The following is a 576,716-nucleotide window of genomic DNA, read 5'->3' as shown; positions in this document are numbered from 1 at the left end:
TTGCCACTACAGACAGCCGCTGCTGGGTGAGCGGACGGTGCGGAGGTGGGTTGGGCTGCCATAGGCAACCCAGGGGGGGGGGCGGGGGCGGGACCAAGTCCGACTCGCGGTACTGGGTCCCCGCCGAAACCAAACGCCGCTCCGCCCCCCGGCGAGCTGCGTCGGCGTACCTGCCCAGAGGGAAGGAGGCGAACCTCTTTCGCGCCTCTGGGAAGGTGATGTTTTCGGTTATCTTAAGGTTAATGATTTTTTTTTCAAGATGAAACTTTTCACAAGCGCGAGAGTATGTTGCGTGTGGACCCTGGCAATTCGGGCAGGTAAAGGTGGTTGCAGTGCAGTTGTCAGAGAGATGATCATGCTGGGCGCATTTGGCACATGTTGTTCTGCCTCGACAGGAGTTGGTACCATGCCCGAACCTCTGGCACTTGAAACAGCGCCTCGGGTTCGGGATGTACGGCCGGACAGAACAACGGATGAAACCTGCGTTGACATGCTCGGGCAGTGTGCAGCGGTCAAAAGTAAGGATCAGATGTTTGGTGGCTATTTCTTTGTTCTCTCTCCTGATGACGATGCGCCTTAGTGCTGTCACGCCTTGTTCTTTTAGGCCTTCGAGCAGATCAGTCTCTCTCTCGGTTAGGAGATCTGCCTCAGAGATCACACCTTGACAACTGTTGAGGCTGCGGTGGGGTGTGACCCTGATCTCCAGATCTGCCATGCGGGTTTGTTTCAGGAGGATTGTAGATTGCTGCTTGGTTTTAACTTCAACTAGCACTTCACCAGTTCTGAGTTTTTTGGCGTCATATGTTTTGCCGATGATACCTTCAAGATATTTAGAAACAAGAAATACCGATTGAGAGGAAACCGGCTTCGATTTGTCCACAGATTCCATGATCAAAAAACGAGGGTAGTTATCTGGCTTTGGGAGCGAGATAGAAGGCAAAGAAGGAAAAGATACTTCGGTGCGGCCCCTTTTAGGGGGCCGATCACGTCTGGGGGGGGGGGTTTGATTTATCCATATGGCATAGGAACAAGCAGGGAGACGGGGGTACTTTCTTCCTTGACCTTACCCTGGTAGTCAAAGAGGTCCCGGAGCTCCCTGCCTGGTGAACAGACAGGGAGCCCATCCGCCGGAGCTTGACCTGGGCTCCGACGGCCACCGTTCGTGGTTTCTAACCCTCCACCTATAAACACATCGCCACGGTTGGATCCAGCTTATGTTTGGGGGCTCGGGGTCCGCGGTATCGCCAGTACCGTCACCAAGATTACTCAAGGTGCCCCGTGCGGGGCAATCGATGTTGTGAACGAGTTTAAAAACCAGAGCTGTGAACGACCCCCTCAACAATTGCACATGCGACGTCACTTGAATTCACACACGTGGCTATAGAAAGAGTGAAACCAAAGATTCTGCCAGCCATTACCTGGTATTCGCGGAGCGCCGTCACAAACGCAGCAGCGGCCGACGCCGCCGCTGTAGCCCGGCCGTGCGTCGGCAGAAAGGAAAAGGCGAGGAGCGTCATTCGGAGCGCGAGACAGCGGAACCTAGCCATCCTGATGTGCTAGCTCGGGGCTACACCACCGCGCGACACGAGCGCAGACACCGAAACAATCCGGCATGTGACCTTAGTGATTCCCATTTATACCGATTTAAACTAGTTTGTTTAGTAAGTTTGAAAATTGCTTGTAAGCCGAGGGAGCTTATGTATTCACTATACATCAGAACCAGTTGCGCCATTCGTCTTTCCTAAAACCTATGAAAACACAACCGAATTCGTATTCAGCAATTTAGAAAACCCAGCCCCATTCGTGACAAGCTCTGCGCAAAAGGTGGCGTTTCTCTAGCGGCCAGATGTCTAAGTGGTCACTACATTTTGTTTTCCCGCCCTGAAAACCAATCCTTTAACGTATCCTTGCCGTACGATCCCTTAATTCCGTCGGTCCGGGTTACCCAGGGGGTGCTGTCGAACAAGCCGTGCGATGTAAGCGTGCAATGAACTCGAAGTTGCTCCAAAACAAGCCCAACACCGTCGCTAAACCACACGACAAAGCCCGCGGAAGGGTCCCGCCGACGCGCCCGCCGGGGTGAGCACGGGGAACGTTGGTTGATAGCGCCCTATCGCCGCGCCACCTACACTGTGCTCCGTTAACGCCCCTTGCTCCGTGAGTGAAAAGCGCCCTCCAGTTCTCTAGCCGCGTTGGGAGTTTCTTCTTTCGCACGACACGAAAGAACCGTTGGCTGGTTGAGGTAGAAAGCTTTGCTTTAAAAAGCGTAAAAAAATATTTTGTGGGCGCATTCAATAAAAACTAATCGAAGTTTCGGAAGATTTAGGTAGCGTTTTTCTGCGCAGTTGTATTTTGAAATACCTGCCTCTACAACCCTGAATCTTCGGGCTCTTGAAGCACTATATCCTTGGTGTCGCATTAACATTAACAATTCGCCGACACAGAACGAACACTCCTGGCACCGAAAACGCACAGTGGACTTTACACTGGATAAATTTGCTTCTGCAAGCACCGTGAAGTCGCGTCGCCGGTATTCTCTTCAACTAAGCTGTCCGCCAACGCCAATCGTGTCTTGACCCCGACCTAAAGCCGAACAAATGAAAACGTTTCCAGCGCCATTTGGACCTTGGTTGGGAAGCCTCTATTGTCGAATACTCTCGCGGGGCCAGGGGCCCCACAGAACAGGAGTTTATGGATTGGTGGAGCCATCACTCCTACTCTAACACTCTCATCCACTCACTCACCCACTCGCCTACTCTCCCGCAGTATCGCTTCCTGGAGGCTACACACACACACGCACACACACACACACACACCTGCAGTCCTGTTGTTCTCGTAGGTGGGCTCACGAGTTTTCGTCTTTTTATTTTTATCTTTCATAAGGTCGGCGCCGCTGGTGTTCAGTTGAAGCTGTTGCGAAATGACAACGTGTCCGCATGCAGCGCGGAGACAATCCCGCACTTATATAGCTTGTATTCACTGGCGAGGCACGCATGCAGGCAACGTTGTGAGTAAGCCGTTACTGGTTACGTGGGGCTCCGCGGGGTGGCAGTACTTGTCCGTGCTAAGTACATGATGTGTGTTGGACGTTCCAAACTCTACCCCACCGAACGCAAAGTAATGCCTTGCGAACCATTTTCCTTTTATTAAAGTACCGTTTAACTGTTCAAATCTCAATGTAACAAGATAGCGGCCATTTGTTCATTCTCGTGCTGACAATAGCAGAATTAAGAAGTTATACCTTCGTTGTCCTCAAGATGGCGCTAAACGCAGCACGCCAGAGGCGCCACCGTACCAGCGCACGAGGCTCACAACACTCTTGCGCGTAGCTTTCCTAAAATAAGGTAGAAAATAGCGGAAACGTGAAGACAGCTGTCGCCGCCACTGGCCATACCACACAACTTACACCAAAAATGGTTAAAATTGTGGAACAAATATTTTAACAGCATGCCTTCCCAAGTTTATAAAACCCAACTGGGAGTTTTCGTAGTGCCATCTTTGAGCGTGGATGATCACCCGGCGATCCCAAACTCCAACAGGCTAGTTTTGGTTTCGGTTCAATACATGGTACAATACTCGACCATATAATTGTCTGACCCTTGTGCAGTACTGGGTGTATAACCACTTTTATCGTGACTCTATGCGGCATTTTTCTGCGCTTAACAACACTGGGACGCCTATTTCAGTAAAAGTCAGTATTTTCAAATGCACGCAACGCCTAGTCCACGCAACGTATTTCCTGGCTTCCGCTGGATCGCGCTGCTCGTCCAGGCTTGCGGCGATACCGATATCTGAGGAGGCGTGCTGCGCACGAGCGGATGGTAAGACGCCAACTGTCACGGGACCTAAAAAGGACAATATGTTATTCTTGAACAAAGCGTCAATGCTGATCACGGGTGCCATGAAGATTTTGCATAGTAGTCCGGAGAAGCAATTGACGGGGTAGTTCGGGGAGCATGACTGATTTGACCAAAACTGACGAAACCGCTTGGTATGTGGAAGCGTTGTATTCGGTTGCTTGTTCACCGCTATACATCCCCGCTGGTTCCCTTGCTTCATATTTATCGTAACGCAAACAGCGGCTGCGGCAGCCTCTTTTTGGTACGTGGAATCACTACGACGGAAATGAGAAACGGAAATGAGCTTTTTGATTAGCAATTTCTCACTAATCACGACATATTTCGGCACCGAATCAACGCTAAAATGGCTACGGGAAGGTCTGTCTTTCGTTTCAACGTTTCAAAACAACTTCCCGGCTGTCTTCAGTGTCCTTTTAAGGCAGCTGCCGGTATGGCCAATGCAGCATCTTTCGCACGCAAGAGGTCGCGTGCATACAATTTTGATCTTTCATTCGGCGAAGTGAGTCAGGTGTTTTTTAGTGGCTGTGGATCAGCAGGGTAATTCAACTGCCTCTGGTTCAGTTTGTACAATTCACCCAAAGACCGGGGAGGAAGCAGCCATTGCACTTGCCATATCCTCCACACCCGCAAAAATAATTGTGACTGATTCGAAAACAGCCATTAGAAACTTTGAGAAGGGTAGAATTCCACCCCAAGTGCAGCGACTTCTTCAACCCTTTACTGGGTGAAAACTCCGCGAGGTCCTTCTTATATGGAGGCCACCACATTCGCCCTTGCCAGGTAATGAGCATGCTCACGAAGCGGCCCGAGGTTTCAGCTACCGGGCTGCCTCGATCTTGATTAGAAATCGCTACATACGGGGGGCAGGGACAGGCTTGTGACACATAGGGGCATCACCGCTCACTATCGCTTAGGCCGCCTGAAATACCCGGCAGCGCATCCCTACTACAGTCGGTCGCAGTCTGTAGCCTGGTGACTCTTGCAGTCCAACACCTTTCCCAACCCCGTAGCCTACAGCCGCCTATACCCAGACATTTACAAAGAGCAATGTAGATGGTGCTCCGAACCAGCCAACCTGCAGCACATAGTATGGGCCAGTCCCGAGAAACCACAACACACGTCACAAACAATAGTGATAACTACTCTGGAGCAGTGGGAGGCCGTGTTACTCAGCTCCGGCCGAGAGACTCAACGCAGCCTTGTCTAAGTGGCCGCAGATGGCGCTAGGGCTCACGGGCTTCTGGCCATCTGATGGGGAAGGACCGTCGAACGCCCCCTTTCGTCCCCTTCCCTCCACCAGTTTTGGCAAAATAAAGTTTTCTCATCGTCATCAAAGCTTTGCGTCTGTTTCGTGTTCTTTGAAAAGTTGCACATCCGTCCCAACTTGTCAGGAGCTGAAAAACAACGCGCATGCCACACCTACTCGCCACCCTTTTTAGCCCAAGCGACGTCTGGTGCATATATGGCAGAGCCACAGGACGCTCCTTCGTCATGGATAGCCAGTCCCTGGCAGCCGGCTCACCGGTGTCTGAATCTTTTAAGTGTGTGTGGCGACAGGCACCATCGTCTGGTCCGGGAAACCAGCACACCGCAGTCGCAGGACCTGCCTTCGCACGCTGATTCTTTGCGGGCACAGGGCTTATGAAGGGTATTTGATCCACTGATAATTAAGGTATTTAATCCACATTTCGCGATCTAAATGTGATCCGAACCAAAATCCTGTAAAGGTCTCACCCATCCAGGGACGTAAGACTTGCAGACGACACTTATGTCTAAAAAATTCCGCTTCGTTCGCTATCGATATCCGAAGACTGAGGAAACAGTGGAGCTGCTGGTCTTTACTAGCTTTAACTTGTGTTTTCTAAGTTCTGCCCATCTTATCGAAGTATCGGACACTGATTCCGCCGAGTGTACATCTCTCGACTAGGAGAACACTTACAAGTCAGAACGCATGTCATAACTAGGTGCAGCCAATCGCTGCCCTACTTCTTTGAGGGCCTTTACTCCCTTCTCACCATCCCCGCAGAGTAGCCTGTCGCTGAGAACATGCCGGCAAACCTCTCGGCTTTCATCGAATAAATAAGCTCTCTCTATGACGCGCATTCCCCACACCTCCTCGTCGCCTCCTTGCCTCATCGCCAGTTTCGCATACACCTCTTGGCCTAGCATTTTCCTCCTCTCGACTTTGCTGCGCTGAGTGTTAAGCGACGCGAGGCACGGATGGACTTCAAGCTTAAACAGTTCCGCTGTAAAGCGGTTCAAATATCTAGTAACGCGAAGGGAACCTTCTCTGGCTTCTCATAAGCAAACCCTAACCCTTTCTACTCACTCTGGAGGAGAAACAGAACATCTTTAAATAAACCACGCCTGTCTTCCTTAAGCAGCCCCCTCGCCAAAACGAGAAAATCATCCTAATATCTGAATATGTTGATAGAAACGGTCGAGTCTATGCAAGCCGCAATGCATTAGTCCAAGAACGAAAAAAAACAGGTGCTTAAACTGGGCGCGATACAAAAACTAATACCCACCCGATTATGTTTCGGTGAAATGTCGCTTTAATAAATTAATAAAGTTATCAAAAAATAAGGAAGGTAAAACTGCAAAAGCTCAATGAAATTGCTACTAGCGAAACCGGAGGCGTTGTGAAAAGCCACAGAGCCAAAGGCATCAATAGACTGTAATTGGAAAACAATCTATAAATATAAAATTAAATGCCCGACCGACAGAAGAACCCACCGACAGACCGACCGATATTTGAGTTCAGCTGGATGCGTTTGTTCCACACTTCCAACCCTCCCTGTCTTCCACTCGGCTCTTCAGACACTGGCCGCCTTCCTCTTGTCCCTTTTGCAGAAGCTTCACTGCAACAACGACACCGAAGCTTGCGTAAAAGCGTGGTAGCGCTAATAGTAGGCTGCAAGAACTTTCAGCCTAATGGAACTTGCAGGCTGCGAGAAGCGACCCTTCACCCTTGTTTCTGTTGGCGCTACCACGCCTTTGCAATATGAGTGAGGGATTTGGACTGGGGATATTTTTAACTCATTCGGGAGTTCACCAGCATTCAACACAGTCCGGGGGAAGCGGAGAGGGGGAATGAAAGGGGAGAGGTGAGAACAAAGGGGCATAGAGAAAGAGGGAGAGAAAGAAACACATCGAAGTCAGCCGCTAAGGCTGGCCGGCAGGCTACGGCCATTTGATGAGTTTGGTCGCCTCGAGGAAAGCCAGGACAAGTCAGAAGGCCTCCCGCGTGATGGAATTCGGGCACGTCGAGAAAAGCAGGTTCATATAGTTGTGGCTGGGCAGCCCGAGGCGCTGGAGAGCGGCCCGAAGCTCTGCTGTCGAGGCATCGTGCGGAAGGCAGGAGCAGACCAGGTGCTCCAGTGCCTCGGGCTCTGGGCAGTCAGCACATGTGGGCTACAACCGGCGGCCTTGTCGGCGGAAGCGGGCTGCCACATTTCAGCAATCGAGCCGCATGCGGAGGAGTATGGAGCGGGCGCCCCTGCTGATGCGGCCAGGCAGGACGTGTGGAGCTTGGCCGCTGATCACTCTGAGGTCCGGGTGCATCGTCTCCACCTCCCGCGCCAGGATGGGTGGATGGGTTGTGTGGTGTCGAAGGGCCTCACGTCACAGGAGGCAGGGACCCCCTCCTGGAAAGCAGCATTTCTGGCCAGGGCGTCAGCCACCCAATTGCCGGTGATGCCGACATGTGATGGCAACCAGTGGAGCCACAGGTCACAACCACGGTACTCCACCAGATGAAGCTTCACCGCCAGCGACCGCTCCACGTAGCCGCTATAGCTCGATGGCTGGACCGCCGCTCGCAGTCGCAAGAGAGCGGGCTGGGCGTCGGTGAGGATGACGGCTCCCTGAATCTGGTTGCCCTTCTCCAGGAGCAGGTCTGCAGCAAGGTGCAGCCCGGCCAGCTGTGTATGAGTGGAGGAGGCGGGGAATGGCATGCAGCACACTTGACTGGCGCCACGCTCCATGGCACTGCAGGCGGCTCATGGATGGTTGCACTGACCGTCTGTGTTGAGCTGCAGGAGGCCAGCCGTCTCGTCGTGCAGCAGGACAAAAACCTCCTGATGGAAAATATGGATTGGTGTTGACCGCTTGCTACGAATCTCCGGCATGGATTGATTGATTGATAAATCTTTATTTGCGAGCATGAGGCGCAGATGTTAGGGCGCCCGCCCGGTGGAGGGCATCCTTAGTCCAGGATACCCTGGCTGCGGCTGGATGTCCGGGCCCTCGTCACCAGGTCTTGCTGGATCCTGAGGTCCGGGCTAGTCAGGCAAGCCATCCACTGCTCATAGGATGGGGTGGGGTTGGGAGGGAGGTGCGGGGTTTTTTGACACTACCATACCTGATGATATAGGGTGCCAGGAGAAGGACAGAAATTACAGGTGGCCAGGTATTGAGTTGGGTAAATGGCGTCTTCTGCAGTCTTCTCAGGCTGGTAGCTTCATCTCTGGATAGTGTTGGGTGCGGTCCGGGTATTTTCTTCGGTCGAGACGGTAGTGGGCTAATATTTTGGCGTTATTCGTGAGCGGGTCCATTTTGGGGGCAACAAGCGAAGTTGTTCCCTCTTCGATAATGTCCCGGTGTGTATGCGTTCGGGCAGCGGCAAGTGCCGCCTCATTAGCTTCGAGGAATTCATGTCCAGGTACCCAGACGAGGTTTATTTCGGGGAGTCGGGGGATGCTCTTGAGGATGTAAAGCGCTGTTTTGGAAATGCGTCCCCGTAGGTAATTACGGCAAGCTGCCTGGGAGTGTGTCAGCACTGTGATTGCGTCGTCTCCCGTCGTGGCGGCTAGGGCAATTGCCACTTCCTCTGCAGCCTCTGCAGATGTTGTGCGTACTGTGAGAGCGGTCATTTCGTGCACTGCTGCATTTTTTTCACACACAGCATGGGCTGGCCGATGCGGATACGGGGACGCGTTGGTGTATCGTTCAATTTGGCTATTACCGTGTTTATCGCACATAGCTCGCACTCTAGCGATGCGTCGAGCCTTATTGTGAACCAGATCCCTGTTTCTCAGAATCCGGGCTACACGAATGGCTTCTCGTACGTGTAACGCTGTCACACGGCGGAGAGGTGCATTCGGCAGGCCCGACCTCCTATCATCGATGGCCGGGCTCTGAATGACGCTGCTTGACTTCATCGGGCATGACGTTCAAACTTTACGCACAAGTTCTATTGAAGGTCACGGCTGAGCTCGTTGATTTACCATTAGATAAACACCAGATATATGCACACAAACTACACTCTCACCGAACTACCGCGGTAAGATGATGGCACAACAACAACAACAACAACATAAATTTATGCAGCCGTCTGTTGAGTATACTCAGTACATGACCTATAAATTCTCGTACATGTGCACGGGCAGGCACCGACAACGTGCCATTTTTGCTTTACCAAATCTGTAAGAAACAGCCGCTGTCCGCCCACATTATCGGTGTTACGCGCAGAGGAACAGACGATGTGGCGGTGGCTGCATGTGGCCTCGCATTTGCGATACACCGCCTCCTTTCATTGTTCAGAGGTCCGGGGAGGTTAGGGGAAGATATGGACGTACGGCAGCGTTTTCATCCACGAGAAATGGGAGGGGGGGGTCGGGGACGGAAAGGAGCGCATGACCCGGGGACGCGATTGCGTGCAGTGGCCGCAATAAATTCCCTCAGGGAGTAAACTCAGATGTCGGGTCAGCACAGCCTAGTTGGTAGGATCAAGTCCAGCCACCCCTCCGTGGAGGCTCGGGCGACCGACAAAATGTTTTCCTCCAAGACCCACCTGGCCAGTGTCCAAGAAGGAAAGAGTGCGGGTAGGGAAGAAGTTGAATGGCATGCGAGTTTTCTTGGGCGGAAACCACGCTGGGCTGCGGTTGATCGCAGATAGAAGGCTGTGGCCCACAGGGCGAAGCGAAAGCGCAGTAATGTGTTGGTAAACATGTGCCCACTTCGAACAAACTGTAAGCACACAAGTTTTCATGGCAATGCAACTGGCCGTCGTCCTCGTCGTTAATGGCTCAAAGCGGCAACAGAGCGCAGCGAAGGGCACGCAGTTGGCATCATCTATACCACCAGCCCGCGTCATTTCGACATGGAGAAGTGAATCGGATCGTTACTCAGGCACCGTTCAAATGCTGCCTGCGAATTTCGATACCCAATGAACATTTACACGAAGGTTGAGTGCCATGATGTACCAACGAAGAAGACGAAGCATCACGGACGAAGCATCAGCATCACAGGGCTTCGGGGGGCGCCATTCTCCACTCGCGCTGATCACAAGCGAGACCACATATTGGGGCTGAATGCCGCGTTACAGCCGCTATTCCGAGAGCCAGTCAACGCTGAGTGAGGACACTGACGAGATCGTGTCCTTCTGGCAGAAGTACCTGTCGGGCCGGAAGAAGCGAGGAGCGCGGAAGCACCGCGAGCGTCGGTGGCTCTCTTCTGAGACCGACACGGCGGCGACGAGCCATAGCGCCGCCACATCTGCCGGCCCGAGAGTAGCTGGCCCGTCGCGGCAGCTGGCGCCGATGTCGCTGCAGTTGGCCGCCGTCCCCGCGGGCAGGCACGGCGGCGCCGGTGCGGCGTCCTGCTCTTCCGAGGAGTGGGACGACGAGGGCGTTCGCTGGGGGCGGTCGCTGTGCGTGGCCGTGCTGGCGCTCGCCTCGGCGCTGTTCGTGGGCGCGCTGGCCCTCTCCCTGATGCGCTCGCTGCCGGACAGCTGGACGTCTCGGCCACACAGGTCCGCCCTGCAGCCCTTCGTCATGCACGCACCGCGCACCGTCGGAAAAGGTGCGCCACGCGCGATCCCCACTTTGGTCAGATCGCGAACTTTGGTTTAACATTTGGGTGAGCTCGAATAACGCCCCGCCAACGCGCTCGTGTCGGTGGGACATTATTCGAGCTCCATACGTTACCGCTTACGTGCCCCATTCTGCAAGAAAAAAGACGCCGTTTTTGTAGTTGTCAAGTAAAAAAATGGCTGCCACTGTTAAAAGCGACTAACAAAATTGGAGCCCTTCCACTGCTGTGCCGATGGAAAACCAGCGAAGTCATGTATTGCTCCATGGCGCACGGGGCATGCATGGTGATTTACTATGTTATAAAAAGACACATGAACATACCTTCCTCAAAATTCTCAAATAATTCGTTTCGCTATATTTTTGTTAAAACAAGTGTTACAGCCGTTTTTCTGTAACATTTCTCTCTCTCAGGGAGGCCTTGTATAAACAGCAGACGCTACTTTAGTACCTTTTACAACTTCACTGTGAACTAACCAAACACGAGAAGTAAATAGAGCTTAGTCTAATTACATAGTAGTGTTTGCGACCGATTTTTACAGCAAACCTGTCCATGGCTAAGATCCAGCAGATCGTCTCCGGTGACAGAGCGATATGGAGAAGCATCGCTAACCAACGTAGCGCCACGTTGCGGAGCTTACTCGAATCCCCGGGAGCGTAAAACTGCGTGCCACACCCCCGGCGCGTGGAAAAAATCATACAAAATTAAAAAGGCCCTAGGGCCTCCATATTTCATTACAAGACAGCTTATATTTCCTTTAAAAACTTGGCTGGTGATTACGATACCCCGTAATGCGATATTTTGGGCGAAGGTGTTCGGGCCGCTCGGTTAGCAGCAGCGGCAGACGACGCAGTTCCACCAGTTGCGTCGTTCTTTGCTTAGTAGGAACTGGCTGAGAGCGTATGTGCGCGTTCCACAACAGCCGCTGCAGATGCCCACGACCGGTTGCTTCACTCGCAGTTCAGCCCTCACTCCTGATGGCCGCATTGCGCTGGGGCAGCCGCTGAGACGACTCTAACACAGCGACGGGTTTTATATAGTTTTCAAAATTACATGGTTCACAGTGAAGTTGTAATAATTGTGCAATTCTCCTCCGCTGTCAATACAAATGGGATTCTACGGGAGGGAAACGGGCAGCCCCATGTTTGTCCACCGGCAAAAGTTCCTCAAAATTTCATTCAGTTAATTAACCAGGAACTATGCTCAATCATAAATTACAAACAAACGTGTTTTGCTTCGGGCACCCCTTGGACTACGACCTAGTCAAAGCTCACGTTGAGGCTCGGCACCGTTAGGACGGCGGGTAGCGAAAGAGCGATCGACGGGAGTGCGGGACTTCTTATGCCCTCTGCCGGTGCGTGGAGGGAAGGCAGAGCCGGGTGCTGGGTCGGGGAACTGGCGGGTGGCGGGTCGTTGCGCCGGGAAGGGGGGGGAGGGCGGTGAGGGGAGCATGGTCATGTCTCCGAAGGACACTCATTGCTCGAACGCAGGATGGGACGCACGTCGGCTCTTCTGAGTTTCGGTGCACGCCATCGGCTGCAGGTATCAGTGTCCCAAGGTCACAATGCGTATATATGTTTTTTTTTGTGCGTGTCGATTACAAATTTCCAATCGAACTCGTTCTGTCATACCTGAGAAAACACGGCAATGTTTTACCATCAATTCGTATTCGAACCCGGAGGTCGATTCAGAACAGCGATGATTTCTTTGCACAGACTACAATTGAAAGTACTTAGTACGTGTGTGTGTGACGAGGCCGATCCTTCAGGCAGTTCGGCTAGTTGGGACGTAAGTGAATCTTTTTCTGAAGACACACCGCTCGGTTAAAATACGCTTTATGTAGATAACCTCGCTGATGAACGTATTATCACTTAATAAGAGCAGCGTCCTGGGCACGTTGGTGCTCCATTGTTAAATAAAATGATTGCGCTAAAAAGGGGGACACGGACGGAGTGAGGACAGACACACACGGCGCCGTGTGTGTCTGTCCTCACTCCGTCCATGTCCCCCTTTTTAGCGCAATCATTTCATTTATTATCACTTCTTGGGCCGAAGAAAAGGGAGTCTGGTAGCAATTGAACATGCAGCGGCCTCGTAGAAGTTCGTCGTGATCGGTTAGGATGCAACAGCGACGGCGAGTTTATGGCAGCATCGCCTGAGGCGCAAGTTTTACCGATCGTGAAGTGGGTTGGTGAGGTTTCCATGCGACATCCTCGAAGCCGAAGGATCGCCCGATACGTAATCTCAAGAAGCTTGCTTGATCGAATTTTCGTTGACCCGTGGCGTCAGCGGGGTCTGTACGATGTTGCGTCGGTGTCTAGGCGCGTTACCAGCAACGATTTCCGTTAGCGGTGAACCAGTTGCGGGGGTGCGATGAATGAAACCACGAATCTGGTTGTCCGTTGCACCCACGTTTAGGTCCCGGATGAAGCAACTGAGGCTGGAGCCATTTCTTTGGAACACGCAAGAGATGATGACAATAAGAGAACACAAGGTTGATAATGATACTAGCAATGAAGGGGCCGCATGTCTTCATCGTCCTTTTCCAGCATATTTCAAGAAGCCTGCGGATAAGTTCGTTGGTCTTGGGTTGCCTACTAGGCGATACACTTGTCGTTAGCACAAGAGCCCGGCCTCGATTTCGTTTCTTCCGAAGGGTTCATCCTTAACCACCGTTCCTGTGGGGAATGCACAGGGCGGTGCCACTGGATACGAATTCGATGCCTTCGAGCAAGTGTTTGTCGGTGTGAAGTAATTGTGCAGGTGTCTTTCTATAAATGCCTTGCTGCTGTGTTTGTATTCCTAGGATGCTGTGGAGTAAAGCCGGAGCGCGACAGTCAGGGGCCTTGTAGCTGTGTGCGGGCTTGACTGCAGCTCCGTATGTCTACGACATCGACATTTTCTTTGGCCACACGGGTGAGGGGAGCTATATATGTGAGCTGTATGTTCCCAGCCCATCCTTTACAGCTGCGGATTGGGCGGCGTCCTGGCTGTCATAGGTAGAGGAGGCGATGGGTCTACGATAGTATGGTTTTACGTTATAGTGATCAGTTTCGTGTGCTTGCGGGTTTGAGTAATGATTGGGGGAGGGGGGGTGCTCTTTTACGGGTGAAGCACTTTAGAGGCTCGGGGTGTCGGCATTTCATGTCGTCAGGTGTCATGTAAATCAAGTTGTCAATCGATGGTCAAAAAGCAAGTGTATTGTTTATTTATTGTTTGTTTATTTAGGCAGAATACGAGTACACTGTGCAAGGTAGAACAATTTCCATTCTTTTGCCGAGGCAAACGGGGCAAAAGTCGTTTGAGCCCATTTGATCGAGCCCGATTGATCGAGCCCGATCGGGCCGCCTGACGAAACCCCGTCCCTGAGGTAACACAACGGCAGCAGCACTAGCGACGCACATTCAACCACCAGTCAATGAAATTATAAACATGCAACAAACCAAATGACATCATAGGCAAACTTTATCAACACAATTGTTGGCTATATAAAACAATGACAAATCACAAAAAGCGTGTAATGGTAACAGATGTATGCCACACCAAAGATAGAGACCGTGACACGAGTAGAAAAAGTTTAGGAAGAGGAAGTTTTACCCGAACAATACCAAAGCACACTTTTTTTTTTTTGCACTTACGGCGGGTACGCAACATAATTTTAACGGTATACCTAAAACAATATTCAAGGAAACCTTCTCATGACGGCACAGAATACGGCATATAAAGCAGTCGCACGCGAGTCCCGACATTCATTTTTTTTATTATATTTTTTTCGAGGTAATTTTGCCAAAGATAACTTTTTCACGATTGCCTTGGGGCACATGGCGAAATGCAAACCCATGCCTGACAGGGCCATGGAACCCTATAGCTGTAGCGGCTTCGAGTGGTAATTTGTGGCCAATTTTCACGCAACAACAACAAAAAAGATGTACATCACTGCAGAACAGAAATAACTATCACATCAGGTAAAGAAAAGGTTTTTTTGCATATGAACGAGTTTTTTTGCATAATGATAACACTGGTTTAAAATAAAGTAACGATTTAAGGTTATGTAAATTACAGGAATTATCCGGATTTATTTGCATTAATAACAGAAACTTGTTAAATGCCGTCTCAAAATTGGCTTCAAACGCCAGGTTTTATTCTGTAAAGCACACTTCTTAAAGGCCAACTGCACTCAAATTTTCGACAACGTAAAAATAATGTCACCTAACAGTTCATATACAAAGGGTGCGAAATGCAAAATACTGCGCTTCAAACACCAACGCGCGCGACGCAAACGGCTCGCGACATTCGCGTTTTCGGAACCGAAACTGAATAGAAAAGGCGGCCATAGCGGCGGCCGGACGTGACGTACGTGAGGGAACGGAAGCGACCGCGCCAGAGCCGCCTTCAAATGCGCGTGGTAGCGCCGCGTTTCGCTTTTTTATTTACACAGAACTTCCACTAACGTTTGCCCATGATAATGGAGTTGGGCGCGATTCCGGCATCCCGTTGCTATCAGTCGAGATGAAGTAGACCGCCCGACAGTAATTTTTTCCATCATAATAACTGCCGGAATAGCAATTTTTGGAATTGCAAGTAGAAAACGGACCTTGATTTACAAAGCTATTTGCTCGTATACAATATTGAAAAGCAGCTTTTATTATAGCCGACCCCTCGGCTATCACGTCACCCTCTCTGAAGGGAACAAATCGCACGCGGGCGGAGATAAATGACTATTTCTACTATACATTACATGCAAACAGCTTCGTGAATATCGGCCGAGTATTTTTCCCCCTGTGTGCACATCGAGAATCGAATTATAAAAAGGATCTGAAACTATAAGCCCCCCTCCAGAGCTAAATGACGCACTAAAACACGAAAACACTTCCTATCTACCGCTGTTTTCTACTTTAACCAGAGACAGGTACTGTTGTAAACGTTTTACTTTCAATAACGCTCAAAGTAAATACTTCACTTGGGAATCGAACAAAAATATAATCTATTGTTTAGGAGAGGAGCAGTTTAGTTTTCGCACTTCCCAAATACGACGGCCAATATTTCTGCGGGTGTATTTGTTACTACGAGAAAAGCTGATTTTGGTTCACTTAGCTAGGGAGACAAAAGTAGCACAAATGTTTATAGCCGCGTGTACAAGAACTCTATTTGGGTGGAAAATTTTTTGGAAATGTCTAAAGGATAGAGGTGGCGTTGGGCCAGCCCAAATGAGGCCAATATTGGACGCGGAAGTGCAAGTGGTCAATAATTTATAATATATCTTTTTTTTTTCTGTGGTAAATGCAATAGGAATGACAAATGTAAGGCAAGTGCTCCTTTCGCGCTATTTTTTCTGTGAGTAAAAATATTATTTTCAAGTAAAAAGAGTTTTGCTAACTCCAACACGTTCGCAAGCGCGTGAATAGGTTTAGGTTTCTAATCATTTTTTTTTTTTGCATTGAGAAAAATGGGGGATATTACTGCCTATGCGGTTAGTTTAAACACTTGATGGCGACGCCGGTACAGCGCGCTGGTGTAGCAGAGATACCCCGGGCGAACGCATCCCTGTGCCCGGCGGATCGCCCTGCAAGTCGCCGGAGAAACGCGAGCTTCACGGGACAGGTTCCCCAACCTCCGTCACAGGCCGCTCGGAACTTGTTACGGCGACTCTCCGCCAGGTGCAAACGTCGTCTGCTCGGAGGTACTTTGAACGGCGGTACCTAGCGCTCTCTGTGATTACGAAGCTAAGGATTTCGCCATGGTGATTTTAAGAGCATATACTACTTATTTGGACAAAAAAAATTTTGAGTGCAGTTGGCCTTTAACATGCTGTGGCGTCTGATCCGAAGACAACTTACGGCCAGTCTGTTTATCATTTAATTGCTTAAATCGGGTTCAACGCAAGAAGGGGTGCCACCGCCTCAGCTACCCCCCCACCAATGACGCTTCTGCTACGCCCGATTTCGCTGTGGGAAACACCGGCGCACACTGCATGCTTCGCCCCTCCCCAGGTTTTACGTTAGTGGATTGGCCCGGGATTTTTCTTAAGTACCCGCGATGGGGGACTTGTGGTCTTTTGTGAAGTTGTTCCATTTTGTGACGGTAGCTTTTCCTACGGGTTGTGCCTTGCTGCCCTGTAGCAGAGGTTAAAAGGAAACAACTGAGCACACGCAGCGTTGTCGACAGCTCGTTCTTCCTTTCCCGCCTCATCCGCGGACCTGCACCATTGTTGCGCTGCAGATGCAACACGCATCAAGGGCCTTGTGCTTTAAAAAAAACATCGTTTTCTTCGCTGTACATGACGGTAGTCTTGGCCGGCTAAGCAAGCTCAGTTAGTGAGTTAGCTGCCCAAATAGTTTCTAACCGTAAACGAGTTTGAAATCGAAACTGAGCACGAAATAATAGCCTACGCATTCGATTCACGCTACAATATCTACGTGACGAATGTGGGTTCTGAATGAGTCTTAGTCATGAGTTCCTGTGTGAGTGTGTTCAATCCTTGAAGTGTCAGTTGACTTCTCATGACTCATGGGCGTCATTTGGAGTGTTTTTCGCTTGGGCTGGGGCTCAAAGCTCAAGCCCTCATAGGATTTTCACTCCTTTGTCCAGAAGTTTGACTAGTAACTTTCGTTGTTGAATATTCACCCGCTTAAATTGAGGTGCAGGAAGATAAAAAAACTTTAATTTTGATTAGCCATTGTCCACTTATTGTATATATTTTAATGGCTGCACATTGCTTACATGCCCGTGCATAAAACCGTTTTTAGGAAATACCAAGGGAGTACCGGGTCGCCGCCTGCTCGTGTTCAACGATTTGGTCGCTCCGAACGAGACCACGGAAGCGCTGGTCGAGCCGTCGCCGTCTGCAGAGACCACGGCTGTGCACAGCCCACCAACCGACGAGCCCACGGAACCGGCTGAAAATACCACGGCTCGCGCTGACGGGAACATAACAGCCCCCGAGGTCGACGTCAGTGGTCAACAAAAGGTTTGTTGCAAGTGTGCCTTCTGGGGGAAAGCGGGCTGAGAAAACTAAAGAGACGGGATCGTACCGCTTTCTTCACCGGAAATGCAGGGCACCCGTGCGCTCCTAGGTGGCTCTGTGGCATGGCACAAGGCGATCACGTTTATGGGTAGCCTCAGGAACCTGTTTCTACAACGGCCCTCCCGCCTGTACGCTGTGCAGATGGCGTCGGAATGCAGCAATTATTCGTGCGCAGGACGCTTTTTTTTCTCGCTGCACTAGAGGCCGTGGAACAGCAGCAAGGAGCAAACGTTTTCGGATGCTGAGCACCTTAGAACCACACAATGTCCGTCCGCGTCCGTGCGGATAGCATATACGATCGCAAAAAAATTACAGGCACCGGCAGGATTCGAGCCTGTGCCTGGTAGACCAGACACAGTCTACACTATAATCCTCGTAACCCATAATCCGGGTTCGATTCCCGGCTGCGGCGGTGGCTTTTCTGATGGAGGCGAAAAGCAAAAACGCCCGTGTGTACGAGATTTCGGCGCACGTTAGAGATCCCCAGGTGGTCAAAATTAATCCGGAGCCCTCCACTACGGCGCGCCTCATCGCCTGCGTTGCGTCGGCGCGTTAAACCCTACAATCAAATCAACCCATAATGTAACTTCTAAACGGAAGTAACCTATGGAATAAAGGTTACAATGGCGCTAATTTCATATTTCCGTCATCCCAGTCCATTTTAAGGGTTACAGGCGTGAAGTTAAAAGCGGTGTAAGTGTTACGTCAGCGATTTATAGGTTGCTTCAACAAAATCTGACATGTAACCTTGACGTTGTAAACTATAAAACGCCCTGTAACCTATAAGAGATGTTCGTTGCGCCTTATCTCCAGGCGGCCGTTGATTTCTCTGTTGCATGACGGGATATAGAGAAATGGCGGCTTCCGCAGGCCCGGTGGCCGCGTTTTCGCGCCACTCGAGCCTTTTTACGCTGTGATACCCCTACGATGAAGCGAGGATTGCTGTTACAAGACTTCTTTGTCGGCGTGAGTGACGGAGGCTGCGGCGAGCTCGTTTGTGACGGGCAGCGCTACACAGACCGTTCTTCTACGACCAGCATCAAATTCGCATTTTGGACCAATGCCCCGGCGCCAGTGAAAGCGAACTCGGTAAGTATATTCCTGTAACGGTATCCGTGCTTTCATTGGATGTATCTTTTCGCTGGGGGCTTTTCAATTTTAAATTGCAGCTTTCGAGAGGGATTTTTGTTACCTGACTTGTTGCTTTGCTGGACGTTTTTTGTTGTCCGCGACGGCAATAGATTGAAATCACGGGCTTGCGTTCGTTGCGTCAGATTAGAGCGGACGATCGGGCAAGCCGCACATTGCAACAGAGAACTACGCTCGTGACCTGCTTTCTGCTCTGTTTGCGCTACCTCGTCGTAGGTTGAGCATTTTTTACGCAGTTGGCTGCATCGGGTGCACTTGACGAGCCCATGTAATTGTCAGGTAGCTCTGTTTGAGCGATTAAATTTGTTTCATTAAACTCTTATATTATCGCGCTATTCTTTGGGTATTATCATTTTGTTTCAGCCGTCGGGCAATGTTCATTTTTCTTGCGGCATATATTCGGAACGGTGTCTAGTTTATTGGTCTTTTAGTAATATATCCGGTTAACACAAGGTGTGTGCTGCAGAAACGTAGTCCACTAAATGCTGCCCGAAATTTCTAAACTCACTTTTGTCCAGGACAAGCTTCTTTTTTTCGAAACATTGCCCTACCACACAATAAAAAGTTTTCATATGTACAGCACTTTCATTTTTGTCATTTCTGTTCTTGAGTGGGTAAATTTGGTGTTAGTCATTTTTGAGACAGTCGGCCATTTTCAGCATCTTAAGTGGGTTTGATATTCTCATTTGCACAAATAAGTAGTTTATTTACTCGCGTGCTATTGGCGTGGTCGTAGTGTATTGCAGTAAAGCGGCTTTACAGAATGGTGGTATGTATGAGCCAGCATGCAGGCTGCTTGATTGTTGCTGTTTTTTGATGATACAGAAATTGTGACTAATTTGGTTACAGGATGGGCTGGCCAAGTTACACAGAGACAGGTGCAGGTGTCAAAATTGGTGCTGCACCCTCATCGCTTCCTGGCTGTTCGAAAAGTGTGGTTGCATCTGTCTGCCTATGCTATGACTTATCAACACTACTGTTTTTCTTGCAGGCAGTGTTCCTTTAGCTGACAACCAGGACTCCCCTGCGTAGGACGCAAGTTCAAATGAAGTCTGATTTCAGTGAAAACAACGGTATGAAAATTCAAACACTAAAACGCATTCATTCAAATATTCTTCATAAAGATGGCAACCAGGCCTGCACAGACAAAATTATGACTCACTTGTAAAAATGCGGGACCTTTCTTCAAGTGTTATGATGTTATATTTCGTATCTTATTTTGTCTTATGTTTAGTGACTCTTTCTATCAGTTCGTTACTACAAGTACTTTATGAATTTACATAACGAAGTCCTCAGCATGGAGCTTTGTAGTTTTTGAGCAAATCTAGCTATTCTACAAGATGGGTAGTTCTGCAGAGCCAACAAGGAAAACAGCTCTTTTTCGAAAAGAGCTCTTATAACGAAAAAGAGCTCTTTAAGAAAGCTCCGGTTGTTAGTGAGTGATTGCGTTGGGTTTTTTCCTTGGTTTTGTCTAGTTTGCGGTGTTCTTTCATTATGAATGTATACCAACTGCCCAGATGTAAAGCCTATTGCATTTTAACCATAATAACCCTTCGAATCATTACAGATACAGACCTCCTGGAAATGCAACATGAAGATAGGTGCAAGTTCAAGATGGATCCACTCCCACAACACATCTGGACGACGAAAAAATGTAAGTTGGCGATTCCTTTTTACTAATAGCCGAGGAAGAAACCACCGATAAGAACACTTTACTGGTATGAAAAACATTTCGGCTTTCACATGGGATCCTTGTTCAAAACTAAACTGCCAGTACGAGAGGGGAAGGGGAATGCTTAAGTACAGCAAAAAAATGAGCAGTAGCTCAGCTCGGCTATGCCAGGATATACTTAGCGTGAGCTAAGATTCAGCTGGTTATTCTTTTATTCCCTGGTTGCTATAGGATTGGCTGATTACCATGCTTACTGTTGCTAAAACGATTTCCAATCCAATAAAATCCAATCTAATCTAATTCTATCCAATCCCGCCCAGTCCAGTCCAGTCCAGTCCAGTCCGGTCCGGTCCGGTCCAGTCCAGCCCAGTCACTGCTCCTCGCGCATGACTCCTCCCGCAGCACGGATCTTCAGGAGCCACGCGAAACGGCTATCAAGCGGCTCCGGCGCAACGGAGGCGCCAGCGCGTCTGCTGCGGCTATGACGTCACTCCTCTGGAATGCGCAGACTGGCTAATGTGCAGATTCAATTCTCTACACACCCGCACTCCAATTGAAGTTGGCGTATTCATGGGAGGTTGTGGCCGTTACTACACCAGGGTGGCCAATCCTGCTCTGGTGAGGGAGTGCATTACCGGCAATGGTCGCCGGGGTCAGGCCGCACCCCAAGCCCCTTTGTGCAATTCCATCATACGCGGATTTTTTTTTCTTTTTTTTATATATCCGGTGGGAATTGTCTGGCACCGGGATTCGAACCACGGTCCTTCTGCACGCGAGGCGGGTGTTCTACCTCTACGCCATCGCTGCAGCCATCGCTGCACTCACCTACGGGGCAGAAACTTGGAGGCTCACTAAGAGGGTTCAACTTAAATTGAGAACGACTCAGCGGGCAATGGAGCGGAGAATGATAGGTGTAACATTAAGGGACAAGAAGAGAGCGGAGTGGGTCAGAGAGCAAACTGGTGTTAAAGACATATTAGTAGAAATTAAGAAGAAGAAATGGACGTGGGCAGGGCATGTAATGCGAAGGCAAGATAACCGCTGGTCATTAAGGGTAACAGAGTGGATCCCTAGAGAAGGCAAGCGTTGCAGGGGGCGGCAGAAAGTTAGATGGGCAGATGAGATCAAGAAGTTTGCGGGGATAATTTGGTCACAGTTGGCACAGGACCGAGGTAATTGGAGAATAATGGAAGAGGCCTTTGCCCTGCAGTGGGCGTAGATAGGCAGGTGATGATGATGATGATGATGACTCCAATTGAATTGGATTTCAATCCAACACAATCCAATTTAATCCAAGGCAAATCCTATCCAAGTCAAGCCAATCCAATCCTACCCGATCCGATCGAAACCAATCCAATGCTCCTCGCGCTTGCGCAGTACGGCCCTTCACGGCCCACGCGAAACTGCTCAACCTCAGCCAGTATAGCTTACGCTACAAAATGTGACGCAGACGGCGTCAGCATCGTGAAAGCACGTTTAATGGGTTTAGTGCGACGTTCGCTCTGTTGCGTGTACTAGTAATTCCACATGAAGGCGCGGTAATGTTTGTTTTCTCTTTCGAAAATATATGTTCGGCACCGCAGTTTATCTCGTCGCCCAAAGTTTCTGCTTGTCCTGGGTGCACAAACATTGCGCGATATAAACTGGAAGACGGCATGATTAAAATTCGGGAGGGTTGGCCGATATACCTACACTGGCTTCGCTTGTTCTGAACAATGCGGTCAAATTACTCTGTGTAACGATTACTGAAATGATGTGAAATTATTTGAAAGGCCGTAAATAACTCCATCTCTGGTGTGGCCTTTCATTTCATTCTCTGGTCTCCGTCTGCATTTTCGTACAATATATTTTTTGTACTTCACATGCCTGTGGTTTGGTGTGAGGGGCTTATGGTTGCACTGGATTTTGTTCTGTTTCTGAAATTTTCTGTAGATAGCTCTTCAAGGTGGGGATATCTAAGTGACGGCCCATCACATATACACCTACATCTACGGCAGCAGGGAACAACTTATTCAGATGACCCCAGGAAATCTTCAGCGTGCCCTGATTTCGTGCCTGCTTGTGTACTACGTAAATTGCGAAGTTTACATCTTTAAATTTTTCCGAGTGCCTTTTTTTATTGAGGAAATTTTAAATCCCATTCAAAGTTTGTCCGAAAGACAGATTACAATCGGCCTAAAAACTTCTTAGTACTGCATAAAAAAAGATAACTTGGCGTGGGAATCACAACTCAGGTGGAATCGCAAAGAGGTACCTAAGAGGGAAGTATAAAGACGGATTCGTAAAGACAAATGAATGCGAGTGTAATATTACAGACTCTGAGTGACAATGAGAATGTAGCGAATATAGCCATAAACACTGCTTTGTATGAAAGAGTGATTTTGTAACATTTTTCTTTGGCAGTATCCAAACAATTCGAAATACTTTGCATACATCCGTGCAAATATTGATGTAAAGAATCTGTACATTTGGCCACGTTTATGAAGCTGTTCACGCAACATTTGTTTAATAAGGATATATGAATAAGCCATATTTTACCTGAAAATCTAAAGCAATACAGTATAGGAAAAGTGTAATGCTCATTAAGGGACGATAATATTATTGGGGTGGTTCGCAGCTTTGGTTTTAATAAATAACCCACAGGTGTTTCACAATAATTAATGTGAATGTTCAAAACTACTCATGCCAAACTTCAGGAAATGTGCTCCTGTTAGATGTGCAAACATGTGTGCATGTACTTCAATTCTTTTTGATAATCATCACCTAAGTTGTCACATACGAATTTTTGGCTTAAGGTTATGTTATCAAAACTTTTGCGTGCTTTTGAAGTATGCTACCAAGTGCATGTTTCCACTAAAGCTTGGTTTCACTAAACCCTAATGTTGTTTAACTAAAGCTCAAATTCATGCCCACAATTTACTAAAAGAACTATCATGCATGTTTGATGCTCGTTTCTTAAACGGCACGAAGCTAATGCGAACATCAAATTTAGTTATGCCTGTCCATAAGACTTAAGCGTTGCCAATATTCGCGAATAATTTTGAGTGTCAAAAAATTAAATCGAGCTTAAAGGACGAGGACACAGAAACACAGTAGACGGGACGAGCGCTCGTCCCGTCTACTGTGTTTCTGTGTCCTCGTCCTTTGCGCTCGTTTTAATTTTTTGAAGCCATGAACCAACACGCCCAACAAAGCATTTTATTTTTGAGTGACAAAATGGGTAATGATTATCGAACAGGTCATGCAATGCATATATATATATAAGAGAATATTTTCGAGCTTTCTGGCACCGCCATTTTAGTAATTATAAAAGTAACTTCAATTTTAGCCACAGCCGTGTGGCCGACTGTTTATTCAGGGGACGAAGAAAGACACCCGAGGCCTTCCGAGTTCATACTACTCAATGGAGAGGGCGGTCACACATATCTTCCCCTGTACCACTGCTTGTCTACCCCGCCCGAAAGGCGCCATTGGGGGCTCGCCACAGCGTCACCGGTGAAAGCGCGCGTGGTACGCAACATGACACCTTCCAGGTGTCCTTGGACGGTAAAAACTGCAAAGTAACCTATAACTAAGTAATCTTTACGTGTATACTAGGTTACAAAATATAGGTTACATTTGTACCTTATAAATTATAGGTTACAAAAATTCGAAAATGTGCACCTTACTAAGGGTTACCCAGCTTAGGGTATAGTGTCAGTCGTCTTACCCATTGAGCTACGACCATAAGTTAGTACCCGAGAATCAAATGGCTTACCTCCTCGCCTGTAATGGTGCGGAGTACCTTAGGACCTCTCAACGTGCGTTCTCATCCATCCGTGCGCACACCACCATCAAGCGAAAATCAAGCGAAATTCGATTTGAGCCGTTAGTTGCGGTTTCATTTAGGGAATAATCAAGGTGCAACTCACGGCTCAAATCGAATGACGGTGGGGACGGAAATCGGATGTCAGTCGGGGCGCAACTTGGATGTCATTTAGAGTCCTTGTACTCCGCACCCTCGCCATCATCTATGGAATGGAGATGCTGCCATTATTGCTTGCTTCTTGCGTCTCGCCTCGCATTCGCGCCCTAGCTCTTCAGAATGCACTAAAGTGGCTGTTTGGGCTTGTTGGTTGAACATGATTAGGGGACGACAGCTCAGCTGGAACACGGGTAGTAAGGAAGAGATATAGACACACACGAGCGCTGGGGCCAACAGTGTATTGAGAGAAAGGCACACACACATATATGTGCGGTGGACACACTATACTACTTGTTTACCGGCTGCGCATGTGTAGGAAGTTTAATTCCTTCTTAGTCAGTGCAACGGACGGCGAGCTGACGCATGCCAGTCCCAACCTGTTGATCAGTTCAGCCTCTCGAATCCCTCGTGCGATACGGTTAGAGCATTTTTTAGCAACTGTTTTGTCGAAGAAAGTCACTTTCTGTGCCATTACCCAGCGGGGGCGATACTATCGCCGCTTTCGTCCGACCGCGCTTGTACGCCTGTGCATGGACCTCCTAGCGGTACCTCCTGCATGGACCTCCTTTGCAGTACCGGTCCTCCTAGCGGCCGCCACGGCGAACTAAAAATGACAGTAAGGCACGCCCCCGAAACAGTCGGGCTTATCCTCGTCATGAAATCCCTGTAGCACCCACCCGCCACCCGTGCCTTTCACATGAATGTCACGGTAGCAAGGGCACGTTCATGGGACTAATCTGCAGTAGTCAAAGCGTCTCTTTACCGTTTTTTTAAAAAATCCTTACTCCCTTCACTGGCACCGTGGTCAGCCTCAAACGCCTTGGCCCCTTTCCTTAGAAATCCTTTTAAGTGCGAATGCACTTTATAAGCGACCCCGAACCTTCCGCCGTCCGCATAGCAACAGCTGCGGGTGCGCGCGCTTTTCGTCTTCCTTAGCAACGGGGGGAGATGGGCGCGCGCTGCCTGGCCGCTGACATGGCACATACCCACGTGGGACATTGGCAAGGAATAAGTGCGAATGCACTTCTTAAGCGAGCCTGAATTGTCGCGCTCGCATAGCGCCTCCTCTCACCCCTCGCCTACTCTCCTAAAGCCCCTTTACTACTCTCCAGCTCGCAACACCCTCTCTCGGCGCGCCAGCCAGGCCACTACACTATATAAAAAAAAACAGCATCCGGCGTCAGGTGTCGATGTGCGGACTTCGCGGCCGCAGCGCGACGCTCTACCGACTAAGCCACGGACGCGACGTTGATATCAGTGTTAGTAACGCGCCTTTTATCTTTAACGCATTCAAACTACGTCGTCAGCGGCGTGCGTTTACGACTCAGCGCCGTTATAGCGGCTCGATAACTGCGTGGTGTACACGTGATACTACAAACCCGCTAGTTCTGCATCCGGCGTCAGGTTTCGATCTGCGGACTTTGCGGCCGCAGCGCGACGCTCTACCGACTAAGCCACGGACGCGACGTTGATATCAGTGTTAGTAACGCGCCTTATATCTTTAACGCATTCAAACTACGTTGTCAGCGGTGTGCGTTGGCGACTCAGCGCCGTTATAGCGGCTTGATAACTGCGTGGTGTACACGTGATACTACAAACCCGCTAGTTCTGCATTCTCTCACGTGACTGCGCCTCCTCTCCCTTCACTCCGGTCGGCGCTTCGCAGCTGCGGTGCGCTGCGGTGCGGTGGGCTCCTCCTCTCGAACATACACGTTAATTCACCAAGATTTCCGCAGAGGGACAAACGAGGCGTGTTAAGCCGAACGTGATCACGAGGGGGTGTTAATGTAACTAACGGGCAAAATACCACCAAACTTCAACAAACTCCCCCTCATAGCATCACCCCGTGCTTCGCACTTCCTCACACTCCCCTTCGGGGAAATGCGGAGGAATTTTTTTCGTTTGCACGTAGGAACCTACTACGAGCCGCTCCCCAAGCAGCGAGCTGAGGGGCGCGTCCTTTTGTTTATTAAAGACGATAGTCTTTCTTGGGCCCCTTAAACCCAGAAATTTTGGTCTGTCTGTATGTCTGTATGTCTGTCCGTCTGTCTGTCTGTGACTCGATTCAGCCACCCGGCCAAAGCAAAACAATGCCTGCCAATTAGTCTTATATAGTCACAGCTAAATCTACCCGTCTATGTCCGGTGTAAGGTTCATACTTGTCAACATTGTTGAAGAAGAACAAGACATTACACAAATATGAGACGGCAAATCAATACAGAAGTGATATTTGCAGTGTTCCTTTATAAAAAAATCAAACATGCTTGCTTTTGCGAAATTAAATACTTCATCAACTGCAGAAAAAGAATTCACTTCGCCGTCGCCTACTGTCGCCCGCGCTACTATAGCTTCTTGCGCCATTTTAAGAAATCAACCGGCAACAGTTACGCAAGGTTTCACTAGATAGGTTCCACGTTCTGCTTGCAACGCACGTGGAGTAGGGAAACGCGGTTCTATAAACGTTGAAGTAGGGCGCCTCGATTAACGCGCGTCTCCACCGTACAGCAGCGTTCGCATCGAGACACCCGGTTTGGAGCAGTGGAACGCGGGAAATTTAAAATGATTTAAGCAAACCTTTGACGTCTTTACCTTGGGAGGAGCGCGACGCAAGAGGAACAACATGAGAGGTGAGCGGCAAAGCGAAGGGAGGCATTTACTTCGCAATAGCCGATAAAGACTGTTAAGACTGTCACTGTTTATCCGGCATTCCAACCACTTGACGTACTTTCTATGGAACCAATTATATTTGACATTTCTGGCATTGTACGTTTCATTGAAAAACAAAAAGTTACGTCATCATGTGGAGTAGACAACATCAATTCCAAATTTCTTATCAACACAAAATTGTATTGTTCTATGTTTTTGACAAAATTGTTCACGCAATCACTTGAAACCGGCTGTATTCCGGATGATTGGAAGTTTGGGAGGGTGGTTCCCTTGCACAAGTCTGGGGATAGACATTCCCCGCACAATTTTCGCCCAGTGTCATTAACTTCCATTTCATGCAAACTCATGGAACACGTCATCTATTCTTGCGTTGCCAAATTCTTAGACGACAATTCTTTTTTCAGTCAGTCACAGCACGGGTTCAGAAAATCATTCTCCTGTGAAACGCAGCTTTTATGTTTCACTCATGACCTTCACTCCGTTTTAGATCGCGGGTCGGTTACGGACTGCATATTTCTTGATTTTGCGAAGGCTTTTGATACTGTGTCACATGAACTTCTATTTCTTAAACTGAGTAATCTTAACTTGGATACTAACGTGCTTGCATGGTTACGCTGCTTCCTAACTAACTGTTCACAATTTGTTACTGTAAATAACGTTGATTCTCCTTTGTCTGCCGTTCACTCAGGTGTTCCTCAAGGCTCTGTGTTGGGGCCCTTACTTTTTTTTGATCTACATTAATGACTTGCCAACTAACATCCGTTCATCAGTCCGCCTTTTTGCTGATGATTGTGTAATTTATCGGGAAATAACTAATACATCTGATATTAACACTTTACAGTCCGATATTAACCAAGTTATGGAATGGTGTAAGTTGTGGAAAATGAATCTTAACATTAATAAATGCAAATGCATGCGCGTTTCTCCAACTAACTCTGCTGCACCTAACTACTTTGTTAACGACGTCCCTCTCGAAACAGTCCAGTGTTATAAATACCTTGGTGTACACTTAACATCTAACCTATCCTGGAAAATTCACATTGATTATGTAGTAAGTAATGCTAACCGTATGTTAGGCTACATCCGGCGAAATTTTTATATGGCTCCTAGTTCCCTAAAATTACTTCTTTACAAATGTCTCGTTCGTTCAAAATTAGAGTATGCGGCTTCTGTGTGGGACCCCGGTCAAGAATCGCTCATCGCAGAAATAGAGAAAGTTCAAAATCGCGCGTCGCGCTTCATTCTTTCTAATTATCACCGCACATCAAGCGTTACGGCCATGAAATTAAGTCTTTCTTTACCACTGCTCGACCATCGGAGGAAATTATTTTGGTTGTGTCTTTTTCATAAAATATATCACAAAAATCCCATTCTAAAACAACAGCTACTCTATCTTACACTTCGGCACGCATTGATCATCTGTACAAAGTTAACGTTCCATCCGGCCATACGAAGCATTTTCATAATTCGTTTATCCCCAGCACTTGTGTTAGTTGGAACCGCCTTCCTTCATCTGTTGCAGCGATAACGGATGAGGCTGCGTTCCGATCTGCTGTAAGCAACCTGTTGTGGTGATTTCTTATCTTTACGTTGCTTTTTTCAGCTTGTGTTTGTGATGCTGCTTTTGTTTCTTGTATGTTACACAAGATGTAACCCGCACCCCTCTGTAACGCCCTTTGGGCCCTGAGGGTATCCAAATAAATAAATAAAAGACTATCGTCTTTTGACGACATTTGCAACGAAAGGAGCAGGTACGCGGCCAATTTTTTTGCTGGAGGTGCCTGCCAAGAATGGCGGACCGGCAGGCCGCGCATGCGCAGATCGCTACAGGAAAAAGGTCCATTCCAAGCCCAGCGCAGACAAGACCTATGAAAAGAAGCATGCTCGGCGATTCATGGAGTGCAAATCTCAATGGCGCTTGGGAAACCAGCAGTGGGTTCAAGCGCGATCGGGCTCGGTTAAAGCTGCCGGATTGATTGAGCTTGATCCGGATCGACTCAATCGCGATTGAAAGTGCTCGTGTGACAGGGGTATAGGCTAGCGTGGAGGCACTTCGTTTCAGTGCTGGAACTTCGCGCCACACTTGTCGTGCCAGTGCAGTTCTCGCCGTCCTGTCCCTGTCCTTGTCTCTTTTTTGAGCTATTTTTCTTTGAACACTACGAAAGCAATAGCGAAAGGCTCCCTCGCTCTCTTTAGCAGCGCAACCAGCTGACAGCACCAACCGCAGTGCCCCTGCTGGCCCCGCGCCTGCTCCTGCGAGGTTCGCTGTAGCCCACAAAATTTTGACATAGACTGTACCTGGCTGAAGACATCTTACTTGATACGCGCAACTACTGCAGAGAAAATTCGTTGTACTTCATGAACTTGTTTATCCAGCTCCTGGTATCATTAAAACTAAACGGGAAGCATTGAAAGCCGATTGCGTTCTTGAGCGCGAATTTAATGTGCGCAAAAATTTCAAGTGTACTTTTAGACCAAAAAGGGGCGCGTTATAATCGTGCATATGCGGTATTCGTTATGAAATTCAATCACACCTACTGAGATAATGTGTGCGTGAATATCACGCCTTTTGAGCACACTGACGTCGCAGAATTTCGTAGGGCATAGAGTCAATAAAGCAGGCTCCCACCCTCCGGTAGAAGCCCATGTATGAATTTCTAGGCGTGAATTTCTAGTTGCGTACAACTCCACAATGAACTTAAATATAACGAATATCGAACACCTCGAAATGCGCTGGTCTGGCTTATTCTTCCCTCCTGCTTTATCCTTCACGCCATGAATGTGCTACACTCATTGGTACTATGGCACACCCGGGCATCGCCCGGTAGCGTATTTGTAAACGATTCGCTGCCCAGCTTCCCTCAAGTGACGGGTGCGATATCACTTCCCGCAATGCAGTATGTTTATTACATGCCCCGGATAAAAACGACTCCAACGCGCCATTATTAACGACAAAACAAAGCGTACGATTCATCGTAGAAGAGGTTTTTGCAAAAAGAAAGAAATAAAAAAAATTAGTAGTGGCGTAGCTCGGCTATGCCAGAATATACGTAGCGCGAGCTAAGGTTCATCTGGTTGTTCTTAGGTTTCCTGGTTGTCTAAGATTAGCTGATTATCGCGGTTACTGCTGCTAAAACGATTTCCAATCTAGTCCAATCCAATCCAGTCCAGTCCGGTCCATTCCAGTCCAGTCACTGCTCCTCGCGCATGCGCAGCACGGCTCTCCAGGAGCCACGCGAAGCGGCTATCAAGCGGCTCCGGTGCATCGTCAGACTTGGTTACTGGACAACAGAGGCGCACAGCTAGGCACGCGCGTGCGCCAGTGCGTCTGCTGCGGCTATGACGTCACTCCTCTGGAATGCGCAGACCGGTGATGTGCAGACCCAATTTTCTATGCACCCGTACTCTAATTGGGTTGGATTGCCAATCCAATCCAATACAATCCAATTTAATGCAAACGAATCCAACCCAACAAAACAATTCAATTCAATCTAAGCCAATCCAATTCAATCCAATGCTCCTCGCACTTGCACAGCACAGCCCGTCAAAGTCCACGCGAAACTGTTCAACCCCGGCCAGTGTAGCTTACGCTACAAACCCACTGAGGCTCGCACGGAGGCCGTCAGCGCCAGTATCCGAACTCTTCAAGGCCGCAGAAGCCGAAGGGGGCAGGGGACGGCAGGCAGTATTTGCAGTTTCTCAAAAGGCAGCGGTCACTGCCCTGAGGGCGACACGGGGCCAGTAGAGCTCCTGTATATCGCGTAGCGCAAGAGTTGCGCGTCTGATTGCCGCATGCCGCGGGTTCTAGTTCGACAGAAAGCCCGCTTTCAGTGCTGCGCACGGTCAGTTCTACCAGAGTCCTTCAATGCGGCCGCTCATCTGATAAGCGGTCCAATATCGTGCGCAAGTTTTTGCCCAGCCGCTCCTCGCCACTCCTCCTCGCCGCTGCCGCTGGCGCGGAGGCCCGGCGGCAGCTTTTTCACGAGAGAAGGGTGGCTTTCCCGCACGACCTGGAACTCAAGATGGCGGATAGACGCGCAACTCTGCTATGGTGGCTAGAAATGGAAGTGGGATTTTCGCGGCAGCAAGCGCATGCATTGGCGTGTAGCAGTCATTCATGTCAGCGACAGGGGGCGCGCGCGTCGCGAATTAGATGCCTCTTGCAAAGCTCTTCGGCGTGTTGTCGGCGAAAACAGCAGTCGTTCAGTGGCAGGCGTTTGCGCGATCCCCTTTCCATTGTGCTTTCCCTGCTCTTCGAGCTGCGTATTCTGTAAACGCTGTTGTTGGGACGACGTGAGTGATGGCCGAACCTGCGGCTAAACCTCCGATGCGTCAAACGCATTGCTTTGCGCCTGGCTTTACGTCGGGTTATGTTTCCGCACACAAAAAGGCGCGAAAGCGTCAACTTTCGCTGCGCCGGACGATGAAGAAACGCGTCGAACGTGGCAGCGGGCCATTCCGCGCGCAGACAACCAGTTGGAATTATCATCAGTGCTTTGCGAACTGCACTTCGAAGAGCGCTTTATCGTGCGGCACTACACTCACATAGTGAATGGGCAAGAGGTGAATATCTAACGTGGCCGGCCACGCTTAACCGAGTACCGTCGGTCTTTCCTAACATGCCGGCCTACCTGTCCAGAAAAATGCCACAAAAACAGACAGTCAAGGACTTCTAGCGGAGAAGTATCTGGAAGGAGAATCAAAAAGAACGGCGGCGAGCTGAACTGAATGAACTGATTTATGAAACGAAACGAAAATGAACGAATGAATGAAATGAAGGAATGAACAAAGCTGAAACGAGAATGAACTGAATTATAAATAGGTCCGTTGTGAGACTCACAGCGAGTAATTGGCAAACAATGCCATCAAGTTTGATGTGGTCAATAGGCTGAATTTCCTCGTCCATGCAAAAAGACAGAAAATGCGCTACCTGAAGCTTCGGCGCGTGACTTGAACTGTTATACTGCCACTTGTTTTGTTGAATTATTGTGACTTGTCTTGCTAGTCTTGTTTTTCTCTTCAAATGAAACAAAAATGAAAAAAAGACAAAAGCATTAATATTTCATCCGAAAAACATACCAGTCCCCTCCCACGATCCCATTATGTTTAGCTGTTCGTCAAATAGAAGTGGTAGATCAGTTTAAGTACCTTGGTGTAGTATTTTCGTCCACTATGTCATGGGAAAATCATGTAAATCATCTTGTCTCGCGCTTGGGAAGGATAACCGGTACCGTTGGGTGTATCAGATATATTCTCCCAAATTCTTTAAATCTACTATTGTATAACTCTTTATTTTACCCTCATATGAACTACTGTCAGCTTGTATGGGGAACTGCCACACACTCACTTCTAAAGAAAATTCATCTATTGCAAAAAAAGTTCCTTCGTTATGTTTTCAATGTGAAGTACTGTGCGCCAAGCAAATGTCTCTTTCTTGAAGCAGGTGTAATTACAATATACGACTTGTACAAATACCGGCTGAGTGTTCGATTTAAAATAGAAACCAAAAGGAATATAGACCATATACGAAATCTGGCCCATCTTCAACAAAAGAAAACAAGTTACCCGTTCAGAATTCAAGGAAGTTGGTTTGTTCCAATGGTGCGCCTAAATACCAGTTGGGAATGCTTGAAATATGCTTTGCCTTCTCTTTTGAACATGTATGACTGTGAAGGGTTTGATTTGTTCAGATGTACGCACCGGGAACTGCGTTGCAGGTATATATAATGTATTTCAGCTTAATTTTTCGGTACATCATTATGCTGTAAATATGTGTGTTTGTTTTTATTTATTGTTTGATGAATGTGTTATTTCTTCACCCATTTGTTATGTAACGCATAAATCTTGTACGCGTGCGTAGTTTTGTTTCAAGCTGTAATTAACCGCGTCGTTGTTCATTGCTGCTGCTGTTGCTTGTCTGAACGGGGACTGCGGCCTAGTCAAGCCGTAATGACGGCTTTTTCTGCAGCTCCTCTGTATCTCTTTGTATGTTTTTGAGGCAGAAATAAACATTATTATTATTATTATTATTATTTTTTTTTTGCTGTTTTGCTTTCTGAGATTACTGTAACTATCTTTACTTTATTGTTTCTTTCATGCATAAGGTTTTGTGTGTTGTGTTGTCTTGATTTTAGTTTGTTTTTATGTATGTTTTGTATATGGTGTACCAGTACCAAGACCCTAGGGTTGTTCCTGGGCACCGAAAATAAAGGTTGATTGATTGATTGATTGATTGATTGATTGATTATTATTATTATTATTACCTTCACCTTGCACATTTTTTTATGTACGAGCTATGCTGCTTTTTTTCACAGTCAATTGCTGTCTTCATAAGTGGGTGACGCACAGCGCAAATAAATGCTCGTTATTGTCTTTGCAACGGCCCTGTCTTTATTTTCTGCTCGAAAATGTATCCCGAGCTCCGTCTATAGCCAGGCTAGTTCGCCCGTACTGATAAAAACAAAGCAGCTTTTTACGTCTGATAGTTGTGTCAATATTTCGCCTTTGTTTCTCAAATTTAGCGCACAAATATCAAACACCTGATGCTCTCCAGGATTTTTGTGTGTGTGTGTGCGTGTGCGCGCGCGCGTGCGTGTGCGCGTGTGCGTGCGTGTGTGCGTGGGCGCGTGCGTGCTTGCGTATGTGCGTGCGTGTGTGTGTGTGTGCGTGTGTGTGTGTGTGTGTGGGTGTTTGAGAGAGAGAGAGAAACGCAAAATGGGCCTTGCAGCATGCGGCATAAGCTAAATAAAACCCTCCTAACCGGCGTCGTGAATCACGTTTTCCAAGTTCCTACGCTACAGTAGCAGCTAGCTCATACGTGACTGTTTGTCACTGCTGACGAGAAATAGGCGTTGTTTCTGCTTAGAAGCAACGGAAAGCTGACTAAGTCTCGATATTGTGCGCATTCACTAGCAGGCTGCTTTAAAAAATACGCGTGTTCATTAAAATTCAGCTCGACAGCGAGTAGTTAATGTCAACAGAATGCGCCAAATATCGAATAAACAGTTTTTGGTTTTCAGCATTTTAGCTCGTTAGGATATGCGATGAGCAGGCGTTGCGCAATTAAGCGCAGTTCAAATGTCACGCAAATAAATCTCGGGTGCACGTATTGTACGCGCAGTGGCCCGTCGCGAGACCCATCGTACCCCCATACCGTACGCGCAGCCGCTCAGCCGTCAGGCGCGAGACCCATCTAAGTGACCACAGCAGCGCCGCCGCTGCTGGCATGATCGCTTGCTACACTCCTTGGCGGCCAAAGCTGCCACCTCCCCTTCTAGCCACCATAACTCTGCTCTCCTAGGGAAGCTATGTACAGGAACTCTAGGAGCCAGCGAAACCCAGCGCCGCCTTGGGCAGATACGGGCAACACTAGGTACCTAGTGCAAGATACGTGCACCGCGCGCAACTGTGCACGTTCGAAAATGGGGCGCGCTGCTTTTTCGCCGCACGGTTAATAATATTAAAAGCCCATATTATGTTTAATATCGAGCTATTCTGCGTTAATTCTGCCACGCGGTGCAGGAGAACGAAGACTGATGGCGCGAACTCTGTTGAACGCACGTGTGGGATGCAAGTCGAAACAAATCGGCGTGACGCCCAGAAGGGTGACGCGTGCGCGGAATAGCTCACGAGTGGCCCGCACGACTTTCTCGTGATCTGCGTGCTTTGGTTCAAAAGAAACACTACTTTATTGTTTTTGATTCCTTTACAGAGGGTGTTTCACTCGCCAAGACGACATCAGACGTCGCGCGAAGTTCCATGTGGGTACATTTGTCGAAATACGTTGTTCACTTAACAGCTGTTGACTGAGCAGCATGGGCGTTATACAGTGGTCTGATCTGAATATGGTGCTTGTCATATGCAACATTACGAAATTCACACTTGTTTCTATGATGAGAAGTGGTGACGGTAATGAATAGAACGCACCGCTGACTACGACGTCTCGAGAGCTGAAAAGCCAATGCTGATCTTGAAATCGTGACTTCGATTACAACAAGAGAAAGATTATCAGGCACACTGTATGATCTCCTTTTAATGTCTCTCTGGTCGCTTCTGCCGGAGCCATAAACGTCCCATCACCCTCTCCAGCCTGGCGGATAGAGAAAAATGCATAGCTTTGTGTCTGTGTTGGCCGCTCCACCAATAACCTTATTGGGTTTGTATATATAGGTACAACCCAGAACACCAACTGTATGAAAACACGCCGCGAAAAAAAGACTCTTCGCGCGAAGACTAGCAAAGAACTTTAATTTGCATGAGAAGGTCCGAAAGGGGAGGTGAAAGAGTGAGCAGGAATATTTTATAATATTCATATTTGGCGATATTTCTCGCTTACACTAACGGCTCTGGCATTAGAACTGTATTAGAAACAATTTTCATTGCTTTTATTACCTTGAAATTGCAGGAAAAGCTTTTCTGAAGAAAGAAAAATAGTTGTAACGAGAAAATTTGGTCATTTTTTTGCATATTACCCCATTTTATGGTAGCCGATGTTATCTGCATTTTTAAGCCATTAGGTGCATTATACAACAGTCTTGCATAGTTTGCTTTGCAAGAAAAACCAATGATATGATATCCAATAGTTGAAGAAGCGTTTAAGAACATTAACGCCTAAGGAGTCTGCACTACGTGTGGTTGTCTGTATTACATACAGCGATAGCCACGTGAAATAATAGATGTACCGTAGAGTTGAACTCCTGGGTGATAAACTACGCTGTGATGACTGCGTTCGAGCGCCCTCGTTGTGAATAAATATACTGCACACTTACACGTATTTAACCTTATCACAACCTGCTGGTATTTCTCTGCTGCACATAATCTTCTGACTTACCCTGTTTTTAAAATGCAGTTATCAATGCAGTAACTACGGCTTCGTACCCGCTAAAAAACGAAAGAGAAGAATCTGCGGAGAAATGCAAAACGTTGAAAGCAACCTTCACAGTATGCCGGCCTGCAGCTCGTGAGGAAGTCGCTATTATTCCATCAGCGCCGCGTTATATCAAGGCTTCCACCGTCTACAACATTTCTTTCTGCCATCGATGCAGTATTTGATGGGTATGCGCTCTAGTAAAGTCATGCTAGACGCCTTCACGAAAGAACGTTCGAGGCCGATGAAGGTTGTCGGAGCGGCCCGACCGACGCAGAGTTGTGCGCGTCTGCCGCGGCTGGCTCTGCGATCGCCCGGCAAACTCCAGTGTCCGGTGCCGTAACGTCGGTTTAGGGATTCTCGCATTTGTCGTCTGCTTCACTCGGGCTCGCTCGGCCTGAAGTTTCTTTACGCTCGGTTGACTATTAATGCTTGTCCGCTCTACTTAAGTTTTGCGTGTGCCTAACTTTTTATCATAATGAAAGACTTTATATCGCATACACTAGCTGAAGGAGTGATTTAAAGTATAGTTTTGGATATCGCTACGGCAGAAACAATGCCGGCGTCGCCCCATTCCTTGCGAAGCCTTTGTTGTGCGGAGTGCGGAGAGTCGGAGAGGCATCAGCTGATGTATTTAGGAATCGTTCAAACAAAAGGAAGAGCTGCCTGCTAATAACTGAAAACAGTGAAAATACAAGTCCGAAACAAATTCCACGGCTCTGGGGCTGTCGGCTTTGGCAGAAGGCATTACGATTCCCGGCAATCGTTTGTGAGGTAAAACAGTTTTTGCGACCTTGCCGAACGGTCGAAAGTATTGTATCATCTCTTTATGTTGTCGGGGCATGAAAGTATGCCGACATGTACTGTGGGCTGCAAAAAGTGCAGGTTGAGTCTTAAATAACCTACTGTGTGTATAGCCGCGTGCTGGTTTTATTCCAGGCTTCTAACCACTATGGAGGATTATTGAGCAAAACAAGTCACGTCTATAGTAAACATACAGTACACTATGTTTTTTTTTCAGACCTAAAGGTATATTTCGATACATTTCCCACATCCATCTCGTCCCAATATGCGTTGTGGTAAAGGTACACTCAATATGACGAGGAAGAGGAGAAGAAAGAGGAGGCGAAAACTTCATGTAACAGTAAAATCGAGCTGGTTAGTGGGCGGCGTCCTCAGTCCAGTGCAACAGAGTAAGAGTAATTTTATTATGTTCATAGAACGCCATCCCGTGTAGGCCGGAACTCCTTCTTTATTCCTGAAAGGGTTGGAAATTAATAAAGAGCTGCTTGTACATATTCATCGGTTTCCTATCTTGTTATATTGGAAACCGGCACGTATACTATTTATTGCGTTCGTTAGCGAGTATATCAAGGCTTCAACACTGCAATCACGTCATAACTGTTCGGGTGAGAGTCAGTTCGTTATGACGACGGTGGTTATGATAAATTGGCTCTGGGCAGCGAAGCGTTTAGAATGACACCGCCGGGCACCACCGCCAGTTGGTCCACGGGCGGTGAACAAAATGGTTCACCTTGGCGGCCGCTAGGGGGGCCAGAATAAGGGTTATTTCACGCTGTTTCAGTATTCTCTCGACTTCATCCGAGGTTGCTGGATTATAATTTTTAACGTTGCTGCTTCTGGTCCTGAAAAAAGGCGCTAGTAAACACTGGGTCAACAAAGCCAAACGCAATAGCTGCTTGTTGTGCGTGCTTATCTGGTTTGTCCGGTGGTATTTATAGGCACTGTCCCACGAACACGGTTGTTTGATTGATGTGGAGTTTAATTAGCCTGGGCTATGATGCTCGCGTAGGGGAGGACTCCGGAGTAATTGTAATGTCCTGGGGATCTTTAAAGGGACCCTTCAAGACTCTTCGAGCAGTGCAAAAAAAAAAAAACTGCGCGCGGCTTAGCTTACACTACGAGAAATTCCTGTGCCAAATATTACACGTGCACGTGAACCGGTGAGCGCGCAAATCGCTGTGAAATACGCGCAAAAACCAACCGCGCTCTCTTCAGTTCTCCTCATTTGCACCCCTGGCATGGCCTATAATACGTCACTGGTCAACTTCGCGGCTTATTTATTGCATTTCCTGTGACGATCCGCCGTCGTCAGCGCTGTGTATGAACCTCTTTTATGCTTGAACCTGTAGGCACAGTTTTGCTGTTTCTTTGTGTTTTGAGAGCGCGAGGAGTTTGAGCGATGAGCTGACTACTTCCCTTTCAACCAGACCACTCGACAACAAACTTTTATTGCTTCAAAAGTGTCCTACCAGCCCGAGCGCGCACCTGCGAGCAGGCACCCATGCCTCCTTTTTGTGGCACCTAACCGGAATAGACCCCTCCACGTTTCGGAGAAAAGGGGAAAGCTCTCCCCGGCCTGTCATGTATCGAAGGCCGCCGGAGAAGTCGCCGCGAGCCGCCCCCCCTCTCCGGGAGAGAGCGCGCAGCATTCGTGCGTTGCCCGCGGTCGAGTAGAGAGAGAACAATTATGCGCGATTTTTTTATCGCGCGTAGTTTCGGCTACAGCGAACGGATTTTCATAATTCTTGAGGGAAAAGATTGCAGGGACAATAGACTCTACCTCAAAATACATTCCGAGTGGTCGATGGCAAGTGTTGCAGGGTGCCTTTAACGTTCGCCTAAATCTAGACACACAAGCTTTTCGCTTTTAGCCTCCATCAGAAGCGCGGCCACCGCGACCGGGATCCAGCTTATGACCTGAGGCTTGGCAGCACAACGCCATCACCGCGGCGGGTTCCCGCAATCACTAATGGCATTGGCAGCGTGTACTCCGTCCAAGTGAGTGCTGCGTGTACAGCATGGTGTTTGCGTCGCTCGCAGTGCGGCGTCGTGTTCTACAAGTTCTGCTTCAAAACTCGGCCCGGGTACCACTACTACAGCCGCGCGGCGAACACCTGCCTCCCTCTGGGCGGCCGGGGCACGGAGGTGTGCAACCGCAGTCCCAACCGCTTCGCCTCGCTCAAGAGCTGCTCCCGACAGTGCACGAAGGCGAGGGAGCCCGCCAGCAAGTGCTTGGAGGAGGTGCTCCTGACCGGCTGTGAGAGGTGAGCGGAAGCGTTCGCATCGGCGTTCGCATCGCATAAACGGCTCCGAGCAAAGTTGCACGTCTGTGCAGGAAGCAGTGTTGTACGTAACGGCGTTCCAAGGAACGGCGTTCCTGTAACTAGTTCCTTTTTGGAGGAACGAAGGAACGCCACCGTTCCATTAAGGATCGGTGGAACTGTAACGGTAACTCGTTAGATTTTTGAAGGAACGGCAGGAACTGCGTTCCTGCCGTTCCATCGCCAGGATTTGGCTGTTTTTGATGCCAAAGCTCGAGTACAAAAATCACAAGTCGTCGTGTTTCTCTTCCTATAAGCTGCCCAATTGGCCCGCCCTTCAGCGGATTGTGCTTCCTCGAAGGTTAAAGGCAGAAAAATAACCACGCAGTGGTTCGCAGCTTAGGCTTGCTTTCATGCCGGTTGAGCTTACGTGGCGTTCGATGGGTGAACAGCGCTGCGGCAAGAATGCTTTTCACCTTTCATCGTTTGTCTGGGGTGGCCAAAATGCACGTCTGGCCGATAGAATTGTTGGCGCCGCAGGTTCCTTGTGAAACCACCCTTAGGGGTAATTACAGCGTTAGTGCTCGCGAGGCGCGGGTGCGTTGTTGTCGGGGCAGTTGCGCTCGCTGTGAGGTCATTCAATGGGTCGCCGGCTCTCAAAAGAGCTGGGCGCACCGCAGTGTCTCGGGATGTTGTACTGCTCGAAGTTACAGAGTACGCGCGCAGTTCGTCACGGCGCGGTCTGTCGCCGATCTGGCGGGAATGGGCCGACGGGAGTGCAAGGTGCTTTTGTATTGCATGCGTCGTGTTAACAAAGGGCAGTAATTCTGTCACTGTTGGGCATATTTTCGTCGCGCGCCGTATGGACAATACCTGAGAGAGGCCGCCCGAAGGTAAAATTCCAGCGCTCAGAGTTGCTGTAGTTGGTCGGTTTCAAGTTAAACCTGTGTTATACTTGTGCCTTGATGAATACCTGGAAGTTTGAGTGAGAGTGTTAGTGTGGATCACGTGATTGTTTGTGCACAAATATTTGGGTTTCATTGACCTGGCCAATCAGCGGCCCAGTGTGTGTTAGTTAGAACTTAGTAGGTCCTCGAGGCTTGGTTTTAGTGTAATAAAACCGAAGTGCTTGGTGTTCTTGGACAGTCAGAGCGAGAACTATAAAGTCCATTTACAGAAGCTTGAGTCCGGTCGGTTGACAGAACCAGAGCGAACGCGGAGCCCCTCGTGAGTTAGCTAGGTTTAGCCAGAGAAGACTCTGGTTTAGCTGAGATAATTTAAGCGTTTCTCTGTTTTTTATGTGAACTTCGTTTATCGGGGGCGCAGGAATCGCGCGGCGCCGAGACTGACCATAAGAGAGAGAGATAGCTGTTTTTTTTTCGTTTTGTTTGAGCAAGTGGCAAGTTGGGTCTTCGAGGGTGTACCGGACATTTGAGAATCATCGAACGCCATCTTGCCTGCTCCGGCACCAACCTGGATTCTGTCGCCTGCTGCAACGTGTTTTCTTATTCGCAAATTTGTGCTGTACGATCCGCAACGCTTCACTTTTGTAACCCCCTTAACCAGATCCTGCAAAGGGTCCTGTAAAGTATTTTAAATAAACTGTAATATTGAATCTAATGCGAGAAATTTAATTACCTTCCTGCACGTGTGTAACTTTGTATTTGCACATCTGACGCGCAGGAACCTTACTGCGTCTATTATATATGTTGCACCTATAATAGACGAGCACCAAAAACGCAGTTAGACATGTCTGGGGTTTGTGCGGTGCTTCCTGAAAAAAAAAATTTGTCAGGGAGCGTTCCTTTGTATTCTTTTTATTTCTAGATAATCTGCGGCCGGCGGTGTTCATATTCGTATAATATATGAGTTCAATTATAGTTTTAAAATTCTAACTCTATTTTACCTACCAGGCCCTATATTTTAATTTAAAAACCTAATTGTAACGTTAATGTAACGACACGTTCCAATTTTTGAACTGGAACTGGAACGCGTTCCTTTCGAAATAAAGGAACTTGTAAACGGTAACTCGTTTCAAAATTGGGAAGGAACGAGGAACGAGGTTTCGTTCCTATTTTAGAGGAACGTGTACAACACTGGCAGGAAGGTCAATTACAAGCCTAGCGCAGACAACACCTGTGAAGAGAAGCATGCTCGGCGATTCGGGAAGTGCAAATCTCGAGTTGTTCATATCCCACTGAAGTGCAAAAAAATATTACATCGGACACACCGGCCGCTGCATAAATGACCATTTGCACAAACGCGAATGCGCTCAGTGGGGCTGTTGGCGGTCACCTTGCTGCGCATTGCGAAAGCTGTGGCTGAACGACCATGTTCGAAAATTCCTTTATCTTGGGACGATATTGGGAGCGATAACGCGACAGTTCCGAGGCGTTGCGCATTTTACAGTATGGCGATGATTGTGTTAGTGCTGGGAGTGTCGCGCTCCCCTACAGAAAGAAGTTTGGTCTGTGGCAACTTGACACATATGTCCCGTTACCCTTGTTGTGCATTTTTGAGGCATGAATTAGTGAGGTTTCCCTGTACCTCCTTCTTCCACCTTTCCGTATTTATTGTGTATTTTTTTGGTGCTAGACCAGCACCTACATGCTCCGTGCGCTGGTATGGTGGCGACACAAGCGCCCGAACAACTAGCGCCATCTACGGCCCCGTACTGCCCTTCCCCGTACTGCCCGAGCTACGTTCGGATGACTGATTGCTCAAACCAGCGCGCTGGTTTTAACGGTTTTAGAAAGGTTGGAGTTATTGGCTCGTTTTTTTTTTTTTGTTTAAGAAAACCTCAAAGCGCGGTCGCCAGCTACACGCCGCAAACGATGTTTACTGCGTCCGGGAGGAGCTAGCGAACGCAACGGACCCATTCGATGTTTCCAGCAATGGCGTTGAGCACATAACAGGCGTGACCCTGGGCTGCGACTTTTAGTTAAAGGCGGGTACAGTGAACGGTTATGAGTTCAGTTGTAAAGACGCGGCTCACGCATCTCTGCACTATGAGTTCACTGAGTCTAAGTGAGGTAGGCGGGGGAAGCTGCACGCACAAGGCCGGGTGCCACGGCTAGCGTAAACATGCTGATGCAGTTGCTATGTTCGTCAACTCATAACGGTGAGCACCAGGCAGCTATTGCCAAACTTTAGCGCTGGTATCAACGCCGGTGTTCGAGCTCTGTCCGAATCAGCGAAATGTTAGTCGTATGGAGTTGGCGGCGATGTCTGCGTCAAAGCAGCGGCCGAGGCCGCACGGGCAGATGCTCCGCGCGTACACCTAGGAAAGGGTAAGCAGCGATGAGCACCATAATACAGAAGAGGAATAAACGATACAGATTGCTAAAGCATAAGCAACACGTAATGCTAAAATTCCGGGAAGACATAAGCTCAGGGTCAAAAGAAAAGAAAATGACCGACACCGTCACTGCTTCAAGATTGACGCGCATATTAATAGCCCATTCGTTTAGCTGCGCTGGTTGCCTGTGGGATCACTGCAGTTTCGTGTCGACCGTTACGCTGCTTCATATTCCGTAGCACTCAGGTAAGATTGCTGGGGTGTATGGTGGCGCGCTGAATTGTTCCCGATGAAACTCGCGTTGCCTATGCAAGTTTCGCCGGCTGTCGCAGGTCCCCTGCGAAGTTGATGGCAGGTGTGCAGAGAAACAAGGTCCCGGAGTATAAACCACATTCACACAAAACAGCACAACGAACGCCTATGGCCAGAAGTCAATCGGTGTTGTTTACATTGTCCGTCGTACTGCGCGGGTTCATCGCAGTCGCCTTTCCGCTTCATTTTTTCGTCAGCCTCCTCGCGACCTTTTTAAAATGATGCGGGAGCCGTAGACCCAGCAATACGTACAGAAATACGCACTACCAGCTCGACTTTTTCACAACGACTGCGGAATCTCCGCCTGGTATAGCCGCTCATTCGGGCTGACCAACACCCGATTTCTGACGGCGCCGCTGCTCGGCGTCGCTGCGGTCACGCTCGAAACACCAGCGCACGGAGCCTATAGAGCTGGCGCCGCGGCGTAATAAATCCTTGGGCTAAGCGCAAGCGTTTGTCTCTACTCTGTTCCGTCCCGTATGTCGCGCTGCCCCTTACATACAAAGGTACCTACCAACCACTCTTCTGACATTGGCGCTATTACCACATGGTATCTACCGGTAATGTAGGTGCATGGGTATCTGCCGGCCCGGCCTTTACTTGGAAGATAGAATTTTGTAAATATTCATCACTATTCAGCAGCGCAAAAAAAAAATCACGAAAGTAGAACGCGCCGGCCAGTGCCACGCTCTCAAATAATTTATTTTTGGAAGAAAACAAGGCTTATACTCATATTTCTGTCACCCACGTGGCACTACCTTATTACAGAACCAGCACAACCAATAACTCGTCTGCGCAAGCTTAATCTATTTTTCGACAGGGCTACGACATGGCCACCCCAATATGTCATTTAAAGAGGCAAATTTTCCGCCTTTCAATGCAATGGAGATCATGCTGAGCAGCGGTCGCAAGATTTTCTTATATGGTATGGCTGGTTATCTCCCTAGTGCATATCTCTGGGATATGGGAAGGGCTGCTGCAGGGATATCGAAAGGGCTGCTGCATCCGGGGCCCTGTTTTCAAACTCCCAGTATTCCTCACTGAATAATGGTTCTCTCTTTCTCTCTCTCTCTCTCTCTCTCTATTCATGTTCACACCAACCACGACATCAGCAAATACACTTTGAAACACTGAGACTGTCGCCTTCTAGATCACAATGACCGACATCCCTCAGTCGCAACCTTTTAAGCACACATCTTAGACCCACAAGCGTACATGGCTTGTGTCTTTACTGTCATTCCTGTCCCACGGTGATTAAAAATCATTCACCCACCCGTCTAACGACGACGATGGTTGAACGGGAAGCTTTCTCGTGGTCGATTCCTTGGTCGGCCAGCACATCCCACCCTGCGAGCATGTGCTACTCTGGAGGTGCGCACCACTCTTCTAGAATACACGCAGCAACTCTCACGTGTGCACTGCTTAGGCCTAACGTCTGGGTTTGGTTTGTCGTCGTGAATCGGCACCTGGTGCTTGGCGTTCCCTTTGACCATGTCAAAATACACGGGAAGCGTTTTCTTCTTTAACTTCACCCTCGATCATTCTTCATCATTGTCAGAGGAATGGGCGTTCCTGCAGGGTGTATTGGTGTACAACGGCATCACTGAGGGCACTAAAGCTGCGCTTTAAAACGCTTCCCATGGTCGGAATTTAACCTTGGTCTCAAAATGGAGCAATCGGATAGACGCCGGCTTCATAACGCGAGAGGTCTAGACTCGATTCCGGCCACGCTAAGCGTTTTAGGGCGCAGCCTTTGGCGCCCGCTGCTCATTCTTAAAATATGCACTACAGTGGATTCTGGCGCTAGCGTATATGCGGCTCAGATCATGAAGGATATAAAAGCTTAGGAGAGGCCCTGCAATTTCGTTCTACTGAAGCCGGAAACGCATAAGCCGCCCTTTTTTGCTCGTATTTTGCGCGCACACACCACGTCTTCCGCTTTCGCTCGCTCCACTGTCGTCTGCTTCGTCTCTCCCTTCCCACCACTGTACCGCTGGGTCACACAGCGACGTCACGCCTCGGTGGGCCGGCCTTCGGCGGCGTTGCTCTGACGCGGTTTCCAGCGGCCTCCAATGGACGCGAAAATATCACGTTACTTCTTTCACACTTTCCCAATGCGCAGGTGCCCAGCGGGGCATCTCCTAAGCTCTTTCCTCCATGGCTTACATTAAGGCCGTCAGTGTCGTCATGGGCCACCGTTATACCGTACGCGTGCCTCACTTTCGTCGTTGGCTTTGATTGAAACGTCTTAGCGGCCATCGATTCAAACGCAGTGCCACAAAAACGAAGAGTGCTTTGTTATATATGTAGAAAAAGAATACGCCATTTTAAAGTTAATCAAAAAGAAAGTTAAGTGCGTTCCTTTTAATGGGAGTCTGTCGGAACGGTTTTCTTGGCATATCAATGCACAATAAAGACCCCCCCCCCAAAAAAAAAAAAAAAAAACGCTTCAGAATCGAAATGTCATGCCAAGTCCAAGCCAGCAGCAGTGATCCTTCTATAACTCCCCACGTCGACATGGATTCACAGGCGCACTTTCCTCCTCTAGTATAATTATTAAAAACCTCTATGCCGGTACCTGGGCTTCGCGGCGGCGACAGTGGTGGCGGCGTATGTCGCGTTCGCGTGAGCGAACCAGGAAGTGAGGCAGAGAGAAAACGTAGAGGAGCGTCTGGCAGAAGTGTGGCGGGGAGGGCGGAACCTGGGGCTATGGCGTCATCTCTGTCACTGCCTCCCTTTGAGTCATCTTGATGTGAATCAGCGTGAATAAAAAAAGTTGGCTCCAATCCACGCCGTCAAGTTGGTTGGAAAGAAAAGCTCTAGACGACACCCACAACAATTGCACATGCGATATCACTTGAATTCCATACGGGGCTCTACAGAGAGTGAAACCGGAGATTCTGCCCGCCGTTACCTAAAATTCACAGGAGCGGAGTAACGAACGCAGAAGCGTCGGCGACGGCCGGGCTAGAGCGGCTGACGCCGCCGCTGTAGCCCGGCCGTGCGTCGGCAGAAAGGAAACGGCGAGGACAGTCATTCGAAGGGTAAGACAGCGGAACCTAGCCACCCTGATGTGCTAGCTCGGGGCTACACCACTGTGCTACACAAGCGCGGACACCGAAACAATTCGTCATGTGAGCTTACTGATTCCCATTTATACCGATTTAAACTAGTTAGTTTAGTAAGCTTGACAATTGCTAGAAAGCTAAGGGAACACTAAATAGGGTTGCCACCTGTCCGGTGTTGGACCGGCCCGACCGGTTTTTTTAAACAGCGGGCCGATTGCCCATAGTTAAAACCGGCCGTCATTGGACGGTTTTTTGGCCCTCGTGCCGTGATGATGTTCGTTTTGGCGTTTTATAAACTTCAATTCAACAACCAAGAAGATAAATACGTGTCGACAAGCTGCGCAGAGACACGCGCGAGCAGAGAAAAGACGCGGGCGAGCGCGCTGCTTGAGATGGAGGGGGACCTACGGGTGCAACAAAGCAACGAAATGCTGCCGCCGCGGTCAGCAATAGCCGTTACTTTTCAGTGAAGCACACACAGAGCAATAACCAAGCTCTCAATCACTTCCAGTACAAACGTTATGTTGATTTGTGTCTAAGAAAAGGCTATAATAAATGAAACTGCATGTCAAAAATATGGCGTCTTTTTGTTTTTCAACACAAAGTAAACATTTTTTACACCACGCCGCGCCCCCCCCTCCCCTGCACCCGAAGGGCCGGGTTTTTTTCGGGGAAAGGTGGCAACCCTAACGATGGGAGAAATCACTATTTATCAGAACCAGGTGCTCCTTGCGCCTTTTGTAATACCTGTTAAAACACAACCGAGTTGGTATTCACCAATTTAGACAGCGGCATCCCATTCGTTGCAAGCCGTGCGCAAGACGTAGTTTTTTTTAGCGGCCAGATGTCTGTATGTTGTCTCTACATTTTGTTTCGTGCCCTGCAAAGCACTCTTTAGCGGTATCTGCGCAGTACGACCACTTAATTCCCTAGTACGGATTCTTGGGCAAGTTGGTGTGGCGATCTTGACGAATTCGCGGTTTTGAGCAATGTGTGATACGGTCGAAACACAAGGAACAAAAAGTAAGAGAAATAGTAGAGGCAGATTTGATTAGTAAAGCGGGGTTTTCCTGTGTGAGCGTGCCGTCAGTGAATTTGTCGGATAAGGAGGCAACGTTTCTGCGCGTGACTGCAACACGTCAGCATTGGCGGTGAGAGTGGGAAGTGATTGCGGGTAGGCTGGGGATACATATATGTACGTTTGTTTGAAATAAAATTAGCTGGAAGTTAGCGCTGTGTTGTGTGTTCCCTCTCAGTCCTCGTTCTTTTAAGTGCGAATGCACTTCTTAAGCGACCCTGAATCACGCGTCCACCGCCGTCCGTCCGTCCGCAGCCTAGCAACGGAGCTAGCTAGCGTGCCTAGCAACGGCGCCGGATTTCCGACGCGTGAGGGCGCTCGCGTAGCGCCTCCTCTCCCCCCTCGCCTACTCTCCAGCTCGCAACACCCTCTCTCGGCGCGCCAGCCAGGCCACTACACTATATAAAAAAAATAACGGCATTCGGCGCCCGGTTTCGATCCGAGAACGTTGCGGCCGCAGCGCGACGCTCTACCGACTAAGCCACGGAAGCCACGCTGATTTCAGAGTTAGGAACGCTCCTTATATCTTTAACGCATTCAAACTACGTCGTCAGCGGAGTTGCGTTGGCGACTCAGCGGCGTTATAGCGGCTTGATAACTGCGTGGTGTACACGTGATACTACAAACCCGATGGAAGAGATGGAAGAGAAGGCGGCGAGGCGGTGTGCTGCGGGTGCCGAGCGCAAGCGCCGCAAGCGGGCCGACAACCGTGCATTCGCACTTTCACATTCTCCCCCTCGGGGAAATGCGGGGGACTTTTTTTGCGCTATGAATTCGTCAAGATCACTTAATTCCGTCGTGTCCGGGTTACCCAGGAGGTGCTGTCGAATAACCTAATCAAGCCTTGCGAAGGAAGCGTGCACTGAACGCTAAGCTGCGCCTAAGCAAACCCAAAACAACCGTCGCTAAAGCAGACGACAAAGCCGGGTCGCACCGGTGCGCCCGCCGGCGTGAGTGCGAGGAGAGAGAGAGATGAAACTTTATTCTGCAGCTCAATTCCGAGCCGCGGAGTTATGAGTCCTCGGAGGAAGGGGGTGTTAGCTGGGTTCACAGCCTTCTATACAACTGAGGCTCTGGCTGGGTTAAGCTCGCTGCGACATCTGCGACACTGTGCTGCGTGAGTGAAAACCGCCCTTCCGTCCGCAGCCGCATTTAGCTTTAGATGTGCTGCCCTCAAGTAGGCTTGCACCAAGTGTTTGGGGCGGAGAACTCTCATGCAGTCTTTACACGTGACGTGCACGTGGTTCTGGCATCCGATGGCTGCAGACAGAATAGATTTCTAAAAAAAGTGAAAGTATTTCTTAGTGTGTGGTAGGTACAAAAAGATAGAAGAAAACTTGCGCGACTTTTGTACGATTAAAATGACCCTAAACCACAAGGAACCTAGTAACATTGATGAAATTAAATTGTTTTTGTTTATTTATTTATTTAGTTTCCTACAGCGCCAAGATGGCCTTATAGCGGGGGGTAAATTGAACATGTGGTCATATACCTGTGGCAGGCAGTGTAAAATACACCGCTGAACATAGTCACAGATATACAAATAAAAACACAACTACAGGTCTAACAGACACTAAAAAGCGCGTCAGAGGTACAATCAACTATACCACTTGGCAACTTTCTCTTTCCTTTCCTCTCAGAGGCGACCTGGTGAAGGGAAGCAAGCTGTGGGCTTTCGACGGCGCAGACTGCCGGTTCTGGCACTTTCCCAGAGGGCAGTGTCCTTCTGAAGGAGACCAGCTGTTCCGAAGCTTGGATGAATGCTCGATGACGTGTCTTTCCGGGAACGGAACAGATGCGCCCTCCCCGTGCCGGCCTCCTGTACCACAGACGTGCAGTTCTCGTCAGCTGAAGTACCCCTTTTTCGCTTACACGGTCGGCGCAGGAAAGCGGGCTCACTGCATGACCACGCTGCTGGCTGCCAGGGCGGACAACCGGTGCCTCGCGGGCGCCAACAGCCACCCCACTGCGGCTGCCTGCAGAGACGCCTGCATTCCCGCTGGCAGCAACAGACACTGATCATCTGACGGACGTCCCTAAAAAAGAATCTATATTAGTGCACGTCGCGGCAAACCACTGGCGGTAATTTTTTAATGGGTGACATTTTCGGCTGGAAACATGTGGCTGCGGCGAAGAAAGGGGGCACAGCGGGGGAAAAAAAAATATGCTGGAGATTTTACCGGTGGTGCCCAATATGTGCCTCTGGTAATAGGAAAACAAAATACGAAAAACCGTGCTAGTGCGGCATGTCGGTACATCTTGAAAATTTGAACAGCGCTTAAACGGGACCGAAGAAGAATGACAGGTCAGCGCTTTGTCCTGTCCTTGTTCTGTCCCATTTAAGCGCTCTTGTTCAGGTTTTCAGAATACGAAGTATCCATATAGGCCGAACCTTTCGAAATAACTGCACCTGGTGTAAGCGTCCATGCATGCAACATTGCATAGCTCACTAAGGCTTGACTTGGGGCTAGTTGGGTACTTATTCCTGGGAAAAAACAGTGCAAAGAACTTGGACACAGTACACAGATGACGACAAGCGCTGACTAAAAAACTACGAAAAATTTTATTTGCATGACTACATATAGCCACGCAAGTGGGTAGTCTGACAACGGTGCGTGAAGAAAAGCGAAATCTAAAACCATAAAGTTCGTGAAAAGGACACAGTTAATATTAAAAACGGCCATTCCTTCTCTTTAGGCGCCAATGCTATCTCCCGCTGAAAAAGTACCACCGAAGGCGAATTCACGCAATCATCCCCCCTAATGCCAATGGCTGATGCCTCGTACATTTCACGGGATTGGGTGAATCGGTAACGTTTCAAGATCCGTGTTTCGTTAAGCTTAGGGTAGTAATTGTGGCGAGTTTGCGGCGACTTCGCTTCCCGTTTTTGTGCGCATGAAGTAAGCGTGCTCTCGAAGGCGTTCGTTGACGCACCTGTTCGTCTGGCCTACGTAGGCACGCTTGCACGCAAGTGGGATTTCGTATACTACGCAATCCCCACATTTCACGTATTGTTTTGCGTGGTTCTCGCCGAAAGTGCACGGTTTTGGGACCCTTTCGTTGTGGACCATGGCACACACAGTGGTCAATTTGTTTGGCGCGAAAAAAACCGTCCTTACACCTGGCTTGTCTTCTTGAGGGCGCGCAAAACGCCGTGCACGTAGGGGATGACGTTGAGACGGCCCCTGGCGTCCTCCTCCGAGCTTGTTGACATGTCCGAACTCAGTCTTCTCAGCCCCGAGTGTGCGGAGCTGCGCAGCAGTTCAACCGGAGATACCCTGCCGATCTGAACCTGCTGACTTGGCAATCTAGGCACTTAGTAATCTTTTGACGACACCACCTGGACGCCGCGTTCTGTATGGCAGAAACAGCCAAACCTCGTTTCACAACCTTTAAGTGGACCGAGGTGAAGGGCAGGAGACCTTTTTGTGACCGTGGCTGCCGTAGTGACCGTGGCTGCCGTATTTGTGACTGCCGTATTCCCAGCACACGTAACCCCTGAAAGCCCATCGAAGGTCCTTTGTTGTCCTTTGGTCTCTTGTTGCATTCCTCCCAAATAGACGTGGACAAACTGACCGCATTCATTAAAACAAAATCACGTGGAATTGGCCGTAAAACTAAAGTATCTGCATGATAAAAATAGGTCAAACGCTTCTTTCAACTCCCCGTTTCCCCCGTAAGCATAAGCTTACGATTGCATTGAGCAGTTGTAAGGCTCAAGACACGGCTAAGGTTGAGGCTTGAGTAATTTGGTTCATGGTTAACGAAGAGGGAAACAGCCCAAAACAGACGACGCACAAGACGAAGAAAAACTGGTGCTGGTTGCAGAAATAGCGGAGCGAGAGGTGAACCTAACTTCTACTGGTTTTGTTCAGAAAAGGGGAAACCGGCGAGCAGTACGCAGGACGAGAATAGGAGGCACACACACAATACCTCTGTTCTAACAACTGGTTTATTCGAAAGAAACACATCACATTTATACCCAAAACCTGCGCGCGCACACACTTTTTTGCAACGTGAATAGCTGAACTACAAAGGTAAGAATTCAAATTCATCTTGCGTGATTACAACTGAAGGATCACTAACGAAAAAAGGATGGATACAATGGCTGAACTGACCCAAGGATTGCGAAGAACAAACCTTGCACGTGTCTCATCAGAACATCTGTATCATGGTTTCGTGCGTTTTCGCCGGTTAGTGCCTCTGATGGTCTATTTACAGACGTCAAGCCGACCAAGAAGCACCGCCGAAAAGCACCTCAGACCATCAAGCACGCATCACAAACCTGTGACCAGATCTCCACGAACACCCTGCTCGAAGGCAGTGTTCAGTAGGCGCCCTCAGAGGAGCTCAGCTGGAAGTCTACCGACAACACCGGCAGTGCTCACATACACAAGGAATACCAAACGCGGCCGGAATACTATCAGAGCTCTTCGTTGGCCCTCTTTCAGATTCCACGTGTCAGCATGGGTGCGCAAGTTACCCAGCCAACGACGCAGCCACCGAAGCGCTGTCGATCCCGCACATCGGCCGTGACTGCTCTGCATGACGCTTTATCTCGTCGCAGTTCTTCGAGTTACGCCTGCTCTCCGCTCCCCCATCCACTGTAGCCGTCGCCACACATCCCGCAACGCGTCCGCGGCAGCAATCCCAACCTCGACCCCCCCCCCCTCCAGTTTGCCCCGTACCCGGACGCTACTTCGCTAACGGCCAGCAACGTGCCGTTTAGTCAACAAACGCCATTTGACCACCGATCACGCATGAATTTTCTCTGGCTACAAACAAACATTACGTATGTGCCTCTATATATCTAAGTGCTTCCTCTAACACCTCGCGCCGCTTTAGTACGGCACAGAAGTACCGCCACCACCTTCATCAGTGCCACCATAATGATTATCATCAACCGACTCGTGTTCAAAACACGCTCGGCACCCGTCTGGTTTGGCGCCTCGTTCTACGCTACACGCCCTCAGCATGGCACATGTCGTTGCAACCTGAATAAACGTGGGCTAGGCCACACTACCTCATCGGCCGCCTACATATTCCACCCTTCTCTCTATAACCCTCTTTGTAAGCCCGGGGGGTAAAAATAAGTATAGTTTTTATCCGGTTAATATTTGTGGGCTAAGCAATTAAAACGCACATAACCGCGGATGCTGAAAGCTCGACAATGATTACGCAAAAGGAATCCAGCACCCCTCCGTGTAATGACGGCGATGGTTGAACTCGAAGCTTTCCCGTGATGGATTCATTGGTTGGCCAATATCACAGTGCGAGTATATGCTACTGTCGAAGTATGCACCGCCTTTCTAGAATAACCGCACCAACTTTCGGATATGCACTTCAGAGGCCTAACGATTGGCTATCGGGTCTACGGCCTCAATCGGTACGTGCACCTTGTGGAACTGTGACTACTTTTTCGAGTGGGTGCCGGTTTATTTTGTTAAATGTCAAAGTGTGACGTAATAATCATTGTCCAATGCATCAAAACGCGACGTTACGTCTTGCGTCCTGCGGATACGGCACGCAGGGCAGCATCATTCTCATCGCACGTCAAGCGGTGTGTAACGGCTGTGACGTTCACTCCAGAACATGACCTTGTATACGTCTCCCTGTAGCACGCTGCGTCACATTCTCCCTCTGTCCCATCTTTCGCGGTGGGGGAGAGGGGGGGGGAGGCTGCTGACAGCGCTGTCGCCAAGTTTCGCTGGGAAGAGTGGCGAAGTTTTAGTGCCCTCCTTGATGCCCTCGTACGCCAGTACGCAAAAGCCAACTTTGTCTGATGATTATTACTTATGATCGTGGGTGAAGTAAAAAAAAAACGCTTCACGTGGCCGGAATCGGACCAGGGTACCTCGCGTTATGAAGCCGGTGTCTATCTGACTGTTCCATTTCGACATTTTTGTTCAACAAAAACGCATTTATTTGCATAATAAATACGTAGTGTACAAGAAAAATCATTACTGTACATGCTGCTACATTTTGTTACATTGCTGACGACTGCCGTGTTTTCCTGATTAAAGGAGCACTGACACGAAGTTTTCGTGTTACGTTTTTTTCGCTGCTATGGGTGCTCATTAGCCCACTTATCATAGAACGGCACATTAGACGGTCGATCGCAGAGTAAGCAATCATTTGCGGCGTTCTTTATTCGTCTCAGTTTCGGTTTCGACAAATGAACGCCGAGCGGCCACCATGACAGGAGGCAGCACCCGACGTCACCATTCTTGTCGCATTCTTGCCCGTCTGGACGCGCGCGCCCAGAGCGGCTGAGGTCTTCACATCCCCGCGGGCTCGAGCAGCATGACGCCAGTCTCAAAACCATTACGTGTAGACATGGTGTAGCAGAGTGCGCAAAACCGCAGCCAGCGCGTCGGATACGTCACACGAGACCCGACGTCGCCAGTTTGGGGCAAGTAGCAGACGATGTCACGCTGGCCCGCTCTGGGCTTTCTCATGCGGCAGAGATTAAACGGATTTAAAATATGTTATACGGAACGGGTACTGTTGAAACTTGCTGGAAGATATCTTTTTTTGCGTAGTTATCTCAGCTTTGAAGTTTCGTGTCACTACTCCTGTAAGAAAAATCAGACTCGTACAATGTGTACAGCTCATTTACTGAAAAAAAGAATGGTATTGTGTTCCGTTGCAACCTGGCCGGTCGCTCGCTTCATTGCCACCGAAAGCGTTCTACCTCCTTTGTTTTAAAGGCTACCGTCGCACGGCAGCAGCGCGCAAGGGCCTGGCCCAGTTCCGTGTTCGAGCCGGGTGCCCCGAGCGCACTGACCGTCCACTCTGTCTTGTGGGCGAAATGCCTCCACGCTGGCTTCGTGGGTGGAAGCACACTCCACCGCATCCACTCGGGCTCACCATAGCCCGTGTAGGCCCAGTGTAATGACGCATTCGCAGAGCTCCGAGCGCTCTGCCGGGACGTGCAGGTAGCGGAGACCAGCCCAGTCGACGTCCCAGTGGACGCCCAGAAAACACTGTACCTCATCCCAGAAATAACGTGCGGTGTTGCATTCTAACTTTACATACTCCGCCTCTCCAGCCTCCCACACAAGAAGCAGCCCGCACCGCGGGGCAGAAAGAAGCCCCGTTCTTCCTGCCGTGATCCCACCGGTAGCACTCCTAAGTGGAACCGAACGAAACGTTTTTGAACCCAGCAGGCGTCGGCAGGCACATGATCCGTTTTCGTACGCCTGCTTAGTCGCCTCGACTGGTGGTTCTCGGTAGAGGGTGGGAAAAGGAGCTTTGCGAGAAGGTCGCGGTATAGCCGGCTGGGCTTAACCGTTAGAAGATAGCCCTAAGAGAACTGCTGTTCTAATAGGGTGATGGCGGCAGCTATTTCTCTATAGAAAGAGGCGGCTCGCGCACCGTTGTGCAGTTGGACAGTAGGGACCAACCACTTCGCTATGTGGGCAGGACCGATGGACTGGAGTGCTCCACGGAGAAAAGGGTCGGACTGGTGGAGAAGAAGGACATGTCTACCGCGCATGCCCCTATCGCCGTATCGGCTTGCGAGGATTTGCGCCAAATGCTCCGCGTACAAGGAATGGTGAGCGCCCGCAAGAGATTGAATACTACCTCGCCGACCGCCGAAACGTTTTCGCACCGCGACGCCCGGAGTCCCGTTCGCCATCGCCCATGCAACGCCGATCCTCAAGTCCACGCTTCGCCCCCAGTTCTTCTGACCGTCCATCGCGCAGCTTTGAAATCCGGGGAAACTGAACTCAGCGGCCCCGGGAGGTGAGGCCGCTGGCGTCGACTTTTGCGAAGAACCTCCACTGCGACGACGACGAGTAGGGCGAGAGGCAAGCGACCAGGCGGAGACGGGGTGCTGTACCACCCAACATGTAGCGTGCGATGTCTTGGTGGAAATCGGCGGGCGCGAGATGACGGCGCTGGCGGACACTGGGGCGGACCATTCCGTCATAAGTAAGTCTTTCGCCACCACACTGAAGAAGGTGCTGACGCCTTGGACTGGCCTCCAGATTCGCACAGCCGGAGGTCATCTGATTAGTCCTGTGGGTATGTGCACTGCTCAAATTAAAATCAAAGGATTCACGTACATCGGCACCTTCGTCGTCCTACCCGAATGCTGAAAAGACTTAATCCTTGGGATGGACTTTTTACAAGCAAATGGTGCAGTTATTGACTTGAAGAAATCGACGATCAGATTTTCCACGAAGCGAGCCATCGAAAAAAACATTGAACACCGACGCGACACGGCTCTGCGTCTCATTGACGACTACGGTGTCACACTTCCCGCTCGCACAAGTGTATTCGTCAACGTCATGAACGATACATTTCAGGACTACGAAGGGATAGCCGAAGGCAACATGCGGTTACTTTTGGAGAAAGGTATCTGCATCGCGAGAGGATTTGTAAAGCTCGAAAATGGGTGCACGCCCGTCTTGCTTACAAATTTTTCCAACGAGCGCCGCCATCTCGCGAAAGATACCGCCATTGCAATCATCGAAGAGGTCGCCGACGTAACGCATCTGACCACACTAGGCACGACAGCGGCAGATCCTCATACGCAGGGCGTCATTCCGCCTGTCGAAGTTAACAAGAACCTTTCCGCCACACAGAAGGAGGCTTTAGTGAGTCTCGTGCAGGAATTTTCTGACTGCTTCGCCACGACGTCCAAAGTCCGCCAGACTCATGTTGAGAAGCACCGCATCCTCACCGACGAATCCACCCGACCTGTTCGCCAGCACCCTTACAGAGTGTCTCCGAAGGAGCGTGAAGCAATAAAACAGCAAGTCAAAGAAATGCTAAGCGATGATGTCATCCAGCCCTCGAAGAGCGCATGGGCCTCTCCCGTCGTACTTGTGCGAAAAAAAGACAACACGCTTCGCTTCTGCGTTGACTACCGCCGATTAAACAGAGTGACCAAACGCGATGTTTATCCGCTCCCAAGGATTGACGACACGTTGGACCGGTTGCGCGATGCCAAATTCTTCTCGTCCCTAGATCTGAAATCGGGGTATTGGCAGATCGAAGTCGACGAGCGCGACCGCGAAAAGACGGCATTCGTGACACCAGACGGTCTCTACGAATTCAAGGTTCTACCCTTCGGCCTATGCTTTGCGCCGGCTACATTCCAGCGCATGATGGATACTGTCCTCGCTGGGCTGAAATGGCACACCTGTCTTGTGTACCTGGACGACGTGGTCATTTTCTCCAGTTCATTTGACGAGCACTTGTTACGGCTCAGAAGTGTTCTGGAGGCTATTCGCTCTGCAGATTTTACCATCAAGCCAGAAAAGTGTCATCTGGGGTTTGAAGAGCTCAAATTTCTTGGTCATATTGTAAGTGCTGCTGGAATTAGTCCGAATCCCGAGAAAACGACTGCCGTCGCGTCATTTCCACGTCCAAACGACAAGAAGGCTGTGCGACGCTTTCTGGGCCTCTGTGCCTATTACAGACGATTTGTAGAGGGATTTTCGAATATCGCCGAGCCACTGACCCGACTTATGAAAGAAGATGTGCCGTTCTCCTGGGGCAACGACCAACAACAGGCCTTCGAAACATTGCGTAGACGCCTACAAAGTGCTCCAGTTCTAGCCCACTTCGATGACGCCGCCGACACGGAAATCCGCACGGATGCCAGCAATCTGGGAATTGACGCTATTCTTGTACAGTGGCAGGCTGGGGTGGAAAAGATTGTAGCCTACGCTAGTCGCACCCTTTCCAAAGCGGAAAGGAATTATTCAGCGACAGAGAAAGGATGCCTTGCCGTCATCTGGGCCATCAGCAAATTCCGTCCATACCTGTATGGTAGGCCATTCAGAGCGGTCAGCGACCACCATGCCTTCTGCTGGCTCGCAAACCTCAAGGACCCTTTTGGACGGCTTGCTCGATGGAGTTTAAGGCTACAAGAGTACGACGTTACGGTCGTGTACAAGTCGGGCAGCAAGCACAGCGATGTTGATTGTTTGTCCCGGGCACCGATTTCCATCGATTCCCCTGAAGCCGAGGAAGAGGACTTTCCCTTTGCCGGGATGATCCAAGCTGCAGATATGGCTGTCCGCCAACTGGCCGACGTGCAGCTCAGACCACTAATTGAATACCTGCGGGATAAAAACGCTGGGCCTCCCCGTGCTTTTCTTAGAGGAATCAACTCGTTTTGCCTGCGCGACAACGTACTTTACAAGCGAAATTACGATCAGAGTAAAGAGAAATTTCTTCTTGTCGTACCGGCAGAATTACGCACGGAAATTTTACAAGCATGCCATGACGAGCCTGCAGCTGGGCATCTAGGGGTCACTCGCACATTCGCAAGAATTCATAAGAAGTATTACTGGCCAAACCTCTTAGCCTCTGTGCAACAGTACGTGAAGACCTGCCGGGACTGCCAGCGCCGGAAGACGCCACCCGTAAAACCTGCAGGGCTACTTCACCCACTAGACCCTCCTGACGCACCGTTTAAGCAAATTGCCATGGATCTACTGGGCCCCTTCCCCAAGTCAGCCTCAGGGAACAAGTGGATCATTGTGGCAACGGATTACTTAACGCGATATGCAGAGACGCACGCTCTTCCTCGGGGAACCGCTGCCGAGGTAGCGAAGTTCTTTCTTCACAAACTTGTCCTCAGCCATGGAGCGCCCGCTGTAGTACTGACTGACCGGGGGACGGCTTTCACATCTGACTTAATGCGTGAAGTACTGCGCTTGACGCACAGTACTCACCGCAAGACTACTGCTTACCACCCCCAAACAAACGGCCTCACTGAAAGACTTAATAGAACCTTGGCTGACATGTTGTCTATGTACATCGACCTCAACCACAAGACATGGGATGAAATTCTCCCTTATGCCACTTTCGCTTATAATACAGCCATGCAGGAAACGACCCGGTTCACACCATTTGAGCTTGTTTTTGGCCGCCCAGTGACGATCTTGGCCGCCCAGTGAGCATCTCCCGTGGTACAGCGTGAACTTCCCGCCAGGTACATAGTGGTGTACCTTCGCGTTTGTCCGTTAGGCGGTGCTCGATAGCAAGGAAGAGGACGAGGAGTACGCGCCGAACGAATGGAAAGAGGAAGAAGACCGTGGAACGTTTGAGGCTAGCCAGAGATTGTTGCTTGTGGGCACAAGTTCGCCTTGTCTAATAAACCCAGTTTGCCTTTTCTATTGTAACCATCGTTACAAAATGTAAAACGCTGGACTGTAAGCTCAATCTCTACGTGCACCAGATTCGGGCACTGGCATCTACTCCCCAAGAGAGATCTGAGCGTTTCATATAGCCTACTACCGGGACCGCCAGACGAAGACCGCCACTGTGCGACTTGTTCACCGATTTAGTGTCAATGGGGGCGACTCGCGCCAAGTATAGGGGAGCCGGGTACACTACGACGTTGCAGACGTGAGATCTGGCGACCAAGGCGATGTGACGCCTTCTCCAGGGTTGCAACTTGGCCTCCGCGGCCGTTAGCCTAGGTCGCCATCCGGCTGCGTTCGCTTCGCCTAGGGCCAGGTTGACGCCCAGGCGGCGGTGTATTGGAACCTTCCAGCGAGCGCCACAAAAGCTGGAGGGCTTCAATTCCCACTCGCCCAGCCAACACCCCTTCAACTTAGAGATGTTTAGCTCCGCTCCAGAGAACCGGCAAAAGCGACGTGCGAGCTCCACGAGCTCTCTCAGCTGGGTCCGTGATGTGCAGACGGCGGCGATGTCGTCCGGGTACGATAGCACACGGAGTTCTTAATTCCCGAGAACCCGATCGAGTTGGAAGTGGCGATCATCCGACAGAGCGCGAACAAGACAGGAGACAGTTGACATCCCTGGAGGACGGACATACTGACCTCTATGCATGGTCCGAGTGCTCCCCCAACATCACACTTGTGATCTCGGCATAACAAGTTTAGAGCCATGTTATCATTGTTTCCCCTATCCTACAGTGCCGAAGTAGGGTGCAAAGAAATGTTCGATCGACTTGATCGAAAGCTTTTCAAAGGACTAGTTGGAGTACCGCAATAGCCATCACGTCCAACTCTGCAGCCTCACAGGCGGTCCTAATTCGATGTAAAATGGTGTTGATTGAGCGACCTTTGAACCCGAAGGTTTAATGATCGCCAACTACCCCTCCTGGGGCCATCTTGAGGCGTGGAGCTAGGACCCTTGCGAGTATTTTATAGTCGGTCGATGGCAGTGTGAGTGAGCGGAAGTCAGTCACTGCCGGTAAAGTTTTGGAACTGGCCTCTTTGGGGAACAGAACGGGGTGACTCTCCCGCATGGAGGGAAGGGGCCGCCAATTCCTGCCTGAATTTTTCAAAAACGGTCGCCAGAATGGGGCCCAACTCTTATCGAAACGCCTGACAGAATTCGGCGATGATGCCATCCGGGCCCGGCGACAATGCCGAAGCGGACGCCAAGCAGCAGGTACTGATTCGCGCCGTGCCCCCAAAACCCAAACGTTAGGCTACGGATCGCACGCCCGAGAGTTGCTGCTGGTATTGCGTATTTTCAAACGCTTCGTTGTACAGCACCCCACGTGACATGTGTCTTCGCGTGATGCTGAACGTTAATTAAACGTGGTCATGTGCTTCGCCCCGAACCTAAACCATACGAAATAGCCATTACTAAAAAAAACACGTATAATCGAGTTTATAAGGATTATAAAGTAGACCCGCTGGGGCTCGAACCCAAGCCGTCAAAGCCAGTATACAGAACTCTACCTCGAGGCCACAGAGCCTGAATGGCGGGCCACCTTCAGCGGAAGTGTAATGACGGCAGCGCCGATGAACCCCGTTTGGGCTATGACCCCCTTCCCTCCTCGTAGCTTTGTTGGGCCCTGGGCATAAGCGCGAAAACGACGACACGTGGAAAGAACATAGCACGGCGCGCTCCTAAGGGGGAGCGGAGGTCAAAGCCCCAATTGGTATGTGCGCTGCTGTGGGGAGGCGTCTTCGCTTGCGACCGCGCACGAATTCTTCAACAAGTTTTTCCGGAGCTGTGACCCAGAGCAGTTGCATCGAGACTTTCTCCCGTGGCGGCGTCTGGGCGCCAGAGTCCCATGCTTTTCTCGCCAACCGTGCGGCGGTTCGGCACCAGCGATCGTGCGGCGAGTTTTCATTTTGTCTTGTGTTCTTCATCTCTGCTGTGAACACTTGTGTTTACGTGAAAATAGCCTTTCTTCTTCATCTATCTGCCTCGTCTCGTCATGGGGTGCCCTCCACTACGACACCACCAACATCACCGACGAACCAATCTTTACTATGAGTTAAAAAAATTGATGCCGTTTCCACTCAACCTGAAAGCTGTCGTAAGTGCAAAGCAGTGATTCGCCATAATGGGTGGTTGCGCAGTTATCCGCTCACTACTACCACCCATCACTCTCTTCGCCACCCCCCCCCCCTGTCTCACTCCTCTCTTAATGAATATGCAATTCAGATTTCCCCCCTTTGCAGTGCTCGTGCGTCCCCTGGCTGAAACTGCGCCAGTGGGAGTTCTGTTCTGTTTGTGCTTGCTTTAATTTCGTATGCTGGGAGCGGTTTTGCGTCATTTCGAACGCAACATTTTTTTCTTGCGCGGTTGGAGCTTTTCTGCGTCATTTCGAACGAGCCATTTTTTTTTTCTTGCGTGGCTGAGAGCCTTTCTGCGTCACTTCAAACACGCCATTTCTTTTCCTGTGCGGCCGCTTTTTTCACTTACTATCGTAAAAACCAACCCAAGGAGTGTTCCTAACTAAATGAACACCGGCGATGCCGGTTTTATCCAAAGATTTCGCCTCCAGTTTTCTTTGCGCTAAGCAACGGGGAGATGTATGACAAGCGCCAGCGGTTCACGAGGTTCGAGCGGTTACGACTATTTAAACCGCGTGAATTTCGAAGCCTCAGCTTGGCTCCCCGACGACGGTACACGGGGCTCTACTTGGGTCCCTTATCTCGCTGCGCCGCCTGATTCCCGCAGTCGCTTGACATCGACCGTTAGCGAGCTAAGACGGCAAGGAGAGCCCGTTAAGTGTTCTGCACTTAATAGAATAACGCGCGCAATGACATCCCACATACCACGTAGGGCGCTGTGAAGGGAAGCATTTGGAAACACGCGTGGGTTTACTAGAAAAGTGACGCATACCTCCAGAGTAGCACATACTCGCCAACCAAAGAATCCGCCACGAGAAAGTTTCGATTTCAGCCATCGTCCCGTTATGCAGAGGGGTGCATGATTTTATTTTTCTGCACCTCACCCATGACCATCAGCCTATGATGATGATGATTCCTATTGGTTTCCCCTTTGAAGCGGGGTGATGATATGTCATCTTACCAAAAAGGACTAATATAACCATGTTTTACACTCTTCGTTTAATACTAGCGCTGCTTAGAGCAGGCACTAAAGCTTATTAGGCCCGAAATATTTTCTTTTCACTGTTACAGGTGGTAACTGTCCTAGGCAATATTCCCCTCTCTGCTTTTCGTCCACCAGCATTCTAATCTTCTTTTCGTCCCCTCGACAGCCTTGACGTTAACTTCCTCTCTGATACCCTTAAATCCTAGGGCTTCTGAAAGCCCAATATTCCCTTCATGTAGATTTCGATGGATACCCTCACATTCTAACACTATGTGCCGCATAGTTTCTGTTTCTTTTCCGCAGACCACACATACCCCATCATTTTGTGAATACTTCCTCACAAAACTCTTAGTTCGCAGGCAACCTGCTCTAGCCTCAAAAAGCAAAGCACTGCCCTGGGAATTATCGTAGAAATTTTCCTTTCTGATGTTCATCTTCTCAGCCCTGTACATCTCTAACGACGTTTTAGCTTCCATTTTTTCCCCTCCATTTATTCGTTTCAATCTGCCTTGCCTCTTTTTTGGTTACCTTCGGTGTTTTGGATTCCTCACTGTTCTTTCCGTATTTCATCTTTAGCCTTCTAGTCTTTCTTAACCACTGCGTGTCCACGCTTTTCAAGTATAGGTACCTAAAAACCTTAGCTGCCCACCTTCGTTGATCCATTGCCCTCAACCTCATCTCAAATCATATTTTACTCTGAGCTTCTCTAACTTCAAACGACGCCCAGCCCATATCTCCCTGAACTGCTTCGTTAGTTGTTTTTCTATGCGCGCCTAAGCTAGGCCAAACGTCCTACCGTTCTGTGGTTTACTTCAAGGCCTGATAGAACGTCTGATTTTAAGCAGAGTACAGCATTCGCAAACGTGAGACCCGGAACCATTACTCCTTTCCACATTCCTCTTACTACTTCATATTTGTTATACCCCCAGAGAGCTCTATGCATCATTATAGCTGCGTTTCGCTTTCCCTTAACCTTAAGTTGCTCCTCGTGAGTACTTAAGTAGTTATCCCCTTCGTTTATCCACACTCCCAAATATTTATATTCCTTCACTCTAGGTAATTCGCCTTGCTGGATAGACACTACGTCGGTGGTAGCGTCATTGAGAACCATTATTCCTGATTTTTCTGCACTGAAATTTAACCCGAGGTCAGTGGCTTCCTGGCCGCAAATATTTATTAGCCGCTGCATACCGGTTTGGTTATCAGCTAAAAGAACAATGTCGTCTGCGTATAACATTCCCGGAATATGCTGTTGTACCACTTCGCCTTGCAGCATATGGGTTAGGCTAAACCCTACTTGACTTTCTTCCACTCTCTTTTCTAACCCTGCCATGTAAAGCATGAACAGTATTGGGCTCAAAGGGCATCCCTGTTTCAGTCCCCGATGGATGTTGACCTGCTGGGCGCATTTCTGTCCTTCCCAAGTAAGGTGCACTCTATTGTCTTTATAGATTGCTATAAGGAACTGTACTATAACTCGTCATCTAATCCCTGGAGTTTCAGCATTCTCCACAGCCGTTCTCTGTTTACGTTGTCATATGCCCCTTTAATGTTCAAGAACGTAATCCATAGTGGTCTATTCTGTGCTTTCGCAATTTCAATGCATTGCGTTATCAAGAACAGATTGTCATCCAGTCGTCTGTCTTGTCTAAATCTATTCTGCAGTTCCCCAAGTATTTCATTTTCTTCCATCAATGCTTGAATTTCTGATTTTATCGCCTGCATTACGAATCTATACACCGCTGACGTTACTGTGAGTGGTCTGTATGAATCAATACTGGCTTTGTCTCCTCTGCCTATATATATTAAATTCATCCTACTTTCTAACCAGTCCTCTGGTATTTGTTTGGTTTCTATCACCTTATCTATTGCCCTCATAAACAATTCCTTAGTTTTAGGTCCAAGTAGGTTTATCAGTTGCATTGGTATTCCGTCCGGGCCCACTGCTGTCTGGGGGGAAACCTTTTGCTCTCCTTTTTCCCAATCAAGGTTGCTCAAACTTATTTCCCTTTCCGCAGTCTTTTATGGTGCTGATGTTATCGATGCAGGTTTCCCTACCACTATTGTCCATAACTTCTCACTAATCACTCGATGAATATGCGCCAACACGTGCTCTCCTTCTAAATGTTCCCCCTCCTCATCAATCAGGAATTTCTGATGGTTATCGTTTTTTGAGCTTAGTGATTTTACATGGTTCCAAAACTTCTTGGGTGCGCTTTTGTCCTTCTTCCGTATTTCTGCCATCCATTGTTCGCTTTTCTGCTTGATCTTTGCTTGCACCATTTTCTGCACTTCTAGTTTTTTTCCACGGTAGACATCCCACTTTTCCTTCCCTACCTCCGGTTCCATACCAGTTCTTTTTGCTTCTCTATGTTCTCTCGACGCCTGTCTTCGCTGGTCAATAGCCTCTTTTGATGATGATGATGATGATGTCCTCAAATATTTTGGCACGTACCCACAAGGGGGGATTGGCCAGGGCTAAACTGGTTAAAAACGTGAGGACTTCAAAATACTTATTTCCGGAAAGAGGGTGTAAAAGGAAACTTAGTTAAGAATGAAACCCGAATTACCCATTATTCAGCACCGTTTAGCAATTCAAACGACCTGAGGCAGAAAGAAAATTTTGAATGCAATTATATATATCCCTTCTTGCAAACCCCAGCTTTGATGCGCCAATAGATAATATAAGTGTTATCGATAAAGTCAACCCCAACCGCTCAATCGGCTCCTTCAAAAACAGTTGTCTAGCTGTTGAGAAACGGCGACAGTCGAGAAAAAAATGTTCGATTGTTTCGGGGACCTGGCACCGCACACATAGTTCTGTAGGTGAAAGTTCTGATCTGAACAGATAGAAATTAAGCCGTGGAACCCTGCAGCGCAGCTCGGTGAAGGTCACCTCGCATTGCCGAGAGCCACAAAAATGAACATTCCACCCGAACTTTAAATGTTGGAACTCTTCAAATGATAAAAGCGAATCGGAACGGGTGGCGTCTAAATGCCAATATCGTCTTAGTCTCGCAGATGCAAATAGAGCCAGATTAGGAATTCCGAATTGAATGGGAGCTGTGACGGCGAGATTAGCTAAATGGTCCGCTTGCTCGTTGCCCCTGATGTCCGTATGGCCAGGGACCCAAGACAAGCGTACCTCCTTCACGTGCCTGGGAACAAAAAATAATAGTGTGCGGTACAATGGAGATTCCGAAGAGGAAGTTAACGCCGATATAACTGCCATCGAATCAGATAATATGATAATTTTTGATACATGCTGCGGTACTTTGCATACAGCGAGGGCTATTGATAAAAATTCGGCCATAAAAATGGGTGTGTAATCCGGGATTCGCAGCGAATAACTCCAGTCTAAAGATTGTGAAAAAATACCAATTCCAGCTTTCTCGCCATTTTGAGATGCATCAGTATAAATCACAGATGAAGAAGGATACTTGGATAAATATTCATTTAAAATAGCGGCTAATAGCGAGCGTGGTATAAGTTTTGCAGCGGAAGGGAAGGGGTTTTGAAAGTAAAACTCAGTTTCTCGCTCGATTGTGGATACCGGAATGACCTCATATAACTTAACAGAAATACAATCCAGGCATGATAGAACGAATAGCACTCGGGGGGAGATACGTTTGGGCCACGGAGATGTAAAAAATATACTCGGCTCACAAATAAATACCGGCTTGGCAGCCCCAGAGGGGGCTTCGTACATGCGGAGGTAAGTTTGCACCGTCAGCAAGAGAAAACGGACCCTAAGTTCAGGTACGCGTGCCTCTAAGTACAGAACTCGGTTCGAAACGAACCGGGGAAGGCCAAGACAAAATCGAAGAATGCGCCTCTCCAGCAGGTATAACGGACGCAGTTTGAAGATAGGGCAACTGCAAAACAAGACGCACCCAAACTCCATGACTGGCCGGACATAGGCTCGGTACAACAGCAAAAGTGTGTCCCGGCGCATTCCTGCCCGTTTCCCACATAGTCTTTTCATGCGGCCAAATGCTCTCTCCGCTTTTGTGACCGATGCGTTAATATGTGCCTTCCAATCAAGAGCAGACGTGTATGTAACACCAAGATATTTCAGCGAATCCACCTGCGGAATGACTTGATTTTTGTAAGCGAGAGAAATTGAAATTGTTCCTGCAACGGGGAAGACAAGTAAAGCACTCTTCGACACATTTAACGTTAAATAAATGCTGTCAAGCCATGTCTCCAAGACAGATAAATAGGCCTGCAAGCGGTCATATAGCGAATGAATGTCGACTGCGGCTGCAAAAAACGCTATATCATCCGCATAAACGTAGGTTGTTACATCTGGGAATATAGGAATGTCACTCATAAGGATGTTAAAAAGTAAAGGCGATAAAACCGATCCTTGAGGCACTCCTCTAGTTTGTGGAAATCTTCCTGAAGATAGCCTTCCGTTTGTGCAAAAGAATTCCCGATCAGCCAAAAACTCCCTAATCCAAGCAAAAAGATATGTAGGCAAGTTTATACGCGCTAGTTTGTCAAGTAAGATACCATGCTCGACACTGTCATAAGCTTTAGCTGCATCTAAGGTCACTAGTGCCGACACCAGTTTCCCTTTTTGTGCTAAGCGGATCCTCGCCTCTAAGTCCACATGAGCGTTCCAAATAGAACATCCCCGCCTAAAGCCAATCTGAGCAGGACTGAGTACTTGCCTGTCCTGCAGTACTTGCCTGTCCTGTCCTGTCCTGCAAGAAGTCATCCGTTTAAAAAGTATTCGCTCTATTAATTTTATCATGTTGGAGGTCAGAGCAATCGGCCTTAAGTTGTCTAAATCGAAACCGTGACCTGGCTTTTTTTGGAGCAAAATTATCTTGGACACTTTCCAGTTGAGTGGAATCCAACAAAACCTGAGGGATGAATTTATCACATTCAATAGAACCGGTTGGAATTCCTCAGCCAAAAATTTAATAGCACCAACAGTCACGCCATCAAGCCCCGGCGCCGCAGAACGTGTGATGGACAAGGCCTCCGTCAGATCACAAGATGAGACTGGCATAAAATCATCCGTTTCTGGAGGGCCGATAAGACGGAAGTTATTACAACGAGAAGAAAAGCGAACCGCAAGACCTCTAGCAGAGCGCTCAAGAATCCGGGCCTCTTCAGCAGAAGTCAAGACCTCTGATAACTGTAACTTCTTGATAGAAACCACACCATTGCTTGCCATGAACTTATAGAGCGCTGCTTTATTTTTAGAATTCGAAAGAGAGTCATTGAGATTTATAATGTAATCCATTTTAGCTTTAGCAACTGTACGTTTGAATACTGCTGCCATGTACTTATAGTTTATCCAATTAACAGGACAGTGATTGTGCAGAAGAGTCCTCAGAGCTGCTTTTCTACGGCGATAATCTCGGCTGCAATCAGAGTTCCACCAGTTAAAGACCTTTTGCTGTGCGGTACAATTGACTGTGAACTCAGCGTTTTTTGCTGCTGCCTGCAAAGACTCCATCGCTCGCTGAGCATCTACAATGGCCTCAGTGGTCTGCATTGATGAAAAGCAATCCCGCAGTGCCCCCTGATAAACTCGAGCGTTAATAAATTTTTGCTTTCTGACCTCAATTCTAGTTAGAGGGACACCTACCGTAAACTCAATGGGGAAATGATCACTGCTTGAGCCGCAAGGTAATGTACCCCAGGACGCGACTTGTACATTGCCTTAGGAGAAGGTCAAGTCCAAGGCCGATCGAGATCCACCACGCAAAAATGTAACAGCCCGGGAATTATGACCGGAAAGGTCATTCTCCTGAAGCCAGTGCCAGAGCTATAAACCACGAGAGTCCGTTCTGAAGCCCCAAGAAACGTGGTGAGCATTGAAGTCACCGGCAACAATAATTATCGATTTACTGGCTATAAACCTGTCCAGTTTCTCTACTCTACGGAAGCCTACCGGAAAATAAACATTGACGATGGAGATCGGAGGACTCCCAGGAAGAAGCAAGTCTACCGCGAGAACTTCGCCACTGGGTGACATCAGTTCCAACGAAGAAAATGCTCTATGACAAATTTTTGCAGAAACTAAGGTTAGTAACCCACCCCCTCTACTATTGCGGTCTAATCTAAAGGCCCGATAATTTCCCAAAGCAAAAAAATTGTCCTTAGAAAGCCATGACTCTTGAAGGAGGACAACATCAGGACAGTAATTTACAACTAGACACTTGAGATCAACAAAAGAAGAATTAACGGAGCGGCAGTTCAACTGTACAACCTTCAGAGATGCTATACTGCCTCGTGTACTGTGGACGCAACAATGGCCCCCAGTATATCAGTGCCATTAGTTGAAGACGTAGGGGACGCCTTTTTGCTTGCTGGTTTTCCACGTGCAGCCTTAGCTTCATCTATAGGGGAGATACGCCTCTTCTGTTTTGTGGGGAGAATTTTATTTGTGGAAACGTCATTCACTTCCATGACGTAGGAGTCGTCGATGTCTACAGCCGGGGTGGCTTTTCCAACCTCGTCATTACTAACAACCTGAACTCCCTTCGGACCGACTGTCTCATCGCTACCCCAGTCTGGAACTGATTCTGCTGTATGCCGTGAGGAGCAGCCTGCAATAGCCTGGGTATCCTCTGTTTCAGAGTGTGTTACAAGCTGATGTTCAGAAGTAGAACATGTGGCCTGGTGGTTATTGGGAACATCCGGTAGTGAGCATCCTAACTTTGCCGCCAAAAGGTTTGTGACATGCGTCAGCGTGACAAGAGTCTCAGTAAGCGGAGCGACCACTTGCTGCATTACCTGCGTGATGGACTTTTCAATTACTGGAGTAATGGTCGCTGGAAACGCGGCATCAGCAGCGGAACTTGTTTTGTGAATTGCTGCCGCATAACCCTGGGTACGACTTTTCAACAGAGCCGAAGCCTCAAACCTAGAGCAGCGGTTTTTTCCCATTATCTCTAAGAGGGAACATTCATGAGACCGGGCCGGGCAGTTGGAATACGTCGCTTCGTGGGCTCCCTTACAGAGACAGCAGAGGTCGATGTCTGATCGACAGGATTGCGCATCATGACTGTCTCCACACTTTTTGCACCTAAGACTGGACTTGCATCCCCGAAATGTGTGGCCAAATCTCCAACACTTCCGGCACTGCAGTGGCCTAGGCTGCAAAGGGTCTACCCTATGCACCAGCGGCCATGCCATCACCTCAGAGGGACATTTTAGTCCTGCAAAAGTCACGATAACAGACGCGGTTGGGATCCGCCGTCCATTCTCCACTCTGCTACAGCGGTAGACTGCCTCTTTTATTTTCTTATTCCACCAGCTTCTCGGCTTTCTCTTCCCTTTCCATCGGTTTCGTTCCTTTGCTTCATTCATCTTACCCTTTATGAACGCAATCATTTCGTCGTAATCCCAATTTTTGCCTGGGTATTTATTGATTTCATCTTCCAATCTATCAGCGATGATCTTTAACTGCGCATTATTCAAATTATTTCCTCCTATTGAACCTATTTCTGCATTTGTCCGGGTTGCGCCTCCAAAGTGCAGCATCGTCGGAAAAAGCTGCCTTTCTTGCAGGGTGTTTTCGCGTACGGACATCATCAGTTCGTGGCTGAAAGCTTCACCTTAAAACGTGGGCGAAATAAATAGGTTTTGTGATGAATGAAAAACAAAAACAAAACACGCGCACGTCGTATTCAAAGGTGCGCCTTTACTGCCGCTTAAAAAGCAATTAGGAAAGAAGAAGACGACGCCATTGGTGTGCCGTTCCCTAAGGGAGATTATCATCGAGTACAATATCCCCAACACGTTGAAGACATCATCATTACGTCACGCCTCGATGCCATCGAGCCGCTTCTCCGGGAGCGAGTCTACGCTCGCAAACGAACACTCCAACCATGACGTGCCCTTGTGGAAGAGATTTATTCGCAGCTCGAAGCGAAGACCCGTGGCGCGCGGCGTTTCGGAGTCTGAGGCGACTAGGAGCACATCGTCGGCGGCCACTGGTGCTAGCGGCCGACGGCCAGGGAGAGGCCGCAGGTCCTCTTCGGCCAATGCCGCATCTTCTCGCGGACGCGTACCGTCGCCCAGGAGCAGGTCGGGAAGAGCTACGTCGCGGCGTCCACGGCGTGAGCGCCGCCGAGATTCCGAGGACAGGGCCGCCCTCGTCCGCGCTGTCATGTCGCCGTCGGGGGGAGAGGACGAGTGGGAAGAGGCCGAGGTCAACTGGGTCCAGGCGCTCTGCGTCGCCCTGCTGGGCCTCGGCTGCGCGCTGCTCGTGGGCGCCGCCGCAATGGCCATTTTACAGGTGCTCCCGGACACGTGGCCTTCCCGCCGTAGGCTCCCCGGGGGCCGAGCCATCACGAACAGCCGAGAACCCGTGATAGGTGCGTGCCTTCCTACTGATTTTAAATCACTACCGGACGCGCTCTTTTCAGTGGCAGCGTACTTCACAGAACAAGCTTTTCCACAGCCGTGATGTCATTCCGTATGATGTGCGGAGTTTAAAATGAGGCTTAGGCGTTGAAAATTTCGCCGCACGAAGCAACCGATACCAGGCAAAGCACAGACGAATACAGAGTGCGCCCGTCGTCGTTCTTTGTGGTATTCCTTACTTCACGCGTTTCCGACTAACGATCCCTTATATATCGGGCATCCTCGATTTACCAATTCTAGACGGTCCGCGGGGACGGTCCGTGGGTCGTCCGAGGACTGCCTTCGGAGAGGAATTCTCATGGCAACACATGAGAAAATCGAGCACTGGATCGCGTTTCGGAGAGTCCGCGGATGGTCCGGTACTGATAATCGAGGAGGCCCGTTGTAGCGGCGCCATCGCCGTGCCTATCCATCTGGCGCTCAGACACGCTTTGCATCTGGCCACGCTTGGCACCTGGCATGGAGCGGCATCCTGTTCCACGCTGCTTATCCTTGCCATGGCGGAGCCGTACGTCTCAACTCACATAAACGTGGACTCGGCCACGCTACCTCATCAGCCGCCTACGACTGGCGACCACGATGTGACAGGCTTTGCCATGGCAGCGCCCGCTGCTCCCCCAGCCAAAACGCGGAAGCACGCGAGGGACCCCCCCCCCCTCCCCCTTGGAGATATGGTAAAACAGCGAAGAAAGAGACAGGATGCAAAGGAAGAAAGTTACAGGACTGGCGCTAGCCCGGTGTCCTCTTTCTGGTACGTCCTGTTTCTAGCTACGCTGTTCTGCCGTGTTTTGTTGCTCCAAATAGCCCACATTCAAGCACTTCCAGATCTACTCGGGCCGATTCCATTTGGATCCCCGCTTTATGGTTCGTCATCCTGGAGAGCCATTTTTATGTAAACGGCGTTTGGTTTGAGGAAATCAGGAACCATGTCAGACTGCAAAAGCTACCTGATCACCTCGTTGTCCAGATCAAGCTGCGGGCCCCTGGCCCCAGTGCGTATGAGGAACTCAGGGACATCGTCCTCAACCACTACTGTAAGAAATCCGGCAGACGAAATTGCCACACACTCTATTGCTGTTCCCACCACCAGTCCTCCTCCGCTGCCGCCCTCGGCCCCTCTACAGGAACCCTGACAAGACAACGGGGCCGTGATAGTGACCGAATTCTATGCACGTCCTGGTGACATTTGTTTACTTCAGCTCGAGAACCCTGTCTTCATCCACGACGTGAGGAGCCAGCCGCTACGCTACCACCTTTCAGCGACGCGGAACCATACGGGCTCCTCGCACAGCTGTGGCTATCACCATCTGGTCACACCTCTAGTTATACTTAAAACATGCTCTCCTGGAGCATTGCGGCGTCACAGGCATATTTGCCACCAGGCATCCGCCTATAATATCATCCACCTGTCTTCGATTGGTGTATGGTTGGACCTCTCGTGAACGGCACATTCGTTTAGATATACCTGGTTATCCGTAGCGAAGGTCGCAATGTGATGACATAGCAGTGGCATACTTCCTCAAATCAGTCTGTTGGCCTCGTAAACAGCCTGTTTGCCCGCAATATATTTTAGGCTAGACAGGAAAGCGTAGAGCAAATTCAAATTACAAAATCACCGACATCCCACAGTTACATTAAGAAATTTTGATATTCACATAACCAAATGACGTAATTTTCAAATGCCGTAACTAATTACGCTATGCCATTTCTGGAACGGTGGTCGGAGTAATAGATTAAATGCAGAGGCGTTTGAACTGCTCAAAGAATTGTAAATGTGAAATAGATAATTTTGAATCAACATGCTCCCGATTAATCCCAATTAGGCTTGGTCGCTAAGAGCTCTTTATGGAATATTGATGAGTCGTTTGTCGTAAGAGGGAGAAGTCCGTATTTCGGGATACGTAAGCAGAGGGTTGTTACGCACAATTAAACGACGCTTGTAGAGCTCAATAAAATTTTCTGTCCTTGTTGAATACACATTTATCGCTTCAAAATATCGTCAGGTGATCTACGCAATGACTACAAGTAAACGTTTTAAGACAACTTCGCAGAATGGAAATTCATGTTGAAAAAACAAACAAATGGTCCCAGTTGCAGGATAAGAAAACGCTTCAGAAATTCCAACAACTCGAACTCTCACGGTAAAACACTGCGTAGTAGTGCTATGGCTGCTCTACCTGTTCCGACTGAGTCGAGTGAATCTAAAAGTTTTAAGGTGCTCATTGTATCAAACACCTTAGTAAACCCGGTAAAATCTATCCCACACAAAAACCCATTAGTGTGAATATCAGTAAATAAGGCAAGACTTGTGTGATAAATATGGCGGGAAGCCCACACGATGACGCATTAATAAAATAAATATATTGAGGTAATTCACTTCGGGAGTACAATAAGTTTTTCAATTATTTTTCTGAAACAACAAGAAAAGGTATCAATTGTTGATTTGCGTGAGTGAAGAGACATCCTCCTTCCTGGTTACGCTGAAAACACTATTATCGAAACTATTGTTAACAATGTCTGAGACGCCGACGCAGCCACTTACAATCATGGACAAATAAGATGTTAAACGAAAATATGAACCAGGAAAATACTGTTCATGGAGGTCCAATATTGAAGCGCTATTGGTATACAGTGGAACCCCGTTCATACGTCTTGGACCGGGTCAGAAAAACAAAACGTAATAACCAGGAAACTGCAGCAGTGAGGAAACCTTCGAAAATGAATGAAAACAGCGTAGTTCTTACTTCCAACCACGTCTTTCTGGAACTTCGGCTTTCTAACTTGAACAACTCAATAATGTAGGATTTACGCTTTTTGCGGTCGTTTGAAAACACCACGCGTGGCAGTGCAAGGTCACCAGCGATGTCGACTCTCCTCCGCGCTGACTGCCTGTCTGCTGCGTCAAGCTTTTCCTGAAGGGAAAGCGCCTCCCGTTTTCGCAACGCCGTCAATGCACGACAAAGTTCGCGGTTGCAAGCTCAATGGTTTCTCAAAACTTGAAGCGCACAATGACGACGGTAACGCGTGCTATTCTTGCGGTGGTGCTTTATGGCAAACACGCACCTATGGCATTCCGAAGTGAAACTTCCGGTATGCCCCTAGAAATATGTGATAGTCTGCCGTCTGCGCGCCTTCTCCATAGGGACCGGACGGCCGTTGTATGGCACCACCATCGCTTCAGCGAACAGCGCCGCCCGTGGCGAACCGCTCGTCAGTGGAATGCCGGTGGCGGTCAGCGCAGCGTAACTGTGCATAGCTTTCTGTCGTTTTTCTGCGGTGCGCTTGCAAAGCGTACGTAACCCCACGTGCATTTTTCAGATCGGTAAATCTTGAGCGTGGATGTGACGTTTACGAGGCATGCCATGTGTTTGATTTACGCCCATACTCCGTATTAAATGCAGAGCATTTCAGTAACTCACGATGTCACCCGCGTTGACGTCCGTAGTCCGCACCGCACCCCTCCCTACTATATAAAAAAATACTATCCGGCGCCCGGTTTCGATCCCTCGACCCTGCGGGCGGAACGCAATGTACATGGTGCTCTACCCACTGCGCCACAAAGTCGACACAGAATGGGAGGCTACGGACGCGCCTTATATCCTTGACTCGTTCAAATTACGGCTGACGAGCGCTCTCTCGTCAGCAGTTGCCACAAGTGCAACAACATTAACGTAACGCAAACTACTTAACGTCGTGCGCCCCCGGAAATGCTCTGCATTTGATCGTGCCCCTCGCGAGGGGGATGTTTCACTGCGTCTTCTCTCGGTCGCGGGACCCATGGCCGCCATCTGGCGGAGGCGCGACACAACTCGTAGCACTTTCTTTGAAAAAGCGCCTCGAAAGCGCGGCACATATGAAATAGGGATGACGCGCTTTCTTTTTTTACAAATAGCAGACGACGCTCAATGCGCCAAGCTGGAAGTCAAGCTGGAAGTGAAAGTTCGTTGCTTCATGCAATTTTTTGATGCCTGCATGCAGTTTCGCGTATCGAGGAGTATACTGCAGCTAAATGCTCCCACAAAGCCGGTGTGTGCAACCGATCTAGGAATGCTGCGGTGCTGGCCTTTGGCAGTTGATGACGAAACCGCGTCGACGTCGCGCACAAGCGAAAGACAAAGTTGGGGGTGTCTTCTAAGATTTACCCCAAAACAGAAATCGTGATGGACGACGCTTCCGTAACTTCATTACCTACGGCTGAAACGTGTTTAATTTCACGGAAATGCTCTTAGTACATTGATCGGGAATCGTTGATATAATACCGCATGATAGTCGAACGTTATTGCGTCTCGTGGAGAAGCATTGCTTTACAAGAACTGCAATGGTTGCTGGCTAGTTGGTAAATGGTTTTTCAAAAACCAACTCCTGCGTGGCTGAAGGACGCAAGACAGGAGGGTGCCCGAAACCTGTACTCAGCTTAACTGAATGCTGCGGTCCGTTTACAAGCTGCCACTTACGCTTGAAAAATTATGCACCCCTTCGTCTAACGACGATGAGGGTTTATCGCAAAGCTCTGTCGTATAGGTTTCTTTGGTTGCCTTCTGATTTAAACTTTGACTCGTTGAGCGTCGAATTTGATCAGCACGCAGTTGGGTCTTTTGATCGCAGTGTCTTTGGCTTTGACAATTTCCCATTCGATTTCGCAGGAAGAAAGCTTTTCGTTCAACCATCATAATCATTAGACGGAGGGCTAGATGATTTTGCTGTTTAATTTTGAACTTCCATGCCCCCTTCTCCAAATGTAAACTTTGTCCAGTGTGTCGGAAATGTGTCTGTGCTGAAGTACTCGGGCTGATGCACCCATATTTGAGGCAACTAATCGCGCGTTTTTGGTGTCTTCACCAGCATTACACGATATTTTTTAGGTATACTCTGTAAAGAATAATTAAGCATTAAAAAACACCGGCTGACGTTAACGCTGCCACATTTTTACCTATCGGTGCCAGCCTTTACTCTACGCAGGTGGGAAGGGGAGGAGGGATGGTGGATGGTTTGTAGCTTGGGCTGCTGAGTTGGTGAATAACTTTGGCTCTTGATAAAATGACCACCACACACCACAAATGTGGGATTTCCACTTCGGCTTTCAGGATCCCATGCTGTCATAGTGTCGCTCACCGAAACCGAAGGCACAAAGCTCACGGTCAGAGAAAGTGTAAACTACCGCAACATTTCTACGGCTACACGGTAATCCATCTCGTATGCAGGTGCCTTTCTATTTAAAGCACACGTATCGAGGTATCCTAGCGCTAAGGCTGTCGTGGAAACCGTAGTCATTGAAACCAGTGAAGATAATTTGAAGTGGTAGAAATGAATAATAATATTGCTAATAGCTTTATTCCTACTCAGATCGCGCGGAGCCAGGGGCAGAGCTCTGCAAAAAGCGCTCGTGTCAATGTAGCCCATTTTTAACCTTACAAGCATCCAGTAAGTTTGCGTAGCCGTTAGTGCATTTAAGAAGAAAATAATACTACTAATAGTAGTTTTATTCGTACTCAGAACGGATGTAGCCAAGCGCAGATCGCTGCAAAAAGCGCTCATGGCATTGCAGCCGATACCCAACTTTAGAAGCGTCCGACAAGTTTAAGTAGTCATTACTGCATCTAAGAACCGAACACATCTGTCTAGACTTTGTTTCACCGCACATATACGCTCACAACACCACCAAAACATTCAAAGGACCGAAGCAAACACGACAAAACAACGGGAGGCTGTGTAGTCCAATGCACCGGCTCATTCCACTGACGAGGGGAGCGCCGAGTGGTGGCGCCACCCGTCCAGCTGCGTGTCTGCGCCGCTGATGCATGCCCGGCGCTGCGCAGAGGGCGCGGCGAGCAATCGGAGCGCCCGAGCGGCCGGAGCGGGAGCAGACGCCGGCCGGCCTGTGCCGCGCGCTACTGCCGCGGAGAGCGAACGTGCCGCGGGATTTGTCGGCCAATTAGAACGGTGAAATCGAATCGCTCGAGGAACATCAGCTCACATTTTAAGGTGCGATAGTACTATAAGAACCTTTAATTTCGCGCCCCGAATTTTTCGCGAATCGGACTACGGAGGTTGCGGCCGCTGAATTTCGCGAGTTAGTCCGAAGGATGAAACCGCAGCAACGAGCATAGATGTTTCGCTACCGCCGCTGGAACCATTATTAAAGTGAAGCTATGTCTCACTGATGGCCTATGTCGCGTCGAAAAGACACTGAAAAAGAACTACATGGTTCCATCGCGTTATGAAGTCGACGTCTATCTCATTGCGCAATTCTAACACGGTCAAAGCAGTTTGGATTTGGAGAGGGGTGCATGGACTTGCACATGTAATTACTCAGAAAAATCCTCCGCACGTACACTCCGGCTAATTCCGAAACGGCGCTTTCTTCCCGTGAAATCGAATGGCTAAAGGTCGGTGTCAAAGCTGGTGCGATCATCAGTCCAAAATGCGCGCTAGTCAAAGTCAAAGCTCAATGAATCAAAGTCCAAACTTAGACGACAACGAATCGCTCACAAGAAAGCTTCGCGTTCAACCATCTTTGTTGTCAGACGGAGGTGTGTATGATTTTTCTTTACGCAAACGTGATACAGTGAGATCCCGTTCAAAAAGAGCTCCCTGCGTCGCTAGAACCAGCGTTAGTTCCGCATCAGAACTACCGGTTCCCGAATTTCATTGACTGTGCCGGCTGGTAGGCTGACAATAAGAAAAGCGACAGCTTGGGTGAAATGTGGAGGGGGGATAAAGCAAGGTATATATGGACATGGGAGTATATGTACCTCAATATTTTTGCTCCGTGGTTTCAAACAACCGCGAATATGATTGGCCATAACACAAATATTCTCCCTTGCTGCTTTCCCCGTGATTAACCCCGAGTGTGTAGGCGATCAAAAAGGACCTGTGCAATGAGGAATGCAAGCGCAGTTATTGATCTGCAGCCTGGTTTTATTAGAAATAAGTGTCAAGTGCCCCTAATGTTGGCGATTGGTTAAACGAAAATGGTATTCGCAAAAATTACAGGCTAATATTTCTAGGGACCATACTTCCGGTGTGGGCGCAGTGATGATGGTGATAGCATACATTAACGAATCGCACCCGCGTGAGGCTTCATGGAGTCAATTCCGTAGCCAAGACTGGACAAGGCTCGTGTAACTTCAAAATGGCGGTCCGCGCATGTAGCCCGGGCGGCTTCGGTTTTGCAGATCGCGACGCATGATCTGGGAACGTACTGTGAGCCACGATTACAGTGAGGATTTTGATACGTGGGACTCTATGTTAGCTGCACCGGACAAAACAACGCTGCAGCCGGCAAAACGCAGCATTGAGGAACGTAAGAGCGGGGTTCTACTGTGTATGGAAAGCCACCTTTTCCAACTTTGTTTCCGCATATAGGGCACGCTGGTATTTGACCTGCATGGGAAGTCATCGCAATATCAATCTGTTCTCCTTCATATTTTCGTGGTCCGGCTTCAATGGTCCATGAATGTACATGTTCGATCTCTCGCGCAAATTCAACAGAATCAAAGATCCGTCTCTTAAACAAAGGGCTAAAACCCAAAATTTCTGTCTGCCTAACTTTCAACGACATCCCCCTAACAGCAATTTTTGTCGGCTTATAATTCATGCTAGCATTGTCTCCTATTTAGCATATTATTGAGAGAGAATAAACTTTATTTGAGCAGTAGTTGGACTAAAGAAGAGTTGTGACCAGCGCTTGGACAGTGCCGCGCAAGCTGTTTTTTTTGATCGCGTCTTTTTATTCGAGTTAGCGCTTAGTGCGTCACTCACGTACGTGATCCGGAAGCAAAATACAGTTACAGTGCCATAACGTTTTATGCAAGGCGAAATACATCCGGCAGAACTTCATGCTGCTATTCGTTCCCAACAATACATTAACAACCAGAGGCATCACGCATATTTGCTTCACTTTGTTTGATGATATGGAGGAAGCCCACTTTTCGTGCCGTCCATAAAGCCTCTCCCTCAGCACTGGGACTGCTGTCGTGCATATTCCTTGTGTTAATCGTAAGGTTACTTTGAAATGCGGCGGACCCACTAAACGATGTAAATTCTTGTGTGTGGGGTTTACAAGGGTAAAGTAGGGCAGTTACTTTCCCATGCAATACGAAAACAGGCGGCCAGAGACACTAATCAGCCTATGTTTCGCCCAGCTAGCCAGCTATCCCCCCCCTGCGGCTGCGCTCGGTACCGTGCCAGCCGCGGCGGGCCGTGGCTTGACGTAACAAAGAAAGCGACAAGCGTTTTCGCTCATTAAAGGGGCCCTAAATAGGCTTCTGAAGGCCGCCATTTCAATCGCGCAATCACGACAAGGTATACCTCTGCGTAAAGCAGAGGCGCCACAAACATGCAAAAAAGATCCTTTCTTTATTTACTTGCTCACCTACCGCTTCCTCGCCGCCACACTGCTGCGCTCTGAAGTGCGACAGACTGCTTGTGACGCAGCCTCTGTTACGCCCAAAGCACTGAAGATTACGGCGGCGGTATTGCTGGGCTCCTTTAAATGATGTAGCCAATCAGCGTCCCCGCCTCTGGGGGAAACGCGTGCGCGCTGCGCTCCTGCACCGGAGGCACGGCGTAGGCACTGGGGGATGCTGGCGGCACGGCGGCCGCTCCTGCATTGGCCGCACGGGAGATGTAGATCGTCGCCATCCGTCACACAAGCTTAGCTGAGTTTGTAGATAAAGTGCGTCGTTTACAATGTATGAATAACGCTGAAAAACACGGACCGTCTCTGCAGGAAAAAACGCCCGCCACACGCGCGACCACGGCAAGGATCTGCTTGCACGGTCGACAAGGAGCCCACTGTGCGGTGTATGCACGATACGGCGTACATGCATGGCAGCAGACCATGCTGAATACGCCGGTTCATGCTGAATACGCCGGTTCTCGTCCGATCACCGAAGCTAAGCAGCATTGGGCTCCGAGTGCCGATGGCATCCTCTTTTGCTTTTTTAAACTTTGCGTATTTAAAACTTGTTACCGCCCGGGCCTGATAAGGGGTCGGCACGCCACGGTCGGCAGTTTCGGGCCCTAATATAACTAACTAATAAAGTTCATGAGCAACACAGCGTGGACAAAAACCAGGGACGAGACGAAGACTACAAACAGTCTTCGTCTCGTCCCTGGTCTTTTTTCGCGCTGTGTTGCTCATGCATTACCAACTAGCCGGAACAGTCACGCTTTTAATAAAATTCGTTAAATTCATTCAGACGTCAGTTTTACGTTGCTAAAACGAGGTTTCAATTGGAAGGGTCTCTATGGAGATTTCAAGGGGAATCTGATTTATTTCGTTATATCCATTATTTGATTATATCCTGTCACGTTCTAACGAGGTTTGAGTATAATATTACTTATCAAACGTACTATGGTAATCACACTTAAGGGGAACACATGAGCGCGTGTCACGAGTGGCGCTCCTCGATGCATGCGCGTCTCCGCGGTTTACGGCGGCGCTGGCATCGAGGCACCCTAATCGCTAGCTGCTGCCAGAGTACGGTGCGGAAACACAGCCTTTCATTCAGCGGCCGTGGTAGAAAGCTCGCGCGCGCATCGCGTCATCAGGCGCAGTGCGTCGTCTGCTACTTGCGTCGTGGCTGCGATAAAGCATAGTTTCATACTACTATATACTACAGGGAAATCTGGCGCTGCAGTCGCTGGCCGCCGTGGGCGGCGCACTTGAAGCTAGCGACGTTGGTCGCGTACTTATTTTAGCGAGCCATATGGCTTCGTTTTTGTCAGAAGCCAAAGATAAAATTTTTTTCTTGTTCATCGTGCATGAAGTTTCTAAACAATGACTGACAAATAAATCTTCTTGCAGCTCCAATTTTATAATACCAATAAGAGTTTGATTAATCTACTACAGTGTTATTGTTGCTTTTTTGCCGCCAGAGTCAACTTTTCAGCCCGTTCTTGAACCATGCCAAGGACAAGTGGAACGTGCCTGCCCAGTACATGACGGAACGCCGGCTGAAGTGCGGCTCCCCTAGACAGTGGCGCCAGATTTCCCTCTAGCATATATTAGTATGAAACTCTATGCCCTGAAGTAGCTGTCGATGCTGTCAGTGAATATGCTATAATCCTCAGTAAAAAATGGCCGGGTATGTGCTCCTTTTGTTGCTAATGTCGACGAAAGACAATAGTCGACTGGCGCCGCTGCCAAGTAAAAGCCTCCCGCTCACCTTTCACGGTGTTCCTCTCCCGTCTCGTTCCTCCCAAGATAACACGCTAGACGTTTGCTCAAGTCAATTTAAATTCACCGCGTTCCACTGCTCCAAGTCGGGTGCCTCGATGCCAGCGCTGTCGTACGGCGGAGGCGCGCGTGAATCGAGGCACTTTACTGCAACGTTTTTAGAACCAAGTTGCCCTACTCTACGAGCGTTCCCAGCGGAACGTGAAACCTTCTAATGGAGCCGTTCGCTGCTGTTGCCGTTTGGTTTCTTAAATGCGGCAAGGAGCTAAAGTAGCGCGGGTAACCGCAGGCGACGGTTTTCTGCAGCTGATGTATTATTTCACATGCTATCGCAAAAACCAATCATCCATATTTTTTAAAATAAAGGAACACTCCAAATATCACTTATGTATTGCGTGATGCCTTGTTATATTTGCGCAATGCCTTGTTTTTGTTCAACAATGTTGACAAGTTTGAAGATTACCAGCGGACTTAATCGACTAGATCTGGCTGTGGGTATTAAGGGAGCCATGAAGAGAAAATACGACTTCGCTTAATTTCAAAGAACTAGGAATCAGTATCTCACTCAGCTCCATTAGAGCCACAAAAGATGTTTTTTTAACAAAAAAAAACAAGAAGTATTTAAAAACTGTCAAATTTTGCGCCACAATGACGTGTTATGAGCAAGAATGACGTCATACGGGCCAACAATAAAACATAATTTTCAGTTCATACTTAAAACTGCGCATTCGGACGGGACACAAGGAAAAGAAGACACTCCGATTGCACTCCGAAGACACTCCGAAGACACTCCATCCGAATGAGCAGTTTTAAGTATGAATATGAACCAACTAGCCCAACAACATGCTTTGCTGATAATTTTCAGTGTGTTAACTGCACGTTAACATTCAAGTGATTCGGTCAAATGGAACTAGACGCCCCATTACAGACGTCCAGTCATGTGTCGTCGCGACAGGTGAGTTAGGCGGCCGCCAATCGCACAAACAAGGTTCCGTGACGTCATAGAAAAGTTGCCGGAAATTGTCTAGGGGGTCGCGACTGCTTCAAACGTTTTCTTTAGTATCTCCGTTATTTGTTCGAAGATTGCTATGGTATTGGTATCATTGTTATCGGGACTAAGCAGTATTTCTAATAAACCCAAGTTGTATTTTGTCTTCATGGCTCCTTTAGACGATTGCACAGTTTCTGTTTAACTTTGCCGGGTGGCTGAATCCAGTCATAGAGCGGACGTCAAAGGTTTCGGGTGGGAGGGTGGTTGAAGCGTTTTGCCCACTATAGACCGCTTGACAGCGTGGGGCGTAACACCGTTAGCGCGGTATCCTCAAGCGGACAAAATGAAACTTTGCGACACGCAATCTTTCAGTGTCCTGTAGCAAGGACGTTTTGGACGCTGATGTCTAGGATATTTAAAGTACGCTTAGGGAGCGACAAAATCTTGCGATGCCCTAGTGACTTTTCTTTTAGATGCGAAGCAGCTTATTGTCGCGCCTGTTCCCTCCGCCGTTGTGCGGCCGCCTTTGTGCGGTGTCCACACCCCCACTGCGCATGCGTATCCTCCTGCCCCTCCTCTTCTCTCCTTGTCTCATATCCTCTCTTCTCTGGCATTCCTCCTCTCCTCTCCGAAACTCCTCTCTTTTCCGGGATTGCGCATCGAATGGCAACACCCGCGGCTCCGCGCGTGATAATGCGAAGCAGCTTAGGGTTATAGGCGCGACGGTAGCCGCTGCATACCCCGCTGGGGGCGCCACTTGCGTTGACCCCATGGCTGCTTCGCATACCACTCAGGGTTCCCCTATGGGAAGATGGTGAAATTTTTTTGTGTGGGGGCCCTGGGTGTGTGGAGGCGTCGTGGCGTCGCGGCACTCCGGTACCGGCCTCACAAGGCTATGTTTCCAATGCTGCTGGGCATGCGCACGCGTCTGTTCGAACACCTGGAAGCGGAGCTTGCCACGCTGGGGGAAGAGGCGTTCCTCCTGCGTTGGTCGTGCCGCTTCATCAAGGGGAACAAGGCACTTTTGGAAATAGAAATAGCGATACTAAAACAAGTTAGAATATTAGCCTTGTAACCAGACTAAATACGATACATAGTTATTTGCAGTGTTCACTTTACCATGTGTGTGTCTGGAACTATCTAAGACTGTAGCACTGCTACGCACATTCGTGGTGTTTCGACCCTGAAACTACTGTTCCCTCAACTTTCCACTCTGTGTATGTTGTACCCTCCGTGGTACAGAATGTTACAACTTGTATGTAGACCGGCGGCAGCCACTTCTGGATTGTTGTTTTTGTGTGTTTCCGTTTTGTAACGTGTATTTGTTACCTGATGCATAGTTCCATCAAAGCTTATTATGCAGCTGCTTCGATGGACAAAAATAAACCTCTCCACAGACAGACAAGCAAACAGACATGCAGACAGACCATTATTTCTGCATTTAAGTAGCCCAGGAAAGACTTTAAAAATACTGCGGTATCGTCTTTAGAAATATGCGGCGCAGAAGAAGTTTACAGCTTTCCCGGCCGTGGCGGCCGCTTTTCTGATGGAGGCGAAAAGCAAAAACGCCCGTGCGTACGAGATTTCGGCGCACGTTAAAGATCCCCAGGTGGTCAAAATTAATCCGGAGCCCTCCACTATGGCGCCGGTCATTGCCTGCGTTTCGTCGGCGCGTCAAACCCTATACAATCAATCAATCAATCAATCAATCAATCAATCAATCAATCAATCAATCAATCAATCAATCAATCAATCAATCAATCAATCAATCAATCAATCAATCAAGTTTATAGCTTTTTTTTTCTGTGCAGACGCAATGGGTGTTAGAGCAAAGCACAAAACAATTGTCGTATTTTCCCATAACGCGCATTGTCATTCTGCTTTGTGAAGTTCGCTAGCACGCTCCGTCGCAGGGAACTGCGGAACGTTTCTGGCGTGATGACGCCCGACCACCAGCAGTCGCGCATTGTCTGCAGTGGTTGTCGCCTAGCACAGAACTTTTATCCCTGCAGGCCTAAATAAACACTAGTCCCTGCTAAGTTTGAACCTTACTTTGAATGAATGCAATAGGTGTCGGCCTTGCGATTTTTCTGCGCCTTGTGATTTTTGTATTTGTGTGTTTTTTGTGCAATATTGGGAATAACAGTAGCTTCTAATCTGCTTGCTAGTCTGTGTGTTTTCTATCATCTGCTAACTATGCCGCGCTGCATAACTAGCGGTACTGTAAGGTTGAGGGGTTTAGTTGAAATGGAGAAGGTGGCACACCTGCGATAAGCAGTTTTTCTTTGAAACCCACCACGCCTCGAGCATTGCTGGTCATTGCTGGTAAGCCAGCTTATCGATTTAAGCGAATTTTATTTGAGCCCGCACAGCTTATATCGTGAAACAACAGTAATGACGTGGTAGTGCCCCGTTCTTCGTCTTCTGACAGAACGTACACACGCAACTTAATCGCCTAGCGTTTGAGTGCACCGCCAGGCAGGGAAAGTATGTAAAAGTTGTGCAGAAAAGCTAATCTGCACGCTTTCTGCTCTCATCGCAAAATTCGCAGACAAAGGCACTTTACCGGCTGAGAATACCTCTTAACTTCCTGAATAGCTTGTAACAGAACCCTTTAATTCTTTTCTGCTCACGAAACTTCGTCCGATGATAGATATAGGTACAAAAGCTTCAGCCAAGGGTGCCACCTTTCGTAAGCGAGCCACCGCCAGTGCAAGGATTCAAATTCAAAGTCAAATTTATTCAGGAAAGCACAATATGGCCACCGCTGCTGAAGTGTCCACACATATGCGTGCTGTTCGTCCTTTTAACTTTTCCTTGACAGGATCCAGCGTCGACGACGAATGACAGCTATACTTATGAGCGCAAGCATATGTTTACTTATGAGTTCGGGTAGACCGTAGACCTTATGCACGGCAGCGCCTTTAAAATGCTCCCATACCTCGTGATAACGCATTTCGTTATTCTCACGGCCTAATTACATGCATACTTACGAGTCCTCGAATTGGTAGCTCTTAGGGGTAGGAAGACGATGCTCATCATGCTCCATGCTTCCTGGCTCACCGATGGGAGCAGCTACAGCCACAGCGACTCGAGAACGTGTATATTTACGCTTGGCCAAAGAACGAGTATGCCTGTTCTATGTACAAGTAGACTTTCCGCCCTTGTTGAGCGACAAATAGCGGGAGGGGTGTGAACGGGATACAACACATGAATACAGGACAAGGCAGATCGCATTATTTTCCGTTCGGCTTGTCTGTCACGCCCAGCAACAGTAGCAATCCACCTCTCCCTGCACGTAAACACCATGACGTCACAATGCGCACGTGCGCGACGGGGGGCGCCTACTGGCGGCCGCGAAATGCGGCGGTGGCTGTCAAAACGCGGGACCCGGCCGCGCGGCTCTCGAAAGGAACAATGGGCCGTTGGTTTGTACTGTCGCTGGCCGCCTCGGTTACAGGTGGAAGGCGTAGCTAGCCTAGCCGCGGCCTAAGCACGTCCATGTGGCTTTGTGCACTTAAAACCACTTCAATATACCACGGTGAACTTTACGGGCAACTGAAGACTGGGACATTTATGTTTTCGTATAATCAGTGCAGTAGAGAACAACCTAAAAGGGGTCATGTTGAAGGTTGGCTGTCTTGCGATGCGTTACAAGAACGTTTTTGAGAATGCTTTATGTCAGCTACGTACCAAAGAAACCTCGTTCCTTTTTGATTTCAGGGTCCTCTTACGCCAAGAGAGAGAGAGAGAGAGAGAGAGAGAGAGAGAGAAAACTTTATTTGCCCAGAAGTAGAGAGCTTGGACTCTCTTTGCCGCGTTAGTCAGCCAGAAGATCTTGGTCCCTGGCGGCTTCTTCCGCCATCTGGACAAGGCGTAGCTGCGTTAGAGGATCAGAGCTGCGCAGCAGGGTTTCCCAGTGCTCTAGGTGGTTGATATTGTCACGAAGACAAGGACGATGCAGTTGTCTTGAATGAGAAACACGTTTATTGGAGCGAACTTGTGCTCCCCTAACAACTCAAAAGAATACAGAGGCGGCGAAGCAGCGGTCAGCAAAGTGACTTGCACAGGCGAGTGTCGTCGAATCGAATGCCCCGGCGTCTGCTCTGCAGGCTTTTTATCTTTCGGCGCGCGTGGTTCTCGAACCGTCGATTCGCATCGAGAACATTGTAGATCCAAGAAGATTATTCCAGGCTGTTCACGTTAGATCGGAATGCTCTCCCTATCAGAACAGATAACACATGCGGCAAAGAAAGAAAGAATGGAACACGCGCTTCCCTTGGCACAGAGATAACACAGACCGGCGCAGCCGGGCGGTAAAAGCAAAACACAAATAAACAAACCCAATGCATTGTTCGCGGCATTACCCCCCCCTCTAAGAGTGCATCGACCCGATGCTAACATAGGCGACAGTCCGAACAAATAAAAATTAAAGTTCGTCATCGTCCGTAGAAAGGTTTTAAGCGAACCACGTGGACGACTTCGGGCCGCGTGTTTCGTCGTGATGTGCCGGAGTCACCATTGGGGATCACTTCGTAGGTGAGTTGGCCAACACGTCGTAGAATCTTGTAGGGTCCGAAATACCGTCGCAGAAGTTTCTCACTCAGTCCGCGTCGTCGAATGGGAGTCCAAACCCACACACGATCCCCTGGGTGGTACTCGGCGGCTCGGCGTCGGAGGTTGTAGCGGCCGGCATCCACCAGCTGCTGGTCCCTTATACGAACTCGAGCGAGCTGGCGGGCTTCCTCCGCACGCTGAAGGCATCCTTGGACGTCGGCGTTCAGGTCGTCGTCTTCTACGTGCGGCAGCATGGCGTCAAGCATTGTAGTCGGCCGTATTCCGTAGACGAGCTCGAACGGTGTCATCTGCGTGGTTTCTTGGATAGCCGTGTTGTACGCAAACGTGACATACGGGAGCACTTCGTCCCAAGTCTTATGTTCAACGTCGACGTACATGGATAGCATATCCGCAATCGTCTTGTTCAAACGTTCCGTTAGTCCGTTCGTTTGTGGGTGGTACGCCGTCGTTCTTCGGTGATCCGTGTTGCTGTAGCGTAAGATTCCTTGCATGAGCTCCGCAGTAAAGGCCGTTCCGCGGTCCGTGATGAGGACTTCAGGGGCTCCATGTCGCAGCACAACTTGTCTTATGAAAAACTTGGCGACTTCTTGTGCAGTCCCCCTCGGAAGAGCGGCGGTCTCCGCGTAGCGTGTCATGTAGTCTGTTGCTACGACAATCCACTTGTTCTCCGATCGTGACGTAGGGAACGGGCCCAGAAGGTCCATTCCAATCTGTTGGAAGGGCCTTGATGGGACGGCGATCGGCTGCAGAAGTCCGGCAGGTCTCGTCGGTGGCGTTTTTCGTCGCTGACAGTCACGGCAGCTCCGGACGTAGTGGGTGACGTCGGATGTAAGGCGGGGCCAGTAGTACTTCGCCTTGATTTTTCCAATTGTGCGGGCTGTGCCGAGATGTCCGGAAGACGGGTCGTCGTGGCACGCTTCCAAAATTTCGTCACGAAGGTCTGCGGGGACGACAAGAAGGTAATTCGTTCTCGTTCCGGGGCTGAAATTCTTCTTCACGAGGACGGAGTTCCTCAGGCTGAATGCTGGTAAGCTGCGTTTGAAGGTCCTAGGTACGGCGACGTTGCGTCCCTCGAGGTAGTCGATTATGACGCGTAAGTCAGGGTCGGCACGCTGCTGGGCGGCTAGGTCGGTCTCCGTCACGATTCCGAAGAACGCGCTGTCTTCATCAGAGTCTTGTGCTGGTGGGTCGACGGGGGCGAGGGACAGGCAGTCGGCGTCGGAGTGTTTCCTGCCGGATTTATAAACGACTGTAACGTCAAACTCCTGCAGGCGCAAGCTCCACCGCCCAAGACGGCCAGAGGGGTCCTTCAAATTGGCGAGCCAACACAGCGCGTGGTGGTCTGTCACAACCTTGAATGGTCTTCCATACACGTATGGGCGAAATTTTGAAATCGCCCATATAATTGCCAGCCACTCTTTCTCAGAGGCAGAGTAGTTTTTCTCCTCCTTTGACAGGCCACGGCTGGCATAGGCGATTACCTTTTCGCACCCGCTTTGTTTTTGGACGAGGACGGCACCCAAGCCTATATCACTGGCGTCCGTGTGTATTTCCGTTTCGGCGTTTTCGTCGAAATGTGCGAGCACGGGCGGGCTTTGCAGGCGTTTTTTCAGCTCGCAGAATGCTTTTTCTTGGTTGTTGTCCCAGCTGAAAGGAGTGCTATCTTTCGTCAAGCGCGTGAGCGGCTCTGCAATGCGTGCGAAGTTTGCGAGCGACGAAGCGCCGGTAGCATGCGCACAGTCCGAGAAATCTTCGCACGCCCTTCTTGTCTTTCGGCCTTGGGAATTTCGCAACGGCTGAAGTTTTTGCTGGGTCAGGTAGGACTCCCGCGGCGTTGACGATGTGGCCCAAGAACTTGAGTTCCTCGTACGCGAAACGGCACTTTTCAGGCTTTAGCGTTAACCCCGACGTACGAATGGCCTCGAGTACAGACTCCAACCTTGCGAGGTGTTCGTCGAAAGTCCGGGCGAATACGACAACGTCGTCGAGGTATACGAGGCAGGTGTGCTACTTCAGGCGAGCTAGCACCGTGTCCATGACTCGTTGAAACGTTGCTGCGCCGTGCACAGCCCGAAAGGCATCACCTTGAACTCGTATAGGCAATCCGGGGTTATAAATGCAGTCTTCTCTCGGTCTCTCTCGTCCACTTCAATTTGCCAGTAGCCGGTCTTCAAATCCATCGATGAGAAGTACTTCGCGTGGCAGAGGTGGTCGAGGGCGTCGTCGATTCGTGGCAGGGGGTACACGTCCTTTTTGGTGATTTTGTTCAGTCGCCGGTAGTCAACACAGAACCTTAATGTGCTGTCTTTTTTCTTCACGTGTACGACCGGCGCAGCCCACGGACTTTTCGATGGCTGTATTATGTCGTCGCTGAGCATGTCGTCGACTTGAGTCCGGATGGCTTCCCGCTCGTGTGAAGAGACGCGGTACGGTGACTGTCGGGTAGGTCGGGCTCCATCTTCGGTTATTATTCGGTGCTTCGCTAGAGGGGTCTGACGTAGTTTTGCGCTCGAGGAAAAACATTGGCTATAGCGACGCAGCAAAGCCAATAATTTTTTCCGTTGTTCTTGCGGTAGCGCCGGATTCACGTCGAATGGCTGCGGGAGCTTGAAGGTTTCTACGGGTGTGCGTTCAAAGTCGGCTACTGCGATCACGTCACTTGCTTGCGTTTCTTCGAGGAATGTAATTGCCGCGCCCTTGTTTAAATGCTGGTACTCCTCGGTGAAATTAGTAACCAAAATGTGGGATTGGTGTTCCTTGAAGCGCGCAATGCCTCTTGCGACAGACACACCACGGTCGAGAAGCACCCTTTGATCAGTGTCTACGATAGCGTCGAAGTCAGGAGCAGCATCTTCACAGTAGACTGCGACCATCAAGCTTGCGCGGGGTGGCAGGGTGACATGATCATCGGCAATCCTTACAGCAGCACGTCGTTCGGGGTTCGGTTCCGGCGTCATGGAGTGATGGGGGGAAAAAGTTATTGACTTAGTCTGCAGATCGATTATTGCACCGTTGTCCATCAAAAAGTCCATTCCAAGAATTACGTCGCGGGAGCAGTTAGGCAGAACGACGAACGCCGCAGGGTACGTTGTGCCGTCTATGGTGACGCGCGATGTGCACGTTCCACTTGGCGTCACGAGGTGGCCTCCTGCTGTGCGTATGTGCGGACCGTCCCATCTGGTCATAACTTTCTTCAGTTTAGACGCAAATGGTCCGCTCATTACCGAATAGTCAGCTCCCGTGTCTACGAGGGCGACTACGTCAAAGCCGTCGATGGACACCTTGACGTCAGATGCAGTCTGCCTCGAGTTCCGGGTTCGTCGGGGCGTCGTATCTCTGCTTGTACGTGTTGATGGTCGGGCACTGTGCATCGTCGTTGTCGTCGTCTTCTCAACGGACGTCTCGGTCAGGTCGGGTACGCGTCGCGCCGTGTAGCTGTCGTCGTGTTCGGGAGTCTCGTCAGGGTTAGGTCGGGTCGTCGGGATGAGGGAATGTCGTGAATCACCGTCTTCAGTTCGTCCTTGCGTCGTTGGAGGGTTTCCAGTTTTTCGCCGTAGAGCAACTTCACCTCCAGAAGTTGCCGCCTTTAGTTTCCCCCACGTGGGCTGGGAGACCTTCCACGTGCAAAGTCAGCACTGCTACGGCGGTCCGGCGACTGGTACGGGTAGGGCGACGGCGAACGGTTGAAACGGGCTGGTCTACGGCTGGTGTTCGACAGGTATTCTTCAATCTCAGATGGGTGCTGGCCGGGTTGGGGGCGTGGTGCGTCGACGGAAAAACCACGTAGTCCGAGTCTCTTGTATGGGCAGCGACGGTAGATGTGGTCGGCCTCTCCGCAGTGGTAGCACAGAGGACGATTATCCGGTGTCCACCATACGTCAGTCTTCCTCGGCGTCTGGGTTTGTGCTACCGGGGGTCGGGCGGTCGACAGCGGGCGGCGGTAGGGCGGGGCCTCTTGACGACGTGCCTCTTGACGACGTGTTGGAGCAGGGCGGGGTCGGTGAACAGCCGCGGAGTACGTCATAGCTTGGGGCTCGCAGTGTACTTCGGTTGCCACAGAAGTTCCCAAAGCGTTTTGAACTTCTTCCCGGATCACGACAGTTAGGCAAGCGACTTGGGGTTGCGGCGTCGTCGGGAAAAGTTTCCGCAGCTCCTCTCTCACTACTGCGCGGATGGTCTCGCGTAGGCTATCAGCCGGAATCCGCATGTGGTCGACGTAGTTCGCACTGGCCGCGCCAACAAAGTTCCGGTCATACTGCTTAGCACGCATTTCGAGAGCCTTCTCAATCGTGCTGGCTTCGGTCACGAATTCAGCGATGGTTTTGGGCGGGTTGCGGACAAGTCCAGCAAACAGCTCCTCCTTCACACCGCGCATCAGGAAGCGTAGCTTCTTTTCTTCCGTCATTTCGGGGTCCGCGCGGCGAAATAGTTGCTTCATCTCCTCAACGAAGATCACTACCCCTTCGTTGGGTTGTTGTGTCCGAGTTTCAAGCAAAAGCGCAGCTCGCTCTTTTCTCACAACGGTAGTGAATGTCTTAAGGAAATGAGTCCAGTCGGTCAAAGAACTCTCATGGTTCTCGAACCAAGTTCGAGCAGCATCTTCTAAGCAAAAGAAGACATGCCGGAAAGTTTCTTCGTCGTCCCACCTGTTGAAGATGCGGACACGCTCCAGCTTCTCCAACCATTCTTCGGGGTCTTCAGCGGGGGCTCCCCGGAACCATGGCGGTTCCCGGGGCTGCTGCAGGACTATTGGCGACGTTGTTTCTTGCACCATGGTGTTGGTTGCAGCGTTCCTTTTCTTGGGCCCTTCTGGCATCAAACCGAAATCTGGTGGTAAATCTTGCAGGCGGAGGCTGGCTCTTGTTGGACTGGCTTGGCGGCTTCCCGAGGTTGTAGTGGGCATGAAGGGTGCGTACCCAGCACCCTCACCAGATGTCACGAAGACAAGGACGATGCAGTTGTCTTGAATGAGAAACACGTTTATTGGAGCGAACTTGTGCTCCCCTAACAACTCAAAAGAATACAGAGGCGGCGAAGCAGCGGCCAACAAAGTGACTTGCACAGGCGAGTGTCGTCGAATCGAATGCCCCGGCGTCTGCTCTGCAGGCTTTTTATCTTTCGGCGCGCGTGGTTCTCGAACCGTCGATTCGCATCGAGAACATTGTAGATCCAAGAAGATTATTCCAGGCTGTTCACGTTAGATCGGAATGCTCTCCCTATCAGAACAGATAACACATGCGGCAAAGAAAGAAAGAATGGAACACGCGCTTCCCTTGGCACAGAGATAACACAGACCGGCGCAGCCGGGCTTTAAAAGCAAAACACAAATAAACAAACCCAATGCATGGTTCGCGGCAATATCTATGCGGGGTAGAGGGGTCTTGCTCCGTGGTTTTTTTTGGCATTTCCACATAATGTGCGTGAGGTCTGCGTGGTGGCCGCAGTGCTTGCACTTATCCGAGAACATCTCTGAATGGAAGTGACTATAGGCCAGCGGGTTCGGGTAGGCATTGGTTTGAAGTTGCCTCCATGCTTTGGCCTGCGCAGCGTTGAGTGTGCGGTGGGCGGCTGGAAATTCAGACCTGCTGTGTTTGTAGTAATTTGTTATCTCTTTGTACGAGTTGACGCTGTCGAATTTCTCTGAGTTATCTGTTGCCACTGCAGGGGGGTTAACTGCTGCTCGGGTGACGATCTCGCAAGCAGCTGTGTGGGCCCGTTCGTTGCCCTGTAACCCTTCGTGTGCAGGAGTCCATATAAGTTTCGTTGACCGGTAATTTGGTGCTCGCAGCTGTTGAAGCATTCTTGCGGCGACTTGGGATATCCGCCCTTTGCTGTAGCTACGTATGGCTGCCTTCGAGTCGCTGATTATGTATCTGGCTCGAGTTGCGGTGATCGCAAGAGCGATAGCTGCTTGTGCTGAAGATGTAGTATTTTTTGTGAGAACTGTCGCCGAGGTCAGCGTTTGTCCTTTGTGGTCCACTACCACCACAGCCATGGCGTTGTTGGCGGGATAGTCCGCTGCGTCTACAAATACTGTTTCGGGGTTGTTGCCGTATTGTTTTGTGAGAGCTTGTGCTACGCCAAGAAGTTCCTCAAGCAGCGTGTCCTCTGCCTGTTCTTGGTCGCCTTGCGTCGCCCGGAGACGGTGGCGCGTGCGCGATTTCATGTCGAATGGGGAAAGGAAAGCCCGAAAGGAGGAAGTAAAGTAACGTGGAACAAAATAAAAATATAGGAAGCCAGAGCCAACAATTATTACGATAAAAATATCCGGATGTTGTGCTCTTCGTAAGTTACTGTTTTGTTACTTTATTTTCCCTGTGAAATAGCGAAACGTTGCATCGCTACTTTGAGAGGGCACATATCAGCCACATATGGTTACTGAGTAGCTTCGACAGTGGCACAAAATCGTTACCGGCACATTATTCCATGGTTGTCAAAGTTAGCGGCCGTGTACCCCCCTCTGCATATGCCAGCGTCAGGAGACCGCCACAAAAGAATACATTCGTTCGTTCGCTTAGAGCAAACTCCTTTTTCGAGTTCAGTGCAGCAACAAGACTGGTGAGCGGCCCATCTCGCGGCGAAGGCGCGATGCTAAGTGCGGGCATGGAAATCATCTCTGTTTTGCCACGGCCTCAAGGCAGGATATGATTGATCAAGCTATAAATTATTGCACATACAAGCGCGCGTTCGTCTTGGTCAGGTGTCTTCTGCTTCTTATACGATTAAACGTGTCGTTGTCGATCTGGCGGTAGGCTGCTATCGTGGATCGCTCGTCGAAATAATTATGGCGTGTCGCCTAATCAGGTTAGACCTTCATTGCCTTTTCAACACGGTAGTCTACTTCGTCAAAACAAAAACATTCACAGCACGAAAATTTGGTGATCTTGCTTTGATTTTGGACAGCAGAGACCACATTCATAATCCGAAGAAGCCCTCAATAAAGCACATTGATTTTATCTGTCATTTATTGTGCAGCACTTGAGTTACTAAAACTATCACGCCAAATCGTACCTTATCGCGTCAGTGAGGCTTGTTTTCTTTTTAATAAATGGCCGAGAAACTGCGCTGCAATAGCTGCAATGCTAACATAGGTTGCTTGAAGCTATTGTATGCTTATATGCTGCTACCACCTGTTCTGCAGATCGCGGTGACGCTTGTGCTATCGAACTCCACAGCTGCAGAATGACGATGCGCGTGGAAGGAAAAGACCCGAAATTGTTTTTGCTTCACTGCGTCAACCATTCGGTATGCGCAAAACAAGGCTGTTAATATGATTAGCGCCGCGTTGTTTATTATTGGAATTCACGGCCACTGGCAGCGTCGAACGCTTTGTGCAGGCAGTCTACCGGCAGCGTCGACAGCCTGCACCACACAAGTAGCAGACGACGCGCTGCGGTCAAAATAGGTAATACACCCGACCGAGCTGTGTACACTCATTAGCCTCGCAGCGCGCTTGTGAGCTGTTTCGGCGCAGCGCCGTTAGGATGAAACTCACTCCCCTATTCAATGCCTCTTGCCCTGATGATACAATAAAAAATACATTGGGAGCAGTTCGCAGCTGTGCGTAAAATTTTTACTGGCAAAAAACCATATACTCGGTAGGAGTTAGATGACCCCCGAAATATTCAGCACCAAAGGATTTCGTTGGTTCCAAGAGTGGTTTTGGTCACAGCATGCCCATACCAGCCGTCTGTGACCTCAACTCTGTGCACTCCAACAACTCTGTTTGCGCTCGGGGACGGGCTGGAGGAACGAACGCAGGCAGCCACGATTTGTAAAAGCAGCTGCCCCATCCACTTTCGTTGACCGATACGCTGGTGGTACTGTGGCGGCCTCTGGTGGCACCACCGAGAAGCGATATGGCAGGGGTGCAAGTGGGCCGCCACTGTTGCAGCGGAAGGGGAATCAGGGCTGCGTTACTGGTGTTTATTTGTTTTACGAGAATGGCATAGCAAGCCTAAAGCTGGAAAAGGACTAACTATGCAGAAAGACGTATGTTTTCAACATTGGAAACATCTGAACAAGAGAGCGACGCTCGGTTTTTTTAAAGCGGTTCCACAAGTGACAGTACAGGAGGGTGGCTATCCGAGACTGTAGAAGCGATGTTCTCACGCCATTTTTTTTTTCTTTCTGGCTCTTAAAAGGGGAAATAGGGGGACGGCATCTCTCAGACAGCAGCATAAACGCACGCACTAATTTGGCCTTTATAAATATCATTGCTTGATAATAGTATGAGGATTTCAGTGAAGCGAAAAATTATACGTGGTTGCATATTTGCTCAATTCCGTTGTTCCTTTTTCTTCTCTGTTTATTATCATAACGAGCATAAATGCATGTGCAGATTACTTTTGTGAGCGTTGTGACCGAAGTAAGCGAAGTCCAAACCAACCGAAATCCCAACGTACCTCAGAAAACTGTTTTTTGTAGTGCATTTCTATTCGTAACCGTAGTTGCTCACCCTAGTCGCACGATTACACTTTCGTTTTCAGAAAAACGGTCAGTTTGGAAAGTTGGTATTGGTTCATTGCTTTTAAACAGCGGCATTATCACGGGCGGAAAAAATGATGTTCAGGAACTATATTTCCAAAAAAATCGAACGCTCTTCGCCATTTGGATCAATACAGTTCCCAGCATTGAAGGGCTGTGTGCAGATCACAACGAAAAAAAAATGTATCATCTTCCGCGAGCATGCCAGGACAAAAATAATACAAATAAAATTTATCGCCAATGGGATTCGATCCACAACGTTCGAGCGGCGCGCTGCGCCTGACGCTCTAGACCACTCGGCCACGACTTTGTTTTCCTGGGTTGGGTCAATACATGCATGCAAAACATCAACAAAATTACACTACGTGAAAAGGCACACACCTTGCTAGTGTGTCAGGTTTAAAAAGGCGGTAGTCTCGCCACACTTTCCAGCACAGTCACCCACTCTGGTGGACTAGGTTCGGCTTTCAACACCTCGACTATGTAGCGGACATTTTCACAAAAATATTTCCTCCCTGGTCTCGCGTCTACATCACTGTGCCGACGGGCCATGCGAGCCTTCCATATACCGTGTAGGGCCAGTAACATTATGAAGTCGTATGGAACACCCCCTTCATTTTATATGGCTAAAAACCTAATTCCATGGCTACCCACAGGAAACTCTTTAAGGTATGCTGTAACACGTCCCATAGGAAATCCCCGTCCCAAAAATTTATGAACACTTTGGCTATTTGCATAAGAAGCAATCAGGGCCCCAAGGCAGAAATAAACCTTTCTCAATCATCCATGTTTTTACAGGTAGTACACCCACCTGCAATTTAAAGAAAAAAGATATAACATAGCCAAGAGCTGGCATTCGTTTCACTTGCCGAAGAACATCTTGTCCCAGCCCCACACGGTATAGGGACCTGTACAGTGGGATCGGTAAAACCGTATCCACGAGACCCTTACAGAATTTCTTCCTTGGCACAGAGATAAATATTCCAAGGTGAAACGGGCACAAAGAAGCCTTGTGGCATCGACAACTTCACATAGCTAGCCATGGATAAAAGACAGTAAATATAGGCGTCCCCCAGGGTTCCATATTGGGGCCACTCATGTTCTTGTTATTTATAAATGATCTTCTATCTTGGTTTAAATATTTAAAAATGCATGCTTTACGCAGATGACACCACAGTTTATTTGGCTGATTCTGACCTCTCGAACCTAACTGAAAAATTAAACGGCGATTTAATAAGGTTATCCGATTGGTGCCGAAGCAATAGGTTAAATAGAAACCCTAGTAAAACCACTTTCATAATTTTTCACTCCCGTCATAAGCAAATTACTTCAATCTCCCATCTCCGCCTTGACACCCATTTTATCTACCCTTCAGGTTACACCACATTCCTAGGAGTGGTGCTCGATAAACATTTAAAATTTCACTTGCACATCAAGTCACTTATTAGTAAAATAGCGTTTGGTATTCATGTATTAATTAGTACTCGCGCATATTTTCCTCTGCCAGTTCTCCGTTCTCTTTACAACTGTTTTGTACACAGTCATTTAACATATTGTTTAGGTTCGTGGGGAAGCACCTATGATGTTCATCTATCACCGCCTGTTTCTTTGCAAAACCGAGCCATCCGAATCATTAATTTCAGCCATCCCAGAGAGTGCTCCAAATTTATGATTTGACCTTCCAATCCTACCACTCCTTTTTGAATATAAAATAAAAATGTGCATTTTGCTCCATCGCGCAAGAAATAGTGAATTGATTCACAACTGCATCGACCAGTGGTTACTTTTTGACCCCAACAATGCCCGCTTTTCAGAACACGATAACCTAATTCTACCGACAATTCGCTCTAACTACGGCAAACAAACTGCCGTATTCGCAGCCATTTCACTATGGAATGAACTACCCACCCCCCTTAAACCAATTTACTCTCCCCATTTATTCCGAAACCAATTGAAAGGTTTTCTATTATCTACCTTGGCATAATGTATCAACGTGTTTCTATTGTAGCTCCATTTTTGCAGTGCTGTTCTTATGTCTGACCCTTTTTGCTGCAATGTTTAATGTGCATTTGTTCGTATTGCTACAAATGGATGTATATATGTGTGCTTATGCATATACATAAATGTATTGCTTTCTTCCTGTTTTTGCTTATTTTATTTTGATGTATTGTTTACTTGTTGCCTACTGTAACGCTGTTCCGTGGCGCACGTTGTCACAGAAAGTTCCCCCGACAGTTTTGCAACTACGGGACCTCCTTCTGTATTACTACTTGTAGGCTCCTTTAAAACGTCAAAGTAAACTTCAACTAAACTTCAACTTCGAGAGCGTAATGGATGTTGTAAGGCTGTTCGGCAAAGTCATAATAGTTCGCACCAAAATTGCCTAAGACAAATAATTATTATGTTTGGGAACTAAGCTAAAGCAAACCCAAAAATATGTGGAAATTTTTAAACCCCAAGACAAAGACATACAGGTATACCCAGTCTTCACGTTAACAGCACAATAGTTTCAGATGATCAGGAAAAGGCTATTTGCCCCGTATCTGCTCGCTTCGCCGCTGCAAGTGTGGTCGAAAAAAACTATGCTCCTTCCCCGGAAACACCCCTCCACTTTCTCCCCCTCTCACCTCTCACGTTGCTCCCCTCCAGTCTCGCTCCTCCCATTTAAAACGCAATGATGGTGCGCTCAATTTATTTTAACACGAAAGTGTTTTATTCCCGGATACACAAAGATTTCACTGACGCCATATCCGACACGGAAATGACGCCAGTACAACGAAGCAAGCGGCCTGTAAAGGGTACACCTCGGCACACAGGGTCTTCTTGCGGGGAAGCAACCTTTAGCACTAAAGAGTACGTTATACTTAGGGCTGTTTGTGTTCGGGTTTTATATTTTAATCATCATCATCATCATCATCATCACCAGCCTATCACGCCCACAGCAGGGCAAAGGCCTCTTCCATTATTCTCCAATTACCTCGGTCCTGGGCTAACTGTGACCAATTTATCCCCGCAAACTTCTTGATCTCATCTGCCCATCTAACTTTCTGCCGCCCCCTGCATCGCTTGCCTTCTCTAGGGATCCACTCTGTTACCCTTAATGACCAGCGGTTAACTTGCCTTCGCATTAAATGCCCTGACCACGTCCATTTCTTCTTCTTAATTTCTGCTAATATGTCTTTAACACTAGTTTGCTCCCTGACCCACTCCGCTCTCTTCTTGTCCCTTAATGTTACACCTATCATTTTCCGCTCCATTGCCCGCTGAGTCGTTCTCAATTTAAGTTGAACCCTCTTAGTGAGCCTCCAAGTTTCTGCCCCGTATGTGAGTACCGGTAAGTTGCAGCTGTCATACACTTTCTTCTTCAGCGACAATGGTAGGCTGCTATTCATTATCTGAGAATGTCTGCCAAATGCGCCCCACCCCATTCTGATCCTTCTAATTATCTCTGACTCATGGTTGGGACCTGGGGTCACAACTTGGCCTAAGTAGATATATTCGCTTACCGCTTCCACTGCCTCGCCACCTATCTCAAACAGCTGTGCTGTCCCGAGGTTATTGATCATTACTTTAGTTTTCTGCATATTAACTTTCAGGCCACAGTTCTACTCTGTTCGCCCAGTGCGGAAAGCATGCTTTGCAATTTGTCCCCCGAGTTACTTATCAAGGCAACGTCATCAGCAAATCTGAGGTTACTGAGGTATTCTCCATTAACCCTTACTTCCCCTGTTCCCAATCCAACGTTCTGAATACTTCTTGTAAGCATGCTGTGAATAACATTGGAGAGATTGTGTCTCCTTGTCTGACACCCTTCCTTATAGGTATTTTACTGCTCTCCCTATGGAGGATGATGGCAGCTGTAGATCCATTGTAGATATCCTCTAGTATTCTTACATAATGCTCATCTACCCCCTGGTTCCGTAATGCCTGAATGACTGCTAGGATTTCGACCGAGTCAAAGGCTTTCTCATAATCTATGAAGGCTATATATAGGGGTTCAGTATACTCAGCGCACTTCTCTATCACCTGATTGATCGTGTGAATATCGTCCATTGTTGAATAACCTTTACGGAAGCCTGCTTGTTCTTTAGGTTGACTGAAATCTAAGGTTCCAGAGATTCGGTTACCGATTACCTTGGTAAATACCATGTAGACGACTGACAGTAAGCTGATCGGCCTGTAATTTTTCAAGTCCTTCATGTCGCCTTTCTTATGGATTAGGATGATGTTCGCGTTCTTCCAAGATTTCGGTACCATTGCGGTCATTAGGTATTGCGTATACAGGTTTGCCAGTTTTTCAAGTACAATTTCTGCGCCATCCTTCAAGAGGTCTGCTGTTATCTGATCCTCACCAGGTGTTTTGCCCCCTTTCATTTCTTTCAAAGCCTTCCTTACTTCTTCGGTCGTTACTGGTGGGATATCTATCTCCTCTGAACTACTGTCTCGTTCGGCATTATCCTGTATGTCCCGGCTACTGTACAGATCCCTATAAAGCTCCTCGGCCACTGTGACTATTTTATCCCTATTTGTGATGACATTGCCTTGATTATCCTTAAGTGCATACATCTGATTTTTCGCCACGCCAAGACGTCTCTTCACTGCTTTCAGGCTACCTCCGTTCTTTACAACGTATTCAATCCTCTCCATATTATACTTCCGTATGTCAGCTGTCTTACGCTTATTGATTAACTTCGAGAGCTTGGCTAGTTCTATTCTGTCAGCTGCGGTAGAGATTCAAATGTTTTGCCGTTTCCTGATTAGATCTTTCGTCTCCTGTGAAAGTTTACCAGTATCCTGTCTAGCCATAGTGCTCCCGACTTCTACTGTGCACTCCGTGAGAATGCGTGTAAGGTTGTCCCTGGCTTCCTTTGTCGTAAACTCGGCTTCCTCGTTAAGGGCGGAATATCGGTTCTGCTGCGTGATCCTGAATTCTTCTACTTTACGTCTTACGGTTAGCTCATTTATCGGCTTCTTTCGTACGAGCTTGTTCCGGTCCCTCCTCAAATCTAGCCTAATTCGAGGTCTTACCATACGGTGGTCACTACACCTTACCCTTCCGAGCACTTCCACATCCTGCACGACGCCAGGGTTATCGCATAATATGAAGTCTATTTCATTTTTGTGCTCCCCATTCGGGCTCCTCCAGGTCCACTTCCGACTCCCCCGTTTACAGAAGAAGGTATTCATTTTGCGTAGGTTATTCCTTTCTGCAAGCTCAACTAGTAGGTCCCCCCTGATATTCCTACAGCCCAGACCATAGTTCCCAACTGCCTTGTCTCCAGCCTGATTCTTGCCTACTTTAGCATTGAAGTCCCCCATAACTACGGTATACTGTGTTTTTACTTTAGCCATTGCCGATTCCACATCTTCATAGAAGCGTTCCACTACTTGGTCGTTGTGGCTGGATGTGGGCGCGTAGCCCTGCACCACCTTGAGCTTGTACCTCTTACTGAGCATAATTACAAGACCTGCTGCCCTTTCGTTAATGCTATAGTATTCGTCTATGTTGGCAGCTGTGCTTTTATTGACTAGAAGTCCCACTCCCAGTTCTCTTCTGTCCTTTAGACCACGGTAACATAGGACGTGTCCGATTTTCTGCCCTCTTAACCTCGCTAAGCCCTATTACATCCCATTTAATGCCCTCTAATTCCTCGAACAACACCTCGAGACTTGCTTCGCTAGATAAGGTTGGCGCGTTAAACGTTGCCAGGTTCAGATTCCATTGGCGGCCTGTCCGGATCTAGGGATTCTTAGCACCCTCTCCTGCGTCACACGTCTGACCGCCGCCGTGGTCAGTTGCTTCGCAGCGGCTGTGGACTGAGGGCCGAGGGTTAATTGGCGTATTCATGGGAGGTTGTGGCCGGTACTACCCCAGGGTGGCCAATCCTGCTCTGGTGAGGAAGTGCATTGCCGCCAATGGTCGCCGGGGTCAGGCCGCACCACAAGACCCTTTGCGCAATTCCATCAATACGCGGATTTCTTTTTTTTTTAATCCGGTGGGAATTGTCTGGCACCAGGATTCGAACCACGGTCCTTCTGCACGTGAGGTCCTTCTACCTCTACGCCATCGCTGCAACTCTACGCCATCGCTGCAACAGAATACAATACAATTTCAATACAGAAGTTTTTTGCCGGGATACTCCAAGATTTCACTGACATCATATCTCTCACGGAAATGGCGCCAGTACAGCGTTTCCGAAGCGACCCGCCAGCAGGACGTCGCTCGCCAAGCACACCCACAAGACAGCCGCCGATCCGCAAATCATGCACATTTTCCCTGCACATTTCACTTTCATGTTTTACCGATTCCTAGGACAGAAATATCAACAACCACAGTTTTTTTCACGTTCGCACTGCTGGCAAGCCATCTGTTGGGACCTTGCGTTCCGGGTACTTTGCCGTGGAGCCACGAGTGTGGGGCTCTAGCGCGAGCCTTTTTTGCGTTTTATGGTTAAAATATTGTGTTTAACGCGTTCGTTTATTTGCGCGTCGCAGAAGTTACACCTGTGTCTTTTTTTTTCAAAGAATACTACGAGAATACCCCGAGTGTAAGTTATTTATTAAGGTTTTACCTCAAATATCCGTAATGTTCCCTTTTTCTGAACAGTATTGCTGACAAGTATTGGTATTGTGACAGTTTGGAAAGGTTTTCCTGATATAACGTCACGTTCAATCACTCCTTTAATGCTTGGCCGTGAGGCTGAATGGGTGAGCGGGCAGGGGAGAGGGCGTGTAGTTAGGCAGGCAGGTAGGCCAAAATTTTCGTGTTCGGGTAGCCCAAGAAAATTCGCGTTCGAGTTCGCGTAAGAGTTCGCGTTCGCGTTCACGTTCTTGTTCGAGCCCAAGAAAGTTAGCGTTCGAGTAGCCCAAGAAGTCTTAATAAAAAGTTTCGTCAAAGTTAAGCAGCGCTTTTAAGGCTGGACGTTCGTTCGGACTTGCAGAATGCACAAGAGGGCGTACCACTTCAGCCTGCCGCCTGGTTCCTGTTCATGAGGCCTATGATCTAAGAGCGTGGAGTAAGAAAGTATATTATTATTCGCTGTCTCTCGTTCCCTCTTGCTGGTTGGGTTCTCCCTGCTTATTGAGCATTTTTCGCTGCATATACCCTGCATATACCCTGCATTGAGCATTTTTCGCTGCATAGTTAAGGCAGCGATGGCGTAGAGGCAGAACACCCGCCTCGCGTGCAGAAGGACCGTGGTTCGAATCCCGGTGCCGGACAATTCCCACCGGATTAAAAAAAAAGAAATTTGCGTATTGATGGAATTGCGCAAAGGGGCTTGGGGTGCGGCCTGACCCCGGCGACCATTGCCGGCAATGCACTCCCTCACCAGAGCAGGATTGGCCACCCTGGTGTAGTAACGGCCACAACCTCCCATGAATACAGCAATTAACCCTCGGCCCTCAGTCCCCAGCGGCTGCGAAGCAACTGACCACGGCGGCGGTCAGACCTGTGACGCAGCAGAGGGTGCTAAGAATCCCTGGATCCGGACAGGCCGCCAATGGAATCTGAACCTGGCAACGTTTAACGCGGGAACCTTATCTAGCGAAGCAAGTCTCGAGGTGTTGCTCGAGGAATTAGAGGGCATTAAATGAGATGTAATAGGGCTTAGCGAGGTTAGGAGGGCAGGCGAAGCCTTCACGGTGCTGAAAAATGGACACGTCCTATGTTACCGTGGTCTAGAGGACAGAAGAGAACTGGGAGTGGGATTTCTAGTCAATAAAAGCATAGCTGGCAACATAGACAAATACTATAGCATTAACGAAAGGGCAGCAGGTCTTGTAATTAGGCTCAGTAAGAGGTACAAGCTCAAGGTGGTGCAGGGCTACGCGACCACACCCAGCCACGACGACCAAGTAGTGGAACGCTTCTATGAAGATGTGGAATCGGCAATGGCTAAAGTAAAAACACAGTATACCGTAGTTATGGGGGACTTCAATGCTAGAGTAGGCAAGAATCAGGCTGGAGACAAGGCAGTTGGGAACTATGGTCTGGGCTGTAGAAATAGCAGGGGGTACCTACTAGTTAAGTTCGCAGAACGGAATAACCTACGCAAAATGAATACCTTCTTCTGTAAACGGGGGAGTCGGAAGTGGACCTGGAGGAGCCCGAATGGGGGGCACAAAAATGTAATAGACTTCATATTATGCGATAACCCTGGCGTCGTGCAGGATGTGGAAGGGCTCGTAAGGGTAAGGTGTAGTGACCACCGTATGGTAAGATCTCGAATTAGGCTAGATTTGAGGAGGGACCGCAAGAATCTAGTACGAAACAAGCCGATAAATGAGCTAACAGTAAGACGTAAAGTAGAAGAATTCACGATCGCGCTGCAGAACCGATATTCCGCCCTTAACGAGGAAGCCGAGCTTACGACACAGGAAGCCAGCGACAACCTTGCACGCATTATTACGGAGTGTGCAGTAGAAGTCGGGGGCACTATGGCTAGACAGGATACTGGTAAACGTTCACAGGAGACGAAAGATCTAATCAGGAAACGGCAAACCATGAGAATCTCTACCGCAGCTGAGAGAATAGAACTAGCGGAGCTTTCGAAGTTAATCAATAAGCGTAAGACAGCTGACATACGGAAGTATAATATGGAGAGGATCGAATACGCTGTAAAGAACGGAGGTAGCCTGAAAGCAGTGAAGAGACGTCTTGGCGTGGGAAAAAATCAGATGTATGCACTTAAGGATAAGCAAGGCAATGTCATCACAAATAGGGATAAAATAGTCACAGTGGCCGAGGAGTTCTATAGGGATCTGTACAGTAGCCGGGACATACAGGATAATGCCGAACGAGACAGTAGCTCAGAGGAGATAGACATCCCACCAGTAACGTCCGAAGAAGTAAGGAAGGCTTTGAAAGAAATGAAAGGGGGCAAAGCACCTGGTGAGGATCAGATAACAGCAGACCTCTTGAAGGATGGCGGCGAAATTGTACTTGAAAAACTGGCAAACCTGTATACGCAATGCCTAATGACCGCAATGGTACCGGAATCTTGGAAGAACGCGAACATCATCTTAATCCATAAGAAAGGCGATATGAAGGACTTGAAAAATTACAGGCCGATCATCTTACTGTCACTCTTCTACAAGGTATTTACCTAAGGTAATCGCTAACCGAATCTCTGCAATCTTAGATTTCAGTCAACCTAAAGAACAAGCAGGGTTCCATAAAGGTTATTCAACAATGGACCACATTCACACGATCAATCAGGTAATAGAGAAGTGCGCTGAGTATACTGAACCCCTATATATAGCCTTCATAGATTATGAGAACGCATTTGACTCAGTCGAAACCCTAGCAGTCATTCAGGCATTACGGAACCAGGGAGTAGATGAGGATTATGTAAGAATACTAGAGGATATCTACAATGGGTCTACAGCTACCATCATCCTCCATAGGGAGAGCAGTACAGTACACTGTAAACGCAAACTAGCCGGAAATGCAGTTTTATTCAAGTAATGTGCCCGGAAAAGTACTTATAGCAAAAAATGTACTCCCTGGGCATGGTCTAAAAAAGTGGACGAACCTCTGTGGTAGTACCGTTGCCCATCCGTGTAGCAAAAGGGAGGATTTAGAACGACTTAACACCATTTGTGACTTAACACCATTTGTAGAACGACTTAACACCATTCCTTGTATACTACCACGTCCAAAATAAACTCCCCATCTGGGATAATCATCTCAAGCGGGTGGTCGCCATGTTAGTCTTCTTTTGTTTCCGTGTATCAGCACTTCAAACGTGGCCTAATGCTAATTAGACCGAGTAAGCAGGAAGCGACGGTTGCATGCAGCTACAAACCCCATACCGTACGCATACTCGTATAGATGCTTCAGCCAGCGCGATCACAGGCAGACAGCGCGGCCGTGTTGTTTCAATCTGTTTATTTTGGCGATAGGTGTTGTCAAACTCTGCTGATAACAAAGAGACAGTTCTCGCCGTTGCAAACAATTGCAATGCTCATCTACTTCGCTTGCTTGCTCATATATAGACGATTGAAATTCTCGTGCCAGCGCGCCAACGCACCCGACTGCAGCGACTCAACTTGCCCTGGCGGCACGACTTGCTGCCCGGATGTAAACAACCTCCGTGCTATCAACGCAGCGCGGCCGGTGACTCGGTGCGGCCGGAGCTTCAAGCCTCGCCTTGGGCCATCGTTTTAAAGACGATAGTCTTTCTTGGGCTACTTAAACCCAGAAATTTTGGTCTCTCTGTATGTCTGTCCGGCTGTCTGTCTGTGACTCGATTCAGCCACAATGCCTGCGCAATACTCTTATATAGTCACAGCTAAATCTACCCGTCTATGTCCGGTGTAAGGTTCATACTTGTCAACATTGTTGAAGAAGAACAAGACATTACGCAAATATGAGACAACAAATCAATACAGAAGGGATATTTGCAGTGTTTCTTTATAGAAAAATCAAACAGGCTTGACTTTTGCGAAATTAAATACTTCATCAACTGCAGAAAAAGAATTCACTCCGCAGTCGCCTGCTGTCACCCGCGCCACTATAGCTTCTGGCGCCATTTTAAGAAATCAACCGGCAACAGTTACGCAAGGTTCCACTAGGTAGGTTCCACGTTCTGCTTGCAACGCACGTGGAGTAGGGAAACGCGGTTCTATAAACGCTGAAGTAGGGCGCCTCGATTAACGCGCGTCTTTGCCGTACGGCAGCGTTCGCATCGAGACACCCGGTTTGGAGCAGTGGAACGCGGGAAATTTAAAATGATTTAAGCAAACCTTTGGCGTCTTTACCTTGGGAGGAGCGCGACGCAAGAGGAACAACATAAGAGGTGAGCGGGAAAGCGAAAGGAGGCATTTACTTCGCAAAAGCCGATAAAGACTATCGTCTTTTGACGACATTTGCAACGAAAGGAGCAGATACGCGGCCAATTTTTTTTTTTTATTTGAGAAGGACTAGTAGTGCCATTTGGTGGAAAGATTTTTATGTGCCCCTGTCACACGAGGAACGGCCGCTAACAGCATTTGGATACGGCGACAGCTGTGGACAGCTCGCTGGTAAGTGGTCTGTCATCAGTCGATGCGTTTGTCAAACGTTTGGATAGGGTTAACTGCGAAGTACCCGTGCCGCACACAGCACGTACACGCACGGGCAAAGAAAAAAGCGCACACTCGTTTTATTATTCTTGTTTGTGGCTTTTGGGGTATGCATTCGCATTCTTTTGTAGGCCGGTTTGTAACAGGGCATTCGAGATGAAATCGTTTGTCGCGCGCGGCGTCGTTTCAAAGCAACGTGACGGTTACTCAGGTAGACGAATCGCCTCCGACAGCGGTGCATCGTCGGGCCCGGTCGGTGAATATTGTGGGACTCTGTCTCTCATATGCATCGAACTGCTCGTGTTTTTTTAGTTAACTGCTCTACTTTGTAATATCTATTTGTTAACGCTCCTGGTGGCTTGCCTGTCCAAATATAAGTCTTTGTGTTGTTTTCGTTCAAGGCCCTGAATCATTCTTAGCGCTGTGGTCGGCGAAAGCCGCAGATCAGACGGCCACCCCCTTCGAAAACTGTGCCCTGTAGATTCGGTGGGGTTGTTTGCTCGCTTGAGCCGACTCTTCACATCTAACAGCGTACCCTATTAAGGAAACGGTGACATGCGTAAAAGATGCTATGAGCCTATCGAATGATTAAATGCATATAGTGTGGACCACGACGGCGACGTGGTTCGAAACCGAAATGTTTTTATTCCCTTTCGGATGATAATGAGGGGTCTGTATACAATCGGGGCCCGTCAGTCGCCTGCTAAGGCCACGTAATTATAAACACAAATTCATGCCCTTATGGAAGAGAACCGAGTTTGCCGTAGCATGACACAAGTCTGCCGGGCATAAAAAAGGATATCATTTTTTAGAAGAACAATGCACACACTCTTCTTTTGTTGGTAATAACTTTGTCATAATCAATAGTAAGACCATTCACAAAAATTACTCGATACATCTGACACTCGATTTTGACACGGAGCTTGCAGCTCCAAAAAGTGCACTGTGGTTTTCCGTGACGGAAACTTCTACAATCACGGTAAATTAACTAAGGCAGGTGTGTGTGGCATGCAGCGTTGGTAAGTTTGCGAGAATAGAGAGTTTTAGTATAGCGGGAGCTAGCGTTTAGCGCGCGCAAAATATTGAGTTTGCACTCCGCAAACGTTTTCTACAAACCCCGCTTTTAGTACTGCGCCATCAACGCTCCGCTAATAGCGTGGTTCTGCTGCTGATGATGATCGTTGTGGCCAGAAACCCTTTGTATTGGGTGGACACCGAAATGTCCGAGCCAGCTGAAAAAGTTTACAAAATACATATAACAAAGGGAAAGAAAACGGCAGAGTGCCCAAAGTCACGGCACCATCCCCACCAGCGAGAAGCCTCAGTGTCGTCGCTAGCGCCATCTAGGATATGAACGAATAACTATAATTTCGCAAGCCAACCAGCCCATACAAACGCGACCCAAGGTAAACGGCGTTATCGTCCACACCGGCGGTGTTCGGTACGGCTTGTGATACAGTGAAGTACAGTCTAGTATTCTGTGCGACCGCAGGCACCTGTCACTGTCAGCAACGCGAGATCGTCGCTGAAGGCGAGGCCCATGCGCACAGAACCATTCCGGCCGGCATCTCGAGCAAACAGGTTTCCCGAGACCAGCGCCAGCCGCGCGCGGCCCGCAACACCGCAAAGTACCGCCCGCAAACTCTGGAAAATAGCGTGCGTCCGCAAAGCGCAAACCCTCCTTTTGCGGACTGCGCATGCGCACTAGGGCGCGCGCAAGAACTAGCGCGCGCTAAACGCTAGCTCCCGCTATACTAAAACTCTCTAATACCGTTTCCATTTCATTCAGCTGTTTTTTTTTTGTTGTTGCCCTGCAGCACAAGTAATTTGGTGCCATGAACGAGGTTTACGTTAGCTAACAAGGCTGTAGTAACGGTTGCGGCTACAAACGACCTTATGCACCAATCATGCTTGTCAGCTCGGTGACACGGAATATTAAGGTGTCAGAATACGGATGACTGAGTCGCCTAGTTTATCCCTACTGTAAAAAAAGAAAGTGTTTTCTGACCCAGTGAAGGACTTTCCTGTATGACTAGCTGTGTTATGACAGATGACCATACTTGATGAGACAAGCCGTAACAAATTAGCTTTGGATGTAACACCAAGAGGGAAATAGGTGGCGGTATCTGCAAGTATAACTTAAACAGTGGGTGCCTGTCCGGCATGAATTCATTATTTGCTGACACGATTTTCTTCTGCAGATCCTGATACATGATCGAGTTGAATGACTTCATAGATCTTAAGGCAGGATAGGCTGTGCTGTACAAGGCAAGGCTGCATTCGGAAACCAAGTTGGCCCCTCCAGCAGAAGTGAGTACTGCCACGGCTTGCAACAGTCGTCCAGCTCGCAAAAGCTGCACTTTTTTTATGAAAGTGGGCCACCATGGTAGGGGAGAGGCAGTGTAAGGGTTTGCATCTTTAACTGTGTGCCCACTCACTTGAATAGATGCAAGCTGGCATCTTAAAGCAAGAAACAGCAGTTAACAAAATCATGCAATACCAAAGTGTTTTTCAATCAAAAACAAGAACTAATCTATGAACCTACAGAGACTTGCATTTTATCTTCACTGTCATTTAAAGTTGTGCTCGAGTATATTGTGCGGAAGTAATATCTTTTTTATTGCTGCAAAAGCCACGACGGTTAATGTACTGGCACTTGGTTTTATGAAGCCTTTGCATTCCTAATTTAGGTACTGGAATTGGCAGGGAACCTGGCCTTACAATTGTATTACTGTACCGAATAATTAAGTTCATTTAACCATAGTGTCTGTTTTCAATTTTACGTGTGGGGCATTTTTTTTCTTTTTTGCTTTTTCAGGCAGATGTTCCTCTGACTCCCTGCCTGCATTCCGTGAACGGGGAAGTTAGCCTCCACATCGACGGCCAGCGTGTCTTGACTGCATCATCTTTACTGGGAGGACTGTGTAGTCTGTTTGCATCGTTGTGGGTTTTCCACATTCAATATCCCAAGAAGGCACACAGAGCTCTAACGTTGGTGGAACATGCCTTTTTGGACCTTGCCTGCACCAAACCACGTGTGAAGGATTTAGGACTAATTAACTTTTATCGCATCAATATCGCTCACTAATATTTGTTTTCAATCCTGTAATCATTGGATAGTAGTCAAAAAGAATTCCGTACTATATTTCTGACTTTTTCTTTTTTCTTTTTTTTACTGAAAAGGGGATATTTGATGGGCCGTTCTGTATGCTGATAATACAGCTATCTTTCAGTGAAGCAATAATATTAACAAACTAATTTAACTTGAAACAATTATCTAAATAATATTGGCAACTGGTGCGAAATGGGTCAACTAAAAATTATCCGAAAAACACGAATTTCATGGCTTTTTGTTCTCACTCTAAAGAAACTCTAAAGATACCACTCATTCTGTTCTATATCACTGCAATTAACTCGTCAGACTCGGTCACTTTTCTTGGCGCATTTGTGTCTTTATCAAAACGCACAGGTATTTTCCGCAGCATATCTTGTGCCTTTACCACCTACAAAATGTTCGTTACCTTTCAATATCAAATCGTTGCACAGCTCTCGCTCATTTCACCACAAATTGAAAAAATTGTTTTGTTGTTTTAAACCACTGCAACCATTTTTTCTTCACTTTGTGTACTTAGTTCTGATGCGTACTGATAAGTTCTGATAAATACTGACGCGTTCTCGATCCTCTAGTATTATATAATGATTTCACTTACCATGCGGTTGTGTTTGTGCCTATCTGTTTTTCAAGTATTTCCAGTTCTTGTATTATTATTGTTTCTACAATTTGTTCAACTAGCACACAGCTCTCGCTCATTTCACCACCTACTGAATTTTTTTGTTGTTGTTGTAAACCACTGCAACCATTTTTTTCACTGTGTACTGAGCGCTGATGCGTACTGATAAGTTCTGGTAAGTACTAACGCGTTCTCGATCCGCTAGTATTCTATAATGATTTCACTTACCATGCGGTTGTGTTTGTGCCTATCTTTGTTTTTCGCGTATTTCCAGTTCTTGTAGTAATATTGTTTCTACGGTTTGTTCAACTAGCATCGTATTGCTGTCTTCAATTCCTAACTGGCGTGTTATTTAGCAATGTACCCTTTGTGATTTCCAATATGAGGTCGCCATAAGTATTTATTTCGGAACCTCCTTGTGTACACCATGTACCATGTAAACTTGTCTGCGAAAGTTCGTTGGAAATAAACCTGAAATCGAGAAAAACCGTGTGAAATCAGTACTCCCGCAGCGAACTAGAAATTCTCCCTTGTGGCCTTGAAAACCTCCTTTCGGAAGGCCTACAAAACTCCGCAAGCTTCGTCAAACTCCATTCAAAAGAAGTAAATGCTTCCCTTAAACCTCCTAAAAACGCCCCTAAACTAACATAAGTACTTCCAAAGGGAGCCATAATAGGCTCCTATTCAACCGCCTAAAAATCCATAAACATCACTTAAAAACTCCCTTCAGGAAGTAAAGAATACTCCATTTTGACCTCCTTAAATTTTCCCGAACATTTCTTAACACTCCCTAAATACCTCCTTTCTATAACCGAAAAACGCCCTGTTTTGAGGAGGTAAACAAATCCTCCCTGTTCCATGTAGTAAAAAAACTCCTACAAGGAGGACCACTAAAGGACAGGCGAAAAAGAACCTCTAGGGAGTATATGGGAGGAAAAAAGTTTAGAGTGTACCTATAAGGAAGGGTGTCAGACAAGGAGACACAATCTCTCCAATGTTATTCACAGCATGCTTACAAGAAGTATTCAGAACGTTGGATTGGGAACAGGTAGGAGTAAGGGTTAATGGAGAATACCTCAGTAACTTCAGATTTGCTGATGACGTTGCCTTGCTAAGTAACTCGGGGGATGAATTGCAAAGCAAGCTTTCCGCACTGGGCGAACAGAGTAGAACCGTGGGCCTGAAAATCAATATGCAGAAAACTAAAGCAATGATCAATAACCTCGAGACAGCACAGCAGTTTGAGATAGGTGGCGAGGCAGTGGAAGTGGGAAGCGAATATATCTACTTAGGCCAAGTTGTGACCAGAGATCCCAACCATGAGGGAGAGATAGTTAGAAGGATCAGAATGGGGTGGGGTGCATATGGCAGACATTCTCAGATAATGAATAGCAGCCTACCATTGTCGCTGAAGAAGAAAGTGTATGACAGCTGCATCTTACCGGTACTCACATACGGGGCAGAAACTTGGAGGCTCACTAAGAGGGTTCAACTTAAATTGAGAACGACTCAGCGGGCAATGGAGCGGAAAATGATAGGTGTAACATTAAGGGACAAGAAGAGAGCGGAGTGGGTCAGGGAGCAAACTGGTGTTAAAGACATATTAGTAGAAATTAAGAAGAAGAAATGGACGGGGGCAGGGCATGTAATGCGAAGGCAAGATAACTGCTGGTCATTAAGGGTAACAGAGTGGATCCCTAGAGAAGGCAAGCGCTGCAGGGGACAGCAGAAAGTTAGATGGGCAGATGAGATCAAGAAGTTTCCGGGGATAAATTGGTCATAGTTGGCACAGGACCAAGCTATTTGGAGAATAATGGGAGAGGCCTTTGCCCGGCAGTGGGCGTAGATAGGCTGGTGATGATGAACCCAGTGTTGCATGGAGTTAAAGCACAGGTGCTGCCATATCAACGTTACGCATTCGAGCGCACCTTTTAAGCGCCCGCTGCTGTGGTTTTGTAGCATCCCTCGCCGTCGGCCTCATTGTAACCACGGGAACGAGAACAGCGAAGATAGAGGGCGGAGGGAAGTGGAGGGCGAGAGCAGGGCGGAAGTGTGGGCGGGAAAGCGATATGCCGAGGTTGCCGCGCGACACATGCTCCGCAGCGGAGACGCGCTACGACAATACGACTGGGTAGCGGGTGATTCTTTCCGGCGACAAAGGAAGCGCTGCCCGAATACAGGAACAGTGCCGCAAACTTCAGAATTTAGACGTGCGCTCCGCCGGACCAGCAGCTATGCGTCTTCACCGACAAGACTCTAGTTCGCGCTAGGCTCGAATTTTGCATAAAGGAGTTTCAAAATCATGAGCGAACTTTTGAAATTCCAACTCCATGTTCCCCTTTAGAAGTACTTTTTGATTCGTAGTGTTGATATAATAATACCGATATTGACTACAAATAGTTCATTGCATCAATCGGGACTGTTATGGCGATACATTGTACTTTGCCAAATCTCGTATGGTATTTACTTACATTGAGGTCTCTTTCGCTGTGATCGATTTGTGTAGGCATTTCGGTATGTTTTTCGTACGTTTGGGCAATCGGCTCAACTGCCGTTGTTACGCTTCATTGGCGGATTCTATCCTTCCTACGTTGGGCATTGCAGCCCATCCCCCGTCGTGGATGTCAAGTAGGCGTCTCCTGGCAGTTAAGGAAAGGGCCAAGGAGGCCGATGTCGGGCCGGAGCCCAGCATTCAGCGCTTGGATGCCAACTACCCACTGGCACGCCCCGGGTTGCCGCTTCCGTCGGAAGACATTGCGCCACCACGCAGTGACATTCATAGGACGGCCGTTCACATCGAGGCTCGTGGCAAGGTGAGGTACCATATTGAAAGCAGTTGGGAAAGCCGGGAATGGGGTTGATGCAGTGTGTTACCGCGTAACTTAGCATGAATGCGTCAACAAGCCTGCGGTTTCGGCTCAGTGCTGCTGTATTTTTGCGCCTCTTAGCTAATCTAGGTTTCGTTTTTGGCGATTGGATTGAAACATAACGTCCGTCCTTAATGGCCCCGAGACCCTGTTTCTTTGAATGCTTTTCCTGGACTCGCACTGAATACGCCTTTGTCAGCTTTTGTGCCTGCGCGGAACAGCTATCGTCCCATTGATGCGGGCATGACCGATAGAGAGACATTCCGAGCGCCGAAGTTGCAATGTCCCGCTTGACGACTTTAGAAAGGTTTGGTGTGAATGGTAACAGGCTCTCCTTGGAGCCGGGGAATTACTTTGAGTATACGTGCTCCGGATTTACCGTAAACTCTACGTCCAGAAACCTGAAGCGCTTGTCAAATTGTTCTTTGCTTGTGAGCGTGAAGTCCAGAATGCTTGATGTATATATGCTCAGAATGCAATTAACTTGCTCCTGGTTGTCTGTAGCTGTGAAGCGCTCGAATATTATAAAAAAAAATCGGCCAGTTAGCAAAAGACGGTTACTCCGACAAGGTTTGCTGCAAAATGCCTGTCGGAGCGGGCGAGCAACATATCATTCAGCACCGGAGTGAGGCAAGCCCCAATGCACGATTCTTGGTTCTGAATATAGTGGTCCCCTTGGAAAACCGTTACGGAAGACTCCAGGGAGAACTTTAGAGTAGTACCTATATATTTTGTTGTGGACATCCCCGTAGCAGTCTGCAACCAGACACTCTCATACTGTCGATACCCTCTATTACGACGCCTGGGAGAGCTGCATGCGGCAATAAAAAAACGAAGGTCCTTCAAGTTTATTGAAAAGGCGCTTAGGAATCCGCTGCTCCAGAAATGCCGATACTTCATTCGGGTTCGAACGAAGAAGGGGTCCTCGATAGCGTAGTGATCAAGGCTAGAAAAGCTTGCAACAACCGGCACATGTGTCCCTGCCAGGTGTTCCGCTCGGTGATTATCAGACAAAAGGGAATTACTTCCTTGTGAGTGTTAAGCGTGTAAAATGGTTACAGGCATAGTTTTTCGGACTTCTGAAGCGTCGCCGCAAGAACAACCAGGATCACATTCTCAGATAACTTCCCGGCATAACTTCCTAATTGTCTTTGGTGCCTTTTAGACTAGGCGGAAGGGAGCTTTTACTGCTTGCATTACTTTTTAATTGTAAGCGCTGAAGTGTGCGGCCACGATGCCTCCCTCTTTGTCCGACAAAAGCAGTTCTTGGCCAGCCTGCCGGAAGACAAGGAAGGAGGCGTTGTGACCGCATGCTTCAGCGCTTACAATCGTCAAGAGGGACATTGGAATGCCCCTCTTCACGATGCAACCTCGGCGACCAGGATAGCTCTCTACTGATTTTGCCCGCATAAAACGGGTGAGAGATTTTCGGCACAGCCACAAAGGCTGATAAAGGCAGGATTTCCTGCACCCATGCTCTTCAGTATGTCTGAGATACTGCTGAGAGAAAGAGAGAGAGAGAGAGAGAGAATAAGCATCTTTGATTCGTTGAGCAGAGGCTAATGTTCTAGGCTCCTCCTCATTAAAAAGGACTGCCCAGTTTGGACACCGGCTCACACTTTTATCTGTGGTAATGTCTTTGCCCATGGGACTGCTCTAGGTATAACCAGCCGAGCGCCACGACAGAGTTCGCTAGAGACGACGATCGCCTTAACATCATAACAGGAGGTGGCGCAATACTACATGTTAGGGCAAGAGGAGACAGGCAAGAGGGTTCGCTGTCATAGCTGACTCGAACGGGGTTCTGCGCTTTAATGACACGCTGATGGTATTTGTTTGTGTTTTAGTGTAAGTAATCGTAGTATTATTTGGCGTCTGTTTATTTAGCGCCCGATTTCATGCTCCCTATCTGCCCAACTTTTCTTTTCCTTTGATATCTGCCTTGTTCTCCAGCGTTGTTTGTGCAGGAGAGACCAAGGGGGTCTGTTTCTTGCATTTGTACAAATTATAGACAGTCGCTAACGATAATAATGGGATAAAATTGTGATTGCTAGTACATTATAACTCCACTGAGCGAAGAGAGTGACTGTTGTCAGAGGGGGCTATGATTGTGCTGGTGGGGAAGGAGAGGAACAGGGAAAGACGGACCGATGATACAGATGCAACTGTTCAAGGTTGTGCTGTGCTCTGTGCAAGGCTGTAAAAAAAAGGTGGCGGGGGAGTGTTATTGTGTCGATTTTCCCAATAAGACTAAAAGGGGGCGGGCGCTAAGCAGACGAAGACGAAGTAAGACACATACACCGCATGGCGCCTGTATGTGGTGTATGTGTCTTACTTCGTCTTCGTCTGCTTAGCGCCCCCTTAAAATCTTTTCAATAAGCATGAACCAACTAGCTCAACAAGTTTTGTTAAGTCATATTTCCCAATAAGCAAGGGCTGATTTTTTCCCTGGTCAAACGTCGCTGCTGCTGTATATTGGATTTGGCAAATAGAGAACCCATCGTAAGCGCCTTCATTGTTGGTTATATACTGTTCCATTATTTTTTATTTTACATTCTTGAAACAACATTTTTTATAAACAGTTAAAAACCATTCGATGCTGGTTTGTTTACCATAAGATACGAAACCCTCATTCAAAGACTGCGTAGATTCGTGTCAGCAGTGTTACTGCATAACAATACGAAAACAACTTCTTAGGTAACTTCCGTTTCGTTAAAGAGATGGATGCCTTACCTAAAATTTTTATTTTAGGAGTACAAGAGCATTTTGTAGCTTTCCCTTCCCGTATACCCAGACATCGAAATAAATCTTGCGATGCACTCGAAGAAGTAAAGTAGTGCAGAGTGGTATTTAAACATTCAGCACGTTTTGTGCAATTTCGCACCTGCTACTTGCATATTGGCACCATTTGTTTTAATACCGAAACCATAGGGTGCTGTTGTGAACACCCAAAAAGGCCATAAATTCCAATCGGCACCCTTTTCGGCTGTTGTTGACCCTTTTAAACGGTTGTTTCCACCTTTAATTTTGAAGCAGCGTTATGTTAGGGTGCCGAATTTAAATTTCGGTGCTGAAAAGGTGCAAAAGGGGTGCAAAATGTTGAATGCACCCTTTCAGCTCCCTTAAGGGTGTAAAAATGTTTAGTGTGCGCTGTCACAAACCCGTGAAAAAACGCGGAGGGATGGAAAAGAAGTAAGCTAGCAGTCAGTCATTCCGTATGCTCATGGTGTGTCTCAATGAGCGCAAAAGGTTGCGGCTGGAGCGTGAGTCAGCGTTGCGTTCAGTGCGCCAACAAATTAAGCGGGCTGTGAAGCATAGTGAACTGGGAAGAAACCGCTCGGAGATCTTGCTCTAAGAAACCCGAACGGCCATTCGTGGAATGCGAGTCGGGCGTCGCCTACAGCATTCCACTGCTGTGCGGAATGTCCTATGCGGGCCAAACTGGGCGGGGTAGAATGAACGGCTGCGGGAACATCCAAGCACGTTGAAGAAAGGAACAGGCAGAAATCTCTCCCTACATTCTACATTGGGAGAAGTGAAAGTGTACAGGTGCCCCAAAAAGTAAACGGAGCGCGGCTTCGTGAAACAAGGATGAATACTCTTTCATGCGGCTGCAAGCAGAAATGGAATTTGTGCGTCCCGATTCTATTTTAGGATGACTTTCTTGAAAAGTCACTTAGAGGTTGCTGGCTAGGCAGATGGCGGAGAAATCCCCCCAAAATCTGCAACTCGTGCTCCGTTTACTTTCTGGGGCACCTCTACGCCGCTGGGCAGCAGACACGACAGACACGACCTTCCGACAGGAAGTTCGCTTGGCTTGACGACGCACCGAAACGGCTTGGCAGGATCTCACCCGCTGCTCCGCGGCCTGCGATAAGCGCGTGCGCCCCGACATGCTCGACGCAGCGACTACGGATGCCAAGCTCTCGCAGAGCAACCCGAAAAAATTTTGAGTCACATATCCCAAAAGTAGCCTATTGTCGACCCAGAGAAATAGCCCAAATAGCCAAATAAAAATTTCACACAATAAATTTCAAACGTTTATTCACATTACTGCTGCGAATACCTAGTTGGATATATATTTAGAATGAGTGCAAGTTTTATCACGAAACATCGCTCGTTTGGATCACAAACAGCTGCACTTGAGTACGTTGTGGTCTAGGGTTGCCACTTTCTGCCATCCCCACCCCCCCCCCCAAAAAAAAAAGAAGCGGCCCTTCGGAGGGGGGGGGGGGGGCGTGGAGTATAAACTGCTGAATTTGTATTAACAAAAGGTGCCATGTTTTTTTTTCATGCAATTCCAATTATTGTAGCCTTTTTGCTAGAGATATCAACATAACGTTTGTACTGAAATTGAATGAGATTCTGATTGCTGCTCTGCGCTGCACTGAGAAGTAACCGCACATTATTCGTCCATTAAAAGCTCTTCTTTGCATCTGAATCCACCGAACGAACTTAAAAAGGATATGCACTGTATATCACATAATTTATTTGACATCGATATATAGATACACGCCCATGGCTAAGGCTTCGTGCAGCTGAGCGCGAGGGCGCGGGTTCAATTCATGGCTGCGGCGGCCGATTTATGGTGGAGGCGAAAAGAAAAACAGTTAAAACCGTTCCACTCAATGTGAGAGGTTTCCGAAGGGCGGCAGCGCCGTTATCCGCTCGCTGTTACCACCCAACGCATTTGGAAGTTCCCGCCTTCGCAGTACTCACGCGTCCCCTGCCTGTTCTGCCCTGCTTTGCGAGGGTTCCATACTACTTGTGCTTGTTTTTCCTCCGGCACGTGCCGGCGTTGCACTGCCACTTTTTTCCCTTACTATCGTAAACACAAACCCAACCAGCGTTCCTAACTAACTGAACACGGGCGCTGCCGCTTAATTACGTATACTTTGCCTCAAATGTACCTAAAGTTTTCTTTGCGCTAAACAACAAGGCGATGCATGAGAAGCGCCAGCAGTTCACGAGTTTTGAACGCTTATTACTATTAAATCACTTGGCTTTCGAAGCCTCTGAGTTACGCCGCGACGACGGAACGCCTAGAGATGGGAAAAACGGCTCACTTCAGTGAACGGCTGAGAACGGGTCCGTTCACTGAAATGATGCGGTTCATTTGAACGGCTGAACGGGTCATTAATTTGTGTGAAGCATAATCTAAATCATTGCCTAATTTAAGAGCGGGAACTTTTCCATTTTATGGAAGCCTTTCTTTTGTCACAGCATCCGGTGTATTTGTACAGAAAAGAATTGGCCTCACTATCATTACAAACGTTTTTATGTGTCTCGGGTGTTTCAAGATCACTCTCGGCCGATATATAAACGGTTTTTAAACTGTATTAGCTCCCGAACACGCTCTCCTTACTAGTGAGTTGCGACGCCAGAAAAAAATGATTCTGAAACACACGATACAAGAGAGAGATAAACGAAAAGAAGTAAGAGCGGAAGTGGTCAGCCTCCCAAGTCCAGGAGGCCGCGAGCCCGCGCAGATTCCAGTGCCCGGTCGACCATAGCTTGTTGTTTCTCCGCAGCCGAGCTGGTCAGCGCAAACTCGAACTGCTCAGGTGATGGGTTGGGGAGGGGTTTAGGGTTGTCTAGGCATGGGTGCACCAAGTGGTAGGTAGTGAGAGGGACGTTGCAAGTGCGGCAGTCGTGTTGGAAGAGTGCTGGAGAAGTGTGGGATGCCCGTGTGGTTAAAGTAAGTACCGGTCTGTAGCCGGCGCCAGGTATGAAACTTGGTGGCTGAGAGTAGGGTGGGGTGGTGGATAGATCCTTCTGGAGTCCAGTTAGCGAGATAGGATGGCATTGTATGGAGGATCGAGGGGTGTTAGAGAGGGGATTGTGCAGCCAGGGCAGCTCGAGGCATCTTGCCTTAAGGATGAAAATGCCCGGAAGTGCAGATCGCGGGGGCAGCGTGAGCTGCCTCATTCACGGCAAGGCCCGAGTGGCCTGAGGTCCATACGATGGCGATTTCAAAATTTTCGGGCAAGGTCCGGAGGAGACGAAGGGCGCTTTTCGGTACTCTGCCGTACTGATACAGTCGGCAGGTCTCTTGGCATTCGGTAAGAACTGTGACTTGTGGTTCGTTCTGGAGGGTGGTTGCAGCATGTACAATCGCGATGGCCTCAGCCGCTATGGGTGATAAACTACAATAAGATGCTGATGTGACCACCTCACCTTGCAGAGTAAGCGCGTCAATTGTGGTTCTTCATGATCGGGGTGCTGTGCAATGTCTGTGTACCGACCCTGACGGTCTTAGGGGTATTTTCTGGCCAGGTGACGAACGCGAGCTTCTCTGCGGACCTTGTTGAAAGTCTGGTGCATGTGTCGGGGCATGGGGGCTACCCGGATCTTGCACCATATGTTCGGTGGGATCGGGTGTGGGGCGTTGTTGGAATTGGGGGGTTCTCTCCCAATTTGGAGTACTCTCCTGCCTCGTGGTGTTAGGGACAGTCGGTTGAGTTGAGCTATGGTTGTTTGCAGTTGGGGTAAGAGGGCCGCGCCGGACCCATCGTGGTGGAATGGACACCAATATTATTAGTCTTGACTTGGGGTATCGGTAGAACATATATGGTTACTTGCGGGTCAGGCGTCGGGAGAGGTGGACGACCGCGAGTGCGGGACTAAGACAAGAAGGGCTGATTTGGAGGGTTCACTAGTCAGCCCTCTGGACTGAAGGTAGGAGATCGTGGTGTCGACTGCTTTCTGTAGGGCATCTTGTTGGTGACCGCTCGAGCCTTCTGTGGTCCATAGGGTTATATCATCAGCATAAAATGCATGCCGAAGGTGCGGTATGAACTCCAATAGTGAAGGAAGTAGAAAGGAGGCTATTGTTATGAATGGGCCGAGGACCACACAGGCAGAGAGAAGACCACTGGTTAACACGTCGAAGAATATATTTAAGAGGACGGAGGACAAGCACAGGACAGTAGACGCTGAGACGTTATAGACAGGACAGGCTTGGGTGCCACACGGGAGCACAGTCAACAGTCCGGAAATAGTCTCGCAGTCCGGAAGGTTCGAGCAATGCCCGATAAGCAAGTCAGCTTACGTTCCGTCGCGATGTGATACAAGCGGCTCAAACAGCAAGAGCGACAGCGCCCGAAAGCCAGAACGAAGCGTCGGCAATTGGCGCAGAAGCGCCGCGATGACGGTGCCTAGAAGCGCTTCCGAGCGTTGGCGGAGGGTAGGGCCGGTTCCGCTCAAGGTGGCCCAGGCGTCTCACGGGGTCGTTTCCCACGGACCGCGCCTTGTTCTGCCGCTTGCCTTACAGCCGTCGTCGTTCGACCTCTCGCGATCACGACCCCGCGGCCCTCTTCCTCGTCATCGTCGATGTCGTTCTGCTGGCTCACTTTCGCGGCCAATCCCTCACGTTGCCATTCATCACAGCTATATTCAATAGTAGGGGTGAAATTACAGACCCCTGGGGTGTCCCCTTGGCCGGAGTGTTCAAGGTGGGTGATACATGTGCGCCGAGCCGGAGTGTTGCCGTCCGATTTGTGAGGAACGTTCTGCCGAAGTTGTAAGTTTTAGCTCCACAGTTGGTGTTGACGAGGTTTTCTAGGATGGCCGCATGGGTGACGTTGTCAAAGGCCCCCTTTAATCTAGCGCCAGTACGGTTTTAGGCGTAGATCGGCTGAGATGCTCTATGACTTGCTCTTTTAGCTGTATAAGAACATCCTGCGTCGAGAGATTTTGACGAAAGCCAAACATGGTGAAGGCGAAAAGTTCTCGTTTTCCTAGGTAGGCTGTCAAGCGTTGGTGCACTAGGTGCTCGAAAAGTTTTCCAATGCACAATGTCAGTGGGATGGGGCGAAGGCGATGTTGGGGAAATGGGCTTGTTGACTTTTGGTATGAGGGTAATGTCAGCGTGTTTCCACTCGGCCGGCAAGGTTCCCTGGTCCCAATGATGATTGAACAGTTCTAGAAGTTCATTTTGAGAACCATGGTCCAAGTTTTTGAGCTGTCGGTTGGTGATTCCATCTCTACCTGGCGTTGTGTTTTGGGTAAGGCGTGCATTTGCTTGATGGAATTCCGACTCTGTGAAAGGAGTATCCAATTCGCTATTGGGCTGCGCAGATCGCAAGTGAGCGACGCGTTTCCCTCTTACATGTCACGTCACAGGTATTTCATAATGAATTTACAGCGTACTTTTCTCGGCATCAGTTGCATCGTCCATGGCGTTAGTTGGCTGCGTAGGAGCTGTGGGTCGCGATACTACCTAAACATGGTGGCGTCGCCGGGAATAAGCGAGGCGCTGAGCACTCGCCCGGATTATTCGCTCTGCAGACCACTTTTCTGGGGTAATTTGCAACAAATCCACAAGGAGAAGAGAGACGGTGACCACACACATAAAGAAAACACGCGGTCGCATACGCACAGGAAATGTGTTGTCAAGCGTTGTCGACAACGCGACCCAGGGTCCAACAAGTGACGTAATTGGTAGGTGGCCCCACGGTATGTCCTCGAGGTCAAATGTCGGCGTCTTCGGCCAGTGAGCCAGTCACACTACGGGGACTTTCGATCGGTCGACGTGTTCGTGTCGCGTGGGCGTCATATGACCGTTGGTGCTTTGCGAATTCGGAAGTTGGTGTCTTGTTGGCCTAGCCACGGCGCCCTAACGAGAAGCGTGGTAATAGAGTGAAAAAGATAAATATTGGTGAACACGATAGCGTTAAGTGTGCTGCAGGAAGCGCTGATTAACCAAAGTCGCCGACGCGAGCAGTCTGCGCTGAGCAGACGACGCTTCTTTTCGCCAGAAGTGCGAAAAAGCCGTCCTATTGCAAGATTTCTGCTTCATGACATACATGGGGGAATCGATGACGTACACGCGGGAAGATCGCGGAGCCCCAAAACACGCAGGAAAGGGTGGGAACACAGCAACGAACTTTGCAATGAAATTGAGCTTTCCGCTGCACGTAAAAAAGTTTGTACTTGGCGCAGATGACGGTAACCACCCAGGCTGACGAGTGCGCTAGTTCATTCGGTTTGCTCAAAATGCCGTTTAGGGCCCCTTTTATTTCACCGTCTGATTACAGAAGATATGGAGCATCGACACAGTGGCGTAAATTCCTGTTGATTAATTGTAGAGTTTCACGCGCCGACGCACAGAAGATATGGAGCCTCGACACAGAGGCGTAAATTCCTGTCGAGTGAATTTATTGATTAATTGTAGAATTTCACGCACGGACGCAACGCTGGCGACAATACGCGCCGTAGTAGAGGGCTCAGCATTAATTTTGACCACCTGGGGATCTTTAACGTGCGCCGAAATCTCGTACACACGGGCGTTTGTGCTTGTCACCTCCATCAGAAAAGTGGCCGCCGCGACCGGGTACCAAATCCGTGTCCTTCTACTCAGCAGCACAGCGCCTTCGCCACTGAGCCACCGCGGAGGGTGTCGATATAATTCTTGTCCTTGTCGAAATGTAAAACTTGCAGAAGATCTAGCTCAAAAACATTGGGCTTCGGAGTAGTTCTACCGCTGTGTATATAATCTAAAGAGCCGAAGAGAGTGGAGGTTGCGAGCAGAATTTTGATGTTGGATTATCTTTTTTGATGCGGCTGATACAAACAGAGGCACTTTTTTGGCATGTTTTAAGTTCATATTTCTTTCTCCTTCAAAAAAAATAAAATGCGGGTTAAAAAACTTCTCCACAACCTCATCAACCTCCATTTTCGGCAGCGGAAATGTTCCTATTACCGCATAAATGTAGGCCTAATATTAATAACGCTTTGGCTTCTGAAAGTGTTCATGAATCAACCTATACCCCGACTTTGGGCAAACTGCCCCAGAAGCCGTTTATGGCGTGCGCTTCGATAACTGTCACGCCCGGGCGCGGCTGGCGGCACAACTTAGGTCGACGGCGCGGTCTCGAACAACGGGTCACCACATCAGGGTCTAGGTGGCACCCCTTCCCTGAACTGCAAGCCCAGTTTTTTTTTTCTTTGTTGCCATACTTTGACAGTACACCACAAAGAAAGCACTACACTGCTAAAACTACTAGCCTTAAATGGGAGCCCGCGAGCAGCCTCCTCATCGAACGGTCCCTCCGACCAACGTTCTGCGCTCCACCGCTCGTCTGCTCGGGATCCCTCTCAGTGTCCCCCCGGGATGGGTGACCCCGCTACCGATTTCCTGAGCCCGTGCTGGCCGCTCTGCCTCTACCTCCGCCGAATGGCCAAACTGGGGCTCATTCATTCCACGCAGGCGCCATGCAATATCTGCTGCGCACGGCCCGTACCAGCCTTAGTTCACACATTAGGCGCTGGAGTTGTGCTCGAGTTTGAGGCAACCCTTATTATGATGGCCAACAATCTGATGCGACAGGGCGCTCTAATTTGATTACGACTGCGAATATTATCGCTGTCGAAACTGCTTTTGCTCTTTCCATCATGTCAGAGCGCTAGCTTGGGCTTGAGGGGAATGTCTTTTCCCCTCAAAACAAACAAAAAGCAGTTTTCTGATTGACGGGTAGTTCGGTTTTATCCCGCTTGCCAATAAATACAGCACAGACTACACTCGAAGTTGAGAAAAGAAAACTGACAAAATTTTGAGTAACGCATAACCATCAGGCTCTTGAAGAAGGATGGTTGTTTTGTTGAATAACAGTAACAGAGTGCATGTTCGCAGAAAACGTTCTCCTGCAATGTGATAGGAATAAGAAGACATCAGTTTTAGTCGTATGTATACCCAATATTTTATTAAAGTACAAGGCAGGCACCTATATTTGGACTCGTAGTCGAAGCAATTGGGCAGAAGGATATTCCCTTCCGCCGGAAGCTCCACATGTGTGTGCAGTGAAAGTTAGTTCACTGTTCCAGTGGCAACATCGGGCTTGCTAAAATGCTTATTTCTTAAAGTTTTACGCAATGTTCCGTTCCCTGTATTACAAATGACCACGCTGGCATGACGTTTGCGGCTATATTGCCTTTTTATGCCGGTTTGGTTACCAGGATGAGCATCGCTGTGGCCCCGCTTTCTACAAGATTTGCCAAGATCCGCAGCCAGAGTACTACTTCAGCAGGGCGCTGAATTCCTGCGTCGCTGTGGGGGACCCGACCACGCAGCTGTGCAACCGCAGCCCCAACCGCTTCGCCTCCCGAGGGACCTGCTCTCGGCTCTGCGCGGAGACTCGCCAACCGACCGCGACGTGCTTCGTGGGCCCGTTACTCTCCGTCTGCGACAGGTACTAAGCACATTTGCCTTGCACACAGCATGAGCGAGTCACTGCACTTACGAAGGTGACACGCGTTTTCACGCGCGCTATTGCTACGGTTCCTAGAATATTTCTGTTTCCTTGCATCAGACACCCAAGCTCGGCGGCCGCAGCGCCACTGCTCTACTGAACAAACAAAATGCAGTAGGCTCACACTAACACGTTAGACCTGAAGTAGCGAAGCTGTAGGAAACCTTCACGACCATCACGACAGTTTAAGTCTGCGATTGCAGCCGATTTGCTTCTTCTTCGCTGCCGCAACGACCTTTACTCCATCATGGTTGCTGTGAGAGCTGCTTTCATTTTTTTAGGTGATAATTAGAGGCCAGGTTTTGTTTTGAGAGGTATTAAAAAAGGCGAAAAGAGCATCTGCTTCTAATGAATAGCGATTATAAAAGTTCCCTCAGCTTTCTCGCAATTCTCAAGCTTGCTGAACTAACTAGTCTAAATTGGCATAAATGAGAATCACTCAGCTCATATGCCGAATTGTTTCGTTGTCTACGCTTGTGTACCCGGTGAAGCCCCGAGCTAGCACATCAGGATGGCTAGGCTCCGCTATCTCACCCTTCGAAGGATGCTCCTCTCCGTTTTCTTTCATCCGACGCACGCCCGGGCTACAGCGGTGGCGTCCACCACTCTAGCCCGGCCGTGGCCGACGCTGCTGCGTTCGGGACGCTGCAACCACGAATTCCTCCAAGTAACGGCTGCCAGAATCTCTCGTTTCAGTCTTTGTAGAGCCACGTGTCTGATTTCGAGTGACCTCGTATGGGCAATTGTTGTGGGTGTCGTTTAAAGCTTTGCTTTCCAACCACCTTCACAGCGTGGATTGGAGCCAACTTTTTTCACTCTCCTTGAGTGGGTATGTTTGGCTTGACAAACACGCCGTGGACGCTGGGCGGTCGCAGCGAGGAACGGACATACGAGCACTCGCCATTTTCTTGCTTAACTTCCCGGCGGTTGCCGCAATTTTGGCCAACCACGTAATGCTTGGCTTGACAAGCATACATTATGGACACTGTGCGGTTCTCGTGAGGCACGCACAGACGAGCGTTCTGCGTTTTCTTGGTTTTTTCCCCTGCCGGGCGGTCGCCGCGAGGCACGCGCTCATGTTTGCGCGCTCAGCATTTCCTTGGTATTTTTTAATTGCGGACGCAAGAAATTACGATTGCTGAACAGCTTCCCATTTTAAACATCTGCCAAGACACTTGCGCATCCAGTCATCATAGAGGGTGTAACGCTCCTCGAGCCACCGCACCCAAGTACAAGAATTCCTTCGGTCACCAGAATATTGGCGAAGGGTTCATGCTTACGTTAGCTGGGATTTCAAGTTCTCTTTCAATCTCTAGGTAATCTCTGTAACTGTAACACAGGTTACCCCACGGCGCCTTCGGGCAATGTGGGGTAATATCTGAATAAGAGAGTGAGTTAAGAGGAACTCAGAATTTTCCTATTTGCTCATGCACGCTTATTTTGCGCACACTCCCCCATATGCATGCCAGCCGCTATTATTCTTTCTTAATCCTATCAGACCTGATGAAACTAATAACGTAATTTCTGCACTATAAACAAATGAACTCTTGGATTCCTCCTCCTCCCGTCTTTGTTTCGATCTATTCTAAGCCATCTTTTCAATCTCATATTTAAAACGGATGTTTTTCTGGGCGTATTTAAAATGGCTAAATTTTTTCCAGCTTTCACAGAAGATGTGCGGAAGGAAATTAATTATCCACCAGCTTCTCTCGTTTCATTTCTCGACAAACGGCTTGAAACATTCATGCAGGAGCTTAATAAGCTAACTCCCAGTAAAGGGCGGTATTTCAGAAGGCCCGAGGTCCTCCGACTCCCGCGTTTCCAGCTGCTTGGGATATGAAAGTAGAGATAGTGTAGCATTTGATACACCTCGAACTATGGGACCGACGGGGCAGCCCCAGAAAAAAAACTGCACAGAAAAAAGCACATCAATAAACCACGTAGACAACTTCAGGAACCCTCCTACGAAATAGAGAAATATTCGCAACAGCTCATCAATGACAAATGGGTACAATTGGGCGATAGTATGAATGGTCGCCTCCATACAAGCTACGTTTGGGGCATCCTAAACAGCCTACTAGGCCACAGGAAAACAAGCTACACCCTTCAAAAGCTCGAGCTCCGCACAAAAAATGACTAACGATGACCTAGATGATATCAAAAGGGGAACAGCGCAAACTCAGACAAAACACAAGACGAAGGAGGTGACAAACACGAGCGCTGACCAGCGCTCGTGTTTGTCACCTTCTTCTTTTTGTGTTTGGTCTGAGTTTGCGCTGTTCCCCTTTTGTAATCATTCACCAACTCGCGCAAGCCTTAACCCTTGCTAGATGATCTCCTACTGGATCATTTCCCCCCCACACCACTATAGCCTCTACTGACGAGTGTCCGAAGACGTCACAACCACAACCATCATTTACGGTCATGGATTAGCCATGCACAATTCATAAACTGCAAAATGCCCTACAAAGCATCTGAAGAAATTAAGCTCCTGGACCAGACCAAATTACGTATAAAATGCTGGAGAACCTACCATACAACCACTTAGAAGCCCTCCGAGGTTACATAAACCAAGCTTGGGAAAGTGGCCGACATCCTATGGCACGGGAAACGGCACACGTAGTTGCTATTTCCAAAACGCGTAAATCACCTGATCACATTAAGAATTTACGCCCTATTTCTCTCACCTCATGCATAGGCAAACTCGTTGAAAAGATGGTTCAGGCCCGCACTGAATGGGCTCTAGAAAAAAAACCAGGCCTTCTGCTACACGATGACCCATTTTCGCCGACAGTTCCCTGCCCAAGACACCATACTCCACATGCATAGAGACATAGTGGAAGCGAAGAGCACTGCCCAAACCTGTACCATAGTCGGGATCGATACAAAGAAAGCTTTTGACACCGTCGCTCACGTGCCAATACTCGAAAAAGCAAAATGCGACAAATTAGGACCCAGAACAATCGAGTATCTTCCTTACTAACCCGCTAGTCAAAATCAAAGTAGAATACCACATCAGTAATGCCTGCAAACTTACAGCATGAGTGCCCCAAGAAGCCATACTTTCTCCACCTCTGTTTAACCTGGCCATGAGCGATCTTCCGCCCCGTCTCAATGCTATCCCGGGACTAAAACATGCCATCTATGCCGCTGACGGGCTCCTGGCCCTCAAGAAGAGACGCTGCAGCGAGGCATAGACGCCATCACGCAATACACATCTATTGGACTGGGGTGCTGGTGTGGCTGGATAACCCCACTGCTACTTTGAAACTTGAATTAAACGTCAGAAAAACAAAATATGTTATTTTTAAAACCAGAAACAAGCTCAATGATCATGACCCTTTGGTAGAATTTCGGAACAGTTGTATCGAACGGGTGCCCGCTTTTAAATTTCTAGGAATTCTTTTTGATGAAAACCTCAGTTGGACTCTTCATATTAGTAAGGTACACGCCGTTGTGTCACGGTCTGTCGATTTGCTTTATAAATTTAGATGTCTGGTCCCGTTCTGGCTCATGCGCCAAATGTACTACGCGCTATTGCAGTCTCATCTTTATTACTGTCTTTTAATATGGGGAAGCACAACGGCAACTAATTTAAGCAGACTTCTAGTACTACAAAAAAGAGCTCTTCGCTGCATTGAGAATGTGTCTTGTATGCAGCACTATGCCCCGTTATTTCTGCAGCACAGTATTCTTACAATACACCAGTCGTTTGACCTTAAGCTTAGTCTTTATATTCTTAGGGAAATATCAAAGAACTCATTATTTTTAGAACAATATATACCAGTGAATGTACATTACGATCTTGGGCCGAGTTTTGTTTTAGGACGCCAATGTTCCGAACAAACTATGGTATACAAAAATTAGACCACCAAATTGCCACCTATCTAAATAAGCACTCAGCTGTTGTAGAATTACTGCAACACACCACGTCTTGGCTCACGCTAAAGAAAAAAATTAAACATTACTTAATGTCTTGAATTGTGTAGCGCTACTCCGTGTAGTTTGCATAGCGCTACTCTGTGCAGTGTGTTATAATTTTTGTTGTGCGCCTGTTGTGCTTGCTGCTATATTACCTTTGATAAATGTACAATTTTGGCTTTTCCTGTATTTCATTGGAATTAAGTGTGGAATGGTGTAGCGTTACTCTGTGTAGTTTGTAATTATTTGTGTTGTGCGCATATTGTAATCGCTAGTATATTATTTCGAAAAATGTATAGTCATGTTTTTTTTCTACAGCACCTTTGTATAGCTAGTTGTCATAATTTGTTTCTAGCGTTCCTGTGCACTGTTGCAATGTCACATGTCCGGGGTTGACGGCCGCCTTCAGGCAGAGTAATTTGCCTTTTGCCTCCTCCCGAGATATGGTTTGTCTAAATAAATGAACTGAACTGAACTGAAATCCCCAGCCTGGTTGTTGGCCAGGCCCGGCACGGTGCGGTCCATTTATCTCGGTGTTCTGTTCCTCCACTGAATTATGTTTGCTACTTGGCTTGAGGGTAGTCCCAGTGCAGCTCTGCGCAAGCACAAACCAAGTAATCAAAGGGGTCCACTGTATCGAACGGAAGGCGCCCTGCTCCCGACCACCAAATTTTTTTTACGGCTTGCTTGAGTGTGCATGGCGGGCGCTTATCAGAAATCGTCCCGTGTCAAGAGCGTGTTGGAGCATTGGCGAGTGCGTTTTACACGTTGAATTTGTGTCATTATTCATCGACTGTGTTTTAACGGTGTATGTAGAAGGCTCCCGTGGGAAAATCGCGTCGTCTTGGCCTCTCCTATCGGCTCGTACAATAGTGAACTCCAATTTGGACCGAACACCATCGCGACTGTGGCACCATTGGCTGACGGTGACCTGGGGACCTCATTTTTGTTTTATGCCAAGTTCTTGTCGCTGCTAGCGGGCATCAAATGACGACTTCATGGCTGCGACGTGGCTACGACTTCGTGGCGACGTGGCTACGATTACGTGGCTTTTACAGAAGCGTTGGTGGCGACCGCACCATCGACCACTACCAGACGACCATCAACCGGTGTGTGCGCAATATGGTCAGTGGAGACGTGTTTTCAAGACCTCGCCTTTGCTTTGGGTTATTTGGCGGAGATGGCTCCCCCAGGTTCCTACCACGCGTCTATCCTTCTGCAGCCGGAGCGTGCGCGTCAGTTATCGTCTTCTCGCGAAACAGCTTCAAACGAGGCGTTGCATGTCCATGCGTTTGGTTTATCATCAGCGCGGCAGGCGGTCTCCCTCGAGGGGCTGCGTGACACGCGTTTCTTTTAAAAACGTTACTGGCAGGATAGCTTATAAGCACTACCTATACTGTCAATAGAGAGTTTTAGCTGACCGTTTTGGACGCTCCGCTATGCTCCCGACGTCCCGCTCAACACAACCGGAGCGTCAGCAGCCGAAAGGCTTTTAGCTAAGCGATAACCGTATCTTCCTCGACGGGGAATCATTCCCGTGACTGGTCGTTTCGCGTGCGCCTGTAAACCAAAACTTCAACCTAATGGAAACATAAGAATTTGTATTTGGTCGCCTAATCAAAGCAAAATACCGTGTTTCTTGGCCTCATTTAATCTTTTTTTGTATAATGTCGCTGACATGGTATAATTTTTTAAATCACAATAAACAAGCCGATAAACTTTGGAATAGCCAAGCCAAGGCTGTCTTTCTCGGCGCTGCATAGAAGCAGCCCCGCGCTTCGGTCGACGTTTTTCGCTTCCATTCTAAAGATCTTTGAGGTGTGTGACACCATTGCCTATTCGGAAGTGCTTTCGCGGCTTCGTCGGTCGTGTTTCAACTGAAGAAACGAAGTTCGCCGGAGCGCGCTCGCATCGCGGGGGCAGCCATGTTGGAATTCCGCCCGGTAGCGTAAGCTGCTGCGACGGTCCGCTAAGGAGCCCCGGTTAGCGGAGCGGGGCCCCGCTCCGGTATCGCCGGTAGCGCGCTAGCGTGCCACGCATGCGCAATGGCGCCCCCGCTTGCTATCGGAGCGGAGCGGACCGTCAGAAACGGTCAGCTACAACTCTCTAATGAGACAGTCCACGCACCGATAACCGGTTGAGGTGTTTATTCGCCGCGGTGAAGCCGATAGGAAGGCAGGTCCGAGGGTTGAGATAATCCAGCTCGTTTTTCGCGCATGCCTTTCATGGGGTTCATCTCCTTCCCCTGTAAGATCTTGGGTGCGTATCCTCGCGTCTGGATTGGACTTAATCCTGCCTTGCTCTTCAACATGGTTCATGCTGGTACGGCGCATACCCCGGTAGCTTGATGGCCTGCTGCACCTGTCCATTATCCTCGCTACAATACAATTAACGGCACATGCCTGTTGTCAGAGGCGATCTTTACAAGTTTTAGCGGGCTTTGCTCAGCGTCACCGTCGTATGGCAGGAAGCAGAGCAGGGAAAGTGAGTGAAGGGGAGAGCTAAGAATTAAAGCAACCGCGTGACGCCAGAGGGAGGGTAAGCGGAAGTGGGAAGGGCGGGAAGTAAGAGAGGGTTGTGAGGGGATTGAAGTCTATATAAAAAAACGACTGTGGAGACCTTCTTCCAACAAGAGTGGTCAAGAGGAAAATGAAATAGGGCAAACAAACCTGAAAATGTTGTTGTCCTTGTCGCTATTCCTTCCTCCGTAGCACGTGGCCACTTGGGGCATTGATCTGCAATTGACAGCTTTGAGGAACAAACGTCCCCGGTTTACAAAGCTTATAACACTGTGAATTTTAAAAGTAACAGTTGTAGAATAGTGCGTGCAGCGTGAAGCCTGAACGTGGTGTCACGGGAGTAGGACACGTGCGCACCAGCCTCGCAGAACCCCGATTCTAGGGAGGCTGTGGCGTGTTCCCGTTTGCTTGCCCACTAAGACGAACAAATTAAAAGGAAGAAACTCACGCAAAGACGATATAGACCCTTTGCAAAAAGAATTGGGGCACGCTGAAAATTCAGCGGTGGCAACACTGGTGTCTAACGCGACGATGCCAGGATAAAGGAAGCGTCGCCCAGGAACGCTGCTGCGGTTATGCGTTTTGGCCATCGCTTCACCATTCTGCAGCCTAGTAACGAGATTTTGTAGCAATATAAGGCACGATGCCCACGCACTGCTGCGTACCTCTTTGCAAGCGGTATGTTTACGTGCAGTGATGCTAAACGAAAGGTACGTAGGACGCGAACGCTTAGCGTCTCCCGTTTTAACCTGGGAATCTTCAGGGCAATACGCCTCTTTTATACACGATATTGAGAGCTTCGTTTCAAGTGGTGGCCACGACTGCCGCCGTTGTTAGCGGCGGACATTTACACAGCGGAGTTGTTTCGGTACAGGTGAATTCCAGCCTGCATTCGCGCTGCGCTCTGGCCGCGCTGATCGATGTTCTGACATTGTGAACCGCAAACGCGCTCGTCTTCCTTTTTTTGAGAGCTGTTTTATGGTAAGTTTCACGTGCGCATTATCACTGCCGAAGTTTTAACGCGAACATTCAGGCAGGAGGGTTCTGTGAATGCAGCCAAAAATTCGAGCCTGCAGGCGTGTTTTGCTCTGTTTGTCTTGGCATTTCAACGGCAGTAGATCAGGAAAGCGGTCTAGGAGTTTATTTTTTGTCTTTACATTATGCGAATTCCCTTCTCTCGTGGTACATTAACGGCGCATACCACGCAGCGACCACGCCGTACTCTAACTGAATCAGAATCAAGCTTTTCTACAAATCTCGATGTAGGTACGCACCCCCCGACACAATGCACGGACTTTACTGCTTATGTGATACAGGTGGAAGATACATCACATGTTTTTAACTTGTATAACTTAGTTCCGTGTGTCCCATCAAGTGTTTTCAACTGACATACAAACAAAAAAAAGATGGATCGCAGAAATCAAGAGAGATGCCCGACAATATTTTGCTGTGTGTAAGGCAACGAAATTTTGTTCGGAATATTTCGGGGAGACAAGGGTAGAGTCTTTATGTATGCTTTCGTCCTTAATGCAAGTGGTTTAGAAAGTTTCAACAGTCGCAACGTGAGCGCTCAGCCAAAACCGCGCGCCTCGTAGTCCGTTCATAGCGGCCAGCCGCCACTGAGACGGGGCAAGCGCGCATCGAATAAACACAATTAGAAGTCAACGACTAAGCGAGTAGGCAGCGGTAAGGTAACAAATCATTCTTAGTAACAAATCCTGCATTCGTTTTCTGCTGATATGCATCCCAAACGACGGTATTTTACGCTTAAATTGTAGGGTCTGTCAGTCGACTATACCTCGTCGAGTAGAAGTGCACAATATGCTGCTCTTCAAATGAAGGAAGAGCAGCAAGGGTATATTCGCACCAAGTTATGGGAAAAGCAACTTTACGAGAAGCACACGTCAGTATTACGCTGCTGTAGACGCTAACTGCCCTGCGTTTGCTGTTTTCCGCTGTTTTCGCTTCCTTCATGATGCCGGCGCACAGCGTTGCCGGAATTGCTTACTGCTCCTCCGCTAGCTCTGGGGCCATTTTGCAAAGGGTCTATAGCTGAAAAGAAGACGTTTAAAGTAATCCGTGCCAAAAGACAAAGAAACGAAAGCTAGAAAAAAGGCGCAATAAAAAGAAGTTCCTAATACGTATCGACAGGTTTTCGCCTTAAAACCACGTAAGCAGACTGTACAGCGTCGGGGGTAATTTTGGGTCGAAAAGCGGACGGTTTCGATAACGTAATACGAGCAGCGACTGTTTTGAATGGGGCAACCTTCTATCGCACGATTTTTGTTTTGCCAGTCGGCCATAGTCGCATGATATCACTGTCTGCCACTGACGGCAGAAACTACTTCTTAGGACAAAAAATTTCAAACAGAAACCTCGTATGAACGCCTGGAATAAAAATAAAATAAACTTTGTAGTCAAATTATTGAAGTAAAAGTACAATAAAATACAGTAGTTGGATTTCCTTGCCCCCAGTATCCCCCAGTACAGCAGTGGAGCGAGAGAACGCACTGAAAGATGCGCACGCCCTACTCGCGCATCCTTGGAGCGCGCTGCCCTGGGCCGATTACGTCGCCTTAATAATCAGCAGATAGCATGAATCGCATTTTGAAGCGTTTTAACCTTGCCCCAAAATATCATCATGAGCTTATTATTATCACCACAGCTCCGCCTTACCCGAGTTTCACTCAAACTCGGATCTTATGGAATAGCCCCCAAATTCAGGTTTAGACCTGGCCTTATAAAGGGACACTGAAGCGAATTTTTCAAACTCCCGTTTTTGCTTGCACTGCGTAGACTGTCTCAAATGAACACACGTTTTGTCGCTAATCCTGGCGATAAGGAGATATCTATTTTATAAAGCCTGAAAGAAGAAAAACTACCATGCGCAGTTTGCGGAGGCTGCACCAACTAACCGCAGGGACGTCAGGTAAAGGTGATACGTGATTGGACGATGTCCAAGATAAGAATACAAAGAAGTTGCGGTTTCGGTTCTATGTAACATAAAGCTGGACATCCGACTTTGTTGTTGGATGGGCATGCTCGATATCTTGATAATCGCCCTACCGCGCTTCCGTCATGTTACCGGCTGTAAAATGCCTCAGGTAAGCCTACGAGGACAGCTTGGAATCGTAGAAATCACTAACCGAGGCCTACGCAGTGCATGAACGCCCTCCGCATCACCGCAGGCGCTGAAATGCAATGCGCTTTCCCCCTATCTTTGGAGCCTCACTCACTCATGCCTGTATCGCAAAATCGTGTTCGCACCAGGCCAAGCGTCTGCTTATTCTGGCCTGTGCCCACTGCCCGCAAGCAGTCGGCACTTTTGGCAACAGCATACCAACCAGATCTCGCTAGCGCGTCAGTGTCAGTCGGCGCGCGTTCTGCGACCTCGCTTGTGGTGCAATGAACGTTATGGCCCAAAAATGGCGAATTCAGTACAGAAAACATCGGCCGAAAACGAAAAAATCAATTTGCAAAAAAATTCGCGAGTTCGAATTACTCTGGGATTCAAACTCGCGACTTGTAAAATAGCAGACCCAGCGCTCCAGACCACTCAACCACGAGCCAGGGCTGCCGGTCTTCAAAATATAAGGTGTACAATGTATAACCACTTTACATTTTTATTCAGGTTTAGCATTTCCAGCAGCCTAGACGACTATTTGTTGTATAGCGTTCGTGCAGTAAGCGTCCCCCAAATTTCCACAATATCTCACGTCTAGCAAGTGCATTTCTTGGACGGAAAAGCGTTCGCAGATGCATGTCGTGCCCCTGACCGCTGTGCTTTTTCACCCAGCGCGAAAAAGAGCTTCCTGCACCCCAGTTTTGCGCTTTATGGTAAAATTTTCAGTTGCTTTTATTTTCTTAGTACCTATATTGACTTCGCTGGCTCTTCTCCTGCCTTCAATTGGCCTTAGATTTTCCAATATACTAGCGTACCAGTCAGCGAAGCATCGCATGTGCTCTTGTGGAGCGCTTGTGTGGATCGGCCTGGACTTGCAGCTAGATACAGTATACAAAATAACCAACTAAGGAAAGGCCCATTCTTCCATTGACAAATGTGTCCTCACTTAGTTGCAACTGAGCAAACGAATTGCGACGACCCGTGGCGGCCGGCGGACTAAACGCTGGGCCGACTGACTCTGTCAGAAGGTGTGCGAGCCGTGCAGTAGCGCAGTCAAGCCAAGTCATTTTAGGTGCGGAGTACCTTACGACCGCACAATGTCCGTCCGCGTCCATGCGCATAGCATATACAATAGCAAGAAATCACAGAGGCACCGGCAGGATTCGAGCCTGCGTCTGGTAGACCAAACAGAGTTAGTGTCAGTCGTCTTACTCATCGGGCTGGGACCGTGAGTTAGTACTCAAGAGTCAAACGGCTTACTACCTCACCTGTAACGGTGCAGAGTACCTTAGGACCTCCCAATGTCCGTCCGCGTCCATCCGTGCGCACACCACTATCAAGCGAAAATCAAGCGAAATTCGATTTGAGCCGTCAGATGCAGTTTCATCTAGGGAATAATCAAGGTGCAACTCACGGCTCAAATCGAATGACGGTCGGGGCGCAAGTCGGATGTCACTCGGGGCGCAAATTGGATGCCAATTTGAGTACCCGTACTCCGCACCCTTGCCATCATACACGAAGTGGAGATGCTGCCATTTCTTTCCTGACGTCACACGAAAACTCCATAGAAAATGGGCGAGGATACAGACAGGAGGACAGCATTTTCGAATTGATTTTTAGATGCGACGCTGAGAGCATCTCTTGTCGGCGGTGGTGGTGGTGGTGAAAAACATTTATTAAGACTATATACAAGTGAGAGATAGGGGCGGCCTTAAGGGCCGACCCTGTACAAACTCTAGGAGGAGTCCCTAGTCCGGGACCCCTGTGGCTTCCGCGGCGGCGCGCGCCCTGGCCACGAGGGCTCGTTGGCCCTCCAAGGTCGAGCAGCCGAGCAGGGCAGCCTCCCAGCTTTCACGGGTAGGGGGGGAAGGGGACGTGATTGGGGGGACCGCCGGGTTGGATGGGCATGCCCACACCATGTGAAAAGTATCCGCAAACGGATGATCACAGTGTGGGCATTCCCCGGAGAAGGCCGGATTGAAGTGCTTGAGTATCGCCGGGCACAATACCGTGTTAGTGTATAGCCGTAAGAGCCAGCGCTCGTCAGCCTTAGTCAGGCCTGGCGCCGGAGGCGGAAATCGGAGCCTGTTCAATTTGTACATCGCTGTGATATCGCGAAATGAGCTGACCGGGTTAGGTTCTGGATCGTCAAGAGATGGAGGGCGAGGAGGGTCCCGGGAGTCAAGCGCGTGGGCTATCGGCAGCCTCGTTACCACCTAGTCCTGCGTGAGCTGGAGTCCAGATGACGGAACGTGTATTTGGGCGGTCCATATAATAACAGCCCTTGAGGATTCGAGCAGCGCGAATGGTGATGCGACCTTTGGTAAGATTTTGGCACGCACTCCGCGAATCGGTAATAATGATCCGAGATGCGGTGTCCGCTGCGGCGAGAGCTATGGCGACTTCCTCCGCATGAGAAATGTCCGGTGCTCGAAAAGTGAGCCCTTGAACAGGCACGTTTTGATGGATTACGGCTGCCGTGTACCACCCCCCGTGGTGAGGGCCAGACGCGTCCGTGTAAAATACTCCAGGCCGGGACCCATAGCGTCCTTGCAAGGCTGTAACCCGCGCAGTTCGCCTGCCTTCGTGAGTGCCCCTAGCCATGTTTTGGGGTAGAGGCTGGATATTCAACGCACCACGCCAGTCCTCTGGGATCGTGGTTCGCTCTTCTGCCTGATATGTGTAGGAGATGTGGAGGCGTTGTAAGAGGCATCTCCCAGCGTGCGACTTGGTAAGCCGCAGGTACTGGTTATGGAGATGGGCCTCTTTGAGTTCTCCGTACGTGTTGGTCATGCCCAAATCTGCAAGACGCTGGTTAGACGTCGAGATCGGGAGGTCGAGGGCGCGCTTGTATATCTTGCGGAGAATGCCTTCGAGCGTGTGCACATCACATTTGCGCAAACGTAGGTAGGGTGTCGAATATAGGATCCGACTGGTCACGAAAGCGTTGGCGAGGCGCAAAGCATCGCGGCTTCTGAGACCCCCCCGCTTGTTTGAGACCCGACGGACCATGCGGCCTACTTGATCCCCGACCATACGTAACTTTCGCAGGGTTGTGTCGACTTTCCTGCTCTTGTGTATGAAGAGTCCCAAGACACGGATTTCTTCGCGTTCCGGGATTGGCCCGGTTCGCAAGGAAAGTGCGATTTGAGTCGTATCTTTTGGTTTGGGGCGAAGATGCACGTACTCCGATTTTTCAGGGGAACATTCGAGGCCGCAGCGGCGCGCGTATTCATCTACGACCGATGCTGCATGCTGCAGGCTGGCCTCAATGCTGCCAAGGGAACCCTGGGTTGCCCACAGCGTGATATCGTCGGCGTACAGAGCGTGCCGTACGCCGGGGATATCCTTCAGCAGTGGGGGGAGATGAGCCATGGCGAGATTGAACAAAAGAGGAGAGAGGACCGTTCCCTGTGGTGTTCCTCGAGTACCCAGAGGGTATGGGCCATGCTCCTTGCCTTGAATGCGGAGGTACGACTGCCGTTCAGTCAGGAACTGACGGATGTACCTGAAAGCATTATACCCACAGTTCGTTTGGGAAAGATGGGTCAGAATGATTTTGTGGGTAACGTTATCAAACGCCCCCTTAAGATCTAAGGCGAGGACTACCTTATCGTTACTTGGATGCTCGATCGGCTCAATGACATCACGATGGAGTTGTAGGAGAATGTCCTGAGCAGAGCGATGTGGACGAAAGCGGTGCATAGTGTCGGCAAAAGTGTGTTGGTCCTCGAGGTAATCGGAAAGCCTATCCCTAACCATTGTTTCCATAAGCTTCCCCACACACGAGGTTAACGAAATGGGGCGTAGATTTTCGATGTTGATAGACTTGCCCGGTTTGGGAATAAAAGTTACCAGAGCCGTTTTCCAATCAATTGGTAGCGGTTCGCGCCCCTCCCAAATTTGATTGAAGTAGTCGAGGAGGTGAAGGTATGCTAGGTCTGGGAGGTTGGCTAGAAGCTTAACAGTCACTTGATCCCGACCAGGCGCCGTTCCTCGCTTCATTTTCGACAGGGCCACCTTCAGATCGTGGAGTTCAAAGCAACGATCCAATTCTGCGTTCTCCGAGCCTGCATATGAGAACGCCGGTTCGATGGAGTCCTGCGGGCCACAGATATATTTATCCCTAAGAGCCTGTGCCAATTTATCTGCGTCACCCGCGTAAGCGTGGAGCGCGCGTTGAAGATGTTTTTGCGTTTCTGTGCGCGTTTGGCTAGGGTCGATGAGAGCCCTGAAGAAACGCCACGTGCTGCGGTTGGACATATGCTTGGCGGCATTGTTGCAGCGTTCTACTCAATTGGAGTCAGCGAGCTGGGCCGCGTACTCGGCCGCTTCCTGAGTGAGGGCTGCTATGCGGAGTTTGAGCTTACGGTTATGCTTCTGTCGGCGCCAACGGCGGACAAGGCTACGCCGAGCCTCCAAGATATGCAGTAGATGTTTATCCACCGCCGGCGTGGCCTCTGAGAGCTGAACCGTCTGCTCAGTTTGGCGAAGCGACGTCACAAGGTGTTGAGACCAAGTGGCGTAGCCTTGTTGAGCTATGGGGGCTGAAGTTGTGTACTCCGAACGGAACTTGTCCCAGTCCGGAAGTGTCGCTTGTTGATGGGGACGGGTAAGGGGACGCGTCCGAATTGTAGTGAGAAAAATGCAGTGGTCACTGCCGAGGGTTTCATCGGTGTTGAGCCATTCTGCATGCCTGATGTGCTTGGTAAGTGTGAGATCAGGACATGTGTCCCGAGTTACAGAGTTGCCAATGCGGGTTGGGTGTGCGGGGTCCGTTTGGATAGTGAGGCCCAAAGTGGAAATGAGTTCCGCCAACTTTCTACCACGCCGTTCCTCCTTACGGTAACCCCAGTGAGGACTAGGGGCATTAAAGTCCCCTACAATGACAAGCGGCTCCCTACCTGCCACCGTAAGGGCTTTGGTAAACACATCAGCGTACGTTACGTTAGGAAGTTTGGGAGAACTGTAGATGTTGAGGATGTGCAGGGACGGATCCTGCTTCCTAAGCGGGAGGAGAGTCACCATAACGTACGAATAAAGCGGATCGCAGTCGAGATCCGCCAGTTTGGCGGTGTAATTTCGATGTACGCAGAGTGCGGTTTGTGAATCCCTTTGGTACACGGTATAATTTGTGAGAGCTACGTGCTCGCCCGTCTCCTGAAGGGCCACTACCGCGGGCAACTGCGGATAGGTTTCTAAGTGGAGTCGGAGAGCAGCCCGCTTATTGCATGCCTTAAATCCGCGGCAATTCCACTGTAGGATTGTAAAAATAGCCGAATTTGCACGGTCGCAGCGCGATCTAGGGCCGTTGCCCGCCATCTTTAGAACTAAACGTGTGGGGGGCCTCCAGGAGAGCAAAGGGCTGCATAGGGGCTCCGCTGCTCGATCCGGTGCTCACTTCCGAGGTCGCAGTAGAACTGTTAGACTGCTCGTCGACCTCCGTCACCTTGGAAAGGGGCCGGGATGCTTGAGAACGAGATCCTCGCTTAAGCTTAGGACGGCGGGTGCTAACAGTGAGTTGGGACATCTGGGCCGCTATCTTGCCCGGGATGCGGTCAAAAGCGGTTTGGAGGGCAGCAGCCAATCGATTCTCGATCATGGTCCCTATGGACGCCATCTGGGCCTCTAGGTTGCTTAGGCGCTCCTCAAGCGGGCCGAGGTTCGCAGCGGTTTCCCTGTGTTCGGAGGGGGAACTATCCATCGCCTCCGGCGCCTGCCCGAGGGGCGTCGAATTAGGTGAGGACGAGCGGTTCACAAGCGCCTCCACCGTCTGCGTTAACGAGGCAACTTGGGCCTGTAACCTGCGGAATTCAATTTGTTCCCGTGTGGGAGTGGAAGGGGTTGGCGGTTTGGGTTGGGAGATCACGTAGGGTGTGGGCGAAAAGGCTGCCCCGCCCGAGCCGCTCACCTGGGATCCCTTCCGAACGCGGGCGGCCCACGATGAATCCCCCTGGGCAGCGGGTTTGAGCTGAGGTGATGGCTGGTTCGGTTTGGATGGGGCGGGAGGAGCCTGCCCTGTGTTAGGCCTCTTGGCCGTAGGTCCGTCCGGAGTTGGGCCTCGCCGGGAAGGCCCGATAGCCTCCGCTCCAGGGCGCGGGGGCGGGTCAGTGTTGGTGGCAGGAGGCTGAGCCCGCTGCGGCGATTCCCGAGAGCCCGACTTCCGCGGCTTCCGTGGGCGTCGACGCTTTCGCTTCTTGCGGCCGGCTTGACCTTCCGATGGAGGAGTGGACGGCTTGGGTGGCGGCGCCCTGTAGTGTTCCTTACAGCGCCGGTCCCCGGTGACGTGGGAACCAGCGCACAGCGCACACCTGGGCGTACACTCATGTGGGGCACGGGCGCCATCCGTGAGCGGCACCGCCTTTCCGCAGATGCCACAAAAGTCAGGTTTGGGGCCGGGACAGGCGTCGGGTCGATGTCCAACAGAGCCACACCGACCGCAGGCTGGCACAGGTTTTTTGTACGGCTGCACCGGGATCAGCAGGGCGTCGTAGGAGACGTACCTGGGCTTCACCTTGCCGGAAAAGGTGAGGCGCACCTTATTAGAGGTGCCCAGTCGTCGGACGTCTAGAATCTCGCCTTCAGGCCAGTAAAGGCTCTCACGAAGTGCGGCTTCGTTGTCGGAGCTGCGCACCGTCACTACTCCATAACAGCAGTCATGAGTGTCGGCGCGCAAGTACCCGAACAAGGGCACCGGTCCGGCGGGTGAGGGAACTGCAAACTCACCGATAAGTTTGTCCGCTATGTGCGGGTGCGAGGTGTAAACTAAGATGAGATTTTGTTCCCGCACCATCACAACAGTGACTAGCCGTGTCGCGGTCGCTCCTAGGTGGGCGATGAGCGCGCGACCGGCCCCGTTCTCGGGGAAAGCGTTGGCGAGGGACAGCTGAGTCCGGGGTTTGAGCACAACGACGAAGTCCGTTGCTTTCGGCTTCGGCAGGGGTTGAGGATGCCACAAAAACCTCTTGTTCCCCCGCTGCGGGCCCGCGGAGCGCGTCGCAGGCGGCGAAATTGTTGAGGAGCAGGCGTCAGCGTCCGGGTCTGCAGCCGTGGCCAGGGACGCAGCGTCGGTGGAGGCCGCCCTAAGTGCGTTGCTCGCCTGCTCTCGACGACCGACCGCGGCAGTAAGCGCGGCGCTCTTGAAGGATTGGGGCAACTCCGGTGGGCTGTCCGAAGTCGGGATGGAGGTCCAAACAATGCTGTGAGGATCATATCCAGTTTGGGTGTCCGCCACAGTTGCGGCTGCGGTGCTGGGCCGGCCGTCCTTTCTACCGGGAGGCGCCATGGCCGTTAGGCCTATAGACGCCTCCGGCGTGGTCGAGACGTAAATCGCCCGTAAAAAATGTTGGAGGGGCCCACCTGCCGAAACGTGGTATCCAGATGAACCAGATCGCCTTCCGGTGACGGTGGAGAGATTTTTAGGATGTTAGAAGACGTACTCTGGGGTGCCGAACGAAAATTGTCGGAGCTGGTGAGCTGCACATCCCGATACGATGGCGCGCTCGCAGCGCCTCCCTTGTCGGCGGCCCTGTCGTTCCTGCGTGCGTCCGTCGTTGTCGTCGTCGGCGTCCGTACTCTCCTCCGCTCACCCCCTCTCCTCTCCGATATCGAACACTCTCTCGCGAGGGGCATTGGATTGGATTCGATTGGCTTGGCTTGATTTGGCCTGGCTTGGCTTGGCTTTGATTGGATTGGATTGGATTTGGATTCGATTGGAATAAAGTGGATTCTGTTGGATTGTGTTGCATCATAGCCGCGGCAGACACAGTGGCGCCGGCGCGTGCCCAGGCGCCGGCGCGTGCGAACACTCTCTCTCAACATCTGCAGGTGTGCGGCCCAGCGCGCTCTCACTCCACCGGTGGGCGGCGCTGCGCGCGGTGCTGCGCATGTGCAGTACTCTCTTTCTCTCCGCGGTCTTCTCTCCTTCGGGCGCGCTGCGCATATAACCGGTGTGGCCCTCTCCGGCGGCCTTACGGTCGACGGTTGCTCTCCGCTTGCGCTTGAACCCCCCTCAGCGTCGCATCACACCAGGGTTCCCGCGAGGGGAGGTGGGCGTAATTTTTTCTACTAAATAAATTCGCGTAAACACACCCAGAGCGGTTGAAGAATAGCCGAGGGACTCCGGACTACAATTTGCACTACAGTTAAACCTCGATGTAAGGAACCTCTTGTAACAAAACCCGGATTAAACGAAGTTCTTCAATTCCTCATTGCCAACCCCATTGAAGCCCATGTGTTTGCGACCTGTATGTAACGAAGGCGTTGCGATGGTTAGCCTTGATATAACGAATTCTCTACGTTGGTGGGTCACTGTTTTTTTGCTTTTTTCTGTAGAATAGGCTAGAGAAATACACTAATGCAGCGAATGTCGCCCGCACCGGACGTGTGAATGCGACTGCGGTGTGAGTTAGGTGTCGGTTAGGCGCTAGGCCTGCCTGTCGGCGTGTAGTTGCGCGTCGCCGCTGCTACCTGCAGTGTCGGTTCTGCTGCCAGAAAACGAAAATGTTTTTCTTGTCAAGACAAACTCGAAATTTTAAATGCCGGCTCCACCGGCGAGAACGAAGAACTTCGCCGCCAGGTAAAGTATCCCAGCAACCTCTCAACAATTTTGAGTGCGTAACAGAGCCCCAAGTACACAAAAATGCGCCCTTTCAGCATACCTGTGGTCCTTGAAACGTGTTAACGCGCCGAAAAGTGTCGAAGGCAAACGGGACACTCGAGGTACGTTTGCGCATGCGGTGGTAAGTGACCTTACTCCTTTGCAGTGCCCTGTAGTGATCAAGCTCATGGAAAAGTAGCAGGCGCAAATCACGCAGTTTTCCACTGTGAAATAAATCCTTGAATGGTGAGCTAACTGTCACTGATGTCTAGCAGTCTGTTTTCGTTTTTGCTTCATTCACGCAAGCTTTAACGCAAAACCTGCATGTAACGAATACGTGCATGTGACGAGGAATTGACAATTTTTGGTCAAAATCGTTATTACCAGGTTTAATTGTAGTAATCCCGCAATGTTTCAAATCACTTCAGTGTCCCTTTAACAGACAAAGCTTTGGTGTATTCTGTCGATAGTATTAAATTGTTCGTTCACAGAAAAACGTGTGCTGGCTCAATATTCATCGACTTATTTTAAGGTATTCGACAGTATTTTTCACAATGTCCTGTTCACTAAACTTGAGTTGTATGCATCGTTAAATGTTCCTTTAAAAAGTGCTTGTGTCTATCTTTTGTTTTTAGTGTGTTTTATTATAATGCTATATCATAATGCTTAGTATGTTTTAAATGTATGCTTTAATGTTTTGATGTACGTTTGCTTCTGTGACTGCATTGTGACCACTTCTGATGTGTGTCCGGAGCCCCGTCAAGCCGGAAATGAGCGGCGTTTTCTCCAGCCCCCCTTTTTTTCGCTGTACTTTTTGGAGCGAAAAATAAAACTGACTGATTGATTGATTGATTAAATAGCAGTTGGGGCAGGACGAAGAAGAGACGCAAGCGCTACTTAACGATGATCTCGCCCAAATGTCGATTTATTGAGTTGTCTGGAATACCTGGACGACCATTTCTACTGCTAAAAAGCGTCTTATATCTGACAGGTAACAAGTTCTTCCTGGCAACGACACTCTTACTCTGCTTGTACGAACTCTGCTTGTACCAAGCAAGATTTGAGACCCACTTTTATTTCTGACTTACGTTAACTAGCTACCAGAGTGCCTCAGAAACTCAAATTGCGTTGTGCTTTGTGCACAACGTTGTGCCTTGTGCGTTGTGCAAATCACACTGTGGTGTGATTGCCGGCCAGGTAGCCACGGGATCCCGCCTGTACGAGCGCGATGCGCAGGAGCTGGATAGGTTCCACAGCAAGGGGAACACTTATTTTACTTTCACGAGAATATATTGACACGATGGGGTACATGAAACACTGAAGAACACTGGGACACTCAGCAACTCCAAAGTCAAACGTTGCCGAGACACGCGATGCAGTCGCTATGCAGGATACACACAGACGTCGTGGAACGGGATTTGCCCTCCGGGGTTTGGCGTTGCCTTTGCCTCGGACACCCCAGTGGTAGTGGCACCGGCACGTTCACGGTGCCGTGATGGCGCGCGGGAACGGGTGCGCGTCGCCCAGTCGCGCTGCCTTCTCGGCCAGCCTCGCCCAAGTCGAGTGGCTGCCGACCTCCTGGCTGCAGTGCCTAGAATATACAAATGTATTCTAGGCGCCGTACTCTGGCGTTCCGACAGCGTCCCGCCGTCTCGGGTCCCGCACGATCCCCTCTTCCTCCTCGCCAGTGATAATGATAAGGCCGACCCGGTGACGCTGTCCTACGACGCTGCTTTTATGATGATGCAGGTGGGTCAACGCTTCTCCTCACAACCTCTAGCTTTTCAGGGAGTTCTGGTATAGAGACACTAATTTATATTTTGCAAACTTACCATCTTCTCTCGAAAATTCATGGGATAACGGCACGCTATCTTCTGACTCGTCCAAATAATCTTTAATGGTTTGTTACACCTCAATAAAGAAACTGCTAATAAATCCAATGTCTGGGTAACTGTCTGTGTTGCACATCAACTTAAACCGCTCGACCACGAAGGACAGCAGTCAGGACGCATCGGGCCGTGAGGCGTCCACGTATGAACTTCGACGGGCACGTCGGGCATGGCATCGGGGAGCGCGTGAAGCCTGGCTGCACAAGCACGTCTGCGTCCCCACCCGTCACGCATAACCGGCAACTGGAGCGTGCTTACCCTAGGATGGCCAAAATCTGGCTCGAGGTGCCTTCAAGCTGTACTCGAAAAACAGTCAATAACGGCACAGTAAGGGAACTATCTCTTGTGTGAGGAACAATTCTGGTTTACGCAGGTTTACACAAGCACGCTACACGTGGAAACTGGGGCTTTTACAGCTTCGCTGTAAAATTCCAGCAGAATCAATGGGAATTTTGTCGTACCTTTGTTAACGTACCTGTGTTACCATTCTGGAGCTAAGATAGCACTAATTACGTACGCAGTATTCAAGCGAACTACCACCTTTTTTCCTTCTTCCATGACGGTTTGGTACCCAAGTCCGCGCATTCAGTCTGTAATACTAGTTAAACTAGTTCATCACTATGTAAAGAACATTTTAGCTAAGTTCACCTTTGCGCCCATGGGGTCGCAGACGACAGTAGACGGGGCAAGGCAGATGCGCTTCATTCTAACGTAAGAGGATGAAAATCGATGGTCAATTAGCGGATTGTGAACTATCAGCTTGCTGTGCGCGGAGGCGTTTATGTAAAATGTGAAATTCTATGGTAGGTGGATTGTGCCGTGTTACGTTATTACGGGTTGGCCGTCCAGTCTCATATCAAGCCTCGCTTTTTCGATGTATTACAGAAGGAATCTTTCAACTATAATCTTAACGTGGGCGAAACGGAGAATTAACACGTGCGGGGTTTTGTTCGTTTTCCGCAGGGCTGACGTGGTAAACGGCAGCAGGCTGTGGTACTTTGACGGGCACCGCTGCCGCCTGTGGACGTTTCCTAGCGGCCAGTGCCCATCTGGTGACGGCCCGCTGTTTCCCGGCTACGACGAGTGCGTGGACATATGCGTCGCCACAAGGGCTCCCGGCAGGGCTGCTACTGGCTTCTGCAGAGTGACCTCACCCGCCGCGTGCCATGCCCATCAGCTCCGGTTTCCCTTTATCGCCGTGCCGCTAACCTCCGGTCGCTTTCGCTGCCTTGAAACGACGCTCGCCAGTGGACCCACAAATCGCTGTTTGGTCGGTCCCAACCGATTCCGCACACAGGCGGCTTGCAAGACTGCTTGTGGAATCTAGCTAATATAGTGAATGGTAGTGAAATAAACAGGATGCACTTAAAAAAACAAACAAACAAACAAATCGCGCAGCCCGAACACGTGAGCCTGAATAAAAGATGCTACTCTCGTAAACACGAAACGCCTTTAACAAGAAAATTCACGTCATCAAAGCAGGCATGTGGAGAATGGAAAGCAGGCAGCGCCCTCGTGAAATTTTTTGCAAACGACTCTAATAAAAAAATTAATTGATGTTCAGTAGTTTAATTAACCGTATCATGCAGCTCATTTGCAGCTCATACGCAGCTGGTTAATTTGGCACGGAAACATAGGAGAACTCGGGCTTCTGCGCGTACTCGAGCGGGCAGCAACATGAAATGGGGGAAACCATTGCGGGAAACACCCACGGTTGATGCGTGAGTAGGAATAGGTCGCTGTCAGGGTTTGACGCGCCGACGGAACGCAGGCGATGAGGTGCAGCGTAGTGGAGGGCTCCGGAATAATTTTGACCTCCTGGAGATCTTTATCGTGCGCCGAAATCTCGAACACGCGGGCGCTTTTGCTTTTCGCCTGCATGCGTGAGTAGCAATAGGACAAATTCAAAAGCACGGGCTGTGATTGGAAACGAAGTCCAGCTGTGTTCATCTCTCCTACAGGAACAAAGCATGCATGCTTGTCTGACCTAGGCGACATCCCGGATCAGGCATGTGGAAAATCCGCAGAAAACAATGATCAGACATGCGACTCCTTCAAGGTGAATGACCAGCGAAGCCTGCTAGCAGACGACAAACAAGTGACACAAGATTTAGGGAAAAGTGCGTGTTAATTTTATTTCTTCTGAACGTTGACGGTGGACACTTGTAACAAATATACAATGCGCGAACGCACTCTTCCTTTCAAAATAGTGCGCGTTCATAGCTAATGTGCCCGAAGGGCATACCCTAATGCTCAGTTGCATAAGCTAGTAGTCCAAGTCGTGTCCTTATCATGCGAATGGTGCCGAATATTATATACCCAAGGGGAATGTCCGTGTGGTTGAAATCAGTGTTTTCAACGGCGTACAACTTTGCCAGTGATCGCGTTCAAATAGGGCCCCCAATGGAACGCTCGTTTCCCAACACCTCGTTCTTCAGACAGGCTGATTTTGTTTGCGGGCATAAAAAGATGCACGTAACACTAGCCATACAGGCTTCACTGTAAAAAGGGGTGTACCTGTCTACTCACGCCGCTGCAATAGTCGTCGACTGCCGGCCCTGCAGGCCAGTTATATTTTGTGCCTTTCCTAAGGCGCCTAGTGTACGCCGGATGTGCGCGTGCACCAAGGCACCCTAGGCTGATGATGATTGCTAGTGGTACCCCCTTTGCGACGCGGTAAGGACGTGCGAGCACAGGCATACCGAATCTCTCGAGGGAAGTTCAGTTCAGTTTTATTTCCTCAAAGGCTGCCGTCAGGGAGTGTTACGTAAGGGTTGGGTCAAAAATACACCAGGTGCGAACAAGTTAACAATGTGAAGGGTAAGCCTTTGGTTCCTGTGAAATTTGCATTGGTCAAAATAAAGATACGACATCTCGGGGAAGACCATTCGAGTCAGAGCTGCTTGAGCAATATAAGAAGCGGCAAAAGTAGTAGTCGCAGTAGAGCGAACCATGGTAATATTTATGAAACAGGCAGAGACTGGCAATGCGGTGACGCAGGAGAAGGCTGGGAAGACAGGATTGTAATTTTGAGGAAGATACGGGACATGCTATGAATATGAATAATAAATGAATCCTGCTGCGAACTTTTTGGCCGGACTCTAATGCGTCGCTAAGTATGTATGGTGTGGGTTTCAGATAGGGGCTGAATATTCCAGTTTGGATCGAACAAGGGGTTGACAGGCGAGTAGTTTAACAATCTCCGGGCCATCGCGAAGTTGAAATCTTAGAAAAGCGAATGCTTTGTTTGCGGATAATATGATATTGGTGATATGAAGTTTCCAGGACAGATCGTTAGACAATGACACCGGGGTACATGATGTTAGAGATGGCGCAGCGCAAAGCAACAGGGTCAGTAGGGCGTTTAAAAGAAACGGTATTGCCTTTGTTCGGGTTAAGCGTCATTAGCAACAAATAGCACCATTCCTAAACGCGATTAAGATCCTTTTGAAGGAATATGCGATTGTATTCGTTCGTAATTGAACGGTACATAATCATCCACAAAAATGCGGATATTAGAACATGCGTTTTAAAGGGGCCCTGGAAGAGTTTTTGCCGATACATGGGTGTTCGTATTTTCAGGTAAACCAATTTCGGGTAAACCAGCGATCACCTCCTTCTAGAATTTCGTTAAAAGAGTGGAGTATTTCTAAAGTTACAGCAAATGAAAACATCGCATTTGTGCCGGCTTAGCGATTCACCCTCGTCTCGTGCACCTCCTCGCACCGCGCGAGCGTGGTTGCCAGATATGCCTTGCTTCTTGGTGACATTTGCACGAACATCCGGTTGCAGGCGTCGTCTGCTACTGCGATATTCTGTGCCGTTGTCGCTGTGCGAAGGGGCCGTGTAACTTCCTGCGTTCCGTTCGGGCCATTTTTTATCATTTTTCTTATCAACCCTGCTCTCCGCTCACGGCTGGAAGAGCTGATAGAAGGAACGGGGCGGGACATACGGGAGTCTAAAATATCTAAGCGACAGTGTGAAGGATCACCTCAAAATTTGTTAGGCTGAGCACGTACATGCTTTCCGAACCTACGTCGATTTATATATTGCTCAATTGGCCGCTCCTTCACGCCAATGTCAAGCTTGGTTGTGTTGTGGAGGTGACATGCACGTGCGTACACAGGCAGTTGTAGTTTTCCATTCCCTTATTCCAATCTATTCTAAACATCTCTAACCGTAACAAAAAGCTGCAGAGAAGGGTTGCACGCTACGGTACCGGCAATATTTTTAAAGTGCGTCGTGCATTCCCCCCTCCCCCCCTGACTTTCTTGGAAATTTCTACGCGACTGTGCTTATCAACTATTAGACGAGTACACCATAATAGGTATTGTCCTCTCCAATGCTATTACTCGTGCCAAGAGTTACTACTTTAACACTACTTTACCGAACTTCATAAGAGGGGAACCCCAAAAATTCTGGAACTTTATTAGACAGCGCAAAGAAAACATCACTGAAATTTCATTCGACGGCTCTAAATGGACCAATCCTCGGGTCATCGCGAATCACTTTAATTTATATTTTCATAGCGTATTTTCGCAGTCTCAGTTGAAAGAGAGTAATACGGTAGCTTCCTATCCTGATGTTAATATAGTTTCGCACAATGGTGTCTTAAATATGTTACTCCGATTAAAAAACAAATCGACGCCAGGGACCGATTGCATATCCAACGCATTTCTGCGGCGTTATGCGGAAACTGTGACGAAATTCCTTGTCCTTATTTTTGAATCTTCTCTTCATTCGGCCACGCTACCTTCTGATTTTACATTTTTTTTAGCGCGTATCGTACCTATTCCAAAAAAAAGGAGACCCACTCTTAATTCCTAGCTACAGACCCATATCTATGTTATCATCTGCCTGTAAGCTACTTGAGCACGTCGTTGCTACGTTCATAACGGAATTTTTAGATGCCCATCAAATCCTCTCGCCATTTCAGCAGGGGTTTCGCAAGGGATTGTCGACCATCACTCAATAACTTACAGTTGTTCGCCAGGCTTCTTCAATTCTAGATAAGAGAGGACAGGTTGACCTCATTCTCTTAGACTTCAGTAAAGCATTTGATCGCGTTCCACACGACAAATTAATCGACAAATTACTTCAAATCGGGCTTCCACCGTTTAAAGTTTCTTAGGTAACTGCCTATTTAACTAACCGCAGCCAGTACGTCGACATAAATGGAAGCACCTCTGGCGCTCTCCCTGTTACATCTGGCGTACCGCAAAGAAGTGTGCTAGGGCCTTTACTTTTTCTTATTTTTTGTAACGACATTGTTAATGTTATAAATAATCCGGTTTAAATACGTCTTTTTGCAGATGATTGCATCCTTTTTGACGAAATTAATAGCATCGAGGATCAACGTGCGTTAAACTCAGCGTTAGAAAACGTTGCTTCTTGGAGAAAAACTTCTAACATGCAACTCAACCATGACAAAACAGTATACCTCCGAATGACTATAAAGAAACACCCGTTGGAATGTACTTATTGTACTTGTGACCAACCGCTAAAGCAAGTATATGAACACAAATATCTCGGTGTAACATTAACCAGTACCTTAAGTTGGAACTCTCACATTACTAACATATGCGCTGCAGCTTTCCGTAAACTTTGTTTATTACGACACAAACTCAAGGAAGCTCCCTCTCAAGTTAAATACTTAGCGTATACTTCAATAATTAGACCGAAACTCGAATATGCTTGCGGTATTTAGGATCCTCACACGAAAACCAATATCGATTGCCTCGAGAGAATTCAAAGAAGAGCCATCCGCTTTATTTATGGTATGTACGGGCGAAGAGACTCCGTTTCTGCTCTCATGGAAAGACATGGTATCCCAACATTAGAGTCCCGACGTAAATCAGTTTGGCTAAAATTACTCTATCAATTAGTTAACCGGAAGCTCTTATTTGATTCCAGCCCCTACATTAGTCTCCTGGCAACACGGCGCGGTCGTAATTTACATGCCCTTGACTTAACTCCATATTGCGCCAAAACTAATCGTTTTTTTCACGCACGATCAGTGAGTAGAACAAGCTACCGCTTGCCGCCCTTCTGTCGACAGATTCTATTGACGCGCATGTCTTCCTGGTGACGTGAAAATGATTTGCTGTTGTCTTATCCACTGTTTCATTGTGTTGTTGCATTGCTTTACTTCAGTGCCACGTTTCTCTTCCCCCTCTTTTTTTGAAAAATGTAAGTCATGTAATCCCGCTTAATTGATTGTTGTATGTACGTGATGTTAGGCTTGATTGCCTTTTCATATTCTTTTTTTTCCTGTTTATTGCCTGTACCACTCCTGGTTGGGCTTCATGCCTGCAGTATCTTGTAAATAAAATTTTAAAAAATTCCGAATGGTCTCGGAAGAGTATAGTGTGAGTTGAGGGGCCGTGCGCGCCTGCCTCTTTGTTCGTTGTGCATACAATTGCACGAAACAATTATTCCACCCTCGATTTCTCTACCGATGGCCTGGAGAGGGAGTGAGTGAGTGGGTGAGTGAGTGAGTGAGTGAGTGAGTGAGTGAGTGAGTGAGTGAGTGAGTGAGTGAGTGAGTGAGTGAGTGAGTGAGTGAGTGAGTGAGTGAGTGAGTGAGTGAGTGCGCGTGCGTGCGTGGGCGCGTTCGCGTGTGTGTGTGTGCGTGCGTCAGTGTTTGTGCGTGTGTGTATGTGTGCGTGCGTGTGTGCATGTGTGTGTGTGTGCGTGTGTGTGTGTGTGTGTGTATGTGTGTGTGTGTGTGTGCGTCCTTCTAATAATCCTTCTAATTATCTTTGCCAGTCTTTGCCTCAAGGTTGGGAAATCAGGGTCACAACTTGGCCTAAGTAGATATATTCGCTTATCACTTCCACTGCCGCTCCACCTATCTCAAACCGCTGTGCTCTCCCGAGGCTATTGACCATTATTTTAGTTTTCTGACTAATAATGTTAAGACCCTCGATGCTACTCTGCTTGTCCAGTGCGGTAATTATGCTTTGCCATTCGTCCACCGAGTTACTTAGCAAAGCAACGTAATCAGCAAACCTACGGTTACTGAGACGTCCTCCACCCTTACGCCCAGCTGTTCCCAATCCACTGTTCTGAATACCTCTTGTAAACATTGTCCGTAAAACTATTGTAAACCCCTTGTAAGAGGTCTCTAAACATCTTGTAAACCTTCCATGAATACGCCGATTGGGCCTATACATGGTTCCTATGACAAATACAAATTTATCGATAATACTCTTAGACCACAGCGTTTCAGTACCTTCTAAGTCAGGCATGGGCATCGTAAGAATGTAGTCCCACACTAGAATCACGACGCCACCCCTTCGAGTGCATCTATCTTTGCGCATATAGCCTGGTGAGGAGACACCGCTCCTCGGAATCCGCTACGACAGCCAAGCAAGCTTCCTGATTGTGACGACGTGCGGAGGACGTTCGAGAAGAAACGCTTCTGATTCTACGGTTTTGTTTAGTACTAAGCTGGTTCTACTACAGTTAGTCGCTTTGGTTGAGCGGGATGCTCCCGTTTCTCGCAAAATTCGTTTTTTTCCTGGTTATTGGTGTTTTGTCTCCACTTTTGTCGCCCCAAACAAACACATAGTCATTCATTTTAAATTTATCAAAGATCAATTTGACATTGTCTTTGTTTTCCCGATTGCATTTCAGCTGTCCTACAGGTGTTTCGTGCCATTACACACCACTAGGGAAAATATTCGCTCACTGATATGTTAGATGCTTTAGGTTGGTGCAGTTCTTAAATATTTTCTTTTGTCTCTAGGACAGAGAAATTTTAATTACAGGCCGCGTTTTGTTTTCCTTTTTCTCTCCGAGTCTGCGAATCTTCTAAATTCCAGAAGTATTCACCCGAAGCGTATTTTGAATGCGTTTTACTACACGTATTTCATTTCCAAGGCGTTATGTAGTCTCATCGTGAATACCGCAAACAATAAGCTTCGATCGCTTACTTCTGTTTCCGAGGTCGCCCACCTGCTGTGCTAGGTTAGTCACGGTTTGTTCCGAAGGAGCTATTTTCTCTTCTGTCTCTCCTATCCTGCTGCTTAAGTTCCACAGCGAATCCGGTTTGGCGTGAATGGTTGCTATGGATTCTGTTGCCGCTTCGTTTTCGTCTTTCATATCGCTGATATCTTCAGCTATTTCGCGTACTTCGTTCATGACTTCTGGACTAGTGGCACCAGAGTTGGTTTCTAAGTCTCCAGAAAGCAGTAATGAAGCTTTCAAAGAAATAACATAGCCAGTAACAAGTGTGTACATTAGCCATGGGTACGGCAGCATCACAGGAAACGTATTGCTACTCGGAAAATATGTCCCGTATTGGTCTTTCACCTGGAAAGGAAAGCCGAAGTTATTCATGCTCTCTGCGGTGAGGCGCTTTCAAGCCAGTACATACCGTTGGAAGCTGCGCCGGAGAGGATGCGCACGTGCTGGGTCCTTTGGATGCCGGCAAAGGGACGATCCCGCTGTGAAACTGGGCCGACATCGTAGTAGCAGACGTACTGGGGCACTAAAGAATTGAGGAGCTGGCGAAGGACGAAATCGTTCGGGAGCGTAGTGCTCCCGGTGGTGAGGCCGGACCCAGTCATTTGGTGTGTTTTATATGTAATACGATTTACAAAGGACCTCTTGCATTGCGTCGGAGGCCTGTGTCGGAAACGCGTGAGGAGAGCAATGGAATACGCTGGGGAGAACGGAAATTGCATGAAAACGTCGAGTGGGTCGACAGCTACGCGGGGAATTTTCCAGTAAACCAGTGAATAACACGGGGACGTGGCCTGTGGAGACTGAGCTCCAGCGAGGGCACGCGGGATAGTCCGGTCTCATGGCGGCGCTGCTGCGCTGGACGCGGGAATGCCGCGAGCCGGCGCTGTATTCTCTTTTTAATGACGATAGTCTTTCTTTGGCTACTTAAAGTCAGAAATTTTGGTCTGTCCGTATGTACGTTTGTCTGTCTGTCGTCTGTCGGTGACTCGATTCAGCCACCCGGCCGAAGTATGGCAGAATCTACGCAATAGTCTTATATACTCACAGCCAAACGTAAACGTCTAAGCCCGGTTTATATGTTCATACTTGACAACTTTGTCGAACAAGAACAAGACATTACGCAAATATAAGAGAGGGAATTAGTACACAGGGGATATTTACAGTGTTCCTTTACTTAAAAATTTCTGGATGCTTCGTTTTTTGATACCAAATGATATTCTACATCTGCTGCAGAAAACCGCCGCCCGCGCTACTTCCTGGCGGCGAAGGAGAAATCACGCGGCAACAGCAACGAAAGGTTCCACTAGCGAGGTTCCATGTTCTGCTTGGAACGCACGTGGACCACGGCCACGCGGTTCTATAAAACTTGTAGTTGGCCGCCTCCATTCACGCGCGTCTCTGCCGTACTGCAGCGCTGGCATCGAGGAACCCGGCACGTAGCAGTGGAACGCGGTAAATTCAGATCGCCTTTAGCAAACCTTTAGTGTGTTTACCTTGGAATGAGCGCGGCGGTACAGGAACCGCATGAGAGGTGAGCGGGAAAGGAAAGGGGGGCATTTTCTTGGCACATTTCTACAAAGACTATCGTCTTTTGACGACATTTGCAACAAAAGGAGCAGACACGCGGCCATTCTTTCCCTTTATTTTTTCTTAGACAGCTCTAAGAGGGAGCCGAGGCTATAGGTGTGCATCGCCTGACGGGGCTCCGGCCCCCTTACACGTTTCACTGTTTCACACAAAGGATTTAGATTCCAACAGCTGGCTCTCAGCAAAACGAGATAAAAAATATAACAACAGAAATTCAACGTAGCAAAAGAGTAGAACACATAACACAGGGTCATACAAAAAAAATGAAGCACAATAGTACTAAAATATACCCACGTGCATAGATGAAGCGTTTCAGGGGTGTATCTATCCGTGTAACATATTGCCGCAAACCATGTATGGGTTTGTTTACCTATTGTTTGTTTTTACTGCCCGGCCACGCCCGTCTCTGTTATCTGCGCCCCAAGCGAAGCGCGTTTTCCGTTCTTTATTTTTATGTCGCACGGGATATCTCATTCATATAAGCAGACTGTTTCGCCCTAACGCCACTAGCCCAGAATAATCTTCTCTGATCTACAATGTTCTGGATGTAAATCGACTGTTCCAGAAACATTCGCCCGGAAAGAGCATGTGAAAAGCCTGCAGAGCAGACGTCGCGGCATTCGAATCGCCGGAGCTCGCCTGCACACGTCACTTTGTTGACCGCTGCTTCGCCAGTTGTGTATTCTTTGAGTTGTTAGGGGAGCACAAGTTCACTCCAATAAACTTGTTTTCCTTGAAGACAAGTGCGTCGTGTTTGACTTCGTGACATCTGGTGGAGGTGCGGGGTACATGCACCCTAAGCCCTCGTCAAGCCGACAAGTAAGCCCCACTCGTGTCAGCCTCCGACAGCAAGGTCTTCAGCCGGAGTTTGGAAGGTGTACTTTTCCGCCCTTTAGGCACGACAGTGGTTTTACCCGACAGTATGCTTTTAGGCCCATTTAAAATTAGTATTCTAAAGTGTGTAAAGACCCTTGGGGTCATTTTTAACGAGAACATGTCGGGGAAAGAGCATGTGAAATCATTCAGCTCGAAAGCGCAAAAGGCAGCCGGAATCATAAATAGGTGTCGTCATTTCCTACCCAATGGCATCAAGCGACTTTTATGCCAAGCGCTGTTTCATTCACATCTTAACTACTGTGCTTTAGTGTGGGCAAACACCACCTTGCAAAACCTAAATAGAGTAACGTTACCGCAAAATAAAGCCATTCGGGCAATTGAGAATGTTCCTTTTCTAGCACACACTAAGGACTTATTTTCAAAACACCAAATAGTAAGGGCAGAATACATATATCAATATAAACTTATCCGCACATATAGGTCTGCTAAACGAGGCAAAATAGACACTTTTCTGGACCTAGCACATTTACAGGAAACCGTAAATGTATATTCACACCGATAGAAGCCACCTTGAAAGATCCCATCATCACGGACTCATCATGAACAGCAGCTACTTAAGCATACACTTCCAAATACACTTAATCACTTGCACAGACAGGAATTTGACATTCTGGCCGTTAATGATGCCCGCATGTTAGATATGTTTTTGTAGGTTTTTACTTGTAAATTTTCAATGTTTTAATAATTTTGCAGAATCAGTTTTTCAATGTACCTCGTAAGTGACCGGAAATTGCTGTGTCCTCATTGCTGTCATTGCCGCGTCGGTGGACGGTGCCCTGTCAAGCTGCATTGTTGCAGCTTTTTCGCCATCCGCTTTTGTCACCTGTGTAAGAACATTGGTGGAAATAAAACTTTGATTTATTGATTGATTGATTTATTGATTTATTGATTGATTGATTGATTGATTGATTGATTGATTGATTGCTTCCGGATAAAGTGAAGAAAGAAGACGTCGTGACCCCCGCCATGAACAATTCATCCACGATGACGAACGCATCGAGCACCCCCGTAGTTCTGCAGCAACCCCGGGAACCACCGCCATCATGGGTCGCCTACGAAAGATCCCGTGGAATGGCTGGAGCATCTTGAGAGGGTCCAAACGTTTACCCGATGGGATTACGACGAAACACTCAGGCAAGTGTTTCTCTACCTCGAAGTCTCCGCACGGATTTGGTTCGAGAACCACGAACGTACGCTGACAACCTGGGAGTTATTCAAGACGGAGCTCTCGAATACGTTCACGACTCTGGTACGCAAAGAACGGGCCGAGCAGCTGCTGCAGACACGCACGCAGCATCCCAATGAAAGTGTTCTCGTGTTCGTTGAGGAGATGAAGCGACTTTTCGCCGTGAGGCCCCAGAAATGACTGAAGAAAAGAAACTACGGTTTCTTATGAGAGGGGTTATGCAAGAGCTCTTCGCGGGCCTTGTCCAAAACCGCCCGAAGACTGTGTCCGAATTTGTGTCCGAGGCGGCCGCGTTGGAGAAGATGCTTGAAATACGAACGAGGCAGTACGATCACCCACCAACGCGCTGGTTTCGGAGACGACTGGTGCCGGCTCTATTAACTCCGACTCACTACGCCAGACCATCCGTGCTGTGGTGAGAGTGGAACTGCGGAACCTTTTCCCGACGACATCACAATCCCAAGTCGCTTTGCTGAGTGACGTGAACCGAGAAGTACAGCAGGCTTTGGGAACTTCTATGCCATCCGAAGGACCCCGCGAGCCAGAGGCTATGACCTACTCCGCGGCTATTCGTCGACCCCGCCCTGCTCCAATCCGTCGTCAAGAAGCTCCGCCGTACCGCCGTCCACTGTCGCCGCCATCCTCACTGTCGCCACCATCCACCGTACCGCCGTCTACAACCCCAAACCACAACCGGAGGAAGACCGACGTTTGGCGAACCACCGATAATCGTCCACTGTGCTACCACTGCGGAGACGCCGACCACATCTATCGTCGCTGCACTTACAAGAGGCTCGGTTTGCGAGGATTCTCCGTCGACGCACCACGCCCACGACCCGACCTGCGCCCTACTGTGATCGACGAATACCTGTCCAACAGCAACCGAGCACCAGCGGGCTTCAACCGTTCGCCGTCGCCCTACCATTACCAGTCGCCGAACCGCCGTAGCAATGCTGATTTCTCACGTCGAAGGTCCCCCAGCCCACAAGGGGGAAACTAGAAGCAGCAACTTCTGGAGGTGAAGTTGCACAACGCCGGAAAAACGAAAACCCTCCAACGACGCATGGACGCACCGAACACCGCACCCGCAGCCCGATGACCCGATCTCACCAGGACGTGACTCCCGAACACGACGACAACGACACGACGCGAAGCGTACCCGAAATGACAGAGCCTGACGCTGAGAAGACGACGACAATGACGACACATAGTGCCCGGAAGTCAACACGCTAAAGCGGAGATACGACGCCACGACGCACCCCGAACTCGAAGAAGGCAGCGTCCGACGTTCAGCTGTTCATCGATGGCTTTGAAGAAGGCGCCCTCATAGACACGGGAGCCGATTACTCAGTCACGAGCGGACCATTTGCGTCTAAGCTGAGGAAAGTTATGACCAGATGGGACGGACCGCACATACGCACATTGGGAGGCCCCCTTGTGACGCTAAGTGGAACGTGCACATCGCGCGTCACCATTGGCGGCACAACGTACCCTGCAGCGTTCGTCGTTTTGCCTAACTGCTCCCGCGACGTAATTATCGGATGGACTTTTTGACGGACAATGGTGCAAAAACTGATCTACAGGCAAAGTCTATAACATTTTTTTACGATCACTGCATGACGCCTGAACCGAACCCCGAACACCGTGCTGACGATAATGTCACCCTGCCACCCCGCTCAAGCTTGATGATCAGCGTCTACTGTGAAGATGCGGTTCCTGACGTCGACGCTGTAGTAGAGAGTGACCAAAAACTGCTTCTCGGCCGTGGTGCCTCTGTCGCAAGGGGGACTGCGCGCTTTAATCAACGCCAATCCCACGTTTTGGTCACCAATTTTATCGACGAGTACCAGTATATAAACAGGGGACTGCAATTGCGTTGCGACGCAGATACCGCGTTCCTCGAAGAAACGCAAGAAACAAGTGACGTGATCGTGGTTGCCGAATTTGAACGCGCAACTGAAGATACCTTCAAGCTTCCGAAAACCTTCGACGTGAATACGGCGTTGCCGGAAGCAGAACGGAACAAATTTTGTCTTTTCTGCGTCGCTACAGGGAGTGTTTTTCGTCGAACTCAAAACTACATCAGACACGTCTAGCGAAGCACCCAATAATAACCAAAGATGGAGCCCGACCTACCTGACAGTCACCGTACCGCATCTCTTCACACGAGACGGAAGCCATCCGGGCTCAATCGACGGCAGGCTCCGCGACGACATTAAACAGCCATAGAAAAGCCCCTGGGCTGCGCCGGTCGTACTCGTGAAGAAAACAGACCGCACATTCAGGTTTTGTGTTGACTACCGGCGACTGAACAAAATCACCAAAAAGGGCGTGTATTCCCAGCCACGAGTCAACGACGCCATCGACAACCTCTGCAATGCGAAGTACTTCTCATCGATGGACCTGAAGACCGGCTACTGGCAAATTGAAGTGGACGAGAGAGACCGAGAGAAGACTGCATTTATAACCCCAGACGGCCTATAGGAGTTCAAGGTGATGCCGTTTGGGCTGTGCACGGCACCAGAAACGTTTCAAAAAGTCATGGACACTGTGCTAGCTGGCCTGAAGTGGCACACCTGCCTCGTATACCTCGACGACGTAGTGGTATTCGCCCGGACATTCGACGAACACCTTGCAAGGTTGGAGTCTGTATTCGAGGCCATTCGTACATCGGGGTTAACGCTGAAGCCTGAAAAGTGTCGTTTCGCGTATGAGGAGCTGAAGTTCTTGGGCCACGTCGTCAACGCCGCGGGAGTCCTGCCTGACCCGGCAAAAACTTCGGCCATTGCGAACTTCCCAAGGCCGAAAGACAAGAAGGGCGTGCGAAGATTTCTCGGACTGTGCGTATACTACCGGCGCTTCGTCGCAAACTTCGCCCGCATTGCCGAGCCACTCACACGCTTGATGAAAGATAGCACCCCTTTTAGCTGGGAAAGCGACCAAGAATAAGCATTCTGCGAGCTGCGAAAACGCCTGCAAAGCCACCCGTTGTCACTCATTTCGGCGAAGAGGCCGAAACGGAAATACATACGGAAGCCAGTGATGTAGGATTAGGTCCTGTCCTCGTCCAAGAACAATGAGGTTGCAGAAAAAGTAATCGCCTTTGCCAGCCGTGGTCTGTCGAAGGAGTAGAAAAAACTACTCAGCGTCTGAAAAAGAGTGCCTCGCAATTATATTGGCGATTTCAAAATTTCGCCCATACGTGTATGGTAGACCATATAAGGTTCTGACAGACCACCATGCGCTGTGTTGGCTCGCGAATTTGAAAGACCCCTCAGGCCGTCTTGGGGGGTGGAGCTTGCGCCTGCAAGAGTTCGACGTTACAATTGTCTATAAATCCGGAAGGAAAATTCCGACGCCGATTGCCTGTCCCGCGCCCCCGTCGACCCACCACCACAAGACTCCGATGAAGACAGCGCGTTCTTCGGAGTTGTGACGGAGAGCGACCTTGCCGCCCAGCAGCGCGCCGACCCCGACTTACGCATCATGATTGACAACCTCGAAGGACGCAACTTCGCCGTGCCTAAAGCGTTCAAACGCAACTTACCAGCATTCAGCTTGAAAACCTCCGTCATGGTGAAGAAGAATTTCAGCCCCGGAACGAGAACGAATTACCTTCTTGTCATCCCCGCAGACCTTCGTGACGAAATTTTGGAAGCGTGCCACGACGACCCGTCTTCCGGACATCTCGGCATAGTTCGCAGTATTAGAAAAATCAAGGCGAGGTAATACTGTCCCCGCCTTACCTCTGACGTCACCTCACCACGTCCGGAGCTGCCTTGAATGCCAGCGACGAAAAACGCCGCCGACGGGACCCGCCGAACTTCTGCAGCCGATCGCCGTCCCATCGAGGCCTTCCAACATATTGGAATGGACCTTCTGGGCCCGTTTCCTACGTCACGATCCGAGAACAAGTGGATTCTCGTAGCGACAGACTACATGACGCGCTACGCATAGACGGCCGCTCTTCCGAGGGGACTTCACAAGAAGTCGCGAAGTTCTTCATTCACCAAGTTGTGCTGCGACATGGAGCCCCTGAAGTCCGCATCACGGACCGCGGAACGGCCTTCACTGCGGAGCTTATGCAAGGAATCGTACGCTACAGCAACACAGATCACCGAAGAACGGCGGCGTACCACCCCCAAACGAACGTTCTAACGGAACGTCTGAACAAAACGATCGCGGATATGCTGTCAATGTACGTCGACGTTGAACGTAATACTTGGGACGAAGTGCTCCCGTATGTCACAACACGGCTATCCAGGAAACGACGCAGATACCGCCGTTCGAGCTTTTTTACGGAAGACGGCCGACTACGATGCTTGACCCCATGCTTCCGCATGTAGAGGACGACGACCTCAACCCCGACGTCCAAGGATACCTTCAGCGTGCGGAGGAGGCCCGCCAGCTCACTCGAGTTCGTTCAACGGATCAGCAGCTTATAGATGCCGGGCGCTACAACCTCCGACGCCGAGACGCTGAGTATCACCCAGGGGACCGTGTTCGGGTTTGGACTCCCCAGTTAGAAGCTCCTACGCCGGAATTGCGGACCCTACCAGATTCTACGACGTATCGGCCAACTTACCTACGCTGTGATTTCCGATGGTGATTCTGGAACATCACGACAACGCACGCGGCCCGAAGTCGTGCACCTGGTTCGCTTGAAACCTGACTATGCAAGATGACGGACTTTGTTTTGTTGTTTGTTCGGGTTGTCTTTTGTTTGAGCATCGGGTTGATGCACTCTTAGAGGGGGGGGGGGGGCGGTAATACCGCGAACCATGTATGGGTTTGTTTACTTATTGTTTGTTTTTACTGCCCGACCACGCCCGGATCTGTTATCTGCGTCCCAAGTGAAGCGCGTCTTCCGTTCTTTATTTTTATGCCGCACGGGGTATCCCATTCAGATAAGCAGACTGTTTCGCCCTAACGCCACTAGCCCAGAATAATCTTCTCTGATCTACAATGTTCTGGATGTAAATCAACTGTTCTAGAAACATTCGCGCAGAAAGATAAAAGCCTGCAGAGCACACGTCGCGGCATTCGAATCGCCGGAGCTCGCCTGCACACGTCACTTTGTTGACTGCTGCTTCAACGCTTGTTTATTAGATGCGAACGCATCTCATTCATTCGCCTTGTCCCTGCATCCATCCGGCGTTGTCGGCGTCCACCCCTCCCCCATTCTCCTCGCCGCGCGAGCTGCGCTCTCAGCCGCTCACCCCCTCTCCTCTCCGATAGCGAACACTCTCTCGCGAGGGGCATTGCATTGGATTAGATTGGCTTGGCTTGGCTTGGATTGGATTAAAGTGGATTGTGTTGGATTGTGTTGCGTCATAGCCGCGGCAGACGCACTGGGGCCGGCGCGTCCCCTCACCGTTATGCGCGCTATAAACCGCGGTGCCTGCGCCGCTCCGCTCCATTGTTCCAGCGCCGTTCCTCCGCTGTCCAACGCTGCAACATGAACCCCCTATGCGTCGCATCTAAACAGGGGTTCCCGCGAGGGGAGGTGGGAGTTTTTCTTTGAGTTGTTAGGGGAGCACAAGTTCGCTCTAATAAACTTGTTTTACTTGAAGACAACTGCATCGTCTTTGACTTCGTGACAATATAATAACCAATATTAGGTGAGCATGCCTATCACAAAAAGTTAATGGGGCGTACAGTGTACAGAAGGGAATAGACATGTATTTCTAATAATGGGTCCAGTGAATTGGTTTACAGCATGAGAAATATATCATAAATATAAGTTGCATATTCAGACATAAAATGCAACGTTCTTGTGGTTCAAGAAACATTAAAGAAACAATATTTCACAGAAAACAACACTTCGAAGTGTAGAGAATGATGTGCCATTCCGGACTAGACATTTTCTGCATTCGCTTTTGACTGGGACAAATGGTCTTAGGAAATTTATTTTCATATCACTGCTATTTATATTTTTGTAGCTTGATAAGAAATAGTCTGTTTACCGTAATTAGTGCGAATTGTAGGGGGTGGAATTAAGGGCTTGCGTGTTGGGTATGTGCTAGGTTTCGCGGTTGGTACGTTATGTAGGCAGTTTTTATGAATGCGTTGTAAGAGTTTGAAGTAACAGATTTGATCAGCTTTAAGCATGTTATACTTTATAAAGAATGGACCTGTCTTTAAATTTTGTTTGTTTCCTTGGTAGTTCTCACATATGCGAAGAATAATTGTCTGCAAAATAATCAAGCTATTGTAGTTATAGGCCGTTGTGGTTCCCCAAATTAATATGCCATAACTCAGTCTCGAATAGAAAAGAGAATAGTAGAGTGTTCGTTTTAGCGAGGGGGTTATCAGATGTTGAATTCGGTATATGCTTTCTGTTACTCGTGACAACTCAGCTTTCACGGCCGACGTCCACGGCCGACGTCGAGGCTGTATCACAGGGCCGTGGTCGACTTGCTGTTCCAGCGCCAGAACCGACACAGGTGCTCAGAGGCTTGTCAGAGACTTGTCAATGTTCGCCGCTCGTGCTCTGCCGCAATTTTCCCCTTTTTTAGCGTTCCCCGCACGAAAGAATGCTGCGTAAAACTTATGATCTTCTCATTCAGTTGCATTGCGAGCGTGTGTCATAATGAATGTTTGTTATATTGCTGCTATTAGTATTCCCGTCGCCTTTGAAATGATCTTCGCTACAAATTTGCAATTAGCAATGCATCTTAGCACAAGTCGCGGTAATTTTAGAAAATACCATCATACAGGGCAAGTTGACAATTTTGCAAAATCTGATGGCTGTTGAAGGGCATTTCAGTTGCGTGCTGTAGCAACCCCCTACCCGCTTGCGCAACCAGGAGGCGCGGCAACAGTTATTTATATGCAGGTTGGTAGGCCCGTGCGATTGCACGTGTCTCTAAGTTGTGGGAACGAGAGAGTTCACACGTAAGACCGTGTTACAGGACGAACACAGTATTTAATTGACTGGCAAGAAACAAACGAAAAAACAAATGGAGCAGAGATACTAACAAAGGATAACCGCACGACGGCTTGCGTGCGCAGACGCTTGGGGCGGGGCGCAGGACAGAGGAATAATACGTGCCCACTTACTCTCAACTGACAACAGGCCGAAACAAACAGCACAAAATGAACTACTAAGGCTCTACGCGAGCGCACATACCCAAACAATTCCTACAGGAATTCAGGTCTCTACACGACTCTCAAACGCTCTCCTCGGAGCTCTTACCCTACACGGGCTACCGGCTGACCTACTCCCGGTACAGCTTACTACAAACCAAATGCTCGCCCGGAGCTCTAGCCCAACGCGGGATGTATGCTGTCCTACTTTCGGCACAGCTAAGACATTCATGGCATCCTTTAGAGGGCTCTACGTACTCCCCCTCCTGAAACAAACACAAACAAAGCATCCTAATACATATCCCGGCTGGCTTTCAACAACAACTTTCGACGAAGACGTGTCTTCTTCGCCGGGCAGTTCGCGTAAGCATTTGGGGCCCGAGAGGTGCGCGACGAGATGGCCGGTGACTGACGACGACGATCAGGAACCCTTGCGGTTGTGAAGGGGTACGACCAGCCTACCGATCCGAACTCCGCTAAAGACGGTGCCCCCTCCCCGGTGACCCCTGCGACGAGACGTGACCACCCCCAGAACCACTGGACGGAGACTGCCCTGAGGCAGGTGGCGCTTCCCTTTTAAATGCAGAGCATTTCTTTAACTCAAGATGTCACCCGTTTTAGGCGTCCGTAGTAGTCGGCATCGCTCGCAGGTGCGCCCTCTCGGCGCGATCGTGGCGTGATAAAGGCGGCTGTCGGCGAGGCTGGAACGCGCTCATCGCCGCGCTTTTTTTTTAATTCAGATACCCTAAAGGCCCCGAAGGGCATTACATAGGGGGGGGGGGGGGGGTGAACAAAGTGTGGGATACATTTCAATTCAAGGACAAACAGTCAAGAGCGGGGATGTAACAGGAAAAAATAGAAAAGCAAAAAAAAAAACAGTAAATGGAAAATAAATACAAAGCAAGCGCACATAATACATGGTTCATGGCTCTGATAATTTTAGCTATCTATACATAAAAAGCGCTTCAAACGGCTTACAAACAAATCGTGATTATGAATTGTGGCAATATCTTCTGGTAATCGATTCCAATGAAAGATGGCCAAGAACAACGGGGATGTACGAAGAAGGTTAGTATGGGCAAACAAGGGGAGGACTTTGAAAGGGTGATCTAGACGGGGAAAAATGCGATGGGCAGGTTTGATGACGACGCACTATGCAAATGACGACGCACTATGATAAAGCCCGTGGAAGTGAGATAGTAATGCTAGTATTCTTCGTTTTTCGAGGGAGGGCAGCAGTAGATTTGATTGATTGTGGGGTTCAACGCGCCAACGCAACGCAGGCGATGAGGCGCGCCGTAGTGGAGGGCTCCGGATTAATTTTGACCACCTGGGGATCTTTATCGTGCGCCGAAATCTCGTACACACGGGCGTTTTTGCTTTTCGCCTCCATCAGAAAAGCGGCCGCCGCGGCCGGGAATCGAACCCGCGACCTCGTGCTCAGCAGCGCAACGCCTTAGCCACTGAGCCACCGCGGCGGGTACGGCAGCAGTAGAGATTCTTTAATGGCAGTTATGCTAGATGTACGGGAATAGTTCTTAGTAATGAAACGTGCCGTTTTATTTTGCAAGGCCTCCAGTCTGTCTGTTAAGTATGCCTGGTTTGGGTTCCAAATAATGGACGCGTACTCAAGTTTGGATAGAACTAATGTAGTATACGCTAAAAGTTTAGTTGATTGTCTGGCTAAATACAAATTTCGTTTGACGAAACCGAGTGTTTTACTTGCCTTGGAAATTATAGCATCAATATGTTCATTCCACGTAAGGTTGGACGACAAATAGACACCCAGATATTTTAGCGTAGAAACTTTTTCTATCACTGTGTTATTAATAGAATACGAATTTATGTGCATGTTAGTAGACCTGGTAAATGTCATAGCTTTTGTTTTGGAAGCATTTATTTGCATTTGCCAATCCTCGCACCAGTTAACAATATTACCCAGGTCGGTCTGTAAAGCATTAGAATCTTCATGGCTGTTAATGTTTCTGTAAATTACGCAATCGTCGGCGAATAACCGAACATTAGAACTTAAGTTATTGCTTACGTCATTAATGTAAACCAAAAATAAAATTGGTCCCAGTACAGAGCCCTGAGGCACTCCTGATTTGACTTCTGTTAAGGGGGAATCGTGGTCATTTACTGAAACGTATTGATAGCGCTAGGTTAAAAATGCTGTAATCCAATTGAGAACGCTGCTGTTTATGTTAAGCCGGGCAAGTTTCATCATCAGGCGTTTATGAGGTACTTTATCAAATGCTTTTGCAAAGTCGATGAATATGGCATCAATTTGGGATGAGTCATGAACGGCCTGATGTAGGTCGGTTACAAGCTCAAATAATTGGGGTTCGCACGAGCGCCCTCGAAGAAATCCATGCTGATGAATATAAAAAAAGTTGTGCTTTGTAAGATATGTCATAACGGCTGATGATATGATATGTTCTAGAATTTTGCATGGTACGCTTGTTAAGGAGATCGGTCTGTAATTTGAAAGTTCTGATCGGTTGCCGGATTTAAATACAGGAACAACGCGTGCAAGTGACTGTTGAAAAATGGCGGCTAAGATAGAAGCACCGTCAGCCCCGCTCCTCCTCGCCTACTCTCCGCTCGCATCGCGCGCTCTCTGCGCGGTCGGTTCGCGCCCAACAGGTGGGGGCGCGGGCGTCGCGGGATCAACAACATCTGTGGCGTGATCGTGACGTCAGCATCCCGCGCGCGTGGCGCGATCGTGGCGTGATAAAGGCGGGTGTCGGCGAGGCTGGAACGCACTCATCGCGCGCTCTCTCGTCAGCATTTGCCACAAGTGCAACACCATTAACGTAACCCAAACTACTTAACGTCATGCGCCCCCGGAAATGCTCTGCATTTGATCGTGCCCCTCGCGAGGGGGATGTTTCTTCCATCAGAAAAACGGCTACCGCTGGCGGGAATCGAACCCGCGTCCTCGGGCACAGCAGCGCAACGCCTTACCCCCTCAGCCACCGCATTTCGTCATTCTTGCGCGTTCTGACTTGTTTACAAATGCTTCTCGGGCTGGGCACAGGCGTCAAATCATCTCACCGTTCTGAGCTTACGCTTTTTTGACACTCTATGCATTCCCATGCCGCAAATCAAGTATTTACAGGCCCAGGCAGATGACACAGTTTTCGTCATTCGCGCGCACGCGCCGTCAAATAGAAGACATTGCCCATGAAAAGCTTGCCAAGATTACTGCTTGGGCAGAGAAGGCGAAGATAAAGCTAAACTCTTGCAAATCTTCTTTCCTGCTCGTTTCAAGAGGTGACCGAGGTGCGATACGGGAGCCTACCATCAGACTTCATGGCGTAACGCTCAAGCAAGTCAGAGAAATGAAACAGCTAGGAGTTGTATTTGACAAGCACCTGACCTTTGTGGACACAACCAACCATTTACAATCAATTGCTGAGAACAGGGCTGCTTCACTCACTAGATTTGCACACATGCACACTCTCGTAAACCGTTCTCATCTACGTGAACTGCACCATCTGGTCGTCCGTCCTTCAATTTCCTATGCCACTCCCGCTTGGTGGCATTTAAATAAACACCATAGTTTAAAAGCTGGAGTTCACTTATTGCTTAGGTCATCATTGTTCGCGATAAAGGGGGTGTACACCACGACGAGGACAGCAACCCTTGAGGTTATCGCCACGCGCTCCCATTGCACATTCACCTTGACATCGCTGTGCGCATCTTTTAACGGTTTCGTTATCGGCAATCAATCACATTCGCTCGGTCTCCTTCAGACCTACCGCCGTACACCTTCCCATTGGACTCGCCACTCACCCTGCGCGACGTCGTCGTGTACGACGTGGCCGCCTGACCATCACGGAGGCGAACCAGCGACTTCACCTCTCCGCTCTCCACGCTATCACAGACAGTTACCACACACCCACTGTGGCTGGAGCAGTCTTTGTCATTCTGAACGGACCCGACCGCGTGCACGCCGTAAGAAAGTTCCATTTAGTTTCTCCCACCACGTCCTTTGACGCTGAAGTGATAGCCCTGCACGAACTCATTCATTTCCTCCTGGACAATAGGCCTTCCTCTCCTGTAAATATATACTCTGACAGTCTTTCGGTACTGCTGGCACTCAACAATCCTTTCAATCAGTCCTCCACAATTGAACAATTGAAACTGGACACTCTCATCCTCTCGAGCTCGCTCTCCGTAGCCCTGTACCTTGTGCCCGCGCACTCGAACGTGTGGGGGAACAAAATCGCGGACACTGTTGCGCGAAGTGCTGCTACGAAAGGAGACGATGTGTGCGGGAAAATATCCAAAAATATGGTGTGGTCGTCGCTATTGAAGGCTGGTCGCCTATTGTGGCAGGAGCTATGGTCAAAAAACAACGGTGACGCAGAGTAATTCCGCTGCACACCGAGTGTTCTCCAAATGCCTGCTGCTTTTCCACCGTCCAAAAATCTTACCTACCTTGTAAATGGACAAGGGCGATTCCCTCACTATTTCTACCGTCCAGAAATTACGCCGGACTGCCTGTGTTTGTGCGGTGCGGGCGCCACTTCCGTCTCTGACTATCTGACTCAATGTTCAGAAACGTCATCATACATTCAACGGCTGCTACGCATTGTGCAGCCAACGCTTGAACCGCCATACCTTTGGCATCTATTGGAAAAATTTTGAAGCCATCTAGGTGTTAATCTAGCTCGTAGACTTCATTTCCCGTTCCCAACCCGAGGTGTGATTCCGGTGGGTTTCCAATAGTCTGTCATCAGCGCCATTCCACCAACAAGCCTGTGCCTTCCTGCGTCCCAACTAGTCAGTTGTGATCTGTGCGGTTCGCCATTGCGCGTGTATTTTTTCTGGTTTCCTCAAATTGTGTTTTAATTGAACATGACAGGAAACACGTGTGTTCCCTCTGGAGTCCGGTTTCCTGGGACAACTTATGGCTTTCTTCAGCGTGGTGCCCTGTTTTTGTATCGTGTTTACCATGTGAGAGTGCGTGGTAGGGATAGCTACATTGTTACGCTGGACCCAGTGATTTTCTTTTATTCCTTCTAGCCGACGAGGGGGTGGTAGTGCCCGGCTGGTTTGAACTACTTCTCTGACTTATTCGAACACCTGTCCTGCCGGGCAGCTGTTCTGCAAACGTTCCCGGACAAGATCCACCTCCGGCCGACCAGAAAAGGACAGTGTCCTTTCTTTCTTTAGCTTTCTGACTCATCCGAACATCTGCCATACCAGCCCACGCGCGCGACGCGGGCTCCCGAGCACGTGGGACCCGATCGGGAACCTCTCAGGCTACCTCCCTCCTTCGCGAGGCGAATTGAGCGACGCGTCACTAATCACCCACACGTGGTTCCACGTGTTCTCGAGGCGAGGAAGAAGCCATCGAAAGATGGCCGTCCGGGGAAGGCAGCCGTAATTGCGGACATGCCAACAAATATATACTGGTATTATGGCCCGGCGTTTGTGACACGTATGTTGTACCCTGGACAATCATGTATTAGAGAAGCAGAAAACAAGGGTAGCCCGTAGGCAAGCGCGGGAATAAGAGAAGAAAATTACGTGGTTTTTCAGCACCTTTTTTAGTTAGTGCAGTTGAGTTGTCATCTTGACATGTATTTTGGGGCGCCTTTGAGAGATAATGCTTACGATGAACACCGTGGCGGCTGGCCTTCTCTAGCTACGCTGGTCATTCGTCCCCATACGTTGTTACGGCCGGTCATGTTTCGTTCATTCTGATACGGACGTACATAGATATTTTGCAATGAAAAGACGCAATACTACCGCTTCCATACTTCATTTGGGCATGTACAAGCGCTTTTGTTGTGTGTCTCCGTTTCCTTGGAGGTGCCCATTTATATATTTCATAGTCCTTGACTTCCCTGACCCTGTTTTGTTGTTGCGTGTGTCTTGCTTGGAATGCGAGTCCACGTTGTGGCGATCCACAGAAAGGTAGAGCGGGAGGTGAGGAAAGCTAGAAGGAGGACGTTTATTTCACCAATGCTGACTGAGTGACTGGCACTCAGAGAGCGGTCGTCATCCCGCAGGAAGTCAAGTCTCCTGCCACGAGGCCTGCTTCAGAGGCCATCGCGTAGAACGCCGAGCTGGGTCTCTTCAGCAGGGCCGACACGGCGCCGAACTCTCGCACCTTGCCATTCTCCATGACCAAGATCCTGTGGGAAATTAGAACAAAAAGTGCCCCCAAATCTGCTCATTTTGCTGCAAATGTCGGGGAAATACAATAGACTTCTGCCGCCCCTGCACAGCAAACGCCTCCCCTCGCTTTCCCGCCCACCTTCCACACTCTCCCCATCTCGATGTGTGACTCCCACTGTAAACGCGGAGGAGATCAATTGAATCGAATTCTATTCTATTCTTTTTTACCGTGTTTTCTATTGTGCCCATTGCTGCTGTCAGAAACGGGGCTGGCGCCTCGTCAAGCTGCTCCATACGTGTACGAAAAGAAAATAAACTATATTATTATTATTATTATTAATAATATTATTTACTGCTCGCGCCATTTACTGGAACCTTTCGCTATTGTTGAACTTGGAACACTTCCACGAGGCGGCGCCGCTAGCGCGCTTAATACTTTGAGGTCAACACATTTCTTGAAGGCGTGTTTTTTAATTGCCGTCACAAAAATCAAGCAGCCATGTATTTTTAAATAAGTAAACAGTGGTGAATGAAATATATGGTGAATGTTGTTTTTGTGCAGTACAATGCCGACTGGTATGAAAAGTGCCACCTCAGATTTCGCAGTTGAGAAATGCCTTGCGTGTATAAACACCTCGCTCAACAATTGCTTTAATTTTTGTCCGGACGGCTTGCTTTAATTTTTGTCCGGACGGCTGAATCAAGGGACCGACAGAGACCGCAAAAATTTCGCGTTTAAGCAGCCCAAAAAGGGACTACCGCATTTAAAACACAAGCACGTGCACTTTACCTTAGGCAAATGTGAGTGCTCTTCACTTCGTGTAAGCGCGGATAAGACTGAACGAACTTGAAGGTGCACTGAGTCGGCGACATGCGTGCTACACATCACGCGCTCATTGTGAGCGTTGTGGAGGCAAGGCCGAGCGTGCAGCAGCCATGTGCCGAGCCGAGCGCACCTGTCGCAGTCCAGCACCGTGTGCAGCCGGTGGGCGATGGTGAGGAGGGTGCACTTGGCGAAGCTCTGCCTCAGCGTCGCCTGGATGAGCTGGTCCGTGTCGCCGTCGATCTGCGAGGTGGCCTCGTCCAGCAGCAGCAGGCGCGTGTTGCGCAGCAGCGCCCTCGCCAGGCACACCAGCTGCCGCTGGCCCACGCTGCGCGAGCCGCCGCGGCCGACGTCAGCAGCGGGATGGGCATGCACCCCCACTCGAGGGAAGGTGCACCGAGGTGGGAGACGGGAGCGTAAAATAGCCACGCAAACAGTAGTCTGGGTCCTTGTATGCATGAATAGGGGCCCCACCATTTGCACGTTGCACACAGGGACTTATAACATTTTAAAAGCGTGCAAGGAAACGGACCTGCGGGCAAGCATGTCTGTTCAAAATACTCATAAAACGACCCAAAAGTAGACCACTGTCGTTACGGCCGCAGCTGTGAGTGGGTCGCTGCATGAGTTCGCTCCTCCGAACGCGTGCACAAATCCATCACACTTATGTATGGGTACCTGACAGTTCATCGAACGCCGTTTCATCGAACACCGTTTTATCGAATGCATGTCCGTTTCATCGAAACCGTTTCATCGAACGCCGTTTCATCGAACTGATATCGCCCGTTTTATCGAATGCTGTTCGGGAGGTGCGGTCGCGATTAGTAATTAGTATTGCTTCTAGAAAAGTTCAAGATCTCTCGTCATACAGTGCATGAAGCTTGAAGACTTTGTAATTTAGGGTCGCGTAAGAATACCTCGTACCTTTCAAGCGCGAGTCTTTGTGACTGCCACGTTCCTAATTGTAGGCAACATGTAATGAGTTGAAGTTGCTCCGCGTGATGGTGCGTTTTGTGTTGTGTTTGTTGAAGTTAGTTATTTTCGCCTCTGTTTAGGTTTTCTGGAACTGTGTTTATACAAAGTAATTGATCGTACAAATCATCAGAAGGCACACATTACAGGACACACTAAAAATTTATCGACCCACTGCTAGAAATAAAAAAAAGCTTATATTGCAAGGAAGATACGACCTGTATGTTCCTGCAATTTAACTGCAATGTACAATTACATAAAAATGTACGAAAACGCAGTAAATCTTTTTATTGATGGTCATTTGCCCTGAAAAAATAATTTGCTGGCATATTTCTCCGGTGGTTCGAGATGCGCTCGAGGGCCTCTTTTTGGCTATCACCACCTTCCTCTACTAAAGCGGCTACTGGATACGCAAAAGTGCTTTCAGCTGGTCCTCCGTAGCTTTTTGTTCCTGTTGCAGGTGGCTGAGGAACCGTCCAACGCCGGAATGTCAGATTCCAACAACTTTCGAAAACCTGCGGTGCCAACGTATTTCCTCCTGGTAATCGTTGTTCTGCTAAGGGCTGAACGAACCAAAAGGCAAGCCCAACCGAGGTGGCGCGCGGATCGCCAGTCCACCTGGCAGCTCGGCCAGCTCTGTGGCTTTCCCGCGACATAATCTTATCCGAACCAGCATACCAGATCGGAGACGGCTGGCGGAAACTCCTTCTTCAGCTCATCAAACGCCTGCTAGCCAGCAAGATTTCAGCAATACGCGCAGTAACTGTAGTTTTAGTGACATTCAGTCGAATTCTATGGTGAGGCAGGGCGGTCAAACCGCAGGTTTGTCGGACGGAGACCGAAAAATCGGCGTCGCTGGCCGAGGCTGAGACACTTACGTAGGTTCCAGTATATGGCGAACTCTCGAAAACTTAGCTACATGTCAAAGTGTTTGCTCCCATGCTTCAACAAAATAAATAAACGATTTCTTACGTACTAAAATGGCCATACCAAAACGATCAGCATGAATACAAAACAGCGCAAAAAAATTAGCAATCTCATTTGTTGCTGTCCATGCACCCTCTATTGTGTACGACCAAATTCGATAAAATGGCCTCGATGAAACATCCTTCCACCAAACGGCGTTCGATAAAACGGTGTTCGATGAAACGGCTTCTATGAAGTGGCGTTAGATGTAACGGCGTTCGATGAACTGTCTGCAACCCCTTATGTTGCCGTTGTCGAATTCGAGGATGGGCGTAACGTGCCGTTGCCCTAACTTCATTGATGTAACCTCGTCGTTGCCATTATTACAACAATACGGAAGCTTTGCACACCCAACGAAGCCCTTAGCCACTCAAAAACAGCAAGTCAACCATCTGGCCCTTCTCGGAATTTTTGTCTGTATAGGGTGTGGAGCATCTGTAGGGAAACTTGCGAGGTCGTTCGCCTTCAACCCGCACCTCTGTGGAAAACTGTTAATGACTCTGAAAGTCGTGAATTTGCCGCACTGTAGTTTGGAAAATTCTGGGGAATTTAACTTAAAAGAGGCATTTAATCACCGTCGCAAGCGTGCGCATCAGCCCACGCACAGAACAGAGCGATTCCCACCCGGAAAGGCAATATTTGTCGTGCCATCTCTTTTGCGCTAATCGTTGCGCCACCGGAGGAGGGCTGCGTTGCGCGGTGCGTCTTAGTTCCTGCGTCCCCTTTGCCATCGGAGTTTGTGCGCTTTCTCACCGCCGCAGGTCCGTTTCCGCATTCACTCCACATGCCGTTGTCCCGTAAGCCGCGGCCAACAAATTGCGTGGCCGATGACTGAGTGACAGCTGTCCGTGCGACTCTTGGCGCTCGTCTGCGCACGTGTGAAAGACAGAGAGACAAATGTCGATGTTTTATATGACCGCACTTTGAAATAGGCCGACCGGGGAGAGACGTGGGGTCTTGTCGGATGGAGCAAGCATCGGGATTTATGAGACCCCTAAGCTAGAGACACATTTCGAGGTCGAGGATGGCGCCGGAAGTTGGGGGTGCAGCTGCGTGCAGGGAAACCAGACGGATCCTGCGGCGGGAAAAGAGTCCCGGGAGAAATCGCTCAAGAGGCTTATTTACACTTTCAGCTTCAGAGAGTTATGCCTATGAGAATAGGTCTATGTAAAGTATCCGCAGTCCACTTCATATCAGCTACGTCTCGAGTTCCTCCCTTAAGCCACCATTGCTGAGAGCTTCAACGCCATCGCCCTGAGGAGCCTCCTGCCAAATAAATCGCAGCCTTGGCGACTGAGTTCCTAATTGACACCGGAATTTGGGGAAGGTGACATGTAATGTTTACTACATCCTGGAAGCGAATATTTAATGTTTCCTACATCCCCGTATTCTATCATTCCAGCAATCCAGTAAGTCGTGTTCCCAGAAGCCAAGGAGTACTGTTCGTCGCCAGTCATTGCAGATTCAACCGTCCCCGCTAATATGTATGGTAATGACTGAAAGCATTCATATTTCCTGCGTTTCCCTCTTCCGAGGCTGCAGGTTCATAAAAGTTCACTTCCAGAAAAAGCTTCTTGTGAGACACATTTAGGTATGCTGGGGCGAAATTTAGGACATTTCCAAATGAATGAGAATTCAGCCAAATGCAGAACAGAAGCTTTATAAAATGCGGCGTTATTGGTTCATCGTCTGACGATCCTGATAATTTAGAATGCCCGAACCTAAAAAAACGCTCAGCATATCGCATAAAATACCGCCAGTGCCAAATTTGTTATGTGAATGTCAGTTTCGTAAACTTACTACTGCAATCTCATTGTTGCTAACCAGCTTTACCGACATTTTCGTTTCGTTGAGAGTGCTCTACGGTACCCGGTGGAGTGCACAGAGAGCGAACCAACTGCGCTTTCAGCGGTGCGTCGCCCATAATGAAGCCACTTTTTTTGTCCCGAGGACTTGGCTATAACAACGAGGGTTCGCCCTGCCTTCATGCAGCAGCTGTTGCCGTTGCGGAAGAACACCGTCATTTGTGCTGGGTAAATGTTTTGGGGACGTAGGGCAAAAACGTTGTCCCGTCCAAAGCCCTTGAAGTTGCTAGGGCAGAATACCTGAGGTTGGTGCCGCCGTCGCCGACCTCCATGAGCAGCTTATGCGGGCTGGCGTTGGCGAGATGGTCGAGGTGAGCCTGGCCGAGCGCCTTCCAGACCTCGTCGTCCGAGTACGAGTCGCTGGGGTCGACGTTCATGCGCAGTGTCCCCCTCAGCAGGCTCGGATCCTGCGATACATGAGTGAGCTTACGCCCATGGCTGGGGCCGTCCTTATATGTATGCATGCATTCGCGGTTCTGGCATACGTGGCGGTGCAGAAATAATCCTAAATAACTGCGAGGGATTCGCCTCGCAGTTGTTTAGGATCGCCTGGAGTGCCTGGCTCAATGTAGCACATTGCATCATATTTTGGCGCGGGCATGCTTGCGGGTGCAGTTGGAAAGTTTAGCGGAGGCATTGGAAATAGAGGGTCCTGCTTGATGGTACCCTGTATCGAATGGCGAAAGTTCCGGTACCAAAAATGCGAAACTCATTCAAAACGAAGGAAAAGTTAAAGAAAACTGAGACGGATGCTTCATTTCATAAAGAGTGCAGTGCGCAGTTGTAAGAGCATTCACGGTTTGTAGAGTTCAGCTCAGGCGCCAGCGTGACATGCATGAGTGCGGGACGTTGAAAAATAAACCGAAGGGAAATCTACAACAAGGAAATCGCCTAGGCCTTTATAAACTGCAAAAAATGTACCAATAACGTGTCCGCTAATGATTTTCCGGGAACATAGTATACAGCCGAGAAGCCAAACAAAAGCCTCAATCATAATAACGAAAACCACACATTCAACAGATTCGACCACAGATTAGAGCGGTTTTCAGGAAACGAGTATTGCTCCAGACTGTGCGCAGTACCAGCATCATCGTGGACAGCCCTGTGAACCGTCACCATCATCGTGAACAGCAAGGGGTGCCTTCCGCCTGTTACTCATATCCGTGTACCCATCGCCATTATCTTCTGTAAATGATCCTCATCATCCCCTGGCCCCGTTGCTTAGGAGGTCTGAGCTCGGCGACCGAATGAAGGGCTTATGTCGAAACCGCGTCTAACAATATTGAGATTTACTACCAACTTGCCGAAGCCGCGTGACAATACCAGACGGCCTCCCTGCGTGCGTAATACTGGTAATACTACTCGAAGGGCAGTTCCCAAGAGGAGCTCTCTTCGCGTGTCCTAACTTTCCGGGCGCCCCTCACGTCTTGCTCCGGCATGAGTTTCGTCGAGCACCCCCCAAATAACGGCGCTCGCTTCCACGTTTCGCGGCCCCTTGCCGCCGTGGTGGCCGCATTTCAGTGGCACCATTGCTCATGTCGCAGCCAGCCACGATAAGTGGTCGCTGAGGACCAAAAGAGACGCTGAGCTCGCTGGCGGTGCGGCCGACGCGTGTGCGTCAAGTGCCAGGACATGCGGCCGCCCTTTGCATCAGCCCGACAGAAACACCGAGGCAAATTAAACACTTGCTGGCACTGCAGGTGCTTGAGCCTCGGTATCGGCGATTCCTGTTTACAACAGAAACGACCAGATGCGCGACACCAGTGGTTTTACGGACGTCGACCTTGCAAAACCGGCCAACCAGTCTCCACCTGCCTCCATAAACGGGCGTAGTCTTAGCTGCCACCCTTGCCATTCATGGCTGAGCGCATCAAGAACGGCGCAGTCGGTGCTGCTTCGCTTCACGCCGATTCCCATCGTTGCATGGGACTCGCCATTTGGCCCGACTGGGTTCCGGTGAATTAGGCAGCGCCGACGGAAACAGCTGCTGTGTAAGTTGTGCTTCAAAGCGGATAGCTTTCCTGTGATGGGAATATCCGGAGGGACTTTCACGGCCTACGTGACGGCGTGAAAGCATCCTGTTTAACGCGCTGAACTCGATAACTAAGCTTTGCACTGTGCATTGCTGTTTTGGTTGGCACGGCTATCGACTCGGCGCAGCGTGTCGGGAGATTCATCGGCCACTTCCGCGGGGCCGTGCTTCAAGTCAGCAGCAGGCGTCATCTATGATGACATGCATTTAACGCCTTCCAACATCGCATGAGGATCCTCCTCCACGAAAGGTCACCGCGCAGAGTGCGCTGGGACAGTAGCATGGATTCTCCTAAAGTGCTACAGTGGAACAATAAGACGTGCTGTTTGGCTAGTTGGTACATACTTAATGGGAGGCTTAAAGCAAGGAAGACGAGGACGCCTGTCTCGTCTGCCACCGACCTCGTCTGCCTCGCGCTAAGCCTCCCAATAAGTATGCTACAGTGGTACTGCCGAGCGTATCAAACGGTCTCCCAAATATTGAGAAGTAAAATCCAAACAAGTCGTTCTATCATTCTTCTGTTTCAGGAAACCAAGTGCTACCTAACCATAAGTGGTTATTCCACTTTCGCAGATCCAGAAATGGTATGCACAGGCCCTTGAAGAAACCCTGCGAGTCCTACAGTGGTCGGGCAGGCAGCCGTTCTGGCGAGATCATACCTAACCAGCTCTTACTGGGGATTACTGGGCACACATCGCCGGATCACGTGACAGTGATAGTAATGGTACAGATACCCACCGGAAAGAATTTTATCGTTGCATCTATGTACTATCGCCCGGTATCAAGAGCGGGGCAGGGTCAATTTTATGTGGATACGATATCTCCTCCACGGTTTGTTTCACGCGTATGATCCGGAAAAATTATTATTCTTGGGCTACTTAAACCCAGAAAATTTGGTCTGTCTGCATGTCTATCTGTCTGTCTGGTGACTCGATTCAGCCACCCGGCCAAAGTAAAGCGTATACTGCGCAAAAGTCTTTTTTACTCACAGCCGAATGTGAGCGTCTAAGCCCGGTTTATATGTTCATACTTGTCAACTTTGTTGAACATGAACAAGACATTACGCAAATATAAGACCGAAAATTAATACACAAGGGATATTTACAGTGTTTCTTTATTAAAAAATTTATAGATGCATGGTTTTTTGATAGCAAATGATATCCTACATCTACAGCAAAAAACCGCCGCCTGCTGTTGCCCGCGCCACCTCCTGGCGGCATATGAGAAAACACGCGGCAACAGCAACGAAAGGTTCCACTAGCTAGGTTCCACGTTCTGCTTGGAACGCACGTGAAGCACAGCAACGCGATTCTATAAACATTGAAGTTGGCCGCCTCGATTCACGCGCGTATCGACCGTACTGTAGCGCTGGCATCGAGGAACCCGGCCTGTAGCAGTGGAACGCGGTAAATGCAAATCTCCTTGAGCAAACCTTTAGTGTGTTTACCTTGGGATGAGCGCGACGGAACAGGAAGAGCATGAGAGGTGAGCGGGAAAGCAAAGGGGGGAATTTCCTTGGCAGATATCTGCAAAGGCTATAGTCTTTTGACGACATTTGCAACGAAAGGAGCAGATACGCCGCCATTTTTTATGAAAGAGTGACGGCTGCTGCCATGTGTTTGGGAAGGGGGCCCTGCGGCCTTGTCAAGCTGGCATCACGCCAGCTTTTTCTTCAGGTCTTCTTCATCATGTATCCTTGATGCCAAATAAAGCCGTTACTATTATTTAGGTATCCCACTATCCTATTCTAATTGGTCGCTATTTTAATGCTCAAAGCACAGTTTGGGGCTAGTCCCGTCGAATAAGCGCGGCGTATCTCCGAAAGCTGCAGCCGAGGAGTCCAGCCTTCTCTGGGTCAATGCACTTCTTCACGCACTTGCATAGCTTCCAAAATGACTCCACCCCAGACCTCACTTATGCTTCATGTGGGGTTGTGCGCTCTTGGAGCGTGCCCGACACTTTTTTGGCAGCGACCAATTTCCCATTAAGAAAAACTTTCATGAAAGCGATTTCGAAACCATGCCCGTCCCAATCAGCCGAGGAGCGTGTATGCTGAAAAACTGTGGTTGAATTTTTGAAGCCCGACTGAAGCCCCACTGGCAAAAAAAGAAAGCGGGTGATGGAAACGCGCCACATTCAAAGTACTTGCTGCTCGGTGCTATCGAAACCCTCCATACGCTTTCAGATACAAAATTTCCTGGAACCACTTCAGTCCGCTTACGTGATTTGAAGGCGAAAGCTGAGAGATACTTATTAACTGCTACATTCTACTTGATTTACTTATTAGCAACTGATAATTTTACTTGCGGTAATTTTTAACTGATATATTGGGCTTGCGTATTTTTTCCTCGCTTTTATTTCTCTGTCTTTCTGCATCAATTTTGGCATTCGATGGGCTTCTTTTCTGCTGTACTGCATTTGCATCAGTTTGTTCTCCTTCGTTTCCTAGTGAACTCGTCAGCAAGAAGGCTGGCACACAGCACAGCCTCCCTATAATCGTGGTTCTGCGCAGCTGGTGTGCACCTGTCATTCTCATGTGCCATCATGTTCACGTGTCACGCATTATTCTACAACTTCTATTTTCTAAATCACAGTTTTGTGAATTTTCAAAACGGAGCTCATTCGCTCCCTTGGCCCAATTGCTACGAAGCTACGAAGAAAGGAATAGCAACAACCACAGCTTTTCAAATTTGTTTACTTTATTTAACTTTGCTCTTCACAGCTCTTGTTCGACGAAGCTCTCCACAGTCGTTGGTTTTTGTTTATGGACTCCATGCGTTCACGTATATTCTGGTGTCACGCTGTTTCTTTCGGTCTCAATGTTCCCTTTGTGACAAGTGTGTGGCGCCCCCCATCCCTGATATTCGTTGGCCGCTAAGTTCAGTGGCCCCACTAGGCTCGGTGGGCAAGACTGTGGGTGGCCGGGCAATAAACACCGCCGAGCACGGCTGCTCGGGGGTCAGTCGCCGTCACCACCAGCACGCTGCATGTCGTCTCTCGGCAGGAGGGTATCCCTACCCTCCCAGGTTCACGAACGCGGAGCTAAATCGTGACACCCTTCACAAGGTTTTCACGATCCGCTTCCAGCCAGACGACATACACGCTGCACAAAACCCGTCGAAATGCGTAAAGATCGCCTCCTATAAGAGACACACGCGATTGATTATATACTATCCTACGAGTAAAGTTTTCGCAAGAATGGTGTGACACGAAACGCCTCAAGAAAACCCACTAGCGCGCTGACGATAAATGAAGCGCACGGTCATGCAACGCCACATCGGAAAGTTTTGCTAGCAGACGATAACTGAAGTACGGCCACTCAATGGAAACCTTCTTTCCATCGAGCTGTCGCGACTGAAGCGTACGCTCTGGCTGCAGGCGGATAAACGCATGTTAGAACCTGCGGAAGCCAAGTCACCAAAAAATGGCGAAAAACTTGTCTGCAGTAATCCTGTAGCGCACACACCGGCTGACTGTCGACTGAGGGCGGTCGCTGGTGCGGTCGCTACCAACGCTTCCGTGGAAGGTGTCCGTGGTGTAAAACCGCAGCGCACGCAACACTTGCTCTTCGGCAGTTATGAAGCGAAAGCCGCTTCAAAGTCGTCGCAAAGGCCGTCGGGTGTCAGATGGCTGCACAGCCAATGCACAGTACTTTCGAGAGCCGACAAAGGGTTTGAAATTCCTCCTCCGCTAAAGGCAGAACTCTGTCGGCAATACGAGCGTCACGGGTTCAACTCAGCCGCGCAATATCTCTCCCGAGTTTCGTCCGAGGTCTCGTGTCAATCACACACACCCGGCCCATTCGTGGGCGCGACGTAGCGACCGAAGCCCCACCCAACTATGGCTGCCATGGCGTCCACATCGCCGATGGGGTAGCGTCGCAGCCACGAAGTCACTTGCCTTAGATGCTCCGGTAGCAAATCTTAGCAGAAAACAATGAACGAATGACGTCCCCAGGCCACAGTCGCAGGGGGGGGGGGGGGGGGGGGGGTTCGGTCCGAACGAAGTGCTCGCTCTTGTCCCGACGATAGGAGAGGCCAAGACGACAAGGTTTTCCCACGGCAGCCGTATTCATACACAGAAAAAACACAATCGACGACATATGACACACTTTCAACGTCTAAAATGCACTCGTAAAATGTTGAAACACACTCATGACACGCTAAATAGGGGCGATGTCTGATACTACGCCCACCGTCCGCACGTAAACAAAGCCGGTCAGTTTGTCAGTCGGGAGAAGGGAGCTTTCCTTTCGCTACAGTGAACTTCCTCGCTTACTTGGTTTGGGCTTGCGCTGAGCTGCACTAGAGCCACCCTCAAACCACGTAGCAAACATTTCAGTGGAAGAACAGAACACCGAGAAAATCGGAGCCGCCACGCGACGCTTCACAGGGCGGAGCTTCAAAAGAGGGCTGAGGCCAGGCTGGAATAGCTTAGTGCATAACGGAGTGCATATTGGAACTCGATTCTAGACGGCGCTGCACGCGGATGTTCGTGCAAGCTGTGCTTTTTCAACGTGAGCGGCCTCAACTGGGCGCGCTGATAACTGGGCGCGCTAAGCGTGCTTCGCGCGATTGCGCCGGTATTGCTTGAGGTTTATCGGATGCTGTACTGTCACTAGTTTGTTAACTCGAGCAGCTAGAAACTCGGGACCGAGCTATCTCGGGCTTTCTAGAATAGCGCCCCAGGGCCAGGTCATTCTAGTATTCATTCCGTACTGGTATCTGACACTCTAGGCTACGATATTCGCTTCGCTCATATTAGAGAACACTCGTGCCCGAGCATGGCTGGAACATGCCGTCATCGGAGCTGTATTTTCTTTCGTGCAACAGAATAAAGCGTGTTTCGGTGTCCTGGTTGTTTTTACACTGCTAGATTGCTGCTACCTGACGCAGCTTTTTGGGGATGGTACGTGATGCCATCTGTTAAGCAAAAAAGTACGAATCTGGGTTCGCGCCGAACTGCTGCACCCTCTTAACACGAAAGTGTTATGCCGGGGTATAGAATCTTCACGACGTCATATCCGTCACGGAAATGACATTGCCAGAAAAGGTTCCACTGGCCCGGCGGCGACAGGATTAGAGCCCCAGATCAGTCTGGCCGCAACGGTAGGCGCGGAACGCTCGGCCAACTGAGCCATGAAGTCACGCCCGGATGGCTGTACGAAAGCACCTTATGTCTTTACCTCTAACTGCTCCATTCAGATGGCGTTGCCGTCTAGGAGGGGTGAAACGAAGTAGCGTGCACATGACGCTAATGAGCGCCGATAGTTGGCGCCTCGATAGGGCAGCGTATAGCTTTGCCGAAGCAACCAGCCAGCAGGACGTCACTCGCCAAGCAGACCCACAAGAGTGCTGCATGCCGACCCGCAAATCATGCTCTTCTCGCTGTAGCGGACCGTGACTTCGCCAAACGATTCGCTGACAACCCCTTCGGCTTTTTTCGCATGGTTTCCGAGCGCCTGGGGTTTCAAATGGGTTTACGCAATGCTACGGCGAGTGTAATCTAGTGTCTAATGTGGTGCGCCAACGGTACGTGCCATACCGACGAAATAGAAATAGCGAGGTGCAAGTTTTTATCGATGGACAATAAAAATTAAAATGCTCCTGTGAAGGCACATTTCACTTTCCTGTTTTGCCGATCCCTATGAAAGAAGGATCGACCACGTTTTTTCAGGTAAGGTGTGCACTACAAAGCTGTCGCCACACGGCTCACCTGCTGGTGAACGAGCGAGGCCTCGCGCCGCCGCCGCCGCCACCGCTGAAGTACTACCCCGAGAAAGTTTCGTTTACAACTCGAAATGGGGGTGTCCAAAAGTGTGCTCTCGGTGTCCAAAGCCACACCTGGCGTATGAAGCGCGCCGCAGGGGTACTCGTGATCCATTTATACCCCGTAGGAATCTTGCGCACGCGATGTATCCGCGACGCAGAGGCGCTTTCCTTTTTCTCCTCCGATATGGAGCGAGAAAGGTATGGATGTGCCTCACCTGAGGAATGACGGTGATACTCCTGCGTAGTTTTTTAAGCGGAACATCGGCGATGTCCACGCCGTCGATAAGGATCCGGCCGTGGGACGCCTTGAGGACACGCAGGATGGCCATGACCAGAGAAGATTTCCCGGCGCCAGTACGACCCAGGATTCCGACCTTTTTGTTTTAAAAAACGCACAATTGAAGAAATAAACATAAAAATAAGACGGAAAAAGAAATAAACACATGAAGCAAGGAAAGGAGAGAGAGAGAAAGAACGACAGAAAGAATAACAGCGAAGATGCGGTCAGTGACCAAGTCAAACAATGTACACGTTTCGGATTCCATACGTAATCGTTGATCCCAATGAGGCGTGGTAAGACGTCCGAAACGTCAACATTGCTTGATTGATTGATTACAGCGTTTAACGCGCCGACGCAACGAAGGCGGTGAGGCGCGCCGTAGTGGAGGGCTCCGGATTAATTTTGACCACCTCGGGATCTTTAACGTGCGCCTAAATGTCGTACACACGGGTGCTTTTTGCTTTTTTCCTCCATCAGAAAAGCGGCCGCCACGGCCGGGAATCAAACCCGCGACGTTGTGCTCAGCAGCACAACGCCTTAGCCAGTGAGCCACCGCGGCGGGTGCTTACTTTACTTGTCAAGTAACCCCAACTTTGTTAGGAACTTAGAACCTGACCAGACGTACTTCCGTCGAACCCTGGACTACGTTCACTAGCGGAGCATTCACGTGGAATATTTTTTTGCTAACTTGAAGTATTAGGGCCTTTAAAACACACCTGAAATTTACCCGAGGGCGTCTTGCCTCGCATGTGTCATCAGGAATTCTTTACGAGATCCGAAGCGTCAGTATTTGTATTGGACTTAGTCACTGATCGCAACCCTATAGTCCACGTCCGAAGCGGGCGTGCGCCGTACTGCAGCCTCAATAAACGTTTTCCCTATCCTATTCGGGCGTTTTGTTGGTGTGTTTGTGGCACTCAGAACTTAAGAATTGTTCAGGCACTGAAAATGAACACGACTTGAAACGCCAAGACTTTGCCCTAATCTTAATAATAATCAGGGCTGTTGGTGCCGCAAGATTTAGTACTACAACTACTACAAGATTTAGTACAAGATTTAGACAAATACTACAAGATTAGTGCTACTACAAGATTTAGTACTACAACTACTACAAGATTTAGTACAAGATTTAGACAAATACTACAAGATTAGTGCTACTACACGATTTAGTACAAGATTTAGACAAATACTACAAGATTAGTACTACTTCAAGATTTAGTACTACAAAATACAAGGTGCAGGCCGTTTACGATGAGGGCAATGGCGGCACACCTTTTCCAGGGGTCGCACGTGGAAGGACACGCAGCTGAGCACGTCGGGCAGGACACCCGGCCGGTAGGACGCCGAGTAGTCCTCGAACGTGAGGCCGCCCTCTGTCGGCCAGTCGCGTAGCAGACTCACCACCGACGCTTTCTTCTCTGCGGTCCACTCCAGGGCTACGTCATGCTGCGAAGAAGAGAAAACAGGGGGCCGCAAAGAGTATTCACCATACGCAAGCGTCACTTCCCTAAAAAATCGGGCCCAGTTGGTTTCATTACCGCTTCGCAGCCCCACGTGCTCGCTGAAGATTTTTCATAAATTGTATCACCATGAGCGCCTCCACGACGGCTTCTTTCACTCACCCGCTGTTACATTTCCACGGCGCGATCATTCTTGCAAGGTAAGCATATCACTTACCATTCATTTGCGTTTTCCCAGTCATTCATTCTACGCACAATAGTAGAATAGAATAACCTACCACACCACATTGCCACTGAAGCTAACATAACAAAATTTCGAGACTTCATAACGAATGAAGCGACCTAATCGTCAAAAAGTAAAAGGGTTGAGAGTTGGGCGAGTTGGTAATGATGCATCTCGAAAAACAAATTGCGCGCAAATTAACGGGGACAAGAACACATGAAGACGGCACAAGCACTTGTGCCGTCTTCATATGTTCTTGTCCCCGTTAATTAGCGCGGTTTGTTTTTCGAGACATAATTTTGCTTGCTTTCATATGCTTTCCTTTTTCCTTTTTGTAGTATTGTGATTTTGTAGTTGTGTGTCATGTAGTTATGTGCTTGAGAAGCTATTATTGCTTGTGTTTTTCTTTTTCTATATTTATAATTTGTGATTTTGTTAACACCCATTCATGTTTTGTTTGTTTGATGTATGCGAATGCCCCCCGCCCCCTCTATGTAATACCCTCATGCGGAGGGCCTTTAGGTGTACCTGAATAAATAAATGTGATCTCCCATAATGGAAGCACAGAGCTTAATCCCATTTTGGAAAGGGCAGAATTTATTCGCAGCCACTTTCAAACAGTCGTCAAAAATGGTCGCGCCACTTTAGCGATCTCTACAGTTCCACCCCACTAAGTGTTTCGGGCAAAACACACAGCTGCAACTACGGCTTCATTTAATGCGTGTTTTCCCCTGTACTTAGGTCTGCGTTATAGTACAAGAGAATGCCTTGAGTTGTGTGCATTTAAGCGAAGGTAGTGTGAGAAAGGTAAAGTAGGCACAATTCCACGCTAGTTTAAGGCATATGCACAATTTAGGAGCCACAGCAACGCCAAACTAAAGAGGTTTTGGACATTCGTTCGAATATTGTTACATTATGCGCAAAACTTCGCTTTTTATTAGCCGTAGGCGGAACTGAACGCTCCGACGTTTCTACGTTCCGTAAATCATAAATGCTGGCGATGTTACGTAGCAATTTGAGCCCCGCTGCATGGTTCAATGTAAGCTCCCGCAACGGCAAATGACAGTCCGAAAACTATGTTTTTTTTTCTACTTCACTAAATTATTGCGCGCCGGACTCAAGTCCTTCGGCATTTCCGATGCCTTTGCGTTTCCGGTGCGTGAATGATAGCATACTGGTGCAGCTCTGGTATTGCATAAATGCAACGTTTAATACTTCGTTTAGAGGCGAAGCACCTTAGGGGCTGGGGCTGTCGGCGTCTCCTGTCGTCACGGTAAATCAGGTTGTGCAACAATGGTAAAAAACAAGTGTATAATGAATAAAACCGGTTCAAAATAAACTACCACGATTTAAACTATTTTAAAATACACGAATAATCAGGATTTATTGAATTATTAACCCACACTTGTTAAATTCCGTCTGAAAATTGCTTTCAAACGCCAGGTTTTGTCCTGTAAAGCCTATTTCTTAGCACGCTGCGGCGTGTGACACGAAGACAACGTACGGCCAGCATGTCTCTTATTTAATTGCTTAAATCCGGCTCAACGCAGGAGAGGGCTCCAACGCCTCAGCAAGCGCGCCATAAACACGATTTTGTTTCAACTATATACACTCTCGCTCCTTGCGAGCTTGCAGTTCAGAGTCCATATTTGAAAAGAGCGTTGCTGGAACCAACGTGCGCAGTTGCCTCTCCTTTGCCACACGGCACGCGCGGATTGGGCACCGGAGAAGCGCCGGTGGGGAACGAAAGGTGCGTATTCGAGCTGGTGGGGGAACAGCGATCACATTTTACAACTTACGGCAGCTAAAATTGCCTCTCACGCTAAACCTGAACCGAGATAACAGGCTTAGGCTCGAAACCTGGCCCTGGCAGTGAGTCACCTCTTCTGGAAGTTGCGAGTACTCGAGGCAGCGCTCGAAGCTGACCACCATCTGCAGTATGTTGAACAGCAGCACGCACAGGTACATCATGGCCACCGGCACCTGCAGCAGTGCAGACCACGCGGACACACTGTCACCCGAACGGCTCACGTGCACGGAGAGGCACTCTTGGTAACATTAGCAGTACTGCATGCGAAATATTCCTACAACAGGTATCCGTTCCCCTATTGCCGCCGTGGAAGCTCTAAAGGGACACCACAGTGTAAAACAAAGCTCACCTGTATGGGCACGTAGCATCCCCCCCCCCCCCCCCCCCCCCGTTTCCCCCAGCAATGCCGCTTCTGCGAGGCCCCCGGGACACTCCACCATACTGTAGGAGGTTGCGACCAAGCCCCACTTCCCCGCCTCCACCCCTATCCCGCGAATCAGCTTTGAGAGAGAGCCAAACTTCACCCTCGAGGGTCAGCGTCAGCTGGTTGAGAGGGCTGAGGACGCCGCCCAAGGTTAAGGTGTCCGGGACTAAGCAAGCCACCACGAAGACGCAATTTTATTTTTTTTCTCAATAAAGTTTATTCTCTTTCTCTCTCTCTCGTCATTATTAACGCTTGCGGCCGCAACAATTCCTTAATCACCCCGAAAGATGCCACATGCATGAAAGCAACTATCGCAACGTCCTACATTTGTTCGACCAGTGATTTGGGCTCGTCCCAAATCGTGAAGGGGAAAATGATATTGACGGACCTGTCAGTGGCGTTGATAGGTAAACTTGCACCCGGGGCCCAGAAAATTTGTCACCCCCTTACATATACAAAACAATTATTAATAATGAAACTAGTGTTATTGCTATTATTAATAACATTAATGTCATCCATTGTTACCACATCAAGTCTGGTTCACACTTGTGACTGAAGCTACCAAAAGCGATTTCTGTCGCTCTTGTCACTCGGCATCGCTCTCATCGCGCGACAAGAGCGATTGGTCTCGACAAATATTGTATCTTTAATTTAAAGATACCAATGTAAAAAAAAAAACTTTTCACGAATACTGAAGGCGGGCAATGGCAATGCAAGAATGAATAATATGCAACATGTGATGCGAAAAGAAGCCACAAGATAATTGATGCGTAGTTATTTATAAAGAACTGGCAATATATCAGAAAAGTAAGCCTAAGGAGCTGCGGTTGTATTTAGGAAAACTACGTAAACCATAATAGCTACACGAGCTTGGTTTAGAGAACCCCAGGCGACGACTCGGGGGCAGATCTCAAATACACAACACCGACTTCTTCAGTGAATTAGGCATCGATAAAAATCCTAGCAGTAGGGAGCATCGTGGTGTGTCACCCGTGAGCACGAAAACACCGTTAGTAGCAAAGAAAGAAGTGGCCAAGAGCTACGTGAGGCAGTACAGGGTGTAATGCACCAAACCAAAGTGGGACAGGGGAAAAGTGAAGGCTGATACGCGGCAGCGTGAGAGTACCACATCTCAAACAGTCGATACCAAGCGCATGTATGCTTGCAAGAGAACTATAGGCGTGAGAGAGTCTCAGGTCTCGTCAGAAGACGACACTAAGGTGGCCGCCAGAGGCGTTCAGAAAGCTTTGCAGCTCTCTGTGCCAACTAAATCGTGCATACGTCACGCGGGTCTGGAGGAGGGTGACCAGCAATGATAGGGCTGTTTAAAGGCAACACATGCAAGACATCAATTTTCGTGTATCTAGAAACACACAAATTATTCTACCTTGCACGGTGTACTTGTATTCTGCCTAAATAAACAAAGAAACAAACAAACAAATGAAGCTTTTTGAAAGACCACTGCCGGAGCCTGGGGAAAGGAGGCTGGAGGGGAAATAGAATTGTCCCAGCAAATAAAAGTCGGACTGGCTTAAAAAAAGCTATTTCCAAATATTATGCAGGAAAAGTGGTATAAAATGTGAAAGAAAATGACCGCCGCAGAAATTCGGAAAAACCTCCTGCGCCTTCCCGTTTGTCACTAAAGGCAGCCTCTGTGGCAGCAACTGCATGCTGGAAATTTCTCCAGGTGAGCATTTCAGTACGTTTGAAAGAGATGCATTGTCGGGTCTCTTTGTTTCAATGGTTATCTTGTTACTGACAATGGAAGCAGATAGAAAGGGGACATTTAGCGGGGAAAGAGACGACTCGCCGTACACGAGTCGTCTACGCGATCGCTGCACGGCTGGTCGTGTGGATGTTCGTCGGTGACGATGTCGTCGTTTCCTTTGGTACGTTGTAAAAACATTTCATCACACATTTGCAAATACGTTAATTGTCATTGGCGCCTTTGGAAAATTAACACAGTATAAAATGTGAGGTTCTGGGTTACCAGTGAAGCAGCCACCCGCCAATGGAGGAAATTCGAATCAAAGGAGGTTTATAAATTGATAAAGAAGGAACTCTTGAGTAAAATATCAGATTCGTACGGGCCTGAGTGTATCGGCGCAGCGCGCTGGCTCACAGCCGTTCGGTCGCGCCCATCCCGATATGTTGGTGACAACGATTTCATTGATGTCGTTGTGCAGTCGACTAGCTCAAGACGAATCCTAGATGAATCAACCTTTTCCCAGTAGCTGAGGAAATAATATTGCCCTCTCCAACCAAGAACACGTTTGAGAACCATCTCGATGCCCTCTTCAGGGGTGACTGAAGTCAAGTTGTAGCGCCGGTCACTCACAAAAGCGCCTCGCTATGGAGCTTGGTGCTCGCGTGTACAAAAGTGGGATGGTTCGGAGGGAAGGGTTAATATTCTTGGCATCTTTTTCTCCAGTTGGTGACGCTTCGGGAATGCTTCACCGAAGTTTATTTTGCGGTCTGATGTTTCGCAGTACTGGGCGATAGCTTTGCAGCCGGGGCGTCGTTGTTGCGCTGCCTGACACGTTCCAGTAGATTTTTCCTCTCCCCGATGCATGGGGAGGGGCACTCAGCTCAAAAATCTTGTATACGACACCGGGCGTCCTGTTATTTGTTGCAATGTTTACAAAGCACTCAGCAGAACGCTTTCACTAGCACAGAAACTGCCCCTCTCTCCAAACGCCATTATCGCGCAGTCCCCGACCATCTTCCGGGATGAAAGCACTGAGCGGATCGAATGCCTAATGATAGAAAGTGGGTGACATACCTGGTGCTTATCTTTTTGTTATGCAGTTAATTTCGTTGCCCTGTCCTTTTTTGCTCATCCTCCACCTTGAAAGATGAACCAACCAAAGCGAAATATTTAGGTCATCCGGTTCAAATATTTCTTTACTTAGAACTACGTGGGACGCCCACACGAAAACCATGACAAAATAGAAAGAAAATGAACACAAGACTGTCCGCTTTATTTACGTGCGCAAAGCACATACTCATTTATATTGCTTTTAACTTACAGGAGAATAAAAAAACGTAGACTTACCTGATTAACAGTTAGGTAAATAAAATAGCTAAATAACTGTTCTATTTCTTACATAATTTGTTCGACAAGCTACTCCTCCGTTGTTCTTTTAGTTTAATTACACGGGGTTGCTTGAGATACGCCCCTTCCATATATCGCCATCTTCGTACGATCGCCATGTGCTGGCTGCGTGGCTGGACACGATGCAGGAAAGTCAACGACTTAAAAAATATGAGCTATGTACACCCGAATTCAGATTTTTCGCGATTGCTTGGACCGCGAATTGGTTGGTTAGTGCAAGCCCTGAAGGAATTCCGGTGCAACCAAGGGAAATCGCGACGACCCATTTGTTTCGCCCATTGTTGGACACCTGAGCTCCCCCCCCACCCTCTTCTACTCGCGCCCCTCCTCCCAACATAGGCTTAATTTGTACCGTCAGCTCCTCCACACCAACCTTCATTGCATGTTTTACACTTACTTTTATTTCATTTTATTTCTCAGTACCCGCTCCCTCAAGATTCAATCTTCCCCATTTCTTTTTTTCAAGTCTTCGTTTCCTTCTGAAAATATGACAAGGGGAGCGGGGTACACGGTCTCCGAGTCGCCACCGCGAAGACTGCAGAAAATGCTAAACATTCACCATGAGCTAGTACACAAGATCTCATGCGCGTATAAAAAAAAGCCCTGTGGAAAACCGTCGAGGACACATGACCGAAGTATCGTTGGCTTTGATGCCTCCCCCCTTCACCCCCCCCCCGTACTGCTCTCGTCCGCCGCCCCAACAGTGGTCCTGGACGTGATGAATTAAGGGGCTTTGTTAGCACCCTGTTATCCCATTGAAAAAAATTCACAGCATATCCACGGGGTGAATGATGATGAGTGGGCGAAGCTCCTGAGGGGAAATCATCGGTAAAACCGTGACTCTTCAGTGAAAGTTCGCCCACTACATCTGTGTCCGAACGTAACGTCTAGAAAGTCTCGCTTAAACCGCGCGTCGGCACCTTGGGGCTGAGCTCGCCTGATGCGTTTTGCAGACGCCTCACGAGCTCTCACTGTATCGGGGTCTGCCTGCCGATACGCGCGCTTTCTCGCCGCTTCCCGTTCTCTGACGTTTTGGAGATCCTCTTCGCGCCGCAACCGTGCCGCTTCACGTACGGCAGGGTCCTCGCGCCGTTGCCGTGACGCTTGGGCCTCTCGTTCTCGAACGCTGGGATCTTGGCGGCGTCGTCGCGCAGCCAGACGACACGCTTCGGCCTCCCGCTCTCGTACGGCAGGATCTTGGCGGCGGCGTCGCGCAGCTTCACGGAGCGCTTCTGCCTCGCGGGCTCGCACATCTGCAGCCTTATCCATCGGGCGACTCCGAGCGCGCGCCAACAGCGAACGGATTTTATTACAACGCTCCCCGCCATCTAGTAAACAATCCAAGAACTAAACTAGAGGTAGCCACGCCATCTAGTAAACAATCCAAGCGCATCTTTTCATCATATACAAGTACCGCCATCTAGTAAACAATCCAAGAACTAAACTAGAGGTAGCCACGCCATCTAGTAAACAATCCAAGAACTAAACTAGAGGTGGCTACATACATACGTCGAGGATGGACAGACGCACGCCTTAAGGAGCTTCGCCCCTAAAACAAGCTCGCTCGCTACACCCCTCCGAGCGCCGCAGTCATACCGACGGCACCCCCTCTATAGGAATCGTTCCTTGTTCGCCTCCACTCACCCTGCAGCCAATTAACGCATCAAGCCGCGCCAATCCTCTACTACCGCGACATTCCTAAATGCCGAAAGTCTACTGGCTTTCTTCCATTGTACCATGAAACAAATTTGAATAGACTGGTGGGGACGTAAATTGAACAGGTTAAAGCTGTGCTCTCGTTACACTCGTCTGCTAGTTTTCGACGTCGGCATTACACCTTGTAGGGGCACATGTGGCACACCCCGCCTTTTACCAAGGGGCTGGTACTCGGAGCCCAGGGACCCCACCCCGGCCCCCCCTTAGCGAAACCACTGGGACCTGCCTAAGCGCTTGTCACTAGAAATAAAACCAGTAAAACCAGGAATGTAAATGCAGATGACCCCAATGCAGAACTTTTTCAGAGGACAAGTTTTTAAAGACGCAAAATCCTCTGTAAGGGCTATTGAACAAGTTCCATCGCTTCAAGTCCCCGTAAGCGTCGTTTAGGCTTCGAATTCCCTTAAATATTTTGTCTTGATGCACGAGTATAGTGAAACATATTCATGCGCAGTTTCCCTAAAGCGCAACTATGAGACTGCAGTTGCAATCGGCTACGCGACCACTCCGATTGTCAGTGTCCTGAGCAGCTAAGTGTTTGCACGGACATATTCAACACCTTTTTTTGTACGCGGCACACACCCTTGTTCCCTGAGCTTTGTCGTCTGACCGTTTCCAAATTGTCTGGCATGCTCATTTGCACCCATAGGTATAAGGGAAGGTCTTCTACGGAGTGATTCCAGCTTTAGTTATCTATTTAAGGACAACCAAAGCACACTCTGTCATCAAAGGAAGATGGAGAGAACATTGATGGAGGGAATCTGCGTAACCTCGATCATGAGACACAAGTATCCATCCAGCTATTCAACCACCACTGGAAGGTGGGAAACCTGTCAGGCCAATGGAGAAACAAAGATATACGCTGACACCCCAACCAAACAAGCCGATCTCGCCTACAGCACAGGACGATAAGAAGATGGAACAAGCACTAACTTTCAACTGTTGGTTTAAATCAGAACCACCGCTTAGGAACACATGTGGCTAGCAAGAGGTGAGAATGGTAAGAGAGAGCTGGGATGCGGAGTGTGTGCAATAAACCAATTGTTGAAAGTTAAGGCTGGTCCCGTCGTCGCTTCGTCCTGTGTTGTTAGTGCGCTGTGTTTTCTGCGTGACTCTGGACAACACGCCGAAGCCTTTTCCCTTCCACGTAAAATACGGGTCACAAAATACCACGAACACAAGAGGAGTCCTTTTGTTCTACACTCCTCATGTGTGATTGCCGAATACCAAGATCCCTTTTTAATTCCAAGAGAGCTATGAAGTAATCAGTAAACGTTAAAATGCGAATGAAAACATGAAACGGTAATTGGAATTAATTCGGTTTAAATGCTGGCCTGATACATTTACCCCGAGTCAGTGCCGTACAAAACAGTTTTTCACCTCTCGGGCGCATTCGTGGCCTTTGGTTTGTTTGGAAACACAAAGATGAATGCGTAGCGCCGCCTCAATAAGCGGATCAGACTACAACAGCGACATACATGACAGAACAAAAGCACGTCTGCAGGCAGAGAGATTAGGCTACGAAAGACAATGGGTGCCTTACGCTGTGCATCCCGCAGGCAACGCGTGGCTCACAAGCCGTCTCTTTTAGTGCGCAGCACTCTGGCGCCCGCTATTGTGGTTTGACGGTGGCGCTGGCGTCGGTACCGGGCGAACCAAGGGAGTACCGAAGACGACGAAAACGAGGGAGAAAAGTGTGAGGGGGAGAGTGGTATGCCGAGGCGGTGCGGGACGATCCTCGGCGGCGACGTGTGGCGAAAGTGCGAGGGGGCTGCAGTGAGACATGCTGGGCGGTGGCGGCGCGCTGCGAGATGGAGCCAGTGTGGCGCGTGCCGTCGTGCGCTCCACGATGACGCGTTCACTCTCTGAGACGCAGTTTTCGGTCCCTTCTCAAGACGCAGATTGCGATCACCTCCTGACACGCAGTTCACGCCGCCGACGCAGAGGCTTACCATCGCTGACAATTGCGCGGGAAGTTCAAACACGATTTACAACAACATGCTCGGCGGCGAGGACCCGCTGCGCGGCGCCGTGCATTCGCTCATCACGCGATCACTTCCTGAGATGCAGCAGCTATGTGGCGTGACCAAGAAGACTGGAGTTCGCGCTGCGGGCAAATTTCGCTTTAAGGAGTGTAGTAGTCGTCAGCCATTTTTTCGCGCTCTGAAAATTTTGTATAAGCAGCGTTGCTTTACAAACCGCGATGTGGGCGGAAGCCGTCTGAGGACTGCGAGTTTTCTCCTCTTCCATTTCCAGCCCTTGCAGGCGTCAACTGCGCTTACAATAGCAAGTAATGTCCACGGGTTAACACTGCTGTTTTGTGCTTTGAGCAGTGCTTTTTTTCTTACATTGAGCTTTAGTTTAGATGAACCACTACAAAGAGCGCACCTAAAACGACACAACGGGCGTGACGGACAAGAAGAGGCGCGCTAGCCTCGTCTCTCGTGTCATGTTCTATTCTTATCGGCTCCCCCTCCTCCACATGTGTCTTGAGTGCACTTCACCGTTGCTTATTACGCTGCAATAATTCGCTTGTGTGCATACATTGCTCATCTTGGTAGAGACATGCTGCCTACAGCGCGCAGATTTGAATCAGAGGCAAACGTCCTCGTACACCTCGCACGATAATCACTAGCGAGTTCAATGCTAGAATGGCCGCGGCGCGATTTATTTCAGTCGATTGATTTACAATTTGATACGCTGTCTGGGTTTGCGCGAACATTTTTGTAAGACCACAAAATGCCATATTTGTACGTACCTATTCCTGAAATCAGGTACATCACTTATTTGCTATCAAGAAACAAGCGCCACAAGAGAAACATTTTCGGCTGGGAACTGCAAGCAGTGTATCGGTGCAGGTTTTGGTGAACGGAAGTGACCGCGATGAGACCGCCGTGCAGCGATCCCAGCGCCCTGCTTACCGTGGAGGCGGCGCTCATGGCGAGGCCAACGCGGCTGGCGTCCCAGCGGTCCACGAGCACCACGTTGAGTAGCAGGGCGGCGAGCACGAGCACGAGGCTGCAGGCCGAGGTGACGAAGCGGGTGAACTTGTACATGTCGCAGAAGGCTGTGTAGCCACGCGTGTTGGCGTCCGCCAGGCGGCAAAAGCGGTCGCAGGCGCGCCCCACCACGCCGTAGGCTCGCACGCTGCTCAGGGACTCCAGCATCTCCGTCACGTGCGCCAGCAGCTGCGACAGCACGGCGCTCTCGAAGAAGCGCGCCCGGTACGAGGCACGCACGGCCAGTTTCTGCCGCAGCAGCACGGGAGAGATAACACGCTCATGGGGGACATTTCTTATGCACTCTTAAGCAAAAAGGACTAAAATAGGGACTAAAATACAGCCGTTAGTCTTCGCGGGGACCGTTCATCTTCGTGCCGTGTGCATAAATTCGGACTAACTGTTCGTCGCCGCCAATCTATAAGGAGTAACGGGAAGACGAAACGCATGCAGTTAGTCTCTTTGCTGCGTCGTTAATCCCCTAATGGCGTCGTCGTTGCCCTTTCGCGCATATGTCTGCGAACAGTTTTATATTTCCAAAACACAAGCCATTGCAGTCACTTGGTGCTTTAGATGGTGCCACGGGAGAAAATATTGATGTTAGTTAAAAGAAAATCGCCTAGGGTTAGTAGAGCGGCGGGTAATGGCAAGGAGCGGCGAAGCGCGTTTGTCATACGCTTCTCGGTGAGGTTATGTTGATACGCTGTGTTGCATACGATTCGTACGAGGTAATAACGGCCAATGAAAGCTTTCAAGTGCCTTAACAGTAACGCAAAAATTAGTGACAATAGCAAAAGTGGATTCCTGAGCGTAATGAATATGTATATGTTTAACAGACGAGAAAAAACGCATGTTGCTGATGACAACTGCAAAACAAAAATGCTCGCTACAGGTAAGCGTCTTGAAGTTATCTTTTACACTCGGTACATAATTGCCTTGGGCACCAAAGTTATGACAATGCTGCAACTGCTGTAAAACCCGCTTGCATTTCCCAGTCGCAATCGTCTAGCGACGCGAATTTGAAGCATTCAGGCTAAGCAACACCGAATTCGCTTTCGCCGATGCAGGAAAATATTGCATGTTTCCTTATTCTGACACTCACTCAGACGACACCTTTCACATACTTTACATAGAGCACTTAACATACGTATCGAACATTAAGAAAGCACTTAGCTTGCGCTAATTTGTGCGGAAACAAATGAGTCGTCCGATAGCCCAGCTACCTATCTCAACTAGGCGACGACGAGTTGATTGTTATTTACGAAAAAACTATGGTTGTGAGGCTCTACTTCGAATCGAACTGAGCAATAGTCCCTAAACCTAGCAAAGCGCTAAGCGCAAGGCGCAAATCGCGGTCACGTTCGCTTGCACAGATAGAAATTCGGGCACCAGTTGCAATGGATCTGTTGCGTTATGCACAGAACTACACGCTGTACACTTGAATATTATCTACGGCAGCTACCACCCGGCGGCGTGGTCCAGCGGACAGCGCGTCGGGTTCCTTGTGTATATTTCCGGGCGTCAGGCGTTCGATCCCGGTGCCGGAGTATTTTCTTTTTCCTGCCTCTACGCAGTTCGTCCTTGGGGAGTATCGGAACGGACCATCCGGGTGGGGGACTAACCGTTCGTCCCCTCGCAGTTAGTGCCCAAAGGGACTAAGGATTGTGGCAGAGGCCGTTAGTCCCCGAAAAGACGAACTTTTAGTCCTTTTTGCTTAGAGTGTGGAAGAAAAAAGGGTGACACTGTGCCAACGGTGCACTCTGCAGTGCCGACCATGGCTCCTATGCATTGTAGAATGGTCTTTCGTCGCGTTCTGAATGAAAAAGAACAGGCTGATATAGTGATAGGAATTTATGCTTCGGCTAACTGTTGCAGCAAGACCAGTGCTGAAGCTTTAGGAAATAGTCTATCGCGTCGCTTGGGTTTCTGGTGAAATTCCTGAGACACAACTTAATGGGCTGCGTATCCGCAAGCTTCGCTGGAACTTCCGTAGAAACATGATATTTTCTGTCACCCGTTCAAGTAAGCCCTTTCCTCTCTCCGTCTCTCACCTCTCACACTGTTCCCCTTACCTCTTGGTTCTCCCGTTACAAACGCACTGCGTGCTTCCTTGATTCGGTTCAATTTTGTCGCGTTCTCATTGTTCGCGTGACATCAATTTGCACATTTTGTACTGTTGGCCTTGGAGCTCATCGAGCTCTGGCGGCTCGTGATATTCTTGGTTTGCTTTATCGCAAATCACCTCTAAATCGTCTGAACGTGTTTATTACTTGTTACCACAAAACAACATTCCTCTGGGAACCTAAATCTGCTTACTTGCTCTGAAGCCGAAATGCTCGCGATATGTATTAACAACTTGTTTGCTGCAGCACCAAATCTGCGCCACTTTCTTTGTTTTCTTCCCTTTGCAACCTGGTGTAAATTAATTCGACAGCCTTGTTTTCTGTAAGCGTATGTTTTTTTGTCTTACGGCGCGAATAACTCCAGCAAGTAGACTGGCACACGCCACAGCTTCCCTAGAATCACCGACCCGCGCGGCTGGTGTGCACCTGTTCTGGTCACGTGCAACGCGTTCAGAAGTCAAGCAGTACGCATTATTGTACAACTTTTACATTTCAAATTCTTCGTGTTGCGAGGTTTGTGAACGTACCCGTTTGCCCTCAATGCTCCTAATTCCGGCCCAATAATCCCCCAAGTGTTCATATTCTATGCAAAAAAAAAAAAGTAACGACAACTTTGTTCGGCGCTGACAACGCTCGGAAATGCCACACTCAAATCTGGTGCCAAGAGGATACCTACATACCTCGGCCCTTCCAAAAATTTACAGGCTATGCGGAACGAAATCTTGTAAAAAACTACGAGGGCTGAGTGCGCCCCTGCCAATCATGAGCATATGTGTGCGGCAATAAAAGTTTTCTCTCTCTCTCTCTCTCTCTCTCTCTCTCTCTCTCTCTCTCGGTAAAAGTCCAGCGGATTTTCGAGATATTTAGGGCTACACAGGACCATTGGATAGCGGCATACTCGGTTGGTGTTGTGTGCCCGTAAGCCGAATCAAAGTCGACAGCTCTCGAAACGGTTGACTTTAGCCCCAGAAAGCAACCCGAATTTGTTTGCCATCTAGATAACTTCATGAATATTCGCTTTAAATGTACTGAAAAAGGCCAAAGGCCTGCACCAGTAGTTTTAGTTCGGTTCTGAGCATATTGAAACCCCGTATGCTACGGTATTGGTGTATACTGCGGATAAAGGCTCCAAGTACAGTGCAAAAAATAAAGGCAATGGCGGAAAACCTTGCTTTACTGACGAATGTATAGGCGCGGGCTTTGAAAGCTAATCATTAATAATTTGGCCGGTAGGGCAGTTACTATAAAAATCGTGGACCTGCTCCAATAAAGAAAACAACAATAAGTAAAAAACCCGATCAAAATCCTCATTGTCGCAACTTTTGTCGCAACTGTCGTAATATCTTTAAACAATGACGTCATTTGACGTGTTAGCCAAACGAACTGCGTGAAATGCCGTATTTTTACTCCCATAGCGCGCGATACCGCTGTTACGTCGGTAGTGTGAACATAGCATAACTCTGGACCTGTGTAAAGGGTCCTTGAGGGTATGGGCCACGGACCCCACCTCGGAGACAGAGCCAGAAAATAATGCAGAGCGCCTGTGTAAACGTTCCGCCATTACTGGTTGTGCCACTTTGCTCTGCACATTTGCCCAGTTTCTGCCCCTCAAGGCTTATTTTTTGTCGTATTCGCGACATTTCGTAGCAGTTGCTAGGTACGCCTCATGCAATCGGACCGAGGCCAATCATTGAACCGGTGCACAAGTCACCAGGAGACAACGCCCGGGCACAAATAAAGTCGCCGATTTGAAAGCCTAAACCTCCAGAAACAGCATCCCGCACGATGACGACCACAACGGCATGCCTGACCACCCTTAACACGCAACGCACACTGCGATCATTTTAACGCGAGTGCTTCAAGGAATAGGTCGGCAAAACAGAAACAACTCAGCCAAACTTAATCACAATTTTTTTAATTCACGCTGTACTCAATCAAACACAGACTCAAAAAGGTGAGTGATTGAGTGAGTGAGTGAGTGAGCTAGTGAGTGAGTGAGTGAGTGAAAAGACTTTATTTGATCCACCGGTGGACGACTATTCCTCAAAATCGCTTGTGCTCACTCATCACATACTCATTTGTAATCGTCCTCACTTGTACTCAAACTCACTTGTAATCACGAGTATTCGTACTCATGAGTACTCAATCTGTATTCATGAATACTCAATTTGTATTACGAATACTTAACTTATGTGTACTGTTACCTAGCTCGTGGTTCGAATGAAAGACTACATAAAAAAATAAAATGTTTATTTGATCGGAAGAAGAAGAAGATTAAAGGAAAGGCCGGGAGGCTAACCAGGTGTAGAGCCCGGTTTGCTACCCGGCACTGGGGGAATGGGCTCAGGGAATAAAAGGGCGGGAGAAGATGAAGAGATAGGAGTGGGAAAGCGCGTGCTCTAGTCCCGTTTCGGGCACTATAGTCTTTCACGCAAGTTCGTTTCACTCAGAAAACGTAAGAGGGCTTTCGTCACCTACTGCGAGGTCGGTGGTAAAGACCGATGACTTAGAATAGTTTCCACTGTAAATTGCCGATTGTCCAATCGGCTGAGCGCGGTGGCAAGCACGCTCCTCTCGGACGAGTATTCGGGGCAGCGACACAGCACATGTTCTATAGTCTCTTCCGCCCCACAGGCGTCACAGTGGGCGCTGCTGGCCATCCCGATGAGGAAGGAGTAGGCTTTCGTGAAGGCCACTCCCAACCACAGTCTACAAAGTAAAGTTAACTGGGGTCGAGACAACCCATACGGAATACGTCGCTGAAGAAGAGGATCCTGAATATACAGACGGGGATTCGAGAAGTCCGGTGTGTTCCATTGCTGCATGGTAATCCTGCGTGCAAAGAAGCGAAGTGTCCTGGCGGCATCGGTCCTTGCAAGCGGAAGAAGAATGGTGCGGTCGCTCTCATGGCCTGTACGGGCAGCTTCAACCGCCAACACGTTAACGATGACTCCGCAGTGACCTGGAAGCCACTGGAATATTACGTCATGCCCGACTGTGATGGCTTGATGGAATTTTTCTCTTATCTCTGTCACCAGTTGGTGTAAGGGGCCGTAGCGCAGGGCTGCGCGTAAGCTCTTTAAGGCAGCCTTGGAATATGAGAAGATCGCCCAATTTTGAGGAGTGGCTCCGATGACATGATCAAGAGCCTTACGAATGGCTCCATGTTCTGTAGCTCTCGAGCTCGTGGTATGGCCAACAGGGAATCGAGTTGTGGCAAAATCTGCTGGCACAAACAACGCACCTGCCGAACTGGATGACGTTACTGAGCCATCCGTGTACACATGTTTCTGGTCGTTATACCGTTCATGCAGTAACAGCAGCGTAAGCTGTTGAAGGGCCAATGGTGACAAGTCGGCTTTTTTTCCAATTTCCGGAACACTGAAACGAATCTCAGGTTGTGCCAGCCACCACAGCGGGGATGACGGTGTTACCGCAGGGGCGTACCTTCTAGGGATTCCAGCCCTGTGCGTTGTGATAATGGCTAAAAAAGTAGATCGGGGTATATTTTGAGGAAGCTGCGTCGGATGGTGAGAAGGCAGCCTCATGAGGAGCCTGATGTGCAGGCCTAGTGTTTCAGTAGCCACGAACGTTGCTATTGGGTGCAAATGGTGCCCACTGTTGATGCACAACGCGGCAAACCAAGGCACGCACGCAGAGCCTGTGCTTGGACGCTCTGTATTACCCGCACGTTAGTGGTGCAAGTGTTGGAAATTGCTGGCAAGCCGTAACGCAAGGCTCCTAAAAAAAGTATGGAGTACAGTTGCAGCATTCCACTTACCGATGTTCCGCACGTCTTTCCAGCAAAAAATCTGAATATGTGGGCAATGGTGGTAAGTTTCTTCTTAAGGAAAGACACATGTGCGCTCCAGGAAATGTCCCTGTCGATGATGACGCCAAGAAATTTGTGATTCCTGGAGTAGGGAACCAACCTCCCATTGATCTTGATGGAATATCGAAACATGGGCTTCCGGGTAAATGCAACAAGCACGCACTTGTCACCCGAGATACTCACACCTTGTTGTCGCAGGTAAGATCGCGTTACATTGGCCGCTTTTCGAAGTCGTGCCCGTAGCTGTGGTCGGTTGACCCCCGAAGTCCAGAGGTAAATGTCGTCGGCATAAATGGAGACGCAGACATTCTTGGGTAGAGCGTGCACAAGTCTGACGATCACTAGGTTGAAAAGCGTTGGACTTAGCACCGCACCTTGAGGAACACTACGTTGAATAAAGTGCTGTGATGTCGGGCCATCCTCCGTCGAGACATAAAAAGATCTTCCGGACAGGAAGCTTTCTATCCACTCACCCACCAAGTCCGAAGTGCTCCAGGGTGTCTAGAATAGCCCCATGCAAGACGCTGTCATAGGCGCCCTTAACCTCAAGGAAGAGGGCTGCTGAAATGCGTTTGCGACTTTAATAGTTTCTTGCTGTGCAAACATTACCAAGTCCACCACGCAGTCTATGGAGGAACGCCCGCGCCGAAAACCAGCCATAACTTGAGTGTATATACTGTTGTATTTGAGGTACCACTGCAGCCGCGTGATTATCATTCTTTCCATGACCTTGCAAAGGCAGCTTGCCAGGGCAATTGGATGGCATGATGGAAGGTCAAGCCGAGATTTGCCAGGCTTGAGTAAGGGGACCAGGCGGCTTCTTTCCACTCCGGTGGAACGATGCCATCCATCCACGTCATTGTTAAAGATGTCTAAAAGCGTTTGACGTGCTTGAGGACCAAGGTGGCATAGTGTGGAGTAGGAGATTCCATCGGGATCCGGGAATGAGCTACGCCTGCACGATGCCTGAGCCACCTCTAACTCTTCCATGGAAAAGAGCACGTCCATGCGTTGCGAACCCAGGATTCCTGCCCAAGCGCCTCCGCGGAGAGCAGCGCCTTCTGTCGGCGTGTGGCGGCGCGACGCTCCGTAACTGAAGGGAGCGAAAAATGAAAAATCAATAGCTCCTCACCCAAACCAGTGAGCTAATTGCTCTCCCGGTTGTATGCAGAACAGCTTTCACTCTCCATTACTGTATATTTTCAATCATGTAACTCAAACGATGCGTGTTACCTGGGCATATAACTTTTTGTCAATGGCGTCTATGGGCAGTCTCTGAAAAATGGACCACTTGGCTCTCTTAAATCGAGCACTGTGTCGCTGCAAGATCAGATATCCAATTGCTCTCCCGGATTTGAGTACTACAGTATGTTAACTTCAAGACGCCATAAAATTCCACGTGATTGGTCCGCAGAAAAATGTTACTGGGCACTTTTTGTCTGGAGTCTGATGCCAGGTTAGAGAGTGGGAACGTGTGGTGCCCTCTCTCGTAGTGGCCGGCATCCTCTACAGCTCCCATAGCCTCCGCGGTCGGCTGCCGGCGGCAGCCGCCCCGCTCGGCTCCGGTCTTTTCGGTGCAGGACGTTTCGGTACAGTGCGTTTCGGTACGCTCTTTCCGGCGCACAGACCTTTCGGGACACGGGCGTTTCGGGACACGGACCTTTCGGGACACGGGTGTTTCGGTACAAAGGCGAATTCCGGCATGCGCTGTAGGCTGCGCGCGTTGTTTACGTGGTGGTTGCGAGCACGCAATTCGTACCTAATTATTACAGATGTTCTTGTTCGCAGTTCTGCGTTATTTTAGGCCAGCAGTTGGTTGTGCGGCCTTGCCAAAAAAAAAACTTTCGTTTATTTGTTGAATATTAGCTGGGATATTTGTAGCATTTATAAAACCTAACTGTTCATTATTCTTTTTGTAGCGACTTATTAAGTATTTTATATAACAAATCAGTGACAGTATCACCGTATTTCCTCGGTCGTGTTTTGACGACTTATTATCGCTGTTTTTTTTTTCAAAAATCAATGAGAGTAACTATTTTATTTTCACACTTTGCGGATCCCCTACGACAAAGGCTGCGGAAATGAGGGCCACTGCGCGGGAAAAGGAACCTGTGCCTTTTTAGACCGCTAAATGATGTAGGGCAATTTCTCGGCATTCCGCATTTGTATGCGTTGGTTTTTTTTTTTATAACGCAAGTGCTTAACAAGGCGTTTTTAGAAATGCATTACGGAAGGTATGTACCTATTATATTCGTCATACCTGTCACCCTCTCCATCTATGCTCTTTCCCCCTTGCCCACCCCCACACAAAGTAGTAGGCCAGAGACTATACGATCAGGCCGACCTCTCTGTGTTTTCTTTCCATGCAATAAATTACTCTCTCTCTTTCTTTTTTTATCGCCGCACGCTTCCGTCCCGGCTTCGTTGTTAGCAGGGGCTGCGGCGGGTTTGCATTGTTTGTTTTATCAGAAGTTGGAAATGCTTTTTAATAATGTTTTCTGCAGCATACGTACAGATAATTAACTTCTCAAGGACTACTCATTTGGAATTTTTCTAAGGAACAATGCAAATATATTTTATGTATTGGTGTTTTATTTCAAATATGCTTAATGTTTTTTTTCGGCTCAACAATAATCACAAGTATTGACATTGCCAGCGGACTTAATTGTTTAGAACTCTCCTCTGCATTAACTTTGGCCGGGCGGCTGAATCGAAGAACAGAAAGACAGGCTGACAAACAGACCAAGAGAGAGACCAAACTTTCCGCGTTTAATGAGCCCCTCAACCGTCACGAAAAAAATAAAAAGGAAAGAAACCAAAGTGCCTTTTAATTAAAGCACATGTGCATTCGCCTTTCCTGATATTCTCTATCACCCCGTCGTCGTTGCATTCGGTGTATTGAAGGACTCTGGTTCTACTCAAAAATAATCAGCGATCGCACTTACAGTGGCGTTGCTAAGGGGATTGACCAGGGGGGTGGGGGGGGGTTGTTGCTGGAGAACCAGCCTCCTATATCGGGGGTGCCATTTGTGCTTTTCCACTGTGCAAAGTGGGCGCCGAAAGCTTATAGACAACTGTTGCAGCTCTCGCCACATCAGCCGATTAAAAGTTCCTTCCTATTATAATGGGAGCAGGCGAGGAGACGTCTGCATCCAACAATGTCGGAAGTGTTATTATACCCGGCTTGAAGCCGTGGAGGCCAACGGGGCGAAAAAGGAGCGATTCCTGGAAAGGGGCGCCATCGGTATGACTAAGGCCCTTAGGTATGACGGCGACGCGCGGAAGGGTGCAGGGAGCAAGCCTGTTCCTTGAGATGGGCGACACTGGGGCGAATGAGACTGGCCATTGTGTCCTCGGGGGCTTCTTCGGTGGCTCCTTGTTGTGCAGTAAAGAGATTATGTCAGCTCATGGTGCATGTATAGCTATAGCACTGCCATGCACCCGGCCACAGAAACGACTTCGTCGGGACGGCCATCGTCGAGAACGAAAACTTGGTGGCACAACGTCACAATACCTTAATCGCTACCTTGGGACTCTCACATTTGTGTACACGCATGGCCTGCGCTAGACAGAGAGGGGCTTTGTGAGATACCTAACGCGTTGAAAGGCTATCGGACGCGGCAGCAGGCTGACCCCAGTCACCCCTGAGAAAGAAAGCTGGTTGTGAAACGTCGGCTTCTCCATTTATTGTACCATTGTTTGCAGTGTAATTACAGCTTTTCATTTGTAGCCTCCCAACCAGACAGGTCGCAGCCAAAAGTTTACCTTCACTGCATATTGTGTGAGTCCTACAGAGGAACCAATTGGTAATGGGCCTACCCAATTTCCCATTGATTCCGCTGAACGACGATCATTTGTGACCCCACAAGCACGTGTGCATACGAACTTTTAGAGATATTCGAAGGCACGTCATCCCGCGGCTCACAAAACTTGAACAACATAGGCAGTTTTTTTTTCTTTTTTCGTACCACCGGTGTTGGGAGTCTAAGCTACTTTCTAGTAGTCGACCAAGTGATAGTAAACAAAAACAAAAGAAAAGTGATTATGAGCGAGCTCTTTAATAACAAAGTTTTACTCGCAAATAATTGCAAATCGGCACGAACAAACTGGGTGCGAGAGTACAAGCTTTCGCGTTTCAAAGGCCTTGGAGATTTTTAAAGGTCGATAGTCGTGCTCTTTTGTCTCAAACGGCATTTTAATCAAATGGTTTTGAAAAACGTTGTGTGTCAGCTCAAAGGTGGCATTTTAGTCAAATGGGGATCCGGACATTTCAGTGTAGGACATTTCGGCGCAGACATTTCGGTGGACGGACATTTCGGTGCACGGACATTTCGGGGGTCTAGGTCTTTTCGGTACAGGGCGTTTCGGTACGGTCTTTTCGGTACACGGACAGTTCGGTGCACGGACATTTCGGGGGTCCTGGTCTTTTCGGTACAGGGCGTTTCGGTACGGTCTTTTCGGTACACGGACGTTTCGGTACAGGACATTTTGGTACAGGGCGGTTCGGTACAGGTATTCGAGCGAGCGTTTGAGGCAGCAAAATCCGCGCCCGTTGTTAACATGGGAGTTGCAAGCACGCAATTCGAACGTGTTTATTACAACTGTCGTTGCTCGTAATTTTACGTTATTTTAGGCCAGTAAAAAGATAAAAGAAAGCACACCAAACAGGCGCTGAAAGTTTATTGACGAAACCACCATGTATATATAATACATCCATGGAACGGAAACAAAAGCCCACATATATGACATACTTTTCATGATGTCATACCTTTCACTTTTTTTTGGAAGCTCGCAGATACTGCAGATGCTCGTTTTTGGCGAGGACTTGTTTAAAGCGATAGACACATGAACGACCGGCGGATGCGATTCGCATGCGACTGATCGTTACGACTGATTGTTAGGACGGGTTTTGGCGGATCAGTCGCATGCGAATCGCATGCGCCGGTCGTACTTAGCGCCTGTCTTGCGTGTTTCTTTCTGTCCTTGTCGTCTGAGCTGTGGAATCATAACGACGACAATTGACTGCTGTTGCGGCCGTTTTCTAGATTTCCCTGGGAAGGCCGATATGAGTGCTCTTGTATTAAAACACGAAGGTTCAGGGCCTTTTATTCTTACAATTTTCGCATGCAGGAAAGTCTGGCACATCCTGCACTCCAGACGGACAGAAGGGTTTGCGTGTTGAGTCCACACAGAAAAGCTACACTTTTAAAATGTTTTGAGCGGGTTTCCAAGTTATCCGATGTAAAAGGGTTGAGATTTCGGCGAGTTGGTAATAATGCATCTAAAAAAAAACTGCGCGGAAATTAACGGGGTTCTCTGCTGTCTTCGTGTGTTTTTGTCCCCGTTAATTTGCGCGCAAGTTTTTTTTTTTTTTGTGAGATTATCCGATGTGCCTGGAGTGGTAATATTACTGCGTAAGAATGTATATGTCTGCAGCAACAATAAGTGTCGAATTGGTCACGCTGGAACATGTAAGTGTTATAGTAGATTAAATGTAGATTGCTAGCTCCCAATTTTGTGAGGAATAATCGAAAAGAAAAATCACGAGACATTCCAGGTGAATGTGGATTACCAGCGAAGCTTGTCTTGGTACGTGACACGCAGGTGGCGCCAAATTTACCGGAAAGGTGTAAACAAATTTAATTTCTGTTGAAAGTTGACGATGGGCATCCTCAAGGAAGACATTTTATCCACGCACTTTTATTTTTAATTCTAGCGAATGAGCAGACGGTGCATCATATTAACTAGTCTACTGATGGTGCGGATGGAGTGTTGAGACGCATAAGCTTGAGGTCAAGAACGGCGAGTGACATTGGTGGTGACCGTGTACTGACAATGCCTACACCGGAACATTTTTTTTCGAACGCCCCACGGTAAAGAACGCCTCACTCTTCAGATACGTAACTTTTTGTTTGCATACATGCAAAATACAAAAAACACTATATATTCAAATGAGCTTCGCCTAAAAAATGTATTTGTCATGAGGCGGCTCGCTGTCGTTGTTTCGGAAGCCGGTTCCGAAAAGAGAGGGTGTGGGTAAAGCGGGGCTTAGGCGTTGCGCTGCTAAGCACAAGGACGCGGGTTCGATTCCCTGCTGCGGCGGCCGCTTTTCTAGTGGAGGCGAAAAGCAAGAAAGACCGTGTGTCCGGAATTTCGGCGCACTTTAAAGATCCCCAGGTGTTCAAATCCGGAGGAATCCACTGTGGTGCGCCTCATAAAACGTGAAGCGGGGATTTCCTCCTTTTGACCTAACGCTATTGCTCGTGACCCCCGCACTTCTTTATGTGTATCCAACATGAATGTTTACCAATTCACTCCAATTCGCGGATTTTATTCGGCCTTGTAACTGGAGTACCCATATTCGGGGTGATTTAAATTCAGAATTTTTCTACAATACGTTTCGGAGTTCATATACAGTGAGCACTCATGTTAGCGCAGTGTCCTTGTTATTCTTATATCGCCTCAAAGGCGTTCTGCTGTGGTAAATGGCGTGTTGGCAACGGGAATTCTTATTTCTAGAAAAACAAGAAAAACGGAAAAGAAAACAGTATATGTGGATACTTTTAAAACGAATAATTCTCGTGATTACCACGGGCTTGGAGGGCGACCGACAACATAAATTAATGAAGCCACCTAAGGTTAGGAGTCTTCATGCGATCGACATCGCTTGCAGGAAATGCAGTAAAATTTAATATTCATCAGACGCGATATCCGTGCAGTGAATTGCAGTTTTTGTTCTGCCATGAGGTGAGATCCTCATTTATGTGTAGGTTTGTTTTATGCGTTTCTTATGTTTAGCGTTCATTTTTATATACCCCGTTCACGCATTACTTGTTACACATGCTAAAACTTGTACTTGTGTCTTTTTTAGCTTACCTTACTCAATGCCTTATCGAGGAAACTGAGAGATAGTTATAAATAAATAAATAAATAAATAAATAAATATATCTAGAATATTACTCATATGGAAGCTAAGCCCTTAGTTGAAACACTAGTTACAAATCTTTATCTCTAGTGGTGTGTCCGTGAGTTCGCATCGTGCGGAAAGGTAATAATGAGCAGTGACAGAGGAATTCTAATGCTAATTATTGATACGTCACGATGTCATAAAATGAATAAATTCCAGAACTTCATTGAAGTAGTAAAGGTGACGCACCGGGAACATCGCTCGCAGGAACTGTTTTGAACGCGTTTTGAAATTTCATGCTTTCTGCTCACGTAATTAGATGCGTCCCTGCAATTTGAATCTTCTCAAAAGCCATTCAAGAATACCAAATTTCGGAAGAAAGAAACGGCGGCTGCTGCCGTAGCATTTTTTTACTCGAAAATATCGTTCCGCAGTTGTAGCTGTCCGAAATAAGTAATTATTATCGAATGCTTTTTTTTTTTCTGGTGGTATGAAATGTGCGATAAACAGGAAAATAGCGTCGTAGATAGACATAAGCCGTATATCTAGTAGTTGTCGTGAATTACTTCGCAGCGGACAACCTTTCCAAGTTCCGCCAAAATCCTAACGCAGAGGGCATCCGCTTTCAGAGTAGAGGGCAGCGCAATGAACGGGACGAAGCAAAGACGAGACAAGCACAAAGCGCTTGTGTGTGTCTCGTTTTCGCTTCGTCCCAACTTTTGCACCAACCGGCTCAAGCTTCAACTATTCTGAGGCATCCTCTTGCCATCCCACAATAGTCGCGGGGGAACTCTATTGAAGTGACTCCCCGCTCACAGACGAACAATTAACTTGAGGAGAAGGAGTTGACTGCGCCGTCGCACTTGACAGTCAAACCGGTCGAACGCCGCGACCGCCCCGAGAAGAATGAGGGAAAATAGCCCGTGTAGGCAAAATTCCATTCTGCTACGGCACGTGGTGGCAGCTTTGAGAACTAGGGGCGCTTGGGCAGGAATCCTGGACTCGATCGCGTGACGTGAGGACTTCACGGATCCTTACAGATCGATTGCCACCAGGTCTAGAGGCAACCATCGCGCAGACAGCTTCGGCGACTTCTATCTCCGGACGGTTTTCTTGTAGTGCCAAAGCCTTGAATGGGTAGCGCTGCTGCACAGGTGTCGCCAGGCCAAGCCCTACTCTCCATATAGAAGACAAAGGCTTCCGAGGGTCGAGGGACTCACAAAGTGATTTCCACCGTTGTGCCTGAACTTGAGCGATGTGGCGCTGTATCTTCTTCTGTGTGCTTCTGGCTACCCTTAGGTCGTGTACAGCTTTTGTACGCCGGTACCGTCGCTGCGCTCGCCGTCGAATTTCACGGAGGCGTTCAAGTTCGGTATCAAACTCTGTCACTTCGGGCGGCATTGTGGCAGTACGCGTGCAAGCCTGGGCTGCACTGCCGATAGCAGTTTCTAAGCTTGTGGAAAGTCCCTCACAGGAGGCGTCCTCCATAAGGGTTCAAATTTCGGCCAGCCAGTATGTTTGGACACGTTGGGAGAAAAAGGGTGCCGGAATCCCCTAATGTTGATGTATGTTGGAATGTGATCACTGCCGTGGGTTTCAATGTCCGTAAGCCATTGGAGATGTCCAGCGAATTGCCTTGAAGCCAAGGTCAGATCCAGGCAGCTCGCATAGGTCAGGCCGCGGAGAAATAGGACTTCCATCACTAAGTACAGAGAGCCCATATTGTGACGCGAATGATGCAAGTCTTCGACCACTGAGGTTCATCTTGGAGCTTCCCCAAAGGGGGTGGTGGGCATTAATATCTCCGGTGAGAATCCAAGGGCCTGGTGTTGTTTCGAAGATATGCTGTAGTTTCTGTCAATCAATGATAGCTGATGGGGATATGTAGGCTCGTAGGAGCGTGAAAGAGAGTTGTCGTTTTTTAACAGTTAAGCATACGTATTGGTTGGTGTCGTGCGGGCATATCGAATGAACAGTATATGTGAGTTCCCGGCGTATGAATACCATGACTTTGCTACTGGTCCCACAAGTAGATGACTCGAGGCCTTCATAGCCGGACAGTCTTATTGCAGTTGGTAGGTTCTGTTCGCAGATCACAAGAATCGGGAACGGATTATTGAATACAAACTGGCGAATATCAGAAATTCGAGGACAGAAAAACTGAGGTTATATTAAGATCAGGACTGAGGAGGACGGAAAGAGAAATTCTGACGCGGTGCACTGGAGAGTTTCAGCTAACCGTTTTTGACGCTCCGCTATGCTCCCGACGGCCCGCTTAGCACAACCGGAGCGTCAGCGACAGAAAGGCCTTTAGCTAAGCGATAACCGTATCTCCCGCGACGGGGAAGGATTCGCGTCACTGGTCGTGCCCTACGCGTGCGCAAACCAAAACGTCATCGGAGACTTAAAGATACGAATTGGAATTTGGTCGCTCAAGAAATGCAAACTACCGTGTTTAGTGCCTTATTTCACATTTTTAATACAATGTAGTTGCTTACACGGTATAATGGTTCTAATATATTTTAAAGAAGCCGATAAACATTGGGATAGCCAAGACAAGGCTCTCTTTCTCGGCGCTGCATAGAAGCAGCCCCGCGCTTCGGTCGGCGTTTTTCGCTTCCGTACTAAAGCTCGTTGAGAAGTGTGGCACCTTTGCCTATTCAGAAGAGCTGCCGCGATTTCGTCGCTCGCGTTTCAACTAAAGAAACGGAGTTCGCGGGAGCGCGCTCGTATCGCGGGGCAGCCATGTTGATATTCCGCACGGTAACGTAAGCTGCCGCGACGGTACACAAAGAGGTAGCGTAGCAGGGCCCCTCTCCGGTATCACCGCTAGCGGCCTTGTGCGCCACGCATGCGCAATGGCACTCGCGCTAGTTATCGGAGCGGAGCGGAACGTCAGGAACGGTCAGCTAAAAGTCCCTACTATCGTAGGGCGACTGACTACGCGAAGGCACGTACACGTGAGAGAGCGAAACCGAACGTAAGCGCTCGCGTTGCGTCTGGCGTCTCCTCTTGTTCTGAGGAATAAAAACTCCCACCTCCTCTCGCGGGAACCCCCGTGTAGATGCGACGCATAGGCGGAGCGGCGAAGGGACCGCGTTTTATAGCGCGCATAACGTTCAGGGGTCTGCGTAAGACAGTCCCAGTCGATGACGACGTTGGCGTACTTGTAAAGCGGCGTGGACTGTGTCTGAGCCAAGCGTGGATGTTGCTTCGCCGGAGAACGGCACACCGGTTATATGCGCAGCGCGCCCGAAGGAGAGGAAACCGCGGAAGCGAGAGTACTGCACATGCGCCGGCCACAGCGCGTCTGCTGCGGGTATGACGCAACGTGCCGCGGCTATGACGCAACACAATCCAACACAATCTACTTTAATCCAATCTAATCTAAATCCAATCCAAGGTCAATCCAATCCAATGCCCCTCGCGAGAGAGTGTTCCCTATCGGAGAGGAGAGGGGGTGAGCGGCGGAGAGCGCAGCTGGCGCGGCGAGGAGAATGGAGGAGGGGTGGACAACGCCGACGACGATGACTACGATGACGCCGGAGGGACAAGGCGAGTAAATCAGATGCTCTGCATCTAAAACAACGAAGCCCGGGCCGCACATGTGAGAGAGCGAAACCGAACGTAAGCGCTCGCGTTGCGTCTGGCGTCTGATCTTGTTCTGAGGAATAAAACAACGAAGCCCGGGCCGCGTCGGGCTCACGGGGAGCTCGGGGCTTCTCGGTGCGGCCGTGGCCGTAAATTGCGATTTTCTGCGTGTCTTCGTGGGGCAGCTTATGTCGTCCATTTTCATTTCCGGGCCCCCTGATATTCTCCGAATCGTGCTCCGAACCCGAATTGTGCGTGCCCCCAAGCACAATTAAGTGTTCGCGTAGATTGACGTCCGCTCGCATCCAGATCACTGTCCGCTTATTCACAGATGCTACTTGCTGGCGTTTGTTTTAAATGCGGAGCATTTCTTAGGCTCGCGATGTCACTCGTCGATGTTGTCGGCGCCGTCCACACAATCACTGCGCATGCGCGTCGCGTCGAGGCGCAGATGCACGTCTCTCCCCCATAATCTCCTCGCTCTCAACAACAGGTGTGGCGGTGCGGGAGGAGCGCGTGTACCCCGTGCACTCCGTCGCTCTCTCAACAACAGCTGCGGCGGTGCGGGGGGAGCGCGTCTGTGCTCGCATGCGTAGTGCCTACCCGTGCGCTGCGTCGCGCTCAACAGTAACGGCGGCAGGACGTGTACACGTGATAACGGCGTGGTGGTTGCGTGGAAAGTTCGAGTGCTTGTGTACGGAAGTGTGCGCATGCGCGTCTCTCCCCGTGCTCCTCTCCCTCGAACGCGGGCGGTGTGTATATAAGCGGCGGAGCGCGCGTTCGGAATTCAGTCAAGGGCGTCTTTGCTTGGCTTTCGCTTGACTTGACGCTTTGCTTGACGGCACCAAGCAATAAAAACAGACTTTAACCAGAGTCCGTCAATGCTTTTCTGGTCATGAAACTCCCGGCCGAGTTTTGTTTGAGGACAAAGGCTCCCGCGAGAGGCGTCGCCGCAGATCGGGGGGCTAGAATACCTACATTGACGCGCGTCACCCGTACAGAGTGGAGACACGTATGCGTTGCGCCGCCATTTTGGTTCGCTCGCTCGCCGCCGCAGCAAGTCATTGTAACAAAACCGCACCGTAATTATCTGCACAAACGCGGTTTATTGGTGAAGTTTGAACCATCGTATCTGTATCACGTTGCTGCGTCTTGTGGGAAACGAAAAGAACAGCGCGTTGAGCACTTCGACCCAATAGGGGCGGCACGGGATCGTTCAAAGGGTGTCTCCACCTTGTACAGCGGTCTGTTTCGAGGTTCACTACGGAGGGCATCGGGCCGCCGCCGCTGCAGCGCGCGTTCAGCCGTCGCGGCAGAACTTGCGTTCGTGTTAGCGGCACTTTTCTGGATAGAAACGGAATTTTGGTAGTTGTGCCTTCAATTGTGGCTACAAAACGAAGCCGTCAGGATTGCAGCCCTTGCAGGGAAGCCGTATGCGGCAGAACGCACGCTCAAAACTGCCGACTGCTATCTGTGCTTGATTTTTTAGAAGTCCCCACGAGCCCTGCTAACACCGCAAGGAGCGTCTGCTACGCGCCGCACTCCCATCCGACCGCTTCGCCGGCTGCCCTCCGATCAACGCCAGCGCCTCGGCGCGGCCTCCCTGAGCAGCGTTCGAAGCTCTGCCATAGCGTGACGGCGAAGTTTCACGAGCAGAAAAGCATTGACGGACTCTGCTTTAACTTTACACTCCTTGCCTTCGCTTCTCCTTCATTCAATAAATCGGAATAATAAAGACGAAATAACAATTAAGCATTACCAAACCATACCCAATTACGCAACATTCACGCGATACCCCCACCACTCTGCGACGCATTTACTCGAGTTCCCCCCGTGGGAAGATGCGGGCGGGTTTTTTTGTTGTTCCGGATATTCAAAACTTCGTTGAGAGGGCGTTCGTGTCGATAAAGATCGGTGAATTTCTAATCGGCTTGATTGTTTTGTATGTGCCGTGGGATTCACTTCGCCGGACCTGAACGTGACAGCATTTACGGCGTTGCGTTAGTCGCCCCGCTTCCGTCCGTTCGGTCCCACATTCCTTGGCGTTGCAAGCGTGACTTAATCGTTAGGGTATTCGGTGCCTTCGTCGGGATCTGGTTAATTCGTTGCCGTTCTTGCCGTGTTCGTGTCGTCGCTCAAACTCTCTATTTTGCCCATTGTTTCGAGAATGCTAAAATGGGTCTCTCTCCCGTACAAGCAGGCTCGAAAGCGTTCCGTTCGTCCCGAGTCCGCTTGATCCCGGTTCCGTCCTCTTGTACGAAATGGTGTTTGTCGTGTGAGTCTCGATCGCAGCAGGGGGCGTCGGGGATCTTGTTGGTTCCGGCTCGGACGTGCCGCATGCGCTGGCCGTGTCGTTGCTCGTTGGCGGACCTACTCGCACGAGTGTCATGTCGTTCCTTCGCTGGACTCGGGCTGGAGCAGCGGGTGCCGGAGAGCTCGTACGTTGCGGTAGGCTTGAGACACGTGCGCTGGGTCTTTTGTAGCGTGAGCTACACCGGCCAAGGTTGAGCAGTTTCGCGTGGCTCCTTGAGAGCCGTGCTGCGCATGCGCGAGGAGCAGTAACGTTACCCGGTGCACAGAGCGTTGCTCGCTGCCCGGCGTCTCTCACACACCCCACGCGCCCAGCGTCTTCGCCGACCTCCGTTCCGCACGTGGCGGCCTGGACCACGTGATGATCATGCGAGGGGTGGCCGGGCGTGGAACCGATGGCTCGTGCGTCACAGCAACACCGACGTGCGCCTCTGGAACCATCTTAGCTATAGGGCTATTTTTAACGCTGCGCCGGTGCTACTTGATAAATATACTTATGTCGCATAATGTGTATACCGCGCGTGTGACATTGAAGCAGCTGTAAGCATGATAATCACGCTAAGCCTAGACAACCAGGAAATCTAAGAATAACCGGTGGAACCTTAAATCACTCTACGTATATCCCGGCATAACCAAGCTAAGCCACTGCTATTTTTTTTTGATACGGCAAGGCTGATTTCTGCGGTTGTGACATTCGCTGGCCCAGTCTGTATAGCGAAGCGGATGCGGAGGATGTCGCGAATCCCCCGAGTGTGCAGGCTTTGTAGCGTTCCGTGCGCTGTGCATTTCGTTCGCCGTGGTCAGCTCGGCCGGTCAAAGTTGGATGTCGTTCGTCACCTCTGGTGCGTTTCGTGCGTCGTGCGTCCCGTTTGTCCTGGGAAACTCCCTAAACTTGGTGTAATGTAGTTCGCCACGTATGGTGCGCTTCGTTCGCCTTGCGCCTTTCTCGTCGTGGCCATGTCCACCAATCCTGATGCGATGTCGTTGATTGCGTGGACCGGGGCCGGAACATCACGTGCGGAAAATGTCTTACTTACTGGTTCCGTTGCATTCCGCGCTGTGAAAGTTTTGTTCGTGTACGTCGGAACCTGAGAGCGTGGGCCAGTCACGTGGTGAATTCTCTTGGGCGCTGCGTACGTTGCGAATCTCGTTGCTTGTTGCTGGAATGACCTGCGCGTCGTCGATACAGCTCGTCGATTTGCTCTGTGGGTGTCAGAGAAGCGTGTGTTCGTGATCTCGCCACAAATGCTCTGAGCTTCACTGGCGTTTCCGTAATCGTAGCTATTACGGAAGGAGAGGTCCAATGAGCATGTAATAACAGTTTTGCATGCGTCGTCTCGTTCGTGTGCGTGCCGCCGCGTGCATGCTCCCTGTGTCAGGATATAGTGCAGTTCAGGCACCGTGCTCCTTATGACACTGAAGCGTAAACAAAGCGTTACTTTGCACGTAGCCGCCAAGCGTCCGGGGTGAAAACGCAAGAATAAAATTCGTGTCAATGCAATAAACACGCCTACTTTACAAAATTGGCTCCAATCCAGGCTGTGAAGGTGGTCGGAAAGCAAAACTTTAAACGAAACCCACAGCAATTGCCCATGTGACGTCACTTGAATTCACACACGTCACTCTACAGAAGAGTGAAACTATGGAGTCTGCTACCCGTTGTTAAGTTCGGGCTCCGCATGTAATTAATCAAGGCCGCCGGGGGCTCATGTATCCGCGTCGCCTCCACTGGTAGCTGCTTTCCCGTGTCCCTTTCATGTAGCCGCACGGACGCCAAGTTCGGAGACGCGGAGAGCGTGTGTTGTGCCCGTCCTTTTGTGTGTCAAAGGACGGGGGCGATTAGCCTGAGTATCTCTGTCGCGTCGGAGGTGGCTGGGTCATTCAGCATAACAAGCTGACGGGAAGATTGTCGTATCTCTTTGTGTTGAAAGCGCGCGCGGTGTAAGTTTGGAAAATCTTCGACTCCGGCGGCGGCGTTGGTCGTTGACGGGTCAATCGCCTCGGAGACCACCGAGTGGGCCTGAAGCGCGTCTTCCGGTGGGACTGGCGGCAGGCGGCGGCGCCCTTCGTCTGGGAGGGAATTAGCAACCCTCATTGTCCCGCCGCGCGCGCAGACGCACGGCGTCGCGGGAGGCGCCGCGCGGAGGGAGGTCAGCCGCGCGAGACCGCTCCGGGCCCTTGCTTGGCTTTTGTGCTGATGCCGCCCGCTGAACGTAATGGTTGGTTCACTTTAGGCCGCAGATGTCCTGTATTTTCTGGCCGGGTGCAACAGCGTGCGTGGGAAAAGCACTTTGAGTGCATAAGAGAGAGGGTTGGGTCACGTGACCGCAGGGGGGGACACATGGGTTAGGTTGGCTGGTTCCTGTGGCCAATCAATGGGTTTCTATTAATTGTTTAAAGGGTTTTTCTCTCTTTCTTGTACGCCCCCTTTTTGGAGGCGGGGTTTTTGTTATCAAAATCGGAGTGTTGGGTTTTCTCGGGGGTCGGTCGAGAGGGATCTAAGAGGGATCTTGGCCGAAAAGGCTGCTGCGGGCAGAGTTTCAAAGTAACCGGCATTCTGACCTGATGTAAATACTTGGAGCTTTGTAAATAATGTAAACAAACCTAATATCTAGCAAGACAGGCACTCCTCATCCCTCACCTTCTTCAAGCATCGGACGTCGGTCATCAGGGCGAACCGAGATCGTCATCTCGGCCCCGGGCCCCAAAAGAACCTTACTATTTCGCCCCCATTCCTCCTCAGGAAGAACAGAAGCGAAATTCAACTCCCGTTACCTGAAATTCGCGGGGGCGGCGTCCCGAACGCAGCAGCGTCGGCCACGGCCGGGCAAGAGCGTCGGACGCCACCGCTGTAGCCCGGCCGGGCGTCGGCAGGAAGAAAACGCATAGGAGCGAGGGTGAGACAGCGGAAACTAGCCATCCGCATGTGCTAGCTCGGGTCTACACCACCGCGCGACACAAGCGCAGGCAACGAAACAATTCGGCCTGTGAGTGTAGTGATACCCATTTATAGCGATTTAAACTAGTCTGCTTAGTTCTTTAGAGAATTGTGAGAAAGCTAAGAGAACTGTTATAACCGCTATTTATCAGAACAATTCGCCTTTTGTAATAGCTGTTTAAACAGAACCGCTTTAGAGAATGTTGTTTTCGGCCTGGTTTGGCGCAGCTTCGCGGTCATTGCGCGCTTCCTTCGCACAACTTGATTAACTTGTTCGACAGCACCTCCTGGGCAACCCGGAACCGACGAAATTAAGTTGTCCTACGGCAGATATACGTTAAGTATTGGCTTGCAGAGCGGGAAAACAAAATGCAGACACGACATGCAGACACCTTGCCGCTGGAGAAACGTTTCGTTTTGGCACTGCTTGCCACGAATGGGACTCTGTTTTCAATATCGGTTCTGATTGACTGTAGGGCTTTAACGCGCCGACGCAGCGCAGGCGATGAGGAGCGCCGTAGTTGAGGGCTCCGGATTAATTTTGACCACCTGGGGATCTTTAACGTGCGCCGAAATCTCGTACACACGGGCGTTTTTGCTTTTCGCCTCCATCAGAAAAGCGGCCGCCGCGGCCGGGAATCGAACCCGCGACCTCGTGCTCAGCAGCGCAACGCCTTAGCCACTGAGCCACCGCGGCGTATGGCGGATGCGCCCACCGGCGAGCAGGCACCTCCGCGCGGGGAACGATGGGTAAATTTGCCGCGCCATCTACAGTATGCTTCGTGCGTGAAACCCTCCGCAGCCCCCAACCCCCCCCCCCCCCCCTCCCCCCGTGGCCGCCTCCGCCGCGTTGGGAGTTTATTGTCCCCGCACGCTGCGAAAGAACCCTTGGCTGGTAGAGGTAGAAAGCTTTGCTTTAAGAGCTGCTTTGGACAGCTTGACAAGCTCTCGCCCTGTTCGTATGTCTGTTACGTTAAGTCACCATCTACTACGTTACTTTTCGTGTGCACCATTTTCGCAGTTTTCTCGAGGAATTCAGTTCCCCATTTGCCGCTCAGCTGCGGCGGAGATAGTTAACAACAGTGACGGAGCTTCGGTAGACTATACAGTGCAGCGCTCACCACTCCGAAGACGACGACCACGGCCACGCCTGCGCCGACGGCCAGCACCCTGGGCGACTGGCTGGCCACGATGGCCAGCTGGGCGGCGGTGAACAGGACCCTCTGCACGGTCTGCTTGCCGCTCATGAAGGTGCGCGAGTCGACGAAGTCCATGTCAGCCGAGAAGCGGTTCAGCATGCGGCCCCGGGGACACGAGTCGAACAGCGACACCGGACTGGCCAGCACGTGCGCCAGCATGGCGCCGTGCAGCCGCTCCGACAGCTTCCGGCTGCTCACGGCCAACAGCACACCGCCCACCACTCGGCACAGCACTGAGCGGAAGGTGGTGCGAACGGAATAATTAAGCGTGCACTAGGAATACCGATGTACGTCAGGACAAAAGAATACTGCCTTCAGAGCAATTGTAAAAACCAAAATGGATTACTGGTTTTGAAAATAATGAATACAGTTTTTTAGGGATGTCGGCGTCTCTTGTCGTCGTCTCATGTCTTCAGGGTAATAAAACACCGGGACACTCCTTTCCCAACGCATCGCGCTAGAACGTAACGCGTACTAAAAGAACACACCTGAACACTTGTTTCCCAACGCCTCTCGCTAGAACGGTTCATCTCCGTGGGCGGAAAAACCGCGCCATCTCCACTAACGTGAAACCTAGAAAGGGCCGAAGCAAGCAGCGTATAACTGTATGACGCGGTTTCTATGATGTGGTTTCGATGTATGATGCGGTTTGGAGGTTATGATGAAGTATGTATAATGCCGTTTCGGTGGTGAGCGCTCGGCGTCTTAGGCCTTGGCGCCTTGGCGTTTTTGCCTACTGAGAAACCGTTGAGGGGTACAGGTATACAGCATAGCTGTAAAGTCTCGCGTCTTTGAAGTACGAAGCGTGCTCGCGCGAGGCGTGGGAAAAAAAGTGTCCTGGTGTACCATGACGACATGAGGCGCAGACAGCCCGAGCCCTGAAGTGCTTGGCCTTAAAACGCGTACTCAAAGAACACACCGGGACAATCGTTTTCCAGAGGCTCGCACTAGAACGCTTCGTGCTTCAAAGACACGAGACTTGTTCAGCAAAGCTGTATACCGCTACCCCCAAACTGTTTTATCTCTGGGCAGAAACGCGTAGGCGCCAAGGCCTAAGGCACCGAGCTCTCAGGATTTAAACCGCATTATGGATGATAAGGAGCCTCGGAACAATACCATGTGTTACTGGTAGAGATTATGTTTGTAGATTATCTTTTAAAGCTTGGCAGGATCTAGTGACACTAGACGAGCGCAAGCGACAAGCCCGCCGAGACGACGAGAAACATTTCATACCCTCCGCCTCGAAATTCCGCCTGCAATTCCGTCTCGACATTTGTTTCAAACGCTAGGTTTTCTCCTTTAAAGCATACATTTTAGTATGCTGCGGCGTGTGACACGAAGACAACTTACGGGAGATCTGTCACTGATTTAACTGGTTAACTCCGGTTCAACGAAAGAGACGGCGCCACCACCTCAGCAAGCGCGCTATTGCTCCCCGCACCAGGGCTTCACCGGAGCCCAGTCATCGCGCGCGCTGTGTGGCAAGAAAAGTACTTACAATCTATGAATACACTATTACACTGCATGCTTCGCCCCTCCCCAGGATTCACGGTAGTTGAGATGGCCCGGGATTTTTTGTGGCTCTCGCGGAATCTACGCGTCACTTTCAACTTGGCTACTTCCTTTTAAATTGCGAATGTTAAAAATTGTCCCGTCGCCAAATTCTTATTGCACATCCCGTAGGGGCCAATAGAATTCCTCTATAGGGGGCCAATGCCCCATTACGTTATGGAGGCTCGTTAAAACGCACATACTGGTTAGCTGGTCACTTGGTGTAAAGGTTCCGCTTCAGAGTAAAATTCGTATGAACCCGCACGCGCCGTTCGTTTTTATTTTTAAAAGATTTGTTTAATAGAAACACATTTCTTTTAAGCTTTTGTGTTATTTATTATTTGCAAACTTGTTTAGTAAAAACAGAATGTATGATCTTTTGGTTTCGATTAGACTAATTGCACGTCTTGTAGTTGCATGGGTCACTTTGGTTCGGTTTCGGCTGCACGCATGTTTTTGGGTATTAGTGGTAACTCATCCTCGGTTAGCTAGATTCTAGTTCGGAAGTGTTTTGTGCGTTGAGTGGTTTTGTCTATTTTAGAGGTCGTTTTAAACTTCCCCGTAGGAGGCCGAGCGAAGGCAAGCCACGGTAAGCATGTGGGCATGATTGTTCTTTCTTCAATTCAGGTTATTTCAGCCGGTTCAAGTCGGTTGCTTTTCATCCAGTTCGGGTAAGCTTATGCTGTCAGGCATGCCCCAAGAAGGGGCCGACCTCTACGGAATATGGATTGAGTATAGGTAAGCTCTGGGATACAACGGCTTTGTGCTTCCGTTAATTTCGCTCAACTGTATTCGCTGATTTCTCAGCAAGCCTTTTTAGGCGTAAGACTCAGGCTACACTAGTGTGGCATATATGCGAACCGCATTTACTTTTATGTTACAACTGTCCAGATACGGGGGTGCTAGAAGCTTGAATCTTTCCTCCGGTAATTACATTTTCTTGAACTATGATGCCTTTCCGGTAGCTCACTGCTGTCGTTGACAGGATATTTGTAGGTTCTATGCTGCAATTATGGCCCATGCTTCAAATGTGTCCTGCAATTATGCTGCTAAGTTTCTGCTGCCTAAATTTCGTGGTCCCGCGAAGGCGGACAAAGGGTCTTTTTCTGCTGCAAAATCGGAGCGATCTTTCCGCCCAGTGGGTTGAAAAGGACGTAGAATGGGGCTAGTTGGCGGTGCTTCATGTTGGTGGTGATCCTAGTGGGTTTCTGTACTGTTAACCCGGCGCAGGGGAGAAAAATGCGTGCAGTGGGCTTGAATTGGCGATGAAGGGGCAGCAGCTGCAGTATGTGTTCTCTTGTTCCCACTCAAAACCAGCGGAATAGGTTCATTCTGACAACGGGTGCCGTCGCTTTTCCTTATGTCCCACATTTAAAGCTTGATAGCTAGCCGTGTAGCCAAGGGGAAAATAAAGGGGTTGTCCAGAATTATTTCAGTGCATTTATTAATACTGTTAGCCCAGAAGTGGGCCGTCACAGGGTGGAAGAAACTTTGCTCACGGAAGAAAAGGGACTTGCAGTTCATAAGAAAATTTCTCGGTATTGTTGCGAGAAGCAGCTCAAAGTTATATGTATCAAGAAAATTGAACACGCATGCAGTGCAAGGCACACCCAAAGAACAGTGCGTGACACATCTGAGGTTTGCACCGCCCTAGGGACATGCATTTAAACTAGCAATAGCTTAATGTGGGCCAGTTGGTTCGACATGATCACAGGATTTAAAGGCGCAAGAAAAACGCGAACACTAGAAGAGAAACCAAGGCGCTTCATTTGTCTTGGTTGTTTTTTTCTCTTCTAGTGTCCACGTTTTTTTCTTCCGCCTTTAAACCCTGTGATCTTGCACTTAAACAATGGGCAATCTCATGCGACCAACAAAAAGCCCACACGTACACAAAAACTGAGCGAAAGTCATTTGTCTGGAGGCGAAAAGCAAGAACACCCGTGTGTGCGAGGTTTCGGATCACCTTAAAGATCCCCAGGTGGTCAAAAGTAATCCGGAGGCCTCCGCTACGGCGCGCCTCATCGCCTGCGTTGCGTCGGCGCGTTAAACCCCACAATCAATCAATCAAACTCATTTGTCACTGGCAATCAGAAATAGCCATTTTAGATTCTGTTGAAATGACGGAAGCGAGGAACAACCAATTATAGACTCGGGCGACATATTACTCTCATCGATAGCACGCGGTACGTAACCGAACTTAAAGCAGTCGTTACGCGCGGCTAGGTGTGGTATGTACACATTATGGCGATGTCTGGAGTGCTCTTGTGTGTTCACCTGAAGAAATCTCAATGGTGTTATTTAAATTCACTATGAATTCACTGAAAAAAGAACTTTACACGCTTAATCTTCGACCTAATTTTCCAAACATTGGAGGCCCGCTATTTTGCAAAGCTCAGTACGTAACTGATGCCAGCGATATTTGAATTTTCTTTATGTGCAAGGGTCCCATACAATTTTAGAATATTCGATAGTAGGCCTGGACAGAGTTCTGTAAGCTAGGCACTTAATATCAGATGGGGCGCTATGAAGGTTACGTCTAAGGCTATACAATGCCTTGGTAGGCTTGCAGCACACGTAGTTAATGTGAGTAATCCACGGAGGTCGGGCGTAAACCATATCCCTAGGTATTGATGGTTCTGGTTAACCTATTCAAATTGAATGGGCTCGCAACGAATGAATGAACGAATTTGGCTACGGGAGGGAGTAGACGGAGGGAGAGGGGGCATGGCAGTGGCTACGGCGGTTTGCCTCGCCCACATACCGCTGCAACGCCTATGCGCAACAGCGGTAAAATTCAACGGGAGTGGCAAATAGCAGCTGAGTGCGCGCAAAGGGAATACTACATTTTTGGTGAGGAATTCGAATATTGCTAATAAGAGTGCGGTATTCTTCGGAGGAAGACATAGGCCCTGCCAAAAAAAAAAAAGGTGCGGCGAGAACAGTCGGCCGTTTGTCTATTGTGTAAAGGTGCAAACTTTACACAGGGTAATGCCACAGACTGTCAGTTGCTGCCTGGAAATTACTTGCGGATGAAATCGATATCCGCAATCGCTGTTGTCCCAATATCTTTCGTTACAAAAAAAATACCCCTCGGGTCTTTGTGGTGGCCCAGTGCCTAGATTGCTGGTTTCACGGCGGCTTAAAGACGCCGCGTTCAATTCTCGGGACCCCCCTGCCCACTCCTATCGGCCACTCGTGGGCCGCTTGCCTCCTCGCTATTTCTCCTCACACGTCTTGGCCTAGCGTTTTCCCCCTCTTCACGTCGCCGATGATAGTTTTCCGTTGACGTTTCACACGGACAGAGCTGAAGCTTAAACAGCTCCGCTGTGAAGAGCACCAATTGCGGGTACACCCGCCAGCATGTCGCGCAAGCGGTGCATAAGGGAGATGTGTTGAACCAACGCCGCCTTTATGAACTTGCCTAACGCGTCAGCCGCTTTTCAACGGGAGCAGTAGGAACTCTTGAGCCGTGTCCACCTCCTCGTACCACACCACAGACCGGGGTGGAAACAAGGCGTCCCGGAGGCTCTAAACGTGGAGGCGCCACCTCGCGGTATCGTTCCCTATAGCTTCCGTGCAGCGGCGCTGCCAGGCGGACATGCACTTAGCCCGGAAGCGCGCGGAAAGGCTGGAGATGGATTGGAAAGGGCAGAAGGGAAGTGGTCCTTTAGCCTTTTTCAGCTGACGCGATAGGCAATGGTATGCAGGCGGCGTTGGCTGAAGGTAGCTTGGAGCGCTTGTGAGGGCGTACATTGATTGAATAATTCGGACCACGTGGGGGTCTTTCAAACTTCTCTCCGAAAAATTCAGCACACTTTGTTGTAATGAGTACATCTCCATAGCGAATTACCTATTACACGGCTAGCATTTATGCATTGTTGTTTAGACACGTAGGCAATTTCCTAGATGAGAGTTAATCTGGGGCCGGAGGCAGTGGCGTGCGGAGGCGACCGGATGCCCCGCTGCCCCGCGCAGTGTTTTAGTACCATGGGGTGGTAACAGCGCAGTTCCCCGATTCTCGTTAAACAGTTGTTGTACAGTCCCTACGAATGCAAAAATTACGCACCGCTACGGCGAGCCATTTTAAATTTGGCCTAGTGTAGCGGTGGTCAAGTTCATGCAGTTGCAGTAGTGAAAGTCACACGCACCATCTAGGACACAAAAGGAGACCAATACTTCGATCCAGGAGAGGCCATGGGCTGGCTGCGGAGTAGTGTCCGAGGCGTAGGCGTCGGTCCACTGCTTGATCCACAGGTGCTCTAGCGTCAGGGCCGCGGCGCCCAGCGAGAACATCACCAGGGCCGCCATCGCTGGCCAGCCGGAAAACCGCATGAGGGCCCACATCAGGCTCAGGGACGACTGAGAAAAAGAGCCAGAAGCAGGGACGTGAGTCGGAGAGCATGCTGACGGATATCTACACAAAGAAATGAAGTAAAGACCGGTGCTTCACCGAGGGAGAACGATGTAATTATTATACGGTGGGAGTAGAAACATTGATTGAGCGGTTTTGCGAGGGTGGTCCCTCAGTCCAGGGATTCATGTCTCGTTGGAGGGTTGAGGTCGAATGACACGGGTGCCGATATGAATGATGCGACACACCTGAACCATGCATCAAAGCTCTTGAGCAACCCACAGCATTTAAGCAGTGTATGAGATGATTCATTATTACCCAAATTAATTAGTGATTGATTAGTACTTGACTGGCAAGGTGGCATTAAGGGGGATCAAGATGATTAAGGATAGAATGTTGATTCATTAGCGATTGATACAATGGGGGTGGGATTAAGGCCAGTGCACCGATTAAGCCGAAATAAGATAATTTAAGGTGAATTATGGTTGAATAAGATGAATGAGGTTGCGCGAATTACTTTTGAGGGATTGAGAGGAACTATTCACGAGGAGGGGTTAACTTGGAATAAAATAGATAAGGTTGAAGCAGGGTGGGTTAAGGTATGAAATAAAGTGCATTGGGATGGATAAGATGGTCTAAGATGGTTACGTTGAATCAAGATCAATTTAGATATATTAAAGTGAGATTAAGGTATACTACGTGTGGAGTGTGCTGAATTAAGATGGAGTCGGCAGCAAGATAAGGGCCGGCGTATAACCATGGGATTAACTGCGCCGCTAGCAATCCAGCATGAGGGCAGGAAAGACAAAACCCAACGCGACACTTTCAAGCGTTCGTGCAGAGAAGACGGGATTATGTGACTTCCTTTACGATTCCGAAGTGTACGAGAGAATAAAAGTGAAGGGTGCGATAAAGAAATCTGCGGATATTCTCAGAATTGTCTAATGCGTGGCATTCTTATGCCGCTTGTCTGGAGCTTCAGCTCATTGATGCCATATTTGGCTAGGACCGCTAAGACGTGAGGTTAAAAGACTGCTTCAACGTTGTCGTTTGTTAATTCTCGCAAATGATGTAATTTTATACAATTCTAGCGATTAAGTGCCCTTATTTCGGCAATTATGCGTTTTTCCGCAGAGTGGTTTGTCTGTTTTGGCTATTTTTACTCGTATGAAGAACAATCGTTTTCGCGGTTTTTTAGTTTAGTCTTTTTAATATAAAGAGCGAGACACATGGACGATTGGTGCATGCAATTCGCATGCGACTCATCGTTACGAAGGTCGCCACGACTAGTTGTAGGTGTGAATTCGAGACGCATGGTCCCAAGCGAACGTGCGATGCGTCGTGGGCGCCGCTCTGGGCCGCTACGAGCAAGCGCAGCGAGCGAACCCGTCTAACATCGGCTCCGGCTGTTTTTGATGGGGCCAGCGGAATTTTTCTTGGCACCCCAAACATTTTGACACCAATGTGTTCGTAAAGTCGAGCGGCACCCCAAGACACCACTGTCGTCGAAGTGGGCCACTTTTCGGGCTATCTAGCCCGGATCTTCGACTTCACTTCTGCGGAGCTCCGCTGCCTCTCTCGTGGGGTAGCAATAACGCCGACTTGCCTCGCGGGGTGGGACCCGATCCCCGATTCCGCCGCCGGCGATGGCGGCCACGGCCCTTCGTGGCTACGATCCTGACGCCATGGCGTGGACCGAGACCACAGCAAGTACCACCCCCTAAAACTCCTCTATGCCTGAAAACTTCTCTGTGCCTGCCTCACCCGATATCTCGGACGGCGGACTCTTCACGGTCGTAGCGCTCCGCAAGAAGCGTGGCGGTCAACACTCCCATGCGGCCGCCGCCGGCTCCGACGCCGCCGCGGCGACCACGACTTCGGTCAAGTCACCAGCTACCGAGAAAAAACGACAGTTGACCAACGTACTGGTTCCCACATGTGGACGGAATCATGTATACAACGTTTTTTCTGCATTAGAAAAATTTGTACATGTGACGCATAGTACATTTAGTAGCCTTGCTGCTAGCCCTTTCTTCGTACAGTCTGTTAACCCTAGAAGTTCACTGCTATTCTATGATTTATTGATGTTGCCGCGAAGCATTAATTGGGTTTGTTTCTTTATGTTTTGGTTTTGCCGCCCGGCTGCGCCGTGCTGTGTTATCGGTGTTATCTGTGGGCCAAGCAAGGACGTGTTCTATTCTTTCTTTTTGTGCTCCATGTATTATCGTCCTTGATATAGGATAGTGTTTTGAACTAACTTCGCCAGCCTACAATATTATTTATTTGTCCAGAGTGTTCTGTATGTAATTCGACGGTTCGAGAAATCCTCGCGCCGAAAGGTAAACGCCTGCAGAACGGACGCCTCGGTTTTTGACTCACCGACGCTTGCTTGCGCACGTCAATTTGCTGACTGCTGCTTCGTCTCCTGGTATTCTATGAGTTGTTCCGGGATCACAAGTTCGCTCCAATAAACCTGTGTTCCTTGAAGACAATTAAAGTGTTCTTTGGCTTCGTGAAAATATCGCATCAAAGCCACCACAGGCCAAAAAAATTCAACATCTCATGGAGGTGAGATGATGTTGTGTGTGGGATTCAAACCGCCGACACTACTGTTACGAATCAGCCCATAGCAATACTCCTTGGCTGTGCGGCAAAGCCTCCACTACCTGCGCCTTTTGAGCTGGCCCCCCTTTCGGTGACTCACACTTGCATATTAGAGTTTGGGTTTGGGCTAGTCGGTAGCGGTAATCGATGATTTCGTGTAGCGCCAACAAAACGAAAAGGACAAAGGGGGGCGACGGGCCCAAACAGGTCACCCCCCCTGTGCGTCACCCCCCCTGTGGGTGACTCACACTTGCAGCCGACAATTCAAACAAGCTGCGACGTGCCTGGATCAGTGGCGCCTCGCTATCGGCGTGATCAAACTTCGGTGGCGTGCCGACGCAACCCGCCGAGACTTGCCCGAAGGACGCGGAAGCCCGCGTCCGCTGCGGAGACCTCCTCTCTTCCCTCTCTCTCGGCCTCAGCGTGCGCCGCTACTACCGACCGCTTACGCTCTCTGGAAAGACTGTTGTGTGTGTCTGTGCCGTTCGTGTCGTGCGCAGAATATAGAGGGAACGCGTGCTTTGACCGTTGGCGCTTTGGGTATAAATAACACCCCCGAAGCGCTGTAGTTCATTCCAGTTTGAACCCGCCGCGGTGGCTCAGTGGCTAAGGCGTTGCGCGGCTGAGCACGAGGTCGCGGGTTCGATTCCCGGCCGCGGCGGCCGCTTTTCTGATGGACGCGAAAAGCAAAAACGCCCGTGTGTGCGAGATTTCGGCGCACGTTAAAGATCCCCAGGGGGTCAAAATTAATCCGTAGCCCTCCACTACGGCGCGCCTCATCGCCTGCGTTGCGTCGGCGCGTTAAACCCTACAATCAATCAATCAATCAATCAATCAAATCATTCCAGTTTGAGCAGTGAATAAATGCTGTCACTCTGCTCGAGCCCTGTACCGTCCCCTCGCCCGTCGGGGCATTGTCCTTTGGCTTACTCATCTCTCCCCATGAAGTAAACGCGTTAAGTTTGCCTACGGCTTCTGGTCTTCTTCGAGGCACCAACATTGGCTGGCCGCTCGCTTCGCCACGCTACTACACGTATGTCGCAGGTGACGGAGCTCGGCTCGGGTCGGTCTTCCCGGATGCAACAACTGGTTGGCAGCGGTCGGATGGCAACTTCGTAACACCTGGAGCCAGTGGCGCGAGATCCAACACCACTGACTCCTCAGCGGCTTCAGACTTTGCAGAATTCACGGCAGTCAATGGTGAGTGCGGGACTTTTCTTCACCAGGTTTCTTCACAAAGCCTGGTAAAACCAGAGTTTTACCAGGCTTCTGAGGATAGCTAATACGACATGTGTTTTTGTCGCATGGGTTATTTGCGCAAAACATTTTGGAGCAGTGCGAAAGCAGTACTCTAGACAGGCCATGAATTTGGAGGCGTTGAAAAAACTGCAGTTGTTGGAGCTTGCAAAAGAGTTGCGCATGGACGTTTCGGACGCGCTCAGAAAGCCAGAGCTGATACAGGCTATACTCGCTGTTGGGGCTGACGATGACGAGCTATCGGAATGCATTGAGCTGATCAATAGCAGGAAAACCGCTAAGCGTCAGGCTGCAGAGGCAGACTCTGACAGCAAGCGTGAGCAGCTCGAGAGGCAGATACAGGAGCGTCTCGAGAAGCGTCTCGAGATCGAGGTATCTCGATCTAGGCGTGAGAGTGGCAGCAGTGCGCCAAGCGTGCAGTCTGCTGCGACTGCATGGCATACGTTGCGAATGAATGACCTAATGCGACCCTACAAGGTAGGAGAAGACATCGGTCTTTTTTTGGTCAATTTCGAGCGTACGTGCGAGAGGGCCCAGTTTATCCGAGACTCAAGGCCGCAAAAGCTGCTTAAGCTTTTGCCAGGTGAGGCATCCGACGTGATGGCATGCTTGCCAAAGAAGGGGGCGGAGGACTACGAGGAAGTCAAGTCGGGCCTCCTGCGTAAGTACAGGTTGTCGGCAGAGGCGTTTCGCCAGAAATTCCATGAAGCCGAGAAGGCTAAGGGCGAGTCGTACTCGGAGTTCGCCTATAAGCTGAGGGCTAACATGGAAGAGTGGCTCAAAGAGGGAATGGCTTTCGGAAAGCACGACAAGGCAGTTGAGTGTTTCGGTCTCGAGCAGTTTTACCGCCGTCTAGCAGAAAACCTGAGACTCTGGCTGCAAGATAGGCCAAGGGTTAATACTTTGGATCATGCAGCTCAGCTAGCCGACGAGTTCTTCGCACGTCGAGGTGCGCAGGAGCCGAAAGACGGCCAAAAAGAATTCAGGCCGAATCCTGATAAATCAAGGCCAAAAGGCAGGGCTCCCCAGGTGGAAGTAGCAAAGTAGTTTTCTCGGATAGCGAAACTGGACGACTGGACGCGAAAACAAAAAGAGAGCAGACGCCGAGGACCAGCGCAGAAAGAAAGCTTTTGAAGCGCGAAAACAGGCTGCGTGTTATAACTGCGGCGAAACGGGGCATTTTGCTGCGAGGTGCAAAAAGGGGAACTTCTGGAGCCGTACGTACGTGAGCTCGTCCTCTTCTTCGCGATTCTGCGGTGACGTTAGACATGGTCCTCCCTTCGTACGTTGAACCAGATCAGCTGACAGGACAGAGTGTTTAGGTGAAGCAGGCCGTAGCAGCACGAAACGTGCGCCTGCCGGTTGCTAAGGTCAGCATCGGAGGTCCGTTTGGTCAACTTGTCACGCAGGCGGTAGTATCCCCACAACTTCTTCCAGAATACAGGTACATATTCTCGTACAGGTCGCATCAGCTGTTATGCGAAAGGGGGTACAATTCGAGAAACGTCTGAGGAAAGAATCAGCTGAGCTCGCTGCAAAGGGCTCAAGTAAGAATATGTCGCGACCTCTGAGAGGAATGGCGAAACTCGGAAAGACAGCGAGGATAGTGCATTTTCCGAGGCTCGCGACAGAGGGCAGCGTAAGTTCACTGTGTGTAAGGACCCTACAGTGAGAAGAGATGTTTCAGCGTTGTTTTCGGAGTGGTCAGGTTCACGAAAGGCCTTGAAAACGGCTACCGACCGGAATGTGTGGAGTTTGCAGGCTAACGACGTTCCTTGGGAAAGCCTAAACCGCGACGTTAGTGAAACGAGGCAACACGAGCCCGTTAAAACGAAAGGCGTTTTTCCGGACGCGAGTTCAGAACCGGTCTACGCTGGGGCAGAGCTGGCAGTGGAGACGCTGAGCGGTTTTCACGGTGCAGCTAAGCTCAACGACGACGCCCCGACTGAGCGAGTCGCTCGCGTTCAACCTCCAACTCAGATACTCGATGTCGAGCAACGGCCAGCCGAGCTAGTAGCCATTCCGGTGTCGCCTGGGGTTGAGCCGTCTGTTGAGACTGGGTCGCCTGTGCGTAGATTGGCCTTGACAGCCGGAAAGGAGAGCGAAAGCACCCTCTGGTGTTCGCTTACCGACAGTGTCGCAAAAAAGTGCGACAAGAGCTTCTATGCGGGCTTACCGAGCTGCAGCGCCGCACGCACGCTTTGCGCCGTGTCTCAGCGGACCTCGGAACGGCCGAGACCGAAAGCGCACGCCTTGCTCGAGCGGTGGAAATTAGAGAAGTGTCCGCGCGCTCGAGATACGTCTCGGAAGAAGGCCGATGCCCTCTCGACCGGTCGCTGCAGCTTTCAGAGAGCGGGCGCCCCTAAGGTGCGATTCAAAAGGGGAAAGCTCAGGGCAATGACGACAGCATGAATCTCAGCTCTCAGTGCGAGTAGTGGCCTGTAGACACCTAAATTTCTCAATTGCATTGCTTTTCCTGGAGCAGGTTTTGCCGTTTACGATTACGTTTCTTTTTGTGTGGGACATTTCTAATCTCGCGAAATGTCACCTTTCAAGTTTGTGTGCTTGGCTAAAGTACTGATGGGCTAAAATATAACTAGAATAGTTAGTTGTTAGCGTATTCTATCGCAACTGAAAGCCTGGTAGAGCTTCAGTGTGGGTTTACCCACCGCGGTGGCTCAGTGGCTAAGGCGTTGCGCTGCTGAGCCAGAGGACGCGGGTTCGATTCCCGGCCGCGGCGGCCGCTTTTCTGATGGAGGCGAAAAGCAAAAACGCCCGTGTGTACGAGATTTCGGCGCACGTTAGAGATCCGCATGTGGTCAAAATTAATCCGGAGCCCTCCACTACAGCGCGCCTCATCGCCTGCGTTGCGTCGGCGCGTTAAACCTTATATTGAATCAAATCAACTTCAGTGTGGGTTTGTCTTCGCACTTGCCGGCGACGCGGTTGTGTCTTCCTGTGTTCTGCTGCTTGCCTGACCAAGCCAAAAACGTTCCTGGTGAGCCACTATTCGTCCAGTGACCGGCCCCGTGAAGCTCCAGAACGGTGTCGTACAGCCCAGGCCTGGAGTCGAGCATCTGGCGAGCACTTCTTTCTGAAAGCACCCGTCTGGACAACGGTTGAAGACCCTTTTCCATCGGGATCTCGGACCCCCGTGGAGAACCTGTTACGAATCAGCCTGCCGCAATAGTCCTCGGCTGTGCGGCGCAGCCTCCCCTACGTGCGCCTTTCGAGCAGGCCCCCCTGTCGGTGGCTCACACTTGCAGCCGACAATTCAAACAGGCTGTGACTTGTCTGGATCGGTGGCGCCTCGGTATTAGTTTTAGAATAGAGGAAGCCGGTGCTGGGGTCCCCAACAAGTTAGAGGAACGAAAACGCAAGGCGCTCGCGCACGGAGAATTTTAGAAGAGGGGGCGCCCCCAGCAGCCCGCAACCGCCTTGCGTTGCGCCGGTCGGCTCGGAAAATGGGAACCTTGGCTTTGCATCGTGGTGGATATTTGATCGCCGCTATCTGTGCAACTGTGAATGACAATCCGTAATACAACTTTTCAGCACACTATCATCCCTTGTCTCGCATGTGCAACTTTATTTCAGCTATAACTGCCGTTCGAGCGATCGGGGACCATGACATCTGTGTAACCTGTTGCGATGATGATGATGATTATGATGATTAGTGGCTTTTTCTTTGAATCAGGGCGTCGGTTGTCAGCAACCGACTTGCCAGTTTTATTACGCCTACTCGCCTTACTCCCAGCTAACCTAATAGATTTGCATCCTCCCTTCCATCTCCCTCTCTTTGTTTAAAAACTGATCGCCCCCACCCCTGCTTTTTTCTCCCCTCGCTGTTCTAAATTCTCATCGGTATGATTACTCCGCCTGCGTACTCATCCCTTCCCTACTTTTCCTCCACCACCACTCCATTCGCCTCTTCGTCACCTCTATGGCCTTGAAGTTGAGGTTCACCCTCGCCCCAAATCCCAAAGCCTCCACCAGCGTCGTTTCCCCCTCACCCCGCGGTGGTCGTATCTCTGTGCAGTTCCTGACAATATGGTCTATTGTTTCCCGATCACTGCCGCAGCAGGCACATGGTTCATCCTGCCGCCTGTAGCTACCCGTGTGTATGCCCGGGTTCTCAGGCACCCTGCCCGTACCTCGAAGAGCAAAGTACTGCCTATCTTATTGTCATAGAAACCCTCCTTCTTAATTTCCCGTTTCTCTGCCCTATAAGTCTCCAGGGGTTTTTTTTTCGTTTCCATGCTCTGTGCCCACTTCGTCGTCTCTGCTGCCTTTACCTGCTTTTTAATTGTTGTGTAAACACCACTTTCCCCTACCGAATTTCCGTACCGCTTGGTCAGCTGTCTGGTCCTCCGTCTCCACCGCGCAGGTAGCGCCATGCTTCCGCGCAGGTAGCGCCATCTCTAGGCCGCTCGGCGCACCGCGCGCCGCGGCGATCGGTCGGATCGCCGAACATCCGCGGCCGGTCAGCGTAGGCTTAGCATCGCGTCAGATAACTGATCGCCGCTTTTAAAATAAGCCCTTATACAAAATCGCCCTCGGCCTCCCTGCCTGCACGCCTACTGCCCGCCTTCTGCAATTAGGTATTCACAATTCCCTTTCTGAGCTCCTCGAAGCACAGCGGGTCCAGCAACTCACTCGCCTTGCCCTCACCCCTACGGTTCGCACGGTACTGCACGGTGGGCCTTGCGCAAGCATGGCTCTTACCAAGCCATTCTTCTGTTTCGTGCAGGGCTTCTTGCTCTCCTTTCTTCAAACCACAGCACACAGCAGCCAGCCTTGCAGCGCCATCCCACCACCCTTGCTCCAACTTCAGCTGCAGCAGGAACCTCCCCCTCCTTTCTTTCTTCTGGAATCACCTATCTCATCTGGCCCTGTGACGTCAACGGACAGGTTTCCTATAAAGCAGCGGCCTCAGCACTTCATCCTTAGTGGGCACGGTGGTATTTTCGCAAGCATGGCTCTGACCAAGCCATTCTTCTGTTTCGTGCAGGTTGGTTCAATTCATAGCTCTGTTATAAGTGACTGCCTTTGCCTTGTAGTCCTGCCGTGCACACAGAAGTGCTGGTTTATTGCGTATGAATGTTTTCTTATGCTCCGGTTATTGCTCTGCGGTGATGTTGAGCTTCTGCGTAGTGAACGGTGATGTTGAGTCTTCTGCGTAGTGAACTAGCCGACTTTACGCGAAAACAGAAGGAATGATTGCTGACCTCAAGACTCATTTCACTGCGATAGAAGAGCACACGACAGAACTCAAACTAAAAACAGCTAGACTAGAGGACCTTGACAGCACAATTATGATGTACAAAGACTCAATGAGCTTCCAGACTCGCAAACTTGCTCACCTCGAAGACCGAAGCAGATGATCTAATCTGGTAGTTTTTGGTGTCCCTGAACCTCCGAATGAAACCCAATCCGATTTAAAATGCAAGTTATTACTCAAATGTTTAAAAATAAGTTAGGCGTCATCTGTGAATCAGTTGGTCGGATTCGCAGACTCGGTAAACACATTGGTAATAGGCCTGTGATCTTGTTCTTCCAAAACTTCAACGAAAAAAAGAACGTTTTAAAAAATGCTTCCAAGATAAAAGGTACCAAAATATTTGTTTGAAATGACTACTCTCAGCACACACCAGTAAAGAAAGCTGCTGTGGGAAAGCGCTAAATCCGATAAGCTAGAGGGTAAGAAAGTAGGTCTGTTTCATGATACGTTAAAAAAAGGCGATGATCGCTACTTATGGAACGAAACAACAAATGAGCGACAAAAACTTCCACCTTTGAAATTTCCGTCTAAACCCGTCGATCATGAAGTTTCCGCCACTTCTCCTGTAACAAACCCTGCACGCGCATTGCGTAGCGTTGCTTCGAGTTTAACCAGTGATCTCAGTTCATCTTGACCGGCTCGTTCCAAATGTATCAGACTGCTTAATATCAACACGCGCAGCGTCGTTAATAAGACTGAGCAGCTGGAATCCCTCTTATTATCTCATGACCCGCACATTGTAGTTTTAACGGAAACCTGACTTCACGACGGCATTCACTATGATGATTTAATACCTCCGACTTACAATATTGTAACGCTACATCATAACTTGTTGAATGTTGTGCACAGTAGATGGCATTCATTGACTATGTCACAGGCCAATCCCGCCGGCGAAAACGCCGGGGCAAGGAAGAGAAGAACGAGGTGCTTTTCGGGTATCCAGGGCTCGGACACGACGCTCAGTGACGGTCCTCTCACCCAGGGTTTTAAATAAACACTCAGCTCACCCCTCAACGCCTGGGCGTCACCGTAACAGTTTTTGGCAAGAGGTGCGGGGTACGACGCCGCGGACAACAGAGTCCCTGGACCTCCGCCGAAGCCGTCGCGTTGCTGGCCTCCCGCCCGTCCAAGAAACGATGGCTCCGCCTGCAGGCAGTTCCCAGACACCACTGACGGGCAGCTGGCAGCCCCATCAGGAACCCCAGTCATTTTTAGGGAAGGCCGGAGAAGACGTGGATGAATGGCTTGCTCATTATGAAAGATTGATTAAATATAACCGCTGGGACGCTGTGGCCCGACGCGCGAACATCGAAATCTACTTGGACGAGACAGCAACGACGTGGTTTGAAAACCACGAGGTAGCGTTGACCACATGGGAACGGTTTGTTTTAGAAATTAGGAAGGGATTTGGTGACTCGATAGCGAAGAAGAAGAAGGCCGAACAGACGCTTCTCCCGAGAGCGCAAGTGCCCGGGGAAACATGTACAACTTACATTGAGGAAATCCTCAAGCTGTGCCGAATCGTTGACGCCAGCATGCCAGAAGATGACAGAGTTGGGCATGTCCTCAAGGGGATCGCAGAAGACGTATACAATTTCCTTGTCGGCAAGGACAGCTTGAATATGGTCACCGATGTGATTCGCCACTGCCGTACGTTTGAAACTTTGAAGGCGCGTCGGATTACACCCAAGTTTGGCCGACTAGCTAACGTCACAACGGTGGCCAGCGTGGACGTCAGCTCACCTGCCGACTTCTCTGCGACTATCCGACAAATTGTTCGCGAGGAGCTCCTGCGGCATGGAGACGTCACTCATTGCTGGACACCCTCTCGCGACGGAAGCTTCCTCCGCGATGCGTCACCCACTTGTTGCCATTCAACAGCACATGTTGGCTCCTCCCGGCCGTCGGTCAACGTTGCTGACGTGGACGACTATGGCGCCCCACTACCAGCAACGGGAAGAGTTTCATCGTGATTCCCATGGTATACAGGGCGTCTACTACCCGGAAGAGCACCATCGCTCGAGTTTTCCAAGAAGGCAATTCTCGCCTGGTCAGCAGTATCCTCGCCGCCAACCACCCACCTGCTATCGATGTGGACTAGTCGGCCATATTTCGCGGTTTTGTCGCCGTCGGCGCCAAGGACCCAACGACGATCCCACGTTCACGTTTCCTCGGCCCAATAACCTCAACCCTGGAACTCGATGGTATCCACCACTGTCGTCAACACGTAACAACCAGCCGACTGGTCCACGCTATGGCTCCCCCACTTCGGACAGAAGTTTGACTCCACCGCCTCTACGCCAACACCAGCGCCAGTCTACATCACCTCGCCGCCGTCCAATGTCGCCACCGCCGGGAAACTAGCCGGCACGGCCGATGGAGGTGAGGTCGCCGGACAGCCTTTACGAAACATACCTCTGCCCGTTTACATGGTCAAAAATAAGATTGAAGTTTTAATTGATGGTGTGCCAACGATGGCTTTGGTTGACACTGGGGCAACAGTTTCTGTGATGAGTAAGACATTTAAACACAGCCTTGGGACTAAAGTAATATTCAGCTGGGATCGCAGTGCCACATTTCGAGGCGTTGGTGGTGAACCGTTGTGGCCCCTTGGTACTTGTATAGTGGATGTGTCATTAGGGGCAAAAGCTTCAAAGCCGAATTTGCGGTACTCCAGAAGTCTACACACGAGGTTATTCTTGGTATTGACTTCTTGCAAAAATGTGGTGCTAAGTTAGATTGTGCGACTGGCCAACTCTGTGTAAGCAGTCTTCTTTACTCTGCACTTGCCGAAGAATCTTCAGGTTCGAGCGAACACGCTTAGGTTGTTTCGGAAGACCTGGTTCTACCTCCCCGATCAGCGTCCTTTGTACCTCATGGTCTGCGGTGCTGTGGAGCCTTCCTTTTGTGCACTTGTAAGCCCATTCTGCCGAACTGCGCCAAGAAGGATGTTTTGCTGCCGCACTGTTTGATTTCCGTACCCGGTGGGCGCAGTTTCATAAGCGCAGTTAACTGCTCAGCAGCTAGTACCATTCTGCCGCTAGGGATGAAGCTTGTGCTGTTTGAAAAGGATACCAGAGTACCCCTGGCAACAGTGCGTGACGAAACTTGCGATTCCCAGGGTGACTGCGGTACGCGTGGCGAACAGCTTTTGAAGATGATAAACAAAGGTCTTTCTTCTGCCGAGAGGGAGGCATTGGCCCATGTTCTTTCAAGGCATGCGACAGTGTTTGACTTTTCCACCAACCCCGGCAACAAGACCGAAATCCCGCCTTCTCGCACGCGCCGCAGCATAGACACCGGAACCGCCCGCCCGCCCCGGCAAAACCCGTATCGGGTTTCTCCTGGCGAGAGGAAGGTCATCGCAGACCAGGTCAACTAGATGCTACAGAAGGGAGTGGTACAGGAATCAGCTAGCCCTTGGGCAGCGCCGGTAATCCTGGTGAAGAAGAAGGATGGTTCCTGGCGATTCTGTGTTGACTACAGACGCCTGAACGCAATTACAAAGAAGGACGTGTACCCTCTTCCTCGCATAGATGATGTCAATGACTCTCTGCACTCCGCCTCCTACTTTTCGTCAGTTGACTCAAGATCTGGTTACTGGCAAATTCCGATGGATCCGGCCCACAAAGAGAAGACGGCTTTTGTGACTCCTGACTGGCTATTTGAGTTTAACGTCATGCCCTTTGGCCTTTGTAACGCCCCAGCTACATTTGAAAGGTTCATGGACACAATTTTGCGCAGTTTAAAGTGGGAGATTTGTCTGTGCTACCTGGACGACGTAGTAATTTTTGGACGCACTTTTGAAGAGCACAACACCCGTCTTGACATGGTCCTGAACTACCTGCAAAAAGCCGGCCTTCTGCTCAATTAAAAAAAATGCCCCTTCGGTGAGCGCCAAACCTTAGTGTTGGGGCATCTAGTCGAGAAAGATGGCGTTAGACCTGATCCACAAAAGATTGAAGCCATGAGTCAGTTTAAGCAAAGTCTGTGCGCGACCTACGAAGTTTCCTGGGCTATGCTCCTACTTTCGTCGGTTTGTACCAAATTTTGCAGAGCCTGCTTCTCCTCTGTCTTCTCTGTTGCGCAAAAATGCTCCTTTTAGATGCGAACGCATCTCATTCACTCGCCTTGTCCCTGCATCCATCCGGCGTTGTCGGCGTCCACCCCTCTCCCATTCTCCTCACCGCGCCAGCGGCGCTCTCCGCCGCTCACGCCCTCTCCTCTCCGATAGCGAACACTCTCTCGCGAGGGGCATTGGATTGGATTCTATTGGATTGGCTTGGCTTGGATTGGATTGAATTTGGATTGGATTGGATTAAAGTGGATGGTGTTGGATTGTGTTGCGTCATAGCCGCGGCAGACGCACTGGCCCCGGCGCGTCCCCTCACCGTTACGCGCGCTCTAAAATGCGGTGCCTGCGCCGCTCCGCTCCATCGTTCCAGCGCCGTTCCTCCGCTGTCCAACGCTGCAACGTGAACCCCGTATGCGTCGCATCTACACAGGAGTTCCCGCGAGGGAGGTTCCAGTTTTTACTGGACATCTGATTGCGAAGTCTCCTTTTCTCAACTGAAATTTCTTCTCACGTCGGGGCTAACACTACGCCATTTCGATCCGACTGCTCCTACAGAAGTGCATACGGACGCCAGCGGGATCAGAATCGGAGCAGTCCTTGTGCAGAGACTTCACGGCACTGACCATCTAATTGCCTACGCCAGCCGCACGCTCAGCAAACCTGAGAAAAAGTATACAGTGACTGAGCAAGAATGTTTGGCCGTGATGTTTCCTGTGCATAAGTTTTGCTTTTACATCTATGGACGGCCTTTTACAATTGTTACGGACCACCTCTCCTTATGTTGGCTCGTTGGGCTTCATGACCCATCTGGACGGCTCGCCCGCTGGGCCCTCAGACTCCAAGAATATGATTTCGTTGTTTCTTACAAAAGCGGCCGCCGGCACACCAACGCTGACTGCCTTCCCGGCTCCCAGTTTTATCTACCGCGTGCGACGCTCACAATTTCGATGACTATCTTGCAGCAGTCGTTGAGACATTCCCTGACATAGAAACCTTCCGGCGAGAACAGCAAGGTGACCCCAAGCTAGCGTCCTTCTTCGCCACTGCTCGTGACTCCACCCCTACCCACCACTTTTCTCTTCGGGATGGTCTGCTCTACAAAGCTAACTACAATGCGACTGGAGAGCGGTTCCTTCTCGTTGTACCCGAGCGGCTGCGCCCTTGCGTGATTCGAGCTATGCATGATGACCTGACGTCTGGGCACCTTGGCTCCGCTCGCACATTACGCCGCGCACAAGAACGCTTTTACTGGCCCAACATGCGGCGCACGACTGAAAAATACGTCGCCAGTTGTATGGAGGGTCAGCGCTACAAGCGACCTGCAACCACACCACCCGGCCTCCTCCATCCTGTGAATTCACCAACTGCTCCATTCGAGAAAGTCGGGATTGATTTCGTTGGCCCACTTCCACGGACGCCAGCTGGACGCCGCTGGGTTATCGTCTCCGTGGACCACCTGACGCGTTACGCAGAAACTGCGGCTGTACCAACAGCTTCAGCAGCCTCGGTTTCTATGTTCCTGCTAAATTTTATGATTCTGAGGCACAGCGCTCCGCGCGTGCTTATCAGTGATCGTGGCCGCCAATTTATTGCGGATGTTGTAGAGGAGCTACTTCGCCTTTGCACCTCACAGTTTCGCCATGCTACACCATATCATCCGCAGACCAACGGACTTGTTGAACGCACAGATCGAACACTTCTCAACATGATTTCAATGTACGTGGCATGAGAACACAAAAACTGGGATGAAGTATTGTCTTTGATAACTTACGCGTACAACACGGCCAAGCACGAAACAACCGGCTACAGTCCCTTCTACCTCGTCTACTCACGCAATCCTCGCACTCCTCTGGACACCATCCTGCCATTCTCGTTGCACGACGAGGAGTCAGTTGCCAAGACTCTGTGCCTGGCCGAACAGTCCCGCCAATTAGCTCGCCTGCGCACCCTTGCATCACAGTCCCGGTCTAAACAGAGATACGGCGTTCGCCACCGCAGTGTATCATTCTGTAAAGGTTATTTCGTGTGGTTATGGACTCCCTTTAGGAAACGCGGACTGTGTAGCAAGTTTTTGTCGCGTTACACTGTACCATTCGTTATTCTCGACCGTGTAAGCGACGTGACCTACGTCATTTCGCGCCTCACAACACATGGTCGCCGGTCCAGCAAGATCCAACTTGTGCACGTCCCCCGGCTAAAGTCTTATCACCCTGGTGCTGCTGAGTGACTCACCCGGCGGGTTTCGTTCAACATTCAACATAACTTGTTGAATGTTGTGCACGGTGGATGGCATTGACTATGTCACAGGCCAATCCCGCCGGCGAAAACGCCGGGGCGACGAAGAGAAGAACGAGGTGCTTTTCGGGTATCCAGGGCTCGGACACGACGCTCAGCGATGGTCCTCATCCAGGTTTTTTAAATAAACCCTCAGCTAACCCCTCAACGCCTGAGCGTCACCGTAACAATATTTTCCGCAGAAATGGGCTAACCCGTGGTGGCGGTGTCGCAGTCATTGTTAAATCCTGTGTTGAGGCTACTTCTCTTCCTGAAGCTGAATATAGTGAAAGTCTTTTCCTGAGGATAAAACTTTTTGAGAATGTTTTCATATTATGTGCCATTTACAGACCTCCGGAATCAGCGCCTGACTTCTTGTTGAATTTACAGTCGCATATGGCCCAATATAATAACCAGAAATGAATTATTACCGGTTATTTTAACCTCCCAAACATTGATTGGGAACGCTTGAGTTCGGGCGCTGACGCTCCTACTTCAAACAACTCAAATGTAATTTTTGATATGCTGCTGCCTCACAATCTCGTTCAAGTTGTATGTCAACCGACGCGTTTTGCCGGCAATTCATGTTCTCTAGTTGATCTTGTTTTTCTCCCGCGTTCTATCAACCAGTACGAAGTTTCGGTCGAGCCTCTTTTATCTGACCATAGCATCGTCTCTGTAACCTTGTTTTTGTGCTGTAAGCATATGACTAAGCCATGCAGTATTAACAACTTAGATTTCGCACGCGCCAATGACGTGGCACTTCTTGATTACCTCAGTGCACAACTTGTTAAATTTGATCATTATGGTGTCTTTCTACTTTGGAACATTATCAAAAAAATGTGTTATTTTTGCCTAGACCATTTCACACCCACCAAAACTAAGAAAACTAACAAATTCACCCCCTGGATCAATCGAAAGATAATTCACTTAAAGCGCAAAGCCAAGCGCTTGCGATCTATGCGTTGCGTCCCTTCTCAACTTCAACAAGTCCGCTTTGCGCTTGCGCAAGAGATCCGTCAGGCCAAGAGTTTTAAATGCAGAACATTTTAGTAACTCACGATGTCACCCGTGTTGACGTCCGTCGTAGTCCGCACCGTCGCTGTCCGCACCCCTCCGCCTACACTATATAAAACATACCAACCGGCGCCTGGGTTTGATCCCTCGACCCTGCGGGCGGAACGCAATGTACATGGTGCTCTACCCACTGCGCCACAAAGCCGAAACAAAATCGGAGGCTAGGAACGCGCCTTATATCCTTGACTTATTCAAACTACGTCAAGAAGCTGCTGATACAACGCATTCACTACCACCAACTCCCCAAACACTAAACGTTAACGCAATACACCCACCCCCTATGCGACGCATTTACTCGAGTCCCCCTCGCGGGGAAATGGGACCGCCAAAAACAACGCGTTGTGGACTGCGCAGTAAGGTGCCGGCACGTGCAAGAACCGCTCGCGCTGTTCGTTCCAGGCAGGGGGCGCGCGAGCACTGCGAAGGCGGGAAATTTGAACTGCTTTGGACAAACTTCCGTTCAATTCATCCAGAAAGAAGTTAGACAGGGAGGCGAAGAGCGTGATGGGTAGTAGCAGTAAGCGGATAACTGTGCCACAGGCCGTTATGGCGAATCACTGCTCTGCATTTACGACAGCTTTCACGTTGAGTGGAACGGCTTTAATTTTTTTATTTTAATACTACCCTGCCAATTTTTATAAAAGAGGACTCCCAGAAATTTTGGAGCTTTGTCAGGGAACGTAAAAAGATTTATAAGAATTCGCACGACGGCGCATTTTTAGATAACTCCTCGGATATCGCTTGCCAGTTTAACCGATACTTTCACAGCATCTTTTCTAGCTCTGGTGTACCCCCTCTAATAACTTGAAGTTCCCCAGATATTAATGTGGTGTCTTACGATGGCGTTCTTAACATGCTCCTCAATTTAAAACTAAAATCTTCTCCAGGACCCGATGGTTTACCCAACGCTTTCTTGCGTCGTAATGTTGAACCCTTTGCCAATTTCCTCGTTATTGTTTTTTCAGGCGCCCATTAGATCTGCTATTATACCTCAGGATGTTAAAGTGGCGCGGGTTGTTCCTATCTTTAAGAAAGGTGACCCTGTTTCTTTCGCTAACTATCGTCCAATTTCTATTCTGTCGTCCTCATGGAAACTTCTAGAGCATATAGTACCAACTCCTATCTTAAATTTTCTTGACGAACACCAGATTCTATCTCCACTGCAACATGGTTTTAGGAAGGGCTTTTCAACCACAACTCAATTATGTTCAATTGTTCATTCTTTTGCTTCAACACTCGATGATGGTGGGCAGGTAGATCTAATTTTTTTAGAATTCAGCAAAGCGTTTGATTTAGTAGCGCATCATAAACTAATTCACAAACTGCATCTCATCGGGCTGCCTTCTTTTCTTGTAGCATGGGTTTCAGATTATTTGTCTCATCGAAGCGAATATGTAGACATTGATGGTTCTATTTGTAGTACTCTTACAGTCACCTACGGAGTCCCTCAGGGTAGCGTTCTTGGTCCCATACTTTTTTCTAATTTACTGTAGTGATGTTGTCTCAGTAATCAAAGAACCCGTCCATATTCGACTTTTCATCGACGACTGCGTTATATTTAATAATATTCATTCTATTAGTGACCAGGAAGCTCTAAACTCCTCACTCGCTGCAATCCTGTCCTGGAGCCTTGAATGGGGTGTGGTACTGAACGCAGATAAAACCGCCTCCCTTCGCATCACCAATAAACGGAATCCTCATCAATTTTCGTACTCTCTTACAGGAAACCGCTTAAACCAAGTTCAGGAATATAAATATTTGGGCATAACTTTAACAAATAACTTAAGCTGGAACTCGCATGTTACTAACGTTTCTTCCTCTTACTTTCGTAAATTATGTTTACTTCGGCATGAGCTTCGAGACGCTCCAACTAATGTTAAACTACTTGCATACACAACGCTAATTAGACCTAAACAAGAGTATGCTTGTGCTGTTTGGGACCCTCATACATCAAAGAATATTGACTTATTAGAAAAGATCCAAAGGAGAGCTATTCGGTTTGTTTATTCAAAATTTCATCGCACAGATTCGCTTCCTGAGCTCTTGCGAAACAACAGAATTCCAACCTCGCAGTGCAGAAGACAGTTTCTCCGCCTTAAATTAATGTATTTACTTTATCACCGCAAACTGGCTTTGGATGTAGTTCCTTCTTGAAATCCCTTGCCACTCGCCGTACTCGTCATTCCCATTCTCTGACCTTAACCCCAATATTCGCTTCTACCAATCTGTTTAAATTTTCTTTTTTCCCCCGCACAATTAATGATTGGAACAGCACACCCGCAAATTGTCTATACTTTCTTGGTTCATTAGAAGCAAATGTTTAGTTGTGCCTTTGTAGTTGCGCCTAGCGTTCACTGTTTTATACTCCAGTTCTTGTTTCTGCTTTTTTGCTGTTTACTGTTTGTATTAACGTTTAGTTTATATTGTTACCACATTATGCCCCTCCTGCTTGCGCCTTCATGGCCTGCAGTATGTTCTTAAATAAATAAATAAATAAATAAATAAATAAATAAATAAATAAATAAACTAGGCTACCCCACTCCTCTTCCTTTAGACACCCCCTAGCGTATCCCTCTGTCACTCCGCGCTCATATTTTCATGTCTCCCATTCCAAAACACATGCACCCTTCCTTCAATCAATGCAGAACACCGGCCCGCGTCACCCGCCTCCGAGCCGAATACCACAACAAACCGGACACCCGGTACACGGACGTCGCTCCGTATACACCCCGCCCTGCTCACGCACTGGTTGTCGTCGACTCCAAATCTGTTAATGTTACCTCCCTGAGCCTTCTCCACGCAAGCACCACGACGGCTGAAGAGACAGCCATCGCTCTAGCAGCGACCACGGCTTCCTCCAACTACGTGGAAATCCTCACAGATGCGCAACAGGCTTGCCGCAACTACTCTACAGGCCGCATCTCTCCATCAGCGCTGAAGCATCAATCAAGCATTCCCCCCCCCCGCCCCCACCCCATCCAGATTCTACGGACACCAGGCCATTCTTCCCTCGAGGGAAACGAGTCCGCACACGCCGCTGCCCGCGCTCTTACATTCCGGGTGTTTTCGTCGACGGAAGAGGACCTTTCCGAACCCTCCATCTGTCCCCCGGTCCCTCCCCGATACACTGAAATGTTATATCATTATCGCCAACTGCGGGTTCAATACCCTCCTCCTCACCCATCCCTCAGCACACAGGCGGCTCGCATTTGGCGTCGACTGCAGACCAACACGTTCTACAACACCACGATACTCCACTGCATCTCTGGCTCCACTTACCCCTACAACTGCCCTTGTTGCTCCGTCCCAAACACTACCTACCACCTGGTCTGGGAATGCCCCTACGCGGCAAACCCCCTCCCTTCCCCATCCCCTGAGCAGTGGGAGCGGGAACTGGCCAGCTCACGGTGCGAGGACCAAGAACGCCTCATCACTCGCGCCGAAGCAGCTCCGCTGGCTCGCGGCTATCTGGACTGAGAAAGCCACCCACTTTTATGCTCAATAAATTTTTTCCAATCCAATCCAATCCTGACAACAAGCCCTAGCACAATTTTTCATCACACTAACACCTACTTTCTTGCATGTGGAGCTTCTTTTTAGCGATCAGATTGATTTGGAAGAGCAGCGACAGGCGGTTGCTACCATGGTCTGCGCCGGTTCGAGCCACTGAGCGTGCCGAGCGGGCAGGGCCGGCCAGCGTGTGCGCGGACTGTTTCTGAAGGCAGAAAGCGAACGACGTGCGGAATCAACAAATTCCGCTCAGCGATCGTCGTAGTTGACCGGGCGAGTCGACGAACGAGCCGCAGGTTTCGCTTCAGCCATGGTCACGCGCAGTCTCGCCGGCTGCGAGAGCGATGCAAGAACGCAAACTCCAGCTTTGGGGCGCCCGCTATTTCAGCGAAATAGCGTGCGTGGTAAACGCAAACCCAAAACTCCAAGAACGGCTTTGGTTCTGCCTGCGCATGCGCAGTACGACGCCCCAAGAGGCTTAGGCGCCTCAGAGCGTTTGGGCCAACTATTCTAAAACTCCCTATTGGCATGATGAAAGTGCGGTGGCGTGCCGCCGCAACACGCTGAGACTTGCCCGAAGGACGCGGAAGCCCCGCGTCCGCTGCGGAGAACTCCTCTCTGCCCTCTCTCGTGCACCGTGCGCCGCTACTACCGACCGCTTGCGATCTCTGGAAAGAGTGTTGTGTGTGTCTGTGCCGCTCGTGTCGTGTGCAGAATCTAGAGGGAACGCGTGTTTTGACCATTAGAGCTTTGGGTATCAATAAGACCCCGAAGCGCTGTAGTTCATTCCAGTTTGAGCAGTGAATAAATGCTGCCCCTCTGCTCGAGCCCTGTACCGTAACCTCGCCCGTCGGGGCATTGTTCTTTGGCTTCGGCTCATCTCTCGCTATGAATTAAACGCGTTAAGTTTGCCTACGGCTTCTGGTCTTCTACGAGGCAGCAACAATGGCTGGCCGCTCGCTTCACCACGCTACTACACGTAGGTCGCAGGCGACGGAGCTCGGCTCGGGTCGGCCTACCCGGAAGCAACATTAAACAGGCGATTAAGCGCGCCGTAGGTGAGGGCTCCTGATTACTTTTGGCCACCTTGGGATCTTGAACATGCGACGAATCTCGAACGCACGGGTATTTTCGCTTTTCGGCTCCATCAGAAAAGCGGCCGCCGCAGCTGGGAATCGAACCCCGCGACCTAGGGTTCAGCAACACAACGCCATAGCCACTGAGCCATCGCGCTGGGTAAGATGACATGATGGGCGCCTTGCGGACGTGTATAGGCAGAGCCTAATAACGGCGCCTAAGTCATTTCTAGAATTTCACGCGCGCTGAGATTTCCGCTGCTTCCTATAATACTGCTCGTATTAAGCTGTGGTTTGCACCCAGCAGGCCTGCGATTAATGGTTCGAAAAGTGTCCGTTGCGGTTCGGATATAATTAGTGTGCTCGTGCTTTGAATATCGTGCCGATTGGACCGGCCTAGGCTGACCCTCAAGTTAGCGGAACGAGATAAACGTCGCTCGCGCTCGACGCATGCGGCACGCGATGCTTCGTGTGACACACAAACTTGTGCGCACCTGCCTCGGCGGTCGCCCTGGCAAACGTTGGCGGCTTATGGGGCCACCCAGCGCTTGAGCAGTCGGCGTCCTCTTCTTCATTCACCTTGGCGCATGTAAATACTAACTGTGAGCTGCCAACTGACACAACGGTACAGGTTGTGTGAGTACAGTATACATCTGGAGTTGAGTTAATGGGAGGAGTTCTCGTTGAAACGTCCTTTGTAGAAGCGCACTCACAACCTTTTTTTCTTTAATTTAGTGCGGCAACACTGCTATAGCTTAAGAACATTCCATGGTATCGCCACCAGCATTTACAGCCCAATCTTTAGTTTACTGACAAAAGTTAGGAACAGGGTCATGCTTGGTGCATTTGGTGCGTCCTCAAGGTTCAGCTTCATCAACAGTGAGGACCGACTGGGATCCCCATTACGAGCTGCTATTACCAACGAGAGGCTAGCGCAGCTGAAGAGAACTCTTTTTTGTTATGTGGCGTTTTCACACTAAAATGAAGGGCAGTAAACTTACATAAGTGGAAACTTGCTGTTCCTTCTCAGTCACGCGGCCAGCTGACTCGTTCCCCTTTCCTTCCTTAGCCTGCGTTCTAATTTAAGAAAAAGGAATAAACTCTGTAAGGCGATGGACCATAAGGTACGTTTTGTTGGCATTTCTGAACATCATGAAAATTTACTCTAAAAATACATTCAAGAAAATTTAAAATAGCCTGTAGTGTTGATGCGTTGCCTTCAACCGCGATTCATTTCCGGTCGTCTAAAGCACGACTCACTCATTTGTTGCGATCACGTACCCATGACGTAGTTCGGGAATAACCTTGTACGAGACAGAAAATTCGCTCGCTATTTCAGTAGGACACCAGCGTGTCTACGGGTAGAAAGTGCTATTCCTTTTACTTTTTCATAAGTGTAAAATGCTATATAAAGAACAAAACAGTCGCTGGGCATGCGTACACCTTTCAAAGCATCTGGTTAAGGGAAAGCCCAGTGGGACCTCCTGTTGGCGTGCTTTTGTTTTTCACCTTTGTGTGGATCTTTGCGGACGCGCCCGGCAGCACTTCTCAAGCCGTTTAGAGAGCACCACCCGAAGCTCGTTCAGCTAGCTAGCCGTCGACAGGAGCGGCTCCTCGGGGTACCGTCTCCAATTAGAGCAGCCCGTAGGGCGCGTGCGGCTGCGGATTACCCTCCTTTGCCGCACCTGCTTTCCTTTCCCGGCGAGCGCCTTTTCTATTTCCTGACTCGCGCGGCCGCATTTCCGCAACTTCAACATTTTTTGGACGATTCTGTGTACCGAACAACGACTTTTTCCACCTCATGCGTACCGTAAAACATCGATATCGAAGGCTTTTGCGTTAAAACTTCGCTTCAAAGCCACTCACGTCATGATGCGCAATTTGCAACCATGCATTGTAAGAAACACATTCAAAAGGACCTAGAACGGGGCTAGTTGCTGATGCTTCATACTGAATGGCGCTGAGTATACAGACAAATAGGACGCTAACAGGAATGGGACGAGGCGCAAACTTGCAACTGTTTACTATAAAAGGATGCGAGAAACGGGGAACACCTAAATATACACACAAGAGCGACACGCGGCGATCGCACCGTAAAACCGACAAAATCTAAAACCAAAACATGAAGGAGCAGAAACAGATCTGCTCAGACGACTGCAGTCCTGTTAGCGTCCTATTCGTCTGTATACTTAGAGCGATTCATTATGAAGAATCATTGGAACGTCAATAAAAGAACAGCAATATTTGTAAGCAAAATCAACCTCGCACCATTTACCAGCCTGGTTGTAAATGCCGGCCCATTGTATTGAGCGTTTAAACTTCAGTAACGCCACGATGTAATTCTACTCGGACACCGTTACTCGGTTGTCTTCATTTGTTGGAGCTCCCCGGAGGTTAACAGAAAATATTTGGCTATTTTGGCTCTCTTTGCTCTGATGTTGCACCTTGGCTAAGAGGCACGCACTAGTGGAGGGCTCCTGATTAAAGTCGCCCGCCTTGGAATCTCAACTTTTCTAAATTCAGACATACTACTTGGCTGGAGGCTACACGCTATACATGCTCTTACGCTTTGGGCCCCGTAATAGCTTCACTAAAGAAACAAGGTTTAACAACTGTACACTATAATTATTGTGAGCTAAGGATCTCTTTGGTTGGTATTGCAAGGGCTATGCACACAAAACCTTGTGAAAGCTAGTTCACACGTGGGACGCCACCACCCCAATGGTGGCACGCCATCCATCGCGAGACTGAGCGATCAAGCGCCGGCAAAGCAGCCGTTATGCCGAGGCAAAGGAGGTCTGGGGCGTGTTGGTTCATATCATCAAAGGACGTGACAAAAAAGAGGGAGGCTACAGATACGCAGCGCTTTGTATGTGGAGCCTCCTTGTTTTTTCCCCGTCCTGAGCGCTGTTTTAGGTTCCTGTTCAGCGCAGGCGTACTGAAGTGGAACCGCCGCGCCAAGGCTCTGAGCGAGTGCAGCTCCGACAACTCTCCGCAACTGATACGTTTTGGCACGACACGGCGCCACACTGGAGCTCGGGCAGCTCAAGGTCATTGCGACACAGTGATGAGTTTGCCAGACCTCGCGTAATAGAGCAGTCGCTCCAAACCAGACAAAAATACAACTCAAAACTTTAAGGGAAAATTTCATTTAAATACACCATGTGGGTCGCATCTAATCCCTTCCTGTGTTTTGTACAGACATTTGGCCTGGTGCGCATCGTCAACGAAACGTGCGCTGGTGCGACGAAAGTTGTACCGGCGCATGAGTGGAACGCCTCCGACTGCCACGAACCGACTGTCAATCTCCCGGCCTTATTGTACACAAGCCCATCAGTGTTCCAAACCAAGATACCACCACATCACCACGTGACCAGTTGCTGGGGGACGTCATCAGCCGGTTCTGCTATAAAAGGCACTCCCGAGGACTGGGCTGGGTCAGCCCGGCTGGCACTGGGCACGGCGGCATCACCACCATGTTGGTCGCATCTAATCCCGTCCTGTATTTTGTACAGGTAAGCAAACGATACGGAAAGTGCTTTCGTTCTAGCGATCCATTCTTGGTGGTGTTACCGTGCCCACGCTAGTTCAGTAGCGGAATATGTTGCACATTGTTTGATGTGGCGTCATCTGTTAGGAGCATCCTTTGGCTAAGTGGCGACATTGAGACTAACCCCGGCCTTACTCTAGAACAAATAGCAAAACAACTTGGTGAAATCGCAACTGACATCAAGGAGGTTAAAGAAAAACGCTTGACCGATATAGACAAAGAATTAGAAATAAAGGTTAGAAATAAAGGTTAGAAATAGAAATAAAGAAATAAAGGTCACGTCATGCCAGCCACAGATTGCGAATCTTGAAGCAAGGATCGATGATCTTGAAAACCGAAGCAGAAGGTCCAATATCATTGTTTAAGGACAACCTGAATCAAAAGCCATGGATGACTCATACAATTTTTAAACTAAAAAGAAAAGTTAACCGCCTTAGAAAGCAGCATGCGCAGCGCACAGTTTTCAAAGGAGCCTAAAAGAATCCTTGCTCAAAAAATGCATCGCTCAAAACAATACTACTTTAAAACCTTAATGACCAGTTTTATAAAGAATGATCCTGCCAAGGTCTGGAATTATCTTAAAGATAGGAATAAACCCGTTTCGAAGATTGTACTTGACGGCCGCATAGTTACAAATTCTGGCGACATTGCAAATCATTTCAACACATATTTTCATAGTGCGTTTAATGTGTCCGGAGCATCTACATCTTCTGTAGTGTCATCTCAACCATGCGAAGTCAATTTCATTTCATATGCTCGTTTGTTTTCCATGCTTGTAAACCTTAATACGAAAAAGAGTTGCGGTCCTGACGAACTCCCCGATGTCTTTGTTGGACGTTATGCCGAATGCGTTGGAAAATTCCTGTTTGTAATCTTCCATGCTTCCCTGTCAACAGCAACATTGCCGCGTGACTCGAAAATGGCCCGAGTGGCGCCTATCTTCAAGAAAGGCGACAGAGTATCAGTACCTAATTACAGGCCAATATCTCTAACTTCCTCATGCTGTAAAGTAATAGAACACATTATAGCGAACCAGATTACAAAATTTCTTCAAACACACGCTATACAGCAGCACGGCTTTAAAAAAAGTATTCGACCGTGACGCACCTTGTTACCATTACGCATGCTTTTTCCGGCGCCCTCGATAATAACATTCAGATATACACCATTTTTCTAGACTTCTGTAAGGCCTTCGATAAAGTTCCTCATGAGAATATAATCTACAAATAAAATAAAATAGGTCCTTCGAAGGTATTGGTCGCATGGGTAGCTGAATACCTGAGTAATCGGGTGCAGTACGTGGCCATCGTGGGTCAAAATACGAGTCTTTTGCCAGTCACGTCGGGTGTACGCCAAACCAGTGTATTGGGGCCCTTGCTATTTTTGTGTTACCTAAATAATATCGTAGATGTAATTGAGCCAGCCGTCCAGATTCGGTTGTTCGCAGACGACTGCGTTTTATTTCGTGAAATTCATAGCACACATGATCAAATAGAGCTAAACAAAAATATAGACTACATATACAAATGGTGCAACAAATGGGGTATGATTGTAAATACAGAAAAACAGTTTCCATGTGTATAACTCGAAAAAATTATCCCCTTCACTATGCTTATTCCCTTGGTTCGTGTACAGTTAAACAGGTCAATAACTACAACTATTTAGGTGTTACGTTCACTGCTAAAGTGTCTTGGAATTCACACATTGATAACATTTGCGCATCTGCTTTCAGAAAAATATGCTTCTTGAGACACAAGTTTCGCGGTTCACCACCTCTGTCTGTGGTATCAATTCTACAATCGACCAAAATTACAATCCGCATGCGTAGTGTGGGATCCCTACACGAAATGTAACATAGATAAATTGGAAGGAATTCAGAGTAAAGCAGTTCGCTTTATATATTCTAAATTTCGTCGCACGGACTATCCATCGGAACTAATGTCAGCTGACAACATTCCACTACTTCAGTCTAGAAGAAGGCAACTCCGCTTAAACGTCCTGAGTTCCTTGCTTAACCATAGATTTGCGATTGACCCTTCATTGTATTGAACCCATTTGTCAACCAGAAATACAAGACATCACCAACCAAACTCTTTACACCATATTTTGCTAAAAAAGACACATAAAATTCCTTTTTTTCCGGACACGGTGTCTGAGTGGAACTCCTTGTCAGAGCGTGACCGCCTTGCATAGTATGTATGTTTCTCGCATTGTGCATATTTGTCTACGTAGCACTGTATATATTTTTTCATTTTACTCACTTTGTTATTTATTGCGTTCGTGCTTAAGCTTAGTTCACTCTTCTAGCGCTGACTCACAACTGGTTTTTATTTCATTGAAAGCGCATAATTTATCACTTTGAGTTCAAAGGAAAAGAAAGATAAAAGGGAGAAAACACCCAACAGCAAGCCTAGCGGGCACACTCTAGTCCCCGTGCAGCTAGTACAAATGATAATCGCTGGGGCAATCACAATTTCAAAAGACGTGGAATAATTCCCAGCCCAGTAATCATGTATCACAGCACGTGCTAGATAAGAAGCCATATTCCTTTTCACAAAGTGTAATTGACGGTTTACTGACGCATGCGTACCCCAACCTTCGGATGCGCTCGTCTTGTCTACTTCTTCCGTCCTCGTCCGTGTTGGGCTGTTTCTAGATGTCACCTTACCAACTCGCCCAGCTTTCCACCCTTTTAGTTCACTCTTTTGCTCTTTGTGATGCGTGACTGCCCGTCCTGCTTGGACCACGTGTTGTGTGGTCTGCAGTAAATAAATAAATAAATAAATAAATAAATAAATAAATAAATAAATAAATAAATAAATAAATAAATTTATTCAACCTTAAGGGCCCTAAGGCACTACATAACGTCGTACAAGAAGTTGAAAGTTTTGCAACAAAGTAACAAGATTACTCCCTGATTACAATAAATACAAAAAATAAAGAAAACAAACAAGAAGAACACGCATAACAAAACATAAAAATACATGACAGACGATAAACAAATTCTGGGAGCATAGTAAAAACAACTCTAAACGCAAAAGGTTATTGCATTTCGTTTTATGCTTCAGAAAAAATAAATAAAAATATCTTACTCAATGCATGGTTCTAAACCGCGTCGACACGCCTAGCCCCATGAAACTTTCCTAATATTTAGTTTAATGTTTATTTTAATTTAGTTTTAATGTTTAATGTTTCGCTTAATTTAGTTTAACGTTCTTAATTTTTAATAGAATTTGCGAAATATTGCTCGTTACAGTTTCGCTTTAAAAATTTGGTTGTACAGTACATTTTCTGAATCCGTCGGGTCCAATTTCAGATCAATACCTAATTTCTATCGATATAATACACCTTAAATAAATTTATCCCTTTAATAGCTGCGTAGTTTTGTCGATAATAACTCCGCCATTTTGCCAACTAAGCCGAATAATTGTCGGTAATCTTCATGCTAGCCAATAAGATGGCCACCAAAAATTACCGTGCTGTGCTGCACAACAGCGTTTTTCCCACAGCCCACAACCACAAACACACAATGCCTTTTAATTTACTTGTAACTGTGGAGCTTTCTTGCTGGCCGTAATGTGAGCGGCGTCATCAGAAAACCCGGCTCAGTTACTCCCGAGAAGCGCCCGGCGGCGTTAGTTTCGCTGCACAATCCAGGAAGTTAATTAAACGTGTTGACAGGCTGCGCTTCGAACCTAAAGCGACTTCAAACATAGGAAATCACCGTCAATAACGAAACAACACGACGAATTGAGTTTATCCGCAATAAATAAAAGAATTAAGTTTAGAAAGAGAAATTTCAAAGACCCGCTGGGCTCGAACTCAGACCGTCAGCGCAAGTACCCAGAAGTCTCATGCCACACAACCTTAACGGCGGCATCGTTTTAGCAGCAGCTCAATAGAATAGCACGTGCAGTGACATCACATATGTCACGTGGGACGCTGTGCAGCGAAGCGTTTGGTAACACGCCGCCAGACGTCGTCCAGGTTTGCGCGCGGCGCTCGCAAAAATACCAAGAAAACAGTTCACGTGCGTCCGCGCCTCAAGGTCGAAGCACGAAACAGTTCGCGCTACTGACGCTCAGCTCGCGAAGGCTGTTGTGGCCGGTTTTAGCGTGTGCTGACGCGTTCCGCTTTGGAATTGATTGATTGAAGACACGTTTATTCCATTTTCTTGCGCTTGCGAGCTGCTATGGATAGATGGGTCGGTAGGGGATTGGTAGGGAAAGGGAAAGTGGGAAAGGATAATGCCGCCATTCACCGCGTCAGCGGCATGGACGCAACACTATGGTCGCCTGGAGTCATAGCCACCGTACTGACCAGCGCGTCGCCACAAAGCCGGTCGCCAACGACTGGTGCTGCGGGGTCCAACAGAAAAAGCAGCAGGGCGCGCCACAAGCTAGTAGCGTACCCAGCAGGAGCTTTTGGTGGCGGACAGGACCAGGACTGGAGAGACGTGGGCCAGGGTCCAAGTCGCACGTTGGTGAGGGCACGGTACCGAGGAATACTGTAGCGGGGGCAGTCCCACACTAGATGTTGTAGGTCTGCCCTGGTATGGCAAGTGCTGCAGGTGCTCGGGACACTGGGAGCGGCCCCACGGCGATGAAAACAGTGGAGCAAAGACGGTGTGAGCAGTGTTCCCGTCTGAATCCGTCGGATGATCACAGTTTCCCGCCGGGAGAACTCAGGGGAAGGAACTGCAGGGATCTGGAGGGGGTTGGCCATGGCTACGAGGTAAGCTGTCCGGCGCGTTTGACTAAGCTGCCGTTCAGCCGTGGGATCGGCTTCTTCTCTAGGGACAGAAAAGGACGTCGTAGCCACGAGTGGGGAGGGGCTCCGAGCTAGCACGGAGAGTAAATGTGCGCGTGCTAGTCGGTGCACTTTCTCATTTCCAGAGATGCCGCAGTGTGCTGGAACCCAGTGAAGTGTGAAGCCGTTACCCGATGCCCGGAGTTTCATAACGTTGCGGCGAATGACTTCGGTGACGGGGCTGGTGAACTGCACATTGGCACAGGCTCGATACGCTACCTGTGAGTCTGTGTACACATGGTGATGTACAGGGGAGCTTGTTAGGTCTTCCTGGAGAGCTGCGTCGAGATAGTCACAGATAGCTTGCAGTTCAGCTTGTGTGCTGTGGGCCGGAGTGACACCGACGTGGTGACGGCGACCTTGAAGTCCAGTTGTTTCGTCGAACCAGGCCGTGGCGTACACAATGTGCGAGTCTATACCGTAGTGGGCATGGCCACGTCCGTGTAGATGACACGCTCGTGCCTAAATGCCGCCTGTGTGGAGCGGGCGTGACGTTTCGCATGGGCTGCTCCTCGACCGCCGTGATGAGGTCCCATGTGGACGGGCAGTGGCTTGCCATCTGTAATGGTAATGTACTCGCACGGAGGTGTGCGTCGCGGGAGTAATGGTAGGCCACTAGTGTTATAGCCCAAACGTCGAAGGGTGTCACGGCCAGCCTCTGTCGAACGAAGCCGGACTTCTTGCGTGTGCCGGTGAGTGTCTGTAATCTCGGACAAGTCGTTAATAAGGCTGCAGCTCTTCAGCGCTTCGAGGCGGGTGTAGCGGGGAAGCCCCGTGACAATGCGTCGTGCTTCATTGAGCAGCCTTTCGAGTGCAAGCTTCTGGGTGCGATTGACCGGGTGGTAAGGAAGTCCGTAGACAATACGCGAGACTAGCAATGCTTGCACAATCTGCCGCATCTCCCTTTCCTTGACACCTCTCGAAAGGTTTTAAATACGTCTGAGAACGTGAAGAATTTGCTTGCACGTCTTTAATGTCCTTTGGAACCAGGTAGAGGCGGTATAGTTATCGTCCAGGTGCATGCCCAGAATCCTGATCGACTGTTTTCTTGAAATCTCTTGGCTTCCAATGCGCAATCTGTATGCCTCCTTCTCCGCCTGTTTCACCGCTGTACGCCTGCCCCCGTGAATGACCACGAATTCGGTCTTATCTGGTGCAATAGTGAGGCCGACATCGCACATGTGATGATGTATGATGTCCAGAGCCTGTTGGAGCGTGGCCTCTTGTGCACCGACGGAACCCTGGTGCGTCCACACAGTGACGTCGTCGGCATAAATGGCATATTTAAGCCCAGCTACCGCTTCCAGCTTGCACGGGAGGCCGTGCATGGCAATGTTGAACAGGGTAGGCGCAATAACTGAGCCTTGAGGCACTCCGACGTTGTTGTGATAAATAGCACTAGTCGCCTGGCCTATGTGGACCTGATAGGTGCGGTGTTGCAAGAAGGCTGCGATGAAGTTATAAAGCCTCCCGCGTATGCGGAGCTGTCGGGTCTTGGTCAGGACGGTGTGATGCGGAACCGAATCGAAAGCCTTCCTGATGTCAACGGCGACCACGGCACGAGGCTGCTTAGAGTACTTGTCAAGCACGTCTTCTCGAAGGCGAAGTAGCACGTCTTGAGTAGACAGTCCAGATCGAAATCCATACTGCGTTGGTGGCAACAGCTGGCGCTCCTCCTGATACCAGATTAATCGTGTATTTACCATGCTCGCCATAATTTTGCACACGCACGATGTTAAGGAGATTGGTCGAAGGTTGGACAGAGAAAGAGGTGGCTTACCTGGCTTCGGGATGGGTTTTACGATTGAGAACTTCCAGGTCTCAGGTATCTCGCCACTGTCCCAGATGTGGTTTAGTTCATCAAGAAGGGCTTGCTTGTGGCTATCCGGCAGGTTTCGCAGGTGGGCAACGCATACTTTGTCGGCCCCTGGCATGCTGCGAGTGTTCGCTCGTTCGAGGGCATGGTGTAATTCTGTCATTGTGAATGGGACGTTGTAAGTTTCCTCGTCGGCAGATGTATCGTCCCGATTGTAGGTAGTTGCAGAAGGGTGAGACGTCTGAGGGAAAAAGGCGGCTGCAGCTTCTTCGGCCAGCTCGTTTACGCTCACACCTCCGCGAAGTGCGACTCGTGCGGCACTGTTGTTTGTTTTGCACTGTCCAAGAAAAGATCGGAGAAAAGCCCAGACTTTCGTAGTGTGCGTGTGCCCATTTATGGTCCCGCACACATCCATCCAACGCTCGGTGGCTAATGCGTTAGTGTGACTCTCGATTTTCTTCTGAACCTCGAGAAGGCGTCGCTTGAGATGTGGCGCACGACCAGACTTTTTGTATTGACCGAAAATTCGCAACCGGCGGTTCCACAGCGTCACCAAGTGTCTGTCTGACTCCAGGTGATCTGGAGGGACGCGCAATTTCTTGGTAGACTGTTCTTTCGCTATGCACAGCTGGTCTGTGAGATTTTGAATTCCGGCGGCTGGTGGCTCTTCCATTAAAATGCACCGATACTTGTCCCAGTGCGTAATGTACGCCGTCTTCGCGTAAGACCCAACGCTAGTTCGTTGTGGGCGTTGTCCGCCAGTGCGGAGATGGATTAGAATGGGCAGGTGGTCACTCCCTAACGTATCCTCGTAGGTTTCCCACCGGGCCAGCTTCGGATGCGACACCCACGAGAGATCCGGCGTTGTGTCAGCTTGCTTTTGTGTTTGGCCTAATCGAGTGTGCGTCAGTGGTGCGTTTAGCAACGTCAGGCCGTATGCCGTCGCGTCTGCCATGATGTGCTTGCCCCGGGCGCTGGTCTTCTCGTAACCCCAAGCAACATACTGAGCGTTAAGATCGCCGCACATAACTGTAACGTCCTTCGGGTACAGCTTCTGAAAGTGCTGGACGAAGCTGAGGTCTACGTGCGATAATTGCGATTTCTTACGCACGCCTTCTGGACATATATACACAGAAAACACCAAAATTGTTCGGTGTGGTGATATTTCGACTCTACACCCCGCTACTTCGGTGAAAGCGTTGCACCACGGCTGAGTGTCGAGTTCTACGTGCGTAAGCCCCCTGTGGATGAACAGTGCCGCTTTGACAGGTTGTGTGGCATCGTCGCGGGGTGCATATCCTTCGTATGACGGGATCCTCACGAGTGGTCCGTTAACCTCCTGAAGTGCAATAATAGCTGGAGTGTTTCTTCCATGAATTAAGCGAAATCTGTCGATGAAGTCCGCTTTCCTCCTCCTAAAAGACCGGCAGTTCCACTGTAATACGGTCGTCCACGGATGGTAACTCGTGAAGTTGAAGCCATTATTGTGTGTCATGATGGGTGGCTTTAGGGCGCACTGCGGCTGCCGAAGGTGTAGCAAGGGAGCAGGCTTGCAAGGGGAGGATTCCCGCAATTACCAGTTTGTCCAGGATGGTTCGCACACACGTCTCGACGATATGGTCTGTTGTGACCTGGTCTTGCAGCGAAGCTTGTACCACGCTGGGTGGCGAGATCACCATGGGTGTCGCGGCGTGCTCCGCGCGACTGCTCCGTAGGCGTGCCTGGAGCTCCTTGCGCCGCGCAGCCTTCTCAGCAATGCGGGCGTTGACTTCTGCCAGTGACCGTTCCACCTCACGCCGAATTTCTTGTACCTGGCTATGCAAGTCTCGCTCCTCTTCTCGGAGAGCCGCGATCATAGCTCCTAGTTCGTCGTCTGTTGCAGGAGTCAAAGCGGGTGAATCTTGCGTGGAGGACGGTTATGCCGATCGTTGGATAGGAGGCATGATTGACGCGGTGGCAGTAGCATACGTGACCTTTTTATTGGTTGACTCTTTAGCGATTTGCGATCGGGGAGAAGCGGCGGCCCTGTCCAATTGTGAAGCAGCGGGGGCACCAACACTACGGCTCCTGCTGCGGCTGGGACTGGTTTCGGAGAGTGGCATGAAGCGATTGCCGTGGTTCCAACTGGACGAGCGACGCCTGCTTCTACGTCGATTGCGACTACGCGAGCGGCGATCTTTTGCCCGCTCCTTGCTTCGTTCTTCAAATCGGCGACGCGAGGGGCACTCGGCGTCAGTGCCTAGGTGTCCAGACTGCTTGCAGTTTAGGCAGTAGGGAGTCTGATCCATGCACTGGACATCAACAGAGTGCTGCCTTCCGCATTTGGCACAGGTGCTAGGGTGCGGGCAAATGTCTTTCTTGTGTCCAAGGCCTTGACAATTGTGGCAAACCAGACTGCGCGCCTCGTACGTGGAAACCTTCGTGAGTACACTCCAGTACCTGATCGTCCGTGGCGGTCTGGTTCCCTCGAACGTCACGACGCAGGCTCCTCGCTTCCCCATCAGCCGTGCGGCAATGATGTGGTGGCTCTCCGAGTACAGGGCTCTTCTTAGGGACTCCGCCGTCTCCGACGGGTCGACTCGGTAGATGACACCACGATACATGCCCTTTCCAGAAGTTTGGTGTGCAGTAATCGGAATCGTTTGGTTCGGCGATATTCGGATGGACGTGAGTCGCAAGAGGCCTTTGGCGTGCTGGGCGTCGTAAGTCTCGATTGTCACTGTATTCGATGCGCTGTTCGTGCGGATGGCTACGTGATGCTGAAGCTCTGACGGTGGAGCAGCTGCCATAACCGTAGTGTGAAGCAGACGCTGTGAAACGCTCGCCAGCGCAAAACGCGTTGTTGGTCGAAGTGTGATTAGGTAGCTTGGAAGCTTAGAGCGAGGAATTTCTTCCGTCGGCGCTCCAGGCTCCACCTTCTTCGCGAATCGTGGGCGACGCTTTGGTCCCTGGATAGTCCACAGGCCGAACCGTTCGTCATTATCCTGCGCCGACGGGTCTCTTGCCGACCATTCAGCCTGGTAGTCCGAGACCCGGGTGCGGTCAATGGGGCTCCTGGAGTGATGCGGTGATCTCGAAGCGAAAGAGGAGTCGGTGTCGGTGTCTTCTATTTCCATGAAGTGTCCTGCACTTCTGCGTGCGCGATGGTGCGTTGCTCGGCTTTTGCGGCGTTCTTCCCGTTGGTGATCAAGCAGGGTGTCTCGGTCGTTGGGGCTTCCTTTTCTGCGGCGCTCTCGAGAGCGCGCGCGAGGGCCGCGCAAAGCATCTCGGCCTGAGTAGTCATCCAGTGTCCTGCGGGTCTACTCGCCTGGTTCTATCGCGTAGCAAGAAACGGGCGCGATAAGCGATTCCGGAGCGCTGGTCGTTGCATCAGACGCTGGAGCACCGACCGTCACCGACTGAGTTGGCGGGGAAGCACGAGCGCCGGGATCGATCACGCCGGCAGCCGCAGGTTGAGCTGGCGGTGATGCACGTGCACCGTGCTCCGCCATGCCGGCGCTCCGAAGAGCTCCCGGCGTTAGGCTTATGCAAATGGCACAGTTCGAACGAGGTTCACTCTGTACGGCACGAAGTACTGACCGTGTCTCACTTCACCAGAGAGAGCGCTTCCGTTGGCGATCCCGAGGGTGTAGGTTGTGTCGCAGTTCTTGGCGTGGTGTCGACGTTCGCAGAGGTAAAGCAGACAGCCGAAAGCATACACAGCCGTTGCCTCTGGCCACCTAGTGGCCGTAAATGTTAGCCTGCGGAAAAAACGATCCGGGAACGCCAGTCACGCATGGGGATGATGATGACACAGGTGGATAGGACAATGACTACTACTACCAAAGTGAAAAGCGACGACGGAACGTGTAAATAAACACTTTCAAACCTAATGTAAGGCGCGGTGGTGCGTCCTCAAGTGCTTACATTGAAAAAAATCCTCCAGCTTAGCTATGGTTCAAGCGTCGTGCGACTTAGTGCAAGCTTCGCCCATTTTTTACTATAGGTACCATCATTTGCCTCAACACAGTCTTTCAGCGACGTGTCGCTGAGTTCCCGTACCTTTCTTGGGATCCATTGTTCAAGCTAAGGCGTCCCCCTTGAGCTACTGTAGAGGGCTTCTGGCATCTTATTATGTTATTGAAATCACGAGTAGGAACGCGAATAGAGGAATGTTATCAAAGCCAAATAAACAGGCGACCGGTGAGAAGTAAGGGCAAGCCCCTTGCGGGGTACAAAACAGTCCTCCCGCCACGTGGCGCACGAATCGTGCCTCTAACGTGCTTCGAGACGTGGCACATTCCAAGCTCTTAGCAACTAGGAAACCAAAGCGATTCGGAAACGCCGTGCCAAAGAGCGTGTCGAAGAAGCAAAACGCAGAATCAACGCCCGTGAAGGAAGCGAAGGAAGCGTTCGCCGGCTTCACTCTCACACCTGCGGTTGCTTTCCAGTTCATCACTGAAAGTAGCCATCCCCGACAATAGCTTGCAAAATGAGCGCAAGCGCCAGTTTTCGGCTATCGAGGTCACCGTTTGCAAATGCGTTTTTGTTTAGAATTGCACGAAATTCATGGTGGACCTCTTGTGATTGCATTTACGCCGCCAATCCAATCAAGCGAGCCCTTTCATGGATTCGCTCTGCTTTTAGAAAGATAGAAAGCAAAACCGTTATAGTAGCTAAATGGTCGAGGTCGTCAGCCCGAGGATCCGATGTTGCGTCGAGCTGTCTTCGACCGTTCCCGGTAGCAGTAGCTGCTTGTTGGAGCAATAGCTCGCCAGCTCACTCTATCACTGCTCATGTGTGGGGTTGCGGATCGAGGAAAGATGTCGGTTTCGTCGGTAGTTCCACACAATGGGGTTGAGAGTGGCTGGGGACTTCTCAATCAACACACAGAGGGATGGACGGCGTGAAGGCGGGTTGGGTGGGGGGGTTGTGTCACGATTGATAAACCAGACCTTTCTTTGGCGGCTTAACCGCTGTTGGAAGGGGCTGCTGGTGCTGCTGCTGATGGTGCTTTATGGCCTCCTGCACCGCTAGGTTCTATCAAATTCCTTCAATACTGTTCTGGTCACGAAACTTCTGCATCACTCTATGGGAGATCTTGATATACTGACAAAGACGGCCCCTACGCGGAGTAGCCTGCTGTAAGGAGCGTATATACTCCGACTTTTCCGGCGTACGCGCACGCCACCGTCCAATCTACGACGACACGTCGGCGAGGCGACGCAAGCAGCAATTCCTACCACTGTACAATCCAACACTAAGGCGCAAATAAACGTTGGCCGGTGCAGCTGGCCCAGCGCAGCTATGCGCTACCAGATGGTAGCCAGGCTGGCGCATGCGCAGAGGTGCGCTGACTGTGGTACAATTCACGAAACGGCCGTGGAGCGAGCGAGTGGGCGCGTGCGCGCCCAGTCTGCAAGTTTGGTGAGGAGCCCCAAGGTACGGCACCGGCGCGCCCAGCGTGCAGCGCGCGGAATGGACGGTTGATTGGTTGATTGATTAGTTGTAAGGTTTAAGGCGCCGACGCAACGCAGGCGACGAAGCGCGCCGTAGTGGAGGGCTCCGCATTAATTTTGACCACCTGGGGACCTTTAACGCGCGCCGGAATCTCGTATACACGGGCGTGTTTGCTTTTCGCCTTCAGTAGAAAAGCGGCCCCCGTGGCCGGGAATCGAACCCGTGACCTCGTGCTCAGCAGCGCGCAACGCCCTAGCCAGTGAGTCACCACGGCGGATCCGCGCGCAGAATAGACATGTATTATGTCGGCGCCCGGGCCGCCGAACTGCACCAAACTCTGCTGAACGCCCCGTAGCTATAGGACGCTAGAGTATAGGAGTCCCCGCATTCACCGACGCAGCGTAACCGTGGCGCGTGCGCGCGCGCGCCAATAAGGGTTTCTTAATAACGGTCTCTTATTAAGGCCCTTATTAAGGGTCTCTACCGGGCGGCCTGCCGGCAGCTGCAGCGTCGGCAGCCCGAAGGCACTGGTGGAGGCTGCGCATATAGGACGTCGCACTCACTCGTGAATAAACTCATTTGTACTCATTTGTAGCCACTCACGAGTGAGTACGATAATGAGTGAGTACACACCCAGATTAAAAAATTGAGTACGATGACGATTGAGTACAGGGGCAAGTCCACTCTTGAGTACAGTACTCATGAGTACACCACTCATGATTGTGAGTACTCATGAGTACAGTACTCATGAATATTACTACTCATAAGTATGAGTATGAGTACTCATGAGTACACAGTAGTCATGTGTACACATTACCCAGGAGTACTCATGAGTATACAGTTCCCATGAGTACATAGTCCTCATGAGTACAGTACTCATGAGTACAATATTCATGAATACTGTATTTTCGAGTGCTTGCACTCGTGAGTACATGCACGCGTGAGTACAGTAGTGCAAACAAGAACTCAAGTCGTGACGCGCGTGTACGAGTTGCAAACATTTAGCGGTGCCACTGTGCAGCTTAACTCTCAATGATTGTAAAATCAGACAACGAAAACTGCGCCTCCCTCATTTCCCTCTCCCCTGTTTGGCGCTGTTGGCATTTTTCTGCGGTCCTCGCTAAGGGGATGCGGTGGAAAGGGAAAAACAAGGGGGGGAGTGCCGGTGGGAAGCGCGGCCACAGTTGCTTTTCTACGGTACCTGTTGATTGGCGCAGTTATTATTGTTTACGAATACGCGGCCTGCAGGAACGGGTAGCTACTTTGTTCCGCTTGCTTTGTTCAAGTTGTTTCAGAGGAAGCGGTGGGGGCTGCTAACAATGCAGGCACTACGCACACCGAAGTCGCTCTTTTCCGGTCGTCAGCAGTTTCCCTAGATGCATGTCACGATGTTTAGTCGTTTCGTGACCCGAACCATTCATTTAAACAGTCGCAGTTAATTTACGTGATTCGCCTTAAATTGACTGCATGGTTTCTGCCACCGAAATTGTCCGCACCATTCTGCTGCTCGCATTCAAGCGATAATTTGACTGATGTACCTGAACCCATATGGTTTTATTAGGCTCCCGTTTAGAAACGTTTTGCTCAGGTTCGGTAGTAATATGGTTTCGTGTAGTGCCATTTACAAGTGAGCATATAGCCCCACCGTGCAGGTTGTTGGTTGTTAATCGGGCTGCCCAGCTGAACGCGTGCGACGCCTTGTTGCGCCTCGTATGTTTTGTCGAAGAGCTCTGGCATCTTGCCGCTGCATGGAGGAGAGTTTCTCTTTCGAATGGCAACCCGATGCGCTGCTTTTCTTTTATGCCACCGTGTAATGAGGACGCTGACGACGATGGTGGATTTCGGTGGCTGTTCTTCCCCTACCTTCATGTGCTGTTTACTGGCGGAGCGACCACCCCTCGCTAGCAACTTGTGTCGAGTTTAAGCTCGCACTGTGGAAGGCCTTGTAAAGGGGCAGTTTTATATTATGAACGCCAACGCCAGACGTTGGGTTTTTAACTTAAAGGAGCCATGAAGAGAAAACACAACTGCGTTAGAACGGTGGTTTGGGCTAGTTGGTGGTGCATACTGAAATCCGAAACAGCGCGAAAAGACGGGACAAGGAAACGACGACACAAGGCGCTGTGTCGTCGTTTCCGTTCGTCGTCGTGTCGTCGTTTTCCTGTGACGCAGCGCCATGTGTCGTCGTTTCCTTGTCCCGTCTTTTCGCGCTGTTTCGAATTTCAGAAAATACAAGTTTGGTTCATTCAAAAGATTGCCTCGTTAGAATCATACTGACACCACTTTTAACGTATACTTCGCTCAAATAAGCTACATAATTAGGAAAAAAGGGAATGGCCATGCGACCCACTAGCTCATTTCCCGCAAGAGAACCTGTGATATCATACCAGATAGCTCTGCGATTGGCGGAGGGCGGCAAAAGCAAGCGCAAATTAGGCAGAGCTTATAAGCTTGCCGAAAGAGCTATTTGCGCTTAAATTTAGGGCACATTGTTTTTAAATCCTTAAGAATGGTGGGACAAACAGTGAAAGTTACGAAAACACACGGAAACATAGAAGTACAGATGCGTATACTGCTGTTGGTACTGCGCGCACTATGCTTGGTTTAGCTGCACAGGACTGCGGGGCTTTAGGGTTGTTTCAGACGACACTGGCCGATGCACGCAAGCGACGATGTCTTACGTGACCGTGTTTGTCGAGCGAGCACCATGTTCCACGTAACGATTGTCTCCATGAACAAAACAAGGAAGGTAAAAATATGTTCACAAAAAAACCAAAGGCAGAAAACGACTTGCCGCGGTGTGGTGGCGCCATCTAGGTTCACTAACGGTAAACAAGGCCCTGTGGTGTCATTGCAGAACACGAAAATGCATGTTTTAGCGGAAAAGTCAAAGTTTTAACTTAAACAAATAATTTCTCAGTCAATAAAGCATCGTTTGCATTCGGACAAGCGCTGGGGGCACTGTAACACACTAAATCTTAAGAACAACACAAACTTGTGTATTGTCTTCATGGCTCCTTTAATCTCGCGTCTTGGGACGTTTCGAAAAATATGCTGCTTGCCCATAATGACGCCACTGAACTTTTTGATCGATAGCTGTCAGCTTCAGCAACGTTGGTCGAGACAAGAGCTGCATATTTTTACTGTGCAGCCAGCGCACCAACACGGCAATACAGTGACGTCAGTGCAAGCTATTACGCCTCCGAAAAACGCGTCTGCAAACTTTGTTTTCGAGGTCACAAAGCACGGCAGAGCAGTTGGACGGTGCTGTAACGGGTGCCAAGCACGGGCAGCAACTGGGTGCACTGCGGCCCTAGACTGCGATCCTTTTGTTTTCTATATTCTTCGGAAATTTACAAGCACGTGATATTTTTGGAACGTAATGGTACAAGTGAGCGCCTGAACAAAAAAATGTGCACGCAATTTTTTCCCCTAAATCCTCCAGAGAGAAAAACATCAGTAAAACAATGGCTGCACAATCCGAGAATATCGTTTTTCCACTCGCGATTTGTCTACCCGACCATTAATATGTTCTTACACTATCTCAGTTCCGCCTCTGTCAGTTATATTTGGGAAAATGAAGCAAGTATGAAGCGAGCCAGACGTTGAACGAGATCCCCAGTGCGCCCCAGAACTATCGCCCCGTCGCGGCTAAGATGTGAGCGAAACGGCTCTTGAAACCCAACAGGCAAGCTGACAGACACACGTCGTAGAAGTGGGTACAGTGTTCGCGACTCGCGAGCAGTGACGTAAGGCGAGATGTCCGCCAGCGCGCGCCACATAGCGGATGAGTGCCTGAACTAAGCGTCCCTGCCCTTCCCATTGAAAAGCACGCGACACGTTAGGAAATGTTTATACATGCGGCGTTGGTCAGGTGGAGGGCGCTCCTTGGTGGCGACACATGAAACACGTGGGAGGGAAAGGCACTGAGTGAGATAACGCCGAAGCCGCACGTGTCGTACTCCACTTCACCCTCCGTTGGATGCTCCTCGCCGTTTTCCTTCTTCCGTCGCTGCTGCGCTCGCTCACTCAGTTACGCGGACATAAACAGACGCCGCTCCCGTGAAGGCAAGGTAACGGCTGCCAAAGGGCTACCCTCTAAAACGACCAAAACCGGCCGTCGTCGTTTCCACTCAAATTCACTTCACCAAACAGCTGCAAATCCCTCCCGGTAGAAGAGGAACTTCCACAGTTGGAACGCTGGCTTGAGCCCATATTTCTTTTCCAGCTTGGAAGGCCTTCAGAGCGACATTTTCACCGGTGTCTTTCACGGCTAAGTATGCGCCATCACCGGTTGCGGTTTAGACGTGCATGGTTTGCGGGTAGAAAAAGGGGGGTGTGCATGCACAGCTACGCTTCATGCTGCTACTGATTAAATGCAGGTTGTCCTGGTATTCCGATGTCGAAAAAACATGGCTCAATGCGGTTAGTCGACTGCCCGCCACAATAGAGTGGTTCGGGTGTAGGCTGCTGTGTTAAAAAGACATCTTACACACACGGTAAGACGCATACGAGGTGGAAGGAAAACGGACAGCCGCATGTGTGTACCCAGCTCAAGGGCTTCCAGGATTTAAATCGTTATGGAATGGATGCATGTCTTTCGTTTGGAGGAAGAACAGCAAGAAACGAAGCGTTGGCCTGAACACAAGCGCGAATGGGTGCAAAAACAATAGAAAGCTGCCGCTAGCACCGCCGTTACCGCCTCAAGTTCAACTCGCCGAGCAGCGGCGAATCTCTCCCGGATGAACAGCAACTTGCCCACTTGGAACGCCCGCGTGAGCCAATATCAGTTCTTCAGAGGTCTTCCAGGGGATATTTTCGACGGCGTCTGTCACTTCATAGCACGCGCACATGACCGGTAGCTGGTTCATGCGTGCGCAGGATTGTAGTGGAGAATACTTGGAGGGAGGTGGGGAGGCGCGCACGCGCAGCTGGATGGCATGTCCGGATGGCATGTCCGTTGTGCTGGTGCGAGATTTAAATGCCGACGTTCAACGGCCCAATGAGACCTGTCGGGAGTCCTTAGTGGTAGAGTGGATTGGTTTTGTGTGTTAGGCTATGTTCAGATTACCGACACAAAACCCATATCGTGATCTATAGACGTAAAAAAATGCCATGTCACGCAGTTGGGTTGGATGAGACGTGAAATGACGTCTTTCTTTAAAGTTATTACAACAGTTGTGGCAACAGTCTGAACCCGGCCTTACACAAACAGTAAGGTGCTTACGGAGCGGAAGCGACACAGGTAGTTCCATGTTTATCTGCAAGAACAAAGCTTGGATGCGTCAGAGAGTCATTCAGCTAATTGGCTACAAAATATGGTCTATCGCAAATTACGATAAACGGGTTTTGTTTCATGCCCTCCGTGGAATGCGTCCAGCTTTGCAGGTCATCCTTCTTCACAGAGTGTGCAAGGGCACTATTTTTTTCTCTGTGCTTTGGCCAAGTTCACGCATGCGACGTTCTTATCTTATTATGTGTGCGAAAAAAAAATTCAGTTTATATCTAGCGCAAGTCTTGTGTGGTCTCCACTAATCGCCCCGTCTTTACCGGGCTACTTAACCATGTTTCTCACCGATTGCGCATCAGAACTCCCTACGTGAAGGAAGCGATGTGCGCGCACTAACGTACCCCTACTATAACTGCATATTTGGGCGAGAATTCAATTCAAGGTTTGAATAGAAACCTTTTGCTCTACCATTACGTTGACCTGAATTCTTCAGTCGCAGCGCGTGATAGACGAGCCTAATAGAAACCAATGCAACCATCCTTGTCTTGTATACTCGTCTTTTTACCCCGTTCACGCCCATCCCCTTATTTTTCGCAATAAAAGTATATAGAGAACGTTTGCAATCGCATAAGCATAGTCGTTGTTTGGCCAGGCGCAAATATAAACACGCTATCCAGCCAGTTTGACAGCAGCTGCTCGCATCGGTGAGCCATAAAGAATGGGGAGTGATGAGCCTTGTCTTCCAAGATGTACCGGCTACCCCTTCGACGCCTTGTGTATGTAATTAGGCATTGAGGTACATCATGAGGTACATTCTTTATAAGGAGGGGTGAGAATGTTTTAAACAGGCTGGCATTTATAAGCTATCCCAGCTCTGATATGTAAACATTATGCCTGCATGCGATCCTAGGTAAAAACGTTTTCAGGCTCAATCGTCGTCGACGATGTATCATGTTTCGACTTATTTTACTCGCTGACATTTCGATTCGATTGTGGGTTGTTATGACTCACTGGCGCCAGGTTTGCGCGGGTCAGTCGCCCGCCGGTCGACCACGCCACCGCTTGTCGACGGAAACGAAAGGAGGCCGACAAGACGCGGCGGCGGCCAATGATTAACAGTGGCTTTTGAGCGGTGTTGAGTGTTGTTGCCCCAAAGAGATTTAGGAGCCGCCGCTCTTCCCCTGCCTAAGCAACTGAACGCGTGTGCGCGTGAAAGCCCAGACGGCGACGACTGGAGAATGGGACCCCAGTGGCGGCGAGAGCACAGCCAAGAAGGCAATGGCAATGGTCAAGCCATTAACTCTTCCTGGAGTGATTCCCCAAACCTTGATAATCTGTGCTGTTAGGCTCCCTGGGAAGTACGTGCTAGAAGAACCCCACCGCGGGAACGCAGCGGGCGGTGGACACCAAAAGGATACGCGGCGTCCGCGCGTTTTCTGGTCTTCCCCTCTACTACAGGCTCCTGACGAGTGGCAAGGGTGTGTGTGTGCGTGTGCTGTGCATCTGCCGACATACCTGAAAGGCGTGTCCCTACCCGAGGGCGGTGCTTCACAGCGAGGAACTTACACATCACCATTGGTCCGCATTGTTTTGTATGGGGATCCCTAACCTAGGGAACTAGGGATCGGTGGTCAACAAAAAGGGGGTGCTGCGGCCCGCCAAGATCTGTCCTCTGTCTTCATCTCGACAACTCACTGTAAAAATGTAAATAAACCTGTTGAGTTTGCTCTAAGCTCTCCCCTAGTCCTGGCTCGACGGAGCGACGGCGACCGGCCCCGCTACCAGAAGACGGCGGTCGCTACGAGACGCAACAACTGGATGGCAAGCGGTTGGATCTGAGCCTGGTAGGACGGAGAATGAACAACACGCCGAGATTACGGAGACTGACAGCTGTGAACTGGTGAGTGCTGGCTTTGGTTTTTTGGTTGCCAGGCTGATAAGATAGAAGTGCAATCTTTTCGCTGGTAGAGGCTACCACAGAAGCAGTTGTTTCCGGAACTTCTGGGTGGAGAGTGACCCGCACCACACTAGTTCTGTGTCATGGATTGGAAGCGTTTGTTGAAGAATCAGCTGCTGATTCTAGGGAAGGAGCTAGGAGCAGAAGTAGATTTGGAGATGAAGAAAGATGCAATTGTTCACGCTATCGAGGGCTTGAATCTGAGCAGTGAAGATATTACAGAAACGTGGAAGGAGATTCAAAAGCAACAGGAACAGGAGCGTGAGAACAAGTGTGAGCAACAGGAGTGCCTGCTAAAGCAAAAAGAACTGGAAGTAGAACGGCTGCGCCTGGAGGTGGAAGTGAGGAAGATGGCTGAGGTTCAAGGAGTAGAGGTAGTAGGAAGACAAAATCTTTGTGATTTATCAAAGCTAATGCAACCCTTCAAAGTAGGGAAAGAAGTGGGCCTCTTTCTTGTGAACTTCGAGAGAACCTTTGAAAAAGCGAAGCTTGGCCGTAGCTCATGGGCTCGCAATTTGTTAAGTTTGCTGCCATGTGAAGCAGCGGATGTGATCGCGCGGCTTCCGGTGGAGGATGCGGATAATTATGACAAGGTGAAGGATAGCCTACTAAAGAGGTTCCGACTTTCGTCAGATGCGTTCCGGCAGCGGTTTCGCAATCTGACAAAGAAGCAGGGCAGCACGTATTCAGAGTTTGCCTACGAGTTGAAGGTCAACTTGGTAGAATGGATGAAGGGAGCCAGCGCTTTTGGAAACTTCGAAAAGGCTCTTGAAGTAGTGGCTCTCGAACAGTTTTTTTCTAAGCTTTGAGAGCCAATGAAGCTCTGGATCCAGGATAGAGCCGGAGTAGTAACAGTGCAGGCAGCTGCCGACTTGGCTGACGAGTACGCGTCACGCCGGGGCGAAAGGGACGAGGTTTCTCCCGCAACAGCGGGAGATAAAGGAAAACCTTGGACGGCGAAGCAGGGGGCTGGCGCAGGTATGACGGCACAGAAAAAGGCGGACTTCGCTGCAAGTAGTCAAGGATCACAAAACAAACAGGAGGGAAAGCCTTCGGAGAGTTCTCCCAAAAAGAGTCCTTTTGACGCTAGGGAACCACCTACCTGCTACAAATGCAAGGAGGTCGGTCAAATTGCCATAGGCTGTCGTAGGCCCAGGCCAGCCCTTTCGTATACTTGTGACCCTTCTGCTAGCGAGGAGCTACTTAGTCCGTACCTTTTTAACCTAACAGTGAACGGAAAGCCATGCCGCGTCTTACGAGACAGTGGGGCAACCATTGATCTGGTGCACCCGGACTACGTGACACAAGCAGATTACAACGGCAAGTGCGCATGGGTTAAACCGGTTTTGCAAGAGGGAAGCATTTGTCTCCCGGTAGCTCGAGTAGTCATCACTAGGCCGTTCGGAGAAGTGGAGAGGGAAGCGGCGGTGTCAGGCAAGCTGCCCTCACAGTACTCCTACTTGTTCTCGAATCAGACCGACCATCTGCTTAGAGAACAATGGAAAAGTTTTCACGAGGGAGCAGTCCAAGCCTTCAACAGAGCTAAACCACGCGCGCTAGCGGCCGAACTAGAGCGGAAAGAACTGAGTTTCATCGGAAGTACAGCAACACCAGCTGGAGTCAGCTCAGCGGAGTCTAGTATCCCGTCGCCTACTGAAAAAAAGAGAGAGGGGTGAGAGTTGGAGACTAGCGCTGATATAGCTGAAGGGGAATCGGAAGAGGGGCTGCTCGTGTTGCCTGTACCAAAATCACTAGACAATGTATGGGAGAAATTGACAAGAGACGAGCTCATCCAGCAGCAGAAAAGTGATCCCAGCCTTAAGGAGGTTTGGAACACAGTCAGAGAAGGGGTGGCGAGGAAGAATGTCAGTTTTCCCGTCAAAAATGGCATCTTGCACCGCCACTACCGGGACGCAAAAGGTGGCACGTTTGACCAGATTGTAGTTCCGACTAAGTATTGGCATGACATTGTTGATCTCTGTCACGGAGTTGGTCGGTCGGGGCATTCAGGAACTCGGAAGACCAAAGATAGGCTCCTAACAGAGTTTTACTGGCCAGGATGCTTCAAAGAAGTTGAGAACCACGTAAGAGCGTGTGACACCTGTCAGAGAGTGGGAAAACCGCACGAGAAGGGAAAGGCACCACTTAAGCTTGTTCCGCTCATTTCGGAGCCTTCTCGCCGGCTGGTAATAGACGTTGTGGGACCACTCCCAGCGTCAAAATCAGGCTACCGGTATTTGCTTACCGCTGTTTGTCCACCAGCCAAATTTCCAGAGGCGATCCCAATGAAGGAGCAAAGCTCGGTAGAAGTAGTCAACGCACTACTGTCTATTTTTGCTAGAGTGGGCTTTCCTAAGGAAATACAGTACTACCAGGGTTCAGTATTCAGCAGCGTTCTGACTGCGGGCTTCCTGGAGAAGTGCGGGATAAGGCTGATGAACCGAGTTCTGCAGGGGGCTGAAAGGTACGCTGTTCCCTACTTAGACGACATTGCTATTTACTCCAATACATGGGAAGAGCACCTGTGCCATCTTAGCGATGTCCTTAGACGTTTGACACACGCTGGACTGACAGCGAAGCCGGCTAAGTGCCAGCTAGCTCGAGCCGAAGTACGGTACCTAGGGCACGTGGTGGGGCAGGGCAGGAGGCGACCTGACGAGTTGAAAGTAGAGGCGGTTAGCGAATTACCACAGCCAGAAACAAAGACTGCTATCCGCTCCTTTTTGGGACTGACGGGGTATTATCAGCGCCACATTCCTCAGTACTCGGAAGTAGCGGCTCCGTTAACGGATGCACTGCGCAAGAAGGCCCCAGGAAAGGTAGTTCGGAGCCCGGAAATGGAGGGTGCCTTCCAAGGCCTCAAAGCGGCTCTTGTTAGCTCACCCGTACTGCATGCACCGAACTATGATCGTCCCTTTATTGTGCAGTGCGATGCCAGCAACAGAGGCTTAGGAGTACAGTCAAACCCGGTTATAACGAACCCGGATAGAGCGAATTATGCTATATATCGAACGAAAATATTTTACTTAAGGAAATACATGGGAAGCATATTCCTTATAACGAATTTCACATCCGATATATCGAACTCTGGGAGCCTAGAATGGCCACCGAAATGCATGATCTCGGAGCGGTGATCGAGATGTGGATTGGTTGCGACCAAGGAGCAAGAGCCGCGACTGAGACATCGCGCCTCGCACGGAACGACGTGACGCCCAATAGTACTTTCCGTAACTGTTTCCGACGCGCGGGACTAGCGACGGAACCCGCCCAGTCAGCGAGTCCAGACCAAGACAGCAGCATCGGTGAACTGTGGGAAGAGCTCGCCAGCGTTCCCGATGATGTCGCGAGTGAAATCCGTCCGACGCTTATAATGAAGCGCTTTCGGCAGTCGATGTGCTCTGCCAATGCTTCTTAGATTTTTGAGGACGCGGACTCGAACTGGTGCAAACAATGTTTCGTGTAGAGAATACTATGCTAGTTGAAGCCGCCAAAACGAAAGTGAAAACAAAAATCACCGCTTTTTTTTGCAACGCGGGCAGTTAAGGCGGAAAGTAGCTTTATTACTTTCAATAAATGGATTATTTTGGTATGGTCATGGCTACTGCACTGTGTTCGTTTCTGCATACGCGGATGGCGGAGTTGGATGGGGGGGGGGGGGGGGGAGAGCTCCCGCGGATTGCGAACTCGCCACAATAAGGTCGTTATAAGCGGGTTCGGCTATATCGAACTATTGGATATATCGAACTAATCGCGATGCATATTGCAGTTCGCTATAAACGGGTTTGACATACTCTGCCAGGAGGATGGGAACGGGAACGACCACCCTGTGCTGTACGCCAGCAGGAAACTCTCAGTTCTCGAGGAGGCCTACAGTGCGTCATAAAAAAAATGTGCCTGCATTGTGTGGGCCACCCAAAAATTGGCCTGCTACCTTTACGGAACTTCTTTTGTCTTCGTCACTGACCAGAGAGAGAGAGAGAGAAAGCTCTTTATTAGAGGAAAGCAGAGAGGTCTGCCGGCATGTTAACGCCGACATGCTACTCTGCGGGGTACGGGAGGAGGGAAAAAGTTGCAATAGGAGGAAAGGTGGAAGGGAGAGAAGAAAGAAGAAAATAAAAGAAGTGAAAAAAAAAGGAGGAAGCGTGTGCGTTGGGGACCGTCAGTGCGACACGTGAAAAGTCTATGGACGGTTGTACAGTGCAAGGATGGTTTGGTCCTATATCAGCTCAGCGACGCCGATGTCATTCAGGTATTCAAATAATGTGGTTAGCACTTTACGCTGAGAGGATGGAGATGGCCTTGGTCCCAGAAGTGCTTTTAAAGTCAAGGAACTGTGGTTGAGGCACTCGATCTTCTGTGCGACGTTGTTTCTTGCTTGATAGTATGTAGAACACTCCAGTAAAATATGCTCGACGGTTTCTGGTGAACCACAGTTGTCACAGTAGGGGTTCGTGGTTAGGCCAAGGCGATAGCGGTAGGTACGTGTTAGCGCCACGTTGAGACGTAAGCGATGGAGCAAAGTCTCTAGCCGACGTGGAAGTCGCTCCGGTAACCTCAGTGACAAAGTGACCACTGCCCGCTGACATGGCTATCGCAAATGTCGGGAAAGAATCCGCGACTACTACGCTGGAGCCTTGCGCTTCAGGAGCTTAACTTCACTGTGAAGTATATGAAGGGTTCTGCCAACGCCAATGTTGACACATTAAGCAGAGCCTTCTACTTTTCTTTCGCTTTCTTTTGTTTTCAGTTGAGGAACGTTTTCAGTAATGGTTTTAAGTAGTGTTTTGAGTAACTCAGTCTAAGCTTTTAGCTGTGAGCAAGAGTATTAGTGTGGTTGCCATATAAAAAAATTGAAAAGCGTAGGTGCATTGTAGCACCTTTGAAAGAGCAGCCTGGTTGCCGAAAACTCATTGCCGGCGTTTGCTGGCTCGGGAGGTTGGTCTTTGTGGTTTCAAAGGTGCTGAAAGAATGCTGCTACTGTGATCTCTCCCGTCGAGCAGCTGATACTACACGACGTCCGAGATCTTCCCATCGGCGGAGGAGCTGTTATGACTCACTGGCGCCAGGTTTGCGCGGGTCAGTCGCCCGCCGGTCGACCACGCCACCGCTTGTCGACGGAAACGAAAGGAGGCCGACAAGACGCGGCGGCGGCCACTGATTGACAGCGGCTTTTGAGCGGTGTTGAGTGTTGTTGCCCCAAAGGGATTAAGGAGCCGCCGCTCTTCCCCCCTGTCTAAGCAACTGAACGCGTGTGCGCGTGAAAGCCCAGACGGCGACGACCGGACAATGGGACCCCAGTGGCGGCGGGAGCACAGCCAAGAAGGCAATGGCAATGGTCAAGCTATTAACTCTTCCCGGAGTGATTTCCCCGAACCTTGATAATCTGTGCTGTTAGGCTCCCTGGGAAGTACGTGCTAGAAGAACCCCACCGTGGGAACGCAGCGCGCGGCGGACACCAAAAGGATACGCGGCGTCCGCGCGTCTTCCGTTCTTCCCCTCTGCTACAGGCTCCTGACGAGTGGCAAGGGTGTGTGTGTGCGTGTGCTGTGCATCTGCCGACATACCTAAAAGGCGTGTCCCTACCCGAGGGCGGTGCTTCACAGCGAGGAACTTACACATCACCATTGGTCCGCATTGTTTTGTATGGGGATCCCTAACCTAGGGAACTAGGGATCGGGGTCAACAAAAAGGGCGTGCTGCGGCCCGCCAAGATCTGTCATCTGTCTTCATCTCGACAACTCACTGTAAAAATGTAAATAAACCCGTTGAGATTGCTCTAAGCTCTCCTTTAGTCCTGGCTCGACGGAACGACGGCGACCGGCCCCGCTACCAGCAGACTGCGGTCGCTGCAACTCGCTACAGGGTAGGAACGCAGGCGATGAGGCGCACCGTAGTGGAGGGCTCCGGATTTATTTTGACCTCCTGGGGATCTTTAACGTGCGCCAGAAATCTCGGACACACGGGAGTATTTGCTTTTCGCCTCCACCAGAAAAGCGGCTGCCGCGGCCGGAAATCGAACCCGTGACCTCGTGCTCAGCCAACTTGCTGACATTGATGCGCTCCATGACGTTAAACAAAAGGCGCACGTAATTGCGTCGAAGCTTCAGCAGCGGTAGGAATATATCCCAGCACTGATGGTGGCTCGTGGCCCCCTGATGAATGTGGTGCCCTTTGCAGAACCTTTGGCCCTGATATCAACCTTCGGCCTACGCTTCGTGAAAAGAAAAGGATTGAAGGAGTCTGGTTTTGTATTACACCCGCCAAAGCTTGTTACCTCCCGAAATGCCCCAGTGAGGGCCGGTAAGCGACTTGTGGTTTGTTTGTGTTTTTGTTTGCACGGGGTAGGGGCAGATAGCCCTCGCTTGCTCACACCGCACTTGAAAGGTCGGCTGGGGCAAGGACTTGCTGAAGATGGAGGGCGGCGCCTATAAAAATCCTGCTCTGTGGTGGATTTTTCGCCAGGGGTTTGAAACCTTAAACGCTTCTTTTTACGTCTTTCCTTTCCCGAGTAGATTTCCTCGGCTCACCGTTTTGAAGATTCAGCAACAACTACGCCAAGCACAATAACGCGAGAAAGATTATGCACTCCCATTAATTTCAACCCAAGTGTGCCACGGTGAAAGCTTTGCGTTACGTCTATTCCAACCTCCACGTGGAATACTTAAGTTTTTTCTCACTCAACAAAGGTCTTCTTTTTCTATCTCTATCTGTAAGCATAGCCAAAACAAATTTTATGTGCTATTTTTGTAAGTAAACTCTGAAGGCACACGAACGCTAAGTCACTATACCCAGCACCACCAAAAAAATGCAAATTCGCATCAAGGTGGGCCGGTACTCTCCAAAACGCATGGCAACAGAGAGGGCAAGGCAAGAAACGCGTTCTGAAAGAGCGTAAAAGGCGAATGACGTCACCTCGTCCAACATGGCCGTGAACGTTCCATAGGTCATTTGCTGTAGAAGCCGGCCGTTATTCTGAGCCTCCACGCGAGGCAGCATATGCGTTGACGAGGGTTCAGTTCAAACAATGAACGTAACGAAGCCCGTTTGCTTGTAATTTCAGATTGAGTATACTTCCTAGGTAATTTTCTGAATGAACCTTGTAGTGACAAGTTTTATTGTAACGGAGAAACATGGGGATGCCCGTATCCACACGGAAGAATCCCATGCATGTGCAGCCTGCGGGAGGTCCATCCCCAAACTTCACAATGAGCTAGGAGACTCCGGCAACAATAAGACTCCCCATGATGCCAAGGGTGTGTTCGCGGCTAATAGCATATAATTTGTCTCAACTTAGGTCGGACAAAGCAAGAGTTACAGCCATTTTTTGCAGCCACCCTCTCTCTGTGGAAGGCTATGTGGATGGAAACCACAGGGGAATTCTGTAACGTCTGCAACTTCACCGTCAACAAATTATGAGAGAAGCCGGGGTGAGTCGGTTAATCACGGGAACATAAAATTCGCCTGCTTCTCTTTCGGTTTTGTCGTCGGCGCTGTTTTTGGTCACAACTAATAATTATGACGCGTATGCTACTTGGTCCGGAAGTAACCATTTTCCCGGATACCTAAGGGGTTAAACTAGATAGCCGCAACCATCCTTAGGCCAGCACTCCCTCACAAGAGAAGGATCGGGTCACCGCTGTGTAGTAGTTGGCTCCCACCTCCCGTCACTGAACCACCCAACTCGCGGCCCTCAGTCCCCAGCAGCTGTGGGGCGCCTGACCACGGCGGCGGTCAGGCCAGCGATACAGCAGAGTCTTCCAAGAATCTCTGGGTGCGGACAGGCCGCCTCTGGAGCTTTAAATTTGCAACGATCAGCGCGCGAAGTCTAGCGAGGGAAGCTTAGCTGTTCTATCAGAGGATTGATTGATTGATTGTAGTGTTTAACGCACCGACGCAACGCAGACGATGAGGCACGCCGTAGTGGAGGGCTCTGGCATTATTTCGACCACCCGGAGATCTTTAACGTGCACCGAAATCTCGTACACACGGGCGTTTTTTGCTTTTCGCCTCCATCAGAAAAGCGGCTACCGCGGCCGGGAATCGGGACGCACAACGCCTTAGCCACTGATTGTTCTATTAGAGGAGCTATCGGACATTACGTGGGATATTACAGGCCTAAGCGAGGCTAGGAAAAGAAGGGAAGGCTTCATGGAGTTGAGTAGCGGGCAGATTCTGTGCTATCGAGGACACCAAGAACAGAAGGAGCATGCAGTGCGATACTTGGTTAACAGCGAGATTGCAGGGTGAGTGAACGGATTCTTCAGCATTATCAAAAGAGTCGCAGCCACTTTGATTAAGTTAAGGTAGAGATACAGGTTTGAGAGAACAGAAGATTATGCACCAACAGCCAGCTACGATGATGAGGCCCTAGACAGTTTTGACGAGAGCATCGAACAGGTAATCAAGAAGGGAACGGTACAAACTGTGATTGTGATGGGAGACCTTAACGGGAAAGTATGTGAGAAGCCATTCGGGAACATGGATTATGCAGTCTGAACACTGGTTGGATTTGCCTATATAAATACCCAGAGGCTCACTTAGTGAGCATATTCTCCCGCAAGCGAAGGCATAGGGCACCAACATGGAAAAGTGCCTACGGCACAAGAAAGAACGAAATTGACTCAATTTTAAGAGACAACCCAGGTATTGTGCAAAGTAACGCTGAGTTCAAACGAGAAAGAAAAAATGGAGTAGAAGCGGAGACACCGACCAAAAAAAAGTTCAAAACTTTAAAACAACAACTTGTTGTTGTTTTAAAGTTTTTAAGTTTCTTTTGGTCGGTGTCTCCGCTTCTACTCCAACATGTTTCCCGACCAGACAGGTTTCCGTCAAACCCTCGACTTCAGAAAGAAAAAATGCGGCAAAAAGTAAGAAACCCAGCGTGGAGTCAGTCAAACAGAGGATGCAGCAGTTTGAAATTGCCCATCAGAACAAATTCAGGCTTCTAAACGAGGAGAATGAGGATATTGTAGTCAGGCTAAAGAGCAGTCTAACAACGGCAATCACAAAATTATCGGCAGCTGTGGGAGGAGAAGCTTCTAGGGAACAAACCGGAAAATTTACCCTGAAAACGAGAGAACCAATTGCAAAGCACAAGAACATGAAAGTGTCGAGAACTGGAGATCAAATCGAATTAGCATATTTTTTTCAAAATTGACAAGTAAAACCAACGAAATTCGTAAATACAACATGCCAGTGGTCGATGAAATGCTGGAAATACGAGAAAGAATTAAGGGACACTGAAGTGAATTTGTCAAGCTCCCGGTTTTGCTTGCACTGCGTAGACTGGCCCAAATTACCACACTTTTCATCGTTTATCCGGTTGATAAGTAGTGAAGTATTTTATAAAGCGTGAAAGAAGAAAAACTACCATGCGCGGTCTGTGGCGGCCGCACCAACTAAAGCTGTGACGTCGCGAGGAGACTGCACCGTGATTGGACGATGTCCGAGGTTAGCATTCAAACAAGTTTCGGTTCTGGAAAACAACATGTTTGACATCCGACGGCATCTTTGGATGGGCCTTCTCGATATCTCAGTAATCGCCGTACCGCCCTTCTGCCACATTGTTGGCTGCAAAATGCCTGAGATAAGCCTCCCAGGACGGTTTGGATTCGTAGAAATCACTAGCCGAGGCCTACGCAGTGGACGACGCCCTCCGCGTCACCGCTGACGCTCAAATGCCATGCGCTTTTCCCTGATATTCGGAGCTTGCCTCACTCATGCCTGTATCGTAAAAAGCGTGTTCGCCCCAGGCCAAGGGTGTGCTGATTCAGGCGTGTGCCCACTGCCCGCAAGCAGCAGCACGCTAACGAGAACTAGCTATAGCGTCAGTGGCAGTCTGCGCGCGTTCTACAAACTCGATCATGAAACAGTGAACGTTACGGCCCAAAAATGGTGAACTCAGTGTAGAAAACATCGGCCGAAAACAAAAAAAAAATCAACTGGCAAAAAAAACGATGCACTCTCAGGGATTCGAACTTGCGACTTGCAAAACGATAACATAGCGAGTTAGACCACTGGGCCACAGGCCAGTTTTTTTCTTTAATGCATAGAAATTTTATAAAACTTCAAAAGACAAGACACTTAACACACAGTATAAACACTAACAGACAGCAAAGGGCAAGGACATCAGTCGAACAAAGATCAAAACTCAGGCAAGCAAACGCACGCATCCAAAAGAGGCAGCCACTCTGGTGGACCACTCTGCGCAGCATAAACGCTCCGCACCAACGCCGCCTGTTCCCGAAAGATGCACTTGGTCGGCCTAGGGGGTTCCGTATGCCGATCAGTCATGCGGCACTTCCACAAGCTAAACAATCCTAGGAGAACGAAAACGTCATATGGCACCCGAATAACATCTTCAAATGGCAGGAAGCGAATGTTGTACGGGGTGATGTCAATGTCCTTTTTTAGTGTCCGCTGCAAAACGTCCCAGAAGAACACAGCGTCCCGGCACAACACAAAACAATGATCAGTTGTCTCTGGTTGATTACAGAGGCGACAATTGTCCGACCAAGGAATATACATTCCTTTTTCGCGTAGCCATGTCTTAACTGGGAGTGTGGAAGAATGAAGCTTGAAGAAAAATGTTTTTGCATTTGGCGGGATACACATGCTCATTACGCGTTTTAAAACATTGCTTTTCTGGTGGCCTAAGTAAGGCTGGCGATAAACAGGCACCGGGAATAGACGCACTTCTGGCAGCAGTCAACTTAGGCGATGTGTTATATAAGGGCATCAAGCTGTGCTATGATCGGTGCAGTACACAGCTTATCGTCAATCGTATTCTTTCTGAGCCGATTGCGATCAAGTCGTCTGTCAGACAAGGCTGCCCCTGTCACCATTGCTGTTTGCATTGTACCTCGAGCCTCTTTGTCTCAGCATTCAGCAGAGTCAAAGAGTGAAAGGTTTTTGCTTACAATCGTGCGAAGTTAAGGTGCTTGCTTATGCAGATGATATAGCGTATTTTTGCGCTGACAAAAGGAGTGTCCAGGAAGCCCTCACAGTGACTAAGCAGTTCTGCGATGTGTCTGGAGCGGATGTTAATATGGAAAAAACAAAGGGATTTTGGATCCGAGAATGGGGAACAAAACCATCCAGATTCGCTGGTATTATTTGTAATAGCGCCCCACTTCAGTACCTCGGCGTGCCGTTACATCAAAAACGGAACACAGGGCCTCATTAGCAGTGCTCACGGAAGTTAAGCGTGCATCGCAGGCATGAAATCGGCGAGACCCCTCTCTATTTGCACGTGCAAGAGTGTGTAACGTCTTCCTTGCCACAAAGCTCCTTTATGTGCTTCAAGTGCTTCATTGCGCGCGAGCAAAAGTTCAGGCCCTACATAAAGTTTTTGCAACATTTGTGTGGGGCTCTCAATGGGAACCTATGCGCAGGGACAACTTGTTTCTTCCTTTAAAGGCAGGGAGTGTTGGGCTCATGCATCTGTTTGTGCACCAACTCGTGCCTCGTTTTTTTCTTCTACAAATTGGTTGATCACCCACTTTTAATAACTTTACTTCAGCAGCGCCTAAGTTTCCATTTGCCTTTTGGGCGAAGTCAATAAGAAGCCTCCATGGGGATTTCTCAAAGAGGTCGTGGAGTCATTTAACTTTCTTACCGCGCGGTTTTCCTTGGAATATCTGTTCAGCATGTCAAGGAAAACTATGACGAACACTCTTACTGGGCCACAGACCAGCTTTGCCGTGGCTGAATATATTAGGTATATAATGTATAACCAGTTTACACTTTTATTTAGCCTTATCATTTGAAGTACTTTAGGTGACTACTTGTATAGCGCCCGTGCAGTAAGCGTCCCCCAAACTTCCACAATAGCTCACGTCTAGCAAATGCATTTCTTGGACTGAAAAGCGTTCGCAGATGTGCGGTCGTGCTGCTGACCGCTGTGCTTGTTCACCCAGCGCAAAAAAAGTGCTTCTTGCTCCCTAGTTTTGCGCTGTACAGTAAAAGTTTCAGTTGATTTTATTTTCTCAGTACCAATATTGACTTTGTTGACTCTTCTCCTGCCTTCAAGTGGCCTTAGATTTTCCTACTAGCGCAAAGTCAGCGAAGCGTCGCATGTGCCCTTGTGCAGCGCTTGTGTGAGGCGACCTTGACTCGACTTGGAGCTAGACACAGTGTACAAACTAAAAAAGTAAGGAAAGGCACATTCTTTCATTCACAAACGTGTGGTGGCTTAGTTTCAATTGAGCGATCCAATTGCGACGACCCATCGGCGGCCGGCGGTCTAAACGCTGTGACGACTGACTCGATCGGAAGGTCGGCGAACCGTGCAGTAGCGCAGCCAATTGCCAGCTTGTCTCCTCGTGACGTCACACGAAAACGCCACAAAAAATGGGCGAGGGTGCAGAGAGGAGGACAGCATTTTCTAATTGCTTTTTCTAGTAAATAAATTCGCGTAAACGCTCTCAGAGTGGTCGAAACATGGCCTATGGACTCCGGAGTACAATTTGCGCTAGTAATCCCGCAGTGTTTACAAATCACTTCAGTGTCCCTTTAAAAGCAAATAAGAGGAAGCTGGCTATATGGAAAGACAGAATGTACGCAATCACAGACGAGCACGGTAAACTTATCCACAGCACGTACAAGACAATAAAAGTAACAGAACGATTCTACACCAGGCTATACGCCAGTGACGGTAGATCAGGGAAAACTACGCAACGTACAAGCTTAGCCAGCGATTTTGCACTACTAACTAAAGAGGAAGTAGAAAACGCAATGGCATTGAAAGAGGAAGAGCTACAGGCGATAAAGCCATAACCGTGGATCTTTTAAAATAGGGAGAAAGTTTTGTATTAGAAAAGCTTCCTGCACTATATTTAGAAGGCTTCAGAACTCAAAAAGCGCCCATAACGCGAAAAATGCTAGCATAGTTATGATTCACAAGAAGACCTAAGACCTCAAGAATTACTCGTACAGACCCGTCAGCAAGAACAAGGTGTCCTACTCTCAGTTGTTTGCAGGCTGCTTACCAAGGAAAAAATTAACGGCATCAGCGACAGCCTAGATTCCCAACAACCCCAAGAGCAGGCTGGGTTTAGACGAGTACATTCTGCAATAGATAACATCCATGTCATTAAACAAGTAGCAGAACAGCCTTCACAGCATAGTAAGCCTCTTTGCATGGCATTTACAGACTATGTAAACGCGTTTTACTGAGTAAGCACCGCAGCCGGGCTGGAAGCATTGAAAGACCAGAGAATAGAGAAGACCTACAAAAGACACTTAGACGACATATATAAAAATGTAGGGGCAGGATAATCCTTGACAAGAAAAGCGAAAAATTTCCAATCGGAAAGGGAGCACGACAGGCAGATACCATCTCGCCAAGAATGTTCACAGTATGCCTCGACGGAATACGTAGCAAACGTGGTTGTGAAAACGCAATATTACGGACAAACGGGGTGATATGAGTCATTTGAGGTTTGCGGACGATATTGTTTTGCTGAAAAAGTCTCCAGCGCACCTGCAAAGAATTATTAGGTACCACCGTCAGAAAACATAGCCGTGGAACCACAGATCAAAATGAATAAATCGGAAGTAATGACAAATAAGCATGCTGAAAGCGCCCTGTTTAGCCTAGGTAACTCACCGCTAGAACAAGTGGAAGAGCATAACTACCCCGGACAGGTCGTCAGTGTCGATTCAAACCACGAAAAAGAAATACGGCGCAGAATAGGTGTGGGTTGTGGTACACTCGGCAGGCACTAGAGTTAAAGATGGATGTAACGGAGTTGACAAAAGTTCGCAATTTTTCCGTACACTCATGCATGTAGGTTTACATGTTACATGTTTACATGTAGGGTTACATGTAGGGTTCGATTTAGGGCTTGCGCGAATGAAGCGGAGACGAAGCTAAAATGCTAGACATCACTAAAGGTGCACTCACTCCCCATGCAAGGATTTAACAGGGGAAAACTGCGTGCGTTCCCCGGCTGCTTTCGCATGGGCTTAGGCACTAAACGGCGCTCCGAAGAGGCAAGGCCACTTACCCCCGTATTTACAAACGTAATTTAGGTATCACTTTTGGTGTATGCTGACAAAGAGCCTTTTCGCAATATTTATGCTCTTTTCCGCACTCAAAATTTGTTGAGAGGTGGTGAGCTGGGATACAGTACCGGGCGGCGACATTCTTCTTTCTCGCCGGTGGATACGGCATTTACTTTTCTCAGCTTGTCTTGAAAAGACAAAACTTTTCGTTTTCTGGCAGCAGAACTCATCCCCGAATAACCAATACCACATATAGCAGTGGAGACGTGCGACTATACACCGACCGATGGGTCTATAATCCCAAAACACTAAGCGTAGAACCGACATTGCACTCACACGTTTAAAAGCACGGTAGTGTGCGGTGCCACAGAAAAAAAGCGTAGTGTAATTACTCTTGCTACCTGGTGTGGTGTCACGCTACATAATCGAGGTACTTCAAAATCAAAACCAGAAGTGCCTGCTACGTTAACCACGGTGTGGCACTATCCGCTCCGTTCATCATCATAATTATCATCATCATGGCAACTTTCGTTTTTGAGCCATTAGACGTGTGTCTAGCTGCTGGCTCCATACAGTATAGCGCTAGTATTTACTAAATTAGTGCATTTCTACGGCCATCTTCAGTAAAAGTGATAAAAATGGTGGCTGATCAGCGTAGCGCCGGCGTTACATCAAGGTTAACCACCCCATGGCTTCGTTACATAGAGGTCGCAAACACATGGGCTTCAATAGGGTTGCAATGGGGAATAAAAATATTTCATTACATCCAGAAATTGCTTACAGAGAGGTTCGTTACATCCAGGTTTAACTGTAGCAAATAATTCAAAGTAAGCTACCTGCGTCACTGGAAAGAATAGTGTACAACCAATGCGGGCTGTCACCGGTGATGGCGTATGTGACGGGAACTTGGCGCCTTACTAACCAGAGAGAGAGGAATTTTATGGAAATGAAAAAAACACAGAAAGGCCGGCGTGATGGTAGTATATCTGGCCAGCTATTGTGTGTGTGGGAAGGGAAAGGGGAGGAAAGAGCGTGGATAGAGGACGAGAGAGATGAAGATGGCGGAGAAATAAATAAATGCCCATGTGTAGAAGATGCCTATACCGATACTGTGCATGTGTTAAAGTTAAGCCGGACGGGACTCAACTACAATATCTATGAGAGGTCGCTGGTGCCCAGAAATGTCAGCACAGCTTTAAATGCCTTGTGGGAACGCTTCGCGTCTGGCCAAGGTCCCAGCAGCATTTCCTCCGACACCACACGACAGTCCAAACGGGTCAATGTACTCGCTAATTGTTCTCGAGGATGCGCATAGCCTGGACAGTGGCAGAGAACATGCGAAATTGTCTCTGGTACATGGCGTGTCTCACAGTTGGGGTCACTCGTAAAGCCAATGAGGTGCTTGTAGCGACGGGTAAAGGCTACGCCAAGCCGTAGTCGGTGAAACAACGTGGCGTAGTTTCGCTGAATACCAGGAGGTAACCGAAACATGCAGTCGTGGTCCAGGCGGTGTAGTCTTCTATGACGATTGTCAGGGTGGGACCAGTGACTCGCCCAGGCGTGGGGGAGAATGGTAGACAGAAGGGCGGTCGTGTCCGTGCTTGCGAAGGGCAGACGTACAACATCTGCATTTGCAGAAACCTTCTTTGCCTCCTGGTCAGCCCAGTCATTACCAGCTAGCCCGCAATGGCCTGGTACCCACTGAATGGTGAGGACATGTCCTTGTTGCATTGCCAATGAGCATAATTCGAGTACTTCCGCAGCAAGGCCATATTAAGGTCCTTGCCTCATAACTCCGTTCAGGACCTGGAGTGCTTGCTTGGAATCACAAAACAGGGTCCAAGCTTGAGGTGATTCACGGGAGACTAAACGAATCGCCTCCCGTATGGCAACCAACTTAATGGAAGTAGAAGTTGTCTTGTGGTCTAGTGTGAATCCTCGGGTAACGCATAGGCTTGTAATTATCACAGCCGCGGTAGACCGGGATGCAGTCACAGAGCCATCAGTATATGCATGTACAGTTCCGGTGTACTTGTCTGTCAAGAACGCTAAAGTCAACTGTTTGAGGGCTATTGATGGCAAAGAGGACTTCTTCCCAATTCCCGGGATGGAAAGGTGGATTGATGGTTTTGATAGTACCCAGCTTAAAAGGAAACGTAGGCCGTCTCAACGAACCATGGTACGAACGGTGACAGGAGAAGTGCTCCAAGACAGGAAACGAACAGGCTGTATCAGGGAACAAGCCCGTGTACAAGATATCATAGTCGAAACTAAGAAAAAGAAATGGGCTTGAGGAGGGCACCACCAAGGTAACACTGTATATACCGAGATAGGGTTAAGAAAAAAATGGTAGTCTGGGAACTCTGGAGAGGCGAACTAAGAAAATTCGGATTCAAAGATTGGACTTGGGCAGATCAGGATAGAAGCGGTTGGAGGTCAATGGGAGAGGCCTTCATCCTGGAGTGGACTGAAATAGGCTGATGATGATGATAACGATTATGATGATGGTGATAAAATGAAAGACGTGTAAGGATAGCGGCGTACTAGCTTTCAGTTTCAGGGTTATTCTTTCTGGGGCACGTACTTTAAATTGCGAGCTGCAGAGCATTTGCGAGAACCGCGACGGAAATTTTTTTTGTGTCGACGCGACGCGTATAGAGATTTTGACCATCGCCGGAGGGTGGCCAATGTAGCTCCGCCCTAAACACGCAGACCACAATCTGCTATCTACGACTTCTGCCATCAAAGCAGGACTTATGCTTTGCCAAAGGAGCACGAAACGAACTTCCGCTTGTGCGGTATTTTATAACTGCTACCTACGTCAATGTATTTCGGCATTGCCTAATGAGTGACAAACGGTTTGTGCAACACTTCCGATAAACGTTTTCACTCTTTCCTTCGCGGCTGCAAGCATTGGGAACCCTGTGGGTATGGCCAGCACGAAGCAGAACTGCGTGATTCTCTCAAAAAATGGCTTGCGTTCGGGCTAGTTGGTATTCTATGACGCTCATCCTAAGCGGAAAAAATAACACCGAAACAGAAGACAAAGACAATCGCTAACCTATGTGTTTTATTGAGCCATTGTGAAATACGCACCAGTTAACTAATTGGCAAACCTTCCACTAAGTTACCCAAGGCTTGAACCATAGCGAAGCTGGAAGATTTCATTTTCTGTGAGCACTGAAGGACACCCCACCACGAATTGCATTAGGACTGGAATTGTTTATTTACATAATTCGTCGTCGCTTTTCACTGTGGTAGTAGTAGTCATCGACATATACATCGATATCGCCGTCTTCCTCATGCATGACCAGCGGGGCCGGAACGTTTTATCCTCAGCCTTTCACATTTCTCCCAAACTGGAACGCGTTGGCAGACGCTTGAAGCGGCGGCAACCGGCTTCGGGTACTGGGCGTCTGTAGCGCGAGCTGTCTTGTGGCGCGGGCGCACGATGAACTTTTTGCTTGGTCTTAAAAAGCGTGGTAGTGCGGGCATGTTGGTATATACTGAAGATTTAAACAAGAGCGCTTAAACGGCACAGAAGAGTCACAGGCTGCGGGAACTGCCACAATATGTATCCTGAGCAGGTCGTTGTGGCAGTCTGTAAGGCTGTCATCATGCTTGGGATGGTAGCAGTGAAAGGAGCTGAGACCAGTTGACATGACGGCAATGAGCGGCGTAAGACGGCCGTTATACCGTATCTCAATGGTGTCGTCCATAGGCTAAAGCAAATATGGCAGAAAGCTGCCGTTCGGGTTGTGATGTCCGCACCGCTTAGGCTCACGACGCTTCGTAGAAACGCGTATCCAGTAGGAAAAACTGGCTGTAGCGTTGCGCATCACAAGTTCTTCGAATTTGCTGGCGGTGTGTACAGTGTTCCGTTGGCCGGTGGAAGGATATATTTAGGACAGACGGCATGGTGTATCAGCTCCAGGATACAGCAGCATCAGAACAATGGGCGGAACAGGAAAAAATGCGCGCCAATTCACATTGTGAGGGTGGTTTAAAAGCGAAGGTGTAAACGACACCAACAACGATTACCCGTGCGACGGCACTTGAATTTACAGACGTGGCTCTGCAAAGAGTGAAAACAAAGACAAGTAAATTGCACCTAACAACACCCTTTATTACTTAAAAGTGGTATTCCATGCTAAGGTTAAATCATTGCATGATTCACAAATGGTGGTTGGTTGAGATGTATGGGTGAAGCACATGAGTGGAAACATTTTTTATAAAATTGAAGGAAGCTCAACGCCGGTGTTAGACGATCTCACTTCTCTGTCTCTGACGGCGGTGACAATATCGGCGGCAGAGGCAGGGGAGAAGGGAGATGCCAAGCATTGGTGTGAGCTTCTTTTAATTTTTACTGTTTCCTAGCGCATGCACAAGGCACGCACATTGCGGCTACACGTGCCATGGGCGGAGAACATAGCGGCGCGAGAGGTCGCGTGACGCTATCACGTGGTATTCAGCGAGAACGCACTGCGTAATCCCGCAGATGTGCTCGGTGAGTGCACCGTCTGTCTCTCCCGTCTCCGCGTGGGCTGGAAGCTTAATCGGTAAGACAACAGACGGGATCTCTCTCCGTTTCTCTATTCGTTCCTAGTTAGACTCCTGGCGGTGCAAGTAACTTATTTTGTTTGCTCGCTTGATATTTCTGTTGACACGAAAGGTCGCGACGGAATTATTGGGGGGGGGGGGGGGTAGAGGTAAAAAGCTTCGCTCTGAAATGGAAACCTCTCAACTCACTGCGCTTGATGCCACGCGTGTGAGCCATACTTAGAAAATTCAGTCATGTTGTTTCATGATTCTGATCAGCGCACCCGTGAGATAGCACAGGCGGCTGAAATGCAACAAGGCGATTTCCAATGTGTCAGTACAACATTGAAAGCCCTCGCGGAAAAGGAGGCAGCGTTCTTAAAACAAGAATTTGTTATGGTTGTGACTGACCCGTTTGGGCAGCACCTACGTTTTCCGGTATTTTACTTTTTTTCTATAATTGTAACCTTTTTCGTGTCTATTGTCTTTTAGGGGCGAAGCTCCTAAAGCCATGGGTCTGTCTATCCCTTGTGTCTCGTGGTACGTGGCCGCCGCATGCTTTCGGAGGTGTCGCAATGTGGGCCGCGTTGCACGCCCAAGAACCGGCTGCAACCGGCAGCGCAAACTCGGCACCGGGAGCGCGAGCTTGTCTGTGTTCGCCAATGGAGGCGCGAGCGCACGTGCACTGCGAGGGGGAGATCACGCAAGAGATCACGCCACGAACGCAGGCAGTCGTTCTCGGAGATCGAACGAGACGCAAGGACCTTTGCTCATTTCCTCTCGTCTTGTTCGGGCACAAGTTCGCCCTAAATAAAAGTTTTTTCTTTACCGTTGTGTCCCATCCTACGTGACAAATTGTGGTGGAGGTGTGGGGTAGTCCTCGATGGCGCGGGGTCTTTCACCAGGTCTGTGCCTGGGAGCATTGACTCCGAAAATAAAAGTTGATTTGTACAATGTACGCACACAGTCTTACGTCTTTCTTAATGATGTAATGGGCGAACTTTCACGGGAGAGTTACGGTTACCGATGATCTCCCCCTCTCGAGCTTCGCCCCACTTATCATCATTCATTCCGTGGATATGGCGTGATTTTTTTACTGGCATATAGTTCACCCAGCTAGGTTCAATAAAGCTTTTTGGGAAGTTATCGCTTGTGCTGGCTTTGTTTGTCCATGTTATTTTTGTGCGCTTAAGATGAACGCGATTTGCTCGAGCCTCAGATCCGCCTAGCGTTTCTGGTTTCCTTTTGTTTCCCCTGGCGACAAGCTTGGAATTGAAGTGGCATCGTTACAAAGGGCACATCGCATTGGTGTATACCGAGAACAAAAAAAAGCGACCGATTATCGCAAATTTCCCTTGGTACAAAAAAAGGAAAGACATTTAGTCGAACGCGAAAACATTGAAGGGGTCAGAGCTCAGCATTGATCAGGATTTGGCGCCAGCTACTCGGGAAGTGCGAAAGCGACTGTGGGAATACGGCAAAGCTCACAAAAGTGGGAGCACAAAAGTAAGACTGAACTTTGACAGGCTTTCCCTTGATGAAAAAACTTACGTATGAGATGACGAGGAGAAGGAAGTCGTTCCATTATAAAGAATTACGCAATGCCAAAAAAAAACTCGTCCGGCACAGCCTGTTCGCTGTTTTGATAAATTGTAGAAGCGTAACGAATAAGACTGGAGAATCGGCGGCACCTATCGAGTCGGGTAAAGCTGACGTACCCTTACAAAAATGGTTATTGAGATTGAATTGAAAGTCAATTGACTTTACTCAGTACATTGTGTTGACAGTCAATTGACTTTGAATAGAAATTTTGTATTGAGTTCTCGTTGAAAATTGGCCGCCGCGTTTCAATTGAAACTCAACGCTGAGTTTCAATTGAAAGTCTATTGACTATAGTCAGAGTCCTTCAATGCTTTACTGGTCACGAAACTTCGGCGCTCGTTTCATATAGGGACCGCGCGCGCCACTACAGGCGCCACCACCGCACGAAGGTCATCCAGCCGCCGCGCGTGCGGCGTATTGGCCAGGTCTTGGCGTGCAAACGCTTGATGCTTTTGGTGTTTGCGCGCTGATTAAGTGTGTTTTTTTTTTCGTAGTAGTTAGCGATGAATAGTCCAGTCATTGTGTATATCACCTGCCTTCAATGGGGTTTTATTTGTCGTAGTAAATTACCGTAGACTTTGGCCGCCAACGGCAACGGCTTCTGTTTGCTCTGGCACAAGCGCTGCGCCGTCGTGTTTACGGATTTTTAAATATATTTTGCTTCTTTTCTTAAAGCAAAGTTGTAATTACTACATATACGGTAGCTGTGTAGTCACGGATAGCTGCGGGCCTATCGATAATACAATAAAAAAAACTGAAAGGAACCAAGTACGCGTCGTTCAGACTACGCTTAATGAATCCGTCGATTGCTCTGGTATGCACAGAACGATAAAAAAGATAGCCCAATAGTATTGTCGTTTCGATGAGTGGGTACATACTTGAGAACATCTAAAAACGCTGCAGAAACGCGAAGGATCAAAACACGAAGAGATATATGTTGCACCATGTGTCTTTCTGCATCCACGCTTTGCAATACTTGCAAAAATAGGAAGCGAAAAAAGAACAATAAAACTGATTTTATCACGCGCAACAAAAAGAATTCAATGTTACAAAGGGAGACAAAAGAGCGTGGTACAGCGTACAAAAATTTATTTTTTCGCGCTGCGATGTGCAGCACACGGAGGAAACAGAATATTTCCACATAGCCAAGAATGAAGCAAAGCTTTCCTGAACGCAGCGAGCTAGCGATCTCCTGCACAACAAAAGACTAGAATGAAACACAAACGTCGAAGAAGCAGTCCGGAGTGTGACGTACACAGATAAACGTCGATAAAGTGAGTTGCGCGGCGTTTGCTCTGCATGCATTACTCTCGGAACGTTATTAATTTCAGATCCATGGTAATACGATCGCAAACATTTTCGAAGAAACAAAAAATCAAGTTAGCGACAAGGTGGCACCCTTTCCATATCAAACAATATTGCCCGACGGGACGTACGACAAACAGAGCAAACGGGCGCTCCGGTTGAAAAGCGAGATAAGAAACCGGAATCGTCCACGCGCGGTTACAGAACAAACAAAACAAACCCTAAGGGATAATTCGCGGAAATATGAAAAGTAAAAGCCCAAGGACGTCCCAAAGCTTTTTTACACGCGAGCCTGAGCGCAAGGTAATACAAGTTTGCAAACAGGTAATAAAGCACCGCTACAACCTGACTTATATGACGAAAATCCGGCTTTAAGTTAGCCTTGTACAATTCTAGGTGCACGATGCTCTCAAAATGGTACATTGCTTTTTCCATTCTCACACACAGTGCATTTCCACACACTGTCGCACACTTATTATAACGAAGCTGAAATCTCCCGTTGCTTGCCTTGGAATGGCGCCCCTCCAATTCTCACGCAGCTGCCCGTCGCTGGGTCAACAGAACAAGGAAACATTTTCTGTGGTATCGTTGTACAAGGAACGACATCCCGGGACGCAACACATGTTCGGCATCGTTGTTGCACTACTTAAGTCGCATCACTGGAGCGCGATATGCACGTTACATTTTTTTCCTGCACAAAACAAACACAACTCGCCGCGGCTCCGCCGTTCGAGCCAGCGCAACGGCGCGCGAGGAGTGACCTCAAAGAGAGGATGGCGCCACCGCGCGGCGGCCATACGCAGCATATGAAGCTCTCCCATTGAGTTACGGAGCAGTTTCGTGACCAGTAAAGCATTGAAGGACTCTGCTATAGTCAACATGTCCGTTGATTTCCAATTGACTTTCTGTTGACTCTCAATACACTTTTCCTGTTGAGTTCCTGTTGTGACGTGTCAATTGAAAGTCTATTGAGAAAAGTCTGTTGAGTTCCGGTTGAGTCTGTGTTGACTCTCTATTCCTTCTGCTGTTGAGTTCCTGTTGAGAAATGTCAAATGAAAACCTACTGAGCATATTCAAGACAGCCCGTTTGATTTCCTGTTAGTTTTTTGTCAAGTTATTTCAAATATTGCATAGTAAAGTTCAGTTAACTGTACTAAATATATACTAAGTCTGCTTCAATATTGCAAAAACATTCTAAAAACTGTCGTCAAGGTGTGCAATAAGCAGGCGAAATAGTGAGGTGTTGCATGGCAAAGCTTGCTTTATTGCTCACGAAAGCATCACAGGAGGGCTGGAGCCTCGCAGGGTCCACTTGCCTACTTGACTGTGTAGCCTGCAAAATACAAGAAACAGACTTGTTTGTTTGCACCAGTCAAGTACGAAATGATGATTGCATCCCTTCTCATTAAGCATGCTGGTTTAAGTACCTGGCTATTTTAAAAGTTACCTGGCTTGTATGTTTGGAAAGCAGGGAGATAGCAGTTCAACAAATGTATAAGCTTTCCTCAGATTTTAATGCCGTAAGCCAAGCTAGCCGCATCAATTAATTCTACAATTGGTAGGGAGTGGAATGCCTTTAGTTGAATGCCTTCCGCATTAAGGCACCTGAAATCTACAGGAACGACTATGTTTCAACGCGGCAGGGAGCCAAAAAAATCACCCGCATGGGTCCGTAATCGTGTCTTCCACATCTTTCAGGCCCAAAAGAAATCCAAATAGGCCTATCAAGACTGGTTGAGCCACTACCTGACAGGAGAAACCCCAAACCTGTGCAAAAGCATACCTGTCAACCTGTGGATTTTGTTTTTTGAAATTTTAATGCTTGAAATCGCGTAAAACAAAATTAGAAAATTGTCAACTTGCATGAACTTGTTTACAAAACTAGCCTTGATTAAAAAAAACTAGCGTCAGATGGTACTGTAATCTAAAGTTACTACATCAGGCAATCATCGCAAATGGCTTTATGAATGGATGAGCGCATAATACTTTGTGCTTACCGACTAGTGGAAAAAAATACATAAACCGTGATGGAAAAAAAACGTGCCAAAAAGAACGTGACAGGAAAAATACATAACTTAAATTTCGCAGTCTTTTACACTCTTGTAACGCTGAAGTATGGTGTGTGCCTTGCAGTACGTTTACCAAACAAGTAGCACTAAGCAGCAGCTTAAAGGGATCATATGAGACATGGGTATATCCACATTTTTGCCTTCATCATAACAATGCCAGAGGGGTATACCAGTATAACAAGGCCGTCTAATGCCAGTTTACACACAAGGAGAACACGAAACAGTTTTGTTTGGTGAGGGGAAAAACATCAGTTTCTGTAAATGAGAAAAAATTTAAAAGCTTGTATCCCTTTGCTTGGCGAGATTTTCTATACACTAGCAGCACTAAAACAGTATAGTGATACCATGCCGACCAATCATTTGGGTAATTCCTAGAGGCAGAACATCTGTCAAAACAGATTGACTAAGCCCTCGCGCAATGCCGGTGTAGCATCAGTCAGTGGCACGTCTGATGCCACATTCAGCCAAAATGTTATTCAGTGATTTTGCTATTACTCACACCACATTCAGCCCAACTTATTCAAAACTGCTCCGAGAAAGGCAGTCAGCAGGTTGTGATCAGAAGCAATGGCAAATTTCAATTTATGCTAGCAAGTCGAGCAAGTGCTTAAGTCAAAACTGGTATTCATCAGTTTGAAAGTTTGACGCCTGTGCATGTTCTAGCGCAAGCTGCCTAGCACCTGTGACAAAAATTGGCAAATGAGAAATTCACGGAAAGAGACATGGAGAGAATTGGCACTTAGTGGTAAAAGACTAAAATATGACAACAGTGTGCAGTCTGTTTCCAACTACTACTAACGCAGCAGGTTTTTTTCTGCATTGGTTTTAAAGCCAAAGTGTCTGCTTGCCTTTAGGGTGCCGAGGTAACACATCAGACTTGTGTAAAGATGTTTTGGGTTCAAACCCTACCTTCTGCGGATACATAGTCTCTATTTTCCAAAAGCAATCAATGAATTTGTTATATTCTTGGGCATTATTTTTTAGCTGGAATGAAGTACGGTTTAGGCCACATTTGTCACTGCTCTGCACTCAGGGAACGCTCTTTCTCCAAGCAATCGTTCAAATTAATACGCAAATATATTGCTAGCTGCCAGCACTTTAGCTTGCAAGTATATTTTACCGCCATGTCTCCTAACTGGTTGAACACACTATCCTATTTGTGACTGGTAGATCTGCCTCTCAGCCTAGCGCTGTCAGGTGTGCTTGCATGGCGCAGTATTCGTGCGTCTGTTATTGATCCGACAGGCACTTGTTCGATTCAACCTCCATTTTTTTTTTCATTTTCGTTAACTTCGTTCGTCAAACATTTTATTTATCTTCATCTTGGTGTTCTTTCTTTTTTTATGACACTTCGTACTAGGTAATTCATGGCTGCTGCTCCGTTCTGTAGCGGCACTGCATCTGGGATTTTATTCATTCGTCAATTGCCTTCAAAGGTTTTGTTAGATCTTTAGCTTAAGATACATACAAATATATACCACACGAAAGCAATACAGCAGGGCGGAAGACAGTAAAACACTGATTGATGTCAAAATGTTGTGTGCCGGTACAATAGCCTCCCCCTTCAATTTGTTACACTTACGTACAGTATTTTTGAAAGGCTGAAGTGAAATCATACCCTTTAGGTCGATCTGGAGACGGCGGGAATAAAAACACTGTTCATATACTGACAAATAACCAAGTCGTGAGTATCGCCATTCAGGTAGGTCTGCACAACATTTGTCATGATGAAATGTACAGTGTGCGTCAGGCTTGTCTAGGGCAAGCGAGCGCACGGCTCCGGAGCGTGCTGGCGACATCTGCTGATAACTGCTGGGTTAGAGATAGCTTGCCATTGCGCGTGCGCGGATCTCGGACAGGGTCGGGCCGGTCGTCATTTCGCATGGGCCACTCTTATTTGCAGACGCCACCACCCACGAGGGGCACTGGTCTTCCCCAGTGCCAGCCATGAGCGGTGACAGGCCAGATAGACGCGCCGTTTGACGCGTTTATCGCAGGCAGTTACGTAATCGCATAAAGCAACCAGCGCCAATCTTCTGAATCTCAAGCGCACCAAACGGAAAGCACGCAACAAGAATTCACTGCAGGGCTTTCGGTCGAACCTGTTGTGCGATTACGTAAGTCCTTGGGGTGATAATGCACCGCGTCAAATTACGCACTGATCTCCGGCGTCACCGCTCACGGCTGGCACGAAGAAAACAAGCACCCGTTGCGGGTGGTGGTGTCTCCAAATTTTAGAGGCCAAAGCTGAACGACGACCGGCCAGGGCCTGTCCGAGATCCACGCACGCGCAATGGCAAGCTACCTCTAACCCAGCAGCTATCAGCAGATGTCGCCAGCATGCTCCGAAGCCGCGCGCTCGCTTGCCCCTGACAAGCCTGACGCGCACTGCACAGGTGCGCTCGGAAAGAATAAACTTACCTTATAACAACGTCGCTCCCAGCGGCGCTCCCAGCGTGGTGAATTTGACGGATTCCAAAGCGTTGCTAACAGGGAAGGTAACACCTCACTTCGCAAGCTGCTTCACCGTACGATCACATCGCACAGACACAACACGGACACAAAGGATGTTCACCGGCGGTAGAAAAGCGCATACGATGGCTTTTCCTTCAATAAATTCGATGTATCGCCAGCTGCACTGCAATGTCTGACCTTCGATGCTCGTTGAAAAGATTCGCACACGGCACATAAATCGTCAACAACACGAGCAAAGCTGTAAATTTGCACAGAACAGTGAGAACGACCGCACGGCATTGGTGCCCGCACATCCGGGACTGCGAACAAGCGACTTTGGCTTGGCTTCGAGTCGGTTTGCGACGGCTATGCCACGGCTACCCATTCTTGTGAAAAATTGAGCGTGAAAACATTGACACGAGATATTAAAAAAAACCGACGGCGGCTTGTGAGTCCTATGTTAATATTTACGATCATTGTTTATAGAATTATTACCAACCCGTCGAGCAGCAGTAATATTATTTTGCAGATAACCGAACTCCGCCGAGGTCGCGATGTTGGCTGTTAGCGCCACTGGCGGCAGTGGCAACTCAGCGTACTAGACATTCACGGGGAATCTCGTGGGCCATGTCGCGACAGCGCGGTCACTTTAGCTTAGCGTGGGAGGATGCCAGAGGAACTGGTTATCGGCAGGTGTGGAGGTGGATGGTACGTCTTTTGTGCCCTGGCGCCCGCGCCCTTCCAAGTTCCCCGCCGCGGCGAATGGCAGCAGAAGAGAGAATCCTTCAAAACAGCTTTGAAGTTCGTGGTCTGCTTGCGGGCGCAGGATATTTGCGAGGCGCTTGTGTTTGAGAAACATTCCGCGGACGCGTTGACATCTTTAAAATACTTCTGTTAGCGAGAGAGCGGTTCGGAGTGTAACAAGCGGCACGCCAGCTCACTAATTTGTTCGGTTTCTCTATTTTGTTTTCTTTTTTTGTAGTGACGTGCAGCAGTGTCAGGCTCGTTCTTTCTTTTTGTGTCCCTGTGCAGTAGAGATGAGTTGTTAATCAGCGCTTCAGTTTGTCTTTCTTCTCTTTTTTCTTCGTTTGTTCGTTTAGTTCGTGTGAGCGGGGGCGCCTTGTGAGTCTCTTCCGCTTACGAGTACAGATTTCTTTTGCCGTGAAAGAACTGTTTTCACCTGTTTTAATAGAACATAGATGCGCGTTTGCTCCTTGCGGGATTCTCTGTATTCCACACTGCAGTTCTACAGTTGTTATCGTAGACAGTTCACGGTATCCTCAAGGAAAGTTATGTATGCGAGGGATATTGATTTGTTTGACTACGAAATTTAAGGCGCCGACGCTACACTGGCGATAAGGCCCGCAGCAGTGGAGGGCCCCGGATTCACAGCCCGAGCCCGGGGTCTTAACGTGCGCCTAAATCTCGAACACATTGGCGTTTTCGCTTTTTGCCTCCAAGAGAAAAGCGGTCTCCGCGATGGGGAACTGAACTCGCGTCCTTGGGCTCAGACCACGGCGGGGTGTAGTTCTGGCTACCCTAATGAAGTTCACGAGTGAACGACGATGAGGCCAAGCTTGCGTTCGCTTGATTTGAAGGCTTGTTTTAAAAGTTCGCTGTATACAAAAATTTAATTGTTCTTTTTTCGACGTGTAGTGATTTACACCAACGTTTTGCTATTTTTTTTCTGAGTATGTATAGGCACATTTTCGTTACTGGAATATTCTTTCGCGTTTGGGTTTGTGAGATAAGTATTCATTTCTGCAAAACAGCGTTGTTATTATCGTGCCTCCACAGAAAAACACTGAATCATCGCACTAGGATGCGATGTCACATATGACTTTTGTAGATGTAGCAGATGAAATGACTTTTTAAATCTACCTCCTCCCCCCCCCCCCCCCCCCCGTAACACAACGTATCACAGCATTGCATGTGTGAAAAGAGGTAGGAGGAGTTATGACTTTTTTTTTTGTCCCCAGAACTGGGACCCGAGATGTGTAGCCCCCTCCCCCCCCCCGCCGCCTTTCTGTTTTTTCCCGGCCGAGATATGCATGCTTCATGATTCCGCACCAACCTTCCCGGAAGACTGACTTGGAATATCTCCACTGCCGCTAAATCGCCCCAAAGCGGAACCTTGGCAGTACTGGAGATTGCTCACCCATTATGTCAATGTGTGCTAAGGTATAAAGAAGAAAATCAGCTGCTATAGCAAGGAAACGTTTCCGCGGGAGTCACGTGCCAGAAGAGATGAGTCACTGGAGTTTTGTCAATGTTTATTTCCTCCATTGTTTTGTGCAAACCATGTTGCGGCAGTATTTGAGGAAATGCATTCAAAAATTGTCCAATACAATTGATTTCCCCACTTAGCAGGTATAATTATTATTTGTGCAAAGATATGCTGCTGGTAAAGGCTACTGGATTACCCTACGGAGTTTCATCAGTGTTGAAAATTAAGCGCGAACCATAAAACATGGAAAAGAAAGAAGGACACCGGTATAATTTTCAACAATGTATGTTCACCAACTAGTTCGACTCTCAATCCTACTTAGTTTTGTCAGTAGAAACTCTATTGAGTTTCAATTAAAGGAAGTCATTTGACATTCTGTTGAGGTTTGTCTATTGAAACCTTGTTGACTTTTTATTGACTGCACTCAGTAGAAATGTCAATATAAAATAAAAAAAGCATAAAAGTAACCTAGTAGTCTTAATTCCGTAGACACAGTGGGCAGCGCTGAAAAAAATAACCCTTCAAAGTGTATGTTTGAGCCTGATGGGTTTTGTCCATTGGTTCTCCAAAGAGTTTCAATTGACTGGTGTCAATTGGTTTTGTGTTGCGTTCTCTCAATAAAAATCCTTTTGAGTTTGTACTGACACATCTCAATAGCCAATTGAGTTTGAATTAAGTTTCTGTTGATTCAATAAAAACTCAACAGGAAAAGAATTGAAACTCAGAATCTATTTTTGTAAGGGTAGTTATAGGAACGGAATGGAACCGTGATATCAGCGACTATGAGGTGTTTCCAAGTGACTTTGTCGCGTACCGGAAAGATATACAAAGCCATGGGGGTGGTGTATTTTTGCTTGTGCGAAGTTCTTTGAAATCCGCTGCCTTAGTCATTCAATGCGATATTGAATCTGTTTGGTGCACGATTACCCTACATGATAATTCTTCATTCGCTGTAGGTGCATTTTATCGACCCCAAACTCACACTACATATTACTTCGGAAGTTTCAAGCCGAACATTCAATCTTGCTGCTGATTTTAATCTGCCAGAATTGGAATGGCGTGATTGAATATGTGTACGAGGCACTGGGTGCCGCGTAAACATAGAAATAAAAAATATATTCGGTAACTTGGCCTTGCTCAGTTTGTTACTTGCCCAACTAGAAATAATAACGTTCTTGACCTTCTGTTCTCAAATTCGCCTATTTTGGGGAATAATGTCAATGTTATTCCATGAATCAGCGACCATATGGTTATTGTTGCAGAAATCAAAAAAGAAAGTAAAAGCACCTCAAATAGTGCGACAAGAAAAGTTTTTCTACTTAATAGGGGTGACTGCGCAAGAATAGTCCAAGAGCTAGAAGACCATTTGCCTGTGTGTGAATGCCAATGGAAAAACTATAGTGTGAATAGTTTATGGCTTAACTATAAGGACAACTTGTTAGCCCTCGTAGATAAGTATATGCCTGCGAAACAAGCAGGCAAGCTTAGTAAACGCAAGAAGTCATGGATGACGCCCAGCATTTTGAGATTATTCAGGAAAAGGCGGCGGGTTTTCGGTAAATTAAAGAAATCTGGAAGCAGTGACCACACGAAAGAATTAAAAGTGTTAACGAAACAGTATATTCAAGTGTGGAAAGCGCAAAAGCGAGATATTTCGGAGCGCTCAGCAATAAAATGAGAACTAATTCAGTCTTTCTGGCATTATATGAAAAAGTGTGGATCAGATCATGTTGGAGTGGGCGAACTAAACTTCAATAATATGGTTGTAGTTGATGAGAAAGCTAAGGCCACATGTTTAAACAAATATTTCCAATTCGTGTTCTAGCCCAAGCTCGACGTTCCTTCCCAACAGCACCAAAGCACGTTTCCACTGATGCCACCCGTAGAACTGAGTGTCCGCGGCATATGTTCTCTTCTAGAAAGCCAAGATGAATCCAAAGGAGTTCGTCCTGATGGTATCTCTCCTCGCATTCTAAAGAGATGTGCTCCGCCAATTTCCCCTTACCTTTACATAATTCATTCAATATCCTTTTCTACGGGAACTTTACCCGAAGATTAGAAAATTCCTCATGTTGTTCCGGTTCATAAGGGTGGCTAAACAAATGTAACAAATTACCGACCCGTTTCATTAACGTCCGTGTCATGCAAAATTTTCGAAGACATTTTATTCAAGCACTTATTGACCCATCTTACCGGTAATAATGTATTGATAAATGAGCAGCGCGGCTTTCGCAAAGGTTTTTCTTGTACGGCGCAGCTTGCAGAGTTCTTTCACGAGCTGGCTTCCAGTGTCTGCGCGGTTTGTTTTAGGGCGGTAAAAGCTGAGAGACATCTGTACTGCTATGAAAGCTGAATTGGTTTGGAAATTGATTTCTTTGCGCAGGAAAAAAACTGCGTTTGAAGTTTTTCTTTTCTGTCTTTCATGAGCAGACTGTAATTGACCGTCATAACTATTTCAGTGAACCCAGTTACATATCTAGGCGTAATGACCACCGACAAAAAGTGAACGAGTGCCGTGCAAGAACAACCAGACTTTACAATTCCTTTTTTGTAATGACCATCAGATATTGGAACCGGCCGAAAGACAAGCAAGTGTGCTGTATGAACGAAGAATTGTTTTATTCCAGTCTGTAGCCCCCCCCCCCCCCTCCCCCCCGATGTAACGCCTTTTTTGGCAAAGCAGGGCACTCACTGATTAAAGAATAAGGAATTAAGTTTGCTGTAAGAAGATCAATGTAAGCTTCGTCTGTGCAATCTGGCTTTCCCACATTGTCTGTTTCGCAATGAAACATGTGCATCTAGGAAAGGAGTAGAGTTACAGAAAACGGCTCTAACTAGAGTGTCAGCAAAGTATCCCGAAATAAGTTACGCGTCAATTAGCCGCAAAGACGACTCTGCCATTATGTCAAGGTTTATTTACTTCTCAGACTTAGTTCATGGTTACAGAAGTACTGTCGGCTGTCAATAAGTGGCCATCTACGGCGGGGTATGGTTACGGGCTGGTGGTGATGATGATGGTTACAGAAGGCGGCTGTAAGTTTTGTTTTACCAGAACTATCTAGAAACAAAATATACGAAAATTAGCCGCTTGGACGACTAGAAAAGCAGAAGCCGAAGCCGGCGGAAACCTTCGTAAAGACAACCCACAGCTGCGCTGTTTCAGCAGACATCACACTGGGTGGAACTAAGTTTCAATTTTTCTGTTCGTTTCCGTTGATGTGTCATCTTCCCTCGCAAATTTTCACTCTCTTTAGAGATTAGCGAAGTGGAAATGACCGTAACTCATACAACACTTCAATGAGCTCCTAACCAGGCAGTTCGGAGTGGCAGAGATCATTACTTAAAATGAAGTGGTGGTTCCAGCCCTTCCGTTCCATGGTTTGGTGATGCGTTTGGAGCTAGAACATGAGCTCACCCTTTTTCCTTGGGCGAAATGGCTCCCTCGTTTCGGGTTGCTTCTCGCAGTGTTTCAGGGGAGTCGGGATCCGCGAGGAGATCGTCGACGCAGTCGTATTCGCGTACACGTCCGTCGTGCACCAACACTATTTTGTCCATGTGGTGCAGGTAGGCTCCCTGGTTGCACACCATTATGCGAGTCTGAAAAGAGAAAGAGAATTCCTCTGCAACCTCAAAGGCAAAAGCCTAGCAAGTATGGTGTACTTCTACGCAGCTGCATTGCGTTTTCGTTCCTTTCTTCCTTTCCGATACTTCGTCTTCTGACGCGGATTACCCCGACATGCAGACTGACCGCCATTCACGCGGTAGCTTCCCTCCCGTCACAGCGCTCGTCGGCGTGCACTTGTTCAGCTCACGTGCCGTCACGTTCACCTCGCACGCTGCACCGCGCTGGCTAATTTTAGAGCACTCATTTTTGTGCAGTGGAAACGCAGTTCGAGCCCCATGTGCACATCCGGGCTCAAGTTCAACTCGAAGCGAAATATCAAGTTCAGCAACATTTGTTGACGGGCTAGTTGGTCTGGTACTTGAACAGCCATGAGGATTGCGCGGAACGACGACACGAAGAGAAGAGAACAGGACGAGCGCACCTAACAACTAATTTATTCAAGGGCTTACGCTCCCAAATATAAGACAATTTGGCGCATGCGCCGAACAAACCTGTGCGAAGCGCCAAGAATAAACATATTCATTGTCAACCCTACAGACAAGAATTTAACAATTCAGACTCGCTTTTATACAAAGCCAAAGATGTGTCACTCACGCAATTGTGCGCATTATTTATCAAAAAGGCTTCCATTATCTCCCGCGCGACATCGCCGCTGCCCCGGCCAAGAATCTTAATCTCATTCAGTCGCGGCCTGCACCCACATTTTCGCAATTTATGCAATTCTCCGTCAAGTTAGTTCTAGCATCCATATCTCCCAAAGTGCGCTCATGCTCCCCAGCCCGATCGTTCACGCAACGCCCAGTTTGGGCAATATAGGCCTTTCCACATGTCAGTGGAATTTCGTAAACGACGCCTTTCGCGGACTTCACAAAGGGCTTGGAATGTTTTTTCGCACAACCGCTCCTTTTCGCTTTCTCCCTTGCAGAGAAGCTGGGACAGCTTTGTTCTCTGACTGCAAAAGAGAAAACCAAAAGGAGCGGTTGTGCGAAAAAACATTCCGAGCCCTTTGTGAAGTGCACGAAAGGTGTCGTTTACGAAATTCCACTGACATGTGGAAAGGCCTATATTGCCCAAACTGGGCGCTGCGTGAACGATCGTGCAGGGGAGCATGAGCGCACTTTGGGAGATATGGATGCTAGAACTAACTTGACGGAGAATTGCATAAATTGCGAACAAAGTGGGTGCAGGCCGCGACTGAATGGGATTAAGATTCTTGGCCGGGGCAGCAGCGATGTCCCGCGGGAGATAATGGAAGCCTTCTTGATAAAGAATCCGCACAATTGCGTGAGTGACACATCTTTGGCTTTGTATAAAAGTGAGTCTGAATTGTTAAATTCTCTTCGGTAGGGTTGACAATGAACATGTTTATTCTTGGTGCTTCGCACATGTTTGTTCGGCGCATGAGCCAAATTGTCTTATATTTGGGGACGTAAGCCCTTGAATAAATTAGTTGTTAGTTGCGCTCGTCCTGTTGTTTCCTCTTCGTGTCGTTATTCCGCGCAATCCTCATGGCTGTTTAAGCGAAATATGAAGTTAGTAGATGCGAAGCATCTTATGTTCGGGGCTGTGTCCCTCCCTCCCTTGTTGTCGTTCGTCCGCACTCTACTGCGCATGCGCGTCTCTTCAGCCCCGTCAGCGTTTGGCCTGACGTCAGCGCAGTCCACTATAAATAAAAGAAATAGTTAGGCGGCGCCCGGTTTCGATCCCACGACTCTCTGGCCGCAACAGGAGGTACGTGGCGCTCTTCCCACTGCGCTACAAACCGAGACGAGAGCATGTGCTACGAACGCGCCTTCAGACCTTCACTCATTCAAACTACGTCAAGAAGGTACTGATACAACGAAGGCACGCGAAGCTGAACGTCAACGGAAACGACGAACTGAAAACTTTAGAGGAGATGTTGAATTTCCCGTGGGAAAGCTGTGGCGGGAAGCGCCACGCGCCTTGCAGCTCAACCAGAGAAGAGGACGAAGAGAGCAGGCAGTGGGTTAGGACCGCGAGTACGCAATAACGAAAGACGAGAACCAGGAGGTGTTCGATCAGGCAACGCGGGTGTCCGTCTCTTCGCTGTCTCTACATTTCTCTACATTGCTCTACATCTGTCTCTACATGGGGGTTCACACTACATTCCCTTCGGGCTCCGATAAATGAAAGAACATAACGGCAACACAATGAAACCTGCACGGAATCCGCATTATGCTTCCCATCGTCCTTATAGTTCACCACGGAAAGATGGTGTAATTTGTTTAGGGCGATAACCTTATTAAATTAAGTTTTAAAACTTTTCTGTGGGTGCCAGCCGTCCTGTCACCTGTGCTCGTTAGGCTCGTCAGCAACATGATCTGCCGCCTTTGAAGCCGCAGACTTCGGTTCCAACCTTGCGCTTTCTAATATCTTTGTCCCTCCTCTTCGGAGTCTCTGGCTATTTCTCATCAGATAAGGTTCGCTTTCTATATCTTTCTCACCAGAATAACCAAATGCTCAGTCTGGACACGACGCCGGAACAAAACTTAAGCTGTTCGAAAGACTGAGGCCGCCGACAGCTCCGCCAAACTGAGCGACCCTCCACCGCCGCAACCTTTCACACCGCACAGGCCTAATGAAATGGCTACCGTGTTTCTTACGTCTTGATGATTGTAGACCGTAACGGTTAGTCTTAATACACTTGCTGAGAATGAGTTCTGGGAAAATAAAAATGTTAAATGCCGACACTACCTCTCAAGACGCTCTCTTAAAGTCGAAGTAATGCCATAGTGTCGTACTCCTTGATCTAAAGGCCCATGATATCTGCAACTTTTCTCCTCGCGTCAAGAGTAGAGAACGTGTCACCAGTCGACTGTAACCTGTAAATTATATAATGCATAAACAGGATAGAGAGCATCAAATAGCAACGAAGGATAAGAGTTCATCTATTTTGAACAGAAACAAAATTTAACCGATGCACCAAGTGTTGAAGGCCACTAAAACTAACTTTTCGTTTGAAATCCGCGGGCGGGAAGTTAAAAATCAGCGTTAAGTTAGAAAGGCAGCGGTAACACAGGAAAGAATAAGCAAAACTGCGCGTAGTAATTAGTGTAGCATCCTAGGCACGTTGGTACTCCATTGTTGAATAAAATGATTGCGCCGTGTGTGTCTGTCCTCACTTCGTCCGTGTCCCTTTTTAGCGCAATAATTTTATTCAACAATGCGCGTATTAAAGTGTACTCTCGATATTTCAAAGTCGCCTAATTGGAATTTTTGATATAGATGAAGTGATTTTCCGGTCCCGCCAATTTTACATTAATTGAGCGGAAGAATTCGCTCGATAAATCGACAATAAAACCCCATATATCAGTTAATTGCAGGTTATTTTGAATAAAAAAGCCGCCCGCATCTTCCCACGGGGGGAACTCGAGTAAATGCGTCGCATCTACTCGAGTCAAGCAAAGCGTCACGTCAAACGAAAGCCAAGCAAAGACGCCCTTGACTGAATTCCGAACGCGCGCTCCGCCGCTTATATACGTTGAGGGGACTGCGTAAGCCGGTCCCAGTAGACGACGTTGGCGTACTTGTAAAGCGGCGTGGACTCTAGGTGTTTGAGCCAACCGCGGATGTTGCTTGGCCGGAGAACGGCACACCGGTTATATGCGCAGCGTGCCCGAAGGAGAGGAAACCGCGGAAGAGAGAGTACTGCACATGCGCCGGCCCAAGCGCGTCTGCCGTGGCTATGACGCAACGTGCCGCGGCTATGACGCAACACAATCCAACACAATCCACTTTAATCCAATCCAATCCAATCCAAATCCAATCCAAGCCAAGCCAAGCCAAGCCAAGACAATCCAATCCAAGCCAATCCAATGCCCCTCGCGAGAGAGTGTTCGAATCCAATCCAATGCCCCTCGTGAGAGAGTGTTCGCTTTGGCCTCGACTCGACGCGCATGCGCAGTGAGCGTGCGGACTACGGACGCCAACGCGGGTGACATCGTGAGTTACTGAAATGCTCTGCATTTAAAAGCATCAGGGTGACCGTGATCTCACGACAAAATTCAAAATGTTTAAGCGCCATGACACCGCCATGGTGTGCGCTATATCGTCGGCACCATCGTAACTGCAACTAAAGCGGGAGGTCAGCTCAGACTCACGACAGCCTACTTACTATACGCCTCTCTGTCTTTTCAGGTTCTCAACCTTCTGTGTTGCGCACAGCTACGCGTGAGCAGTTTGCGTGGTGGATGCTTCCGGCTTCCAATTTAGCGATAGGTCTTAACTATCAGAAAAAATGGTGTCGTACGCTTGAATTTTCAAAGAAAGTCGAGATTCTGAACAACATCAAGAACGGAAACTTATTGGTGGCTAATGCCAATGCTGTGACTGTGCTTTCTTACTAATTAGAAGTTCGGTTAATTGGAAGTTTTTCGCGGTCCCCGTGAACTTGGTGTTGAAATGACTCGACTCTGCTGGCTGAAAAAAATTCATATATTTCAGCAGCCAATATTAGAAACCCCAAAAGTGAACTCAAGATGAGAAATCATGCATTCGCCATAAAATATTCGATAATAAATCAAAACCTAATAACTACGTTGCTTTATACGTTAAGGTCATGATTGAAAACTAGATGTAGAGCTGATGTGTAAAAGAATCTTCTATCTTTGTTCTTTCCAGCACAGCAGTTCACGTGATAACTTCTTGCATTATCTTTCAGTTATTTGAGCCAATACAGACAATGACAATATTTATGTGATGGCGGTATTCTATAGATTTTATTCGCACTTCGCCTGTGGGGAAATTGTTATCGCAATATCTCATGCTTGGTGAAATATCCCATTATTATCCCATTATCTCATTACTCTTAAAATATCTCATTATTATCTCATTTTCATCTAATTAGCTCATCAATATGACACTCTAAACTACTTCTTGGTATCTTGTTGTGGTGAACTGTTAAGATGGGACGTACTAACTTACGCTGATTTTACAATATTAACCAAACAGCTCAAACACATATTTCGGGTCCGTATATGTAAGCCGGAGGTTGAGAATAGGTTGGTGTCCAAATTAACTTCGGTACACGTTTTTTTGTGAATACGTTATCTCTAATTTTATACATCTGCAATTCTACAATTTTATGAAATCAAGTTTTGTGTGTGGGAACCATTGTGCGTTTTTATATTCATTCATTGGTGTTATTAACATCAAGTAATCCAGCAATTTGCTCCATGGGGGGGATATTCATTAGTACCTTTTAAACGTAGTTCGGGAGAAGCCGCTGCACCGGCAGCTGTGTTTATGATCTTTGTGCCCCTAGTGATCCATGATGAAAAGGTTATTTATTAGTTTTCGCGTTAACATATTTCTTCTGATGGGGTGTCGATAAATGTGTACGTAAATACAGCTTATTTTTCCTAGGTACAGCCATTGTTACAAATCGGTAACACCAGAACATATTTGCGAGTGCGAGCACCCGCTCATCTATTTGCTGAGGCATCTGTTCAAAATGCTCTGAGGTAGTAATAGCTTTCACATGCGCGATACAATTAGCCGTAAGTACTTGATAAGCTTCTTTAAAGCGTAGCAGTTCGGCCGCAGTAAATAATGCTTAGAGTCCGATCACGAGGTACATGGGATAAGGGGGGTGGCTTTGACAAACGAAGTAAATTCGGAAATAAAAGGCAAGAAAAAATGGCTGAAGATTACTATATTGTCTAATGGGACTAATGCGAAATTTGTGCGCACCGTGAACTGCAGTCTTCTCGGCCACGGCGCATAGCTGCTGCATCCGAGGATGTGATCGCGTGAGTAGCGAACGCACGACGGCGTGCGCTACACTGTCGATATCTCGCACCGGGTCGCCGCTGCCGCCGAGCATGTTGTTCTAAATTGTGTTTGTACCTTCCACGCAAATGTCCCGTGGTTCGCACAATGTTCGTGGTTCCGCGCAAATGACCTTGGCTTCTGTGGCACAGTCTCGGAATACTGCCCTTCCCCTCCCACTTTCACCATAGCTTCACACTCCACTTTCCTGCGGGCTCTTATTCGGTGGCATCATCGTCCTCTCGGTTACCTCGTAGCGCGTCGCCGCCGGGGAACTGTGCCCCACTCTCATCCATCCTTTTTCGTTCTCTCTTCCTATCCTTGGAAACCCCCCTTCCCTTCCCTGGCCTGGGTTGTATGAGGGTGAACTCCCCGACTGAGTTCAACAATATCCCCAGCTCTTTTCTCTTCCCTTCTTTCTTGAAAAATCACCACCACCCCCACCCCGCCACCGGGGAGCTTCTCGCGTCACTCTCGTCATACTGCCCTCCGTCTCAAACTTTCGTCACACTTTCCTCCTGCGTTTTCTTTCGGTCTTCGGTGTCTCCTCCGATCTCTCGGTTAGGAGGCCAGCGACGCCGTCAAACCACAGAAGCGGACGCTCACAGGCTGCGGGTTAGAACGGTTTCAATAGGCCTTTTAAGAAACCTAAATGATTTGCTGGTGAGTACAAGAAGCTACAGTTACAAGGTTTTTCTGTGTCACATGACACTTGAGTTATGGGATGGAACTACTTGTGCAATTTAATTTTGTACGGTAGCCTGAAGGGTTTGCGATAAATTATAAAAAGATGGGGGCTGCACTATTCTGCGTATTTTCTTAGAAAATTATATGTACTATTTTGCGGGTGATTTGATTTTTCGAACCAATGCTAGGTAGAACTTTTGGATTCCTTGTTGTGTAATGTTATATTATATTACACACATACAAAAATGTTGTATGACCTGCTATAGAAAATAATTTTTATGGTCGTGTTTAGCTATTTGGCCCAATAATCTTTAGACTTTTCTATGGCTGTCTTTAGCAATTCGTATCGCCGCTCCTATGTGTGTTTTTAACTTCTTCTATAACCGGTTCTACGGCTGTCTTTAGCTATTGTTATCGACATTCCTATGGGTGTCTTTAGCTTCTTCTATAACCGGTTATATGGTTGCTTTAACTTCTTCAATAGCCGGTCATATGGTTGTCTTTAGCTATTCGTATCACAATTCATATGGGTGTCTTTATCTTCTATAACCGCTTCTACGGCTGTCTTTAGCTATTCTTATCGACATTCTTATGGGTGACTTTAGCTTCTTCTATAACTGTTTCTACGGCTGTCTTGAGCTATTCTTATCGACATTCCTATGGGTGTCTTTAGCTTCTTCTATAACCGGTTCTCCGGCTGTCTTTAGCTATTCTTATCGACATTCCTATGGGTGTCTTTAGCTTCTTCTATAACCGGTTTTACGGCTGTCCCTAGCTATTCTTATCGACATTCCAATGGGTGGCTTTAGCTTCTTCTATGACCGCTTATATGGTTGTCTTTAGCTGTTCGTATCGCCATTCCAATGCGTGTCTTTAGCTTCTTCTGTAACCGGTTCCACGGCTATCTTTAGCTATTCTTATCGAGATTCTTATGGGTGTCTTTAGCGTCTTCTATAACTGGTTCTACGGCTATCTTTAACTATTCTTATTGACATTCCTCTGGGTGTCTTTAGCTTCTTCTATAGCCGGTTATATGGTTGTCTTTAGCTATTCGTATCGCCATTCCTATGGGTGTCTCTAGCTTCTTCTATAACCGGTTCTACGGCTATCTTTAGCTATTCATATCGACATTCCTATGGGTGTCTTTAGCTTCTATAACCGGTTCTACGGCTGTCTAGCTATTCTTATCGACATTCCTATGGGTGTCTTTAGTTTCTTCTATAGGCAGTTATATGGTTGTCTTTAGCTATTCTTATCGACATTCCTATGGCTGTCTTTAGCTTCTTCTAAAGCCGGTTATATGGTTGTCTTTAGCTATTTGTATTGACATTCCTATGGGTGTCCTTAGCTTCTTCTATAACCGGCTCTACGGCTGTCTTTAGCTATTCTTATCGACATTCCTATGAGTGTCTTTAGCTTCTTCTATAGCCGGTTATATGGCTGTCTATAAATATTCGTATCGACATTCCTATGGGTGTCTTTAGCTTCTTCAATAGCCGGTTCTATGGTTGTATTTAGCTATTTTTAATTGAAATCCCTATGGGTGTCTTAGCTTCTTCTATAGCCGGTTCTATGGCTGTCTTTAGCTCTTCTTTCGATATCGCTATGGCAATAGAAGAATCTAAAGGCACCCATAGGAATGTCGATAGGAATGGCTAAAGACAGCCATAGAAATTTCTCAAGATAATTGGGCGAAATAGCTAAAGACAACCATTAGAAGGTTTTTCAAAAGCCGACCATACAATATTTTTGCATGGGCTGCAGCCAGAAGAGAATCACCACTACTTGAAACACAGCAACAACAGCAGCCGCTGATAAATTATTAGCATGCTGCCATGCCGGCATACAGCCTTGCAGATCTCTAGATCTTCTCCTGTGGCACTTAGGTTGTGTGCCTAGCTGCATTCTGTTATATATGCTCCGTGAACACTTCAGCGATACAGGGGGAGTGCAAGGTTGCGATTGCAAATACTTCGCCAGTTTTCATTCACAGAAGGCTTAAACACAGGCATTCAAGAAAAGCGAAACCAAGGTGTTTATTCATTCCATTCATTACATAAAGGCTACTATCTACGCTACATCACCACCAGTAAACAGTTGTTCACATACGCCGATCAAAAAACACAGCAGACGCATTCCAACACTTTGGCTCACGCTTAAGTGACTCGCTCGACAGCCACACTACGCGGCACATTACCCGCGAACGCCCGCCGAGGCACAAATACCTACAGGTGCTGGGTAGTCCACAGAAAAGAGATCACTCAGAAGTCATTCATTACTCTCAGTACTCAACGCACACAGCTGCAAGTACAGTGTTGCTAAAATGGAAATGCACTCTCAATAAAACAATGAAGGCGGTCGTACACATTGCAATGATAAAAAAACGTTTTTCCAAGTTCACCTAATTAGCACCTTGTAAGTTTTCTCAGTTCGCGAAAAAAAATTAGTTTTGTCACATCACCGCGACCAAAGCTGCACTTCTGTGTACGTTGCATGCCCATGTGGTGTAGGATAGTTTAGAAAAATATTCGTGAACACTAAAAAAAGTCCTGCATTTCTCGCACTATAGGGTCTCTTCAGTTCGTAAGATCACTCACCCAGAAGTTTTGCGTACGATGAAATTCCTGTCACAGTATCGCAGGTATCCATTTTCGCATGACTTGAAGTTGATGTTGAAATAATCGTAACACTGTCACTGTTAACACCGAAATTTACGACATCGAAAAGCGACACATTTGCTTGGCGTCTCACCATCTACACGAGCACATTGCCGTCGAGTCGTAAATTCTCAGCATCGGGTAACACGTGCCATGCCCGCGCACATGAACATGGAGACGAGATGTGGCTGACTGATTGTATCCAGGTATGAGCAGGTCCATCGCGATAGCAAATAGTGCGGAGATACGTGCCGATCTTTCGATATTTTTCTAACTTATTCGCTCGTAATTACTTTTTTTTGGTAACTACTAGATCGCTTAACGTTTTGTTTTCTTCATCCGAAAAAGTTGTATCTGTTCTCAGTACTCAGGGAAAATTGTCTGTCACTAGTTTTGCTGCGCGCAGGAATACTAATACAGCGCGGTCTGCACGGCCGTGTCCTTCGGTACCCATCGCCAAAACCAGTATGCCAAACAAAGAACAGAAAATAAAACAGGAAGCAGGGGTGCCCCTCTACCTTTTCATCGCTTCCCAGAATTTCCTCACCGCGGCTCCTTCGGTACGGCGTGGATCGCTCTCCCTCTTTCTCAGTGACTAATCTGAAAGTGGGCTCGGAGGGAGAAAGAATGCGGTTGTTTGCAGCTTCCACCATATTCCTCAGAGAGCGTACCATGGGCCGCGGAAGTTTTTTCCAATCTGCTTCCATGTTGTGAGGGCCGTTTTCAGAGAAGCCCGCTTTTTCACTTGACCGCAGCAGCGAAGGGCCGCAGAGGAAGAATTCTCCGAAATTATACCTCTTTCGATCAACGTTCCTTTAGAAGCTTTGCCGACGTGCAGTATCCAAAGTTTCAACCTGAATTTGAGCGTTAATCAGTAGCTTCCTTTAATTGTACTTTTCCCGTATTGTTGGTTTAATAAGTACCTAACCTTATTGAAGAAATACGCTCATATAACCGGCCGATCAACCTTATCATCGTCATCCAATCTGTTCATATTAACAGCGCTACCGAGAAGTACCAACTCGCCCAGTCTTCCCTTTTAGATCCAATCTGTGTTGTAGATGTAGCTAGGTAAATCTTTAGTATATGAATTTCGCGTCATAAGTCATATTGAAACCAGCAGAATAGGATTTAATGGTTGCTCGAATTATACCTTTATAGGCTAACACTTTTCGATTAGCGACTGGAGACTTGGAGCCCTATGTTACTATGTAGTTAGCTGAAGAAGCCTTTATGGATGCAGACTTGTAAGTTCTGCGCCAAACGCTTTCTTAATGCCGGCGAAATGTTGCTTAATTATCACACGTCTAAAGGTTTACAGTTATATATTGTACTTACCCAGCCGCAGAAGCTTTTATGGCTGCCTCTATTTAGCTTTAGAGCTAATTCTCCCCAATAGCTGGCAGAAGACAGCCGTATGGTTCCAAGAGACTTAGAGTTAAACAACGGCCCATAGCCAGCTAAATGAGCTTTTATGGCCTTTTCTCTATAGCTTTAGGACGAACTCTTTTTTAAATAGCTGCCAAAAGACAGCTGAATGGTTTCAAGTCTGTAGACTTAGAGCGAAACAACGGCCTATAGCCAGCCGAATGAGCTTTTATGACTTTCTCTCTATAGCTTTAGGACGAACTCTTTTCAACAGCTGGCATAAGACAGCTGAATGGTTTCAAGTCTGTAGAGTTAGAGCTAAAGAACAGCCAATAGCCAGCCAAAAGAGCTTTTGTGGCTGTCTCGCTTTAGCTTGAGGACATATTTCTTCCAATAGCTGGCGAAAGACAGCTGAATGGTTTCAAGTCTGTAGACTTAAAGCTAAAGAATGGTCTCTAGCCAGCCAAAAGAGTTTTGTCGTGGCTGGTCTATAGAAGTAAAGCCATACACGTTTCTTTAGCTGGCTACAGTAACCTGAATAGCTGTGACTCTATAGACTAAACACAATAGGATGTTGTATAATCGTCTCAAGAGAATTTCTGGTTTACAGTCTTTAGTGCAAGATCTATAAAAACTTCAATGGCTGGCTATAGCCTAATTTATGCCTTTTTATGGGTGACCATAGAGACCCATAGGTGGCCATAGCTCACCATACATTTTTCAATAGACCCCCATTAGGCATTTTGAATGGGTATATATATGACATAAATTATATATAAATAATAAATATAAATGCTTGCTCTGAGTCCTACAACGTGTGGCGTCGCAACCAGAAAAGTACTCCGGCGATCTGAGTGCCTATTTAAAATAAACAATTTATTTTACCTCCTCGTCGCATCCGCATAACAGGTCCACACCCCTCCGAGTTTTCCAGGTTCACGGGTAGGGAAAGTGTACACGGCTACTGACGGTTTCTACCATGACAAAAAGGATCATCCTGTTTCTCTCCGCCGGTGATGCCTGAGAATATTCGATTTCTGCTTCAAGCACAAGGGTGCATGATTTATCATGCAGAAGCATGGACTGGGTGTCGGTATATGTTCGTTTTGTTTTTATATTAGGGTTTTAGGGGTTTTGTCTTTCTTTTTCTCTACACCCTGCTGTTGCTGGCTCGGCTGTTTTTCCAGTTGTTCCATACGCCTGTTCAAAATAAACCTTGTATAAATATAGCGCCAACTGTGCCACTTTCCAAAGTGCATCCTGATGTCGTTCTGGCCGAACTGTTCGCTTAGCTGCAGCACCATGTTCAATTCGTGCCGGTAGCACACGAGTGCCAACGTGCTGGTTTCAAACAGCATTTTGCTATTGAGCGGTTTACTTGGGGTCGCCGTTATGCGCTTTCTAGGGTGACCAACATCTATTCAGGTACCTTGTTTCTAAGAAGGCCCGACTTTCCGAGTAGAGAGTCGAATATGCTGTTGCCAACGGCTGCGTCAACAGCGCTCAGAGGGTCGTCCAGAAGGTATATGTCGCTGTTGCTGAAGGCTGCGCGCGCCAGTGATATGCGCTGCTTCTGGCCTCCGCTCAGGTTGCCACCCTGTGAAACAAAATGAGTCAAGCAAGGGAAAAGAAAAGAAGTATATGTAGATGGGAAGGCTTTGCACAAACACAGCAGCGAAGCTCTAAATTATGTATGATTTTCCCGAAGGATAATATTTGTGGCTTTGTGTCTTTCTTTTAGTCATGCAATTTTTAAAGGGGTACTGACACTAATGTTTGGTGTTAACAGTTCGCTTCCTTTACTCAACAGAATACCCTAGCTGAAATATGAGCGGCTTGCGATATGTGGAGCATACTTCAATTTGATTTAATGTATCGCGCCGACGGAACAGCACGCGGAGTGGTGCGCAGCAAATGGACATCAGTGTGACATCACTGCGTGAGAGGAAAAAGAAGTGACATAGCCGCCTGCCCCCAACGCTCGTCAGAAACTCATTACGTCACTTCACGCGGGCTTTCGGGCGAGCGCTGATTGGACGCGGGCGCGTTCATGAAGTGATACAAGTAGCCAGAGCAACAGGCATAACCGCTGCCCAGAAAGCCACTCTTTCCAAAAATAAAGCTCCACACGCGGGAAAGAACCGCTAATAAAGCCCAGAATCACAACAGAAGCCGTCATCAGGTGTTTTATTCAAAGCGGTCATCACACTTCCACCGCAATGCTAGGCCTAACGCCTTCAGGCAGCTCATCCGCTCAGCTCTTGCGGCGGGGCGGTCGAAACAACACCTCCCCCATCCTTCGCAGTGTTTTGGCGTCCGCACAAAATGGTCAGGTCATTCCGTGATTCTGTCACACACTCCCTCCGGGCTGGGAGCGCGCGAAACCAAAACGGACGATTTTCACGCCATTCGGTGTTACTAATTACCGCGTGCTCAAATATTTAAAGTGCTGTTCCGGGTTCGGCAGACCGTTAGGCATTGATGAAATCAATAAAAAAGGAACATAAAATTTTGGTGTCAGTACTCCTCTAATATTTCTCAAATCACATTTTGCAAAGTGTGGGCATACAAATGAGACAATTAAATTCCAGGGCTAACGACAGCAATTGAAGATTTTGACCGATGACCAGCGGCCCGTCAGCGTCTTCGCATGCGGCGCTGTCGCGGCAAACAGGTCCCTCCGATGCCTGATCGCGCAGAAAAGGCTTAGCATCGCCGCAGTTGTTTAGTCAGCGCTACGAAGCCGCGCTGACGAGGATCCCCAGTTTAATGTTTCACCACACTATCGCACCCTTGCACGAATTTATACACTGATTTTTCCTAATAGAAAATTTTTAGCTCCTGCGATATATGCCGTATCGTGCACACACCGCGCAGTGGACTCGTTGTCGACCGTGCATTCTGATACTGCCGCGGCCGCACGGGTAGCCGCGTTTCAGCCTCCTCGTTTTTTAACGGTATTCATAGCTTGTAAACGACGCCCTGTATCTCAAACTCCGCTAATCTGGTGCGACGGATGGCGACGATCGACATTCGTCGCATGTCACGATCGACATTCGTTCGTCCAAAGATACGCCATGCAGGAGTGCCGCTCCCCGGAACCACCGAAACGTGCGCCCACGCTTTTCCCAAAACAGGGAACGCTGATTGGCTGCAGCATTTAGGGAACCGGAAATGGCAGCGGCGCCTCAGCCTTCAACGCAGTGTCCTGGCTAATTCCGGTACTATCGTCATATCCTCTCCTGGTGTGCCTGGGGAAACCCTTGTGCGTCGTAATTGCCATAGCGTCGCCGCCGCCATCTTGACGTCGGAAGCGTTATACTTGTCATGAAAACTACGCGAGGAGGCGCAGCAGATAGCGGAAGAGGTAATGTTCTCGCCCTTTTGGAACCCTTGATTCTGAGCCACCTCCGCTGGGCCCGACCGGCGCGCAGCTCATGTAGGTAGGCCAGGCCAGTGTGCGCCGCCTGAGCACTAGAGGCGCCAGCTCAAATCACATTTGAACATTTTTACGTATACGCACGATGAATCAGCTAGCCCTACAACATGCATTATTGAACATTTATTTGCGCTACGTTTTCGAACGCGACGTGCGGTAAGAAACACTCATGCACAATACAATATAGGTGGAGCCGTTCTCAAGCAAGGCGCACGCACGACCGAAGTCCTCTTCTTCAGCTAAGTTTCACGGCATGCGAACAAGTTTCTCACCATTCGCTACTACTATGCAAGAAAGAATTCTTGTGGCGATTCACCCTCGTGTTCTTGGCATCTCTTTTTCCGTACCGTAATTTGCGAGAAAGCGCACGCGCGAGAAATATCCCACAACGTGAGGCGCGCGCGTTCGCCTTGCCTTACAGCAGCGGCGGCAGCGGTGACGGTTATCGCCATGGCGTATGGTTCCTCGCATGCGCGCCTTGAGTCGTGCCTGGGAGAGGCGGAGAGAGAAAAAGGGAGAGAAGGGGTATTTGCGCAGGGCCGCTAAATTTAGAAATAATCGAACCGGAACAAAGAAAAAGTAACATTGGCCTGGGCGCCGTAGTCTTCAGTCCCAGCTGCGTAATAGAGCTGTGTCAGTCAGCGTCAGAAATTTACGTCAGTGTTAGGGACAATAGAGACGAGGATTTTAAGAAAAAAAAAGAAAGGAAAATCTTTAATGCGTGTTTTTTGTGGCCTCTGCTTTGCTCAGAGCTGTATTATTTAGTAAATGTGGTCGTGACCACGTTTGCGCTTGAAATCGAGACATTCAGAAGCCTAAGATGCGCCACCTTTAGGATTTTTTTGCCCGCACCTGGGCCTTTCGACCGCTGGGAATTTCCCACTGTATTGTATCATTTCTGATACCTCCTAAGCGTTTTACAAACACACTCTAGCCCGGTAACTCGGGGAATAGAGTCCGGTACAGTTTGAAAGATTAATTCCTGCATCGTAAGAGCGCCCGGGGGGTCTACACCTATTGTCAATGGGTGTATGATACAAGTTTTTATCGGGTATGTGATACATTTTATACCAACGTGATATGCAGGTACACATATACCTTCGTGTAAATGGGTATATGCTACATTATATTCCTAAATTATATACGTAGGTATATATATATATACTTAGTGTTTATGCGCTTATAATGCATTATGTAATTTTAAAGGTCTGAAAGGAAAACATTTTTCTTTGCGTTTGGTTATTGTTTGAGTCACAAACTACAATGTATTAAAGCTTTAAATTTTTATCTATTTTTTTCATTGTTTGGGCATTACAGGGTTAAGGTAGCCACTGGGCAGCGAGTCTAGCCGCGTTGCCAGATCGGTCTTGTGCTTGCCTGGAGTCCGCCTTTTCGTATTTTCCCATTCCGGCAATGTCATTGTCGTGCTGGTTGCCAGCTCAGTACACTCTTCTGCTGGTCCGCTACCAGGCCTCACTATTTCCTCACAATTCCCTGAAGGGATGTGCAAAAGTGGTTCCGCCTTTTCCAGTGCTTCGCCGATTTGCCCTAGCCGGGTGTCAGGAAGTGCAGCTAAAGATACGCCCTTCATGAAGTCTGCAAAGAAAGTACACTCCAACTCACATGGTGGATTTATTTCGCGGCCTAGACTTCACGGTTTTCGGCGTCCGCTTGAAGTGTCGCTGAGTCATTGTGTCTACGACTGGCGCACCCTTCCATGCTTCGAGCATGACGTCCGTTTGCCCTCTTGGCGCTACCTCGATATTGACTCCTGCTGGACGTCCATGTGTTCAGCCTCACCTTCAGAATTTTGGAAAGGTGAAGCGTCGAAGGTAACGATGACTTGTTCACCCACGGACACTTTAGCCACACCACAGCAAGAATTGGTCTCGATAGTGTTCTGTTGCTCTGGAAGGGGCAAAAAGCGCTTCCGCGCATCGCACGTAGCGTTGGGCGGACCACGTTCTAACACCACCATCCTGGAGCAGCTGTACTCCAACGTAACCCCTGGCCTCAGACTATCCAGAAAAGAGGACGCCTATGTCGGGATATGCGAAAAGTGATATGCATTCTCCCTTCGTTTTCTTGGCGTCATAGACGTGAACGTCAACGTACCTGACTACTCCACGTCGGACAAGTCCGTTCGATCGCCTCGAAATTGTTGTCAAGCCTCTGTAATGTACGTGACTCGTCGTTAAATGTGAATCATTGATAGGAGAACTGGTGAGGTCGATGTGAGTAAGCCGTCCTGAGACCGATCTTCTGGATAGGCAACAGGGCCAACGCCGTTGGACCACGTTTTCGGTGATTGAGCGCAATTAGGCTTCCCGTGACTGGTGCCGGTGTTAATACTCATGCCGAACTTTTTCCGGATCTTTAAGGCATTTAGCAGGTGGTTGAGGGGACAAGAAATTGTTCCTCCGTAAGCCAAAGCGTCGAAGTAATCCTGCTCAACTTCATCACGGTGAAGAAGGTTTGCCTAACTTATAAAGTGTGGTGTCTGCTTGCGATCTGGTCAATTGCCTCTTGCAGGTCGTGCAGAGACGGTGAAAGGACTTGCAAAAGCTCGCTCGTTGCCTACAGTAGTCTCGTAATGGCATCGCAGAAGACGCTTTGTTATCGGGTCAGTTTATACATATACGGCATACATACATATATCGTATACGTAGTCACTGGGCGCTCGGGGCCAGCCATGGCCACCTCCGCCTGAAGGCAGGGCTAGGCAGTCAGCGGCGATGAATATAACGGGGCTCTACGAACCTAAGCCGGTTGGGGCTTCCGTGGTTTCAGTTCTTAGCGGGCGGTCATCTTCTCTGGTTGTACGGCGCCAAATTGTAGCGGAGGAACAATACGAGGCATATCGTCGCCATGGCTGCCCAAAATGGGGCTAAAAGCATCAGCCACAGTGTCCACGAACAAAATCGCGATGATTGACGCATACCCAGCCAGAAAATAAACACTGACAGGTGGCGGATGGCAATAACAAATGCTAGTCAGGTTTAGGGCTTTCTTTGGGGCCGCGCAACAGTCCATTTGTAAGTAAACCTATCGCTGTCGGACACGTTTACCTTAATCTGGAATTGTCTAGTGTAATAGTGGTCTACTGGAGCGAATGAAAAGAGCGGTAGCTAAATTATATTACCGAAACGTCTGCTAAAATGCCATCAGCCGCTGTTTCCGTTAGAACCGTCTTATATGCGTGCACGTACACCCTCCCAAATTTTTAATAACATGCCGGGAGCGACGACCGATCGCCGTGTCAGCGCCTTATCATGGTATCCACCGGCGAAATAGGCGAGAGTACGCGTACGCGCTGAAAGCTCCACTACGTGCGAGCATCGTCTGATACTCCGTTTCCTCGAGGGGGAGGCACCCCCTGCCATGGTACCTGCATGACTTTCTTTACGAGAAACCGGGTTTATTTGAAGCACATGCTCATCTCCTATGCGCCTTTGATGTTTCTCTCGTATCACCTGTCCGGAACGCATTCACAAGGATCGTTTACGCTGCTTAGCTTCTTTTGGCGGTAGCAAGCGACTTTCGCCGGTACGTAAAGAAGGGGGTGTGTAGCTCCAAGGACAACAGAGCAGAATACGACACTCAAGCAGCATCTAGTTCTACGCAGGCGCGTGTACTGTCAACTATTTTGTCGTTGGACACCGTGATGAGGCGCTGACACGCCGATCGGTCACCACTCCCGCGATATAAGAAAGTTTTAGTATAGCTTATATGTTCAGACTACCGACGAAAAAGCCATATCATAATCTATGAAAGTAAAATAAGGCGTGTCACGCAGTTCGTTGGGCTGAGACGTGAAATTAAGTCATTCTTTAAAGTTTTCAGCATATAGCGGATGCAGCGGCACGATGAGTGAAAGTAGTTTTAGTAAAACGGAACTTGTACGCTTCGCAAACGTTCGTTAACTATGGAGGCGCCATCTGAAAGAGAAAACGCGAAGCAATTTGCATGTGGCTACTTGAAATCATTAGACACCAAGCCAATCCACCAGAAGATTCTTGCGCATCGCGTGGTACGTGTTATCCGTATGCTACATTCCGCAAATCCGAGGCTAACGCGCGCCTGTGCGCCCTAAGCATTTTCAGCGTTGTCTCCACTCCTGGCGCCATGTTGCTATTTGATGCGAAACTCGCGCTCCGTGATCTCCCGATATCAGCACGTAAGTGCCTCATCGTACGCTCGCTATTTTGCGGAAATAGCGTACGTATCACGAACGTACACTAGGCCCAAAAATAACTTAGCGTGCTGCCCATGCGCAGTGCAACGACGTAAGGATAACGTGTGCGATGTTTTAACGTACGTTATATAAAACTCTCTATTATTAAAAATTTGGGAGGGTGTACAACAGCAGTCCAATCCATTCATACGCATACTTCAATAATTTAGAATACATGTTAACCAAACACGTTAAGTCAACCGTTCTTTTATAGCCACGACACTTTTTCAAGTTTTTTTTAATGAAAAAACGATTTGGAAGGAACAAAAAGCATCGAACGAGTATATCTATCAAAGTTGTGTCCACGTACCTTCTCCCCGACCTCTGTAAGGTCACCCGCAGGAAGTTTGCTAAGGTCGTCAAGGAGTTTGCAGCACTGCAGAACTTCGTCGTAGCGCTCGTCGTCCATTTCTCTCCCGTAAAGTATGTTGTCGCGTATGGTCACGTTGTACACGTGCGCCAGCTGAGGGACGTAGGCGACGCGGCCCTGCCAAAACAAGGAGGAGGGAGCAAATGGTTTTGTTGCAAAAACACGCAAATGCATTCACACTTTTTTGAGGTGAGCGAATGGGTAAACGCTCGATTTTTCCCGTCTCTGGAGACGCTTATTGGCAGCTTTTCCGCGAGTGCGAGATGAAAGTCCTCCAGTGAGCATCTTATGCCGCGCACGGAAGAGCACCGGCTGCTTTTTGTTGTGTTTCCGCCTGCCGAAGACGGCGCAGCATGTGGGGTCACAGGCGAAATAACAAAAATTACCCCACCTTCCCGCGAGGCGAGCCCTGTGGAGAAGCGACGCATCTTGGGGGTTCACTTGGTGTTTCCGTTGGGTTGATTTCCTAATTGCGTGGAACTTGTGAAGAACGCGTATGATGTATTCTTTATTTAACACGCGGCGTAACGTTAACGATCACGGCCTTGTGGTCGCTGAAGTGTACCGGTAGTGGATCGTGAAGTAACGGGACCACCATGAAATTTTTAGCGAAGATCAAGTCTATGCACGTGCCCGAAATCGGAACGCCGGTGCTGGAACGACCGCGGCTATGAAGCAACGTGGCGCGGCTATGACGCAACACAATCCAAGCCAAGCCAAGCCAAGCCAATCGAATCCAATCCAATGCCGCTCGCGAGAGAGTGTTCGCTATCGGAGAGGAGAGGGGGTGAGCGGCGGAGAGCGCAGCTCGCGTGGCGAGGAGAATGGGGGAGGGGTGTGGACGGACAACAACGCCGTATGGAGGGACAAGGCGAGTGAATGAGATGCAGTCGCATCTAAAACGCTGAGCAAAGAAGAAAAGGTGGCTCCTCTGTAAAGCGTCCTCGGATCGTTGCAATGACATAGTCCACAAAAGCCTGTTTGAGACGGACATAATTTGGATTGTTCGGAACGTCTTTCACATGGTTTGAAGCATTACGATAAACACGGACGCTGAACACAAATAGACAAGACAGATGGTAACTTTCAACTACTTTTATTAGCCCAGGCATCAGCCTATATTACTGTACAAATTGAGAGAACGAGAACGAAAGGCAGCAACAAACACACAGCTGTTCTCCAATATCTGCTCGCTTTCGCCCGGTGTTTCATCGAACAGAATGGAGTGGTGCAATCAACATCAAAACTCCAGTCGTATTTCTGCTGCGGACTGTGTGATAATTCTCGTGTTTTATCTTATTTCCATTTTTATTTCTTTTGAAGAAGAATTACGTAGAACATCAATTCACTTGTATCGGGTCTTTTTAATCATGTCTTTGTCTTTAGTGTTCTTCTCGCGTATTTACCTGCGCTGATGACGTTTTAGTTGGTTTAAGAAGCTAACCCCGGTGACGTACTTTTCCATGGCAGAAAAGGTTTTAAAGCCTCTTAATCGACACGGGAAAGGCATAGCCTTCACCAACAAAGCACCTCATAACAATGGACTGCAGTTTTTAGACATTACCATGAGGGTTTATGAAGACCGTGTTTGTTTATGGTACAATACACCTGCACAAAAATAAGTGATGCCCTTTGGACTGGTCCATTCTAGAACAGTAACAAGAGAAATTGTTTCACCCACTGCGGAACTTGCTTTACAGAAATTTTGCGTTTAAAAGATGCAGAATAGTTTTATTTACTGTAGAAGGCCGGCAAGTAAGGCTTGTTGGTTCATACTGATGGTTCATATTGATCAGATAAAATCTAAGAAATACGTCTGTGTCATGCTCTACGCACACAGAGTTTATGTTTTAAACTGGGCGCGTTGGTATATAATTGAAGCAAAACGCCGCAAAAAACACAAGGACAGAGAAAAGATGACAAGAACTACGCTGAACTTTGAACTGGTTTTATGGCGAATGAAGCGCAATATACAGAGAGCCGTCCAACCACGCACATGCGTTGAATATGCAGTTCTTTTGGAGACCGGGTGATAGAGGCCATACTGACCGCGCCTCACCAAGCGTTGAAATTGGTTCGAATTCCACAATTTCACGTGACAGCCGTGTTTTGCACTTTTTAACGATGGAAGTGGTTTGCAAATATGGCGAACAGCCTTTACAGTTTAAACAGTGGCTTTACTAAAAGCCTTCCGCATCTTTGCTTTCCTGCGCAGTTTTTACATTGTCCGTGTGCTCCCTCTGCCTATCACTGATGCATCTCGAGGATTGCCCAACGTACACTCCCGCACGTTAAAGAAATTTGGTAAACTACGCCTTCGGCGCATTGAAGGAAAGGTCGCCGATGTTTTCTGCCATAGCGTGAGGATTGGCCACAAAAGTGGGAAACGTGGACCATACGCGCACGCATGAGGACGTGGAGGAAGATGGAAAAGGCTCGAGGTGTGAAACACGGTTCGGGCGGCAGCGGAGACTCGGAGCTAACGAGCGGATGAGTACCGGGGGCGGACCCGGAGTTCCTGTGGTCAAATTCGAGTTCAAGTGGCTCGAGGCGTGTGAGTGAAAATTAATATGCAGAAAGCTAAAGTAATGCTCTATAACCTTGGGTCAATTACCGTTGTTTGAGATGGGTGGCGAGGTAAGCGAATATATTTACTTAGACCAAGTTGTGACCCCGAATCCGAACCATGAGGGAGCGATAATTAGGAGGATAACAATGAGGTGGAGTGCATTCGGCAGATATTCTCAGATAATGAATGGCACCCTACCATTCTCCCTGAAGGAGAAAGTGTATGACAGCTGTATCTTACCGGTACCCACCTACGGGGCAGAAATTTGCGGCCGCACTTAAAGGGTTCAACTTAAATTGAGGATGACCCAGCTCGCAATGGAAGGAAAGATGATGGGTGTAACATTAAGGAACAGAAAAAAGCGGAGTGGGTAGGGAACAAACGCGTGGACATATTAGTGGAAAATAAGAAAAAGAAATGGGTGTGAGCAGGTCCTGTTGCACGAAGGCGAGATAACTATTGGTCATTAATGCTAACAAAGACAGAAAACCTGTCGACCAAGGTCCTAGGCGTGATAGTCCCAGCAGAAGCGAGAGTTTCCGACCTAGACAAGTGTCTCTATGGGAATAATGAGAACGAGCTTACAGTTAATGGCTTCTGGTAAAACTTTCGGAGTCTTAACGGTATCCTGATACCTAGTTGCTCTGATGCCTTCTTGTGGGCGCGGTATCTGTGATCGGTGGCCATAAGTATGCGATCAGGCATTCGAGGCAGTGGCCTTAACTGGCACTAATCGGCGCGAGTTGAGGTTCCACGGCGCACAGCAGGCGTAGCGGGTCGTCGTCCCGAGGAGGTGGCGGCCCCCGCAGGAAGGAACCGTGGCTCGCTTGTCGCCTGAATGTCCAATGAGACGAAAGATTCACCGAGTCCGAAGGTCCAATTCGTCACGTGATCAACGAGACAAAAGATTCACAGAGACGGAAGGTCCAATCGAGCCTGAATGTCCAACTAGATGAAAGCTCCACCGAGACGGAATATCCACGGTTGGACCTTTCGTCTCGTTGGACCTTTAGACGCTGAATCTTCCGCGGCCATACTTGGGGAGTCCATCGTAGACTATCAAGGCCCTGAAAACGAATACATGGACGCACCCTTCATCATGAAAGAACTCAAAGCGGCCATCAACACCTGCAAAGGCTTCAAAACCCCGGGGCCTGATCAGATCACCACTCCGGCCCTCCGCAACCTTAGCAATGCCGATCAGGAATTTCTCCTGGAAAAAAATTAATGACATTTGGACCGGCAAAATTCCGCTCCCCAAGGAGTGGAAAACGGGCCAGATGATCTTCATACCAAAGCCCGGAAAACCCATCACCCCCACAAACCTCAGGCCCATCACTCTAACCTCCAATGCGGGAAAACTATTAGAGAGGATGGCTCTTAGACGACTTCAGGACCACCTTGAAGACACTCACCACCTCCCATATAATTTACTTGGCTTTCGGCTCAAACTGTCGACCCAGGACGCCCTGCTGGCCCTGTATGAAGATGTCACAAAGGATCCCAGCTGGGCGAAACTCAAAGCCATCGTGGCAGTGGACCTACAGAAAGCCTTTGATAACATAGCCCACGATGCAATTCTACGCGAATTGGAGGCTACGAATGAGGGCCAAAGATGTATAACTACATCCGGGACTTCCTCAGGGAACGCAAACTGACCCTATGGGTAGGAGACCACCAAATGCCTACTATCCAACACCCACAACGAGGAATTCCCCAAGGAGCAGTGATCTCCCCGACACTGTTCACGTTAGCCATGCTGAGAATACACAGGGCCTTGAAGAATATATACGACCTCCAACACCTCTTATACGCAGACGATATCACGATTTGGACCTCGAAAGGCTTCCCAGGACAAATTCAAGACACTCTACAAACAGCCCTTCTCACCATCAGCTCAGCCGCCAAAGAAATCGGTCTCCAATGCAGCCCTGAAAAGTCCCAACTCCCCCCAGTTCACCACCCACGATGGAATCCCCCGAGTATTCAACTGCAATTAGACAACCAACCAATCCAAACCAGCAAGGAGATAAAGATACTTGGACTCCACATCCAAAGCAATGGCAAAGCAGACTCGGTGGTAGCGCATATATTAAGACAAGGAGCGCAATTACTAAATGTCTGCAGAAGAATTGCAAATCTAAACCACGGCCTGAAGGAAGCTGATCTACTAAAACTGCAGGACGCTCTTATTATATCCCGAATTAGATACGCACTACCGTACTGCACTGTCACAAATCACCATCATGAGAGGATTAACGCCCTCATTCGAAAAACTACTAAATTTGCTTTAGGTGTTCCTATCTGCACGGCGAACACCCACATAGAGAACACGGGGCTCTATGTTACGTGCCTGGAAATCATCGCGGCCCATCGCCACAATCAACTAATACGGCTTCGGAACACCCAACCAGGCAGGGAATTATTAGGTTCTTTGGGATTTTCCGCTCATCAGGCTACCACGGCAAACCTAGCTATTCCCCGCGATGACCATGCCCGCTTCACTGTAGGACCCATACCTAGGCACATGGCGGCTCGCAAAAACGACGAAAGACGCCCAATCCGAGCCAAATATTTTTCTAAAAAGATCAGCAAAGCCCTTGATGAAAGGCATGTTATCACGGACGCGGCATGCCACCCTACTAAAAACATCTGGGCCTGGGCAGTAAGTACGCGCGAGGCTCGCTTCTCCTCCTCCGACATATGCCCCTGCCTTAATAGCGCAGAAGCAGAAACCTACGCTATTGGAAAAGCCATTGTCGACCATGCATCCCCACACAGTCCCCTTAACATCTATACTGACTCACAAGAAGCATGCACCCGCATACTACACAATAACATCCCACTTAGCGCACACAGCCTCTTTCAAAACATCAAAGGAGACGTAAGGATTTACTGGGTGCCTGGTCATGCCGGGCTGCAGGGCAATGAAGGAGTCAACCAGCTCACCTGTGACACCGCTGTCCGGGCTCCCTGCAACCGCAGCCAGCCCCAGGAACCTACGCCCCCGAAGCCCATTACTCTCGAAGACCTCCGCAATCACCCTAACCCGTACGTTCGCCCACATCCACAACTATCGAAACATGAACAAGTACTTTTTAGGCAAGCGCAAGTGGGTACCCTCCTAACCCCAACCAGAGTGGCCCTCTACAACGGAACGCCAACTCCCACCTGCCCAAAGTGCTGCAAGGCCCTCAACCGGGACCACATCTTCGAAGGATGCAGCCCGTTCCCCGGAGGGAGAGCAGCACTCCAATCACCAGCCCTAAACGACCAACGCCGCCTTGCAGATTTCGTAGAGAAATTTGTTAGAGGTGCCCTGAACTGATGGTACCTGACCCGGCTGGTAGTTTAACAATAAAGCTTCATTCATTCATTCCGCGGCCAGGCTGCCCGGTGCCATGCTCGGACACCTGGATATGGCGCGGAAACGGGTGTCCGGCTTTACGGCGCCGGCTCCGCTGTGCAGGCAGAGCTGGCGATGTCCCGGCGCTGCTGCACGGTCGCCGTCCTCAAGAGAAATTCGCCCTTTTTTAGATGCCACGCATCTCATTCACCCGCCTTGTCATTCCATCCGGCGTCGGCGTCGTTGTTGTCGGCGTCCGCCCCTCCCCCATTTTCCTCGCCGCGCCAGCTTCGCTCTCCGCCGCTCACCCCCTCTCCTCTCCGATAGCGAACACTCTCTCGCGAGGGGCATTGGATTGGACTGGCTTGGATTGAATTGGCTTGGATTTGGATTGGATTGGATAAAAGTGGATTGTGTTGGATTGTGTTGCGTCATAGCCGCGGGAGACGCACTGGCGCCGCCGCGTCCCTTCACCGTTATGCGCGCTATAAAACGCGGTGCCTGCGCCGCTCCGCTCCATCGTTCCAGCGCCGTTCCTCCGCTGTCCAACGCTGCAACGTGAACCCCCTATGCGTCGCATCTACACATGGGTTCCCGCGAGTGGAGGTGGTAGTTTTTATTTAGATGCGAAGGCATATCATTCACTCGCCTTGTCCTTGCATCCGGCGTCGTCGTCGGCGTCCACCCCTCCCCCATTCCCCTCGCCGTGCCAGCTGCGCTCTTCGCCGCTCACCCTCTCTCCTCTCCGATAGGGAACACTCTCTCGCGAGGGGCATTGGATTGGCTTGGCTTGGCTTGGATTGGATTGGATTGGATTGGATTTGCATTGAATTGGATTAAAGTGGATTGTGTTTAATTGTGTTGCGTCATAGCCGCGGCAGACGCACTGGCGCCGGCGCGTCCCCTCACCGTTATGCGCGCTATAAAATGCGGTGCCTGTGCCGCTCCGCTCCATCGGTCCAGCGCCGTTCCTCCGCTGTCCAACAATGCAACGTGAACCCTCTATGCGTCGCGTCTACACAGGGGTTCCCGCGAGGGGAGGTTGGAGTTTTTTATTAAAGGAGCCATGAAGAGAAAACACAAGTTTGGTTCATTCAAAAGATTGTCTCGTTAGAATCATATTGACAACACTTTTAACGTAAACTTCGCTCAAATAAGCTACATAATTAGGAAAAACGGGAATGGTCATGCGACCCACCAGCTCATTTCCCGCAACAGAACCTATGATGTCACATGAGCTAAGCTCTGCGATTGGCGGAGGCTGGCAGAAGCAGACGCAAATTAGGTAGAGCTTACAAACTAGACGAACGAGCGATTTGCGCTTAAATTTAGGGCACATTCTTTACAAAGCAATAAGAATGATGGGACAAACAGTGGAAGTTACGAAAGCACATGTAAACATAGAAGTACTGATGCGTTCTGCTGTTCGTACTGCGCACAGCATGCTTGGTTTAGCTGCACAGCACTACGGGGCTTGGGGTTGTCTCAGACAACACTGGCCGATTGACGCAAGCAACGGTGTCTTACGTGACCCCATTTGTCGAGCGAGCACTGTTTCAGGGAACGAATATTTTCTCCCAGAACAAAAACAAGCCAGGTTTAAATGCGGGCAAAAACAAACCAAACGCTTGCCACGGTATGGTGGCGCCATCTAGGTTACGGAACGTAAAGAAACGCGGGAACAAACCAACACCGCTGTACAGGGTGGAGACAACCTTTGAACGGTCCCGTGCCGCCGCAATTGGGCCAACGGGCTCAACGCGTTATTCTTTTCGTTTCCCACGAGACCTAGCAACGCGAAACAGACAATATGATTCAAACTTCTTCAGTAAACCGCGTTGCGGCGATAATTTTAGCACGGTTTTGACACAATGACTTGCTTCGGCGGCGAGCGAGCAACCGAAAATGGCGGCGCCAGCGTATACGTGTCTCTACCCTGTACGGCGGATGCGTGAATGAAGGTACTCTAGGCTGCAGAGCGGTTGGTTCCTGTGATGTCATTTGGGAACACGAAAACGCACGATTGAGCGGGAAAATCAAAATTTTAACCTAAATTGTTTAATTTCTCAGTGAATAAAGCACCGTTTGTATCCGGACAAGCGCTGGGGGCACTATAAAACACGAAATCTTTCGAATAAAACCAACTTGCATTTTCTCTTCATGGCTCCTTTAAACGTACCCGAACGCCACGCCGATCTTTCATCCCAAAGTTTCGAAGTCTTCTTCCTTGAACGGCCGAAATCACCAAGATCGTAGGTGACGCGACCAAAGTCGAAACGGACGCGTAGATCGACAAAGTAGACAGCCGGCTAGCGCGTCTCATTGAAACCAAACAGTCGATAATCAATCCATGAAAGAAACAACGGCTGGTCCGCAGACTCAGAGACAAAGTTGTGGAACTCAAGCCAGCGATGGAGTATCACCTCCGCGCGCTATGCATAAAATAGGGGAACAAGATCCGCAACGCGACCTACGGGCAGCTGAAGAACGGGAAGACGTGGAACCTACTAGCTGCGGCCCTGCTCGACGAAACTAAGTCGCAAGTCGCACCGAAGGGACAGACTCGCCAAATTCATACATCGGGCGGTCTCGGAGCAAGGCGCCGACAAAGTTATCAGGCGCATCAACGACAAATACCCGCCAACTACAGCGAAATCCCGTTGTTACGATTCGGCATAATACGTTTTACAGCCTAATGCATTTTTCTTTTCATTCCCCGCCGACGCCGCTTACAAATAATGAATGTTTGTGAGTTTAATGCGGTTAAATTTTCGCCGAAAATTGGATAAATCGACCGTGAAAGCACATCGCTATACTAGCTTAAAGCGCATTCCAAAACAGGCCTCTATCTGCACGCTGCAGAGCCGCTGAGGTCGCGTCAGTGCCATGTTTGGGCGAAAACATGGCTACCAGGCGTGGTAGCGATGTGGCAATGATGATGATGCGTCAGGCGATGCACCGCCCCGTCGAGGAAAACGTATCACATTCAAGGAATGTGCGCGATGCTCTCGGCCGGCACTGACCTCCCTCGCCGACTCCTCGCTATGCGCTATGCTTCGCCGCCCTGTTCTTGGTAACCTTTCTCCCTTGTTGCTGTGTTCGCTGGTGCTGCTGGGCTTTTTTGTTTTCCTCTGTTTATACGTCCATTCGTTACGTTTATTCACCCGAAAAAAATTCAACATAAGTATAAAGCGTATACTGTTTGAGAAATTCCAGCTTGACGTAATGTTGAGTTGAAATGGTCGACAACGTACCCGCCGTGTTCTATTTTTTTAAACTTCCCACGCATGTCATGTTAGTTTGTGTTAACATCAGTTCATGTACACAAAATTCACTAATGTAATTATATTGTTATGCCGTGTCAAGAACAGAAAGAACTGCGTTTTTACACCTGATGCGAGGAAGTTTGTTATTTCACTTTTGCGGTTATTTGCCTTCATTTATGTGTTGTGTCAAAATTGTAAGCTACTCTACCGTTCGATGTAGCCACAGCTGTAGGGTGGCATCACCCACTCAGGTTTTGGCATGTCACACAAGACAATAGTCTTGCACGAAAATAAATAAATAAAGAAAGTTGCTGTTTTCGGTTGACATCTTCGGCTTTTCCTATTCTACGTCGCAAATTATGATTTGTTTATTGCTCTTGAATAGCGTGAAAGCACATCGAAGAAAGCAATACTTACGAAGTTTCTGTTCAGCTCAGTGCAGTACTTTTATTTCTGTATAACATCTAAAAAGAAAATGGAGGATAGGTAATGCACCTATCTAGAGAGTTTTGTCGACCACTCAGCGTAAAGTCTGCTTATTCGCAACAACAAGACTTCGTCCAGGTGTTTCATATCGACATATCTAATGGGAGTTTTGTTTTTAGACATGTATTTGTACTAAAAAACTAGCTCTCATTTCGGAACGTGCACCACCATTGCAAGACTTGAAGTGATGAGGCACACCAAGACACCCAACACCATGCTTCTTGGCGAATTCCCGCAAAATGAGTTGAGAAATAATACAGCCAATTATCTGTGAAGTGGTCACAAAGTGGTGGGGATCAAGTGTTACCCCCGGAGGCTCCCAGTGACATGTTTTTGTCAATACCCAACTTCAAAGAAAAGCTGGTCACTTGGGTAAGTCCTTACAATGACCTGAAGGATATTCAACCGCATAGAATATAGTGAAGCTTCATGTTTACAAACCGCGGTGGCTTAGTGGCTAAGGCGTTGCGCTGCTGAGCACGAGGTCACGGGTTCGATTCCCGGCCGCGGCGGCCGCTTTTCTAATGAATGCGAAAAGCAAAAATGCCTGTGTGTACGACATTTCGACGCACGTTAAAGATCCCCAGGTGGTCAAAATTAACCCGGAGCCCTCCAATACGGCCCTCCTCATCGCCTGCGTTGCGTCGGCGCGTTAAACCCTACAATCAATCAATCAATCAATCAATCAATCAATCAATCAATCAATCAATCAATCAATCAATCAATCAATCAATCAATCAATCAATCAATCAATCAATCTTCATGTTTCTTCAGGCGTTTCTGCAACGCATTCCAGTTATTCTTCACCTGCGCAGGTGGTTTGCGCGCTGCCGGTGAAATGATGCATGTCGCTCCCAGAGTGCTTGAGGTCTCACCGTGCAGACGACGCTTCCCGCGGTGCAGGGCATCTCCCCAAGGATGGCAGACAGCAGCGAGGACTTGCCGCTGCCGACGAAGCCTACGACCGCCACCAGCGACCCAGGCGGCACGTGCAGGGTCACGTCCTTCAGCTGCTCCTGCGCCGACTCTTCCCTTGGGCTGCTCCAGGAGAAGCAGCACTTCTCCACACTCACGCACCCTGCATTGAAAGTGCCCTCACAAATCCAGATCTGGCGCAACACGTTCAAAGCGCACTCGTATTTTAACGGGGCCCTCTTCCCTTTGTTCGCCGGCTACTTTGAAGTAATGATGACCTTAATCACATACCTGGTTTCCGGAGTACGGCCTCCACAGGCCTCTTGCCGTGTTTGTGTTCGTCCATCTCAGTGCAAAATGCGGATATTCGTCCAAGCCCGAGAGCGACCTGTAGGTACAGCCAAACGGATCGCAGTCTCACTACTATTTCTGTAAGTGATCAGCCATGATATATATCTCTCAAAACTCTGTCGGGTTTACGTAGTCGAGTTTGCAAAATGGCTGAAAATCTCAGGGGGGGGGGTGACGTCAAAGCGGCTATGCTTACTGCGTGTTGTGTACACGTAAAAAGGTTCATCGGTACACCTTATGTCCTTACGCGCAAAAGCACTGGCTGCGCGTAATTCCATTCGCCCCTTTACGATAAAATGTTCTGTAAGGAGGACCGCAGAATGCGACGTCTTTGAAAGTGTACTCCAATTACCGTATCCCGAAGGCTGACGGCTGCGTTATCATTGCATCTACGAGTTTATTACCCAATTATTTACGGCTCATAGACAGCTCATAAATTTAAAAAGCCATGTATGAGCGCCACACCGTTTTACTAAGTGCTTCCACAGGCGTTTTCTTGGTGCGTTACCCACGTCAATTATTTTTACACTCCTTGATTCTGGTTCAACATTCCGCTGTCCTTAAACGTATGCGTTATTGTTTAAAACAATTTCTTAATTTGAAAAAAAATCAGAAATGGCTGAGTTCGCTGCAGCCTGTAACATAATGAACTATAAATTTCATACCTTAGTTCAGATTACGTGCGCAAAGGAGCCATTGGTTTGCTTAAGAGAATTGTTGGTTGTGGTTCAGAGAACGTGCCCACGCACTGTGTTTATGTATATTCCCTGAAAGTTAAATTCCGCTCGCTGGTATTTTTGTGTATGGTATTCGCTTATTCTAGTCCTCGTTTCGCTTATTGATTTTAGCCAGAATATAACGGATGATGATGATGATGGTTTGCGTTTCATGGCGCAAGGCCGACAAGGGCAAAGAGCGCCAAGCACAAAGTTATTTGATGAGGACAGATGTGCATTTAGATACTAAAAAGTACTCAGTAAAAACAAAAGTGAAGCGAATGCATGAGGATGACTGGTGTAAAGGGCCAGGTTGCCACGATGAAGGGTAAGAAATGAGATGTAAAAACTTGACATCAATGAGAAAATTAAAAACACGCTTGATGAAAAACGTGGGCTCCTCTCCTACAAAGTATGACGGGTGAAACGGGATGTGTTTTCTGTACAGTTGTGGAAAGTGTTTGCGTCGTGTGATGTCAAGTGCCTTGCATTGCGTGAGTGTGAACTACAGATAGGGCCTGTCCGCACCTGCTGCACTGGGGTTTCGATGATCTCGTCAGCAGATACGAGTGCGTTGCATGGGCGTGCCCTATCCGTAGCCTACCCAAGGCGACTTCCGTGTGTCTGTTGTGTGAGTCAGTTGTGTCACGTACCAAGTGTGCTTGTATTACGTGTAGTTTGTCGTCTGTCTGTTTATTCCACTGTGCTTGCCATTTTCTACGAAGGTGTTGTCGAATTTCTGGCTTAAGGTCACTGCGTGATAGTATTGTTATATATACTGTGTTCCTGAGTGCGGCAACTGCGGCCTTCTGATTAGCAACCTCATTGCCAGCAATCCCCAGCATGGCCTGGAACCCAGCACAACACCATAACAAGTTTTTGGGCATATATAGACATGATAGTGTTGAAAACCATATGGACAATTCTGTTTTTGCTTGGCTTGTGTGATGCCAACGCGCACAGCGCTCAAGGAATCTGTATATATGATGGGCTTTGTGTTCAAATGTGTTGATGATGGATTTTGTGTTCAAGAATTTGGTGTGCAATGAGTAAGATGCCATATGCTTCAGCTAAGTAAATTCTGGTGTATGTGCTGATGGTTCTGCATGCATCAAAGTTTGGCCCATGAGCAGGACAAGACACTATGGTTGTAGTTTTTGATGGGTTACTATAAAACTGTGCACATTGACACTCATACTACAAGGACAAGAAGTGCTGCAAAATTGCAGTTTGTGGTACCCTGGTTTTATCCATTTCCATAAAATACAAGTCACAACATACAGTTAAAGGTGCCAGGGTGGTAAAATGTCAGTAAAAGGAGATGTTAAAATCCGAAGCTTCCTGTCTCAGTCTAAGTGAGAACGGCAAAGGAACGAACAGGCGATTTACGAACAGTGGTGATGTGGATGCATCATTAAAAACAGGTTTAAAAGGATGGCTATTCAACGATGAAATTTTAAAAGCGTAGAGCAAGTCTATGTACATTCGTTGGTCCTCAAGGCACCATTTGTTACATTCAACATATAGACTCTGGGCCGGCCTAGTGCGCAACGCACCCGACGCAAGGCGGAGGCCAGAGTGGAGTAGTGGATCAAGAATCTTTAGTGTTGTTTTTGATGCCGACCCATACACCACGCTGCCGTAGTCTAACCGAGACCCGACTAGGGCGGTAAAGACCCGGAGAAGCAGTTCTTTGTCTGCACCGTACGATTGGTGGGAGAGGACCTTGAGAATGTTAAGTGCACTAAAGTAGCTATCTAGGCGTGTTGGCTTAACATGATTAGGAGAAGACAGAGCGGTTTACACACGGACACAGGGAAGAGTACTTGACTTTGAGCGCTCGTGTGTGTCAAGTACTATTCCCTGTGTCCGTGTGTAAACTGCGCTCCTAATAATGTTAAGTGTTTTGAGTCATTTATGTTTAAGTGCTTTGATGAGTGTGATGAACGTGAGATTGTCATGAAATATGACATTTAAAAACTTGTGCTCCCTTTTAACGGTTAAGAGCAATATCAGGATCCGCTTTAAGCCCGCGCTTGCGGCAGAACAGAACACAAGTACTTTTGCCCGAGTTTAGTTTAAAATCGTTAAGGTCCGCCCATCCAGCAAGTTTCTTAACACCGAGGTCTACTGGACGTTCGTAAATTGACAGGTTACAGGATTTAAAAGATATTTGCACATCGTCTACATAGATGGAACAGGAAATGGTTGGTGGCAATGCCTTCCGGGGGGTGTTCATCCTAACTGTAAACAATGTGCAGCTTAGTACCCCACCATGCGGCACCCCATTTTCTTGCACATGTATCCTGGACAGGGATGACCCAACTTTAACAAGAAATGACCTCGTGAACATGATACTAGAAATGGTGTTTAACATGTTACCTGACACACCAAAGTACTTGAGGTCGCTAAGGATGCCGTATCGCCAGGCTGTGCCGTAAGTCTTTTCAAGATCAAAAATACAGTAAGGCATAACTGCTCATGAAAAACTGCATTTTTATGAACCATTCCAACGCAACAAGTTGATCGTTGGTAGGTGGCCCCACCCTGATGTCTGCCTGGCAGCTATAGAGAAGACCGTTGTACTTAAGGAAGTACACGAGCCTGCGATTTATCATCTTCTCGAGCAGCTTGCACAGGCAGCTTGTCAGGGCGATGGGACGATAACTGGCGGGAGAGGAAGGGTCCTTCCCTTCCTTCAGGAACGCCACTACTACGGTCTCCCTCCAAGAGTGTGGAATCTGTCCCGAAAGCCATATTTTATTGTATAGGTGTAGAAGTGTTTCAATAGTTTCTGGGTGTAGGTGCTGTATCATGGTGTATATGATCTTTTCTGCACCTAGAGCTGAAGGTGTATATGTGTCCGGGCAACCCTCAACTCATAGAGTGTAACTTCAGAATTGTAACAAGATTTTGACCTGTTATTGTCATGTAGGGACTTCCCTTCACAAGCGGTTTTATATTTCAGGAAATTGTTTGTGTAGTGTGCAGAGCTGGAAACGTGTTGGAAGTGCTGTGCAATTGTTAGCCTGGTCTTCGAGTGTGTCCCCTGTTGTACTGACTAGGGGTAGGCTATCTCTATGTTGTCCTTTAAGGTTACGTGTTCTTGTCCATACCTTCTGAGTGCCTGTATATGAGTTAATGGATGTAAGGAAACCGCACCAACTCTCCCTTTTCACCTCATGACGCACACGCTTTCCGAAGGACTTTGCCCGTTTAAAGGAGATGAGGTTATCCGATGTGGGGTACCGGTGAAGGACACCCCACGCCTTGTTCTGGGGCTATCGCGCCCGCCTACAGTCCTCGTTCCACCAGGGCCTCCTTGGGTTGTGGGACGCACTGGAGGCCTGGGGAATGGACTTTTGACAAGCGTCGAGGATGTGCGCCGTGATGAGTTGGGCGGCTTTCTCCACGTGTAGGTGTGTTATGGATGTGTGGTGCAGTTTAGATGTTTCTGTGAATGTGCTCCAGTTTGCTTTTGATTCCTTAAACTTCTTATGGAAAGATGGACTGCTTGGGCCTCTACCTATATATGTTAGTGAAGTGGGGAAGTAGTCATTACCATACGGGTAAGTGCCCACGCCCCACTCAAGACATGGAAAGAGAACTGCGACACCAATAGCCAAGTCAAGATGTATGTATTGTGTCCGAAGTGATGGCATGTAGGCTGTTTTTTTTTTTAAAAAGGTATGCTCCAGAGGATGTAAGAAATTTCTCTATCAGGCGACCTCGGCCATCCATTCTGGAGGAGCCCCAAAGATATTTGTGCGCATTAGGATCGCCTGTGAGGATGTATGGCTCGGGTAGCTGGTCAACCAGTGCCTCGAAATCAGAGCTCAGAAACGCAAAATCAGGAGAGATGTAAATAGAGCATACACTTATCAACCTATTAAATATTGTAACGCTTCACAAACTTGGACATGTACATGAAGGATGGGCAATCCCTGGGCTGGAGGAGGAAGAGGAACAATCCTCACGCGTGTGCTTTTGCAGCTCCGTTCGCTCCTGTGAAGCTTCAGCGTCCTGTCCAAGAAATAAACCTCCCTTTTACCCTAACAATATTGGCGGAGGTGCTGGGTAACCCCAGCGGACAACGGCGTCACTGGATCTTCGTCGAAGCCGTCGCGTAGCAGGCCTCTTGCCCGTCCGAGAAAGATGAGATAAGTGTGAACGTTTAGCTGGCTAGCAGGAAAACCGGCCTGTCGCCGCAACATAACAATGAAGGGCAGACAAAACATCCCTGTGACGGACTCCTAGGGCGGAAGCGCCTAGTGACAGGACCTCGGAACTAGATAGCGGAAGGCTAAGGTTAAGACATTGGCGGCAGCGGCAGCGACGAAGAAGCAGCATCTCAAGCCCGCATGCACTGATATTGCAGATACGCCACGGCACCGACTGTCCGGGCACGTGCGCACTGCTGGCACTACGGAGCCGCGCGGACCATCCTGGACTGTACATTTCTGCGCCGCCACGACTGACACGGAGCGCTGACTTCGACGGCGAAGGCTACAAATACAGCGGAACTGAATTGGACGGTCACATTGGCGGCAGCGGCAGCGACGAAGAAGCAGCATCTCAAGCCGCATTCACGGATATTGCAGGTTAGTGAAGTCAGGTCCACATGTCTGTGCTCTATGTGTAAATTTTCTACCGCTGCTGCTTCCGCCGCCGGTGTGTGAACGACTGTGACAATGCTTCCATCTTTGAAATGTTCTTCGTGTTGCACATATTGTAGTGAGCCAGGTTGTACTATTGACTGTAGTGAGTGTGGTTCCAAATATCACACCGGGAAATGCGCTGGAATTTCTGATGCCACGCTTAGGGCAAAGGGAAATGATTATCGAAAGGCCTGGCGCTGCAGCCCTTGCAGACGCTCGAAGACGCGCTCGCAGACTTTGCAACAAGCACAAAGCGGAAATCCCGCGGGGGATGAGAGTATGGACATAAAAGTCTGGATGAAGGCGATTAACGATAAGCTCGACCAGCTACTGCCACTCAAGGAAACAATTGACGGTATTGAGGATGCACTGCAGGTGTTAAGCGACCTATATGACAACGTGATCTCACGCACAGAGCAGAACGAACGCGAGGTAAAGGAACTAAAAAAGAGGGTGGAAAGGGTTGAGGCACGACACAGTGAAGTAGTCCAATTAATAGATGACCTTGACAACCTCGAAAGGAGGAACCGTCGCCTCAACCTTGAATTTCGTGGCATCCCAGAGACTGTGAACGAAAATCTACTGGATAAGGTAAATGCCCTGACAGCCAAAAACAAACTTCCAGCGCTGACGGAAAGTGATGTAGTGACAGTTCACCGTTTGCCAGCCAACAAAGATAAAACGGCAGGCATCATTTGCCGGTTCGCTCGGCAGGCTGATAGGGATGCATGGTGGCTAAACCGAAAGAAACTGCAAGAGACAGGCGGCAGAATCATCATTCTTGAAAACCTAACAAAAAGAACTCGAGCACTGCTGTTCGAAGCTAAAACCTGGGCAAGGGTCAAAAATTACAAATACGTCTGGCACAGCAACAACCGAGTTCTCGTGCGAAAGGCTGACGGTCTGAACAAGCAAGTTGTCAGAAGCGCTGACGACTTAGATAAGCTCGCGTAAAACAGTACACAAAACAGAAAAAAAACACCGGAAAACCGAAGGCAATGATGACCTACGTCCTGCCACAAAACTTTCAGAATCATATAGGCCAATCGTTCTTTCAGTCTTTTAAATGCTTCCACGTAAACGTACGATCAGTCCGCAACAAGAAACTAGGTCTGGATCTGCTCCTCGAGGAAATGAACGAGCCACTAGACTCTGTGCTTCTTACCGAAACATGGTCAAGAGACAGCACAGATGTGTATCAGCTTGCTCGGTATGAAATGTACTACTTAAATCGTTCTGTTGTACGGGGTGGCGGAACCCGCCGCGGTGGCTCAGCGGCTAAGGCGTTGCGCTGCTGAGCACAAGGTCGCGGGTTGGATTCCCGGCCGCGGCGGCCGCTTTTCTGATGGAGGCGAAAAGCAAATACGCCCGTGTGTACGAGATTTCGGCGCACGATAAAGATCCCCAGGTGGTCAAAATTAATTCGGAGCCCTTCACTACGGCGCGCCTCATCGCCTGCGTTGCGTCGGCGCATTAAACCCTACAATCAAAAATCACGTAGTGGCGGAGTAAGTATTTTGGTCAAACATATGTACGATTGTCAATTACTCGAAGATTTTTCGATTCCCAACCAAGACTTCGAAATTTTAACTGTTCGCATGCAAAGCTACTTGTTGGTTGTGCGTTATCGGCCTCCAAACGGAAAGATAGTACCTTTTCTGGACTACCTAGAAACGCTTTTCTCGTTCCTAAATTTGAATCATATAATATTATACTAGGTGGGGACATTAACATTGATATGATGAATTCTTCTTTGCAAACAAACAACCTATGTGTTCTAATGAATACTTATGGTGTCAGAAACACAATTGACTCGCCGACGAAAGTGACAGAAGGTTCATCCTCATTGATTGACGTCTTCCTTACCAATATTGATGCAAGTAAAATTAAATGAGGTGTGCTGATCTCAGATCTCAGTGACCATTTTCCTATATTTCTATGCACCAAAGGTCAGTTCGGCAAACGGAAGTCACGGCGTACATATTTTGTTCATCACATGACGCAACGCAGCCTTTCCGGATTTTATGATAAAATTGCCAAATCATCGTGGGATCAAGTTCTTTTAAGCGTAGATGCAAACCTTGCTTACGACAAGTTTATGAAAATTCTAAAACTACTTTATCAGGAGAGTTTTCCGCGAGTAGAAGTTAAGCAGAGTAAAAAAATTTGAAAACCGTGGGTAAGTGCGGAGCTTGCTGCGAGAATTCGAGAAAAAAATAAGTTGTTCCAGAAGTTCATCAAAACAAAAGATAGGAAAATACTACTACAATACAAAGCCTATCGTAATCGTCTAGATCATGGTTTCTCAAAGTGGGTTCCGCGGAACCGAGGGGTTCCGCAGGAACCTCCTCAGGGTTCCGCGAGCCACTGATAAATTTTCCCTGGTTCCGCAGTCGCAAAGTCTTATATGGTGAACTTGAGGTGCAATCGATCCAAGGAACCTCCATTACTCACGCCCGAGTGTCTGTAAGCACATCTCGGCGCATAACAGAAACGCGCGAGCTGCGCAATAAATCTCGCCAGCAGCTTTTAGCCAGCCAGACTCCGAAAACGGGCCACGTGGTTAAACTATTGCTCTTGAATCTCGGCCTTATATTACCCCCATGCGCATTTCTCCTGTTTGGAGATAGGTGCCGCTAGCGTACGCATTCGCGTAAAGTCGACGGGGGAAAAAAACGATACCCTTGCTTGCTTTTGAATTTATTGCACGTTAATGTAGCATGAACGGAATGAAAAATGGCGGGAGGGGAGGGGGCGGGGGGTTCCTTGGCACTTAACGGAACTTAGCAGGGTTCCCTGGGACCAACATGCTTGAGAACCCCTGGTCTAGATAAAGATGTAAAGAAAGCGCGACGTGAATATTTAGATAATGTTTTAGTGTTACAGCAGGACGGATGGATGTAGTTTGGCGCAAGCTAAACACAATGTTGAACGACAAGATAGCGCCCGAAAAAGTCTCTACAATAAAGATAAACAATATAGAGCTAACGGGAAAACCCCTTGCGGATGCTTTCAATGAATACTTCATTGGCTACACCACCACTACTAACGACCTAGCAAACTTTCCACGAAACAGTAACTCGATGTTCAGAGATCATAAATATAATTTTAAATTTAAGGAACAGTAGCGCCAAAGATATCGATGGTATTCAAATAAAACCAATCAAGCATGTTGCGCCCCTGCTTGCTCCTTGTTTAGTGCACATATTTAATTTATGTTTGGAGCAGGCTGTATTTCCTACTAAAATGCAGGTCGCTCGAGTAAGCATTCTGCATAAAAAAGGTGACAAAAATGACATGGAAAATTACCGTCCCATATCAATCCTCCCGGTCTTTTCGAAAGCCTTGGAAAAAGCTATTTTACAGAAAATGTCCGTCTTTGAACGAAAACATAAGTTGCTGTCTGACTCCCAGTTCGGTTTTCGCAAGGGGTTCAGTACTGAACTTGCGCTCTTAACACAAAAAGAACATATCTTAAGCCAACTGGAAGATGAAAAGTTAGTCTTGGGCTTATATATTGATTTCTCGAAGGCTTTCGACACTATCAATCATGAGCTGCTGATTAGGAAGCTAGAATATTATGGGATTCGGGGAAAAGCCGGCGCTCTTATGGAATACTACCTAACATCGTACTCAAATTGTAGCCCTAGATGACTGTCGCTCCGATCTACTTCAGGTTTCACATGGCGTGCCACAAGGTAGCATCCTAGGCCCTTTTCTCTTTAATATGTACGTGAACGATGTTTACAGTAATGCCCCGTCAGCTCTATTTATAAATTATGCAGATGATACAAGTATTTTCTTTTCCGGGCAATCAAGCGATGAGTTAATAGCTGCAGCAAATGTAGCACTAATTAAACTTGACGAATGGACCCAGAAAAATAGCTTAAGAATAAACGTTCAGAAAACGAAAGCAGTCATATTTCATACTAAAAACAAAAACATAGTTGCGCAAACTCAAATTTTACTGCGGTCGACTCCTGTTGAATTTTTACCTAGCTTTAAGATTCTCGGCGTTATTTTTCAAGAAACCATGTCGTGGGATGCCCACATCGACTTCATTTCAAAAAAGCTATCTCAATTATTAGGCATAGTCTCTCGCAACCGCCATGTCTTCCCTCGCCATATTCTGATGCTGATTTACAATAGCCTTTTCTCTTCTAGACTCAACTACTGTCACGTGGTATGGGCGTCAACAACTAAATATAATGTAGACAGACTACTCATTGTACAAAAAAAGTTTTTACGAGCTGTTGAAAATGTAGCGATGCACCATCATACAAGCGACTTATTCACAAAATACAATATTGTCCTAGCCACGAAATGTTTCGACTATCGACTTTGCAAGGTATTTAAACAAGAAAGTAAACGCGGTGATGGTTTCATTCAGAAAATAGCTAAACTGGAGAAAAATGTAGAAACATATAAGACGCGTCATTTTGAACCATGGAAAATCACGACTACTAGAACTACATGCGGTCTACAAATGTTAAAAAACAGACTACCTCGGCTATTAAACAGTTTGAATGCTAGAAACGTCAAGCTTCAGAACATCAGTTTTAAGGCATTGCGAGAGAATTTCAAAATGTAGTACATGCCTTTTGTTGCCGGTCTCAATTTGTTATTCGCTAATTCGTCACCTTTGGCTATAGTGGTGTTAGTTTGTACATTGTGTTAATTTGTTTGATATGTGTCAATATGCTAATTTGTGTGCGCGTGCTATCAGGCGCAGATATGTAATAAAAGAAATGTCGTAGTTATCCTTTCGTGTTAGGCAGCGTGCCTAACACTAATGATAGTGATCTTTCGTGGTTTTTTTCCTTTCATTTCGAAAAAAAGGCTGTTTTATTGCTCTGTTTTGTCTATCATGCCTTTTTTTATGTATCATGCCCATGTATGCCAATTTTATATATCATGTCATCGCGAATTTTATGTGTCATGTCAATGAGGGGGCCTGCGGCCTTGCCAAGCTGACTTCTTTCAGCTTTTTCCGCAGGTCTCCTACATCATGCAACTGATGTGAAATAAAGTCCTATACTATTATTCTATTCTATTCTAAAGGTTGACTCCAGATGCGTGCGTGGCAGTGGGGAGAAGCTGCGGCAATTAAATAGGAAATGCTCTTTATTTTCCTGTTCGTCCCAGAAAGGGCATTGCGGAGATGGAGCCAGAGAAAATTTATAAAGATAAAAATTTAGTGGGGTAATTTTGCACCGAAGTTTAGTTATCGCTACCTCGCATAGCCTTGTTTCACAAAAAAACCGGCTTTCATGCATGGCGAAGGTGGCTATAATCTGTAGAAGATAGAAAGGCTGAATTAATGTGTCGATGCGAGCTAGTTGGTACTTCATCATGGGAACAGGTTAAGCGCCAGGCACAACTGGAGGAAAGAAAACAGATAGGAAAGGGGCGCCCCTTTCCTATCTGTTTTCCTTCCTCCAGTTGTGCCTGGCGCCTAACCTGTTCCCATGATAAAAGGGCGTCTTGCTTATAAGCCTGGAGTAGCTGTAGACGCTTAAATCTCGCCCCCAATAGAAAACTATCATTTGGACATTGCATGACCACAGGGCCACCACGAGAAATGCTGGCTCATTGATTAGCCACTTCATTGTGTGAGATTCCTGCATGTCCTGAAACCCACACTAGCCGAACCTCACAAAGCTGATGAGGAACAAATGATCGGAATGTGCGTATAATTGGAGAATCTTTTTCGGATGTTAATGCGGACCACACAGAGAGGGAGTCAGAAAGTATAACAACAGGGGAAAATCTATGCTGAAGTTTTTGAAGAGCCAAAATTATTGCCAATAATTCCGCCTGGAAAATAGGTGTGTAATCAGGTAACCTGATCGAAAAGGACCAATCCAGGTACTGGGAGAATATCCCGACTCCAGCTTTATCATCAACTTGGGAAGCATCGGTAGCAATGACGATATGTGAATGACGGGTTGACAAATGATCCTCCAGCAATCCATTGAGAATTCGGCCGCTAACATCTTTGCATTAGGGGGAAGATATTATCAAAGTTTATTTCAACAGATGACACACTAATACAAGTAGAGGGGAGCCAAAAAAGGTCTGCGTGAAGTGGCTGAAGTCATGACTGTACTAGATCCATCTGTACAGTACTAGATCCATGATTGTAGAACCGCGGCCACTGAATGCCTTGAAAAAGATCAGGCCTCAGACGGAAAATACACTGTGCATCATGCAGGTGGGCGGGGGGTCAAACAAATTGACGAAGGTTAATACGGTCAATAATTGGAATTTATGCTTCGGTGGACGAAATCGTCCCTCAAGGTGTAAAATAGGGTTAGCGACATATTTTGGCAATCCCAAGCATAGCCGGAAAGCCATTCTCTCAACGATAAATAGGGGATTCAATTTGTTCGCCGCACAACCAGAAAATAGGACGCTGCCAAACTCTAATACCGGGCGGACATAAGTCCGATATATCATTAACAGTGTATCTCTACGCAGCCCAAATTCGTGGCTACATAGCCTGCGGAGCATGCCTACAGCTCTTTCTGCTTTAGTAGCAATATGTTTAATATGAGGACGCCATGTAAGCTTGTCATTATAGATTATACAGAAGATAATTTAATTCTGTAACTTGGCGGATGGATTGCTGTCGGTACAATAGGCATAAAGATATGCGGATGGTAACCAGAAATACTAAAACCACACATTTTCCCACATTAAGCGACAAATGTAGCCTGCTAAGCCAATTATCTAGGGTGGCCAGATATTTTTGTAGTCTTTGACACAAGTCATGAATGTCTGTGCCGATGAGTAAAAAGCAATATCATCGGCACAAACGTAAGTTTATATGCCATCCATAATCGGAACTGATCTGAGAAGAATATTAAAAAGAACCCGAGAAAGGACTGACCCCTGAGAAGCCCCTCGAAACTGCTGATATTGCGAAGATGATATGCCATCTTTTGAACAGAAGAATGTCCTTCCAGGTAAGAAACGCACCAATCGAGGATTGAATGTTTAGAGGGATTTCGCTACTCTCAAGATGTGACATTAAGGTAGTATACTCTACGCTGTCATAGGCCTTTGTTATATCCAGAGTAACAAGTGCGCGTACGTGTTTTACGCTACGGGCTAGTTTAACGGGGCTCTCAGGGTCAATATGAGCCTTCCAAATGGATTTCCCGGGTCTGAAGCCAATTTGGGTGGGTCTTAACATGTTATTGCTTTCAAGAAATCGCATAAGGCCATCATGCAGTATCCTCTCGACGAGCTTTACCAAGTTGCTAGTTAAAGAAATTGGCCTGATGTTATCGGGGACGCAACCCAATCCTTCGTTTTTTAGCAATGGCACTATCTTAGAGAGTTTCTAATCTGGAGGTGCCCAGCTATGTTTCAGCTACGTGTTTACTATGTTGAGTAAATCTTCAGGGGTTTCCTCAAATAAAAACTGTAACATTGGCACAGTATTGCATCTGGCACCGGACCAGCCTCAGACAGCTGTGAAACAACGTCAACCAATTCCGACATTTTCACTGGGTTGAACGCAACATTAGAAAGTTTACGGACAAAAGCAGCGAGAACACACAAGAAAAGCGGGATTTAAGTTTTTGTGCAATTTGTTCGAGAGCTACAATAGATTGCTGTGTTGAATGAACCACTGAATGTTCATTGTAGAGCTCTTGTACCACTTTTCTTGAGCGAAGAAACTGGTATAGTAATCGCCTATTCTTTGGCTTTGTGAGACCGGCAAACTTCTGGGTGTTATGAGCTTCTTTCGCTTTAGATACTGTCCGTTTGAATATGGCGGCCGCAAATTTCTAATTGGTCCAAATAGACGGGCGTTGGTTTCTTAGCAGTACCTTCCAAGCCGCCTGCCTTTGATTATACGCCAGATCGCAATCTTCATTCCACCACGGGGTATTGCCATCTTTTTAGGAAGAGATATTGAATTGAGAAGACCTAACAGCATCCGAAATGATCGAAGTAACTTGAACTGCCCTGCGTTCCTCGTTACCATATGTAATAGATTGGAGCGCTATTTTTACTTTGTTCGGCATACGGTGTAAATTTGTATGCCGAATCATAGGAGCACGTGGGGACCTAGAAGGGCACACTATCTCAAATGAAAATAGGAACGTGGTCACTACTTGTCGCATGATCCAAAGTAGACCACGAAGCGATATTGCCGGAGTTTTCAAAAAGTCAAGTCTAAGACTGAAGTAGTCTTCCATCGAAAAAATGTTGCGGAAGCAGAGTTATAACAATGCATATTGTTATCATTCATCCAACCACTTAGCCGCCTACCACAGGAATCTGTGCGGAGCCCTCAAGACACATAGTGGGAATTAAAATCAGCGCAAATAATAACGCGCTTCTCACACGATGACAAAACAGCATCGAGAGGAGACGCGGAAATGACTCCTTCCGGAAAATAGGAGTTAACCACAGAAAGTGTAAAACACCCAGGCAGGCTAAATGTAACTGCTAGAATTTCACAATCCACCGACATGAATTCAAATGACTTATGGGCTTTATGGCAAACTTCCAATGACACGAGAACTAACAATCCACCTCCTCTAGTAATTCTGAAAATAAAATGGCCTACGCGGTGTCAGCCAGGTTTCTTGTAGTAAAATAATGTCTGGTAGTTTTTTTAGAGACTATGAAGTCAAGGTCTGGGAGAGCTGACATGACAGAGTGGGAATTCCATTGTAGTACCCGAAGCGAGACAGAGAGAGATGAAACGTTTATTATGAAAAAAGGAGGTGGAGCGATTGTCTTAGGGGTGGTGCCCTCCTTCCAGGGCCCCAGACTCTTCTGCTCCTCTCCGTGCTCGAAGAAATAAGTCCTTCTGAATCCCGAAGTCGGAGCTGGCCAGAGCTGCCTCCCATAGCACGACCGTTTTTGTGGGGTTGTTTCCTGAAGGCCAGATGACAGGGCAGGCCCATGTTCCGTGAAATAAGTTGAAAGGGTTTCCGCATTTATTGCATGCGTCTTTGTGTGTTTGAGGGAAAATTTTGGATAGCCGGGATTTGTTAGGATAAGTGTTCGTCTGGATTTGCCTCACCGTATGAGCTTCTGCGCCAGAGAGGCCGAAGCGACATTACGATGAATTGACGGCCGCCACCGCAGCATCCAAGATGTCATTTGTTTTGGGAACGTCTTGAACTTTCTTTGCTTTTTGTGTTGGACACGATTCCAGTGAACCCGCAGTCGGAGATCCGGTTCTTTTAAACGGAACTGTTTGACACTCCATGTCCACTGGAGAGTTCACAGAACTGGCACTAGGTTTGTTTGCAGGATGAATAGGGGAGGATTGCAGGAAAGTGGGCTGCCGAAAAACGATTTTGGAGGAAGGTGGATCACGTCCAGAGCAGGACTTAGGTGAAGGGGGCACACTAGGGGGAGAGGGTGGTGAGTGCTGGCTGAGCTGTGGAAGTTCAGGAGACTGAAGGGCTGTAGAGATGACATGGCTTGGCGATTTCGAAAGATATGACTCACTAAAACTGTTCTGGTTTGTTTACCCTGCAGCTTTTGAGCGGGACCCGACTGTTGAATCGCTTTGTACCGCTACGCCGCACAATGCAGACACAGTCTGACATACATGGGACGTGTGAGCTGCCAAAAGTTCTGTCATGGCATGTGTCGGGCGCTTCGACGCACCAACTGGAGCGGGCCGGGGGACGAGCAGCGCGGAAATGGAAAGCACGTGTTGCGCGGCGCTTTCCGCCTGCTCGCACCGGATGTCCTAACCGCCACCACATGGGACGGCCACCGACGAAGAGGAATGGAAATGAAGACGGAGAGACGCGGTCCGGGCGCAGGAGAGCTCGGCCCGCCGTCTTCGAGCTCCGCGCGAGTCCTGTTTTTTAGTCGCCCGCCGGGCTGTAAATAAATGTACAGTTTTGTATCGGAGGCTGAGTCTGTCGGTTGAGGATACCCGGGGTCAGATCCTCAGCGCTGCTGCGGCTTGGAGGAGAAGCCCCGGGGAAAAGAACATCACGAAGATAACTGGCGCAGTCGACAGGATCTTCAACAGCGACGACTCAGCCGGCCGGCGGGCGAGACGGGCTCCTCGACGGACGGAGCGCGCGGAGAAATCACCGTCTGCTGAACGAGATCGGCAGGAGCAGCGAGCTCGCCACCCTGGTGGAGAAGCGGCTCGACCGGTGCTCTGCGAACTTCTCATCGGAGACCGAGGCAGTGTCTGCGGCCTGCTGAGGGGCGGAGAAGCAGCTTGACCAGCGGTCAGTGGAGGCATCAGCAGACCACTGAACGAGGAGCGGCAGGAGCAGCGAGCTGTCGGCAGGCGAGAAGTCGGCGGGCCATTGTTTGGTGGACACCTCGGCGGAAGGAGCCGCGCATAAAGGGATATCCCATCTGCACCGGTGCGGCATCTCTACAGGCGCCGAGCTATGCAGGTCAGTGCCTCGTTTGATGCTGGGTCTGCGGTTCACCATGACATCTGGCGGCTATCTAGGTGTAGCCGCGAGATAATGATGAGGATTAGGAAGCGTGTATGAACGTTGCAGGGACAGCAAGCATTGCAATGTCGTTCGCTGAGCAGAAGGCGCTATTGCAGGCGAAATTGAGAATCGCTGAGGCAGAGTTAGCAGCGGAACGTTCGAAGAGTGAACGTTTCAAGAGAGCTAACAATGTTCCTGCCTCACCGATTGCTCAACGAGTAGTGTTCGGCGCTGAGGGAGAGAGTGGACTGGGGTGCGCCAGTACGCCGAAAGATGTGCGGTGTGGAGTCCATTCACTGGGTGTGCGTGAGCCTCTTGTTTCGCGGGATTCGGCACTATCAGAGTCACGCGGGACAGGCGAAGAGAGGATAGTGGCGCGCGTTCCTTCGTGGGCGTTCAGATTTCCTGCAACCGGGGAGCAGGATAGTGAAGCATCCCGCGTAGGGAATTTCACCGAAATGAAGATGGAGGTTAAGACGCGCGAGGCTGCGTTGGTAAATGACAGGCAGTCAAAGGTGAATGAGAGTGTGCGCATGCCCGTGATGAAGCTGATGGCAAGAGAGAAAGGCTCCGCGGCGTCGCATGTTAGTGTTCAGGTTGCCGATGAGCCCCTCGCTACTCCTTGCGTCACACAACGGTGTGTGGTAGACAACGGCGCTTCGTGCGTGAACAGTGGGTCGTTAGCGGCCGAACACGAGGGTTCCCACAGAAAGAAGCGGAAGGACAATGAGGTTCTTAAGTCAGCCGTTCTGAAGGGGCCGGGGCTGGCTTCAGGTGAGCTTGAGCCCGTCGTCGCAGCGTGCGGAGGCGCAGAACATTCCGGGAGCATGGCCGAGCGGCCAAGAGCTTTGCAGGATGCAGCAACCCGGGAATCGCGCGGGGATGCAGTTGGTGTCACGCCCACTGCATCCTGTGTTTCTCTAGATACCGAGATGTCATGTCGCGAGAATGCGATCGCCATGGGAAGCTCCAGTGAAGTGAGAGAGGAAAGTGCAAATCAGGGTACGGCCGCTCGTGTAGTGCAGCCCCAGGTAATTGCAGGTAGGACTGCAGGAGTGGCTGAAGAAATAGCCTCTCCAGCATTGCATGTCAGCGTTGGTGTGAACGCTAAGCAGCCGTCTGCTGATTACGCTGACGAGCAGCGCGTAGTGGAGCACGGCGCTCCAAGCTCAGGATTGGCTGAACTGGGATGTTCGAACAAAGAAGGGAGGAAGTGTCAGCCAGCTTCACCGCAGTGCAGCGTGGCTGCAACGCAGGCCGGCGAGGCAGAAGCGGTTCCTTCTCGAGCGAGAAAGCGGGGAGGAGAGGGGCCCCTGTTACTGTTGTGCGACGGGGTGAGCCGCATAGCAAGGGGGTTTTCAGACGACGACGCCCGGTGCGTACCACCTGCTAAAGGCCGCTCGCTCTGAATAAGCTGGATGAGGATTGTGGCTATTTGTCATGGTGACCTGTAGCCAGGGTCAAGGGGCACTGGCCGTGCTGTCGTCAACTGAAGGAACGATGGTGCACGTGCCAAAGGTGTGTGTGGTGGTTGTTTCATGTGTGAAACATTCCTGAAGTTATGTTTCACAGTGGTGGTGGAGGTGTCGGGCGCTTCGACGCACCAACTGGAGCGGGCCGGGGGACGAGCAGCGCGGAAATGGAAAGCAAGTGTTGCGCGGTGCTTTCCGCCTGCTCGCACCGGATGTCCTAACCGCCACCACATGGGACGGCCACCGACGAAGAGGAATGGAAATGAAGACGGAGAGACGCGGTCCGGGCGCAGGAGAGCTCGGCCCGCCGTCTTCGAGCTCCGCGCGAGTCCTGTTTTTTAGTCGCCCGCCGGGCTGTAAATAAATGTACAGTTTTGTATCGGAGGCTGAGTCTGTCGGTTGAGGATACCCGGGGTCAGATCCTCAGCGCTGCTGCGGCTTGGAGGAGAAGCCCCGGGGAAAAGAACATCACGAAGATAACTGCATGCATGTACCTGTCCATTACTTTAGCCTGGCTTTTTCTATTACAGAGGCAATTATTTCATCCAGAGGCGGATCAACAAACGTAGAGCCACGGGAAACTGCTGAGGCATAGCCGGACAATCTTTCACGAACCACTATCATCGCCTCACTCCGTGTGCACCGACGTTTCTCAATCACTTCAAGGATCTTCATTTCCTGCTCGCGAACCGGACACCTCGAGTAGTCCGCCGCGTGACATTTGCCACACAGACAGCAAGTTACCTCCTCCGTATTGCATGGTGCGGGAGGATGATCACTCCCACACGAACAGCAGTGAGCCCAAGATTTGCATCCCCCGACACTATGGCCAAATCTCCAGCATTTCTTGCACTGCAAAGGATGGGGGGAAAGAGGCTCCGCACGAAAGATAATGGGCCACACTTTGCGTTCTGACGGGACAGACACCCGGCGAAGGTAGCAATGACTAATTCGGTGGGATAGCGGGAGTCCTTCTCAATTCTGCTGCACCGGTGTACAGCTATGACACCCGCGGAAGCAAACTCTTCTAGCATATCGTTGACTGACATCTCGGTGTCTACTCCGCGAACGATGCGTTTTGTACACGCAAGGTGAGAAGGAACATATGGGCTCACCGGGAACGCAGCAAATGACTCGAACTTGAGAAGGTCCTGTACACACTCCAGGTCCGGTGATCTAATTACCACTTCACCTGTCCCGAATGGACGCACGCTTGAAATTTTGTTGAAGTGTTTCGTAGCGGCACGAGGGGCTTTCTGCATTTTCCCTGGATTGTTGTGGCGAATCGCCCCACCATTCGTCGGAACCAAAGCTACATGGATTATCGGTCAAGCCGTTCCGGAGAAAGGCTCTCAAAGGAAGATCCTGCGGAGGAAGGCTGGCCGACCCGGGGGTAGCCCCCGGCCAGGGGAGTTAGTAGCCATTCGGCGCAAAAAGCGCCCACCCTAACTAGACTCCCGAAAACTGCAAGGTCACAGAGAGATAGGTCCCCAGGCACCCCTACAATCCTGGCCAAAACCCCGCAAAGGATATAAGGAGTGATGCTCAGAATGCCAGAAAACAGCAGTTACCTGATCAAACACCTCTTGGTTCTCGCCTTTCTTTACTGCGTGCTCACGCTCCTACCCCGCTACCCGCCCTCTTCGTCCTCTTCTCGTGTTGAGCTGCAAGGCGCGTGGCGCTCCTCACCACTGTTTTCCCACGGGAAATTCAACATCATCTTCTAAAGTTTTCAGTTCGTCGTTTCCGTTGATGTTCAGCTTCGCGTGCCTTCGTTGTATCAGTAGCTTCTTGACGTAGTTTGAATGAGTCAAGGACATAAGGCGCGTTCGTAGCACATGCTCTTGTCTCAGTTTGAGCGCAGTGGGAAGAGCGCCACGTACCTCCCGTTGCGGCCAGAGTGTCGTGGGGTCGAAACCGGGCGCTGCCTAACTATTTCTTTTTCGAGTGGACTGCGCTGACGTCAGGCGAAACGCTGACGGAGCTGAAGAGACCTGCAGGCGCAGTAGAGTGCGGACAAGCGGACAACAACCACAACAAGGGAGGGAGGGACACAGCCCCGAGAATGAGATGCTCCGCATCTAAAAGTTTTCTCTCTCTCCCCGGAGGCCACAGCGTTCGAGCGCCTTTCGCCGCTCTTATCCGTGCCCTACTCTTCGCTGGTCAGCGTTCCGCGGGAGTCTTCAGCGTCTCCTTCCTCCTCGTTAGTGTTGGCTCCCCTCGTTGTCGTCGCAGGGGTCTCGCTACCACTCGTTCTTTGCGCTGCTTCCTCTGCTTCGGCGACGTCCATGAGGAGCTCGGCAGACTCTTCGGGGTCAGCGCGCGCCGTCACCGACGCGTACGAGGGCATGCACTGCGCGGCGAGGTGCCCAATTCGCCGGCACTGGGTACAACGCGGCCCCATTACACTCATGTCCATTGAAATGAAGACACCGCACAGGCCCGCCCGGCTTCACCACTAGGGCTAGCTCTTCCGTGACTCTTATCTGATGTGGCAAGTCGTCCAGCTTGATGCCCCTTTTCAGCTTGAGCAGCACCGTCCTCGTCGTTGACCCTTTGTCTGCAATGCCTTGGACACGCCAGCGTTCGCGATTCACTTCGGCCACTGTGCCGTACGGCGCGAGGGCGGCACGAATGTCTTCGCCCGTGACGCCTAGCAGGAGCCAATACAGTTTCAGGCATACCTCTTGGTCTTGCGGGTCAATGATGACGCACCGCCAGCCCTTGACCTGTAACTCGGTGACTGCCAACATCCTCTTCGTCACTTCGGCACTGTTGAATGTTATCGCCCAGACGTGGTGTATTTGTTAGGCTTCGAAGGCGACAATCTCAAACCTGTCCGTGCAAGCGTGTCCCTGAAGTCTTCGACCTTGAAAGGTCTTGCTTTCACATCACCGTGCAGAAGTAACCTGTTCGCGACAATACGACCGGTGGGCAGTTGTGGCAGTATTACCTGATAATCCTTGCTGTCGCTTCCGTTAGTCCTGTTTCCGCGGTTCTGCTGAGCAGCCATTACCACTCCGCCGGATCCCATGATTCGCACGCCCGAACGCTAGGGTGACCGGAAGTAGAATGATACGCCACCGCGGGGCTAGGGATCTAATCTGTTTACCTCAATGACCAACGGTTTTCTTGCGAAGGCAAGATAACCGTTTGTCACTAAGGGTAACAGAGTGGATCACTAGAGAAGGTGGCAGAAAGATGTGCAGAGGAGATCAAGACGTTTGCGGGGATAAATTGGTCGCAGTTAGCACAGGACCGGCATACTTGGAGGTTAATGGGAGAGGCCTTTGCCCTACAGTGGGCGTAGATAGCCTGGTGATGACGAGACGATGACGATTATGATGATGCCCTTGAAGTGTTTGTCACTGTCAAGAAGCACATGTTCTTTGGAATACTCAGTAGCGACTGGTACTTTCCACGGTGCCAATAATCAGCGAGGGCACTCGCTAAGTTTGTGGAAAGATACATTCTCAAACAAACACGACGAAAAGAAAATACCAAGACTCACGGCAACAAACTGGACTACAGACAAAATGCAAGCAAAATCAAAGCTAAGCCAAACCTGCACAAAACCATGAAAAATGAATTCTAAAGAAAGCGTTCCACCAAATGTTCCCTCTGCGGTAGAGAGGGCAGCCGTAAACGACAGTAAACGTTCCCGAATACCACACATTTGCCTTTGCGTAAAGCTCAGAGGGTTTTGTTTTGTTTGATCGATAATATGTGGCCTCCTTTCAATCGTTCCGTTTTAATTTGGGCAGACGTGTTATTGTTTATGTTTTGCCGTGATTGGATTTTGATTAAAATCGTTTTCTTTTCGCGGCGGTAAGGCTTCGCACGCACGCCTGTTTATAAAGGTAGGGGATAGCTATTTTAACACAGAATGCTGTTTAAGCTGGTTGTTGGGCCGTCGAACAGGCACGAGAAAACCTTGCCGAGCCATGACGTCAGCGTGAGTGCCGGCACCACTCGACCTTCGAGAACACTCTGGCCAGAGTTCGTGGCGCAATCTCTTGCGTGCTCTTCTCCTCGCCAGTTCACGTGCTTTCGCGTCTCAAATGGGAAGCACAGAAAAGCTCGCGCTACAGACGCAAAATTTGCGAAGTCGTCGGCCGCAGGTCGAAGCGCGTGCTAGTGCGGTTCACTATGGGAGAGACGTGAAAGCCTACAGACAAACAATCTGGGACTGTCAGTCATTGAGGACGTTCAGCGGCAAGTTCGGAAATCGATGTGACGTGCAAGAGCCGGTTCTGAGACGAAGGGAGAGATGAAGCGATAGAAGAAGAGCGTCACTCCAACAAAAATTAAGTCGTTCCACTCAGTGGGAAAGCTGTCGGAAGTGCAGAGCAGGGATCCGCTACAATGGGTGTAGCGCCGTTATCTTGTCACAGCTACCACGCAATGCAGTTCAAATTTCCCGCCTTCGCTGTGCTCATGCGCCCCCTGCGTAAAGCTGCACCACCGGGAGTTCTGTTCTTTTTCTGCTTGCTTTTCCTTCCGCATGTGCCAGCGTTACACTTCCCTTTTTTAAGTGCGAATGCACTTTATAAGCGACCCCAAACCATCCACCGCCGGCGGCGGCGGCGGCGTCCGCAGTGCTCCTCTATATTTAAAAAAGAAACAGCATCCGGCGCTAGGTTTCGATCCGAGGACTTTGCGGCCGCAGCGCGACGCGCTACCGACTAAGCCACGGACGCCACGCTGATATCAGTGTGAGTAACGCGCCTTATATCTTTAACGCATTCAAACTATGTCGTCAGCGGCGTGCGTTGGCGACTCAGCGGCGTTATAGCGGCTTGATAACTGCGTGGTGTACACGTGATACTGCAAACCCGATGGAAGAGATGGAAGAGAAGGCGGCGAGGTGGTGGGCTGCGGGGGCCGAGCGCAAGCGCCGCAAGCGGGCCGACAACCGTGCATTCGCACTTTCACATTCTCCCCCTCGGGGAAATGCGGCGGAATTTTTAGCCAAATATCGTCAAAGCTAACCCAACGAGCGTTCCTAACTAAATGAACGCGGGCGCTGCCAGTTAATTACGTATATTTTGCCTAAATTGTACCTATAGTTTTCTTTGCGCTAAACAATGGGGAGATTTATGACAAGCGCCAGCGGTTCACGAATTTCGAACGCTTATGACTATATAAACTGCTGGCTTTCGAAGCCTCTGGGTTACGCGGCGACGACAGCCGCAACCAGGGAACGCCGTGTGGCTCTACATGGGTACAGCGAGCAAACTGCGACGTCAAGGCGAGCCCCTAAAGTGCTCTGCACTTAAAAGAGGAAGCGCGGAGCGAAAGACGCCGCGCCGCTACTCGAGAACGGATGCGACGGCTTCGGTGCAATCCCGAATACCCCGCCGGTGATGCGGCGGCGAAACATCAGCGGGCTCTTTACTCTTTACAGGGATAACGACTACATCTCGGAGAAAACGTAACCGAGTTTCGAAGCATAATCACGCAGAGAAGTTGACCGAGCCTTCTGACATAACCACATATAAACTTAATCGAACCAATATTACGCTAGGTGGGGCCACCAGCTTCGCTCTTTGCACAGTTTTCACTCCACTTGTGCGAAGCTTCCCTAATTTTTGATTCAATGAGATCCATTTTTTGCCTAAACGAACACGTTTTTCAAGGCGTGAGAACACAACACGGTCACGTGCACGCTTACGAGTCGTTTTTACGTTGTGTGGAACTTCGGGAACATAGGGTGCGAAAGTAGTATTTTTACAGCAAAACTATGCATGCAGAAGCCCCCCCCCCTCTCCCACACTTCCCCCCGGCCCCGAATACCTTGTTTTCATTCGTGTGAAGCCGCTGTATACTCGTCAGCATGTCTTCGTTCCTCTTTGCCACTGCCCACGTTCCCTAGTGCAATACATTGGCCACCACCGATGCCTTATTAGGAAGTTGCAAAATCGGCCTAATGACGGCGCTAGCGCCATCACATCGAGACCTTTTATAAAGGAAGGTTATTTCTGACCTATTTATCCCCAGAAAAAAATGCAGACGGGGTGATAAAAAAGAAAAATTACCGCAAACAAAAATGCTGTGGTTTTAAGAGCTCCTTTTGCAGTCCGGCAATGTGCTTGATTACAAAGCAACCCCCTCCGTCACCCCCCCCCCCTCCTACACCCCCCGCCCGGGAAAATAAAACAGAAAGCGAAGACAATGCCGCAAAAAAATTACACCATCTTCCCGTGGGGAACCATGAGGAGGATGCGAAGCATCATGGGGGTTCCGTGTAGGTTCCGTTGGGTTGCCGTTATGTTGTTTCATTTATAGGACCACGAATGGGAACGTAGTGTGAATCCCCATGTAGAGACAGGGAAATATAAAGAAATGTAGACACACCGAAGAGACCGACCCCCGCGCTACCTGATCGAACTACTCCTGTTTCTCGTCTTTCTTTACTGCGTGCTCACGCTCCTACCCCGCTGCCCGCTCTCTTCGTCCTCCTCTCTGTTGAACTGCAAGGCGCGTGGCGCTTCCCGCCACAGCTTTCCCACGGGATATTCAACATCCTCTTCTAAAGTTTTCAGTTCGTCGTTTCCGTTGACATTCAGCTTCGCGTGCCTTCGTCGTATCAGTAGCTTCTTGACGTAGTTTGAACAAGTGAAGGACATAAGGCGCGTTCGTAGTAGATGCTCCCATCTCGGTTTGTAGCGCAAAGGGAAGAGCGCCACGTACTTCCCGTTGCGGCCAGCGAGTCGTGGGATCGAAACCGGGCGCCGCATAACTATTTCTTTTTATAGTGGAGTGCGCTGACGTCAAGCCAAAGGCTGACGGGGCTGAAGAGACGCGCATGCGCCGTAGAGTGCGGACGACGGGCAACAACGACAACAAGGGAGGGAAGGACACAGCCCCGAGCGTGAGAGGCTTCGCATCTAAAAAAAGAAATATCCACAGCAACTCTCACTGGCTCGGCTTCATCTTCACTCACTGGGCATTATGAGGAAACCGCTGTCCGCGAAGCCTTATTCTTAGTGCGAGTAAAAAAAATGGAGCAGACACACCAGAAAAAGTGGATTTTATCTTCTGTTGCGTAGGGGTATGCTCTCTACAATGTCTGCGCACAAATTGACGCGCTATTTATCTACATTCCCGATGCGTTCCCCAAGCCGGTGTGAAATTGTTTTAAATGCGAGTGCATTTCTTAGTCGGTGGTTGTCGTGCTCCGTCGGCGTGCGCCCGCAGGTGTTATCTCTCCGCGCTCCTCCTCGCCCCTAGCAACAGCTGTGGCGCGCCTAGCAACCGGAGCGGGTGGTAGCTCGGGCCGGAGTAGCGGAGGGCAAGGGGAGAGGAGGAGCGCTCTCGGGCGTGTGAGGGCGCTCGCATCGCGGAGCTCGGGCGGAGAGAGCTCGCGCGCGGGGCGGGCGTGTTGCGCGGGTCTCTCTCTCCTCTCCGCGTACCCTCTCTCCACTCGCTGCGCTCGGAAAAATATATATAAATGCAGTGGAGCGCGCGCCTCTCTCCGTGACTGCTTGCCGCAGCGCACTCATTGGTGCACCCAATGCATTGGCATTTCCGCACGATCCCCTTCGGGGAGGTGGGGGGAGTTTTTTTTACATACGCGGAGGTGAAATATCTAAAAGCTCAATTCGCGTCTTTCGGTGAACGGCCCGCGTCTTGCTCCCGCGCAGCTCGGCTTCAAAAGGAGAGCTGAGCACAAATTTTGAGAACTGCCTACTAATGCGCAGCATTCTTATGCCGTTTGTCTAAAGCTTGAGTTTATTACAGCCAAATATATCTGTTGTGAGGAGGCGCTGCTCACCGGACAGGCGTCGGCAGATCGAAGGGAAGAAGACGAGGTGTGTGCGGAGGCCGAAGAAGGGCGCGGGAGAGAAAGAGGAAGAAAAAAAGCCGGGCGATCGTGGCACGAGAGCGTAAGGAACGAGGTTCGAGGAGCGACCTGCCGGACGAGAACGTTCGGGGAACCTCCGTTGCGAGCCGCATCTTCCCCGCGGACATCAAGGCAGCTCAGCCGAGACTGGCCACGGAGCACCCGGGCCGCAGCGATCATCAGTCGCAGCACCGGCATTGACAAGGGCACCACGGCAGCGCCCCGGGCCTAGCACACGGGACCGACTTTGCGGCGGCCAGCGCCAGCGTCAAGGAGACAGCGCCTGCAGCCATCACACCGATCAAGTGTACCACCACAGCTTCCTACCGCCGAGTACTGCAGGACTGCAAGACGTGAGCGGGAACTCTATTGAGTTAACAGTGTCTTGTCGGACATCTAGCCCTTTGATTAGATTAGGTCATAGCTAATTGTGTATTTTTTTTTTAATTCTGTCCCGTTAATATACGTTGTCCTTGTCTGACGTCACGTGCCTCGCTTCTTCTTCGCCAGTGAAACTTTGCCTCCTCATCCACACAACAACCCGCATCACAAAAATGGCGTCCACGGCAGGATTCTCTGCGTAACGTCCAGAGAGTCGAGGAGGTAATTTTTGCTGCGGAGAGGAGAGCACTTGGCGCCAGAATGGACATTGACAAATTGCTCGCCGTGGGAAAAGAGTTAGGCCTGGTGGGCAGTGAGCTGAAGGAATGGGTTGAGAGAGAGATGGAAAAGGAAAGACGGGAAAGACAGGATGCGAGACAGGAAAGAGCACTTGCGAGGGATGCCGAGCGTCAGAGACTCGAGCTGGAACGGGAAGTGTTAGATCGCAAGCTACGACTCGAGGAGACCCGAGCTCACGCGCCAGATGCCAACGACAGCGGGGACGGAGGAGCTCGTGGAGCGAGCAGCTCAGACTTTATCAGCCCCCATAAGCTCATTCCGGTTTTTAACGACTCCAGAGATGACCTGGACGCTTATATCCAGAGGTTTGAGCGTGTCGCTACTGGTCAGGGGTGGCCGAAAGAAAAATGGGCAACCACAATTAGTTTGTGCCTGACTGGTGAAGCCCTGAGTATAGTTGGTCGCCTGTTTCCAGAGGATTCTTTAGACTACGAAAAGGTCAAAGGAGCTTTACTGCAAAGATTCCGGTACACCGCAGAAGGCTACAGAGAGAAGTTTCGAGGGTCGGTGCCGGAGGAGGGTGAAACTGGTCGCCAATTTGCAGCTAGGCTCTCCGGATACTTTGACAGGTGGATGGAGACAGGCCGAGTTGAAAAGACTTATGCGGGCCTGCGAGAGAAAATCATCACTGAACAGTTTATGACAAGGTGCCCTAAAAACCTGTTAGTCTTCTTGAAAGAAAGAAACTGCGCCAAGTTGGAAGAGACGGTGGTAGCTGCCGATAACTACCTAGACGCACAAGAGCAACGGAGTCTTGGCTCTTGGTCGGCAGCGAACGCTGAGGACAGCCTCAATCCTGATAACCACGGCAAAACCCTTCCTCAGAAGAGAGTTAACTCCCGACCGGAAAAGTTATGTTTTCTGTGTGACAAACACGGGCACACAGCGGCCGAGTGTTGGAATCGCACGAAAGCTTGTTTTAAGTGTGGCCAAACTGGACATAGGGCTGATAAGTGCTATCACCAGAAAGATGAAAAATTACAGGCATCGTGCGTAGTACAGCCTCAAAAAGAAAGCCAGGAGTTCGTCACTCTGAACACTGGGGAAAAAATTCCAGTCGTAAGCGCGGTCAGAGAGAAATGTCTGACATCCCTCAGTAACCTGCCTGTTCTCAAAGGGTGGCTAGGAGGCAAGAGTATCAGTGTGCTGCGCGACACCGGGTGCAACACCGTGATCGTCCGAAAAAACTTGGTTCCTCCCAAAAACTTCACAGGAAAAATTTGCCCGGTCCGCCTCCTAGACAGAACCATCAAGTTCCTTCCAGAAGCAGACATCGAGGTCGAAACTCCGTTCTTTTCGGGAAAACTCACCGCGAAATGTATGCAAGATCCTCTCTATGACTTGGTCATAGGAAATGTGGAGGGTGTAACGATGTCTAGCTCCTGTGTCGAAATGACGCTTCGCCGGCACAAAAGGGAGCAGGCCCATTTAACAAAAGAAGAGAAACGAACATTCAAAGAGGATGCACCTCAACATGACATATTTAGATCAGGAATCCTTAAACCAGGTAGTGGTAAACCTGTTCGGGTGAAATCGTTCAAAGAACAACTAACGAATGCGACGGAAAATTGCTTTGACGTCAACCGGAAGCAGTTCATCGCGAAACCTAGACCAGTTGCGAGATCCTTGACAAAACGCAAAGACTTCTTCGGGGGACGCAAACTACCTGCCGGGGAAAGGCTTACCCACTTCGTCTTGCCTAAGCCACATCGGGAACAGCCGAATCGATTTGAACGGGACTGCTTGTTGGCGGGCCGCAAAGGTGCCCAAAATACCGAATCCAGAGTTAAGAAAGAATATTATAGACGAGACGTGCACGAGGACGTGAAAAGACTTCTTAGCTTTCGTGACATGAGGTTGAACGAGAACCGGTTTGCGCAATGCCAATAACTGGTGTATCATCAGTTCTTGCCCTGTCGGAATCTTGCTTGACGTATGTGTACAGCGATGCTAGGCTTGAGCATTTTCTGTTCAGAATGTGAATTCTGTGTTTTAAGTCTTCCACTAGTACGTGGGTGCGGACTACTTCAGCCGTCTTCAGTGAGGGCATGGAACGGTTCCGGTTCGTAGAATTGTTGTTTGTCAGCATTTCTGTGTAAGTTTAGTGTTTCTGTGCATTTTGAGTCATTGTTATGTAGTGTGATAGTGATCAAAGTGAGTGTCGGACGTGGAAGTGTGGTAGTGTTACTAGTGACTGCAAGTGAAGGGCGCGTCGACCAACAGACCAGTACCACCAGAGACTTTTACCAGCCAACCAACTGCTCACCGGAAGTGTTTTTCCCCAAAACACTTCTTCCGATGGGGGCAACTGTGAGGAGGCGCTGCTCACCGGACAGGCGTCGGCAGATCGAAGGGAAGAAGACGAGGTGTGTGCGGAGGCCGAAGAAGGGCGCGGGAGAGAAAGAGGAAGAAAAAAAGCCGGGCGATCGTGGCACGAGAGCGGAAGGAACGAGGTTCGAGGAGCGACCTGCCGGACGAGAACGTTCGGGGAACCTCCGTTGCGAGCCGCATCTTCCCCGCGGACATCAAGGCAGCTCAGCCGAGACTGGCCACGAAGCACCCGGGCCGCAGCGATCATCAGTCGCAGCACCGGCATTGACAAGGGCACCACGGCAGCGCCCCGGGCCTAGCACACGGGACCGACTTTGCGGCGGCCAGCGCCAGCGTCAAGGAGACAGCGCCTGCAGCCATCACACCGATCAAGTGTACCACCACAGCTTCCTACCGCCGAGTACTGCAGGACTGCAAGACGTGAGCGGGAACTCTATTGAGTTAACAGTGTCTTGTCGGACATCTAGCCCTTTGATTAGATTAGGTCATAGCTAATTGTGTATTTTTTTTTTAAATTCTGTCCCGTTAATATACGTTGTCCTTGTCTGACGTCACGTGCCTCGCTTCTTCTTCGCCAGTGAAACTTTGCCTCCTCATCCACACAACAACCCGCATCACATCTGTATTCTGAATACAGCCGTATTTTGAACGTTCTTTTTCGCATATTTTTTTTGTTTAATCTTGGGTGTAAGGCACAGAGGTGTACGATGCATATCTTTGCTTTTTGTGAGATCATTGGTGTGAAAAAATGTTCTATTTTTCTTTTTAGTGGGTTTTAAATATTTTGTACGGCCAATTAAAGTCGAGTCTACTTATAACGATACCGTTTATAACAATATATCGGATATAACAATGAACAGCTATGGCGCCGTCCGCTTTTGTATGCTTTCCATGGGAAAATAAGCCGCTTATTACATTGCTCCAGTGCCGCGATATCGGATATAACGATTGGATCGGGTTACAGCAAGCACATAGGGAGTCACTTCCACGTATTTCATTGTATTGCCGATCAGCCCACGTAACAACCTTAACCTCACGCATCCACTTAATCCATTTGCATTGAAAAAGGCACAATCGCTCGACCTGGGTAATTATTACAAGTATAAATGATGAGACGCTTGCATGCAGTGTTTCCGCTTTGTTCTTCGTCTTGATTTCCCGTTCTCTTGATTACCGCGCTTTCCATGAACTTACAGCTTAGTTTGATTATTGGTTTGCATATCTTTCTGCTTCCAGTTGCTCCAAAGCAGCGAAAGCCACCCAGAGACAGAACGCAGCCTGCGCCAACATTAAACAATGAAGAGGTGGACAATCCCGCTGAAGAGCCTCATGCATCATCAGAGACAGCGGAAATGCTCCCAGAGCCGACTCGCACGGTATCACAAGAGACGTCATCGGAAAACCTGCAACTCAACAGCCCAAATGTGCCGAAGGTTTGAATATCGGAATTCGAAACTCGGAAAATGAAACTCTCAGAGCTAGTGAGACACAAAGGGATTGTGCTGAGTTGGAAAACAGTTGGCCTACCTGGAAAGAAGATACACCGTGCTTCATGAACATCACACACGTGCTAAGAACGCAATTCAAAACCTCAAAAAGCAAGTTGAAAAAGCATACCTTCACCATACCTTCAAGCGTAGTCATCATTACCGGTATTATAACTGCAGTGAAGTGTGTTTGTATCATTTTGTACACAATGTATTATGTAACAGCAGTGGAGCATGTTGTTCATCATTTTGTACATAGTGTATTTTTGCTTCAAGGTATTAAATGTTTATTCCTACATCCGTGTAAGTCCTTATGTTTAGATTGCAACCCAGGGACGCTGGTTCGATTCTCGGCTGCGGCGGCCGCTTTTATGATGGAGACGAAAATACAAAATGCCCGTGTTTTCGAGATTTCGGCGCATGGTAAAGATCCCTAGGTGGTCAAAATTAACCCGGAGCCATTCACTACGGCACCTCATCGCCTATGTAGCGTAGGCGCGTTAAACCTCATCAATAAATCAATCATCTTTAGATTTCACGGCGCACGCATGACAGAGTTTGCCGCCAGGCAGTCTTATATATTTAAGTACCGCATAATACTTTCAGTGGCCGTAAGCGTACCGGACATTCGTACTTGAATATGTAGCAGTTCCCTTTCTTCGTGTACTTCGCCTACTTTCTGCTATGTCTCTATGTAAACGCAACGACAGCAAGTTCACGGAGCCGGTATGACGACGGCGTGCCCGCCGCGTCACCTATTGTAAAAAAAGAAAGGCACTCACCATACCTTAGCTAATCATTTCAAAATAGAGAATCCTTCACCAAAACCTTACTCTTCTGTTCACCTACCATAGAAAAGGAATTTATATCAAAAGTAAAGACAAATAAAGCCCACAGTGTTAGCGAGACCAGCACTATCAAGGCGCGTCACGCAGCAAACGCGCGCCCCGCGACGAGCGGATGCAAGAAAATGGCGGTCACACAAGCAGACGACGAGGTTGTCCTCAATCTCAGCGGAGCGGGCACGCATCGAGGCGCCCTACCCCTGTTTACTTGCCAGTTTTGGGATTCAGCAGGGAGTTTGCGTACAATGCTGTGGGCATTCTGCAGCAGCGTGAAAGTTCATCCAAAACCTTACTCTGCCGCTTTCATAATCCTTTTCGCTAGCTGACGTACTCGTGACAGTTGTGTACCAAGTCCCAAGAGTGCTACCCAACGCTGCGGGCGATTGAGTTATCCGCCCGTAGTCCTCGCCTCGCGTAAGAACAGGCGACAAGCATGCATTGGCAAAAATGGAGCGCGACGCCTTCGAATAGTTAGGTCTTGCGCGGACGCCCGGTAGTCTGCGAAGGAGAACCGGCAAGCGAGGGACCGGGCCTTTGTGGCTTGCGTGAATTTGCGGGAAGCGTGCTGACAAATATGATTATATGCCATCGCTCTTGTGATGCTGATGGTTCATCGTCCAGCAGCAATCGCAGCAATCGCCTTGTGCAGTCATGGGCAAATGAAATGTGAACACGAAAATATGAACCAGAACCCTCAAAATCAAGGAATGTGGATAGTGGAAATGAAATAATGGCTCGCCGTAGGTGGTACATTTCGGCAGACTCATTTTTTAACTCTGTTACTGGAACAAAGCCACACGATAGTGTTACTCGCAAAGAAAGAAGTTGCGCTATTTGTGTGTTCTGTTTCGTATTTACGTGTTCACGTTTTATTTGTTCATGACTGTAGCTGACCATTCCTGGGAAGTTCACCACGTGCACTGCTCTGCGCAATGCTTCGCCGCCCGCTGCCCTCGCCGGCCAACTATCGCGATGGCGCGTAATGTGCAGGCAGTGGCCTCGATCGCACCGGCGCGGTAGTTGACCATCACCGACCGCAGTCCGCGTGAATCCCGTATGGAGGCAAAAAAGCTCGAGGGGCGTCTTCGACGGAGGCGCCCCCAAGCGAGGCTTCCTAACCCCGGATTACGGCAGGAAAAAGGAATTGCGTACGAGCGTTCACTGGCCATCGAGGGCCAGGTGGTTCTGTGAATCGGGACTGAGCTGATGAAGTTCCAGTTTCTCGGGTGCACCTACAGCGAGAGGAGGTGCGTGCTCGCGGCGGAAGTTATAGGTGTGGACAGCTGCACTGATTTCTCGGCATAAAGAGAGTTCCGGCTGACGACGCTCAAGTATGATAGGGCACTTGGAGTAAGGGAGTTATACATATTTCAGTTAAAAGAGATTGCGTACTTTGAAATGTAGTGTGTATCGTAGTATAATGCCTTAATTTTAAATCTTTCTTCCTTTCAGTATAAGGCTTTGACTTTGTGGGAACCATCTTCCCTATCTCTCTCGGCTCGCCGCGGAGGCGGGAGGGGGAGGTCCCTCTCCCCCCGCAGCCCGCGAATTTTCCCCGCTGCGGCTGGATCACGGCAGGGGGCGCTGCCGAACCCCTCACGTGACAGGTTTTGCTCGGAAGTTCCGGGCGGCCAAGTTCGGGGGCCACGACGTAGGGAGGTCATCTTTGGATACCTGCCATTGTCGGGAGCGGCCGTAAATACGACTTGCTCCTTTTTGGCCTTCCTTTGGCCGCCCTCGCGCCTGTTTCTCCCGTCCTGGCTAAGTTGGTCTTGGCGGTGGAGAGCGACGCGCCCGACGTCCCTAATGGCAGTGCAATATACGTCAGAGTGGACGATTTTTATGTCCTGTGTTCCTTGCTGTTCGCTGCCGCTACGCCAATTTGGCGATCCGTGGCGGCGTTTAGTAAGAGCTAGCCTTGCGGCCGAATCTTGAGGAACGGGTTAGGCCCCGTAAGAACCCTGGTCCCTACAACTTTAAATGGCCTTGACTTTCAAACCAACCGAAGCTCAGGCAGCAAGGTTCTTGATCTTAAATAGGATCCCGGCAAGCGAACCTATTACAGTTTTACTAACACCAGCCTTGACGTATTGCATGGAATAAACATTTAACGCCTCTTTCCAACCTGCAGTACACGTACTACATTTTTTTCATAGTTTGGCGGTTCAGTAATGTCATAAACGGCACCAGTGAAATTATATAGTTTCTTCCAGTTACTTTTGATCTCTCTGTGAAACTTAACTTGCACACACTGTCAGACTGAAGTAGAGGGTTTGAGGGAAACCTATGTGGCCGGGATAAAAGATGTTGCAATAAAGACGACAAGCACCAACCAAAAGAAATTGTCAGAACTTTAAGAAACCAACATTCAAGAGACGTTTTTGTTGCTGTACCGTAGTGTGGTAGTCTTGTTCGCAATTCCAGTGTAAAATGCGGCATGACCGGAAGGTAATGCTCTTTTCTTGACCATGAACTTAGTTGCCTTCAGCAATGGACTTTAAAGCGGTATATACAATGTGTGAGAGGAGGCTTTGATCTTCCAGTTGCTACATCATCGCGAATAGCTCGTCGCCTAAGAACTAGAGAGCTTCACTAAATTTCAACTTTTCCGTGAAAAAAATTTGGTTCCCAGCTTCTGAAAGGTTGATTTCACAATCCCTGTACCATTTGGAAATGTCGTTTGGATGATCTCGTTAGTATAAGGACAACACATTTTGCAGCCGCAGACGTATAGAATGGGTAACGTTGCTTCTTGCGTATTATACACGCGGCTTCCATGCAGCGAAATACCTGCAAAGGAGGGGCGAAAAAGACGTCTGTTCGCCGGGTATCTATCCGAGTTAGATTTAAGGCGGCCGGTATTCGTCGCCGCCCCATATAGACGGTCGTCCGGGTTCGCCTTGCGACCAGCAGATGATCATTTGTGGGCATTTTTGTGAAAAGGGGGATTTGAAAAGCAGCGCTACCCGTAATAAAATGGATAGTCCGTTGGCCGTCCACTGGGCGGCCCCGCCAACAGCCCAGAGTGATGAACAATGCCGTGATCATTTGCCGCCGCCCGATCTCCGTGTCGGTCATATGGCAGCTGAACGGCGCTTTTGCGAGGTCCCCGCATATTCGCCGCTTGTTTGCCGGTTATTCGGTACAAGCGAATTGACCCGAAGTCAAAGGCTCGTGACAACTCAAGCATCTTTGTTTCTTTTAGTTTTTATTTTCTCAGATGGTGTCGAATGGGCCACCGAGATTAGAAGCAAAAAAAAAACCCTGCCGGGCTCCGGTGCTTTTGCAATATCCATCCAGTCTAAAATCACTACACAAATACCGCAAAAAGGTTTCAAGAATTCCCATCTCATGACAACAAACTTTGTTGTGACAACAGAAGTCCTGCTGTTAGACAAAGCTATCTGTTGTGACGACACACATTTCTGTTGTAACGACAAAGTGTCTTTTTTTAAGCACAAAGGTTCCTGTAGTCACAACAGAACTGCCATTTACGGTCCTCTTCACAATGGGCAATATAATTCAAACAATGTGCATCTACCAATGGAACATCAGGATCACGACAAGACAAAAGTTCGGCACGAAGATACATCAAAATCAGGACTGAAAAACGACACACGACAAAACATCAGGATCACGCCACGACAAGAATGTACGACAAGCGGAAATACGATAAACTACATAACTTTTTTGTCGTCTTTTTCGACTGGGTAATACATATGTGCCGAATCTTGTTACAACTCTGGCTACGGGGATTTCTCTGAAAAGATGTTAACCTAAGGCAATAGCCATGCTGTTAATAAACGCTAACATAATTCGAAGTTATCAGCCATTGCAAATTTTTTGAGACAGTGTGAAGGTTTTCTTTGTAAGGTGTACGTTAATGGCGCTTTTCTCGGTGCAACCACGCGTATTCTTCTGAAATCGGCTCTGTATACTAGAAGCCTTACCTGTCGTCCGTTTCTGAAGAGCAGACCCGTTGAGCTGAGGGTCAGGTCTGTGACGTACACTAGGTAAACGCACGAAAACGACAGCGCTGGTGTCAGGACGATGTCCGGCTCGAAGAAATAGAGTGCCGAGAACAGGATGATGGCCAACTGCAATAACCACCACAATCAATATACACACGGGAGCATTACCGGAAGAGGCGTCACATGATGTTAAGTGCGTTTCAGTGCAAATATTGGAGAAACCGGAGTATTCACTCTATTGGAGACGGTGAGCCTTGGGTAGGGGTAAAGGGGACATGGGGGGTCAAGCAGTAAAGCGACACGCAGTACTGGCCCCACCACGTTTTGCGTATCACTTTGCGCCCTTGCTACAGGGCTTATCTGCAGTGCCCTTTTCCCTCGCCAGCCGCCCCTGAAAGCAACACCCCAGCCGAAGAATGCGTGCACACGCGTGGCACAACCGCCTCGCGTAAAAACGGCGCCTCCTTTTTGGAGAACTCGGCCCCTGCCCGTTCTTTTATGTAGTTATCACTATCTATTCCCAGAAAGGATGAAATTCCTCTTATGTAACCATTATTTATGCCACAACCTAAGTATTGTACTCTCGTACTCTCGTCTTAGGGCAGCTACAAACAAAAGTCTCGGGGAAGGGCACATAGTACAAAACAAAAGTTCTAAGGAAAACACACACACACACACACACACACACACACACACACACACACACACACACACACACACACTCACACATATATATATATATACAGTGTAGCCCAATTATAGCGAACCCGGTTTTAACGAAATAGCGGCTATAACGAACAAATCTTCGGTTCCCGTTACCATTGGTATACATGGATTTTCTGTCCAGATATAGCGAAAAATGGATATAACGAAGTGATTTCGGTTTCCTGTTGTGTTCGTTATAAGCGGGCTCGACTGTATATACATACATATATATATATATATATATATATATATATATATATATATATATATATATATATAGTAAGGAAATGAGGGGCTCGTTGAGGAAATACAGAAACATAGGTCGGCAGTCTACAACGCCAAAGGAGGCATAGGGGTGTGGTTAGGCTATATTTTTTACTACGGTTAATGAAGTTAAGATTTTTTTTATATATAAGGGAGCAAGAAAGAAAGAAAAACACGCGCCCAGAGTGGGGACCGAACCCACGCCTTTCGATTAGATCTGGAATGCCTTACCAATTCGGCTATCTGGGCGACTGTGTTCTTCTTCACTTTCTGGGCTATTTATATTTACTAGAAGTGTATTTGACGCTTGAGGGTGGTAGCCAGCGCCACTATGACTACACGGGGAGAAGGGGACCTTCTTTTCAACCCCCGGGGCGTGACTCAAATGTCTACAGCCTGTCATGAGTGGGTAACTGGCGGGAAGCCCTCTTATGCTACCGAGGCATCAAGGCTGCCAGAACCGAGACCCTCGCTAGGCTTTCGCAGAATAATATAGTAAGGAAATGAGGGGCTCGTTGAGGAAATACAGAAACATAGGTCGGCAGTCTACAACGCCAAAGGAGGCATAGGGGTGTGGTTAGGCTCTATTTTTTTTCCTTTTTTTATGCAGGATTGCCTTTTTTATGCAGGAATGAATAATTAAAAATTCAAGTCGAAGGCAATCATACCTCATTCGGCACTATAAATACACTGTTAAAACGCCAAACAGCACTGGCAATAAGGACTGCAACTTTGATATGTGTCCTTACGAACTCCCTCGTCCCGTACGTCTCTGTTCTACAAAATGCATTACGAGGGTTCTGGCTTCAGCAGTCTGAAATGCCTTTGGCTATCCCCGACTTCCGACTACGTCTTACGTGCGGCCGCTGGGAAAAAGACGTTCTACGTGTTCCCGCGGTGGTCGCGGGGCGGCGCTAGTTGACCTGGCTCTGAGCAGTCGTAAATACAAAACCCCGCGGTATAGTCGAGAGGGGAGTCGCCGCGGAACTAGCTCAATGGTAGAGCACCGCACGCGTTAAGCGGAGGTTGTGGGTTCGATTCCCGCTTCCGGAAAAAACGGCGCATTTTTTCTCGACTTGAATTTTCAATTATTCAGGGGAGGATATGGAGCCCCGCCGGTAGCGTAATGGTTATCGCACCAGACCGGTATTCTGGAGGTCGTGGGTTCGGATCCCACCTGGCGGGCATTTTTTCTCCACTTTCTTTCTTTCTTTCCAAATTCTTTATCTGTTTCAATGACCTACAATATCCTCCCCTTTGCTTTCCGAAGTTTTCTTGACTGCCAAACTTTATTTCCGTCTTATTTTCAACGAGCCCCTCATTTCCTTTTCTGATTCGCTACATGCATAGCGAGGGCCCCTGTTCTGGCAGTCTTGGTGCCATAGGAAGCTTAAGAGGGTTCAACGCTGGTCGACCACTCTCGACATGTCGCAGACACTCGAGTCACGGCCCGGGGGTTAAAAAGAAGGTCCCCTTCACCCCGAGAAGTCGGAGTGGCGCTGGCTACCACCTAGAAGCACAGGAAAAAATTACATTGACATAAATGCCCCAGAAAGGGGAGGGGAAAAATAGCCCCGCCGGTAGCGTAGTGGTTATCGCACCAGACTGGTATTCTGGAGGTCGTGGGTTCGGATCCCACCTGGCAGGCATTTTTTCTCCACTTGCTTTCTTTCCTTCCAAATTCTTTATCTGTTTCAATGACCTACCATATCCTCCCCTTTCCTTTGCAAGGTTTTCTTGACTGCCAAACTTTATTTCTGTCCTATTTTCAACGTGCCCCTCATGCCCTATTCTGATTCGCTATATCTATATATATATATATATATATATAGCGGAAAACAATTTCGTGGACACCGGTAAGTATAATGAAGAAAATTAAACACGTCGAAAGAGGACAGGTTTTACCGTTTCGACCGGTCCCCGGTCGAAACGTTAAAACCTGTCCTCTTTCGACGTGTTTAATTTTCTTCATTATATATACATATATATATATATATATATATATATATATATATATATATATATATATATATATATATATATATATATATATATATATATATATATATATATATATATATATATATATATATATATATATATATATACAGCGGACTGTTGATAAACCGAAATCGCTTAAACGGAATTGCCGTTTAAACGGAACAGTAGACAGTAAGTTGGTTGGTTATGTATTAAGATAACGTAAAAAAAACTCCCGGTAATCGGAACTAAAATTCCCGCGACACCGATTAACGGACATATAAACAGAACTTCTTGTGAAATTTATTGTCATAACAATCAGCTTTTTACCGTCCGAGCTGCTTTGTTTTTGTTTTGTTTTTCTTCCTCCATGTTTTGTTTCGCCTTATTCTCCTCGTAAGCCTCGTCTTAGTGGTCAGCCGTGTTAGCGCGACGAATGCAACATCGCAGTTCTTGTTCCAGTCATTCGGTCTCAATTCAAGACACCACGTTACAGGGCTTAGCTCCTGCCGTCTCGTTTGTGCCATTCTGGTGCTATTCGCGCTTCATTACCGCGTTGCTGTCCTCTAAATTCGGTGGCTCGTGAGCACTCGCGAGGTGTAGGTCTTAAGCCTCCGTGAATATGCAGTTGCAAGGACTCAAATAATTGATGCATTCTTTAGTGAACAGCGCCTCATTGTTGCCAAATCAACTTTCTGAATGCTGTGCCTAAACCTCGTGTAGTTTTCTTGCTTTCTGCAAATCTATCAGCAACAGTTACCTTCTAGCGCTTAGAGTTCCATGAAATGGTATTAAGAGTGTGTACGCACATAAATTTGCACTTTTACACATCTCTCTTAGTAAACGGAACTCCTGTTCAATGGAACTATTTTTTCGGTCCCTTGAAGTTCCGTTTATCGAGAGTCTACTGTACAAAAAGAGAAAACTTCGAGCAAGGTAGAAACCGCGATTGTTGCCAACGTTTCAGCAAAGAGACTTGCCTTCGTCAGGGCAAATGAATATATATGAATATGTATGCTTTGTTCCACAGAGCACCAATTATGGCATTCAAATTCTGCGTTACACCCTTCTTTCGTTTATGAAAAGCTTGGCTCGAAACCTATGAGACCTATGCTCCTCATCAAACCTGCGTTTTTGAGGCTGTAACGAAATGTATTCGCCTCATATTTGAACTGTTGCTCTTCCCAAACGTTGCTTATTTGAATGTCCATGCGAGGTTAAGTGCGAGTCCACAAGTTTTATAGTTCAAAATTTTTTATACTGACCTGTTGTTTTTTTCGTCCTTGGGTGAACCATCTACTACTTTGCTTTACTCCTGTGCCCTAGTGATGTCATTTTCCTTTTTCGTAATGCATGCGAGATTGTGCATGATGCCGTACTTTCTTGGCCGCGTAAACTATGTCAAGTTCTCTAGAGCTTTAATTGCCGATCGTACTGCTTTTTGAAGTGGAAATGCACCCCTCGGAGTTGAAATTGAAGAACGGTAGACCTACAGACGTGCCGGAGTTATGAGGTTCTTTAACGTGACTGCCTGAAGGATGTGCAGTAAATAGGGAAGTTCGGGGGGGCGGAAGCGTCCGTTGGGAGAGCCGGAGGTGTCGGTAGTGTTGTTTGAAGGCCTTCTTGTAGAAATATGCCTCGTCCGCCATGGGCGACACAGTCCAGGAATCTGGCCGGCTTGTGAGGTATCTGATAGTCGGTTAATCTGAGTGGCCCTGCGCCCACAGCATAGTGGCCGAGGCAGGGGAGAGGAGCTACAGAGGTTCAGAGAAGTCATTATGGAGATCTTCGGGTTGTCGCTCTTCGCGAAGAGCTCTAATTGCCACCACGGATTCGGAGAAAAATAAATAGCGGGAAGAAAGGGTTAGAAAGGTGAGTTCCCTGGTTGCGTGGAGGATCGATGCCTGTTGGAGGGAGGTCAAAGGGCCTGCTGTGAATGTGCTTGGGAGCTCCGTGAGGCCATACATATTAATGGCGCAAGCAGTGGAGCCACCGGTAGGGTAATATTTTGCGTCCACACAGCCTGAGACCGCGCCCGTAGGGAAGGGATCGTAGAAGTGGGCGGGAGCTTGCCGTCTGCCGCCGTGAAGGTGCGGGGTCATGTTGGGGGGGGGGGGGGGGGTGCACAGGGAAGGTTCGGGGAGGAGCGGTTGGGCGGTGTGCAGGGCAAAGTCAATAGGGTTGATGAGCGGCCGCTCCAGGAGCCAATGACTCTGCGCAGAGGACGAAAGACGGCGCAACGGTTTGCCCCTGTAGGGGCGCAAAAGATCACGCAGAGGAAGGAAGAGACAAAGGAAGGAAGAGAAGGAAGAGCGTGTACTTTCTCTGAAGAGGCGTGTACTAGGAGATGCAGGGCAGCTTTGTAAAGTATTGAGCTGGGCTGCCAACACACAGCCGGGCGGGCTGCCTGTCGTTATAAGTCCTCTACACAACGCAATGGCTAGGCGATATAATCATTCTACTGCATCACAAACAGCTGATGTTTTTCTGTAATCGTGTATTCTTCGAGCGTTGCTAAGTGGCCATTCTGATGACCCGCTGTTTGAGCAAAAGGTAATCAATGCACCTACCACCGAGCTTGCCGCAGTGTAAAAGGAGTCGAGGATTCCGTCGAGGAGATTTGCCTTGAACAGCCAAGAGACCTCTACTTTACGCAGCCGCTGCACGCTTGCCTGAAGGGCGTCCTCCCAGCCGTACATTTTTACAGTTCGTATCGACACGAACAGGTCTGACAGCGTCTTGATCCTCTCCTCGCGGGCCTTCATCTGCGATTGCTGTTGAAGAATACAGAAACAAGAATACTTTGTTTAAGTGTTCTATTGCGGTTATCAGATGTCGGTGCTAGCGTTCATATGAATATTGCAATAATTATACAGCACAAAAAAGCCGATGTTTTAACGCTGGTGTACTTTCATAACAGGGTAGAACATGTATTTCGATCCATCCCTCGGCTTTTGTGAAGGCACCTTACGCAGGAAGAACGTTTTGTAAATATTTAGTACAACTACAGTGTGGTCCCAATGCCATCAAACTAGCGAAAAACTTATACTAATATTTATGAAGAAAATATGAGATAGCGGCATCACTGCGGCATACAGAACACGCTCAAAGTCCAATACGCAAGCATTATGCTGAAACTTAAGTGGAAATAAAGAAGAACACTTGAACAAAAAAGAAAAAAAGATGGCTCCGATCCGCGCTGTGAAGGTAATTGGAAAGCGAAGCGTTAAACGACACCAACAACAATTGTTCATGCACCATCACTTGAATTCACACACGTGGCTCTACAAAGAGCGAAACCAGAGATGCCGCCAGCCGTTACCTGGAATTCGTGAGCGCGGCCTCCGAACGCAGCAGCATGGGCCACGGCCGGGCTAGAGCGGCGGACGCCGCCGCCGCTGTAGCCCGTCTGCGAGTCGGAAGTGAGAGAATACAGACAGGAGCGTCTTTCGAAGGATGAGACAGCGGAACCTAGCCATCCTGATGTGCTAGCTTGGGGCTACACCACCACGCGACACAAGCGCTGACACCGAAGTGATTCGGCACGTGAACTTACCGATTCTCAGTTATACTGATTTAAACTAGTTAGTTTAGTAAGTTTGAGCATTACGAGAAAGCTGAGGGAACTTTTATTATCGTTACTGATCGGAAACAGTTGCTCCTTTCGCCTTTTGTAATACCTGTTAAAACAACCGAATTGGCATCAACCAATTTAGAAAACGGAGTCCAATTCGGGGCAAGCAGTGGCAAAAGGTAGCGTTTCTCCAGCGGCCACATGTCTCTGTGTGGTCTGTACATTTTATTCTCCCGCCCTGCAAACCAATCCTTAACGTCTCTTTGCCGTACGACCACTTAATTCCGTCTGGTCCGGGTTACCCAGGAGGTGCTGTCGAACAAGTTTCCGTCGTTTCCGTCCGAAGGAAACGCGCAATGGACGCGAAGCACGCAAGAACAGCAAAAAGGAACCGCCGCTAAAGCAGACGACAAAGCCGTCCCTCTGATGCGCCCACCGGTGCAAGCAGTCGGCTGCGCGCGGGAAACGCTGGGTAGTAGCGTTTCGTGTCCCGCACGCCACGACGCAATCGTTGACTGGTAGAGGCAGAAAGCTTTGCTTTAAAAAGGAACCTGCAGTCTTCCGTCTAACGACGGCGATGGATTAGTGCGAAGCTTTCTTGTGAGGAATCCCTCGGTTGTCGTCTGAATTTGGAGTTTGACTCGTTGAGGCTTTACTTTTACTCGCACACAGTTTTCACTTTGATCAGAGCGTCTGTTACATTGAGCCTTAGCCATTTAGTTTCGCGCGAAGAAAGCTTAGCGTTCAAGCAGCGTCATCGTGAGACAGAGGAGTGCAGGATTTTTTTTGTCTCATTTTGCACGTCCATGCACCTCTCTCCGAATCTAAACTGCTTCGACCGGGTCGCAATGGTACATTCGGATAAATGTCGGCTTCATAACGCGAGGGACACAGGTTTGATACCGACGAGAGGAAGAATTTTTTCCTTTCACTTCACCCGCGATCATCATCATTGCCAGGGAAAGTTGCGTTTCCGCTGTGTTTTCGACACGACATACTGCATCAGTGGGCATTCAAAGCTTCGCTTTAAGAGATTACCATGACAAGAACTCTGGCAGCTTTTTGATAATGGGTGTACTCGAAATAATGAGTGTGCTTCAAAACTCCAGTGCTGCCGGGTATTACTAACATTTTTTATCGTTGTGCGCATTCGACGTTTTAGAGGCGAAGAACCTGAGGGGGTGCGGCTGTCGGCGTCTCTTGTCGTCTCATGTCGTCGCGGTAAATTACGTAATGAAAGGATGGTAAAAAACAAGTGCATGTTGGTTAAAACCGGTTCGGAATAAACTAACATGAGTTAAACTAACGTAAAGTACAGGAAATATGAGGACTTAATTGCAATAATAACAAAAATTTGTTTTTTTTCGTCTCAAAATTGGTTTGAAACGCCACGGTTTCTCCTGTAAAGCATACTTCTCAGCATGCGGAAGCGTGTGACACGAAGGCAACTAACGGCCTGTCTGCGTCTTGTTTAATTCCTCAAATCTGGCTCAACGCAAGCAAGGGCGCCCCCACCTCAGCAAGCGCGCGATTGCTCCTCCCGCCGGTTCTTCGGCAGCGCCCAATCAGCGCGCGCCGTGTAGCACGAAAGAGACTTACAATGTTTGGCTTTGCCCCTCGCTAGGTTTCACGTTAGTGGAGATGGCCCGGGAGTTTTAATTTTTCTCTTGGTCTTGTGTCATGCGGACCATCGTTATTAGAATAACAAAAGTTTTGGCAGTATGAACGGAGCCCTTGAAGGCCTTCATTTATATTTTCAGGCTACGCGCTTGTTTGCGACATCGCTCACTCTTTTTCTGTCCACTCCTAATAAAAAAAACCCAAACGCTTTCTAAAAGGCAATGCCCATGATTGCTATGGTATCAAGATTGAAACATGTTAAATGAAAACATACTCGCGAAGCTAGCGTTAAGAAATGGACCCTTAACGCCACTGACACTTTGCATTCGATACAAATAACAAAAGGAACCGTGGCAAGCAAACCAGGGTGCCCAAAATGATAACAGATACCCAGCCGACAGTTGGGGGCCGCCTTACGAGAGGGGAAATTTTAGCTGTTTTCGACATGAATTCTGAAGCAAGCAGCAGCGAACACACGGGGGTGGAAGGGGGGGGGGGAGCGGTATGTCTTCCTCTCACTCCGTCCCGTTTGTTGTGCGACTACGTCCTTGCGAAGGCCCCTTTTACCCTGGAAGTTCCTGTGCTGGAATGGATGTCGTTACTCATTATTATGAAACAGTTTCCTGGGACCCTTCTTGCTGCTTAGACGAATTATTAACTTCAAGAACTGCTGCTTTGTGCTGTGAGCCCACACTCAGTGCACACGCCAAGGATATTGGGCCCGGTTTAAGTGTAGCCACCATTCATGAGCAGTTAATAAGCACGGATGCTCCAAAGCGTGTACCAACACGTAGCCACTTGACCTTTCCCTCTCCTCTCTGTGGTCAGGTTAGCGGGTGCAACCTTGAAGAGAGAGAGCGGCTTTTTCGCAGTGATGATGAACATGACGATGATAATATAACAGCACAGGACAATATTACTATTATTATTATTGCTGTTCATAATCTTCGCGGGCACAGACAAGAGGCCTTTAAAGAACACCAGCAAGACAATTTTTTGAGAACATAATATTATTACTGTAGTTATATTAATAATGTCATTTTACTCAAAATCACCAAACTTATGACGTTCAATAATGAAAGGACCAGGCGAATAGAAACTGCTTCTGTAAGTCCCATTGGGAGGAACCGGACCGCCATTTAAAAAGTACTTAGCCGATTCCCGTACGGTGGTCCACAAATAAGTCGGGCACATAAAAGATCAAAAGACAAACATCTAAACCCTCTTACCGCTGCACTTCAGCTTGTCAAATGCTACTAATTTTCACAGCTTGCTTCTAAATACTGCACCTAAATTGGTGTGTTGAAACTTTCATGGAAGACTAAGATGAAGCTGGCACCCAGCTCAGCAGGCACATAGGCGAAGACGAAGAAGACGACTAGGCGAGGTGACGAGATGGCTTCATGAAAGACGGTTCCATGTACATTGTTTAAATATATTTGCTTTTTCTATCGACAACGGCCTCCTTCCTTCCCTGCCTGGACATTTTCCACAAGGTGCCAAAACCCGGGACGTCAAGCGACACGACGAGGTGAGCCATGGAGCGGGCTTCAATTCTTCGACGCATCACTCACCCTGAAGCAAGTAGGAAGCGTCGAAGCAGATGAACCGGCTGAAACATGTTCAGAAAAGCCTTGTCCAATTCAATCAGACGTTGATTGCCGAAACAACGCCCACTCTAGGAGAAACGAAAGACGTTGAGGCCGCTGTGTCACAAGCCAGAATCAACGACGAGGTCGAAGCTCTGGCTTATGGAACCAAAACTGGTGGCTAACACAACAATGCACTGGAGTCTGTCGAACTGGCTTACCGAATCATTGACTCAGTTCAACGAAGTTTTGAAGGTACATTGCGCTTGCTGTGAACACAGAGACTGGCACGGCAAAAAACGTAGCCTTTCACGAGAAAACGATGAAAGTCTAAGTTTTTTTTCGTGCAAGTCTCCGTGTTCACAGCAAGCGCAACGTACCTTAAAAACCATGTTACACCAACTAACCCGACATCAAGCTTTACTGAACTTCAATGAAGACCTCATGGACGAAATAGAGGCGCCCTATAGGAGTCATTTCTCAGAAAGCCAGACAGAATGCAACGTCGACCAACAGATGAATCGAAGAGGACAAGTGAAAAGAAGGGATACGGGGAAAATAACGAAAATATTGGCCCACAAATTACTTGTACGACATCGATGCGAATTCCAATAACCGTTCATAGACCCCAGTGATCTCCAATCATGATTGCCTCACTTGTACCAGCGACATCATGCGCCTTACTGAACGACGTGACTAAGGATTCGCAAGAGGTACCTCAGACAACGCTGCCCCTTTCGCTCAGGCATGCAGATGCTATGACATTGTATTCGCTATATCCGCAACAAAACGAAGAGCATAAAGTCTTGCAGCTACCTAAGTCGGTTTCATCAGCACCACAAGATGATATCGTGGATGACGAGGACGGTCAGACTTCGGAAGGCGTCAATGGCGAATCCAACGCTCCAGATGTGCTTGCGACTTTCCCTGTGGACACAGGGTATGGTGCAGGCTGTATGCAGAAGGGCATTCAGAACAGAGAAGTCGTGAATCTAGATGCGGGTGGGGAGCACACAAAAGTAGAGAGAACTACACCGAGCAATAACGAGTCCTCACAGAGCGAAAAAGCGCAGCAATGTTCCGGATGTGTGGCTTCGTTAGGAGTGCACATACGCCGTGAGGCATAAGACCGAGACAAAAGTACAGCAGCTGCAACCACACGGTGGAAGTGCCAAAAGATACAAACTTCCTAAAAGCGCTCTTCGTAATAACTCGGATCACTCGACAGCGATCAAGCACCTTCGCATCTGCCAAAGGGCTACGGAAAAATGCCGCACATCTCTAAGAAAGATGTCAAAGGGCGCTGCCGTGATCATAAGGACATCGAAGATTTACCAGGTCACTAAACTAATTCGGAATTGGAAGAAACATGGGAGACATTGTAGTACATTGTGGAGGAAACCTGGAGGACATTGTGTTAGGTGCAAACGCAAGACGTCAGTGAAAGTACATCGGAAATCAGTGCGCATTCTTGACAAACAAAGCCATTACGGAAAAACACAGATAGTAGGTTGGACGAAAGGCAAAGAGTAGAATAAAGCGAAGACCGAAGATGAGGAAAAGGGACAAAACCGGACACCGGCTGGACACGAACGGCAAATTGACCAACACTGTCACCGCTCATACGAACTCTTGCGGGCGGGAAGACGTTGAAAGTTTCATGGAAGACAAAGAAGAAGCTGGCACCCAGTTCAGTCGGCACATAGGCGAAGACTAAGAAGACGACTAGGCGAGGCGACGAAATGGCTTCATGAAAGGCGGTTTTAAGTGCGAATGCACTTCTTAAGCGACCCTGAACCTGCGTCCACCGGTGATGTCCGCGCACGTGGAGATGGGCGCGCGCAGCCTGGCCGCTGACATGGCACATACCCACGTGGGGGATTGGTCAGGAATCTCCTCGTCTTCCTTGGCAACGGGGGGAGGTGGGCGCGCGCTGCCTGGCCGCTGCCATGGCACATACCCACGTGGGGGATTGGCCAAGAATCGGGCGTGAGAAGGGCTAATGCACCCGCTTAAAGGAGTACTGACACGAAATTTCACAGCTGAGATCCCCTCTAGCAATCAAGTACAACGACAACACAAATAGGTGTCTGTGAATAAATGCATCTTTCTTTCTTTGTGGTTGTGTGTGTGTGTGTGTGTGATCTCTCTTTCGCGAACATTACCGAACCGCGCAAATTCAATTCGTGCATTCGCACTTTCACATTCTTCCCCTCGGGGAAATTCGGAGAATTTTCTGTACACCGTTTAAATATATTTGCTATTTCTGTCGACTACGGCCTCTTGCCTTGCCTCCGTGGAAGCTTTCCACATGTCCGTCATAAAGTGCGCAGGCGCAGGCAGAGCTGTTGTTCGATTATTGCTTAAACTGGTCCGAATAATAGCAGCGCAGCCATACTTACACAGAGCTGGCCACTGGTGGTAGTATGTTAGTTACAGTGTTGTACAGAATGGCGTTCCCAGGAACGGTGTACCTGAAACTAGGTCCTTTTGGGACGAACAGCCTTTCGTTAAGGGTCGGTGGAAGTGCAACGCTAACTCGCTAGGTATACGAGGGAACGGCAGAGGGAACAGCGTTTCTTCTGTAAACGTTCCATTACTGGGATTTGCCTGTTCGTGACAAAGGCGTTAAGGCAATAAACTAGTACATCCAGGCAGAGGTTGCTGCTGAGTTTCTCTTCCTATAAGCTGCCCGATTTACCTGGCCTTCCAAATACAGAGCTGCCTGCGGCGACCAAACCAGCCAGGGCAGATTTTGCTACCTCGTCCGCCCGCAATAATTTCATCTTGTTCCGGCCCTGAATCCTTCTAGCCGAAAAACAGGATAAGTTTTATTTATTTATTTATTGTACCCTCAGGGCATACAGCATTATAGATGGGAGTGGGTATAGGAGACATGTAAAATAAAACAAGTGAAATAAAGACGCGCACATGAAAAGCAAACCACATTTATTACATGCATACAACACTCAAAAACAGCGTGTAAACGACAATGCTTACAAAATGTAAACATCAAGAAAGACTCAAACAAGGAAGCACCGCGACAAAAACAATACCAGAATGACAATTTAATGAAAAAAGAAAGTACTCGCGAAAACAAAGGCATAAAATATCTGCGATACACAGGTGAACGGTAAACGAACAACAGCAAACAAAAACTAAGAAAAAATGCGTTTTAACAAATCAACGCATAAAATTTTCGAGTGCCTCCCGAAAGCGTTCATGGTTAGTAATGGTGACTACTGACGCAGGCAGGTTGTTCCAATCATGGCATGTTTGTGGTAAAAAAGAATGCGAGTATGTTACGGTGTTTTGGCGAGGAATGTGAACCTTGTAATGATGGTCGAGGCGTTCAGATAGGAAAAGGGGAGGTTTTAGCCAACGTGATTTAAGTACCGGGTTATGGTGATATGCTTTATGCAGCACACAAAGGCGAGCCAGCTTCCGGCGAGTGGCAAGAGTAGCAAGGTCAAGGCTGGATTTCAGAATAGTAACACTGGAAGTGCGGTGATAGTTAGAAAGTATGAACCTTGCGGAGCGGTTTTGCACAGCTTAAATTTGATTAGATAGTGTTACGTAGCCAGGGTCCCAAACTGATGAAGCGTATTGAAGCCTAGGGCGAACGTAGGTTATATATAGCTGCTTTTTTAAGGAAGACGGGGCAGCATGACATTTCTTTTCAGGTAGCCTAGCATGCGGTTTGCATTATATGTTACATATTCAATGTGGCGCGCCCACGATAGGTTATTGGTTATGTGCACACCAAGATATTTATACGATTCAACTGACTCTAGTAAGGTATCTTTAGGTAAGTAATCAGAGCTAGGTAGTTTGTTACGGGAAATTTTCATTGATTTACATTTAGAAACGTTAAGATTCATGTGTCAGAGGTTGCACCAGGAAATAATGTTGTTAAGGTCGAATTGTAGACACGCAATATCAGTATCGTTAGTAATTTTACGGTAAAGCACACAGTCATCCGCAAAAAGGCAAACTGCGAAAAAAATTTTAGAAGGCAGGTCATTAATGTATATTAAAAACAGCAAACGCCCCAGCACAGAACCCTGAGGTACGCCTGAATGTACCGCCACCTTGGGCGAGTCAGTTTTATTAACGGATACAAACTGCATGCGGTTAGCAAGAAAGATTCGAATAAACTGTACTACTTGTGGATCGATTTTCAAATGGCCCAATTTATCTAATAGCAGCTGGTAATTTACTTTATCGATTGTGTATTGTATAGGGATATTAACAATCCGAATGACACTGCTCAATTACAGTTAGATTTAAACAGTATTGTCAACTGGTGTAACAAATGGAATATGAAACTGAACGTCTCAAAATGTCACTGCATGCGTTTTAGCCGAAAACGGTCGAATACAATAACTACTTACCTTTTACAGAAGGAAAGCATTGCATTTTCAGATCATGTTAAGAACCTTGGCCTCACATTCTCATCCAACGTGACCTGGTCCAAACACACTGAAACCGTAACAATGACAGCTGGCCGTGTTCTAAATTTTATTAGAAGAAATTTCAAAAATGCACCACAGGACGTAAAAGAGACTTTGTACAAAACTAATGTGCGTCCAATACTAGAATACGCTGCTGCTGCGTGGGATCCGGACACCAAGGTACTAATTAATAAACTAGAAGCTATTCAAAACCGGGCTGCCCGCTTTGTCACTGGTTCCTTCGGTAAAAATACCTGTGTTTCCGCAATAAAAAAGGCACTGTCTTGGGACTGTTTGCAAACTCGCCGCACAGTATGCCGCCTGCTATTCCTCAACCAGATAACTAACGGAAAAACAGGTATTAACCGCCAGACTTATCTGAAACCGCCCGATTACGTATCAAAAAGGAGAGACAACAGCAAAAAGATTAGAGAAATTCATTGCCGCACCTCGCTTTTTAAATCATCTTTTTTTCCACGCACAATTGGCGATTGGAATAAGCTTCCAGACAACATCGTTTCCGCATCTGCCGTTACATTTGACACAGCTCTAAGGGATTATCTGCGTGGTGAAAGTGAAAAGAGCGTTTCTTGAATTGCCGCGATGGTGTTCCTGTCAATTATTTGTATTGGTTTTTTTTGTATTTGTATTTGTTTTTAGAGAATGTCGATTTTTTACGTCGTCTTTCGTCTTGTTTTCCTGTTCTTTTTTTTCACGCACGTGTTGCCGTTTGATGTTGTACAATGCTCTTGTTGATTTGCTCTTGTACAATAAAAAATAATCTTGTACAATGCTCTTGTACAATGCTCTTGTTGTAGAATGCCTCTGTTGATTTTTATTCCTGTATATCACGAGATTCATGATTACATTTGTCCCCTGAATTTTTTTCTTATGTATCTCCTACAACAATGCCCCCTGGGCGAATGTAGTAAGCTGAATAAAGAATAAAGAATAAAGAATGCTTTGGCAAAATCTAAGAAGGTACAGTCAGTCACAAAACCTGAATCAAGATATACATGCAGATCTTTAGTAAACGTGACTAGTTGTGTTTCACAGGAAAATAATTTGCGGAAACTGTGTTGCGAGTAATGAAAACTTATTTTATTCTAAATGCTTAACAAGGTAGGAAAAAATTATGGGGTCAAGAATTTTGCAAGGAAACGAAGTAAGTGAGATTGGTCGGTAATTAGAGGGGTTATGTGCGTCGCCTGATTTGTGAAGGGGTACCAACCAGCCTGTTTTCCAATCTTTAGGCAAATAAGCGTTATCGAAACATTTAGTGTAAAGGCAATATAATATAATCGACATGTACTCTTTAGTGTTCTTGAAAAATTTCGAATTAATACCGTCAGGGCCACATGAGGAAGTCAGTTTCAGGTTGCTGATCACGCCAACAATTCCAGTAGGATCGAAAACTATAGGGTCCATTGGGAAAAAATTTACACACTGCAGATCTGGAAAAGTATCTACAAACGGGTTACAGAAAGATCTAGGGAAGCTATTATTTAACAGCGAGGTGCACAAATGGCTAGAAACTGGTACACCATGATTATCAACGAGACTTATTGTGTTGTCGTTTTTAGGCGCCATTATGCTCCAGAAACGCTTAGGATTTGTCTTTAATAATAAATGTAGAGTTGACTGAAAAAAAGTACGTTTTGCAGTTTGAAGGGACTTAGTGTAAGATGCGGCTGCTAATTTGTAGGCTGACCACCGCTGCCGGCCAGTAGATTTCTCGGCAGTACGATAGAGCCTGGCTTTTTTGTTAGACAATCGTTTCAAATAACGGGTAAACCGGGGAGCATTAGTATTACTATAAACGCGCCGTAATGGTATATGTTGAAATATTGATAGACCTGTTTTTTTAAAGAATAACATGGCCACAAACTATCAAGAAAAATACAAAGCCCTGTGCTAATAGCTTCAAAGGTGGCGCTGTTGTAGTCCCTGCTGCTTTTTATGCGCTGCTGTTTTCTTGTAGCAGGAAGGAAAAGAGCGAGCTGGAGTATGTCATGGTCGCTCAAGCCGGGGATGTGCGTTATTGACAAAATAATATCTGGGGCAGATGTCAAGACGAGATTAAGCAAAGACGATGTTTTCGGTGTTACACAGGTTGGCTTATAGACAAACTGGGATAAGTTAGAAATGGAGCAAACGTCGAGAAAACATGACGCTTCAGCAGATGCGGGTTCGACTAAAGGAGTGGAATGCAGCCTTTGAATATTGGGATAATTGAAGTCACCAACCAAAACAATTTCTACTCCTGGATATCGCACCACAATTTGATTTAAATTATCATGAAGACCTTCACAAAAACCGGTAGGACAGGATAGACACCGATAAGCGGCACGAAGAAAAATCTTATAATTGAACGTTAAGCAGCACCAGATAACTTCGTCAGTAGTTACAGAGACAGCAAAAGATTTTAACTGGTCGTTGATTGCAATTAGTACACCCCTACCTGTCCTGCCGCTGCGATCGCGTCGATATACCACAGAGTGTTTGTCCACTGAAGTAACTCATCCGTCGATATTTTGCTCGTGAGCCAAGTCTCCGTCAGTGCGACTATATCGACTTCACAATCATTGATTAATGCGTTAAGTATATCCTTCTTTTGATACAGGCTACGAATGTTAGTATACAGAACAAATACATTGCGCGTACGGCCACTACCCCTCGCATTATCTTAGCTACCGCTGGGCTGACCGTAGTCATGTCCCGAACGCGTCGACCTCGGTGATGTAGACGGACCATCCGGAGAGGCAACCGCAGGAAGAAAGGAAACAACTGCACTGAGTTGAAGGACAGAATCTGCATCTGCACAGTACATGAAGTGCTTCCCGTCGGCAATAAGCTTGTTGTGGCGCAGTTTGTATGAAGTTTCCAAACCTTTGCCGAAGTCAAGCACTTTCTTACAATTTGTTGCGTACCTGCTGGTACCAGTTGACTACCCGCTCTCGCACACAAAGAACTTCAAGGGACTGAACCAACTTTCCGCAAGTACAACACGGCAGTACCCTATTGCTGTTGAAAGGCTCTTTAACATTGCGAACAAACTGTGAACAAAAAATCGGGTTGGCCTGTCTGACTCAAACGCAGAGATGCAGCTCTTGCTGAGTTCAAATAAGACACTGCTAAGTTGCGAATATGTATCCAGGACATTTTTTCCCACTCATAATGTATTATCGAATGAGCATTGATTAACCGCCTATGTGTTGTTCCTTCAGATGCGTTTGTTGGGCAAGAAATTTAGTTATGTTTGTGCGTGTGAGTAACCTTCTATTTGAACATCTGAACCACAGTATACTCACTGCGCACTTGAAGACCGCAGTGGAATGTTCCAGATATGTTGCACTTGTAATAGGCAAGCACCAAAGTGCTGTTAGAACCGTCTGGAGTATGTCCGGCGCTCCTTAAAATATTTGTCTAGTATGGTTTTAGATGCAACGCATCTCATGCTCGCCCCTCTGTCCTTCCTGCGTCTGTCCGGCGTTGTCCGCACAGCTGCGCCTCTCCTCCTCTCCTCTCTCCGATAGCGAACACTCTCTCCCAAACAGCTGCGGGTTGGCGTAGCGAGCTCTCAATCCGTTGCTAGGCGCCGGTGGGCGGCGCTGCGCTCGGCGCTGCGTGCGCTGCGCATGTGCAGTACTCTCTCTCTCCCCGCACTCTCCTCTCCTTCGGGCGCTGTGAATATAAAGCGGCATGCCGCGCTCCGGCGGTCTCAGTCGACGGCCGGCCGCCCACCTCCCCTTCGCGTGAGAATCCCTGGTATAAGCGTAATCAATGCGATGGAAAACGCCAATGGAACCCCCCATGAGATGCGTTGCATCACACCAGGGTTCCCGCAAGGGGAGGTGGGCGTAATGTCTTTAGATTCTTTTTTATCTGTTGACAATCTGCTGCCGGAGGTGTTCATATTCGTATAATATGCGTAGTTTTATGTGGGTTTTTACATGCTCACTTAATGTTGCCTCAGGATTATTGGACATCACAATTTAATTTAAAAATTCAAATGTAACGTTACTGTAACTATGCGTCTCAAGGTTTGTCGTATAACTGGAACGCGTTCGTTTCCCATTATAGGAACTTACTAAGAGAACCCGTTTTAAAATTGGAAAAGAATGAAGAACAAGTTGTTGTTCCTGTTTCAGAAGAACATATGCAAAACTGGTCAGTTATAACCGCAATAAAGGAAGGCAGGAGGCGCTGGCATTACGCACCGAGAAGCGGAGTGAGCCGAACATGGCCCGACCGTAAACTAATCTTGAAGAGTTCCAGCACACAGAAAAGCTGAGCGCTGCTTGCTCCGCACAGATAGCCTTACGTCAGTGACCGATGGGTTTCAGTGCCCCCACCAGAAATCAACCACCCTAGTATAGAACCATCAACATATGAAGTTAAAAAAGCAGAGGTCATGAATTCCACGATCTCTATTCCGACTTGAGTCCCAATAAAAAGCGTTCATCAGCAATCCAAGTAGACGTACCCAAAACCTCTTCTGTAAGCGGAATCCGGTGAAAGGCATGACGAAGACGGCCACGATCCAGAGGAGGCAGCACAGCGTGGGCATGGTGCCGGTCCTCTGCGACAGAAGCCAGAGGAGTCCAGGCAGGGTGAGGAGGCCGCCGAGCGGCATAGGGAAGACGACCATTGCAAAGGCCAGGGTGCCGCAGTCCACGGCCAGCAGGGACACCACGGAGCCCGTCGGGTAGGTGCTCCTCAGGCTACCCGGCATCTGCGTGGCCTGCAGAAAAGTTCCCACAACTGGATGCGCTCATACTTCTCAGTGTCAATAAAAGCAGCTCATCTTTATTACACCAAAAAGATGTCATCAACACTGAAGCGCTTCGAATGATGATTGCCACCTTGCTGCTCACTTTCCATGCAAGCTGACCAGTGCCGGCGTTTAATGTTCACATTATTCTCACATGAAAAATGGGCTCGTTTTTTGTATCAGGTTGTAAAGCAAATGTTTACTAATGTCGTGGAGTGGTTCCACCGTCAGGGGGGATTTGACCTTGCTTTGATCGCAGCTGCTCCGTATCCTTGGCTTGCTCTTGTCACAACGTGAAGCACAATAACGTCATTGTGCGTGAAATGTAAATGAAATACCAGAAGGGAAGATAATAAAGTTGTTTGTTTTAGCTCAATCACTGACACCAGCCGTGGTGGCTCAGTGGCGAACGCGTTGCGCTGCTGAGCACGAGGTTATCGGGTTCGATTCCCTGCTGCGGCGGCCGCTTTTCTGATGGAGGCGAAAAGCAAAAACACCCGTGTGTACGAGATTTTGGCGCACGTTGAAGAACCCCATGTGGTCAAAATTAATCCGGAGCCCTCCACTACGGTGCGCCTCGTCGCCTGCGTTGCGTCGGCGCGTTAAACCCTACAATCAGTCAATTATCTCAATAACTCATTAATACGAGAAATCTCGGATGCAAATGACACATGAAACTGACGCCTTGATGAGCCCGAACAGAGAATATACATCCCCCATACTCACTGACAGCTTCTTACTGGCTTCTTACTGGACACTCACACGCGTGCGCGGTGAGTGTCAGGCGAATGTCATAGTACCCTCCTTTTTTCGATAAAACAGCATGTGCCTGTTTGCTTAGCGCTCACGTGCCTGCCATGCGCATGAAGCTCGGGAACATTAGTTTTTCGCTGTTATTAGTGCACACCTAAAAAACAATACCCTTACAATTTGCCCGAATGACAAAAAAAGTCGGAATGAAGAAACTGAAGTCTTATTTAGGCACTCTCAGCAACTTACTCGCGACCAAGGTTGCTTTCGTTAATAGCATTGCAGGCAGACTCAAATTTTACGGCGCAAATCAGAGGGGTCAGGCGAACATCTCACTTCAATAATCAAATGCAGAAGGCACCACAAATATATTGCGGTAGAGGCCATTCACGGTAAGTTTACAGTGCTCCGGATATTCATTTAATAGTAAGAGCCTAAATGTCCGACGAGACGAAAGATCTACTGAGTCGGAAGGTCCAATTGAGCCTGAACGTCCAACGAGACGAAACATTTACCGAGTCGAAAAGTCCTATCAAGCCTGAATGTCCAGCGAGACAAAAGATTTAGCCAGTCGGAAGGTCCAATCGAGCCTTAATGTCCAACAAGACGAAATATCCACCGAGTCAGAACGTCCAATTGAGCCTGAACATCCAAAGAAATAAAAGGTCCATCGGGACGGAATATCCACTGTTGGACCTTTCCTGTCGTTGGATCTTTCGTCTCGTTGGATCTTTAGACGCTGAATTCATTCCGCCACTTCCATGTAAATGTCTCTGCTATGGCTCCCGCCCACCTGTCACGCTCTTCCCCTCCCGTCTCGCTCCTTCCCAGGTAAGCACACAGGGGGTTGGCTCAAGACAATTCAGTTTCCTGGCGTTACACTGGTCGCGCGCATCTAATAGAATTTTTCTTTATTGTTGGACGTTGAATGCCGCCACGAGGTATTGGCTCGTGCGCAGGCTCTTTGTGTTTCTTATGTCGTTTTTCTTTGCTGTCACAAATATTTAGCAGCTGTATATTTTTAATTAACAGTGCACTGCAAGCACCACGTATGAGTTCAATGTTTTGCTTCAAACATGCATGTTCTTTTAAAGACGATGGTCTTTCTTGGGCTACTTAAACCCAGAAATTTTGGTCTGTCTGGCTGTCTATCTGTCTGTTACTCGATTCAGCCACCCGGCCAAAGTAAAATAGCTATTGCGCAATAGGCTTATATACTCACAGCCAAACGTAAATGTTCAGGCCGGGTTTATATGTTCATACTTGTCAATTTTGTTGAACAAGAACAAGCATTACGCAAACATAGACAGGAAATTAGTACACAAGGGACAATTACAGCGCTCCTTTATTAAAAAATTCATGGATGCTTGGTTTTTCGATAGCAAATTATATTCTACATCTACTGCAGAAAACCGCTCCCTGCTGTTGCCCGTGCCACCTCCTGGCGGCATATAAAAAATCACGCGGCAACAGCAACAAAAGGTTCCACTAGCTAGGTTCCACGTTCTGCTTGGAACGCACGTGGAGCACGGCCCTGCGGTTCTATAAACATTGCAGTCGACCGCCTCAATTCACGCGCGTCTCCACCGTACTGCAGCACTGGCATCGAGGAACCCGGGCTGTAGCAGTGGAACGCGATAAATTCAAATCGCCTTGAGCAAATCTTTGATGTGTTTACCTTGGGATGACTGCGACGGATCAGGAATAGCATGAGAGGTGACCGGGAAAGCAAAGGGGGGAATTTTCTTGGCAAATGTCTACGAAGACTGCAGTCTTTTGACGACATTTGCAACAAAAGGAGCAGATGCGCGGCCAATTTTTTTTCTTTTGTAAAGCAATGTTTACAAGATGAATATTACCACCAGATGTAATTATTTGGAAATGGCATGCCTATAAAATTATTGTTTTCCAATTCTTTCATCTTTTGCACGCGCGCCTGAATCAACGGACGGACGGACAGACAGAGAGACCGACAGACAAACATACTGTCTTTCTTTCCGTCTGTAAAAAGTCATTTCGGCCACTGGGTGCTAAGGGAGTGCCCTCTCTTATTCTTCTTTCTCTCCAATACTGTCAACACGGCCGTTTCTGTCCCACACATTGAAAATTTAACACTCGATGATCAACAACCCAGCCATCCATTCCTTATCACTTGCAGCTCCAGAGCAGCGGGAAAGCCTGCTGCGCAGACCCAAGGCTTAAAGACAACAAGAAACTGGTCGCCAGGGCACGTCTGGCAGCTAGAGCGCAAGGATTCCAGGGCCCGTTTGCCCGAACGCGATAAGTGCGGGAATAAGTTCTCAACTACGACTTTAGTGCTGTCTAGGTAATAAGTCGTTTGCCCGAAAGTGATACAAACGCTCGGTTAAGGTAGCGTTTCCGTCTGGTTTTCTGGCAACCAGCTTATTTTCCGTGGCCGACTTCGACTTATTGGCGTCGTATTCGTAAGCGGGAACTTAATCGGGAACTTATGCGTACGGGCAAACGGGCCCAGGATAAGGAGTCCCCCTGCCGGCGAGCGGTCACAACCCCTTCTACTCTCCACAATAAAAGTTTTCATCATCCATGCTGAAACCAGGAAGCAAAAGCGGAACCCTACCATTCTCTTACACCCCGTGTGTAGGAGAAGGGTAAGATAGCTGTGCGAGGGTCAGAGCATGCAAAAAAGCGCGGTCAAACTGTTCCGGAAAGGTGCTCCACCATGGTTAGGAATTGAAATTTAATGTTATTTAGCCAATCTGCGGTGTCATTTCAGCACACGCTTAAACACTCTAAAGATAACCCAGTGTAATTCCACAAAGATGCAGCCACCGCCGTGGCTCATTGGGGAAAGGGCTGTGCTGGTGAGCCCATGTACGTGGGTTAGATACCGATCACGGTGGCTTTTCTGATAGAGGCAAAAGGCAAAAAAGCAAAACGACCATGTGTCGAAATTTAGGTGAATTGTATTAGTCCCGGGGTGCTCAAAATTATTCTAGAGCACATCAATACGGCGCTCCTCAAAGCTGAGGTGCATCTTTGGTGCATGAAGCGCGTTTTTCAAATGTGCAGGCTGCCACAGGAAGCAGATAAACGTAGTAGAAAAAGTGACACTGGGTTCGTTCAGGGCGGAATTTAGAAGCCTACGAGACGGTCATGAGGTGTGAAAGAAAAGGGGCGTGATGCATGAAAGAACAAATCGGCTACACCTACACCTTCAAGTTCTGGGGTGCGTTTAAAGAGAGAACGCCAGGGCGAATGGTGACCGACAGCGAACTGAATTTTCTGACAGAGAATTGCGGTGTAGGAAGACGCATCAGGTGAAGTAAAAGCTATAACAAAAACAGGAGACGGTACAGAAATTTCATTCGCATGATGCCTAAAGAAATATTGACCCGAAATTGCCGTGTTACGTTTTATTCGCTGCTATGGGTGCCTACTAACCCACTAATCATAATTGCACATTAGACGGTCGATCGCCACGTTTTGTCAGTTTCGGGGTCGACAAAACGAATGCCCAAAGGCCACCATGACAGGAGGGCGCCCGTGAGGTCACCATTCTTGTCGCACCGCTGCTGGTCTGTACACGCGCGCCCAGACCGGCGGAGGTCTGCACCATCCCCACGCCCCCGGGCAGCATGACGTCAGTCCCAAACCAAGACGTGATCCACACGCGGGAGCGGCGCGCGCAACAACAGCAGCCAGCACGTCGGCAACGTCACGGGAGCCCCGACGTCGGCAGTTCCTGGCAAGGAGCAGATGTTGGACCGCTCCGGGCTTCCTCGTGCGGGCAAAGATTAAAATGGCTTTAAACTATGTTGTACTGAACGGTCAGTGTTAAAACTTAGTGGAAGATATCACCTGATATAAAGGAAGCATGTTACGTAGTTAGCCGAGATTTGAAATTTCGTGTCACTACTCGTTTAAAGCAAACTGCTTGAGGCGACTAGCATACGGGTGAGTAATGAGGGGAGGACCATACGTGAACCGAGGTGAAAATGATTGTATTTAGTTACAGGGAAATACTACTTCAATCTTTCTGGAGATGGTAATAAAAATAGTTTTTTCCAAGTACTGCTGTCGTCATGTTAAGCAATTTTTGGTGTCTCAATCAGATCCAAGATACAGCTTCTCATTCAGAGCCGTGCTCAGAAGCGGAAAGTACCTTGCGGAAGATGGCGCCCTGCAGCATGGCGCGCATTCGTCCGCTGAACAGGATGAGCAGGTCCATGTGGTAGCACGAGATGAGGAACTCGGCCGCGCTCACGGACACTAGCAGGACGGCCGCCACGATGAGGTCACCCCTCTGGGAGCTCGCCATCAGGAGCCTGCGTGGAAGACGCCGCAGACGGAAGCGAGTTGCGCCGCTGCTTCTGCCACCAGTGTTGAGAAATCCATAGCGCATGCGCGCAGGGGCAAGAAAGAGAAGAGTCCCAACGGAGCGCTAATTTCCACTAGTTCGGTTTGAAAGACGCATGCATATATATTCACAACTATTCAACTAGTTCGGTTTGAAAGAGACATTCAAACACCTATCGCACTCTCACTGCCAATGCCCCCCGGTTGTAGCCACGCTAAGAAATGCCATGTGAACTCTGCCTCCATAATCTCGTACATTCTATGCCCCCCCTCGGACAACGCATGACTCAAACAGTGGCACGCAGCCGCAGTGGTGCCAGTGAACAGAAAAATGGCCATCCCGATGGTTGCTTACGTTTGGTCTGTGTTCCCTTAACTGGTCGTTAAGGAATCGGCCGGTCTGCTCGATATATTGCTTCCAGCACAACAGCTGAACTTCCTATCCTACCCGTATACCACTCATTCCAAAAAATGCATCCGATGCTGATTTACACACACTACGGGTATTTTGCGATATGTGTTAGTCATTTAGCAAAGTTGATTCATTTTGTTAGGTACAGAAAGAACGAATTTACATGCACTCCATTGGCAAACGTTTTTGCATTGTGGCATGTATTGTGCAAATATGGAATTACTGCTACTTTTTTCTTATCTGCGTTCTCTCGCGCTCAAGGCAGGTTAAAGGGATCTGGTTGTTATCTGTTTTCTGCGAACAGAGGTAATAAAAATTGTATGTATGAGAGATAATATACGCCCTGCTACGGGTTGTGCCCGAGCGCACAACATTCAAACAACGCTCTTGAAGGTAACTTGCGCTTGTTATCATAACGAAGACGGACACAGAAAAAGAAAAGATACACTTTCCCAAGACGGCGGCGCCTTCTTGTGAAAGTACGTTTTTTTCCTGCGCCCGTCTCTATCAGAACAAGCGGAACTTACTTTCAAGAGCATGTTACACCAACTAGCCCGACATCAAGCTTTACGGAACTTCAAGTTAAGCGTCAGATTCTCTGATCCGAGCGGGTGTATTATCCTCTATTTGCTGATGTATTTTTGTGCAGGTTAGTTTGTCTTGTACATAACGTTGGCTGTCCCCTCCACTTGGACCCCACCGCACTGAAGCGAGTTTTTTTGTCCCAAGCTGTCACGACTGAAGCGAGTACATGCTGTCAGGAGGACTCCAGATCCGAAAAGGGCCGTGTCGTGACGACGACATTGTCCTCGGCGCCGGAACTGCTCACACGAAGGCCTGATACGCCTACTGCTTATCGGAATCAGCGATAAGGAGCTCCTTCAATGAAAACAGAGTGGAAAGGCCAAAGTGAAGGCATTGTTGTATATTTCGTATTTTCTCGTGCAAAAGAATATTTGGCGCTGTAAATAATTAAGAGAAGGATGAAAAGTATGCTTCCTGGCTTCTGTACCCTATTCATATATAGAGATGTAACGAAGTGAATATCCTGCATATCGTTTGGATTGTGGTATCATCGATGCAGGCACCGTGGTAGTTTTTGAGCAATGCGACACACTTTGCCGAAGTTTTCAGGCGAAGCTTTTTAATGTTGGTACAAACCCCGGGAACGCATTGTAGCGTCCCTCTGGCCTTCAAGCAAGCGCCTCGTGAGCTCCGCGCCACCGACCGACCGTAGCAATTGGTGGTGGCGATGGCTTCCGCAGTAAAAATATCTAATCGCTCAATTCGCTTTAAAAGGAGGGTAGGGGTCTGGGGGGGCGGAGAAGGGTATAACGGGAAAACATTAGGGCGCGTGGCATGAGAAAATGACGCAACGAGGCACTGGCTCCATCAAACGTCAGTGCACCTTCGCCCCCTCGGCGGCACCGCGGCTGGCAGTGTTTGTGCTAGTCTTGCCGGGCTAGTGAGCTCGTTGTTTTGGTCGACGTTCTCGTACGCCGCTCTGTAAGTGCAACCTATCGTCTTTAGTGGATACTTTGCAGGACGAGCCTGTCGAAGCGCGGCATCTTCCTCGGCCGTGCGAACTCCCCATGGCCGGGCCATGTTGATTCAATGACCACCTACAGCAGCTTCGATATTCAGGTCACGGCTCTTCTACGGTACAGGGCGCATGCGCACGACGACATGAGGACGAACAAACGAGGGGTGTACGCTATGACGTGTGATTCTCGTTTCGAGCGCGTGTTGCTACTATGCGGCGAACCCTGGAGTTTTGGTGTGGCCAAAGTTGGCCATTCTTTTAAAGGGACAGACAACCGATTTTTGTCGCGTATATGTTCTCTAGCTCATATGAAAGCCAGCGTCTTATATAGCCCGGTAACAACAAGAAAGTTTTAAACAAACTGGCGTTTGTTTCGCAGCAAACTTGCTGGCAGCAAAAATTTGGCAGCAAACTTCCTGAAATCGGAAGGGTGGCGGTTCGTAGTGTCGAAACTTGACACTACAATATGTGTCCCTGTCACGTGACCTGCAAACCTAGCAGCTACTGTAACTGCTGAAACGTTTATTTACGTATTGAAAACCTTTTAACACAAGTATTTGTACAAGCTTAAATATTATATGTATTTCTAAACATTACTTTGAAAATTCTAAAGACACGCCGCCCGCCGCCGCTGGGTTGCTCTCAGTGTGGCTAACTGAGCCACCAAGCCCAGAATCAACGGCAGCGTTCAGTAAACAGACCCAGCGAATGAGCTTTGACGATACTGTCTGAGTCAGGGGCGTTTGTTCTGCCAAAATATTTGATTTCAGTCTCCAAATACGCCAAAGGCAGCTAAAAAAAAAAAAAAAAAGTCGCGCCCGGGGAGAATCGAACTTCCCGCCTGCACAACGTTAAGCCAGATTCTACCTATCGTCTACCCCAACAGATGGCGCATTCGTGCAAAATAGACCCTTGCATTAAAAAAAAAAACACATAAAGGAACAGGAAAGCCTGCGATTCACACTTTTTTCGCTGGGAACAAGTTTTTAAATATCGTTTTTTATTTAGCATACAGACAAAAGTATGTTGCCGAGCTACTCTATGTCATGGTTGCCAGCATTAGTTTTGGGAGGGACACATACGGCTCGTAGATCAGAAAATTCGATTTAAAAAGTTCTAGAGCGTTATCAGCAAAACCGTTTCTCGTCAAGGTGCTTTAAGTGATGCCCTTTCATTTGGGATAGAGAATATATACTCGACAAAAAGCGGTTGTCTGTCCCTTTAAGTGAGTATGCTTAGCTTGACGAACGTGCGCTTGAGGGACGCGTGCACGAGCACACGGCATTTCTTGGTGTTTTTAAAACTGCGCCACCATGCACAAAGAATTTCCTCAACAGCTTTGCTGTTAAAAAGGCGGGTGGAAGCCGTCCGCCCATCGCCCTCTGCGAGAACGATGTAGCACTTCTTGATTTTGGACAAGGGGACAGAAAAAGGGGTCCCTCGCGTGTCAAACGACGACAGCTGCCTTGACCTGCCCTTCTTGCAGGATTTTGTAATTTTTTAACTTCACCGTACCACACGATGTGTATGCGCAGGCGCCAAGATTTGGCGTTCCTTATAAATTACTTGTTTCATGAAAAAAGATCAGTTGTTAGTGTGCGGCACGCCCTGTTTTACATGTGCCTCGTAGTGCTAGTGTTACCCTTATTTTAGACTGTTGAGCAAACTTAGACCATTTTTTTAAAGTGTTCATACCAACACCCTTTTTACTGCAAAGGACTATATGTCAAACCCGTCCCCCAGTGTTCATTCCGGTGTCATTAATTTACTCGGACGCCGCTCCGTGGCTCCTCACCATCACTCCACCGATTCCCTTTTTTGGCAAGTTGCGCCGTCGGCAGCTAACGGCGGTAGTTCGGTTATAAGATTATTGCGAAAAATAAACGGAAGCACGGATGGGCGTCGATAATGCACTGAAGATTAGTACTATCCTCCCTAATATCAAATTCGTGCGCATTGCGAGCTGCAGTAGTCTTGGTCACGGCGCATTTCTGGTGCGTCTCAAGATGTGTTCTGGTGATCAGCGAACGCACGGCGGCGTTCGCTACTCTGCTGCTAGCTCGCTGTGCGCCGCCGCCGCCGGCCAGCATGATGCAAATCGTGTTTGAGCCTCTCGCTCAAATGTCACGTGGTTCGGATTAGCCCCGCACAAGGGAGAAGCGAGCATGTTGTTGCAGATCGTGTTTGAACCTCCCGCGCAAACGTGAAGTGGTTTGGATTAGCGGAGAATAGAACAGCGTCTGGGGAAAGTGTCAGGTTGAGGGCGCTCCTTGGTGACGACGCATGAGACATATGTAAGGGAAAGGCAGTGAGAGAGATGAAGCCGTAGCGGCACGTTCCGTACTCCACCTTAGCAATTGCTAGGCGCTCCAGTCCGTTTTCTTTCTTTCGTCGATGCTGCGTTCACTCACTCGGTTACGCGGACATACACAGACGCGGCTCCCGCGAAGGCCATGGTAACAACTGCCCCATAAAACGACCGAGACCCGACGTCGCCGTTTCCACTCAAATTTCACTTCGCCAAATCGCTGCCTATTCCTCCCTGTAGAAAAGAAACTTCCATCGTTGGAACGCCGGCTATAGTTCATATTTCTGTTTCAGCTTGGAAGGCCTTCGACATTTTTGCGGCTGTCTTTCACCCCTACGTATGCACCATAACCGTTGTTCGGTATAAGCGTGCATGGTTTGCCGGTAGAAAAAGCGGTGCGTGCACGCACAGCTAGGCTTCATGCTGCCACCGATGAAATGCCTGTTGTGCTGCTGGGAGATTTAAAAGTCTAAATTTAATGGCTCAACGCGGTTAGTAGGCTGTCCTCCTTAATGGAGTGGTGTGGGTGTACACTGATGTGTTACACAGGCATCTTACACAAAAAGTAAGATGCATAGGAGGGGGAAAGAAAACGGACCGCCACATGTGTGTACGCGAGAATAGCTAGAGCTCAAGGGCGTCCAGGTTTTCAATCTTTATGGGACGGATGCATGCGTTCGCTTGGAGGAAGAAGAGCAAGAATTGAAGCGTTGTCACGAACACAAGCCCGAATGGGCGCAAAAACAACGAAAAGCCGCTGGCGCCGCCGTGACCGCCTCAAGTTCAGCTCGTCAAGTAGCGGCGAATCCTTTTAGGATAACCAGCAACGTCCCCGTTTGGAACGCCAGCGTGAGCCAATATCACTTCTTCCGAGGGCTTTCAGGGGATACTTTCGACCGCGTCTGTCACTTCTAAGCACGCGCACACGACGGGATGGATGCCGGTTTATGCGTGCGCAGGTTTGTAGTGAAAACGGTGGGAGGGAGGGTGGATTGGCCTGCACGCGCAGCTATAGGTTTCATGCCCGTACTAATGGATGGCATATCCGTTGTGCTGATGCGAGGTTCAAACGCGGACGTTGAATGGCCCAATAGGACATGTCCGGAGTCCTTAGTGGTAGAGCGGATCGGGTTTGTATGTTAGGCTATGTTGAGACTACCGACGCAAAAAGCCATGTCGTGATCTTTGGACGCAAAAAACGGCATGTACCGCAGTTCGGTTGGCTGATACGTGAAATGACGTAATACTTTAAAGTTATCACGACAGTTGCACCAACAGTCTGAACCCGGCCCTGCACAAACAGTAAGTAGCTCATTACACAGGACGCAAACAAGCAAGGTCCATGTTTGCCTGCCAGAACAAAGCTTGGATTCTTCAGAGGTTCGTTCTGCTAATTGGCTGGGAAGAATTCTTCATGGTAAATTAAGATAAACGTGTTTTGTTTCGTGCACTACATGGATGGCACCCAGCTTTGCAGGTCATCCTTCTTCAGACAGTGGAAGGGCACTAATTTTTTTTTCATCTTTACACCCTTTTTCCGCCAAAACACGCTTTAAAGGTGTTCGCAATGGGACAAGATTCTGACACCCTTTTCAGCCAAAACAGGTGTGAGAAAGTTTATTGTGTATACTCCGGGGTAGCTTGTTGCCGGCATTGCGGTTGAGTCTCTGCTTCTCCAGCACTCAACTCCGGGTCCGCTTGGCGTTTTTGCCGTTGTGCCGCCGCTTCCCGAGCTCTCGCCTCCGGGGTACCTTGGTGTCTGCGTAGACGTTGAGCCGTCGCATGCCGCACCTTACGTTCGTTTTCATCAATGGCAGAAAGAGAACGTGTGGTCTGGAACGCGCTTACATACGCATGTGCACCGCAGCGGTCTCTCTCTCTCTCTCTCTCTCTCTCTCTCTCTCTCTCTCTCTCTCTCTCTCTCTCTAACCTTTTGTAAACCGTTTATTTTTTTCTTGTTAACCTTTCGTGAACCTTTTTTTCACAGATGTTTAGATTTACACTGTGCTGTGCCGTGAGCAGGGACGCCGGACGGACGTAAGGTGCGGCGCCCCAAAAAGCGGGAAAGAACGATAGAGATTCAGATACAGAAAGCGAAAAGAGCCAGTGCTGTAACGGCCTGCATAATCTGCGGAAGCCACACATTTAATCGTTATTGTATCGGAAATCGAGGTACTTGAACGAATTGGATTCTGGAAAACCAAAGAACTCGAAATCGGGAAAATTAAGAATCTTACGGAAGCAAACTGACGAAATCAAAAATGTGCATCTTAAACATCTCAAATACCTAACACCCGAGTACACAAACGCTAAGTGATTGATTGTAGGGTTTAACCGCGCCGACGCTTCACGGGTGATGAGGCGCGCTGTAGTGGAGGACTCCGGATTAATTTTGACCACATGGAAATCTTGAACGTGTGCCGAAATCTCGAACACACGGGAGTTTTTGCTTTTCTCCTCCATCAGAAAAGCGACCGCAGCGGGAGCTTAACGCTTAAAGAAAAAAAAGAAGGAAAAAACGGACGTTGTAAATGCGAATGAAAAATGGCGAAAATGATCCAGGAGAGCAAAGCCCTGCATGTCCACAAAATGCATATTTGGCGGAAGTAACACATTGAATCGTTGTAATAGCGCGAATGAAGATAATTGGTGGAACGTAATTTTCAAAGTCCGAAATTCGAAAGCGAACTGATGTACTTAAAAGGTGCGCCTTACATAGCTCCCCCACAAGAGATAGACTGAACTAAAAAAGCTTACAAAAGTATATTGGAATTATGTATGAAAAAATGGGGAGAACGACACAACCGTGCAATGCCCTTGATTTCCAGAAAAATATGTGCAATTGTTGAAAGTAACCCATTTATTCGTTATAATGGTGTACATGGAGATCATTGATCAAAGTTGAACAATAAAGAAAACTACATAACTGAATTGATTAAATCAAAATAGGCATCTTATACAGGTAAAAAAAAACGGATATCTCAACTAAACAAGCCCGGAAAGGAACACCGAAAATAAGAATGAAAAAATAGGGAAAGCGAACACTCGCTTGCCTTACGCCTGGCATCTGCTGAAAAATACATAATCAACTACATGCGCACAGTTGGTACAATAGTGTAAATTTACGTCATTGGCGAAACTACACAAAATGAAACAAACAAGCAACGTACATGGCTACCGAAAGACAAACCTGCCTCTAAAGGTTGCTAGGCAGCACTAGACAATTCTGTGAGTTCTCACGATTTTTATTATTCAATAATCCCCGAATAGAAACTGCGGTAAGGTCGGAAAATGCTCTTTAATTCCCCTCGAACGAAATTAGGTATACTGCGATGTAAACTTTGAAATCCGCCCAACTGCAGCTGTACGACATTCTTGAAGCACAGCGCACCAGAACACGGACGCGGACACAGCGCTGTGTCCTGTTGTTTTCTATTGTGTCCTGCTGTCATTGTCCGTGTAGTGCGCTGTGCTTTGAGAACGCCAAAGTACTAACTAGCCCTACAATCCACATTCGGCTGCCTTACGAGCACAAAGGATCAGAGACACGTACAGCTTTTTCAGAAACTTCGCAGTTCGAGAAAAATTCCTTTTGGTCGAGGAATCCCACCCGGCACCACCGCTTTTATAGCAATAGCAGTGCGGCTGTAATTGAAACAGATATCAAACTTTTTTTTCGCAGGAACTTACTCCAGCTTAGGGGATCTCTATTCGATCTGGTAAATTAATGAAATAAGGTATAGCTACTCGGATCCTGTCCCAGAAGATTCCAACACCGTCGGCGTGGTTCGTTAGGCCCCGGCCAGTTTGGAGGCCTCATGCGCGTCGGCGCGTTCGGATGTGTTTCCCATCGCGGCCCCCTCAGAGGGAATTCGGCATCATCTTTTCGGGCCTCAAGAACAAGGCATGCGAAGAGTTCTTGTTTAACCCTATCCATCTAAAATCTGAGTTGCATTTCTTTTATCATAGCAGGTTCCACTGTGCCGAAACAACATGTTCTTTTCCCTAATCACCCGTCCTTTATGGTGGCACTCCGTGCGTGAGTGCAGCTGTGCGCGTTCTTTGCGAGCAACAGTGGTGAAAGTCCTCGGGAACTTGGTGTTAACAAGCCCACGATGACATGTAGCTCTCAATTTTGAAATCAAATTTGATCTCAATCATCAAGGTAAAAAATTGGCCACGTATCTGCTCCTTTCTTCGCAAATGTCGACAAAAGACGATAGTTAGTGTCGAATTTTGCCAAGTAAATGCCTCCCTTCACTTTCCCGCTCACCTCTCATGTTATACCTCTTGCGTTGCGCTCATCCCAAGGTAAACACGCTAAAGGTTTGCTCAAGCCGATTTAAATTTACCGCGTTCCACTGCTCCAGGCCGGGTGCCTCGATGCCAGCGCTGCCGTACGACGGAGACGCGCGTGAATCGAGACGCCCTACTACAACGTGTATAGAACCGCGTTGCCCTAGTCCACATGCGTTCCAAGTAGAATGTGGAACCTATCTAATGGAACCTTTCGCAAATGTCGACAAAAGACGATAGTCAGTGTCTACTTTTGCCAAGTAAATGCCTCCCTTCACTTTCCCGCTCACCTCTCATGTTATACCTCTTGCGTTGCGCTCATCCCAAGGTAAACACGCTAAAGGTTTGCTCAAGCCAATTTAAATTTACCGCGTTCCACTGCTCCAGGCCGGGTGCCTCGATGCCAGCGCTGCCGTACGATGGAGACGCGCGTGAATCGAGACGCCCTACTACAACGTCTATAGAACAGCGTTGCCCTAGTCCACGTGCGTTCCAAGTAGAATGTGGAACCTATCTAGTGGAACCTTTCGTAACTGTTGCCGCTTCAATTCATAAAATTCGGTAGAAGCTACAGTGGTGCGGGCGACAGCAGGCGGCAGGGTAAAGTTTTTTCTGCAGTAGATGTAGCCTTTCATTTCGCAAAATTCAAGCATCTATGAATAGCTTTTATAAAGAAACACTGTAAATATCACTCATGTGTTGAGTTTCCCTCTTATATTTGCGTAATGTCATGTTCGTGTTCAACAATGTTGACACGTATTAACATATAAACCGGACTTAGACGCTTAGATTTCTCTGTGAGTATATAAGACTATTGCGCAGCTTCTGTTTCGCATTGGCCGGGTGGCTGAATCGAGTCACGCACACACAGACAGGCAGACCAAAATGTCTGGATTTCAGTATCCCAAGGAAGGCTATCGTCTTTAAAAAACATTTGCATCAGTGTCTCCTCGTCGCCCCAGCGGTTAAACAGCCTGACCCATTGGCCTCGCTTCAAGAGACCTCGGCATTCCCATAGGGTGACCGATGAAATGATGGTGGCTATCTGGGTTCTTGAAGAACTAGGAGAGAACTGACAGCATTGATCGTGGTCATGGAGTTGAAAAATGGGGGCACGATGTCTTCCTATTTTGATGCTTCCAGAGAGAGAGAGAGAGAGAGAGAGAGAGAGAGAGAGAGAAAACTTTATTTAGAACCAAAGGCGGTTCAGACAACCCAATTACAGGTCGTCTTCAGTGAATGGGGAACTCAGGTCTAGTGCGTTTTTGATGTATTGCACTAGAGCTAGCTGCTCCTCGAAGGTAGAGGCGAGAGTCAGCCAGGTTGGGTCAATGGGATATGGCAGCTGCGTTGGTGTGTGTTAGTGAGGAATGCTGGAAATGGTGTGAGGACATTCCCATAGGACATGTTGCTGGTTAGGATATCCACCACAGTGTTGGCAGACTGGTGGTTCTTGTGCTCTTCCTTTAGAGAAAAGATATCGTCTAGCTGGGGTGCATGTCGTGTTAGTCTGTGCTTGTCTCAGTAATACTGATTGCTGCCTGTCTAGGTTAGGGTGAGGTGGAGATAATTCTCTTCTGTTTAGTTTAAGGTTTCTTAGTGTATTGTTCACGATGCCACGACAATTGGACCTCTCCAGGGAGATGTTCGGTGCCCGGATTCTTAACTCACGGGCGCGCGTGTCTGCCCGAACGTTGCCAAACATCTCCGCGTGGCCAGGTGTCCAAATAATGTCGTAGTGATGATGACAGTGACTATTAAATAAATCTGCTGTATCTTTATTCATGTCATCAGTATAATATGCCTGCATGCTTCTTGGGAATCTGTGAAAATGATCACCGGGAGTTCTGTATCATGTGGACTATGCGGTGTGAAGGTATCGTGGTATCTAATGGCTCTGGCGATGGCGTGGAGTTCAATGCGTGCTGTGTTGATGTTGGCGCCCCTTATGAGAATGCAGGCTACTGCCGGATGAAGGTCTCTGTTCAGCACTAGTAGTCCCAACTCGGGTTGAAGACCTTGCTGGCGGCTGGCCCGAGTTCAGCTTGCTTGACGACTTGCCGGTTTAGATTCGGGTACCCAGAGTGTCAGCAGATATCATACAGTGAAGAAAGCGCAGTTTTTGAAGATATGAACGTTGATTGCAGCGAACTTGTGATCAGCAATAAAGAAGAAAATGCAGGCGGTGAAGAAACATTCCACAAAATGACATGTAGACTCCAGCGGGGTCGAATGGAATGTCGAGTTTTTAACCGTCTCGGCATTCCATTTTAACCATTTTAGCCATCTCGGCATCTCGGCAATCTCTGAGCACTTATGTTTCAAAACAATAGCATTACATCGGGAACATTGTTGATTAATGAAAACAAGGCTAGGTGAGTAAATGTAGGGTGAAACCCTTCTGTTATCAATCAAGCGGAACACGGCCGAAATATTGTGCGTGGCTGGAAAAGAGTTGAAGAGCCTTGCGCTGGCTTGCGCTGGTAACGAAAGCCATACAAGACATGGTCATGACAATATTATTGGATGAAACCTTGCTTTTCTCTGTAACCCGATTCTCACATCATAATATGTACCTTCTACTAAAACATAGAACGATGTATGGGAAAGTTACTGCAAAGTTTTTGGCGAGAAAAGTGATTAATTTACAATCTATCTACTGACGAGAAAACTTCGTCGATGTATGGGAAAGTTACTGCAAAGTTTTTGGCGAGAAAAGTGATTAATTTACAATCTATCTACTGACGAGAAAACTTCGTCACCACATGTTGGTAAATTGACTGTTTATTTTGCAGTTGTATACGCTGATGGCTATTCCGAAGGTCGGCGTGTGGTAATAGGATTGTTTCAAAATTCTCTGTGCGTGTTTTAGGAGTGTTACTAGTGTTATCGCCTTAGTGCACTTTTTATGTACTCAATTGTAGGAGGTTCCTCAGCGGAGTTTTTTCCCATTGACTGTCTGTAACCTCTACAGTTATTTCGCTGTTAGATCTGTTCGATCGCAACATAAACCTAACAAAGTAAACATAATAGGCTATGGCAACAAGTCACTCTTGCCTAAAAATTGGGTGTTGATGCTGGACTCCGAGTTTTATTGTTCGCAGTCCCCTTTCCTTTTTAACGTGTGGAAAAATTCAAACGTGTCTTCGGGTATCTATTCACGAGAAGAATTTTATTGGCTACATACCCCTTGCAGCCACCTAGATGGGTCATGATCTTTTAAAGCGCTACCTACGGTTCGATTAGACTAGGACACAGACAAGAGAATTACCCTGTTACCCTCTCTTTTCTAACCTCGTTTAACAGTGGAGCAGGACTTGCATGGTTTGCTGACTTGTTTGTGAAGCGTTTGCGCCCTATTTTCTATCGTAGTAGAAATGAAGACAAAACAAAATAAAACTTACTCAAGAGCCGGTACCCTGGTGAAGAGGCAACCGTAGTACGCCAGTGTGCAGATAGTAACTCGTAGAACATCAACCCAAAGTACTCGGATGATAGACTTTATAAACACCCGTCTCCGGATCGTATCCTTGTTTCTGCAATCATGGCCAATAGTTAGATGAAAGGAGCAAGCATAGTACGGCCTGTTTACTCTGATTACAAGTGCAATCTCAACGGACAGGCTGCATTATGACGATTCCCCCAAAATTGCAAGCACCACATATCACGAAACTAGCGCGTGTTTAATAGTCATTATAGGCCATTTTCCTGCTTGGAACGATCGTTGTTGTACATTTATCCTAAGTATAATTGAAGCAGTGTGGTTTATTCCTTTGCTGGTAATGGTGAGCGGTGTTTGCCCAAAATACCTTCCTCATATCCTTCAAATTATCTAGTATACCTATTGCGGTAACTAACGCACGAGGCAGCACTCCGACTAGGTGCATATGTAAAGCGCAGTAACTTGTGTAATTACTGGAGGATATGAAATGGGTTCTCACTGAACGGGTAGCCCCTGCCAATGCCCGCTTAAAATGTTCCGGCCGGCCTTGAAATACGCATAGAGGAGGTGCGTATTTATAGGGAGCTTGTATTTTTGGGAGTACACCAATTTTACTGGCTCTAACATAATTGACACTACTTTATAATCATTATCTTTCCCAAACACTTAATGTCCACTGCAGGAGGAGGCTTCACAAAGAGAATTGATAGGATTGAGTGAAATAGTACGCCTCGAAGGCGACATCTTTTTCTGGTAAGGGAAGAATATACTTTGGTAGGGCTTGGGTTTCTTTATACCGGTTCTAAGTTACAGGAACGGATTTTCAAACAACACATGTTGCCGTCTATACAGGCTTCAATTACATTGCTCTAGCGAAGCAGAAATTGCGCTTTCTTTCAAAATTCTTACGCTACCTAAGCGAGCAGAACAGCTTACCATGTACATTAAGTGAATATACACATGCATGTCCTAATTTACAACCTCATAGAGTAGAGGTCATGTTTCGGTACTGCGTAAATTTCTGCATCTTTCGACAAAAGATGGTTAAAAACGACGTTTCACCAAATATGTATTGTTTTTTTTTGATGTTCAAGCGTTAATTTTGTTTTGGTTTGCATATGTTCTATTAGGGAATTTTATGTATGTCACTATTGTTTCTATCTTTTTGTGCGCTATTAAACATACAATCTTTATTTGTATGTAGAAATATAGGTTTGATTTTTGGCAGGTTATTTTCAAATGTGTACTGTCATAATCTCTTCGTATGTCACTGCTATATGACTGGTTTGAAAGCCCTATGAAGCTTTTTTGAGCAAGCTTTAGGATTAGGATTCCCGTCAGAATTTCTTTATTTTTCAGCAAGTAAAACGATATAACTTTAAGAAACACTATACTGTGGTGTCAGGCTTCTTTGACGTCGTAAATGTTTCTCACTATGTCTTTAGTTTGTGCGTTCGTAAAAGGCAAACAGTATTGTTTATGCGCAGTCTTCTGTCCTGCTGCTTCAAGGGCACACGTTTACGCTGCCCCCGTTAACGTGGAAGCTGGCTCAACCCAGGCTCTCAGAATGGAGCGGTTAGAAATGCCTTTCAATCTCTTTTAGTTTTCATAACAGTTTCTGTTTTTCGATAAAGTTGTGTTTGCTAACTGCACCAAGTGGCTTCGCCACGACAAGGTCGTGTAACCCCCTTTTCTTGGCTATACAGGTGCCCGCAAGCATTCTCGTCCTTGTGTTCACACCGTTTCTCCTCGAGTCCTCATTGGACGCTGCGGGGACGGACGCTTTCCCGTCTTTCACCGGCAGCGCGCGTCCTCGGCCGCTGGTTCCCGGTCTCCCCGACGCCGCCATCCTCCGGTCGGCGCCCCCCGTGCCTCCGGCAACAGAACGGACGATTGTCGGCAAACCGCCACGCTTTTCAACTTCCACTAATGGGACGCCTATATAGGAGTGATGACACCGTGCGGCTCCCCGTGGGCTCGGTGGCTCCGCCGCGACAAGGTAGTCTAACCCACTCCTCTTCGCTATGCAGATGGTATGCGAAAACCATATGCCCGTTTTGCTAAAAGATCGAGCAATTACTCTTTCGTTGAGCTGCCGAGCCCACACTGTTGCCTTGTTGTGGCCGTCGAGGGCTGTCATGCAATGTACGAGTTACTTTTGATGTTGTCGGGAGATGTCGAAACCAATCTAGGTCCTGATCTCACCGAAGTTTTTAATCAACTCAAGAACATCGCTGACGACATCAGAGCAATGAAAGAGGAGCGGTTGGCGGACATTGACAAAAAGTTAGATGCTCTATAAAAGCTTGAAACGGATCTGGCACGTTGTCAAAAGGAGGTTACTTCTATGAATAACATAATAGAAAAACTGGAAAAGACCGTCGATGAGCTTGAGAACAGAAGCAGGAGATCAAACCTAATCCTTTAGGGCCTACTAGAGGGTAAAGATGGAACAAACAAGCGAAACACTCCAAAAAATTGTGAACGAAACGATTTTAAAGGACACGCTTGAGTAAGAGCCGGTTCAGATTAAACAAATACATTGTCTGGGCAGGCCAACCCCCGTCGAAACGCGGCCTGTGATTTTCAAACTTTCGGATTCGCGACAAAAATCTGCATGCAACTCTAAAGCAGTGTAAGAAGCTCAAAGACACAAGGTACTCCATCGGAGAAGATTTCTCACGCAGAATTATAGAAGTAAGAACAAACCTTTGGGACAGCGCAAAAGAAAATCGGGACAAAAAAGAAAAACTTTCATTGACCTTCGACAAATTGTACATAAATAACCGCGCCTATGTCTGGAGTGAAGAAAAAGGAGAGATGCTACCATTAGCCAAAAAAAAAAAAAACGACGAAGCACGAACGCGGTCAATAACCCGCTACCGTTCACAAAACAAAAAATAACCCTACTGAACCTCAACGCACGAAGTATCGTCAACAAGGTACATCCTCTTGAAAATGCTTTGCTGCTTTGCGAACCAGACATCGTAGCTATAACTGAAACTGTGCTATCACAAACTGTCCGCAATCACGAAATAGTGCCACCAAACTACGCGATTATCAGAAAAGATAGGCCATCCCGTGGGGGAGGCGTGGCACTGCTGATACGACGATATATTTCATGTACTATTCTTCCGGCAGTTCCTAATACTGAGGCAATTTTTTGCAAGATATTCTGCAAGGCAATGTTTTGCAAAATATTCCGTAACAGCATGATAGTAGTGGCCGGGTGTGTCTATCGGTGCCCCTCTTCCAATCGCGAGTGCATAACAAATGTACGCGGTTTCCTTCAACATCACGCCCGTGGTTGCAGAATCATCGTTATGGGTGACTTTAACCTCCCAGATATAAATTGGAGTAACATGTGTTACACATCACGTGGATCAAGTGCACTAATTGATTTCATGCTAAATCTTAACCTCCGCAATGTCATATAGCAACCCATGCGTGTGCAAGGAACTTCAAGTATACTAGACCTAGCATTCCTCAGCCCTCAATTTGAAATCGAACAAGACCAGATTGATGTCGTAGAGGAGATCTCGGACCACAAAATGTCCATTCCATTTCCGTTATTGTCAACATAAATTTCCGAAGGCATTACATAAGGGGGGTCACTTACGCTCAAGGGCCGGCTTACGCTCAAGGGTCACTTTCGTATGCGATTTACTGGAACCCCAATAGCGGGCTTTACCCTTGCGGATGACGGTTGCATACTAACACGCCTGGCGCATGAATTCCCGGATTTCTGAGACTCGGCTAGCATGTCCGACACAAATGCTAGCACGCTTTGTGTTTAAATCAAAAATATTGTTTCGCACTGCATAAATAGCTTTATTCCGTTACGGCCGACCCGTTCACGCAGACACAATCCATGGATTACACGAGAAGTCATACATGCCAAACGAAAAGTAAAAAAGTACGTAAATCTTTAAAGAAAAATGGCGCAAACTCTTCCAATTTGTCTACCCTGACACGTGCAACAGAAAACTTCAAATTCAATTCGAAAGAAGCAAAGCAATACTACTTCGAATAAACGCTTCCTGCCTTCCTTAATAAAAATAACCCGGGTAGATTCTGGAAACATATGCGCCTCCCAAGAACTGACACCCCCGATTTTTCGCCTCGAAAAAAAAAAAGCTCAAGCTAATCTCTACAACATTTTGTTTCACTCCATATTCACCAAAGTTAACGGAAAAACTCCAGACGTCTCATCCTTTGACAGTGTTACAATGGACCCAATAATTATGACTGATGAAGGAATTCTGAACCTCTTGCTGAAGGTTGATCCAAAAAAAGCTTGCGGGGTAGGCGACATTCCAAATGAATTTCTCATGTGGTATGTAGAATGGTGTAGCAGGTATATAGGACCAGTTTACCACAAATCCAATTCATCATCAAAGCTTCCCTATGACTGGAAAAAAGCCAAGATAACACGGATACCTAAAGCAGGCGACAGAACAGACCCTTCTAACTCCAGGCCCGTCTCCCTCGCTAGTACATCATGTAAAACACTCGTACACATCATCCTGAAGCATCTAACATTGCTCTTAGCAGCTAAAGGAATCTTATCATATAGCCAACATGGCTTTAGAGGTGGACTGTCAACAACAACGCAGCGCACAGAAGTTCTACATGACCTTGCTCCTTCTATCAACAACCGCACACAAACAGGCCTCATAGTCCTCGACTTTTGTAAAGCGTTCGATTCGGTGTGCCACAGCAAACGAATGGCAAAACTAAAAGAATAATTGGAACGGGAAATTTAACAAGTTGGATTGAAGATTTCCTACATGACCGTTCTCAATTTGTGATCTTTGAACACGTGCCATCAGAGAGCAAACCTGTAACGTCAGGAGGCCCCCAGGGTTCCGTCAGCTTCTTTTGGTCAGCTTCTTTTCCTTATCTTTATAATGACATCACTGCAAAAATCGCATGCAACATGAACCTTTTCGCTGATGATTGCATTATCTACCAAGAAATCAATACTCCTAGAGACCATCTCGTGCTCACTTATTCTCTAAATCAGCTTGCCAATTGGTGCGACAAATGGCAAATGAGTATTAACCTGACAAAAGTAGTGTGTACGACAATAACGAGGACAAAAAAAAACCATTGATTTCTCTTACCACATCAATGTCACGCAACTGGTCAAAGTAAAAGAACACAAATATTTACACAACACACAGCTATATATCAAAAATATATCAAGGAAATGAACACAAATATCAGATGTTCGAATAGCATCTGATCCTAAATGGGCCTCGCACATCGCAAACACTACATCCTCTGCCTTGAGCAAGCGTTTTTTATATTCCAAGATGTTTCCGGCTTGCGCCAAAATGAACTAAACTCCTAGCTTACACCACATACATAAGGCCAGTACTAGAATACGCCACCACCGTATGGTTCCCGTATACTGCTACCAGCATTACAAAACTGGAAAAGGGTTCAGAGGCAAGCCGACAGATTTATATACCATAATCATATGCGGACGGACTCCACTTTTAATTATGTTAACCGATTGTGGGCTTTCTACACTTAAATTTATAGCACAACAAGGGTGACTAAAGTACCTGTTCCCACTCTTGTACAATCATTATAAAATCGACGCATATAAGTACATCCGCCTCTCCGGAACCCGACAAACAAGGCAAAAGCATCCGCGCTTTTTAGTGGAATATTCCTGATATAACGATGCCTTTAAGTATTCATTTTTTTCCACCCGCCATTAGAGAATGAAACCGCTTAAGCCCGTCTATCACTAACACGGATTCACTATATAATTTTTACTAAGAATCGCGAATAGTAGCCCCTAATAGCAAAACATCAAATAGTTGGAAATATTGCATCCAGTTCCCATTCACGTTACGCTGCAGTTCACTGCACAATGTACAGCACCTTACGCCTGCATCGCGTGTTGCAAAGTATCTTTTTGCGGCGACTCTGAAATGTTTATTCGTCCTTTATGTTTGATTTCTGTAACATGTTTTTCCTGTTGTTTTTCTGATTTTATAAACCTTGTTCTACACGCATGCTCTATATTCGTTACTTGGATGAAAATAAAGTGCTACATGCAGACACGTACGCTTTCATGATCTGTTCGACGAAATTTTGTTGAAATATGAGTCGCGCACTTCCATTTCCTGTCGACACCGAACACCTGGCTATATCAACAAAACCTGCATGTTTCCTTTTTAACAGCTTAAATAACGTTTATTTACCACTGTTATGTTATGTACCGAGTATACTTACTGTTATTACCTGTGTTTATTCATGTATACCCACTGGTTCTACTGTTATTGTCAATTATTGATGTGTATTCATGTATACCCACCTGTTTTACTGTTATTCTCTATGTCTGTTTATATATGCCCACCTGCTCTGCTCTCAAATAATATGGCGCATAACTTTGGCTATGGGCTAAGTTGAACGAAATCATAGGAATGGCTCAAAAGTGGCAAAGTGCTTTATATTGTCTTTGTATAAAACATCACAGCACTGGTTTTTGCTTACCCGCGGTTCAGCCATTTATCAAGACACGTGACTAGTTCTTTACACTTCATGCCTCGTCTTAGCCTCGGAAGCACAGGGTCCGTTTCTTTGCTCCCCCGCAGTATTTCCCGAAAGAGCCTGCACCATAAGAAAAGGAACAGAAACAAATTACATGGTGAATCTTTTTCAGTAGGTCGCAGGAGAATAGAGCCTAAAAGTTCCTTTCGCAGCATGCGCATAGAGACGCAAGCTACCATTTTGTTCGTCCCACTGTTTCCGGAGTTTTAGACGAGCAACTTCATCAGACATCCCTGGGGATCACTTACTGTCCTGTAGTTTAAGAATATAAAGTGAAAACAGCCGAATAGAGGTCTGCTCGTGAGGCCAGGGGAATTCTCGTGAATTTTTGTTTTTGCGCAGATACGCGCGCATTCAGGATGCTCGAAAGTCTCTCGGGGGCTGTCTAGGATAAAGCGGCAGGGGAGCTCTGCATCGTGGATTTGAACCATGTGTTCGCGCGATAGAAAGGTCCGAGCATGGGCAGCGGATGCGGTATCCCAATGCGGTTTTGCTGTTTTGGATGCGGTTTTTGACCCAGGCAGGGTCCAAAACATGGATGTATTGGGCCCCGTTTAGGGCACTGGCTTTGTACTTAACAACATTACAGTTCCGTCCACCACATTTCTAAGGCGAAAGCCTAAAGCGGGGATTTCAGCAAAAAAAAAAACCGCGTCCATAAAATAAACGGCCCATTGGAAAGCGTTCTATGTCACTAAAGGTTCCATACGATGAGCCGAACGTCCGCACTAGTCAGGTGGTCTTCCACGCCAATGCACCGCAGAGGGGGAAAGCGTAAGAACGCAGCCGGAAAAGCGAACAACATCAGATAAATTCACCTTCAAGGACAACCCTCTCATTACCTGAGAAGCACGCGTCCTTATTCCACCTCGGCTGCAAGTCGCACGAGTACAGCAGTTTTCGACACGCGTAGGCGGATATTCAATCCAAGCTTAATTTCCGTGACCGCCATTAGAATCAACTTGACGAAGTGCGTTTGTGAAATACCACTGGGAAAGCGAGTAAGCATCAGTTCCAGGTGGTAGGCATACCAGCACTACGTCCAATGTAAGACCCGCCTGCCGACGACGCGTCTGCCCCTGGAGGGGGGTGGTCTGAGCGCTCGATCGTTTCGAACGTGTCTCGTATGGGCTCCGCCTAGTGTCATGCGCTGAGGCGAAACATCCAGCAATTGAAGTGCGACTGTTCGCTGAGGGCTGTTTATTGTTTTGTAGCGTTAAGAGCATTCGGGATCAGGAACTGGTGAATTATTCTTTGAAAATGCTGCTTGATTGGTGTGTGCAGTGGAATATGCAGATACATTATGGAAAAAGTGTGTGTGCAACAGTTACACGAAAAAGACCCCATTGCATTTTAACTATACCATGAATAACAATGAAACTACGCGATCGAGTAAGCTAAAAGACCATGGTCTCACCAATGTCCCAAATAAAATGTGAAATGGAATGAATGAATAAAGGAAGGAGGGAAGGAAGGAATGAAGGAAGGAAGGAAGGAAGGAAGGAAGGAACGATGTAGAAGGAACGCAAGAAAAATAACATGGCTAGAGCCTAGTTTGCTATCTTGCGCGTGGAAAAGGAAACATGGGCAAAAAAGAGAAAGGAAAGAAAGAAGAAAAATTGGAGCATACAGGTATGCCCAGCGCTGAAGCACTGAACGTTCAAGTTCAGTGATCACCACTGAAGGCTTTCAGTCTATAGTCTGGAGTTTGTCGGCTGCGGAAAGCGTAACAGTTCCTTAATCGCCTTCTGTGGGGATGACAGAGAAGGCCAGTGACACAGAATCTTCTCCTCCGTAAATGGACGTCGAGAGTCCAAATATCTCAGTGCTGACGACAACGTCTTCCTTTCAGGCGAGTAGCCTGGGCACTCGCACACAACGTGGCGTATCGTCTCCGGCGTGCCGCACGCTTCGCACTACTCAATTGCTGCCATTCCTACTAAGTATGAGTAGGCATTTGTGAATGCCACCCCCCACCAGAGACGGCAACGAAGAGTTGCGTCAGAGCGTGGGAGGCTTAGTGAAAGGGGACGTTGTAGGTGCGGGTCAAGGGCACCAATATGTGCTCATGTGAGTTCTGTTGACCATTGAAAACATTTATAATGTATGATACTGCCCCAAAAAACTAGTTTTTTTAGACGAAAGCTCAGATAGGCAACTGTGGAAGTTAAGCTGGTGGCATACAAAACGTTTGTGCGGCCGACTCTGGAATATTGAATAATAATCAAAAGTATCAAATGAATGAGCCTTAGCAAGTTCAACGAGTAGCTGCTAGGTATATGTATGCAGCATATCACATGACTCAGTCCGTAACTGCATTATACGTATATACTTACCAAAGCTGAACATCCTTTAGTAGCATGGGGTCAAAAAATGGCCAGACAAATTGTTACACGAACTATACAACGTTGAGTTCAACTTACGTCCTGAGTTACTTTCGCAATTTCCCAAATGAGTGTCTCCCCGCATCAATCATCCGTATGCTGTTTGCCTTATCCTGTAGGGATTGATGCTTCTAAGCATTCCTTTCTTGTCAAAACTACTGTAGACTGGAATAACCTTGACCCGCGAGCATTTTTCGAACTAAATAGCACTCTGTAAAAACATGGAAAGGTTTCTAAACCAGCGTGATTTATGGTTCTTGTCAGTTGTATTGTAACGTGTGCACCTTTTGGGCATATGGGTGTCGTTTATGATGTACTTGCCCACTCCTGAATAAACCGTAAGGGCTAGGAGTATCTTCAAAAAAACAATGAATAAAAAATTTCTAATCCTACTCAGTATCCTGGGCACGTAAAGCTGGCTGCCCAAGGGCGACTACGCAGCTGCTCGTGTATTGCGGGAAGAGTAAGCCTTGGTCAAAGCAGGCCCTTTTACTAGGGGTGCTAGGAAATAAAAAATCAATTTCGAATATTTTCTTTCACTGCGCCACTAAAATAGAGAAACAGCATAGTTTGTGCTGCACCGACTAACGTAGCTAGAGAAATTGCCATGTTCGAATTGAGTTCGACATTTGTAGGTGAATGCCGGTAATTCACCATGTTCAAGTTAGTGAATAGTACTTTTATCACAGTTGATTGGCAGCCCAAGTAATGGCCCAGGCATATGTTTACGCAATAGCCGCAATCATACCTTTCAGCTTGACACAAATCTATGCCTAGTAGGCTGTAGGTTCGGGCGATTTGGTAATCAATGCAGTTCTTCAATTGCGCAAAAAAGGAACAGAGACTGAGGAGAGGCGACACGAGACAGAGCGCATTTTCAAGCAACTTTATTAAGAAGAAATCGCAGATTTATACTGCCCGCTCTCTCTCATACACACTCATCCATAAACAAGCAACAAACACCTCCTCCCATCTTTGCATTACCACACTATTAGGGCACGTGTCACTGCGATTGCGGTTTCAGGATAAACCGTTCTGTTGGCCAGGAAAGTGTATCTCCTTTTCTGTAAGTGCGAGGGAGGGAGTGTTTTTACACAGCAGTCCCCAGTATGCGCTATGTCATTGGCCTCAATGACCTCGCGGGTCGTATGGCTCCTGTTCGTCGCTATAATATAACACATATCAAACAGGGAGGCACATTTGCATGTCCGACATTGGATAGCCAAATGTCCTTAGTTAGTGTTTTTTAAATTGCTAGCATGTTCTTGCGCAGGCGATCATTGATACACGTCCTCGTTTTTCCCACGTATATATTTTTGCAGTCTAACGGAATGACACGCGTAGCCCACTCAACAAACCTAACCCTGTGCTTGACTTCACAAAGTGGTTTCTTGGCGTTACAGTAGCTCCTTTTGCACAAGTATCCAAGCGTCATGGGTGCGGAAAACACACGAAATTGACGCTAGCGGTGCCGCTAATCTTTTTTAACCAGTGCGATAACCCATGCTTTTATGGAATGACTGCACACTTGTGTTTTTGCTGCGCGTTTACACAGTCACGGTCACGCAGACCCTTCTTTGATTGTTTGAGCACATCATGCGCAACAGCCATAAAAATCTGCTCGGGAAAACTTGCTCGTTCAAAGCCTAACTATGCAAGTTGGCTGCCTTAAGATGGCCAACTTGCATGTTTAGCCTTTTGTTTATTTTGGGAATTCATGATTTTTTAAGGATATTTATGAAGCACAGTTTGGCTACGCCCCGCTTCACCACTTTCGAATGCCCCACTTCACCACCTGCGTGCCGGAAAACCTTTGCTTGCTTATTTTTCAGGACACTCGACAGTGGTGAAGTGGGGCGTAGCCAAACTGTGCTTCATAAATAGCCTTAAAAAATTATGTCTTCACAAAATGAACGAAAGCCCAACCATGCAACTTGGCCGCGCTTTGAAAGAGCAGGGCAACGCAACGGTTTATCAGGAAAACGCAATCCCAGTGGCACGTGCTTTGAAAGCGTGGTAATGCAAAGCGGAAACGAGGTTTTGTTCCTTGTTTTCGGATGAGTGTGTATCAGAGAGAGTGGACGGTATAAATCTGTGAGTTCATCTTAAGAAAGTTTCTTGAAAGTGCTCTAGGTCTCCTGTTGTCTTAGTTCCTTTTTCGCGGAGTTGACGTACAGCAATCTATACTGTTGAGAGAAGCTACACCATACATGGCTTAGGAGCTACGAAAAAAAACCTGTATCCTTAAAGCTGCTCCTCTTACTAAGTATGAGGTAGCAACTTACGGAAACAGCACGGCGGAAGTCATCCGCCCGAAAACAGAAGTGTCATCCTCGTTCTTCGGGGCCGAGGTTACCTGGAAGAAAACGATTTTAAATCTTCTGTATCTAGCTTTTGCATCCGCACGGTTATATAAATATAACCCTGCACTATCTGGAAAGCGTTGGTCGCACAGAACTAAATTTCTGGTGCACAGTAACAAGGTTTAATTTATTGAAGCTTTGGCAGTTTTTGTTTCATTTGTGAAAAACAAATTCCTAGTAATATGCTTTGCACAATTGAGAGCTTTTTTATAAAGAGCAGTGATCTGGTGACCACCTCAGACCTACGTGCGTGTTTGAAAATCTGTATTTCTTAGAGATCCATCTACTCTTCTGCGTATATCTTTGAGCGAGAACTGAAATTAGGAGACGAAGAAATAATTTATACACTGAGGAACCTCATAAGAGGTAAAACTTGGGCTGCTTCGTGCATAACTTCGACAAGAAACGGCAAAGACCAGACGGGACGGGACGTGTGCAAAAAACGCAAGTGTTTGTCTGCTTCTCGTCCCCCCGCATCGCTGCCGGATTCCGTCGACTTCATATGAAGGCGTGTGAACCCTCTCAAGATATTTTTAAGCCAAAGCCTTAAGTTCCGGGTTCTCTGAAAAAGCGTCATTGCTGTTGTTACAGTCAAGGGGAAAATAAAGAACACGTCTGATCCGATGGAATTTGAACCCGGGACTTCATGATAGCAGCTAAAGGCTCTACAAAATGGGGTGCCCATTTTTATTCAATACACGGAAAATTTAGGCGCACTCGCGATCACAAAACTACTAAGAGAAGACCCAAAACTGTCAGGCATCTCCATCTGCGGTTTGTCGCCCTTTAGAACTCAGGAAACCAGATACGCATCCAATAGATTAAACCACTCCGCTGGATCATTCTGCGCCGCATTAACATTCTTCCCCAACGCTGCGAGTTCACGAAAAATGGACATAGTTAGCCGGTGGCTAGCGGAACTGCCACAAGCTGTACAAACCAAGTACTACAAAAATGTCATAAGGCACCCGATTAACGCCAAGAAAAGGAATGAACAGAATTTTGTAAGGTATAATATCAATGTTCTTGCTTTAGAGTCCACTGCAAAACGTCACACAAGAACACAGCGTCACGGCACACCACAAACAAATGATCAGTTGTCTCTGGCTGATTGCGTCGGCGACCAAGGAACAGACATTTTTTTCCGCGTGCATACATGTTTCAACTGAGGGTGTTGAAGAATGATCGAGGCTTGAAGAAAAACGTTTTCGCGTTTGGTGGAACACACATTTATTAGATCTTTAAAACGGTACTTTAGGGGACTTAAGTAAGGCTGGAGATAAATAGGCACCGGGAATGTAGCCTTTCAACTAGAATGCTCGTCCTAGTTTTCCTCTACAGACTAAGAGGCATTCGAACAATACCACGCGGTAGGTAAGGTAAAAGTGTCCACAACCTTCTTGAGCAGTCCCCATGGCGGCTTTGTGTTAACTTCGCCCGTACTTATACCCAAAAAAAGCCTAATGGAACTGCTGAAGTACAGTTAGTAAAAGCGGGTGATCAGAGAATTAGTAGAATAAACGAGACACAAGTTGGTGTACAATAACGGCACGAGCCCAGCACTCCCAGCCTTTAAATGAAGAAGCAAGGTTTCCCTGCGCATAGGTTCCCATTGAGAATTACACACAAAACTAGCAAAAAGTCTATGTGAGTCTCAACATTTCATAGCACATACTGAAGCACTTCAAGCACATAAAGGAGCTTTGTCGCAAGAAAGACTTTAAATACTTCCGCACGTGCAAACACAGAACGGTCTCGGCCTCTCCATGCGTGTGATGTGGGATTTAATTGCGTGAGTGCTGACGAAAAATGAGGCCCAGTGTTCCGCACTTGAGAAAAAGACGCGCATATACTCAAGTGGGACACCATCCCAATGAATACCTGCAACTCTGAAGTGTTTCCTTCCCCATCGTTAGTTTTTTGCATGTTAACATACGCTCCAGAGACGTCACAGGACTGCTTAGTAACTGTAAGGCCTTTTTGTGCACTCTTTTTGTCAGCAAAATGATACGTCATATCATCCGCATAGGCAAGTAGCTCGTTGCCAACTCAGATTCACACTTTTTCGCTTCACAGATGGCATTTCATATTGCCTCCAACGGGCTGCGTCAGGTAACAGCAATCTAACAGCGTTAAAAAAACCAGGACACCGAAGCATGCTTTAATCCCGCCGCAATAAAGAAAACAGTGAGTCTTAGCTGACCGTTCTTGACGGACCGCTCCACTGCCGGCGGCCCGCTCAGCGCAAACGCTCCGGAGCGTCAGCAGTAAAAACACTTTTGCCTAAGCGATACCCATGGGATCAATTTTATAAAGGGAGCGGCCGCCGTTTTGATACGCCGCGTGAGCTACATGCAAACGCAATTGTTCTAGGGTTGGGGCGCCACTTTGAGGGCGGGAAAAGGGTGAAAATCCCCAGGAGGGAGCTTGCCCACAAGGGCGCAAAGCGACATGCAAAGCCAAAGTGGCGCACCAACCCCTGAACAAATGCATTCGCATGACGCTGCATGCATTCGCATGAGCCAAATGCCGTAAATTTTTGCCTTATTTCACCTTTTTTGTATAATTTAGTCGCTGACAGAATATTGTAACGTAGTCTTTTGGTCACATACTGCCGCTACTGTAGCATGAAGATTGGAAGGGAAAAGTCGAGACGTCGAAGAGGTTTTAAAGGATAACTTGTTTACTTTACGGATGACATTGGTAACATTTAGCACATACGAACTAGAATGAATACACTTGTTACATAGATTAGAAAGACAGTCAAAGATTCAGAGTACTTAGCGGGACATAGTTGGCGGGCGAATGGCTCCCGGCGGGAGGGCACGACGACGAGCGGCAGAGTGCGGCTCTCCTGGTGTTGCTCGCTCCCTCTCGCCGCCAGAGGGGCCGCGTTATATTTGCTTTGGGGGGACGCATTGGGGGAAAAAGCGCATCCTAGCGTGTGCGGACCGGATGGGAAAAGGCTAAGGCCCACCCGCAGCCAATCAGGAGGACGCTTCTTAGCTCCAATCAGACATGTCCCCGCCAAAGTGAAAAGGACCAAAAACACAGACACAAGGTTCCGACTCGAAAACGCGCGCTTGGAGAATTACGGGCGTAGAGCAAGTAGTTAGACAAAACGCACTAAAGTAAACAGGGGAAAAGGGAAGGTCGTCGGAAGTACACAGCGGCCCGCGTAGGCGCGCAACGGGGGGTCGGAGACGCCAGTGCGTGCGTGTAACACAAGATTCGCCGATGGTCCCTCTCGAGAGCCGCGTCTCCCGAGTCGGCCGACGGGCAGACACACGCGCCGGAGCTGTTTCTTGGGAAAAATAGGGGGCCACCGCCCAGCCGCGTCCGAAGCGCTTTCGCACACAACATTTTGGAGGATGAGCCCTGGCTGTGGGCAGAACTTAAAAAACAACCAGAAAAAATCAAGACATCTCCGCTTCGCGACAATATAATGGTCCCAAATATATTTAACAGAAGCCGCTAAACTTTCGAACAGCCATACAAGACCCGCGTAGGCCCGCGCTTCGGTCGAAGTTATTCGCTGGTGTTCTAAACGTCGCTTAGGTGTGTCACATCTTTGTTATTCGGAAGTGCTTTCGCCGTATACAGTCGTTATGTTTCAACTGGAGAAACAGAGTGCGCTGTTGCGCGCACGCCTCGCAGCCGGCAGCCGTCTCAGCTTTGGGCGCGGGAGCGGAAGCTGCCACGAAGGTCCACTCAGCGAGCCCGGCGAGCGAAGAGGGGAACGTTGCTCAATTGAATCGCCAGGCATGCGCAATGGCGCTCCCGCTTGCTATCGGAGAGTAGCAGACCGTAAAAAATTCCCCCGCATTTCCCCGAGGGGGAGAATGTGAAAGTGCGAATGCACGGTTGTCGGCCCGCTTGCGGCGCTTGCGCTCGGCCCCCGCAGCCCACCGCCTCGCCGCCTTCTCTTCCATCTCTTCCATCGGGTTTGTAGTATCACGTGTACACCACGCAGTTATCAAGCCGCTATAACGCCGCTGAGTCGCCAACGCACGCCGCTGACGACGTAGTTTGAATGCGTTAAAGATTTAAGGCGCGTCTAACACTGATATCACCGTCGCGTCTGTGGCTTGGTCGGTAGCGCGTCGCGCTGCGGCCCGCAAAGTCCTCGGATCGACGCCGACGCCGGCGGTGGATGGTTTGGGGTCGCTTATAAAGAGCATTCGCTCTTAAAAACGGTCAGCTTTAAACTCTCTAACAATAGGTCCGATGACGGCATGCTTCGTCGGGGTCGAACCTTCTCTCCTTCACATGAACAAGGCTCGTCGCTAAGAATATAATATATCACTAGGGAATGAATACTGGCTTGACTTAGCCCACACGTCTTTTTTTGCTTGCACATTTTCATGCCGTCTTTTTTATGGGAACACGAAGCTCGCGATTTGTGAAGAGGGCTAAGATGGTGCTTTCGTGGTCGGAAGGAAAAGTTAGATTCATTTCCTGGGACCCGATGATAAGGTTACGTCGTCTAAGGAGGCGAAGAAAAGGCATTTGCCTATCTCGTAAAGATTTGGTATCGTCCTACGCACTGAGGTAAAAACATTGAAATATGACAAAAATAAATATTTAGCGTAGACCATAAAGTGTCTCATTATATACATTAGAGAGGAATCTGGAACTAGCGTCTGTGTGGCTCACGTCAAGGCCGTCTGTGTCGTCAAGAGCCGCCATTATACCGTGCGCTTTCCTGTCCGTTTTTTTTTCGTATGCTCTTCCTCAGGTTTCTTGGTTTTGAGATGTTTACTGTTACTAACTGATAGCTTTGGGGCCAAAGAAGAACAAGGAATAGGATTTCCCATTTGTTCAATATTTTGCTTGAACACATCCGTAACAAATATAAAAAAGTATGTCTCCTCGTTCGAGACTTACAAACCACTCTCGCCTTTGGGGTTAGTTATCTGAACAAAAGTAGTGGAAGTTGAACCCGAACTCATTTCCAGTCATGTACCATGGCTGACGACGCGGAAAGAAAAGCGGCAGTACTCGCGGCTCGAGAGGGTTTCTGTCCCCAACGACACAAAGAGCAGGGCGTGGCAGAAAAAAGTAAATGTCACCTAATGGCAGCAAAAAAAAGATGAAAATCCCGGGCCATCTTCCCTAACCTAAAACCTGGGGAGGGGCGAAGCATGCATTGTATAAGTGTGTTTCGGCTCCTTGCCATTTTCCCCCACGAGGATGAAATTGTTGATGGTGGCGGTATACAGCTTTGCTGTAAGTTTCGTGTCTTTGGAGCACGAAGAGTTCTAGCGCAACGCGTTGGAAAACGAGTGTCCGTATGTGTTCTTTTGGTACGCGTTTTTCCCACGGCAATAAAATGGTCTAGCGCGAGGGGTTACAAAAACTAGTGTCCCGATATTTTAGTACCGTGAGTAGATGATACTACAGTTACATGAGCCGACGACATGAGACGCCGACAGCCAGGGCTTCGCCGTTATAATGCCGGAACAATAACAAAACTTTCCTAAAAGAAGCAAGATAAAATTGAGGCTGTAAAGTTCATTGCCATAAGGCCACGCAGCGCTAGGTAGGTTGTCTGGCAAGACTCAAAACCAGCACGTGACCTTATATCAAACGTTCAGGCGAGGAATGGGTACCGTATATTTCCTTTGACGATTGCCTAACACCTTCAAACGACCCATGATAATGGGCATGATAGTGAGCTGCACAGCAAACTGCCAGTACATAACTGTCGTACGGTGAGTCTAGCATCTCTACTAGGTCCATGGCTTGACGCTGGTCTTCAAAATAAGGTTGTCCGTGCATTGAATTCGTTCCTGAACTCGACAGGGAAGTTGCAACCAGCATAATAAGCATTTCGCTGTGAATAAGTGAATACTAACCAAGGAGGACCTTTCGTAGACACCGTCTAGAACTCAAAAAATTTGTTGTGAACTTGTGATTTGTTAAACCCGGTCAATAACCTTTGATTTTGTGAAATGGAGTAGCCAGGGGCATATTCGCTACCAACCTCTACAAGTAATAAAGCACTGGTTTAATTTCTCTCTCTCTTCGTCTCGCGGGTATGCGCTCCATATGCCAAATTTTCGCGTTTGGGGTGCATCTGCTTCTTGTTACCCGCTTCTTTGCCGTACCTGCTTCTACAAGTTGAGTGAGCAATTTTTTGACTGGCTGCCAGTTTGAGGCGTTAACCCACGATGTGACGTCAGGCATAACGTCCTAAAGCTCAAAAGTGGAAGATAGGCCTAACGTCTTACGACTAACAGCCTTGCTGCAGGCAGAGAAACGCCATTGTTCTCGTGAAGGATCTTTTGTATGTCGTCTGAGTTTTCCAAACCGCTTCGACTATGTCGAAATGGAGAAATGGGATAGACGCTGGCTGAATAGCCCGAGGGACCCAGGTCAGATTCCGGCCACGGGAAGCGCTTTTTCATTCACCATCATCAGAGAAAGTTGGCCTTCCTGAAGGGCATATTGGGGTACAACGGCATCCTTGAGGACACTAAAACTTCGCTTTAAAAGTTATAGGGCCACATTGCAGACAACAGAAGAAATGTTATTCAATCGACTCATTCCAATGCAAAATGTTCCACCACATATTCTGCGTAATAATCCCTGGTATAGCCAAGCTATACAGGGATGCCAGCACCAAATGCGTTAAATTTTTTAACTGCGCCGTGGGCTACATACGCCGCAGTTTTTAAACGCCAATTTGTTTCAAATATTCTCAAAATGTAGCCACTTGCTTTCACTCGCTGTTTTTCTCCGGCTCGACAATGTGGCAAATTGAAATGTCGCAAGTCTGAAATAAATTTGAAAGTTGAAATACGGATTTTAAGGTACTCGATTGGTGCGTTTATTTAGAACACCCAACATCCACTACCTATGTCGACTTTTTATGTCGTCTCTGCTGATTTGTCTTATTTGTCTACTCTGCTAATTATGTCTTCCTGCTCGTTTTACAAATATTCAACTAGTACGGATCCCCAAGACAACGCTGCCAATACCTCGGTATATTTATTCTCGAATTAAGAAATGTCAGCATGTTGGTCAGCCAACGTAACTCTACCAATAACTCGTATAGTACGTCCTTTCTTTTAAGCAAGAGGCAAAGGTGTAACTTGACAACGCCCATTCTACGTAGTATACTCATGTTATCATTATTGAGACATGTATTGTGCTGCTGCTGTATGCATCTATGCACTGCTTGCATTTAGCGACTTCTTTTTTTCTGTTTCCGTAATAATTAGGGTACCCATGTTAAATAGAAAAGTGCAATGAATTGTCTGTACATTTCCTACGTAGTTTTCGTGTTTTCTCCGAAATGAAAAGCTCCTTCGCACTTACAGTACTCGCTGTCGACTTCGCAACGACGCTGTCCTGCAGTCCAGCAGACAGGAAGCTGCCGGCCGTGGAGAAGGTCAACAACACACTGGCCACCATCACTGACCTCCGCGAGTCAAACTCGTACAACTGAATATCCTGAAATGAAGCAGCCCGCCAAAGATCAGTTCCGCCAGCAGTCAACTGCTCGTGCAATAAGTGACAGGGAAGCTTTTAGTGCATGCTGTATAGGATACAATCGGGCCATGCGGCCTGAGTGCTCACCTGGGGTTCAATTCTGTAAAAACGGGCAGTCGTTTTGAAACAACGCGGTATCGCCATCCTAATGCATGTGTTCTCGGGTTGGGGCCGTCGCTTTTGGGGGTGGCAATACGTAGAAAAGCCCACAGGGAGGGCCAGGAGTGGCGCAGCTAGACGGGCGCAAAGCGACGGGGGTCGGGGCACATCGTTTGCGCTCTTTTTGCCGGGCTACTCTAGGCACTTCCTCTGAGCTTTCCTGCTTTTTTCCTCCCCCAAAGCGACGGCCCCAACCGGAGAACACATGCATTTGCATGGCGCTTTCACATCGTTTTGAAACGATGCCCTGTCGTTTAAGAAAATTGATCCCCTGGGCGAAATCTCAACATGACTAACGTACAGATGAGGTGCAAAATCAGTCCACGCATTGAGTAAGCATGCAGGAAGAGATCCTCATAGAGCAGGGAATAATTCAAAGCAAGATTATGTCGAAGGCGGCACACATGCACAACCAATTTAGGCAGGTTGAGACGGAAGCGGTGGACGGGCGCAAAGTTTAAGTGCTAGCTGCTATTTTAAAAAAAGCTTCCTTGGCCTGTCCTCCCCATTTAAGGAGGCTGACGCCGCTATTTTTATGTGGCCGCTGTTTTTCTGTGGCCGCTGTTCCCGCTTGTGCGGTCCGACCAGGTTCTTCATTAATTTTAACCCCGATTGGATAACGCTGGCCTCCGTGGACTACGCTTGGGGGCCTGGGAAAGGGACTCTGGCGCAGAGCCCATGGAAGCCACACCGTTTTTTTTGCACCGCGCACCAAAGGGATGGCCGAGGACGCGACTCGTGAAGGGGCGGGTGCGCCCTAATAAGCCCTAGTTCTTGCGTGCCTCAGGTTCTTTCACTTGGGGCTGGTGGAAGCTTCGGCAGGGAGGTTGCGGCATGAGAAGCGCCTCGTTGCGTTTCGCGTAGCTCGATGCACTCACCATTACTCACCGCTACGAAAATCACCAACGACGACAATCACAATACCAATGTCAAAGTGTCACCCACAACTACAGGTACATTCAAACCCGATTTTGCGTACCTCGATTCCCACTTACGCGTGGGGTAGCCGCTTTTGCTTTTGACGAACTTTAAATAAATGGCATAAATCACTTCGGAGTCCTGCCTTCTCGGAATTTGATTGTGTGAAGACGGCGTACCTTTGTGTGTAGTTACGTCCCCCAAAAAAGAGTAATTTATAATGAACATTCATTGATGTCCTTGCCTAGTGGCGTGCCTGGATAAGCAAGTTAGTAAGTAACGTCTAATTCATAGTGCCCTTGTAAAGTTATACTTGAAATGTTTACTGGGGGAACGGTTTTTCACATGATTCGTTGCGAGTTCCGTTTGCTTAAAAGGCATGCAACACGCACGTCTAAAGTTATTTTGTCTACTGAACTCTAAAGGACTGCTTCCTGATAAGGGTAATAAAATGAGCGCATTCCATGCGAAAACAATTCAATTCGATCCAAACGTTTTTGACATCATAGGCTAAGTGTTATGACATCTATATCGTTGTCGCCAACCAGGACAATTAGAAGATTCAATGAGCACGCCTACTCCAGAATACTACTAAGACGCTCAACAAAGTCTATAAACGTAGCCAAACGGAGGGCGATAGTTTGGAACGATAAATACCTCGGCACAGTTAATAGTGATGAACTCAAAGTGAACGCTAACTGATGCAAATTCTTCGTAAGAAAGACCAGCCTTAACATAAATTGAAGATCCACCATCCTTACTATTATTTCTGTAGTCTTCTTCCGGCGCATATCTTTGCGGCTTGACAGCATCATGTTCATTTAAAAACAAGCTCTCCAAGAAAGCGCCCAAAATAAAATGAATGAGTCAGCGAATCTAAATCAGTTTCGAAACGACCCACTTTGTTGTTTAAACTTTTTGCATTCCCATGTAATATAACATGTTGTCACCAACGTTTAGACGGTGACCCTGTAGAGCTGAGATAAATTACGTGCGCTCAAAGTACAGGTACCGTCAAATGTAATTGAAGTACGGTCTTGTAAATCGACATAAGTTTTTTCTTTCGGAAAGTGACTGGCTAATACGGTTGGCGTTTAAAGGAGTCCTCCAGAATAGAAAAAGCTTTCTGTAAATGGGTAATTACTTTCTTAAAGATAGTAAGACAGATATTTTGCGGTATTTGCAAATTCTTCTTGTAATTACTTCTGACTGTACCTGTACGTTGGTTCAGAGGCGTCTAATATTGAAAATGTACAATTAAAGAACACTGAGAAACAGCATTTTGGACAGCAAATCTGTCCAAAATCCGCCTCAGATTTGGTTTCAACAACGCTTGCGCCGGTTGCTTTGCGCAAAAACTTCCCGTTTTTCTGCCATGCAAATTGATAATGTTTTTCTTGGCCTCATACTTCATCATACCGAGCAGAGTTTTATTTTTTGACGTCAGGCTGTCGATGAAGGGTACTACTGTGTTTGCCGCTTTTATTTCTGGCCTCGTTGACATCCATTAATTATTCGTTAGGCGTGACACAAAAGGAACTCGCACAGCCTGTGCTTTATCCACTTTCGGTGATACCCTGTGTAGGCCTTCGACGTCCGACTGGGTCAGTTCAGCAATACCCTGTTCAGTTGCGATTTTGTTTATTTTTCGAGTAGACCCTCGTTTTTCATTCGAGGTAACTCATGAAATTCTATGTTCTTCTCGGGGATGTACGGCTCTAGTCGATGGAACTGCTGCCTTAAGTAATGAAACTCCTGGCAAGTATAGCGTGACACCATTCTTTTAACCCTTTCTATGAACGCAGTATTACCATGCGGTCTAGTCTGACAAATACTAAACCGAGTGCTCTGCCTTGTCGACTGTTTGTTTTATTGGCACTATAGCATCCACCTTTCTTCGAATTTCAGGAATTTGTTCCACATTTGTACTAATTTCTGCAAGAATGTTTTCAAGGGCCTCTCCTTCTTTGGTTTCAGCTTCACTGCAGTGGACACTTGGAGTGGTCATGATACCGAGTGTTTGGCCCTTTCCTGGCCTCCTCAACGCTTCCGCCTGGCCTGGGCTGATTGGCCCACGCCTGAACATGTAACAATGCGATAGCCATGAGTTTGTTCGCCCAAGGCAAGAGCTTCAGTTAGCGCGACCACAAAACCACCTATTGTTCATATTGCTCAACCACCTCAACAACAAAGCTCAGTGGTGCGCCATTTGTAAGTACACGCTGTACCTGACCGAACTTTGAAAGGCTAATATCTCTTTGCACTAAATACGAAACTTCTTGCCAAGGACATGAGATGTTTCCCCAGCGCATGAAAATGGCACAGCGTGCAGTACTGTCGTAAGAAAGTACGGAGTTTTAGCTGACCGTTTTTCACGGTCCGCACCGCTCCGATAGCTAGCGGGAGCGCTACTGCGCATGCGTGGCGCGCTTGGCCGCGAACGGCATTGGCTCCGGTTGCGCAGAGTGGGCCGCCGATACCGGAGCGGACCGTCGAAAACGGTCAGCTAAAACTCTCCAGTGTCATGTGTCAAGTGTGCCGTCCGTCGTGCTCCCAGCATGTGTGGTCCCTACAGAACGCGCTTACAAACCCGACAAAATATATGTGGACCGGATGCAAGCACGATGGCGTCCGCTCCCTTTGAAGGTGACAAACGAGTGGCCGATGAACAGCGGAGTTCCTTTCTTCAAACATTTAGAGCCTGGGCGGTGAGGGCCGATGCCTGCAGATACGTCACAGGTATTTTCGACCGCTGCAGCAAGCGCACTTTTGTGTCGGCGCAGTTGTGCGCGCACCTTCTCCGAAGGAGCATTGGTTCTCCCATGATTCGACAACTTACGTTCGTGAGCATTGGGACCCAACCACCTACAAACATTTCCGTATTTGCAATCGGACTACGTAGCCACTTCACACACAGTGAACCCCGCACGGGGCACCTTGAGCAATCTTGGTGACGGTACTGGCGATACCGCGGACCCCGAGCCCCCAAACATAAGCTGGATCCAACCGTGGCGATGTGTTTATAGGTGGACCCGCCGCGGTGGCTCAGTGGCTAAGGCGTTGCGCTGTTGAGCACAAGGTCGCGGGTTCGATTCCCGGCCGCGGCGGCCGCTTTTCTGATGGAGGCGAAAAGCAAAAACGCCCGTGTGTACGAGATTTCGGCGCATGATAAAGATCCCCAGGTGGTCAAAATTAATCCGGAGCCCTCCACTACGGCGCGCCTCATCGCCTGCGTTGCGTCGGCGCGTTAAACCCCAAAATCAATCAATCAATCAATCAGTGTTTATAGGTGGAGGGTTAGAAACCACGAACGGTGGCCGTCGGAGCCCAGGTCAAGCTCCGGCGGATGGGCTCCCTGTCTGTCTACCAGGCAGGGAGCTCCGGGACCTCTTTGGCTACCAGGGTAAGGTCAAAGAAGAAAGTACCCCAGTCTCCCTGCTTTTATACTATGCTATATGGCATTTTCAAACCCCCCCCCCCAAACGTGATCGGCCCCCGAAAAGGGGCCGCACCGAAGTTTCTTTTCCACCACTTCCTAACTTGAGTCCTCCGAAACCTAACAACTATCCTCGCTTCATTGTGATGGAATCTCTAGACCAATCAAAACCTCTTGCTTCACAGTCTGTATTTCTCATTTCAAAGTTTCTTGACGGTATTGTTGGAGGGTCGTATAAGGCCAAAAAACAACGAACCGGTGAAATTCTTGTCGAGGTCAGTAGCCAGGATCAGGCCAATAAACTTCTTGCTCAAACCAGCATCGCCGATCTGCCAATCCGAGTCACGCCCCACCGCAGCTTAAACAGCTCCCAGGGCGTGATTTCCGAGTATGACCTGCTAAATGAATCTGAAGCTGACCTGCTGGAGGGCCTTCGTAGTCAGGGCGTAACAGCGGTCAGGCGCATAACCATCCGCAGAGACGATAAACAAATACCGACAAAGCACCTCATCCTAACCTTTGACAAGTCCATCCTTCCAGAATTCATCAACGCAGGTTACATCCGATGTTCAGTCCGGCCGTACATCCCGAACCCGCGGCGCTGTTTCAAGTGCCAACGGTTCGGGCACGGCACAAACTCCTGTCGCGGCCGACTTACCTGCGCAAAATGCGCCCAGCACGACCACCCGTCTGACAACTGTAACGTTCAACAACTTCTTTGCGTAAACTGCCAGGGCCCACATGCGGCCTACTCCAGAAAATGTGAAAAGTTCTAATTAGAAAAGAAAATCATTACATCAAGGTCACTGAAAACATCACCTTCCCAGAGGCGCGGAAGAGGTTCGCCTCTTTCCCTCTGGGGAGGTACGCCGACGCAGCTCGCCGGGGGGCGGAGCGGCGTGTGGTTTTTGCGGGGACCCAGTACCGCGAGTCGGACTTGGTCCCGCCCCCACCCCCCCCTGGGTTGCCTCGGGCAGCCCAACCCGCCTCCGCACCGCTCGCTGAGCCAGCAGCGGCTGTGGGGTCAACCACGTCTGGTGGAAGCGATGCTGCATCCTCCACTTCCACTCCAGCGTCCCAAGCCACAGGCGAGGGCGCAGAGGAGATGGACTTGGGGGAGCCAGCGGCAGCTCCCACCCCCACCGCACCGCCTGTGCCATCCGAGGCGTTCCTGAACCCCTCGGTGGTTGTGGGCAAGGAAAAGCGCGCCCCAAAGGGTTCGCGGTCCAAGGAGCCTGATCCCTCAGGCGCTCCGAGGACATCCGAGGATGAAATGGACGTCGGTCCGTTCTTGTCTGCGGTGCACCGCAAGGAACGCGTCCCGACGCCAAAGCCTCCCGACAAGCCAAAAAAGACGAGAGTCACAGCCCCGAAAGACGACACATAAACAACACAGTCCAGTAGCTCCGAACACTTCATAATGGGAAGAGAGAATATAGTAAATGGAACTGCAGAGGCCTTCTGAATAATCTTGACGACGTCTATGAAATTCTGCATGCTAATCAGCCAAGTGTAATGTGTGTTCTGGAAACACACCTGAATTCCAAGAACACAAATTTCTTGAATAGTTACCTGGTATACAGGAAAGACAGGGATGGCTGCACACACTCTTCGGGCGGTGTGGACATAATCGTCTGGAAATCCTTAGCATGCCACCCTTTCACCTTGAACACTATCCTTGAGGCTGTAGCAATACGCTTAATAATATTTAATAGGTTGATAACGGTATGCTCCATATACATTCCTCCTGATGTTTCACTTACGAGCTCCGACTTCGAGGCGCTGGTTGACCAGCTGCCCGAACCATACATCCTTACAGGCGACCTTAATGCTCACAACTCTCTTTGGGGCTCTTCCAGAACGGATGCCCGAGGTCGCCTGATAGAAAAATTCCTTACATCTTCTGGAGCATGCCTTTTCAACAATAAACAGCCTACATACCATAACATCGGTCACAACACATACTCATGTCTTGACTTGGCTATTGGCTCCGCAGTTCTTTTTCCTCTAGTCGAGTGGGGAGTGGGAACTGACCCATATGGCAGTGACCACTTCCCCACCTCACTCACATACATAGGCAAAGGCCCAAGCAGTCCATCTTCCCATAATAGGTTCAATGAAGCACGAGCTAACTGGAATACATTTACAGAGACATCCAAACTACACCACACATCCATAGGACACCTACACGTTGAAGAAGCTACCCAACTCCTCACGGCGCACATCCTCGACGCCGCCGAAAAGTCCATTCCCCACGCCTCTGGAGCCCCGCGCAACCAGCGGAGGCCGTGGTGGAATGAGGACTGTAGGCGGGCGCGAGAGGCCCAGAACAAGGCGTGGGGTATCCTTCGTCGGTACCCCACGTCGGGCAACCTCATTTTGTTCAAACGGGCCAAGGCGTTCGGCAAACGTGTGCGCCGTGAGGCAAAACGAGAGAGTTGGCGCACCTTCCTTACATCCATTAACTCATACACAGACGCACACAAGGTATGGACAAGAATACGCAAACTTAAAGGACAACATACACATAGCCTGCCCCTGGTCAGTACAACAGGGGACACACTCGAACACCAGGCTAACACTCTTGCACAACACTTTCAACACGTTTCCAGCTCTGCACACTACACAAACACTTTCCTGAAACATAAAAATACTTGTGAAAAGAAGTCCCTACATGACAATAACAGGTCAAAATCTGGTTACAATTCTGAATTTACACTCTATGAGTTGAGGGCTGCACTGAGCACGTGTAAACCTTCAGCTCCCGGCGCAGATAAGATTACATACACCATGATACAACACCTACACCCGGACACTCTTGAAACACTCCTACACCTATACAACAACATATGGCTTTCGGGGCACATCCCAAAATCTTGGAGGGAGGCTATTGTAGTGGCGTTCTTGAAGGAGGGTAAGGACCCTTCTTCTCCCGCCAGTTATCGACCCATCGCCCTCACAAGCTGCCTGGGCAAGCTTCTCGAGAAGATTATCAACAGGAGACTTGTGTACTTCTTAGAGTTCAATGGTCTTCTCGAGAGCTGCCAGGCCGGCTTCAGGGTGGGGCGATCCACAAACGACCAACTCGTCGCCCTTGAGTCGTATATCAAGGATGCGTTTGTCCATAAGCAGTTTTGTGCTACTGTGTTTTTTGATCTCGAGAAAGCCTACGATACCGCTTGGCAATACGGGATACTTTGCGACCTAAAAGCCTTCGGTGTCTCGGGAAATATGTTTAATACACTTCGTAGCTACCTGGCGGAGCGAACCTTTCGTGTGAGAGTTGGCACTGCCCTTTCAAATGTTTTCCTGCAGGAAAACGGCGTGCCTCAAGGCGGCGTTTTGAGCTGCACATTGTTCATTGTCAAGATGAACTCACTTCGAAAGGCGTTGCCACGAACCATTTCCTGTACAATATATGTAGATGATGTGCAAATATCTTTTAAATCATGCAATATGTCAATCTGCGAACGCCAAGTCCAGCTTGGTGTCAACAAACTAGCAGGCTGGGCAGATCAGAACGGTTTTAAGCTGAACCCAGTCAAGAGCACTTGTGTTGTGTTTTCCAAAAGGCGGGGGATCAGGCCAGATCCAGACATCAAACTGAATGGTGTCTCGATTCCGGTCAAAAAAGAACACAAGTTCCTCGGTATAATTCTTGATGAAAAACTTTCCTTTATTTCTCATATGAAACAACTAAAACAAAAATGTCTTAAAACAATGAATATCCTGAAGGTTCTCTCCCATCATTCGTATGGTTCTGACAAAGAACTCCTACTACGGCTCTATACTGCTTTGGTTGGGTCTCGTTTGGACTATGGCAGTGTGGTATATGGGTCGGCGAGTAAAACAGCATTGCGAATGCTTGACCCAGTACTACACTTGGGGCTACGGCTTGCGTCGGGTGCTTTTCGCACTAGCCCTGTCGAGAGTCTATATGTTGAATGTAATAAGTGGAGCCTTGAGAACCAGCGAACGTACATGGACTTGCTTTATGCTTTTAAAATTTCATCTCAGAATAACCACCCTTTTTATCCTGTCTTTAACGATACATCCACATCTGTGCTGTTTGTAAATCGCCCGTCCATTACTCCGCCTTTTTCACTTCGAGCGAGAGAGCGAGCCTCGGATCTGAGTGCGTCGTTTTTAGACGTGTACAGGTCATCCTCTTTAAACATTTTACCGCCTTGGCAAGTTCGCCCTGTGTCCTGTGACCTTTCTTTTATAAAGCTTGACAAAAATCGGGTACCGCGAGCTGCAATACTTCAGCACTTTCTTTCTTTGCAGTTCAAATACCCACGTGCTGAATTCTACAGTGACGCTTCTAAAACCTCCACTATGGTGTCGTGCGCTGCTCATGGTCCAAATTTCAATGCAGCCAGAACCATGAGCGTGCACACAACAATTTTTTCAGCAGAGGCGTACGGAATTTTACTGATTGTACGACATATCCTTGAAAATCAAATTCCCAATTCTATCATCTACACAGATTCTTTGAGTGTTGTTCGCGCATTATCATCGCATAAACCCCCCAAAAACCACATAATTAATCTTGTATTCAACACTATCATGTCGGTCTATGCGGAAAAGCATCGGCTGCTCCTCTGCTGGGTCCCAGGACACGCTGGGATCGCTGGGAACGAGTTGGCGGACGAGAGGGCCGGTGCTGCTGCACTCAGGAACACTGTCGACATAACAAGCGTACCATATACAGACCTCAAGCCTCACATAAAACAGCACCTGCGCAGAACATGGCAAACACACTGGGACGAACAGACAGACAACAAACTACACGTAATAAAGCCACACTTGGGACGGTACACAACTGACTCACACAACAGACACACAGAAGTCGCCTTAGCAAGGCTACGGATAGGGCACACCCATGCGACGCACTCGTATCTGCTGACGGGATCTCCTAGACCCCAGTGCGGCAGGTGCGGAGAGGCCCTATCCGTAGTGCACATACTAATCACATGCAAGGCACTTCACACAACACGACACAAACACTTCAGAGAACTCTACAGACAACATCTCCCCCTACATCCATCGTTTTTCCTAGGTGATGATGCCATTGTTTCCGTGAAACGTGTGTTTGAGTATTTGTCCGACGTCAAGTTTTTAAACCTCATTTCCTATCACGCATCATGAAATCTGGTCCTATACACCAGCCATGCTCATTGTCGTGTTGTGATTTTACTTTTGTTTTTGCTGATTTTACTTAGTGTTTAAGGTTTCACCCCTTTCATCGACTATTGTTTTGGCGCTCTTTGCCCCAGTTGGCCTTGCGCCATAAACATCCAACGATCATCATCATCACACACAGTGAAGTTGTGTTGCATGCTCTTGTGGTACCCCACAACTGCCACGGTATTGTCAAGAAGCCAAAGACGACGCAGTTGTCTGCAAGGAAAACAAGTTTATTGGAGCTAACTTGTTATCCCCTAACAACTCAAACAATACACAAGCAGCGAAACAGCAGTGAGCAACCTGACGTGCGCAAGCGAGCGTCGGGTGGTCGATTACCGAGGCGTCTGTTCTGGGGGCTCTTATCTTTCGGCGCGAGCGTTTCTCGAACCGTCCATTCGCATCCAGAACATTTTAGATCAAAGAATATTCTAGGCTAGTGACGTTAGGGCGAAACGCTCTCCGCATGAGAATGAGGCAACCCGTGCGGCATAAAAATAAAGAATGAAACACGCCCTTCGCTTGGGACACAGATAACACAGCCGGGCGCCGCTGGCCAGTACAAAGAAAACATAAACAAACCCAATGCATGGTTCACGGGCTTACTCCCGCTCTAAGAGTGCATCGACCCGATGCTAAAATAAAACGACAGACCAAACAAACAACACAAAATTCCGTCATCTTGCCCAGTAAGGTTTCAGGCGAACCACGGGGACGACGTCGGGTCGCGTGCGTCATCGTGATGTTCCGGAATCACCATCGGGGATCACTTCGTAGGTAAGTTCGGCACCACGACGTAGAATCTGGTAGGATCCGAAATACCGTTGCAGAAGCTTCTCACTGACTCCGCGTAGTATGATGGGAGTACAAACCACACATGCTCCTTTGGGTGGTACTCGGCGCCCCGGCGTCGGAGGTTGTAGCGTCCCGCATCCACCTACTGGTGGTCTGTTGTACGAACTCAGGCGAACTGGCGGGCTTCCTCAGCACGCTGAAGGCATCCCTGAACGTCGGAGTTGAGGTCGTTCTCTTCGACGTGAGCCAGCCCGGCGTCAAGCATCGTAGTCGACGGTCTTCCGTAGACAACCTCGAATCGTGTCATCTGCGCAGTTACCTGGATCGCTGTGTTGTACGCAAACATGACATACGGGAGGACTTCGTCCAACATATTATGTTAGACAGCATATCCGCGGTCGTTTTGTTCATACGTTCTGATAGTCGGTTCGTTTGGGGGTGGAAGGCCGCCGTTCTTTGGTGATCTGTGTTGCTGTAGCGTAAGATTCCTGGCATACGCTCCGCAGTAAAGGCCATTCCGCGGTCCACGATAAGGACTTCAGGGGCGCCATGTCACAGCACGACTTGGCCTATGAAGAACTTCGCGACTTCTTCTGCAGTCCCCATCGGAAGAGCGACACTCTCTGCGTAGAGTGTCAAGTAGTCTGTCGCTACGACAATCCACTTGTTCGGTGATTGTGACGTAGGGAACGGGCCTAGAAGGTCCATTCTAATCTATTAAAGGGCCTCGATGGAACGGCGATCGGCTGCAGAAGTACAGCGGGTCTCGTCGGTGGCGTTTTTCTTCGCTGGCAGTCACGGCAGCTCTGGACGTAGTGGGTGACGTCGGATGTTAAGCGGGGCCCGTAGTACTTCGGCTTGATTTTTCCAGTTGTGCGAACTGTGCCGAGATGTCCGGAAGACGGGTCGTTGTGACACGCTTCCAAAATTTCGTCACGAAGGTCTGCCTGGATAACAAGAAGATAATTCGTTCTCATTCAGTGGCTGAAAGTCTTCACGAGGACGGTGTTTTTCAGGCTGAATGCAGGTAAGTTGCGTTTGAAGGCCCTGGGTGCGGCGACGTTGCTTCCTTGGAGGTAGTCGGTTATGACGCGTAAGTCGGGGTCGGCACGCTGCTGGGAGGCTAGGTCGCTCTCCCTCACGAATCAGAAGAACGCGCTGTCTTCATCAGAGTCTTGTGGTGGTGGGTGGACGGGAGCGTGGGACCGGCAGTCGGCATCGAGGTGTTTCCTGCGTTATTTATAGAAAATTCTAACGTCGAACGCTTGCAGGCGCAAGCTCCACCACCCAAGACGGCCAGAGGGTTCCTTCAAATGGCCAGCCAAGGCAGCACATGGTGGTCTGTCACAACCTTGAATGGTCTACGACAAACCTATGTGCAAAGTTTTGAAATCGCCCATATAATAGCGAGACACACTTTCTGAGAGGCTGAGTAGTTTTTTTCCTTCTTCGACCGACCACGTCTGGCATAGGCGATGATTTTCTCGAACCGTTTTGGTTTTGATGAAGACGGCACGCAACTCTATATCACTGGCATCCGTGTGCATTTCCATTTCGGTGTTTTCGTCGAAATTAGCGAGCACGGGCAGGATTTGGAGGCGTTGTTGCTACTCGCAGAATACTTTTTCTTAGGCGTTTTCCCCGCTGAAATAGATGCTATCGTTCGTGAAGCGCGTGAGTGGCTTTGCAATGCGGGCGAAGTTTGCGACGAAGCGCCTGTAGTATGCCTACAGTCCGAGAAATCTGTTGAGGAACTGGGCCCCGGCCAGGGCACCGCTCAGAAAGCTATTCCACTTCTTCCTCTCTAACCGATGATGGTGATAATGGCCTATACAAGCTCGTCTTCGTCTTTCCTCAACTTCCTCTCGCCCGCGACAATGACTCATACTCATACACACACACATGCAAGGAACACGCGCAGGAAATAGCACAAAAACAAATAACAGCCTGTTGAGCCTCATCGTTGTGATTCGTTGAACCATCGGTCTCCGGTCGTGAGTTGCTTCCTTTTCCGCGGAGCTTTGAGGAGTGATGTAGCTTCCTTGTACCGGTTTTGTTCAGCCCTGGCAAGGAAAGTCCAACAACCCTCGGTTCCGGGGTAGGAGCTAGATAGCAGGCGATCTTGGGTCGAGGTTCTTTGCAATGCCGGATTTATTTGGATCCCTCGTAATTCAGACGCCCTTTTTGTCACTAAGGGTGCATAGTAGTTTTGAACACTTGGTCTAGCTTGCCCCTGCAAGCTTCCTTTACGGCTGCAAGCTCCTCTTCGCCATACTCATTGAACATTGTGGCGTGGCTGATGGTGAAGAAGAGCTGGTGAGCAAGCAGGTCATTGCTGGCCCCAGTGCGTTGGTAACCGTCCTGTTCTCCCGGTTCGCCGTAGCCGCTAGGATCGTAGGGGAACTCACCCTGCTTGGGCTGTAGCCTCACACTGACGATCGCAGTCCTGTGCCCGCGACAGGCACGCACGTAGCCAGTGCCGGGCGGCAGGGATGGTAGCTGCTCACACGTGACCGCTCGTCCTGTGCACACATCGAGATCGCGAACTGCGACCCCATGCCTCAGGAGCGATGATCGTGGCAGCTGATGGTGTGGCTTCCTGGAGCTTCCTAGGGGGCCGCCAAGCGTGGCAGTTGAGGCTTCCCGGTTGCCGTTCACGATCTCGCCGCAAGCAGGGTCACCTGACGGTTCGTGCGATCCAACTCGGAAGGCCGGTGCGCCGATCAGAGTCGGGGATACCAGGAAGCGCTGACTCCAGCGGAGATGCCACCGAAGAAGCCAGCGCCGGGAGCAACACGGCCATCGTCGTACAAGTGGGAACGGCGCTTGCTTGCGACACTTAACAACCACGTGCTCTCAGCAAGGAACCCCGACGAGCGGCAGCGATGTCTGAAACGTCGAGGAGCATCACGCTGGACGGGTCCGCATCATCGTGGTCGTGGGGTCCTTGGAGAGGTAGTCGTGGCCGTCCTGGACGACGACCCAGTCACCGCTGTTCGGGCGGCTGGGTGCACGCAGTTGTGCCTCAATAGAATCGGTCATGCTCTCCGCTGGTTTCTCTGGAGGATCAGACTCGTCGGCAGCTGTGAGGACGTTCCGAATCTCCGATGGTCAGAAACGCACGGCTCACACGCCGCGGGAACGTTCGCCACCTTGTCAGCCTCCGCGGTCATCCCGCTGTCACCGGAGGGCGCCGCGGTCTTGCCGTGACTGATAACGGCAGAGTAATCGCTGGGCGCTCCGGTGCACCGAGCAGCAATTGGCGGAGGAACAGCGGAGGGTCTGGCGAAGCACACCAGTGCACGGATCGTGACGACCTTTTCGTCGTACTCGTAGCTATCGAATAAATCGGCCTCAAGGTCGTCCAAATCAATGGTCTCCTCATATACGCCCTTATCGAGGGACTTCAACTCCTCGTACCTGCTGTCGACGGCGTGCAGGTGCGAGCGGATCTGGCCGGTCGATGAGAGGGGATCCTGAAGTAGCGATTGAATGGCAGCTACGCCCCTTGTGACGGCTTCCCTCACAGTGTCACGGTGGCGGCGAAGCTCCTCCATGGCAGACGGCGCGAACGCAGGCGACGGGGTGTCCTAGACACGAGCCCGAGCGGCAGACAGCGTTCGATGACGAGGCTCGCAGAATTGGGTAGCTTCCAGGGGACCCCAGGCCTAGCGTCCTCGAAGATTGCGCCGCATCAGGTCAGGTCTGCTCGTGGGTTGTCTCCGGGTTCAGTGTGGGTGGAGTGGAGCGCCGAGCAGCCGGCCATGGCGGGCGCTGCCCAAGGGCAAGGCCTCCGAGATGAAGGGATCACAAAGTATCGCAACCAGGAGTTTCCCAGGCCTTGCAAGCCTTGAAGGTGCGCTGCGCCGTCATGTAGTCCACTGAGCCGTTCCTCCCGGGTTTCACGGCACCAAATGTTGAGGAACTGGGCACCGGGCCATGGCACCGCTAAGAACGCTATTTATTCCACTTCTTCCTCTCTAACCGATGATGGTGATAATGTCCTATACAAGCTCGTCTTCATCTTTCCTCAACAAAATCTTCGCACGCCCTTCTTGTCTTTGGAGCTTGAGCAGTTCGCTATGGCTGACGTTTTTGGCAGGTCAGGCAGGACTCCTGCGCCATCGACGACGTGGCCCAAGCAGTTGCTCGTCTGCGAGGTGGCACTTTGCAGGGTTCCGTTCCCCGAATTTTTTTGTTTTGTTTTTTATTATGGGGAACACGGAATTAGTAAAGGAATAATAAAGGCATCAACGTTAACCCTGACGTTCGAATGGCCTCGAGTGCAGACTTAAATTTTGCAAGGTGTTCGTTGAAAGTCTTGCGAATACCACAACGTCGTCGAGGTATACCAGGCAAGTGTGCCACTTCAGACCAGCTAGCACAGCGTCCATGACTCCTTGAAACATTGCGGGCGCCGTGCATAACCGAAGCGGCGTCACCTTGAACTCGTATAGGCCGTCCGGGGTTGTAAATGCAGTCTTCTCTCGGTCTCTCTCGTCCACTTCAATTTGCGAGTACCCGGTATTCAGATCCATCGATGAAAAGTACTTCGCGTGGCAGAGGTTTTCGAGCGCGTCGTCGATTTGTGGCAGGGGGCACGCTTCCTTTTTGGTGATTTTGTTCCGTCTCCAGTAGTCAACGCAAGTACCTTAAAGTGCCGTCTTTTTTCTTCACGAGTACGACCGGCGCATCCCAGGGGCTATTCGATGGCTGTATAATGTCGTCGCTGAGCATGTCGTCGACTTGAGTCTGGAAGGCTTCCCGCTCGTCAGAAGAGACGCGGTACGGTGACTCGTGTGGGTCGGGCTCCATCTTCGGTTATTATTCGGTGCTTAGGTAGAGGTGTTTGGCGTAGTTTGGAGTTCGACGAAAAACACTTTCTGTAGCGACACCGCAAAGCCAATAATTTCTTCCGTTCTCCTTGCGGTAACGCCGGATTGACGTCGAAAGGATTCAGAAGCATGAAGGTATCTTCTGGTTCGTGTTCAAAGTCTGCAAACACGATCACGTCACTTGCTTCTTACGCGTCTTCGAGGAGCGCTATTGCAGCGCCCTTGTTTACATGCTGGTATTCCTCGCTGAAATCGGTGAACAAAACGTGGGATTGGCGTTGCTTAAAGCGCGATGCTTCTTGCTACGGAGACACCGCTGTCTAGAAGCAACCTTTGGACACTCTCCACGATATAGTCTACGTCAGGAGCAGCAACTTTACAGTAGACGGTGGTCATCAAGCTTGCACAGGGTGGCAGGGTGACATGATCATCGGCGATCCTTACTGCAGCACGGTTTTCGGAGTTCGCTTCCGGCGTCGCGGAATGATCGGGGAAAAAGTTATCGACTTAGTCTGCAGATCGATTATTGCACCATTGTCCGTCAATAAGTCCATTCCAAGAATTACGTCGCGGCAGCAGCTAGGCAAAATGACGAACGCAGCAGGGTACCCGGTGCCGTCCATTGCGACACGCGATGTGCATGTTCCACTTTCCGTTACGAGATGGCCTCCTGCTCTGCGTATGTGCGCCCCATCCCATCTTGTCCTAACTTTCTTCAGCTTAGAGGCAAATGGTCCGCTCATCACTGAGTAGTCGGCTCCCGTTTCTATGAGGGCAACTACATCAAAGCCGTTGTGGTCACCTTGACGTCAGCCACCGCCTTCCTCGAGTTCCAGATGCGTCGGTGGTGGTCTCGGCTTGTACGTGTTGACGGTCGGGCACTGTGCGTCGCCGTTGTCGACGTCTTCTCAGCGGCATGCTCGGTCATGTCACGTACGCGTCGTGCCTTGTGGCTGTCGTCGTCTTCGGGAGCCACCTCAGGGTTAGGTCGGGTCGCCGGGATGAAGGCATGTCGTGAATCACAGTTTTTGGTGCGCTCTTGCGTCGTTGGACTGTTTTCGTTTTTCCGCCGTTGTGCAACTTCCCCTCGAGAAGTTGCTGCCTTTAGTTCCCCCGCGTGGGCTTGGGGGGGGGGGGGGGGACCTTCCACGTGCGAATTCAGCACTGCTCCGGTGGTTCGGAAACTGGTGTAGGTAGGGCGACAGCGAACGGTTGAAGCGGGCTGGGCCATAGCTGGCATCGGACAGGTATTCTGCCGTCTGAGATGGACGCTTGCTGAATCGGAGGCGTGGTGCGTCGACGGAGAACCCTCGCAAACCGAGCTTCTTGTAAGGGAAGTGACGGTAGATGCGGTCGGCCTCTCCGCGGTGCTACCACAGCGGACGTTTTTTGGCGGTTCGCCATACGTCCGTCATCCTCGGCGTCGGGTTTCGGGCTGTGAGGGGTCGGGCGAGCGACAGTCAACGGCGGTACGGCGGGACGTCTTGACGACGGGTTGGAGAATGGGCGGGGTCGACGAACAGCCTTGGTGTAGGTCATAGCTTGGGGTTCGCGGTGTACTTCCGATGGCGTAAAAGCCCCAAAGGGAGTTAAATTTCTTCAGGCATTACGTTGCTCATAGAGGTGACTTGGGGTTGCGGCGTTGTTGGGAAGCGTTTCCGCAGTTCTCCCTTGACGACTGCGCAGATTGTCTCCCGTAACGTATCACATTTAATAACCCCTACAGCAATCGTCTCCGAAACCGGCACATTGATTTGGCGGTCGTACTGCCTTATTCGTATTTGAAGCGTCCTCGTTAACGCGGCCGTCTCGATGCGAAATCGGCCACGGTCTTCGGTGGGTGGCGGACAAGGCATGCAAAGAACTCTTGCTTAACCCCTCGCATCAGAAATCTTATTGTGTTTTCTTTGCTCATTTCTTGGTCCGCACGGCGAAAAGGTCGCTTGAACGCCGTAACGAACACGAGCACGATTTCATTGGGATGCTGCGTCTGTGTCTGCAGTAGCTGCTCGGCCCGTTTCTTGCGTTCGTGGTTTTTGAACCAAATCCATAAAGAGTCTTCAAGGTAGAAAACACTTCATAATGGTCAGTGCATACGAAAACCGGCTTCCACAGGAACTCAGCGAGGTTCATCTGTATTCTTTGTCCCTTCGTCGAACAGTCGGGAGAGCACACCGTACCAGAGGTCGGGGAACTCACTCATGAGTCCACTCACTCAGACTCATTTGGACTCAAACTCACGCGTGAGTTTGAGTTTGAGTGAGCGCGAGGCCAGTGTGGCATGGTGAGTTCGAGCTTGAGTGAGTTTGAGCCGAGTGATCCCGACTGAGTTTGAGTCCGATTGAGTTTGAGTACGCCTGAGACCTAGTGAGTTCTGAGTCCATTTTGAGTTCTGAGTACATTTTGAGTTTGAGTCCATTTTGAGTTCTGAGTACATTTTGAGTTTGAGTCCATTTTGAGTTTGAGTCCATTTTGAGTTCTGAGTACAATTTGAGTTTGAGTCCATTTTGAGTTCTGAGTACATTTTGAGTTTGAGTCCATGTTCAGTTCTCAGTGCATTTTGAGTTTGAGTTCATTTTGAGTTCTGAGTACATTTTGAGTTTGAATCCATTTTGAGTTCTGAGTGCATTTTGAGTTTGAGTCCATGTTGAGTGCTGAGTACACTTTGAGTTTGAGTCCATTTTGAGTTTGAGTCCATTTTGAGTTCTGAGTACAATTTGAGTTTGAGTCCATTTTGAGTTCTGAGTACATTTTGAGTTTGAGTCCATGTTCAGTTCTCAGTGCATTTTGAGTTTGAGTTCATTTTGAGTTTGAGTCCATTTTGAGTTGTGAGTTCATTTTGAGTTCTGAGGAAGCCGAGGAAGCCGAGGAAGCCGAGCTTACGACCCAGGACGCCAGCGACAACCTTACACGCATCATCACGGAGTGTGCAATAGAAGTCGGGGGCACTATGGCTAGACAGGATACTGGTAAACTTTCACAGGAGACGAAAGATCTAATCAGGAAACGGCAAACCATGAGAATCTCTACCGCAGCTGACAGAATAGAACTAGCCGAGCTCTCGAAGTTAATCAATAGGCGTAAGACAGCTGACATACGGAAGTATAATATGGAGAGGATCGAATACGCTGTAAAGAACGGAGGTAGCCTGAAAGCAGTGAAGAGACGTCTTGGCGTGGGGAAAAATCAGATGTATGCACTTAAGGATAAGCAAGGCAATGTCAGTGGTCACTGACCGCTTTTTCCCCTTGTGGACCCCCAACACTGTAATGTTGGAAAAATGTTGGAAATCACAAATAGGGATAAAATAGTCATATGGCCGAGGAGTTCTATAGGGATCTGTACAGTAGCCGGGACATACAGGATAATGCCGAACGAGACAGCAGTTCAGAGGAGATAGACATCCCACCAGTAACGACCGAAGAAGTAAGGAAGGCTTTGAAAGAAATGAAAGGAGGCAAAGCCCCTGGTGAGGATCAGATAACAGCAGACCTCTTGAAGGATGGCGGAGAAATTGTACTTGAAAAACTGGCAAACCTGTATACGCAATGCCTAATGACCGCAATGGTACCAGAATCTTGGAAGAACGCGAACATCATTCTAATCCATAAGAAAGGCGACATGAAGGACTTGAAAAATTACAGGCCGATCAGCTTACTGTCAGTCGTCTACAAGGTATTTACCAAGGTAATCGCTAACCAAATCTCTGCAAGCTTAGCTTTCAGTCAACCTAAAGAACAAGCAGGGTTCCGTAAAGGTTATTCAACAATAGACCACATTCACACGATCAATCAGGTGATTGAGAAGTGCGCTGAGTATACTGAACCCCTATATATAGCCTTCATAGATTATGAGAAAGCATTTGACTCGGTCGAAACCCTAGCAGTCATTTAGGCATTATGGAACCAGGGGGTAGATGAGCATTATGTAAGAATACTAGAGGATATCTACAGTGGGTCTACAGCTACCATCATCCTCCATAGGGAGAGCAGTAAAATACCTATAAGGAAGGGTGTCAGACAAGGAGACACAATCTCTCCAACGTTATTCACAGCATGCTTACAAGAAGTATTCAGAACGTTGGATTGGGAACCGGTGGGAGTAAGGGTTAATGGAGAATACCTCAGTAACTTTAGATTTGCTGATGACGTTGCCTTGCTAACTCGGGGGACGAATTGCAAAGCAGGCTTTCCGCACTGGGCGAACAGAGTAGAACCATGGGCCTGAAAATTATTATGCAGAAAACTACAGTAATGATCAATAACCTCGGGACAGCGCAGCAGTTTGAGATAGGTGGCGAGGCAGTGGAAGTAGTAAGCGAATATATCTACTTAGGCCAAGTTGTGACCCCAGATCCCAACCATGAGGCAGAGATAATTAGAAGGATCAGAATGGGGTGGGGTGCATATGGCAGACATTCTCAGATAGTGAATAGCAGCCTACCATTGTCGCTGAAGAAGAAAGTGTATGACAGCTGCATCTTACCGGTACTCACTTACGGGGCAGAAACTTGGAGGCTCACTAAGAGGGTTCAACTTAAATTGAGAACGACTCAGCGGGCAATGGAGCGGAAAATGATAGGTGTAACATTAAGGGACAAGAAGAGAGCGGAGTGGGTCAGAGAGCAAACTGGTGTTAAAGACATATTAGTAGAAATTAAGAAGAAATGGACGTGGGCAGGGCATGTAATGCGAAGGCAAGATAACCGCTGGTCATTAAGGGTAACAGAGTGGATCCCTAGAGAAGGCAAGCGTTGCAGGGGGCAGCAGAAAGTAAGATGGGCAGATGAGATCAAGAAGTTTGCGGGGATAAATTGGTCACAGTTGGCACAGGACCGAGGTAATTGGAGAATAATGGGAGAGGCCTTTGCCCTGCAGTGGGCGCAGATAGGCTGGTGATGATGATGATGATGATGAGTTCTGAGTACATTTTGAGTTTGAGTACATTTTGAGTTTGATTACATACGGAGTTTTGAGTGTATTTTGAGTTCTGAGTACATAGGAGTTTTGAGTCCATTTTGAGTTTGAGTACATATGAGCAGCCTAGCAGGCAGCTATGGTTGGCTGTTAAGTTTCATGCGTCACTGTGGGCTCGGAATTCACGTTACCTGCGGGTACGGCACCAATCGCGATCTGCATGATCGGTTGGGAGGGAGGGGTGTCTGATTTTTTCAGTTTCTTGTTGAATTTTCATGGCCATTTTCGTGGCCACCTAATTTTCGCGGCTGGGCATTAGGTGGCCATTCATGGCCACCTAATTTTCGCGGCTGGGCGCGTAAGCGATAATTGACTGGTGAGGTACGGATCCACTAAGAGCGTGGGAAAGGGTGGTGGGAAAGCACACGGCGGCGCTGGCGTGCTGGTTGTTCGCCTGCTACTGTTAACGGCTTGATATACTAGGGGTCAAAAAGGAAGAGGTGATATCCGGGGGGAAATGGGGGCGGGGGCTGTCCTTTCTGCTGTTTCAAATGAATTAGCTGAATTGACTGGGTAGCGCCCCTTAAGACAGAATAATGACCACATTAGATTGGGTGAAAAGTGAAACTGATGAGGCTAAGGCGTGTAAGGTATCAAATGAAAGGTCCGGATTAACGGAATCAAGCGGGGTAAATAAAAAAAATGCTTCCTCATTGTAGTCATCAGGCAGTCATATTGAGTCATAGATTGGGTTAAAATTCAAAATAACGCTGCGAGAGCATGTGGGGAATCAAATTCAAGGTCTCGATGTGGGGAATCATTCGGGAGGAAAATGAGTTATGGATATATCATGACGTAGTCATGGTAAGTCATAGATTCGGTTAAAATTCAAGTTCATGACGCTAGGGCGTGTGGCGTATCAAATTAAAGGTCTCGATGAGGTTAATCACGTGCATCCTGATTATTATCATGACATAGACAAAATGGGTCATAAATTAGGTTAAAATTCACAATGATGCCACTGGGTGTCTGGGGCATCAAATTAAAGGTTCCGATAAGGGAAATCACGTGGAACAAAAATATGGTAGGGCTATATCATTAGATAGTCATGGTTAGTCATTGATTGGTTTATTTTCAAATTTATTCCGCTAGGATGTGATGGGTATCAAATTAATGATCTTGATGAGCGGAATCACGTGGGAGAAATACAAAAATGCTTCCTGGTTATAACCATTAGATTGTCATGGCGAGTCTTATAGTGGGGTAAAATTCGAAGTGACCCCACTAGGGCGTGTAGGGTATCAAATTTAGTCTTGACTAGGGGAATCACGTGGTACAAATAAAAATGCTTCGTAGTTCGAATCATAAGATAGTCATTATAAGTCATAGATTGGGTTAAATTCAAGGTGAGGCCGCTGAAGTATGTGGGGCGTCAAATTGAAGGTTCCAGTTAGGGGAATCACGTCGGACACCTAAATAATGCGTACGCGTTACAGTCATGAGGGTCGTGGTTATTTTGACTGGTATGAATTCCATATGACCCTGCTAGGGTGTGTGGGGTATCAAATAGGTCTCGTCGAGGGGGATCACGTGGGACAAATATAAAAATGCTTTCGGGTTATAATTATGGGGATATAGCAAAAGGTATATAGCAAAAGGTACACACTCACACTCCAACTCCCATGCTCACTCACTCACTCACACTCACTTACTCACACTCACTCACTCACTCACACTCCAACTCCCATGCTCACTCACTCACTCACACTCACTTACTCACACTCACTCACTCACTCACTCACACTCACACTCTCACTCTCATTCTCACTCACACTCACACTCTCACTCACACTCACATTCTCACTCACACTCCCACTCCCACTCACACTCACACTTTCACACTCACTCTTACTCTCACTCCACTCACACTCACACTCGCTCTCTCACTCTCACTCTCACTTACACTCAACTCACTCACACTCACTCTCACTCACACTCTCAATCTCACTCTCTCAATCACACTCTCACTCACACTCTCACTCACACTCTCACTCATACTCTCACACTCACACTCACACTCTCACTCACACTCACACTCACACTCTCACTCTCACGCTCATTCTCACTCACACTCTCACTCTCACTCACACTCTCACTTACACTCACACTCACACTTTCACACTCAGACTCACACTCTCCCTCTTACTCTTACTCTTACTCTCACTCGCACACACACACACACTCTCACTCTCACTCATACTCACACTCACACTCATACTCATGCTCACACTCTCACTCACACTCACACTCTCACACTCTCACACACTCACACTCACACTCACACTCTCACTGTCAGTCACTCTACCTCCACTCACACTCACACTCACACTCAACTCTCACTCTCACTCTCACTCACACTCAACTCACACTCACACTCACACTCTCACTCTCACTCTCACTCGCACTCGCACTCGCACTCTCACTCACACTCAGAATCTCACTCTCACTCTCACTCACACTCACACTCTCACTCTCACTCTCACACTCTCACACTCACACTCTCACACTCACACTCTCACTCACACTCACACTCTCAATCTCAGTCACACTCTCACTCTCACTCACACTCTCACACTCACTCACTCTCACTCACACTCTCTCACTCTCACTCTCACTCACACTCACACTCACACACTCTCACTCTCACTCTCACTCACACTCACACTCACACTCTCACTCTCACTCTCACTCTCACTCACGCTCTCACTCACACTCACACTCTAACTCTCACTCACACTCTCACTCACACTCTCACTCTCACACTCACACTCACACTCACACTCTCACTCTCACTCTCACTCGCACTCTCACTCACACTCACACTCACACTCTCCCTTTTTTTTGCTCTCACTCACACTCTCACTCCACTCACTCTCACTCCCACTCTCACTCGCACTCTCACTCACACTCTCACACTCACTCAATAAATTTGAGGCGCTGAAAAACGGGGACCAAAAGAAACAGGTAGACAAAGACAAGGCGCCACTTCCAACTAAACTTTAATTGCGAAAAACCCTGGATTAAATACACTGTTTTGACGTCATGCAAAAACGTCACACCAACAACGTGTGCCAACCTTCACGTGTCCATCTAAAAACTGGAGTTCTTTGAATGATAATGTAACCGATGGTGTACTGATGCACTTATCTCCCGCCTTGTGAATGAAGTACGCCTCCACAATTTCTCTTTCTTGCCCATCTCTCACCCATTTTGAAAACGAGGCCTGTTTGAAGAGCGGAGTGCATTTAGTTCCCTGCTGAGTGCACCTTTTGCAGTGCTCAGCCATGTGGCTCCCTGCGTTGTTTTTTACAGCCCAACAATGCTCGCGCGCTCTGTCGTTGAAACATCTGCCTGTTTGGCCAATATAACTCTTATTACAACTCATGGGAATCTCGTATACAACTCCCATGGTGCATTCCTTGTATAATTCGCCGTGCTTCTTGGAGCACGATTGCCGCTTCCTTTCCTTCATCGTAGGAGAAACCTTCGCCAATTTGCAGGGCGCGCTAAACACCACATTGTTGTCGTACCTTTGAGCAACTTTTTTGAGGTTATGCGAGATCCTGTGCCAATATGGGATAACGTGAACTTTCTTTTTTTCTATTTTCTTCTGCATGTCACCTTTCCTGTGTTTTTGTTTAAATTTTTGCAGCAATGCTTCGCAAACGGCAGAAACAACTGCAGAAGGGAATCGCGCAGTGCTCAGCCGGGTAAGCTGTTCATTAAATGCGTCTTGTACCTTGTGCGGGCACGACTTGTTTAAGGCTGCCGTGATGCATGTCTTGGCCACACCCCTTTTGATTCCCTTCGGGTTGATTCTCACTCTCACTCTCCCCGTTGGTTAGCGCCTCAAATTTATTCAGTATGTTCAACCAACTAGCCCTGATTAAGCTTTTCTTACTCACACTCACAACCTCACTCTTACTCTTGCTCTCACTCACACTCACACTCACACTCACACTCACACTCACACTCTCACTCTCACTCACACTCACACTCACACTCACACTCTCACTCTCACTCTCACTCACACTCTCAGTCTCACTCTCACTCTCACACTCACACTCACACTCACATTCACACTTTCACTCTCACTCCTATCCCACTCACACTCACTCTCCCTCTCACTTGCACACTCACTCACACTCACACTGTCACTCTCACACTCTCACTCTCACTCTCACTCTCACTCCCACTCACACTCACACTCACACTCACACTAACACTCACACTCTCACTCTCACTCTCACTCTCACTCTCACTCACACTCTCACTCTCAATCTCACACTCACAGTCTCACTCCTATCACACTCACACTCACTCTCGCTCTCACTCGCACACTCACTCACACTCACACTCTCACTCTCTCACTCTCACTCTCACTCTCACTCACACTCACACTCACACTCACACTCCAACTCTCACTCTCACTCTCACTCTCACTCACACTCTCACTCTCACTCTCACTCTTATCTCACTCACACTCTCACTCTCACTCTCACACTCTCACTCTCACTCTCACTCTCACTCTCACACTCACACTCACACTCACACTCTAACTGTAACTCTCACTATCACACTCTCACTCTCACTCACACTCTCACTCTCACTCTCACTCACACTCACTCTCACTCTCACTTTCACACTCTCCCTCTCACTCTCATTGTCACACTCACACTCACACTCAAACTCTTGCTCTCACTCACACTCACACTCACACTCACACTCTCAATCTCACTCTCTCTCACTCACACTCACACTCTCACTCTCACTCTCACACTCACACTCTCACTCTCTCACTCTCACTCTCACTCTTACTCTCTTAGTCTCACTCTCACTCTTACTCTCACTCTCACTCTCACTCTCACTCACAATCACGCTCTCACTCTTACTCTTGCTCTCACTCACACTCACACTCTCACTCTCACTCCACTCTCACTCACACTCACACTCTCACTCTCACTCTCACTCGCACTCGCACTCGCACTCTCACTCACACTCTCACTCTCATGCTCTCACTCTCTCCCTCACACTCCACTCTCACTCTCACTCACTTTCACACTCTCACTCTCACTCTCATTGTCACACTCACACCCACACTCACACTCACACTCTTGCTCTCACTCACTCTCACACTCACACTCTCACTCTCACTCTCTCTCACTCACACTCACACTCTCACTCTCACTCTCACTTACACTCACACTCACACTCATACTCATACTCACACTCTCACTCACATTCACACTCACACTCTCACACACTCACACTCACACTCACACTCTCACTGTCAGTCACTCCCACTCTCTCACTGTCTCAACTCTATGATGCCATTTGAGTTCTGAATTCATTTGGAGTTCTCAGCCCATTTTGAGTTTGAGTACATTTTCAGTTTTGAGTCCATTTTGAGTTTGAGTACACTTTGAGTTTGAGTACATATTGAGTTTTGAGTACATTTTGAGTTTTGAGTCCAAATTGAGTTTGAGTACATTTTGAGTTTGAGTACATTTTGAGTTTTGATTACATTTTGAGTTTGAGTACATTTTGAGTTCTGAGTACATTTTGAGTTTTGAGTCCGAGTGAGTTCTGAGTTTTGAGCTCAATGTGAGTTTGAGTTTGAGTGAGCGCAGATGTGCTGCTCAGCATTGAGTCTGAGTTTGAGGGAGTGGTGATTCGAAAAAAAAAATTGTGAGTGAGCTTGAGTGAGCCGCGCCAACTTTGCCGAGGTATGCACCGTACACGTAGGCACTCCCGGAAGTGTCGCACCTGACGCCATCATTCAGAACGCAACAGGCGGCGCATCCTCCTTGTGTGGCTGGGTGGCGGCTGGAGCCATCCACATTTGACCTGAACGTCCCGAGGGCACAAAGACCGCTCGGCATGCCAGGAAGCGACGCGTGCCCGGCAGTCGCAGATGGCGATAATCGACGACAGGACAACAGGATTAGTTAAGTTGAGGTTGACACATGTAAAAGAGCTCGTTGAAATAGTGGTGAACTGCAATAATTGGGCGAGTTGGACTGCGTTCATAAAGCGTTTACTGAAGGGCGTGCCATCCTCGCACTTGTCCCGCCACTGCAAAGAGTGCGGCGGCGCTCCGCAGTTTAATCGGACAGTCGTTATGATGAGAAGCAAAAGCCAGCGAATGCAGGAAATAGCCGTAGCTCATAAGATTGTAAAGAGTGGAGACATGTGCGTTTGCCATCCGTCCATTTCTCTTAGGGATGATGAGGGTGTCTTCCTAGACAAGACGAGTGTTTAAGTGGTTGCGTTACTTAAATTTTTTTAGCCGTTTGTTTTTTATTTCACTTTTTTGCGTATATCACACGTGTTTTTTCTAATAAACGTTGAGTTGATAGACAGCACTTGGGTCGTCCTCACTCTTCGTGTCCGGTTTTCGTATGCGCTGACCATTATGAACCCACTCCAACTCGCCCAATTCGCCACCTTATTGCAGTTCATCACTAGTTCAAGGAGCTCTTTTACATGTGTTAAACTCGACACATCTAATCCTGCTGTCCTGTAGTCGATTATCGCCGTCTGCGACTGCCGGGCACGCGTCGCTTCCTGGCATGCCAAGCGGTCTTTGTGCCTTCGGAACGTTCAGGTCAAATGTGGATGGCTCCAGCCGCCAACCAGCCACACAAGGAGGATGTGCCGCCTCTTGCGTCCTGAATGATGGCGTCAGGCGCGACACTTCCGTGAGTGCCTACGTGTACGGTGTGCTCTATTTGGTGGACCTGGTGCACAATGCCGACTGTTTCCCGAATGGACGAAGACTGCAGATGACCTCACCGAGCTCCTGTGGAAGTCTACGCTCCCGACGCTGCCTTCAAAACCGAAGTCTGCTGCCAGCCAGCCACCCGTGGTTCTCCTCGGGGATAGTGAGGTACCTGAGCGTTTTGAGCGTGTTCTTCGTTTGGGCCCCAAACATTGTTTTGAACCTCGGCTCACCCCTGTTGAAAAGGTCGCTCTTGTACGCGAGGTCTCACGTCATGTACCAGTGTCAGAAAATTTGCATTGTATAAAGCTGTGTGTGCTTGCAATTGGGAGAACCATTGATAAGCCGATTTCTGGGCCAAACTTGTGGTGCCTGGTTAACTGGTTCGTCGATAATGGCCTTCGCGCTGTTGTTTCGGATAAAGAAGGGGGCTTTGTTGCCATGCCTCAGGAAATGTTCGATAGGAATGCTAAGGAGGCAGTGGAGAAGAACTTCAAGGCTGTACCGGAAAAAGCTATCAGGATAAAGAAACGCGCCCTTGCCCTACTTTCCGACCTAAATCTGCAACGTTTGCATACAGGAGTGAAATCGGCCAATGGACTTGAAATCCAGATTTTTTTTCACAGCAGACTCGGAAGGCTGGCATTCCTTTCCGAGCCATTGTAACTGAGCGCAATTCATGGCAGCACGTTGTGTTGGTTTTTTTACAAAAGCATTTGGAAGCACTAAACATTGTTGACTCATTCCTTGTTCCTAACTCGCAGGAGGTGGTTACTCCATTCACCGAGCACAACCCCGCAAAGTGTCACGCATTCAGTGTGGACATACATGACTTGTTCTAATCACTGCCCCACGAGCACTTGATGACTTGCGTTAAAGAACTATTCTTGAGGACAACGACGAAGTTACTTTCATAACCCATACTGGAATTTTCGTGGAAGGCTTTCTAGAGCTATTATGGTGTTATTTGTGCTCTGCAGTTGTTTCTTTCGTGAAGGGTCTTTTTGTGCAAACATCTGGGGTATGTATTGGCTCTAGGGTGGCCCCAGCCCACAGTAACATTTTTTTGGCACAAGTTGACACAGCCTAACAACTAGTTTTCGAAGGGCTCGCACGACAGTCTTTAGATATGTAGATGAATATTTGGTGTTTGTTGACTACGTGCATTTTACCCGGTCTATGATCGAGGTTTTGTAATTGTTGAAACAAAGGGGCAAAGGGTTTTCACATATGAAATTACACGAAATGATGTACTACAATTCCTAGACTTGTCTCTGCCGTTCCGGAAGGATCATATTTGGTAGTTATACTCCTCCAGATCTGTAAAACTCTTGTTAAATTTTCATTCCGCACATTCTAAGATTGTAAAAACACGGGTTGGCCACTTCATGTTTCGGCTCAGCGCTACAGAAGTCCTGTGCTCATGTTGTGCACGAAAGTCTTTTGCACTAAATTGCCAGATTGGAAGCGGCAGGTTTCCCGCAGTTGTTAGTAGCGCATCTGTGTCGTCGTTCTTCGCTTTTTCTGTCCTCGTCTGTAGCCCTTGTTTTTCCTTAAGCAGGTTTGCCGCGCTTGCCTCTTGCTTCCGTGTCGCAACGTTTGCGGAATTGACTAAAACAAGGACAATTCTCTGGCCATCATGCAGCGGAAACGCTCCCGGATAGGCGAAGAAAAATTGCTATTACCCCGTACCTGCATTCTGTCTCGCACCGCATGAAAACGATTGCCAGCCAGTATGACGTCACTGTCGTCTTTTGTGCAGGCAATCAGCTGGCGAACGTGTGTGCTGGAATTGACAGAAGGTTGTAGGGAGGAGGAGCAGCCAGTGGTGGTGAAAAGTGCACCATAAAGCGCGAAAAACGTTTCACCAACTCCACTTCTGGAGTCGTGCATTGTGTTCCGCTGCTTCCCGGCGGTCGCAAGTATGTCGGCCAGACGGGACGATGCCCAAACGTCCGCCTAAGAGAACATGCCGCTTCACCGAAGGGCGTCCCATCCTCGCACTTGTCAAGTCACTGCAAAGACTGCGGCGGCGCTCCGCAATTTAATCGGACAGTCGTGATGATGAGAACCAAATGCCAGTGAACACGTGAAATAGCCGAGGTTTATAAGACTATAAAGAGTGGAGACATGTGCGTGAGCCATCAGTCAATTTCGCTTACGGATGATGAGGTTGTCTTCCTAGACAAGTCGGGTGTTTAAGTGGTTGCGTGACTTAAGCTTTTTTAACCGTTTGCTGTTTTTATTTCACTTTTTTGCGTATATAACACGTGTTTTTTCTAATAAAAGTTCAGTAGATAGACAGCACTTGTTTTGTCTTTACTCTTCCTGTCCGGTTTTCGTAATGCGCTGACCATTATGAACGCACTCCAACTTTCCCAATTCGCTACCTTATTGCGGAAAAAACTTGTCTGAGAGTTTAGTTGTCATCCCATCGGTTAAACGTTCGGACCCTTTCGAGATGCTCCAGTCATCCCTCAGGATATTACGCAGTTGACCCGTGAAATGATGGTGGCTGCCGGGGCTCGTGCAGAAATAGGGGAGTGCTCGCTGCGTTTCCAATCGTGGATGCGTGGCCCATAGCACCAGTCGAGACGTCTTCCGCCCTAAATTGATCCGGCAGTAGTCCAACCTCCGGCTTTAGGCCTTGCTGATAGTGGCTGGCACGAGGTGGGAGTGACTGACGACTTGATGTCGGTTTAGGGTGCATGTTGTACCCCGCTCCTCCAACAGATGTCACGAAGCCAAAGACGACGCAGTTGGCTTCAAGGAAAAGAAGTTTATTGGAGCGAACTGGTGCTCCCCTAACAACTCAAAGAATACACAGTTGGCGAAGCAGCAGTCAGCAAAGTGACGTGCGCAAGCGAGCGCCGGCGAGTAGAATGCCGCCGCGTCTGCTCTGAGGGCATTTATCACTCGGCGCGAGGGTTTCTCAAACAGCCGAACTACACACAGAACACTGAAGGTCAAAGAAGATTAATTTAGGGTGTTGACGTTAGTTCGAAACGCTCTTCTTATCAGAATACATAACACGTGCGGCATAGAAATAAAGAATGGAGCACGCGCTTCGCTTGGGATAAATATAACACAGCTGGGCGTGGCCGGGCAGTAAAAACAAAACATGAACGAACAAACACAATGCGTGGTTCAAAATATCGAGTTCACATGCACGGAAACATCCTTTGTGGCGACTTTTTAGATGTCCGGAAAACACAGTGCCCAAGAACTGCGGCAGCTGATATTCCAAAGGACATACGTGGGGCAAATGCGGAGGTGTATCAATGATCGCCTGCGCGAACATCCCAAACATGTGAAAAATGCCAACACAGGCCATTTGGCTATCCACTGTCAGGATAGCAAATGTACACCACTGTTTGATAAGTGTTATATTATACCGATGTACAGGAAGCAAACGCCCCGCGAGATCACTGAGGCCAATGAAATAGCTCGGGCTTGGAACTGCTGTGTAAGCACTGCCTCCCTCGCCCTTACAGAAAAGGAGATGCACTTCCTTGGGCAAGACAAGGGTTTATCGTGAAACCGCAATCGCAGGTGCACGTGCCCTTTGGGTGTGGTAAAGTACCAAGGGAACGAGGTTTTTGTTCCTTGGTTTTTGGAAAGTGTGCATTAGAGAGTGTGGGCAGTATAAATATGTGATTTCTTCTTAGTAAAGTTTGTCGAAAGTGCGCTCTTTCTCGTGTCGTCTCTCACCCCTCTTCGTTTTTTGTTGCGCAATTGAAGTAGAGCGCTCCATGATGCCACAAGGCGCTCCAGAGAATTAGACCAGTTGGTCCTTCCCCCTCACCTCCCAGACTGCTCTTTAGGAGTCATGAAAGTAGATTGTGTCATATATTCCTACCGTGTCTGAACCGAAGAGGAAGAACGGCAAGATTCAGTTTGGAGGCCATGTGCAACATTGGGACGTGTACCGGCTAGCAGCCGAAGGATGACTACGCTAGTATGCTTAGGACGCAGGGAAGAAGTTGAGCTAGAAGTAGAAAGGATCTTGTGCCCTTGCCTACGCCGTGAGGTTAGGCTTGTAAATACCCTCTGTGAATAACTCCTCGCTTCATGTCTTTCTCGAAATGAAGCGAGGGTAGAGGTTGCGATGTCTGCTTCCCTATTCTGGCTCTCAGCGCCGCACCGCATCGGCCTTGAAGTGGCCGCTGTGGCTACGGGAGCCGTTCCCGGCCGTTCCAACCCCCGCGCAAGCACAACCAGCACGATGATGTCCGATTTCCTGTGACCCCAGCCCGTGCCCTTCACCTCCTCTCTCTTGCCGAACGTTGATTGATTGTAGGGTTTAACGCGCCGACGCAACGCAGGCGATGAGGCGCGCCGTAGTGGAGGACTCCAGGTTAATTTTGACCACCCGGGGATCTTTTACGTGCGCCGAAATCTCGTACACACGGGCGTTTTGCTTTTCGCCCCCATCAGAAAAGCGACCGCCGCAGCCGGGAATCGAACCCGCGACCTCGTGCTCAGCAGCGCAACGCCTTAGCCACTGAGCCACCGCAGCGGGTCTCTTGCCGAACGTAACTACTCCATCACCGAGTGGGAATGCCTGCACATTTGTGGGCGGTCGGAAAGCTTCACCCCTATATGTATGGACGGCCATTCACTGCTGTCACTGCCCATCATGCGTTGTGTTGGCTCTCTGGGTTGAAAGATCCCACCGGATGCTGGAATCTCTGGGCACTACACCATTAAGACTATTCCTTCTGTGTCGTCTACAAGTCTGGTCGCCATCATCGTGACGCCGACTGTCTCTCGTTATCCGGTTGACCCTGCCCCCGAATCTCTGCCCCAATCCCGCTAGCTCTCCATTTCAAGCTTGCTCCAGATCGGTGATGAGCAGCCTCAGGATCCCTCTTTGCAATCCATCATAGACAGTCTCGCCCCCCCCCCCTCCCCTGCACCTAACACGCATCTGTTTCGACTACAGGATGACATCCTTTACCGCAAGTATCTCCGTGATGGCCCTGAGGTCCTGTTTGTTGCCCCTGACCACGTACACTTAGACATCCTGAAACAACTTCACGACCTACATACAGGTGGTCACCTCGGTGTTTCCCGCGTTATGCCCTAGTGCGTCGTTGGTTCTTTTGGCCCAGCCCTTACTGTTCTGTACAACGTTACGTGGCCCCGTGTGACCCATGCCAACGCCGAAAGAAGCCTACCGCGTCACCCTCCTATCTCTTCGAAAAGGTAGACATACCCACTGAACCATTTTATCGTGTTGTGTCGCTCTCCTTGGTCCCTTCCCGGAATCTACCTGTGGCAACAAGTGGATAGCACTCGCAACTGATTACGCCGCGCGGTACGCCGTTACCCGTGCTCTTCCCACCAGCTGCGCATCCGGAGTTGCCGGCTTCGTTTACACGCCGTCGTTCTCCATTATTGAGCACCTCGCAAGTTTTTTACAGATCGCGGCCGCTATTTCTTGTCTCGAGTTGTTGGGGACTTTCTTCGTGCGTGCGCAACACAACACAAGGTCGCAATTGCATACCACTCGCAGACCCCCCGGAGAGGCTGAACAGGAATCTTACATACATGTTGTCTATGTACGTCTCCAACGACCATCGCGACTGGGACATGACGCCACCTTATGTAACGTGCACTTACACTTCTATCCGTCACGACACTGCGGGCTCGTCCCGTTCTATTTGCTTTACGGCCGTGTGTGAGCTTTGCCACTTGACACCCTTCCACCGCCTTCTGAGCCCACAACTGAGCATGCCGAAGCAGCCAACCGTGCTTCCCAAGTTGCCCGCTCTATCTTCTTCTAATAACACGTCTCCCAGAAGGTGCGTTACGACTCTCGACACTGAAACCTCCAGTTCTCGGTAGCATCACTTGTACTGATGTCGCCGTCGCGTGGGACTTCCTGAAAAACTCCTCTTCCTCTATTTCGGACTTTACTGTGTCATCCGTCAAGTGATAGATGTCCCTTACGAAAAATCGCCTGCCGCTGCATTGACTGGTTCTCCCTGTTTAACCACGGACATTATTCATGTTTCCCGCCTGAAAAAGTACGGTGGTCCCCGCCCGGGGTCGCTATAATTAGCATTGAGACGGCGCTTTCAGCCGCGGGGGTTATGCTACAGCGTGTTGCGGATCTGGTAGCGTGACGGGTGATGGCCTTCGTTGATCCGGAGTTGGGGCAAACATTGGGGCCGAGTAGGGCGAAGAAACAAACTTTATGTACAGATATGGCGTTTGACTGAGTGAAAAGGGGTCTGCGCACCTGCGCGCTCGAGATTAAATAACCAGGTTGGGTCCGCCCCCTTTCACCCTTTTTCTCGGCTGACATCAGGACGCACCAATCCGTGGCACTGAAACTGACGTCCACAGACTCACAAAGAGAAGGCACTTTCCCTCTCACAGGTCAGTCGGTTGGCTTCGATGGTGCAACATTCCTTGAACAGCGCCCTCTAGGATCCACAACAAAGCGGCCCCACGATGCTGAGCTCACTGCTGAATATTGCCGCCAGAGGAGCAACGCAGCACGCCATTGGTCATCCCTCCCTACACCATTATCGCGCATTGTGACTTGCCTTGCTGGCGGGCGCTTGGGCTCCCGTGAAGCCGGGGAAAGCGCCTTGTGTCCACTAGCACAATTAGCCGCTCCGCATCCTTGCGCACAAAGCCTTGTCGATCCGCGTCAATTAGGGGGGGGGGGGGAAGGAACCGCCGAAAACCAGACGACGGGAGGATTGGGTGATTGAACCCGATAATATTGAACACGGTCATCACAATGCCAATGCGCCGATCTTAACAAGAGAGAAAGAAACGCAATACCTAGTTTGTAGCCTATATGCAACATTAGGACATGTTTCGGGTAGCAGACGAAAAAAGATGACGCTAGCACGGTAGGACTCAGGTAAAGACCTAGAAAACATAGAAGACAATCTTGCGCACTGGCCTTCGCGGTCATCTTAGGCTTGTAAGTACTCTGCGAATACCTCTTCGTTTCACATCTTCCTTCACGCCCCCGTAACAATATCTTTAACAAAACACTTAATTTAAGCTAGTGTAAAAAACTCACTCGTGGTGAATTACGGAACCTCAGTTTTGCGACCAAATAAATAATTGTTAAGTCTTTATCTTCGGACATCTGAATACGTCGCCTCTTTGGTGTTTATTTACCTTCCAAGAGTAAGCATGAGTTTTATGTCTGCATATTATTGTTCTTTAGTTCCGTATACTTCTATGTACATATATTTGTGGAACTCCATTTCATTATCGGTAAGTACTATCAACTGCTTTTCTGTGTATGTTAGTGATTATTGCGAACTAGGTACCAGAATGCCTTTTTTTATTATTTTTGACTGAAGCTTTTACGGGAAGTTCCAAGTGCCGCCAGGCGCTGGTGTTTCTTCAAATGGCAATTGACACCGCCCAACGATATCTCCAATCCAGAGGACTGGAGTGCGCCCCCGAAAAGTCTGGTTTACTAACGCTCAGCAAGAGATCTACCCGCAAGACCGCACACAATATACCAGAACCAGAATTATACATAAATAATCACCCTGTCCCTAATGTCCCTTACCTTCGGATATTGGGCCTCATTATACCTAGAGATGGATCTGGCTTACAAGCCCTACCACCATTACAGCGTACACTCAACCAGCTCATGCACATCATCCGCCCCGTCTCCAATCGTCGCTTCGGACTTCGTGAACACGACACCCTACGCATGGTCCAAGCCATTCTCATCAGCAGGATAGCGTATGGCACGCCATACCTGGCCCTGAGACCACAAGAAATACGGAAATTCGACGCTACCATACGCCAGGCCTACAAGACCGCTATTGGGCTCCCAATCAGCACGGTAACCAAAAAAACATTTGCAGCTAGGGGTCCACAACACCTGGCACGAAATACAAGAAGCCCACCACGCATCTCAGATACGCCGACTACAGATAACGCCCACGGGAAGAGCAACACTTCTCCGTCTACACTACAACGTCCCACCACGAGAAGATGAGAACATTTGAATCCCAGCAGACATTCGGCAACACATCCGCGTAGCCCCCATACCCCGAAATATGCACCCGGTTTTCAACAAACAGCGGCGCACTGCACGAGCTCGCTTGATTGATAAGGACAATCACGATTTACCATGCACTAGGTACACAGATGCATCGCCGTACCCTCATCAGAAAGCACAAGCAGCCTGTGTCGTTAGCACGCAAGGCACAGAACTGGCAGCAGCGACCGTTCTCACCACTTCCATCGAGACTGCTGAGGAGTGTGCCATCGCCCTTGCCGCTACAACAGGCGAGAAATTTCTTACAGTTATAACCGATTCACAGACCGCCTGCAGAAACTTTCTCATTGGTCGCATCTCTCAACCAGCACTGCACCTTCTACGCCAACTAAAAGACTACCAGAAACTAACATCATCTGGTCACCCGGCCACCAGTCCCTCGAAGGGAACGAGGCGGCACACGCCGCTGCCCGTGCTCATACACACGGGGCCGTTACCTCAGAGGGAGAAAACAACGACCGAAGCGCCACAAAGCCAGCACCAATTCATACATACACCGAAATCTTATCGCACTACAAAAACGACCGCCGTCGCTTCCCGCCACCTCATGCACAACTAACACGCGACGAAGAAACCACTTTCCGGCGCCTCCAAACCAACTCGTATCCCCATAACACCCTACTGAATGCTATGTACCCCACCAAATACCCTGCCACTTGTAACTTTTGCCCTGTTGCTGTCACCCTATACCACGTGGTATGGGAGTGCCAACGGACCCCCACTCTAGCCCCAAATCCCAACCCTACCTATGAGCAGTGGCTGGAGCAGCTGACCAGCTCCGAGCTCTCGGACCAGCGCCGACTGGTGGAACGGGCACGGACGGCCAGCCAGCTCCAAGGCATCTTGGAATAAAGATGCCTCTCACTGGGTAGAGGCCCAAAGAACATCCTCCTGCTCATTACTAAAATAAATGTTTCTCTCTCTCTCTCTCTCTCTCTCTCTCTCTCTCTCTCAAGTGCACGTTAAAGATCCCCAGGTGGTCAAAATTAATCCGGAGCCCTCCACTACTGCGCGCCTCATCGCCTGCGTTGCGTCGGCGCTTTGAAACCTACAATCAATCAATCAATCAATCAATCAATCAATCAATCAATCAATCAATCAATCAATCAATCAATCAATCAATCAATCAATCAATCAATCTGTTTCTCGAATATCACGGCTTCATGGCCTTGTCAAGCTGTTGTTACGGCTTTTTGCACTTAGGCCAGAACATTGTAATCTACTTTGATAATAACTTAGATTTGACTTGGTTTGATTTCGCAGTATTCAAGAATATGCTAGAAATTCTGAAACTGTGTCCTCCGAACTGAACCTAAAGACTCGTTTGAATTGCTTGGCTTTTATCTGGTCGATGAGGGAGCGTTATTTTATAAATTGTTCCCAGTGGATTGGTGCCAATTGTCTGCATGAGCTCTGAAAAGTCCCATTTTTATATTTCTTCTCACTACAGATTTTTGTACCCGCATTGGAGAAATGGAGATGTTGCACACTTATGGAGTAGGCAGTGAACGAAATATCTTAGAATGATGGCACTTGAAGGAGGAGGCTCACACTTGGATACATACAATTCTTATCGCTATGGGCTCATTAGGTCTGCGAAACGATTCGGGCAACGAAAATTTCACGACAAAGTTTAGGCTGATGTAAATAAATATTTCCAACAACCGCTATGCAAATGGTCTATCGGACAGTGAATTTGATACGGATGGAAAAATATTTTCGATAATAATTCCGGTAACTATGCGTTTGATATTCAAGCTTGGCGAAATATGGTTCATCGAGGAGGAGGAAATTTGGGTTGCTCGAGTTGGGTCGATGATACGATTATGAAAACCTAATGATGTACTAAGATTTGATATTCATGGTCACATAATATATTATATACCGCAGATAATTTTCGAAAAACAGCTGCAAACTTCAACGAAACAGAAGACTTCGCTCAAAACAGTAGTTGGTGATATGAACTATGGTGATATAAACTCTAAAATGTATAATTGTTGCAGTAAGTAAGGCAATCTCGAGGTCCCTTAGAATCGCTACCTTTTTCACACACTATTTCCTTGTGGATGACCCCCAAAATACTTGTGATAAAAAAAGGAAAAGTGGTCACAAAAGCTGAGGAGCGATAAAAGTAGCACACGGCGAGAAAAATTTGACATGCACCTGAAATGCAACCATGTGGCTACAAGTGTAAGATCTCTCAGAAACTTTGCATTTGAAGAAAACTTCGTCCCGGTACGGGTTCGCAGCAGAGACCAGCGCTTGTCTGACGCCGTCGGTCTATTCAATAACACTGAAAGGCGGGCTAGTTGGTGACCATTCGTAGCTCTAACTTTTGCGCACACAAAAAACGAGGACTAAGCAGAGACACGAAGACCAGCGCAGACTACCAACTGAAAGTTTATTCATTGCTCAACACATATATACCCTCTTTGACATCACCCGCGCATGCTCAAATGTGTACGCATCTCGTCATACACACAAAACACACGAAAAAAACACAGTGTAACATTTGCATTATCTCATGTCATCTAAAAACTTAATTTCCTTATGCGACAGGGCTACTGAAGGTTTACTTATGCACTTTCCCTTTAATTTAGACATCTGCCAGGCTTCCAATATCTCTCTTGTAGTCCTGTCTTGGTGGTGGAATTACGTCGTCACTAGGTCAAACAACGGCTCGCACTTCTTTCTTGTGCACTGCACACTGTGCGCAGCCAGATGCGTGTATCGCCGCCCTTTAAGGCTGGACATTTGTTCCCGGAGCCTTACATTTACGCATCTGCTCGTTCGCCCAACGTACTGGTTCCCACATGAGAACGGAATCTTGTACACAACGTTTTTTCTGCATTCCAAAAATTTGTACGTGTGACTCATGTTACATTTAGTAGTCTTGCTACTAGCCCTTTCTTCGTACAGTCTGTTCACTGCTGTTTAGTCCTCGTTTATTGTGTGCGCAAAAGTTACAGCTATGATCGGTCTATTCGCTGAGGTAACCAGTATGCTACCGGTTTGTAGCATACTGGTCGAGATCGAATTGTTCAACAACTCGAAGTGATGAATAGGTGTTAATCGACCAGATTTCGGTAAACTCCCTACGGCAGAGTAGGTTTCCGTGAAGCCAAATTTGACATCTACCTCAAATGCAGCCTTAAGGCTACGAATGAAAAGTATACATCTTTCGCAGAAACGTTAACTCGGGAGAAAAATTGGTCCCTGGTCGAGGATTGTCATGTTTCTTGTTAGCCATTCGCCTGCATTTGAGGTGGACGTCAAATTTTCCATCGCAGAACGTTACTGCACCTTGGGTACTCCCGCTAAATATGGTAGAATAACACCTGTCCATCACTTCGAGTTGTTTATCTATTCGCAATAGCGCCACAAAAGGCAAGCCTCTAGGTTAGCTCAGTTGGTAGGACTACTGCCCTGGTTAGGCGGTGGTCCCAGGTTAGAATCCTGGACGAAAAATAATTTTTATTTAACTTCGAAAGATTTAAGAAAGCTGTACGGCTTTTCTTTGAATCCGTATGGCTGCATTTAAGGAGGATGTCAAATTTTTCATTGCAGAAACTTACTACACTTCGGGCGTTTCCCCTAAATCTGGTCGATTAGGTGTACGCACTTTATAGAAGAATAGAAGGCAAATCAATCAATCAATCAATCAATCAATCAATCAATCAATCAATCAATCAATCAATCAATCAATCAATCAATCAATCAATCAATCAATCAATCAATCAATCAATCAATCAAACAAACAGTTTACTCCAACACAAAGTGCTGAGGACCGTGAACAAAAAGCCTCAGAGAGGGCTTGACAGGGTCCACGGGCCCCTATACAAAGCAAATGCAACCAGAACAGACAAAATTTAAAATAATGTAACACCTGGTTGATTAGCAGTCATGGTACTTTATAAAATTCACACATTCAACACATCATAAAATTCACACACACGGTACATCATAAAATTCACATACATAAAAACGAATGATACATGAACAGTCTTGTATACATGGTACATTGTTCAAATGAAATGGCAACTGATAACGTAGCATTTGTTCACCGTAATTCGTTCGGTTCATCATTATTTACTAGCGGTCAACTCGGCGAATATTTCGCGAGCACATTTTAAGCTGAAGTTTGGAAATACTGCTTAGTGCAATGTTATTTCTTTTTACATCGGTTTGGTAGCGTTTGAGCAGCAAGGATTTATAGAAATGGGTAACTGGTAATAACTTCAAATCTTCAAAAAAGGAGGCTGTATGACTATCGTATGCTGTGCTCACGATGATGCGAACTGCCTTTTTTGTACATTGGAAAGTTTAGCTATATTCGCTTGAGTTGTGGTGCCCCATACCAAGTGAAAATACTGCAGATGCGATAGAAACATGGCCCGATATAGTACAAGCTTCACACTTTTGGTCTAACAAAACCTAAGTTTAGAAAGAAACACGAGGTCAACATGAGCATTCTATGACATGTGTTGCTCAAACACTACTCCAGGACATTTCACCGTAGGTGCAATTTCAATTTCAGAATTACCTACTTTTAGCGTGTGCTGGCAGTGAACTGTACAGTTTCTTGGTCTAAACAGGACTGCTTTAGTTTTATTTGCATTAATTGTCAATGAATTCACTCGGCTCCAGCGTGACAGTTCATTGGACATGCGAAACACATCACTTTGGTTTTTAGCGCTGAGAAGCATGGTGATGTCATCGGCATACAATATAATATTAGCACAGGTATCAATTTTGACCAAATCATTAATATATATGCAAAATAACAGGGGTCCAAAGATACTTTCTTGCGGTACTCCTGCAGAAACAGGCTTGAAACAGGAACTATGATTATTAATTATCACTTTCTGCTGGTGATTGCTAAGGTAGGAGGTTAGTAAGTGCAAAAAGGTACCACGAAAGCCGTAGTGGCACAGCTTTTTTAGCAAAGTTGCATGATCAATGCAGTCAAACGCCTTTGAGTAATCGATGAATATTCCTAATGTGTACAACTGTTGCTCGAAGGAGTTAAGAATTGCCTCTTTTTGCGCTAGAAGGGCAATCTGAATGGAAAGGCCCTTAACCAATCAAACATAAATCAATCAAACTTTATTTTAGAAATGTATACATTTACATGAATAAAATGTTACAGTACAGAGGAGGTCCCGAAGTTAGAATACAAACTGTCCAGTCCAAATTGTCCAGTTATTAGTTTGTGCCTATCTAGGAATGGAATCATGCGAGTGTGTATAAGCTTCCCTAGGTCTTTTGAAAATATAGGAAGTATCGCGATCGGCCTATAATTTGTGAATTCCTTTTTGTCGCCTCGCTTGTGCAAAAACGATAACTTTAGCCATTTGAAGTTTTTTAGGAAAAGTACCGGCAGTACAAAGAAGGTTAAAGACATGCTCGAGCACCGGTGAAATAAGGTGTAGAACATACTTAATCGGTCGGATTTCTAGGCCATCAACGTCAGCGCAACCACTATTCTTCATAGAAAGAAAAGCGCTCACAATTTCATTTAAAGTGACGGGGGCCTATCACAGGTGCTTTCATTCATGAAGTTTGCATAATCGGAGTTGTGAGTACTCTTGCATACTGATATGAAGTCATCGTTAAAGGCGTTTGCTTGCTCGGCATTTATTAAGATTTTATTGTTCCGGATAACCTCGTGTATTGTGTCATGGCTATTTGCATTACGATTCAAAACAGAGTTAATGTTCTTCCAAGCAATATCTTCCAAGTAATTACACCAGGACTGAATGAATTGTGCATCTGTCGTCTTTTTTCGTAACGCAGGAGGTTACTAAGTTTGCATCTTTTGCGCTTTGAACTGTTGGAACTTTTCGTTGCCTTTGGTTTGAATAAATTCCTTGTACAATCCATTTTTTATGCGGATTTTCTTCAAAAACTTTTTTGTAAACCACGGTTTCTTGCCTTTGCGTACGCAGTTGAAAGAGTTGTACGGGAAGCAATTATAGTATACCATTTTGAACTTTTCATGAAAACAATCGTAAGCCGTTTCAGGGTCCGTGGTGCACATGATATCTGACCACTCGACTAGAGATATCGCGTCACAAAACCTGTCTACGTTCGAGCTGCTAATGTCACGAGTAATCACGCGACCGTTTGGCGCCTTAGACATAGAAGGAGGGGTAGATAGCAGAAGAACAATAGGGAGATGATCACTAATATGTACGTTAAGAACACCAAAAAAAGAAATACATTCATCAATATTGGTGATAAAAGATCAAGTAAAGTCGAGGAGCTGCTTTAGATCCTTGTAGGCGCTTGAATAGCATTAAAAAATCCTTTCGGTGCCAAACAGGCGTGAAGGTCTCGTTGCGTATTAAAAATTTGGATAAAATCGATATTCAAGTCTCCGCCTAGGATTAGTTTAAAACGATTTTTGTTCACCCAACTTAAGTAGCTATTGACACATTGTTGACACAGTTGACACATTGTGTCAACTGTGTCAACTTTGACACATTGTGTCAAAGTTGACACATTGCTTCCCGGTGGTCGGTACAAAACGCAAAAGAGAGTGTCCCTACATTTTACAGTAAGCACTTCGTAATCGCAAGTGACATCAGAATGCGACGCAACCAAGTGGCAACGCGAATTGTTTTTGCCATTAGAAGATCGATTGATGAAATAGGTTGTGCCACCGGGAGGCCTCAGTACATTGGGATCGGTTTCGTACTACTTTTCAGTTGTCATAATAATGTCATGCTCGAAAGCAAAGGTGGCAAGCAGTGCAAGAATTGCAGGCTCTTTATTTCTTGCCGATTGTGCGTTCATATGAATAAAAGACATCGTGTTCTGATTTCGCAACCTCTTCCTTTCCTTTATGGGTAAACAAAAATGTACTACAGCAGCGGCATCATGAAAGTAACATTAAAGGCGAGAGACATCCATGAAAATGTAGAATATCATTAATTGCATTGCGAAATTGTCCAGAAATATTACGTACAACCTGTTGTAGGAGTTCTTTGTTACAGTAACGCAGCTCTTGAAGAAAAGTTACATGGTTTTTTTATTAGGATTAGCAGCAATATTAGGCATACTTTTTACCAGAATAAACGTATTTTTTCTGCCTAGCTTTCTTAAATACAGATTTACAAAATATTCAGAGCAAGATTCTTCATGTACTGAAAACCTTAGCCCGAATAAATCCCTGATGAGATATCTGGTAATATATTGAAGGCCAATCTTCTTATTGGCAAATACAAGGCGGTGAAGAAAGCCGTGAAAAAACAGCAGACGTCCTGACGGGCAATTCGAATTCAGAGTCATCCAACTATGCCCCCGCTTTTCTACGTTCCCTCGTTCCCACATGACCGATGGGGAATATATGCGTTGTTTACTGTTACGATGTGGTCGGATTTTTTTGTTTGTTCAAAGAGAATAAAACACACTTGATAAGCGTCCTGGGAACACTCCACTTTGCAGGGCTGAGTATAACAACTGAAAAATGCCACCATGGGTACCAGCAGCTAAGCCTCCTTGTGCACACGGTTATAGCACAAGGAGCTGTCCCAGATCGCGTCAAATTGGGTAACTTTATCGGTGGGACAATATAACAAACCCAATATACAAACATACACAAACAGAAATTCTGGGGGACTCGGAATTCATGGCAAACCTGATAACCACTCACTTCTAGATTGTTGAGCCTCTCTAAGTGCCGAACCAGGTCGACGAAGGCTGACACGGAGAGCATGCCACAGAGAGCGCAGCAAAAGCCAGATGACGGCAGGCCCCTTCGCAATCGTCCCAAGAAGATGAAGACCAGGATAACCTGCACGGGGAGGTTTTCATTTGTATTGGCAGGATTTAACTTCAGCTGGCGGTAAGGGGGGGGGGGGTTGGCAGGAAAAAAGGACACCGAGACCGCGAGAGGGACAAGCAGGTTTATGACAAATAAAGTGAGAAAAAGACTAGAGGCATTTGTGAAAAATAAGACTCACTTTTCGGATGCCAGGCGCTGTATAGTAGAAAACTGCTTGAGTTATTTACAGTATTTGTTTTGTTTTTACAGACAACAAAATGAACTGCTTCTTGCAATGAGAACTGACGTGAAAGCCAGGCAAGCTGAATGTATTATTTCAAATGAAGAGACAGTTGCCGGTATCATTAGTTTAATGATACACTGTGGATTACTCCGTTCTTAGCTTCACAAAGAATTCAGACGTTAGGGGCACATGCCTAGTCGCAGCCCCTCTCTGAGTGATTGATTGCGATGAGTGTTGTATGGCGCGCTGTAATCGGCAGCCGCATCGGTGTATATGCTACGAGGCCGCACTCATCATAAAAGCTATGAAAAAAAAACGCGTCGATAAGATTGAAAGCAGCCGGATCACTGACACCCACAATCAAGTGCAGAACAGTGTACTTAAACTAGAACGACGCAGGAGACGGTGAACTTGGAGCTCTACGGCTTCCAGGTCCTCGGAAATAAAAATTCATTTGCAATAATTGCTTAACCTTACGCCCAGTAACATGTCCGCTGTACATCGGCTTCCTATAAACTCCCAAAATATACATATACTCATTTCTTACCCTAACCGTCAAGGTGTAAAACACAAATTGTTTTTGAAACCTCAAGAAATCTGTTTCGGTAAGCGTCAAACCCTGGTTTTGGGACACGTAGCCGAAAAAGATGTCCTCAGACTAGATGCAAAAGATCACAGCTGTGAAGATATTTAAGCAGCCACAATTAGTAAGAGCGCTCCGCAGGTTCTTGGGTTTTTTGTTCCGAATTTTATCGTTTGGTTCCTGACTTTGGTGACCTGGAATCTACTCTTGCTGGCCTCTCGAACAACGACGTCCTCTTCAGATGGACACCTAAATGTGACGCCACCTTTTGCGAACTTAAATTTCTTTTGACATCGGGACTTATCCTTCAGCATTTCGATCCTACCGCCCCTACCGAAATACATGCGGAAGCCAGCGGCATCGGACTTGGGGTAGTACTATTACAGATGCATAACAACGCTGAGCATATCATCCCTTATTCCAGCCGCTGCCTCAACAAGACTGCTGGAATTCTTGGTTGTCATCTTTGTAACCACCGAATTTCGTCCGTACAAATATGGCCGCCCCTTTCAAATCGTCACCGATCCCCACACGCTGTGCTGGATCATAGGCCTCCTTCACCCAAAACGGCCGACTCGCAAAACTTGTCCTACGACTTCAAGATTATTACTTCGTCACAGCCTCGGAAAGTAGCCGTCGGCACACGGAGGCTGATTGCGTTTCCCGACTTCCTGACGCGCCGAGTAATAGTGCCGCACACAACTTTGACGATTGCTTTGGAGCTGTGGATCAAGCGTTTCCTGAAGCTTCGACTATCCGGTCGGAGCAGTGGAACGACCCCAGCCTTCAGCCACTTTTTGAGGCTGTGCGTGATTCTCTTGCACGACGCACTTCTTTATAAAAACAACTACAAGCCTCCTGGAGCACAATATCTTCTCGTCGCATCAACATTATACGTGCTTTCTTATTGCGCAGTATGCAGGATGACGCAATTCCCGGCCACGTGGATGTCATACGAACGTTGCACGGCACACAGGAGCGATTATTCTGGCTCAAAATGCATCGCGACCTTTATCACTACGTTGCATTAAATGGCAGCGCTAAAAGCGCCCTACGCGCGTTCTACCTGGGGTTTTTCAACCTATACCACCTTCCTGCCTTTAAAGCAAACCTTTACTACTTTCTTCCAGCGGTTTCGCCGCAGATGCGGAAGTTCACCTTTTGACTACAGACACACCCCCCGAGACAGACCCCTTGAAGCGCATCGCGTGATTCGCCGGGACCGCTTTCGGCGCCGGGCTCAAGGCCCCGTTTTCAGTCTTCCTGCTCAGCTAGCGGCTGCAGCCACCGCCGTTGCGGGCGCTCAGCCGATCGGCAGCCGACCATGCCCGCCGCATCCCACGCAGGAACACCGCGTTCGCTGCGAATGAAATCTAGGCGGGCCTCCTCCTGAGAGCGTTGCACGTTACCGAACGGCGTTAAGCGTTGGTCGGCAATACAGCTACATCAAAGGTTAAACAATCGAAACCAAGGCTCAGCCAAGATTTTTTTTTAATACCCAGGCATAGCTGAACTAAGCCACAGCCATTTTTTGGATAAAGTGGGCGTTCACCTCATCTTTAAATGGTAATCGCTACATGCTTCAACCACCTTACGTAGTACGCAAAAACTGCATTCGTAGCAGCTGCAGCCGCACTCAGTGTTTCGATGTTCCTGCTTCACTGCGTCATTCTTACACATGGCGCTCCCCGCGTGATTATTACCGACAGCGGTCACCAGTTAGTCAGCCAGGTTGTGTGTTAGTTGCTCAATCACTGCTCGCCTCAACATCACCATTCCACACCGTATCACCCACAAACGAGTCGGCTGACCGATCGTACAAATAGGACACTCACCAACAGGATTTAAAAGCACGTCGATTCTTGCCACCAGATCTTGGAGGAGATTTTGCATTGATACGAACGCGTACAACGCGGCAAAGCACGAGACCACAAGCTACAGCCCCTTCCGTTTGTTTTACGCCCGTACACCACTGAGCTTTCTGGACATGATATTGCCGTTCTCTTTAATTAACGATTACTCTGCTGCCCAATCAATGTGTCTTGCTGAAAAGGTTCATCGTGTTGCTCGTCTACAAACCCTGGTCACTCAGCAACATTCTAAACGGCTGTGCTGCAGACAACACCGTGCGGTACCATACGCTAAAGGTGACTTGCTGCTGTTGTGGACGCTGCTGCGCCAACGTGGCTGCTACACTAGTTGCATTCCCAATACATGTTATCATTGAACGTTTGAGAGATGTCACCTACGTCATCTCTCGCCTAACCGCACCTGGAGTCCTCTTTCGCTTAACCACCCGCAAAACCAAACTCACTGACGTCGCCCGCCTCAAGACATTCCATCTACGTAATTCCTGACTGGCCCGACGGGCTTCGTCTGCGAGCGGAGGAAAGGTCGCACTCAAATCGTCATGATCTCATTACTCGACGGAAGACAATAGTGTACACGGATGCTACACTATTATGGGAACCAATCCCCCGTCGACGGTAAGTGTCTTTGGATCGAGTAGGACTGATGCCGTTCTCAACGTCCAAGGCCCCACCTCCTTCAACGAACTACCTTCCCTTTGTCCGTTTAATTTGATTCCTTCGCACCGTTATGACTTGTTTTAAAGCGATATCCACCAAACTGAGCTGTCGTGAAAAAAAATTCTGTCCTTGGCCGCTTGCAAGAAAACAAATCAATCGAAGCTCTTTACCATGACGGTGAGCTTATCTCGGGACGTCCAGTAGTAAATCTATTCAATGCTTTTTGTAAATCAATTACAGGCTCAAATTCTTGCCAAAACAATTTCAATGTTGCAAAAGAATGCTCCTGTCCAACTTCGTAATTTTAAATTCCACAAATGAAAGCGAAATCACTGTTGCAATTTCTAATTTAAACAATGCCAACACCAGCGGCGCCACAAATATGCAAAAAAGTAAGCTTAAGTATGCTGTAGGTATAAAGTGGTCCCATTACAAACCTGTTTACGCTAAATGCCCCATTTAACCTAAATGAGGCATTTTCAACTCGCATGCAAGTAGCCACAGTTTTGTTAGTATTTGGTTAGTATTGGTTAGTATCTGTTAGTATTTGGCGGGGACAGCATTCTCCTAAAGATATGATGTATACCCACTCAGGGGGTTGGCCAGGAAAGGGGCGCTCACAGACATAAATTACTAAGTAATTAAAGAAACACATCTAAGGATTGAAATAAAATATTAGGAAAATATATACAAAAAAAGTGCTCCAACATGAGACGTAGCATCAGGTAGTGTTGAAACCGACATAAAACAAATACAAAATAGGAAAGAAAGTATGAAAACTATATATTTTGTAGGCTCTCTACATACCTCTTTAAACAAAGGTAGCTTCCCCATTTTCAACAAGGTTTTCGCAGACCGTGTTCTACGGAAGCTGAGTTCTACGGAAGAGTTTACGGAAACTCAGTTACTTACACAAAAAGAAACGATACTACAAAACAATTCAAAACAATTTATTAACATAAGGATTTTACATCGATTTATACAAAGCGTTTGATTTGTTAAGTTATATGTTTCCCCAATAAGTTGCACACATATGAAATTTGCAGTACTGCCCCTGTCATTATTACGTCTTACTTAGATCAGCGACACCAGTACATATCCTTAGCTAAATTTTCCTCACTATGTAGACGCATAAAAACAGGAGTACGGCAAGAAAGCATATTAGGCACCCTGCTATTTCCTCTATATAAAATATATAAATGACTTGCACAGCATGGTTATACGCCGTGCATGCAACCTTCAAGGCCTAACGCCCATTCAGACCCGTCAGCATGATTATTTCAACTAAAGGACAGTGTAGTGAATGGCTGGTATAGAGTGGTGGCCAATCCGCCGGACCGGTGGCGCAACGTTTGCGTAAGGGTAAGCCTCATCAAAGACGAGAATGAGTGAGTGAGTTCATTATTTTAATCCAATATCGTGTGGCTGGAATGGGTGCCGGGACACGCGGGTGGCGTCGGGAACGAGGCTGCCCACGCGTGAACGAGCGACGAAACAAGTATACACTCCGCCCCATTACACCCTGTTCCCCCAGCACGGCATAACCCACACCCTGCGGACGACAGAGCCGCTGCCAAGAAAGAGAGCAGGGCGAAGCTCCGTGCCGCTACACCCCATGACTCACGACCACTGCCAGGAGAACTTCCCAGAGGGGCCCAAATCCTGCTGCACAAAACAAGAGCAGGGGCTGCTCTTACGGAGGACGTGCTCATAAAGTGGCGGGCATACGTTCACGACGTCACCGACGTTCACGACACCTGAGAGAACCCCTTGAGGACTCCAGGGAGACTATCATCGTGACCTGCTCCTCGTGTCACGCTCCAACAAGGCCCACAATGCAGCACATGCTGTGGGAGTGCTCGGGGCTCGTGGCAGAGAGAAGAGCCCATCTGCCGCCGTACATCAAGACCCTCCACGAGTGGGCATCGCCTCCTCTGGGCTGGGCTCACCCAAGAGAGACTGTTATGTCCCTGTGGAATTTCGCTTGTACCATGGGGATACACAAGAGAATGTAGACGCTCTCACCTTGTTTACCGCCTTCCCCATCCCTGGCTAGACCTTGAGTCTCCCCTTCCGAATAAAGAATTATAATAATAATAATAATTGAGCCCGAGACGGGGGTAAGGGAAGATGTGAGATCGGAGTCCCCTTCATTCTTCCACCCTTAGACGGCGGCCAGGAGTCCTGGCGCCTTGGCGGCGCCTTCGGACATCTGGGCCGCCCGGAGCTGAACGTGCGAGTGTGAACTGAGCAGCACGGTCTCCCACTGCTCTGAGGAAGTGATGTCTAGTGCTTGAGGTGTGGTGTTCTCTTTGAGGGGGCAAGCCCATAAAATGTTTTCGAGGTCGGCTCTTGCTGAACATAATTTACACTCATTTTCGTATAGACCGGGGTAACGTCACCGGGTTCAGAAAAGTGTAGGACTGAAGTAGACGCCATGCTGCTGACTGCCACTTTCCCAAGGTGCGATGAGCTGCAGAATATATGGCCTTCCTAATCTGTAATTGTCGATTATTTCCCTATAGGTCACCATGCGGTCCCTACCCCCCGTGCGAAACGATGCCTCAGGTGTTTCTCGGCAGTCTCGGAAGCTGAGACCTCGAGCTGCCTCTTGAGCGTTGCCGTTCCCCGGAAGTGCAGACTGCGCCGGTGCCCATATAATTCGGACATCTCGGAGTCTTAATTCTTTTAATCCTCCAAGGAAAAAAAGAGATCCTTGGGTGAGATCCTTCCATTTGCGAAGTTTATGATTGCATATTTAGAATCGCTTTTGTAGAAGAAAGCGCCAGTGCAATGGCTGCCTCTTTTCCGACCTCTGGAGTGTCCGTGAGGATCGTTGTGGAGGCTATGCAATGGCCCTGCCGATCGACTACTGCCACGGCCATGGCGCTGTGTCCAAAGTACTCGGTCGCGTCCACGTAGACCACGTCATCAGAGTGCTCGAATAGCTTTTGGAGGGCTTTGGCTCTTTCATTCCTGCACTGTAGGTTATGCACTATATGCATATTTCTGTTCAGAGGGGTTGTGTATATACGTGCCGTCTGCTCGCTAAGGATATCCACCTTTTTTCCTTGTTGAGCCGCATAGGTGATTTGAAGCTCTTGTAGTATGTGTCTGCCTGTAGTGTTTTTGGAGAGTCTTTTTTTGGACATTTACAAGCTCGTCTAAGGTATTCTGCAGCCTCATCGCTCCAAAGCATTCATTTGGGGCCGTAATGAGTATACCTAGTGCCTGCTTGTAGGCTTGCTTAATGATGTTATTGATTTGTTTTTCTTTCACCGGCCCCCAGTGCCCAGAAGGGCGTCGCGTAGACTATGCGGCTAAGAACAGAAGCCTGCACTAACCTGACGAGGTTACCTTCTTTCATACCATGATGCCGGTTGGCTATTCTGGAGTGTCTGGGGTACACTCGTTAGAGCCTTTATAATCTCTGTATTGCAAACAATTGGCCTGTATGGAAAGTTCAAGGACTGTGGTGCTCAGTACCGTGGGAATGGGTCTACCGTCCCCGTATAGCTGGATATTGGCAACATCGCGGTCTCGTTCGCAGCTTCTCCTTGTTGATCTGTAGATAAGCCATTGGGATTTTGGCGATGAGCAGCTAAGGCCCTTGGGGGTCATATATGCAACTACCACGTATATCGCCTGTTGTAGTTTCTTTTGAATTTCTCCGTCACTGCCACCGGCAACCCACAGTGTGGCGTCATCAGCATATATGCTGTGGTGCAATCCTATTTTGTTTAGCTGCTGTGACAGATTAATCACGGCGACATTAAAGAGAAAGGGAGAGAGAACAGACTTTTGCGGCGTACCTCCGCTACCAATTTTGATCTCGCCAGATTCCAAACCTCCAATAAGTAGTTGTGCAGTCTACCCCGAGAGTAAATCTTTGACGTAGTCGTAGACCTTTTGTCCTACCTCAAGATGCGCGAGGTTGGAGAGCACTGCGTCATGTCGCACATCGTCGAAGGCTTTTGTTAGGTCGACGCCTAGTACTGCCCTGGTATCTAGTTGTGAGCGCCCGTCTTCATCAATAATTTGGTGCTTAAGTCGGAGAATAATGTCCTGAGTTGAGAGTTCTTGTCGGATCCCTATCATGGTGTGGGGTAGAGATCTATGTCCTCCATGAATTTGCGGAGCCTATTGAGAATAACGTGTTCCGAGCTCGCTGCTGGACTGTCGGGTGTCGACGGCGTTTACAGTGAGAGGAGATGCTTGCAAAGAAATCTCGACGACTTGGTCGGCGATGTGAGAGAGCTGGTCCTGCGGCAGATTAGGCTGCACCTGCAGGATGGCCTGCGCATGTGAGGGTAGACGCTGAAGCCAGATGATATGGAGGAGAGAGTCGTCGACCGGTGTGCTGCCCAAGAGGTCACGCATGTAACGCAGGAGCTGCGATGGCTTGCGGTCACCGAGTTCTTCATGCTGGAGTAGGTGACGCACCTTCTCGTCTTGTGAGGGTGAAAGCCGGCGGATCAGTTCCCTCTTCAGGTGTAGGTATCGGTCATCAGCCGGGGGATTTGCAAGGATATCGCAAACCTCAGTCGCGTAGCGAGAGTCTAGATGGGCGACGACGTAGTCGTAGCGTGTCCGGTCCTGGGTGATGCGTGCCGTGGAAAACTGCGCCTCGACTTGAGCGAACCACACGTCATGCGCCTCTGCCCAAAACGGTGGAAGTTTGACGGCGATGTGACAGACGTCCGTGTCGGTGGCGGCCGCAGCAATGGAGGCATCTGAGGTGGCAGGGACCGCTACAGCGAAGTTTTGGGGGCGTGGCCCAAGCGGGGTGGTGCACGGTCGTCGGACGAGAGCACTTCATTTTGATTGCGCTGCTGCTGTTTCCGGAGCTGCTGCTCTTGGTTCTGGATCACTTGCTGTTGGGCCTGCAGTTGTTGTTGCAGTTGTTGTACTTGTTGTTGAAGGGTAGCAAGGGTTTCCTCGTCGGCCATGGCGGTGCGGTACGTTCGTTTTCCGGGTCACCAGATGTGGGATAACATAACTTTAATGTCTCCGCACTGAGGGTTCTACAACAACTGCCCCCGAATCGGGGCACACATACAGTTTTCTTGCTTCTTTCGGGCGAGAGTGTTCTTATCGCCGGCGCCCGTGTTGAGAGGTATCGACGCGACGCGCAGGCGCAGAAGCGGCGCCGAACCGTTTCGCCACACGCTCCTTCTCCGCGGCGGAGGAGAGAGTCGAGGAAACGAACCAGAGCGACTCTTCTTCACCGCGATTCTTGGTTCTCGGTGGTGCCCTTCCGGTGCGGCTCTGTTGTCGGTGTTGCTCGTGTCCGTGGAGTTGTCCTTGGACGTGGAACAACGATGCTGTTTCTCCCACTGACGTTGTTTGAGGAGAACAGGAGTCTGAAACCTTTTTAGGCACTTATCACCAGTCGTGTGGCCTTGGCCACAGATTGCACACTTCAGCTCACAAACACGGTTGTCCGGTGGGTTCTGGATATTGCAGCGCTTGCAGAATGGCTTGTCCGGTTGGGGGCAACCATCTGCGCGGTGTTCGAGTCGACCACAGCCCGTGCAGAATTCGTGCTTCTTCTTATGGAAGAAGCAGCAATACTCCGCACTTTTATAGTACACGTAGTATGGGACGCGGCGGCCCTCGAAGACGATAATGACTGAGTTCGTTTTGACCATGCGCCGGTCCTGTAAAACCATTGGGTTCTTCTTGTAAACAAGGTTGTGTGTGATGTCGTCAGCGGTGTCATAATAACGAATTTTACGGATCACTCCCTTGGTGGTGCCCCCCGGGAGGGGGGGGGGTGGTGTATGCGGTTATCTCGTCACTGTGCTCGCCGAAACAGAGCTGTCCGATTACGTTGTACTTTTCGGCGTGGGCCATCTTTGGGGTGATGTTGGGGTGATGGGTGACTATGATGTTTGTTTGGGTCTTATCCGAATAAATCGTCCTCGGCTTCTTCCTTCTTGATTGCTGCGACGAACAGAACACCGTCTCTGATCTGTGCATCATTCAATTTGGCGACGTCAACTCCGTCCCGCGGTCGGAAGACGATATTTATGTCCTCTTTCGGCAGCGGCGGCTGGCGCGGCAACCGTATTGCTTGCTTGCGCATTGGCTCTGGAGTGTTCCTGACAGATGAAGCACTACCGGCGCCTGGTTGCCTCTGGGAGTCGTTCTGGGCTAGGTTTAGCCATGCGAGTGCCTTGCCACTTCCTTCCCGGTGACTCGAGAGCCAACAGGCATAATGTTCGAAGTCTTCGGGTGAAATAGCCTCACCCTCTACTTCGATGACGTCCATAGTGCACGACGAAGACGCCAGTGGTGCAGTTTGTGATGGCGTCTTCCTCGCGGTCACGTCAGGAGGCCCGTGGCGCCCGGCGCCATTGACCAGGCACGGCGGCGGTTCTAAAACGCTGGTTAGCGTTAGCTTCTTGCGGCGTGGCCACACAGTGAAATGGGTGTAAAAAGCCTACCGATAGGCCACGATTTGTCGAAGTTAGTTCCTCGAAGACCTAGAAGAATTCGGAACCTGATGACGAAGCTTTTAACAGTTTGGTCGTGGAATTTACACCACAATAGGGAAAGATCTCAGAGCCCATGCGAAGCACGTTTGCTTGCATGCGCGCACATGACGCTCCCTCAGGAGAAGGAGGAAGCAGTTCGGAAGCGGTTGGCCAAGACAGCAGCAAGACGGTGCCCCTCGTAGTGTAGGCCTGAAGACAGTCGCCTACGCTGCTGCCCGAGTCACCACCTGTGACGGTGTAGACCCTAGGACCATCCATCGTAAGTACCGCTAGATACGGGACACAGAAGAGGAGACACACACGACGGCGCTAACTCACAACTGACTTTATTAGGCGAACACACAAATATATACCCAAAAGAAAGAACACGTGCCCAGGTCAAACCCGAAAATGCAGTTTGATAAACACAAAGGTCATAGGATTACGATTCGAAAAAAACACACAATATTACACTGCACATAGTCAACAACCAACCAGCGAAACATCTAAGTTAATGCATTTGACAAGAACAGAAATTCCTTTTCATGAAGTGCTACCGACGCGTGGCTGATACACTTATCCTCGTGCTTTCTTATATAAAAAGCTTCGATTACCTCGCGTGTCAATTGGTGCCTGTGTCGCCATAACACACTGGTGTTTTCAAAAAGTGGACAGCATTGCGCCTGGGTCTTATCTTTGTGGGTCGCGCAATGTCGAGTGATATGTGCATGAGGGTTGTTTTTGAGCGAACTCCGGTGTTCCATCAGACGAACATTGATGCATCTGCCTGATTGGCCGATATAAACGTTGTCACATGATAATGGCAATGAGTACACAATTCCTGTCTTGCACGGGACAAAAGGCGAAGCATGCTTAACATTGCAATATCTGTCAGACTTCTGACCGGTCTGACAGATATTGCAATGTTTCACCTTTTGTCCCGTGCAAGACAGGAATTGTGTCCTCATTGCCATTATCATGTGACAACGTTTATATCGGCCAATCAGGCAGATCCATCAATGTTCGTCTGATGGAACACCGGAGTTCGCTGAAAAAAACTCCCAAGCATTTCCCCGAGGGTGAACATGGTTAAGTGCGAATGCACGGGGTGATGCTATGAGGGGGAGTAAAGTTAAAATCCGTTGGCATTCGCCCGTGAGCGCGCGCGAGCCGACCCACGGAGGTCTGGCAGTTTATCGCTGCATATATGCATATATAGGGGGGTACGCCGCGCCGAGCGCGCCGAGCCAGGTGGCTGGGAGAGGAGGCGAGCGCAAGGGGAGAGGGATAGCGGCGCACGGCAGCTGCAGCCGAGCGAGGGGGAGAGGAGAGAGTGTGACGTCACGGTGGAGAGAGAGGCGCGCGGCAGCAGCTGGGGAGAGGAGGCGCGCTGTGACGTCATACCATGACGTCACGGCGCGAGGAGCGGTGCGGGGAGCGGCGCGCACCCGCGCAGCCACGGCGAGGAGGCGGAGCGAGCGCAGTCACGTGGTGAAGTGACGTCACTGCGCCGTTGCTACCGACGCTCCTCTCCGCTCCACGCCGTTGCTAGGAAGAGGACGACTGCGGACGCCGCCGCCGCCGCCGCCGGCGGTGGAAGGTTTGGGGTCGCTTATAAAGTGCATTCGCACTTAAAACAACCCTCATGCACATATCACTCGACATTGCGCGACCCACAAAGATAAGACCCAGGCGCAATGCTGTCCACTTTTTGAAAACACCAGTGGGCTATGGCGACACAGGCACCAATTGACACGCGAGGTAATCGAAGCTTTTTATATAAGAAAGCACGAGGATAAGTGTATCAGCCACGCGTCGGTAGCACTTCATGAAAAGGAATTTCTGTTCTTGTCAAATGCATTAACTTAGATGTTTCGCTAGTTGGTTGTTGACTATGTGCAGTGTAATCTTGTGTGTTTTTTTCGAATCGTAATCCTATGACCTTTGTGTTTATCAAACTGCATTTTCGGGTTTGACCTGGGCACGTGTTCTTTCTGTTCTTTCTTTTGGGTATATATTTGTGTGTTCGCCTAATAAAGTCAGTTGCGAGTTAGCGCCGTCGTGTGTGTCTCCTCTTCTGTGTCCCGTCTCTAGCGCTACTTACGATGAATCAAAACCAACTAGCCCAACTGTCAATTTTATTGAACTACATTTCTATTACATCGGGCCCTTTTCTGTGTTCTAACAATCATGAACTACGTAACCCCAGTGTTCTTGCCTCGTTGACCGCAGTTTGCGAGTTTAAAGCGAGGATTGTTTCGTGGCACTTGAGGTACGGCGTATGCCCCCAAGAAGTTCAGGCCTTGTGCGGTTTCATGACGCCTTCCAGAGGACACTGCAGACGGTTATGCCTCATTTTGAGAGGGGAGCTCTGGAGGCAGGCCCGACATTTCAAGGACTGCTTGAGGGTGACCTGCGCTCAAATCCAAGGAGATGGGCGCGGTAGGAAGCTCTTCTTGGACTGGTGCAAAACGTCGGAGAAAACAGTTGATTGGCTTTGGAATAACGCCTTACCGCACCTTCCTCGGCCAGACAGGGCTAAAGCTGCTGAAGGCAGGGTCATCGTCCTCGGGGACCAGATACTACCCGACCGCCACAAGAAGCTCTTGGGACTCGGCCCGAAGTTCTGCGACGAACCTACATACGGCCCAGCTGAGAAGATTGCCCTTAACAGGTCTATTTCGAGGTGCGTTCCGGAAGAAGACCGTCCACGATTCATCGCGGAAACCGTTGATGTCATCTCCAGGACTCAAGGCGCACGGCGCAAGCCACAGCCGGTACGCGAGTGTGTCGAGTTTGCTGTGAGTAACCGGTTGCACGTGATGACCTCTGATAAGGAAGGGTGTTTTGTCATCGTTCCAGCCAAAATGTTTTCCAAGAAAGCTTTAGACGCCGTTCGTAAGAATTTTCGCCCCGTAAATGTTAAAGCCTCAAAGGTAAAAGAAAAGGCGATTTCCCTACTAAATACGCACAACCTTGAGCGTCTTGCAGGCAAGGTAAAGCATGAAAAAGGTCTGACACTACATTTGTTCTTTTCCGCTAAAACGCATAAGCCCGATGTGCCTTTTCGAGGCATCGTTTCTGAGCGGAGCTCCTGGCAGATGTTAGTGTCGGGGTATTTGCAAAAGCACTTGGACTGCCTACGGTTTGATGATCCGTTTTTCATCCCGAATTCAGACAGCCTTGTAGAATTTTTGAGTTCCAACAACCCCGGCTCGTGTCAAATGTTCAGCATAGATGTTGAAGATTTGTATTACTCTATTCCTCACGATGAACTGATGAACAGTGTGAAAAGGTGCATTACTGAGGAAAATGATGAAATGCGGTTTGAGAGTAATTGTGGTGTTCCTATAAGTGGTTTTCTCGAAATCCTGTCTTTTTACTTACAGTCCCCCTTTGTAGAGTGGAACGGGGGGTTGCATTTGCAGAAAACTGGAATATGTGTAGGTTCCAGGGTGGCTCCCGTCCTCAGCAGTATTTTCCTGAGTGCAATTGACAGACATATACAGCAAAACCTGTGTGGATTGGCTTTCAAAATAGTGAGATACGTGGATGACTTTCTTGTGTTTGTGGAGAACTGTAATGTTTCGCGCCAAGCCGTTGATGTGCTTAAATTGTTTAAAGAGTACAGTCTTGGACTTAATTTCACGTGTGAGCTTCCGACAAAGGGATGCCTACAATTCCTTGATTTGCGCTTACATTTCAAACCTGGGCATGTCTGCTGGGAGTATTGCCCTAGATCTGCGAAACCACTTCTAAATTTCAGTTCAGGGCACTCCAAATTGGTAAAAAGTGGAATAGCCTTTTCCGTGTTAAGGTCTGCGGTCTTGAAGTCCTGTTTGCATAAAACTGAAAATAGTTTCCAGGCGCAAATTACCAGGCTGGACGCCTCCGGTTTTCCGGTGCACATAATGCACAAGACTGTCCAGAAGTTAATTAAAGTAGTGGGTGCGGCAGCGCAATCTAGAAAAGATGGGCTCGGGGCAGAAAAAATGAAAACTGCTGTGATTCCATATATCCACCGTTTATCACATGGTTTGCCGGGCGTTTCGGGGTTAGAGTCCTTTTTTCCGCTCCGAATAAACTTGGTAAGTTGTGTAACATGGTGGAAAGAAGGTTGTCCGGTCAGAAGTCTGACAGATATTGCAATGTTAAGCATGCTTCGCCTTTTGTCCCGTGCAAGACAGGAATTGTTTACTCATTGCCATTATCATGTGACAACGTTTATATCGGCCAATCAGGCAGATGCATCAATGTTCGTCTGATGGAACACCGGAGTTCTCCTCAAAAACAACCCTCATGCACATATCCCTCGACATTGCGCGACCCACAAAGATAAGACCCAGGTGCAATGCTGTCCACTTTTTGAAAACACCAGTGTGTTATGGCGACACAGGCACCAATTGACACGCGAGGTAATCGAAGCTTTTTATATAAGAAAGCACGAGGATAAGTGTATCAGCCACGCGTCGGTAGCACTTCATGAAAAGGAATTTCTGTTCTTGTCAAATGCATTAACTTAGATGTTTCGCTGGTTGGTTGTTGACTATGTGCAGTGTAATCTTGTGTGTTTTTTTCGAATCGTAATCCTATGACCTTTGTGTTTATCAAACTGCATTTTCGGGTTTGACCTGGGCACGTGTTCTTTCTGTTCTTTCTTTTGGGTATATATTTGTGTGTTCGCCTAATAAAGTCAGTTGCGAGTTGGCGCCGTCGTGTGTGTCTCCTCTTCTGTGTCCCGTCTCTAGCGCTACTTACGATGAATCAAAACCAACTAGCCCAACTGTCAATTTTATTCCTAGGACCATCCTTGACGCCACCGGGAGAAAGCTGTGCTCGCCCGCGGAGTGAGCAGTGTGTCGGTGGTGCACAACGCGTGCAGCGAGGCCGGGTCTCAAAGTAGGCCTATGCTCTTTCCGTCCGGCGCTATTCATCGAACACCGGCACATTCTTCGCCGTGGGACATAACGCCAGTGTGGACTTCTCTGTGTACCGATCTCTACAGGCCTCCGAACTGACACTCACCACCCACGAATCGCCGAAGCAACCAGCTCGTATACGCTCTACTGCAACGTGGCAGCCACAGCAGACTGAAGTAGGCAAATTCCTAGCTACTCCTCTCTGAATCGGAGGGCGCTACCAGCGCCATCACCTTCGGACACGGCTGTATCGGCTCCCACCACTTCACTGGATTTCTCCGGAGTTCCGCTTAGAGCCACTACCTCTCCTTTACAACAAGTCAGCGCACCTACTGCGACTCCCACTGCACCAACATCTCTTCTTCCAGAGGCGAGGCAACGAAGAACGAGCGACGTGCAAGACCCACCACACAGCAGTGCCAAGCTAAGCCTACCGTCGGGCCCGCGCCAGGTGCCGGCGCGGGGACCTGCTCGAGGAACACCCTCTGCTCGAGCCACCGCCGACGTCACTGCACGCGCCACTCCATCCCCAAGCGCCGTTACCATGGAGACCCCCCAGCCATGCATACTGTGGGAGCGTCTGCGCCGCTGGTGCCGCAGACGCCGGCGAACTCGCTCGTTCTTACCATGCAGCCCCCCGGACCACAGACGCAAGAAATCAACGGAGTGGCGTAGCCATGGAGACAGGTCCGGCTCTACACGCTTCTCAAGAATCTGTGCCGTCGATGCCGCAAGCGCTGATAAACTCAGAAATGTTCCCTGTGCTGCCATGCGGACCACACACATCACAGAACAACTAACAGGCCAGGCACACATCAATATCGTCTAATGGTAGAACCTTTCAACCACCAACGCAACGCTTAAAAATGTTCTGCACGATTGTAGTGAAGTTTGACGGTTACGTCAACATCACCCAGCTTAACTTCAGCGTGCTCTGCCAAGGCCTTCAAACCGCAATACAGGCCTCATCGTCTGAAAAAGCCGACACGTACACCAAATGACGGGAAAAACAAAACCTCATCGTTGTCGATACTTCCCGCGCAACCGTCGCTCACAATCTCCTTCACTGCTGCAAGGTATCCATCAGTGGCACAATCTACCAGATACGATGCCACCATGCATTTGACAAAAGCTATTCCAGGGGAGTCATTCATGGGATTTACCCGGTCATTACGCAAGAAACTCTCAAAAGTGAGCTGAACATTCCAGGCAGAACGATCGCCAACGTACGAAGGCTTGGCAACACCAACTCCATACTCGTCATAGTCGGAGGGGCAGAACACCCGAAACATGCCCGGCTGTTCTCTGGGATATATAACATATACACAGAGAGACGGAAGGCCGACCAATGCGTCAGCTGCCAAGAACTCGGACACAGAGTGGATGTGTGGCCCAATCGCACGACTTTCACCCGCTGCCCTCACTGCAGCAAAAAGATCTCCCTTGCACAAGACGCACCTGATCAGACCCAAGAGTGTGAACAGTACTGTTTCTTGTGTGACCGTCATGACCACCCCCCACGTCACCGAAGTGCGACCGAAAAACTGCTGTTAACGAGCCACGCAATCAACGCGGGTGGAGTTCGACATCTAAATCAAACTACAAATATCCCAGCAAGGACTTGATTGAGTGGCCGCAGCTTGCTCCTGTAACACTGCAAACATTCAACCGTTCTGCAGCCTTGCAAGACAGCAGTGCAACGCCCAACAACGCTCCTAACAAATGACAGAAGCCGCAGCTGAAGCCGCAGCAGAAACAGAAGCAGGAGCAGAAGCAGAAACAGGAGCAGAAGCAGACACAGGAACAAGGCACCACCAAAGCACGAAAGTCAACACATCGGAGGGGCACACGGAGCATCCACTGCCAGGATGGGACTCCAACTGACACCCAGTATACGGGCAACAAAAAAAAAGGCAGTCCCAGAAAGGTTTCAAGAAACCACGCTTCAGACGACAGCAGCACCCCTATTCTCAACCACCAGGGTACAGTGGCAAGACCAGCGCTCCGGACCGGCCCCACCTGCACAGGTGAGCCACGTAGGCCTCCCGAACACGCATGACGCGCACAACTCACACTGCGCACACACGCCGACAGACGTACGTCAGTTAGTACATGAAATCTTTCTACAAATTATCCCATCCCTTCTACAGCAAGCCATCCAACAGGTGTTTCAACAAGCTTTAGCACATCTCAGGGCACGTTTCACACACCTAGACTAGAATACACACTCGCCTCCGCTTCCCCACCCATACATAATGGCCAGTAATAGCGTAATAGCGCACAAACCGACATAAGCGTCTGGCACTAGAATTGCCGCACCCTACGACTCAAGAAGACAGCATTTAACAACTATGTGGCCGAACACTCCCCCGTTGTTATCCCACTACAGGAAACCAATGGGGAATATAAATTGCCAAGATATGAATCATACACGCAACCCAGTATCATCACCAAGAACCGCGGCCATCAATCCCCCCAACCACCCCGCACGCAAGTTGTAGTTTACGTCCGTCGGGATATCACAGCCACGCAAATAGACACCACCACACTCAACGACACCGGAAAGGAACGCGTTTGTGTTCGCATCCGTCTTTGCAGCAGCACCCTCCTTCTATTAGCAATCTACTGGCTCCCGAAGCAGGACTCAAGTGTCTTAACAGATTATTCAAATTTTCTGAGTAAACACAGGCGATCCCAACATCCTTTTTGTAGGTGACTTCAATGCACCACATTTTCGCTGGGTTTATGATCGCCAAACCTCTCTGAGGCCGAAGCTGGACGGTTTCATGCGTACGCAACGAGTTTCGCTATTCAACTACACTCTTGAACACACCAGGCGGGGAAACCGTAAACAACAAGACTATAACCCGGACCTAGCCTGGTATAAAGGACAGATTCCGGCAAGTTGGCATAACACAGGCCAGGATGGAGGAAGCGACCACTACATCTGCTCCGGCACATTCAACACAAGAATAAACGCCGCACAAGAAAGATAGGGCGTAAGACGCAAATCATTGACTGGGAGAAAGGTCGCATGAAGATGGACACATACTCAACCCTGGACAGTATGGACGAGTTGATAAGTAGCCTCCGCTCTTGTACGGGCGAGTTTACGAGGCTTATTTCCTGTACAAAAAACTTTCCTTTCATAGACAGACATCTTGTCACTTTGTGGAATGACCGCAAGAAAATAGTTGCAAGACTCCGAAACAGCAAGGACAACATCCACATTCATAATGAGTTGGCCGCACACAACCAAGTTATTCAGACCTAGGCTGATGACCTGGCGCGACGCAACTGGCGCGAAGATACTTATATTTGGAAGATACTTAAAGGTCTTCTGGGGCACTCAAGACCACAGCATACCTTGACGAAAATCCAGCTTACCTCACAACTTGGGGATGAACGGTTACGGGAAGTGTTATGTTTACCCACAAACGACAGTGCAGGACCTACCGTATTACACGGCTCACAGTATTTCTGGCATGGAATCTGATTTTGCAGTATGTCAGGTTCGGGACAATATTAACAAGATAACGAAAAACTTTCGATGAGACTAAGTTCTATTGCTCCAAACCACCCAAAATAAACACAGCAGAAACAGATACAGTGATGAGGAAATAACGAAAGATGAGCGTGGCTAACTATTGGCAAAACGTTACAGTCCAAGCAAAAGTATAGAAAGTACGTGGTTTGTCACCGATAATGGTCCACCGCACCTCACTTCCCGGAAGCACAGTCAGGGCGTGACATCTCGTGGCTGGAGGTAGGGCAACGCGCTCCGAGCTCCCGTCGCTGAAGAGCCGACGCAGCTGTCTTGGAACGTCGCTGCCGATGTCCGACACAACAACTTGCTTACGGGAGAGGGCGTCAGGTGCTTCGATGTGAAAGACCTCTTGGACGTGACCCGGGTCAGGGCACACGGCCGCCATCGTTCCGGTCTCTCTTCACTCTCGGTCTTCTTCTTCGGCTGCTTCTACCGACAGCTGCTGTCGCTGGCCGCGTCCCATTCGCTGGTCGCCAAGGCAAACTCGTGCCGTGGTCGCGAGCCTTCTGCGCCGTAGCCGGTGTCGATGACCTTCGCGGCGCGTGCTTTGCGTCTTCTTTGTTGTCGTCTTCTTTGGGCGTTTGTTGTGGTGTTAGCCTTTCATGTCATACGATTCCTTCGCATGACACGACCCCCGCTTAAGCACTTTTTAGTCGAAAAATGTCTTTTCACAGTCCTACACACGCAGTTCTGGTAACGAACCCTCACATAATTGCACTCAAACACATCCCACGATAATACATCCTAGACAGATTTCCGGTATTCTACGCGCGGCTCAGGTAATCGGTACCAATATTGTCTGCACCCTTAATGTGTTGTACTCGGAAGGAAAACTCCTGCAGCGTTAAAGCCCAGCGTAGTACGCGGGATTTCTCCATTTTAGCGTTGTTCAAATATAGCAATGGCTGATGGTCAGTCTGGATGATAAAGTGTGTGCCATACAGATATAAGCGACACTTCTGCACTGCCCACACCAGCGCTAGGCATTCGCGTTCATTAGCAGAGTACCTGGTATCCCTGGGTAGGAGTCTCCTACTCGCATATATAACTGGGGGTAGGGTGCCTTCGTGTTCTTGCATTAGGATAGCCCCCAGGGCAGTTGCTGACGCGTCTGTGCGCACCACAAACTCCTTGGAAAAGTCCGGGTCCCTCTATACCGTGAGGGGTGAGAGTGCTAGCTTTAACATATGGAAGGCATCTTCACAGGTGGTGTCCCACACGACCTTGTTAGGCATGTTCTTTCGCGTTAGCGCTACCAACGGTTCAGCTAGTATCGCATAGTCGTGAATAAACTGTCGCTAGTAGCCGGCTAGCCCGAGAAAGGCGGGGACTTGCTTCTTGGTTTGTGGCCGTTCGGCCTCTAGCACTTTCCTCATCGTCGCAGGGAGGGGTTCTACCACTCCGGAGCCGACTATATGTCCGAGAAACCCTATGCTTGTTGAACCTATCTCGCATTTCTCTGGCTTTAAGTTTAGGCCCGCTGCTGATAATGCCTCACAAACTTGGTTGAGCGCGATTACATGTCTTCCCAATTATTAATGGCAACTAACACGTCATCAATGTAGTGGTGAACATTGGGAATCCCTTCTAATGAACGCCTCATGAGCCGCGTGAAGACAGCTGATGCGGTCTTGATGCCGAAGGGCATAAACCGGAGCTGGTAGTGGCCCGAAGTCGTTGAGAAGGCGGTTTTCTCTTTCGACGACTCTGTTAATGAAACCTGCCGGTATCCTTTGACAACATCAAATTTTGAAAAGTAGCGTTGCTTGCTTACTTCAGCGAAAACCACATCTGTTCGGGGGATAGGTTCCCCGTCGGCTACCAGCACGATGTTCAGCCAACGAAAGTCAATGCGTATGCGGTAAGACCTATCAGGCTTCTTAACCAACACTAGAGGGGAATTATAGGGTGACGTTGACTTCTCAGCAATGCCCAATTTCAGCATTTCTTGTACTTCTGCTTCACCTATTTCTTTAAGGGCGAAAGGTAATGGGTACTGGGGTGTGCTCACGGGCACGTCCGTCGTTAGTTCGAGATGGCAGTGCACCAAGGAAGTTTGACCGGGTTTGTTTGAGAAGAGGTTGTTGTGTTTCTTAAGTATTTCCCTTATCTGGAGTTGTTCCTTTGGGGTGAGATTCTCAGAAATTGCTACATCAACTCTGCGTTGTTCCTTCACGTCGACCGTAGGTAGCGCTTTTTCAGCCTCATCATCGTCCACTGCCACAAAGGCTGCGACGATCTCACTTCTGGGCCCTGGGTCACGTTCTTTGTACGGTTTCAGCAGGTTGAGATGTACAAGCTGTTTCTTGTGTCCCAGATTCAGTAAGTAGTGCACTTCGTTCCGTTTTTCAATCACCGGAAACGGCCCTTTCAAGTGGAGCAGCAGTTTGTTGTGGCTTTTAGGCACAAGTAACAGCGCCTTGTCTCTAACCTTGAGCTGCCGACGTGAAGAGCGCATGTCATAGTGCCCTTTTTGGTTCTTCTGTGCTTCCCTCAGTCTTTCATGGGCAAGCTTTGTCGTCGCTTCTAGGCGCTCTCTCAACTCGAGGATGTACGGATAGGTTGTCTTGATTTCACTGCTGATTTGTTCTTTTGTCCCGAGCTCTTTCATCAGCGTGAGTTATCCGCTGACGTGCCTACCATATATAAGCTCGAACAGTGAGAATCCCAGACTTGACTAGGGGACTTCACGATAGGCAAACAAGGGGGGAGCCAGATAAGCGTCCCAGGACTTAGGCTTCTCTTGGCACATCTTCTGCAGCATCTGCCTTGATGTTCCATTGAGGCGCTCCACTAACCCATTGCACATAGGGTGGTAAAGCGTTGTATGTAGCTGTTTCACTGATAGCAGATGGTTCACCTCCATCATGAGGTCCGACGTAAATGTTGAGCTTCGGTCGCAGAGAATCTCTCTTGGGAATCCGACCCTTGAGAACATCTTCAACAGTCCTTCGGCAACAGATGCCGTTGTCTTTAAGGCTACAGCGTCAGGGTATCGGGTGGCGGAGTCCACCAAGGTCAGAATGTACCGCTTGCCAGAACTTGACGTGCGTGACAAAGGGCCTATGAGGTCGACTGTGACCCGTTCAAATGGTGCATTTATAATAGGCATCTTGCCCATGGCGACCCGCTGTATCTTTTCCTTCAGAATGGTACGTTCGCACTCGTCACACAAACTTACGTACCACCGAACGCCTTTTTGAATACCGGGCCAATAAAAGCATTCCAAAATTCTGTCAGTGGTTCTCTTCGTGCACTGATGACCCGATAGCAGTCATTCGTGTGCGGCGCTTACACTTCTGGGCCGCAGGGGAGCCGGGGCGACCACTTGCCTACATTCTCTTCCAGACGCCCAAGCGTATCGTCTGTAAAGTATTTCCTTGGACAGGTAGAATCCCTATGTCTTACCCTTGCCATGGAATTCTCGATCGATTTGCTGGAAACATCGTTTCAGCGTCGGGTCTTCAGCTTGAGCCTTCTTCAGAGTTTCTTTGGTCACGTGGAGTTTTCCTGTGTCCATGGGAGCGCGTACATTTCGGCAACCGGACCTTAAGACACCACAGTATCCGTTCTATGCGGGTTGAAAGTCTTGAAGTCATCTGCACGTTCCCAGCTAGGGTCAGGGTCGTTTGCGTCTCGTACTCGTTGCCGAAGACAACGTCGTATATGGGTGAGTCCATCCGCTTGGCCACAATTGTTCCCGAGAAAAACGGTGAGGATATGGTCACTAGCGCCTCCGGGAGAGTAAAAGAACTACCGTTGACCAGAGTAACCGTACTCTGCCCTCCGGTATAAGCCCGGGTCGGAACAAGGTCCCTTCGCACAACAACTGTGTTGCACCCGGTATCCCGAAGTACACGGACCACTTCTCCATTGAGAATGCCTGTCATGATAGGCATGTTCATGCTCGTAGTAGGCCCGCGAGTGGCTTCATTCACGGCACTGATCACGTGGCTGTCGGTTGCCTCGGGGACTGTGGAAGGTTCGAGAGTTGGCTCCTCCGATCTGTCGGGCTCTACCCGCAGACAAGACAACTGACCGGCAAAAGGAATTTTCCTTCAGCACGACTTCGCGTCATTTCCATTTGAACGGCATTTCTAACAAAACAATGGCGTAGTTCTTGATCGGCAATCAAATGCCCGGTGCCCTTGTCGCCCACACAGGAAAGATTTGTTTCCAGTAGCAGGAGTAGATTCCTTGTTTGAGCTGAGCTTAGCTATTGTGGATGCGGTAGCTTCCTTACAGTCTTCTCGGAACCACAACACATTAGCCTGATTCGGGGCCTCCATAAAGTTATCCGCTGCCATGGTTGTCGCCGAAAGCGTCTCGCACTCTCGTTCCCAGATAAAAATAGCCACCTTCTTATGACAGTTGGCTATGAACTGTTCAGTGACAACCAAGTATGCGAGATCCTCTAAGGGCCTTTTTATGGCTGCCAGCTCGATCCACCTTTCGAAGTAACCTTTTAAACGGGCGGCGTACTGCTTTGCAGTCTCTTCATTTTCTGGCTTCGATCCGCGAAACCGCTCTCTGTAGCCCTCTACAGTTAAGCGAAAGCGCTGGAACAAGGAGAGCTTGACGTGATCATAGTCAAGAGACTCTTGGGGCTAGAGGCGGCCGTATGCCTTCAACGCTTCTCCTGTGAAACACGTGCTCAGCGCAATGGCCCATTTCGATTTAGGCCAGCCCTGGCTCTGCGCTGCACATTAGAACCGTTTAAGGTACGCGTCCAGGTCGTCGCGAGTATCCTCAAACGGGGGAAGAAATTTGTGCGCGCTGAAGCTTGGCGGGGTGGCAGCCTGAGCCTGACCAGTGGTTTCTCCCACGCCATCTGTTTGGGCCCCTCTCCTCGCGTTGAATTGAGTGCCACCAAGCGAATCCGCAGCTGCAAATTGCGCTCTTCGACTTCTGCACGAGCCCGCTCTTGCTTGGCTTTCACCCGCTCGTGCTCCCGTTCTAACGCTCTTTCGTCGCGTGAGCGCTTCTGCTCTGCCTGGATCCACTGCCTCAGTTCCTCGCCACTCAAGCCCAAGCGTTCGCCCATGGAAATGAGCTCCCGTATGTCCATTTCGCGTTCGGTTTTTTTAAGGGTAATGCCAAATGAACTAGCCTCGTCCTGCCGTCGACGCCAATTATTGTCAGGTTCGGGACAATAATAACAAGAGAACGAAATACTTTCGACGAGACTAAGTTCTATTGCTCCAAACCACCCAAAATAAACACAACAGAAACAGATACAGTGATGAGGGAATAACGAAAGATGAGCGTGGCTAACTATTGGCAAAACGTTACAGTCCAAAGAAAAGTAGAGAAAGTACGTGGTTTGTCACCAAGAATAGTCCACCGCACTACACTTCCTGGAAGCACAGTCAGGGCATGGCATCTCGTGGCTGGAGGTAGGGCAACGCTCTCCGAGCTCCCGTCGCTGAAGAGCCGACGCAGCTCTCTTGGAACGTCGCTGCCGATGTCCGACGAGACAACTTGCTTGCGGGAGAGGGCGTCAGGTGCTTCGTAGTGAAGGACCTCTTGGACGTGACGCGGATCAGGGCACCCGGCCGCCAGCGTTCCGGTCTCTCTTCACTCTCGGTCTTCTTCTTCGGCTGCTTCTCCCGACAGCTGCTGTCGCTGGCTGCGTCCCATTGGCTGGTCGCCAACGCGAGCTCGTGCCGTGGTCGCGAGCCTTCTGCGCCGTAGCCTGTGTCGATGACCTTCGCGCCGTGTGCCTTGCGTCTTCTTTGTTTTTCGTCTTCTTTGGGCGTTTCTTGTGGTGTTGGCCTTTTCTGTCATACGATTCCTTTGCATGACAAGTAACAGAACAGTCTTTAGCACTGTCATACATGACCAAAAATACTGCTCCTGGATCGGGCGGTATCAGCTACGCCATGTTACGAAATCTTTCGGACGACCAACAAATTATACTCTGGGAAGTTTTTAACGAAGTATGCCGCAGTGGGAATGTACCAGCACAATTCAAAATCGCCACCATCTGCGTCATCCCGAAACCTGGTAACGACCGCATTCCATTTCGAGTCTGAGGCTAATTTCACTAACATCGTGCGTCGGAAAAGTATTGGAGAAAATGGCCCTAAACAGGTACGAATGCACTTAGAACAACAAGCCCATCTGCCACCAACGCTTTTAGGATTTCGTCGCCACGTCTCGACCCAAGACGCAGCACTGTTGATCAAGCAGGATGTCTGCTTGCGGGGAAGCAAAACGCAAACCCGCACCATAGTGGGATTGGACGTCCATAAGGCGTTTGACAAAATCAAACACCCAGAACTTCGGGAGAAAGTATACAGCACCCAACCAGGCCAACGCTTGTCACACTACATACGCAGCTTTCTTGCCGATTTTCAAATACAAATTCGTCTAGGTGCTCCCAAACTACCCCGTCAATTCACTCGCTCACGCGAGGCACGCCACAAGGGGCTATACTCTCGCCTACTCTCTTTAATGTCGCACTCAAGGATCTCTCACCGCAACTAGACGAAATCCCCGGGCTCATGCATGCTATCTACGCGGATGACGTGATGCTGTGGAGCAAACAAGGAAACCCTGGCGAACAGCGAGAAATCATCCAGCAAGGTATCAACGTTGTCACAGCATGCCTTGACTCTCTTGGTCTTAGATGCTCCCCAGAGAAGAGTGAATATATAGTAGTTTTGGAAGACCAAACAAAAACAGGAGAAGAAACACGACGCCTCATTTAACACACGGTCAATGGTCAACCAATACCTCGAAAGCCGCACTTACGCATCCTGGGATTCTACTGGCCACAGAACGGTAGAGCAGACGTATGGGTGCAGCGGACACTACAGCAGATAAATCATATCACAAATATGTTGAAAAGGATTTCTCACAAGATCGATGGCGTGAAGGAAGCAGAACTCAGACGCATTACAGAAGCCCTTGTATATACCCGGATCATGTACGGGCTTCCATACATGCGTGTCACGGAACATCAATTCCGCCAAATCAATAATATATTGAGACGCATAACACGCATCACGCCCGGAGTCCCCAGCTATGCTGCGAGTACTTTTGTCGAACGCACCGCCATATTAAACACATTAACTGACCGACTCATCGTGCACCAAGAAGCACAGTCTCATCGTCTTACATCATCTAAACAAGGTCGCGCCGTGCTGGAGCTTATGGCGTACAACACTGCCAACATACCCGTCATGCCACTCACCGCACTACCATGGGGCGCCGACCCATTTATCAAGGTAAAACGTATACCTAAGCATATGGCAATGCGGTCTGGGCTCCATTCCCGAAGAGGACGCCGCATGACGAGCAGAACGCACCCGCATACAGCAACCCACCGATTCACTTTCTTACCATGCCGCCGCCAGCTTTACCGCTGGCAAAGTAGTCATTGCAAGCATAGATTCCTCTGGCAATGCCGTCGTTAATCATCACCACGACGTCCCTTCTGCGGGGACAGCGGAAATGATGGCCATAACGCAAGCCATTACTCAACATGACCACCAATCAGGAAGCTTTGTCATTCGCTCTGACTCCCAAGCAGCCCTGTGGGCTTTCCTTCGCAACGAACTGCCTCCAAACATACGATCTGCGCTAGCTGAGTATGGACAGCGCCATCCTCATATCTCAATTACTTTAGAATGGACCCCAGGACATTCTTCTTCCTTAGGCAATGCTCGCGTCCACGATAAAGCCTCAACGGTCTGGTGTTCCAAAACTTCCCAGGCCTGGCCCGAGACCTACTTCCCGGCAGAGGACAGGAAAGAGCGCCTTCAGGAACGAAGAGCGTATATGAAAACACTCCGAATAGGCAACCTGATTCTCTTCCGAGGACGTACACGACACTCCTAAGGCAAGCACAAACACACTCCCTACCAAACGACTACACTCTGCATCAAATACAGAACAATCCAAGCAGACCACATTGCCAAGTGTGCGGCTCCATTCCCATAAGCACACACACTTACTGGACATGTCCGAGAGCCCACACACCGCAACGTCGCTCACTACCTCATCACATTTTCTCCTGGGAGGCCTGGGTTGCCCACCTCGGCAAGAAGACCTCTTCGTGGACAACTCTCCTTCAGCACCTGCTCACCATCAGGGGGGAGGTTGTTTAATCTCACCCTCCTAGAGCGCGTACCCGGACATGGGTCGTATTCATAAACGTTTACTCTCTCTCTCTCTCTCTCTCTCTCTCTCTCTTTCTCTGAGTCTTGGAAATATTGTTTTCGCGGTTTCCGTTCCTGGCCGTTAGATTGTCTTTTGAAGAGATTGCGTCCGTTTGTGTAGAAGCAGTAGCACGGGTCATGGCCATTCGAACGATGCTTCTCTCCATAATTTTATTACAGACGCTGTGCTCCATCGTAAGAATGTCCGCCCGGAAGGTGCCGAGCTGATCCATGTTGTACCTGGGCACCTTCGTTAGCGTGTACTCAAGAGGTTCCACAACCTTCCAACAGCTGGTCATTTAGGAGTTTCCAGAACGTCCGACTGTGTCCACAGCGTTTCTTCTGGCCAGGGCTTTACGTCTCCATTCGCCGTTACGATGGTGCAGGCGAAAAGTACCAACATCCGAAAGAACCAACGACGTCGCCCACCGGCACTCTTCAGCTACTGGACATAACGTTCAAACCGTTTTGCCGGGTTGGTTTGGGTCTGCTTGATCCCTTTCATTAGGCTACGGAATGAAATGGGTGGATTGTGGTGGCCACTTAATGCGATACTCAACGCAATAACACGGGCCCTTTCAACCAGCTGCCCTACGGATGTGGCACATTTTCTCCTATCCGACGTGATGCTACACCATGGTGCTCCTCGCCAGCCACTGAATCATCGCGGACGAGACATACCGCCGCTAGTAGCAGATGACATGATCCGCTTCTGCTCAACCACGCACGAACTTAACGACTTCCTATCAACTTCAAACCAGCTGCGTTAACCGGAGTTTACCAGCAATGCTTTTTATGTCCGTGTACGATGAACAACGCGAAAAGGACATTGCTTTGCCCTACATTTCACTCCCATATGACTCGGCCCGCAACGACGCTGCCGGATTTTCTCCTTTCGACCTCCTCTTCGGTCAAGAGTTGACCTTACCCCAGGACGCTTTACTCGATCAAACCACGCCTCCTGTCATCGCCCGGGCTGACTTCGCCCGAAACATGGCGCGCACCAGATCACTTCATCCCAGGATACCCAAAAGTCCCTTTACAATCGACGCCACAGCAACCGCCACTTTATGCCCACATCCCTCGTGCTTCTCTGGTGTCCTGCACGCGAAGTGCGGAGTTCTGAAAAGCTTCTCACCCGTTACTACCGGCCCCTACCATGTCCGGCGCCAAGTGACTGAGATTATCCCTATCATTCTGTCCGACTCAACCCACCCTCCGAAAACTGACATCGTCCGTATCTTCTGTTTTTTAAACCCTACCGTTCACAGCCTATAGTTCTATACTGCCCAGTACTGGGACTGCGCTTTCACGCATGAGGGGACAGGTTCTTTACGAGGCATCTGATACATTCGCTATTAACAGGGCGTAAGATGCGGTATCCGGAAGTGGGATCACCATCAGGAGGGAAGATGAAGAGGACGCTGACTTAGACGCGCGCGTAGTTCGGTGTTTTGCTTCAGTGTCGTTCGTGTTTGTATTCGCCCCTTGTGTAGTGTCTTGACACTGGTTCCCACTTCAGAGCCTAGTTGGTATTCCATTACGTACAGTTCAGCGCAAAAATAGCGAAAAATTGCTGAAATAGACAAAAGACGCAGTTGTACCATATATTCACAAGAGTTCATATAAAATAAAGAAAACAGGTAGTAGGGAAGGTGGGGACGTCGTTTTAAAGCAAAGCTTTTTACCTCTACCCCCCCAGGGTTCTTTCGCGACCGTTGGTGTCACAAGAAAACTCCAGCGAACAAATAAAAGAATTTACTGGCACCGCCGGGAATCGAACCTGGAACTAATAGACTAACAAAGCGAGAGCCCGTTGTCTTACCGATTTAGCTACGAGCCCACGCGAAGACTGGGAAGACAGGTGGTGTACTCACCAAGCACATCTACGGGTTTACCCCCTGCGTTCTCGCTGAATGCCATGTGAAAGCGTCACGCGACCACTAACGCCCGTCTAGCGGAACTGTGCGCAACTTGCTCATGTGCTAAGAGTTACAAAAATTAAAGGAAGCTCACACCAAGACAAGGCATCTCACTTCTAGTACGCCAATGTGCTAAAGCCTGTGGTCTCCAGTGTTCACGTAAAAAATCACAGCTCCTTGTCGTCCGCCCTCACGCCAAACCAAGGAATACATTCAAATACTCCTCGATGGCCAGGCCATCACTCCAAGCCCCAGCATCAAGATCCTGGGCCGATACCTCGAGGCTAACACCATGAGTGACGTCTCCTTGCAGCGCCTCAAAAACAGCATTAATCAAATCATACACATGATCAGGCGAGTTGCCACCAAGAAGCGAAGCCTAAAGGAATCCGGTACCTTTCGATTAATTGAAGCTTTTGTCCTCTCGAGAGTTACTTACGTCAACCCCGTGTCTTCTTCTCGACAAGGAAGACATAGAGAAGGTTTATATAATGATTAGAAAGGCAGTCGAGCAGGCCATTGGTCTTCTCATGAGTGCGTCCACACAGAGGCTGCTTACCACGGGGCTCCACAACACGGTGGTAGAGCTGATAGAAGGCCATCTTTCTAACCAGAAGGTCCGACTCAGAACTGCGATGGGTAACCGCATCCTTCACCAGATTGGCTGGGCAGCCCAGAATGTCACTCCGCTTGACGTACTCCCAGACTCTTGGCGACTAAAACTAAAGATGCTCCCTTTGCTTAGAAATATGTACCCCTCACTTGACGAGGGTCACCGAAAAGCACGGGCTCAAGCGCTAAACACCACCCCCTGTGGGGATCATGGAGATATATACACAGACGCCTCCAAACATCGAGGGCAGCAATACGCCATCATCGTGGCTACCTCCAGAACCAACCTGCTTGCGTGTACCTCGCTTAGGACCCAAGAAATGACGGCAGCAGAAGAGGCAGCCATCACCTTGGCTCTCGCTCGACCAGGGGTTCGGAGGGTAGTCATGGATTCCCAGCAAGCCTACTGGAATTACCAGTAGGGTTGGGTGTCCTGACCTGCACTGCGCGTGCTAAAAACAACTCCCCAAATCTTCCATTCAGCTCATCTGGACACCTTCTCACGCTTCAATGGAGGGCAACAAATACGCCCACCCACCAAGCCTGCGCTTTTACCTCCCGTGCTATGGAGCTGCACGAAGACAGTCACCCGCTTGTCACGTTCAGCGAGATAACCCAGCATTATCGCCTACTGAGACCGACCATACCTTCGCCTTACCCTGACCTTTCCAGAGAACAACAAACTACCCTGCCGCTCATACAATCCGGGCTCCTTCCCACAGCCTACGCGTCTTCACTTATTGTATCCAAGTCGCTACGACGCTGAAAGTTTATTTTGGTCAGAAGTAGGAACACTCCGCCCCGTAATCGGGGTGTGCGACTTTAGCCCTGAGCACCCTCCTCTCTTTCCGTCAACTACCCAACAAGAGCAATGGGAGATGCTGCTGTCCAGGCCCTCTTGACCTACCCTGCTTCAGCGGGTGGACAGAACACAGGCCGCGCGGACTGCATATGGGCCCCACAGAAGAAGGAATCACTCCCCAGGGCTGCACTCTGTGCCGTTCAGCAATCTGAACAGAAGTATTCCTTCCTCCTCCTCCTTCTATGCCGCAAATCTCGTCGCCTCCGTCCGCGGCGCAGAGACGGAGAAGACAGATCGTCTAACACCGGGTTGGAGATTACATTAATTTCATAAAAATACTTTCCACTCTTGTGCTACACCAATACAACCCAACCAAACACCGTTCATGCTTCATGCATTGATTTCACCTTAACAAGAATATCTCTTTGAAGTAATAAATGGTGTGGTTAAGTGCATTCCACTTATCTCTGGTTTTGCTATTTGTAGAGCGATGTGAGTGAATTTAAGTGACGTCGCATGGGTAATCGTTATGGGTGCCATTTACAGCTTTGCTTTCCAACCACATTCACAGGGTGGATTGGCGCGATTTTTTTTCTCTGCGCCTCACAAGTTGTTAAGGTTATGGTCGTGCACCGGCGCAAAATAAAAAAAAATCGCGCCAATCCACCCTGTGAATGTGGTTGGAAAGCAAAGCTGTAAATGGCACCCATAACGATTACCCATGCGACGTCACTTAAATTCACTCACATCGCTCTACAAATAGCAAAACCAGAGATAAGTGGAATGCACTTAACCAAACCATTTATTACTTCAAAGAGATATTCTTGTTAAGGTGAAATCAATGCATGAAGCATGAACGGTGTTTGGTTGGGTTGTATTGGTGTAGCACAAGAGTGGAAAGTATTTTTATGAAATTAAAATAATCTCCAACCCGGTGTTAGACGATCTGTCTTCTCCGTCTCTGCGCCGCGGACGGAGGCGACGAGATTTGCGGCATAGAAGGAGGAGGAGGAAGGAATACTTCTGTTCAGATTGCTGAACGGCACAGAGTGCAGCCCTGGGGAGTGATTCCTTCTTCTGTGGGGCCCATATGCAGTCCGCGCGGCCTGTGTTCTGTCCACCCGCTGAAGCAGGGTAGGTCAAGAGGGCCTGGACAGCAGCATCTCCCATTGCTCTTGTTGGGTAGTTGACGGAAAGAGAGGAGGGTGCTCAGGGCTAAAGTCGCACACCCCGATAACGGGGCGGAGTGTTCCTACTTCTGACCAAAATAAACATTCAGCGTCGTAGCGATTCGGATACAATAAGTGAAGACGCGTAGGCTGTGGGAAGGAGCCCGGATTGTATGAGCGGCACGGTAGTTTGTTGTTCTCTGGAAAGGTCAGGGTAAGGCGAAGGTATGGTCGGTCTCAGTAGCCGATAATGCTGGGTTATCTCGCTGAACGTGACAAGCAGGTGACTGTCTTCGTGCAGCTCCATAGCACGGGAGGTAAAAGCGCAGGCTTGTTGGTTGGGCGTATTTGTTGCCCTCCATTGAAGCGTGAGGGGGTGTCCAGATGAGCTGAATGGAAGATTTGGGGAGTTGTTTTTAGCACGCGCAGTGCAGGTCAGGACACCCAACCCTACTGGTAATTCCAGTAGGCTTGCTGGGAATCCATGACTACCCTCCGAACCTCTGGTCGAGCGAGAGCCAAGGTGATGGCTGCCTCTTCTGCTGCCGTCATTTCTTGGGTCCTAAGCGAGGTACACGCAAGCAGGTTGGTTCTGGAGGTAGCCACGATGATGGCGTATTGCTGCCCTCGATGTTTGGAGGCGTCTGTGTATATCTCTCCATGATCCCCACAGGGGGTGGTGTTTAGCGCTTGAGCCCGTGCTTTTCGGTGACCCTCGTCATGTGAGGGGTTCATATTTCTAAGCAAAGGGAGCATCTTTAGTTTTAGTCGCCAAGGGTCTGGGAGTACGTCAAGCGGAGTGACATTCTGGGCTGCCCAGCCAATCTGGTGAAGGATGCGGTTACCCATCGTAGTTCTGAGTCGGACCTTCTGGTTAGAAAGATGGCCTTCTATCAGCTCTACCACCGTGTTGTGGAGCCCCGTGGTAAGCAGCCTCTGTGTGGACGCACTCATGAGAAGACCAATGGCCTGCTCGACTGCCTTTCTAATCATTATATAAAGCTTCTCTATGTCTTCCTTGTCGAGAAGAAGACATGGGGTTGACGTAAGTAACTCTCGAGAGGACAAAAGCTTCAATTAATCGAAAGGTACCGGATTCCTTTAGGCTTCGCTTCTTGGTGGCAACTCGCCTGATCATGTGTATGATTTGATTAATGCTGGTTTTGAGGCGCTGCAAGGAGACGTCACTCTTGGTGTTAGCCTCGATGTATCAGCCCAGGATCTTGATGCTGGGGCTTGGATTGATGGCCTGGCCATCGAGGAGTATTTGAATGTATTCCTTGGTTTGGCGTGAGGGCGGACGACAAGGAGCTGTGATTTTTTACGTGAACACTGGAGACCACAGGCTTTAGCACATTGGCGTACTAGAAGTGAGATGCCTTGTCTTGGTGTGAGCTTCCTTTAATTTTTGTAACTCTTAGCACATGAGCAAGGTGCGCACAGGGCCGCTAGACGGGCGTGAGTGGTCGCGTGACGCTTTCACGTGGCATTCAGCGAGAACGCAGGGGGTAAACCCGTAGATGTGCTTGGTGAGTACACCACCTGTCTTCCCAGTCTTCGCGTGGGCTCGTAGCTAAATCGGTAAGACAACGGGCTCTCGCTTTATTAGTCTATTAGTTCCAGGTTCGATTCCCGGCGGTGCCTGTAAATTCTTTTGTTTGTTCGCTGGAGTTTTCTGGTGACACCAACGGTCGCGAAAGAACCCTGGGGGGGGGGTAGAGGTAAAAAGCTTTGCTTTAAAACGAACAAACAGTGCAACATCCAGCACAGGAATAAGTAAGTTAGATATGTTGACGGTGGTGTTCATCGCCTTCCTCTGTAATATGGAAAGCCTTACATAGGCCAACCATAACGCTGTCTTAATGTTCGTATATGTGAAAATGCAACTAATGCACTCGGTGGCAATGCACTCGGTGGCACTCGGGACTGTAAAGATTGTGAAGATGATGCTGGTGGTCCGTTATCGAAACAAATCGCGCCAATCCACCCAGTGAATGCGGTTGGAAAGCAAAGCTGTAAACGTCACCCATAACGATTACCCATGCGACGTCACTTAAATATACTCACATCGCTCTACAAATAGTAAAACCAGAGAGAAGTGAAATACACTTAACCACACCGTTTATTACTTCAAAGAGACACCCTTGGTAAGGTTAAATCAATGCATGATGCATGAACGGTGTTTGGTTGAGTTGCATTGGTGGAGCACAACAGTGGAAACGTTTTTTATAAAATAAAAGTAAGCTCCAACCCGGTGTTATACAATCTGACTTCTCCGTCTCTGCGCCGCGGACGGAGGCGACGAGATTTGCGGCAGGGAAGGAGCAGGAGAAGGAAGAAATACTTCTGTTCAGATTTCTGAACAGCCCTGGGGAGCTTTTCCTTCTTCTGTGGGGCCCATATGCAGTCCGCGCGGCCTTTGTTCTGTCCACCCGCTGAAGCTGGGTAGGTAGAAGGGCATGGACAGCAGCATCTCCTATTTCTCTTGTTGGGTAGTAGACGGAAAGAGAGGAGGGTGCTCAGGGCTAAAGTCGCACACCCCCATTACGGGGCGGAGTGTTCCTACTTCTGAGCAAAATTTACATTCAGCGTCCTAGTGATTCGGATACATTAAGTGAAGCCGCGTTGGCTGTGGGAAGGAGCTCGGTTTGTACGAGACAGGGTAGTTTGTTGTTCTCTGGAAAGGTCACGGTAAGGCGAAGGTACGGTCTGTCTCAGAAGGCGACAATTCTGGGTTATCTCTCTGAACGTGACAAGTGGGTGACTGTCCTCGTGCAGCTCCATAGCACGGGAGGTAAAAGCGCAGGCTTGTTGAGTGGGCGTATTTGTTCCCCTCCATTGAAGCGTGAGGTGGTGTCCAGATGAGCTGAATGGAACCGTTTGGGGAGTTGTTTTTTAGCACGCGCAGTGCAGTTCAGGACACCCAACCCGACTCGTAATTCCGGTAGGCTTGCTGGGAGTCGGTGATTACCCTCCGAAGCCCTGGTTGAGTGAGAGCCAAGATTATGGCTGCCTCTTCTGCTGCCGTCATTTCTTGGGTCCTAAGAGAGGTATACGCAAGGAGGTTGGTTCTGGAGGTAGCCACGATAATGGCGTATTGCTGCCCTCGATGTTTGGAGGCGTCTGTGTAGATAACTGCATCATCCCCGCCGAGGGTGGTGTTTAGCGCTTGAGCCCGTTCTTTTCGGTGACCCTCGTCATGTGAGGGGTTCATATTTCTAAAGAAAGGGAGCATCTTTATTTTTTGTCTCCAAGAGTCTGGGAGTACGTCAAGCGGAGAGAGATTCTAGGCTGCCCAGCCAATATGTTGAAGCATGCGTTTACCCACCGCAGTTCTGAGCCGGACCTTCTCGTTAGAAAGATGGCCTTCTATCAGCTCTTCCACCGTGTTGTGGAGCTCCGTGCTAAGCAGCCTCAGTGTGGACACACTCATGAGAAGACCAATGGCCTGGTCGACCGCGTTTCTAATCATTATATAAAGCATCTCTGTCTTCCTTGTCAAGAAGACAGGGGGTTAACGTAAGAGACTCTCGAGAGGACAAAAGCTTCAATTAATCGAAAGGTACCGGATTCCTTTAGGCCTCGCTGCTTGGTGGCAACTCGCCTGATCATGTGTATGATTTCATTAATGCTGTTTTGGGGGCGCTGCAAGGAGACGTCACTGTTAGTGTTAGCCTCGAGATGTAGGCCCACAATCTTGATACTGGGGCTTGGAGTGATGGCCTGGCCATCTAAGGAGTATTTGATTTTATTCCTTGGTTTGGCGTGAGGGCGGACGACCAGGAGCTGGGATTTTTTACGTGAACACTGGAGGCCACAGGCTTTAGCACAATGGCGTACTAGAAGTGAGATGCCATGCATTGGTGTGAGCTTCCTTTAATGTTTGTAACTCTTAGCACATGAGCAAGGTGCGCACAGGGCCGCTAGACGGGCGTGAGTGGTCGCTTGATGCTTTCGCGTGGCAATCAGCGAGAACGCAGGGGGAAACCGGTAGATGTGCTTGGTGAGTACACCATGTGTCTTCCCCGTCTGTACGTGTGCTCGTAGCTAAATCGGTAAGACAATGGGCTCTCGCTATGTTAGTCTACAAGTTCCAGGTTCGATTCCCGCCGGTGCCAGTAAATTCTTTTATTTGTTCACTGGAGTTTTCTGGTGACACCAACGGTCGCAAAAGAACCCTTGGGGGGTAGAGGTAAAAAGCTTTGCTTTAAAACTGTAAAGTGCTTTTCAACTAGAGAGACCAGCGGACCAGGGAAATAATGGCAGCAGTGAATATTCAGACAGCGCATAAGTGCGGCTCCGGCAGACTTTCACCACCTATTATTGGCATGCCCTGGAACAAAGGACATGTTTGAAGTGTTTAATGGCAGCAGGCCTAAATTTGCGGCAAGACGCCCATTACCATCAGTGGCTCCATTGCCCTGCCTGCCGCTCTTTGTTTTACATCATGCGGGAGGCTAACCTAGTTCCTGGATATAGATAGGACTCGCTATTAAGCCTTGAGGTTATTAAATAAACGCAAACACAACAAGTGTATCACTGGGACATTTTTCACCTGTTGCTGGTGAACGCCTTGTTGAGGGGTGTGATTGAGTGTGCCAATTGTATCTCGTGTGACTTCACCTCATTTTTTTTTTCTTTCCTATTTTCCCGTTTTATACGTTCTCTTAGCGTATTTACAAGCCAATGTCTTCAATGAACTTCAGTTATAGTAGTGTTCTTGTGTTATGTCTTTTCTAGTCCCTGTGTAGAAAACCGTGGCCGTTGTTTTAGGTCTGTTATTTTCAGCATATCCAAGAGCGGGCTGCTGAAGTCGATAAATATTTCCGAAAGCTAGATTACACTTTAATACAAAATTGGGCTTCTGGCCTAAGTCTGCTGTGACAATTCATCGCCTTTGAAATATATCGAAATGAAATGCTTTAAACGTATTATTCCGGGACTTCCTTGAGAAGCTTAAGGGTATGAAATTTGTAATTCAGAAGTACTCCACCAGGAAGAAGTACACTGAGGAAATGTCAATTTTTTTGGAAACATTTGATTTTGATTCTAGGGTTTAACGCGCCGACGCAACGCAGGCGATGAGGCGCGCCGTTGTGAAGGACTCCGGATTAATTTTGACCACCTGGGGATCTTTAACGTGCGCCGAAATCTCGTACACACGGGCGTTTTTGCTTTTCGCTTCCATCAGAAAAGCGGCCGCCGCGGCCGGGAATCGAACCCGCGACCTCGTGCTCAGCAGCGCAACGCCTTAGCCACTGAGCCACCGCGGCGGGTACTTTGGGAAACAGCCAAAGCCAATGAAGGTGCTGGTCGCAAATTCAGTGGCGTAGTCGGGGGGGGGGGGGGGGGGGGGGGGAGCGGGGGGGCACATTGGGCCTGTGCCCCCCCACCCCCCAAAATGTTTTGTGCCAGGCTGGGGTGCGGTTTAAGTAGCCTGAAGAACCGCCTGAAGTGGCCTGCAGGCGCGGAACATGCAGTTTTAAGGACATTCCTGCTCATATAAAGCTGAAAACAAAGGGCTACGTCAACGTATTATCCCTGTGCCCGCTCCATATGCTGTACATGTCGTCATATACGGCCCGGGTGCGTTTCGCAAAGGATACACCGAGAAGCGCCGCGAACCTGCCCTGAGCCGATAGAGGGAGTTCGCTGCTTCGCTGGCGGAACAGCAGGAAAAGACTCGTATAGGCATACATATGGTCTGGACTTTAGCGTGTCATTCCTTGTCTTTACACTGGTAAAAAGAACCATTACACATGACAGAGCATGTCACTGAATTTTGTTCAGTCAACTATCAATTCTTCATATGTTCATTTTTCTACCGACAGCGCATTTCATTGACTATTGCAGTTCCATAATTTCTGCTGTATGAAAAGCATTCTTCTGCCCATCTTATAATTCCTCCACATCAACAAAACTGTACACTTCTCGTCATTGCGGATCTTTGTCTTTTTGGCGCTATTTCATTGATTTTTTGACCGCCCTCTTGGTTAGAATCAGCATTCTGTATTTGCTTAACCGGAATTTTACTGATGCCACGTCTATTAGATTTAACGGTTACAAATAGAGTGACATTATAAAGAAACGTGCATCAAGCTCAACATTCAACAGCAGTGGAATAAGGTGTTCCGCTAAGCGGAAGTTTACTATTAACAAAAAGGCGATTACTTAAGGACAAAGAGGCACGTTCGCTAGCTTGACCGCCATAATATACGAATGTGCCGCACGTACAGTCCACTGCGATTTTGAAGGTTATCGCGGGATAGCTACTCTTTCAGCTTCAGCAAATCTTCCGTGCCAGTTTCGTTATCGTCGGCGTAGATAAAAGGCAACCAAGTCTGTGCTTGATAACAACGAATGTAAAGCTTGAAACCCAAAGGGTGGCAAGTCAGTCGTGCGGGCCTTGGTTGTAACATGAAACAGCCAGCGAGGAAAGAAGAGGGCGGAATCTTGATTTTCATGGTTCCAAAACGAATCCCTAGGACGGTGGTACGCGTGGCCGCTCTATGCTGGCGCGATGACCTTCAAATCGTGCTCGACTGTAGTTCATAGCTGATAAGAAAACTTATTAGTCCCTTTTCTAAAGAAAAATCTAACACACGGGAATCTTAATACTAAACACCCAGTGATAATTGGCCTCCACTTCCGCCTGGCGAACTTCTGGGACCGCGCGCACTCACGAACAAACTCATGATCACGCTCACGAGTGCGTGCCCGCATAACCGCCTGCTCTATATACGGGCGAACGAATCACCCGTGGCCTACCCATAGACCGGCGAATGGGAATTTAGTCCATCATCATTATCATCTAAGCTCCTTAAGGTGGGCTTTTCTTATAGTGTTCACCATACACAAATCACATTTTACACTCAGATATTCCAAGCTTCCTTTAAAAAACAACGCGCGAGAAGCCTTGCCTACCAATTTCCTCGTCCCATCTTCTGGTCGATCGCGCACCCCCCCCCCCCCCCCCCCAAACCCCGAAAAAAATTCCTGGCTATCTGCTTGCGCAAAGGGGCACCTAGTAACGAGAGCATCACGGGAGAGGGCCAATCTTGATGGGGCTGGTTACACTTGAAACGAATCCAGAAGTCAACGCATTGTGGGAGCTAGCGGCAGGTGGAATGGAGTGCGCCAGAACCCGCTCTTCTAGTGCTCCGCGGGATAGTATTCACGTCGAGGTGCGTTTTTTCAATCATTGTTCTGGCGCCAGCAGAAAGCTGTGCGTTACTTTGCCTTTTCGCAGTGAAACTGCACATGTCTCACCCGCCCCTGTTTTCTCGCCCCCGCGCCTAATCGCTTCCTCCCACCACCGATGCCGCTTTCACAAGTTGCGCGAGCGGCTGATAACTGCGGTATAGCCGCTACCACAAGTTGTAATTTCACCTTGACATGGAACGGACAAGTGTCTTCTGACTGGAGGAAGAAGAGCAAGAATGGATGAGCATCGGAGTGCACAGCAGCGTGAATTGGCGCAAAAACAACCGAAAGCCACTGCTGCAAAGTCTACAGCCACCGCGTTTGCCGCCTCAAGTTCCAGTTTGTCAAGTAGTTTTACAGTCTACCGGGGTGAAGGGCAACTTGTCTGTTTTTGGAGCGCTTTTTATATTGCCGCGAAGAGTTCAGCAGCTTTGTCTACGTTTTTGTTTTTGCCACCATGCTGCGCCGGTCTGTGCTATGTCTGTGCCAAGTGAACCGCGTGTTCCATTCTTCATTTTTATACAGCACATGTTACCTGTTTTGATAGGGAAAGCGTTTAAACTAAGGTCAATTGCCTAGAATTATCTAGTTTCATCTCCAGTGTTCTGGATGAAATTAGACGGTTCGAAAATTACTCACGCCGAGAGATAAATGCCTGCAAAGCAAACGCAGCGGTATTCGACTAGCCGACAGTCGCCGGGCAGGTCACTTTGTTGACTGCTGCTTCGCCGCCTGTGAATACATTGAGTTGCTGGGGGAGCATAAGTTCGCTCCAATAAACTTGTTTTCCTTGAAGACAACTCCGTCGTCTTTGGCTGTGCGACAATATAAATGTATACATAATTTTTGGTTGTGGTTCCCTTGAACCATTTTCTTGGCGTCTGACTCCGTCCCTCCGTCGTTGCTCATTTTTGACACACCATAAATCGGCATGCCGCGCCTGTGCTGCAGTTTTGGCTGCAAAGTGGGCCGATCAAGTCTCCCACCACCGCTCAAGGCGACGAAGCGTTGTACGAGTAGATACGATATTACTGAGTACGATTCCGTACAGTGTCCACTACAAGTAGGTGCCGGTTTCTCACAGTGCAAACGGGCTGTGCATCGGCGGACGCCGACGCTCTGCAAGATTTTTGACGACTCGCCTGTTGAGCAGTGAATGTTGCGCAAAAAAACACGCGGAAAATTTCGTGAACGCGGTATAGATATCATTACCAGAACAAATAAATAATCCCGACAAAATAACTTGCCCCTACTCCAACAGTATAGTACGACGTCGCCATATCATTGCTTATACCATCGGGCTACAAGACTGGACTCGTCGCGACGGAAATAGCAGGGAAACCAAGCTGGTGTCGTGCATTTCCGCTGTGTACTTAATCGTTTACAGTGAACCAAACTCCCCGAAGTTCTGACAAAAACGCTCATTCAACGCCTTCCCACCACCCCCCACGATTTAAACCGCGTTATTTGAGCCACGAAGAGGCTTAGCAAATGTCGGCTTGCACTTCACATCGCGAGCACACTCTGCACAAACTGGGCTCCTCATTCCTGGATTATGCGTTTTCGTTGAATGCTCAGCTTGAGGTTAATTTGTTATTCCCTGGAGTCACTTCGACATCTATTCTTGTGCGCCTAATTTCAATTTTCTACAAGCGTACTATTCGCATATACGCGCAAGCACCTTGCAACCTCATCGAGGAAAAGTCAACCAAGTATCCCGAGACATGATATCAATCACCGATGCGCCTATTCCCGCTCGAAAATCGTAGTCTTGGGGCTGAAGATGGACGGGAAAAATATAAAGTAATGCTAGAAAGATGCACATAAAGCATTACCTTTAGACTGTGAAATGAAACGAATTAAGATGTGGATGAATACAACTGTCTTGGACAAGTTGTCACTCCGGGTCTTGATTGTGACACAAAAATATTATGTAGGGCTAATATGCGCTGGGTATAATTTAAAAAGCTTTCAGTGAAGAGCAATAAGGCAACCTCTGTCACAGAAACAAGTACTATAGGACCAATTCGTATTTCCGTTGAGGACATACGGCGCAGAAGCTGGGTGGCGTCCTGCACTCCTTAAAAGGGGTTTTTCGGGGCCCGAAGAGCCACGGAAAGCACAATGATCGAAAACGGCTTAGTGATAGAAAGGTTGCGTAGATCAAGGAACAAAGCCAGGCGGAAGACATCATACGTGACACCAGAGTCCTTCAATGCCATTCTGGTCATGAAACTTCGCCATCACGCTATCGGACAGCTTCGTACGCTGCCGCGCCGCGGCGCTGGTGTTGATCGGAGGACAGCCGGGGGCGTTGTCAGAGCGCGTTTGGCAGGGAACGGACCACGCAGTAAGATAAAACAGACGCTCGCTGCCGCATCAGCAGTGCGCTTTCTCTTTACGTGTCATGGGCCGCTCAAATGGACTTGTCATTTTGTGAGTGGCGAAAAAATTTCGTGCAAACGGGCATGCTGGTGCTGCGTTCCTGTCTGCCGGTCTGGCTATAGAGCAGCGGCGGCCGCCCGATGACCTCCGATCTGGGGTGGCGCCACTCGCGGCAGCCTTTGTCCCCGTACGAAACTTGGCCGGGTGTCTCATGACAAAAAAAGCATTGAGGTACTCTGGTGACACTGAGGGTAATAAGTAAAGTGCGTGGCGTGTAATGTGGTTAACATGAAGCCGGCGGGCCACCGTCGGAACAGCACGACTGTCGAAGGTAGAGAATAATTAGCTGCATGCAGAGCAGAAAGAGGCACTAAAAATAAGTTGGGGAACTGCATGACAGGAATGACGGGGACAGCCTTCGTCCTGTAACCGACACCAATACGCTGGTCATGATGAAGAATATGTTCCTAAAGGAAAATGTATTCCCTGGCACCAAAAAACGAAAATAATCCATTATGTTGAAAGCGGAAGTGTACCAGTCACAAACATGATGCCGTTTCAATGAATAAAGTACTCACGAAAGTTGCTGCCATAGCGAATTCTGATGTCGCAATCCTCAGCACTGAGGTGTTCAGAAATTGCTGCGACCATTTTCCGTCCAACACGTACACGCCCTTGAGAACCGACAACACTGCAGAACTCAGAGACAGGGCCTGAAAAAAAAATGCGAGGAAGCTTTACATTTAACCGCTTCAATTCTTCTACAAATATTTCAAGTTTGCGTTGTAACACGCATAGCTTAATACTGAAAAGCGGCAAAATGTGCACGGAAATTAAATTACCGGATGGCAATGTTGCCATATTAGCAGGGCTAAGAAGTGCCGGCTTCCAGTAGAGAATCCTTCGACAATTTCAGAAGCCATAGCGTGCCTGCTACTCGGCGTTAGCCTGATGCAACCGGGATTGTAATGGTTTCAAAATGGAGTAATGGTGGACGACAGACTTGTTTATCATAGACCCTGATTTTTTTACAAACCAGTGGGAAATACAAGCAGAAACTGCTGTTTTTGAAGTGGCTGGTTTCTGCACGACGAATTGAATAGGCTTGTTCAATATTTGAATTCTGTTCGCAATATTCCTTGTCTTTGGCTCCTCTGATCATATACAAGGTGGTATAATTCTTCTGAAGCCGGTAGTTGTATTACTGCACCTGCTGAACGTTTTACATATTGACAAGACAGGAATTAGCTTTCCCCTCTGTGTGATAGCTAATTTTTTTGTAATCAGAAGTCAACCTTAATAGGCGCTGCCACTCGGCTCGTTTAGCTGTGCTAGCGGGCGGCCCACCCGACGTTTATATGCTTGCCAGACACACACCGCAGAATTAAGAACGTTGGCCATCATTCACCTCGACAGTATGCCATAAATCAGAGCCATTGATTGCAGGGTCATCTATAGCAATTGGGTTACACGCTTGTGTAGCGTGCCGCGAGTAGGCAGGTTAGACAACTGCGGCAGTATGAAACGGCCCCTTTTTGCCGTTTAATTAAGCTACTTTTACGGCGATGGCTTGTCCGCGTAGTTATGCTGTTCAGTATTTTTACTTCCACCTGTACCCAACCGCAAACAAACTGATAGGACGGAAAAGCGTTACTTTCTTATCTTGTTGATGCCGCTTTAACACGTTTAGCAAAGCAATGCCATGGTAGAGAAACTGGCGAAGCTTTTTAAGACGATACTCAGCTTGAGCTGCCTAAACGCAAACATCTTGGTCTGTCTGTCTATCCCTCGATTCAGTGGCTCGGCGTTAAGATAAACGAAAATTTTGATAAGGCCGGGTTCAGTCTGTTGCCAGGGGGCGGCCTCTGTAGCATCCACCGTGGACCCGCGGGGTGTCCCTATTCGTACGTCACGTGGCAACAATTTTATTCTTAGTTCGCATACCACGTGCCGACAAAAAATTAAAATTTTTCGCACATCTTTGAGCCTTCACATGCTTCGCCTGCCTCGCGACCAGCGCGGCTTTCACTGTCCCTTTCGATTCCCTCTGCTGTCATACCCCAAGCTTTGTCAAGCTGCCCGCATAGCTGTTGCCTAATTTGTGGTAGTAAGTATCTCAGTATATGTTAGTTGCAGCGATAAATTTGATAAGCATGTTAACCAACATGTTGTATCCGCGGGGCCACACATCCAGTTGTTCTTTGTTGCATGCTCGAATTGTGTTTCGGGAAATTCGGTGTCTAATCTGGCTTCTCTCCCCCGTTTACGTTTTTTTTTTGTAGTTCCGGCAGGCATTGTGACGTTCCTCCACGGGGAAAAGCTCTACCCCTGTAATTTTTCCGCGCTCTGTCATATGTATGAGCAGCTCTCGGAAAACCGTCGTGTAAAGCGGTTGAGTGCTGCTCACTTAAATATTTACAGTCGAGTCCACTTATAACAATATTTAGATGCCATGAAAATATCATTGTTATAACAGATTATTGTTATAAGCGGGTTATGCCGAAAATACGATGTCCGCGCGTGCGGGGACAGGAGGATCGAGGCGACAGTGACCACAGAACAGGAACAGTGACAACAGGCAAGAAAAACGACGCTGTTAAGCACCATACTCGGAACACGTGCAAACGGCGGAGCTGGAGACGTGGCCAAATTAGCGAAGAATAGGGGAGGTCGGCACAGTGCACACAGCGCTGCTGCTGCGGCGGCTTCGGCGCCCCGGTGCTTTTTCTACAGGCGGCGCACCCTCAGAATGGACTGCCCCACTGCCCGTAGAGGCACCCATCCGGTCCTCCTCCGCCTCCTCCGCGTCACCGCGGCAGGCGAAAGCAGCGGTGGCATGCGAGCCTCTTCGGCGCGCACTCGCCGCGTGCGAGGCCAAGTGCGCTATCGCCTGGCCGCCGCGCGCATGCTCTCATGCCCTTTTGCGTAATAGGCGGGGTTGGGGTGGCATTGTCGCAGCGTTTTTGCATTTTTGTTTTGTTCAGGGTTGGTTCCAGTGCCTTTATTTAATTGTTATAACCGATATTGCATCATGACAGCATTGTTATAAGCGGTTTATTTTGCCATAGCATACAATGAAAAGCTGACGGTGCCGCGGCTGTCCATTGTTATATCCGATATATTGTTAAAACCGGTATTTTTATAAGTGGACTCGACTGTATATCGTCGCGTGGCAATGGAGGCACAATGTATTTACAGGCAAATACAACCCGGTAGCTAAGGCAGTTAAGGCAATATCCAAGGAACAACGCGCACGTCCGCAATGCTGTCAGCGTCGTCGTCTCTCTTTTTCAAGGCTATGTACCAGCTTGGCAGGGGCGCGCATATCCCTGGAGGAGAGGTTGGCTATAACTGAAGACCTGGATAACTTTCGCTCCTTTCGCCAAGGTGCAAGACCCGTGACATAACCTCCGGCGGCGAGAGCACCGACTCGGTACATACGACGGAACAAGGTTAGAGGCAGCTTGGATCGCGGGAATGGTACGGCTTCAGACGGGAGATGTGCACAAGTTGCGGCGTTGAATGGGATGACGGCGAATGCGTGAGGGGTCCAATTTCGTAGGTCACGGGAGTTACCTTTCGTAGGATGCGGTAAGGGCCCGTTAAAGAACAGATCAGTTTTCCAAAGAGGCCGACGTGGCGCGATGGAGCCCACAGGAGTACTAAAGTGCCAGGGGCGAAGTACACATCGCGATGGTGCTGGTCATAGCTCCCTTTCTGGGGCGGGCAACCTGTCTGGCCAAATCAGCGTGCGCTACCGCGTCTCGTGCATATTCGGTTGTCATCGTCCCCGAGTGAAGCAACACGGTGCAAAATGGAAGGCAGGGTAACGCCCAAAAAGGAGAAAGAAAGGAGAGTAGCCAGGAGTGTCGAGGCGAGAAGAATTATAAGCAAAAGGAACATAGGGTAGTGGTACGTCCCAGTCACGGTGGTCGGGGGACACGCACATGGCCAGCATATCCATGAATATCTTGTTGATGCGTTCAGTGTGTCCGTTTGTTTGTGCGTGATAGGGGGTGGTAAGGTTGTGCTTGTTACAGCAGGAACGAAGGAGGTCATCAATAACTTGAAACAAGAAGTACCGCCCACGGTTCGTAAGCAGCTGACGAGGAGCGCCGTGGTGCAAGATTACATAATGCCGGAGGAAGTCGGCTACTGCAGAAGAACGGAAAGTTGGGCTAGTTGGTATGTGTTCATCGTGGTGGAATACAGAAGCGCGAGTAAGCGCCGTGTTGTCTACTTCTTCCTTCGTCCTTGTTTTTTTGAGCGCTTCTGTATTCCACCACGATAAAGTCGGCTACGTCTGTGGCACAGCTGGTGGGGAGGGAACGTGTGATAGCGTAACGCGTTGCATAATCGGTGGCGACAGCAATTCACTTGTTTCCCGACAGGGACAAGGGGAAAGAGCTAAGCAGGTCCAATCCTACACAAAAGAATGGTTCTGCGGGGACATCGATTGGTTGAAGGGTGCCGGCTGGAAGCAAAAGGAGGCGTTTTTCGGCGTGACGCAATGCCTCACGAGCCGGTAAAGGCCCGGCCAGTAAAAGCGCCGACACACGCCGCCGTAAGTACGAGCCATGCCAAGGTGACCAGCTGTAGGCGCGTCGTGAAGCTCGCGGAGGACGTCAGAGCGGAGATGCTGAGGCAGAGCAAGTAGCTCGTCAGGCCCGTCCTCGCGAACGTTTCGGCGGAACAAGACGCCATCACAAAGCATAAATGCACGCGTAGAAGGATCGGCCGGCACGGATGTGAGACGTTGGATGATCTTGCAAAGAGACGGATCACGGCGCTGATGGTCAGCAATGTTGAGCAAGTCCGACAGAGCGAATACGCCGGGGTCACTGTCATTGTCTCGAGGGCCAGGGGGGTCAGCAGGGTGACCAGACAGGCAGTCCGCGTCCCTGTGCATACGACCAGACTTGTAGTCGTATTCGTTCTTATATTCTTAAAATTCGTATATCAACTGTTTCATAAAAATCTAAACCTCGATACTTCAAAGTATCTCACTAACATTGAAGCGAGGCCCACGTGGCGTAATCAAACTTTCAAAGAATGCACTCATTGCCTTAAATATTCCTTCTTCCCACTACCTGTAAAATAGTGAAACGGTATGCACTCACCGATTACGGGTAGAACAGAATAGAATACAACTTTATTGTTGTTGTTACAGAATGGTATATCACCAGAACGTAGTCAATACAGAAAAGGGTCCCAGAGTAGCGCACCTATAGAACGATTCCTAACTCTAGTTGAAAACCACCTCCACGAAACAAATTAACCATAACGGCAGCGAGAATGTAATGACATGAGTCTGCACGGTTTTCCTTCCCTCTCTGAGTGACTTATGATTTTCACAGTTACTGAGTAGTTCTTCATTGATATGTTTGGCTTGGTTTCGTAAAATGTTTGGTTTCGTTCGTTGTTCAATCGCTGCTATAACATATTGCCTCCAAATTCTGTCTGTGGTTCATCCTGCATAGAATTCCATTATGTTTTGTTGCTTTCTTTTTTCCGTGAACTTGGTGACGTTTGATACATGAGATTTGAGATTCAATGTGTAATATGTTACCTTCGCTTGTCATGTAGAAAACCTGCCCCGCATGTTCATACTGTTCCCTTCCTGTACGAAAGAAAACCACGTTTGAATTTTGTGTATTTGAAACTATGCATCGCCCCTCCTGCAAAAATCCCAAATGGGATTGGCAGTATGTTAAAATAAATTAATATATATATATATATATATATATATATATATATATATATATATATATATATATTCCTGTAGCCGTAATACCCAACGACCAAGTCGTCCGGTCGGGTCCTTTAAAGTGGAAAGCCAGCATACCACATGGTGATCCGTAACTACGGTGAATGATTTGCCGTAGAAGTACGGACGGAACTTGCTTAGAGCTCATACCAGTGCGAGCCATTCACGCTCAGTGATAGAATAGTTGCGTTCGGCAGGGCTCAAAAGGCGACTGGCATACGCTATCACTCTGGTGCGACCGGCCTGTTGCTGGACCAATACAGCTCCTATGCCATGCCCACTTGCCTCAGTTCGAACTTCTGTCGGAGCCGTAGCATCGAAATGGGCCAAAATCGGACAGCGAGTTATATGGTCAATGAGAGAGAGGAAAAGCCGTGTCTTGCGTGGAGCCCCACGAGAACGAGGTATCGGTCTTCAGAACATCCGTGAGCGGGCGGGCTATGTCAGTAAAGTGCTCGATGAAGCGGCGAAAGTAAGAACATAGGCCAACAAAGCTTCGCATGCCCTGATCAGATCGAGGGATAGGAAACTCTTTGACGGCGCGCACCTTGTCAGGGTCAGGTCTCACACCATCACACCATCAGCGTCTAATACACGTCCAAGGATCTTAAGTTGTTGGCCGGCGAAATGGCATTTTGACGCGTTGAGCTGGAGACCGGAAGACCGCAAGGATGTTCGAAAGATGTTTGAGGTGTGTCTCGAATGTTGGGGCAAACACGATGACGTCATCAAAGTAGCAGATGCATGTCGACCACTTGAAACCGCGCAAAAGCGAGTCGATCATCTTTTCGCATGTCGCAGGCGCGTCACAAAGACCGAACGGCATGACCTTAAATTGGTACAAGCCATCCGGCGTCACGAAAGCCGTCTTTTCGCGGCCAAAGGCGTCAATAGCAATCTGGCAATAGCCAGATCGTAGGTCGATAGACGAGAAATAAGACACACCGTGAAGGCAATCGAGGGCATCATCTATACGAGGCAGTGGGTAAACGTTCTTCTCAGTGATTTTATTCAAATGTCGGTAGTCAACGCAGAAGCACCTCGAACCATCTTTCTTTTGCACCAAGACGTCTGCTGAAGCGCACGGACTTGAAGAAGGTTCAATGACGTCCCTGTTCAGCATTTTCTCTACCTCGTATGAGACACCCGATATGGTCGCCCGTGTATAGGGCCCGCATCGCCGGTGTTGATGCGATGCGTTACATCCGAAGTCTGGCCTAACGGACGGTCGTCCAAATCAAAGATGTCCCGGTAGGATGCCAGTCGCTCATGCAGTTTGTGAGCTTGTGAGGCGGGAAGGTGTGACGACATCATGTTTGTTAAGTCATCGGTGGTGGGCGGATGATCTTTCGGACCGTCGGGAGCACTTGGAGAGACATCAGTGGACACAGAAGAGAGCTGGCATCCATCCAGGGGAAAAACAGTGGCCAGTGACATTCCCTGTGGAAGCACGTGATAGGAAGGACCAATATTCAAGAACGGCAAGCTTATTTGATTTTGTGCGACCGTGACGACTGTATGAGGAAGCGCCACGTCGTGTCGTAGGAGAACATCAGTCAGAGGAGAAACAATGTACTCGCCGTCCGGGACAGGTGCGCACGGGGACAAAGTGACATAGGTTATGGCTTTTGGAGTTACTCGGAGGTGTTCGGCAGAGCATAGACGGTGATAAGGTTCAGTGTCGGAAACAGGACCGATCGGCAGGTCCAGACGAAGGATACCGGATGCGCAGTCCATGAGGGCCGCGTGCTCAGTAGGAAAATCGGCACCAAGAATAATGTCATGAGGGGATGCGTCCAGGACGGTGAGTAGGACTGGAATTTTGTCTCCTGCGATGCCAGCTCGAGCTGTGCATAGACCTGCTACGTGGGCGTCCGTCTGTCCGCGACTCGTACAACGTTGGACGGAGCAGGCGTCATAACTTTGTGCAGGAGGCGGCGAAGTGCGAGCTCATGAGCAAAATGTTCGCACCTGTGTCGATTAGGGCGTCCAAACGAATACCGTGAATATGAATTTCCAAAAGATTGTGTTTCGTCGTATTAGTGAAGAGAGGATTTTCGGGCCAGGTCGGAAATGCATCATCACCTCCGGGAGCTGCATGAGCTAGTTTCCCGGAGAGGTAGCGGCGTAAGAAGCAGACGGGGAATGGCGGCGGGGTTGGGGCAAACTAGACTGGCGACGCTGTGGGTACGGTGAGCGGCCAAAACGGGTGCCTAGATGACTGCCGGAAACGTCACGCTGCTGGTAACCAGGCATGAATTGGTGGGTCCTGTCGCTGGAGTAGCTTGTACCAGGAAACCTTGGCGGCGGCGGCGACGACCAGCGGTAACGACAGTTGCGCGACGTGTGTCCAACGCGAGAACAAGTGAAGCAGATGGACGGGTTGTCAGTGGTGCGTCATTCCGTAGGGCTGCGGCGGCGGTAACGGGGTGGGGCGTCGTAATGGCTGGGAATTTCGCTCCGTGGAAAGGGAGTGGAGAAGCTTGCGGGCGTGCGCGAACACGTCGGAGCACACACAGGATGAATGCCCAGGTTGGTAACTTCTTCACGCACGACTGCCTGAATGAATGCTACAGTTAGGGCATTTTGGGCATGGCCGTATTGAGGCGTGATAACCGGAGCCATGGCTTCTATTACTCGGCGCAGTATCGTCGTCAGATGGTCGGTATGAGTCGGCACGTCATCTGTCGGCGGTAGACGGGGTGGCGTTGCCGCAACCGCACAGGACGATGTTGCAGCGGTGTGAGGGAAGGGGGTGAACGAGTGAGCTATGCGACGGCACTTCGCCTCTTCAAACCGGCGGCATTCCTTTAAGCCGCAGTCAACCCTTGGGCACTTTTTGCAAATCAGCAAATTAAAAGCATCGTCCGCAATGCCCTTAAGGATGTGCCCAACCTTGTCAGACTCAGGCATGCTGGGGTCTACTTTTGAGCAGAGCGCCATAACTTCCAGAATGTAAGCCACGTACGACTCGGTGGGTGACTGGACGCGATAAGAGAGGTCTTTCTTTCCGGCAAGCTGGGGTGCCACGGCGTTACCGAACAAATCGCGCAGTTCCTGTTTGCATTGATCCCAGCGGGTCAGCCTGGCTTCGTTGGTTTGGAACCACACCAAAGTGGTTTTTTTCAGATGCAAGGGTAGATTTGCAAACATGATAGCGTCATCCCACCGGATGTGGGTACTGACGCGCTCGTACATGCTGAGCCATTGATCAATTTCCACATCATCAGCGCCAGAGAAAAAGCCGGAGTCGCGTGGTGGGGAGACAATGGCTATCGGGTTGGTGGATGCAGGCTCACGGGTTGGTGGCATCGTCCCGCGATGGGTGTGACGTCCTCGACGAAGCTCCGTGTTGTGCCAAGACTGGCGGGAGAGAGGTACGAAACTTGCACCCCCAACACAAGATGTGACATGGCAATGAAGGCAGTGTTCACAATAAAATATGACTGACGTTATACGCACGACGTCGTGCAGTCTGGCGGAAGCCATTATACGCACGACGCGACTGACGCGCCAATGCGGCAGTTGCTGAAAACTGAACGCACCCTCGCTACTTCCCTGCGCCGAGCGTTGGCGCCGACTGTGCCCTCGCCGTTGTAACTTGTGAAGTGTTGGCTGGTTCTCCAAGCTCCTTGGCGACGGTTTAGTTCCAATGCGGCAGTTCGTGAAAACTGAAAGTGCCCTCGCTACTTCACTGTGCCGACTGTGCCCTCGCTGTTCTAAGGGATTGGCGGGTTCTCCAAGCTCCGCTTCTTCAGTGTGCCGACTGTGCCGTTGGCGCGTTTTCTCCAAGCTCCGCTACTTCACTGTGCCGTTGGCGGGTTCTCCAAGCTCCTTCGCATGGCATTCGAAGTTGGAACACGATTCAATTCCTTTGTTGATTTCGATCGCGCTTTCCGAGAGTTTCAGTTGCAGAACAATGTACTCTTCGTAGCGAAACCTACGAAAACAATAGACGTCGTGAATTCGCGGCTCAGTGCGGGACTCCAAAAACTGGAAAAGAAGCTGAAGTACGCGAACGCTACATATGTGTGTAAACACGCCGGGGAACGGAGGTGCACTGCTACTGGCGTACGACCTCAGCAAAGGTGAGTTGCAATGCATCTATCTTTGACTTGTGCACTGCAACCATGCCCCAACTTCGAGGGTTACCGTCTCCTGACCGGAAAGTTCGCCCATCCCATATTTTTCACTTAGTCTGTACTTTGGGTGGGCGTTCTTTCAGAACTTTATGGTACATATGCAGTGGTTACGTAGGGGGAAAAATTTGCGCAGGACCATGAAGCAAGGGTGTCCAGCTACCGTGGTCGTCGCAGCACGTCGGAATAGCCAGCAGTTGGAAATAACAAAGGTCGACTGCAACCACAACTACGAAGTTAGCAAAGAAATCTTCCAGTTGTATCCGGAAAACCGCCGACTTACACAGGATGAAAAGGAATCTGTAGTTCCCCTGCTTGACCTCAACGTGTTGCCCAATGTCGTGGCTGGGAAGCTAGCAGAAAAGACTGGTAAGGACATGTATTTTTTTCCTTTTTGCGAGGCATTCTTCCCTCAATTTTTGCACATCTCGTCTTCTTTTGTCTTACGAACCGGTCAATTATGACTTCCGCATTGTTTTTTCTGTTTCGTCAGTGCATGCTATTCATACATGCATGTCTCTTTTTCCTGGAATTTAACAGGAAAGGTGCTAACAACACAGGATCTGCACAATTTGAAGCCAAATCGTCATGGCCGAGACGAAGCTGAACAACTTGTTCAGGAAATAGAGAAGTGCTGTCAGAAGCATCGAGCAAAGATAATCCCAATCGTAGATAAAAATGACGAGCTACAGATTTTGTTCCTTCAAACGCCTCACATGGAGCAAGCATATAAGTCCTTCCCGGAGGTGGTGTTGCTTGATGCGACGTACAGGACCAACAAGTTGAAAATGCCACTTTATGTATTTGTCGTGCAAGATGGGTGTGGAGAAAGCCAAGTAATTGCTTATGCATTTGTTGCTTCTGAGCAATGTCACCACGTCACTGAAATGCTCAACCTCTTCGTGAAGGAAAACCCTTGTTCTGAGAATACTGGTGTCATAGTCGTTGACAAGGACTTCACCCAAATTAGCGCATTACGTAGCACTTTTCCATCTGCTCCGTCAATACAATTGTGCCAGTTTCATGTTGTCAAAGCGTTCAGAACAGCAGTTAGCCATTTAGCACGATCTAATGAAGAACGTGATAAAATGATGACCACGTTCAATGAAATGCTGCACGCCCCTAATGCAAGCAAATTTGAAGAAGCACAGTCAGAATTTACAAGGTTCGCAAGCAAAGAAGCAATAGAATACCTCGAGAAGAATTGGCTATCAAGTAAAAACATGTGGGTGCGCCATCTCTGCGACCAAGAGTTCACGTGTGGAGCCAACACGACTAACAGAGTTGAAGCTCGCAATAGCTTTATAAAGACGGCATTGTCATCATCAACAAAGCGTCATGATGCTGTAAGGAAACTGCTAGAATTATCAAGCAACTTTGAAAGAAAGTCGGCCCACTCAGCGACACTGCTGAAGACATGCGTCTTCTACGACCATGCTAGCAATAATAAAATTGAAGAGGCGTGTGCTAAAGTGCTAACACCATTTGCATGTGGACTGATTAGAAAACAGTTCTGCCAACTTGCAGAAAGTGATGTTGAAGTAAAGAAAACAGAGAGTCTGTACCATGTTACATTTTCAAATGGAGAAAGGTGGCATAATATTTCCATTGAAAATCACTCGTGCAGCTGCACTTTCTTTTCCAAAATGGGGTTGCCTTGCCGGCACTTGTTCGCCGTGTACGTCAGGCACGACATTGAGCATGACTTGGAAAAAGCAGTGCGGAGGCGCTGGTTCAAATGGTACCAGACCACATCCTTGCCAAATCAGCAAGCCGTTGCAGAGAACAGCACCCCCGCAGAACAACTGCGAATACTTTCAATGCCTGGCCCAAATTTTGAAAAAATGAACCGTAACAAAGAAGTACAATTTCGCAATGCGAACACTTAAGTCTCTCGCTGACACATTGGCCGATTGTCAACCTGACATCTTTGCACAACGCCTTCGGCTCTTGGAAGACTTGAACAGCACATGGCTCAAAGGAGGTGAAGAGAAAGAGAGGGACAACTCCATATATTTAGCCACCAGCAGTGACAGTGAGTGCGACACACCAGCAGCTCAAAATCCTCATGTTCAAGCCGTTGAAGTTGGAAACCTGCAGGAAAAAGCTGAGGAACCTCAAAATCCGGTTCAAGCCGTTGGGGTCGAAAACGTGCTGGAGAAACCTCAGGAACCTAACAATCCTGGTCAAGCCATTGTGGTTGAAAGCGTGCAGGAGAAAGCTGAAGAAACAGAGAAAGGCTGTGTGATAAAGCTTCCAGAGGTGAAAACCAGAGGACGTCCTCCCAAGCGCATTCGCCAACGAAAAATAAACAAGAAGAGAGAACAGGAAGGTCCTATGCCTTTCCAGGACTTATCAACAAAGTCTCGAGAAATATGTAAGACAATATGACTTTTGCTAGTTTTCTGGAAGTGTGCAATCATTACTTACAAAGAATGCAAAAAAAAACCTTTGTAGCTTACTTTTTGTCAGCTGCATAATTTTTAACTTCTTTTAAACTTGCACTAGCTACAACACTGAGAAAGATTAATCTGGCGAAATGTTTTTTAGTGCCATGGCTTGTCATGTTTGTACATTATACTCTGGATGTTTTTTTTTTTTCAGTGCTCCTAACTGGCATTGCTGACAAGGAGGCGGCAGCACGTGTTGTGAATGAAGGGGGAATCCTCGACGAGAGTGATATTGTAGTGCCACCTGAGGAGTTGCCAAGCGCGCTCCTGGACCATCGGGTAACGTTGCAAAAGCTGAGGAAATATTTCACCGCAGAAGCATGGCTGTTGCTCTCGTCATCCAGTAAGAACCATTCTCTTTCCAATCGTTTACTCCTCTTTTTTGCCTGCCATGTATGAGCATCTCTTCCTTGTCTGCAGTTGCTGTGAAAAAAAGAGGAGACATCTGGTGCTGCGCACAGTGCAAGAAGAAGGACGATGGGGAAATAAAAATGATCTCATGTGATCAGTGCTTAGAATGGTTTCACTGGTAAGTATGGGGTTGTGTAAGCTGATAATGTACGTTCTATATGTTTTTCTCTTCAACATTTTATTACAGGCCGTGTGTTAAAGTCAAGAAGGAAGACCTAAAGCGTCACTGGTTCTGCAACAAGTGTTCTGCAACTTCCTTCATTTCATTTCGGGCAAACCAACCAATCCTTTCATTCAGACTGAGTGGGACTCGTTTGTTTGAAGACCCAAAGAGGCTTACACTTTTTAAAGCTGGCATTTGTTTCTTTTCTGGTAGGTGTGAAAAAGCTGCTCACATCGCCCTGCTACACATAAAGAATAAAACTCGTGATTTCCATTTCTTGTGTGTCGGCGTCATTTCGTCATGTCGGGTCAGGCTTGCGAACCCTGAATGTGCGTGTAATGCGGCGAAGCCACCTTTTTGCATTGTAAGCAAGTGCTGACAAAATCGAGAAAAGAATTGCGGGTTGAGTTTCCAGGGAGGCTTCGCGGACCCCTCAAATGCTTTGCGGCCCCCACTTGAGAACCACTGGTTTAGGCTATCAGTCAACGTAACCCTCAATAAACGGGTTAATTCGAAAAATAGGATTCTAAAAAAATGCTTGCAACCAACAGCATTATTGGAAGGCTATATAAGCACATCGCCATCCATGGTGGGTTTGATGCGATCGCAACTCACACGCATCTGAACTGCGTTGGCTATGCACATTGTTAATAGTACGTAAGCCGGGATAAAAAATACGTGAAAATATAACCTAGGTTTTTTTTTTTTTTAATACAGCTGTAAGCTGTATTAAAGCTGTATTAGGCACCCTGTAAGCTGTAAGCTGTATTAGGCACCCGAAATTTCCCATCGGTGGTAAGGGCGTAATGTGGCATACTGCATGTTCACTGTTAAGCGCAATAGTAGCTAAAAAAAAAAAGCTTTATCCGGTTCTATGTCTTGCTTTGCATCCATAACATCAGCTATACTTCCTTTTTATTGCCATACGAGGCGCGAATGGTGACAAAAAACCATTTTTAGGAGCGTTATTGCGGTTCTCATTTCAATCATCTGGTCCGCAAACGGCTGCGTCGCAATTCCAAGGTAATCGCCCTCCCTCGGACCGTTGATTCGGACGGTCGGTGCAACGGCGCGCCACTGGTTGTTGTGGCTGCCGCATTGGCGCGTCAGTCGCGTCGTGCGTATAATGGCTTCCGCCAGACTGCACGACGTCGTGCGTATAACGTCAGTCATAAAATATATTTACAGGCAAATACAAGCCGGCAGATAAGGTAGCTCCAATGTCCCAGGAACAGCGCGCACGTCAGCAAGGCTCTCAGCGTCGTCGCTCTCTTTTTTTTCAAGGCTATGTACCAGCTTTGCAGGGGCGCGTATCCCTGGAGGAGAGGTTGGCCATAAATGAACACCTGGATATTTTTGGCTCTTTCATTGAAGTTCCTTTGCTTTGCCAAGGTGCAACAGCCCGTGACAATATTTCTAGAAATAAATCACGTGAAGCGGGCTCGTGCAAGATACTGTGCTGAGGAAAAGCTGTGGTACGTATTGATTTTACATTCTGTGGGTCTTGTTTAGTTACATATGTCTTTTAGAGAGACAAAATGCGTACCTGAAATTGCTGCAGAACATCATGAAATTCTCAACATTTTAAAGCCACCATTAGGTACAATTAAATAGAAAAAAACTTTGGAATGTGAAAGATGGATCAGAATTTTGTGGTTCTGATGTCAGCTTGCTTAATCCACATACGTATTGTGTTGATATGAAACATTTGTAGTAATAGAGCTTAGAATTTGGCAGCTTGTTTTCGTCAAGGAGGCACCGCTGTCGTCTCTTTGCGTACAATATCATAGAACAAACTGGAGCTAACATACATTACCACAGGACCTTTAGATTTGTGGATATCTACAGAGGGATGGGGAACTTGTAAACCAGAAAGAAAGGGGGAACGCTCCTGCACCACAGTTTAGTGCAAGCAGTATTAACGACAGGGTCAATAGATGGTTTACTAGATGCGACGCATCTCTTGCTCGCTGGTATGTCCCTCCAGCGTCGTTGTCGCGGCGTTGTCCGCATGCTCACTGCACATGCGCAACTCTCCTCCGTTCTTCTCTCTGACAGCTGTGCGCGACACTCTCACTCCGTCTCATTATCATAACAACAGTTGCGCGTGTGCGCTTCGCTGCTCTGGGTGCGCGCATGTGTGCGCACTTTCACTCCGTCTCATTATCATAACAGCTGCGCGTGTGCGCTTCGCTGCTCTGGGTGCGCGCATGTGTGCGCATGCGCGCGACTCTCCCCCCCCTCCTCCCCCCCGGCTCCTCTCCTTTCAAAAGCGGGAATATACGCGGGGAAGCGCACGGCGACGGATCAGTCCAGCGCTCGCTCTCGCACTTGACTTGACTTTCCTTGACGATACCTCCGTGCAAGATCTTCCGATGAAAACGTGATGGAAGCGACAGTCCCTTCAGCGAGTGGACGGACGCAATCCAATACCAGCGTCAGTCCAGTCCAAACGCTCCCCACTGATGCGTCGCATCAATCAGGGTTCCCTCGCGGGAAGATTGGCGTAATTTTGTCTTCAGCAGCAGAGAGCAAATAGATTCGCGCCATGCACTTCCTTTTTTTGCTGTTGTTGAAATGCTTGAAATATAGAGGGGACATCCCCTTGCAGATAATCATAGGCCCACAATGAAGTTTGGTTTCTTTAGTTTTCTTACCTAATTTGCATGTATTGCATGTGCCTGGCGCAGAATTTGCTACTGGGCACATTTTTTTTATTGTGCTACGTGCAACCTAAAACTATGCTATATACTGGTACACACGAATTCTTTTCCATACAATCTCGTCATATCCACGGATATATGCTCAAGGGAGAACAACTCAAACACTACATATTCCTCTTCTGTCGGCCCATGGCAAGCTACCTTGCCCAGATTGTAACCTCAAGATTAACGTGAGCTGATTCTTGGGCCCTGCACTTCAGGTTCCCACATTGGAGTCTACCACCTCTTTATTCCATTTATCCAAACTTCTACTCAATATTACCGAACAAACGTCTTTCTGCCCCTCTGCTTATGTCTTTCTCCCCATCTTATCAAAAACTAAACAATCATTCAGGAAAGCTTGATGTCTGGCTAGTTGGTGTAACATGCTCTTGAAGGTAAGTTGTGCTTTTTATGATCACACAGACGGACACAGGATAAAAGACGTACAGTTTTACAAGAAGATGCTGCTCTAACAACTGATTTATTCTGAGCAAGACAAAAACATATATATAAAACAACACAGAATGCAACTACAAATTCCGGAGACATGTGGAAGGGAAGTCATAAGGGTGAAACATAAAGATTTAAAAAAAGCAGGCGTCGAAGCCAGCCCACGTTCTGTCGTTAAAAAGACGGTTCTAAAAACTGGATCTCTCGCTGGGTGAGCGTGAGACTCAGTTCCCCCATCTCTCCAATCTCGTCCTACCCCATCTCTACAGATTTTTTTTGTTTCCTCCTGTGCTGTTCTATATCTATGTTTTTGTCTTGTTCACACTCGTATCACTAAACTAGTGGGTCACATGATCAAACTCGATCAACCGAAAAATAACAAAGGAAACTTAGTGCACCTACTTCTTGTAAAAAAGTACGTTTTTTTTCATCTGTCCGTCTGTGTGACCACAACAAGCGCAACATACCTTAAAAATCAGTCAGGCCACGTCATCACGAGAATAAACACTGTCGCCTTCTCGCTCAAACTGACGAACACCCCGAAACCCGAAGTTCTTAAGCAGACATCTTAAGTTAAACAATTGCGTATGTGCGGTCTGCCTTTCCTGTGCCGCAGTGATTTAAAAACGCGGCCAGTAAGCTAGCCACTCATCACTCATTTCACTGCTTAGAGAAGAATGAAAAGTAAATGCAGAAACTTCCAAAACGCCCTTTGGACACCGAAGTAATGCTATCGCTTCATACATCTTATGACATAAACGAAGATGTCGTCTGCCACTTTTCCTGTTGCCACGCTTGCAACATAGGAGCAGATGATAGCGTGGTGGCGCTGATAACGCCATCAAGCTTGCAGTGAAGCAGAGAGCTGAACTGTTACTAAAAGCGATTGAAAAAACAAATTTACGAGTCAAAAAAGATTGTGTGATGTAATCAGCCTAACAAACGGTTTTCGTTCGCTTTTCAGCTTTTGTACATAATTGCATTACATAATCGCTTTGTGGTGTTAACGCCATTTTAAGCCCTACAATGTGTTTCTCTTGCCAACTTCCGCTGCCGTCGTAATGTTTATAAGACATGGCAAGTATTTTAGGTTAAGCGTAAAATTACACTGCATGTCGCCATTGCTATACGTGCACACGCCACTAATTGCTCACCTTTCGTTTAATGCAGAAATCATCGCGAGTGAACCGGAAATTTTCGAAGTCGAGAATTGGGCCCATGGGCAATAAACATTTAGCACGACCTTTATGTGCCGAGTGCGCCTGCAGGAGTGAATTTTTGTGGCTGTGTAGCGTCTGATGACGGATGCAGCAAGCATGGCGGGCACGGAGCAAGAATTTTATTCTTGCTCCGTGATGGCGGGCCAAACTTTCTGGTTGGCATTCCCTGTCTGCTCCCAGAACGCCAACCATCAAATCACCGCCATTAGAGAGTTTTAGCTGACCGTTTTCAACGGTCTGCTCCGGTGCCGGCGGCCCACTCAGTGCCACCGGAGCACCAGCAGCAAAAGGGCTTTTAGCTAAGCGATAACCATATCTCCCTCGCTGGGGAAAGATTCGCGTGACTGGTAGTTTCGTGTGCATGTGTGAACGAAAACTTCATCCAAAAGGAAACATAAAATTTGCATTTGGTGGCTCAAACAAAGCAAAATACCGAGTTTTTTGCCTCATTTACCCTTTTTTGTATTATGCAGTCGGTGACGTGGTATAATGGTACGAAATATTTTAAAAGATGCGATAAGCTTTGGAATAGCCAAGACAAGGCTGTCTCTCTCGGCGCTGCATAGAAGCAACCCGCGCTTCGGTCGACGTTTTTCGCTTCCGTTCTAGACGTCGTTGAGGTGTGTGGCACATCTGCCTATTCGGCAGCGCTTTCGCAATTTCCTTTCTCGGGTTCGTACTGATGAAAGGGAGTTCGCCGTAGCGCGCTCGCGTCGCGGGGGCAGCCATGTTTGAATTCCGTTCGGTTACGTGAGCTGCCCCGACGGTCCGCTAGGAGGACCCGGTTAGCGGAGCGGGGCCCCACACCGGTATCGCCACTAGCGCCCTAGCGCGCCACGCATGCGCAATGGGGCTCCCGCTTGCTATCGGAGCGAAACGAAATGTCACAAATGGTCAGCTAAAATTGTGAAACGCATTACATTTCGGAAACACCGCTCACCAAGCGCGCCGTTATCACATGAAGGTGGCCACCCTGCTGCTGCCGCTTTCGGGGGGTGTTTATGCACGAGGCAAGACGGCCAGTCACGTGATGCGCAGGGCAATGAGGGAATGGGTGGATTTTTGTCTCTGCGTGAACTCCTCCTACGGGAAGGCTGCATGCGTGGTCTGACGGAATAAAAACGGCTCAGCGAGGCATGTACCGCATGCTATCCCTCACTGGTCTTGTTGCGTAGCGGTGCCTTTTTTTCGGGCCTGCGCGAGAGCGGGGCACTCGCCTTTCTTATTTCTGCGTGCCTTGATTGCGCTGTTCCCTGCTTGTGCAGGACTTCCGTTTTAAAGCAAAGTTTTTACCTCTACCCCTTAAGGGTTCTTTCGCGACCGTTAGTGTCAACAAAAAACTCCCGCGAACAAATAAAAGAAGTTACTGGCACCACCAGGAATCGAACCTGGAACAGAGCAACGAAGCGAGAGCCCGTTGTATCACTGATTGAGCTACGAGCCCACGTGGAGACGGGGAAGCCAGGTGGTGAACTCACCAAACACATCTGCGGGTTTACCACCTTGCATTCTCACTGTATGCCACGTGGTAGCGTGACGCGACCTCTGGCGCCGCTGTGCGCTCCGCCCACGGCCCCGTGTGGTGGCCGTGTGCGCGCCTTGTGTATGCGCAAGGAGTTACAAAAATTAAAGGAAGCTCACACCAACGCATGGCATCTGACTTCTAGTACACCAATGTGCTACAGCCTGTGGCCTCCAGTGTTAATCACAAAAATCAGAGATCCTTGTCGTCCGCCCTCACGCCAAATGCCACATTACAGAAGACATTGAAATACTGCTTGATGGTCAGGCCATCATTTCAAGCCGCAGTATGAAGATCCTGGCACTACATCTCCAGGCCAACACCAGGAGTTACGTATCCTTGAAGCGCCTCAAACACAGCCTCAAGGAACTCATACACATTATCAGCCGAATTGTCACCAAGAAGCGAGGCCTCAAGGAAGCCGATACCTTTCGATTAATTCAAGCTGTTGCCCTCTTGAGAATCACTTATGACACCCCCTTTAGTTTGGGTTTGGGCTAGTTGCTTCTTATTTAAACTGGGAAAGAGCGCTTTAAACGAGGACAGCGAAGAAGAAGACACAGACACTAGCGCTGTGTCTGTGTCTTCTTCTTCGCTGTCCTCGTTTAAAGCGCTGTTTCCCAGTTTAAATGTCACCCGCTTTCTTCTTCTCGGCAAGGAGGACATAAAGATGCTTGATATAATTATTAGATAGGCGGTTCAGCAGGCCATTGGTTTCCCGTTGAGTGTGTCCATGGAGAGGCTGCTTAGGATTGGGCTCCACAAGTCGGGGGACGAGGTGATAGAGGGCCATCTTCCTAACCAGAAGCTCCGATCGAGCAGACCTGCAGGGGTCGCCGCATCCTTCACCCGATTGGCTAGGCAGCGCAGAATGTCACATGGCGTAATGTATTCCCGTACTTTTAGCGACAAGAACTAAAGAGGCTCCCTTTGCTTGGAAATTGGAACGCGTCGCGCGACGAGGGTGGCCGACAAGCACGGGATCAAGCGGTCAACACCACCCTCGACGGGGATCATGCAGTTGTCTACACAGGCACCTCCCAACATCAAGGGTAGCAATACGCCATCATCGTGGCTACCTCCAGAACCAACCTCCTTCCGTGTGCCTCACACGAGACCCATGACATGACGGCAGCAGAAGAGGCAGCCATCGCATTGGCTCTCACTAAACGAGGTGTTCGGAAGGTAGTCAGAGATTCCCAACAATTCTACCGGAATTACCAGTCGGGGTGGGTGTCCCTGAGCTGCAATGCATGTGCTAAAAATCACTCCCCAACCGGTTCCAGTCAGCTCATCTGGACGCCCACTCACGCATCCATGGAGGGCAACGAATACGCCCACCAACAAGCCAGCGCTTTAACCCCCCAGGCTATGGAGCTGCACGAAAACAGTCAAACGCTGGTCACGTTCAGGGACATAACCCAGCATTATCGCCTTCAGAGACAGACCCTACCTTTGCCTTACCCTGACCTTTCCAGAGAACAAACTAACCTACGGCTAATACCATGCGGCTCTTTCGCACACGCGAAGCATCTTCACTTAACGCACCCGAATCGCTACGACACTTAATGTAAATTTTGCTCAGAAGTAGGAACACTCCGCCACATCATCGGGCTGTGCGACTTTACCCCTGAGCACCACCCTCCTCTTTCCCGTGTGAACTGCCCAACAAGAGCAATGGGAGAGGCTGCTGTCCAGTCCCTCTCTAGCTACTCAGCTTCGGCTGGTGGACAGAGCACAGGCGGCGCGGACTGCATATAGTACCAGTCCTCTGCGCAGCCGTCTTGGCCGTTTAGAAATCTAAATAAAAGTATTTCCCCTCCGCTTTCTCTTCCTCCTCCGTCTCCTCCTGCGTATCTGCCGCCGATCTCGCCGCTGCGTCGGCGGCGGCAGAGACGGAGAAGTTACATCTTGTAACAGCGGGTTTCAGCTTCCTTTAATATTATAAAAAAAGTTTCCACTCATGTGTTACGCCAATACAACTCAACCAACCGCCGCTCAAGCACGATTTATTGATATAACCTTAGCAAAGAATATTTCTTTGAAGTAATAAAGGGTTTGGTTAAGTGGATTTCACTTGTGTCTGTTTTCACTATTTCTAGAGCCACAAGAGCGAATCTAAGTGACGTCGCAAGGGGAATCGTTGTGGGTGCCGTTTACAGCTTTGCTTTCCAACCACAACCACAGGGTGGATTGGAACGAATTTTTTTTTTTTTTTTTTCAGCTGTGACCAGTTTTGGGCTATTGCGACTTCTGTCGGGTTGAGCCGCTTCCACGCTGCTGCCATTAGAGGTCACGAGACCTCTAGGGGTCAGAGGTCACCAGAGCCGCTTGATCAAATCCAGTCACTGGCCACGTAGTGGCCACCCTGCGCTCCTTTTCACAAGAGGCCCGGGTCGCAACGGCACATTGCCATGCGGACGCGAACTGCCAGTCGACGCCGACTCTTAGAGCGGACGGTTGATTGCTCCAGGGGCAAGTGAGGCGTTGTGACTGCATCGTGGTTACCCGCTTAATAAACCGCTGTACTAACACGCTGCGGTGGCTCATTGGCTAAAGCTGGAATCGCACGGAGCGTTTTTGTACGCGCTTCCTGCGCGTCGGCGTTGCGCGCGCGATATTTTCACGTCCGCGCCGACGATTTCGCGCCCGCGGCAGCTTCTACCTCGGTCAGAAAACGACGCGCGACACGCGCGGCAGTGAGAGGAACCTGAATACTTTGCGCCCGGCAAACAAATACTTACCCCCACCCTAGCAGAAGCCACTACATAGCCCCCACCCTGTATTCCCGTTTGTGCCGCTTCTCTGGGGAATACGGGACACTTTTTCATATGGTCGGCGGCTGCACGCAAAGCCCACTTGACCCGCCCAATCCCTTCCACACTTACGAGCTTTGGGAGAGCGCCTTGGCCAGCTCTTCCCCCGACGTTCAGCACAAGTTGGTGGAGAGGGCAGAAGACGCGGCAGAATGAGGAGGCCACCCGAAAAAATCTTTACTAGGAACCAATAAATATGTTTAGTCTCTCTCTCCTCAGAACCCTACTGACACCACTTTTAACGAACACTTCGCTCAAATAGGCTATATAACTAAAAATTCCCCGCATTTCCCCGAGGGGAAGAATGTGAAAGTGCGAATGCACGCGTTGAATTTGCGCGGTTCGGTAATGTTCGCGAAAGAGAGATCACACACACACACACACACAACTACAAAGTAAGAAAGATGCATTTATTCACAGACACCTATTTGTGTTCTCGTTGTACTTGATTGCTAGAGCGGATCTCAGCTTTGAAATTTCGTGTCAGTACTCCTTTAAGCAGGTGCATTAGCCCTTCTCACGCCGGATTCTTGGCCAATCCCCCACGTGGGTATGTGCTATGTCAGCGGCCAGGCAGCGCGCGCCCATCTCCCCCCGTTGCCAAGGAAGACGAGGAGATTCCTGGCCAATCCCCCACGTGGGTATGTGCCATGTCAGCGGCCAGGCTGCGCGCGCCCATCTCCACGTGCGCGGACATCGCCGGTGGACGCAGGTTCACGGTCGCTTAAGAAGTGCATTGCACTTAAAAAAATTCCCGCGCCTTCCCTCGATGGGAACACGAGTAAATGCAGAGCATTGGGGGTCGTTAACGCCGCGTAAAGTCGCGTTAGGGTGGGTAGTTGAGTCGTAGTAGCGTTGGTGTTGGTTTGGGGTAGAGAGAGGAGAGTAAAGTCGCGTTAGGTTGGAGCGAGCGTCAACCAAGGAAGGAAGGAGCAACGCAGTGACTGAAGCATGAGCGACCGCTAGCCGCTTTATATTTGCAGCGCGCGCAGTTGAGGGAGAGCAGTACGGGGGGGAGAGCGCGCATGCGCAAGCAGCGCGCGCCCTTCCACGCCCCACCGCGCTGCTATCACGCACCTGTTACGCCGAGACCGCGACGGAGCGAACGGGCTGACTACGACGCATGCGCGCGCCAGCTGCTGTTGAGAGAGAGGAGGGAAGGGAAGGAGGAGAGGCGCACCTGCTGCGGACGCGGAGCTGTGGACGCCGTCCGACGCAGGAAGAGGCGAGGCTAAGAAATGCTCTGCATTTAAAAAAATCAAATGGCAATGCAACCCACTAGCTCATTTCCTGCAACAGTACCTATGATGCCTTATGCCAAGCTGTGCGATTGGCTGAGGCCGAGAAAAGCGAACGCAAATTTGGCAGGTCTTATAAGCTTGTCGAACGAGCTATTTGCGAATTAATGTAATGCGTAGTCATTCTACAGCAGTAAGAATAGTGGGGTAAAGAATGAAAGTTACGAAAACACATGTAAACATACAAGTACCGATGCTCACTGCGGCTGGTACTGGGCGCACTATGCTTGCTTTAGCTGCACAGAAGTTCGCCGCTTTGGAGTTGTCTTGCACGACACTGGCCGATTGGCGTAAGCGTCGTTCGTCGTCTTATGTGACCCTGTTTGTCGAGCATACGCCATGTTTCCCAAAACGATTACTTTCTACTGTAAAAAAATAAGCCAGGTGCAAACACGGTCAATTAGAAAGCAACGGCGGACAGCGCGCCCCGCAGCTGCGTATGGAAACGCCATCTGGGAGGACTTATGTCATGAGGCTCTGCATCCTTGCAGAGCCTAATGACGCACTGGAAGTTCATTTGAATAACCGCCCCTATGACTTCATGGCAGACGGCGCGAAATCACGCGATTTGGCTAGATAATCAAAATTGTAACTTAAATTGATTAATTTCTCAGTGAATACGGCATCGTTTTCTGCCGGACAAGCGCTGAGGGCGCCATAAAAGACGAAATCTTTTGGGTACAACAAACTTGTATTTTGTCTGCGTGGCCCCTTTAAGGCGTTGCGCTGCTGAGCCCAAGGACGCGGGTGCGATTCCCGGCCGCGACGCCCACGTCCCCGATGGAGGCGAAAAGCAAAAACGCCTCTGTGTTCGAGCTTTAGGCGCACGTTAAAGATCTCCAGGTGGTCAAAGTTTATCCGGAGCCCTCAACTACAGCTCGCCTCATCCCCTGTGTAGCGTCCGCGCGTTAAACCTCATAACCGATCTAATCCCGTTTCATCCCTTGGAAGGAGTCGCGTACGCGCGGTCAAAGGAAACGAGAGCGGTAAAACGGTAACAACATTATTTTATTCTAACGCTACTGCTGCACGAGTAGCGATCCACACTAACATCCAACATGGGCAGCACTTGCCCGTGCGTTTGCTGCCGTCAGCTGTTGATAAGAAACCAGGTAGCTTGAACCAGGTAGCTAAACGACCTCACATGATTTTCCGATAGTTATTATAAGATTCACTAGCTTCTTGCGTGCTTGCTTCACACGCACCCTCTTCTATCATAAAGCGAAATGTGCATATATATTTTCGCTTGTTTGTCTCATCGTCCTCGTTTGGTCTGTTGGTATAAGTATGGAAATAACACGAGCGGCTTCTGTATTCCACCCGGTTTCCGTATGCTCCTGAGTGCACTCACCGCCTGTGCGAGGTGGAGCAGGGTGCAGCGCGGGCCACCGGATGGGGACCGGTAGTTGTTACGGTGCACCTGGTGGCGCCACAGGAGGACCGCAGCGCCGAGGCTCACGCACTTGAGGACCTGAGTGGCGGCCGCAGATGGCACGTCCGTGGACGCGACCTGCAAGCGAGAGGTGGGCGTGCCGTTGGGCGTGGCTCGTTCGATTGCTGAAAAAAGTGCATTCTCCTGAAGGGTGCAACTGGTTTGCGTCAAAAGGCGGATCTCACGACTCCTTCTTAGGAATCGAGGGAAACATTCGTTTAATGTAATTCCAACCCGCAAAACTTTGACTGTTAGTAGCAGTGGTGAAGGTAACCAATAGATCCGAGGAACCATACACGCCATATGAGTAGCGCATATGACCTAAGCACGTAAGCGCGTATGACCTAAGCACGTATGACCTAAGCACGCACGTAAAATCTGCCCTGACGGCTGATTTTATTCTCGCGTTAGCCGGGGCCAAAATAGAGGGAAGTTGCAGAAAAACCTTACCGAAGCCAGGTAAAGTACCTGACATTGGCAACTTGCGGCCAATCTCACTAACCCCATGTCTGGGAAAACGTTTAGAAAACAATGGGGTTTGGTCGGCACCAGAATCCCGGAACGCTCGCCGCCGAGTCTGTACACAAAGCAGCCGCGTCGGCGGATTGCCTCGAAAGCGCGTCATCCCTATTTCATATTTGCCGCGCTTTCGAGGCGCTTTTTCAAAGAAAGTGCTACGAGTTGTGCCACACCTCCGCCAGATGGTGCCACGGGTCCCGCGACCACGGGTCCCGCGACATCCCCCTCGCGAGGGGCACGATCAAATGCAGAGCATTTCCGGGGGCGCACGACGTTAAGTAGTTTGCGTTACGTTAATGTTGTTGCACTTGTGGCAACTGATGACGAGAGAGCGCTCGTCGACAGTAATTTGAATGAGTCAACGATATCAGGCGCGTTCGTAGCGTCCCATTCTGTGTCGGCTTTGTGGCGCAGTGGGTAGAGCACCATGTACATTGCGTTCCGCCCGTAGGGTCGAGGGATCGAAACCGGGCGCCGGATAGTATTTTTTTTATATAGTAGGGAGGGGGTGTGGTGCGGACTACGGACGTCAACGCGGGTGACATTGTGAGTTACTGAAATGCTCAGCATTTAAAAAAAATTGCATCCCACGGCCACCGCGGGACACATAGCGGGCGGTATTCTTTCCTCCGTGGTAGCGCATCCTGCAATATTTCAGCCTTAAATGGGCGAAGGGCCCACGGCGAGTCCTGGCACCTGCTAAAGCTGGCCAGAGCCTTGGCAACAAAATTCCCTCCGTGTGCGCCGCGCTCAAAGCAGAACCATCAGAAGGAGCCGCGGCTTTACCGCAGACTATAGGCGAGGCTGCTTATTAATAGTCCAAGTCAAAAGGAATGAATGACGCCCTGGCTATTAGGGGAAGAGCTTTGCCTCCATGTACACTAAACGTGCAGTATGCCTGTGTACGGCCAAACGAAGTTTGATGCACTTCAGCGAGGGGCCTTCTAATTCTGAAACTCTTTTAAAATGAAGTGCTTGCACCTGTTATATCGACGGTGTTACGATTCAGCGCGCGGCTACGTCTGTGCGCGTAATGAAAGTTTTGTGTAAAGATCCGGCGTTGTGTAACAAAGCTGGCCTTCCTTGGGCAGGCTACATCATGCCGGAGAATGGCCGGCCCGTGGACGCCTCGTTGTCGCTGACTCAATTTCGGCGGCGGCAAAATACGAAACAAACGTTTTTTGTATTGAGACATGCACTTGGGTAGTGGGCGCCGCAGTCGAAACATCCTTTCCCCCTCTCTCAGACTCAACGAGCGCCGCTAGGGCAGGCCCCTCATGAACTATGGAAAGAGTTCTGGAACGAGTTGTCTGCACTCTTTTTGTGGCGTGTTGAAAAGCGCTCGGAAAGCTGTTTGCCCGTGAGGGGGATTTTCCGAGTGGTTCCTCCGAGTGCTAAACAGCATTATTTTGAGAGCATCGGACCCCGCTGTTCGAGACGAGCACCCTCCCCCATAAGGAAGCTGTTCCTGTATCGTCGTTGTGCCTCTCTCGCCGTGCAGTAAACCAGTTAAATTTTGCTTTCGGCTCCCGTCGTCAACACTAAGGCAGCAACTTTTGCTGGCCGCTCGACCACCCCGTTACCACACGCATGACGAAGGCAACGAAGTCCCGTTCCGGGACGCCTGCCCGAATGTAAAAACGGCTTTTTCGATCATCCACATTTGACACCGCCTAGCAATAAAAGTGCCACATCTCAAAAAACTTGCACATGGAAAGTATCTGCAAGCTGAGCTGTCCCGCCGGTTACTAACATCACACCAAAAAGTTTGGCCGACGATGCCTATGTTCCGTAATGCCAAATTTGAGCGCATCGTGAACTTCACAGACTTCTCGGCGACGGTGCATAGCTGCGGTATCGGCGGCGCGAACCTCCTGATTCTGTCGGCGGTGGCGCTGAGCCTGTTCTCGAGAAAGACTTCTTTAGTCTTAGGGAGTGACCACGCCATTCGCGAACCCACGACGTCACCCTCTGGCGTTATATATCTCGTAGCATATCGCAGCCACCGCAGAGCATGTCTCGCGCGGCTTCGGAATTGTCCCCTCCCCCCCCTCACACTTGCGTCCAACTTTCCTCATTAAACGCATCTGTTGGGCAAGTTGGTCTACTATGATTGAAAAAGATAGAGCGCGACTTGGACAACGAGAGTAAAGAAGGACAGCGCTTGTACCGTCGTCCTTCTTTACTGTCGTTGTCTAAGTCGCGCTCTATTTTTTTTCAATCAAACTTTCCTTGTCCGATTTCCTTCTCGCTCTGTCTTCGGTCCCTCTTCATTTTATTAACTAGGTCAACGGCAAGGGAAGACGCGAAACCACCGGAGCGGGCCCTTAAGAGGGATCCTGCAGCAGTGACGGCTTCCCGTAGAGAATACAAGGAAATTTCAGAAGCCATAGCGTGCCTATTTGTGGCCTAGTCCCTGATGCGTTCTCTTGCAACGTTTCCTGCTGCGAACAGTGGAAGTGGTATTGCGGAAAAATACTTTTTTCTTCTAGAATCTTGAATTTTTCCAAATGACTGAGAAATATGCGCAAAAACAAAGGTTCTCGAGATGTTCGGGTTTCTACACGTCGCATGAAAAAGTATAGCCCAATATTGAAATTCTGTTCGCACCATCCCTCCCTTTGGGTCTACAGATTACATATACGCTAACAGAATTCCAGTAAAGAACGTAGTTAGAGACCCAGAACTTCTGGAAGTTTTGAGCCTCGACGACGACAGCAATCAACTTCCCCGCTCTGTGTCGTGGTTCCACCGTTTGCAGTCAGAAGGCAACTTCAACAGGCGCTACCACAGTCCGCGTCCTGTTGTTCCAATGCGCGCGGCGTTCTGGACATTTACATGCGTGCCGGACGCACATGCGAGAATTTAAAAAGCTAGCCGTCATTCACTTAGACAGTAAAGTAAAATTCGTTAATTCGAACTCAGTTAATTTGAATTTACAGTTAGTTCGAACTGACGCTCATTGTCCCGGCACAACCAAGGTATATTTCAATAGGGGAAAACTTCCGATAATTCGAACGCGTCGGTATCCAGAACGCTTAGGTGGAACTGTATCCCATGGTTTCCATCGCTCCTCGCAAAAGACGTTGGCTCAGAAATAGGCCCAAAATAAAAGTAACCGACCAATTACTTTTAATTTTGATTGAATCGCCCCTGCCATGTAAATAAACCTCCTTTCCAGCATAAACAGCGTCAGTCGCTGCCCACAGGACTACATGTCGGTGCATGTTTCTGGCATTCGCTGTTGGAGCTCCATGAACATTATGTACGATATTGCCGCGAACCATGCATTGTGTTCATTTGTGTTTTGCTTGCACCGCCCGGCTGCGCCGGTCTGTGTTATCTCTTTGCCAAAGGAAGCGCGTGTTCGATTCTTTCTTTCTGTGCCGCATGTGTTATCTGTTCTGACAGGGAGAGCATTCCGATCTAACTTGAACAGCCCAGAATAATCTTCTTGGATCTACAATGTTCTAGATGCGAATCGACGGTTCGAGAACCACGCGCGCCGAAAGATAAAAAGCCTGCAAAGGAGACGCCGGTGTATTCGACTCGCCGTAGATTGCGTAACTTTCTTGACTGCTGCTTCGCCGACTCTGTATTCTTTGAGTTGTCAGGGGAGCACAAGTTCGCTCCAATAAACGTGTTTACCTCGAAGACAACTGCGTCGTCTGTGGCTTCGTGACATCTGGTAGCCATCGTCAAGCCGCCAAGCCAGTCCAAAAAGAGCCAGCCTCCGCCTCCAAGGTTTACCACCCGAGCTCGGTCCACTACCGGAGAATGTGAAGAAGGAAGACGTCGCTAGCAACACCATGGTAAACCAAGCCAATCCTCCCGTCGTTCTGCAGCAACCTCGGGAGCCCCCATCATTCCGAGGATCTCCTGGGGAAGACCCCGAAGAGTGGCTGGAGAAGCTGGAGCGCGTCCAAAAGTTCAGCCGATGGGATAACGGAGAAACCTTGAGGCAAGTGTTTTTCTACCTCGGAGACTCGGCTCGAGTCTGCTTTGAAAATCACGAGAGCTCGCTAACGTCATGGGGCATCTTCAAAACAGAATTTTTGAAAACGTTCACAACTGTGGTGCGTAAAGAACGAGCTGAGCTATTGTTGCAGACGCGAATCCAACAGACTAAGTCGATAACTCTTTCCTCGATCACTCCGTGAATTCAGAACGGAACTCCACGTATACCTCGAAGACGTTGTGGTATTCGCCAAGACTTTCAACGAAGACCTTGCAAAATTGGAGTCTGCACTCGAGGCCATTCGAACGTCGGGGTTAACGCTGATGCCTGAAAAGTCCCGCTTCGCGGACGAGGAACTGAAGTTCTTGAGCCACGTCGTCGACGCCGCAGTCCTGCCTGACCTGCCAAAAACGTCAGCCATAGCGAACTGCCCAATACCCAAAGATAAGAAGGGCGTGCGCAGATTTCTCGGACTGTGCGCGTACTACCGGCGCTTCGTCGCACACTTCGCACTCATTGACGAGCCACTCACACGCTTGACGAAAGATAGCACGCCTTTCAGCTGGGAAAGTGCCCAAGAGGAAGCGTTCTGCGAACTGCAAAAATGCCTGAAAGCCGGCCCGTGCTCGCTCATTTCGACGAAAACGCCGAAACAGAAATCGACAGGGATGCCAGTGATAAAGGCTTCGGTGCCGTCCTCGTCCAAAAGCAAAGCGGGTGCGAAAAAGTAACCGCCTATGCCAGCCGTGGTCTGTCCAAGGAACAAACAAAATACTCAGGCTCTGAGAAAGAATGCCACGCGATTATATGGGCTATTTCGAAATTCCGCCCGTACGTGTATGAAAGACCCTTTAAGGTTGCGACAGACCACCATGCGCTGTGTTGGCTCGCCAATTTGAAGCACCCCTCTGGCCGTCTTGGTAGGTGGAGCTTGCGCCTGAGAGAATTCGACGTTACAGTAGTCTATAAATCCTGGAGGAAACACTCCGATGCCGACTGCGTGTCCCGCGCCCCCGTCGACCCGCCACCACAAGACTCTGATGAACACAGCGCGTTCTTCGTAATCGTGACGGAGAGCGAGCTAGCCGCCAGCAGTGTGCCGGCCCCGAGTTACGCGTCATGATCGACTACCTCGAGGGATGCAACGTCGCTGCTCCTGGGACCTTCAAGCGCAACTTATCAGCATTCAGCCTGAGAAACTCTGTCCTCGTGAAGAAAAATTTTAGCCTCGGAACGAGAACGTATTACCTTCTTGTAATCCCCGTGGACTTTCGTGGCGAAATTTTGGAAGCGTGCAACGACGACTCGTCTTCCGGACATCTCGGCACAGCCCGCACTATTGGAAAAATAAAGGCGAGGTACTACTGGCCCCGCCTTACCTCTGACGTCACCCACTACGTCCGTAGCTGCTGTGACTGCAAGCGACGAAACACGCCACCGACGAGACCCGCCGGACTTCTGCAGCCGATCGCCGTCTCATCAAGGCCCTTCCAACAGATGGAAATTGACCTTCTGGGCGCGTTCCCTACGTCACGATCCGAGAACAAGTAGATTGTCGTAGCAACAGACTACATGACGCGCTACGCGGAGACCGCCGCTCTTCCGAGGGGGGCTGCAGAACAAGTCGTCAAGTTTTGCATAAGACAAGTTGTGCTGCGACATGGAGCCCCTGAAGTCCTCATCACGGACAGCGGAACGGCCTTTACTGCGGAGCTCATGCAAGGAATCTTCCGCTACAGCAACACCGATCACCGAAGAACGATGGCGTACCACCCCCAAACGAAGGGTCTAATGGAACGTTTGAACAAGACGATTGCGGATATGCTGTCCATGCACGCCGACGTTGAACATAACACCTGGGACGAAGTGCTCCCGTATGTCATGTTTGCGTACAACACGGCTATCCAAGAAACCACGCAGATGACCCTGTTCGAGCTCGTCTACGGAAGACCGCCGACTACAATGCTTGACGCCATGCTGCCGCACGTAGAAGACGACGACCTTAACGCCGATGTCCAAGGACGCCTTCAGCGTGCGGAGGAGGCCCGCCAGCTCACTCGAGTTCGTATAACGAACCAGCAGCTGGTGGGTGCCGGCCGCTACAACTTTTGACGCCAAGCCGCCAACCCGCCGACCCAGGGGATCGTGTGTATTGGTTTGGACTCCCATCCGACGACGCGGACTGAGTGAGAAACTTCTGCGACGGTATTTCGTACCCTACAAGATTCTACTACGTGTTGGCCAACTTACCTACGAAGTGATCCCCGATTTTGACTCCGGCACATCACGACGACACACGCGGCCCAAAGTCGTCCTCGTGGTTCGCTTAAAACCTTTCTACGGACGATGACGAACTTTTATTTTTATTTGTTCGGGCTGTCGCTTATGTTAGCATCGGGTCGATGCACTCTTAGAGTGGGTGGGGGGGTGGGTAAAGCTGCAAACTATGCATGGTGTTCATTTGTGTTTTGCTTTTACCACCCGGCTGCGCCGGTCTGTATTATCTCTCTGCCAATGGAAGCGCGTGTTCCATTCTTTCTTTCTGTGTGGTATGTGTTATCTGTTCTGATAAGGAGAGCGTTCCGATCTAACGTGAACAGCCCGGAATAATCTTCTTGGATCTACAATGTTCTAGATATGAATCGACGGTTAGAGAACCACGCGCGCCGAAAGATAAAAAATTGGGCCCATCTTCCCGCGAGGGGGACTCGAGTAAATGCGTCGCATAGGGGGTGGGTGTATTCCGTTAACGTTTAGTGTTTGGGAAGTTAGTGGTAGGGAATGAGTTGTATCAGCAGCTTCTTGACGTAGTTTGAATGAGTCAAGGATATAAGGCGCGTTCGTAGCCTCCCATTCTGTGTCGGCTTTGTGGCGCAGTGGGTAGAGCACCATGTACGTTGCGTTCCGCCCGCAGGGTCGAGGGATCGAAACCAGGCGCCGGATAGTATTTTTTTATATAGTGTAGGGGGAGGGGTGCGGACAACGGCGGTGCGGACTACGACGGACGTCGACGCGGGTGACATCGTGAGTTACTGAAATGGTCTGCATTTAAAAAGCCTGCAGAGCAGATGCCGGGGTATTGGACTCGCCTTAGCTCGCATGCGTACGTCACTTTGTTGACTGCTGCTTCGCCGCCTCTGTATTCTTTGAGTTGTTAGGGGAGCACAAGTTCGCTCCAATAAACGTGTTTTCCTCAAGACAACTGCGTCGTCTGTGGCTTCGTGACAATATCATCTGCCAAAAACCTGTAGTAGTGCCTAATTCACTACAACGATACCAGAGGTAGCTTGTTGGTGCTCTGCCCCGCAGTGTGTCTCGGTGTGCATTCATTCTAGCACCGCCCGTTAATCCAAACTCTGCTTAATCCGAACAATTTTATGCTACCCATCGAGTTCGAATTAACGAGCTTTTACGGTATCCTCCACATAAGATGTAGTGATTGCACGGTAATCCTTAGGTATTCGGACAATGCCTTTATAGCGTGCACCGATTAAAAAGGTTAAACGATTACTTGGCCCGGTTGCTTCAACGAAGTGTTTATTTGCCTCTCAGCAACATAAACGAAAGGGCTACACAAACATAAAGGGTAAAGAATACAGATACATAAAACATTCCAAAAAACATAAAACGTATAAGCATTTTCCTTCGTTGTCATGCCAGTTCGACCATTCTGCTCCTAAACGATAAAGGTTAGTCTGCAATATACGTTATCTCCTTTGGAGACATGGCAACAGAAGGGGTGCTTACGCAATCAGTGCCTCTTATAAATTGTGTAAAGTTCCAGCAGCTTACGCGTGCGCTGATGCCAATAGTGCTTTATCACTTGACACTGCTCAAACTACGGGGTGCATTTGCAGGAGGACAGGTGCAAGGCGAGCCAGCCAGTGGACTTGGCTCTGACACTGGACACGGGCTCCATAAATCGCTCAGTAAGTCCATAATGTTCAGGCACAGCCCAGTTTGGCCTACATACTGCGGGCAAGAATTCACATGAATGTATAGAACCACGACGGCTCTGCACTTGGTGAAGGGTTGCACATGGTTTTTACCACGTTTTCCACGGGCCGGCGCATCCTTGATAACACGCGCACACATGCGGTTGAGTTCGTTGGGAGCCGAGAAAACCAAGTGCACACCAGCTCGTCCCACAGCCTTCCTGAACCTGTGACTGACACCATGAATATCAGGCACCCCGGCAGTCCTGAAAACTTCAAAGCGCACAAAAAACGTGGACAGAGAGGAGGGACACACGCAAGCGCCTACTCGCTACTACCGATGTATGGAAAAAACACAATTTTTTTTCCGCTTTAAAGTTTTAAATCATGCACCAACTAGCCCAATTTGGGGAATTGCATCACAGCTGTCTTTTCTTTGTCCCTCTCAAGTTCCGATTGTGCGCAGTTGTGCGCAGTTAACACCCACCTTTGGAGAACAGGGTCGGGGTACCCAGCTGAGCGCAAAGGGCTGAACTGCGCCTGAAAGCTGTCACTCATGCGGTGTGGACAAGACCTGCGAAAGGCATTTTTCCAAGCTGCCGTGGCGACACTGCGTTGCAATAACTTGCAGTTTGTAGACGTGAGAGGAAGTAGTTCCTTCTTTGATCTCGGAGCGTAGCTCCAGCATATGTGCGCTTATTCTATATGCAGCTTTATGTCAAGGAAATAGAGCTGCCCATTTTTTGGCGCTTGTTTTCTTAGTTCAAACCCCCTAAAATGGGTACACAAGGGTCTCAGAAGATCGTGTACATGTTTAAAGTGTCTTCACCCGACGCTTTAAAGGCAATAAAAAAATCCTCGACAAAGCGAAACACCCTCATGGTCTGGTCAGCGACCCCCGTAAAGCACCTTCTAACAGTCTGTGACAGCGGGGTAGAACAAGGTCGCTGAGTATGGGCGCTAAACAAGATTGATTGGTTGTAGGTTTTAACTCGCCGACACAAAGCAGGCGATGTGGCGCGCCGTTGTGCAGGGCTCCGGATTAATTTTGACCACCTGGGGATCTTTAACGTGCGCCGAAATTTCGTACACACGGGCGTTCTTCCTCTTCGCCTCCATCAGAAAAGCGGCCGCCGCGACCGGGAATCGAACAAGAACTAAACAAGAGTCCATGCACACACCCTTTTATTGTACATATAGGCAGTCTTCATACTTCACGAAAGTAGACTATTCACGAAAGTAGATTACAAATGGATTAACATCAGCTCAAGGAACCTGGTCACACTGATGCCGCAAGCATTCTGAAAGCAAACAGTTCCTGCCCTTTCAATTCCTGCCCATTTCTCTTCTTGTCGGCTATTGTCTTGCAAATAAATAAATTAGGCAACGGCTTAATACGCGTTTGACTACATGTCTCATTTGTGCGTTCGAGACAAATCCGGTAGAGATATTCCTCTGGTAGTGTACAACGAAGGAACACAATTATTTTGCGATTGAGATTTGCAGGGGGCGTGAACAACAGTGTGAAATGGTGCTCAGTTTTGTGTCACTTTTAATTTCTTCGGGTTTCTTCTAAAACAAACCTGAAGAAATTTGTTAGACGGCCGGAGTAAAAACGTGGTGATTTATTTGATTAATTATTTTTTTTTTAACATCACGGTCCAAGGGGAATTGAAGAGGTGAATGGTACGGTCTACATTTTTAGCGAAAAACATTTGGAAACAGGTATTTCACAGGCAGGAATTATACGTAATAAATAGTGTGGTGGTATGAAGTTAATATACAAAGAGCGCAGAAAACAGAACAACTTTCGATGAGAAGCAATACACCATTCAGAAACTTCTAGCCGTTAAAAACCATCAAAAGAAGTACACAATGACAACAATGCAAGGCAAAGAACTACTCAGAAGCCTCTACGCCAATGCGCACTCGGAGCCGCGTTTTGAATTCTTCGAAATCTTTAGTTCAACCAAGCCTGCTCGAAAGGGCTTCCACTCTAATGGCGCTTTTGGAATGCAAGATGATATTTGAGACGCACTGCGATAAAATAGACTGCCCACTTCGGGGTGATGCATGCGCGATGAAACATAGTGCACCGGGTGAGCAATGCGTAGTGTTTAGCGCACCAGCTATGCATGCTAAATTTTCAAAAATACAACACAGGAAGTTATAAGGCTGGAAATGATGGTGGCCAGTTTTGATCATTGTTACGTTGATGATAGCCATAATTGAAGGCCGATGATGATGGTGACGCCGTCGCAGTGTATGTTACGGTTCGTAGGAAAATTTTATATCTGAAAACGCTTGTAAGCCCCGCAAAGATTCACTGCAGTATCGGCGTGAACTTCTCGGTAATTGCTTCATGATTATTAGTGGGTCAAAAAAAACGTTTTAGTCTTTTTACGGCACTCTGATTCAGGGAAGGTGAAAACTCCACAGGTAGCTAAAATACCAAAATTGTTTCCTGAACACAAGGATATCTGCAGCTCTTTTTAGCAAGTCACTAGGAAAGAGAGCGACTGATGGAGTGCTCGAGCGGGCGAGGATTTAGCGATAAGTTAGCGAGTGCTTGAGTGAGTGAATGAGGGGGAGAAGGAGAGATGAGCCGCTGGTGCAGAATTTTGATTACCGTCAGCCGTCCAGTCGGTCGTAAACAAAAACCTAAAAGCAGCCACCCAATCGGGACTGTAGAAGTGCTACCACCTGAAAACAATGCAAAATGCTTGTGGAAAAAAACAAAATATACTAGCTTCCGAAGAAAAGAAGACCTCCGTTAGAAGACGCGGAAAAGCGGTAGAACCCTTGCTTTCCACAGATTCCCAGGAAAAATGCTCTACCGAAGAATTTTAACTCTGCATGTCAGTGCATTGTAAGAACAATTGGGAAAGCTGTAGCGTACCTCTGACTCGGTTTCCATCAGCCCAGCAATCGTCCCGACAGATGTGCTAATGGGCAGGAAGGCGGCGGTAGTGACGTCGCTGTTGTTGTGCGCTGGTCGACATTCCTGCTGCCGTTTTTAAAGTTCAGCCTAAGGTCAGGCGCTTTCAATCCAAACCATCTGCACTTTGACGTTCTACATGTGGGCACCTGAAGCCGTCTTGTAGACGCGGAGACAATTACAGTGCAGCTTGGTGAATACCATCTTCTTATGGTTGCTGATGCCAAAATAATAAAGAATGACTGCGTCTGAGGGCCATAACTGAAGCAACTGAATTTATCGCTCATTTATAGCGACACTCAACTTGTTATAAATTGTTCTAACGATATTTTAGGTGCGTAGGGGGGAGGTGAAAGCGAAGTAATCGAAACTTTCAAACTGATGTACTTCGCAAATCGTTGCCCGGTTGAGATAGCTGCAGTTATCTTGAAGTGAGCACACACTAATACATGATGATAGCCGTACATGAGCACTGCTGCCAATGTGACGTATATATTTTTGTAAATATGCCTCCACAAGACGTCTGGTGTCAGCGCTGCCCGTAAAAATATATTTGTGTTTTTACAACACTATTTTTCCGAAAAATTTAGAGTACAGCTGGCAGTTCACCAGTTATTCCAGCGAAGCACGGACCTGTTTTTTGTGTTACTTCAAAAGTATGTTACCTCGAAATGGCTCTCCGATAATAATTGCAAATGGAAGAGAAGAATGTTGCTATAAAAAGCGGAATATAATAGTTTAGCTTGGAAAAGAAACGTAGTGTATACGGTCTTAGGAGCCTAGCCACGACGAGAGTCTAGAAAGCCTACGCCCAGGTCTAAGGCCTACGCTCTCGTGTTCCCGGTCATTGCCACTTCTTTGTCACCTTTGAATACAGCTCGCATTACTCCGAATAAAAATAGAGCTCAGAGGACGTCTCCATGAGTCTGCTAGATTATAATAAACAGGCCGTGTTTCACAGGGGCACGGGCCTAGCTCTCTCCTCGGGCTGGCGGCTGCTGCTCGCAAGTAGCCCAGCGGACGGGCGACCAGCTGTGTGGCTCCATTTCTAAATCGCCTTCCGCGACGGTTACCATCGCCTGCGCCAATCACACAGAAGCGTAAAAATGCACTCGGAGTTTTTGAAGAGAGAGAGAAGTATGTTGTTTATGTAAAGTGTCTCTGTGGGGGGCTACCGTGGTGCAATATTAGGGTGTAAAACAGGTCGCCAGGTGCTCACTCTCAACATATGGTTCACTCTTCATACACACAAAATGCATCGTTAATACCCAGTTCGAGGCTTAAACATGGACTTAACATTCACACTAAGGCATATGAGGCGCGGTGCACTCTAGGGACGTCCTACAGACCAGTGCTCTAGTTAGAAGCACGTTAACGTATGATTCTGAAGGCGAGCGGACCGTCCTTTACCAATAAAACTGTCTGAATTGGGATCTGGATGTGATAGCTATAAGCTTTGAACCGAGTCTGTCAATGTGGGTACGCAACCACTTAAAATAGCAATTTTTTGTGCCATTGTTTAGGGCAGCGGTCTAATTTGAACGGTGTATGGCGTGTCCCTTTGTGCAGTATGTGAGCAGGTGCCTTAGCATTGAGATGGCTCGCGAATATTTTCATCTAGGGTTGAGAATACTTGAGGGAAGCGAGAAGTTTGCCCGGGGTTGCGTCTTACACAGGTTGTCTTCATTGTTTTTTCTTGTGCCCGAGCCGAACAGAGGTTGGTGCAATAAGAATCGCGGAAGGCACTTACCGGCCGTCCTTGCAAGCTCAACTGCGTGTCCCATGGGGTCGCCATGTACGCCCGTGCCAGCGATGCTAATCGCGAAGTCTTGTTCCTGTAGGTGACATGAAGGGACTTGTTTAATGCCCCGGAGTGCGTAGAAGTCCTATGACCGCCCTTGCTCGGTTAAGCGCAGGTTCTGGGTAACAGCCTGCTTCATTGTCTTCATTGTGGTGAGCACGGGTTCGGCTATGTTGTTTTCACACTGTCGAATGGCACCGCCGAATCCGTCTGAGGATGCCCTTCGAGAATCACTGCAATGCGGGAATGGGCGAAAGATATATAATGTGATCACAATGAATATTTCGTGGATCACATGCGCCAATCTATCGTTCAACATAACGCCAAAGTATGCACTAAGCACGTAAAAGGCAACCCAACAAGCCATGAAACAAAAAGCTATAGCCGCAATTTTCTTACATAAGAAAGCAGACCAAACGGAAGACAGCGGGGCAACGATTGACCTTGTGCACCCGGATTATGTCACACCAGCCGACTACAAGGGTGAAATGCGCATGGATTAAACCAGTTTTGGAAGATGGTAGTGTTTGTCTCCCCTTAGCCAGAGTAACCATCACGGGGGCATTCGAATAAGTGGAGACGGAAGCGGCGGTGTCAGACAAGCTGCCATCACAGTACCCCTTTTTGTTTTCCAATCGGACAGACCGTCTACTATGAGTTTTGAGGAAGGTACAGTTCAGGCCCTTGCAAGAGCTAAAGCCCGCGCGTTACCTGCCGAACTAGAGCAGTAAAACCAAGTACCACAGAGAGCGACACAGCAACGCCAGCCGGAGTTAGCCCAGGGGGGCCTAGGGTCGCGTCTACTGAAGGAAAGGAGCGTAGTGCGGAAGTGGCCGAGCTAGTCCGTAGAGGAGCTGATAGTTTTTCCACTATCAAAATCGTTAGCTAACGTGCTCGGAAAAGTAACAAAAAGCGTACTCATTGAGCAACAAAAGAGCGATCTCAGCATTAAAGATAATTGGGACACCGCGAGAGAAGGGGTGGCTGGAAAGAATGTCAGATTTCCGGTCAAAAACGGCATCTGTTACCGTTACTGCGATACCACAAAAGGTCGTCTGTTCGACCAGGTTGTGGTGGTAGCGCAGTATCGACCGGACATTCTCAATCTGTGTCACGGAGTTTGTTAGTCAGGGCATTTGAGAGCCTGAAAAACAGAGACAGGGTTTAATGGAGTTTTATTGGCCAGGGTGTTTAAGAGACGTTAAAAACCACGTGAAAGCGTGTGACATATGTCAGAGGGTGAGAAAACCACACGAGAAGAGAGGGGCACCGCTGAAGGTTGCTGCACTCTTTTCAGGGTCCTTTAGCAGGTTGGTAATCGACGTGGTCGGACCACTCCCAGTGACAATGTCGGGTTACCGGTACTTCCCAGGCAGCACAGGACTGTTCGGCCGAAAACAGGCCGGTGTACTTTTGCCGGTGATTTTCTGTCCGGCCGTTTTCCGGCAGCCATGTTCGGCCCATGTCCAAATGTGGGCCTTTTGGCCGTATACGGCCGTACTCCCATGGCTGTCCAACGGCCAGTGTCCGTCGGCCAGTCGACCGGCTTACGGTCATACGGCCAGATTCCAGCCGTAGGGCTCCGGCCATTCCAAAGCCACCCGTGTACGGCCGAAGTACGGCCGCCGGATTACAGCCGAGATGCGGTCGTCGGACTCCAGCCGGACTAAAGCTACCGGAAATACGGCCCTGCTACGGGCATTGGAGTCCAGCCACAGTACGTTAACTGTACTGAGGCCGGTCACTGCATGTCGCGCAAGCAGATGACTCATTCGCGCAGTGCATGCAGAAGCAGCACAAACCCAGCATTTTGGGTCCATGCAGCCACATCAAAGTGAGCTCGCGCGCAACCACCAGCCGTCAAGCTTTCAGCGCAGCCTTGCTCAATTACCAGCCTCAGTTGACAGCAAAATTCATTCATTAAACAGTGTTCACAAATTGTCGTTCCTTTAATTGCTGTGCCTGGTTTACTGCCGAACACAGAAAATATTCAGTTCTTTGTAGAGCTTGAATAGATGTATTGTCCAGGTCCTAATATCCTCTGTGGGGCGGCTTACCTGTAATAAACGGGGAAAGAGGAGGGGGGGGGGGGCGGAGGGCGCATACTTTAGTGGGTTGAATTTCAGAGAGATAAATTGCGCCGCTTTTAGCCAATTTCTTTTAGGGCAATATTCCGAAACACTTTCATGCTATGACTACATAAACTATTTTTATAACAGTTGCTTGACCAATTTTGCTGTATATAAAACCGGCGTGAATGCCTTTACGAAGCGTTTTGGTTCTCAACAAAACACTAAGCAGCATTTAATATAACTCCTTCACAAAAAAGTATGTCCAGTTTTTGCCCATTTTTCTTGCAAAGACATTTTCTACTCGATCAACTTTTCTGATGATCTTGCGCAGGGCTGATCCTAAGAAGGAGCGAACAGGTACTTTCATTTTCAATCTATTTTAATGTTGTTTTCATGAGTATACGTCCACACCACTTAATAGTGCAAAAGAACTTAATTTTCTTCTAATGTAATACTACGTTCAAAAAATTCTAGACGCGTTGCGAATGACGCCCTGCTTCAGGTGGCAGCAGTTGTATCCCTCTGTGTTCACGCAAGGAAAGGCGTAAAATTAGAGTTACATAATTTGTTTCAAACCAATAACATAGCAAAGGTAGCATGCATACAGGAAACCCTGCATACTGCAACGAATAGGGCAATAAATATTTTATTGGTCAAGATTGAATCCGTAGGGTTCTCAACCCGTCGGAAGCAAACGTGCGCCTCTGGAAGTTTATTTATTTATTTATTTATTTATTTATTTATTTATTTATTTATTTATTTATTTATTATTTGATGCCTGCTTGCCTTTGCATGCGTTACAGAAGGGAGATGCATAACACTAAGCAATATATGTGAGACAAAATAACGAAATAATTCTAAAAAGCGCGCTGAAAATCGTCAATATAAACAGTTAATGCAATCATACGTGGAAGATAATTACACTGCTGTATTGATGTAAAATAAAATGAATCGCGCAACGCGGTCACCTTTAAAGGAAAGTTAATAATTTGCTTTAAGCTAGCGGTCCCACTTTGCGATATGTAGATTGGCGCTTGGACATACTTCTCCCCTTCTACTCCAATTTTCGAATGATAGATATTACGAAAAAAGTTCAACCTGTGGTTTCGTCTATGATCTTTCACGTACTGCCATTTCAGTTTACTTTTACTTTCTCTCATGCTAAGTTGAGCGTGACAATTACCTAATACGAATCGCACTGACATATTCTGTATGTTTTCGAGCGTATCAACCAGCTCTTTGGTGTAGGGATCCACGAAAACACATGCGCACTCCAAGATTGAGCGCACATGAGTGAAATACCGTTGTTCTTTTCAGTTAGATCGAGGTTCACTGAAATTTCGTCTCATAAAGCCAAAAACATATGCAGCCGTAACTTTTATGGTGTGAACCTGCCTATTTAACCTCTAACCACTCCCTAAATAAACTCCTAGGTATTTATATTCCTCGGCCGTTGCCACAGCAGCATAATTTACGGTATACGTATTGAATCGGAATGAAGGTTTTCTTGTAAAGGTGCCACCTTAACACACTGTTTAACATCCAAAAACTTTTTTGAATCAGCACACCAGGATGTTATTAAATTCGAATAAAGCTGCAGGTATACGGAATCACTTTCATTCGCTATAGTCCGGTAAACTACACAGTACTTTTGAACAAAGCTATAGGGCCAATAGTAATAACAATGCAAAAACCGATTCATTTAGTTCATAGGATGAAATGTACTACGCAGAAGGGGATATAGAACACCATCATTTGCTTTTTTGCAGTCCAAGAATATACAGTCAACCACTTTAAGCTTATCTATTGCAAGAGCCAAATCGTGCGTGAACTCAACAATCTGCGTTGAGCAAGAAAATCCTGTCAAAATCCGTGTTTACTAGGATGCTGGCGATTATGTTGAACCAATTTTTTATTATGTTTAACCAATGTTTAATAGTTTTTTTTTCTAAATAGGCAGTCGTAAAATCCCATGAAGTAACATAGTGCAGGGCATGAAGTTGATCCTACCAATGCGCGAGCAAGTCTCTTCTACGTTTATCACCAACAACATAGTGCAACATTGCTTGTCGCAGTTTAATTGTACGCAGAATAACTTGCGCTTTTGCTCGCACTTGCCTTTCTTTGGTGGGGAGTCCTTAACATGGTGGCGTTTTAGCTCCTGCGTGGTGGCCGCTTGCTCGACGCCGTTGAAGGCCAGTTATTCTGGTGAACCATCTCCATCTCGGATCGGACATCTCTGCCGGGTCGATGTCTCCAATGCTCTCCATTTCTTAAGGGAGCGAATAGCCTCGAGCTGATGTGTCGACGAAGCCGGCGGCAGAGGCGTGGTAGCGGCGATGACTGGCGAGGCTTAGCTCACCCGTCGGTGTGGCACAGTCTTCTTGTGGCAATAAATGACATTTCGATGGCCTAAAAGGTTCCCTGCTAATGTCCAGTGAGTCCTTGCACCTTGCCCGTTCACCGAGAACACTCATTACTGTTTGAAAAACGATGTTCGTTCATTTAAAACGTAGAAACACGGAGCCGATGAAAAACGCGTCCCCGTCGTTCGGCTCCCTAACGGCTTTTTCTGCCCCCAGGAAAAAACCGGTCGGTCTCCTTCCAAACACGTCTGTGCATGAATTCTCGGCGCCCAGGCGCGTGCCGTTGTTCGGCTGTATGCCGTTTGCCGAAAAAATGACGTATAGCCAGATACCTTACGTAGGCCGGTCTCCTCTTGAACACCGGTTGCCAAATATTCTGTGGCCGTTCGCTTGCCGAAATTCGGCCGAGGACAGCTAACCGAATGAAAAACGTATATTCTGGGGCCGTACGTCGGCCGGTATTCTTCATAACACTGGTTGCCGGAAGAAAACGACTATTCTACCGCCGGACGCGCGGTTCGCTGTTGAAACAACGACCGCACGGCAGCCGCGCTCCGGCCGGTCTCCTTTCGAACACCAACTGCCGCAAGAATACGCATATTCTGTGGCCGGTCGCTAGCCGTGCTTCGGCGTGTTACCGCTTCCCGAAGAAAAAACGGATGCCCTAAGACCGTACTTCGGCCGTTCTCTTTCTCAACGTCGGCAGCCGTAAGAGAACTGAATATCTGGCAGCCGGTTAGCTGCCGTTGTGCGTCCGGACACGGGCGGACGGAAAAATACCGAAGCGCTGGTTGCCGATAGTTGGCCGTTCAATGCTTGATCAGTGGCTGCCAGAACCTGGATGCTGGCCGGACATGCCAGAAAGCGGCCATAGACGGGCCGGTCTTGGGGCACACTTTCTGTGCCGCCTGGGTTGCTCACCTCCGTTTGTCCAGCAACGAAATTTCCGGAGGCGATTCCAATGAAGGAACAGATCTCAGTATAAGTAGTCGACGCTCTACTGTCCATGTTTTCGAGAGTAGGCTTCCCTCAGGAGATTCGGTGTGACAAGGGTCCAGTGTTCACCAGCGTTCTGACTACGGGCTTACTATAGAAGTGTGGGATAAGAGTAATTGACAGCTCAGTTTATCATTACCAGTCCACTAGACTAGAGCGATCTCTTTCGGTGATCAAGCGAGTCCTGCGTGCCCTCATCTTTGAGAAGAAATGTCAGTGGGATGCCTGTCTGCCAGCAATACTGTTTGCGTAGCATTCTGTAACACTCGAAGCGGCGGGCTTCAGCCCCACGGAGTGTGTTTAGGGAAGGACACTCCGATCTCCCTTACGTCTGTTGCACAAAACATGGGAGTCGAAGGGTACCGACCCCACACTGGTCGAGTACATTCTTTAGTTGTTGGAAAGGTTGCGTTGCACTCGCGACATTGCTGAGGCAAACATGAGAGAGGCGCAAAGTAGAGCCAAGAGCCACTACCACCGAAATGTAAAACTGCGAGGGTATAAGGAAGGTGATGAAGTGATGGTCTTGCGCCCTTCGCGAGCGAACAGGCTAGAGGTTCAATGTGAAGGGCCTTTTAATGTTGTGAAGAAGGTTTCGGGCACCTACTAGCAATTGGAGCGAAAAGGAAGGCGCCGAGATGTGGAGGTTTAGCACCACAATCAAATGAAGCGTTATGTGGGAGAGGTGCAGAAGGTTAACATGGTTCTCGATAGTTCGGAAGAGGTAACGCCTGAGATTCCAGGCCTAGCCGACGTGGGCCTGCCAATGGATGTCGACGACGTCATGAAAGCAGTAGCGCCTACGGAGTGCCTAACGGAGATGCAGAAAGCCTACTTTCGTAGCTTGCTGTCACAACATTTCGCCGTGTTCTCAGACAGGCCAGGCCGAACAGCGCTTATCACTCATGACGCAGACCCGACCGTTAGGACGAGGCCTACAGGCTATCCCCGCTGCTGCAAGAGATCTTAAAAAGAGAAGTAGATCGCATGCCGGAGATTAAGGTAAGTAAACCTTGTGAAAGCACCTGCACGTTCCTTATGATTCTAGTAGATGTTACCGGTAAACATCTACGGCCTTGTGAGGATTACCGCAAACTCAATGCGATAACGAAATACCAGACCTATACAATACCGAACGTGGAGGAGCTAGTCCAAAAAGTGAGTGCCGCCCAATACGTCACCACGTTGGATTTGCCGAGAGGCTATTGGCAAGTTCCAATGACCGAACGAGCTGGCGAATACGCTCCTTTTTGGCTCCGACGGGCACATTCCTGCCCTAGAACGCCCCATTTTGTTTTTCAAGGTTAAGGAAGTGAGTTCTGCAGGGGGCTCAGGGGTACGTGTCCCTACTTGGACGACATTGCTATTTACTCCACTACGTGGGAAGAGCATTTATCCCACCTTGGCGATGTCCTCGGACGTTTGAAGGACGCCGGGCTGACGGTAAAGCCGGCTAAGTGCCAGCTCGCTCGTGCAGAAGTACAGTATCTAGGTCAAGTGGTAGGGCAGGGCAAGAGGCGGCCGGACGAGTTGAGGCGGTTAGCGAATTCCTGCAACCTGAAACTAAAAATGCGATCCGTTCCCTTCTGGCACTGAAGGGACTGACGGGGTCTGGGACTGATGAGCGCTATATTTCTCAGTACTCGCTAGTGGCCGCTCTGTTGACAGGTGCATTGCGCGACAATGCCCCCAAAAAAGGGTCGTTTGGAGTCCAAGAATGCAGGGTGCGTTTCAGAGCCTCATTGCGGCTCTTGTTAGCTCACCAGTGCTGCATGCACCGAACTACAAGTGTCAGTTTATCGTGCAATGCTATGCTAGCAACCGGGGTATGGGGGTAATGCTCTGCCAGGAAAATGAGAGCGGAAACAAGCACCCTGTGCAGTACGCAAGCAGGAAAGTCATTGTTCGCGAGGAGGCCTACAGTACGTCGGAAAAATAATGTGCCTGTATTGTGTGGGCCCCCAGCAATTAGACTGCCACCTCTACGTGACTTTATTTGTCGTTGTGACTGACCGCTGACCTGACCAGCGCAAATGTCGAGAAAGAACCCGCGACTACAGCGTTGGAGTCTCGCGCTTCAGGAGCTTAACTTCACTGTGAAGTATAAGAAGGGCGCGGCCAACGCCAATGTTGGCACCAAGGAGGTTAAAAAAAACGCAATTTTTTTTAACCTCCCTGGTTGGCACCCTAAGCCGAGCATTTTAGCTATTCTTTCTATGTCATTTGTAGCCTCTCGTTTGAGTGTTGAATTATGTTAGGTTTATTGTAACGTTTTGAGGGTACTTCGGTCGATGTCTTTACCCATGATCTGGAGCATTAGGGTGGTGTCAATACAAACAAATTACCCCATCTTCCCGTAGGGGAACCCTGAGTAGTATGCGAAGCAGCCGTGGGGTCGATTCTAGTGCTCATTAGATTTCAGTTCATCGTTTCCGTTAGGTTGAAGTACGTGGCTACTGTTATTTTTACCGTTTGGGTTCCATGGTAACTACCCAACGTTTCACGTACCAGAACTACGAAATAAGAAATTGCGTTGACCTTGTGGCTGCTTCGCATACTACTCAGGGTTCCCCTACGGGAAGATGGTGTACTTTTTGGAGGTGGGTTGGGGGTGTTAGAGTAGAGAGGCATCAAAGAGAGAGAGAGAGGGAGAGAGTGAAAGAGACGTTGTACGTGGTATGGGTTGTCTATATTTAGGCATTATCATCATGATGTTCAACGTAGGTGAAGTCGAGCTGTGGTTGGCGTTCCGCTTTGATTACGACCGCCTTATGGTCTGTGAAATGTAAAGTCAAGGGCTGTTGTAGTAAATGAACCCTAACGTTGCTGAAGATGAGGTCGATGCACGTTCCCCGGATGGTTTTGGGCTGCTTGTAATCACGGCCCGCTGAGACTCGCCGATGCACGCCGCCGCCGACGACGGTGAAACGTCGAAGACGCGTGAAGCGTGCTCGTCTCGTGCCGGCCCAGGAAGACACCGCCAACACTGTCGCTTCAGGAGCCCTTAAAGGGGAAGCGTGCTCGTCTCGTGGCGGCCCAGGAAGACACGGGCAACACTATCTACCCAAGAGCCATTAAAGCATAAGACACCACCGGGCCTTCAGCAAGCCCAGCATGCGCAGTGGGGGTGTGGACAGCGCAACAAGTGAGGGACATAGCCCCGACAATGAGATGCATCGCACATAAAAGAAAGCATAGGGGCACAATAGCACATTTGAATATCAGCCTGGTTGCCAGAAAACAATTACTGGTGCTAGCTCGTTCCGCTGTTCCGGCAGGTCCGCTTTTTGTGGTTTCGGCTACAGCTCCCAGTGTGGTCTTTCCCACCGAGCAGCTGATACTACACGGCGCCCGAGATTTTCCCGTCGGCGGAGGAGCTGTTATGAGTCTTCAATGCACACGCGGCGTTGAGCATTGGTACGGACGAGCCACCGACGGTCGGACCGCAGACAAAATCCCTTCTACGGGTTGGCGCTGGGGAGTACTGCTCTGCTACGCACTGCGATTATGGGGCCACTGATCCCACCCTCTCGGTGACCCTCCCGCGCGCTGCCGATTGCAGACCGACGACCCCGTGATCGTGGAACCATGGAGGTGGCGGCGGCGGCAGGACGACCTCTTGGATAAAGACAAACGATTAGCTCCCAGTAGAGTGCAAGGAACTGAGACTCTCCCGTGGTGGCACGGATGAACCCCCCCCCCCCCCTCTACTCTGGTCTCCGGTGAGTGGCAAGGGTGGTGTGCGTGTTTGCATGTGTGCGCGCGCGGGCACTGGAAGGGCGTGTCCCTTCTTGAGAGCGGTGCTGCCGGACGAGAAACTGCGCATCACCATTGGACAGTATTGCTTTGGATAGTGATCCCCAACCTGGGGATCTAGGGAACGAGGGTCTATAAAAACGGCCCGCTGCGGCTCGCCTCATGATTTCCGGTGTTCATAACCGTAAAAATGCAAATAAACCGGTTGATGTTTCGCTCCAAGAACTCCCCTAGTACTGGCTCGGATGGATCAACGGTGACCGGCCCCACTACTGAAACTACGGACGCTACCAAACCCAACAATGCAAAGTCGCCCGCGTTCATTTAGTTAGGAACGCTCGATGGGTGGGTTTTTACGAGTATGCGAAAAAAAAGTGGCAGTGCACGAAAGAAAATGACGCGCTCCAAACTGCGCAATTAGCTGCCGGCGGCGCCGGCGCCTGATTGAATTGAGTCCAGTAAAAAATATCTAATAAACGAAAGTGTGAGAAGAGAATTTATTATAAAACCACATAGCACGCAGCGACTAGTGGTAACAGCACTGCCCGAAAGAAAAACAAAATCCAATCAGTTTCCAAATACTCCGGGCAGTCAACACTTTGCACGACAAATGTCTATGGTGGTAAAACAAGCTACTCAGAAATCAATCCATAAAAAGTTCACATGCGTTCACAGAAAGAGTTCATAAGCTCGTTGAAAGTCAATACGGCACAACAGTGATGCTCAGGATGTTGTTCCTGGCCATTATGAAACGCGTGGACCAGCGTAACAGGAAGGCTTCTTCGCCCAGAACTGCCAACTCATTTTCCAAGTGACTCATAAGGATTGACCGCACACGCCACAGCAGTGGAAACATCGCCCGTTGCGGTCGGGCGCGAAGACACGCGGCACCACGATTTCGCCACAATACAAAAGCCCCAGCACACATCAGGAAGTTCACCAACGTGTCATTTGAACGTGTGCTCATTCTAAGTGTAAGACCAAACAACCTGCTTAGCCCAGTCCAAAACGTCACCGCTACCCGACACTGAAACAAGGCATGTTCCAATGTTTCAGTGGGCCCGCAGTGCGGGCACCGGGAGGATCGCACGATGCCGAATCTCGCCAGACGGTCACACGTCGGAAGAACTTGCCATCCACGCAACCATCCGAAATCCCTAACATCAGAAGGAAGCTCCGTCGAAGTCAGCTGATGCCAACGGACACCGCGATCTAATTGGTTTATTGCCAATTTTTGGCACAATTCGCTTGCTGTACTTTCTCTGAAATTTAGGCTTGGCAAGGTAGACTGGACGTTCCTCAGTGTGTTGACTACATAGGCATAAAATGGCGGTGACTGCTCAGCAGAGGGACCGGCAATGCGTTCGGCATAAAACATTGAGCGGTAAGTTCCCAGAAAGTACTGCAGAAGCGCCCTCTCTGGGTACTCAGTTGAGTCCACAAGGTCGAACACTGCGCGTACGGCCAGCACGCTGCACATGGTTCGCAAGCAAGGCAGACTGAAACCACCCATTGACTTGGGCAGTCTCAACAGCGCACGCGACACTGTTTCTGTCTTGACCGCCCACAAGAACGACCCGAACTTCGTGGCGAGCTGACGGGTGAAATGAGCGTACCCGCAGCGATTGCCGAATGACTAAGGCGTTGTGCTGGCAAAGGACGCGGGTCCGGTCCCTTCCCGGCCGCGGTGGCTGCTTCTGTTATGGTGGTCAAAAGTGACAACGCCCACGCAAAGAGATTTTCCCGTACGTTAAAGGCCCCAGATGGTCGCAATCATTTCGGTTCCCTCCACTACGGCGCGCTTCATAGCCCATGTGTGTCTCCAGCGCTTTAACCGTCGTGATTATTCGATCAACACGAAGGTGTAAAAAAATCTTCTGTCGCAGTGAATGTTGCCCGAGACGTTCTTCATGAATTCTGACCTTTATTTTACATACTGCAGGGTAATATTTTGTTTCTATATTGGAGTGAGTTGATTTAACCGTATATAATGCTGAGGAGAATAATTTTTTTCATGCTTTCCAATATATCTGCTGAGAAATACCTGCTATTTTGGTATCTAAATGTACTTTATCCCTGGTTAGAAGGAAAGATTTTTAGTCAGAAACATGTATAAACAAGGGAAATTAGAGATTCGCCAGGGAATACAGAAATGACTCGGCGATACATCTGCATTACGAGAACGCAAAGGTTAGTCTGGTTGTTGCCAGTATTTTTATATGCTTCCAGAGTGTCTTTCGTGTTGCTTTTTCGTGTTCTCAAAGAAGTGTTGTTTACTAGTGAAAGATCTGTCTTTTTTTTTTTTTGGCCTAGAGCTGCTCATAAAAAATGGCTCCTTTTAATAGTAGTGCCAGAGTCCTTCAATGCTTTACTCGACACGAAACTGCTCCGTAACCCAATGGGAGAGCTTCATATGCTGCGTTTGGCCACCGCGCGGTGGCGCCACCATCTCACTGAGGTCACTCCTCGGGCGGCGTTGCGCTGGCTCGAACAGCGGAGACGCGGCGAGTTTGTTTTGTGCGGGAAAAAAAATGTAACGTGCATCTCGCGCTGTTGTGATGCGACTTAAGTAGTGCAACGACGATGCCGAACACGTGTTTCGTCCAGGGATGTCGTTCCTGGTACAACGACACAACGGAAACTGTTTCCTTGTTCTGTTGACCGAGCGACGCGGAGCTTCGCGAGAAATGGAGGCGCGTCATTCCAAGGCAAGAAACGGGAGATATCAGCTTCGATTATAAGTGTGTGACTGTGTGTGGAAATGTAGTTTGAGAATAAAAAAGCAATGTACCCTTTTGAGAGCATCGTGGACCTAGAATTGTACAAGGCTAACTTAAAGCCGGTTTTTGTCATATCAGTCAGGTTGTAACGGTGCTTCATTACCTGTCTGCAAACTTGTATTACCTTGCGCTCAGGCTCGTATGTAAAAAAATCTTTGGGACGTTATTGTGCTCTTATTTTTATATTTCCGCGAATAATTTCTTAGGGTTCGTTTTGTTTGTTTTGCAACCGCGCGTGGCCGCTTCCGGTTTTCTTACCTGGCGTTTCAACCGGAGCGCCCGTTTGCTCTTTTTGTCGCACCTCCCGTCGGGCAATATTGTTTGATATGGAAAGGGTGTCACCTTGTCGCTAACTTGATTTTTTGTTTATTCAACAATGCTGTCGAACCTATTTGCATGGATGTGAAATTATTAACGTTCCGAGAGTAATGCATGCATAGCAAACGCCGCGCAACTCACTTTATCGACGTTCATCTGTGCACGTCACACTGCGGACTCTTTCTTCGACGTTTGTGTTTCATTCTAGTCTTTGTAGAGCAGAAGGTCGCTTTAAAAACTTTGTTCAGAAAAGCTTTGCGTCGGTCTTGGCTACGTGGAAATATTCTGTTTCGTCCGTGTGCGGCACATCGCAGCGCCAAAAAATAGATTTTTGTACGCTGGACCACGCTCTTTTTTATCCCTTCGTAATATTGAAATTTTTTTGTTGCGTGTGTTAACATCAATTTTATTGTTCTTTTTTCGCTTCCTTTTTTTGCAAGGATTGCAAAGCGTGGAAGCGGAAATACACACGGTGCAACATATATTTCTTCATGTTTTGATCTTTCACGTTTCTGCAGAGTTTTTAGGTGTTCTCAAGCATGTACGCACTCATCGAAACGACAATACCATTGGGCTATCTTTTTTAGCGTTCTGCGCGTTCCAGAGCAATCAACGAATTCATTAAGCATAGTCTGAACGACGCGTGCTTGTTTTTTTTATTGCATTATCGATAGGCCCGTAGCAGTCCTTGACTACTGAGCTACCGTATGTCTGGTAGTTACAACTTTTACTTTAAGAAAAGAAGCATAGAGATTTAAAAATCCGCAAACACGAAGGCCCAGTGCTTGTGCCAGAGGACGCAGACGCCGTTGCCGTTCGCGGCCGAAGTCTACGGTAATTTGCTTCAAAAAATAAAACCCCATTGAAGGCAGGTGATATACACAATGACTGGACTATCCATCGCTAACTACTAAGAAAAAAGCAGACTTAATCAGCGCTCAGACACCAAAAGGAGCGAGCGTTTGCACGCCAAGAGCTGGCCAATATGCCGCACGCGCGGCGGCTGGATGCCCTTCGTACGGTGTTGGCGCCTGTAGTGGCGTCCGCGGTCCCTATATGAAACGAGCGCCAAAGTTTCGTGACAAGTAAAGCATTGAAAGACTCTGGTAGTACTATGTATTGCAGTTCTCGTGACTTGTTATTTTTAAATGCGAATGCATTTATTAGCCGGGGGTTGTCTTGCTCCGTTGGCCGGCGTGCGCCTGCATTCCTCCAGCGCGAGCGCACGTGAGCGCGCGCCTCGTAGTTCTGCCTTTGTCGTCGTCGTCGTCGTCCTAACGAGCGCACGTGAGCGCGCGCCTCGTAGTTCTGCCTTCGTCGTCGTCGTCGTCGTAAATGCGAATGCATTTCTTAGTCGGGGGTTGTCGTGCTCCGTCGGCGTGCGCCCACAGGTGTTATCTCTCCGCGCTCCTCCTCGCCCCTAGCAACAGCTGTGGTGCGCCTAGCAACCGGAGCAGGTGGTAGCTCGGGCGGGAGTAGCGGAGGGCAAGGGGAGAGGAGGAGCGCGCTCGGGCGTGTGAGGGCGCTTGCATCGCGGAGCTCGGCGGGAGAGAGAGCTCGCGCGCGGGGTGGGCGTGTTGCGCGGGTATCTCTCCTCTCCGCGTACCCTCTCTCCGCTCGCTGCGCTCGGAAAATGTATATGAATGCAGTGGAGCGCACGCCTCTCTCCGTTACTGCTTGCCGCAGCGCACTCATCGGTGCACCCAATGCATTCGCATTTCCGCACGATCCCCTTCGGGGAGGTGGGGGGAGTTTTTTGCGAAAACCGACGACGTTATGAGCTATTCAACGTCTTTATGGCCATCCATCATAATTACTGAGCATGTCTTGATTGCTCAAATACCTGGTGCTCAATGTATAGTATGTATACTCGCAGGAGTATAAGGTGGCCGTGTTGGTGATTTATATATTCGAGAGATCTACAGCGCAAAAGACAAGGACGAGAAAAAACAAACGACCAGGGGCCGTCCTGTGTTCTTTCTCCCTATTATCTTTTGCGCCGTATATCTGTATGGAATCGCTATTCTTCTTTCGTTGGTCTGGGTACAATCCCCAAAAAAGGGCACTGGGACACATTTCCTGTAAATTCAAAGTGAGATTGTTCGATAAAAACAACGCAAAATCCTATCCGCAAAAAACTAGTGTATGAGAAGCCTCTGCTTTGCACAAGTTTTCGTTCTATACCGCAATAAATATCTCTGTCAGTGGTTGCTATGTAAGTAAGCGCATTGGCGAGCGGGGACGATGTATGTATGTGTGTTTTTTAGCGCAAGGGTGTCAGGCCAAGGAGTGCCAAGACAGTGTGTATTGTTTTGTGTGATGCCGGTCACTTAAATACAATGGTGAGCATGGTCATGAACTTGGTAAAAATAGTGTATACATGGGTGTAAAGGGCCCTTACTCTAAAAATTGAAAATAATTAACACGACAGGTGACAATGGTGATGTGAAGTGCAACACCGGTAGGAGCCGCATAACACGCCCCCAGCCCCCAGCTCCAGCGATGGCAGTGAGATCGCTGGCTGATGTGACGAGCCCTCCTCCCTTGCATCGCTTGGCCCTGATGTCACATATGGTATGCGATGAGGGCTAAAATTCTAATGTTTGCGAGGTAGGCTACAAGGCATCACTTATCATATACATAATCTATTCATCATATACATCATGTAAGTTTTTTTATTAGACCCTTAGTGTTCCATTGAACTGAGTTTCTAACAGCAATAATGTCGTACAAATAGTAAAAATGTAGTTGAGCAGTTGCCTATTTTGGTTCTCATCAGTGAGTTTTGTTTAGGGCCAGTAATCCGAGGTGCCGTTTTTTTTCACGGACAAGAGTGCTGCGGCGCTCGTTCGGTGCCTACTGTGCAGGTTGAGATGATGAGGTATCCACATCCGCGTCTTGCAATACTGGTGTCGCCAAAGTGGTATCCTTCCGACATCCTCCTCGTAGATTGGCCGCAAGCTTCACGGTTGGAGCCGGCGGAGAAGAAACGGAAGGAGTACTTGGCTGTTTTCATGCTCCGAACGCCCTCAGATGTCGTGAGGGCCAATGGAACCAGTCCCCACAAAGCCCTCGCTGCACTTCCTCCACGGGCTCCGCAGGAACTGCGGTGAGCTGCTGGGCTGTAGATGGCAGAGGACGAACCACTAGAGGCTCTGCTTTAGAGGGAGAACGAGCTGACGGACGCTCGGAGGAGGTTGAGGACAGCGACACGTCAGCTAGGCTGCGTTGCGTCGCAGTACTAACCAAACGTCGCGCCAAGCACCGGCGGGCGGCGTCCGCATAGGATGCGGCCAAAACAAGCGCTTTTGGCGTGCCTCTGGGAACGTTATGTTTCTGGCTTTTTTTATCTGAATGATCTCGTTTTCTTTCTTGAAAGATGGGCCCGATCTTGATGAGTATGCGGGGTGTTACCCACTGCAGTTCCGACGTTTCATTCGAACACTTCACACAAGCGGAGTGTAGCGTCAGTAGATAAGGTATTAAAGTACCGCCACTGAGACACGCATGTCAGCAACGGCGGCCATTTTGTCGTTCATCAGTGTTGCGAGATTACCGCATCTACGGCCTGCCATTGACTTCGAATGGGTCATTTCTTATCAAGACTTCCGAAGATGCAGAAAAACTGCATCTTCCGATAGTGCCGATATAGAAAATAGTGCCGATACCTTTACGCTTTTCTGGTTAAACTAGCCGTGCGAGAGCGACAAGCCCGCCTATACGACTAGAAACACTTCATGCACTCGTCCGTCACCATTTGTAGTGCTGTACAACAGGTTTGCTGGGCATCCACTTTCGCGGGGCAGGATTGCGGCCATTGTTTTCGGAAATGACACCTTGAACAGTGTTTGACGTGCGATGTGGCGTAATGGTGACGATGCAGTTGGCAATGTTTTCTTGCTGCAGGACGTTTTCCCATTGTTTTTTTTTGCGTGACTTCAACAACGCGGTCTCTAGAGGGACGCCTTATTGGAGTTTTAGTCATTGCCAAGAATGTTTTCGAAGCCCTTGGCAATTAAGAAGACTTACATGTCAGTAATAGTTTTTTCATCGGTAGAGTGTACCACTTGGTATTTGTTGAAATTTGCCTGAGGAGGTTGTATCCGGAGTGCTTCGGTGCGACCCCTTATGGGAGGTTGTCAGGGTATTTTGGTGTAATAGAGAAAGGAGCCATAGAACATGGAGTCAATCCAGTGGGAAAGCCGCTCACCCAACACCGAGCCAACAAGGGAACGTGAGCAGCCGCTTACAGTGTCATGCCACTATGATCCTATGCTTGGAATCAAGAGGCATATTTTTGTACAGGGCTCACCCTCGCCGCCTGGAAAAGCATAAAAATCTGCAACGAAGAGATGACAGGACAGGGTTAGGAAAGGAGATAGGAAGGAGAAAAAACTGAGGGGAGGACAAGAAAAGGCAAATGGCTGATTGCCCCTGAGCGGGTCAGTCCTGTTGCATCCGGGAAGGCCGACCCGAGCCGAGCTCCGCCGCCTTCGACATACGTGTGGTAGCATGTTGAAGCGAGCGGCCAGCCAATGTTGCTGCCTCGAAGAATCCCAGACGCCGTAGGCCAACGTAACTGTTTACTTGATAGCGAGAGATGAGCTGAAGCCAAAGAACAATGCCCCGACGGGCGAGGTTACCGTACAGGACTCGAGCAGAGTGACAGCATTGATTCACTGCTCAAAGAGGGATGAACTACAGCGCTTGGGAGGTCTTAAATATACCCAAAGCTCCAACGGTTGAAACAAGCGTTTCCTCTAGATTGTGCACACGATACGAACGGCACACACACACTCAACACTCTTTCGAGAGTTCGTGAGCGGTCGGTAGTGGCGGCGCACGCTGAGTCCGAGAGAGGGGAGAGAGGAGGTCTCCGCAGCGGTCACGGGGCTTCCGTGTCCTTGGGCAAGTCTCGGCGTGTTGCGTCGGAACGCCACCATAGTTTCATCACGCCGATAGCGAGGTGCCACCGATCCAGATGTGTAGCGACGCGTTTGAATTGTCGGCTGCAAGCGTGAGTCACCGACAAGGGTGGCCTCCTTGAAAGGCGGATGTAGTGGAGGCTTCGCCGCACAGCCGAGGAGTATTGAAGAAAGCACAGCGGCAGGCTCATTCCTAACAGTCCGGGGCACCGTCTGCGAGAAGCGACGACCAAAGTGGCGTGTTGCCGCTGCCAGGGGCCGCAGAGGCCCAAAACAACCCTTACTTTGGCTCAGCCACCAGTATGCCTTTTCATGCGTAGCATTCTTTGCCAAGTATCCTGACAGCCAGGACCGTGTAACCACCTGCATTTCCATAAAAACGTAGATATCACAAGAGTAATAACTATAATAGCGTAGATAGAGATAACCGGTCGCCAGAAGTTTCGAAAAACTAAAAAAAATATAACAAATATAAAATAATTACGAAAATGGGCGAATCCGTGCAAGGCTCTGCATTTCCACAATAATGGAGATTTCAGGAAAGTTACTAATGTAATAGTTATTAACGTAACTGGTCCAATAACGTTAATAACGTAAATGACCAATACCATAAATGACCAATAACGCAATTGGTCGAGCAAAATTTTCAAAAACTGATACCTGAGAAAAATGTTAAAAAATTACTGAAAATGTCAAAACGTATAAGCATGACATTCCTACAATAATACAGATATCGCAAAAGTTGCCGCCGTAATTGTTATATAGCGTAAATGGAGATAATTGGTCGAACAAAATTTTGAAAAATGAAAAGGTAAGAAAAATATAAAATAATTATGAAAACTGGCGACCAGTTTAACGCCCTGCATTTCTATAATAATGGAGATTTCGGGAAAGTTCTAAATGTAATCGTTACATTAGCGTAACTTGAGATAGTCGAACGCAATTTTGAAAAACTAAAAAATAAAGAGAAATATAAAGTAATTACGGAAAATGTCAAAATTTACAAAGCATTGGCATTTCCACAATAATGTAGATATCGCGAAAGTTTTACAGGTAATCGTTATAATAGCGTAAATGGAGATACTTCCTCCAACAAAATATTGGAAAAAGTAAATTAAGAAAAGTATAAAATAATTCCTGAAAATGGCGAACCGTGTAACGGCCCCGTAGTCGTTATACTAGGGTAGAGGCGGATAATTGGTAGAGCAAAATTTTGGAAAAACAGTAACTAACAAAAATATGTAAATATACGGTAATGGCAAATCGTATAACGACCTGCATTTCAACAAAAATGCAGAATTTGTGGAAGTTAGACCTATAATCGGTATGTTGGCGTAAAGTAGATAATTGGAACAAAGAAATTTTGAAACAATAAAAAAATAAGAAAGATCTAAGAAAAATTTCGGGAAGTCGTTAAGCGTGAAAGCTCTGCATTTCCGCAATAATGAAGATTTCCCGAAAGTTACAAATGTAGTCGTTGTAGCAGCGTAAATAGAGATAACTGCTGGAACGAAATATTGAAAAAATGAAAAAATGAGAAAAATGTTAAGCAATTACAGACAATGACAATCCGTAGAATGCCCTGTATTTCCACAACAACGCAGATTTCGCGAATAGTTCCACTTCAAATCGTTATAGTATCGTAAATGGAGATAATCTGTCGGACAGGGTTTAAAAAAACCAGAAACTTTGACTGTGAAAACTCACACTCAATACAAGGGGTATTAATGCTGCGCGTTAGCAGATAATTCTCCAAATTTTTGCAGAATTTTAAATGCAGAGGATTTCTTTAACTCACGATGTTATGCGTCCGTAAGTCGGCGTCCGCAGCCATCCAGCACGTGCGCCCCTCCCCCGCTCCTCCTCGCTCTCAACAACAGGTGCGGGCGCGCATGCGCGTGCTCCGGCGCTGAAAGAGGCGTTGCGGCAGCAGGTGCTACCTCCTCTCCTTCTACTGCGCGCTCTACGAATATACTGGTTGCCCGAGCGAAGGATCCGCGGCCCGAAGTTGACGTTTGGCCGCAACTTCTCGTGCACGAAGTTCGGCGTCGGCAGCGCGCTTCGGACGCTTGCGTTCGGCGTCGGCAGCGCGCCGTCTTGATCCAACAGATTGCCCCGCAGAGAGGGTGGGGTGCAAACGATGGCAATAAATAACACGTAACGTACTTACGTCTCTCGTCTCTCTCTCTATCTCTCTCTCTCTCTCGTCTCGTAACCCAACTACCCAACCCCTACGACAACAACAACTACAACTACCACCGCCAACTACCACAACCTAAGCCACGTGACCACCAACAATGCTCTGCATTTACTCGTGTCCCTCGCGCGGGGGCATGCGACGGAGGTTTTTTTTTTCTTGGGACGCGGAACATCCGCGTAGAGCCTCGGGTGCCTGGCTCGGGGTCTGCGGGCCGCCACTGCCGTTAATTTGAACACACGAGGTGCCGCATGCGCGGTGCGCGTGAACGATTCTGAATGCTTTGTCAAACTGAGTTGTTGTGTATTTTCCTCAATTGTCTATATCCATTTGCTTTTGCTTTACAGAATAATGAACCTACAAATGTGTTTCTTTTCAATTTTGGCCATTTTTACCTCTTTTCTCGCAGCTATATGATGTGGTGGCAGCTTAACATTGCCAGAAAATCTGCTCTCGGGTTCGAATAATTTGATTCATTCATTTATTTATGTTATCATCATCGTCTTTATTTGTACATGCCCGCCAACATTTTGCCCACCACCTTAAGCGGTGGTAACAGGATGAAACATCAGAAATATGGAGAAGATACAAACAATTTAGATGTGTGGGCGGAAACGACAAAAATAAATAGAAAAAGTATAATACAAAAATCTGATCAATAGGCATGAGCCAAGGCGAGTTTAAATAAATGGAAATTGTCCTTAAAAATTCCAAGGTGATTTGCGTTTCCTTGTACAATATAAAAAATCATTGTATAGAAGCAGTAGCAGAACTAATTCTAAATAAAAGAAAGTCTCGGACATTTTTACACAGAATACGCATCTCAATGGTCGCAATGAATGATGCTGTGTAAGGGCTGAAAGAAAAAAATACAAATCCGCATCCAGCCACTTTTTTGGCCTATTAGCCAAATGCAATTTTCTAACATACCTTAATACTGATAGTAAACTCTGCTATAGAAAAGCCTGTCGTATACAATTCTAATAAAACGTCTCTGTACATTTGATGATGATGGTAAGTGTTTAATGGCGCAAGGCCAACGAGGGCACTGTGTACATTTTCAAGCTTACCGCTACTTGTTATACCAAACCTGTTCCATACAAAACATCCAAAAATAAATTTTGTGATGATTATCTATAAGAACCATCGCATAAAGCGCTGAGCACTAGAAAATGGTCTCGTAATTCGTGACATAATTACTTTGAAGCTGCAGGCCTTGTTCACAACAAAGTCAACATGCAAAATAAAATGCAATTCTGAATCTACAACAATACAAAGATCCCCGATTTGTTTCACTCGCTTGAGAACATTCCATTTGCTGAATAAAATTGTAGCACAGCTGTTTTGTAGTGAAGCAATTAAGAATATTTTGTTGACATTAATGGGTACTGTATTTGAAATGTGAACCTGTCATCACGCCAACTAATTTCTCGAAACAGTTTGATGTCATCTGCATACGGAAGGGTGGGGAAATTTTTGACACAGCACATAATATTTTCATTAAATAATTAATCCCAAAGGTGTCAATAATAGATCCCTGTGGAATACCAGTCATAACAATAAAATGCTTGGACAGTATTTCGTTTATGCGGGCGTAATACATCTACCAGATAAAAAAAATACCCAAAAAAGCACCGAGGTGATCGCAAATGCCATACGCTCCTAACTTTTCAAACAACCACTGATAGTCTACTACGTCACAAGCTTTATACAGGTAAAAGTTGACGGCATCAACCTGACCCCGATTTTCAATATGTTGATTGTGTACTCCAAAAATGAAATTAAATGAATTCTACGAATCGGCCTTTGAACAATCCATGTTCTTCATTTAAGATCTGATGTTCAAGAAAGAACCATCAATGATGAAAGAGCGCAATTTAAAAAAAAAATTTTGGAAAAGGGATCTGCACAGTTATACATAGGTTTTTAGTTTCGTCCCATGAGTTACTAGATTTGTGCACAGGAACAATTACACCATGTTTCAGCAACTCGGGAAAAATCCCCGCCAAAAGAAAAACGTAGAAAGTATGAGTGGTACCAATAGAGTGCGGCACCCTTTAACAATAAAATTGTTAATACCATCGAAAGCGAGCGAGAAATTTGGGTTCAATGCTGATATCGCTCTTCGCTATCAGACTCGGAAAAAGGAAACGTGTGCAAGATATTACCCCTATAGTCCCAAAAGAAAAAGGTACAATCCGAGTTCAAAGAAAAGGTGTTTGCAGACAAAACAGAATGAAAATAATCCACATAAAGGCATACAATCACCTCTGTTCTTTTTCGGGATTTGGATGAAACTTGGATTGAGACCCGAAACAAATAAATATACAGTAATACCTCATTAATTCGAACTCTCATATCTCGAAAAATCGGCTAAAACAAAATTTTCTGCGGCACCGAACAAATTTTCTATATGCTCCATGTATTTGTTGCCCTTTATTTTGAAGTAGTTTCGGGCCGAACTGCGGATATCTCGAAATCTTGTCCGAGAGTGGAACGAAAATGTCGCCGCCGCGGACCGTTTCGAAAGATTTGCGCGATGCTGCCGCGCCTAAGTCCATGGATTTTTTCCCCCGTTAAGCCGCGTCTGCCACAAAGCCGATGTTTTCCCCGAACTGGGTCTGAGCCTAGAAGCGTATCAACTTCATCAAGCAACCCTGTGGCACGTTACGGTAGAGACATGCGCAGAGGTACAGTGTGTCCTGCAGGGAAAATCCCAATGGAAAGCAGCGGCGGGGAAGATCGGCTCATGCAAAGCGTGAAGCAGCTACAAGACTCCTTACTAGGCCCGACTGTGACCTCAAAGCGGACCAGCACTGCGCAGTTCTTTTCTGCTAAGTAAAACTGCAGTGCCTGCCACAAAACACAGCCGGTGAACGTTCTTTGTGTGTTCTTTTTTTCGTCTTTGAAACGTTTATGAAGAGCAAGATTTGAAGCTGCTGTTGAAGAGTTTGTAACGAGTAGAGCCTTTGTTAGATGCGATTGCATCTCATTCACTCGCGTTGTCCATGCAACGTCGTCGGCGTTGTTGTCGTCTGCCCCTCCCCCATTTTCCTCGCCGCGCGACCTGCGCTCTCCGCCGCTCACCCCCTCTCCTCTCCGATGCCCGTCTCTCGCGAGGGGCATTGGATTGGATTCGAATGGATTGGCTTGGCTTGGATTGGATTTGGATTTGATTGGATTAAAGTGGATTGTCTTGGATTATGTTGCGTCATAGCCGCGGCAGACACACTGGCGCCGGCGCATGTGCAGGACTCTCTCTTCCGCGGTCTCCTCTCCTTCGGGCGCGCTGCGCATATAACCGGTGTGCCGCTTTCCGGTGGCCTTTCGGTCGACGGTTGCTCTCCGAATGCGCTTGAACCCCCCTCAGCGTCGCATCACAGCAGGGTTCCCGCGAGGGGAGGTGGTCGTAATTTTTTGCAAAGAACTTCATATTTCATGGATATTCGCGCAACTTTGCTTATCTCGAGAATGTGCTCATCTCGAAATATTTCCCTGTTTTTACTACGTCGAGTTAAGTAGGTATTACTGTATTTTGAAACCCATGATTGAGAAGAGGTACAACGTATCACATACAGAAATGATCATTTTGTCTTAAAATCTACTGGTAGGTAAGCATCAGTAAAATAAGCATTGCGGCAGCCTATTTAACACATTAGAACACTCTGATTGTTTTCTCGGAGAGAACTCGGGAGTACGAATAAAGTGCACATATTCGGTTTCTGGTTTTTCGGTTATCCCTTCATGCACGGCCTTCAACCTATGAGGCTTAGGTCGGTGCATGTGACGCATCGCGTGGCTCAACGACGTCCGCTTCCCGACCCTCAATTTTGAAACTCGAAGGTCACCAGTATAGGATGACTGGCAATCACGCCCTAATTACTCCGCATGGCATAATGAATCCCCTGTACTCAGCGTGGATATACGGCAAGTGACTGCCGCAAAATATTTCGTTGCAGGTGGATGGCAACGTCTGGCCGTCTGTGTCACGAAAGCGAGTGAGGGATATGACTCAGTGGTTGTGACACTAGCCTGCCACTGGCCAGCTGCAGACAAAAACCTCCTCGCATCTCCCGCTGGCCTCACCCTGTGGCAGTCCAGGTGTTCCTGGGGTGTAATTGAAGAGCATCTGCCCGTTGGGGTGTGCGGCAGCTGTTGGCAGCACACGTAGTGAAGGTTTCTGTGGCGGGGGTTTTCCGGCAGTGCTCCGGCTTGTCAGAGGTCCGGCGGCGTTACTTGGGGCATCAACCGGCTCCGGGAGGTACGCGTGTACGGTGAGCAGAATTGTCAACGCAAAAGTAGTTTGCTTTCGCACTCTTAGAATGGATATCGCGCCAGTCCAGCGCTAGTCCTCTGTGTCTTCTTTAAGTGTCGTCCTTAACCTGCTGTTTTATTATGTTCCACTGCTCGCATAGGCATACAAAAACACGGCCATAGTGATGATACGTGTTTCATGCGCGCATTTCTCGCCTTCGTTAACAGAAAGGCTTTTGGCTTTTGCACCCGTCCATCTGCTTTTTACAGATCATTTCTATAGTTTTTTACATGTAAAGAAATTGGCTCCAATACACGCTGTGAAAATGGTTGGATAGCAGAGCTTTAAACGACACCCACAACCATTGCCGATTCGACCTCACTCGAATTCACACACGTGGCTCTACAAAGAGTGAAACCAGATATTCTGGCAGCCGTTACTTAGATTTCGCGGTTGCGGGATGCCGAACGCAGCAGCATCGGCCACGGCTGGGCTAGAGCGGCTGATGTCGCCGCCGTAGCCCGGCCGTGCGTCGGAAGAAAGAAAACGGGCAGGAGCGTCTTTCGAAGTGTGAGACAGCGGAACCTTGCCATCCTGATGTGCTAGCTCGGGGCTTCACAGCGCGACACAAGCGTAGACACAGAAACAATTGGGCATATGAGCTCAGTGATTCCTATTTATACCGATTTAAACTAGTTCAACAAGTTTGAGAATGGCGAGAAAGCTGAGGGAACTTTTATAATCGCCATTTATCCCAACCAGTTCCTCTTTTCGCCTTTTGTGACACCTGTTAAAACACAACCGAATTGGTATTCATCAATTTAGAAAACGGACTCCCATTCGGGGCTAGCAGTGTGCAAAGGGTAACGTTTCCCTAGCGGCCAGATGTCTGTATGTTGTCTCTACATTTTGCTTTCCCGCCCTTCAAACCAATCCTTAACGAATCTTTGCCGTACGACCACCTAATTCCGCCCGGTGCGGGTTACGCTGGAGGGACTGTCGAACAAGTTATTCCAGCCGCGCCAAGGCACCGCGCAATGGACGCCAAGGTGCACCAAAACAGGCCCAAAACAACCGTCGCTAAATCAAACGACAAAGCCGTACCACCAACACCACCGCCTGCGAGCAGGCACTACCGCGCGGGGAACGCTGAATAAATTAGCCGCGCCATCTGTAGTGTGCTTCGTGAGGGAAACTATCCGCCCTGCCGCTCCCCCCCCCGCCGCCTCCGCCGCGTTGGGAGTTTGTTGCCCCGCATGCCATGAAAGAACCGGTGGCTGGTAGAGCTAGAAAGCTTTACTTTAAAAATGAACAAATGAATCTTTATGTTCCGCGCTCTCCTCGATAACAGGGTTACATCCTGTCTGACGCGTGCTGGAACATAACGGGAATTGCTCTGCCAAGCGCACGTATGCTAAACATTGGCAGCAGCAGGCCCAGTCATTTGGAGAGTGTTCACGTATCGGAATAAACGCGAATTTCGGGACAAACTGGAATATTTTCTCAGGATTTGTTTCCGCGCTTACTTTCGGCACGGTTATCCAGAGCTTTATGGGCCATACGAGATAAAATTCAACTTTGTCTCCTTCGTAACATTCCCTCGTTATAATACCACTGACTAAGGAAAACTTCACTTCGCTCTAAAATAAGACAAAAAGAGACTGGCTATGCGACCCACTAGCTACTCTCCCGCACTACAGACTATGACGTATTATATGGGCCGCTGTCTGATTGGCCGAGCCCAGCAAAAGCAAACGCAAGTTTGGCCGGCCTGATAAGCTTGCAGAACCAGCTATTTTCGCTTAACTTGAATGAATATTTTTCCTATACAAGTAGGAATGGAGGGGTACACAATGAAAGCTATGAACGAACACGTAAACATTGAAGAAATGAGTGCAGCACTTTGGATTCTAACAACTCCAGACACAGCGGTTGGACGCGTTGGGCTTGTTTTACGCAACACTGTCAAACTGCCGTAAGCGGCACGGCCACTTACATGGTCATGTTTTTCTTGTCATCGCTTATGTTTTAGGAAACCATTACTATAAACCATATTAAAACACCGGAAGGTATAGAAGTCCGAACAGAAGAAATACTGCGAACTTCAGCGGTGTTGCAGCGCCGTTTATGAATGTGGACGACAAACAAGATAACCAAACGGCCGTCTGTGAGATGGTAGCATCCCTGCTCCACTATCTTTACATTTATGGCCCTGTTCTTCAAACGTCATAGTCGACGTCACGAAACGCAGGATTTATCTTTAAAATAAACATTTGGGTTAGAATGTTTAATTTCTCAGTGAATAAAGCATTGTTTGGTGTCGGATAGGGGCTGGGGGCAGCTAATCCTTCGAATAAAACAGACTTGTATTTTGCCTGCATGGCCCCTCTAAGGTACACAGAGTTTATAACATCCGTTTCATGGTTGAATAAATTTATTGTCACGTGGGTTGCTCACATCCAGCAAATGCTGGAAGACGACGTCATCGCACCGTCGAATAGTCCTTGGGCGTCGCCCGTAGTGTTAGTGAAAAAGAAAGATGGGACATTGCGGTTTTGTGTGGACTACCGCAAACTCAACGAGGTCACCAAAAAAAGATGTCTACCCGCTGCCTCGCATTGACGACTCCCTCGACAGACTACGACACGCCTGCTATTTTTCGTCTATGGACTTAAAAAGCGGGTATTGGCAGATCGAGGTCGATGAACGGGACCGCGAGAAAACCGCTTTCGTGACGCCTGATGGGCTGTACGAATTTAAAGTGTTTCCGTTCGGGTTGTGTTCCGCTCCAGCCACTTTTCAAAGACTGATGGACACCGTGCTGTCGGGCCTAAAGTGGCAAACTTGCTTGGTGTATCTGCATGACGTGATCGTGTTTTGCACCACGTTTGAAGAACACCTCGAACGCCTCACGTCCGTCCTCGAGGCAATACGATCCGCCGGACTTACGCTAAAGCCTGAGAAGTGTCATTTTGGGTACGACGAACTCCTGTTCCTCGGCCATGTAGTTAGCAGTGCCGGAGTTCGACCTGATCCTACTAAGACTGAAGCGGTATCCCAGTTCCCCGTGCCAACCAACAAGAAAACCGTGAGGCGCTTTTTGAGGCTATGCTCCTATTACCGAAGATTTATACAGAACTTCGCCCGCATTGCAGCTCCGCTGACCAACCTTACACGGGATGATGTCGCGTTCCTGTGGAATGACGAGCAACAGAGGGCGTTCGACGAGCTGCGCCAGTGGTTGCAAACACCTCCTGTCTTGGCCCATTTCGACGAAAACGCCATCACCATGCTCCATACCGACGCCAGTACCGTTGGGCTCGGAGCGGTTCTTCTCCAGTTGCAAGACGGCCTCGAAAGGGTGATAGCGTACGCCAGCCGAACGTTGTCCTCTTCGGAAGCCAACTACTCGGCCACAGAAAAGGAGTGCCTCGCCGTCATTTGGGCAGTACTTAAATTTCGACCCTACCTGTATGGCCGTCCATTTACAGTGGTCAGTGACCATCACTCGCTCTGCTGGTTGATGAGCCTAAAAGACCCGTCTGGTCGATTAGCTCCGTGGAGCCTTCGGCTTCAAGATTTCGACGTCAAAGTCATTTACAAGTCCGGCCAAGAGCATGCCGACGCCGATTGCCTCTCGCGAGCACCAGCTTGCCCTGCGTCGGCGAATGACTGTACCGATGACGACGCTTTTCTTGGAGTGCTGGACACATCCTCCGTGTCAGAGCAGCAACGGGGGGACTCCGAGCTATGGCCGCTCATTGATTTCTTGGAGGGACGTTCATCCACTGTGCCGCGGGTGTTTTCAAGAGCGCTGTCATCCTTCAGTCTCCGCGGTGGTGTCCTGTATAAAGCGAATTTTTCTCCGCGTGGCCGAAGCTACCTGCTTCTTGTACCTGCAGTACTTCGTAACGAGGTTCTGCAGGCTTGCCACGATGAGCCGACGGCGTGTCACCTCGGCTTCACCCGTACCCTGACTAGGATCCAGCAGTCATACTACTGGCCAAAACTTTCTGCAGCCGTGCGGCATTACGTGCGCACGTGCCGTGAATGTCAACGACGGAAAGCGCCACCACTCCGGCCAGCGGGCCTCCTGCACCCTGTCCAAATCCCCGAGAAGCCGTTTGAACAGGTCGGGATGGACCTGTTGGGACCATTTCCGACGTCGTCCGAGGGAAACAAGTGAATTGTAGTCGCTACCGACTACCTCACTCGGTATGCCGAAACAAAAGCCCTCCAAAGAGGAACTGCATTCGAGGTTGCCAAGTTTTTCATTGACAACATTGTTCTCCGGCATGGTGCCCCGGCCATTGTTATTACGGACAGAGGCAAAGCGTTTACTGCTGGGCTTGTCGACGCAGTGATGCAACTCAGCGGTACAGCACATCGGACCTCAACAGCGTACCACCCGCAGACAAACGGTTTGACTGAACGGCTCAACAAAACAATAGCAGATATGCTGAGTATGTACACCGACGCCGAGCACGAGACCTGGGACGCCGTATTGCCATACGTGACATTCGCTTACAATACGGCTCAACAAGACACGACCAGGATGACGCCGTTCTTCCTCCTTTACGGCCGTCCCGTGACCTCTATGTTGGACGCAATGCTGCCTCACGGCACCAGCAACGACAACATGCAGCTAAATGAGTTTACGGAACGAGCGGAAGAGGCGCGTCAACTGGCGCGCTTACGAACAAGGCAGCAACAGCGCTACGACACGCGCCGTTACAACCTCCGTCACAGGACTGTCGTTTCAAACCCGGCGAACGAGTCTGGGTATGGACTCCTGTTCGACGTCGAGGACTCTCTGAAAAGCTCCTCAAACGCTACTTCGGTCCCTATAGAGTTTTGCGCCAACTTAGCGATGTCACCTATGAGGTTGTGGACGACGGAATCGTTTCTCAACGCCGGCGTAACCGCCGCCCTGACGTCGTTCATGTCGTGCGTATGAAGCCCTACCTGACACGTTGAGGGACAATGCCTCGAGCGCATTTCTTTTTCCAGAGCCTTGCAGGCATCAGGACGATGCTCTCTCGACGAGGGGGGAAATGTCACGTGGATAGTTATCAAGCAGATATCCCCTGCTTGCGGTATGCGTGATCGCCGTGCAGTGATAGCGTACAATCCCCAGCGAGTGTGACGTTCCCTCTCCTTGCCAGCCAGGTGTTCGAAGACGACGACGCAAGTGTGTGGGTTCACCGCTCGCGGGCAGAACGATTCAGCCTTCTTCGCTGAGACTCGCCGTGCTGCCTCTACTCTTCGGTGTAGCGCTACGCCTAATAAATAGGTACATCTCAATCCTGCTGTCTACACCTCCGTCTACTAAGACGCAACAATATTCCTGGATTTTGTATATTGCCCCAGACGATAAGATGAGTTATGTTTTTATAGATGACGCAGAATCCCAGCAGGGGGGAAGAAACAAAAAGGATATAAATAAAATGTAGAATTGCGTAATACACACTTGTATAATATATATATATATATATATATATATATATATATATATATATATATATATATATATATATATATATATATATATATATATATATATATATATATATATATATATATATATGTATGTATATATGTATATTGTCACGAAGCCAGAGACGACGCAGTTGTCTTCAAGGAAAACAAGTTCATTGGAGCGAACTTGTGCTTCCCTAACAACTCAAAGAATACAGGGGCGGCGAAGCGGCAGTCAACAAAGTGACGCGTGCAGGCGAGCTCCGGAGATTCAAATGCCGCGGCGTCTGCTCTCCAGGCTTTTATCTTTCGACGCAAGTGTTTCGGGAACCGTCGATTGACATCCAGAACATTGTAGATCACAGAAGATTATTCTGGGCTAGCGAAGTTAGGGCGAAACAGTCTGCTTATCTGAATATGATAACCCGTGCGGCATAAAAATAAAGAATGGAAGCCGCGCTTAGCTTGGAACGCAGATAACACAGCCGGGCTTGGCCCGGCAGTAAAAACAAACAATAAATAAACAATACATGGTTCGTGGCATTACCCCCCTCTAAGAGTGCATCGACCCGATGCTAAAATAAAAGACAGTCCGAACAAACAAAAAAAAGTCCGTCATCTTGCAGAGTAAGGTTTCAAGCGAACCACGTGGACGACTTCGGGCCGCGTGCGTCGTCGTGATGCTCCGGAATCGCCATCGGGGATCACCTCGTAGGTAAGTTGGCCGACACGTCGTAGAATCTGGTAGGGTCCGAAATACCGTCGCAGAAGCTTCTCACTGAGTCCGCGTCGTCGGATGGGAGTTCAAACCCAAACACGGTCCCCTGGGTGGTACTCGACGTCTCGGCGTCGGAGGTTGTAGCGCCCGGCGTCCACCAGCTGCTGGTCCGTTGTACGAACTCGAGCGAGCTGCCGGGCCTCCTCCGCGCGCTGAAGGTATCCTTGGACGTCCAGGTTGAGGTTGTCGTCTTCTACATGTGGCGTCAAGCATCGTAGTCGGCAGTCTTCCGTAGACAAGCTCGAACGGCGTCATTTGCGTAGTTTCCTGTGTAGCCGTGTTGTACGCAAACGTGACATACGGGAGCACTTCATCCCAAGTCTTATGTTCAACGTCGACGTACATTGACAGCATATCCTTGATCGTCTTGTTCAGACGTTCCGTTAGTCCGTTCGTTTGGGGGTGGTATGCCGTCGTTCTGCGGTGGTCCGTGTTGCTGTAGTGTAAGATTCCTTGCATAAGCTCCGCAGTGAAGGCCGCTCCGCGGTCCGTGATTAGGACTTCCGGGGCTCCATGTCGCAACACAACTTGGTTCATGAAGAAATTCGCGACTTCTTGTGCAGTCCCCCACGGAAGAGCGGCGGTCTCTGCGTAGTGCGTCATGTAGTCTGTCGCTACGACAATCCACTTGTTCTGTGATCGTGACGTAGGGAACGGGCCTAGAAGGTCCATTCCGAACTGTTGAAATGGCCTCGACGGGACGGCGATTGGTTGCAGTAATCCAGCGGGCCTTGTGGGCGGCGTTTTTCGTCGGTAGCAGTCACGGCAACTCCGAACGTAGTTGGTGACGTCGGATGTAAGTCAGGGCCAGAAGTACTTCGCCTTGATTTTTGCAATAGTGCGAGCTGTTCCGAGATGTCCGGAAGACGGGTCGTCGTGGCACGCTTCCAAAATTTCGTCACGAAGGTCTTCGGGGATGACAAGTAGATAATTCGTTCTCGTTCCGGGGCTGAAATTCTTCTTCACGAGGACGGAGTTTTTGAGGGTGAAGGCTGGTAAGTTCCTCTTGAACACCCTAGGCGCGGCGACGTTGCGTCCTTCGAGGTAGTCGATCATGACGCGCAGGTCGGGGTCGGCACGCTGCTTGGCGGCTAGGTAGCTCTCTGTCACGACTCCGAGGAACGCGCTGTCTTCATCGGTGTTTTGGGGTGGTGGGTCGACGGGGGCGCGGGACAGGCAGTCGGCGTCGGAGTGTTTCCTGCCGGATTTGTAGACTATTGTAACGTCGAACTCTTGCAGGCGCAAGCTCCACCGCCCAAGACGGCCAGAGGGGTCTTTCAAATTGGCGAGCCAACACAGCGCATGGTGGTCTGTCACAACCTTGAACGGTCGGCCATACACATATGTGCGAAATTTTGAAATGGCCCATATGATAGCCAGGCACTTTTTTTCGGAGGCAGAGTAGTTTTTTTCCTCCTTCGACAGACCACGGCTGGCGTAGGCGATTACCTTTTCGCAACCGCTTTGCTTTTGGACGAGGACGGCACCCAAACCTATATCGCTGGCATCCGTGTGCATTTCCGTTTCGGTATTTTCGTCGAAATGAGCGAGCACAGGCGGGTTTTGCAGGCGCTGTTGCAGCTCGCAGAATGCTTTTTCTTGGGCGTTTTCCCAGGCGAAAGGGGTGCTATCTTTTGTCAGGCGCGTGAGTGGCTCTGCGATGCGTGCGAAGCTTGCGACGAAGCGCCGGTAGTATGCGCATAGCCCGAGAAATCTTCGCACGCCCTTCTTGTCTTTCGGCCTTGGGAAGTTCGAAATGGCCGAAGTTTTTGCCGGGTCAGGTAGGACTCCCGCGGCGTTGACGACGTGGCCCAACAACTTCAGCTCCTTATACGCAAAACGATACTTTTCAGGCTTAAGCGTTAACCCCGATGTACGAATGGCTTCGAGACCATACTCCAACCTTGCAAGGTGTTCGTCGAAATTCCGGGCGAATACCACAACGTCGTCGAGATATACGAGGCAGGTGTGCCACTTTAGGCCAGCTAGCACAGCGTCCATGACCCTTTGAAACGTGGCTGGTGCCGTGCACAGCCCAAACGGCATCACCTTGAACTCGCATAGACCGTCCGGGGTAATAAATGCAGTCTTCTCTCGGTCTCTCTCGTCCACTTTTATTTGCCAGTAGCCGGTCTTCAGATCCATCGATGACAAGTACTTCGCGTGTCAGAGGTGGTCGAGGGCGTCGTCGATTCGTGGCAGGGGGTACACGTCCTTTTTGGTGATTTTGTTCAGTCTCCGGTAGTCAACGCAGAACCTTAAAGTGCCGTCTTTTTTCTTCACGAGTACGACCGGCGCAGCCCACGGACTTTTAGATGGCTGTATTATGTCGTCGCTGAGCATGTCGTCTACTTGAGTCCGGATGGCTTCGCGCACGTGTGAAGACACGCGGTACGGTGACTGTCGGGTAGGTCGGGCTCCATCTTCGGTTATTATCCGGTGCTTCGCCAGAGGTGTATGACGTAACCTTGAGTTCGACGAAAAACACTCGCTGTAGCGATGAAGCATAGCCAATAACTGGTTCCTTTGTTCTTGCGGTAGCGCCGGATTCACGTGGAAAGGATGCTGGAGCTTGAAGGTATTTTCGGGTGCGCGTTCAAAGTCGGCGACTGCACTCACGTCACTTTCCTGTTGCGTTTCTTCGAGGAACGCAATTGCAGCGCCCTTGTTTAAATGCTGGTACTCCTCGGTGAAATTGGTGACCAAAACATGGGACGGGCGTTGCTTAAACCGCACAATGCCTCTTGCGACAGACACACCGCGATCTAGAAGCAACCTTTGGTCACTCTCCACGATAGCGTCGACGTCAGGAGCAGCACCTTCACAGTAGACTGCGATCATCAAGCTTGCGCGGGGTGGCAGGGTAACGTGATCGTCTGCGATCCTTACAGCTGCAGGGTGTTCGGGGTTCGGTTCCGGCGTCATAGAGTGATAGGAGGAAAAAGTTATAGACTCTGTCTGCAGATCAATTATTGCGCCGTTGTCCGTCAAAAAGTCCATTCCGAGAATCACGTCGCGGGAGCAGTGAGGCAAGACAACGAACGCGGCAGGGTACGTCGTGCCGTCTATGGTGACGCGGGATGTGCACGTTCCACTTGGCGTCACGAGGTGGCCTCCTGCTGTGCGTATGTGCGGACCGTCCCATCTGGTCATAACTTTCTTCAGCTTAGACGCAAATGGTCCGCTCATTACTGAGTAGTCGGCTCCCGTGTCTACGAGGGCAACTACATCAAAGCCGTCGATGGACACCTCTACGTCGGACGCCGCCTTCCTCGAGTTCCGGGTGCGTCGGGGCGTCGCATCTCGGCTTGTGCGTGTTGACGGTCGGGTACTGCGCGTCGTCGTCGTCGCCTTCTCAGGGGCAGGCTCGGCCATGTCGGGTACGTGCCACGCCTTGTGGCCGTGTTCGGGAGTGACGTCAGGGTTAGGTTGGGTCGTCGGGATGAGGGCATGTCGCGAGTCACAGTCTTCGGCGAATCGTTGCGTCGTTGGAGGGTTTTCGTTTTTCCGCCGTTGTGCAACTTCACCTCCAGAAGTTGCTGCTTTTAGTTTCCCCCGCGTGGGCTGGGGGACCTTCCACGTGCGAAGTCAGCACTGCTACGGCAGTCCAGCGACTGGTACGGGTAGGGCGACGGCGAACGGTTGAAACGGGCTGGTCCACGGCTAGTGTTGGACAGGTATTCTTCAATCTCAGATGGGCGCTGGCCGGGTCGGGGGCGTGGTGCGTCGACGGAGAAGCCACGAAATCCGAGTCTCTTGTATGGGCAGCGACGGTAGATGTGGTCGGCCTCTCCGCAGTGGTAACACTGCGGGTGATTATCGGGCGTTCTCCACACCTCGGTCTTCCTTGGGGCCTGGTTTCGGGTTACAGGGGGTCGGGCGGGCGACATTGGGCGGCGGTACGGCGGGGCCTCTTGACGACGTGTTGGAAAAGGGCGGGGTCGACGAACAGCCGCGGAGTAGGTCATAGCCTCTGGCTCGCGGGGTTCTTCGGATGGCATAGAAGTTTCCAAAGCCTGCTCTACTTCTTCCCGGATCACTTCAGTCAGCGAAGCGACTTGAGGTTCTGGCGTCGTCGTAGGGAAAAGTTTCCGTAGCTCCTCCTTCACCACAGCACGGATGGTGTCGCGTAGTGAGTCGGAGTTAATAGCGCCGGCACCAATTGTCTCCGAAACCAGCGCATTGATTGGGCGGTCGTACTGCCTTGTTCGGATTTCGAGCGTCTTCTCCATTGCGGCGGCCTCAGACGCGAATTCGGACACGGTCTTAGGGGGGTTGCGAACAAGGCACGCGAAGAGCTCTTGCTTCGCACCTCGCATAAGAAACCGTAGTTTCTTTTCCTCCGTCATTTCTGGGTCCGCACGGCGAAAAAGTCGCTTCATCTCCTCGACGATGATCATGACCCCTTCGTTGGGGTGCTGCGTTCGAGTTTCCAGCAATAGTGCCGCGCGTTCTTTTCTGACCACGGTAGTAAAGGTTTTCAGGAACTCGCTTTTGAAGCGAGCCCAGTTGATCAAGGTGCTCTCGTGGTTCTCGAACCAAGTGCGAGCTGAATCTTCCAAGAAAAAGAAAACATGCCGGAACGTTTCTGCGTCGTCCCACCTGTTGAAGATCCGAACGCGCTCCAGTTTCTCCAGCCATTCTTCTGGATCTTCTGCGGGGGCTCCTCGAAAGGATGGCGGTTCCCGTGGCTGCTGCAGGACGACTGGCGATGTTGCTTCTGGCACTATGGTGGTGGTTGCAGCGGTCGTTCTTTTGGGTCCGTCTGGCAGGAGACCAAACTCGGGCGGGAGGCCTTGCAGTCGGGGGCTGGCTCTTGTTGGACTGGCTTGGCGGCTTCCAGAGGTTGTAGAGCTCATGAAGGGTGCGTTCCCCGCAGCTCCACCAGATGTCACGAAGCCAGATGTCAGATATCAAGGAAAACAAGTTTATTGGAGCGAACTTGTGCTCCCCTAACAACTCAAAGAATACAGGGGCGGGGAAGCGGCAGTCAACAAAGTGACGCGTGCAGGCGAGCTCCGGAGATTCGAATGCCGCGGCGTCTGCTCTGCAGGCTTTTATCTTTCGGCGCAAGTGTTTCGGGAACCGTCGATTGACATCCAGAACATTGTAGATCACAGAAGATTATTCTGGGCTAGCGACGTTAGGGCGAAACAGTCTGCTTATCTGAATATGATAGCCCGTGCGGCATAAAAATAAAGAATGGAAGCCGCGCTTAGCTTGGAAGCAGATAACACAGCCGGGCTTGGCCCGGAAGTAAAAACAAACAATAAATAAACAATAAATGGTTCGTGGCAATATTATATTATAAAATTGCGGTAATATATAAGCGAGCAAGAAAAAGGGGCAAGCACGCAGCTATTTTACAATTATAGACGCAAAATACGCCGCGGCTTAAGAGAAAAAGAAAAAAAATTACTTTCTATTTTGAATTGTAAATCGTTACTGTGTCGATTTTCTTATTTCGTGGGGCCACTACCCTGTAGTGATCACTGCTGTACTGCTTTTGAAAAACATATAATGGGTCTTTGCTGCGGTTAGTTTGTTTAGCACGTTTTCGTGCCTTGTATCACTTCTCTTGTCTCTTCGCAACAAGTTATTTAAAGCCTGGCTCACACATTTGCTCCCCGTCTTAGTAATCTGGTGTGCTTCCACCTTTTCGCGAACCTACGGTCATTGTGTCGGAAAACGATCTTCGTCTCCGTCAGAACGGAATAATACGGGTACTCGCCCTTACGGCAGTGCACAGCCAAGTAAGCATGCCAATTTTGTTTAGGCATAGGTCTGTGTTTCTTTATCCTCGTGTTACACACGCCGACTAGTCTATCTGATGTACAAGGCACCACATGACAAGGGAATTTGGTAAACAACGTCTGTGGCACACTGATCAGACTTTTTCCCACAACATGCCCTATTTCAACAGTGAACGCTTGGTTCAGAGAGTTTTTGGACTGCCGGAGAAATTTTACGCTTGGTTTCGCTGACACGCTTGTGCTTCGTTTTTTGTCATTGTCTGCGTACCCAGTTAAATTTAGGCTGACCAGTACTATTTAAGTATGATCCAACTAGCTCAGATTCTGCCTATTGTAAATTTTATGGATTTTTACAGGTGCCTAAAATACCCCGTTGACACCAACGCGCATAGCAAACTTCTTAAGACCATGTGACATTTTGTGCACATACGGCATCACAGCAGGACTTTCATTTCTTTGTTTATCCTTTTTCGTTGTGCATTTAACCAGTTTCACAAATCTTTTCCTCGCAATACTCACTATTCAATCAAAGTATTTCGCCGGTTTCGATCTAATATTTTATTTGTGAAAGATTTCCGATATTATTTTAGAGCATGAGCGCATTGATGCGGCTCCCAAACACGAAAAGACTGCGCCACTTCTTACCAGTTTAGAATTGCCGGAACAGAGCAGAGGCTTCCACGTCCAATGTTTATACAGCCACCTCAGATTATTACCAAATATTAGCAACCACCAAATATTAGGCGCAGGTCAAGAAATTGCAATTCATCGTTCATCGTCAGTAACTCAGCTGTAAACTGCAACCCATGGCCATTCAACAGAGTGCCTGTGAAACCTAGTCGTGGCGTTGCTTCTTTCGGGACCGCTCCATAGGCCATCGATCACACATGATCGATGCTTTCCCGAGCCTGCAGAATACAAATTTTCGCTCGATGGAACACCTAGCGACATCTAGGAGATAGTTTGAAAACTATAGTTTTCTCTTTTGCGAAGTTTCTTTTTTTATCGCCAGGCGGCAACGCATCAGATATTTTATTCTGACGGGCAGTGGTTTCGAATGTAAACAAACATGGGGTCATACTCGCGCGAGCGCGATAAGAAATCCGCCTCGTCTCGTCTCACATATCTTCGCCTTCTACTGTAGATTTTAACGATGAGAGTGGCAGTGAAGTGTCGGAATGCGGCTTTAGAGATCGGATTTCAGCTCGAGTGAGGATTCGGGTGTCGATCAGCCTGAAACATCAAATCCCGCTCAAAGGTGGGTGTTGGTTTCGGTTTCAATTGTCTCTGGAGTAGGTATGTGCGCTCGAAATATGTTCTGGCTGGTTTATATTTGTTCACTAGGGTGTTACCTACCTATGGTGGTGATCTCCTGCCACCATCTCAGAAAGGGATCATGTTTTCGCCGAGACGAGAGCCCGGCGTGTACCTGGGCGACGACATACCCATGGCCGTAGTGCCAAAGAGATCACGCACGAAACAAAAAATCAGTTACACCTAGCCGCATCAAACTTTCGTGATGAAGAAACAAAGCATTGTGTTAGATTTTGTATATCCTGAAATAATTTTATTCTTTTTTAATATGTTTATATTTACGCTTTTTTCTGTCTTTTTCTGTAGTTTTTTTACAAAGTTCTTACTTTAAGATTTTTTCATGGTTTTATCGTCAGTGTTGAAGGAAAACTTGGTATTGTGTGTCAAAGAACATATAATTAGCTGAATTTTGGTATATGCTAAGGTAGGATGGTGCCTATGCTTTATGTAATAAAAAATTTGTAGCGAGACCTCTCTTTTTCATCACTTTTTCCGGCGGTCCCGAAAGAGTTAATTTGTTTGTTCACGGCGCACAGTCTGACACGTGGTATCAATACTGTATATATATATATATATATATATATATATATATATATATATATATATATATATATATATATATATATATATATATATATATATTGTAACGAAGATAGTGAGCGACCGTTAGAGAACCAGTCTCCCCGAGCGGGTATGTGTTCGGCTAAAGCGGAGGCTGACCTTCTGAGTGGCGTCAATCCCCAAGTGGGTATATGTTCCCGTAGCGACACAACGGCAGCTCCATCGACAGTGCTTCGGCGCAAGACCTGCGCGCGGACGCCAGACCTCGTTTGGACTCTGAAACGGCCAGACCTCGTTCGTGCCTCTTGCAAGACCTGCCAATAAACCCCATTATATTTTGGTGGAGGTCCTAGACTTCACGCGATCCCCAGCCTGGAACTACGAAGCAAGCGAGTGCTCCCGCCCCTGCATCGAGAAATCGACGACGAAATGGCGTCACCACAGCAGGCACCCATCGTGTGCTCCGGGTCTCTCCGCCAGCGCGACCCCGCCTTTTTCAATGGCAAAGACGACGCCGATGCCGAGGATTGGCTGTCTGCCTACGAAAGGGTGAGCGCCTACAACCGATGGGACAACGGGATGAAGCTGAACAACGTCGAGTTTTCCCTGACCGAGCTCGCCAACACGTGGTTTTATAACCACAAACCGCGCATGAAAACCTGGCCTGAATTCACGTCCGAGTTCATTAAGGCGTTCGGTCGCCCCGCTGTGCGCAAGCTTCTCGCTGAACAGCGGCTTCGCGTGCGAGCACAGCGAGACGACGAGGGTTACACCAGTTACATTGAGCACGTCGTGGACCTCTGCAAGCGGGTGGATCCTGTGATGCCTGAGCCCGACAAGATCAGGCACATCCTCAAAGGCATCGAGGATTATGCATTTCAGATGCTCCTGGGCAAGAACCCGCAGACTGTTGACGAAGTCCTCAATTGGTGCCTCAGCTATGACGAGCTGCGTAAACAGCGTGTTGTGACTCGACAACGCACACTGCCCAAAGAAGACGTTTCACGAGGGACACTGTCGTCATTGGCCGTACCTTCCGACCTTTCTCCTCTTCTGCCGCACATTGATTTTGATTTGATTGTAGGGTTTAACGCGCCGACGCAACGCAGACGATGAGGCGCGCCGTAGTGGAGGGCTCCGGATTAATTTTGACCACCTGGGGATCTTTATCGTGAGCCGAAATCTCGTACACACGGGCGTTTTTGCTTTTCGCCTCCATCAGAAAAGCGGCCGCCGCGGCCGGGAATCGAACCCGCGACCTCGTGCTCAGCAGCGCAACGCCTTAGCCACTGAGCCACCGCGGCGGGTTTCTGCCGCACATCGAGGCGTTCGTGCGTGCAGAAGTTTCGCGGCAGCTGGCCCTGCTTCCTAGCGCTCGAGAGCCTGCCTTTCCGCTGCCCCCGACTGTGCAGCGAGTGATTCAAGAACAGGTCGCCGAGGCACTTCCCTCAGCCTGCCAACCGCCACATGTGCCTGTATCCGTGGCTTCACCCTTGACCTCACACTTAGCGTCAGCAGTGGCACCTCCCTTTTCAACTACCGCCGCAGCGCCTTTCGCTTCCCCAGTAGCATCGACCCTAACGGTACCCATGGCTCCGCCTCTCGCTTCACCGGCTGCGATGAATTACGCTTCAGTCGTACGACAACTGGAGCCAGGCGCCTTTCAGGCATATCAGTACACGGCACCCTAGCGGGTGACACGGTATTCTCAACCGGCACCTCAACAGCTCAATCCTTGGCGCACACCAGACAACCGCCCGATATGTTACGCATGCTGCATGCCCGGGCACGTGGCGCGGATGTGCCGTCGGCGGCCACCACTTGATCGCGATGTCCACCCTGTATCGGCCTACGGATCTCAGCCGTATTTCGCCCCCGGTGATTCAGGACCGACACCGAGCTCCTGTACTAGCGAGCCACCACCATTTTCGAGCCGTCGCCCTTCTTCACCGCGTCGCCGCTCCGTGTCGCCCATGCGGCCCCGACAAAATCCGGTTGCCGAGGGAAACTAACGGCTGCAGTTCCCGAGGCAAGAACTGCACGAACGTCAAAATACCGAAGTCCTCTTATATCACCCGCTAACGTTATAGATGTGACTGTGGAAGGTGTCGCCGCACTAGCGCTTTTTGATACGGGAGCCGCAGTGTCAGTGTTAAGTGAACGTATCTGCCGCTCGTTGCGTAAAGTCACAACACCTCTCGGTGGACTTACTCTTCGGACTGCAAGTGCGCAAGAGGTTAAGCCGCTAGCCATGTGCACCGCTCGTGTCCTCATCCAAGGCATCACTTACGTCATCGAGTTCGTTGTGCTCCCGTCATGTTCTCACGATATCATTCTTGGGTGGGACTTTCTATCCCGTCATCACGCCATAATCGATTGTGCTCGTGCGCAAGTTGAACTTCTACCGTTGTGGGAGCCGCCGCAGAACGAACTGTCGATCAAGTTGCTGGTTTCCGAAGATACCGATATTCCCCCGAGCTGCTCCGTGATTGTTCCTGTTTCTTGCAATGTCGCTGCGGACACAACCGTGATTTTCACACCGTCGAGTTTATTTCTTTGGCGCAAGTTGCTCCCCTTACCTTCCGCTGTCCTTGATGTTCGCTCTGGTTCAAGCTTAATGGCGGTCTGCAACGCATCCTCTTGCCCGACAACACTGTTCCATGGGGAATGTCTGGGATTCGTGGAAGCTGTTGATTCCTCGCATGTAGAGGCCGTGCCCGACGAACCGTCGTTCTTCCCTGTGAGTGCACTTAGTCCCGAGTGTATGGCAAGTCCAGACGTGTTCCTACAGTCTATCAACAAAGACCTCAC

The 576,716-nt window shown here is 48.8% G+C and overlaps 6 protein-coding genes and 1 pseudogene across 9 annotated transcripts in view; 3 read left to right on the top strand and 4 right to left on the bottom strand.

Moving 5' to 3' along the window:
* Positions 1–10,174: 10,174 nt before the first annotated feature.
* Positions 10,175–52,824, top strand: LOC144175738 (uncharacterized). Its single transcript, XM_077704767.1, has 4 exons — positions 10,175–10,664; positions 17,420–17,640; positions 38,860–39,083; positions 48,477–52,824. The coding sequence occupies exons 1-4, from the start codon at positions 10,175–10,177 to the stop codon at positions 48,853–48,855; spliced, it is 1,314 nt and encodes a 437-aa protein (XP_077560893.1). The 3' UTR covers positions 48,856–52,824.
* An 84,707-nt stretch (positions 52,825–137,531) lies between these two features.
* LOC144175737 (uncharacterized) lies at positions 137,532–139,524 on the bottom strand. The gene has a single exon (XM_077704766.1). It carries the CDS (start codon positions 139,522–139,524, stop codon positions 137,542–137,544), a length of 1,983 nt encoding a protein of 660 aa, XP_077560892.1. The 3' UTR covers positions 137,532–137,541.
* A 22,798-nt stretch (positions 139,525–162,322) lies between these two features.
* LOC144173725 (uncharacterized) lies at positions 162,323–163,959 on the bottom strand (annotated as a pseudogene).
* A 3,447-nt stretch (positions 163,960–167,406) lies between these two features.
* Positions 167,407–534,655, bottom strand: LOC144176019 (multidrug resistance protein mrp-7-like). Of its 4 annotated transcripts, XM_077705122.1 has the most exons (27): positions 534,517–534,655; positions 523,125–523,283; positions 499,411–499,545; positions 458,164–458,304; positions 415,253–415,387; positions 407,852–407,922; positions 403,126–403,242; positions 396,575–396,706; positions 384,418–384,580; positions 379,236–379,493; positions 366,083–366,286; positions 360,543–360,689; positions 326,049–326,145; positions 325,718–325,920; positions 315,116–315,292; positions 308,562–308,729; positions 296,421–296,602; positions 243,003–243,078; positions 220,648–220,858; positions 214,871–215,181; positions 191,971–192,297; positions 183,866–183,967; positions 181,574–181,747; positions 180,237–180,395; positions 172,459–172,625; positions 168,549–168,743; positions 167,407–167,609 (listed from the first exon to the last, which is right to left on the bottom strand). In XM_077705122.1, exons 1-27 carry the CDS (start codon positions 534,532–534,534, stop codon positions 167,459–167,461), a joined length of 4,380 nt encoding a protein of 1,459 aa, XP_077561248.1. In that variant the 5' UTR covers positions 534,535–534,655; the 3' UTR covers positions 167,407–167,458. The 4 variants fall into 4 exon arrangements, with proteins under 4 accessions (XP_077561248.1, XP_077561250.1, XP_077561249.1 ...); XM_077705124.1 differs by lacking the exon at positions 458,164–458,304; XM_077705123.1 differs by lacking the exon at positions 499,411–499,545.
* LOC144173776 (uncharacterized) lies at positions 508,879–511,981 on the top strand. The gene is given in 7 exon segments (XM_077702044.1): positions 508,879–509,107; positions 509,279–510,594; positions 510,596–511,115; positions 511,343–511,531; positions 511,609–511,717; positions 511,787–511,871; positions 511,976–511,981. Coding segments are annotated over 7 exon segments (2,454 nt in total).
* A 25,264-nt stretch (positions 534,656–559,919) lies between the features above and the next one.
* Positions 559,920–576,716, top strand: part of LOC144176017 (ATP-binding cassette sub-family C member 2-like) — a 320,694-nt gene continuing 303,897 nt past the window's right edge. The window contains exon 1 of the mRNA XM_077705121.1: positions 559,920–560,040. The gene's annotated coding sequence lies outside the window, so the exon portion shown is untranslated. The remainder of the gene's footprint in view (positions 560,041–576,716) is intronic.
* Positions 569,823–571,136, bottom strand: LOC144175736 (uncharacterized). Its single transcript, XM_077704765.1, has one exon. It carries the CDS (start codon positions 571,134–571,136, stop codon positions 569,823–569,825), a length of 1,314 nt encoding a protein of 437 aa, XP_077560891.1.

The sequence above is a fragment of the Haemaphysalis longicornis genome, unplaced genomic scaffold, assembly GCF_048455015.1.
Source record: "Haemaphysalis longicornis isolate Haplotype H1 unplaced genomic scaffold, Haemaphysalis longicornis Haplotype H1 scaffold_3, whole genome shotgun sequence".
NCBI lineage: Eukaryota > Metazoa > Arthropoda > Arachnida > Ixodida > Ixodidae > Haemaphysalis > Haemaphysalis longicornis.
This window is presented reverse-complemented; position numbering and strand designations above follow the sequence as displayed.

Bases quoted from the DNA above. Each gene is read 5' to 3' on its own strand.
- LOC144176019 (XM_077705122.1), bottom strand. The intron at 296,603-308,561 runs GTACCTGAATAG...TTCTCTTTTCAG, and splicing joins CGGGCCTTCTTAGAAACAAG to ACTCGCATAATGGTGTGCAA. The intron at 180,396-181,573 runs GTGTGCCGCCAT...TAAAACAAAAAG, and splicing joins ACGTGCGACCCCTGGAAAAG to GTCGGAATCCTGGGTCGTAC.
- LOC144175737 (XM_077704766.1), bottom strand. From the start codon at position 139,524: ATGGCGCCTCCCGGTAGAAAGGACGGCCGGCCCAGCACCGCAGCCGCA.
- LOC144175736 (XM_077704765.1), bottom strand. From the start codon at position 571,136: ATGAGCTCTACAACCTCTGGAAGCCGCCAAGCCAGTCCAACAAGAGCC.
- LOC144175738 (XM_077704767.1), top strand. From the start codon at position 10,175: ATGCCGCGTTACAGCCGCTATTCCGAGAGCCAGTCAACGCTGAGTGAG. The intron at 17,641-38,859 runs GTTTGTTGCAAG...CGTCGCTCGCAG, and splicing joins ACGTCAGTGGTCAACAAAAG to TGCGGCGTCGTGTTCTACAA. The intron at 39,084-48,476 runs GTGAGCGGAAGC...CTTTCCTCTCAG, and splicing joins CTCCTGACCGGCTGTGAGAG to AGGCGACCTGGTGAAGGGAA.